Below are 523199 nucleotides of genomic sequence, written 5' to 3'. Positions count from 1 at the left end.
TTTTAACTAATTGGCTGATAGTTGGCGTCACTACATTTTTAGGGAAAAAAGTGATAGATGGTGGATGAATTATGTGTCCTTCATGGGTATATTAGTTTGCTTATTGAAAACTTTATGCTGGTTGGAAAACTCATTTCAGTGAAAGCTTAATATTATTTTCTGCATTGTGAAACCAGATCAAGGTTGTTTCAAATATAATTTATCGAATCAATTTCTTTGGAGATTTGATGCAGCTTGGCATTCTCCCAGAGAATAGTGGTACTCCATTTGCGTAAGAAGTATAATGCTTAAAAAAGGTTTTAAACTTAGAATTTTGGCTGCGTGCTATCTACATTAGTAAGTACGTTTATTGGCCAAGTATTCACATGGCCAAATAAGGAATTTGCCTTGGTGCTCTGCCCACAAGTAACAACATGACATACAGTGACAGTTACAAATGACTCGGGGAAACACTAAACATTAATAATAATAATAATAAAACATTAATGATAAAACACCATTGATCAAGCATTGTGAACCAACAAAGTACCAGATCAAAGGGAGGCTACAGATTTTTGGCTGTTGAGTAAAGCAACTATTCGTGGATAAAAATTGTGTTTATGTCTGGCTGTGGCAGCTTTGACAGTCCGGAGTCGCCTTCCAGAGGGAAGTGATTCAAAGAGTTTGTGGCCAGGGTGAGAGGGGTCAGAGATAATCTTGCCCGCTCGCTTCCTGGCCCTTGCAGTGTGCAGTTAATCAATGGAGGGAAGGTTGCAGCCAATAACCTTCTCTGCTGATCGGACGATTCGCTGCAGCCTCCAGGTGTCGTGCTTGATGGCTGAGCCAAACCAGACCATGATGGAGAAGGTGAGAACAGTCTCTACGATGGTCGTGTAGAATTAGACCATCGTTGCCTGGCAGATTGTGCTTCCTCAGCTGCCGTAGGAAGTACATCCTCTGTTGTGCCTCTTTGACTGTGGAGTCGACGGTAGCCCCCCACTTAAGGTCCTTGGAGATGATGGTTCCCAGGAACTTAAAAGACTCCACAGATGTGACTGTGGTGTTGTTGATGGTGAGTGGGGTGAGGGGAGGGGGAGCTCTCCTAAAGTCTACAATCAATTCCACTGTCATAAGAGCATTGAGCTCTAGGTTGTTGCGACGGCACCAGGACACCAGCTGTGACACTTCCTGTTTGGAGGCAGATTCCTCCCCATCCTGGATGAGTCCAATCAGGGTTGTGTCGTCCGCAAACTTGAGAAGCTTGACAGAGGTGACGGTGGAGGTGCATTCGTTGGTGTAGAGAGAGTAGAGAGAGTACGCAGTCTTGCGGCGCTCCTATGCTGAGATCATCTTAATTCTCCCTGCTCACTCTGCCCTCCCTTAATCTTACTTTTCACATAATCTCGCTATCCTATATTCACAATAATCCACCTCCGTAGTCTATTTTCATGATATCTCACAGAGGGATGTTGGAGTGCAGATACATAGTTTCTTGAAAGTGGCATCACAGATCGGCGTGGTTATCAACAAGGCTAGTGGTACAATTGCCTTCATCGGTCACCGTATTGAGTATAGGAGTTGGGATGTAACGTAACATTGAACAAAATGTTGGAGTGCCTGGATTTGGACAGTTGTCAGATTTGGTCACCCGGCTATAGGAAGGATGATGTTGCAGAGAAGATTTACGAGGATGTAACCAGAACCCGAGGGTTCATCTCCACGAAATGATAGGGAGAGGATGGTCAGGCTAGGACTTTACTCCTTGGAGCTCTAGAGGATGAGAGGTGATCTTATTGAGGAGTACAAGATCATGAGAGGAATAGATAAGGTGACCGCACAATCTTTTACCTAGAACGGGAGATTCAAGAACCAGAGGACATCGGTTTAAGGTGAGAGGGGAAAGATTTAATTGGAACCTAAGGGGTAACGTTTTCCACACAGAGTGTGATGGGTTTATGGAACGAGCTGCTACAATAGGTAGTGAGGCAGATACCATAACAATATTTTAAAGACATCTGGACCGGTACCTGGGGAGGAAAGGCTTAGAGGGATATGGTCCAAATGCGGGCAGGTGGGATTAGTGTTGATGGGCCGAAGGATCTGTTTCCTTGTTCAAGTTCAAGTTAGTTTATTGTCATGTGTCCCTGTGTAGGACAATGAAATTCTTGCTTTGCTTAAGCACACAGAAAATAGTAGGCATTTACTACAAAACAGATAAATGTGTCCATATACCATGATATAAATATATACACACATGAATAAATAAACTGATAGTGCAAATAACAGAAAGTGGTTGGTAATAATCAGAGTTTTGTCCGAGCCAGGTTTAATAGCCTGATGGCTGATGTTGAATTACTTTATGACTCCAAGTTACAAACGCAAAACCCTTTGCAGTGCAAGTCTGCCCAATCAATACGTACTATGCTTCAAAAAAAAATTAGGGGGTTTCGAGATGTCCCAGGGATGTTAATGGGAAAACATATAAGCAAGTCTTTCAGTGTATTGCCAGACTACACTGATGTGCATCACACTGTACCCCCCCCCCCCCCCCCCCCCCCCCCCCCAATAAAACCTGACTATGCAAATCCATGTCATAAATAATGAGTAAAGTAACAAAAACAGATCAAATCGCATCTTCGCTAAATGTATCTAATAAAAATAGCACTTCAATCCCTCAGAAACATTTTGAATCTATGTTTCAGAATAATCAAAAATATAATCTTCTCCACATTATGAACAAATCTGAAATGTCAAAGCTAAGTAGTGATGGACAGCTGACAGAGAAATAAGAGGAAAAAAGGGTGGGGTGATAATTAATATGAGCAAAACATCCATAGAAGCATGATCCAATAGGGATCATCGGCCTGTTTCTGTGCTGTACTCAAGTACACAAGCTGTTGGTTTAAACTCATGTTAAAAATGACAAAGGGAAATGGAAACCTATGGGCAGGAATCCATTGATGCAAATGAGGGGCTAATGGAAAAAGCATCAATTAAAGAAAGGCATACCTAATTCATTTGCAAGCCATTTTCGCTTTTATATAGAATACTTTGTTGAAGAGCTTACACTGTAACTGTAATGCATGAAAGTGCCCCCTTTTTGTGTCTCATCAAAAAGAGGGAGTACAATTAAAATCACACTGCACGCAGATTTGCGAAAGGAACATTTTATATATGAAATTTTATTAATTTTTAATATTTGCAATTCGGTTTTAATTCTCATTTTCCTTGCATTGAAAGCTTACAAAGGACAATTATTTTTTAGGGAGAAGAAAAAATAAATGTGTTTATTCATTTACATTTTTCTGTTACGTAAATTGCACCAGATCAAATATGATTCTTTATCTCTAATTTTTGCATAGTGATCTGTGAATGCTGCAAGAACAAATTTACATTATACAAACAGCTGTAACGTGGAGACCACCCATACTGGATAACATTAATGCAATGAAAATTGACTGGCTGTTTTAAGATAACCTGGATCTGATGATGAAAACAAATATAATTTTTTTTTTTTGACGTCATAAAAACTGAATATTTTAGTTTAGAGTTTAGTTTAGAGTTGGACAACAGGCCCTTTGGCTCATCGGATCTATGCCGACCATTGATCACCCGTTTCGATGTTATCCCATATTCTCATCCACCAGGGGCAATTTTACAGCGGCCAATTAACCGACAAACCTTTATGTCTTTGGAGCGTGAGAGGAAACTGGAGCACGTGGAGAAAGCCCCCGCGGTCACAGGGAGAACATGCAAGCTCTACAGAGATAGCACCCGTGGTCAGGATCAAACTCGAGTCTCTGGCGCTGTGAGGCAGTGGTTCCAACAGCTGTGCCACCACGATGCCCATTTATATTCATTTATATCATTGTTCTACGTTGTAACTGGCAAGAAAACACGGCAAAACAGTTTAAAAAAATGCTTAAACTCTTGTTGAAATAGTTCTTATAACAAATAATTTCCGACTACAATTAAATGGCTCTCAGGTTATTTAGATAATCCCACTATTAATGTATTTTAAACATTTCCTTGCAGCATTTCATTAACAACTTACAAAACCTCTAATATCTATGTAGGAGTGATGATACAACACATCATTACTGCCATTACTACCATGCTTGAGTCCGAGAAACAAATACATAAATCTGGTTAAGGTTCTGATTATCTGTTTTTACACTAATGTACAGAGAAGGGCAAGACTGGCAGAAGACTGGCTCAAAACTATTAAGATAGTTTCCGGCAGCTGCTTTTCCATTTATACATACTGTAGGCATAGCATTGAGTGAGAGTTGCACTTCCTGCAGCAAAAAAAACAAAAACTGCTGGAGGAATTGAGCAGGTCAAGCAGGATCTGCGGAGGCTAAGTGATGATTCATATTTCATGTCAACATCCTGCATGATAAGTCCTAGCAGAGGGTTTAGACCTAAAATCAATGATAGGGCCAGAACATTGTCTCTGGAATAGTTCATTGTGGATTATGGAACTGTCACACAACATAGAAACATAGAAAATAGGTGCAGGAGTAGGCCATTGGGCCCTTCGAGCCTGCACCGCCATTCAACATGATCATGGCTGATCATCCAACTCAGTATCCTGTACCAGCCTTCTCTCCATACCCCCTGATCCCTTTAGCCACAAGGGCCACATCTAACTCCCTCTTAAATATAGCCAATGATTTCTGCCCCTTATCCATTCAGTCTCCCATTCTAATTATCCAATTTATTTTTTTTAACATCTGCCTTAACAGACAAATGCTGCTATATTCCAATAGCCCTCATGATCATGCTTTCCACTCTCTCCTAGCCACCAGAAGGTCATGGCGTACATTTATTGCAATGAAGCAGCCATCTTTCAGTATCATCTCAACAGTTCCACTTATTACAGTCCTTGAATAAGTTTTAAACTCCTTAATCTCTACTGTATGTAAATGTTCAAACATTTTAAACCCATTTTCATTGATACTCTTCTGATCAATCGTCACTTTATCTTTTCCTACACTTAATGGCCATGTTCCAATTGTACAATACTCAAAATATGCTCTCAATTCCTGCACAAATTCAAAACTGTGCTCGTATTTGGGTTACCTTTCCGATTTATATGCATTTTGAAGTAACCAAAGAGAGGGTCAGATTTAACCTAAACAATAGTGTTTTGCCAATCAATATTCATCCCACATTTAAAAAAACCCAGAATACTTCCTCTTTTATCAAAATATTTCACAAAATCTTAGGCCTGGCGACAACATCATTTCACCAAACAACTACAGTAAATCACGGGATGGGTTGTAAAGGAGATGGTGGTAATCAACACAGAAAAAAACGGGAATTTGCAGAAAGTCTGTCACATTTGGAGGAATGAATGATTAATCTTTCGGGTCATTGACCTTACTTCACCCCCCACAGGGGCTGCACAAGGGCCACGGCCACAACCTGCAGCAAGAGCCCAGCTGTTGTCAGGGGGACAACGTGGGCCTCTGGTGCACAAGAAAGTGAACAAGATGAGCGCCGTGCCAGTCATCCGCGGCCCCTTCCTCCCCCACCCCTCTCCTCCCCTCCCCTCGGCTGGGCCGCACATGGCGGGCTGGCAGAGGCTGCCTCCGTGTGGCGCTGCTGGGGTGAGCAGCAGCCCGGGGCCGAGCCGGGGAGTGGCGGCTGGCGGTGCCCGGGGGGGGGGGGGGGGTCGTTTGCTGCCCCTGTGCTGCCAGCGAAGGTTCGAGAACAGCAGCAGCCAACCGTCGCGTCTCCGGAAGGCGAGACTCACCCGGCTCTGAGGCACAAATCGGAGCTGATTTTCATTAACGCCCGCCGCCGCTTGACCCTCGGCGACGCCAGCAGAGACTCCGGCCTCCGCCGCTGACCCCCGCCCGCCCGCTGTCACTGTTGTTATCGCCGCCGCCGCCGCCGCCGCTCCCCCTCCTCCTCCTCCTCCTCCGAGGCAGAGACACCGCTCGCCGCTCAGGTAAACACCAGCACCGCCGGCCGCTCCCACAGCCCGGAGCGCGGAGTACGGAGCGGGAGTCTCCAGCCCCCCTCTGTCTCTCACACACACACACTCCCGCCGAGCCTCACACCATCCACTCCCGGCCCCGAACAGGTTTTCCCACTCACTCACTCACCCTCCCTCAGTGGATGGTCGCATCTCTATCATGCTCCCGGAAACTTTACTCCCTTTAAAAAAAAAAAAAAATCATCTTTTGCTCCCGATTCCAGCGCCTGCAACTCTCGTGTCTGCGCCTTCCTGGTTTTAAAGCAGCAGGCAAGTTTAAATCTGAAGAAGGGTCTCGACCCAAATCGTCACCTACCTACCTTTTCCTTCTCTCCAGAGATGCTGCCTGTCCCGCTGAGTTACTCCAGCTGTTTTGTGTCTGTCTTACGTTTAAATCAAAGATAGGTGCAAGAGTGGGTCGGGTGTCCTGCCCCGGTACGTGGTTCTTGGTGAGAATGAGGAAGCTGTGAGCGGATAATGCAAAGGTAACAAAGGTGAAGGTGGTGGTTCCAAGCACGATAAAGATCAGTCCAAGATAATAGAATACGTATGAGAATTGCCTGAGGAGATGGATGAAATTCAGTGCATCATGTTTAGTGCCCGGGTAGAAGTTACCTCAGCACAAACCGAGCGATAATTTCGCAACAACGCTGGGTGCCAAGAAGCGAACACTGCGATGTAAATTAAATCATAAATTAGAGGTCAGTAATTTAGGGATTACCAAAGGTTGTAGATTGGATGACAACTGTGGTCAATTGAATAATTTTTGTTCCATTTCTGGTACCTAGTACCAAAACCATGAGTATTTTTTATAAATGTTCTCAATTTAAACAAATGAAGCATAATTGCATTTATGATGTTTTAATATTAAAAATGACATTTTAACATAAAAACAAACCATTTTGTCGAATAAAGTCAAGTCCATGTCAAATTTGTTGTCAATACGTATAATGAGGTACACTTACAATGAATATCTTACAGCAGCATCACAGGCACATTTACTCAAATTGTATATAGATTACATATAGAATTTCTAAAAGAAAGAAGACTGTGCAGAAAAAAAAAAAAATAAGTACACAAATATAATTGTGGGGGAAATAATGTCCATCATAGGGCAAGAGCAGGCAGTGATGTTATATTATCTGGGCCTGATTCTATTCTACAGCCATGTTTCTAACAGACACACAAATAATGAGTTAGAATAGGAGCAATAGGTGTTTATTTTTCTTTCCTCACCCTGGAAAACTGCAGTTAATTGCTGCGTTACAACTCTCACCCTATCACAGCTCAAACAGTAATGAAATTTGAAGACAATGTTAATTCTTTATGCTATTCTTACTGATAGTTAATATGTTCCATCATAACTACAGGAAAGTACAAGTCTTCTTTATTACATATTTTGTCTTCTATATTACAATAATGCATCCTAAAAAATGATTGTATCAGTATTTCTAATCCGATACATTTCTTCTTCTTAAACAGTTCCTCGGGATAAACATTTACTTGCTTCCACTACAGGTTTGTGGGCCCTGTTGATAATGAGGCTGGAGATGAAATCAGATTCCTGCATAGATGGGGGAAAGAGAGGCTGACAGGAAGGTTGGCAGAGTAGTTTGTGAGGTGGTTATGAAGGGCTTTGGTATGCTGCTGATGCATGGCCTTGATGTTTCAAATATCATGCTAGGTACTCCTCATTCACTTTGAGTAGATGAGGGCCAGAGGTTCCCAATGCCAGTAGAAATGTTGCTTTTCTCAATGGCAACATTAAACATCAATATTTTTTTCCTTGGACTATCTAGTGATGTCTTCCCACTACAGATCCAGAAATAAAGTGTTTATTTCAGGATTCTATGGTCGCTCTGGCCAGCCCAACATAGCCAACGGAAAGACACAAGGGTCTTGGTGTTGCGGACATACATCTGGGAAAATCATTGACTTGAATTTGGAAGATTTACAGTCAGCATTGGTGGTGTTTTGCAGTGCTTTGAGATGTCTGCTATCAATAGTCTTGCTCTCGGGACATATAAGAGGATAAGGGTTACTGTCACCCAGTACATCATGAGTTCAAGAGCGTTTTATTGTCATGTGTCCCTGATAGGACATTGAAATGGTTGCTTTGCTTTAGCACACCAGAACATAGTAGGCACGAATACTGAAAAGATCTTCTTCAAACTGATGGAGCATCTTTCTCCAGAGATGCTGCCTACCGATGGGTTACTCCAGCACATAGCCATAGAGTCATACAGCGTGGAAACAGGCCCTTCAGCCCAACTTGCCAACACTGACCAACGTGTCTCATCTACACTAGTCAGTCCCATCTACACTTTTCTTTTGTAAACCAGCATCTGTAGTTCCATATTTCTCTATGCAACAGAGCCTGGTCTCCAAGACACTTATACTTTGGATGGATTTCAGAAATCTGGAAGAACTTTTTGAATTGATTGATGACGGATCCCAGTGTTTTTGTAAAACAAATGCATGGTTCTGTGGTTCACTTTTAACTTGATGGCTTCGCTCCAGGTGGCTAGCTGTCTATAGTTTTATGGTTCCAGGAGTCAACATCAGCTCTCAGCTTTGTGCAGGCACATTGCCATCCGTTATTTCCGACAATCCAGACACAATAAAATGCATGGCAGACGAATGCCTAATGATTTTCTTCCTAGAGCCAAAATGTGATAGTCATAATCATTACAAATAACTGAACTCTGATACCAGATCTTTTGCAACAAATCAATGATTCACAAAAATTGTAATTCACAAACAATATTGTTAAGTACTAAACTATAGCTTTGCTGGCTTCATAATCTATGTGGCAGAGATAACTCAGAATTTATTTTCTAAGATAATAATTTTTAAACTGACCTTGCCTTTTCCCTCAAACCTTGTTACTGACAATCTTTCTTTACTTCTCCAGTGCCTTGGCAATATTACAAAAAAACAGACCATATCTTTCCAAAGTGTATAATTAATATAATGTATAATTAAATTTACCAAAGCTATATTTTAGTTACAGAACATGGCACAGTGTGTTGATATGGGATAGCTTAATAAAACAAGGCTGAACATTTGTAAATTATCCCTCCAAAATAAACCTGGTTCACTCTGCTTCAAAAATGTTTTGACAAATGGGCAACAGTTGTTAAATTGTTACAACCACACACAAGTGGGCCATAATTGATTGATTTCAAACAGGGATGAGGTGTGAGTCATTTAGTTCATAGGCAAATAATCTATGGAACTTCTTTCAAGTGTATATATACTTTTTTGATTGGCAGCCACGATTTTACAGATAAATATATTTTCACAGATAAACAGATACACTGAGTAGTTGACCACATTTTGAGATATCAAACTCTTAGGCCTAGCAGTTCCTTTATTGCTTTATACTAGCTTTAAGACAACATTGTAAGTCACAATCATGCTGTTTTAAAATATCCATAAAGATCGTAATCTTCACTTGCGGGATTGCCAGAACAACGTACACAAACTTCCCTGTGCGGCACTACATTATGTCAGCTCCAAGAGACAGCTGTGCGTCACTTAAGTAGCTGTCAGTTAAGTGCAAGAGCTGTGAGAAGAAGAAACCCATAGAGTCATCGAGTGATACAGCGTGGAAACAAGCCCTTTGGCCCAACTTGCCCACACCGGCCAACATGTCCCAGTTACACTAGTCCCACCTGCCTGCGTTTGGTCCATATCCCTCCAAACCTGTCCTATCCATGTACCTGTCTATCTGTTTCTTAAAAATGTCAAGTTATCTCCAGAAGTAACACTTAATTTACAGCAGTAACTTTGTGACTCATATTTATCTACTTTGCACATATCTCATGCTGCACTTTTCCAGCTCCTGAAGAACGATGCTACTTCAAGAAATTATGCTGCAATGACAGGAGAAGGGAAGGAAAAGTATAACTAGGGGCTCAGAGGGACCAGGACATTTCTACATGGAAGGGAACTACGTCAAGGATGCCAGAAAGGGCTTTGCAAAGATTAATGCAACGTGGGTGCAGTCTGGGAAAGTCTGACCTGCCTATTCCCGTGTGGGCCACAGGAAAAGTAGGTGTTTTTACTCCATAAGTATGGAGTTTCAGTGTCTTGCACCTTGCATCAGTGAGTAGAAAACTGAGATGTTGTAGTGAGATTGCAGGAGGTCAGAGATATGAGTGAGGTCTGACTTGGTGAAGCTTAGCATGTAAAGGCATTGCTGATCAGAGAAGGCTAGCATAGGGCATTGACACTGTAAAATGTGGGTGGGTGTAAGTCATTACATGCTTCCTCCCATTAGTCATTGGGGCTGCCTGTGATGTCTTTGATTCCAAATGTCAACCGCCATGACATCAGCAAGAAAACATTTAAGTGTAGACAAATCCCCATTGAAAATCAGTTTTGATGGCAGAAAGATAGACACAAAGTGCTGGAGTAGCTCAGCGGGTCAGGCAGCACCTCCGGAGAAAAAGAATGGGTAACGTTTCGGGTTGGGTCCCTTCTTCAAACTGACTGCAGAAACGTCATTGAAAATTCAGGAATGTTAGAATGAAGTGAGTCACCGGTAAAGCTTTAGAGTGTTTTGGAAACCGATGGTGTGTAAATTGGAGGAACAGTACCTCGTATTCCGCTTGGACAGCTTCCAACACAATATGAACATTGAATTCTCCAATTCTAGGTAATCTCTTACTAAACTACCCCCCCCTTCTCTCCCACCCCTGAACCCTGGACTCCACCCCCCTCCCCTCTTGCTACTTTCCTTTCTCTGGCTTCATAATCTGCAACTCTTGAAACCTGTCTCACACCTTATGTTCTTTGTTCCAGCCATCTACCTATTAACCCCCACAATCCCCGCATATGTAGATTTATTACCTGCAACACTTTGTCCTGCCTCTCCCATTTTCCAGCGTTCTTCTCTCCCCCTCCCCCCCCTCACCCCTTAACAATAAGTTGGAGGAATGATTTTGGCTCAAAATCATTACCTATCCATGTTCACCAGAGATGCTGCCTGATCTGCTGAGTTACTTCAGCACTTAGGTCCTTGAGTGTTTTGGAACAGCCGGGTAATAATAATAGTTTGAATGTTGGATCTTTATATAGCATGATTTCAAAAGGAAATATAGTTTGTAAAATCTGGTTGGTTGTGAGTAAATAACAACATACATTTTTCATACAACTGCAGTTGAAGATCACACTGGAGATGAATTTTGGGGCATTGCACAAATTGGAGGAATTTTATCCTGGTTCAAGAAAAGGTCATTCTAAAGGAAAACAAATGTTAAGTTAATGAAGGTGTTTTGGCCATCTATTAGTTAAGCTGCGGCATTGTTAGATAAACTAATTGGCAAGTAATCTCACCATAAATTGGTGGTGAAATTGCAGCAATTTTAAATTGGGTTTCATTTCCTTAAGTAGCCAAGAGAAATATTCTCTGAGAAATATTAGCAGAGAAGTAGCAATCACTTGTGGTCATAATTTCAAAACAAGTGAATATCAATATAAATGTTTAGTTTTAAAGAAAACTGCACGTGGCTGAAGTTTACTTTGCTGTAGCAAACAATTAACCATATAACCATATAACAATTACAGCACGGAAACAGGCCATCTCAACCCTTCTAGTCCGTGCCGAACACATAATCTCCCCTAGTCCCATATACCTGCGCTCAGACCATAACCCTCCATTCCTTTCCCATCCATATAACTATCCAATTTATTTTTAAATGATAAAAACGAACCTGCCTCCACCACCTTCACTGGAAGCTCATTCCACACAGCTACCACTCTCTGAGTAAAGATGTTCCCCCTCATGTTACCCCTAAACTTCAGTCCCTTAATTCTCAAGTCATGTCCCCTTGTTTGAATCTTCCCTACTCTCAGTGGGAAAAGCTTTTCCACGTCAACTCTGTCTATCCCTCTCATCATTTTAAAAACCTCTATCAAGTCCCCCCTTAACCTTCTGCGCTCCAAGGAATAAAGCCCTAACTTATTCAACCTTTCTCTGTAACTTAGTTGCTGAAACCCAGGCAACATTCTAGTAAATCTCCTCTGTACTCTCTCTATTTTGTTGACATCCTTCCTATAATTAGGCGACCAAAATTGTACACCATACTCCAGAATTGGCCTCACCAATGCCTTGTACAATTTTAACATTACATCCCAACTTCTATACTCAATGCTCTGATTTATAAAGGCCAGCACACCAAAAGCTTTCTTTACCACCCTATCTACATGAGATTCCACTTTCAGGGAACTGTGCACAGTTATTCCCAGATCCCTCTGTTCACCTACATTCTTCAATTCCCTACCATTTACCATGTACGTCCTATTTTGATTTGTCCTGCCAAGATGTAGCACCTCACACTTATCAGCATTAAACTCCATCTGCCATCTTTCAGCCCACTCTTCCAACTGGCATAAATCTCTCTGTAGACTTTGAAACTCTACTTCATTACCCGCAACCCCACCTATCTTAGTATCATCTGCATACTTACTAATCCAATTTACCACACCATCGTCCAGATCATTGATGTACATGACAAACAACAGTGGACCCAACACAGATCCCTGTGGCACCCCACTCGTCACTGGCCTCCAACCTGACAACAACCATCCACCATTACTCTCTGGCATCTCCCATTCAGCCACTGTTGAATCCATCTTGCTACTCCACCATTAATACCCAACCATTGAACCTTCTTAACCAACCTTCCATGAGGAACCTTGTCAAAGGCCTTACTGAAGTCCATATACACAACATCCACTGCTTTACCGTCATCAATTTCCCGAGTAACATCTTCAAAAAATTCAAGAAGATTAGTTAAACATGACCTTCCAGGCACAAATCCATGTTGACTGTTCCTAATCAGACACTGTTTATCCAGATGCTTATATATATTATCTCTAAGTATTATTTCCATTAATTTGCCCACCACTTAGTCAAACTAACAGGTCTATAATTGCTAGGTTTACTCTTAGACCCCTTTTTAAACAATGGAACAACATGCGCAGTACGCCAATCCTCCGGCACTATTCCCGTTTCTAATGACATTTGAAATATTTCTGCCATAGCCCCTGCTATTTCTACACTAACTTCCCTCAATGTCCTAGGGAATATCCTGTCCGGACCTGGAGACTTATCCACTTTTATATTTCACAAAAGTGTCAGTACTTCCTCTTCTTTGATCCTCATAGTTTCCGTAGCTACTCTACTTGTTTCCCTTACCTCACATAATTCAATATCCTTCTCCTTGGTGAATACCGAAGAAAAGAAACTGTTCAATACCTCCCCCATATCTTTTGGCTCTGCAGATAGTTGGCCACTCTGACTCTCTAATGGACCAATTTTATCCCTCGTTATCCCTTTGCTATTAATATAGCGGTAGAAACCCTTCGGATTTACTTTTACCTTACTTGCCAAAGCAACCTGATATCTTCTTTTAGCTTTTCTAATTTATTTCTTAAAATTCTTTTTACATTCTTTATACTCCTCAAGCACCTCATTTACTCCATGCTGCCTATAACTATTGTAGATCTCCCTCTTTTTCCGAACCAAATGACCAATTTCCCTTGAAAACCATGGCCCTTTACTATTTTTACGATTTCCATTTCAACCGAACAGGGACATAAAGATTCTGTACTCTTAAAATGTCACCTTTAAATGTACTCCATTTCTCTTCCACATCTTTCCCATAAAACAAACTGTCCCAATTTACTGCTTTTAAATCCTTTCGCATCTCCTCAAAGTTAGCCTTTCTCCAATCAAAAATCTCAACCCTAGGTCCAGTTTTGTCCCTCTCCATAATTATATTGAAACTAATGGTATTGTGATCACTGGACCCGAACTGTTCCCCAACGCATACCTCTGCCACCTGACCCATCTCATTTCCTAACAGGAGGTCCAGTACCGCCCCTTCTCTAGTAGGTACTTCTATGTATTGTTGCAAAAAACTATCCTGCACACATTTTACAAACTCCAACCCATCCAGCCCATTTACAGAATGTGTTTCCCAGTCTATGTGTGGAAAATTGAAATCTCCCACAATCACTACCTTGTGCTTACTACTAATATCTGCAATCTCCTTACATATTTGCTCTTCCAATTCCCGCTCCCCATTTGGCGGTCTATAATACACCCCTATAAGTGTTGCTACCCCTTTCCCATTTCTCAGTTCCACCCAAATAGCCTCCCTAGACGAGCCCTCTAATCTATCCTGCCAAAGCACTGCTGTAATATCTTCCCTGATAAGCAATGCAACACCTCCACCTCTTGCCCCTCCAATTCTATCACACCTGAAGCAATGAAATCCTGGAATATTTAGTTTCCAATCACAGCCCTCCTGCAACCATGTTTCACTGATCGCCACAACATCATACTTCCAGGTGTCAATCCAGGCTCTAAGTTCATCCACTTTTCTTACAATGCTCCTAGCATTAAAATATACACATTTAAGAAACCCACCCTCTCTTATTCTCTGATTATTTTCTTTTTCTTCTCTCTCCCCTACATTTTGGGTCAGAGTGCTACCATTCTCTGCCCCCTGCTTCACACACTGACTGCTAGCTTTCCCAATTTGAGTCCCTCCCCCCAACCATACTAGTTTAAAGTCTCCCCAGTAGCCTTTGCAAATCTCCCCGCCAGGATATTGGTCCCCCTTGAGTTCAAGTGCAACCCGTCCTTTCTGTACAGGTCGCACCTTCCCCAAAAGAGGTCCCAATGATCCAGAAACTTGAATCCATACCCACTGCACCAGTCTCTCATCCACGCATTTATCCTCCACCTCGCTCCATTCCTACTCTCACTGTCGCGTGGCACAGGCAGTAATCCTGAGATTGTTACCTTTCCAGTCCTTCTCCTTAACTCTCTACCTAACTCCCTAAATTCTTCTTTCAGGACCTCTTCTCTTTTTTTACTTATGTCGTTGGTACCTATATGCACCACAACCTCAGGCTCCTCTCCCTCCCATTTCAGGATTTCTTGGACACGTTCAGACACATCCCTGACCCTGGCACCAGGGAGGCAAATTACCATCCGGGACTCCTGTCTGCGTCCACAGAATCGCCTATCCGACCCCCTGACTATCGAGTCCCCTATTACAATTGCCCTCCCCTTCTTTTCCTTACCCTTCTGAGCAACCGGACCGGTCTTTGTGTCAGAGGCCCGGCCACTGTCGCTGCCCCCAGGTAGGCTGTCTCCCCCACCCTTACTCAAGCATGAGTACTTATTTTCAAGGTGTACAGCCACCGGGGTACTCACCAGTCCCTGTGGGTGAAGATGATCCTATTGGAAGATCTAATCCATGGGCACAATAGGACGTCCTCAGAGCAGAGCATTGTTGATGTGCATGGCATTCCTGTGCATGAGTAGGTCATTCGGCCCTCAAGCCAGCACCACCATTCAATATGATCATGGCTAATCATCTAAAATCAGTACCATGTTCCTGCTTTCTCCCCATATCCCCTGATTTCATTAGCCCTAAGAACTATATCTAACTCTCTCTTGAAAACATCCAGTGAATTGGCATCCACTGCCTTCTGTGGCAGGGAATTCCACAGATTCACAACTCTCTAGCTGAAAATGTTTTTCCTAATCTCAGTCCTAAATGGCCTACCCCTTATTCTTAAACTAACCCCTGGTTCTGGACTCCCCCAACATCGCAAACATTTTTCCTGCATCTTGCCTGTTCAATGCCTTAAGAATTTTATATGTTTCTATAAGATCCCTCTCATCCTTCTAAATTCCAGTGAATATAAGCCCAGTGGATCCATTCTTTAAAAATTAAAGCCATCTAAATCCTCCTCCCAGAAAAAAGTACTTTATTGCTAAAAACATCTCGCATTGGTGCATCTTGCCAAGAAGTAACTGATATCTCTTTCTGCAAAAACCACGGATAAACACTGAGCCTTGTCCAATTTGTCCAGTCTATAAAACAGTATATAAAAAAGAATTAAAATTGAATCTTAATTGCCTGCATTTTCTGATCAGGCATTTGTTAAAAAACTTCCCACAGACTCTCTGTGTCCAATTTACAGTAACTGGGAGTCTGAAATCAAATGATTTGTTGATCATTACACTGATCCGAATACCACTTTGACTGTGACATAATGGCACTGGCTAACTACAATTTGTCAAATGATTTGCAATTCCTTAATCATTTGATGTTCAGAGAGAACCAGATGCCTTTTACATAAATCCCTCGAAGTTAACATTCTGGTTCAGCAAGCAATTAAGAAGCAGATGGCATATAGACTGTTATTGCTAGAGGATTGAACACCAGAGTTTAGTTTATTTGGTTTAGAGATACAACACTGAAACAGGCCCTTCGGTTCACCGAGTCCGCACCAAACCAGCAATCCTCATACATTAACACTATCCTACACACAAGGAACAATTTACAAGTATTCCGAGCCAATTAACCTACAAACCTGTATGTCTTTGGAGTGCGGAGAACTCGGAGAAAACCTACGCAGTCTTGGGGAGAACGTACAAACTCCGTACATACAGCACCCAGAGTCGGGATCGAACCCGGGTCTGCTACGTGCAAACGCTGTAAGGCAGCAATTCTACCGCTGCTCCATTGCGTCACCCAGTAGAGACATCTTGCTCTAATTACATGAAGCTCTGGTGAGAGTACATATGGAGTACTGTGCACAGGACTGGTCTCCCTGCCCGGGGAAGAATATGTCTGCAATTAAGGGAATGCAGTGAACATTTAGCCGGATTGTCAAATGAGAAAGTTAAACAAATTGGGCGATTACTAGATAAAAAACACAATGTGCTGGAGTAACTCAGTGGGTCAAGTAGCATCTCTGGAAGACACGTATAGGAGATGCTTCATGTCGAGACTCTTCTTCAGACTAATTGTAGTCGGGGGAGAGAAAGCTGGAAAAGAGATGGTGTGGCACAAAGCCTGGCAAGTGATGTTGGATACAGGGCCTCGGCGGTGGCAGCGTGGGCCTCGGCAGCAACGGGAGCCTCGGTGGTAGCTCCAGAAATAGTGGATGCATTAGTAATAATCTTTCAAAACTCTTTAGATTCTGGAGTAGTTCCTGAGGATTGGTGGGTAGCAAACGTAACCCCACTTTTTAAGAAGGGAGGGAGAGAGAAAACGGGGAATTACAGACCAGTTAGTCTAACATCGGTAGTGGGGAAACTGCTAGAGTCAGTTATTAAAGATGGGATAGCAGCACATTTGGAAAGTGGTGAAATCATTGGACAAAGGCAGCATGGATTTACAAAAGGTAAATCATGTCTGACGAATCTTATAGAATTTTTCGAGGATGTAACTAGTAGCGTGGATAGGGGAGAACCAGTGGATGTGGTGTATCTGGACTTCCAGAAGGCTTTCGACAAGGTCCCACATAAGAGATTAGTTTACAAACTTAAAGCACATGGCATTGGGGGTTCAGTATTGATGTGGATAGAGAACTGGCTGGCAAACAGGAAGCAAAGAGTAGGAGTAAACGGGTCCTTTTCACAATGGCAGGCAGTGACTAGTGGGGTACCGCAAGGCTCAGTGCTGGGACCCCAGCTATTTACAATATATATTAATGATCTGGATGAGGGAATTGAAGGCAATATCTCCAAGTTTGCGGATGACACTAAGCTGGGGGGCAGTGTTAGCTGTGAGGAGGATGCTAGGAGACTGCAAGGTGACTTGGCTAGGCTGGGTGAGTGGGCAAATGTTTGGCAGATGCAGTATAATGTGGATAAATGTGAGGTTATCCATTTTGGTGGCAAAAACAGGAAAGCAGACTATTATCTAAATGGTGGCCGACTAGTAAAAGGGGAGATGCAGCGAGACCTGGGTGTCATGGTACACCAGTCATTGAAAGTGGGCATGCAGGTGCAGCAGGCAGTGAAGAAAGCGAATGGTATGTTAGCTTTTATAGCAAAAGGATTTGAGTATAGGTGCAGGGAGGTTCTACTGCAGTTGTACAGGGTCTTGGTGAGACCACACCTGGAGTATTGCGTACAGTTTTGGTCTCCAAATCTGAGGAAGGACATTATTGCCATAGAGGGAGTGCAGAGAAGGTTCACCAGACTGATTCCTGGGATGTCAGGACTGTCTTATGAAGAAAGACTGGATAGACTTGGTTTATACTCTCTAGAATTTAGGAGATTGAGAGGGGATCTTATAGAAACTTACAAAATTCTTAAGGGGTTGGACAGGCTAGATGCAGGAAGATTGCTCCCGATGTTGGGGAAGTCCAGGACAAGGGGTCACAGCTTAAGGATAAGGGGGAAATCCTTTAAAACCGAGATGAGAAGAACTTTTTTCACACAGAGAGTGGTGAATCTCTGGAACTCCCTGCCACAGAGGGTAGTCGAGGCCAGTTCATTGTATATATTTAAGAGGGAGTTAGATGTGGCCCTTGTGGCTAAGGGGATCAGAGGTTATGGAGAGAAGGCAGGTACGGGATACTGAGTTGGATGATCAGCCATTATCATATTGAATGGCGGTGCAGGCTCGAAGGGCCGAATGGCCTACTCCTGCACCTAATTTCTATTTCTATGTTTCTATGTGGTGGGGTCTTGCGGTCGATGAGCATGAGGGGGGAGGGGAAGACAACGGGGACCCGGCTTGGGGGGACCGCCGTGATGGACGGTGGGAGAATAAAGGGGGGCCCGGTGTGGGGGAGGGGGGGTCACCCTAGAATCCTCTATCCAGGGGATAAGTCTGCGTTTGTTTGTTCATTTGTTCCGGTGAAGGCGCTGTGCACACGGCAGCTAGCCAGCAGTCGCTTGGCTTTTTCTTTTTGTGTTCGCTTTTAATTTCAAATTTTTGTGTACCTTGTGTTTTGTGACTGTCGGCAGACCAATTTCCCCCCGGAGATGAATAAAGTTTTATCATATCGTATCGCGAAGGAGGGGTTTGATTTGCAGATAGGTGGACAAAGGCTCAATTTTTATACTTCATCTGAATGGTGGCTCTATGGATTGTAGAGTACTGCATTGGTAAGACTAGATGTTTTATCTGAAGCCTTAGAATAGAACTTGTTCAAGTGTTAGAAAATAACATTTTTTATTTTAATTGGTGTATTACATGGAATCATGCTAGCCGGCAAAATAGTTTGTGGATAATCCTCTCAGTTTTGCAATAGGTCTGCTCAGAATTGATTTACAGTTGTGCCTGGATTTGACTTTAATAGAGTGGTGCAAAGCCAAGATGAAAATATTCATTTCAGAATTATAATTCAAGTCAAGTAATTCCTCGTAACCATGTTAATTCCTTTTGGAAAACTTGAAAATACTTTATACCTAAATAGCCCTGAGGAGTTATTTCCTGTTAGGATGTAATTATCTAAACAGGAACATTACTTATTTAAACATGTAATCATCTTTTAAACAAGATGATAAGAGAGTCACAGTCACAGACTCATGGATGGCACATAGTCAGTGTGGAAAAAGGCCCTTCGGCCCAACTTGCCAACGCCAACCAACATGTCCCATCTGCACTAACCCCACCTGCCTGTATTTGGCCCATATCCCTCTAATCTTGTCCTATCCATGTACCTGTCCAAATGTGTTTTAAACATTGTGATTGTACCTGCCAAAGCTACCTCGTCCAGCAGCTTGTTCCATATACCCACCGCCCTTTGTGTAAAAACAAATGTTGCCCCTCAGATTCCTATTAAATCTTTCCCCCCTCAACTTAAAACTATGTCCTCCGGTTCTTGATTCCCCTACTCTGAATAGAAGACCCTGTGCATTTACCCTTTCTATTCCTCTCATGATCATGTACACCTTTATAAGGTCACCCCTCATCCTCCTGCGCTCCAAGGAATAAAGTCCTAGCCGGCTCAACGTCTCCCTATATCTCTGGCCCTCGAGTGCTGGCAACATCCTCGTAAATCTTGTCTTCACCCTTTCCAGTCTAATAACATATTTTTGAGAACACGGTGACCAAAACTGAATACAGTACTCTAAATGCAGCCTCACCAATGTTTTGTACAACAGTAACATGACCTCCCAACTTCTATACTCAATACTTTGACCGATCAAGGTTAATGTGCCAAAAGCCTTCTTGACCATTATACATTTTTTTAAGTTTTCAATGATCTGATCTTCTTCCATTTATATTTTATATTTCCACAAGAGAAAATATGCCCTGAATATGTTGTTCATAGGGCCGAATAAGCAAGAAGCACGGGAAAAATCCTTGTTATTTTGAAAGTTATTAAATTCTGTATCAAGTGTAAGTGCTGCCACTGACATAGAGAAGGTAACAAAAAAGCTGACACTGAGAAAATGAGAGATTTGCACATGCTCAGAAGTTACACAGCGTAATGGAATCATGCTCCTTTCAGCAAGGACTATCCCGTCACTCGTGCTTTAACCGTGATACAGCACACTCTGGTGGTAGAAAGCGGGACTGCAAATCAGATCTGAAAAATCGTGGTAAATTCTGGATTTAACATTTTGCAGTCTAAGATTGATAGTATGAATGTACGCTTTGTGAAGTGCAGGCTACAAATTGTCATTGGATAGGGAGGGCATACACAAGAGTAGATGCAAAAAATAATAATTAAACCGTCATACTGACTGAATATGCTCATAAGTGGCAAATAAATCACACTTTATAGAATTTCACAGAAAAGTATAACCAAAACAGATGAACTAATCTAATTTATTTATATAGTGTAAACTATAAATGGAAAAGGCTCAAATATCTAGCATACAAAATATTTTCTTTCCGTGATTTCATATTTAAAACTCATTCTCAGTTCACATCTGCTGTTGGCCATTTTTTTCCTTCTCTCCATATCCCATTACCACCCACCTTTACGTTGATTCACATTTGTCACTTGATCTCTCCTCCACTGTATCCTATTACGGACCTTCCCTTTGGTTCTACCCTTTGCCCTCCCCCCTCCCACTTTCCGCACTGACCTTTCCCTGCATCTCACAGTTTATTTATCTCAGATTACTTCCAGTTCCAATGATGTGCCAACTCTCGTTTTCCCTCCACAGATGCTCCCACTGCTGTTAACATTGCCACCATGCAGAATTTTGTATGTTTTTAAAGAAAATTGCTTCTTTTTTTCCTTCTTCCATCCGTATTTTGGCCTGAAAGGCATCATCGCAATAGATTAACACAGCTAGAAAATGGTTGCAACAACTTTATTTACATCCAAATCCTGTTTGTTCTTTGGCAATCATTTTACACCTCATCTCCATATCTCACATTCTTTTGTCTTCTTTTCCTCTCTAGCCTTTGTCCACCCATCTGCCAAACAAACCCTCCTTACCCATATCCACCTATACCGCTGTCTCCACGCATTCCACTCTCTGGGCCCTCACCCCCTCATCTTCACCATGGATGTCCGGTCACTCTACACCTCCATCCCCCACCAGGATGGCCTCGGAGCCCTCCGGTTCTTCCTCGACCAGAGGAGCAACCTATACCCAGCCACTGACACTCTCCTCCGCTTAGCGGAGTTGGTCCTCACCCTCAACAACTTTACATTTGACTCCTCCCATTTCCTCCAAACACAAGGCGTAGCTATGGGCACACGCATGGGCCCCAGCTACGCCTGCCTCTTTGTCGGGTACGTTGAACAATCCTTGTTCGAGACGTACCAGGGCCCCATCCCCGACCTCTACCTCCGTTACATTGACGACTGCTTTGGGGCCACCTCCTGCACCTACACACAACTGACTGACTTCATCCACTTCACCACCAACTTCCATCTGGCACTCCAATACACCTGGACGATTTCCGACACTTCCCTACCATTCCTTGACCTCACCATCTCCATCGCAGGGGACAGACTCCTGACCGACATACATTACAAACCCACTGACTCACATGGCTATCTGGACTACACGTCTTCCCACCCTGCCCCCTGTAAAGACTCCATCCCCTACTCCCAATTCCTCCGCCTACGCCGCATCTGTTCCCAGGATGAGACATTCCATACCAGGGCATCGGAAATGTCCTCGTTCTTCAGGGAACGGGGATTCCCCTCCGCCACCATAGATGAGGCTCACACCAGGGTCTCATCCATACCCCGTAACAATGCTCTCTCTCCCCATCCCCGCACTCGCAACAAGGGCAGAGTCCCTCTGGTCCTCACCTTTCATCCCACCAGCCGGCAAATACAACACATAATCCTCCGCCATTTCCGCCACCTCCAACGTGACCCCACCACTCGCCACATCTTCCCATCTCCCCCCATGTCTGCCTTCCGCAAAGACCGCTCCCTCCGCAACTCCCTCGTCAATTCTTCCCTTCCCTCCCGCACCACCCCCTCCCCGGGCACTTTCCGTTGCAACCGCAAGAAATGCAACACCTGTCCCTTCACCTCCCCCCTCGACTCCATTCAAGGACCCAAGCAGTCGTTCCAGGTGCGACAAAGGTTCACCTGTATCTCCTCCAACCTCATCTACTGCATCCGCTGCTCTAGATGTCAGCTGATTTACATCGGGGAGACTAAGGGCGATTTTGGTGGAGTAAATCGCCCTTGGTAGGTTGGGCGATCGTTTCGCCGAACACCTCCGCTCAGTCCGTAATAACCTACCTGAACTCCCGGTGGCTCAGCACTTCAACTCCCCCTCCCATTCCCAATCCGACCTCTCTGTCCTGGGTCTCCTCCATTGCCAGAGTGAGCAACAGCGGAAATTGGAGGAACAGCACCTCATATTCCGTCTGGGGACCTTGCGTCCGGATGGCATTAACATTGAATTCTCCCAATTTTGCTAGCCCTTGCTGTCTCCTCCCCGTCCTTAACCCTCTAGCTGTCTCCTCCCACCCTCCCATCCGCCCGCCCTCGGGCTCCTCCTCCTCCTCCCCTTTTCCTTCCTTCTTCCCCCCCTCCACCCCCCATCAGTCTGAAGAAGGGTTTCGGCCCGAAACGTCGCCTATTTCCTTCGCTCCATAGATGCTGCTGCACCCGCTGAGTTTCCCCAGCAATTTTGTGTACCTTCCACTTTTACCTTGCCAGGCTTTGTCCTACCCCACCTCTCTTCCAGCTTTCTCCCCCAGTCAGGCTGGAAAAGGGTCTCAACCTGAAATGTCACCTCTCCAAGTTCTCCAAAGATGTTGCATGACCGGCTGAGTTGCTCTCGTATTTTGTGTCTTTCTCTAGTAATTAATTGTCTACTGTAAATTACCAATCAGTGTAGATTAGTGCAAACAAGTATCAAACGGGGTTGATTGGCATGTGTGAGAGGATATAAATAATTCAGGAGCACAGGGTGATAAGCAAAGAACTTCTATGATCTTTGGTTAAGAAAGAACTGCAGATGCTGGAAAAATCGAAGGTGGCCAGTGGTGGGTACCCATTGGTGGCGAAAATGTCGGAGGATTATCTGTTGTATGTGACGGCTGGTAGGGTGGAAGGTGAGGACAAGGGGGACTCTGCCCTTGTTAAGTGGGGGGATGGGGCGTGAGAGCAGAGCTACGGGATATAGAAGAGACCCTAGTGAGATGCTCATCTATAGTCGAAGAGGGGAATCCCCGTTCCCTAAAGAATGAGGACATCTCCGATGCCCAGGTTTGGAACACCTCTTGTCCCCACCTTCCACCCTACCAGCCAGAGTGAGTCCCACTGCAAATTGGAGGAGCAGCACCTCATATTTCGCTTGGGTAGTTTACACCCCAGCGGTATGAACATTGACATCTCCAATTTCAGGTAGTCCTTGCTTTCTCCCTCTTCCCCCCCCCCCCCCCTTCCCAGCTCTCCCACAGCCCACTGTCTCTTTCCCCTCCCCTTCCCAGCTTTCCCACAGCCTGCTGTCTCCGCCTCTTCCTTTCTTCTTCCCCCCACCCCCACCCCCACATCAGTCTGAAGAAGGGTCTCGACCCGAAATGTCACCTATTCCTTCACTCCGTAGATGCTGCCTCACCTGCTGAGTTTCTCTAGCACTTTTGTCTACCTTCTATGATCTTTGGTGATAAGAGCAGGGTGATTAGATGACACCGGTACATTACTCCCCCTGGAGGCCGACATGGACCTGTTAGACCAAATGTGTTGGAAGGAACTGCAGATGCTAGTTTAAACCGGAGATAGACACAAAATGATGGAGTAATGCAGCGGGACAGGCAGCATCTCTGGATGGAAGGAATGGGTGATGTTTTGGGTCGAGACCCTTCTTCAGACTGAGAGTTTTGTTCTATATTGTTCTAAGAATTTGCATAGCAGGATCTTACAAACATAAGGTACTAGACTAAGTGGGACCCGTTGGGTCCCATGTTCACACCGGAGGTCATGGACATTGTGGGCCAAATGGATTCTTGGGGTGGCAGCTCAGTCCCTCAAGCCTGATGTGCTGGCAGCTCACTCACGGCTGGTGGGCTGGCAGTTGACTCACGGCTATTCCTTGAAATTCCATTTCAAGCAGAGTGCAAGGCCACCAAATTCAAATCCATTTTCCTACCATTTCAAGCAGGGTGCAAGGCCACCATATTCAAGTGCAGTTTCTTACCTCATCGAGCAGGGTGCAAGACTACCAAATTCAAGTGCAGTTTCATACCATTCAAGGAGGGCGCAAGGCCACCAAATTCAAATGTTGTTTCATACCATTTCAAGCAAGGTGAAACCACCATAAAACCACACAAAACACCACACACAGTTCAGTAGACATTCAGTGTGTTCAGTTGATTCACAGCTAAGACAGAGTTGTGACCTCTCCCTCCCCCATCATACAAAGACTGAGCCACACCCACACTTCCGGGTTTTATAATCCCTCCCCCTTCCACCGGAAAAGGTGTGGCCTTCATGGTGTGATTAACAGGAGAGAGATTCTCAACATTTTTAAAACACTAACAACCATTAGCAGTGCATTTTTACTTCATTAGCAGTGCATTTTTACTTCATTAGCAGTGCATTTTTACTTCATTAGCAGTGCATATTTACTTCATCAGCAGTGCATTTTTACTTCATTAGCAGTGCATTTTTACTTCATTAGCAGTGCATTTTTACTTCAACCCAAACAACCATTAGCAGTGCATTTTTACTCCATTAGCAGTGCATTTTTACTCCATTAGCAGTGCATTTTTACTCCATTAGCAGTGCATTTTTACTCCATTAGCAGTGCATTTTTACTTCATTAGCAGTGCATTTTTACTTCAAACCAACCATATTTTCATTTTCAAACCACATTAATGGCACTCACAGTTGAGTAGACATGTGTTCAGTGTTATTCAGAGCTCAGAGAGACGTTGCCCTCTTGGTTCCTCCATCTTGCAGAGACTGAGTGAGGCACACCACTTCCGGGTTTTATAGTCCCTCCCCTATCTCACCAGCAGGGGCAGCAGAGAGAATGGCAATTAAAAAAAAAACATTAATATCTCTCTGATTTTTCATCGATGGGAAAAATGAAAGGCGGAGGGGGGCTCCGAGCGAGGTGGCCAAAAATGACGGCCGTAGGTGGCGGCGTTTTCTCGGAAATCACGCCACAGCGAGCCAAAAGCAGTCAAGATCAGACTTTTAGTAATATAGATAAAGTAATGACCCTGTAATCTGCTCCTTTCAGAGGTTCTTCTGAAATGTAGCATCTGCCACTGTGCAACATGTCCTTGGGCTACAATTTTCTGAAGTAGTCTCAATCGCAATGTCCTGCTCCCGGTGGCAGTCGGAATTTAAGGATTTACGGGAAGCGGCTGACATGAAGGAGGCCGGCGAGCGGCAGGAAGAAGTGTTCAGACAGAGATGAGCGGGCCGGCAGAAAGTGCTGAGGCCCCGGCGGCCGCTCGTAGGCACGCAATGCGGTGGCTCCTCGCCCGGAGCGCTGCGGCAGCGGTGAGTGAGTGAGTTGCTGGCGTGATCCCCGATCTCCGACCCCCTTCTGCCCTCCCCGCAACTTTACCCCTGGCCATTCTCCCCACACATGCTGTGAAAGGAACTCTCTCCCCCCCCCCCGCCCCCCACCACCCAGTGGTGCTGTCCTTTTACAGCCGCTTCCCACTTTACAGCCGCTTCCCATCAGCTACCAGCAATGAGGGATAGACTTGGCTATCCATCAGTACAGTAACATCGTTCTTGATGTTGCTGTACTGAGGGATAGCCAAGTCTATCTTTCTTGGCTAACAACTAACCTTCAGCCTCCAAGAAGCAAGTACATTTTCGTGCCTGATTTTTGGATTAAAAATAGTGTCTTCATTGCCGGGAAATACAGTATTTAAAAACATATAGTTCAAAGAAATTTACTTACCACATTATTTGTACACAAACTCCATTCTTCTCTCTTAAGATACTCCTAAGATAATGACTATCCATGTTTGAAAAACCTGGCAAGAAACTTGCGCTGCGCATGCGCAGGAGTCTGCTGCGCTGCACATCCACGCAGTCCATGGTACAAAGGCAGAATTTCAGCTGCCTTCAGTTCCCCTTGTCACTGAAGGCTTGAAGCAGCGTCAACGGCACGTGAACTGCACAGACCTTTGCTTCTGCAGATGAAAGGCACGGGAGAATTATACCTACCTAAGAGATCGATCTCTTAGGCATAGTTCTATAGGCATAATTCTCCCGAGCCTTTACTATTTATATTTAATAATTATCATTTTATAATTTTAGCCAGGGTAGGCACTGCCTACCCTGCCTACCCTGACGGAACGTGCCTGCCCTCAAGAATGCCCCACCAGGAGTCACACCTATTTCTCCCCTTCCACCTACAATATATTCCTTTGTCTCCACAATTTGCACTTCTATCCTGATCTCACAAATGATGTCTTTTCATCTCTGGCCTTTGTCCAATTACCTGCATATCACCCCCCTCCTCCCCCACCACAATCAATCTGAAGAAGAGCCCCGACCCAAAACGTCACCTATCCAGGTTCTCCAGAGATTCTGCCCGATCCGCTGAGTTACTCCAGCACTCTGTCTTTTTTTTGTAAACCAGCATCAGCAGTTCCTTGTATGTACATCTTTAGTCGTAATACAGTTATTTGTCCATCACAAGACGACTGTTTAACAGGCCTAAACACAGCTTTCAATTTCCAGGCAACACTGACACCTTGAACATTCTATCATTTCCTGCTCGTCCTGCTCTGACTCTTTGACTGCCAGCCTGCTTCTCATGTTCTGCTAACAAAAATTCCCACGACATGGAGTTGCTTTATCTCCAGAAAAGATTTGACCACATCCCAGCCAAAAACTTTTAAAAGTGAACAGACTAGTGGTGTTAGAATTCCTTCTTCCTGACTCACTGGAAGAATTACAGCAACCTGATATTTTCTGCGTAGAGTTCGCTTGTAATCCAGTTACACTGTAAATTCCTGACTGAAAACACAAACTAAGCCTTCTGTTGCATTAAATAGGCTGTATTTTATCTAATAGTTCCTGCATTGATCACTGAGGATTTAACTGCAACAGCAGGAGAATAGAGGAAAGAAAACATGCTTATGCAGTCACTGGGGGTTTACCGACAAGAATTAACAAGGTGGCACTGACAGAGTAGCAAGAGCAGAAGGTCAATATCAACAGAGGTATTCTTACTAGCATTTGTTAAACAGTGATTTGGAATTACTTCTACCCATCATTAGCTCTGAATGTAACTACAGGTCGTACTGCAAACATGTCTGGTCAGCAGATTCCAATCATAGAGAAATATTGGTGGCATGGAGCTGCTACTATTTCCCAGTAAACAGCAGCCTAAAATTGTAGCGGTGCTTTTACACGCTTAGAATGCAGTCAATTATTGCCTTTAAAAAATTCCATGTGTTTATTGGCATCTTCCCCTCTCTTTTCAGCATCTTGAAGGAATTGTTTTCTCATGAATGGTCTGCTTCACTCCTACACCTCCATCAATCTTCCCTCTTTTCACAGAATCTTCCCATCACATTGCCTTTAATCTTCTTCCTTCCCACCCCCCACCCCCGGGTATCCAAGACTGTTTCCAGATGAAGCAGTGCCTCACTTGGACTTCTTCCACTTTATTATACTGTCGTCAGTGCTCACGGTTTGGCTCCACCACAAAGAAGATAGCTAACAGATTGGGAGACCACCTTGTAGAACACTTCCACTCAGCCTGCAAGAATGACCCTGAAATCCCATCTGTCCATGATTTTTAATTTGCATTTCTCATCTACTCTGACCTCCCTGGATTTGGTCTTCTACTTTGTTCCAATGAAACACAAGAAACAGCCCCTCACCTTCTGACTTGGCACATTACAGTGTAAAGTGAAACAATAAATTCAACACTCTCAGATTATCAGCCAGTCCCGTATGTCACATTTCCAGCACTTGGTATTTTTCTCCTGTCTGGTCTTCCAGTGCCTCAGATATCATTCAACTCCTCCTGTGCACACCTCCTCTGGACATAGCTTCAGCACCCTCTTTAAGCCGGCACTGCCAGTTGTGTCATTCAATCTCTCCTCGTCCCATCTCATCCATTTTGTTCTCTCCACCATTCTTTCTGTCTCTGCAACTGAAGACTTGTTTTATTTCTAACAGTTCCTGATACTAATGAATGGTCATCGACTTAACAGTTAACACTGTTTCTATCTCCATAAATGATTCCTGTCTTTCTGAGTAATGCCAGAATTTTCAGTTTGATTTCAAGTTTCCATCACCTCCAATTTTCTGATTTTGTTTGAAAAAGTATTATCAGCCTGGATTTAACACATTGTCGCGGCACCTAGTGGTGGCTCTGGTAATATCGAACCCTCGCTATTGGCTAGCACGGTTACGTGTGCGGGGAGCGTTTTAGCGGGTTTTCTGTAAAATTCATTCGAGCTCCACGCGGTTTTGAGTGAGCATCGTTTATTTTGGCTGTTAATATCGACTCGCGTAATCACTTTATTTTTGTTTAAAAAATAAAGAAGCTTGTTGTACCCGATTGTCTCGACTCGCCAAAACATCTCTATACACAGGCAGAACTAGTTTATTGTAGCTCGGAGTGAGACTTGGGCATAGAAAATGGTGTCAGTTAAACTTCAGATACCATATTCTGTGCAGAATGTTTACATTAAATTTACTTTGAAAGATATGCTAAAATTCCATGAGAAAATGCATTGTAATAAAATATTCAAGGTGCTCTCTAAACTTTGTTTCCTGATGCTGGTGAATCGCTGAAGAATTTGCACTAGTGTTCACTTGGAAGCATTTACAATTTCTCAACATTCATATAGCACCTTTATAACATGCAAAAATATCCCATGCCAGTTAAATCATCTACAGAGGTTTTGTCAATATTTCACCAAAGTTACAGTAAATGGCCAAATCCGGAGAACCTCTGCTAAGATTGTAAGTGAACGGCGTTGTGTTGAACCATACAAATCTGCCAGTAAACAGGTTTAAAGAGCTGAATGACCCACATTTATACCGGAACACATTCCTTTGTATACCAAATGTGCTCGGAAATCAGGGCAACAGCAGCATACGACAGTCGATAGTAAAAAGTCAATAGTGCTTTATTTATCACATATGCAACTGCACAGTGAAATTCATGTTGCATATATTACACTATTTTTGGTGTCGTTATTCAACATCCAAAGTCTGGTGCTTTGCGCATGTAAAACTCCAGAGAAATATCCTTGATAGGTTTAAGAAGTAAAACCTTGTCCTCTGCTCGAAGTAAGATGCATGTGGTTGGCATCATACAAAGTTATTTCAATCATATCCCAAATACATTGTATGAAATACAATCATAATGAAATAAAACACATGATGAGATTGAGTGAAATGTGTCGATTTAATACAAAAATGATGTGTGATAAATTCTCTTTAATATGTCTACATCGAGAGATCCAAGTGTTTGCTCTGAGTATTTTTGCCATCTATCTTGGTATTAGATGTCTCTAATGTTTGAAAAGTAGTAGATCAACTTAACCAATTCCATATAAACATGGAACAGAAAGTGTATGAAGGAACTGCATATGTTGGTTTAAACCGAAGATAGACACAAAAAGCTGGAGCAACTCAGCAGGACAGGCAGCATCTCTGGAGAGAAGAAATGGGTGACGTTTCAGGTCAAGGTTTCGTTTGAACAGAAAGTGATGGATAGCACAATACCCTCATAATAAATTAAATACAAAAGGAAGAGTCACAATTTTGAAATTAAATGATGATTGACAGGCTATTCCTTCCCAGTATTGTTTCGAGACACTGCCTAACCAAATAATTCCACACCCAACCATTCTCAGCCTGGAGCTGTTTCCCACAATCGTCTGCCTGTGCCAGGTTTTGTAGAACAGATCTTTTTAAGATAACAAGAAAAAACTAAAGGGAGCACAACTGGAGATTAAAAAGGACAGGTTAGAAATACTCAGCACGTCAGGTAGCATCTTGGGAGAAAGTAACACAATTAGGTTTATAATTTTCAAAAATATTGGAGGTGAAACTGATGACGAGACAATAAGAAATAAGTGATAGAAATTAAGGGACTTATTATTGGAAGGTAGACAAAAATGCTGGAGAAACTCAGCGGGTGAGGCAGCATCTATGGAGTGAAGGAATAGGTGACATTTCGGGTCGAGACCCTTCCTCAGACTGATGTCGGAAGGGGGGTGGGGGGGGGCGGGAAAAAGAAAGGAAGAGGTAGAGACAGTAGGCTGTAGGAGAGCTGGGAAGGGGAGGGGATGGAAGGAGAAAGCATGGACCAAAGATCTTATAGCGGAGCAAGATGGTCCACTCCGCTAAAGAAGCCGTAGTAGTAGCAATGTTACAAAATTTTGAGATTTTAAAAATCAAGTCTGTAATTTATCCCATCAGATAAAGCATAAAAAGAAGTTTAATTTGACACCTAATTCACTTTCATATCTTCAGTATTAAAAAAGTTATGGCCATTTTCATACTCAGAAATTAGCATCTTGTTCCCTATTGCTTTTCCATTGACTTAACACAAAAGCTGTGATCGAGGACAGCCCATAACTTTATTAAAAATTAAGAGAACTGAAATAAATTTTCAGTTGTTATAGATTGAAGCATTCTGAAAAAATTATGAAAGAATCTTACTTGGATGACCTGAAATTAAAGCATATAATTAGTTAGTTACCCAATTGTAGCTAATTACAAAATTCAATTACTAGATCTAAACATCTATCCATTTCTTAAGAAAATATTAACATTTTTAAATAGCCTAAGTGTCCAAATAACATTCACACTAGCATTCACAATATAACATGATTTTTAAATCTCATTGTCATGGATTTATAGGCCAAATGGAAGGAATTTAATGTTTAATACCTGTAAATTAATGGCCATTTAAATCATCTTGCGAGTGGGTTTTTCTGGAACGCGATCAATTGGAACGTTGCGGTTGCTGTGAATTGAAACCCCATTTCGGCAGGAAAAAAACTGGCAGTTCGTATGGGGACTAAATCACCGTTTCGCAACGTAAAATGTGGATTAAAGGTATCTTAAGAAACACTTTTATACATAAAATAAACGGCTTTCCTTTACCTGTCCCGTACGTGAAATCTGTCCCCGTTGACGGCTTTAGAAGCTGATTTTTTAATTACTTCAGCGATGAAATTGTCGGATGATTAAAAAAAAAATTCACAGAACGGTCATCGGAACAATTTTTCAGCAAAAGCTTGCACTCCGACAAAATATAATCGAAGACAGGTAGGAGAAAATGGCATTTTAACCCCCCCCCCCCCCCCCACTCAAAGGTGCCAAAATCACGCACACGGCCGGTGGCAGAACTGCAGCGCCGCTGAAGGTAAGTTTGGTAACATACATAGTAGTAGGGTCATGGGTAATCTTCAGCTCCATTTTTGTAACCGGCTTCCGTCGTGGCGACAAGCTAATTCAGGGAGTGTGTGTGTGTGTGTGCTCTTCTTCACACTGAGTCAGGGAAAAGAGGAACAAAGTGATATAGACGGTACTAAGGACAAATGAATGGAAGATATGAAGCGCTGAGATCAGGTTGGTTATTGCGAACTGAGTGGAGGTGTTCGGCGAAGCGATCGCCAAGCTTGCGCTTGGTCTCACCGATGTAGAGCAGTTGACACCTGGAACAACGGATGCAATAAATGAGGTTGGAGGAGGTACACCCGACCTTTCTGTCCTCAACTTCCCCTCCCATTCCGAATCCGACCTTTCTGTCCTGGGACTCCTCCATGGCCAGAGTGAGTCCCGCCGCAAATTGGAGAAGCAGCACCTCATATTTGGCTTGGGTAATTTACACCCCAGCAGTATGAACATTGACTTCTCCAATTTCAGGTAGTCCTTGCTTTCTCCCTCCTTCCCCACCCCTTCCCAGCTCTCCCACAGCCTACTGTCACCGCATATTCCTTTCTTTTTCCCGCCCCACATGTCTGAAGATGGGTCTCGACCCGAAACGTCGCCTATTCCTTTGCTCCATAGGTGCTACCTCACCCAATGAGTTTCTCCAGCATTTTTATCTACCTTCGATTTTTCCAGCATCTGCAGTTCCTTTCTTAGACTTATTAATGGAGATATCTTGATACACTATCAACAGGATAAGGTTCAATATCCTGCAGCAAGATTGGGAAGTCTACTTATAAAACAGCTAACAATAACCTGTTTCCTTTATCATCCTTACTTTTATTGCATATCTTTCATTCAATGTTCTATATTTCTCTACATCATTATGTATATCTCTCATTTACATTATCCCTAACCAGTCTGAAGAAGGGTCTCGACCCGAAATCACCCATTCCTTCTCTCTAGAGATGCAGCCTGTCCCACTGTCCCACTCCAGCTTTTGTGTCTTTCTTCTACTTATAAAACAAATTGAGGTACAAAGGCTGCCCACTGGAGAGCAGAAAGTTCTCTACTGTTCAAGTGAATGTTTTGCTTAGATTTTAATCATACACCACAACAGCCATAGGGCTATTGTCACGATTAAAGTCTTCAAAGGCCGAATTGTGGTGTGTTTACAAATTCTTCAGGGTCACTCATCTGATCAAGAACAGTTGGAAAACAATTTGTAAATCTGATAATCCCAGGCTGAAAGGAAGACACTTGTGTCAAATAAACTACATTGGAGCATTTTGTAATCCAGTCCCTTTGACATTTAAACTAACATCCAGGGAAGATTGTAATCTAGCTCCTTGTTAAATCAAGATGCAGACAAGATCAAGAACCAAGAGTGTTTATTTGTGATAGATTGCAGCTATTTATAAAGTCGACATCTTTCTGTGTAGACATGCTGATTGTGGTAGCTTTACAGCCACGGTGGTAGCTTTACAGCAGGAATGAAACGCAACTCTCAAAATACGTCAGTCATACTAATTTATGGAGCATATTACAATTTAGACACTGGGTCTTTTGCAGCGTTGTGGAGAGTACATCTGAGAGTACGCCCAACAGAAATGATATCGAACTACACCAAACCAATGCAGAATGGCAAACTGCAATGTGGGTCCAAAATAGTCTCTGAATACAGTTCCATTGATCTTCAATATATGTTTTCATGCCATTGGCACTCCTGGTGTAACTGTCTCTATGAATTATATCAGGTACATAGGATGGCTTTGAAATCCTTGTTAATCCCAAAATAATTTGGGGAAATTGGTAAATTCATAAAAAATAACATGAACAATGAGCGTTTCTAACAGTTCCATGATTTTAAAATATTGTTGGGATTCAATTGTAATTTAAATGCACCCATCGCTGTTTCAGAGATTAACCTTTCAGGCAGTGAATTCCAATGTACAAGTATTCACACTGTGTGTAAATGTTTATCCTTAAGTCAACTTTGGTCCTTTTGCCAGCCTCTTTCATCATTGGAGGCAGGCTTCTCTTTATTCCCATGCCCTTGGCCTCTGTGCTTTTATTTAACATGTGGGTGACTTATATTATTGCAATCACTGAGACTTGGTTGAAAAAATGGACAGGACTGGAGACTCCATATCTAGGGTATAGAATTTTCAGATGAGACAGAAGGGAGGGAGTGGGGGGAGTAAAACCGGAGGAAATATTGCACTGTTAATCAAAGATTGCATTACTTATCAACAACCCTGTTGAGGGAGGATATCCTAGAAGGCTTCTCAAACCAGGCTGTATGGGTAGAGATTAATAACAAAAAAGATGTTGTTACATTTTTTTAGAGGTGTATTATAGACCTCCCACCTGTTAACAGGAGAGTGAGGAATAGATATGCAGGCAGATATCAAAGAGATGCAACAGAAATAGAAACATAGAAAATAGATGCAGGAGTAGGCCATTCGGCCCTTTGAGCCAGCATCACCAATCAATATGATCATGGCTGATCATAAGGGCTATTGTACTGGGGGGTTTAAATTTCCCAAATATTAACTGGGATTGCTTTAGCATTAAAGGCTAAGAGGGGGCGGAGGGTGGGAGCTGTGTCTAGGATAGCTTTTTGACACAGTATGTAGATAAACTAGGAATGAAGGAGCATTACTGGACCATATCTTAGGGAACATAGCTAGTCATGTGGAGGGAGTGTGAGACGGGGATTCATTTAGGAGATAGTGACCACGATTGCATATATTTTAAAGTAGTTAGGAAAAAAGATAGTGATAGACTAGTAATAAAGGTATTAAATTGGGGGGCAGGGGTGGGGTGGAAACTAATTTCAATAACATAAAGGAATACCTGTTGAAGGTAGATTGGGAGTATTTACATGCAGGCAAGTCCACATCTCCATAATGGGAAGCATGCAGAGAAATCAAATGGCAAGAAATCAAGGTCAACCTGTACTGATGCAAGGCAGAGTTAACAAGCATTTGGAATCCTGGATATCTGGGGGCGGATAATGTGAAAAATGCAAGCATTTGTCATGACTCATGGGTTAATTGACCTTCTTAAATTGCCCCTGGAGTGTAGGGAATGGATGTAAAAGTGGGATAACATAGAACTAATGTGAATGTGTGATCATAGATTTGGTGGGTCGAAGGGTCTTGTTTCAATGCTGCATCTTGCAATCAAAAACAAATTCTTGACGATTGCCAAATTTGCAAATTATTCTGCATAATCTATCTCATTTGAGGAGTTGAAGGTAGTTGTGAAGTTAAGACAGATCTGTACTGTTCTCTACATGTTTCTTGGTTTTCTTAGGCTGTGAAGAACATGTCCATTGTTCCACTTGATGGACAGAATCCACATAGCAACCGGGAGGTGCTCTTTAGCCACTGGGACAAAGCTATTGAGAAGGATCAGTCCAAGGAAGGATCTCGACCCGAAACGTCTCCAGAAATGCTGCCTGTCCCGCTGAGTTACTCCAGCTTTTTGTGTCTATCTTCGTGAAGGATCTTGTGATGTCTTTCCCCGTGGCAGACAGCAGGGAGTCCTTTCTATAATTACCACAATCTGTAATTACACTCCAAGATGATGTGTTTACATTATCTATAAGATGACATGCCGTACGTACTCTTCTCAGATCGAGGAGATGACGTTATAAATTTGTACCAGTATATAGGGAGAGGTGTAGAGAAAGTGAGAAAAACCAACAGAGGTGCACAACAAATAATAAACAACAACATGTGGGTAAAAGACCAACTACTTTTAATTAATTAAATTTGATCAACACGAAAAATATTTCACCAAATTGTTCACGTATTCTACAGATTATCTCTGAGGAGCTGCAATACCAGTTACACCTGAAGGTGGCAATGTATAAGAAAGAACTGCAGATGCTGGAAAAACCGAAGGTAGATAAAAATGCTGGAGAAACTCAGCGGGTGAGGCAGCATCTATGGAGCGAAGGAATGGGTCACGACTCGAAACGTCACCTATTCCTTCGCTCCATAGATGCTGCCTCACCCACTGAGTTTCACCAGTATTTTTGTCCACCTGTGGCAGTGTATAGATGCTTTACAGAGCGCACCTGCACGTACTATTTTATAATATTGTGCAAACCTTCCTCCTTTCTCCGCCTCGCGATTCCACATGTTGTCAGTCCGCCGCCTCCATACTGCACACAGCTATATTACAACCGATTAATTTTCAACCTGCGTTGTCCCGTACTCATTTTGATTTGCGGTGATTTTCTTGCTTTTAGCCCATTCCAGAAGTAAAATAAAGAAACTTTAATTAAAATCAAGATCTGGAATAATTGAGCTTTATAACACCCATTTTATCTAAAGTCAACAGTTCTCTTGTTTTTTTGTGTGTCACTGATAAGTGGCGTAAACTCATAGGTTTCAGGTGAAGGGAAAAGATTTAATAGGAATCTGAGCGGTAACTTTTTCCACACAAAGGGTGGTGGGTGTTTGGAACAAGCTGCCAGATGAGGTAGTTGAGGCTGGTACTATCCCGACGTTTAAGAAACAGGCAAGTTCATGGATAGGACAGGTTTGGAGAGATATGGACCAAACGCAGGCAGATGAGACTAGTCTAGCTGGGACATGTTGACCAGTGTGGGCAAGTTGGACCGAAGGGTCTGTTTCCACGCTGTATCACTCTATGACTCGAACTGCATATGCATACAGATGACATTTGCAAGTGCTAAACCTTTGAAATAAAAATAGTGGAGACCATGATAGCATGGGAGGTTAAACAACATAAGTAATTTTGAAACTGTGCTGTGGGTAGAGGGGGGGGGGGGGGGGATAATATGTTAAAATAAATCGAGCAGTCAGATGAATAGTTATGGTCAGCTTCATTTTTTTTTTTGCACTTCCAAAACTAAAATTAAACGGTTGCCAAGTACAGAAGCTTACCCAGCAACAGAAAAATGTATCATAAAACCATCCAAGTGACTTCAGAAGTTATACTTCAAAAATGAAAAAGATTGACTTCTGATTCACCTGGGAACCTGTCCAAGAATATCCAAGCACTAATTGGTGCAGGAAAGTGTGCCAGTTACAACTTGTGCCTCTACAAAAGACCAATGAGTTACACATAGCTGGACACACTGCATATGTATGGTGGCAGCATCCAAATTATCCAATGTAAGCAGAAGTATCATGAACGACAGAGGTTGGCCTGAAGGCAATAAATGCACTTGAGATTCAAACCACTTCAATTTTCTATCTGAGCCTTCATTATAAGATTCTTGTTAGACTTCATATATATAAATATTGTGAAATTATCGAGGGATATGGAAAAAATGTGCATACTCAGTGAAGATCAAACAGGATCTAATTAGTAATATGGTGTATTAGCATGAAGAGATTTAAGCAAAAGCTCAGTGGCGATCATTAGAATAATTAAGCAACAATCTTGGATGTACAAAATCAATTTATACTCAGTAAACAGTATACAACGTTGTATATATCTACCTCTGCAAAATGATTCAGTTTGACACTATTATTTGTATTTGTACTGTGTCCACCGATGTCTACCTCCAAAATATTGCCCGGCACTGACTCGTCTTTCTTTTCCGATCAAACCATCAATCATGTCTTTTCAAAGCCTCTAAATTGTACGAATCACGGATTACCCACATCGATCTATTCCGCTTAATTTTGATGGAATTAAAACTCTGCTGGACTTCTAACTCATCCCAGGTCCATTCGCCGACACCTCCATGTGCTGACATTGATCCCGTGATGAATAGCAATTATTCTCACTTCAAATCCTTCCATGGCATCACCTTCTTTATCTATGAGATCTTTCAGCCTCACATCGCTTGTTTGTGGCCGTTTTATCATACCTAAATGAATGGCTCCACACGGTTGATGACCGAGGTCGCACGGTGTGGAATCGCCAGAACCTCTCGCTTAAAATGTAAACATTGACCAATCCTTCGGTCAGATACTCGGGCTTCACTTTCTGTGATGCCTTTAAGACGCTATATAAATACAGGCCCCGCTGTTTCAATGACGGCACTTTTATATTTAGCAGCCACGAGCGACGCATTTAGATAAGGACGAAGCGACATGGTTGTTCTTATACCATTATCAGAACTGCCACACGAGTGTCGATTTGTTATGTTGTAATCATAACAGACTCCAACCCTGACGCAGTATACATCACGCCAGCACTTAAAGTCTGCTCTGGTACATCGGTGACATGAAAGGACAGGTAATAACACATTGAACCAGGCGAGAGGCGGGATAAAATAATAAAAGCCTGCACCTAATCTCAATGTACTCCCCAATCGCTGTCATCGCTTCATTTCCCAAAGTCAGGCATTTATTTCGGATTCGACGCTATTCAGAAACTTACAGAGTTGGAAGATTTATTCGGTGGCAACGAGTTCGTGTTCATATAATCTTTTCTTTCCAACTTGTGAGGTCAACCGATGATGGCTAGACGATCGCAAAAGTGTGAAAAACAAAATATTGTTTCAGCAGGAAACAACGTTGATAAACGACCATTTATCCAAGCTGTATATATACACCTGAAAGAAATTGACGGAATAATGATAGGGGTGATCCCGCATAAATAGTTTCAGGACGGTTGGCGCCTATTATCTGCTCGTCCTCCGCCCACTTTATATGGATTTAGGAGGAGCAGTTCTCAGAAGAAAGGCGGGCAGCGAAGGGCCTCAGTCTGGTGGGTGGATTGGGGGATGTGTGGATCAACAGAAAGGGAACCACGGAGTCTCAACAATACATAACACCCTCCTTTATGAATACTTTAGTCATTCATATTCATTGGAGTTCAGTCCAAGCGAGGTGCAGACGCACCCAAGTCTCTTTTTGGGGGTTCGAATTTTAATTTAATTTCTTCCTTACGAATCTTATCAAATGTAATGGTTACGCATAATAACGTCCAAGAGTAGTATCGCTGGACATAAACTGTAGCCGGATCTTGGTACCAATTTTCGCAGAAAATCAAATTGAGACGGAAATGTTTTTTTTAATTGGAAACGAGATTTAAAAAGAACTAAAAAAAAAAAATAAGTTTCACACAATAGATATCATTCTCCTGCTGATCAGATTATACCAAAGTAATTTACAAGTGAGTTTAGAAAAAAAAAATCATCATCAAAAGTGAATTTTGTTCTAATCTAAAACAATCTGCGAACATCTTGTAATTTCTGCCTGGCTTGCTTTGCTAACAAGTGCTCCCTGGCTCGGAGTCGCTGCAGCTTAACGTTCGTTGCACACTGTCTCTCTTTCTGTTGTCGCTTTTGTTTCTGAATGAAACGCCCACATCCCGTCTCCTGGGATCCCTCTTCAAACTCGGCGTCACCATGACAACAACCTGCATTTCTCTACTTTAAAACAACTACAAACGGATCTCTACGTTTTTTTAAATCCCAAGCACAGGATTGCCTCTTATTTCCCCCAAACACTTAAAAAACAAACAAACCCATCTTGGCCAAATCAACTTGTTAGTTAATAATTCCCCTGAGGTTGGATAGTGGGTCACATGGCGACTGTGTTGTCTTTTTAATCCATTTGGTGGCGGTGGAGTTATTGGCATCCCCGTGTGCGGGTCCCGCTATGCAACTGTTCTTTGACGAAGTCCTTGCAGGTTTTCGCCTGGTGTAACTGTGCACCTTCAGCCGGCGGCTCCTGGCGCTGATCCTACGCACAGAACGACGGACGCACCTGAGAGAGAGAGGAGAGAGAGAGAGAACTTGTTGCAGGAAAGGACCGGAGACCGGGCAAAGGAGGAAGAGTGGGTGGAGGGAGAGAGGGAAGAAGGGAGCCGGAGTTACCGAGAGAGTGTGTTAGAGAGCAGGGAGAGGGAAGGAAGGAGAGAGGCCGATGCGCGGGGATGGGAGCCCGCGGCCGCTCCTGGTTCTCGCTCCGCGCACTCACTCTCTCGAACAGAAGAAGTTACAGCGCCGCGGAAAGTTTGGAGCGGCCGGGAAACGGGAACAGGTTTAATGTTAACGAGTCGCAGGAGTGGCGGAGCCATCTTGAAATCAAATCGGGTCCAAATTAAAGCAGGAAAGCGGACGGAGGGGGGAGGTTGGAGAGAAGAAAAAAGTAGAAAGGGGGGGGAAGAAAAGTAGAAAGGAGGGGAAGGGAAGGAATAGAAAGGCGGGAATTTGTTAACAAGAGGAGAGGGTTTGGAAGGGGGAAGGGAAACTGAAGGAAAGTGAGGGTGTGGGTTCCAACCTGACCATGCCGGACCCCAGCGGGACTGGGTGAAGGAGACGCTGGCAGGTGAGGGGGTGGAGGGCGCCGGCTGTTGGGATGAGCAGTTGCTGGGAAGTTTAGCAGTCAGAGAGTTTACTGTAACAACAGCACCATGTCGCTTCGCTGGCGGCTCCTGCTCGCTCTCCTCCTGCACACGCCGCTGTCGGGCGGCTTCAGGCTGCACCTCACACGGGGCTCTGGGGAGTCGCCGCTCGCCAACCTGTCCCTGGGAGCGGCCGGCTGGGTCTACCGGGTGGACCGGCTGGCGACGCCGGGGCCGCTGTGGAGAGGCGTGGAGCTGGGCTCCCGCTCCGGGGAGCTGAGGCAGAGCGGGCCGCTGGACTGCGAGCTGCTGCCCACCAACCCGGCGCCCCTGTGGCTGCACCTGGCCGCTGCCAGGCCGTGGGGGTACATGGTGGTGAGGACCCGCCTCGCCGTCTATGTACACGGACAGGACTGCTACATCAAGTACAAGAGGAAAGGGTCACAGCCGCCGCTGCACCTTACACGGGGCTCCGGGGAGCCCGACCTTGCCATCGACGTGGTCCTCCTGTCCGGGGCACACGGATACGGCTGCCTGGCGGTGGGGCAGCTGCCCGATGTGAGGGAGCTGGTACCCGCTCTCATGCAGCCAGACACTCTGCTCTGCACCGGGCTCAGCGCCTCACGGCTCCGGCCGCCCGGCTCCGGCGGGACGCTGCTATCGGGGGCTGTGTGCGTGGGCCCGGACACCCGGCCCGCTGTCGCCCACCTGTTGTGCACTCGGCTGCCGGCAGCCCGCAGGCTGGGCGCCCTCCTCGTCCGCGTCAGGGTGAGCGGCCGGCGGCAGGAGCGGCCTCTCCGGCTGAAGCGAAGCGCCAACCGCAGCCCGCAGTTCCAGCTGCCCAGCTACCAGGTGTCGGTGCCCGAGAATGAGCCCGCCGCCACGCTGGTCATCGTGCTGAGCGCCAACGACCTGGACCCGGGGGAAGCTGGCCGGTTGGAGTACACCATGGAAGCGCTGTTTGACAGCAGGTCTAGCGACTACTTCCAGATGGACCCCGACACGGGAGCCGTCAGCACCACACAGGCGCTCGACCGGGAGACCAAGGACACGCACGTATTTAAAGGTGAGCTGTGTGTGTGTGTGTATGTGTCTGCGAGAAAGGTTATCATAGAGCGATACAGCGTGGAAACGGGCCCTTCTGCCCAACTTGCCCACACCGGCCAACATGTCCCAGCTACACCAGTCCCACCTGACAGCATTTGGTCCGTATCCCTCCAAACCTGTCCTATCCATGTACCTGTCTAACTGTGTCTCAAGGAGTGGGCGACGTTTCGGGTCGAGACTCTTCTTCAAAAAGAAAGTGCACCAAGAAGGGTCTCGACCCGAAACGTCACCCATTCCATCTCTCCAGAGATGCCCCGCTGAGTTACTCCAACATTTGTGTCTATCTTCGGTGTAAACTAGCATCTACAATTCCTCCCTTCTCGCTAGCATTTTCTTAGAGCGTTTAGCTCGTTAGTCTCTGAATGCTCAGCTCGTACTAAGTTAAAGTTGATGACAGAGCTCATGGTGGTAACTGGTCACTGTCGGGCTTACTGATGTTTACTTTGGAATGTTTGACTTCTGAAACTGACAAGTATCTTGCAACATTGTACCCGAGAATAAATGTCGCTGTTAAAAGCAAAGATACTGGAGGAGCTAACGTTGGTTAAAAGTGGGGAGATAGATGATCAAAGAATAGGCGGTGGATGGAGGAATTTGGGTTATGTGCAGGTTGATGAGTGATGGTCTTGTCATCACGTTGGGCACCGACAAAGTGGGCCGAAGGGCCTGTTCTTGTGCTATACTGTCCTATGTTCTAATAACAGAAAATTAATCATGTTCAGATTCACAGCTTCACTTTGCCCTTTTCCTGGAGCTGTGAACAGGCCAATTTGTAAGTAATTAAATTAACACAGAATCAGGACATGCCAGCTGACTTTGATGCCCTAAGACATGACTTTGTTGTCTCTAGGTTTTACTAATTACATATACACCTGGCTGACCTGTTGAAGTTATTCAGGACACAACACACATGGCAATGTACATTATCCTATTCACCATCTCCCTGCGCTCCCAAATCTGCAATGGCTCTTGTTCAAGCAATTCTGATACTAGTTTTCAGATCTCTCCATGAAGTTTCTTCTCTTAAAGAAAGTGGAGTCAGGGGATATGGGGAGAAGGCAGGAACGGGGGGTACTGATTGGGGATGATCAGCCATGATCACATTGAATGGCGGTGCTGGCTCGAGGGGCTGAATGGCCTACTCCTGCATCTATTGTCTTATCTTTTGAATATTTAAACTCCTACTACCAGATCAATCGTCACTCCCACCCTGCCAGACCATTCCTTCTGGAGAAGGTTTAGTTTCGTTTGGAGATACAGTGCGGAAACAAACCCTTCGGCCCATCGAGTCCGCACTGGAGTTTCAGCATCACTTCATCTACTTTGGCAGATAACAGGAATCGGTTCTAACTTCAACAATCTCAGATCATCAGCTGTTGTCGTCTTGAATCTCGCATTTCCAGAATCATTTTCTCTCTCTCTCAAAATTTTAGATTTTGTTTGTCCACTCCTATTTACACATTATCCAACAGAGCTTTAGTTGATGTGTAGGTTGCTGACTTAAAATGTGAACTCCGTTTATCTCTCCAAAAATGCTGCCTATCCTGGTCCAACAGTTTTTATTTTTAATTTCAGATTTTCAGCACCTGCAACATTTTAATTTTTTCACTCCTGCTTTGAACCTATATCTTAAGCTTTTAGTCACCTGCTTCAATAAATCCTCTTTGTGTGACTTAACGTCAAGTTGTTTGGTAACTCTCTGCAGTGCCTCAGGATCTTTTATTTCATTAAAGGTGTAGCAGCAAATGCAAGTTGGTGCATGTACTAATTTGGGGGGAAACCTGACTGCATGAACCCTCCTTGTTTGGGATTTTACTGTTCAAAATTCAGTCATGGAATGTAAGTGAAGTGGCACGCCTTGTCAACTTAGGTTGCAGACGCTGCATTGTGCTGTGCACAAAAGTTGAATTTTGAAGCACAAAATTAGTCTTGGCACTTTAATGGTCAGCTTGTTGTTAACTGTTCGAAGGATGTGGATGTATGATGTTATGGTCCTACTGGGAAGGTTTAAGTGCATCGTGATGGGCAGGGATGAAATTGACGAGAAAGTTGTACATAGTCTAGACCACCCATATGGAAAAACATTGATTTGGAAAACAGTGTGTTTTTTCTTTGGAGAACATCATAATGGGTGGTGGTGGTGAGGTGGGGGCGAGAGGGATGGGAGGGAGGGCAGTTGTTGATGGTGATATTGTGCAATATGTGTGTGATGTTAAAAGGGTTCTAATACATGAAAAGTTGTTCCAAGTGCAACAGAAGGACCGTTTAATGTGTTTGTCAAAGAGGTGTTTGGATGACTGTGTCTCTGTGTAATGTTGAGATTCAGTAACACATTTTGGAAGGCCATTGGTTAAACATTAGAAAATGACAAGCTTGTTGGTTTGTTTGAATTCATCTTCAGCATGATGGGCTGAATGGCTCCCTTCCTTCCTTCCTTCCCCCTTCCTTACTCTTTCAGAGATAAAAGGCTTGAAGAGGCTTGAAGAGGAGTAGTAAACATTAAAGCGATCAATTTATCACAGTCTAACAATGGAATGTGAACATTTTTTACACTTTCCAAGTGTTGAAGGATGAGGATTATAATTTATTTCCCTGAAGGTGCAGTGAATGGTAATGCATGGAAATTTTGATCATGCCATTAAAAAAAAAAACTTGTGCTTAAGTAAAGTAAGTTAAAGGCACCAATTTCTGCCAATTACTTGCCAAATTTAGATAAAAATAGGGAATGACAGAAGAAACCCTTTCATTTTGCTGCCTGCACCCAGGTTAGATCAATTCAAAACACATTTTCCTTGTGTATATGTTCTCACTACGTTGTATTATATTAGATTTTGTCCAGAAAGGAAGCTTTCAGCACAGCAGTCCCAAAATATGACAATTTTGTCTGTCCTTTTTAAAGCTTTAAATATGTTCCAAGCATCTATACATGAGTGAACTATTTTGCTTACCAATATTACAGAAGTAATGAATCATTGACAAAGGCAGAGGATAATCAGTGTGGATTGTCACCTCTCTGTCATGTGCAACTTTGACCAGAGAGGTGAGCTTTCCATAAAGTTGAGTAAACAAAAAGTAGAACAAAACAGTTATTCCAGTCTGTCGTAAAGACTAAGACAAACTAAACTCCCCAGGGAGTATTTCAATAGTTGATATTTTAGGCTATTTTATAACTTGAGACATTGAGAAATATTTTCTAACTCGAGGAGTGTGAAAGTACTTATTTCGTTCTGGGTGGTGTTTTGAACTATATAATTTTCTTTAAATTGAAAGTAATCCAAAAATCTTCATAGTTAGTAACATGCACATTTTACACAATACTGCTCTGTTCTTTCTTCCACCTATTTCCAACACTGTCAATTTAGACATGTTATTTGGATGTAATATTGCATCTATTGATTTTTCTTGTTGGCTTTTAATGGCAGGTTAGGAAATATGAATCACACTTGTTCTTACAGGGTTATTTAACATTTGAGAAACCAAGATGAAAGCTGATGCGTGTAGATGGAAAGGAACAGTGACATGAGGATACCAAAACTCAGTTTGAACCGATGAAAATAAGGAGGCCAGAGTTTTGAGCTTTTGAGTATCAATTTGCTAAGAGTTTTGATTTCCTATCAATGAGGATACAGGGAGGAGAAGGGGTATCAGTTCAGTATGCTTAATATTTTGTTAAAGGTATAGAAGCACTAAAATATATGGTATTGTTTGAAAGCCATTTAAAAGGAGAATGTTTAGCTTTTTGTTTCAGTTGTGTGTACGTACGGTATGTGCGCCTAAATAATCATATGCAATGATTTAAGCTTTTTAAGCTAGGTCAGCGTGTTAAAACACTGCCTTGCTCGAATTTACCCTTGTCAGGTAGATGGTGCCTTGGTTTATCAGCTTGTCTGAAAGAATGTGCGCCTCTCAAAGCATGGTCACCTTTGGAACTGATTTTATATTTGTCATCAGGTGATTAACTCCATGAGTGTATTTTAGCCTAAAATCTTGGTCTCAGTACTGCAGTGATGCTGAGCTAACCTGATACTTGTCAGGTATTAATGTAAACTATGGTAAGCGGAGTTTAAGAGTTTGCCTACGGGGAAGTGATTTGAAGAGAGAGCTATTCTAGTGATCTGTGACAGATCTTCTGTCCATCAAAATTCCAGTCACTTGCATCATACAAACCTGGGAGCAGGATGTTGCCTGGCCCTATACTTGGGGTGAGATGGAAGTGTTCTGCAGATGTTCAGTAGTACTATATAGTACTGAGAATATAATTTCATGAAACTGCCACATATCTATTGACAGAGAAACTTTGATTTATACATGGGCAGCACGGTGACTCAGCAATAGAGATTAGAGCACCACAGACCCGGGTTCAATCCCGACTACGGGTGCTTGTCTGTACTAAATTTGTACGTTCTCCCTGTGACCTGCATGGGTTTTCTTGGAGATCTTCAGTTTCCTCCCACACTCCAAAGGCGTACATGTTTGTAGGTGACTTGGCTTGGTATAAATGTAAATTGTCCCTAGGATAGTGTTAATGTGCGGGGATTGCTGGTCAGTATGGACCCGGTGGGCCGAAGGGCCTGTTTCCGCGCTGTATCTCTAAACTAAACTAAAGTTGGAAATCATAAAAATTAATGGTGCTGGACTGTGAGAGAAAAGCAGAAATGCTGGAAGAACTCAGCCAGTCAAGAGAAACCAGTCAAAGTTTCGGGTCAGGGACCCTTCTTCAAAATCTTGATTGATGCTTGATCAATTAGCTATGCTGATGTGCTTTTAATGTCGTAGGTAATATGTCCTGAGCCATTCAAAGTGAAGATTGTAATACTGATAATTCCTGACCATGGTTTAATTGCCTGACCTTTTTGGTGTTGAGTTTGCATCAGAAGTTTGGCTGCACCACAAAGTCACACAAATATGTCCATATCTTAAATATAGGAAAGAACTGTAGATGCTGGTTTAAATCGAAGAAAGACACAACATGCTGGAGTATCTCAATGGGACGGGCAATGGGTGACGTTTCGGGTTGAGACCCTTCAAAAACGAAAGTGTTTTGTTTTGACTATGTTCTGAACTGTTTAACCTTAATTTTGGTTTCTTTTTTTTTAGTTACTGCTTATGACAATGGAACTCCGCGCCGAATGACTGCTGCCACCCTAACTGTGACCGTCAGTGATAGAAATGACCATGTGCCACTCTTTGAACTATCTGAGTACAGGGAGGTTATTCGGGAGAATGTGGAGGTCGGCTATGAAGTGCTGACTATCCGAGCGACTGATAGCGATGCACCTTCCAATGCAAACATGTTGTATCGCATCGTCAACAGTCACGAAAATAATTCTGTGTTTGAGATTGACATCAGATCTGGGATTGTAAGAACCAGGGGGGTCATAGATCGTGAGCGGGTGGCTGAATATCAGTTAATAGTGGAGGCAAACGATCAAGGGAGAGACCCGGGCCCTCTGAGTGCTACAGCAACCGTTTACATTATCGTGGAGGATGAGAACGACAATTCTCCACAATTCAGTGAGAAGCGGTACTTTGTCCAAGTGCGTGAAGATGTACCAGTGAACACCAAAATCCTGCAGGTCAAAGCTTCTGATCGCGATAAAGGTAGCAATGCTGTAATTTATTATAGCATCGTGAGTGGAAATATAAGAGGACAGTTCTATATAGATTCTCTAAATGGAAATATTGATATCATCAACCCATTAGATTATGAGACCACAAGAGAATATACCCTACGTGTTAAAGCACAGGATGGTGGAAGACCACCTTTGATCAATAGCACGGGCTTGGTCATGATACAGGTCATTGATGTGAATGACAATGCTCCAATATTTGTAAGCACACCGTTTCAGGCGACAGTGTTGGAGAATATGGCTATTGGGTATTCAGTGATTCATATTCAGGCTATTGATGCCGACTCCGGGGACAATGCTCGTTTGGAATACCGACTGGTAGATACACCCCCAGATTTCCCACTTGTTATAAGCAACAATACAGGCTGGATTACAATTGCAATGGAACTGGATAGAGAGACGACTGAATTTTATGCTTTTGGTGTCGAAGCCAGAGATAATGGGATCCCTTCCATGACTTTCTCAGCTGGTATCAGCATCACTGTGCTGGATGTAAACGACAATAATCCTACCTTCACCGAGCGAGTTTATAACCTCCGGTTGAACGAAGATGCACCTGTGGGCAGCAGTGTGTTAACTGTCACTGCAATTGACAGGGATGCTAACAGCGTGGTCACCTATCAGATATCTAGCGGTAACACAAGGAATCGGTTTTCAATAACCAGCCAGAGTGGTGGTGGGCTGATCACTTTGGCCTTGCCCCTGGATTACAAGCAGGAAAGGCAGTATGTTCTTACAGTCACTGCGTCTGATGGGACTCGGATTGACACAGTTCAAGTCTACATTAATGTCACCGATGCCAATACACACAGACCAGTGTTCCAGAGTTCACACTATACTGTAAGCATCAACGAAGACAAACCGATTGGCACAGCAGTGGTGATAATCAGTGCGTCTGATGAAGATACGGGAGAAAATGCTCGGATAACCTACATCATGGAGGACAACATTCCTCAGTTCAAAATTGACTCCGACACGGGAACTGTTACCACACAAATGGAGCTGGATTATGAAGATCTGGCATCTTACACATTGGCAATAACAGCCAGAGACAATGGGATCCCACAGAAGTCTGATACAACATACGTTGAAATCCTGATCAATGACGCCAATGATAACAAGCCACAGTTTGTGCGTGATTTGTACAAGGGCACCGTGTACGAGGATGTTCCTTTGTCTACCAGTGTATTGCAGATTTCGGCCATAGACAGGGATTCTGGTCTCAATGGGCGAGTGTTTTACACCTTCCATGGTGGTGATGACGGAGATGGCGATTTCTACATCGAACCTTCATCGGGAATTATTCGATCTGGGCGGAAATTGGATAGGGAGAATGTACCACTTTACAACCTGAGGGTCTTTGCAGTTGACAAGGGTAACCCTCCACTTAAAGCAGTTGTAAATGTCCAGATTACTGTGCTCGATGTCAATGACAATGCCCCTGCCTTCGAGAAGGATGAGTTTGATATTTACATAGATGAAAACAGTCCTGTTGGCTCATCAGTGGCCAGGATAACAGCAACAGACCCTGACGAGGGAACAAATGCACAAATAATGTACCAGATTGTGGAAGGAAACATCCCTGAGGTCTTCCAGTTGGATATGTTTACTGGGGATCTTATTGCTCTCACAGATTTGGATTATGAAACTAAAATTGAATATGTTATTGTGGTCCAGGCAACCTCAGCACCTCTGGTTAATCGAGCCACAATTCACATTCGGCTGGTGGATAAAAACGATAATGCTCCAGTGCTTCGCAATTTTGAGATCATTTTTAACAACTATGTTACTAATAAGTCAAACAGCTTTCCTTCGGGCGTGATCGGGAAGATTCCAGCTTATGACCCCGACGTATCAGATAGTCTTTTTTACACATTTGTGGAGGGCAATGAGCTTAATCTTTTGATTTTGGACCAAAATACTGGACACTTAAAGCTGAGTCAGAACTTGGACAATAACAGGCCTCTGGAAGCCAACTTGAAGATCTCTGTCACAGGTAAGATGGGAAAAAATGCATTGTTTTAAATGGTTCAAAGTATAGTGAAAGTTTGGAGCTTTTGACAGGATGAAAATCACCAAAGATTAAAATGCTACAATTTCTGTATAATTTTGATATAGCTTTGTACTTGTAGCTTTAATCACAGGTATTCTTTATTACAACTTCAGTAAAAAGCAGTATTTTAAAATTAAATCAGTTGATATAATTATACATTGTTTGAAGTAGTGTAGATGGCATTTTAATTTATGCTGGAATGTGAAAGCCATTTTGAGGAAAAAAATAACTTAGCATCTCTTTATTTAGAATATTCTTGACAAAGATTTTAACACAAAGTCTGCTGTTTAAGATATCATCAACAGTAAAGACATTGAGAGTTTATGTCTGAGTTCAAATTGAATTGTGATTAGTAAAATGTGGTATTAAATATCAGTTTCACTGGATTGACAGCTTTTTCATATTGCGTGATCACATGAAAGAAAGCTTTAGTCTATTTCTATATTTTGCAATGTGTTTGATGCCCTCTCTAATATGGAAAGTTCTTTTTATTTATATTTTTCTACATTTTGGAGTAGTTATTATGACGAAACAATGTAATTATTTTCAGCCAAGGTTAACTGCACTTTTGATTTGAGAATGAGATAGGTACTTGTGTGAATTTCATGTCCTCTTTCATTCACATTTTGTCTTGTTTGTCATTGGTTAGTCCTCCTCGAGAAGTGAGCTTGTTCCAGCACTAGTAGATTCTGAGTGCACTAACATTTGACTAACAGTACATTATATCATGATATGTTTGACAAAAGTAGGATTATTCTCAGTGTAACATGTCCCGGTAGCTTTAACATATCTGCCCTACATCATTCCTTGTGATGCGTTTCTCTGGAATTGCAGTGAAATAAATGTAATCGTTAAATAATGGTGACTAATCATCATTAATATTTTATCTCCACCACCATTTTCATAGAATGCTATAAACTGACCAGATACTTTAAGTCCTGGAGCTAGAAATGTAATTTTCATTGAACTGAATACCATTGATAATGATATTTAGTCCATGTGGCTATCTCGTCAGGTAAAAGTACATTATATCCCTTATTGATTGTCAGTTTGGTATAATAAGAGACAGGACAGTGCCATCTGGGTAATATAATAATGTGTGAAAGCTAGAATTCCTTCTCGGATTGTGGCAAGGTTGGAAGCATGCACTTTTGAATGAGTTTGAATAGACAGCTGTGGTTCATTTGATAGCAGGTTAGCTTCTATGTCAGAGCTACATGGGTTCATTGTTCATTCCAGAGGAATCTGTGCACAGAGGTCCACTACAGCACTGGTGTGCCTACAGTTTGATGTGCCAACTTTCAACTTGCATGTTAACTATAGATCATTTCTGGTGTCTCAGTTAGGCATGAGATTCTGCAGCACTGCTTTAAAGAAGCACATTGCAGCTATCCCTGGTGTTTTCCCTAACAGGTTTTACCCTCAGCCAGCATCGCTGATGCAAGTTATCTGGTCGTTATCACATTGATGTTTGCCAGAGCTTTGTGTTGAAATTAATGACCTTAATTGCATCAACGATTACAGTTCAGATGTATTTCATTGTTTATTAATGTCCTGAAGTGACACATTAATGACAGATTGTCTTTTGTTGCACATGATATTCAGCCTGATTCTTTCCCCAAGGTTGAGTAGGAAGGAGCCCATTGTAATCTGTACTTCTGGAATATCAAAAGAATTTGCTTGAACTTTGAGTTCTTTGGTGACTTCCCCCAGTATCAATCATAGGTCGGCCCTGCGGGTTTAATAATGAAGAGTACTATAGTAAAGAAATGAAGTCAGTTTTGTGATTACTTTAGTTGCAGCTTTACTTTAGAATTTATTTTCTAAATAACTTCAAGATATATGTTTTTATTTTTTTTGTATCATGCAGTTTTACTGATCCTTTATTGGGAGTAAAAGATGCATTTGTTTCAAGTTTGAATTGTTTTATAGTTGTACTACTCTTCTATTTCTGCCCAGAGATATTTGAACGCAATGACTTGTGACAAGGAATAATTTGTGGCTTTAGACTATTCTATTGCAAGATGTTTAAACATCCATGAACAATACTTAAGCCCCTGTCCCACTTAGGAGACCTAGACAGCAACCTCTGGTGGCCTTGCCCGCCACCCAAAAAAAAATCAAGGTCGACCTGCAACCTCCTACCACCTCCCACGCATATGTTGAAAACCTTCCTCGACTATGAAGAAAACCGGCTTCGACTAGACCTGCCACAAAAAAATTATTGATTTTTAAAACGGCAACCTATTTTTAGTCGAGGCCGGTTTTAATCATAATGAAAAAATAGCAGCAACCTAGATGAAGCCTCGACCACGCAGAAACCACTTTCGACCATTAGGGAGAGTGACCATAACCTCCGGTGACCTCATGGAAACCTTGGGTGGTGGGCAAGGTCACCAGAGGTTGCTGTTTAGGTCTCCTATGTGGGACAGGGGCTTTACACTGCAAAACACTGTGTAACCTGTATATTTATCAACTTTCAAAAAGAAAGAAAAAATATTTTATAAATATCTGTTTTCCTTTGCTGAGGTTTACTGTGGGATGAATAGTAGCCATCGTGCAGTGAGCTCCCTTACTTTAACGTGAATCATGGCATTGGGTCTTTATACATCTAACTCGACAGGCAGGTTTCACATCTTAACAATCACAAATTGCAAATATTAGAATAACTTTCAGAAAATTTAAAGAATTGTTACACCACGAAAAGTGATTGTGTGTCTACTTTTTTGATTGTAACCATGCAATTTTTTATCCTTCTGAAAACCACTGTCAATGAAAGATTAACCTAAAATCACTGACATTTGAAATGTGAATCAATTTCAAATAATTACAAGGTGTAAAAATATATTTTGCATTGTTGTGGAACTATCAAAATGTAAAGAGACTTTTTTCTGATAGAACTCAATCTAATGACTTCTGGTATTTCTGCTCCCTGGTTTTCTCAATGTTACAACAAAGATTACCACTGTCATTTATGTTAGTGCCAGTGTTGGATTAACCACCAGTGTGTCGTGCAATTTTGCTGCATGGCCAAATGATGTTAAAATTAATTCTGCAATGAATATTCAACAGAATTCTTAATGAGATCAATGATTCATCAACTTGCATTTTCAATGTGCCTGGTTGCCATGATTGTAATACCTGAGTGAGCACTGGCACCTTGATGGTAAACATTGCAATTTAGTTGCCTTCTCTGGAATGTCATATTTTCAAATCACTTTCTCTCCTAATGAATGCATACATCACCGTGTGTTTTGATTGCAGAATTGCATATATTTACTGATGAGAGTGGAAAATAAAGGTTTATAATTGGATATTGATTACGGAAATGATTCATATTGAATGCTTTCTGAGTCATATTTGATTAATATACGTGTGTGCATTTAGTGTATGTGATTTGGAGTAATGGGTATGGCAATGGCTCTGTTTGAAAACCGTTAAATGTGCTCTCCGATGCTTTGAAGAGGTACACAATGTTTTAGAAATATGTTGCAGGATACGAAGAACCTCGGACTGGCTATGTTTTGTGTTTAGGTTTGAGAACTTCACAGTAAATGATCAACAATGGAGATTTAATTTTATTGGACATAAATTGGAGACATAAACACTCGGGGTTGGTAAGTGCTTCTCTGGAGCACAATTAGATAATTGTTCCTTGTGACCACGTTTTAGTCCTAATTGGATTACCTGACAAAGTGTTCCATGCATAGGAAAGAACTGCAAATGCTGGTTTATATCGAAGGTAGATAAAAAACTTCCTGCTCACAACCCGTGCTTTTGACAAAAGTCCTGCAGCGTCAGGCTTTTGCCGTTGATTCATGGCTGTCTACTGTCGCTAGCTGTGTTTATTCAGGTTTCAACTTTACATGAAAGTTAGAATGAAAAGGCACAATCATCTGTGCAATTTTCCACGCTTACTTGGGAAGCTGCTGTACAGAATACCAGAGATAACTTTTGACATTGCAGCAGCTGTGTGAGTGGACAGCTGGGAGTAACAAACAGCACACTGAAAGGATGGACGGCATTTTGGCCAGAACAGGAAAAATGGTAATTGAACAATCGATGCTGGGAAATAATGATGCATGAGGATGGTGAAGGCTCATTGGTCATGTTATTGTTTAAAATCCCCTTTCCAAAACCTGAAAGGTTGCTGGATAAGATTGGATTTAGTTGTGCGTGTATTCTAGCTATTACAATAATCATCAGTGGATCAAAATGTGGTCACTTGTATGATGAATTGAGCGAGGGATTTTCTGCAAGTGTGTCGTGCCTCCTAGGGCTGTCACGGTGGCGCAGCGGTAGAGTTGCTGCCTTACAGCGAATGCAGCGCCGGAGACCCGGGTTCGATCCCGACTACGGGTGCTGTCTGTACGGAGTTTGTACGTTCTCCCCATGACCTGCGTGGGTTTTCTCCATGTTCTTCGGTTTCCTCCCACACTCCAAAGACTTATAGGTTTGTAGGTTAATTGGCTTGGTAAATGTAAAAATTGTCCCTAGTGGGTGTAGGGTAGTGTTAATGTGCAGGGTCGTTGGTCGGCTTGGACCAGGTGGGCCGAAGGGCCCGTTTCTGCGCTGCATCTCCAAAACTAAAACTACATTACTAAGTCTGCAGAGCAGGCAGACCATGATGACAATCAGCATGTGGTGGTAATTTGAGGTTGGGGCTGGAATTTTAGTGCTCAATATTCTAGTTAGCGCTCCTTGCACATGTCAGAACATATTGAAAAGACCTTTTTTTTTTTTTTTTTCTTTCTCAGCTCCCTTTTCTCCCTCTGTCCTTTTAATCATCAGCACTATTTAAAGACATCATTCACCATTTGCAAGTTCACCCCTGGTTTGATTTCTTTGCAAGTGCTTAGTGCATTTTATTGCCGTCTCAAATTACAGAGAGCTAGAGGGACTGGTATATTCAGGTGCCAATGAAACCTTTTGTTGACTTCCAGTTGCTCCCAAACATAAGTGCAGTAGACAGCATTCACTGTACAATTTAAATTGCAATATCCAGTTTCGAAAGTTGAGTTATTCTGACAAAGATTTATGTTTTATTCAAAGGTTTTGTAGAACAAACCCCCTTTCATCATAAAACCTGTGGAATTTGTAGTTTTGTTCTTGGGCCACTCTGCGGTTTCCAGTGCGTCATTTGTCTCATTGAATCCAGCTCAAGATGAACAGAAATCTGCAAGCATGGTTTGTACATCGATACGGTACACACTTTGCTCAATCATGAGCAAGGATAAAAAAGTTCAGCCGAGTACCACCAATGTACAATGAGTTTAAATCAATTCAAGAAAACTATTACAGGCTTCAGGCCATTACAATAGTCAGCAAATCAAACTACCAGTGGTTGTGGCTAGCTATATTAATTGGCCTACAATAAAAGGCAAACATTGGGTCAACATTTACACTAGACGAGGTGTTTTATGTACAATAAATCCACAATTCATGTATGTTTGATTTTGTCGTTTTCACCTTAAGCTATTTTTTAGGGCGTGTATCTTAGATTTACAAAACTGTTTTGTTACTGCAAGGTATCATGCACCGCCCATCTTGCTTGGGAGTACACAAACTATCCATAGATCATTTCACCCAGTTTTTTTCAATTTATGAAATTCACCGAACAAAAGATTTGCAAGTAATAACCGTTTGGTATTTTGAGCAATGGCGGTGAATGCTTCAAAATGACGATTGAATGTGATATTGGAGAAACATCCAAAAAATATGAAGATCATGCATGTATCTATAACAATCCAGGTGCAGAACTAATGAACAGCAATCCTTAACCTGAACATGCGATTAAACCGCATGAACCTTGAATTCTCCAGTTTTAGGCAACTTCAAATCCTACACCCCCACCCCCCAACTGCCCTCCCCTCTCGCGCCCCCCCCCCCATGCCTCCTCTTCCCTCCACTGTGCCCCTCCTGGACTGACTCTCACCTATTCTCTCCTTCCCCCCCCCCCCCCCCCACCCCAGCTAGTTTCCTCCCCCTGGGTTCACAATCCAAAATTCTTCAAACCTACCTCGTACTGTGTTCATCGCGGGCCTTTATTCCAACCATTTCTATCAAAAAACCCTCTTATCTATGAGGGTTGACCTATTATCTGCCATGCTTTCTCCCACATCTATCTCCCATTATCCAGCTATCTTCCCCCACTCTACAATCAGTCTGAACAAGGATCTTGACCTGGAACATCGCCTCCAGCACGTCATGTCCTTTTGTGTATTGATCAGCATCTGTAGTTCTTTGTTTCTACTGAAATGCAGCATTAGTTGGAGCTAATATTTTCACTAAATTAGATCTGTTGTTTGTATTTGCTCAGCTGAGTGAGTCAGTCTTTGATAATTATAACAGAAGGATCACTCTTCACCTATCAAAAGAACTCATGGTGGGAAATTGTGAGTGGATAAATGTCACGGACAAGGCGCTGTGGACATTGGACAAGTTATTATTTGGTCAATGGCACTCATTGCACAATCAAGGTGAAAATTAATAGCCACCAGACCAAAAGAAGAATGTCTTTAAATATTCAGACGACATTGGGCATTTGTACTGAAAGAGGTTGTTTGTCTTGGATTAAACGGAGGTGAAAATGGATTGCAACTGGCCATAAGATAGAAGGGATTGCAAACGGAAAGAACCTTTAAAACATTGGTATACATAGGCGGTTCTCAGAACTGGTTCAGTATGTTGTGAGATTGTTGCTCTAGCAGTGGTGATCCCATTACACCACTTAACATTGAAAGGCAAAAAATGGCGAAGAACATGTAATTTATTTACGAATCTTGGTAATTGATCTGTCAGTTTGCTATGAAACAACGCAAACATTGAAACTGGTGTGACATGCTTGAATGAAAGAATAGGAGCTGTAATCATTACTGAGATGGACGATGATTTTTTTAAAAACAAATGCATTTGCATCTTGTTACTTGACATCAAGACTGAGGTAAATTGTGTTTACCTTGAAAGTTGAGCATTAGCGTTGAATTTTTTTTAAGTAAAAAGTTTCATCGTTTCTCATAAGGAATCATTTACTCAAGTCACTGTCTATATAATCCCTTGTTCACAATTCGTTGTCCTAAATCAGTTAAATCAGCAATTGCTGAGATAAGCATGTAAAGGCAGGCCAATCTTTTATCTCGGCATGTCAACATTATTGATATCAAAGTTTACAGCGAATTGCTAGCATAGAAACGTTACCAAGATAACTAGAAAAAAAATTGGATAGGAGTGAAAGAATGATCTTCATATTGAAAATGGTAACTGATGATTTGCCAGTTAAAGCAATGAGGATGGGTTAGAAGATATGTTAAGATTTTCTTCTCAGATGGGCCGTCTGAAGGATGGAATGAATCCGATAAATATTTAGATTAAAATGCCATACGTCAGCTAATGCGAGTTACCTAATAGAAAAATTGTGATAATACTTGCCATACTAATTGTATTGAGAAGATTGATTTAAGAAGAGATTTTGTACTGATATTGTGAACCTGAAGACACTAACTAGAAGTTTATTACTGTATATTGGCTGGAATTTAGATAAAGATCTTGAAAAGCTAATAGACAAATGTACTGTTTGTCAAGGTGCCAGAATCTAGACAATAAAGACAACTTTATTGAGTTGGAAATGGCTAACAGAACTTTTGTAATTAATGCTTGTTCATTATTGTGAAAAGGAATTGACATCCTGAAATGGGCCAATATAAATAGAGCACACCACCCAAGATGTCTACTTTGTGCCATGAACTGTTTTATTTGGTATTATATGAACGTATTATGTGTTTGAACAGTGAAAATGCTGAATTTGGCTACAATTACATATGATATGACATTACCCGACCTTGTTAAGCACGCATGAAACCGGAGCACCTGGAGGAAACTCGTGAAGTCACAGGGAGAACTTACAAACTCCACACATGTAGACAGCACCCGAGGTCAAGATTGAACGCGGGTCTCTGGCATTGTGAGGTGGCAGCTGTGCCGCCCACTCACCATTTGTGGCTGAACATTCAGTCTTGTCTTTAGCCTGCATGACCTGGGCCCTGCCTATGGAGGGAAGGCAGGGAATGGTCTGGGTGTCTTCACCTCTCATTAGTTGTTTAATTGTTTACCACCATTCATGGTAGGTGTGAGAGGATGGAAAAGCTTGATTTAATGCGTTGGTTGGGAGCTTGCTTGGCTCTGACAATCGCTGCTGTTTTTGCGCACCACTCTTGTTATCCTGTGTTGCACCTTATCCTGGTTGTAATTTCATTTCAAATTTGCCTTCCGTGCTCCTCGCTCCTCGCCTCCGTGCTCCTCGCTGAACTGGCATTGATCTTCTGTCTTAATAATAATGCAGGTGAGGGATAAATTGTAGTATACATTGCTGCTGACAGTCCACCATGAGAGTGTTGTCAGAGGTATGTTCATCATGCCCATCACCCCTTGACATGTGCCTTGTTCATGCAGATCCCTGAGGCTATATCATTTAGCATGATTATAGTGCCCGACAGACAACCTGATGGAGGGTGTTCTTGGTGGAAGATTGGACTTTTGTAAGGTCTGTATGCTGGTCACTTCTACCAGTACCAACATGATATATCCAACGCAGGTAGTTGGGTGTGGAATTCATCGTGTTGTCTGGTTACTCGGGGATTTTGCAGATTTAAGCTTGACAAGGAATTTAAAGTTGATTTGCTCTTGTGAAGAATCAATAAAAGTGACAAATGGGGCAAATATACGGATGTGAAAGGAATTTTATACTGACTTCAATTCTGACACTAAGGCATTAGTGCCAGTTTAATTTTATGTTTGCTTTACAGCTACTTGAACCAGACACATTTTCATTTGTTTTGGGTGGTATTGTTATGGAATCTCCCTGTAGATATGTGGGATTGTTTCCATAGTAAAGGTGATAAAAGACAAATGAGCTTCCATTGGCAATCTTTTTGTGCAAGTGTGTGTACTTAATGTCTGCTGAACATCCCAATTGCTTCTGTCTGTGATATAGGTTATTAAGTGAGGTCTCTATTATAATGCAAGGAAATGCAACAGTGGCTGGAACCTCAAGGAGTGCAGAAATAAAGAAGGAAGAAGGTTCATAGCTCCCTGTAAATGGCAACACGGGTACAATCGGGTAATGAAGAAGGCATTTGGCATGTTTGCTTTCATAGGCTGAGGCACTGAGTATACAGCGGGAATGCTGTATTGCAACTATACAAAATGTTGCTCAGGCCTCACTTGGAGTATGTGTACAATTCTAATCACCATACTACAGGACAGATGTGGTGAAATTAGAGTGCAGAAGAAATTCCCCAGGCTTTTGATATTGTTCCATGTACGGAGGTACAATGAAATTGAATGGAAGATTTGTAAGGAGAGATTGGAAAGACTGGGTTTATTTTCACTGGGGCGTAGGAGACTGAGGGGTGGTCTTTTTGAGATTGAACAAATTATGAGGGGCGTAAATGGAGAAGATAGTTGCACTCTTATCTTGGGTTTGCGAGTCCGAGACTAAAGGGCATAGGCTCGCGGAGAGAGAAAGATATGTAAAGGAGAACTGAAGTGGCAGGTTTTTCACATAGAGAAAGGGGTTATAAGTTGCCTGAGAAAGTGGGAGGTAGTTACAATTGCAGCATTTAAAGGCATTTGGACAGGTTCTTAAAGCAGAAGAATTCGGGCACATGGGATTAGAGTAAATAGGTATCACGTTTAGAATGGATGAATTGGACTAAAGTGTCTGTTTCAGTATTGTACAACTTGATTAAAGGGACCCACAACACAATACTGATCTTTTTTCTTTTGTAATATTGGTCGAAAAATATCAGATAAGATATTGTGAAAATCTCTCTCTCAAACAATTCTTTGTGACTATTCTAACCAAAGCAAACTCGGGTTAATGTTTTATCCAAAAGATGGCATCTCCAGTGAAGTCCTGGCCCCAGTGGGGGGCTCGAAATAACAACATGCAAACTATTCCATGGTGCGTCTCTTGCAGTTTTACCAAAGCCAATTAACCTGCAAACCTGTATGTCTTCACAATGCGGGGGTAATACAAAACACCTGGAAAAAACCCTTGCAGTCACATGGAGAATGTACAAACTCCATACAGACAGCATCCGCAGTCAGGATCGAATCCAGGTCTCTGGCGCTGTAAGGTATCAACTCTACCACTGTGCCACCTGTTTGTGGCTGTTAACCCTGGTCAAGCTGGAGCTGGTTTACCGTGTGGGTTGTTCCATGACGGGAGCCCACAACTGCACAAGGATTTGTGGCCAAAAAGTTCTCAATGGCCGAAGATAGACACAAAATACTCCGCGGGTCAGACAGCATCTCTGGATAGGAGGAATGGGTGACGTTTTGAGTCGAGACCCTTCTTCAGACCCTACAGCCATTGCTGCTGGGCTGTGACAGAGTGGGGTGTGAACAGTGCAAAGGCTTTGGGCAGTAATGATCAGAGACATTTAGAAACAGAGGAAATGAATTTAAATATGTAATACAATTAAAAATGAATTTTAATTTTATTTTACAACATTGATCTCTGTTAAATTAATTAGAGGCATTAATGAAGCTTAAGAGACTGCACTGAAACGAAGGAGGCTGCGTGAGCTTCCTCAGCTGTGCTGTATCTGGACCCTTGGTTTCATGAGATCTGAATGGCCATGAGTCCTGGCTTTATTCACTCGCATTGCCTTATTCAGGATGGAAATCTGGTGCCGCCTGGCGCGCACGCACACACACACACATTTTTAAATTGTTTAAAATCTTACTCTCTGCTTTTTCAACAGAAGTAAAAGTTTAGAAGTCACAGTTCAGTTGGCTATTATTAACTGATGTGGAAAAATTACTTTCAGCATAATCCTAAATCAATATCTGCATAGATTATTCTACTAGTAAACGGAAACTACAGTGCCATGTTTTGAGTATAAAGTTTTGTTGTGTATAACTTTGGAAGTTTGTGCTCAGGGTGATGTGCCAAGTGTGTGCAGCACGAGTGCAAATTTTTATTGCAATCAAATTACTGTCGTTAAAATTAAATTGGCCAGATTATTGTAGGAAGTTTCCATGAAGAAAATCTTACAAATGATTAATTCTCTTAATGTTCCTTGGCCATTCCATTATATCTGCTTGAATGTCTCATTCCTGTGGGTCTAAATGAAAAACCCAAACACGTTTGTCACTTTGAACTTGATAAAAATTGATCGGGACAAGATGCAAAATCATGAATGAACATAAACCCAAGCCTTGCCTGAAACCTGCTCAAAATATAAAAGTAACTTGATGCTGCAATTCATTGTTCACCATAAATATGAAAACCTTTTCCTCTTCTATTGTACTCCAAGATCACACAGAATTTACATTTGCATTTGAGACGCACTGGGTAGATATTGATGTCACCACTGGGAAAACCTTGCTTGCCACTCGATATGCTGATCCGATGCCCAATTCTGATATTCATGTCTGTGAATGGGCTACTGTTGCTAAGTCGAGATTTTCTGAAGTTCCAGTTATCAGGACCTTCTTTAGTTAACTGTGAGTTAAAGGAATGCCTTCTTGTAAGTGATTTTTTTACCCCTTCGAAACCTTATTTTCTACTGCACTGCTTTGGGGGGAGGTTGGCTAAAGCATAGAGCTCCAAAGACCAGTGAAACTGTAGCTAGGAATGTGAAGCTATCAAACTGAAAGTTTTATGTTTCATTATGAAGAACAACAGCAGGAGCATGCTGCATTAGCAAACATTGAGTTCAATTACATCTTAAATTTCCGATTTTACTGGATGCATATAAATTCAATACAAAAACCTCCGTGCTTAGATCAAACATTTTATTTGGCAGTATATAATAAAAAGGACCTCTAGATGCTGGTGTATATCAAAGATAGACACAAAGTGCTGGAGTAACTCAGTGGATCAGGCAGCATCTTTGGGGGAATTGGATAGTTGACTTTTCTTTGGATTTTATTAGGCAAAATGAAATGAAAATGATTTTATCTGGAAATGAAAATTGCAGTAAAATTTGAAAATTGTGAAATGTTTATTGTATTCTCAAGGGGTTATTGTACTCTCAAAACATAAAAGCAATTAAAATTGGTCCTACAATGGATTTTCATTATTAATCTTTAGTATAACTCCAACATACACCACAACTATTTGATTTTACTTGGTTGCAATTGTTGCCCTTGCTTCCTGCTATTTGTATATGTTGTATATGTTCTCACACAAACTCTGTGATCGTCTGCCTTGCCGTACTCAGTTGTTCACCTAAACACCTCATGGATTCCCCTTGCACGACTATTTTTACTGCGTTGTTCTCATCTCCGGTCGAATGCATGGTGATGTTGAAAGTCAATGTCGAGTATGCCTAAGATGTGTCCATTTAATGGGTGTTGTGACATGAAAAACTGACCAAAACTAAGCATTTTTGGCCACTTTTTATGTAACTTGGATTTTTGGGAGAAACGTAAGTTTGGGGAATTGATGCAATGATTCTGAGTCATTTGGAGGGGGTGAGCCATTGAGGCATGCTTTGTGGATTAAGGATAGATTAAAGATAATCTGATACCAGTCAAATGCCAGCTCCTGCAGCTGCTAACTTGGATGATTATGCCTTGTTTTGGCTCATGATCAATACACTGGATAAACTTTTAAAAGGTAAAACCAAGGTGAACGTTTGAAGAAGGATCTCGACCTGAAACGTCACCCATTCGTTCTCTCCAGAGACGCTGCCTGTCCCGCTGAGTTACTCCAGGATTTTGCGTATACGAGTGTTTGACTAGCCATTTTGCTTCATAGTTCTTAATATTATCTTGTGCATTTTAAGGTATCACATAAATGGAGGGCTGCCAAGTTGATTAACAAACCAGACTTCAATTAGCTGTACAAGATGCCACTGATTACCTTTTTACAGGTGCAAACAGTTACTTCATAACTAATTTGTTGTCAGCAGAGACAGAACCATAGATTTTTATAGCATAGGCAGGCTAGAGTTGCTTAAATATCTTTGCTCGTGCAAACAATAATGCTGCCCTGTTTTCTTTCCCATTAGTGTTGTCTCCTTTTCAATAAGGTCCTTTACTCATTTCAATACTCATCCTTTAAATATTGTAATGTTCTGCGATATGCCTGTTACCGGTAACCTGTCATGCATGGAATATCAACTCAATGTGGAAACACATTTCCAGATATGTGTAACAATGTTTAATCATTGATGGACTGCTAAACTCTGCCATCAGACTCATTTGGGCTTTTTTTTAAATTGTGCTTTATTCACTTCTCCAAATGCACATTCTCTTGTTTTTTTTTTGTATCAAATTACATCAAGCACTGACCTGCAGATTCTACTCTTCTGTCTTGCCAGAAACTTTAGAAGTTCTCTTTGACTTTTAAAGCTACTATTTCAATAACGATGCTTTGCATCCCAGTCCAAATGAATTATGTCTCAAAAATGTAAGTTAATTTAATGCTTCCACCAGTGGGAGAGTCTAGGACCAGAGGTCATAGCCTCAGAATAAAAGGGCATTCCTTTAGGAAGTAGATGAGGAGGATGGTGAATCCATTGTCACAGAATGCTGTGGAGGCCAAGTCAATGGATATTTTTACGGCAGAAATAGATTATTGATTAGTATGGGTTTGGGGGTTATGGAGAGAAGGCAGGAGAATGGGGTTAAGAGGGTGAGATAGATCAGCCATGATTGATTGGTGGGGTAGACTTGAAGGGCAAAATGGCCTAATTCTGCTCCCATCACTTATGAACTAACCTTTGTCCAATCAGATCATAATTTTCAGGCTATTTTACCTTTTATTTGCAAACGAACAATGGACAACACCTGACCTGCTGCCTGTTGTAGCAAACCAGAAGTGCACATGGCTGTTCAGATTTGCACCATTGCCAAAAAAATAAATAATAACTCCTGGCCCTTGATTCGGCATGAAAGAATTTTGTAATAGAATTTCAAAGTAACATTTTGTGATAGAATTTCAAAGTAACATTAGCAAATTTGCAGATGACACAAAGCTGGGTGGCAGTGTGAACTGTGAGGAGGATGCTATGAGAATGCAGGGTGACTTGGACAGGTTGGGGGAGTGGGTAGATGCATGGCAGATGAAGTTTAATGCGGATAAATCTGAGGTTATCCCCTTTGGTAGCAAAAACAGGAAGGCAGATTACTATCTAAATGGCGTCAAGTTGGGAAAAGGGGAAGTACAACGGGATCTGGGGGTCCTTGTACATCAGTCTATGAAAGTAAGCATGCAGGTACAGCAGGCAGTGAAGAAAGCGAATGGCATGGCCTTTATAACAAGAGGAATCGAATATAGGACCAAAGAGGTCCTGCAGTTGTACAGAGCCTTAGTGAGACCACACCTGGAGTATTGTGTGCAGTTTTGGTCCCCAAATTTGAGGAAGGCCATTCTTGCTATTGAGGGAGTGCAGCGTAGGTTTACAAGGCTAATTCCAGGGATGGCGGGACTGTCATATGCTGAGAGAATGGAGCAGCTGGAGTTTAGAAAGATGAGAGGGGATCTCATTGAAACATATAAGATTGTTAAGGGCTTGGACATGCTAGAGGCAGGAAACATGTTCCCGATGTTGGGGGAGTCCAGAACCAGGGGCCACAGTTTAAGAATAAGGAGTAAGCCATTTAGAACGGAGACGAGGAAACACTTTTTCTCACAGAGTGTGGTGAGTCTGTGGAATTCTCCGCCTCAGAGGGCAGTGGTGGCGGGTTCTCTGGATGTTTTCAAGAGAGAGCTAGATAGGGCTCTTAAAAATAGCAGAGTCGGGGGATATGGGGAGAAGGCAGGAACGAGGTACTGATTGGGGATGATCAGCCATGATCACATTGAATGGCGGTGCTGGCTCGATGGGCCGAATGGCCTACTCCTGCACCTATTGTCTATTGTGACAATGTCTTTTATGTGATACCCAATTGAACATCCACTTGGTCACAAACTCATTGATCACTTCTGTTTTCAAAAGTTCAATGCCAAGCAGTTAGTTGCTAAAGGGGACGGGCTGCGAACCAGCATCATTCTGACAGGCTGCTACAATATTGATGTACCCCTCATCCTTTCAGATCTGCACATAAAACCATGGACTGTAAAGACAGCAGTGTTTCCTCATGGCCACTTTATCAGCCACCATAAGAGCTGCCAGTCTGAACCAGGGTCTCAACCCGAAATGTCACCCATTCTTTCTCTCCAGTGATGGTGCCTGCCCTGCTGAGATACTCCAGCTTTTTGTGGCGATCTTCGGTTTAAACCAGCATCTGCAGTTCCTTCCTACACGTAAGGCTGCCTTGCTTACTGGCACTCTCTTTTCACTGCATTTTTTTTTTGTCTGTCACTCATTAATTCCCTTTCCTTTGTAATCTTTTCAAATCATGCTGTTGTTTTGAAGGATCATATGAAGGCTTTCAGAATCTGACCCTTTGGTGTAATTGTTCCCATCCATAGCATGTAGTTTTCCACTCTCAACAGCAGGATACTCTGCACACCTGACCACATCAGAACCGGATCTGTAAATCATTAGGTAAATAAATAAGAGGACTGGCCAGAGTGCAGTTTGCACATTGATGTTCAGCTGAGATTGCTACCATTCATTTTAAAGTTTTAAAATGGGTTGATGCGAGTATTGTATTTGATGAAGTATTGACCAAATAGATGAGCGGATAAATTAGAGGGCAGTGTAGCATTGTGACCAGTTGGCTCGTACCCAAAAAAGTAAGGCAGCAGTAATATAGGTAGACACAAAATGCTGGAGTAACTCAGCGGGTCAGGCAGAATTTCTGGAGAGAAGGAATGGGTGACGATTCGGGTCGAGATCCTTCTTCAGTCTAAACCTGCCATTCCTTCTCTCCAGAGATGCTGCCTGACCCGCTGTTACTCCAGCATTTTGTGTCTACCTTCGATTTAAACCAGCATCTGCAGTTCTTTCCTACACATGAACAGTAATAAAGTTGGTTTAGAAAATAGGTGCAGGAGTAGGCCATTCGGTCCTTCGAGCCATCACCGCCATTCAATATGATCATGGCTGATCATCTAAAATCAGTTTAAGAAGGAACTGCAGATGCTGGAAAATCGAAGGTACATCCAAAATCAGTTTATTGTTTGAATTAACAGAAAAGGCATGGAAATAGGCCACCCAGGTCCAAGCTGACCGTTGATCACTCGTTCATGCTGGTTCTGTTATCCCGCTCCCGCGTCTACTCTACACACACGGGGCAGTTTACAGAGGCCAATTAACCTACACAAACATGCACGTCTCTGGGATGTGGGAGGAAACCCATACAGTCACGGAGAATATGTAAACACATAGATAGCACCCCAGGTCAGGATCTAACTTGGGTCTCTGGTACTAAGACAGCAGCTGAATCATTGTGCCACCCATGTGCCGTTATATAACAACCTGAATATGATAGACAATAGGTGCAGGAGTAGGCCATTCGGCCTTTCGAGTCAGCACCGCCATTCACTGTGATCATGGCTGATCATCTACAATCAGTACCTTGTTCCTGCCTTCTCCCCATATCCCTTGACCCCGCTATCTTTATGAGCTCTATCTAACTCTCTCTTAAAAGCATTCAGAGAATTGGCCTCCACTGCCTTCAGAGGTAGAGAATTTAAAGTCAATTTTTCTTCGTCACATTCGTCACATGCATCCGAAGGTGCAGTGAAATGAATTTGAATTTGCCAGCAGCGATACACTTAAAAAGAACACACAATAGGATTTAACACAAACATCCACCACAGCATTCTTCACTGTGGTGGAAGGCAACAAAGTTCAGTCCGTCCTCCTCCTCCTTTGATCATCAGTGGTCGGTGCCATAAACCCTCCGTAGTCGCCGCTACGGACGGCCTGATGTACAGGCTCTCTCGTCGGGATGATCAAACCTCCGACGTCGGGACGGTCAAACACACTCTGCAGCTTGGAGTGCCCGAATCGGCACTTTCCTTCTGGTGATTGCGGCTTCCGGATGTTATAGGCCGGTGGTCGGAGCTCTTCTCCGGCGACCCCCGACAAGGATTGTAAATCCGGATGGTAAGTCCACGCCACACCCGCGGATAGAAGCCCCGCAGACCACAGCCCCAAAGTCACCAGGCCAGCGATCGGAGCACTCCTCTCTAGCGACCCCCGGCAAGGGTTCGCCCAGTCCGTGATGGAAAACTCCATGCTGCGCCCGCTGCTGAAACTCCAGGCCCGACTCTGGGGAAGGCCACTCCAATCCGTGCTGTTAGGCCGCAAGGGAGGCGACCGAAAGCGGTTCCCCCCCCTTTACCTCACCCCCCCACCACCCCCCACACAAGACGCACCAAGAAACGACTAAACTAACATTTAGACACACCAATAAAAGTCAAAATAGCGAATACACTAATAATAATAATAATAAATTTTATTTAATGGGCGCCTTTCAGACATCTCAAGGACACCTTGCATAGTAATCGGAATAACATATAATCGGAATATAACAAGTAATAAAGACATCACAGAGACACAAATTAAAAACAGAATTCAATCCAAAAACAGAAAATCAAAAACACAGTGTGAAGAGAGAGCAGCGGCAGCCAAAGCGCGCCAGCGTCCACTCTCTCTTCACGGCAGCCATCTGCTGGCAGGGCAGCCGACTCGCAGCGCCCCCAGCCGATCATAGTTTAATTCCACATTCACAAATCTCTGGGTGAAACAGTTTTTCCTCATCTCTGTTCTACATGGTCTACCCCTAATTCTGGGAGAAACCAATAATTTGCCCATATCTTGGAGCAACACATTTTTTTTCTTGGAGAAATATTCATGCATTGGAGCATAAAAAACACTGGTTTTTGTAATTTGCAGTTTTGTCCTTGTACTAAGGATTTTGTTAAAAAGAGTTGGTCTCCTTTCATCGACTTTTTGGAATCATGTGATGCAGCGGTACCATAAGGATTGCTGATTTCAGTTCATGACGTGGATAGATCTACATCTCCGAATACAGATTTGAAAAATTCTCTTTTAAGGGGCCTTCTCTTCTATTTCTACTTTCCACTTTTTCTTTTTTATTTATTTTTTATTTTTTATATGCACACTTCACGTTTTTCTACTCTCTACCATCTATTTTTCCACTTTTTCCCCTTTCTATTATTTTCTTTTTCTTGTCTTGCTTACTTCCTTCTCATAACATAAAACTAGAGGTTGTACATAGAATGGATTACGGTATGACATAGTTGGCACCTAAAATTAGGTTCCACTGTATTGTTTTGTACTGTATTAACTTCTAATAAAATAAACAAAAAAACAAAAAAACAAAAAAAAACAAAAAAAAAGTTAAGCTTGAGTTATTTTACGAATACTCAGTTCAATTGGAGAGATTAAGCCATTAAGGCAATGATGCTGGATAAACCCAATGAGAGTCTGTCAGAAGTTAATCAGTAGTGAGAAGCAGTAATGTTATCCTTGGTTTATAGTCTATTTACATAACAAAACATATGGTTAGCACAGTGGTTCGTGGTAGAAATTCCTGAAAAATGCCATTGTTCTTTCAAGCTCTGGAGGAGCTTTTGCCAGTTTGAACATTTGCCGATTTGGGATATTGCCTATACATGATGTTGTAATTTAAAATGTGACATTTAAAAGAAATGAAAGTTATGAATCTGGAATCATAATTTAAATACAGGGCTTGCTCCTGAAAGAGAGCAGAATGGTTTTGAATGTATTGAGACACATGAACAATTTATTTGCCAGATTAGAGGAGAATTGTACTGAGTTTTGTGAGAGCTCTACAGGAATCTGGAAACCGTGTAATCTATTTATTCCGTCTAATCTGATATTCACTGTAATTGTGATTGATGTGTAGTTCATCAACGTCTCTTCTCCACGTTTCTCTATCTTTTCACTAACCAAAGTTTGTCCATCTTGTGTGCTATATGAACATCAATTTCTATTTGCAAATGTTTGCAAGTTGAAGAGATTTTCAATTTAATTTCCTGAACTGCTTTGAAAGTCGACATGTATTGACCATGGACATACGACTGTTCACTTTTTTATCACATTTAATTCCCAATTCTACAACTTGTCTTTACCAGCGTGGGATGAATGTGTAAATTCGGAATTAAAAGGAACCATTCTGGGAATATAAAAGATCATAATGAGAATCACAGATGGCGTGAAAAATATACATCTTCTAGATGCACTGGGACGCATCCCCAGTGATGTGACCTGGGGTCATCAGGTGTTTCGGGGCTCACAACATTAGATACCCTCGCCCAGGCGACCCAGCCGGGGTTGATCAGGCCCCGACTTGCGTCCCAGCAGCAACCACCCACGGAGCAGCCATCTACTCTGCAGGGGTTGGGAGATTCTAGTGCGTGGAGGGACTGGGCTCTGTGGGGTGAGTCCTGGCCGGGCTCCTCCTGCGTCTCACCAGGTTCAAGGCCTGTGCGCTGCACCTCTTTCTCCTTCTCCGAGCATTTCAATCTCGCCTGATGGATTTTTAGGCCATGGTGGTTCATTAGGCCTTTCCGTAGCTTTATTGGGTGACTTTTGGGTGACTATTGGATTCTTCATTTAGTCATAATAAGTTTTCCAATTTTAAAAAAAAAGCTATCTAAAGGTGGAGCCTAACTGGTTAACCATCAAATGTGAGAGAACATTTAAAAAATGAATGATTAGCTTAAAATGTGCTTCCCATTGGAGTTGTTAGGAGTGATTAATTACACTTTCGGTCAAAGGTTGGTGAATTGGCAGTGGTTTTCAATGGAATTTCAAAAAGGGCCAAGTCAAGCATAGCTTAGCAAACTTCTTGTGTTTATGAAAGCGCAACTCATTAGTTAAACATGACGCTGGGAATATTTTTGATGGAAATACTGCACAATTATAGATGGGATTGAGAAATCTGACCATATGAAAACATAATAGTAAGAGCTGACACTTAACAAACAAATATCTTTTGAGATCCTCCATTTACCAGCTAGGTTGCAAGTTCCAAAGTTGTCAAAATTTAGTTTCTACTGACAACTGCACCGTAACTGTAGCTACAAAATAGCTACATTGCATTTTGTGTTCCAATTGTTCTGATTTCAGTCAGCGACCAGTTGAGGAAACAATTGGAAATACAATATAATCACATTAGAAAAAGTGAAAAATCAGCACACACACTGTCTCAACGTCAGAGAGTGGGGATAAGGGGTGGGCATGGACAGGGTGTGTGGAGGTGGGGGTATTGTTGGGAAGGGGCAGTGGTGCTGAAAAGAAACTCTAGCAAGTTGGCACTGAAGTTTAGACATGACTATATTCAATTCTGATCATTGGTAAATCTAAATATGAATTCTAAATATGGGAATGAATTTCATTTGAAGCAGTCCAATGTGTTTGTTGACTGCCTCATTACACTGAGCTGTAAGCAGAGATTATTTTTTAATTGCAGTTTCCCATAAATTTGTTAGTAAAGTCTGCATAACAAACAATTTCCGTGTCTGATGTTCTAACCTTTGATACTTTGGCGTGTTCCTTTTGTGAGTGATGGGGATCTTGATGCAGCTGGTCGCTGTACAAGAAAGTACCAGGGGCTGAAGGTGCAAGTGTTTGTGGAACTGTACTTACTTAAGTCTAAATCTTCATCCTTGCCCAAGATTAGGGAAACATTGTAGAGGAAGCAAAAATAATTAATTCTATAATTGATGAAACACAAAATAATTAGTTCTACACTTCCTGATTAATTCAGACATTTGCTAATATTTGATCGTATATATGTTCATTTTTCCACATTTAAGCCTTCTTCCTATGTACAGGAACTTTTTGTGTATGGACTACAACCTTCAGTTTGGGAGAGGAACAGAAGGGTCTGTCAAACACTTGTAGAAAAAAAAATACAAATGCTAATCCTCAAAGTTCCTTCACTATTTAATGATAATGAAGTTTTCAGTGGACAGTGAAAGTATTTGGGGCTGGTGCCAGTTCAGGAGCGTTGGTTGCTAATTTTAAATTGGGGAAATTATTTTGAATTTTACAGATAGCATACAGTTGTGGTTTGTGTGTGGTTGGTTTTTCTGAAACTAGGTTGGCTAAGTTGCTAAATTCTGAATGATATTGAACACGGAGCTGTAAGCAATGAATAACCGCCTGATGTACTTGTTCATGTTGCCCAAATGTCCAGCACAGAGTGAATAGCTGGTGAGATGGCATCTGCTGTTGATCTGTTGTAGACGAATTGAAGTGGATCAAGGCTAAACACAAATTGTGGGAACAGCATCTCATATTTCGCTTGGAGTGAATATTGTTATGAGTTATCAGTTTGGGTTGAATAGTGGTATGAATATTGATTTTTCTCACTTCAGGTAGCCCTGGCATTGCCTCTCTCCCTCTATCCCTCCCCCACTCAAGTCGCACTAGCTTCTCGTTGTCACCCCACTAACAGCTAACAATGGCCTGTTTCCTTTATCATCGGAACGATTTTGCATTTCTTTCATTCATTGTTCTTTATCGCCACATCTATCGTCTATATCTCTCGTTTCCCTAACTACTGAAGAAGGGTCTCGACCCGAAACGTCACCCATTCCTTCTCTACGGAGATGCGGCCTGCCCCGTTGAGTTACTCCAGCTTTTTGTGTCTATCTTGGATTATTATTGAGACAGGAGTTGATTTTTGTCATAACTAATCTCTCAACCAACTAAACAGTTCATGACAACAGATGGGTGTACCATTGCTGGGTTGGCATTAAGGCATGCCTCCTTGCTTTCCTTGTGTATTATGTGTTTTTAACACAGGTGGGGACCACTGACTGGAGTAAGTGGAGGTTGATGATATCTGTGAAACCTTTAGCTATTTGGTCCGGCCCTTAGGCTGTACGTGGGCAGATTTTGACAATGTGCCCACGAATATCCTAAGGGCCGGATCCTTTGAGGGTTTACCATCATGATAATAGTTTGTAATTGTCTCCTTCAAACCAGCCCATGTGGAAGTTGTCGGCTAAGATAGGAAGGGCGTTGGAATATACCGCCTTGTGTTTGTTGACCACGGTGTGTACCAAAGATCTTATAGCAGAGCAAGATAGACCTCTCCTCCGAAATCCAATGGACTGACGTGTAGTACGTGACGGAACGTCACGGCCGCCATTTCTTTAAGCGTAAGGGAGGGAGAGAGAGAGATCGAGAGAAGAGAGGGAGAGAGAGATTCGAGAGAAGAGAGGGAGAGAGAGATCGAGAGAAGAGAGGGGAGAGAGGGATCGAGAGAAGAGAGGGGAGAGAGGGATCGAGAGAAGGGAGAGGGATCGAGAGGGGAGAGGGATCGAGGGGGAAGAGGGAGAAGGGGGGAGAGGGAGAAGGGGGAGAGGGAGGGTGGAACGATAGCATGTTATAACGTTCAGCCGTCCCATTCCGACCAAAGATTATAGAGTAGAGCTCCTCTTGTATCTTTGATTGCAACCGCCGCCGCCGCCGAACGCCACGGCCCACCATTGCACCCAAAGATGATAGAGCAGAGTTGTATAATCTTTGATTGCACCCTTCTTCACGGCGGGCTTGTGATCTTTGCTTGTGATGTCTTGACAATTCGAGGGCTATAACGGGTAACAGCCGCCGCGTTCTCGGACTTGAATCTGAGCTCGAAAAATCTCGTGGTCACTGGGCCTAATGTGTCCCGCGGGCCATATTTTGGAGACCAATCCCTTACAAGAACAAAACCAAAAACGTACAGAAGTGTTAAAATTGTCTTTATTATAGTGGTAAGTAAAGATCTATTAAAAATAAGTCTACTAACTTTCTAATGTACCGACAAACCTAGTTTCACAATGGCCGTTGATGGGAGAACAGAAAATAACATTTTCACGACAGAATATCGACAAAAAATAATAATAATATTTTCTTTCCTTTCTTTTTTATCGGGGAACCTAAAGAATGACAGGTCTGGTCGTTTAGATTTACGATTAGAACAATTGATAGCGGAGCAGTGAGATGAAGATTTAGATGAGGACGCCATGACAGCCCAATAAAATGCTCAATAAAATGGTGTCGACAATCACACACGTCATACTACGCATTTTTCGAGGAGTGGTCTATCTTGCTCCTCTATAATCTTTGGTGTGTACTCCCTCAAGTGCTAGCTGAACGTCTGCCTGTGTTGGGATGTAGACTGCAGTTGTGACGATGGAAGTGAATTCCATTGGGAGGTAGAGGAGACGGCCCTTTCCGACTGGATATTCTGGTTGGGGGGAGCAGGAGGTGCAGGGGACCACCATGTCTTAGCATCATGAGGAATTTACGATGAGGCAGATCCTGCCATCTCTCACATTTTCTGATGATGCCATCTGATCCATTCAATGGATTGCGAAATCTTCCACTGGTGGGCTGATTCTGCAGAGCTGGGTGTAAGGCATGTCTCTGTGAAACAGTACACAGCATTCTCTCATGCCACTTTGATAAAGCAATCTTGCCCGTAGGAACTCTGCAACGGCTAAGAGGTTGCTTGGGAGGGGTGGGGTGGTGTGGTGTTAGTGGTGTGGCCCTGACCATTTGTCCTTACTTGGTGGTGGTTCTGGGTGGTCATGTTTCTGGGCACAATGACTTCCACCCTGGCAGTTCCAGGAACTGTACTTACAGTCTCACGGTCAGGAACTCTGTTCTGTCAGGCTAATTTATCTGTTAGTTACAGCACTGAGTTATACCGCTTTGCTTAGTAGTAGGAGTTTAACAAGGGTACATTAAAGGTTATTCTGCCCAGCTGTTGGCAAATTGACTATATAAAATTGTTGCCAAGAGACTACTTTTTTCAGTTTCTGGTAAGTCTGATCTTAAAAAAAAATTCCATCTGAGAACAATTGGACTTTCACTAAAGATTAGAATTTGGGCAGCAAATGCCTGCTGAAGTGCTTAATGTAAGCACTGAATTTGTGTACAGCAATGATTAACTAATGATTGATCTTGTGACTTACTCCACCTCAACTCCTTCTGTAGGTACTTCAGTAACTTCTATCAGTACACGACCTGCAATTGAACTTAATGTGAAGGAGCAGCTTGCTGCAGATCGGAGTTCACCTCATTTATTCTGAGAATCTCTCTTGTGGAATTCCAACTCTTTATTGTTCTGCTTTTTTGTTCCTTCCTCAGCTTCATCACTTGGTTATCAGAAATCTACAGAAAATGTGGTATCTGGAATCTGGGAATGTTTGAGTTTTCAGGTTATAAATCCTGGGACTGCGAGGATCACTGGTGAAAGGATTGTGCAGTGCAGCTGCCGCATGTGTTTTATTGGACCAGCTCCAGCCTTGGTCGGGAAAGAAGGAATGGGTGACGTTTCGGGTCGTGACCCTTCTTCAGGTATCGACCCAAAACGTCACCCATTCCTCCTCTCCAGAGACGCTTCCTGTTCCGCTGAGTTACTCCAGCATTTTGTGTCATGCAGTTCTTTCCTATAAGTCCAGCCTTGGTCTCGTGGACTCCCTTTTAATGTGAAAGAAAATCCCAAGGCACTTCATCATCTTCCAAAGAAGAGGATACAGGGAGGGTTGACTAATAAAAGTCTAGGTGGAAAATGGGGATATCAATGGAAAAAGGAGAAGATGGAGATTTTTTCCAAGGGAATTGCAGTTTGAAACTCGGATGTCTTGAGGTTTTTGTTTTTTTTTAAAGACAAAGTGGTGGAGTGACTCAGCAGCTCAGTCAACATGTCTTGTTCCAGAGATGCTGAGTTACTCCAGCACTTGGTGTCTTTTTTTTTAATAAACCAGCATCTGCAGTTTCTTGTTTCTACATTTTACTGCTCTAATCTCCTCTAGTTATGCCTTCTTGGAAGAAGTTCTCCTTATCCAGACATGCTGCCTGACCTGCTGAGTTAATCCAGCACTTTGTCTGAAGTTGTTGACTGAGTGGGTGACAGGGATTATTGGTACACAACGTCATAGATGGAAGAAAGCAGTTGAGCAAGAATTTGTAGAGAGGAGGGATATGAGCAACAGGTGAGACAAAGATGGTATTTAAATAAAACCTTGGCCAATGCAAATAAGTAAGATTAGGATTTTTTAAAAGAGCTGGAGGAAAATTTGTAAAGGATCAAACAAGTCGAGCCTGAAGACACAAACTGCTCAAGTAACTCAGCGGGACAGGCAGCATCTCTGGGGAGAACGAATGGCTGATCATCCCCAATCAGTACCCCGTTCCTGCCTTCTCCCCATATCCCTTGATTCCGCTATTTTTAAGAGCCCTATCTAGCTCTCTCTTGAAAACATCCAGAGAACCTGCCTCCACTGCCCTCTGAGGCAGAGAATTCCACACTCGCCACTCTCTGTGAGAAAAAGTGTTTCCTCGTCTCCTCGTGACAGAGATGGCGTGCCGATATCTTAGCCAGAGCTATTTGTATTTTATTTCCAGTCTAATACTGGTGTTGTTCATGGGTTCTGCTATTTGATCATGAGTCAGTGTTAAAAGTTAATTGGTGTTATTTTTCCTGCTAAAATCCAACCAAATAACAAGTGTCTCATTTTCTGGTGTGCTTTTTTTCTTCTATTTTGAATAACTGAACATGTACAAGTTATAATCAGAAGGAAAATAGAAGTTTGAATAAAAAAATATATTAAAAAACAAAATCTTTTCCTACAACCTTCTGCCACTCAGTTAGATTGTGGTTGATCTGGTACCTCAATGCTACTTTCCTGCATATTCCATATCCATTGGTTCCCTTTAAATCCAAGAGTATTTTTGTCTGTCTTGAATATATACTGAGCATCCAAAGCTCTCATAGAAAATAACTCCAAAGATTTGCTGTCCACTGGATGAAGAAATTTATTTTCATTTGTATGAATAGCTGACCCTTTACTTTCTCCCTGTGCCTCCTGGTTCCAAGGTAACATTGCTGTATTCTGATAAACCGAGTGGCATTTGGTTTGTTTCAATGCGATCGTCTCTCAGTCTCCTTGGATAAACGCACCATCCCCGGAATCAATGCAGTGAACCTTTTGTAGCGCACTCATCATTGGCTCCCTCATGAACCACAACGGCTTGGTCTTTCCACGCCCACTCTAAATTCCTCTCTGTCCCTAAGGCATTGGGCAGCAACACAAGCTTCTGGCCTCACGTTCATGGCTGCGGTGAATGGGATCTATCCCCCCCCAGCTATTCTCTCCACTCTAACTACCACATTCCTTTGCACTCCCTCAATTCGAAGGCTCTTTGTACCAAGATGCATTCATCCAAATGTAAACCAAGAATTCCTCTGGGTTAATATTACATACAGGAGGCTGCAGAATGCAGTTGAGCCAATACTGTTTCATAAGAAGGTTCTTTGATGCATCTGAAGTTGTGAATGCTCTGATAGTTGGATATGAATTGTTGAATTGCTTGCTTGGATGAATGGCAGGCATCCACAGCATGGGACAAATGCCCACTCTGCAAGGCTTTGGCTCGGACTTAAATTGTTTACAGAAAAGCTCACACCTCCAGTTAAATCGCAGTTACATCATTTTGACATTCTCATTATCATGATGCCTATTATACAGAGGAGTCCTTAATGTCCAGAATTATAGGCGATAATTTATAAAGTAATGTTCTTCAAAACAGTTTGAAATAAAGATTTGCTGCGCACATTCATGGCCTGTGTCACGGCCTGTTCCAGGTGAAGTAAAACAAATGGAGAGTTGGACTATTTGATGCATTGACGCCAAAGATTAATGTTTTGTAGACAAGATAAGAGCCAACCATATCTGGGACCTGGTAATTTCATGCATGCTCCACATTTGACCTGTAGAATAACAACAGAGCTCCATAATCCATCCTGTCGATCCAATTGCAACTCTCCAACAGAAAAGAGAGCTGTCATCCACACACCATTCCAACTTGGAAATGTATCGCCATTGCAGAATCTAAACCCTCGAACACCTACCCATTTTGAGACCATCGTCACCAGGAGGGTTGCAGTGATCTGGATGGTGGTTCACTGCTTCCTTAAAGGGAACCAGGGAAGAACAATAAATAGGACGTTGTCAGCAGCATGCACCCTCCATCTAGCTACCCATAACCTGGGGTAAAAATGGATGAGAGTTTGCCTGTGGTTCATATTGTTTCCCTCCTACTTTGTAGATTATATGTAAAGATGCAGAAATTTTTTGGGGAGGGATGATATCTGAGAATTATACATTAGTAATTTTCTGCAGAAAGGACTTTTTTCTTAAAATATAGTGAAAGATGTGTCTGGGGTTATTCTATAATTACACTTCACTCATCTCCATTCCCTAATTAACTGGTTGTATGTCTTGATTCAGTTATTGCTTGTTCTCTAAATTGGTCAGGCTAATCTTTTAGGAAGTTTCAGGTCACAGTGTTTCTATCTTGCGAACAAGATAAATGAAATGTTGCCTTTTTAATGTGCTGAAGGAATTTTCACTGTTGAAGGTTTCTGGCTATGTCCTGAAAGACACCCTTGGATGAAGATCACTGGAAGCGCTCTCGAAGACGAAGAATGAGCAGGGTGAGGATGACAAATGAAGTTCACAAGACCTATTCCTGGGATAAGAAGGTTATCCTATCAACAGTGGCTAATTAAATTAGATCTCTATTCTTTGGAGTTTGAAAGAATGAGGGATTCTCTTATTGAAGCATACAATCTGATCCATAAGTACTTTGTGTTATCTATGAGTACTGTGTTTAGAGGCCTGTTGTGCTGCTGGTAAGAATTTCTTTGTGTCGGAAGGAATGCAGATGCCGGTTTACGCTGAAGATGGACACAAAATGCTGGAGACCCGAAACGTCAGTCTCAGTCTGAAGAAAGGTCTCGACCCGAAACGTCATCCATTCCTTCCAAGAATTTCATTGTTCCTTTTACAGTACATATGGCAATTAAACACTTGACTAGACTCTTGACCGAAGATCGATGTGGAGATGTTTCAATTTGTCGGAAGATCCCAAGGTTGAGGGGCGAAGGGAAGGGAGCATACTATTAAGATTAGACGGCAATCACGTAAAACTGAGTGTGTATGAACTTCATCATGAATAGGATTATGAATCTGTGCAATTCATACCGCAGAGGGATTTTTGGTGCTAGCCCAACATGTATGTTAATCAGATGTAGATGCAATTTTGAAATATCAGGGACTGGTGAGCAATGAGGTGTTGCACATAAGAGGATATGAGCCCTGGAGCAGATCAGCCATAGTCGTATTGGATAGTGGGTCAGGCTAGAAAGGTTAAGTGCCTCACTCGTGCTCCCATTTTCTTATGTTCTTAAAACGTACTGTATAATGGGCTCTTTATCCCTTTGCTAAATATTGCTGAATTTCAGTAAAGCCATCCTTAATATTTCTTCAGGTTATCCGGTACTGTGGATACATTGGCTTCACTGTATCTGCAATACAGATCTCACTTTGATAAGCGAGTACTTGCAAACTTACTGGGACCAAGTGTTTGAAGAAAGGTACAACAGTTCCTGCCTGGCTTCCTACGAGTAAAGTTTTCCACACAGTAGACTGGTCGCTTTACATCGCTTGTTCCAGAGAGCTGTAATTTGTCTGCTCCACCAAGAAATACCACTTCAGCCTTGAGTTCAACTTACTGGAGATGTCTGTGATGCTGGAGCCTCGTTTGAATATTTGGAGAAACTCCCCAGCCATTTTTCAGCGATCAGTTTGTGAAATTTGGTGCTGACTTGTTAAACTAGATTTTAATGCAGCTGTTTTGAGTCTATACAAACATGTGGATGTAATCTTTAAACACAGTGGCAGTCTTTGCATGCTCTCAGTCAGCCTTGCACGCTCTCTAAATATCACAGATTTGTGTGGAGTTTCTTGCAGTTTGTTTTGTAGACTGTGACAATAACAAGCTGCTATTAAGTGGTTTCATTTATTTAGCTTCCAGAGGCCAGCATGTGTGTGCACAGTTCAGTGTGTGCTACTTCTCCAGCTGTTATTCTTATGCCATGGTAATAGACCTGGTATTCTTTTTAATGGATTTATGATATTTTTGTGAGTATAATAATCTACAACATTAGTGCAGGCAGAGGAAGCTGGTTCAAGGAAAAATGTAAAAGCACTTGGCAGATGGGAAGATTTCAATCAGATTGAGCTGGATATGGGTTCCAGTGTATGACATTTGGGGATATTCCTGTTTACAATTAGCAAGTATGTATTGTGACACTAGCTTAGCAATTTGGTGCAGAGTTTCTTGCCTATTAGGTAATAGATGCAGGAATGCTGCAAATTTATGTTGATGTAATCAGTATTATCAACTTACAATGCATAAGGAATTGTACCAGAATTGCTTGAGTCATTGCAAGTATTAGATGAAAGTTTTTGCATTGTGTTTTTGGTTGGGCAAGGAGAGATGGTTATTTCTTATTTGTAATATACTGGCAGTCAGAGTCATCCAAAATTGCTTTCTCAGTTACTATAAATCAGTTAAGAAATTGAATATTTACAACAATATCTTAGTTATTAAGTAAGTCATAGGAAAAACAATTTGACTATATATCATAAAAATATTTGAATAACCAGAACCCAAATCGTCCTGCACAATCTGTTGTAGTTCATTTTGTATTTTTATACCGAATATACTTCTTTACAAAATGTACAGGAAGGAACTGCAGATGCTGGTTTACACTGAAGATAAACACAAAAAGCTGCAAAACCTATTCCTTTTCTCCAGAGATGCCACCTGACCCGTTGAGTTACTCCAGCATTTTATGTCATTCTTCTTTACAAGATGTAATTGCAGATCCAAATAAGGAGAGTTTGTGGAATTTCTGTTACGAACACACTCATTCTTCATCATTGATTGGTTTGTACCTTTCAGTTTCCCAGTATGTGTGTTCCTGGTCTCAGCTGAGCAATTAGTAGCAATAGGCTTGCATTTTTTCATAGATCCAAAACAAAAGACATTGCTTTAATTAATTCTCCATTCTGGAAAATTTCTGGAAATGAGCCACTTGTTTGCAAAGACATTTAAAAGAGGAAAAAGCTTTTGTTACAGACCTTTGGTGAGAAGTAATATTTTGTCTGAGAATATGGAAAGCATGATTTATTTGTGAATAGGAAGCACATTTTAATCTTGGCTAATTACATACCTGTCTTGTAAAAAGCAACCACATTTTGGAATATATTATTCTTAGTTTAAAAATGTTGACTTAAAATTCCATTTGTTGTGAAGGATGGAGTAGCTCACACAAAAATATATGCACGGAAATGGAAGGAGCGTACTAATCACTTGAGATGTATTGATTCTTTTCAATCTGGGATTGTTTTTTGAAACTGGTTTTGAGTTTTTCCATTGCTGGGAGACCATTCTTCTGTTTAGTTATTTGTTAGTTCCAACTGTTAACTCCCATGGTTCATCTTCATTTCCTTGAGGTTTATCCGAACACAAATGCCATTTATGCTCTTAAGGACATGCATCATTTGTAATTTAAGGTGTAAACTCCTTCAGACACAATTATTTTACAGTATTAGTGCTGGATTCTAATCTCTTTGGATTGTATGGAATTAAATATGACTTCAATGGTTCAACGGTGCTTTATTAGTCACACATGCAAATGCCCTCCCTATCAATTGCTGATCAATTTCCAATCGATGCCGATCAATTTCCCTCCTGGGATAAATAAAGTCCTATCGTATTGCACAGTGAAATTATTTTTGCCTATATTACACATGCAGGCGCTGCCATGTTTTATTTCCAATTCCACAAAGTCCTGTTAGTCCACGCACTCTATTCACTGGAGTAGTTCCCGCGAACTGACGTCCCTCTGCTTCCAGGAGCAATGCAGGATATGTGTGAGTTTCCACAGGAGATGTGTGTTAGATTATCACAATTTAGTTATGCATTGAACCAGCCATGATGATGACTTTGCCAGGGTCAGATTATACCATGCACTGGTACACTTGCACCTGTGTGAAGGACTCCCATGTTCTTGAAAGTTTGACTAGTTTTGGCAGTACAGGACAAATCATAGAAACATAGAAAATAGGTGCAGTAGGCCATTCGGCCCTTCGAGCCAGCACCGCCATTCATTGTGATCATGGCTGATCGTCCCCAATCAATAACCCGTGCCTGCCTTCTCCCCATACATATCCTTTGAAATTACTAGCCCCTAGAGCTCTATCTAAATGCAGAATGGCCATCCAATGGGTCTGCTGTCATTCAGCAGTGGACTGTTGATAGATTCGCTCTGAATCTATAAGCTCTGAACTACATAGTGTTGGGGGGGGGGGGGGGGGCTATTTTTGTCTTTGCACTATTATTGTTTGTACTGAATGTAGCGGCAAATTTCGAGTTCTTGTGAGATCCCAGCCAAGTCTTGTGTCCCACTCTCTGGGACTGGCTCTCACCTCCTGTTAGAGGTACCCTTCCACTTTATGTAGCGGCAGATTTTTATATTGTTCAAGAGATGACTCCCTCTAGCCACTTAAGAGACTACATGGCTTTAGGAGAATGTTGTAATACGTATGTGAGCTCTCTGTGAGACCTTCAGAGCTTCTTCACAGATAAATCTTCATAACACAGTCTTTTGATTATTAGTTTCTTTATTGTTGAAGAAAAACAATAAGATATTCATCCGACCTTCTCTGACTCGTGCACTTTAATCTTCGTCAAACTCCAGCATATCACTTTAAACGTCAGAAAACTCCTTGTGTCTCAGCAAAACTCTACATGGTCGAAGGGTGTTCCTTCTGCCATGTAGCTCCGAGCTAAACTAAAACTAAGCTTCTGCGCAAGAAACCCAGCAGCAAACACGCCCCTGACTACATAATAAATCCCACCCACGTAATTACGGGCAGACTAAAATTTAAAGACAAGCGCCATAATTAATGACACACAAAATAGGCCACTACACTGAACCTTTTTTGTTGTTTATTCTGGTGTTTACAGAGTACTATGTTTACATATATGTTGTGCTGCTGCAAGTAAGAATTTCATTGTTCTATTTTGGTACATTTGACAATAAACCACTCTTGACTTAACAATAAAGCACTTGACTGGCCTTGATGATCTTCACTGTGCTATATCAAGCTCACTCATGCCCAGAATTGATTTTATCAAAACGCTCTGGCTCCAGACATCATCACATTCTTGGTCGAAACATTAACCAAAGAGCTGAATTCTAGAGTTGAGCTACGCATCGCTAACTTGACATGGACAGTACGTGACTTACTGTGATAGTAAGGAGATTTGTTTAAGTCAGTAGACAACTCAGTCGTATCTTGCTTAAGGGAAGAACATTTCATGCCATTCAAGTGCGAGTAAATGACTACCTATCCTTGATGTTTAAAATCATTATCATCACCACCATTATCCTGGTGGTCGCCATTGACTGAAAGCACAACAACACCATCACATAAACACTGAGGCTGCAAGTGCAGAGCAGATGAGAGGCTGGATATCTTATGGTGAAGGACCAAATTGTCCTATTTTAACCTCTCTTTGAGCACGATGAAATGGATTGAGTCATATATGGTACAGAGAAAACAATGTGTTAGAGTGCACAACAGTAAATCTGCAACTTCTAAAAACCCTCTTGGTGTACCTCAAGGTTCAATCTTGGGACCGCTATTATTCAGTCTGTACATTAATGATCTACCAAGTAGCTGTACATCAAATGTAACTTGCCAGATGTATGCTGACGATGCAGTTGTGTATGTACATGCCAAAAACAAACATCAAGCTGCACAAGACCTATCAGCTGCTATGATTAATGTGTCAAACTGGTTGCAGTTTTCTGATCTACATCTTAATGTGTCAAAGACTGTCTGTATGTTTTTCTCCAAAAAGGCAAGTACTGATGGAGATCCTGATGTGTTTGTACATGGAACAAAACTTAAAATTGTACATGAGTTTAAATATTTAGGAATCGTGATCGATTCACAGCTCTGCTTCAAACAACAGGTGAAAAGAACAGTAAATTTAATAAAATTTAATTTGTCCAACTTTAGATATATTAGAAATAATTTAACTATTGATTCAGCCAAACTATACTTTAATGCAATGATTGTGCCATACATGACCTACTGTATAACAACTTGGTCACTGGCATGTAAGTCCACACTAAAGCCTGTTGAAATTGCTTATAAACAAGCCCTAAAAACTCTTGACAAAAAGCCCAGAATGTACCATCACTGTAGCATCCTGAAGAAATTTGATCTGCTGAGCTGGGAAAACGTAATAAAATATTCGGACTTGATTTTGGTTTACAAAATCTTCCGTGGACTAGCCCCACCTCCGTTAAAGGACTTCATCAAGAAAAACACAAATAGGTCGACAAGAGCAGCCTCCAGGGGTGATTGTATAGTCCCGTTTAGGAAAAGTGTCTTTGGGCAGTCAATATTTTCATATCGAGCGTCGCAGACCTGGAACGCGATACCATGCGTCATACGGGATCTGCCAACCCTTACCTCATTTACCAAACATCTAAAAACATGGTTATTGCAAAATCAAAATTGCAATCATAATCTACCTTAAAATTATCCTATGGTACTCTTTTATTGCTACTTTTTTACTTTATTGTTTGTTTTGTTTTTGTTTTTGTCTTTTGTTTTTACCTTGTTTGGGATGTGTTTACCTTGTGTTGGGACTAAAGATGGAAATTAGCTACTGGCTACAATCTTGCATATTACATGCAAATGTTTATTAATATGCACTGTCCCTAATAAAATCAATTCAATTCAATTCAATGATTCACCTCCTGACACCTCCATATTCCACTCTCTTAAAGGCAATAAGGAATGGTCAATAAATGGTGGCCTTGACAGAAAGGTGCTACAAATGAATAATGAATGCATTATTTAAGCCTTCAAGAAATTACTATCAGATTTCAGCTCTCTGTTGTCCCAGCTCATGTAGAATGAACTGTGGAGCGTGAGCAAAGGACAAGCAAGTCTGATCAATGACAGACGAAAGCCTGGCCTTGGGCATGAGAAGGGAGGCAGTTTTCAACAGACAGGCACCTGACAGCGCTGAATAATAATTGTAATAAATAATCCCTGCAACTTGTGTCTACCTGACTTGAACTATTCTTTATTATTCCAATTAATTTACTATACATGTTTCAGCCAATTTTCCCCTCCTATCTGGCTTCTGTTTCTGTTGCCGCCACTCCTCTCCTTGGGCCTCCTGAAAGCTTCCAGGTTGAGAAATTGCCAAATGTTTTTTGCTGCTGGAGACCTATCCAAGTCAGAGGTGCTTCTCAATTTTTTAATTCCTGGTATTTTATTTGAAGATCAAATTTTGTAAGGCATCTTGGTCATCATGGATGTGTTGGGCTGAAGGGCCTGTTCCCATGCTGCATGAGTCTACAAAGTTTTCAAACATAACCCCACACACAGGGCATTGGTCATGCAACAGATGTGGGTAATTTTATATTGCGGTGGGTTTGCTGTGTATTGTTTTGTATTGTATATATTCTTCTTGTAATAATTGACTACATTTATTTTTGTTAAAAAAGGTGTCACGCACATCTAAAGTAACCTAGCACAGAGGCACATAGGAGTGGATAGGTTAACCTCTTGACTTGCTCTGCCATTTAATTGTGGATCAGGCTCCTGGGTTCCATCTCCTTCCCTTTAATGCACTTGCCTAGCAGAAACTCGCTGGTGTATAGGTTGACATTTTCTAATGACCCCCCTCCTTGGTAAGTTGCTGCAGGTGCAGTTCTTAAGATGGTAAATTACTAATTGCTAGTCCCCTTGTGTGAAAAAATACGTTCTAACAATGTCCACCTTCTAAAGATATAATTTCATACGCCCTTATTCTGGACTTCCCACCAGGGCAAATTGTTTATTTCCTTCGACTATAAATCGAGGATTTGAGAATAAAAATACTTCAATTAATTCAATCTCTAATACTCAAGGAAACACAGGACCACTTTCTGTGATCACTACTTTTTAACTCTTTCAATCCTGGTTCAATCTTTGCTACACAGGCTCCGAGATCCCCAGGTGCAGGAATCAAAACTAAATGTCCCAGTTCTGTTAATCTCTCAGGAGATCACTGATAGAACGTTGTACACGATAACCCATGCTATTCCAATATATACGCATTGTGACGCAAAAGAGGCCATTCAGCCCAATGACTCCATAATGCCACCCAGCAATGCTATCCCATTACCCCCCCCAAGCACCTCCAGTTGCAACCGTATTACATGATCTTGTGACCTGTACATCAACTCCCCTTCAGTTGTTTTGTTGCTAACTTGCATCATGGCTTAGTTTAAAGAGGCCAATTGACAACGAACGCATCCAGCAGAAACCAACACAGTCACTGGCAGATATAGACAAAGCTGGAGTTAATCAGCGGGTCAGACAACATCTCTGGAGAAAAGGAACAGGTGACGTTTTGGGTCGAGACCCTTCTTCAGACTCGAGTCAGGGGAATGGGAGATATAGCTATAGGGTGATTTCACGAAAAGTCACTGGATCATAGATCCTCACCCACGTGGACGCAAAATTTAACTGGGGTACAAACGTCACTTCCGGTACATGTTATTGATGCTGGAAACGCGTACTTTCACACCCGTTAAAAACCGCGAAAACGGCCCGTTTTTGAGTTGTAAATAACTGTGCCAGTCGGGGTGACCGCGAGGCACAGTTATCTTACTTTAGAGTCCAGAAGATAAAGAAAAACGAAGGTAAAGACAAGAGGGAGCTGAAGGGGCAACAACAGCGGAAGTTGTTAGCGGACATTCGCCGTGGAGATATAAAGATAGAAAATATCGGGAATTATCGCGTTTGCTCACTGCATTTCATCAAAAGTAAGGCATTATGTTTTATCTTTATTAATTTGTTATATAAAAAGTTATAAAGTGAAAAATCCATCATTAAAATTGCAAAATCTTCCATGGTTCTCAGGTGGGTTTTAACATGCAAAAAGAAAATGCTTCTGAAGCTACATTTACCATTTAAATAATCGTAAACCATAAATGCGTTTTGAAATGAATTTTACTCAGATGCAAGCTAAGGAATGGGATAATTGTCAGCTGTTAATTGGATAATAATAATAAAATGTCCTGATTTTGTCCAATTTGTACCCCAGTTAAATTTTGCGTCCACGTGGGTGAGGTTCTATGATCCAGTGACCTTTCGTGAAATCACCCTATAGAAGTGGTATAGAGGGTATTTAGGACAAATGAACGATAGATATGCAAAGAGCAACGATGATCAAGGAAATGTGGAGCCCACAATGGTCCATTGTTGGCTGATGGTTAGGGGATAACGAATTACACCACCTCTAATGCCTTTGCCAAGGTGATTGTCAGCCACATCCTTGAATCAGTATTTCATATGCTGAACGAATTTCATCTTGCTGTTAGGTATGGAGTCACTGGCAGAAGGTGTAAACTTCACACAGATGGCAGCTGATCTCAGTAACCTTTGTCCTCTGAGCTGTGTGGCAACGGCTCTAACTGATGCACCACCTCACTGCCACCATGCCAGTCCTATTACTGCAATTGGCTTTAGGTGGTAGGGAGAACCAGCCTCATTCTAAGCTACTATGTCTTCCTGTGTCAGGCCTTGCCTGCACGCACATTTGTCGGTGGGAGATGTTGGTGTTTTATTAGCCTATTGACATGCATTATCTTGACCTGAGCTACCGTAGAGCTGTCTGTTCACTGATAATCAGGTTTTCTTGTCTCCAGTTTCCCACACAAATTCCCTTTGGAGCTGTTTTGCTGGCAGCAGTGGAATTTCAGGCATTGCTCTTTACTGCATGGAGCACGAGTCTCAGCTCTGAGGCAATTTAAAAGTTTCCTTCAGGGAGCCATTAGAACAGTAAAGACTGCTTGCCCTTTGATTTATGAATAATGCACTGTGATGGGTAGATCAGAAGGAAGATAAAGTTACACAAAATACTGCCACTGGCACAAATAATTTAAACTTTGACTAGCAAATCTTGGGGCAGCTCAAAATACCTTAAACAATTCTATTCAGTTCTAACCTGCCATGCTGTACAGCAATCATTTTATACATCAGTGAAATATTTTATTACAGCAGTATGTTTTTCACAAATATTGGTTTCAGTCAAAGTGGTTTTTCGGAAAGAAGACCATTAGCACCATATAAAAGCAGTTCTTGTCAAATACACTTTAGGGCAATTGTTGAAATAAATCTTAACACCTGCAAAAAGGGCAAAACATAAATGCACAGAGGGTTACTTTTAATTGTATTTGTTTTGTAAAGTATGAATGGTAATCACTGGTAAGTCTGAAGAAGGGTCTCGACCCAAAACGTCACCCATTCCTTCTCTCCAGAGATGCTGCATGTCCCGCTGTGATACTACAGCTTTTTGTGCCTGTCTTCGGTTTAAACCAGCATGTGCAGTTCCTTCCTGCACAGTGGTAATCTGATCTTTTTGCACCATGCTCAATTCTTCATCAGATGACGGAGTTCAATTTGTATGAATCAGCCAGCTGCTGCTTCGGACCTGCTTTCCACCCAGCGTTAAAGTTGATTAGAAATTGCAATGTTACCCATATCAGTGGGTCTTCAGTACATCATGCTTCCATGGGTACAGCTCCATGAATGAGTAACGCTCTTTAGTTCAACAAAGTCTTATAGAATGTACCAGAATATACTGTGTAGGAAGGAACTGCAGATGCTGGTTTACACTGTAGATAGACATAAAATGCTGCAATAACTCCACGTGACAGGCAGCATCTCTGGATAGAAGGAATGGATGTCATTTCGGGGTGACTCTTCTTCAGACTCCCAGAATATTATATTTGACACTTGCTAGCCCTGCGGTGTTACACAGGCCTGACATTTAAGCAAACCCTTAATCCTTTCCTAAAATTAGGAAGTCATAGTACATACTGTAGCTGTTCGACACTACCATTATTTCATACAAGTTCCAGTCACATGCATCTTTTATTTGTCCTTGGGAAGTGAACATCACTGCAAGTCAGCATTTATTGCCCACCTCTAATGCATTCGCCAAGATGATGGTGAGCCACATCCTTGAATCTGCAATTTGTATGATGAACAAATGTCACCATGCTGTTAGGTATGGAGTTAGAGGATTTTGATTTGACAAAGGTGGTACGGGAATTAATTTCCAAGACTGAATGATGTTTGACTTGGATGGCATCTTCAAGTTGACTTCACTGAAGAAGGATCTCGATCTGAAACATCACCTATTCCTTTTCTCCAGAGATGCTGCTGCCTGACTCGCTGAGTTACTTCAGCATTTTGTGTCTATCTTCAGTGTTTCCATGTGTTTGGTCCATTTATGTTTCTGATCAATGAGGATGTCAGAATTTTGATTATAGGGACATATGAACATCAGGAAAAGTGGCCACGTGCTATCAAGTAGCCAATGCCTGACCCTTTTTGACAAGCATGTTGCCTGTTATCTAAAAGGACACAAACGTGCTGGAGTAACTCAGCAGGTTAGGCAGCATCTTTGGAGAACATGGATAGGTGACGTTTCGGGTCTGAAGAAGAGTCTCGACCCAAAACATTATGTATCCGTGTTCTCCGAGATGCTGCCTGACCTGCTGAGTTACTCCAGCACCTTGTGCCCTCTTCCTTATTAACCAACATCTGCAGTTACTTGTTTCTATATTACTTGCTATTTACTAACCTAAATCTCAACATTGTTCATGCCTTGCTGCATGCAGCCATTGGCAGATTTATTTCCCATGAAGTCATGACTGGAATTGAACAGTGTTGCAATGATCAGCTGAGCTCTGTTTCTGACCTTAAACTGTTGAAGTTTGTTTGCTTTGAGGCACTGCCTAGAGAATCTGTAGCAATATTACCGTGTGATTGTGGTTGTTGAGAAATATAACAGTGTTGCTCTGTGTGAGATATGACAGCGACCAGTGGAGAATTCTTCCCCTTGGTTTTCATTGATTACCTGAGAGGTACAATGTTACCTTAGTGGTCGAGAGAACCCACCTTTGGTCTGTTGTGAGACCCGATTGCCCACAAACGGGCTTTGGCTTTACAACATTACATCAGAGGTTACACTTTGTGGATAGTAAGCGGTTTTGAAAATTTGAGATATAATGAAATAAATTCTATAAATGGTTGTCGATCTTTCTTTCGCAGATAACCGAAAGGATGATCCAGTCTTTTGTGCCGATTATTTTGTTCTTTTTTGCCTGTGTATAGGATTTGGAAAATGTCCAAATATTTGGGTAGCTATCTAAGTTATCGCTTCACTGGAAAAGTATGGTTGAAGGAGTAGCTAGTTCTGGAGAACAGCCAGCCTACTCACTTCTCGCTGTATTGATGTGCATTTACTTTTAGACGTGTGGAGTGAATTGCATTGGCACAGTCATCGTCATGGAGTCATACAGCATGGAAACGGGCCCTTAGGCCCAACTTGTACAGGCCAGCCAAGGTGCCTCATCTGAGCTAGTCCCATTTGCTGGCATTTGGGCCATATCCCTCTAAACCATTCCTATCCATGTATCTGCATTAATGTCTTTGTGAGCTTCTTATTGTACCTGTCCCTTTGTGGAAAAAGTTCCCCCTCAAGTTCCTATTAAACTTTTCCCCCTCTCGCCTTAAACTTGGTTTGAACCCCTCACCGTGGGGAAAGAGACTGTGCATTCACCATATCTATTAGCCTCATGATCTTATACACCTCTATCGATCACCCCCTCAACCTCCTGTGCTCCAAGGAATATTCCACCTCTCCCTATTGCTTAGGCCCATGAGTCCTGGTAACATCATCATAAATATACTCTGCTCTCTTTCCTATAGCAGGGACTGCATCTTTCCTATAACAGGGTGAGCACAATACTCCAAGGCAGACTCGCCAACAACTAATACAACTGCAATACGATGCCCCATTTTTTATACTCAATTCCTTTACTGATGAAGACCAGCTAAACCAAAGTCATCTTCACCATCCTGTCCATCTGCTGTGCAAAGTCAGGCTTCAGTGAAGTAGTAGACTTCATGAAGTAACTGAGACTGATCACCTTCTGGGCATTTTTGGTGAAAGATGGTTGTAAATTTTCTCTTGAAACAACATGTTGTTTTAAAAGAGCAATAAATTTGGATTTGTTTGGAAACTGAAAAGCAGGCTCATCTATCAGGTACTTGGCCAAACCAGTTTAGGGTCTAGGTTCAGGAAAGGTGTCACCCAGTCGCTCACTGTTCAGAAGTTTTGATTTAGTTTACAGACACGTCCGGGTTATAATTTTCAATTCATGAATCTGTTCCATGTTTTAAATGTTAAGAAACCATTTGTGATTTTAGAAAAAGCTACATTTCTCCTTTACCAGAGGTAGACAAAAATGCTGGAGAAGCTCAGCGGGTGAGGCTGCATCTATGGAGCGAAGGAAATAGGCAACGTTTCGGGTTGAGACCCCTCTTCAGACTGACGTAAGGGTGGGGGGGGGGGGCGCGGGAAGATGAAAGGAAGAGGTGGAGCCAGTGGGCTGAGGGAGAGCTGAGAAGGCTGAGTTTCTCCAACATTTTTGTCTACCTTCGATTTTCCAGCATCTGCAGTTCCTTCTTAAACATTTCTCCTTTACCAATTGCATTCCTCTCCAATTCTGGTTGCAGAATCTGCATTTTTTTTTTAAATTAGCTAATTTTCTGAACACATTATTTGTAATGGTAATGGTTATTACTTAAAAGCATTATCCAAGTTTAAAGAGAATATAGCTCAGTGGTATTTGTCAACTGTGCATGCTTTGAAGACTAAAATCAAGCTTGAATTCATGTTAAATCTTGCAGTCTAATTACGCACATGGAAAATGTATCAACGTTGATTAAAAGATAATAGCCACGGGCAGCAAAACTGTAGCAGAACCTTCCAAAGATTTTTTTTCAAAAGAATGCAGCAAGTCCTGAATGTAGCTCACCTTAGCCAGTGGGTCATATGGATGGACTGCTTCCAGTGTCATCATTCTCTTCCGACATTAGCATTCACAAAGTTATTCTATCATGTACTGCTGGGAAAGATGGCACATAATTGTTGATCTTTGGTGTCAGATGAATGTTTAATCGGGCTATAGTAGATTTTTAAAAACTGTTATATATTATCTGTTGTGGATAATATGTAGATGCTAAAGCTATCAGTTTCTGTGATATAATTATTAATCACTCAATGTGACTATTATCATCTGTCAGGAGGACTATGAGGGATCAAATTACTTTGCCTCTTGCCTGTCCTTCTGAAGGGAAATAAAATCCCAAGATCTGTCTTCACCAAGTCCAAGACGTACATTGCAGCAATCACTTGGGTGCAATTTCAAGGCTCCAGTCTGATAATTACTCTCATGACTCCCTCAGGTTACTGCGCTTTAAGATGCCAGATTGAATGTTCGCTTGGCTCTGCACACATTTGTTAAGCCAAGGAAGTGAATATGGTGGATTTGAAAAACAGAAAGATGTCACTGGTTGATTAGTTGACACCAGCGAGTGCAAAAGGAGGTGTGTTGTCAGCTGTCTTCCAAGGTTAATAAGCTTCTAGTCTAAAATACAGAGACCTCCTCGTGTACTCCAGTAAATCATGCATGCTGCATGATCTTGACCTTTGTGCAGATGAACCCTTTATAGGGAATGAAGGTTGAATTTAAAATGTCCGGAGGCCTGTGGGGGTTTATGATCTTCAGAACTATAATCAAAAGAGAAACAATATTCTTTGAAGTGTCTTGAAAAACATTCATTCTTTGCTTTTTTTTTTTTGCTTCAAGTGTTTCAAGAGGCTTTTATTAAATTATGGGGAAGATTCCCATCAAGCATCTAATGAGACAGCTGCAAAATGGAAAGTTACAAAACAGTATGCTCCCAATAGCTTGTAAGAGCTTCCTTGTATTTAAATTGTAGAAGCTTGAGGATGCTTCCATTCAAAATACACATTCCACTTCCATATAGTCACTGGTGATTGCTGTGTATTTGAAAGTACTCCCTTCTGCTGCATGTTTGAATACTTTTCCTGCTGTCACTCCAGTGCATATTTGTTTTGTATGAATCCACACTGCAATCGGAATCTAGGTCCACTTTCCATTTCCTCTCCACCGCCTCTGCCTGTAATGTGGCTTCAAACATCAGGTGGATAGGATATCCTACTACTTGGCTCAGCTTCTTTCATGTGCATGCCAAACCTTTCACACTCCAACTAGTTAAAATGGAACTATTATGTTATAGAAGGTAGACATAAAATGCTGGAGTAACTCAGCGGGACAGGCAAAATCTCTGGAGAGAAGGAATGGGTGACTTTTCGGGTCGAGGCCCTCCTTCAAACTGAAGGCTATTATTTTATAGAATTTGATAGTGCTCAACAGTAGAGAGATAGAGTAGACACGCAGTTAACTAAACCTGTCAGCTGCCATCTTCTAATCACTGCATCATCAATGCTGGTTGGAATTGCCAAAAATCTTTCAGACCATTGAGCTTTGCTGTCTTTCAGCAGTTCAGTGCCAGTGTTATTTGTAGCTAATTCATTACCTCCAGCTAATCACCTGCAATTATCTCCAATAGCTTAGTAGTGATAAACTCCATTTACTTCCAAGGTAGCAGTCTACTACCTTGTATCCCCAGGAATTAAAACATTAAGCATAATTCAGCATATACTTTTGTTTATTATGGAGCGGTACAGGTGGAAGGTGGGAGAAAATTTCCTGGCTGTTCGTGGGGCAGTAACATTGGATGGACCCTCGAGTGATGGCAACCATCGTAAGAATGAAAGTGCGAAGAGTTAAGGATAAAATAAAATTGACAAAGTAATCTGAACACCTCCACTCAGTCTGCCTAGACCTACATGATCTCCCGGTTGCTAAACACTTTAACTCCTCCCCCCCTTTCCCATTCAGACCTTTCAGTCCTAGGCCTCCTGCAATGTCAGAGTGAGGCCCAATGGGGTGGTATGAACATTGACTTCTCTAATTTCAAGTAGCCCTTGCTTGCTCTCTCTCCTCTCTCTCCTCTCCTCTCTCCTCTCTCCTCTCCCTCTCCCTCTCCCTCTCCCTCTCCCTCTCCCTCTCTCCCTCCCTCTCCCTCTCCCTCTCTCTCTCTCCCTCTCTCTCTCACTCTCTCCCTCTCTCTCTCTCTCTCTCCCTCTCTCCCTCTCCCTCTCTCTCTCTCTCTCCCTCTCTCCATCTCTCTCCCTCTCTCCCTCTCTCTCTCTCTCCCTCTCTCCCTCTCTCTCCCTCTCTCCCTCTCTCCCTCTCTCTCCCTCTCTCCCTCTCTCCCTCTCTCCCTCTCTCCCTCTCTCCCTCTCTCCCTCTCTTCTCCCCCCCCCCCCCCATCCTAGGCCTCAGACAAGATTCACTGTCCTCCTGATTACATTTTACTGATTGTACATCTTGTTGTCACCTTCCCCATAGCTAACAATGAACCATTCTACATTCTCCAGGATCAACCTCCCCTTGATCTGTCATTTTCACACCTTACCCATCCATATCTCTATGTCCCTCTCTTTTCCCTGACTCTCAGTCTGAAGAAGAGTCTCGACCCGAAACATCACCTGTTCCTTCTCTCCAGTGATGCTGCCTTCCCCGCTAAGTTACTCCAGCATTTTATGTCTATCTTTGGTGTAAACAAGCATCTGCATTTCATTCCTACACAAAGTAATCTCCCTATTCCCTTTTGCCATATTCCAGTAAAAGCAGCTTTGTCATTCCTACTTGCTGCAACCTGCTTGAGACTGTCCTGTCTGATGGGTTGTCTGGGGCCTAGTGCCAATCCTGCTGGAGAAACTCCCTGGAGGAGTGAGACAAGGTTTACTGTAGGAACTGTGAGTTCTCACGTTTGGCTCACTCAGTCTCTCCAGGAGCAGCATCTCGATGGAGGAGACTGGGATAAGTCTTTGTTTGCTTCCAGGAAAAGGACCTCAAACATTTTCCAAGTAAGTATCCTCAGCTGTCATTTCGAACAGTGTTCTATGAAGATAAGTTTAGTTTAGTTTAGAAATACAGCACGGAAAAAGGCCCTTCGGCCCACCGAGTCCAGACCGCACATTAACACTACCAGACACACTAGGGACAATTAAAACAAAAACATTTATACATTTACACCAAGCAATTTAACCTACAAACCTGTACGCCTTTGGAGTGTGGGAGCAAACAGAGGATCTTGGAGAAAATCCACGCAGGTCACGGGGAGAACGTACAAACTCCGTACAGACAAGCACCCGTAGTCAGGATCAAACCCAGGACTCTGGCACTGTAAAGCAGTAGCTCTACTGCTAGACCACCATGCTGCCCTGAAGAGGAGGGCCTGAAGTCACACACATTCCTAACTAGGAGCCTGTGTGACTTCAGGCTTCTGTACCTCTTGCCTGACGTTAGCAGCGAGAAAAGGGCATAGCCCAGACAATGGGATCCATGAAGATTGGTGCTGCCTTCTGGAGGAATAGATGTTTTTGATGGTGGAGAGGGCTGTGGCCATGATGGGCCAGGCTGAGTCCATCAGTCTCTGCAATTGCTTGCATTTTTGTGCATTAGGATTGCCGTGCCAAGCCATGATGGAACCAGTCAGAATATTATCTACAATGCATCTGTGGGAGTTTATTTGAGCATCCAGTGACATGCTAAATCTCTTTAAACCTCTAAGAAAGTAGAGACGCTGAAATGCCTTCTTTGTGATTTCATCGGCACGCTGAGCCCAGGACGGGTCTCTGAGATGTTAATGGCCAGGAATTTGAAGCTGCTAACTCCCTCCACCTCTGATCCACCAATGAAAACTGGCACGTGGTCTCCTGACTTCCCCTTTCCAGTAATTACAAAAATAATTTGTTCTCTTAAGAACAAATCCTTCCTGTATTCCGTTCAACCCTTCAAGAATTTTGTGCATTTTAAACAGTCTCTTCTGACATTTACTATTCCAGAAACCAGTCTCACAAGACACAGGAGCCATTCGAGTCTGCTCTGCCATTCGATCATGGCTGATCTATTTGTTTCCCTCTCATCCCCATTCTCCTGCATTGGACGAATCCCCAGGCCCGCTATCATAGGGAGCAATATGCGGAATGCGAGTTGAAAAAATGACTGTTAAATGATAACACAAAATTAGTTTAGTTTAGAAAGAGAGCGTGGAAACAGGCCCTTCACCCCAGCGAGTCCGCTACAACCAATGATCATACATAGACTAGTTCTAGTCCACACACTAAGAATAATTTACAGACGCCAATTAACCTACAAAGTTGCATGTGTTTGAAGTGTGGGAGGAAACTGGTGCACCCGGAGAAAACCCACGCGGTCACAGGGAGAACGTAGAAACTCCATTCAGACAGCACCCATGGTCAGGATTGAACCCGGGTCTCTGGCGTTGTAAGGCAGCAGCTCTATCGCTGCGCCACTGCGCCAACCTCAATGCTACAATTTATCGTGTGACCAAAAATGCCAATGTAGTTTAAATATACTTAGTTTCACATGAACTCGGATATGTCCCTTAAAAGCAACGTGCAGTTCAGAATCAAGTTGAAGATGATGATTGCTGCAGATTCGTTTTACCTGTGCTTTACATTGGAATATTGAATTATTGTGGTAAATAATAGTTGTTTGGCCTAGTGTACAGAATGGTCTGTAGAAATTATTGCATAAAGCTGGTTACATAGGATGATTTCCATAAAGCTTATTTTGCATGGGTTCTCGCTAAGGAATTGCTGCTCCATGCATTATGTTGGAGGTTGCAAAGGGAATCAAAACTCCAGAAAATAAGAGTTCATGTTACACTCTGTGGAAAACATAATTTCTTAATACAGGCCACCCCTTGCTCCCATCATTAACTTGAAAATACAGAGACCTGAGATTATATAGAGACTTGAGATGATGGAAAGCTGATCACACTCTCATGAAACTACAAACATGCTATTTTAGCTCAAAGCATTTATTTTGTGTTTGTGCTTTTCATATAATGGATGTTCTTAAATGCATTTCCAAACCCCTGTGAAGCATTGTCACAGACAGAGTCACTGCTGTGACTGAGAAAGAGAAATGTAAAGGATGTGTAGGAAGGAACTGCAGATGCTGGTTTACACTGAAGATAGACACTAAAATGCTGGAGTAACTCAGCGGGACAGGAAGCATCTCTGGAGAGAAGGAATGGGTGACATTTCGGGTCGAGACCCTTCAGAGTCTGAAGAAGGGTCTCGACCAGAACCGTCACCCATTCCTTCTCTCCAGAAATGGAAAATATGTTGGAGGAAGTCACCAACAGCAAGAACAGTGTATGAAACGACAGAGTTGGTGGCATTCATAAAATAATCTATAATACTGTAATTAGATTCCTATTAAATCTTTTTCCCTTCACCTTAAACCTATGTCCTCTGTTTCTTGATTAACCTACTCTGGGCAAGCACATCTACCTGATCTATTCTTCTCACGATCTTATACACTTTGTACTTAATACACTAATTGTGCCAGATTTTACAAATGTTGATGTCTGTGCAAAGAGGTTGTTCAGTATACAAGTGAGTTTCAGCAGCCTTGATTTCCTTACATGAGGCTAATGGCTCGTGTAAAAACAAATGCAATATCCAGTGGATATTATACACACAGTCTTAATAGCCCCTGGCCATTGCCAGTCAAAGTGTAGAGGGAGCATTGAGAACCTTGATATGCAGAAGCTCTGTCTAAATGCAGAAAAGGACACAATTATTCACAAACTACCTAACCAGGCTATTGCAACCCACTGAACTGGAGTGGAAGTTCTCTTTGATTGAGCAACTGCCAGAGAAGATGATTTGATTGGAATATTTTTTCTGTTATCTCAAATAGCCCCTCCAGTTCTCTGGATTCATAAGTTCATAAATTATAGGAGCAGAATAAGGTCATTCGGCTCAACTCTGTCATACAATCATGGCTGTTCTATCTTTCTCTCTCAACCCCATTCTCCTGCCTTCTCCCCATAGCCCCTGAACCCCATATTAACCAAGAATCTATCAATCTCTGAGGTGGCTGTTGGGGTTGACCCACCGACACAGCAGGAGCTGCCTGGCGGGACACTTGTGAAGTGGTGCTCTCCTTCCACCATTTATGTTGGGCTCCAGTGTGCTGCTGATGCATGGATGCAGGCTGTCAGTACCACGCCCAACGTTCCCTCTCCATTTTGGTTATGTGCCAGAGATTCCCAAGAATCCGTGGAGTGTGTGTGTGTGTTTTTCCCAAGAAGCCTTTGAGAACATACTTGAATTTTTCCCTCTGTCTGATTGCTAATCTCTTCACATGACAAAGCTCTGAATAAATGCCTCTTTCAGCGATCTGGTATCAGCAACGCAAATGACTTGGCCAGCCCGATGGCTGAATGTAATTAGACCCACAGTAATAGCTGGGGAGAGGATGCTGGTGTTGGCTTACTTTTCCTTTTGGTATGTTTTGGAGGATTTGTGAGCACATCATTAGTCATACCTGTCACCTTTCATGGAAGACTGGTGTCATGCCCGACTGGCTCCAGCACTTTTTCTTGGCATTATACCGCTCGTCGCCACTAAGGAGCTTCCTGCTGGGAGTAGAATGAATTAATGCTCTTTTTGTCAAGAAAATCTGCCCCAGAAGAATTGAATATTCGCGGGTGTGTTTTGTGGTATTATGTATGGCAGACCATTGGGATCAAGTGAACCTCTTTTTTTTAATGCTGTTGGATGAGACAAGTCCTGTCATGTCAAGTCTGAAAGGTTCAGCTCTGGCCTCTGGGCATGTCAGGCTACACAATGCAATTTGTAGTAAGAGAGGGGTAGGAGTTTTCATGTTTGTTTGTAAAGCAGATAGCAAGGTGAAAACAGAATACAAGAACTTCCGACCAAACATAGACATGTATGTCAGCACATTGGTGAAATCTGGTAACCAAATCTGAAGTTGAAACCTAATATTTAGAAATGACTGGTGCAGCCTGTAGGCTTTAGATGTGAAGATAAATTGAAAGAGTTTTTTGGACTTTGCAGTAAGTCTGAATAAAGAATTGTATCAATTTACCATTTTCCCCACAGAGGTATTTGAACTTCTTTCACTCAAGGTAAACAGAAACTTGTGCAAAACCATCTCTTCCTTGGACAGGCCATCTTGCAAAGGTTCTAGAAGGAAATATTTAGCATTTGGGTGATAGTTTCTATCTATTTTCTTCAGGGGTTGTTAAACATTCTTATGAGATTGATGAGAATGTTGCCAGGATTTGAGGGCTTGAGTTACAGAGAGAGGTTGGGCAGACTCTGACTTTGTTCATTGGAATGCAGAAGGCTGGGTTGACCTTATAGTTTATTTTAGAGATACAGCATAGAAACAGGCCCTTTGGCCCACCACATCCATGCTGGCCACAATCACCCTGTACGCTAGTTCTATCCTACACCATAAGGACAACAGAAGCTAATTAACTTACAAGCCTGCACATCTTTGGAATGAGGAAGGAAACCGGAGCACCCGGATATTCGTATCATGAATGTTTGTGACAAAGGTTTATGAATTGCTCGAGTTTGTAGCAACGAACAGGAACCTAAAATAGTCTGAAGAAGGATCCTGACCTGAAATGTCACTGATCCATGTTCTCCAGAGATGCTACCTGACCCAATGATTACTCCAGCACTTAGTGTCCAATTTTGTAATACAGCATTTACAGTTGCTTGTGTCTACAGCTTAAAATACATGATTTTTGTGGTTTATGATTATTTCCTTTCTACCTCTTGCAGGTATTAGGTAAATTTGCAGTTGCTGTTCCCTCATTTTTCACGTGCATAGCTGCTCAACAAATAGTTGTCAAGCTTGTCATATATCAGGAGCATCACTCCTGAAGTAGCTCATGTTGAATAACCACACCTACATTCTCAGCAATAATTACATATTTTATTCAGCTGCAGGTACCTCCTCTATTTCTCCCTCACTCTCTCTCCATCTCTCTCTCCCTCACTCCCTCTCCCCTTCTCCCTCCCCCGCTCTCCCGCTCTCTCCTGCTTTCCCTCCGTCACTCTTTCTCGCTCTATCTAGTTCTATATAGTCAATGAGACTTGTTGTAGATCTCTTGTCACACTATCTTTGCACAACTGACATAACATTTCCATTGAGTTTGGAGTTACCTTGGTCGCAAAGTAGAGAAACAGGCCCTGCAGCACACTGAGTCCATATTGACCACCATGCTCCAATTTACTCCAAACCTGCACTTCTCTCATTTTATTCCATGTTCCTATCAACTTCCTCTCAGGTTTTAGCACTGAATTACATCTTGGAGCCATATTTAGTGGACAATTAAAACTGGTGTGTCTGGACACCCATATGACCTAATTAAAATGGTACAAGCTGTACGCAGACAGCATGGGAGGTCAGGATTGAATCTACATCACTGGAGTTGTGAGACAGATACTCTAGCAATAATGCCATTGTGCGCCCCTTCATTGTATAAACTCTCAACCATAAGCAAATGCGCCATGTATTAATTCCAGGCAGAAATCAATTAATACATTCTCCCTGAAACATGAAATGAAAAATGACATTACTGCATTATCAAAAAAAATGTAAAAGTTCATGACAATAGTCCAAAGCCAAAAAGGTGCATTTTTATCAAAGTTATGTAATGTTTAAGGATAAAATAGATAAAAATCCTTCAAATGCTCAAAGCTAAGGCTGTTTTTTGGTGCTTGACAGAGCAAACCTGGAGATTAGCATCAACTTTTGTATCATTTAGTTTAGAGATATAGCCAGGAAAAAAGGCCCTTTGTCCCACTGAGTCCACGCCAACCATCAATCACGTATTCACATTAGTTCTATGTTACCCCCCTTTCTCATCCACTCCCTATCCACTCTCATCCACTTGGGGAAATTTACAAAGGTCAATTAACCTACAAACTGGCACGTCTTTGGGATGTGGGAGGAAACCTCAGCACCCTAAGGGAGAACGTGCAAACTCCACACAGACAGCATCTGAGGTCAGGATTAAACCCGGGTCTTTGGTGCTGTGAGGCAGCAGCTCTACTAGCTGTGCCGCCCCTGTTGTCTTGTAGTTATTTAAACCCAGAGTGAATTTGTGTTTGGTCAATGCCCATTCTTGTTTATAACTCGAAAGATAGAAAAAAGAATTGTAAGCTGAAATAAAAATTGTAGATTTTGGATGATGTCAGTTTTTAGTACCTGATAAAAAAATCAAAAAACCTGGCTTAAACTTTTTCACTGCAAGCCTTTCACTGAAACAGTTTATTCAGTAGCACAATAATTTCAATGTGATAAACACGAATCCACAGTATTTTTTAGCTGTGGTGCATGTCTGCAAAATGATACCCTTTGTTAGAATTCCAGGTACAATGGTGCAAGAATAGATTTATCTGAACTGCAAATGGTTTCTGGCATGTGTGTAAAAGTATTTATATTACTTATTTCATTACTTTAAACTACAAAGAACTTTAAAACCAATTAAGTGCTTTTAAAGTGTAATCACTATTGTAGTATTGGAAGCACACTTGAGTTGGAATGCATTCAGCAACCTTTAATCAATAGTAATGTGACTGTGGTTAGATTATCGGATTTTAGGATAAATATTGGCCAGGACATCAATGTAGTAGTCGTTCAACAAATAATCCAGCAGATTGTTTAAGGGCTGTAAAGTATTTGTACGGATTCCAATGCAAACTAGAATGTCCCTGTTGCTGAAAACAAGTGGGCATTGTCACCTATAGAAATTGTGCTTAGCCACACAATACTGCCGAAACATGATGTTGGCCTACCCCACTGACATCATCGTGAATGTTGTTTGTGTAAGAGAAGCTATTTGAATATTGAAAGAAGCGGTATGAATATTGACTTTTCTAACTTCAAGTAACCCTTGCTTTTTCTCTCTCTCCATCCCTCCCATCCTAATTCTACGACCAGTCTGACTGTCCAGTGATTACATTTTATCTCTGTATGCTTCGTTGTCACCTTCCCCTCAGCTAACAATGATCTATTCTACATTGTCCTTGAGCTTCGTCCCCTTAGATCTCTCGTTTTCACACCTTATCCTTCCTTATCTCTGTGCCTCCCTTCTCCCCTGGCTCACAGTCTGAAGAAGGGTCTCGACCCGAAACGTCACCCATTCCTTCTATCCGAAGATGCTGCCTGTCCCGCTGTGTTACTCCAGCATTATGTGTGTATCTTCAGTGTAAACCAGCATCTACAGTTCCTTCCTACACAGCTTTTCACAGGTTTGTGCTCAGCAGTAACTAACAGTAGATGGTCAGCAGTAACTGACCATTTCTCATGGTTTTCCCACATAATGCAAGTTCTGAACATTATAAAATGGTAAATGTTATAATCTTCTTTTAAGATAAACTCATCCATAATCCGTGCCTGCTTTCTTTCACTCACACAATTTTATTTCTGTTCATTCTCTCAACTTTTTCTGCTTTTCAGATGGCTAGATCTCCAGAGATTTGAAGCTTTTAGTTTGTGCAATGAAACCAAAAAGAAAGCAGTCAAAAGTGTATACGTGTAGATACAAGGAACGGCAGACACTGGTTTACATGAAAAGACACAAAGTGTTGTAGCAACACAGCAGATCCAGCAATATCTTTGGAGAGCATGGACAGGTGATGTTTCGGATCAGGACCCTAGAGTCTAAAGAAGGGTTTAAACCTAAAACATCGCCTGTACATCTTCTCCGGAGATGCTGCCTGACCCGCTGAGTTACTCCAGCATTGTCTCTAAAAGTGCTTATTTGTCATGTGTTTGGGGAAAAAAATGGAAAAATGAAATTATTTCTTGCTGTTGCTTTGCAGACTAATTGGACGCAGCAACAATAATAAATTTATATGGCTATCAGTTATTCTCAATAAACTAGACCATGATTATACAGTACATAGAACAATAATAGTGATGCTAAGTCCATGGTAGTTCAGGAGGGTTGAAATGGGGAGGAAGGAGAGATTAGGTTTTATATTTTACTGGGGGGAAATGGTCAAAAATCTGTATCACATTTTGAGGATGATAGCAAATGCGTTTGCTTTTTACATTAATTTTAATATTTACTAGACCAAGTGCAGACCCGTTGGTCTGCTCCCCCAACACACCCATTCCCAACCCGTAGCCCCACTGGAGGCGTGGTCCTCCTGATCACTGCTTGCCGAGCCATAGTGACGTCATCAGTTGAAACTGGTCTTCAGTGAAGCTGATCACTGCTAGCCGAGCCATTGTGACATCATCAGTTGAAGCTGGTCGTTTAATTCAGTCTTTTGATTTTTTAAAACTTTAATTAGTAATAAGTCGAGAAATAAAGCATAAAAAGTTCAATGAAGGTGATCACTGCCTAGAGGGGGAAAATGTGAATCAGGATATGTAAAAACCTTGTGAAAGTTGGCACTTTTAAAGCTTTAATCATGAATAACGTGTCAAATATAGGATGAAATCTTCAGTGAGGCTGATCATTGCTAGCCGAGCCATTGTGACATCATCAGTTGAAGCTGGTCGTTTTAATTTCAAAGTCCTTTGATTTCTTTTAGAATTTTAATCAGTAATGAGTCGAGAATAGGTCGAGAAATAAAGCATGAAATGTTCAGTGAAGGTGGTCTCAGCCTTGAGGGAAAAAATGTGAATCAGAATATGTAAAAATCTTGTGAATGTTGACATTTTTAAAGCTTTAATCGCGAATAACATGTCAAATACAGGATGAAATCTTCAGTGAGGCTGATCACTGCTAGCCGAGCCAATGTGATGTCATCAGTTGAAGCTGGCCATTTTAATTTCAAAGTCTTTTGACTTTTTTAGACTTTTAATGTAATAAGTCGAGAATAAGTCAAGAAATAAAGCATAAAATGTTCAGTGAAGGTGTCTCGGCCTCGAGGGGAAGAATGTCAATCTGAATATGTAACAATGTTATCGTTACCGCGTTGTTTTTTTGCGAAGATGTAAAGACAACCGCATATGCACACACATATACACGCATACAAGATCAGACTTTTAATAAGTACTAGACCAAGTGGGGCCCGTTGGGTCTCGTCCCCTCAACGCGCGGTTGCGGGGGGGGGGGGTGACCTGCTGCGTCACACACACACACACACGCGCGCACACACGCGCACACACACACAAACTACCCCCACACACACACACTAACCACCCCAATATTATGCTCCTTTTACCCCATTCCCCGCCCTATCCACTCACGCATAGCCCTCAACTGCGTAGGCGTGAAAGTTTGGGGCTAATGTGGAAATTATAATTGTGAAAAAATTGTGCCCTAGGGATACAGTAAATTTATTGAAATGTTTTTCTTTAATGCTTATTTGTCCACATACCTGCAGTTCCTTTGTGAATTGTTGATCTTCTAGCCAACAGATTGATTTACCCAGTACAATAATGCCTGAGTTAACTACTATAGTTAGAAATTCAGAGTAAATTGTTTAGTTAGTTTAGTTTAGTTTAGAGATACAGCACGGAAACAGGTGCTTCGACCACCGGTCCGCGCCAACCAGCGATCCCGCACATTAACACTATCCTACACCCACTAGGGACAATTTTTACATTTACCAAGCCAATTAACCTACAAACCTGTACGTCTTTGGAGTGTGGGAGGAAACCAAAGATCTCGGAGAAAACCCACGCAGGTCAAGGGGAGAACGTACAAACTCCATACAGAGAGCACCCGTAGTCGGGATCGAATCCGAGTCTCCGGCACTGCATTCGCTGTAAGGCAGCAACTCTAACGCTACGCCAACCATGACCGCCCCTCAGATCTGATTAAAAGGAGTTATAGTTGCCCCTAGTATGGATAAATGTTTATATGTATATTTTTGTGAAGAAATGTAAAATATATACAAAATAAACCAATCCTTTTGTGAAATAAATCAGAAAATTGACTGAAAGAATGGCCTTCATCAATCAATGGTTATCTACTATTACTCTCAATATGGGTTAATTAATAACTTGAATTCATTTTTTCAGTATCTTCAACTTAGTTTGAAATGATGGTCCTACTGCAAAGGATTTACTGACACAAGTTGTTTGAAATGATTTTCTTATGACTTGCAACGTAAAATATTTTATGACTGTCCTTTCATGAGTCAGAATATATACATAACTGAGTAAACGTTTATGACACACAAAGTCCATTTATCTTATTGCCTGAAAGGACATGCAATAAAGTAACACAGGGCTTGTGTGATAGTTCTCCCACTGAAGTGGCATTGTGGTCAGGCTAAGTATCTTGCAAAACAGTTTACAACATGTGCTAGCAGACTCTGAGCAGTTTTCGTGGCATCTTGTACATTTTAGATATCTGAGAAGTAAAATCTCCTAAAATGAAAAGATGAATGCCCGCTTCCTGTGCAATTACCAAACTGCCAATAGAATTGTTTGCAGGAATGTCTTTGAAGTGTAAGATTTTATTAAATGGTTGTTAATTACAGGAAAAAAACTTCTGTTTTTGATGGAAGGTTTCAGCCTTCTCCCCAAATGCAGCTGGGATCTGAAGTGGGTTAGTTATTAACAGACTTCTCTACATATGTTTGGGAAGTGGTGAAACAAAGGAGTGCCCATGCATCAACAATTGGCTCCCCATTGTTCTACAGACAACCATCGTCATCCCACCTTTCAAATGAATAATTTACAAATGAATGTGCTGTTAAAAAAGGATCTATTATGAGAGCCTTATGTTACTCAGGGATGTGCCTGTACATGGACTGGGAACACTGGTTAGTGAGGCAGCAGAAGATTGCACATGCTGCTCAAAATGGAGGCAAGCTGGATGTGACTGCTCCATGCCGTGTCGTGTTTGGATGTGTTTGGCATTTCTCTTCGGGGAAAAATTCGGACACAATTCTGGGACTTCTAAAGAGCCAAGCACACTGCAATTCCAAGGAGTGTTTGGCCTAGCCACAATCATGATGATAATAAATTGCAGTTTAAAAGTTTCTATTTTATTTAGACAAATGGAATTGTCCAATCATTGCAAGATCAGCCTTTCAAACACTTCCACTTTATGAGAGAGGATTTGGGTTCTACTGCTGTAAAGGATATCAGTTTATTCAGAACATTTCAGAAGAGTGATTGGATTAATTTGTAGACATTGGGCAACTAAGTTATGATGAAATGAACAGGCTGGAACTAAGACTTGAAGGCAAACCTGATATGTCTTCAAAGTAATATAAAATATTAAGTTTTGGTTGACAAAGTCAGGTTGAGATAAGGCTAGAGAACAAAAATAGAAAATTCTCATTGCTCAAACGAGACTATGAAAAATCTTATGAAGTGGTCGGCATGTAAGATCTGATCCCCTAATGAAAGCTGATGATTTATTGTAAAAAGCAATTCTGAAAGCAGCATTCCTCAGTTTGTTCTTGCATTAAAACACACAGGCGACGGGGTTGAAAATTCAGTTTGGAGATTAATTTCCTCTATTGATCAAGTATACAGGAGATAACTTTTTGATTACCAGCATCGATGTTCGACATATTTTCCATCAATTTAACATTAATATTTTCCATCATTTTTAAGTTTCCAGCCTCAATATCCTTTCTCAGTTCTCTTACCGAGTTCTTTATCTCCTCCATTTCATTTTTCTCCTTAGTAGCCATCTCAGTCTTGGATCTTGTAGCCATTCCAGAATCCACTTCAGAGGTCTGTTCTTCAGTTTTCTGTGTTTTCAGCAGTTTTGAGATTGTTCTCTGAGGGCTCTGAGCTGAAGACGGTTTTTTCATTTAAAATCCTTTATCCTCCGTTTTAAATCACAGTGCTTACTGATGATGTCATCAGCGCGACGTCCCGGGGCTCCGGTGAGTTTTTGAATAGGTCCCGACCTCCAGACCCGATTTTAACGCAAAAAATCACGATTTTACAGCAGCGGAGCTAAAGGTTTTTACAAATACACAAGAACTTAAGAAAATAGGGACAGGAGTAGACCTCAGCCCCTTAAACCTGCCTTGCCATTCAGATAATCACGGCTGATCTACCCGGCCCTGAATTTTTGATCCCCAAAGCACTCCTGACTCCTGATCTTTCAAAGCTTTATCTACCTGCACTCTAAATATTTCTAATGGAATAGCCTCCACAACTCTCTGGGCAGAGAATTGCAGAGGTTCACCATTTTAAATACAACTTGGTGGAACCTATTAGTTATTTAGTATTTGAGATATTGTGATGACTTTTCATGCCTTTTTTGATGATTTCATCAGGATAATGCCTTTTTCATGATCGAGTGCCTGAATCAGCCTTTTTTTTGCCATTTTGCTGAAAGGTCGTGCTATTTTCCAATTGCAAATCTGAGTTTTCGAGTGATCTGTGCAAGGCATTCATTAATGCTGGAATTCCACTGTGGAAATTGGAAAACAAATCTCTCAGAGGTTTTTTAGAGTCAACAATACGGAAAAATTATGTTGACAGCAACTTCAGCATTGTTGTGCAGAAAATTAGAGATGAAGTTGCATGCAACAGAATATGGATCTTAATAGACGAAACAACCGATGCGGTGGGGAGATATGTTGCCAATGTGATCATCGGTACACTGGAGGCAGGTCAACCATCAAAGGAGTATTTGTTGACATCGGAAGTATTGGAGGTCAAACAGCTTAACTATTGCTCAGTTGTTTACATCTTCGCTTGCTGTACTTTGGCCAGAAGGTATAAAACACGAGAATGTTCTTCTGTTTGTGACTGATGCAGCCCCATACATGAAAAAAGCTGCTCATGATCTTAAAGTTTTATTCCCCTAAATATTGCATTTGAAATGGTCAGCTCAAGGACTTCATAGAATTGCCAAGCACACATGTAGCTTGTTTCCAAATATCGATCGCCTAGTTTCCAATGTCAAGAAAATCTTCCTCAAAGCACCGTCACGTGTGCAGTTGTTCAAGCAAATGGCACCCGAGATTCCGCTACCTCCTCATCCCGTTTTGACTAAGTGGGGTATATGACTTTCTGCTGTACTCTACTATGCTGCAAATTTTGAAAAGATAAAATAAATCGTCAACTGTTTTGAAGAAGACGACTCTGCTGCAGTCAGGATCGTCAGTGAAATCAAGCAGAAAAGTCCCTCCACCGCGATCTTGTGTTTATTGCTTCCAATTTTGCAAAGTAGCTAGCACTTCCCTTGAGAAATGTGACGAAACATTAATGAATAACTTGCAGGTTTTCAACAAAGTAAGTGACGATATTCGTAAAGTTCCTGGCGATGTAGGTAAAGACATACAAGGAAAATGTGATTGAGTGCTTTTAGCTAACAAAGATCTTGAAGAAATACAAAACATAGCTAAAGTTCTCAAAGGTAGTTGTAATGCACAAGATATCAACATGAATATAGAGTCTGTAGCTTATTTTGGGTATGCACCAATACTTATATACCAATTACCTCAGCTGAGGTAGAAAGAGGTTTTTCACAACTGAAGCATATTCTGTCTGACAGACGACATAGTTTAACACCAGATAATTTGAATTAAATGCTAGTAATTATGTGCAACCAGGCAACTTTGGTCATTTAATGTAGTATACCTTTATATTATCATTTTAAAACATATTTTGGTGGTGGAAAAACATGACTTTTTGTCAATAAATGCCTTTTTTGTAATTTTATTATGCCTTTTTGCCTGCATAATTCAGAGTTTTTTAGTGCCTAAACATCCTGGCTCTAGTGATGACAAAGGAAACTAAACAAGGGTTCATTATTTTGCAGATCTTAAACCAAACTGTCATCTTTAATTTCATGTGGAAGCAAGGAACTGCAGATGATGGTTTACATAAAAGGACACAAAGTGCAGGAATAACTCAGCGGGTCAGGCAGAGAGAACCCAAAACGTCACCTATCCATGTACTCCAGAGATGTGCTTTCTGTACATCTTTAATTTCATCTTTCATTTCTAAATCTGCATCCAAACCAAATTTAAAAAATACACTTCTTGTTATTTCGTTAGAGACTGGGTATCAATTAAGTGGCTGAATCAGTGTGACCTACTGAAAGGCGTGCTCTGGTCATGGCTCTCATCCTGAAATTCCGTCATCTTACTAGGTAGTTTATGCCACAGAATGGCAGCCACTTTTGTGAATTATATTATTGAGATATAGATTTCTAAATCTCATTACTGACAAAGCGTACATGCAATACTTCAGTTCTTAGTATTGTGATCTGTTGGCGTGCCTTGTCGAAACAAATGCACTTACCGTGCCAAGCAGTTTTTTTTAATGTAATGGTTTATAATTCATTTTTTAAAGAAGTAAAATGAAATAAGTATGCTTTGGCATATACTGGTACTGTATCATGTAATTCCTGATTACATCTCTCCCAAGCACAAAATACAATGTTTAAATACAAGGCTAGCTTGTTTATTGCACCTTGTTTGTTTAAAAATGGTTATGATTTAAATAATTTTATGAATCATAGAAACAACTACACAAAGGAGGTCAATTAGTCTTTGGCTAACTTCTCAACTGCAGTTATTCATTTAAACTAAGGAGAAAAAAAATATGACTTTCTCATGTTTAGAAGTCCACGGTCTCCTGCAGAGAAAATGAAGTCAGGCAACTTGCTCTGGTGTGTTTCATAGAACATAAAACAGTACAGAACAGGAACGGACCCTTCAGCCCACAATGTTTGTGCCAAACATTATGCCTAGCTAAACTGATCTCATCTGTCTATCCCTCTATTCCCTGCACTTCCATGTGCCTATCTAACAGCCAAACACCACTGTCGTATCTACCTCCACCAGAGCCTCTGGCAACACTACTCTCAGTGTAAAAACTTGCCCCACACATCTCCATTAAACTTTGAGATAGACACAAAATTCTGGAGTAACTTAGCGGGACAGGCAGCATCTCTGGAGAGAAGGAATGGGCGACGATTCAGGTCGAGTTCATCAGACTTTCTCCATCTCACCTTACAGCTATGCCCTCTGGTGTTGGACATTTCCACCCTGGGAAAAAAAATCTTATCTCCTTCTTTTGTAAATAGTTATTAATTGGCCATAGTTTTTCTCATTATACATGTATCAATTTTTGTTTATACAATTCCAGTTGTGAAATGGTCATGAACAGAAAGGGCATAGTACCAGAAAAATTATGGGAATTTTGATTTGGGAAAGGAAGTTTTTTTTGTAAGAATTATACATTTTGAACAAATACAGCTTAGACTGGGACCATTTTTGCAAACCATGTAATTAAGTAAACATATAACAATATCCTTGTGAATAATGAAAACTGCAGTCAAGGGAAAAAAGTGAGTTTCAGACCTCCCTCATGTGTAATTTATGACAAAGTATTTACTGCACTGAAACCGTCCATTATATCCATCTGCAGGGGTCTGTGCGAGACTCTTCACACTTCAAATGCTTACTGGGCATCACAGCTCTCTGTATTTTTATCCTCGATTATGACTGAAGGCTCTCTGTAATGACAACAATACCATTTGGTTTAAACCCAGCAAATGGAAATAGGCTCTGCTTTGTGACCATTCCAATTGTAGTAAGTATGGGAGACGTGCACCATACTTTTGTTACACCAAATTTAGATGAATTATTATATATTTTAAATATTTGTCTTTTTCACAAAGCTTCAAAGGTACATCATCAGGATATCATCCTGTTGAAAAATTAAGCAATAGAGAAATTAATTATGATCCGTAACATTTCCTTGCGTGATAGTTATTTAAACCTCTGAGAAATATTCCAGGATTATACTCCTGTATTTAGCAGATAATTGGCTTGTGATTGTGGTCAAGTATCAAACATATGTGATTATTTTAGCCTTTTTTACATTTTGTTCTGCCGTAGGTATAATCACTGATCATTCAAAAATAAAAAGTGCCAGAATGCAGAAGATAATGAAGGGTTTGATGTTGGACATTTTTGCTATAACTGTAGGTAAAGTGTAATTTGTCAAGTTTATGGAAGTGGTCCCTCCCAAGTGTGAAATAAGATCATTTCCACGTGAAACACCCTGCTTAAAGCATTTACTTGAGTCGTCCCACTCTATTGAGCTCCACCTGCTCTGTTGTAGTTCTCTGTGTGGGAGGCCAGGCTGTTGAATACTTGCAAGTAATTTCACTACAGTGGGCCATTTTACTGAACCCTCTTGTGAGCTCCTCCATTCTTTGCTTCTGCACACATTCCATCAGGAACTCGTTGGCAACTGGATGTTTTTTTACCCCTCTACACTAGCTTGATGATGTTGAGGCATTTTGATTCAATTGCAGCTATTTTTACATATTTGAATCCAGCATGCAATCTGATTCTGATTGCTGCTTCCAAGATTTCTTAAGATAGACACAAAAAGCTAGAGTAACTCAGCTGGGTCAGACAGCATCTCTGGAGAAAAGGAATAGGTAACGTTTAAGATCTAGACTCAAAATGTCACCTATTCCTTTTCTCCAGCAATGCTGTCTGACCCGTTGTGTTACTCCAGCTTTTGTGTCTAGGGTTTAAACCAGCATCTGCAGTTCCTTCTTACACATCTTCTCAGATGTATTCCAGTCCACTACCACACCATGTGTCAGTGGCATTACATAGACATTGGTGCATGGATATGTTCTATTTCAGGGTTAAATAAATCCTGCAATTAAAAACGTTTCCCCATCCAATTTCCTATGGTGCCATCCCATTTCTGCCTTCCCGAATAACAATGCAGGAGTAGGCACTGAAGATATAATTGATGCCAGGCCTCGGATTTCTGAAATCACCTGACACGTCATCTCAAGAGAGTATTCATTACAGTAAACTTTCCATTCTTGGGGAAAGTCATGGTATGATATGAAGATGTCAGTCAGTACAACTTAAGTGATTGCCACAATATAAATAAACTGTGAATTAATGTCTATTTATATCATTTTGCAGTTCATCGAATAATAAAACTTGGAGTCATTCAGTATGGAAACTGGCCCTTCAGCCCAACTTGTCCATGCCGATCAAGTTGCTTAACCAAAGTATTCCTCCTCGCCAGTGCCTGGCCCATGTCCCTTCAAACCTTGCCTGTTCATGTACCTGTCAAAGTGTCTTTTGAGTGTCATAATTGTACCCGCCTCTGGCAGCTCATTCCATACATGCGCTATCCTTTGTGTGGAATAAGTAGCCCCAAGACATATTAATGTTTCCAATATTAATTTAAATGGAGGCTACTTTAGTACACATTGTGCCGTGATTTTAACTTTAGATCTAAGTACTTCAGTTGGGGCTATTGTTCAAAAGCTAATATAACCATAATGCTGCTTAAAGTTAACATTGAGCCCTGGATAATGGCAAGATTAGGTGAAATGCTTTACCTAAAGAAACTTTTACACCATCAATAATGCGTGTCTTACACATATGTGAAATGAGTGATCTCTACAGAATACAAGCTTTATTCTGTAACAGACTTCAACTATGGATATTCTCATGTTACATTTTTGATGGCAACAGTAAATAGCCATCTTTATTCAAGTTGCTGTTTTGACATGGCTTTCATTTAGAGAATTGACAGTGAATTAAGTTGTAGTATGGGTCATTTTTTTGCGCATTTTCAATGGGGAAGGCGTTGACAGAAGAAATCAGCGTTGTTGTAAGATTTTTGTTATGTAAAATAAAAGCACTCCAGAGACACGTTTATATAGCAGTGGTAAATTACATGGATTGTAACAAAAGCTACCCAAGAGGGGATTACGAATCCATTGGATGCTACGTCATGGCTGGATAGTTTTGAGGGGAGACATGGGTCAGTGGACATGTTAAATGCAAGTCTGTTGTTTCCCCCAGTAAGGTAGTAGCCAGCTCACCATATTTTTTTTAAAAGAACAGTTTGGTGAATTTGAAAATTACAGCTTTGTAAATTTGTTCAGGAAATATTATTGGTTTTAGAACCAGTAATTACAACCCTGCAGAATGGCTTCAGCATCCTCTCTCTGGGAAGAAATGCAATCTTTTAGACATACAAAAGGAATATGAATACTTTAATCCCCCTTCCCATTCCCACACTGACCTTTCTGTCCTGGGCCTCCTCCATTGTCAGAGTGAGACCAAACACAAATTGGAGGAACAGCACCTCGTATTTCGCTTGGGCACCCGATGGGAGAATCTTGATTTCTCTTACTTCAAGTAACCCTTGCATGGCCCTCTCCCCATCCCTCCCCCACCCAAGTTGTACTAGCTTCAAAGTTGTCTTGTTGAGTATTATTGTCTGTAACTGGTTTTCACCTAGCACACAGCCAACAATGGCCTGTTTCCTTTATCATCGTTAGTTTTTGCATATCTTTCATTTCATGACTTACTGAGTTACTCCAGCTTTTTGTGTGTACCTTCAATGAAAACGAGTATGTTGACTTTCTGTGTCTATCTTCATGTTGACTTCAGAGTTGTTCCTTGGAAATATTGTGTCCAACTAGGAATTGTGTTAGATCCAGAACCTTTGAGTGAGATTTTAACGTTAACGTTGAATTGCTGAGATTGTACTGGGGAGTAGGGATGAGGTTCAGAGTTGCAGCTGTCCGGTGAATGGAAAACTCTGCACCGTGAGACTGTTGTTCTATGCTCTACAAGACTGCTAAGCTGGCATTGCTTTACCTCACGTTCAATACAAGGCTGCAAAGAAGCACATTATCTTTCAACCAGTCTGGATTGTAGTACTGACATTTCATTGATCTCAAAGGCCCATAGTATTTCATCTTTTCACGTAACAAAAACTAATGTGGGATCATCTGTGATTTTCCAAATTCAAACTTTTCAAGAAATCCTAACCTGGGTGTGTTAACAATAGGCACTCACGGACTTGGAGGAAGGAACTGCAGGTGCTGGTTTACACCAAAGATAGACACAAAAATGCTGGAGTAACTCAGCGGGACAGGCGGCATCTCTGGTGAGAAGGAATGGGTGACGATTCAGGTCGAGACCCTTCTTCAGGCAGGTCTTCTGAAGAAGGATCTCGACCCGAAACGTCACCCATTCCTTCCCTCCAGAGATGCTGCCTGTCCCGCTGAGTTACTCCAGTATTTTGTGTCTATATCTTTAGTCGCACATGGATGATGTCACTTCTCTTTCTACATTCAAGTTACCCCTACTTGCTGGTTCCCATTTGTGACAATGGGAGGATTTCATTATTTATTTACTGAATTTCACACTTATTCACACAACGACATCTTCAGTTTCTACAGTCTGATCTATGGCTTGAACTACGGATACTAAAACACTTTTGTGTTCCATGACTGAATCGTGACATCATGGAACATTTTCAGCTGAAAGGATCCCCCATGATGTCTTTCCTGAGATCTTTACTTATAATTTCTAATGTGCTTGTAGGAACGTAAGGCTAAGTAGATCTATAAAACTTCCATCTGTTGCTATTCCTGAGCATTTCAAAATCTGTTACATATTTAGTCACTTGAATCAAGTTCAATCAATGCTTAGTTGTGTTTGGTAAATCATTTTATTTTTAGAAACCACCTTGTTTTCACTTGTAATTTTCTATTGTTTTCTTTGTCTTTGTTATTTTCTCGTTTACCTCTCTCTCCACTCCCTCTACTTTGTAGAGTGGCGATTATATGGCACCGTTCTGTTCTTCAGTTTGCATTGTATATCAGAGATGCAGCTTTCATTTACAAGCAGTCTCGATCTGCTTGTGGAATGTGCCCTATTGTGGTGAACAAAACCAAAATAGGGAGAAAGCCCATCATCATTATGCACCCTTTGCCAGTTCAGTATTCTTGATGGCTTTTCGTTTGGAAAAAAATAGTGTTAGGTATTAAATTACTGAATTTAGATTTCAGCATAATAGACGATGGGCAGGTGCTGTTTAACCGCAACAAGCTGTTGTTTTGGGATCAACAAATTCACAACTCTGAAGCAGCACTTCATCTGCAGCTTGTTGAAAAGCTGCTTGCTGCTTTGGTGTGGCTTTCTGGAACTGTGGTCATGAAATCATAGACGATTGATTGCTGGAGTGCACCTCCTCCTTTGATCTAAATAATGTCACCTTGCATTTGGGACATAGCAGATGTACACCCAGAGCTCCCTTATCCATGAATGCAGTGCAGCACAGGAGCAGTATGGGCCCATATATTCAATTAAAACGTGTAGGAAGGAACTGCAGATGCTGGTGTAAATTGAAGATAGACACAAAATGCTGGAGTAACTCAGTGGGACAGGCAGCAATCTGAGGATTTCTACATGTTTTAATTGAATATGGGCCCAGACTGCTCCTCAGCAGGACAGCTGAGGGACAACTGGACTTCTTCAGAAGGGTCTCGACCGGAAATGTTGCCCAATCCTTCTCTCCAGAGATGCTGCCTGATCCGCTGAATTACTCCAACATTCTCTTCAATTAAAAAGTCAGGTAGTGCATTAATCAATTTAGAGCTGTTAGTTCACTACCACCCAAGATGAGTTTGACATCGTTGAGGTCCCAATGTAAATTACATTTAAAACATTTCTGCCAGAGTTGTACAAAGAAAACTTATTCAGTTGGAAAATGCAATGGGCACTGTTCAAAGGAGAATATCGGTCAGTTTTCTGAAGTGTCATTGGACAAGGACTTCACTTTATTTCTTTGGCAAGATGATGTGTCTCACATTGCTGCCTTTGTTTTGGATTCTGTGTACTGAATTGGTGTTCATCTGAAGTCATTGTGCCCTCAAGTTACTAAGAACAGAGTTGCCCAGTACAGTTGCCAGGGAATAAGTGACTGAATCTTTTGGAAAGGCTTTGACGTTACCATGGTACCAATGTTAATTTCAAGTTGGTGCTGGTGTGCTGTGGAGAAACTAGGGGGATGTGGAGGAATCTTTGCAAAAAAAAATGATAGGGAAACAATTGAAGGTGAAATGCTAACTCGGAAACAGCTAACTGGAGTTGCAACATATGGTTCTGTGAATTGCTGAAGAACTTGAGCCAACCCTCAGGCTTATTTATCCAACACTATTCTTGTCCATCCCCTAATCCTTTGCCCTTTGAAACCTACACTGATTTGTAAAGAAAGTGACAAAGGAAGGAAGATTGAACAGCATTTTGTTCTTTAAATTGACCATGTCTTCTTATCAGGATCTCTTAAATAAGCTTGCGAGTAAGTAAACCCAAGCAGCCTGACTGCTTGTGTAAACATAGCATTGGCTTGTACAATAACAGTTTCTGGTTGCGTTTTAACAGTGACTTGCCAGTGGCCAGGGATGATCAATGCATTAAAATGTGATTTGTTTAAACAATTAAGATTGGTGATTAGTCATTATCTGACTGAAAATGTTGCACATACAAACATGAATGCTTTTAAATACCCCAACAATCCACTGCCCCTAATTGGTTTGCAATATTATCCCATTGTCACATAAATTATTTTCCTGAAGCTGCCAAAACAATGGACCTATCGCCTACTTTTGCAGTAAGGTTATCGCTATATTTCTAAACGTTTTGCAATCAATGCTGAAATAACTGGACTAACTTTATTCACTGTGTCACTGAAGTTATCTGATCTTGTTTATTTTTGTATCTCACAGAAGTCCCAACTTAATGTGTTTTTGTTTGTGGTTTCTGGATTGCAGGAGCAGGTCACCATAATGAATACTCACTCCCTCCCAACAACATCACCCCTTCTTTGGACACCCTGTGTGTAGGGGAGAGGGTAGGGCTGAAGATGTCCTCATTGGGTTGCTCCTGGGCCTGGCCAAATTGGCCATCCGCGAGTCACGGCGCCAGGCGGTGGAGGGCTCTACCCAAGCCGGCTGCCTGCCCCTTTTCCGGGGTTACGTCCGTGCCCGGGTGGGGTTAGAAAGGGAATACGCCCTGTCCAAGGGCACCCTGGGGAAGTTCCGGGACCGCTGGGCTCCGCAGGGTGTTGAATACATCCTTGACAAAGAGTATAAGATAATTGTACAGTAGTTTATTAAGGATATTTGTTTGTATTGTATTATGTAGCAATGTTACAAAATTTTGAGATTTTAAAAATCAAATCTGTAATTTATCCCATCAGATAAAGCATAAAAATAAGTTTAATTTGACACCTAATTCACTTTCATATCTCAAGTATTTAAAAAGTTATGGCCATTTTCATACTCGGAAATTAGCATCTTGTTCCCTATTGATTTTCTATGGACATAACAAAAAAGCTGTGATCGTGAACAGTCAAAAGCCCATAACTTTCTTAAAAATTAAGAGAACTGAATGAAATTTTCAGTTATCATAGATTGAAGCATTCTGAAACAAATATAATATAATCTTACTTGGATGACCTGAAATTAAAGCATATAATTAGTTAGTTACCTAATTGTAGCTAATTTCAGACTTCAATTACTAGATCTAAACATCTATCCATTTCTTAATAAATGATTAACATTTTTAAATAGCCTAAATGTCCAAATAATATTCACAAATAATTCACAATAAAACATGATTTTTAAATCTCATTTACATTAATTTATAGACCAAATGGAAGGAATTCAGTGTTCAATTGCTGTAAATAAATGCCCATTTAAATCAGCTTTCCAGTGGTTCCCTGTGGAACGCGCTGGTTTAGAACGTTCACATTGCGGTAGATTTGTGCCTCAAATGCCCAGAAAAATACTGCGGGATATAATGGGCCCAAAATGAGCTGCTCGCAATATTAAACTTTGTATAAAGGGATCTTTAGAAGCCCTTTTTAATGTAAAAATATACAGTCTAACTTCAATTATTTGCTTTATGAGACCCTGCGGTTGCTGGCGTTCGCGGGTTTAGAGATGGATTTTTAAACTACTATAACTATTATACGAGGCCTTTAAAACTAATAATAGCTTTTGCGACGGGGTCTTCCAGCGATTTTTCGTTAATAATTAACTAGGCTGAACATCTTCGATTTGAACAGCCTAGAGAAAATCGCGTTTTAAACCCGCCCCCCTCTAAACGGCGCCATAATCGCGCACACCCCCTGCGGCAGATTTTCAACGACGCTTCAGGTAGGCTTTGCAACATACCTATATTATGGTGGTGGAATCTGGTTTGTTTTATTGTAGTGTAATATCATTTTTTAATAATCAAATACATTTTTTGAATAAAACCCCCCCCAAAAAAACAACATCGCCCCTCAAACAAGGGCAGGATAGTTCATCAAGGAAAGCCATTCACAAATTTTGGAACTTAATTTCATGATTAATGCTGGCTCATTGCTACAATTGTGTTAATGAGCAATGTGTAGGAAGGAACTGCAGATACTGGTTCACACCAAAGATAGACACAAAATGCTGGTGTAACTCAGCAGGACAGGCAATGCTGCTTGTCCCACAGAGTTACTCCAGCATTTTGTGTTGATGAACAAGATGCATATCATTTATATATGCATGAGATTCAACTAGTACATAGTAATGATAGATTGTAATCCTCATGTCAGTTTTCCATTCCTACCCAGTTTATTCCCCTGCATCTCATAAAGCACCTTGGTTACACAGAGACGTACACTAATCCAGCACTCAGAAATTGGTGGACTTGGGAGTGTATTGAAAACATAAAAGTGGTCCAGCTTTTGCATTATGTGGACAATTAACGTAGCTATTTGGAGTGAATTACACTAACAATTATATAAGGTGAGAGCTAGGCTGTTGGGCAATGAATCCTTTCTCGAAGATTAATTTTCCTGAGGTACAGAAACGTTGTGTGCGGTCTGCATGAGTTGCTCTATTCCTTGAGCTTTGGAAATACTTATACAGCTTTCCTATACAGTTAAATTTGTAGCGTATTTACTGTAGATCTTGGTTCAGGGTTGGTCTCATATTTTTCTACAGTGGGAACCTCATGAAAGATGTGAATGGATATGACCTATGTTCGCTTGTGTTTGCTGACTGAACCCAGCAGTATTAAATATTAGCTAATTTAAAAGTAATTTAATTTACTTTAAACAAAAAAGAAGAAAGTATCAATATACTTGAGTTTGGATAGCATTCCTTTTGAGGCAATGCAATGTAAAACTTTGTATTCGGCTTGGGTAGCTTACAACCTAAATGTATGTCATTGAATTCTCCAATTTTAAGTAATCCCCCCCCCCCCCCCCCCAATACCAGGTCTCCCTTTCCTGTGCCCCCTCTCTCTCCCCCCCATTTCTCCCACCAACCCACACCTCCTTCCCATCCACCTGTATCCCTCCCTCTGGCATAAGATTTCACTCGTCCTCCTTATCTGACACCATTTTGTCTCCTTTTCATCTCCAGCCTTTGTTACTTACTTTTGTTTCAGAAGTTGTTAACATTTAGACTAAGTGATTGGCGTCAAGGTGCAGAGGGTCACAGCTCCCTTAATGGAGATGCACCACCAAGTCCATGGTTACAGAAATCCAGCTTCTGTATTTGATACAGCTGAGATATTTGTGAAGTCTCATGATGGAATGTCCTCAAGCTTGGATCTATGGCTCTACCATTTGCTCAAGAGCAAGGCATCTGGCATCTGGTGTGGTGAGTGAAGGACATTGACCAAAATGTTTATTGTTTCCCTCTCCACAGAATATTTCCAGCATTTTCTATTTTATTCAAATGAGGGCAGTATTTCTGCAAACCACCATTTGATAAGTACAGGTATTTCAAAGTGTATGCAGTATTAGAGGTTAGCACGTAATATTATTTAGTTTCAGAATAAAGTGGCATTACTGTGTAGTGTGTCAGTACGCAACTTTGGATAGGCAATCCTGCTTCAAGAACAGCGTTCAGCAAATGTGACTACAGAACTTCTTCCTTTCACTCTGTAGAGGTGAACAGGTGGATTTTACCCCTTTACAGTGAAGATAATGTTGATGAAAAATAAATACATGGCTTTTATTTTCTGCCCAGCATTAACCTGCCAACAAAATGATTTGCAAACAACCGTAAACTGAGTCATACTGGCTTCACATTGTTGTGGTGCCATGTGTATGAATCCAATCTTTTGTGGCTAACCTGCAATTGGAGATAACAATTAAACGATGATGCCTTTCCTGTTAGGGCTTTTCTGTATGCGTTATTTTTCCATTATTTTCAGGAAATCCCAGGTCTATGGATTCCATAATAATACTGGATCTGGTACATTTATTTTGTGAAATATGTTGACACTCTTTAAAACCGATGCTAGGGATGGGTGAGGGAGGGAGGAGGGGGGGAGGATAGTAGGGTGTATCTCCATCTTCCTTTATCTTATTTCTCTTCTTTCCTCTCGCACTTCTTTGGCAGTTTAAGGGTCTTTTCTCTCCTTTCTTTTATTTTTCTTCTTTTTCTTCATTCCTTTCTTTTTTCTCTTTTTTTGATTCGGGTATTAATGTTAAAAAATGAAGCTGAACGAAAATTGTATAACTGTCATGTCGATTGCTTTATTCTTGTACAATTGCTTCTAATAAAATAAATTCAAAAAAAAAATTTAAAAAAAAGGTTGACACTGTACATAAACCCTCGAAAACGTGAGGTGATGCTCGGTGCTCATTCCGTGGAGCCACTCAGATTGATTGATTTATTAAGGAGAAGGTTGTTGGCTGAACTTTATTGGGATAATTTGATTTGATATTCATGTTGAAAGGTTTAAGAAGGCAATAACATTTTAAAGCTGTTGAAATGTTTGTGCTTGATAAGACAATGCCAAGTCAGCATCCTTTGAAAGTAAACATTTATAATGCAATAGGCTGTTCATGATAGCTTAATTAAGATATGTTTGAATGTATTCTATTACCCGTAATTCAGGGCTGTAGTCCGGGTGGGAGGAGTTATGGGGAGAAGGCAGGTGACTAGGTTTGAGAGAGAAAGATAGATCAGCCATGATTGACTGACGGAGCAGACTTGATGGTCCAAATGGCCTAATTCTGCTCCTATCACAAAAAAAAAGATATAAGTATTCAGTACTTTAACAGAGTACTTTTCAGTACTGGCAGAAAAAAGTGTCTGCAACTCTCTCAGGGTCCAATGTTTTAAAAGAGGCTCAGTAGATCAGACTGGAAATACAGCTTTCCCTCCCAGCAGTCTCACTAATTGTGTTCAATAAACTGTTTAATTTTAGACTTCATTGGTTAATAGTCCCGTGACCACGGTCGACAGAGGCTGAACAAGTTGGAGCAGCTGGGCACCTACCATTTCAAACAAAAACAGTGGGGATGTGGGGGAAGATAATGAAAAAATATCATAAGAAAAAGTATTGCCTCCTATTCCATCTGTAAGTCTATCTTTGCATGGCCTGAGTGTCCCAGTGTTCAGGTGTTTGCCCTTTTGTTTCAGCGGAGTAGAGTCTCACAGCTGCACTTGGCTACACTTGGTCTGAAGAAGTATATCGATCCGAAATGTCACCCATTCTGTCTCTCCAGAGCAGCTGCCTGATCCGCTGTGTTATTCCAGCATTTTGTGTCTATCTTCGGTGTAAACCAGCATCAGCAGTTTCTTCCTGCACACTAATGTAGTTGAATTTGAGGATTTTTTGGTGGCTGTTTTGTTGTCTTTCAGCTTGCAGTGTCCTTCCATGCACATCTCATTGTAGAGGGAGGGCTTTGTTTAAACCTTTCATTGAAAGGTGACATATTTGGTACAACACACTCGATTCTATACTTGCGGAGTAACTTTGGTCATTTATTCAACTTTCTGGAGTGAGAAGAATGTTGAATAACGCCTCTGAGGAGATCAGGGTTTGCTGATCTAAGACAAATCCTTCAAGAAGACACTTCATGGAACAAAAGAGCCACAGAAGGTACACAAAATTGCTGGGGAAACTCAGCGGGTGCAGCAGCATCTATGGAGCGAAGGAAATAGGCGACGTTTCGGGCCGAAACCCTTCTTCAGACTGATAGGGGGTGGGGAAAGAAAGAAGGACAAAGGGAGGAGGAGGAGGAGCCCGAGGGCGGGCGGATGGGAGGGTGGGAGGAGACAGCTAGAGGGTGAAGGAAGGGGAGGAGACAGCACGGGCTAGCCAAATTGGGAGAATTCAATGTTGATGCCAAAGGGACGCAAGGACCCCAGACGGAATATGAGGTGCTGTTCCTCCAATTTCCGCTTTTGCTCACTCTGGCAATGGAGGAGACCCAGGACAGAGAGGTCGGATTGGGAATGGGAGGGGGAGTTGAAGTGCTGAGCCACCGGGAGGTCAGGTAGGTTATTGCGGACTGAGCGGAGGTGTTCGGCGAAACGGTCGCCCAACCTACGCTTGGACAACAAAAGAGCCACAGATACTGGATATACCCAAAGACCTATTTTAAGTGCTAGGATGTGAGGAGCATATTGAAGATTGTACGAAGGTTTTGATCTGCCGCTAAGTTACTCACATAAACAACAATAAGTGATGCATTGGGAGGGTTTTCATTTATTTTAGGGTGATCCATGGGTCAACAAGCAGAAAATCTTCCGTTTCCTTCAAAATTGTAAACTTAAAAAAAAATAATGGCAATACTAGTCTTAAATGCAGAGATGTATTAACATAGGAATATGTCCTATATCGTATCCATCTGTTTCCTAACATGGGAAGATCCGTGTAATCCCTGTACACTTCACAAGCTATGAATTACTTTCAAGGAATGTACTTTATGCTTACCAAGGAACATTAAGCATAATAAATGATCTCAGATTGTGTAGTACAACGGACTAACAGTGAGGCTTTCAGTAAATTATCTCTGTTGTCAATAAGGTATAGAACTACATTTTAACAGATAGGAAATCCAACATGGAAGCTACACAAAATATTTACAGGCAACCAGAATGTACTGTCTTTGTATGCCGATTCTCTACAGCTTTCCTGGCTGTGCCTGTGTAAAGGCAACAATCTACTGAGCTGTGATCACCTATTCTTCTGCTCCAAGGCCCTGCATGTTTTTTGATGACATGACAGGGTGATGTTCTTTTCCTAATACTGATATCCCCTTTCAAACTGACAGCCCTCTAGTTGTTTCTTGGATAATGATTAGCAAGCTTTGGCCGAATCTGCAATCTTCAGGATGGCTTAGATACTCTTTAACTACCCCTTAGTTAGAATACTAAGTGATGAGTAGAAACGAGAAATAAATGTTGGAGGTGCACACTTGAAGAGCAAAGAGCCAAGTTAATATTTTATCTGTAAGCTCTTTGTTAACCTTGCATTACTCATGTAAAGTTTCTGTTTAACTCTGAGGATGAGGGATGGGTCTTTGTCGTAATTGTTGACAGGCACCAGCTGGATTGAAAGTTGTAGAAGCATTTTAATACGAGTAACATGGAAAATGTCTCTTTCAAAAGATTTAATATTAGATACTCGGTTACAGTATAAGCAGGACAATAGTAACAATAACCAAGTCACGTCTACCGAGTCCACGCTGACTAGCGATCACCCCATACTCGAGCATTATCCTGCACACTAGAGATAATTTACAATTTTTACCAAAGCCAATTAACCTACAAACCTGTACATCTTTGGAATGTGGGAGGAAACTGGAGAAAACCCACACGGTCACAGGGAGAATGTGCAGACTCTACATATAGCATCCTTGGTCAGGATCGAACCCGGGTTTCTAGCGCTGTAAAGCTGCAACACTACTGCTGCACCACTGTGCCACCTCGTAGCCAATTATATTTAAGATTCTCACAAACAAGAGATGCGTTTTAATTAACCTACAAAACACTCTATGAAATGCTAAATAATGATTGCAATCTACATGTTTGATTGAAATAGCTGAAATATGATAAATGAAAATAATATAATAACACAATTGAAATTCCATCCATATTAAATTGTTCTTGTCAGAAAATTATAATATGCACTGTATTGGAGATGTGAAAGGTTTAAACTAAACGACTTCAGCATAACATGTTCTTCCCCAGCTAGAAACATTATGTTAATACATTTCTGCATGGGTAAATATTGCCATTAATTTGTTTTAAGGATACTATTGTTTAAGAATATTATGGCCCATGAATCACCTTATACTTAATAATCAGATTGTTTGTTGATGGGATAATTATTGTCCAGTACACTATTAAAATAGACCTGGATTTCATGCAGCAGGTTTTCAATAAATTGCAGTAAAACTGAATTTTTTAAATCTGTTCTAGTGATTTCAATAATTCTGTAGAAAAGTCTGCAAACAGTGTCATTGGTGAAGGCACACGGGTTGGTTCACTGACAGAAACAACAGAATGTATGCATTTAGCTCTACAGTATATACACAGAAATCAGTATCACAGCATGGACCGATAGTTTCATTGTTATTGCAGCCTCAATATCCAGCGCACAATTTGCCAAAGCACATGTGTTTTAAAGATTTACTGAGCTCTTGTGCAGTTTGAGGTTTTTGTGTATTGACCTTAATAACTTGAATCAATATAAATTTTTGCATATGATAACCCTTGGGTACAAGCAGTCTTTTATGCCGCACTGGTGATCTCTCCAAATGCAAGTGTCAAAGCTTTCAGATAGTCTTGAAACTAATTGCTAACAGTAGTGTAAGGTGTTACCTTAAAGCAGATGTCAATCCAACTTAGAAAATACTTTGATCAGAGCATAATGTTTTGATCACTTGACAGATGTCAAATTACTTTCTTTAAAATTACTATGTTATTTTTACATTACTCTATTCATGTGGGACTGGAATAGTTTAAAGCAGTTTTTTTTTCAAAAACACATTGTGCTCACAATAAATACTGTATATATACTCTGGATATGTAATTATCTTTCACTGTTACAAACAATTCAATACTTTCACTTGCAGTACATCACATTGCTATGATTTCATCCCCACATGTTGCATCAGTGAAACCGGAGAGGCTGTTACTCAGGTCCCAGCCCCTCAGACCCCAGGCGGTGGACCTTACCCCCAGAGCTGGCGTGGTGGCAGCACCAAGCCTCGGTGCCTCCCACAGCAATTACTCCTGCAATCACGTGCAGGCATCACCTTGTACCGGAAGACCGTAAGTTTTAGAAGGACCAAAGTGTGCCTTCTGCTGAGTCGATGACCTTCCAGCAGCAGTTGATTTTGAGGATGTGTATCCTTAATTGCTGCCTGCAGAGCACAGAGACCTGTATTATGCAGCTGCTCAGGGTGGATGTACAAAGATCATGTCCCTCAACCTTTGGATAAGTCTTTGTCGAGCAGAGAGATGTCAGGGCAAATGCTCTCTCGTGTGTTCTAGCTTTCTCTGATTTACTGTTAATTTTCCGAGTACTGTTATGAATTGAATTGAATTGAATTGAATACTTTATTGTCACATGTGACAAATCACAATGAAATTCTTTGCTTGCAAACCCAAGGTATGCAAATAGTCGCCCATAAAGGGCACTTACAAATAGTCGCCCATAAAGGGAACTTACAAAGTATCCCCGTGCCAGGTCCCCCCTTTGTTCTTTCCCCCTCCCCCAATCTCACGGCGGTCCCCCCACGCCGTGTCCTCCATTGTTCTTCCCCCTCCCTCATGGTGATCCCCCCCCAGGCCGGGTCCTCCTTTGTTCCTTCCCCCGGCAGCGGCGTCCTCACTTCCACGTGTTCGTCCTCATCCATTGGTCGGCGCCATCATCGACCGCTGCACCAACCTCTCCACTAACGCTGCTGAGTCCTCTCCGGACGCCTTTGTGGCGTCGACCCAGCCCGAGCTACGGGCCCCACAGACCCAGGGGCCGTTGGCCAAGGGCTTCATCGACTCGCGAAGCTCTACCTCCGACCCACAAGACTCCGGCCTCGGCTTCTCTGTGGCACTGAGAGGGCCCCATCCCCCACCACAATCATCTGACTACCTTGTTGTGTCTATCAGCACCACCTACAATATGAGAACCTCTTCTATAATATATTTATCATGCCTGTTGAAGTTATTTAGTGGACTTGACATTACATTGTTCGGTTTATATTTACTTTTTGGCAAATAGAATGAGCCCAGAGTGCAACGACCCAACAAAACTGCATGTGTATTGACCTGTCTTCAGATATGACCTAATTATGGGCCAAGGAAAAAAAATGCTTCTCCTCCACGCCCGCATTCGTAAATTAATTGTCCACACTGGTTTGTGTCTTTGGGGTAACAATGTTCAGACAAGGATAAAGAAGTTTTTCACATTTTCTTTGATCCTGATATCACATGATTATGAATTTCACACTAGTTATCAGAAATATAAGGAAAAAATAAGCATAAGTACAAAGCGATATAGTTGCCAGATTTAGATGGGCTATTTGAGGATTGGTTATCGAGTTTACTGGGGAGAGATGCGGATTCTATAAAGAATATATAGGGAGATTACAGAAGGACGCAAGAGTCACAGGTTGTTGTAGTGGGTGACTTTAACTTCCCCCAATATTGACTGAAACTTTTTCGGAACAAGAAGATTAGATGGGGCAGTATTGTTTGGGTATATCCAAGGAGGTTTCCTTAAACAAGATGTGGATAATCCGACTCGAGGAGAGGCCATGCTGGATCTTGAGTTGGGAATCGAGCCTCGCCAGGTGATTGGTGTTGTGTTGGAAGAAACATTTGGAGCTAGTAATCACAACACCATAAGTTTAAGATTGTTTTGAATATGGACAGATCTTAATGTTGGGGGAAGGTTCTTAAGTGTGGCAAGACGGTTTACAATGTCATTTGGCAGGAACTAAGGAGGGTAGATTGAGAGCAGTTATTGGGGAAGTCCACAGATGATATGTGGGAGTCATTATAAAGGCCAACTGTTCGAAGTGCAGGATCAGCATGTACTTGTTTTACTCAAAGTTAATCCACTCCTAATCCCACTTTAAAATGGGTAAATGTGTAGGGAGCAACTACAGATGCTGGTTTACACCGAAGTTAGACACAAAATGATGGAGTAACTCAGCGGGACAGGCAGCATCTCTGGATAAAAGGTGACGTTTTGGGTCGAGACCCTTCTTCACTCAGGATTAAAATGGGTAAACCTATGCCCCTAAGCGCATACTTCTTAAATAACTAAGTGAACAATATGCAGAAGTGGTAAATGATTTATTGAGCTCTGCAGCATACTGTACTTGACTGGCTGCAGTGTAAGTAAGCGAATACCAGTTGTGTAACAAATTAAAACATTCATTGAATATTCCAGATCAGTAGAATGGAATTCAATCCAGTCATGCAAATTTCTTATCACTTATTCAAATAGTATTTCAAGTTTCATCTTGTATCTCTACAAAATACATTTTTCCCTTATAGGTAATTTTGGCCCCAAATTAGAGCTCCCCAGAAGGAAAGTAAATTCCATGAATAACTCTGGCACTTATTTTCCCCCCACTAACTCCTTGCGTAATGATACTGATGGTTTATCATCCCTCTAATCAGACCACTTTATAATCACTGATCCATGCTGGTGACCTCAATAATAGCAACCTAAATCATCTTTATCACTAAATACACCTGAAAAAGATAGGTAGATATCCTGTGTTTACAATAGAATCATATTGCCACAATTTTCATATGTGAAAACGTGGCACACATTCATTCTGAATAAGTGTGAATAAAATGGTCTGACCAGAGGAATAGTAACTTCTTGAAATATATTAAGTAATTAAACCCAAATAAGGGCCTGTTGGCTCCCTTTGTCATTTTGTGTCATTGTGAATAGTTTAGTTTATTTTCGAGATACAATGTGGAAACAAGCCCTTCGGCCTCCGAGTCTGCGCCAACTAGTGATCACCCATACATTAGTCCTATCCTACACACTAGGGATCATTTACAGAAGCTAATTAACCAATAAAACTTCTTGTCTTTGGAATGTGGGAAGAAATTGGAGCACCCGGAGGAAACTCAAATGGTCACAGGGAGAATGCACAAACTCTGAACAGGCAGCACCCGTAGTCAGGATCAAACCCGGTACTTTGGCGCTGTAAGCCATCAACAGTACCGCTGCATCACTGGGCCACCACTGTGTGAATAGTTTTGACTAGATTCCATTTCCGTTAGGAGGTAACAACTGCTCTTTGACAAGAATATGTATTGACACCATCAAATCTGCCAGAGTTAGAAGCAAGGATGGTTTTATGGTGGGATGCAGAGGAAACTTGTCTATTTTTATATAATCTATTTGCATTAAACTTGTTAATGTATGGCATGCTCGGGAATTTGGTGGTGCCAGAGCAGCAGATTATCTGGAGAAGTGTCTCGACCCGAAACGTCACCTATTCCTTCTCTCCAGAGATGCTGCCTGTCCTGCTGAGTTACTCCAGCATTTTGTGTCTATCTTTAGTTTAAACCAGCACCTGCAGCTCCTTCTCACACAGATTATCTGGAACATTGAATGTTATTAATAATTCAACAGTTGTTAAATTTGCTTTTATTTTAATCTTACACAGGAGAAAAGTAGATTTTTCAGTGAACCTGGTGAGTTGAAAGTGAGTGCAGGAACCGAGGTCTGCGGAGTTTAAAGGGAGTGCAGAAACTGGGTCCCCTGTGAGTTTAAAGGGAGTGTGGGAATCGGCACAGAACAAGCTAAACCATCAGGACTTCTGAATACTGGGAACGCAGATTATTGGAGATTTGTTGTACTCAGCAAATAGACTCTATTTGAAGGGCATGCTTGCAGAGGTCTGCAGCATCTTTGTTTTTCACACAAAGACTTTCTGAGAACTACTGCAAACAAAACAGAGAAAACAAACAGAATTTCAGGAATGTCCGGCAGACCAGGCAACACCTGTGAGGGGAAAGTCAAAGTTAAAAGTTCCAGGTCAACGACCTTGGACAACACTGGAAGGTTAGAAATTAAATGTGTTTAGCTGCAGAGAAAGGGAAGGCTTAAGAGGGAGACTTAAATCGTGCTTGATTTTGAACTTTTCCTTGTTCTAATGGAAGAACAATAACCTGAAATTGTCTGAAGAAGGGTTTCGGCCCGAAACGTTGCCTATTTCCTTCGCTCCATAGATGCTGCTGCACCCGCTGACTTTCTCCAGCTTTTTTGTGAACCTGAAATGATGATTGTTTCTCTTTCCTCCGATGTTTCTTTGCCTGCTGAGAATCCTGAGCATTTTCTGTTTTATTTCAGATTTTCAGCATCTACAGTTTTTTGGTTTCTGGTTTTAGTAAGCAAAGCACTAGGTAATGGAGGGTAGTCAGCTTACAAACTGCATTTCATCAAATAAGGCATTATCTGTGTTTTTTCTTGATTCCTTTGGCATCTAAAAAGTTTCAGAAGTGATAAATCTGGCTGTAATTTTTTTTAAATCGTCCATGGTTCTCAAGTGGGTTTTTACATACAAAATGAAAACGCATCTGAAGAAAAATTTACAGCCAGATTTATCACTTCTGAGAATTTTTAGATACATTAAATGCAGTGAGCAAACGCGATAATTCCCAATATTTTCAATTCCGACATCTGCACAGCCAATGTTTACCAAGCACTTTAGCTGCGGTTCTCCCTACAGTTCTCGCTTCTCTAACAGGTAGGAAAGTACGCGTTTCTTGTATTAATAACATATACCGGAAGTGACAGATGTCCTCCAGATGGATTTAGCGGCTCCGTGCGTCGAGCCCTATGACCCAGTGACCTTACGTGCAACCCCCTTATTATGGCGGCACGGTGGCGCAGCGGTAGAGTTGCTGCCTTACAGCGCTTGCAGCACCGGAGAACCGGGTTCGAGCCCCACTACGGGTGCTGTCTGTAAGGAGTTTGTACGTTCTCCCCATGATCTGTGTGGGTTATCTCTGAGATCTTCGGTTTCCTCCCACATGTAAAAGTTGTCTCTAGTGTGTGTAGGAGAGTGTTAATATGCGGGGATCATTGGACGGCGTGGACCCGGTGGACCGAAGGGCCTGATTCCATGTTGTATCTCTAAACTAAAACTAAACTAAAAATGATTGCTGCTCTAATGGGGTAAATGCAGAGAACACTGCCTGTAAAGAATGGAGCAACATGGCAGCTCTCCTCTACTCGTACGTGAAAGATTATTTTGAATTTTATCGAGAATAGATGGCACTTTCTGTCACTGATCTCTGTAATTGAGAACAATGGAGGACCTGTCATGGGGGAGGGGAAAGAACAATGAACAATGGAGGACCCCGGCGTGGGGGGATTTTGTGAGGGAGGGGGAGGGAAGAACAAAGGGGACCTGCCGCGGATACCTTGTAACTGTCAGTGCCCTTTATGTGGGGACTATTTGCATACCTTGGGTCTTCAAGCAAAGAATTTCACTGTGTCTTGGCACATGTGAGAATAAAGTATTTATAAAAAAAGCAGAGAGACTGGAGTAACTCACTCGCGAACATGTGGCGGCCATGTGGCGGCTGCATCATCTCCTGCAGTCGCCTAAAAAGTTGCCTAAGTGGGACAGGTCCATTATCCTTGCGACCCACTTGCACAGACCAAAAACTATCTCTTCTGACAATAAATTAATGCTAAACTGATTAGCTGTCATTTTCATTCTACCTGTCAAAACATTTGGACATTCTGAACTTGCGGTATTTTAGATCTTTCATTGGAATATTTCTGTGAATCCTCACTAAAAGCAGCTACATGCCACTTTATCCCATTTACGTTTAGTTTTGCTGAATGAAATTTGAGACTGCTGAATAGATGAGCAAGTCCCTACATGTGCTTATGGCTTGCAGCATATAGAAACCAGTTAAATAAATTGTTTAGTATTGTACAGTCTAAGCCTTTTTAAATGATACTCCATTCTAAATAGCTAGCTCAGGGAGACTGTGCAGCGTGTTTCTTAAGGGCCTGTCCTACGGGCATGCGACTCCATGCGGCAAGCGCGACCTAACGTGGTCGCTTGAGCTGCACGGCCTCGCGGGGCCGGTCCCAATTCGATCACCGGAGCCGTATGGAGTTGTGCGGAGCTGGTCCCGACATCGCGCGGGGCTCCGAAAAACTGACCGTGTTCAAAAATTCTGTGCGGCAACGGCCCGCCGGCCCGCAGCCGCCTTGACGACGTATATCACGCGCGAACTTCCCGCGGACTTCGCTCGCACTTCGTGTCACTCACTCGATCTCCACGCGGCCCCCGCTTCTGGTTAGGTCGCGCTTGCCGCATGCAGGCGCATGCTGGTGGGATCGGCCCTTTAGGTCGCGCTTGCCGCATGGAGTAGCATGCCCGTGGGACAGGTCCTTTAGTTGAACAAAATAGGAAGGGACCACGTTTAATCTGTGCACAGTCATCTAACACCCAAAGTAACAATGTCCCATTCAGGATCATTTAGAAGGTGTACATCAACATTTGGTATTTCCCAAACGCAAATTTTGCCCATAAAAGTGTGTAAAATTACGAGAGGCAAGATAGGGTAGACAGTCAGAACCTCTTCCTCATGATGGAAAAGTCAACGATTTAAGGGCATAGTTTTAATGAGACAGGATAACATTTAAAATGTGTGGGAGAAGTTACACGGCTATGCAGGGGATGGAGGGAAATGGATCACGTGCAGGCTGAGGAGGTTTGTTCACCCTGTCATGATTATTGTGGGCTGCAGAACCTGTTCCTGTGCTGTACTGTGTTCTATGTCTAAGTGCAGTTTGAAGGTTAGGTCTTCCAACAGGAAATAGTCGTAAGTGTGATTTGAAAGACCAAGCAAATCTCAAACTCACTGATCCTTATGGGGTTGAACTTATGTAAAAATTCAACACACAGTTAAACTGAAGCTGTACTCCAGTAACTTGAAACGGAGTGTGACAAACATGGGTCGAATGCCGAGCCGTTGGGATTCCTTAGCAGTCACATAGTGCATTATTGCAGTGTTACTGTAATATTTAACAACGGTAAAATTGGGAAGCGCAACGGCAGAGATGCTGCCTGACAGAGCCAGAGACCCGGGTTCGATCCTGATTACGGATGCTGTCTGTACGTAGTTTATATGTACTCCCTGCGACCTGCGTGGTTTTCTCTGGGTGCTCCGGGTTCCTCCTACACTTCAAAGATGTACAGTTAATTGGCTAATTGATTTCGATAACATTTCATAGAAACATGGAAAATAGGTGCAGGAGGAGGCCATTCGACCCTTCGAGCCAGCACTGCCATTCATTGTGATCATGGCTGATCGTCCCCTATCAATAACCTGTGCCTGCCCTCTCCCCACATCCCTTGACTCCACTAGCCCCTAGAGCTCTATCTAACTTCTCTCTTAAATCCATCCCTGTGGGATAAGTGTTAGTGTGCAGGGATCGCTGGTCGGCGCGGACTCGGTGGGCCGAAGGGCCTGGTTCCGCCCGGTATCTTTAAACTAAACTAAACCAAAATGACTGCCTTCCCGTGAGAATATGAAAATTGATTAAAACTGTAACGGTAATAATAGTTCACTCGAAGAGGAAGTTAACCAATGCAGACTACACCACTGTGTATTTTCTGCCTTTTTGCTTTCTTCCAATAAGCGAGTTCGGTATTCTGACTGCGCATGCCCAGGTCATAGGTCACTAGATATAAAACATTCTTGTGTTTCGGTCGGAGTCGAGGTCGGGGTCGGGGTCGGCTCTCCGTCGCTGCGGATGCTGTTGGGCTGTCTCTGTCCCCTCCCCGGTGTCCCATCCCTGTCCGGAGGTGTCCGTGGTGGCCCTGGGCTGGTGGGGAGGTCCCGGACTTGCAGCCGCTGGCTCCAACTCGGCTCTGCCTATCCCCCTGCCAGGTTGGCCAGCAGCCCTCCACCTCCACCCCCCTCCACTCAGTCCGACACCGAGATACTGCTGAAGATGGGCAGCTGTCGGCCCTTCTCGAAACCGGGCAACTCGGAACTCGCTTATTAACAGCAGACTGACACCTTCTGTTCCTAGAATACATTTTTATTCCTCACACCCTTAACCCCTCCACACCCACACACTTCCACAGAACAATAAGAGACACAGCATTCACGTAACAGTCAGCAATCTTAGATCCTTGCCAACAGAAAGCACAATTCTACTACAGGCGGCCAAAAAACAATTGTATGTTTTTTTAGAGGAAGAAGCCACTTCTGTCTCCACGTGTGCATCCCCCGCCCCCACCCCCAGCCCTTCCCCCTACATACCTGCATTTCAAACGGCTGGTTGCAAATGAAAACCCACAGTTGCGCAGTTGATGCCATCATCCACATCTTTCCACTTGATTCATCTCAAGAGTAAAGGGCAGAGAGGTTGTTACCGATGTAATTGATTTTATTTAAAGAATGTTGCAGAACAATGGCAGCAGGTTGCTGCTTTGAAAGGATTTGGGCTTTTGTGTAGTCCGTGGGAGGAAATTGACTTGTGATGTACCACAAAGACCCTCAACCTTTGAACTCTTCTGTAGCTTTACAAAACCGGCAGTGAATAATTGAAACATTTCACTTCACAGTCGTTGTTGAATGGCATCACAAGTAACAATGTGTTCCACGTCACCTCTGAACTTTTGGGGTGGTTCTTCACAATCTAACTTTCCCTTCCATTTTAAAACTCTAATTTATTCCTAGTCTGATTAATATTAGGGAATCAGTCTAGTTATTGAGACACAGGCACATAAAGCTGGAGCAACTCAGCGGGACTGGCAGAGATGCTGCCTGACCCGCTGAGTTGCACCAGCTTTTTGTGTCTATCTTCGGTTTAAACGAGCATCTGCCTACGCATAGTTATTGAGACATGCAGTTTTTATGCCTGCTCATCTTATCATACAGTGTAATGCCCTAAAATTGTGTTTCATTTGATTGTTTCCGGGATGGGGAATTGTTATACGAGAAGTTAAGTCAATGCTATGTACGACAGTGATCGCAACTTCTACTGAAGTGTGAATGGCCGTTGGCTTGCTAGAAGCTCATCCGCCCTTTGATAGATCTTGTTTTTAGTCCTGCTGGGGGTCCTATTTGATGGACCTAAATGCTTATAGACACAAAATCGGACTTAATTGTGAATAATGGAGAAACAAGGAACAGCAGATGTTGGTTTACAAAAAAAAAGGCACTAAGTGCTGGTGTAACCCCGTGTTCTCCAGAGATACTGCCTGACCCACTGAGTTACTCCAGCACTTTGTGTGTTTAATTGTGAATAAGTTGACTTACTGTTTTTATCGCACTAGAATTTGTAAATAAACACAGGCACATGAATGTTTTTGGATCTTTGCAACATGAACTTTAAATAAACGACATTTTGTTTTATATCTTGCTGTGTAGAATCATAACATTGACTTAACTTTTAGTTCTTACCGTGCAACCTACATAAAGCAGGAGAAATATTTTGCTAAATGACAAAATAGTTATGTGGTGCCATGTGACAGATTATCTTTTGACAACAAACGATATTTGAGTTGGTTCACAAGGACGACTGCCAAAGCAGTGCTTTGTCTTCATGTTGTTGCAAATGATTCAGGGAGTCAAGTGACAGCAAGGAAATGGGGAGTAAAAAACTAAACGGTTGTTAGCCCAGGACAAATAAGGACAGTCTGAAGAAGGGTCTCGACCCAAAACGTCACCCATTCTTTCTCTCCGGAGATGCTGCTTGTCCACGCCGAGCTACTCCAGCATTTTGTGTCTATCTACAAATAAGCTCCAATTGGGATCAGGAAATTTGTGTCTTTGTACCATCAACAAAATGGCAGGTGTGAAGCTCACTAGATTTTAGCCCTTGAACTTGTTGACATTTCCTCACAGTATCCAAGGAGGGTGACATGGTTGAAGGGGATGGAAATGAGTGGCTCCATAAAGTAGTCCGTGACCAGGTTTAGGCCAGAGAAGTGGAGTGGAGAGGACGGTCTGGGCAGCTGCAACTGAACATCATATAAAATCCTAAGGAAGATTTCCCTTGTTGGTTCAGAGCACGTCAGCTCCGCCTGTGCCAATAGGAGCTTTGCAAAACCTCAAAAAATAGTGATAACTTTCTCAAGTACTCCTCAATTACTCCTAATTGCTTGTGTGTGATTCCTCCGTGTTAAACTGGCAATGGGGATTAAACGAGGCCCTAGTGATATCTTTGGACTCCAGTGTTCCATCTTTCAAGGGATGACTTGTTGACCTCCAAACTCTGGGACCCCCTAAGCTGAAAAGTCAGGGTGCAGGAGGGCTGCGGCCCAACCTACGTCTGGTTCTCTCTGCCAGTTTGAGCAGTAGGGATGTTAATGGGGAAGTGAGGGGTTAAAAGTCATGACACTATGACACCCCATATATAAATAATCTACGGTATCATAAATGTAGGGTTGTGGCAAAATGGTGATTCAGTACTCTTTGACTTTTTATGAATCAAATATGGATATAAATGCCAAATTATTACAAATTAAAGTCTGCCTTTATTGCTTTAATTTTTTTTGGCAAGCCAAAAGAGGTTCCAGGTCTGTGTAATTGTTCTCAAACATGAGAAGAACAAGGATTTGAGTGAATATATGCTGTTTGGGCACCTGTTCCTGAGGAGTATTCATCCTCCTGCTAACCACTATCAAGATGAATAAGAGCAATTTGCACAAGGTGCTGGCTGGTTATAGACCCACACCCCTCATGTGGAGACACAAGGGACTTCAGATGCTGCAATCTATCGCAAAAAAAACAGTTTTCGAGGAAAACAGCGAGTCAGTCAGCATCCATGGAGGGAAAGGAATGGAGGGTCTTAATCTGAAACGTTGATTGTCCATTTGCCTCCGCAGATGCTGGTTGACCTGCTGAGGTTCTCTACCAATTTGTGTTTATGCTCCAAGCTTGTATGTGAGTTGGCTCCTTTGGAAAAGAAAGCTAAAAAATAGCAAAATAAGTGGTTGCCCTTGTCGTTTGGGAAGGTGTTATTGCAGTATGGGGGAATTTTATGAAGATGTGTTGTGTTTACTATTTGGTGACCGTTGATCTTTGTCCTGGCAAGTGTCAATTGCATGACTAATAGCCACTGTGGACAAATCAATGCAGACTTAAATTGACCTCAGCTGCACAACTTAAGTGATAACCTACAGCTTGGAAAATGATTGACAGAGATTTGTACGTCTGGACAAAAAACATTTGATTTCAACCGTTTTCTTTGATTTCCTTCCTGGTTTTGTTTTCCCATTTCTGTTGATTAATCCATATCGTATTGCAGAATAATTCTCCTTTATGGAGGTGTGCAAGCAGATTACTGTACAGCTACTTGTAATGCGGATAAAAATAGCTGGGGGGAAAATGAAAAGGTAGCGCTCACTTTGACCAACAATGTTCGAAAGATTATATCGTGATTGTGATTATTTTTGCGACATTAGTTAAAGACAGTCACTTGCCAATAATTATACAACTTTAAAGAAAATGCCTTTGGAAACATCAGTTTTGTAAAATTGACTGGACGTGTTGCTAGTGTGAAGAGGCTGGCAGAAATGAGTTACTGTCCAGATGATAGACACAAAATGCTGGAGTAACTCAGCGGGACAGGGAGCATCTCTGAAGAGAAGGAATAGGTGACGTTTTGGGTCAAGACCCTTCTTCAGACTGGTTAGGGATAAGGGAAACGAGAGAAATAGACGATGATGTCGAGGGATAAAGAATAATGAATGAAAGTTATGCAAAAAAGTAATGATCATAAAAGGAACAGGCCATTGTTAGCTGTTTGTTGGGTGAAAACGAGAAGCTAGTACGACTCGGGTGGAGGAGAGATAGATAGAGAGAGGGAATGCTGGGGCTACCTGAAGTGAGAGAAATCAAAACTAATACCACTGGGCTGTAAGCTGCCGAAGCGAAATATGAGATGCTGTTCCTCCAGTTTGCGTTTTGCTTCATGCTGGTGCTGTCAAATAGCTGTAAAATAAATGAATCTAATAATGTCAATTATGGAGCATTAACGCAAAAGGAAAGAAAACTGTAGAACTCCTTCCTCTGCCCATTGGATGAATTAACAAGTTCTAAATTGACTCACATTCCCAATGGCTGTGAAGTTGCTGGTTTAAAGATTGAAGGTTTCACAGCAACCTGTGTCACTCGCTCTCTCCAGGTCTTGTTTATCACTGTGCTGTACCACAGGCAGCGTTTAACCTGCTCTGGCTGTTGCTTGTGCACACACACACAGATCAGCCAGTCATTCTTTTTGGGCCAATAAATTACTGAAGCTTTGATCTATTTGCCAAAATAAATTCTGACTGTGCCAGTCAGGTACAATTTGTACATTAAATGGACAAATATAATTGTAACAAACTCTTAGCGCTGGTTGTTGAAGTCAGCTCCCTTACATAAAGCAGGACCCCAATTAACCCATTAAACTCTTCCACTGTAAGTGTATGGCTTTTGTAGATCTATTGTACACTTACATTTCAAACTGATGACAAAAGCCAAAGGCACAAACTCATGGTTTGCTTAAATTCAATGTCATCGTAACAATCTATGACATTAAAAAGGAAAGAGAGTGGCAGAGCTATGAGATCCCAGTGGTAGGATTTAGCTAATTTGGAGTTCATGTAATTCGCTAATGACTGTGAAGTTGTTGGATCCTCGAACAATTTAAATATTGAAAGGTTGGTTTCCACTTATGTCGTTCATTGTCTCTGGTTTTCCAACTGATCACATCCTCTCCACCGTTCCCTGATGTTTACTATTGAGCTAACTTTTCCCAATCACCTGAATCCCAATGACCTGGAATGTTTACATTACAAGATGATGCCTGACCTCACTAAAGAGATATCCGCAACATCGAGGATTTGCCGGCCTTTGCTGGAGACCGATTTTGAGAGCATCGCCTGCGGACTTAACATCACGGAGCTCGCGATCTCCTTGCCAAGGATCGACCTCGGAGAACCAACCATGGGTGCTTGCGGACATTAGCATCACAGAGCTCGCGGTCTCTGGTTAGAGACTGACCTCGGGAACGCCAAGCCGCGGAGCTTCGACCGCTCTGACGCGGGAACTTCGATCACCCGACACGGGAGCTTCAATCGCACCGACGTGGGAGCTTCGACCGCTTGCTGCGGGAGCTTCGATCGCCCCGACGGGTGGTTCGACTGCCCCGACCGCAGGAGAATAAAGAGGAAGAAGATTGATCTTTTTTGCCTTCCATCACAATGAGAAATGTGGGGAATCCACTGTGGTGGATATTTATGTTTACTTTTATGTAGTTGTGTGTCTGGTTGCTTTTTTGTTCGTATGGCTGTAAGGTAATTCGCATGTCACTGTATCTTAATTGGTACATGTGACAATAAAAGACCTTTGGAACTGAAGATAGATACAAAAAGCTGGAGTCACTCAGCGAGTCAGACAGCATCTCTCGAGAAAAGGAATAGGTGGTGTTTTGGGGCGAGACCCCGTCTTCAATCTGAGAGTTATGTGGATCATAATTTATGTTAAATATGTCAACTTAAATGCTCTTGATATTTTAGTTACTAAACGACATCTGCAGCTTTATTAAAATCCCATTATGTTGATTGTTTTATATCTAGGGTTTGCTTCCTAGATATAAAACTAATCAATGTTAATGTCAAAGAGGAATGCTATTTTCACAGATATTGAATCATTGTTTCATTTTCTGCAAAAACCATGAAACAAGCATAAATGTTAGAGAGACGCGTTCAATCTGGGAGAAGGATCTCAACCCGAGTCGTCAACTCTCCATTTCCCTCCACGGATGCTGCCTGACCCATGAGCTCATCATTGTTTTTGCTCGAGACTCCATGCAGGGAATGGAGCGATGTGGATCATGTGCAGGCAGATGAGATTAGTTTGTTTTGGCATCTTGTTCGGCATGGACATTGTGGGCCAAAGGGCCTGTTCCTGTTTTATGTTTGATATTCCAGTATCTGGAGTCACTTGTGTCTCTACGCTAGAGGGACATTTTGTTGATACTATGAGGGGAGTTGTTATGCTAAGAATCAATTTCCATTCCACGTTTGTAATTCGTTTCCATGCATTATCACAGTATTACCTTCCCTGGATGGTGAAAGCAGATGTGTTCTAATTCGCCCTGTGCCAGCTGTACATTTTTAGGCAGGGAGATTTGTTGCAAAACATTAAAAAATCAAAGATGCTGGAAACAGGGTGGACATCACCTACAGAAAGGGAAAGGGATACCATGCAGGAAGGAACTGCAGATGCAGTTTAAACCGAATATTGATAAAATGCTGAAGTAATTCAGCGGGACAGGCAGCATCTCTGGAGAGAAGTAATGGGTGATGTTTCGGGTCGAGACCCTTCTTCAGACAAATGTCAGGGGAGAGGGAGATACACAGATAAGGAAGTGTAAGGTGCGCTGACAACAACCTGGCCCTTAACTCCAAGAAGACCAAGAAGCTCATTGTAGACTTCAGGAAGTCTAGGGGCGGCACGCACACCCCCATCCACATCAACGGGACGGAGGTGGAATGTGTTTCCAGCTTCAGGTTCCTGGGGGTCAACATCTCCGATGACCTCTCTTGGACCCACAATACCTCAACTCTGGTCAAGAAGGCTCACCAGCGTCTCTTCTTCCTGAGGAAACTGAAGAAGGTCCATCTGTCCCCTCAGATTCTGGTGAACTTCTACCGCTGCACCATCGAGAGCATCCTTACCAACTGTATCACAGTATGGTATGGCAACTGCTCTGTCTCCGACCGGAAAGCACTGCAGAGGGTGGTGAAAATTGCCCAATGCATCGCTCCCCTCCATTGAGTCTGTCCAAAGCAAGCGTTGTCTGCGAAGGGCGCTCAGCATCGCCAAGGACTGCTCTCACCCCAACCATGGACTGTTTACCCTCCTACCATCCGGGAGGCGCTACAGGTCTCTCCGTTGCCGGACCAGCGGGTCCAGGAACAGCTTCTTCCCTGCGGCTGTCACACTAATCAACAATGTACCTCGGTGACTGCCAATCACCCCCCCCCCCCCCCGACACTCCTCCCACAGGAAAAACACTATGACTGTATGCATGTAAATAGATTTATTTATTGAGATCATATTCTATGTCGCTCTTCCAGGGAGATGCTAACTGCATTTCGTTGTCTCTGTACTGTACACTGACAATGACAATTAAAGTTGAATCTGAATCTGATCTGAAAGGACAAGGAATGGAGATCAAGGAAAATGTAGAATAGATCATTGTTAGCTGGGCTAAAATGTAGTCAGAGACAGTAAGACTGGTCAGAGAACTGGGAAGGGGGAGGGACGGAAAGAGGGAAAGCAAGGGTTGCTTGAAGTTAGAGGTCAATGTTCATACCGCTGGGGTGTAAGCTGCCCAAGCGAAACATGAGGTGCTGTTCCTCCAATTTCCGTTGGGCCTCACTCTGACAATGGAGGAGGCCCAGGACAGAAAGGTCAGTGTGGGAATGGGAAGGGGAGTTAAAGTGCTTAGCAACCGGGAGATCAGGTAGGTTTAGGAGGATTGAGCGGAGCTGCACAGTGAAATGATCAGCGAGCCTGCGCTTGGTCTCGCAGACATATAGGAGTCCACACCTGGAACAGTGGAAAGGAAGTTTATTTTTCAGGTCGAATGCACGTTGTCAGAGGGAATGTGTTGCCGCTCAAGTTGCAAGTACAAAATGCTTTTGTTTTGAAAGTTAATGATGCCTGACACCAGGGGGCAGCGGGGCAAGGGTCTTGTTTAATTGTTTTGGGCCATTGTCATATCACGTCAGAAGAGGGGTCCTGATATGTCCGTGCTAACATCCTGTCATTGTGACTTGGTTGGGTTATTTTGAGTTAACTCACCCAGTTTCAACTGTTTAGTGAGACCTGTAAACGTGGGAAGTAAATCTACAGTGGAGGTTTAACTGGGCTGTAAATCTGCATGAGTCAAATAAGCTTCAGATAAATAAGATTTAATGGATACCTTTAATGTTGTCAGATAAAATTGAGACATTTTGTTGGAAAAGTAAGTTATCACCAGACCTTGCCACCAGGTTGCACCATTTCTGAACCAAACATTTCCCAATTTATATTCTATGTTGTCATTCCTTATTTTTCATATAAATATCATTTACACATCTTGAGTAAAACCATGGAATTGATTGTTGACATCAGAAGAGGAAAGCCGAGGATCCACAAACCAGTCTTCATGAACGGATTGGCGGTGGAGAGAGTCGCCAACTTCAAGTTCCTGGGCGTGCACATCTCTGAAGATGTTCCCTGGACCTCGCCCATTGATGCAATCATAAAGAATGTCCATCAACGCCTCACCTTCCTTAGAAGATTGAGGGGAATCTGTATATTGATGAATGGCCTCTTGAATTTCTAGTGGTGTATGGTAAAGAGCATATTGACTGGTTGCATCATGGCCTGGTTTGGCAAATCGAACGCCACGGAACCAAGAAGACACTGCCCGATCCATAACGGGAACAGATGTCCCCATCACCGACGGGATCTATAAGATGTCTCAAAAAGGGTAGCCTGCATTATCAAGGACCCACACCACCATGGTCAGACTCTCATTTTACTCCTGCCATTGGGAAGAAGGTATTGCACTCTGAAAGCTATAACATCCAGGTTCAGGAACAGCTTTATTCCAACAACCATCAGGCTATTATACACGAAGAACTCCAACTAAACTCAGAAGTATGAACTGCCTGAGTTGCACTCGGGACTTTGGGCTTTATTTTGTTTTTGCACTGTATTGGTTTTTTTAATTTATTGAACTTCTTTATTTTTGTTTGTATATTATATTATCTCTTGAACTACGTACGCTATGTTTACAACCTGTTGTGCTGCTGCTGCTGCTGCTGCTGCTGCTGCTGCTGCTGCTGCTGCTGCTGCTGCTGTGAGCAAGAGTTTAATTGCTCCATTTCAGTACATTTGACAATAAAAAGCACTTGACTTTGTACAGGGCAGCTTTACCTCATTGGGACTGAACTTTCCCCGAGATTTTATTACAAATCCTCCGACTGTGCTGGGTATTACTATGGGGCCAGTTAGCCAAATATCTTCAGAGGAAAGATTAAGGCTTGGTTGAGGAGAGGTGCGTTTCTTGGCATTTTTCAATTTGTTCTGAATTTGTTCAGGATTCCAGCAGCAGATGTTTTGTAAGAGAACTCAGTTCCCTTCAAGACTCCCATTTTGAGCACTGCACAAGTTTAACAGTTCATATTAAAGGCATTTGGAGAAAGAAAGCTGATTATCAAAGTGTAATCTAAAAAGGGTGTTTGGATCGGTTTGGCCCGTTGCCAGTTAAAACTTGATCATGTTCACGTTATTGCTTCATCCAGAATGGATAGGTCTGGACAGTAATGTCTCTGAGCCTGGAAATATTAACAAGCTAAACAATTCTCCAACCAAAGTGTTTAAAATATGTTTTTGTTTGTGTAAGATTAATTAATTGATGAAGTGTCGGTTTGGCTGTAGAAATTCTAGCGTGGGTACAACTAGCTCGCATGGGTGAAGACCTATGCATGCCAACTCTTTGACTATTGCTTCTCCATTATTCGTTAAAATTAATTTGAAGCATTGTATACCCAAGAGCCAGTGCATGCACTCCTTTTTGTAATAACCCGTTGCTATGCAATCCAGAGGAGTTTTGTAGCTTCAGAAGAAACAGAGATTGTACCCGTTCCCCACAACTCCCGCCCCCCACATCAATCTATCCACGTACACTATTTCAAAGAAAAGCAGGAATGTTTCTTGTATCCTGGCCATTATTCAGTAGTGAATAAGTGTAAGTACAGTGAGCTTTCTGAAGTAAACTGATAGTTTTTAAACAGCAATGAATATCCAATCAATATGTTAATTAGTGTTAGGAGCAGAATTAGGCCATACATAAGGTCATAAGTGATTGGAGCAGAATTAGGCCATTCAGCCCTTCAAGTCTACTGCACCATTCAATCATGGCTGATCTATCTCTCCCTCTCAACCCCATTCTCCTGCGTTTGCATGTAGCTTCACTCTGGTAATGGAGGTGCAGGACAGAAAGTTCTACATGGCAATGGGAAGGGGAGTTAAAATAGTGAGCAACTGAGAGATCCAGTGGGCCTTGCAAGAGCAAGTGCACGTTGGGCAAAACGGTCGCCGTGGCTCCTTAGCTTTACCTCAGTTTGTTGCACAGTCTGGACAACAGGTTTGAATATCTGAAAGCTTTGAAATCATGCAAGTTACTATTAATTTTAAATAGGTTTGAGGGCTCCGGTCTATTATTTTTACTGAGCCGATCTACAATCTGCACCAATGTTATATTGTGTGGAGCATATTACAGGACAGAAACGTGGGGCTGGTTGTGTGGGCATTCCAGTTTCTTCTGGTGTTGCTGCAGGAGTGTGATGGTATTCCCGCAGAATCTCAACCCATCTAGCCTCGACTTTCTCTCTGTCCCTACACCGATTCATACCTGATTGACAGCTCTGGAATTATTTGTTGCTGTTTCCATAATCTCTCTCTGTGTTTGATCAAAGGTCCTCGAGCATGTTGCCAAGATTAGAACTTTGGTGAAACTCTGTGCCGTGGCTCAGATAGTGTGTTGGTAAAGTCTGGAACTGTTCTTGGGACAAATGTTTCATGACACCGCTTGAGACTCTCCTGTCATTTGCAGGTGGCACTTGTTTGATTCTTCGCACAATACCACCTGCATGAGCACTTGTAAAACAAAAATCACATTTAGCGTGGCGCGAGAGTTCTAAGATAACAGGAATGTTGGCTGTCATACTGTTTTAGAATAGAGGTATTTGACATAGGGGGAGTTTGTGAACAAAGTAGCAGATAAGATCAATGAAGGTAGATTACTTCCCAAGGAGATTGTAGTTTGCTGTCAGACAGCCGAGGTGTATAGACAGTCACTGCACATCCCTGCATTTACCAGTTCCATGGGGAACAGCTGCCCCAGTGCAACTGTCAGCATATTCCAGAATTCTGCGGACTCATCCTGCAGCATGGAATTATGAAAGTTGTTGGGGTAAGATGCTGCTGCATTGCTGGACTTGGCACTGACCTCAAGCATGTTCCGCTGAGCTGAGGGACCAGGTACGATTCTTGTTGTGCCCTTCGGTTTTACATCAGCTCTCTCCATGTTTCTGCCAAAGCCCCGTTATTTTGAAAGGGATCTCTGACCTTTTAGTTTAGTCTAATTTATTATAGTCACATGTGCCAAAGTACAATAAAATCTTTTTTTTGTTCCATGCTCTCCAGCCAAAGCAAAGACTATATATGATTACTATCAAGCCTTCCACAGTGTAATGCCCCTGTCCCACTTAGGAAACCTGAACGGAAACCTCTGGAGACTTTGCGCCCCACCCAAGGTTTCCGTGCGGTTCCCGGAGGTTTTTGTCAGTCTCCCTACCTGCTTCCACTACCTGCAACCATCTGCAACCTTCGGGAACCGCACGGAAACCTTGGGTGGGGCGCAAAGTCTCCAGAGGTTTCCATTCAGGTTTCCTAAGTGGGACAGGGGCATAAGGAAGCAGGATTAAGGGTCTATCATTTAGTGCAAGATTAAGTCCAATTATAGATGGTTCAAAGGTCTCCCAATGAACCATCACTGATCAATGAATGTGATTTGTTGGGCTCACCTGCATAACTTGTGCCTGCTTATGCCTTGTTAACAATGAGATGTTGCCGAGTTATTTTTCTACCTGGCATAACCATGCCTGAACAAAATAGCCTGCAAGTGATTTGTGAAAGGCATTTGCCCTTCCTGTAATCTTTTGCTTAAGTAGTGTTTCGGGGTCAAAGTTGAATTGCTTCCACTTCTGTTCTGAGGAATATGCCCATGCTCTTCAATGAGCATTGAGTTTCTTCAATGTGCATACCAGCCACCACATGTCCCTGACAGAACCTCTTTTCCTCTCCTTTCCCTCTAAATTCCCTCTTCCTCCCAGATCATGCCACTTCCTCCACTCTCCCAGAGTGAAGTTGCCCTCATCTATCACCAGCTCAGCATTTTCAGGGCAGCCTCCCAGTTGTTGATCATCCTCCTCATTCCTTCACCCCTCACACTCCCATTCAACCACAGCAGGAGCTTCTCTGCCGGAGAGCTCACACAAGTGGCCGTTGGATGAATATCCTTTCTTTCATGCCTTCACCTGACAGATAACTATCTTCTGTGAATTGTGTGCACACTTTCAGAATGTTTGCTTAATTTAATGCAGGGTTTTGTAAATGGAATGGCTTAAACGTTGAATTTGATTGTGTGCAATAGCTTGTCATTAAAAAGTTGCGTAAACCAAATAAAAATGCATGTGCCGCCAACAGACGAACAGTTGCGGGTGTGTGCATGAAATCAGTTTCACAAAATAAAATGCTGCAGGCATTGAGGTCCTTTTGGAAATGTCTTTAGAGACGCATTGTTTATTGGATTGGGAATGTAGAATTATACCTGGGGTTAGTTGACATATAATAGATCAATGGTTTGCCAACTGACATCTCTGGTACATGTTCCAACACATGCACTTTCCTTCTGGAGTTGGGTATGGTTGAATGAGATCCAGAAGACAGAGCTGTGGGAATCTTACACTTTACTAAAGTCACTGGAAGAACACCATGTGACCAAGCCAAGTGGCAAAAGGCAAAGGAATTTTCGGAGCAGCAGCTTGTGTTTCTGCAGGGTCTTTCATGACTTCATTATTTCTCCAAGTAATCTAATATTTGTGAAATACAGTCATTGTGTAGTGTAGAACAGGGTATACACATGTATTTGCACATGTGACAGGTAACATAAACCAAATAATAAGATTTTGGTGATATTGGTTCATAGATAAATATTGGCCAGGAGAATTATCTTGCTCTTCTTCAACTGGTGTTTTAAAAAAAAAATTTTTTAGAGGTACAGTGCAGAAACAGGCCCTTCGGCCCTCCGGGTCTGTGCTGACCAGCAATCCCCACACATTAACACTATCCTACACACACTAGGGACAATTTTTTCATTTACCAAGCCAATTAACCCACAAACCTGTACGTCTTTGGAGTATGGGAGGAAACTGAAGATCTCAGAGAAAACCAATGCAGATCATGGGGAGAGCGTACAACTCCGTATAGACAGCACCCATAGTCAGGATCGAACCCGGGTCTCCAGCGCTGCACTCGCTGTAAGCCAGCAACTCTACCGCTGCGCCAGCGTGACCATGGGATTTTTTTTGAAGCTTTGAAGCTTGACTCTGCGGCTTACATTGAGTTTGTTTTCAGACTAATGGCATGTGTTTTAATGCAGTAAACAAGGCATTTCACAGGAGTGTTGCCAGAGAGCAGCTCAGTGGTGCAGCAGTTGGAGCCGCTACCACACAGCTCCATGGATTCATTCCTGACTTTGAGCGCTGTCTGCCTTCAGGATCTCAGGCTCCATTGTACTCAATGGGATGCGCAAAGATTGGGGAGGGGACAACATACAGATATTGGAAATGTTGCTCAGCATTTAACTTTGGTTTAAAAATGAAAAAGATCTCCTTGAAATGTATACAATAATTGTAAATTAAAATTTTGAGCAGTGTTTCACAAGAGTGCTCAACATTGCACCTTGATACTTGACACCCTCTAGTCCTGGCAACATCCTCGTTTCACACTTGAAGAGCAAGAACAGACTATAGGTTCTGAGCTTTTGGCAGAGGTTGAGTAGGCTGGTACTCAATTCCTTTGAGTGCTGGAGAATGAAGGGTGATCTTATAGAGGTGAATAAGATCATGAGAGGAATAGATCGGGTAGATGCATAGTCTCTTGCCCAGAGTAAGTGAATCGAGGAGGGGATCTTATAGAAACATATAAAATTATTAAGGGATTAGACACGCTAGATGCAGGAAACATGTTCCTGATGTTGGGTGAGTGCAGAACCAGGGCCCACAGTTTAAGAATACGGGGTAGGCCATTTAGAACTGGGATGAGGAAAAACGTTTTCACCAAGAGAGTTGTGAATCTGTGGAATTCTCTGCCTCAGAAGGCAGTGGAGGCCGATTCACTGGATGCATTCAAAATAGAGTTAGATAGAGCTCTTAGGGTTAGCGGAATCAAGGGATATGGGGAGAAGGCAGAGGACCAGGTTACTGATTGTTGATGACCAGCCATGACCACATTGAGTGGCGGTGCTGGGTCGAAGGGCCAAATGGCCTACTGCTCCTATTGTCTATGTAACTATGTTACTACCCAGACAGACAAATTGGTGGAGAATGAATTGGACTTTATTTAGTTTTCATATTCGGCCCCTTGAAAGTCTCTATCGACAAGATCCTGCACTGCTGTATGATGTTATTTATGGATCAGAGTCTAAAGAGTACTGCTGCACTTACTGGAGAAGATAGGACCTTTCATTCATTTGATGCATATTTCAATTGCTTAAAATAACTAATTGCAATTCCTTCTAATAACAATTAACAGTTATTCTAAGAATGTATATATATTTTTTTTAGTAATAGTTTAATGTTTGTTTGTAGAGATTCTGTTTAACAATAATGAAGTCAGCCACAGCTTTAAATATAGTTGTTTGTCCTATTCAGCTGATAACTTTAAGACACAGACAGATGCAGAGACAGGCAGGGACACATACACATGCACGCAGGCATTCGCACGCAGACACGCACACAGCCACGTACACAGACACGCATGTACACAGACACACACACAGACGCACATAGATGCTGGAGCTTGAGACAAAGCCATACTGACTGCTGGAACAGTGACTAGTGTTGTGAATACATTTCCTTGCTTAATTTTCCTTAAATAAACATTTCCGTCACTGAAGATCATGCTTTAGACAGCAGAATACTGAGAACTTAAAATATTTTTTAAATGTGTTGGAATTTAGTGAAGCATGTACTTTATTAGTTCAATGTTTCTTCTGTTCCACATTTTATTTATTGGCCTATTGCAGAGACTTTATCCCGCAGCTAATTGTTACAAACAAGCATCAAGATGTGTACGAGTATGAGTGTTTGTGTGCGTGTCTGTGTTTTAAGCAGAAGTAACATCCAGGAATTATAGTTCGATGATTTATGGAGCTCATTAGTTCAGGTAAAGCTGTTCATACCGCACATAAAAATCACAAACAAAATAGGAACGGGCAGAGAATAGGAGGGGGGTTTGGAGACAGTTCAAGTATAAAGGTGTGGAACATCCTTCGGATAGCTCAGGAAAAATGTAGGCTTTTCTATACATGCACTTTTGGTGGCCAAGATCCAAGTTATCTTTAATTTGTTTTCTGAGCCATATGAATTAATGGAGCTAGCTATAAATCTTCACAAGACAAAAGTCATCTACCAACTTGTTCCATTGCACAACACAGCACCACACTAACTACTCTTTCACCAGACAACAAAGGCGTGATATACCCCAGAAAACACGATTTACTCGAGTGCCGCAGAGGCCACCTCTCAGTGAGAACAGATTTAGACAATAGATAAAATCCACCATCTTTGATAAATTCCACCATCGTCATCTTTGCACCTGAGCGGCCTTTACCTGTTAGAATAGAATTTTGTAGGTCCAAGCCTCAAATCTGGTGTGAAACGTGTTCCAGAAACAGGAATGACTCCCACATTTATGTGTATTACAGCAGGTGCTCCTGTGCACCGGGTAACTATCTCTTAAACCACCAGTGGGATAAGTGAACCAATGCCATTGTCCTTTCCCAGTTCAACATGCACAATGGCGGGGCTCGAAAGGCTGATGGGCAAGCCTTGTTCACCAGAGGTGCAACACCAGACTTCTAAAACTCTTAGCTACATCACAGTGTTAGAACAGAGGAGAAATACTTCAAGCATGGTCTCAAATGTACATGAAAATGTGTAACAATCCTACCAACTTGTGGGAATCCCTGTTCCATGACTGGTCATAAGTTCATAAGTGCTAAGCGCAGACTTAGGCCATTTGGCCCATCAAGTCTGCTCTGCCAACAATCATGGCTGATCTATCTTAGAAACATAGAAACATAGAAATTAGGTGCAGGAGTAGGCCATCTTTCCCTCAACCCCATTCTCCTGCCTTCTCTCGATATCTCCTGACACCCGATCTAATCAAGAATCGATCTCTGCCTCAAAAATATCCATTGATTTGGTCTCCACAGCCTTCTGTGGCAATAAATTTCACAGATTCACCACCCTCTGACTAAAGAAACTCCTCCTCTCCTCAGATCAATCAGAAAGATCCATCAGGGTGGCTCTGACAAACACTTTTTTAGAAGCCCCAGAGGACATGTAAAAGTTGGATGTATTCTCCTAGGCTACCCACTTCCTGTCCCAGCTACAGTGGAGCCTGTGGGCTCCATATCGATCTCAGCACTCACTTCAGAATCCACTTTATTGGAGTGGAAACAACTTGTCTTTGATCCTGAAGGACTGCTTAAGAACTGGTAGGCTGGACTAGAGCAACATTGTTCCCTTTTCTGAGCCTCTTGGTGCCTCTTAAGGAGTTTTATCCTTGACTTTCCAATGGGATTTGCGACATCATTATAAACCGTTCTTCAAAATAAAATTCACCCCAGAAATCCTTGTTCCAATTTTTTTTAGAGTAACGCGCAAAGTAATCATCAGTGTAATTTCCAGACACACCTGAACAGAGTGTTTTTTAATTAATTTATAATCAAGGCCTCTTGAAACTTGTCACTTAAGGGTCAACATTCAAACTATGATATCTTCCCCTTGCAGATAGATCTCTGAGCTCCTGCAACCTCACACATTCAAGCTGACACTCGACACTGGTCTCTCCCCTGTGGAGCACATGCTTGTGGTCACCAAAGATACTGGTCACTGTCATCTTCTGAGCCTTGAGGCAATGCCAGGCTTTTGCTGCTGACCTCTGCTATTTTGCTGTTTAGGAAGTCTCGCGAGCTCAACGCAAGAGGAAAGTAGACCTTACACTTTCGCTCCACCCCACAGAGTCAGACAGTAAGGCGACAAGATTGGACACCATTACATCTTTCCTCAAAATGTAGGCATTTATGATACGATACAATACAATAGAACTTTATTTAACCCAGGACGGAAATTGATCAGCCAACAGTCATAAAACACAAAATACACGAAACATGAAATTAAAATGATGAGTGGAAAGGATTGGGGATGTGCAAAGATTGGGGATGGGAGACAGTTAGTCTACCCTATAACAGAAGGGGGAGTAGTTGTAGAGTTTGATAGCCACAGGGAAGAAGGATCTCCTGTGGCGTTCTGTACTGCATCTTGGTGGAACCAGTCTATTACTGAAGGTGCTCCTCAGGTTGACCAATGTGTCATGGAGGGGCTGGGTGTGCTGTAATGTCCGCGATGCTCTGCAGTTTGAGGAGCATCCTCCCCTCCAAGACCACCTCCCATGAATCCAACTCTGCCCCCAGGACAGAGCCAGCCTTCTTGATGAGTTTGTTAATCCTATTGGCGTAGTTTTTACATAGTCTTCCTCCTTATAGAGATCTTCCTGACAACCTGTTGTGGCATAGAGGGACTCTGGGCCACCTTTTACAAGTTTATTTGTTTGGAAGCAGGTAGTCTTTGCGATGGACAGGGTATTGGCTTTTTCCAGCTAGACCTTAGATCCCTCTGATCCCCCTCCCGTACTTGCCCAACTCCCGCTCCCATCATTTGCAACGTCTGGTCTTGAAGCAGCGCCACTCTCCGCTGATGGGATGAGTGTTGTTTGCAATTGATGTCTGACCCTTTAAAGACTGGTTACTCAGGTTGCAACTGCTAGACCACATGCTGGCAGCTGTGAGATCCTGTGGTAAATCGATGAACTAGCAGGTGGTGAAACTGATCTAGTGCACTACTACCTAGGGAAACTGACCACTATATCCTGAGAACCTTGTAATTGAAGATTGGTGCTATTATGGAACTTTTAATGATGCCATTAAGATTTCACACCGTATTGTTTTAACACGATTAGAAATTAATAGAGCACTTTTTAAGCTCTTTAAGAGCACGGCACCTATCACAAGTGGTTGATTAATGTCTCATCCTGCACCTGCTGAGCTCAATATGAGTAACTTTTGCAGATTTGTCAATCACTGCTATAACTTGGGCCACAGATTCATTTTGATTTGTTCTGCAAATGCTTGAGAGTGTATCAACTTGAAGCTGGAATTTCACTTCTTGACGGTGCTGTCAACAATGTGCCAAAAGATTTTCATTTGTCATCAGCTGCCGGTTTGTTGCACGACTCCCAACTAAAACTGTGACAGCTCCTGCCAGAGTCAAGACCAGAAAAGCCACAAGCTGCTGGGGGAAGCCGGCTAAACGCAGCCTTGTCTCAAACTGAATGAAGTGTATTTGTTGAGAGCAGCTTTATTTAACACAGAGTTTAATGTCATTCAGCAGTGTATTTTTAAAGTTGCCTCTGAATAAATGCAGATTACCATGGGAAGAGAGTTCTTCTTTCCATTATTGGGAAATTGTGAATTTGTTTGTAAAAAAACAATTTGCGATTTTCCTACAAGCTCTAACAGTGGAAATCTCCCCCACTCTGTCTCAAGCAGCCAGGACAATAAAACAAATTGCACCAGAATGCAGACTTTTGCAGTAGTGTCATCTTGTCACTGTTCGCACGGCGTTGAATATTTTAATTATTTTTGTTTGTTCCATAGACTTGTAGTTAGGATTATCAAGTTCACCTATCAAATGTTGTCGGAACAAACTCCTGTGAAGTTCCTCGGGAAAGTTTTGTATGTGAGAGATCTTACAGAAATACAACTCATTACCAAGTAAATAATTAAATCTTAGTATAAATATCCAGAATATGATGGGTTAATTAATGCTGCAGCATCAAAGGAATAGGTCAGAGCATTGATATTCCTTGGTGTTGGACACAGGTTTTCAAAACATTATCCTGCCAAGATCTGAATCCGAATGAAAAGCTGAAGACAAGAAAGGAATCTCGTTATAATGACCATGAACGACATGTTTTGCAGCTGCATTATTCTACCTTCAAGGGCATCACATGGAATAGCAGCTAATTTTTTTTCTTGCATCCATAGTAGTCAGTTAATGAGAACCTTTGGTTTGCCTGATAATAGTTGACCGAGGATGTGGCAAGTCTCATGTTCATAGTATCCAGGTAAAAATCACAACATGCAAAGAACCAAACTGAACAGTGTTTCTTTCTGTGATGGCACGAAAATACTGAAATATCTTAGAACAGTGCATTCATTCCATGGGAACCTCGCAAGCTTCATGCTCTGTTATTGCACAATTAACCAGATTGTGTGGCATGAATTTAGTTGCGATTTTACTGATGAGCTTTCATGACTGATGATGTCTATTTTATCTGTGACTCACTGATTCTCACAATATCTCTCAGCGTTCTTGGGAAAATTGAAACTTGAGTTGCACACAATGGCATTTGCTGGTTTGAGGTGCAAGGGTGTGGTGGAATCCTTACAAGCTGCAAATTTACTACCTACTTTATAAAGTGAAAGTCTTTCACGCTGTTAGACCTGTTGGAACTTTGGGCCACATTTGTAATTCTGTCCTGAGCTGGAATTACGTACAGCCATAGTAACTACTATAAAAAGATTCAATGGGAGGTGTCAGCAGCACATACAAGTACAGTGACATATCTCAAACTGAGAATAAATTGGATTAATAATATAGTTTTAGACCCTGTATTAGAACCCACACAAGTTCCATCGTATTACTTGGTCACTCCTTCAGTGAATTCGACTGTGTAAAGCATTTTACCTTTCACAGTCACATCTGCACCATCGCAAACACTACCTGCATCCTAATGAATAACATTGTTCTACTCCCATCCTGTTGCAGACTATTTGTGCTTAAACGTCTCATAATTATTTCCATCTGCTGAGTTAAAAGCTTTCCAGAATGGCCACTCATTCACAGCTACCCCAATCCTAACAAACCTTATCCCATTCACTTGCAATCCTATACCTGCTCACCCATAATAGCTTATGATCCACTAATTTAAAATTCCTAATGCATTCCAAACTCATTGCCCAGTTTCCATTAAGATATGATGAGACACTTTGTTGAGATCCTTTCATTAACTTTCTCCCAGCAAGGGATTCATTGGAGTAGTGGGTGCCATATTACAGAGCAACAGTGGGAAACTCATGAAGGCAGTGAAATACTTAGAGGAAAATCACGAAAAGAGCAAAATTAATTCACGTTCTATTCTTAATTTTGACATGGTTTGAATTTTTTTTTACCCCAGAAAATTATTTTCAATGTCCTTTCATATTTTCTGTCTTCATCTTGGGGTAGCTTATTTTGCGCGTTGTTCTTGATGGTCCATCCACTTCCATGATCATCTTCCCGTTCGTCCGATTTTCTATCAATGTCCTTATCCTTTACCTCACTCTCTTTTCCTCCCTCTCTCCCAATGCCTCCTCCGCCCTATCTCAGTTCAGAAGCTTTTTTCCCCCAAGAAAACAGGGTCAATAGAACAATCTGTACAGAACGAACAGCTGAGCATTCTTGTGTGACAGTTGGGATAAAGGGTCAGAGCCTCGATAAAACAAATAGTGTATATCCCCCATGGATGCTGAAGCAGGTGTCCTAGTTCACATTCTGTCTAACTTCTCAAGATTATGTGACGGGCTTGACTGAGCCACAGGAGGTGCTCGCTGCACTTTGCTCTCCATTGCTCTGCTTTTGTGGGAAGAGTGCAGCTCATTCACAACAGACTTTAGCTCAAAAGGACACATTGTTTTAACCTATTGTGTTAAGTTTTATGCGAGCTTTAAAGCCATGGCATGCCTTGAAGTCATTAAATAATTTAATCTCGATGCTTCGCATATGAAGTACATTAGCCTAACAAATGCAACCATTTACTGTCTGAAGACGGGTCTCGACTCGAAACGTCACCCATTCCTTCTCTCCAGAGATGCTGCCTCTCCCGCTGAGTTACTCCAGCATTTTGTATTTATCTTCGGTTTCAACCAGCATCTGCCGTTCCTTCCTATACAAAATTCAAACATTTAATTTGATAACCTACTTAAATAATTGATTTTATTATTATTATTTAACCGCTGCATTTCCATTCAACTTGTTTTCAGTTTTTCAGTAATTGAAGCCATTTTTAACATAAAATACAAATTGCTTTTCTGTGTGATTCTAAATTATGCAATAGGTGGCTGCAAAACTGCACCTGTGAGTGCTGATCTTGTTTCTGATAGAACTCGGAATTGGAATTTGAATGAATTTTGCCAAAATTCTGTCTGGGCTGCAAACATGTTTCTTCATGAGTTGTGATGGATTATCTGAGGCAATTGATCTGTTGAAGATGTGCCTGTCATATATGTCAACCCAGTTTTAGCTAAAGTATTTCAAGCAGTTTTGGGAGGGGTTTTAGATGATTTGTAAACCTCTTTGTTGGCAAATTTAAATTCAAAATGAGAATCATGTTAAAGATCTGATCGATAAGACATCCTTTTTTTTACAGTGTGCTCTACATCTGAAGTCGTTAGCCGTATCCCTCTGGATCCATAAAACAGATGAACTTGCCTTAATGACCTTGTTTCAATTCAGTTGGCTATTTTATTGATAAATGTACTGTTATTGTTTCATGAGAAAAAGCTACCCTCACTCAGTTTTGATTCAGTGTCTTTAACTAAAAGTGGATGGATGCAACTGGAAGCATCTTCACATTTATGATTGCACAAGTTAGTTGGTCAAATAAGTTGGTGCCTTCCTTTAGACGCCAGGCATACAGCGTGGAGACAGGCCCTTCGGCCCACCGAGTCTGCACCGACCAGCGATCACCCCATACACTAGTTCTATCCTACACACAAGGGTCAATTTACAATTTTTATCGAAGACAATTCACCTACCAACTAGCTCATCGGTAGAATATGGGAGGAAACCAGAGCAGCCTTAAGGGGCTGTCCCACTGCGGCGACCTAATGTGCGAGTTTAGACGAGTTTGCCCTCGACTCAAACTCGCAGCATGGTCGACACGAGGTCCTAGGAGGTCCTATGAGGTCACTGGAACTCTCCTTCATGCTCGAGGGAAGTTCCCGAATACTCGTGGCCTCAGCTAAGTCGCGGAAATTTTTTTCAGCATGCATAATATTTTCCGCAAGTAAAATTTGGTCGGCACGGTTCTTTTTGACTCGTAGTGTTAGTGGTGTGGGGTCGCTATTTAGTTCAGGCAGTTGAGGGCAGCCATAGGCAAGCTCCTTCGCTGACTGGGCATTTTGATTGGCTCATTGGAGTTTTCAGGACCAGGTAAAGTCGAACGGTAAGTAAAATGCCCGCTAAACTTTATTATACTTCTTAAAAGTGTCTCCACTCCTTCTCACCCTTTTCTCCCCTCCCCCTTCTCTCCCCCTTCTCCCCTCTCTCCCCTTCTCTCCCCCTTCTCTCCCCCTTCTCTCCCCCTCTCTCGCCTTCTCTTCCCCCTCCCCCTGCTCTCTAAAGGACTTACCATACACCCATAGACAGGATCAAACCTGGGTATCTGGCCTGTGGACGGCAGCAACTTTACTGTACACTGTGCCTCCCTTACCACCTGTATAACTTTTAGTCATTGAAGGCAGATGCATGGAGTGTCTTCAGTCGAAGGAATGCATTAACTCCTGGGAAATGCCAGAGGCTGTTTCATTTGTTGCTTCATTTGTTTGAACTTGTAAGGGCTGAATTCAAACTAAATTCCATAATTTTCCAACGTACTTACGAATACCTGTCAGTGAATAACATGGCCACATCATTTGAAACTTTGCTGTCTTAACTGACTCGACAGCAATCTGCTGTCCTATCAGTTCTGCCCTGCTCCAGTAGCACCCAAAACGACAATTATTTTCCTTGTATTTAACATTCTCTATGTTGTTAGTTCTTCCTCCCCTTCCTGAAGTCTGTCCCTTTCTTGGCGATTTTTTTGGCGACTGCCGGCATAATTGACTGACATATCAGGTCACCGAAAAATTTGCGGCGTGATGCGGCGTGATGAAGTATTGACGCGAGGTGTTTTTTCAAGTGTCGCAACATTTTTTTTGTCGCCGCTGGAATCCTTTGGCGACACTGATATGACGCCGGCAGTCGCCGAAAAAATCGCCAAGTGGGACAGGCCTTTTAGTGAACAGTTATTCTTTTCCTTTGTGCTTCTACGACATTTTCACACCTTAAAGGCTCCGGATCAATAAAGCTTCTTAATAAGATATGTGATGGCTTTAATGGTGTGGAAAACTGACTTTTATGCGCCTCCTCTAATGACTGAATTTGACAATTTACCACAGCTTCATAACTTCAGTGGATTAACTGACTCATTGATAATTTTGGTTTTTAAGTTTTTGGAATTTATACAATCCTGAAAGTTTTGAATGCTTCCTTTAAAGTGATTGTCAGGTAAATGGACATGTTTGCAAAATACATGCCTAGTCATGGTGGAATATCATTTTCCCTATCATAAAAACATGAAATGCTGGAAACATAACGCTGATCAGGCAGCATCTGTGAAGACCAAATCAGGGTTAACATTTCATATTGAGGATCTAGTTTGTTTTTCTTTTCACAGATGCTAATTGATCAGATTTTTCCCAGGATTTTCTACCTACTTTTTTTTTTCTGATTTCCAGCACCTGATTTCTTATCATTTTCATGGCTCTACTTTAGTTTGACTATTCTGGAAGATCTCATTGATCCGAACACTTGTTCATGATCAGCGAATTCTCTGATTTTACCAGTGTAATTTTCATGTCTTACATCGCCCCATACTCTGGGTAGTTGCAAGCATTTACGGCCATCGTTATTGTGTTTCCTCGTATTCTTCACATTTTCTTTTTCGTCCCCATCACTATTCACAGGCAAATGCTCATAAATTCCTCCCTGTTCAACTTCTCAAGGGATGCGCTTGAAGATATAGGGAAAGGAGCCTTCACCTCTCATGTCCCCTGCTATCTGTGGCCGAGCCTTGATTACCTATAGAGTGACAGACCTATTAGGTGAAAGTCTTAGTATTTACGAGAACACAGCCTATTGTATGTGTAAGAGTACAGCTGCCAAGAAAAATTGCACATAATTGCATCTGAATGTGTGCCAAGATCTCTAACGCACAAGGAGACTTCCTGACACCAACATGTTCCAACTATCAGCACACCCCTCCTCTACCTCCCCAAGTTCTGTGTCCTTCCCCCTGATGAATACCGATGGGACAGTATTCTCATGGGATACCCATGAGAAATGGGATCTCGTCGGATCCATTCTTGTCCCCTAGCTCATCATTAACAAAATGTATTAGCATAGATAGGCATCCCGTTTGCCATTGATGAGTCCAAATTTTGAGTTGCACAAAAGTCCCAATTTTGTGCAACTCTGATTCTAACTCTAGCTCTGTAACTGGTTCTAACGCATCCTACAACATATAGCTTCTACGATTAGTACATGTGTCAGATATTATGGGGAGAAGGCAGGAGACTGGGGTTTGGAGGGAGAGATAGATCAGCCATGATTGAATGGCGGAGGAGACTTGATGGGCCAAATGGCCTAATTCTACCCCTATTCCTTATGACCTCATGATAGCGTACAACATATCGATAGCAAAAGTCACATAGTCAAAGTTGATGATGATACTGCAGCTGCAACACAGCCTCTCAGGATGAGTTTCCCAGGTATGTGGCAGCTGGACTTTTCACTTTTCAATGTAGCTGCTTGTTATATCTGAGAGATATTTCCTCCCTTCTGGAATTGGTTAACTTTTGAACACTATTTATTTTGAAACCTACTGGGGTGCCCATGAGAAGAATTTCCTGAGAAGCCAGAAATTAAGATTGGCTGCACCACCTGACACAATGGGATTTGAATACATCCATGCCTTCCTCTTCCCGTGGAATTAGGGGAACTGGTGAAAACATGTTGTGATTAATATTTATGGAATAAACTGAAAGGATTATTACTTTGAGAATCCCTCCAAAGCTGAGCCGTTAGCAAAAGTTTGAATAAGTTTTGTGTGGGTTAGGTGACTTAAATGGAAACAAATTCTTGATATTTTGGGCAGAAAATGTCAATGACCTGAAAAGAAACACTGAAAAGAAATATGTGATGAAAACACTAAGGTATTCAGGTAGAAATGGGTAGATACGCCCCTCTGCAGAACAGTCGTTCAATACAATGAATTATATATGGGTTGAAACAAGGATCTCAGCTATATGTTTGTGAGGTATACGAGGCATCAGGTAACAGGCAAACATAAAATTAGGTATATTTAACCCGACCCGTTTATTAATTTATGATTGTATTACATTTCAAAGTACATAGCCATTGCCGTTTCATGGTATGTTCATAATTGTTCAAATCTGTTTGTTCTTACCATGCCTACTTGAAATCTGCAGCATGCAAATAGCAGGCCAGAGTGTGGGAGCGGGTGAGCTTTAGACCTATGATTCTTGAGCTGGCAAGAAATCGCGTCCCCTCCTTTCTTGAAGGTGCCGACTTGGGCTGAGGTGTGGTTCCTCAACTGCTGGCAGTTTTCCAGTTGTTACAAATGCCATTCTTCTCCTGGGAGCCTGGACACTGAATGTTAACTGGCAGGGTACAAGCGGAGCACATGATACGCACCTGCATTCACCAGCACGAGAGATGAGGGTGTTTGACCCTTGTTGATTTTCTCCTCTGCGTTTCAGGAATGGGAAGGACAACTGTTAGCCCCAGGCCGATTTGCTGATTGAAATTTGCTAACTTGATATAACCTGCAGCAATTAAATTGGCAACATCCAAGCCACAAGTTCGCTGAGCCCTGCCTCCACTGGCACAGATACATACAAACGTAAGAATTAAGAGCAGGAGTAGACCAATTCAGTCCCGTGAGCTTTCTCCACAATTAAACCAGGTCATGGCTGACCTGACTGTAACTTGAACTGCAGAATCATGTCTACCTCGGGTGACTTTTCATCCCCTTGCTTGTCAAGATCTAACTTTGCCTTAGAGTTCAATGACTCTTCTACACTGCTCTGTGTGGGGGAGAGTGGAGCTGTTCGGTTTCATTGTGTTTAGATGGAAATAAATAATTTATTGTGTGACATAACCACACCATTATCAGCAGAATTGGAAAAATGTACCGACTCAACCTGGGACAGGCGGCAGGGGGAACCTCTCCACTTACAGCACTGTGAATTCTTCCTGTGAAACATAAAACTTGTTTGGCTCCAATTTGTGCTGATTATTGCTTAATGTTGACGATGCCAGTGAGTTGTGGCACAGTTAGGTGATATCACTATTTCACAATCTTAACTGGGCCAGTGGAGCCAAATTGAATGAAACGGCAAAAGAATTATATGTTAAGGTATCTTATTTATGAGGGTACATAATGCTGCTAGGCTGATCTAAACTTTTAAAAGCTTTTATAACTCTATCCATATGGTGGTTGTCAAAGCTTCTCTTTAAAAAAAATAAAAGATATTTACAAGGATTTTGCCAGGACTCAAGGGCCTGAGCTATAGGGAGAGATATAGGGGCAAACTAGGACTCGGCCTGGGGCTAACAGTTGTCCTTCCTCAAAGTGTAGCAGGCTAAGGGGGATGATCTTACAGAGATAAATATGAAATCATGAGGGGAATTGATATGGAGAATGCATTAGCATCTTTTACCCAGGGAATCAGGAACCAGAGAACACAGGTTTAAGGTGGGAAGGGGAAGATTTAATAGGAACCCGAGGGATAACAATTTCACTCGGAGGGTGGAGGGTACATTAAATGAAAATAAAAGACACTTGAAGATAGACACCAAAAGCTTGAGTAACTCAGTGGGACAGGCAGCATCACTGGAGAGACCCTTCTTCAGACTGGTTAGGGATAAGGTAAACAAGAGATATAGATGGTGATGTGGAGAGATCAAGAACAATGAATGAAAGATATGCAAAAAAGGGCCTGCCTAGCATGAGAGAGGGCCACTGGCTGCAGACTAACGGAGCGGACTGTGGCAGGTCACTGCTTGTAGCTCACTCCAGGGAACGAATGAAAGGATTCTGCCATTCCAAAGGAATATGCTGTAATTCCAGAGAATGTTCTCAAATCAATTAATTTTATTCAATTCATCACAGTGAAAGTTTTCAAATGGCAGAATCCTTTCAATTTGATTTGTATAGGTGAACAGTTTCTCTGGAATTGCAGCATATTCATGGATCTTGATCTCTTTTCTAGGTCCCTTTAGAGTCTACTCTTTCAAACTTGAATGATTTTTTCTCACCAGATATCCCAACTTTTCTTGTGAGTTCTTGTCTCCTCGTTTTGTCACCATTTTCTGCAAAATACTTCAATAAATCATTGCAGCTTCTCAGTGTCCTTCGTGAAATTCTCTTTAAATCCTTGTGTCCGTTATGCCTGAAGTTCCTGAAACTGCTCACATTCCTTGAGCCCCTCTTCCCCCCCCTCCCCCATTGTTACCTCCATGACACTTGCTAGTTGGACTTGGAAAGAGAGAGCAGGTGTCGTCTCTGAGTTGTACATTTTAAGTTTCCTCGGTTGGTTGAGCACTGTGGAAACAGGGAAGTTGTGCGCTGACAGTAAGTGCTGAATGCTGTCCACAGCCCACCATGTGCCTCTGTCCACTCACAACATAGGCGAAGTGGGAATTTGTGACATCCTCACAGACGAGTTATCTGCATTGAAACTCGCCCCATGTTGGTATTAGTTAACAAAAATAAAATATCCGGTAAGAGCATTGCAGTTTCCTTCAGCAACATTAGGAATGTTTTTTTCTTAAACACTCAAACGTGCAAGCTAATGCTGGCTCTTTGTTGTGATGTCTCCTCTTCCCTCTGAGGCAGCCTCTGAGGTTGTGGATGATATGCTTTCACTCCAGCTTTTGTTTGCGGTGGGGAAGCAGACTCCTGATGATTGATGAGTCCAGTGTAGGAGTTGCAGATCTGCGCAGGTGGACTAGGCAGATGGGCGGGCGGTGTGGGTAATGGTGTGCTTGGTATTTCATTTACACTGGACTTCCAAGGTGCCCTCTACAAAGGGGCTTGAGGTTTTTCACATCATCCTAAATACTGTTGCTCCACTTTGAGCAGTCATGGGCCAGGGATTCCCAAGCATTGGCATGAATATTATGCTTTCTAAGGGAGGTTTCAAGAACATCTTTAAAGTGGTTCCTTCTCCAGCTGGTTGTTATATGCCAGGATGGATCTCGGCATAGAGTGTCTGCTTTGGGAGTTTGCTGTTGAGCTTATGAGTTTTATGACTGCCTTTTACAACTCACTGGGTGTATGTATTTAGGAGTCAATGCTGAGGGTGTGGGCTTGGGACCTCTTGATACCTTCACTTAATCTGACTGTGGATTTCGAGCAATGCATGGAGACACTGCATGTCAGATATCGGTAGTCATGTCTTGGCGTTAAGCAGGAATGCGATCAGTAGTGCTTTGAAGACCACAAGAGTAGTGCTGAGACTGAGATCTTGATCTTCAAATCCTGCTAAAGGCTGTGCTGAAGGAGGAGGTGAATTCCAGCGATGATGTCTGGCTTCATAGAGATGTTACTCCTGAAATACAGAAAGTGCTCTGCATGGTGAAGGTATTTCTAAATGGAGTTGATAAGTGATTAAAATGATTTACTCTCTGAATTGTACTCCTAAACAACAGTGGAATACCAATATTTTTCTACACTTTCAAATATTAATTTCAATTACAACATTAGTGAAAGTATGCATGCTGCCTTTGCAAATATTTGTAACCAAAAGTAATATCATTTTTAAAAAAAAGAGTATTTTGGGGGATTGTCACTCAAACTTGATATTCATAGTTAATACAAAAGTATGAATGTGTTATCTGTGTTAAGGCATTAGCTGCATTACAACCTGTTACATAAAATACATTGCACACTAGGTATTGGCCGCACTCAGCCCACTGCATTGCCTCTGGCCCATGCCCCTGCTGTCGGGGTGAAGACAGATCGATCATTTTCTGTCTATTTTGAAACACTAAGACTGAAGCAATGAACTCTGCCCATAAAGTGTAATTATCAGGAAAAAACGGACAAAATCTCGTGGCGCTCCCTAAGAAAACTGCAAAAACCTCAAGTTCAAGTTCAAGTGAGTTTATTGTCATGTGTCCCTGTATAGGACAATGAAATTCTTGCTTTGCTTAAGCACACAGAAAAATAGTAAGGCATTTACTACAGTACAGATAAATGTGTCCATATACCATGATATAAATATATACACACATGAATAAATAAACTGCAAATAAATTGCAAATAACAGAAAGTGGTTGTTAATAATCAGAGTTTTGTCCGAGCCAGGTTTAATAGCCTGATGGCTGAGGGGAAGTAGCTATTCCTGAACCTAGTTGTTGCAGTCTTCAGGCTCCTGTACCTTCTACCTGAAGGTAGCAGGGAGATGAGTGTGTGGCCAGGGTGGTGTGGGTCTTTGATGATACTGCCAGCCTTTTTGAGGCAGCGACTGCGATAAATCCCTTCGATGGAAGGAAGGTCAGAGCCGATGATGGACTGGGCAGTGTTTATTACTTTTTGTAGTCTTTTCCTCTCCAGGGCGCTCAAATTGACGAACCAAGCCACGATGCAACCGGTCAGCATGCTCTCGACTGTGCACCTGTAGAAGTTAGAGAGAGTCTTTCTTGACAATCCGACTCTCCGTAATCTTCTCAGGAAGTAGAGGCGCTGATGTGCTTTTTTGATGATTGCATTAGTGTTCTCGGACCAGGAAAGATCTTCAGAGATGTGCACGCCCAGGAATTTGAAGCTCTTGACCCTTTCAACCATCGACCCATTGATATAAATGGGGCTGTGGGTCCCCCTCCTACTCCTTCCAAAGTCCACAATCAGTTCCTTGGTTTTGCTGGTGTTGAGGGCCAGGTTATTGCACTGGCACCATATGGACAGTTGCTCGATCTCTCTTCTATATTCTGACTCATCCCCATCAGTGATACGCCCCACGATGGTGGTGTCATCAGCGAACTTGATGATGGAGTTCGCACTGTGGTTCGCTACGCAGTCATGGGTATAGAGTGAGTACAGCAGGGGGCTGAGCACGCAGCCTTGAGGTGCTCCCGTGCTGATTGTTATCGAGGCTGACACATTTCCACCAATACGAACAGACTGTGGTCTGTGGACGAGGAAGTCGAGGATCCAGTTGCAGAGGGATGCGCAGAGACCCAGTTCTGCGAGTTTGGTAACTAGTTTGGAGGGGATGATTGTGTTAAATGCCGAGCTGTAATCAATGAATAACAGCCTGACATATGAGTTTTTGTTGTCCAAGTGGTCCAGTGCGGAGTGGAGGGCCAGCGAGATCGCATCCACCGTTGATCTGTTGTGGCGGTAAGCGAACTGCAGTGGGTCCAGGTTTTTGGCGAGGTAGGAGTTGATTCGCTCCATAATCAACCTCTCAAAGCACTTAATCACCACCGGCGTTAGTGCCACTGGTCGATAGTCATTGAGGCACGTCACCTTACTCTTCTTGGGCACCGGTATAATTGATGCTCTTTTAAAGCAGGTCGGGACCTCAGACCTCAGAAGTGAGGGGTTGAAAATGTCCGTGAAAACTCCCGCCAGTTGGTCCGCACAGGTTTTTAGAACACGACCTGTTGTCATTCCAGCTAAAACAGATTTAACATGCACACCATACACCTCCAATGCTTTTGTGTTTCTCTCTGCATCTGAATCCCTTGTTAATTATTCATTATTGTCTTAATTGTAGATTCCAACGAGTTGTGGGGTAGGTCTTTGTGACTGTTCTTTGCTTTCTCCTCACATTTTGAACCATTTGTTTGTCCTTTCTCTAAATCACAGTATAAAGTGGACCCTCAGCCCTTTCCCCCATTTCATCAATTGTCCGCTTGGGCTTGTGGATGTGAACATCACAATCCTGGCACCAATCCCATGGTCAGTTTATGATCCAGGATTGGAGAGGAGGGGCTCTGACAGGTGGCTGAGTGAGGGGAACTGGGAATGGATGCCAGGGTAACAGTCAACAGCTGACTTCATTCTGAGTAAAGCACAAAGCTTATTGCTTGATGTAGTCAGCAGCAAGAGAGTGAGAGACTGCAGTTGTTTCTCCAAGTTTAGTGAATGTTTAAAGTAACCAGTTAAAGCAAAAGGACTGACTTGCTGCCCGTGTTCAATGTGAGGTGTGGAGAGGAGACACATTGCATCTGGAGAAAGAGTCTGAAGGAAATACTGTGAAGAAAAGTCTTGAAAATGCTCCCTGTCCCTCGGTAAACAGCACTGAAATAAAACAGTGTTCTTAAAATGTGCTTTTTCATTTTAAAAAATCACATTAAGAATGAGGTGTGACATGTCACTTGTTCATTATGTTTAAATGGCAATCCTATTTTTAAATATTCCTAAGGATATTATTTGGACAGACTCCTTGACTGCCAGAATAATAGAACAATAATAATAATAATAATAGAACAACAATAATAGAATATGATATCCCCACAAAATAATCTTGGCAAATTTTTGAATGGATGTCGTTATGCTTTAAAGGTTTTTTTAAATATAAGTGATAATATTAATTATGCTTTCATCCATTATGTTCCATAGCTATATTAATGCAAATTCATTCATTCATCATCATCGAGTGTCATAGTATCATACAGCATAGGCAATGAACTGTACAGCCCATTCACTGTGTTCTTAAGTAATCCTGTCCCGTTGATTTGCCACAACCACTACAAACAGTGACTACCCAATGCATGTATTATTTCTTCATGTTCCTCTTATGTCTTTTGTTTAACACTTCAAATCAGTGCCTCCTGGCTCTGGAATTATCCATTAATGAGAACATCTTCATTCAGCAAACAAGTATATTCTTACATCTACCACGCCTTTAAAAGTTCTTGAAATCTCAAACTATGTCCAATCTAAAGACTGGTCATCTTTGAACAGGCATTGCACAGTGAGTCCTGCTATTTTCTGTTTTATAATAATATGAGAAGACCCACTGCCACTATTGTAAAGATAGCTTTCTCCAGCAGTTTATATTGCAACAGGTTTCAATTAAACAACCACACATCTTAAATGAAGATCCCTGGATTCGAGGTAATTGTCAAAGGCATTAACTACTTGAATTTTTTTACTAACATTAAATTATTTTTGATCCTTTTTACCAGAAAATATTTTATTTTAGATGGGAAAGTTCCATGGTTTATGTTTGTCACCCCCTTTTGGAATTTACCAGAGGAATTTCCTGGAAGAATGGAATAGTGCCAGGTCTTCTCTCAGGTGTATGTTGCTTTTTGCAGATTTGCATCCGGAAGTGGCGGCGCTGGTGAACGGCTGCGGCTCGCCTGCAGTCCGTTTGTTTTTACTTTTTTGTGTTGTTTTTTCGTTTTGTCTAGCTAAGTTTTTGGTTTTTTAGGTTGTGTTTATGTGTGGGGGGCGTGGTGGGGGGTTGAAACAGGGCTTGCTGTCTCTCCCTTCGGGGGAATGCGACTTTTTTGTCGTATCCCCCTTCTCTGCCTCCGTCTGCGCTGAGGCCTAATGGTGGAGCTGGCGACCTCGAGGCTCCGGAGGCAGCCTGTCAGGACTCGCCCTGGGCTCGCTCCCGTGAGGGCGGCCCAGCTCGGGGCTGGAACGGCGCTCCCGTGAGGGGCTGTGACGCTCCCGTGAGGGCGGCCTGGCGAGGGGCTGAGACGCTCCCGTGTGGGTGGCCCAGCCCGAGGGTAACGTCGCTCCTGTCGGGGCGGCCCAGCTCGAGGGAAACAACGCTCCCGTCGGGGCGGCCCAGCCCGAGGGAAACGGATCTCCCGTCACGGCGGCCCAGCTCAAGGGTGGAACAGCGCTCCCATCGGGGCGGCCCAGCTTGAGGGTGGAACGTCGCTCCCGTGAGGGCGGCCCAGCTTGAGGGTGGAACGTCGCTCCCGTCGGGGCGGCCCAGCTCGAGGGTGGAACGGCGCTCCCGTCGGGGTGGCCCAGCTCGAGGGTGGAACGGCGCTCCCGTCGCGGCGGCCCAGCTCGAGGGTAACGGCGCTCCCGTGAGGGCGGCCAGGCGCGGGGCTGAGACGCTCACGTGAGCTCGACCCGGCTCGGGGCTGGAACGGTGCTCCGGTGGCTGAGACGGCGTTCTGGCGGCGGCCTGAGTCCGGGGTTCTGCCGCGGGCCAGTGGACGACGTCGTAAACAGCTGCGTCCGCTGGACTGGAGGGCGGCAGCTTCGACCACCCCGGGCCGCGGTGTTTGAACCGGCCCGTTCGCGGAGCTCGGTGAGCCGCGGGACTGATTTACCATCGCCCGGTGGGGTATCGCCTCAGCACAGATGGAGAAGAGGAGGGAAGAGACTGCAGCCCTAAGATTTTTGCCTCCATCACAGTGAGGAGATGCTTGGTGGACTCACTGTGGTGGATGTTAATTTGTGTTTACTGTCTGTTCTGTTGTCTATCATTGTATTATTGTATGTATGACTGCAGGCACTAAATTTCGTTCAGACTGAAAGGTCTGAATGACAATAAAGGAAATTCAATTCAATTCAATTCAATCCTGTGAAGAAAAAGCAATAAATTAAAATTAACTTAAAAATTTTAATAAGGCAAATTAATTACACATTCAAAAGTGTGTAAAGCTGAAAGACACTGAATAAAGAATTTCTACCTGCAGAACTATTCCATGTGTATTTTTTAGAAAGTCTTTTTACAAGTTATTTCTGTTTAATGCATGCAAATAAAACCAGCTCTGCGGGATAATAAAATGCAAAGCAATATATTTTTGACAGCACAAAGAAATGAAACGCAGTGGCAAGGTGGACAGTCTACTTGCCTGCTGTGAAAAAAATGCAAAAAATTGGCGGGAATCTTTAGGATTCAAGCCAGATACTGATAAAAAGCAAGAAAAGAGAACAAAGGGGTTACAGATTTAACCGAAGCGCCTGACTGATTAAAATAATCAGAGGGAGGCGGAGAAGTCTTTGAGGGATTGCTGAAGACAACCAGAGTAAACATTTATTCGGAGCCACACACGACCAACGGGTGGAAGGGGGGGAGGGGGTGGGGGGTGCATTGACTGTGTGCCTGAAGTAGTGGAGCCCCCCACAACCAATTACCCCCCCACCAGCTCCGCAACCCACTTTACAGGTGGCAATGGTGCGGTGCTTGTTGAAGTGCAGGAGGGGGACCCACAGTTTGTTAAAGTTCATCAATTATGTGAATACCACTGTGTGCTTGGCTGATGGAGCTGCAAAATGTGTATTTGCTTTTCTTTTTTATCTGACATATTTAATCAGGACGTTATTGCAAGCTATGTATTTTGTTAAACGTTCCTCTGTCCTATTTGCCGTGCGAAGATAGAAACAGGCGGCTCCATCGTTCCTTGATCATTGTTGCTGGATTTGACTTGTCCTTCTGTATATTTTTCATTCATTTGTTCTGCAGTATGTGCCTTTTCATATCTTTCGTTTCCCTCTCCCCTGACTCTCAGTCTGAAGAAGGGTCTCGGCCTGAAACGTCACACATTCCTTCGCTCCAGAGATGCTGCCTGACCCGCTGAGTTACTCTGGCTTTTTGTGTCTATCTTTGGTGTAAACAAACATCTGCCGTTCCTTCCTACACGCTGGAGTAGTCTAATTAGCTTTGAAGGGTCTGAAGAAGGGTTTTGGCCCGAAACATTGCCTATTTCCTTCGCTCCATAGATGCTGCTGCACCCGCTGAGTTTCTCCAGCATTTTTGTGTAGCTTTGAATCTCTGTCCCTCTCCCAGTCTGCCCTTGGGCTCTGGCCACTTGCACAGTTCCGGTGCGTGTAAGGAACATCATCTCACCGTCCTTGGGCTAGCTGCAGCCCTTGGACCCCAGATTGAGCTTGAGTTCCAGAAGGCTCGCCTTTCCAGTGTGTGCCGGGGCCTGCTTGTTCTGTTGTGGGGCCCTCGCTGTGTGGTGCTGGCTTGCCTTCTCTCTCCTTGATGATATTGCTCGACCTGTTGGATGGTGCCAGCATTCTTGCTCGTTTCAGGTTTCTAGTGTACTGCATTCCACTGTTCCAACATTTTTTTTCTCTCTCCTTTTGTTCTCTTTTTGTACCTCTTCCAGAAAGTTCAGCCGGAATTAACAAGCGCTCCCCCCCCCCACCTTTCAGATGATGCCAATGCCATCTGTCTCATTCTGTTTTTTCTCATGCTCCCACCTCATCACATATTCCTTTTGTTCTCTCCACCTTTCTCCACATCTCCAAACATGCCTGTTTTCTAACTTTTCTCAAGTAAGATTAGAGGTGTGAAATGTTACCTCTGTTGCCTTCTCCACAGATGCTGTCAAACCTGTCCAATGTTTCCAGCATATTAGTACTGAGTTTATGTTGCAATTCAGTGAGATTATGGATAATAAGTGATTTAGTTCAATGTTGCCATTCACTTTATTTTCACAATAATATGTCAACCTCAGATTTTAGAGCTTCAGTTTTTATTGTTCATTTTTCTGGAATGCGGGTGTCATTGGCAAGACCAGCATTAAGTTTAATCTTAGTCTAGTGAGTCTGAAGAAAGGCCCCCGACCCGAAACGTCACCCATCCTTATTCTTCAGAGATGCTGCCTGACCCGCTGAGTTACTCCAGCTCTTTGTGCCTATCTTTGGTTTTATGTCAGTTTATTATCGAGTGAAAAGTTTGTTTTCCACCCTATCCTGTCAAATCATAACTAGGTGTACAATCATACACAAGTCAGGGAAATGGAACAATTGCAATGGATAATAGTAAATGCTCTTCTGGGACAGCACGGCGCAGTGAGATGCCACATTCTGACCCCCACCTTATTCTTTCAAGTTCCTGAAAATAAATGTTATGTTCGTGGCCGAACCAGATATGTATTTCTTACTTGTGTTCAAGAAGGAACTGCAGATGCTGGAAGATCGAAGGTACACAAAAATGCTGGAGAAACTCAGCGGGTGCAGCAGCATCTATGGAGCGAAGGAGAAGGGGTTTCGGCCCGAAACGTCGCCTATTTCCTTCGCTCCATAGATGCTGCTGCACCCGCTGAGTTTCTCCTGCATTTTTGTGTACCATGTATTTCTTACTTTCTCACTTCAAGGCCCAATGCTACTCCATGGCATTAGGACCAACATCCCCATCCCATTTGTGGAAGAGGTTACCAGTATTTTATCGGTCTCAATGTGTAATCAAGTTTGCCAACTTCAGTTCTCAAAGTCTGGCTCTAATTTTTATTACCCCGCTGCCACTTCAGCTGTGACATACATGTTCCTTCCAGTTCTGTTCATGCTGATACATTCTAAATATGAAATGCTTAACTTGACAATGGTTTCCTCAATAGTGTGAACAAGCTCATAAAGGTCTTTGCATGAGCAATATCCTTACGATTAGGATTATTAAAGCATAAATATGGACTATGATATAGTTTATTGGACCAATCAACTCTACTGGCAATCTTGGTTTACCTTTGCTCCATTATTGGTGGTTGCATTTTCAGCCATTAAGGTCTCAAGTTCTGTAATTCCCTCCATAAGCCTCAGTATTTTATTCTCCACCTTGCTTAAAACTCACATCTTTTGATAGAACTTTTGGTTACCCAGTGTATCCCTAAATCTTAGTAACTCCTCCTTTAGCATGACGTGCAATTTTAACTAACTTTGTCTCTGAACCACTCCAAAGAGATTTTCATGTGGTAAACGACTGTGGCAATGCACCATGTGGATACTACACATTTTCCATATTTCTTTCTCATAGGATTGCTCATTCTTTTAAATGCTGGGTGAATAAATTATGTACTTTTTTTGCATTTTGCAATAGCAACTTGAATAACAAATCCTGATGCTTCAGGTCAGAATGCAGAGTGAGTAGAGTAAATGTATTTGTACAAACAAGACAGCTTCCTGTAGGCAATAATGCAGATGGCTATAAATCTATCCACAAGTGGCAGTGCTGCATGCATTATATGGTCCCACTGGCATATTAACACAGAGCAATGAACAGCACAGGATCAGGCCCTTCAGACCTGTACTGACCACAATGCCAACATGAACTAATCCAATCTACCTTTGGTCTGTACCCCTTTTTTTCCTGTCTGTTCACGTGCCTGAGAGAATATTATCTCTGCTTCTGAAATCCAGTTGATTAAAGCCATTGGAACAAATTTTGAGGCAGCGTAAACTACAATGGTGTATCTCTTACATTAATGACTAACACACATAATGCTGCTCCATAATGTGGAATAATGGCCATGTGGCTTTTTTAAATTCTCATAACTAAGCACAATGCACTTTGTGCATATAGCATGGGTAAAGGCATGGATGTGACCAAATGGTGAGCATTTGCACTTAATACACAAGTGTGGTGCAATCAGTCGCAAAACTATCTTTGAACCCCGCTAAACTTAAAGCATGCGTGCCATCCATAGACACATACTGGGGTTTGAAATGAGCTGCTTGTGACCTTTTTTTTAAACATTTAAATCTTTTTAAAATATATATTTATGAAAACAAATTCTAACCTAAAAAAGCAATAATTTGCAGATGATCATGTGTGGTCGTGCGTCTATACCATTATTACAAATCTTACACGTAGCCAAAAGAGATTAAAGATAATTAATGTATTATTTATCTATTGGTGAAAGGATAAAATGGAGCAGAATAGCAATAATTGTAGTACAATTCTAAGATGGAATGACCATTTGTCCTTATGGTTCAATGAACACAATGTTATGTTTACAGTTTCTCCCTAGTGCTCCAAATATTTAGTGGAGAGTCTTGCCCCGATAACTAGGTACAATGGGTAGGATTACTCTGGATCTGGTGTGCTTCTTGAAGGTGCTGCCTTGGTCCCAGTCTTCTCACTGTATTTCCCCAGATGTTGAGGGCCAAATGAATTAGCCTGGCACAGCTGAAAACATTTGGCAGGAAGTGGCTTGTTAAATTAAAAGAACTGTGAGATACAAGGAAGAACACAAGATTAATTTGTAAAAAGTTTTGTGACTTTATTAAGTGGTGTGTTCCTGTCGTCCATTAGGCAGTGTTTACATGAATGTTCCCCTTAATGAAATGCCGCAAATGAATGCTGATTAAGCTGCACCAATAATGTGACATATAATCCATCCTCCTTGTATCTTGTTATTCACATTGCAACCGGAGCTGCCTATGACTAAATGTCTGGGACACGAGAATCGTGATTCCTTCCACATCCCATCATCTAATACTGTTAATTTGATATGTGGCAGAAAACACGCATGCATTGTGTCCTGCAGTTAATTATTACCCTCCCCTAAATTGTACACAAAGATTAGTATTCTTGGAGAGGCCTATCTGATCTGTAAAAGGATAATGTGGATTAGTAGTGATAATGGCCACACATGTGCATTCATAAGAAATCTATTTGCTCCTGTTTTAATCAAAGCTTAAGACAGGAATCAAAAGAGATTTGGCAGACGTGACACCTGAAATTTAGTGGCTCGCTAGAATACAAATGGATTTAAACATTAATTCCTTTTTAATGTTAATTCACAATTTTTTTAAACTTCAAGTACATTGTAATATTAGGCTAGGACATGTGCTTATTCTTAAAGATGGGGATCCTAGTCAATAATTGACAGTGTACAGCCTGGTCATTAATTATTTTGGTTTGGAATGCTGTTTCTGGACTGTAGAAACGGTCAAGAAAAGTCCAGAATTCTGCATTGAGATGCTTTGATAGTTTGTACCCAGTTCTGGTACAAGAGTAGCTGAGACCTGTTGTTAAGGGTGGAGTATATTTGTGAGAATGCAGTATGTTGTTTACTTGTATAGTCAGTCAGTTCCAAGTAGTTTCTATTAAGAATCCAGGCTTAGGAGTTTGATCAAGGATACCTCAATAGTTAATCTTGCTTTAGTCAAGTTTACTGCCGGTTTCATGCAAATGTGCTTTTGGGGACTTAGAGCATTTAAAACAGATGCTTCTCATATTATTTTCATACATTTAGCAGAAAAGTTCTCGCAATTACTTGCAATTTGGATTTCTATTGAAATACTCATATCCAACAAATTAGCTGCACTGTATTGTTTCTTAATATATCATTTGGATATTTAATGGATATTGATGGGATTAATGCACACAGTCTTCTTCCCATGGTTGGTTAATAAAGAACTAAATGGCATAAGTTAAGGTGAGAGAGAGGAAAGATTTAATAAGAAATTAAGGGGCAACTATTTCTCTACAGAGAGTGATATGTATATGGACAAGCTGTCAGAGGAAGTGTTTGAGGTAGGTCCAATAACAAGACATTTGTACAGGTACATGGATAAGGTAGGTTATGTGAGATAGGTGAGGGATATGGCAGAAATGCAGCCAAATTGGACAAATTTAAATGAGGCATCTTGGCATGAAGAAATTCAGTTTAGTTCAGTTCAGTTTTGTTAATTGTCACATGTACCGAGGTACAGTGAAAGAGTTTTGTGTGCTAACCAGTCAGCGGAAAGACAATACATCATTACAATCTAGCCATTTACAGTGTATAGATACATGATAAGGGAATAACGTTTAGTGCAAGGTAAAGCTGATCAAAGATAGTCCGAGAATCACCTATGAGGTAGATGGTAGTTCAGGACTGTCCTCTGGTTGTGTTAGGATGATTCAGTTGCCTGGTAACAACTGGGAAGAAACTGTCCCTGAATTTAGAGGTGTGCGTTTTCACACCTATACCTTTTGCCTGATGGGAGAGGGGCGAAGATGGAGTGACCAGGGTGCGACTTGGGACAAAGTGCCTGTTTCCTTGTTGCATCAGTTGACATCCGTAGACTCCAAGGCTGCAGCTTGCCAAATTTTGTGAGGCAATTATTTTCTATGTAAAACATTAGTAGAGCCTGTCTATCCAATTGCCATTCACATTTGGCATTCAATATCTATTATATATCCCAGAATTGATTTATTGCCCTGTTTTGGAGACTAATGTTCTAACAATCTCTCATTAAATGTGAGCTTTCAGCACTGTTTATGACTATTTTCTATATTCTTGATGCCTAATATTGGCAATATTTATTTTTTCAACATTTGGATTCCTTCTGCACAAGCCATGCAATGTTTACAATGATGTATAATTGGTTGTGTAGGTTTGCATGGTTTTATATTAGGTCTCCAATATGAGTAAGCGCATCAAGGGATCATCTCTGTACATCAATTGTCAAGATGCCAAAAGAGTTGAATGTTTAGGACAAATAAAAAATATCTAAAAGCTGTACTTTTCAGGTGTTTGTAAAAGAAATCTAGAGCTCAAATGTAATTGGAAATGATTCAAGTTACAACCACTTGGTTATATCTGGTGCCATCAAACTAGTCATATTATTGGTATTCTGTGACCAGAACATTTTGAAGTGGGTGCGGCACTGTGGCTCAGCGGTAGAATTGCTGCCTTACAGCACTAGAGACCTGAGTTCGATCCTGACCATGGATGCTGTCTACAGGGAGTTTGTACGTTCTCCCCGTGACCCCATGTGTTCTCTCCGGGTGTTGCACTTTCCTCCCACACTCTTCGACCTATCCGTAGATGACATGATGTTTGTGTAATTGTTGCAATATTTGGTGCTCGGATTGGTACATAATCTTGAATTGTCATTGAATTTGTGGGGTGAAAATATTTGATTGGGAAATTGGGTTTACTTCTTGCTTTGTGTCCACGTTAATAATCTCCATGTCCAGAAAGATTCCAGCATTGCTATCATTTCTTTCAAACTCTTCAGCAATGTGGATCAACCATGACGGATTAGTCGACTGAATAGAGAAAAAAAGATCTGTGATACTTTTGTGAGTATCACTTGGCATCAGCAGAGAATATTGTTTGCTAAGATAATTGATAAGCTGCTAACAATTGCCAATGGCTGGCATTTACAGGCAACGTGTATTATTGGCCTTATTGAAAGGTGCAGTTTAGAGCTCATTTGATACTAAAGCTATCTTTATGATGGATTAGAAGCGGTTTGCAACAGATAAAACATGGGTAATTTACGAGGCACACGTCATTTCCACCCTTCAGATAACTGAAGGCAGATTACCCCACAGATTGATAACAAGGCACAATCTATTTCGATGTTTTGTGTTTGAAGAAAAATAACGTGAAATGTCGTCATGACCATTTCCAACCCTTTTCCCGTAATTCTGAAAATTTGACCAGTAATTCCTTTCATGATTTCCATGTCAGATACATGACAAACGATAAAATAAAAGAAGAAAATTCTGCAAATATTCAGCAGCTCAGACTGTGTTTGTGAGAAGAGAAACAGAGTTAACATTTCAGGTTGAAGACCCTTCTGTTTTTATTTTAGATTTCCAGCATCTGCAGTTTCCCAGCATTAGACGTTTCTTTGGTGTACACAACAAATGCTGTTGTTCCCTATACCTATGCCTTGAAATGTTGTCAAGAAAATTGACTCATTGTCCTTAAGGGAATATGCCCGGGCAGGTGCAATGGGATTCATGTTTCCATAGCCCTGCTGCTGAATTGATCCCTTGCTGGATTTCGTACTTTCCTCAAGTTGCCCCACCTGAGAATCTCACATCACACTGAAGTCTCTCACTCCCAGCAGTAGACCCAGCTTCAGCACTCAATCTCTCAGATGTCTGGACAAGGTCTTGGGCCTCACTGAGGTTCGATGCAGCTGGCCCATGACCAAAATGGTCATGAGCGCCACGTGCAAAGACTGCATTGCACCCATTTCACATGCATATTCTTGTACTTGGGACTTGGCCTTTTTAAATATTCGTGATAATTGACTGAAGATGTGGCGCGACTGTCGAGCGGAATTCTTCAAACTTCCTTTGCATCCCATGGCAAATTCCTGCTTTGTGGAATATCAGATTTTCCAGTGTTTTTGTGTTGGATAATGGAGTGTTCAAAGTGGAGCTGCAGAGGTTTAGGTATTATTTTTTGCTTTAAAGAAGACTTTTTAATAAGTCAACTACTTGGATTTTAGGCTTCGCAATACAAAACAAATTTCTAATCTGGAAGAGCCTGACAAGACCCACATATACCATTTTCGTGATGTTGTTGATCATAAGTTGGATGTAAAATGAATCCACTTATGCACTGCTGAAGAAACAATCCTGCACCCAAACTTCAAAGCATCCTCTACCAGACTAACCCATTTCAAATGTTGGGATTAGTTGGAGTCTTTGTGAGCTTGTGTGTATTTTGGATTCATACTACACAAAATAATTGTGTTCTCTTTGTGCTCATACGGAGTACACCCATTGTCTCCACCATGTTATATAGGGGAGAAGGCAATGTCAAAAAATTGATCACTACAAACATTCCCAGGTACTTTGGTGCCCTTTTCCGATGATAAGTACTAATATTTTCCATGTCATTAATGTTAAGCTAATAGTCTGTTTTTATTTTTTTTAAATCTTGTCCTATTCAAATAAAAGTGATTTTTACAATTTTACAACACATTCATATTTCTTGAACTGTGAGAAAATTGTGGCAAATGGATTTGAAATGTACTTATCTATGAATACAATAGAGGCTACCAGCTCCTGCAGATTGGATTTCTTGTACGCCATTTATTTATTGTAGTTTAGTTTCCTGTCACATGTACTGTATTTTGAGTACCGTACATGAATGTTTATTTTGTTCATTGCTTATTGTGAAATCACTCAGATTTGCATATCACTTCCCCACGTTGCCATTTTAAATACCCTAACATTGAGTCTTTTGTCCTCTTTACCCCGATCTGAACATGGATATAAAATATCCTTTGAATATGTTTCTTTCTCCTCTGATAGATTTTTCATGTCGTGCATCTGCAATTTTATTTATAGCATTAATTTTCTTAACGTACCTTTGTACACACTTGCTGCTACACACACTATTACTTGGAAGTTTATTTTTCAAATTCCCTTAAAGCACAATCTTTATGTTCTATTGTTGCTCTTTAGAGCTTTCACAGTCCAATGGATTCCGATCAACAGATTGGCATTACTTACTATTGCTCAGCTTTAGTGAGTGTCACGAAACCTCAGGCTTATCAACTGAGAATGAAAAAAATTGATTGACATCAGCCTAGTCTGGAAAGAACCTTTTGATATGTGAGCCAATGTAATGTTGATAATTGTTGCAAGACGCCAGGTGGCGAGGCATTACTTACTTGCCTGTGTGACCATGCTGAAGTTGCCTAGTTACTTGTACGAATATGATGAAATGGGATCTGTTTGGCACTCCCACTGTTCAAGATAATAAGAGAAATGCACAGTGCAGAAACATTTGGAAATAGTTTTAAAAGGATATAGTCAACCAAATGGCTTTCTGCCCAATCTGTTTAGAAAAATGTGTTTGGAACAAAAGTTGCTGAATTGGGAAGCGGGGTGTACCAGACTGTATTTTCATTGACCTGCACGGGCAAATTCCTAATTATGCTTCTACACGACATAATTTAAAGTCTGGAGGTAGTTTTCATGTATCTAGCCGAGGCATTGTTATTTACCTAAATATACGCTTTCTGTTGGATTTATGTTGCGAGTGTTATTCTGTTTACTAGATTTTTATGAGCAACTTCAATGTTTTTCAAGAGATAGTTGCTTTAAGACAGAACATTAAAGTTTGGCTGCGGAATTGTCACAACAGAATATTATTGCGAGGACTGTGGCCAATGGATAGTTTTCATTTGGCTACACTTGGATTGGGAATGCCCGCACTAGCTTCCTTTACACCTCTCCACTCTCCAGATTCATAAAACCCTCCTGAACCCCTTCATTTGTCTGTGTTGGTGTATCTTGCTGCTTGAAGGTCTGCTTCTGCTTTGCCACTTCCACCTGGGTGATGAGACGGATGTTCACCAACTGTGGCGGGGCTTGAATGCCATCACCTCCTACGCACGCTTTGATAGGGAGAACACTGATGTGCCTTTCCGAGCCCCCATTCGCCGTGATGGTATTTCAGTCACAGTCACAGTCACAGAGGCCGACGTCAGAATATCCTTCAGAGGGGTGAACCCTTGGAAAAAGTGCCTGGACCTGATGGTATACCCGGTCGTGTTCTCAAAACCTGTGCAGACCAACTGGCTGGAGTTTTTGACGAGATTTTCAACCTCTCACTTCTGAGGACTGAGGTTCCCACCTACTTTTAAAATGGCATAAATAATACCGGTGCCCAAGAAGAGCAAGGTGACGTGCCTCAACGACTATCGACAAGTGGCACTAACGTCTGTGGTGATGAAGTGCTTTGAGAGGTTGATTATGGCGCATATCAACTCCTACCTCGACCCACTGCAATTCGCTTACCGCCACAACAGGTCAACAGTGGATGCGATCTCACTGGCTCTCCACTCCATTCTGGACCACTTGGACAACAAAAACTCGTACGTCAGGCTGTTGTGGGACGTATCACTGATGGGGATGAGTCAGAGTATAGAAGAGAGATCGAGCAACTGTCCATATGGTGCCAGCATAATAACCTGGCCCTCATCACCAGCAAAACCAAGGAACTGATTGTGGACTTTGGAAGGAGTAGGATGGGGACCCACAGTCCCGTTTATATCAACCGGGCGATGGTAGAAAGGGTCAAAAACTTCAAATTCCTGGGCGTGCATATTTCCGAAGATCCTTCCTGGTCCCAGTACACTGATGCAATTATAAAGAAGGCACATCAGCGCCTCTACTTCCTGAGAAGATTACGGAGAGTCGGTTTGTCAAGGAGGACTCTCTCGAACTTCTACAGGTGCACAGTAGAGAGCATACTGACTGGCTGCATCGTGGCCTGGTTCGGCAACTTGAACGTCCAGGAGCAAAAAAGACTGCAGAAGGTTGTGACCACTGCCCAGTCCATCACCGGCTCTGACCTCCGAAGGAACCTATCGCAGTCGCTGCCTCAAAAAGGCTGCCAACGTCATCAAAGACCCACACCTTACTGGTTACACATTCATTTCACCGTTGCCATCGGAAAGAAGGTACAGGAGCCTGAAATCTGTAACATCCAGGCTTAGGAACAGCCTCTTCCTCACAACCATCAGTCTATTAAACAATGACATCAAATAAGCTCTGAACAATCACAGTCCATTATTATTATTACACTATATCTGTTTATTTATTGTGTATATATGGTCTATGGTCTATAGACACACTGAACTTTTATCTTCCGTTTTGTATTATATTTACATATTCTGTTGTGCTGCAGCAAGTAAGAATTTCATTGTCCTATCTGGGACACATGACAATAAAACTCTCTTGACTCTTGACCCGTTTTGTGTGGAAGACAGAAAGGTCAAAGCAGTTGAAGTATCCTGGGCACCCTGCTTCCAAGAACTGTATTGATCCTACCTGCCCATGCCCCTTGCTGCATTGCTTGTGATAAATTCAGATTACTTTAGTTTAGTTCAGTTTAGTTTAGTTTAGAGATACAGCGCGTAAACAGGCCCTTCGGCCCACCGAGTCCACACTGACCAGCGATCCCCGCACATTTACACTATCCTACACACACACTAGGGACAATTTACATATACACCAAGCCAATTAACCTACATACCTGTACGTCTTTGGAGTGTGGGAGGAAACCGAAGATCTCGGAGAAAATCCACATGGTCACGGCAGGAACGTACAAACTCCATACAGACAGCACCCGTAGTCCGGATCGAACCCGGGTCTCTGGTGCTGCAATCGCTGTAAGGCAGCAACTCTACCGCAGCACCACTGTGTTGCCCCAAATAAAAGATCAGAGCTTTTATTTTCTCCTTATATATTGGATGTCCCTGCACTGCTTATTGTGAGATTGTAGTGATCGTATTCCATGTCCCTCTCTTTGATTATCTAACCTGTCTCACATGAGACAGGTTAGATAATCCTTGTAAGCCAAATCCATTGAGCCTCAGAATCTCGGTGGATGGGAATAGCAGACAAACCAGGGGCAATTGTCCAGCTATTGCAAACATGTATCCCAACCCTGATGTACAAAGAAAAACAGGATGGAGACACAAGGTACTGATGATGTTGGAATCTTATGTAGAAAGCAAAGAGGCATGGTGGGAGGATGTCGTCAAGATAACTGCGTGAAGTTGATGGTAAATAGCAGTCAGCCTGACCTGCTGAGTTACTCCAGTGCTTTATTTTTGTAAAAAGGGAATTGGTTTCTGTCTGATTTTGAGTATGCATTACATAATGTGGAAATGACTCAGTTAAAGTTTTGTTAGGTTGCTGTATATTTGTCAGAAGCTACTATATTGTAACATTGAATGAAAAATCACCCATCTGCATCTTAGTATTTTTTAATTTGTGAAAGTGGGAGTAATATTTTGAAATTATTTTGAATATTTACGATACAAATGAAGGGGAATTGCTTCAATGGAGTGGGTGTTGATTCTTGGAATACTCTTGTCCAGGGGTCTGCGGAGGCCGTCATTGATTATATCTGAATCGGAGATCAATTCCTGGATATGAGAGGAACTGCAGGAAATGGAACATGGTAGTAAAATGGTGTTTATGGTTGAAGATCAGCCACAATCTTGTTGAATGAATGCCAGAACAGAACTGAAATGCTCCCAACTTTCCTTGGTTTTCTGATATTTTAACATAACTTTCTGATATTTTAACTTAACTTTCCTCTTTGTGAAGTGATCATTTTGTTCTTTGCACAGATTTTATTTTCCCACCTGCCTTCTCCGAGCTGAATGCAGACCCTGAAGCATAAGATAGTTCATTTAGTTACCTGTTAACACCAATGTGCAATACCCTGTGTGAGTCAAGCATTGTTTTGAAGTGCAGCTAGATTCTCGTACATCACTATTTTATACATGACATAAACTGCACCAACTGTGTCAGATTGTGATGGTTTCTCTTTTTCTTCCCCCTCCAGATGGTCTTCACGTTATTTCTGCACTCTGTACCCTGAGAGTAACCATCATTACTGAAGACATGCTGACAAACAGCATCACTGTACGCTTGGAGAACATGTCCCAGGACAGGTTTCTGTCTCCACTGCTGTCGCTCTTTGTGGAAGGAGTTGCTGCTGTGTTGTCCACCACCAAAGAAGACATCTTTATTTTTAATATCCAGAATGACACCGATGTCAGTGCAAACATTCTGAACGTGAGTTTCTCCGCACTGCTGCCAGGAGGGATTCGAAACCAATATTTTCCTTCAGAGGATCTGCAGGAACAGATTTACCTCAACCGGACACTTCTGACCACCATCTCCACCCAAAGGGTCCTTCCCTTTGATGACAATATCTGCCTGAGGGAGCCCTGCGAGAACTACATGAAGTGTGTCTCCGTGTTGAAGTTCGACAGTTCTGCTCCTTTCATTTCATCCGACACAGTCTTATTCCGACCCATTCATCCCATCAACGGGCTGCGGTGCCGATGCCCTCCAGGATTTACTGGGGATTATTGTGAAACAGAAATTGATCTCTGTTATTCCAACCCCTGTGGTAACCACGGTATGTGCCGCAGCAGGGAGGGAGGCTACAACTGTGAATGCCGCCAAGAATATACAGGTAAGCATCTTGGGTGTTTTAGTTCAAGTTTATTTATTTATTCTGTTTTTGGACTGTTTTTTTTTAACACAAAAAGCACTTTGTAGATGAGAGACACAAGAAACCACTGATGCGGAAAGTAAGATGAAGCTGGAAATACTCTGCAGGCCAGGCAGAATCTGTGGAGATGAAAAAGAACGGTTTAGTTTGGCCGGCACGGTGGCGCAACGGTAGTGTTGCTGCCAAACAGAACCAGGGACCTGGGTTCGATCCTGACTATGGGTGCTGGTTGTACGAAGTTTGTACGTTCTCCCATGATCTGCGTGGGTTTTTCCCAGGATCTCCAGTTTCTTCCCATAGTCCAAAGACGTACAGATTTGTAGGTTAATTAACGTGGTAAAATTGTAAATTGTCCCTAGTATGCGTAGGATAGCGTTAGTGTGTGAGACCCAGTAGGCCAAAGGACCTGCTTCCACACTGTATCTCTGACCTAAACTGGTGATCTTTCATTGATTCAAACAAATTTGACGGTTTTAGCAGGTTTTAAGTAAATAATAATGAAGTTGTGAGAATGGCACTCTGAGAAGATGATTGTGGTAAGAACACAAGGCAAGGATTGTAGCGATAGAAGCAAGAGTGATTAATTGACAAATTGGTGATGTAGGGAAAAAGTTCATGATACTAAGATGTAAAAGAACAATAATGGGTCCATGGAAACTAAAAATAATAGCATAATTACAAATGACATCTGCTGTTTTGGGAATGGTTAAGAATTGTTAAATTCCATGTTGAGTCAAGTGTGCTGTAAATATCATGAACTATAATGTGGAGGAACATTGGTGATGTACAGTACAATACAGAAAGAATGGATTCCACACTGTTTCATGCCATGTATCTGAATCGAGGTGCCAAGGTACGGATATGTTGCTGAATATGCTGGAGAATGAAAACTGCAGTACTCTCAAATCCCACCTGTTTAGTGCCATCCTCTTTACATCAAATGTTCTAATCCACGTGTGGATAGCACGCCAACTCAGGGAAATTATTTTGTATTGTTTAAGTTCTTTACAGCAGATAGAAAATGACTTTTCATAGCACGGACCCCAATTAAGTGTCTTCCAGGTAAAATCTTCCTCCTCCAGCAATTCGACGGAGGTCTTTGTGCATGCATGGATGGCACAGTAGTAACTTCTCGCTTTACATTGCAGTTTTGTATTTCATGTAGTTCGTCTTGTTAGGTGGTCCCATGAACTTTCTCCTGTGTGTTTTGAGATTGCTGGTGAAGTCAGTGTGAGCAGAGTGGGAAAGTGGGGAGTTGAGAAACATATGTCCCAGTCCATCTTAATGGTTGACTTTGCTCCCCTGCATCTTACTTAGAGTTGACATGCAATGTAGATTATGTCTACTGTGCAGCTAGATGGATGGAAGCTACTCATCTGGATTCAGGGAGCTGCTCCTTAGCCACTAGGGAGGAGGCAGTCGAGGAAGACCTTGGCAATGCTTTCCATTTTGGCAGACTGAGGGAACAACTAACTATAGGCTGCACACTAACTTAGTTTTAATTTAGTTTAGTTTAGACACACTTCACGGAAGCCCACCGGCGATCCTCACACACTAACACTATCCTGCACACACCAGGGACGATTTACAATTTTACCAAGCCAATTAGTCGCCAAACCTCTATGTCTTTGGAGTGTGGGAGGAAACCGGCACACCTGGAGAAAACCCACGTGGTCACGGGGGGAATGTACAAACTCCGTACAGACAGCATCCGTAGTCAGGATCGAACCCAGGTCTCTGGCACTATAAGGCAGCAACTCTACTGCTGCACCACCCAATTCACCAAATTCATATTTCATCAATGAATAATTCATCAATTATCATTTTATTCTGTGACAAGGTCATACAGGTCGGCTTTCATCGTTGATAAATAGGCCTGTAATAAACAGTTGAATCCTGCTGTATCTAGGTACATGTGATATAAAGTAGCATAGAAGCATTGAAATTAAGGGGCGGAATATTTCATCCTGTTTGGGTTACAGCCAGGTCATGTCATTATAGACCAATTAATTCATTTACACTTTTACTTGACATGCTAATTTAGAGATCGTTCAACAGATGTCTCATTGTGATGTATGGTTTGGAACCAGGGATCGAAACTCCTGGCAATGACGTACAATGTCTTTCCCAGTGTCGACCATATCAGATTGTTCATGTTAATTCAGGGAACTGTGACTCAATTTGGACCCTGTTACCATGCGAGTTTATGAAAACAGGGGGCTGGAAATTTGCAAAAACCTCTGCCAGCATCGAACAAAACAATAGGCCAGTATTTTGGCAGGAACCTTTTAACAAGTTTGAAAAGGAAGTCTAAGATGCTTTTAGTAGGACTAAACAAAATAAATAGAGGATGTGAGAACAGGCTAGTGAATGAAATAGACATGCTGAAAAGGTCAAAAACAAATGAATGCCGAAGAGGAAGGATAGGATTTAGAGGCATGAGGTTCTTTTGTTAAGAAATCTAAAATATAAAATGAGGGTGTTAATTAGGCATTGTACAGGTACGTTAGTAAAGAGAGCCTTGACCTGAAAAGTCACCTTTAGTTTTAGAGATACAGTGCGGACTGTGCCACCATGCCGCTGAACCTATCCACGTTCTCCAGAGATGCTGCCTGACCTGCTGAGTTACCTCAGCACTTTTTATTAATAAAAAAGGGAATTGGTTTCTGTCTGACCAATAGAGAGAATCGCAAGTTGGATGAATGCAAAGGGAAGTTGTCCAGAATATTTCCAACATGTGCTTTATGTCAACATATACAAAATGGAGAGGAATTAAGCAACAGATAAATCCTGAAATGGTTGAAGTAAGACGAGATGGAATAAATAAAATAGGCTTGTTAAACCAAAGTGGACCACAATGTGGGCGGCACAGTGGCCTATTTCCCCATTGACATGACTGTCTAATGCAATTTTCTATAACGCACGGTCTCTGAGGAACACACCTATTGTGTTAAAACAGAACTACCTGTATAACATTGTCTTTTTAAGGCAGAGCTATATATATTGTGGATAAGCAATGGAGAAAAGATTACTACAGGGTACAGACTTAGTTACAGTCAGACAAGCCCTGTTCTTATTAAATGGTAGAGCAGGCTGAAATGGTTGTGTCCTAACGCTGCTCCTAACTTGAATGTCCGTGTATAACATTAAATACTGCCACATAGATTTAAAGAAGGAATATAGTGTGCTCACATGTTAGGAGTTTTTTTTCAACTGACAGATATGGTGGATGAATAAATGTCATGGATCCATTTGCATCGATTTTCAACTTTTAACAACAACATGAGCAAGTTCAATTGGGAAAATGCAGTGGCATTTAGTGTTTCAGAAGGCTTTAAACAAGTGACCACTTTTGTGACTAACTGAGGAGGGTAAAATAGTTCACAGTTAGCAAGCTGTATCGCAGTGGTTTGGAGAAAGGGGAATGAGTAGTATTTAAGAGAGTTTCACAAGAGTAGTTGGTCATTAAAACTCAGGATGTTTAGTTTTGGGCCTACTTTTTTTTATTGCATCCATCAGTGCTTTGAATCAAGGAAAATAGTAAGTGGTGTCCTAAATTAAAGCACAAGGTATGGTAAGTAATTTAGAAATTAAAAGGAAGCTACAAATTGATAGGGTTTTGTTTTAAATGTGATGATGTGTTGCATTGACGAAGAATGGAGAAACGGCAGAGACATGATAGGCTCAATCGACGTCTTCGTGGAAGAAAGAAATATAAGGTTTTGAAGATTTCTGCTGATAACGAAAATTGGTAGAAGGGCATGTTAAGGTGAGGACGCTTTAATTCTGCAACGAGATATAGGTTTGATAGGGCAAAAACCTTGAAAATAATTCCCTTAGAAAGCTGGGATATATTGCAAACGTGCAGAAAACTAAAGTTGAAACAAAGCTAACATTTATTTTGGATTTAGTCAGAAAACAAATGCAGCTTTGAGATCAACACAGTGGGATGATGCAGAGGCCATGGAACATTCTTTATTATTACAGTTTGAAATAATAATTGGGGGTATCCGGGTTTGAAGGGTAAAAAGATGCAGCGTTAAAAGAAACAAATTTATTCTGACAGGTCAAGAATATGTATTTAGATATTAATATTCTGTACAGGAGCCTTGGGAGAGGGAGCTGGGAAAATGTTCATTAAACTATGGTCAAAGCTGAAAAATGCATTAACAGGGTGAGTGAACGAAGCAGAGATGTGCCAAAGTTTGTAAGTTGGAAAGTAGCTTGAAAGCAAGAGAGGAACTTGGCAAGCAAAAAGGATCGATCTCGTGTGGAGTAGAGGCAGCGCAGGTATCGACGGCTTTGGTCCATGTTGTAATGTTCATGCTACTGGGAAGAAACAGCATGAAGTTTGAAAACCATGTAAGTGTTTTGCTTTGGTTTAAAGGAAATATTAAGTGTTGATTGATGCAAAATCATATAAAATGGTTTTGGAAAATGCATTGAAATAGAAGGCAGAAGTGGAATGCTAATGGAAGAACCTGACAAGAAAATAGTGAGCAGGTATTGGAAATTAGAGTTTGCAACAAAACTTGCACAGTAGCCAAAAGGAGGATGCAATGTTTTTGATATTGAGCAAGACAAAAGGTAGCGAGGAGGTTTAGGACTGGGGGAGAAATGATAAACATTAGTGAGGTTATGATTAGATTTGCAAGCATTCGGCAAAGAATCACCTAGCCTGCATTTGATTTTCCCAATGAGGAGGATGTGCTGCAGAGAAATTTGCTGAAATGAAGATGTCTTTATTAAAGCTTAAGGAGCTTGAAGCAATAGTTCAAGTGAATGCACTTTTACAAGAATACTAGTAGAATGTAGGAATTTATGGCGGGAGGTGTCTAGAATATAAAAATTGAGAAAAACTCTAAAATACCAATGTTAAAACTCAGGGGAAGGATGAATGCGAATGCATTCTGGGTTACGCACATAGGTTGATGTTGAGAGTTAGTTGAAATTCACTTTTCATTTATTTAGAGGTACAGCATAGAAATAGGCCCTTCGGCCCACCGTGTCCACACTGACCATCGATCACCAATTCACATTAGTTTCATGTTACCCCACTTTCATATCCACTTGCTACACGAGGGGCAATTTACAGCAGCCAATTAAATACGGGAGGAAATCGGAGCATCCATGTGATCGCGGGGAGAACATGCAAACTCCACACTCCAAAGATAAATGGCAGTACATTGGAGCAGTGTGGCAGCACTTGTGGTCAGGATAAACCCGGGTCTCCGAGGTTATGCGACAGCAGCTCTGCACCTCTGCCAGCTGCGCCACTGTGCTGCCATTTATGTTTCACCGGAGATAACAATTGTAATCAGCTTTTAGTGACCTTTTTGATATTTTTAAATAAGAAAAACAACAAAGTGAAGGTACCACAAGGCTCCCAACATTCCAAAAAACATTATGTTGCATTGTTTACTGTTGGAAGAGGAAAAAAATCAGGTGTTTATCAGTCATCTGTTTGATAATTTATTTCCTCATTATGCTGGGGTAAAATATCAAAAAACCCTCTGTAAAAGTATCTCCAATCTTTCCATCCTCACCAGCACCATATACAGTACAGCGTACTCTCTGCTTCCTGTGTTCAGTAATTACTTAGTTCTTCTTTCATGCTGTTGTTTTCATAAACCAATTATGTGTAATATCTTCAGGTGATGATAGTCGACCTGTCTTCATGTGCGTGGTTTTTTCTGCCAACTAAAATGGTTTTGTGCCCTTGACAATTGGATTGTATAATAATTTGATATTTACCTCTGGAACTACCTTGGCTTCCAGATCTGATGGTTCAAGCTCACAGTGAATCTGGGATGACAGTATCAAAGTAAGGCTTGTACACGTTGTACTGAACCAGACAACTGGTTGAATCTGTAAGCTGTTCATGCTTTCCATGGGAAAAAAAATAGGCCTTAATTACTCCCCATATCTGTGTTCCTGAAATGTCTTTTTATTTTCCTTAATCATGGCTTCCCCTCCATTATAGTTGGCATACTCTCCACTATCTTGGTTCCATTTCCTGCAATTTATTTTCTCTCGCCCCTCTCCTCCCAGTCAGAGCGAGGATAGAGTTCACCTTGTGCTGATCTTTCACCCCTCTGGCTCAAACCCCTGTCCCACGGTACGAGTTAATTCCAAGAGTACTCCCGAGTTTGCCCTGATTCGAACTCGGAGGTTTACGGTAATGGCCACTCGTCGGTACTCGGGGCTCTCGTGGACATTTTTCATCATGTTGAAAAATCTTCACGAGTCTTCCCGTGCTTACCTGCCATTAGCGAGTCTGCCTGAGTACCTGCCGTTAGCGCTGAGAGACGTCCCCGAGCTCCGACGTACCCGCCACGTTCATTCTCCGTGCTTACCACGAGTTTGATTTTTTTTAAACTCGGGAGAGCTCTTGGAATGAACTCGTACCGTGGGACAGGGCTGTTACACCAGTGCTCACTCGTCTTCTGTGACCATAGTAGATGCAATCGTTTTCATTTTACCTCTTCCTTTCCTATCATACAAGGGCTGAAATACTCTTTCCAGGGAAAGCAGTAATTTACTGACACTACTTCTAATTTAGTGTGTTTTATTTGGCGTTCAGGAGGTAGTGTCTTTTACATTAGAGAAAATAAATTGAGATATAGCGACCAATTTGCTGAGCACCTCTATTCAATCCACAAGTGTGAACCTGAGTGTCCATTTACTTGTCAGATTAATCCTCCATCAAATTCCCCTTCAAACCTTTCTGCCTTTGGTTTTTTTGCTGTTACGTCGAAGCCCAATGTAGGCTTAAGAAACAGCTCCTCATCTTCTGAACCGGGTCGAAAGGAGGTAGTTGAGGCTGGGGCTGTCCCAACGTTTAAGAAACAGTTAGACAGATACGTGGATAGGGCAGGTTTGGAGGGATATGGCCAGACACATTGCATTTCGAATAACCATCCTTTCCAATTAGTGTTTCCATTTCTAATGAGAACTATGAAGTTAATTTTGGTTCTCTCTCCGTAACTGCTATGTTGCAATGGGTATTTGAGAGCTTAACATAAGAACATAAGAAACAGGAGCAAGTGCAGGCCAGTTGCCCTTTGCACCTCCTCCACCACTCAGCACCACTGTACAACGTTCCCACAAAGTTCTTGACTACCTTCTTGTTCAATATCCATCAACGAGTCTGTCTTCATAGCTCTCTGGGTTAGAGAATTCCAAGATATGTGAATCTGAGAGAAGACATTTCTCCTCATCCCTCTGAAATGGATGTCCACTTATTCTGAATCTTTGTCCCCTTGTTCTAGATTCCTTAGTCAGGGGAAACTCCATTCGGCAACTACCCTATTAATCCCTTTCAAAACCACAAAAGTTTCATTTTTAAGATTGCATCTCATTCTTCCACACTCCTATAAGTGTTGGCCCAACTTTCTAAACCTCTCTTCGTAGATCAGCCCTTCCACGCCAGGAATCAATATGAAGAGCCTTCCATGCACTGCTCCTGTTGCAGCAATATACAACTCAAACATGATGTGCACTCTCACCACTGTACAATGAAGTTGCATCAAAATCATCCTACATTGTAATAATAGCTAGCATTCCATTAGTTCTGATTATGTACTGTAATCAAATGCTAACTTATTGTGTTTTATCCACGAGAACCCCATGATCATTTTGTGCTGTTACTTATGGCTCAGGTTGCATTCCCAGGAAAGAGAGTACGAATGGAATTGGCACTAAAATGAGTGATTATACCATTATGTATAGAGTAAGGCATTACTAATAGCATGAGTGTGCTGGTAACCTGCCTTGAACCCTTGCCCTCCTCCTGTTGTGCTGGGAACCTGACGAGTATTCCTGTACTGACGAGTATTCCTGTACTGACTAGTATTCCTGAACTGACTAGTATTCCTGGCCTCAAGGCAATGATGCAAATTTAGTTTAGTTTAGAGATACAGCGGGGAAACAGGTCCTTCGGCCCACCAAGTCCGTGCCGACCAGTGATCCCCACACACTAATGCTATCCTGTACACACCAGGGACAATTTACAATTTTACAAGGCCAATTAACATACAAACCTGTACGTCTTTGGAGTATTGGAGAAAACCGAATATGCCGGAGAAAACGCACACAGGTCATGTGGAGAACGTGCAAACTCCTTACGGACAGCACCCATTGTCAGGATTGAACCAGGGTCTCTGGCGCTGTAAGGCAGCAGCTTTACTGCTGCACCATTGGCTGGTTCCTGCTGGCTGGAGGTAGTCCTGAAGGTGCTCACTTGGAAGAGTTATCCTCATGAATTCCTTAAGCATTGGTTTGCTTACAGCAATACTTCTGTTCCTGTTGTTGTCTAGGGATAAGAAGATAGCAAAACAGATTATGTTGTAGTCAGCACAACAGCCATCAGTACCTCTCCAGAGATGCTGCCCATCCCGCTGAGTTACTCCAGCTTTTTGTGTCTATCTTCGGTTTAAACTAGCATCTGCAGTTCCTTCCTAGCCATCCGTACCTGTCATGCATGAGGTGATGCAGGTGCCCAAGCAGTCTCTCCCTGGAATGATGACTTAATCGTCATGACAAGGGCTTGTGGCCCCGTCTCCCAGATGGCACAGTGTTAGCTGTGGCAGGATGCGCTCTGAACATTTAGTCTGGACCATTCTGTTGCGGGTGTCTTGCTCTACTCTCTTTTGGCCAGTCATATCTTCCCTTATGTTGATTTGTAGAGTGGCAGCGGGTGGCACCAGCAATGGCTGCCTCACCAGCAGTCTGTCACGTCCCTTCTCTGTTTTTTATTATTTTAAGTATGTTTTAAATGTGTGTTTCAATGTTCCTAGGGGGAAATAGGGGAAAACTTTTTTTCAGCCATTAACCTTGACGGAGATGCGACTTTCTCAGTATCTCATCTGCGCCCCACCCTTCTCCCCGCTGCCTAACAACTGGATTGGTGCGGCCTTCCCTGGAGACCGGCCTAAAAGGAGCTTCAAGCCGCAGGTGCGGCACGGACTTTAACATCAGGGAGCTGCTATCCTTTGTCGAGGATCGCCAGAAGAAATGCTCCGACCGCGGGGCCTGTGGACTTTAACACCGTGAAGCCCGCGCGCGGTCTCCGATAAGAAGCAGCCGACTCGGGAACTCCTTGCTGCGGAGTATTCCGATCCGTCCCGACGTCGCAGTTTTGATCATCCCGACACGTGGGCTTCGGAACATCGGACCATCTGTAGCGGCGAACTGCGGATGGTTCAAAGGCTCCGACCACGGGTGAACAAAGGAGGAAGATGACTGAACTTTATGCCTTCCATCACAGTGAGGAATGTTGATTCCACTGTGGTGGATGTTTATGTTAAATTTTATTTTATGTGTGTATTGTGTTCTTTTCACTTAGTATGGCTGTATGGTAACTCAAATTTCACTGTACCTTAATTGGTTAAGTGACAATAAATGTGAACTTGAACTTGAACGTGGGATGTGTGTGACTCTGCGATAGTTGCCCTCAGGACTTGACCAAGCAAGTTCTTGACCCAGTAGCATGTGCATCCAGGGTGATAGAGACCCAGATTTTCTGCATGAACATCAACATGCACTGGCCTGGGTGGCACAGTGGTGCAGTGATAGACTTGCTGCCTCACAATGCCAGAGACCCAGGTTCGACCCTGACCTCGGGTGCTGTCTGTGTGGAGTTTGCTCATTCTTCCTGTGACAGTGCCGATTTCCCCCAGTTTTCTCCCAAATCCAAAAGACAGAGAAACATAGAAAATAGGTGCAGGAGGAGGCCATTCGGCCCTTCGAGCCAACACCGCCATTCATTGTGATCATGGCTGATCGCCCCCTATCAATAACCCGTGCCTGCCTTCTCTCCATATCCCTTGACTCCACTAGCCCCTAGAGCTCTATCTAACTCTCTCTTAAATCCATCCAGTGACTTGGCCTCTACTGCCCTCTGTGGCAGGGAATTCCATAAATTCACAACTCTCTGGGTGAAAAAGTTTTTTCTCACCTCAGTCTTAAATGACCTCCCCTTTATTCTAAGACTGTGGCCCCTGGTTCTGGACTCGTCCAACATTGGGAACATTTTTCCTGCATCTAGCTTGTCCAGTCCTTTTATAATTTTGTATGTTTCTATAAGACGTCCCCTCATCCTTCTAAACTCCAGTGAATACAAGCCTAATCTTTTCAATCTTTCCTCATATGACAGTCCCGTCATCCAAGGGATCAATCTCGTGAACCTACGCTGCACTGCCTTAATCACAAGGATGTCCTTCCTCAAAGTAGGAGACCAAAACTGTACACATTACTCCAGATGTGGTCTCACCAGAGCCCTATACAACTGCAGAAGAACCTCTTTACTCCTATACTGAAATATAGACGTGAGGGTTGATAAGATAATTGGTCCTCTGCAAATTGGTGTAAGGAATGGATGAGAAAGTGGGATAACATAGAACCAGTGTGAATGGGTGATCGATGGTTGCTGCGGTCTCGGTTAGCCAAAGCCTGTTTCCATGCTGTACGTATCTCAAAACTAAAAAGAAACAGACATACTCTGGGGTGGACTCAAGCACAGATGCCTTTGCCCACTGCCACTTCCTCTTTTACTCCATCCACTCAACTTCATATTGACTCCTCTCACCCTCACTCCTTTTCCCAATATTGTCTACCATCCCCCAGACTTCCTGTCCCTTCAGTATTTATGCCTCTCCATCCCTCCGTGCATCAGTAATAACACAATATCAACAGGAGTTACATAGCTCATTGTCATGTTAACTTTTTTCAGTGTATTTGTCAGTAAGTGAAACCATTTCTCTCGTTGGGGCTGAGAGAATGACCTTCATTGTCCTTGTTGTTTATTCAGTTAATTCATCTGTGGAGATTTTTCCGACTGCACTGGTTCCGGTCAATACTGGGGCCAATCGCGAGAGGAAAATACCAACTGACACATTTTCCTTCTGTTTGCTATTTTTAGCAAAGGTTAATGTTATGGTTGTGAATATAAAATTGTATTTCCAGTGTATGTTCACCTCTAATGTTTCTTAAAGGACATTCTAAACAGATACCTCTCCTTGTCATGAACTGGTAGCAAATTACTGGTAGAAAACCGAGTGATGCCGGCAATGGCTGCCTCGCCAACAGTCTGTCTGTCCCTTCCTTCTTTGTGTTTTAACAGTATGTGTTAAATGTATGTTTTTAGTGTTCTTTAGTTTGTTTTATGTGTGTGGGGGGGGGATTTGGGGAAACTTTTTCTAATCTCTTACCTCGACGGAGATGCATTTTTTTCCCGTATCGTACTGCGGCCTAACAACAAGGAGGTTGGCGGCCTTTACTGGAGATCGACTTTTGAGAGCTCCACCGCGGGGAGCCTACAGCACTTTAACATCGCGAAGCCCGCGATCCCTTTGCCTGGGATCGACCTCAGAGCTCCACCCGTGCTTGCCGACTTAACATCACAGAGCTCGCGGTCTCTGGTCAGAGACCGACTTCTGGAAATCCAAGCCGCAGGAGCTTCGACCGCCCCAACGCGGGAGTTTTGATCACTCCGACGCGGGAGCTTTGGCCGCCCCTACGCGGGAGCTTCAATCGTCCCGACATGGGAGCTTTGACCACTGGCTGCCCGGCCGCGGTAGAATAAAGTGTAAAGAAGATCGGACGTTTTGGCCTTAAATCACAGTGAAGAATGTGGGGAATCCGCTGTGCTGAATGTTTATGTCAACTTTTATGTAGTTGTGTGTCTTGTTGCTTTTTTGTTTCGCATGGCTGGATGGTAATTTGCATATCACTGTGCCTTAATTGGTACATGTGACAATAAAAGACCTTTGAAACCTTTGAAAGCTTTTTTCTGCAGTTCCTTCCCACACATTTTGTTTAGTGGGTGTCTAATCTGAAGATGGCTTCGGGGAGTTGGGTATAGCAGGTTGTGGGGCTGTCAGTTTGGCTTGGTGGGTTTGTAACGGTATATTTGTATATTCGCATTTGCTTCTTCAGCCCCATGTGATTGGAAAATCTATTCAACACTGAGTAATCATGATTGAGACGAGATCCAGATCTTGAAATTCATCTGGACACTTTGTTGCCAGTCACCCATTCTATCCCAATACTCCCTTTGCACTGGGAACAATGATGATGATGTTATTTCCCATGAAATGCTCTTTTGGAGCTTTGCAGTGAAACTTGAACCACAGTGTCTTAGGTATGCAGGCCGTTGAGACTCCTGGGGTAAGATGGTCTTTGTCTGCAGTATTAAACCAGGGGATCTGTAAATAGAGGGGCTGTCCCACTGCGGCGACCTAATCTGCGAGTTCTGACGAGTTTGCCCTCGACTCATACTCGCAGCATGGTCGACACGTGGTCCTGGGAGGTCTTTGTAACTCTCCTTCATGCTCGAGAGTGGTCCCCGCGTACTCGAGGCCTCAGCTAGGTTGTGGCGTATTTTTCAACATGTTGAAAAATTCCCGCGAGTAAAAAAAGGTTGCCATGGAAAAAATCAATACTTTTTTTACTCGTAGGTTTAGTCGAAGTAGGTCGTAGTAGGTCGGCATGCTATTCAAAGGTAATTGAGGGTAGTTGAAGGTAGTCGAAGGTACTCATAGATAGTCTTCATCATAATCGAAGGAGGTCTTCAACATGTCATTTTTTCAAACTCTCCTAAACTCTTCTAAACTCGCCAATTCGGTCGCCGCAGTGGAACAGCACCTTAAGAGAAGGAACTTGACCAAATCCTCCGACTACCACAATGCTGCACTGAAACCTCTCCCACCCGTTTTCCACAGTATTCCTGATCTCCTGCCTGCCTGCAATCCTTTCCCTAGTTGCTCCTGTGGCAGACATCTTGTACTGCATGTAGTTGCTAATTTAAGAGGCTTTGCTTGTTTTTCTGTGTGTACCTGTGTTTGTGTATAGAAGGGTTTCGACCCGCAACGTTGCCTATTTCCTTCGCTCCATAGATGCTGCTGCACCCACTGAGTTTCTCCAGCATTTTTTTGTACCTTATATGTGTGTGTGTGTGTGTGTGTGTGTGTGTGTGTGTGTGTGTGTGTTTATTTGTATGTATGCATATATACACACACTGAACTTTTTTTTCTCTAGTTTATTATATTTACAGTGTACTATGTTTACATATTCTATTGTGCTGCTGCAACTAAAATGTCATTGTTCTATCGGCGACATATGACAATAAAACACTCTTGACTCGTTTAGAAAGGCACATGGCGTGCAGAGATTGCCTGCATGTGGATCATATGCAGGTAGATTATATCAGTTTAACTTGGCATCATGTGCTGTACTGTTCTGTGTTCTCATTTTTTATCCCCATTCTTCTCCCCCTCAAACATAATGGTGTTCACCTTTCACCACCCCTTTCCCCCCAAACACTGTTTCTCAGCTTCTCAGATCAATGATGCTCCTGACCTTCCTAATTCCATCCTAATTACTACCACCCTCATGCTGAGTTCCAATGCCATCCCCCTTCCCCAGTTATGTCCAGCTGGGATAACGCTGACCATCACATGCCATGTTTTGTTCATTTACAGTTGTGTGTAACAATACATCCAAATTCTTTAATTTTCCAACTTTTATCTGTTTTTCACAATTAAAAAAATATTTCTATTAGCATTGGCTTTGCTAAAATGTTGTACACTTGTACACTTATCTGCCACTTCCTTGCCCAAATCTGCCCATATTCCATTTCAGATTTTTTTTTAAAGCATATGTTTTCAGTTGCCCATTTAGGTTTATGCCATCAGTAAACTAGGATTCACAAATCTCTTGTTAAATGACACCGTAACCTCTTATAATCCTGTTATGTGTGTTCCACTGTTCTACTTGCAGTGCATGAATTAATTTGCTGTTTCAATTAACATACCACTGAAATATAACATGACCCTGATGGAAGAAACAATGATAAATATTCTTTTGCTGGAAGCCCCATTGAAACACATTCAGTTGGATATTCATAATTATCGAAGTAGCACAAAAAATACCCTGTGATTGGGAAAATGAATGTTTTGTACACACAGTGTCTTTAATATGTCTGAGAAATATGAAATATGGCTTTCAAAAGAGTGTGGCTTGTACTCTCTTGAATACAGAGGGCTCATCAACAGAATTTGTAAATGTGATGGAACTTTTTGAGTTTTTGCTGTTTTGTCTGTATGAACTTTGTCAGTGTTACCCAGATACTATCAGATCATTGTGTTTGTATTGTTACCCATGCAGCATTTACGTCAGTGGAGTGCATGTACAGTAATAACAATTGATGGCTTAGAAACAAGCAGCTTTAAGAGGGCATATCAGCCAAATGAAACGCTTCTTGTTAGGCATTGAAAATGCAAGGGGTAAACACTTTAACTCTTTTACAGTGCCAAATAGCCACCTGTTTTTCAATTCCAGGCAAAAGTTTGTTTGGAATCAACTTTTAGCATGATACTTATAGTGCATTATGATTTTCTTCATTATCAGACCCGGAAATGTGCTTGAAGGCTCCCAGGGGGAAGCTGAACGGAATTGTTTAAACAGCATAATTGATGTTTAACCAATGCAAATAATTTTACTTAAGAACAACAGGAAGCATTTAATATTTTTTCATGCAGAGTGGCACACAGTAAAACATTCATAAAGCCGTGCAGAATATTAAAAATTGAATTATCTGAATGTCAAGAGTCTTATAATTAAAAATTAAGAATTGGCAAAATTAACTGGCTTTGCTGCGTATTTGCTAATATTTGGTTTCCAGTTTATATTTTGCACATTTTTTTAAAGATGCAGAGGCAATGAAATGGAAGCCTGCTGAAAGAATGACAGTGGGCGAAAATTAATTGATGGGATTTCGAAAAACCCTTTTCTAGCTCTTTGGATAATGGGTCAATCTCCCCTTTTAGAGACCGCCTCTTGTCCTGTCCATGTCAGCCAAATGATCACAAAACATTGAAAGCTAGTGATGAAGTGTCATGGCACTTGAAAATGAAAAGCCTAAATTGATGGTGTTTGCAATGACACTAATTGGCATGTGAGGCTTGGTAAATGGCCTAATTAAATTTGTGTACCCACAGCTAAACCTGGATTTTTTTCCTTGAAATCATTTGTCAAGTTTCAAACATTTTTTTCAATAGCTTATAAAAGTAAAGTTCAGGCACAATGAACTATAGTGGGAATGACATCATGTGCTTTATATTGATTCTACCAAGTTGATAAAGTAGTTAGTGGTATTTCTCACTTACTGGCAAAAGCCCAACAAACTGCATCATTCCAGATTTTGTTTGGTGTTCCTATTACAAAGAAAGAGTTGTTTTCATTGTTAAAATCTATCAAATAGAAGGTTATATTCCTAACTGTGCAAAATCTAATATCAGCGGTAGTATAGTGTAAAAAATGCTTTACAAATCCACATGTTTTTATTGATCTGGTCCTCAGGTGGTGATTGTTGTTGCCTCTGTCCACCAGTCATTCAGGCAGTGTTTCTAGTTCCCAATTTCCATGGAATGTTTGCCAGAGGTAGCTTCAGAATGCTAGTGACTTAAGGGCCTGTCCCACTTGGCCGTCATTTACGCGACAGGCCGGTGACGCGCGATGGTCGCGTGCGTCATCATGCGTCCACACAACCGTCTGGAGCGCGTGACGTCATTTGAAGATAGACATAAAATGCAGGAGTAACTCGGCGGGACAGGCAGCATCTCTGGAGAGAAGGAATGGATGATGTTTCGGGTCGAGACTCTTCTTCAGTCTAAAGAAGGGTCTCGACCCGAAACGTCACCCATTGCTTCTCTCCAGAGATGCTGCCGGTCCTGCTGAGTTACTCCTGCATTTTGTGTCTATCTCCAATCGTCTTGGCCCCGCTCTGGGAGTAGTGGGGGCGGATCCGGATCCGGATCCGCAACGGCCGTGAGCCCCAGGCTGAGCTCGGCGATCGTTTGCCTGCTTCTGCTGCTGGTGGATGTGAGATGTTGCGCCGCGCCAGGGTCTTGGGCCTGTCCCACTTTGGCCGTCAGTTACGTGACAGGCCGGTTGCTCGTGAAGATTTCGTGCAGGACGTAGTCCACACTCCTCCACACCACTCCATGCGCCCGTCCCACGCTACCCACGCGCTAGCAGGTCGCGTAAATGGCGTGCGAATGACGGCCAATGGGACAGGCCCTATAGACTGGCTTTATACAATAATTCAGCTGCTATTCCTTATCCCAACATTTTATATTAATCAGCCTGAAGAAGAATCCTGAACCAAAAGGGTCGCCTAAACATGTTCTCCCGAAATGATGCCTGGCCTGCTGAGTTACTCCAGCACTTTGTGTCTTTTTTGCCTTCCAGATCTTGATTCTCTTACCATGGGGAAAAGACTGTGCATTCACCTTATCTATTTCCCTCGTGGTTTTATAGAGCTCTGTAAGAACACCCTTTCTGCTTTCTGAGCTCTAGCGACTAACATCCTAGCCTGCCCAAACTTTCCCTATGACTCAGGCTCTCAGGTCCAGGCAACATCCTCGTAAATCTTCTCTGCCCCCTTCCCAGGTTAATCTTTCATGTAGCAGGATGGCCAAAAGGGAACACAATATTCCAAAAACGACCTCTTGTACAACTGTAAAATAATATCCCAATTCCCTGACTGATGAAGGCCAACACGTCAAAAGCCTTCTTCACCACCCTAACTACCTGCAATGTTACTTACAGAGAACTATGTACTTGTACTCCTAGATACGGTTGCTCTACAGCATTCCCCTGGCCCCTACTGTTCACTGTGAAGTTCTAAGTGTCAATGTTCCTGCTTATAATAATTTCTGGAAACTAGCAGAAACAAGTAGAGAGGTAGTTTGAAACCGTAGCTTTGTGCTTGTTGATGTTAAATATTCAAGTTGATTTATTGCCATTCTAACACTTTGTGAGTCAATTGTAACATAATATCACAGTAGCTGCAGGGAGGGTTAGTTCTTAGTCTAACAGCACAATTGCAAACATGGTGGACTTGATTCATTTTCCATTAAATAGCAGTGGCCGAGACACTGTGTTGACTTGGATCAGTGGAGATGAGCCTCACGTGGGTGGCTTCTGTCTTTTCAATAGAATGTTGGATTTTCATGAACTGCATTTAGGTGAGAAATGCTAGACAAAGTAAAGTAAAATGTGCAATTTTTTGATTCTCTTTAAGAAACAATTTAAGAAGCGTTTTGGAAAAAATTAGACTGGGACATAGATAGGACAGGTTTGGAGGAATATGGTGCAGGCAGGTGTAGATGGGACATGTTAGTCACTGTGGGCAAGTTGGGCTGAAGGGCCTTCTTTCACACTATGACTATGACGTGAATGCTGGCCAGGCATGATATTAAATGGTTGATCATTTAATGTCTGAAGAAGGATCTCGACCCGAAACATCACCTATTCCTTTGCTCCATAGATGCTGCCTCACCCGCTGAGTTTCTCCAGCATTTTTGTCTACCTTAAATGATTGATGGTTTATTTTGTCCTGTGTTTCAGGAGAACACTGTGAAGTGAGTACCAGATCAGGCCGATGTGCACCCGGTGTCTGCAAGAACGGAGGGACGTGTATCAACCTGCTTGTTGGTGGCTTCAGGTGTGAATGCACATCCAGTGAATATGAGAGGCCCTACTGTGAGATGACAACGCGGAGCTTTCCTCCGCAGTCCTTTGTGACTTTCAAGGGTCTCCGGCAGAGGTTTCATTTCACCGTCTCCCTCATGTAAGTATGAGTGACTGGAGAGAAGCTCATGTCATTAACATTCCCAATGAAAGTGGCATGAGTTGAGGATTAAGAGTCTTGATCTTAAATTAGTGTAGCTGTCAGAGCTACAAAACCCTGTCATTATACTTGCACTTGGTTATTTACCAAAATGAGTCTGGTTAAAAACAGGGACTTTCCAGCTTGCAAGACAGCACTGCAGGGCAAGTAAAGGATTACTCATTGTTAACTAATACTGGAAAAAGGATTAAAAAGAAAAGACAAAAAGTGTCTCCAATGGGTGGCGCAGTGGTAGAGTTGCTGCCTTACAGTGCCACAGACCTAGGTTCGACCCTGACTACGGGTGTTGCCTGTATGGAGTTTGTACTTTCTCCCCATGACCGTGTGAGTTTTTTCCGTGATCTTCGGTTTCCTCCAACACTCCAAAGACATACAGGTTTGTAGGTGACCTTATATAGGCATATAAAATCATGAAGAGCATAGAGAAAGCCATAGTATTTTCACCAGACCAGGGGAGTATACATCTAGTGGGCTTAGGTTCATGGTGAGAGGGGAAAGATTTTAAAATTACATGCAGGGCAATTTTTTCATACAGAGTGGGGCCTGTAGTTTACTTTTTTAGTTTAGAGATACAGCGTGGAAACAGGCTCTTCACCCACTGAGTCCGCGTTGACCAGCGATCCCCGCAGATTAACACAAACCTGCACACACTAGGGACAATTTACATTTATACCAAGCCAATTAGCTGACAAACCTGTACGTCTTTGAAATGTGGGAGGAAACCGGAGATCTCGGAGAATGCCCACGCGGTCACGGGGAGAACGTACAAAGTCCATACAAGACAGCTGCCAGAGGGATTGGTAGAGGCAGGTACAATTACGACATTTCAAAGACACGGCATTTAAAGGACAATTGGGCAGGTTCGTGGATACGACAGATTTGGAGGAACATGGGCCTGAACAGGCGAGTGGGACCAGTTAGTTAAGCTACTTGGTCGGCATGGACGTTGGGCTGAAACGCCTTTTTGTGTGCTGTACACTCCATGAGTAAATCAGGAATTGTAAGCTGCTGTTGGCACAATATGATCAGATTGGTGATATGTTTCTGTTAAAAAAACTCTGCGATTTATTTGATTTTACATTTCACTCAGTCTGAATTGTATTCTTTCATTGGTTGGCCTGATTTTAAATGATAAGCTTGGCACTTTCCCAGGGAGCTACAAATTGTCTCGCTACTGGACAATGTCTCTCATTGCTCTACCTTGCACAAGAGTTACTTCTTGCATGTTAATGAATTGGGGAGCCCTGCATATAACAGGCAGATTGCTAGAATCCAAACACCTTTATTCTCCATTTATTTCATCTTGTCCCAGCCTTGGAGCCCTTCACAAAACCAGTTGGCATCTCTGCGGCAGCTACGCCTGGCACCCCAGTGTTTCCATGAAAGCACAAATAATTATTGCCCACATCCATCTCTGAGGAAAGTTGGCCAGTGCAGATATCACGGAATTAATGCAACAAAGACATCAGAAAAAATAAATCACAGTATTATGGCAAAACCATTTGGCAAGTATTTGGCTTTTGGATTGGCTACTGAGTAAAGGGCCTGTCCCACGTTGCAAGTTCACCCAAGAGCTCTCCCGAGTTAAAAAAAAATCAAACCCGTGGTACCTCATCACGAGTGTTTTTTTACTCTTGGAAAATTTTCACACTGTTGAAAAAACTTCACGAGTTTCCGCATTTCCCGAGTACCTGCCGTTAGTATTACGAGCCGCTACGAGACATCCACGAGCTCCGACGTACCCGTTACGTACATTGTACGTACTTACCACGAGTTTGATTTTATTTTAAACTCGGGAGAGCTCTTGGGTGAACTCGCATCGTGGGGCAGGCCCTTTAGGTTAATAGTCTTCTTGTAGAATGTGTGTTCTTGTGCTGGAATGGAGACAACCAGGCAGAGTACTCAAGGGCTTTGGAAATAAAATTGCAATTCTGAAATGTGTACAGAGAAATAGAAATGTGGAATATTTGACATATTGCCATAATTTTTCTTTAAACAATGCAAATTGCTAATTAGCTATGCATTTTGTTTTTGAAAACCTTAGTAGGATTTTTGTCTCTTTCAGCATCTTTTCTCAACCTGCTAATTGATTCAGTGCATGTGTGGATTCACTGTAGTAAATGATCCATGTGGCTCAGCAGCATAGTGCTGTAAGTGTGTTAAACACGTCCTCGTAATACGGATCACCTGTTTACTCAGTTGGCAGTTATTCCCAGTTATGCCTAAAGTTCTGTTCCTCCAGATTAATTCTGGCTTCCTGAATATATTGCATACTTTTTACAATACGTTTAATGAACTCAGTGTTGCACAATACTTGTCTACAATGCACTATGTGTACAAGGACATTCCCCAAACATTTCAAATATCCTTTGAATAATCCTTGCCATAATGACCTTACATTTCCTTTCTCCAATTATTCATTTACCCATGCATTCCTCTGTTCTGCTCTAGCGACATGTTATGTAATTACTCTCCCCCCCTAACTTTGTTCAGGCTCCTGCATCTGATTTTAAAATCCAAGACTGGACAAGCGGGATAAAGAACAATGAGAGTCATGACTAGAGTTGAGATTGAATTGTGTCATCTAAATATTACAGCACTGAGTGAGTGGGGAGCATTGGAAGAACAACTGATGGGGATATGTGTGAATGAATTCATTTTGGGATCTGGGCCCAGCATTTATGGCCCCTCCCTTAAATGGCCTTAAGAAGGTGATGGTGAGCCACCACCTTGAACTGCTGCTGTCCCACTGATAAGGTGCTATCGCAGTGCTGTTGGACAGAAGGTTTAAGGATTTGGATCCAGCCGCGATTAAGGACCTGTAGTAAACTTCCACGTGATCTGTTGTGTAACTTGCAGCAGGACAAACAAGTGGCGGTGTTGCTAGGCAACTGCTATTCTTGCCTTTCATGGTGCTTAAGGTCATTGGTTTAAGAGATGTTGTTGAAGTAGCCTGGGTGAGAACGATTTGGATGTAAATGTAGGAGCATGGTTAGTTAGTTTGCAGATGACACTAAAATTGGTGGTATAGTGGACAGTGAAGAAGGTTATCAATGATTACAATGGGATTTTTGATTTGGTGGGCAAATGGGCCAAGGAATGGCAGACACAAGAAACTGCAGACTCTGTTTGATGCAGATAAGAGTTTAATTCAGAGAAATGCAACGTATTGCATTTTGGTAGGACAAACCAGGGTAGGACTCTTACAGTAAATGAAAGGGCTCTGGGCACAGTTGTAGAACAGAGGAACTTTGGATGCAGGTACATAATTTCATGAAGGTGGTGACACAGGTAAACATGGTGGTGAAGAAGGCATTCTTCACATCTGTCAGTGTATTGAGTACAGGAGTTTGGATATCATGTTACAGCTATAGAAAATATGGTAAGCCAAATTTGGAGTACTTTGTACAGTTCTGGTTGTCCTACTTACAAAGAATGTCATTAAACAGAAAAGGATGCAAGGATGTTACTGGGACTGGAGATTTTGCATTATAAGCAGAGGTTGGATAGGCCAGGTCTTTTCTCTCTGAAGCGCAGGGGCCTGAAGGTTGACCTTATAGAGGGTCATAGACAAAGCCTCAGGCAGCATCTCTGGAGAGAAGGAATGGATAATATTTCGGTTCTAGAACCTTCTTCAGACATGATACTTCAGTATCTGTATGAAGAAGGGTGTTGACCCGAAACATCACCCATTCTTTCTCTCCAGAGATGCTGTGTGTCCCGCTGAATGACTCCAGCATTTTGCGTCTATCTTTGGTTCAAAGCTTGTGCTGGAATGCAAAGGGTTTTGTTTCAGGCCACCTGATCCTAATTACCACTGTCATAACTAGTGATACTGAGTCTCTTTGGGGGATTGAAGCATCCGTCTTATAAGAATCCTTTCATTTCATGCCACTCATCCATCTCTGATACAAGGTGGCAACGGGGAAGGCTAAATGGAAACAGTGACTTTTAATTCTAGAGACTTGCCTAACTTCAAGGAGGCTAAATATTTTTAAACCCTTAAAAACCCTCCTGCTAATCGAGCTTAAATAGATTGTTTATACAAGAGCAGTTTAAAGAAGAGCTCTGTGCTGCTTCTGGCTAGACCTGAGGAGCTTCCTCTGTCAGTCTCTGCCAATCCCATATACAGCTCCTTGATTTCTTAAATAACTGGAAATATAAATCTAGACAAGAGCACATTAACGATAAGTCCAGCCGTTGCCACTGTGAGCATGAAGTTGTCAAACTGTGTATTGCTTTTCATTGTATTTATCGCTGATTATCAAGTTCACAGTGTTTGTACGTGAACATTTTCAAAGTTCTGCTTATCATAAAAATAATATGTAAAATCCTGGATGTAGAATAGGATTTCTGATAAGATTGTTTTTTGTACCAATTCTGACCTCACAATGACATTTTAAAATGTTGATTCTATTACTGGGTCTGCTGCAGGTTTTTTTCATCATTATTTAGTGTAGTTTTGTGATTCTTGGTAAAGCCGCCACTTAGAATTGGATAGGACCATAGACTATAGACATTAGACAATAGGTGCAGGAGGAGGCCATTCGGCCCTTCGAGCCAGCACCGCCATTCAATGTGATCATGGCTGATCATCCCCAATCAGTACCCCGTTCCTGCCTTCTCCCCATATCCCCTGACTCCGCTATCTTTAAGAGCCCTATCTAGCTCTCTCTTGAAATTATCCAGAGAACCAGCCTCCACCACCCTCTGAGGCAGAGAATTCCACAGACTCACAACTCTCTGTGTGAAAAAGTGTTTCATCTTGTTCAAAATAGCTTATTCTTAAACTGTGGCCCCTGGTTCTGGACTCTCCCAACATCAGGAACATGTTTCCTGCCTCTAGCATGTCCAAGCCCTTGATAATTTTCATCCTGCCAAATTTCCAATGGAATTAGGGTCATAGAGTCACACAGCGTGGAAAGAGACCCTTCAGACAAACTTGCCCACACCAACCAACATGTCCCATCTATACTAGACCCATCTGCCTGCATTTGGCCCTTATCCCTCTGAACCTATCCTATCAAGTGCCTATCTAAAAGCCTAATTAATGCCACATTTATATCTGCCTTCACCATCACCCTTTGCAGCAGGTTCCAGGCACCGAGTCCGTGTTAAAAAAACCTACGGATTGTACTTTAAACTTTCCCCCTTTCATCATAAAGCTATGCCCTCTATTTGTGGCATTTCTACCCTGGTAAAATAGGTTCTAACTGTCTACTCTATAATAGAGTATCATGAAGCCTCTCGTAATTTTATATACTGCTACCAGGTCTCCCCTCAACCAGGGATGTTCCAGTGAAAGATATCCAAGTTTGTCCACCTCTGTTTATTGGTAGTACTCTCTAATCCAGGCAGCATTCTGGTATACCTCTTCTGCACTCTCTACAAAACCTCCACATCCTTCCTGTAATGGAGTGACCAGAACTGCACACAATATTCCACAATCAAATTCCTTCAAGCTGCAACATGGCTTCCTGATTCTTGGAGTCACATTGCTTCTACATGGGAATTCATTGCCTCAATGGATGAAGGCAAGCATATCATACACCTTTACCACTCTGTCTACTTGTGTTGCCACTTTTAAGGAGCTTTGGACTTGGACCCATCTGTGCTTCAATGTTGTTAAGCGTCTTGCCATTAACTGTATACTTTCCGCTAACATTTGTCCTCCCAAAGTGTCCCCTCACATTTGCTCAGATTAAACTCCATCTGCCATTTATGCACCTATTTCTGTAGCTGATCTATATCCCACCATATACTTTAACACCACTCCTCACTGTCTGCAATTCCACAAATGCTGGTGTTGTCTGCAAACTTACTAATCAACTGTAGCCATTTCTAGTTTGCATTTCTCCAGTTGTACCTTGGATGAGTCCACATGTTTCTGCGAATGTTACCAGGCACAGGAGTGGGATTCAGAGGCAGCACGTCTCTACTGTTTACATTAGTGAAGATGCTTCATAGATGCCCAAGCTGGGAGTTAGGATGACAGAGAGGCATAATCCTCTCTGGCAGAGGCAAGTCAGTCTGATGGTATCCTAACAAGAATTTCCTTCTGGAATTTCTGCAATGTTGGGACGTTATTACTTTTACTTGTATCAATCATAATCATACTTCATTAGACAAGTATGTTTTGCAAATGTGAGGAATTTGATTTGCCATACAGTCATACCAATAAAAAGCAACAAAACAAACAAAATATATTTTAACATAAACATCCACCACAGTGACTCCTCCACATTCCTCGCTGTGATGGAAGGCGAAAAAAAAATTAGATTTGGATAGCATTAAAAGCCTTTGGTGGGATTTGTAGCATTGAGGCCCATATTGGCCAAATAAGTGTATTTCATCCAGGGGTTTGGTAGGGGCCTCTATCGGCCTGGCATATCTACATCGTTGTGCAACTGATAGAAGATCAACTTAATTGAATTTGAAGAGACAGATCGTAATGAAGATATAATTTGCTTCTTCCTCCAAATTCTCAATAAATTTATGAAATGAAAATACAATCAAATCGTCTTGTGTCAATGCATGAATTTACATTTCCAACTAAATGTAAAAGCCAATATTCCATTTGATGGTTGGTTACGTTAAAAAATACTGTTTATGCAATTGGCAGAAAACATCAGGAATGATTTGTTTCTAGTTGCTCCTGCATGCCTTGTTAATTGGCAATACATTTTTCTCATTCTCCCTCTGCTGCAGGTTTGCAACAAAGGAAGGAAACGCTTTGCTACTTTATAATGGACGTTTTAATGAGAAACATGATTTCATTGCACTGGAGATCATTGAGGAACAAATCCAGCTGACGTTCTCAGCAGGTAAGTTAGCAATTATAATTTCTTGAAAACGTGAAATTGGTCATTAAGGATTTGTGTTTGCCAAAGTGAACATTGTTGAGCAGCATGCAGTTTGATGCTTTATTCCAGCATAACTAACCATAGAAAATCGAATGTATAACTTGAGCTGGATGTTCATTATAGAATCATTATGGCATAGTTAGAGGTCATTTGATTCATCAGGCCACCTTGTCTTTTCTTGTGGCTGTGCCGATTATTTTCCCTCTGGCTTATCTAATTCTTTACTGAAATCCCCAAAACGTCAATAAAATATATACCCAGTTCCAGATCTGTTCCACTGGCAACACACTTGATCAAGACCAGTTTTATGTTGACTTACCTGGTTAGGCTTTCAGTACTTGGTGGTTTTTTAGAAGGAGAAACTTTAAATCGCTGCGTGAAGCACCCACCTAATCTGAATGGTGAAAAATGTTTTAATTGCAAAACTGCGTCAGTTAAAAGTCTTTGCAGCAGATAGAATTTTAAAATATAAATGCCTTATGCATAGCTCCACTGAGCAGGTTTACAAAGTTAAGAACTGCACACAGACTTGACATGTTACAAGCCTTGAGTTGATCATTTCATGAGTCTGATAACAGATGTGCTACATCTCAGTCCATTTGTGCTTCGATTCGTACCAACTGTTAGAATCTAAAGAAATTTCACCTGGTTTCACTTAATTTCAGAACTGCTGTGTTTCTCAGAGCATTTCTGCATTGTATCCATATAATCAAGTTGCTTTATGTCCATCTTTCACTAGGTCTCATTCTTCCCCACTTCCTTAATTGCAAGACTTTTGAATATAAAAAGGCCTGGTGAAATAGACAAGGAACTGCAGATAATGGAATCTTGAGTAAAACACAAAGTGCTGGGGTAACTCAGCGGGTCAGGCAGCACCTGTGAAGGGAATGGACAGGTGACTTTTTGGTCGGGACCCTTCAGTAAACTGATTGTAGTGGGGGAGAGAAAGCTGGAAAAGAGATGGGGTGGGATGCAAGTGTCAGGGGAGGAGGGGTTGGTTGGCAGATGGATGGAGAAAGTGATAAAGCTGAAAATGAAAGGGAGCAAAGGGTGTCAGAGAAGGAGGGAAAGAAAAATGAAATGTAAAGCTGGGGGGGTGGTCTAGATTGAAGGAGACAGTTGTTTAGTTTAGTTTAGAGATACAACGAGGAAACAGGCCCTTCGGCCCCTTCGGTTCCGCACTGACAAGCGATCCCCGCATATTAAGACTATCCTACGCACACTAGGAACAATTTTTACATTTACCAAGCCAATTTACCTACATACCTGTACGTCTTTGGAGCATGGAAGGAAACCAAAGATCTTGGAGAAAACCCACTCAGGTCAGGGGGAGAACATACAAACTCCCTACTGACAGCACTCGTAGTCTGGATCGAACCCGGGTACTGCAAGCGCTGTAAGACAGCAACTCTACCGCTGCGCCACCGGGCCGCCCTTATTAGTGGTGGGTGGGGTGAAATGGGTGCAGATCAGAGTGGGTGAGAGGCGGAACAAAGGAAAGAGAGAGTGAGGGGGCTGTTGAGTTGTAAGCTATCCAAGCTTAGCCTCATTCTGGCAATGGAGAGGCCCAGGACCGAGAGGTTGATATGGGAATGGGAAGTGGAGTTAAAAGGTTAGTAGCTGAGAGAGTCAGCAGGCCTTGACGTACCGAACACAAGTGTTCAGTGATATGGTTACTTAGCTTACACGGTCTCACTGTTGTAAAGGAGGCCACATCAGGAGCACCGAATGCACTGAACAACAAAGTTTGAAGAGGTGCATGTGAGCCTCTGTCAAAACCTGATGCACCTGTCTTTCCCTCAGATGTTTAACAGGTTGCAAACTTTACTTACTACCCAGGCCAGTTTAGTTTAGAGATGCAGTGCGGAAACTGCCCTTTGGCCCACCTAGTCCATTCCGGCCGGCGATCACCCCCTACACTAGCACTATCCTACACAAACCAGGGACAATTTACAATTTTACGAAACCAAATTAACCGTTGGAGTGTGGAAGGAAACCGTAGCACCCGGAGAAAACCCACACAGGTCAAGGGGAGAACTTACAAACTCCGTACAGACTGTGGAGTCTGGATTGAACCCAGGTCTCTGGTGCTGTAAGGCAGCAACTCTACTGTTGCGCCACCGTGCCACAGTTATGGAGGGAATAAATATCCACGTGCAAAGTGCACCTTCTGTTCACAGAACAATATTCCTGGAGTTTAAAGAATATCTGCAGCTTATAATTTCAGATCTTCTCGCCAAAGCATTGCACTTTCGGCAACCATGGAAGTAGAAAATAACCGTGGGAAGAAATCCCTTCAGACTGAAATGAACTTGAGAATCAGATTGAGCTAAAAATATTCATTCACTTCTGTAAAATAATTCCATATATGGATCAATAGCATGGAGCGCTTAGTGGGAATTTGAACTTTAGAAGGGGTTCAAAGGCACAATTAAATTATTACAATCGTAAAGTGTTTTTTAAGAACTCAGAGGTCAGTAATGTAATCAAAATAACACTGTTTTTCATCATTCATTCATAATACAATTTGGCTGCATTAATAAACTCACATTTCTCAGTAACAGTAAGTGGTTCATGTACATGTGTGCTTATTACCTCCCTCCCTCAGGGCTTGTATTACAGATTTGCAGTGGATAACTTAAAACAAAGAGTGTGCGTTTTTTTTCTTGCAACTGCACCCTTTCCCATAGCCTAATAAGTTTATCCAGGCAGAAAATGATGAGAAGCATCTGTTCTCACATGGAGACATTATTTTTATAATTTTGAATCAGTTTAATATTTTTCAGCATCATTCACATTCTTGTTCTCTTGGTCTTATCAAACCGTTTCAACTGTATCATGTGTTCCTCACCCTTTGGGTGCAGGCTGGGGAGGAGAGTAGAACATCTTCCACACCCTCCACTAATGCTGTTTGTGCTGCTTTTTAATTATATGCCCCTTGAAACAATTTATTCCAAGGACACGACCTAACAACTGCAGTGTTGTACCTGGCGTCAATGCCATTTGGTGATATCATGTTGGCTGCAAATCCCTCCTCCCTCCTATTCACAATTCTATCTGCCTATCCCAACTTTTGTTTTAAAATGTTACTTTAAATCAAATAATCTAAGCAGTGCTTTCTATATGACGGTACACACTGGTACAGCCCTAAAAAGTTATATGCAAACCGGCACCTTTTTTCCACAAGGAAAAGCACAAAATAATCTAAGTAATATCTTTTCAGTGTAAATCCCAAGGGATTATGTATACACAGAAATTTGACCTGCGGAATCGTATCTTATAACTATTAAAACTCTGATCTTGGATGTGTGTGTATTTATTTGTGTCTGTGTGTGTGTGTGTGTATTTATTTAGTGTGTGTGTGTGTGTGTGTGTGTATTTATTTGTGTGTGTGTGTGTGTGTGTGTATTTATTTGTGTGCTGTTTGTCTGTGATTCACATCTCCTTGAAAATACAACGAGCTAACGGTAACATTTTTACATATTCCAATAGAGATTTACGCCATGATGTCAAAAATAGCCTTATCTGAAAATTTGATTAATTATTTCATGAATTATTTATTAAAATTCTTCACGAATCTGAAATAATTTATAAAGTTAACGAGCTGATGACATCACTATGGCTCTGCTCGTCACAGCCCGCTGCGCACTGATTTCAACGTGCAGCCTGCAGGGCACTGTTTTCCACACGCTGCGAGTTACGTCTGGCCGTCCGCCCAGGCCTGCCCCACCCTCCGCCCAGCTGCCCCCCCCGGGCTCTGGATTGAAGCCGCTGAACACGCAGTCATTTGGTTGGGCTTCCGAGGGCTTCCAAGCGCTCCCGAGGCCCGCCGCCCGCCCACCGAGTTCAAATCCGCCCTCTCCCTCTCTCTCCCCCCTTCCCCTTCCTCTCCCACTCCCCCTCCACCTCCCACTCCCCCTTCCTCTCCCCCTCCTCTCCCCCTCCCCCCTCCTCTCCCCCTCCTAATATTGAGATAATATCAAAGGGGGGGGTTAGTGTGTGTGTGGTAGGGGAGTGGATAGTGTGTGTGTGACGCCGCAGGCCGCCCCCCCCCCCCCACCCCTCCACAGCCGCGTGTAGAGGGGACGGGACCCAACGGGTCCCCCTTGGTCTAGTAACTATTAAAAGTCTGATCTGGGGTGTGTGTGTGTGTGTTTGTGTGTGATGTTCGTATGCGTTTCACATTTCCTCGAAAACACGACGCTCTAATGGTGAAAGTTTTACATATTCCAATTGAGATTTACGCCATGATGTCAAAAAATGCCATCTGAAAATTTGATGCATTATTTCACGAGTTATTTATGAAAATGGTCAAAAGTTTCAAATAACTTGGAAAATAAACGAGATGGTCTTGCTGATGACGTCACAATGGTTCTGCTCCTCGCGGCCGCGGCCTGCTGCCCGATGTTCCATGCGCAGTGAGTGACGTCACCCCCTCCCCCTACCTCCCCCCTCACTCCCTTCCCCCCCCCTTAGTTCTTCAAAAGACGGAGAATGAAACAGCAAGTGGGCTCTGTTCTGCAGCTTCCGAGCGCTTCTGATGGCTTTCGAGCTCACGAGCACTCACGAGCTTCCTAGCTTACTTTTCAAGAACTTTCTCGTCGCGGTCTGCTGCGCTATGTTCCACGCACAGCGAGTGACGTCACCCCCCTCCTCCTCACCCCCCCTTCTTGAAAGGACGCTGAAAGAACGAGCAAGTGGGCTCTGTACTGCTGCTTCCGAGCGCCTCCGTGGGCTCACGAGGACTCACGAGCGCTTCCGATGCCACGAGCGTTCACGAGCAGTCCCAAGCTTCCGGGACTGCTTTTCTAGAACTTTCTCAATGGTCATTACCCCCTCCCTCTACCCCCCCCCCTCTCTACCCCCTTCCTCTCTGCCTCCCTCCCTTTCTGACCCCCCTCCCTCTCTGTCCCCCCCCTCCCTCTCTGCCCCCCTTCCCTTTCAGCCCCCCTTCCCTCTCTGTCCCTTCCCTCTCTGTCCCTTCCCTCTCTGCCCCCCCCCCCCCCTCTCTGGTGGAGTATTGGGTTCAGGAGTCAGCCCTCCCCTGTGACGCCGCGACCCCCCCACCCCTCAATCACTACCCCCCTCCCGCTCTACCCCCTCCCCCTCCCTCCCTCCCTCCCTCTCTACCCCCAACATCCTCTCCCTCTCTACCCCCCCCCCCCCCCAAGCTGCGCCTGCGCAGTTGGGAGTCATGCATGAGTGGATATGGCGGGAATGGGGTAAAAGGAGCAAAATGAATAATATTAATATGATATCAAGGGGGGGTTAGTGTGTGTGTGACGCCGAAGGCCGCCCCCCCCCCCACCCCCCACCCCCCTGCAACCACGCGTTGAGGGGACGGGACCCGACGGGTCCCACTTGGTCTAGTCATAATTAAAATTTAGAACTGTGCATTACATTTGTTTGACGACTTTCACGATTGCAATAATACTGCAAAAGAAAGAGGATTCCAATTGAATTTGGCGACACGAGGACCTGCAGATGCTGTAACTCAGCGGGTCAGGCAGCATCTCGGGATGAAATAGACAGGCAACATTTCAGGTCAGAACCTTCTTCAGTCTGAAACATTGCACGTCCATTCACTCCAAAGTGTTGGAGTAACTCAAGCGGTTAGGTAGCGTTTGACCTAACTGCTTGAATTACTCCAGCACTTTGTGCTTTTCTTCAAATTAAATTTGTCTGGTAACCTGATTAACTTCAGAAAATGCACTTGTTTTTTTGGTCAAATAAATTTCTAACTGAAATGTTTCTGATTCCCCAGTCACCAGATACCTGCTCCTTATAATCTTTTCATCTGTCAGATATTCAAATGGAGCACAGGCTTCACTGCCATTCCAGCTGTGCTCTGCAATTGTCATCAAGACATTGAAGTAGGTGTTACTGCTGCACCTCGTCCACTTTTTTTATGATCTGCTTCAACAGTACCACTTGATTAATCTTCATATGTGGGTTGTTTTAAGTTCATTTATAATTGCCCAACTGTTAAAGGATATGAACCAGATGCTATTATAGAAAAAGCCAGAGCAAGAGATTTTCTTACATACTTCAGATTACCCCAAATTTCATTCAAGACTTGACATTTATAGATAATTGTGATAGACTGCGCTGTTGTGTGTATCTGGTGGTCTGATATGAAGTATGCTGCATTCCAGTGAGAAACGCTACAGTGTTTGGAGTTAATGTTGGAGTTAGTGCGTCGATGATTTTAAATTTGCACATTTTGTTTAGTTTTAAGGGAATATAAAATTTTAAAACAAGGCTAATTGAAGGAGCAGTTCCTCTCTGTGTATGCACCTCCTGACTAAAGGCACCCTAATCTTCTGGCAATTTAACACATTAGCAGGTTTGATCCCATCCATGAACTTTTAGATCCCATCCATGAACTAATTAAATGTCCCAATATTGACTTAAAAGTTAAGGCAATGGTACACATTATGTACACAAAAAAAACAGATTATGTTTTAAATTTTTTTAAAGGTCTGTTGTCTGCTGTTAAAATCCTCAACCAAAAGTAAATCTACAAGAAGATTGCAGAAGTTAGAAAGTCCAACCACATCTAGCTCTTCAACACCAGGCAACTGTTTGTCTTTCTAAGTGCTAACGACAGCATGGTGGTACACATAGTTAGTGCTGCACGCTCAGCTTCAGGCACCTGGGTTTGATCCTGATTTAGGACATTGTCCATGTGGCATTTTCATTTTCTGTCACTGCATGATTTCTCTTGGGGTGCTCTAGTTTTCTCTGACAAGGAAAAAAAAATTTGGGCCTTCTGTAAATAGCCTATCAGTATAGGTTAATGCTTAAAAAAATAAAAGGGAATAGACATGTTAATTAATAAGAAATTAATAAAAACAAAAAATACAAGGAACACTCAGCAAGTTCCCGATGTTGGGGGAGTCCAGAACCAGAGGCCACAGTTTCAGAATAAGGGGTAAGCCATTTAGAACAGAGACGAGGAAACACTTTTTCTCACAGAGAGTTGTGAGTGTGGAATTCTCTGCCTCAGAGGGCGGTGGAGGCCAGTTCTCTGGATACTTTCAAGAGAGAGCTAGATAAGGCTCTTAAAGATAGCGGAGTCAGGGGATATGGGGAGAAGGCAGGAACGGGGGACTGATTGGGGATGATCAGCCATGATCACATTGAATGGCGGTGTTGGCTCAAAGGGCCGAATGGCCTGCTCCTGCACCTATTGTCTATTGTCTTTTGACAAGCAATATCCGTGGAAAGAACAGCAGGGTTAATGTTTTGGGTGTAAGACCCTGCACTAGCACTGAGACTCATCAGAGATCAAGCTGAGATAGTCTGGTTATTTAGAGAGAGCGATAGGAAATGGAATTTACTCAAAAGCAGCTTCAACACGTGGTCGTGACTTGAAACACTAACATAAAAACAGATACATAGAAAATAGGTGCAGGAGTAAGCCACTCGGACCTTCGAGCGAGCACCACCATTCAACATGATCATAGCTAATCATCCAAAATCAGTACCACGTTCCTGCTTTCTCCCCATATCCCTTGATTCCATTAGCCCCAAGAGCTATATCTAACTCTCTTTTGAAAGCATCCAGTGAATTGGTCTTCATTGCCTTCTGGGGCAGTGAATTCCACAGATTCACAACTCTCTGGGTGAATTTTTTTTCCTCATCTCTGTCCGAACACTACTATTCTTTCCAGAGATGTTGTCTGACCTGCTGACTGTTTCCAGCATTTCCTGTTTACTTTTCAGAATTCCTGCAATTTTCTTCATTTACCAAAAGCTTAACACCTGTAAATCCTGGGAAGGAATAGACAGTGTAGGAAAGTTTAATAGGAAGTTAGGAAAGCAAGTTGGAGATGTGGCGGGGGGGGGGGGGGGGGGGGGGGGGCTGCATTGGCAAATACAATCTAAATATGTTTTATAATGACATAACAGGATAAGAAAGGAAAGAGTGAAGCTAGTAAAGGATTCTGTGTGTGGAGCCAAAGGATCTGGGTAATGAATATTTTGTGACAGTCTTGGCAGAATAAGATCTAGAAAAGGCAAATATTAGATGAGATAAACATAGTAAAAGAGATAGTATTAAGATAATTAACCTATTTGAAAATGGATACAGGCCAGGCTTCAATGTAATTTATTTCGGGCTTTTAAAAGGGAGAAAAAGGCAGAGGTTTGGATTATTTATTTCTATCTCATGTGGTGACACAAATTATGCTACAGGACTGGATGGCAGCCAATGTGGAACTATTAAAGGAAGAGGGGATAAATTGAGTAATTGCATGCCAGTTAGTTTAACTTCAGTTGTGGCACTTTATTAGAATGCATTCTGAGCGACAGATTAAACCTTCATTAAAATAGGAAGATTAATTGGCGTTTGGTGTGGGAATGTTATATCTGACCAACCTAATTGAAGAAGCTATGAGGGTCAATAAAGACAGTGTATTTGATGTATGTGATTTTTAGCAAGGCCGTTGACGGGGTATCAATGACAATCTGACCTTTGAGATATAAGGGAAATTCAAGGCTGATTGGATCCACAATTTGCCAAATGGCAGGAAGCCTTGAGTATTGGTTGATGGATATTTTTGTGACTGGAAAGCTGTTACTTCTGGAATTTCACAGAGTTTATGACTTGTTCTCTTGCTTTTTGAAATATTTATTATTGACTTAGACCTGAGTGTAGAAAGCATGACAAAGAAGATTTTAGATAACGCAAAATGTTGGCCTTGTGATTGACAGTGAGGAAAGCTTGCATCAAGGTAATAGGGTCACCTAGGGTTAAAGAAGGCACATTGATATCAAAAGAGGTGTGATGAGATAAGGAAATATGCAAGATTGCAGTTGACTGAGAGGAGTGGAGGAACTGAAGAAGCTTGGTGTGTATGTCTGTGGAGCCTTAAAGGCGCAAACCTTAAAAAGCACACGGTAGAAAAGCTACAAAGTGCTGGAGGAACTCAACAGGTCAAGGAACTGTCCAAAAAACCTCAGGCTTCCTTATGAGTCACATGGTCTGCTTCTGTTGCTGTTTCCTTAGGATGTTACGACATTTAAAATGTTCTTGAATATCTGTTTGAAGGGCTATAACCCACCGGGCTGCAGACCAAATGCTGGAAGATTGACATAGGTTGGCTTACCCCTTTTCCACTAGCATGAACAGAATAGGCTGAATGCTTAACCTCTGAAGCGGATGTTTTGAGTGCACTACAAATGTTAATTGAAAATTGTAGTTTGCATGTAAAAGCTGCAGTTCATGGTCTCAAGGGAGATGTATGAAGAACTATGCATCACCAATACCATGAAATATCAGTCCTGACAAGGTGACTTGACCATGCAGGTTCTTGGGCTAATGTCCCAATGGATATATTTACACCTGGAAATGATTACTACTGTCTTAGATATTGGTTTAATGTGCAATTTGCAATGAGAAATTTCTACCTGAACCTACAGATCAATGTTGCATCACACTTGCAGGAGTGGGTGTCTTCAGTTTATATTGAACACTGTTTTGAAGTGTCAGCTTTTATTGGATCTCCGCCAGTCTATGAAGTTTTGTTCCGCTTTTGCCAAGTTTTTGCTTTCATAGGAAAAGTGTTACAGATGTACAGTTTTGTATAGTTGCAGCTCTATTAATGATCACTAGAGCCAGGATTTTGCCATCAATGCCTTTTCATGACTTTTTTGATGATTTCACCAGGATAATGCCTTTTTCATGCCTAAATCAGCCTTTTTTTTGCCGTTTTGCTAAAAGGTTGTGCTATTTTCTCTAGTTGTACCGTGATTACAATGACGTTTTCTATGTTAACACATTAATATTAATGTTATTATTAACGTGTTTACAAGAAAACTTCCACCACTGGGGCGAAACTGGGGGCGCCACCGTCGGTCATTCATTTGTTCGTACCGCTGTCCGCTGGTTCTGTCTTCTCCAAGATCTATTTAAGAAAGAACTGCAGATGCTGAAAAAATTGAAGGTGGACAAAAAATGTTGGAGAAACTTAGCGGGTGAGGCAGCATCTATGTAGAGAAGGAATAGGCGACATTTCGGGTCGAGACCCTTCTTCAGGCTGATGGGGGGGGGGGGCGGGAAAAAGAAAGGAAGAGGTGGAGACAGTAGGACTAAAAGGAGAGCTGGGAAGGGGAGGGGGAGGAGGGAGAAGACAAGGGTTATCTAAAATTAGAGAAGTCAATGTTGATACTGCTGGGGTGTAGACTACCCAAGCGAAATACCCAAGCTTGTCTCCTCAGTGCATTTACTGCTGGCTCCAGTCGCAAATCTGAGTTTTCGAGTGATCTGTGCAAGGTATTCAATGATGCTGGAATTCCACTGTGGAAATTGGAAAACAAACCTCTCAGAGGTGTTTTAGAGAAATACACAGAGGAACATATACCTAGCGAGTCATCATTATGGAAACATTATGTTGAAAGCAACTTCAACATCGTTGTGCAGAAAATTAGAGATGAAGTTGCATGCAACAAAATATGGATCTCAATAGATGAGACAATTGATGCTTTGGGGAGTTATGTTGCCAATGTGGTCATTGGTACACTGGAGGCAGGTCAGCCATCAAAGGAGTATTTGTTGACATCGGAAGTATTGGAGAAGTCAAACAGCTCAACTATTGCTCAGTTGTTTACATCTTCACTTGCTGTACTTTGGCCAGAAGGTATAAAACACGAGAATGTTCTTCTGTTTGTGACTTAAAGTTTTATTCCCCAAAATGTTGCATTTGACACGCTTAGCTCAAGGACTTCATAGAATTGCCAAGCACATATGTAGCTTGTTTCCAAATGTCGATCGCCTAGTTTCCAATGTCAAGAAAATCCTCCTCAAAACACAGTCACGTGTGCAGTTGTTCAAGGAAATGGCACCCGAGATTCCGCTACCTCCTCAGCCCGTTTTGACGAGGTGGGGTACATGGCTCTCTGCTGTACTCTATTATGCTGCAAATTTTGAAAAGATAAAATTAATCGTTAACTGTTTTGAAGAAGAAGAATCTGCTGCAGTCAGGATCGTCAGTGAAATCATGCAGATAAAGTCCCCCCACCGCGATCTTGTGTTTATTGATTCCAATTTTGCAAACTTCCCACAAGCTATCACTTCCCTTGAGAAATGTGGCAAAACATTAGTGAATAACCTGCACGTTTTCAACAAAGTAACTGACGATATTCAACAAAGTAATTGACGATATTCGTAAGGTTCCTGGTGATGTAGGTAAAGACATACAAGGAAATTGTGAGAGAGTGATTTTAGCCAACAAAGATCTTGAAGAAATAGAAAACATAGCTAAGGTTCTCAAAGGTAGTTGTAATGCACAAGATATCCACATGAATATAGAGTCTGTAGCTTGTTTCGGGTATGCACCAATGACCTCAGCTGAGGTAGAAAGAAGTTTTACACAACTGAAGCATATTCTGTCTGACAGACGGCATAGTTTAACACCAGATAATTTGAAAAAAATGCTAGTAATTATGTGCAACCAGGCCATTTAATGTAGTATACTTTTATATTATCATTTTTAACCATATTTTGGTGGTGGAAATAAATGACTTTCTATGCCTTTTTTGGTCAATAAATGCCTTTTTCGTGCCTTTTTTGTGATTTTATTATGCCTTTTTGCCTGCCTATTTCACTGTTTATAGTGCCTAAACATCCTGGCTCTAGTGATCACTGTTTTATTTTTCTAGTTGTGAATATGATTTTATGATACTTGATGTGTTCTAATGTCAAATATGGTCAACAATATGCCTGGTTTATTACATGATGTATCCAAAAGAAATTATTCAGATTTAATTATTTATGACATACATTACTTTTCGTTCAGTCACTCGGATAAACATTCGTATTTCTCTGACCGAAGACATTTTGCAGTCTTTTTTTTTAACCTCCTTAAAAAAAAAATTGTGGGACGCATTACTGCATGTCCAACAGACTGGATCGAAAGCTTAAATCTTGCTTGCTGAAACTTGATAGAGTAATTGAACTTGTTTCTATTGGAATATTGAGTTTGTTTTCCAGCAAATAGGCAAATAAGGCCAAACAGCAGACGAGAATGGCAAAGATTAGCCCAGGCAGGCCATGTGAAGAAAAACATTGAAAATAGATCTTTACCCTTCTCACCTGCGGTTTTTACCTTATTTGCCTGTTTCGTTGTCTGTTTCATTTGACATACTTGTTGACTGCTGATTCTGGGATTATGTGGGAGGGGTCAGGGGAAATCAGGTGATTCACATTGATGGGATGTTTACTGTTAAGTTAACAGTTGAACTTGTTCCTCAAGGAATGCAATACGGTTCCGTCTCCTCCCATCTCCCAGCTCGTCACAATGCAGGTGGTGGGGAAAATCCATCACCTTGGGCTTCTTCCGAAAGACTCAGCAATTTGCAATCTGCAAACCAGGGTCTGGAATGATAGTAGGATAAGATTAGATGGTAGGATTAGCAGGAAAATGCATCTTTTAATATAAAAATATGCGTGACTCTAGAGAAAGTACAGGAAAGTGTAAGTCAATATGTTAGTTGATTTTACATGCATGAAGACCAATCAATGTCACTGGACCAGAGGAAAATGCATTTCTGACCTGGAATTCCCTCCCCACTTAGTTGGAGCAGACCTTTGAGTGTCATTGCGGTTCTCAAAGCTGGCTCTGTATCAGTAGAGAGTAAGGTCAAGCCATTGTAAATGTTAAGTCCTGCCCACAGAAATGCTCTGATAGCCAGTAAAAGCACCCTGCCTATCGAGCTAGTTGTTGCCCAGCCAAACATGCAGAAACCGCTAAAGATTTATTTATTTTTAACTTAAAGAACTAATAAGAATAAAGGCACAAAACCAATAAAACTTACAACAATCAAGTACCTTAAATTATTTTGAAATTAGATATTACTTCTCTCATTCACACTTGTGCATGGAAATGAATGAACTGGCTGAACATGTGCAGGCTGCAGAACCGCTGGCATTAATCAGAAAAGGCTGGTCATCACCTATAATGCATGCTTTTCTAAGAATTCCCTCAGTCTGAAGTTGACTGCACTGATCAAAATATACCACTCGCTCGCGACTGGGTTTCTCCTGCATGAATCTTTTTCTTATTAGAATAATACGGTCATCATTGGATTTATCACAGGTACACAAAAAAGCTGGAGAAACTCAGCGGGTGCAGCAGCATCTATGGAGCGAAGGAAATAGGCAATGTTTCGGGCCGAAACCCTTCTTGGATTTATCACCTTTGGAGCAAGCTAAAGATGAACCAGTACACAAATTTTCCAAAAAAACAAGTAAAGATTACATGGGTGGAAAAGCCATTAAATTAACTGAAACATTTGGTCGGTTTCATTACAACTTTGTGATCCATAAAACTCCAGGAAACTTCACAGCGAGTGTTCAGGATAAAGGGGGGATCATTTTTCTATGTTTCACAGATGTGTTTCTTGGGTTAATGTATATTCTTGGCACTCTTTTAACCGAACTGTTGATATTTAACAGGTGAGTCCAGGACGACAGTGGCCCCCTTCGTACAAGGAGGAGTAAGTGATGGACATTGGCACTCCGTCCTGGTCCAGTACTACAATAAGGTAGGTGGCAAAATATCAGTTTGCTGCATGAAATTGTCACCCACATTTGAATGGGGTTTATAAAAGTATTGTGAAGTTTGGAAAATTGACATTTTATATGGGCTATAGTTGTTTACGATTTTTGAAGAAGAATTGACAATTATATAAATTTAACTGGGCAGCCTTGATGGCCCTTTCATTCCAATTGCTGTTTTCATTCTAAATGAAACGTGCTGTGCAGTTCTCAATTGTCACACTGTATTGTAAGCAGCCAACAAATGATCTTCCTTGCTGAAGGCAATCATAAGGATGGAAGTGACACTAGTTACATGGATAGGACAGGTTTGGAGGGATATGGACCAAGCGCAGGCAGATGGGACTAGTGTAGCTGGGATATAGTTGGCCGGTGTGGGCAAGTTGGGCCTCTATGACTCTATGACCCTCCAGTATGTTTGAGCCTGTAATCAGCCTGTGATACCTTTGTTTTCTGAAATAAACAGCAGCACAATGAGATAATTTAATTTTATATCAGGAAGCTCTGCCTATAGTTTTTCATCTATTTGGTCTGCTTGCTCTTCCTTTTTTGTGCATAATGACTCATGCTGGACTTAGGTATTGATTGAGCTTTAGTCTTACTCAAGTCAGCATTTTGATTTATGGGTCATTGCTACAATCACGTAACGGTCTCAGGTAATACATTTGATGCTCCATTTCTGTGCTTGTAGTGCAATTCTATCCTGTTATCTACTGTTGGGGCTTTCATGGCTTGCTTGAAATGCTGAACTGCAGCATTTCCAGCTCCAATGAAAGGTTGAGTTAGCTTAGTTCTGATACATCACTATAAACCCTACATTGCTGACTGAAAGAGGACCAACTATGGAGCAAAGGGTAATTTTAACTTTGTCGCAATGTAAAACGGGTTGTATTGCATTAGTTGTCCATTTTATGAACCACCGATTTCCTTACACGTCAAGATGGGAGGAACATATCTGATCATGGAATGATTTTATCATTCATGAAAGTGTATCTCCTATAATTTATTATTTGATAAGGACAATGAACAAACTCTCAATCCATGTCATAAAACAGAATGCTCATCAAAGAAACAAGTGGTTGTTAATTTACATTTCTGATTAATAATCCCATCAGATTCTGGGTCTCACAAAAAAAGGATTGTCATAAATCTTGTGTGTAAGTTGATTTTCTAAGAATATTTGGTAAGATCCAAAATGGAGTTGGGACATTGGTGATTATATTTATAAGTCTTCCCATACTAACATCAACCCGGGCCTCATTTAAGTTTGCTGTGTTGCCTCAGACACAGGACTGGCCTCTTCCTCTGACATTACACTTGATTCCTTCTTTATTCTCCTGCCGTTAGACCAAGCTTCTTAAACCTTGCAGCTGGGCAGCAGGTGTATTGTTTGCAACTTGACCAACTCTTGCTCACATTGACGGAGCACAGTTTGTGGAAAAATGTGCTTTCCTAAAATTGAAGTCTTCAAGATTTTAACTTGCATAGAATTGTACCATATATTTACAATTATGGTTTTGCAGTGAAATTTGTGCACGCGTGGGGCTGGCTAAAAATGCATTGATTTTATGTGTTATGCCAGACAGTAACTGATGAGATGCATAGGACGTCATCCATGTGTTGACTGGGTGACGTTCGTAGTCCCACTTAAATTTTACTCTGTGTTTATGGAGAAGAGTCTACATGTAGCCTCAGTGACCACTTGGGTTTACTCCAGGTGCTCTGATTCCATGCCACATCTCAAAGATGTGCTGGTTTGTTAATTGGTTATATGCTGAAGGCACTGATAACCTTGAGTCTCTTTGGGAGCGTGCAGAAGCCCAGCAAAGGTGTTGGGAAAAAGCACACCAACCACATCCCAAACTAATCCTACCACAACCAGAGAGCCGTGCTGAACTACTATCTATCTCTTTGGTGTCCCTTGGACTATCGTTGATCGGACTTTACTGGCTTTACCTTGCACTAAATGTTATCATGCACCCATTCACTCTAAATGGCTCGATTGTAATCATGTATTCTCTTTCTGCTGACTGGATAGCATGCAACAAAGGTTTTTCACTGTACCTCGGTACAGGTACCACGTGGCAATAAACTAAACTAAATTGAACTGAGCTTCACTCAGTTTTACTCAATCAACCTCCTCCTATACCAACTGCAGCAGATCCTATGCATTACATGTGTTTTTCATTAGCAACCTCAGAACTGTGGTGGAAATGATCACCTTGGCCCTGAGGACCAACCTGTGGTACTGCATAGCATCAGCTGACAGCACACACTAGGAATTATATGTGGCTGCCGCTGACTCTTCTTGTACTCTCTCCAAGACCAGGATTTCAAATGTGCTATACTGTACAAAGGTCTAATCATGTACAAAAAGGTAAATCCAACTTTCTGTACAAATGTCTGGATTAATAGTGATTTAAATAAACAGATTATTTGTAAAGCATGAACGGTGTTTACATACGAGAAGCACATTCAAGAGAACTATGTTTATGGAAAGTATCAGAGCAGACTGTTAGGGACAGAGAGGTTAGGAAAGGTTTGAAAGTCCACAGGTTAACTCAATCTTCCGTCGAAAAACACCATAACAACTCATGAGGGAAATGAAATGTCACTATTGTCAAGAGAACTATTGAATAATATTATGGGAGATGGAATTGTCGTTTTTATCTGCCAACTTGTCACCACTATTATTGTTCCAGCTTCAGACTTTAATACATGAGTTTTAGTGAGAAATATGACTGGGGAATTTAGAGCTTCCTGTTTGCGTGCAGCTCATTGGCTATTCTATTCAACACAAAGTGTAAAAGGTTTATGATCTGAGGTGCTGGCTTGAAAAGACAGGAAGGTAACACTGAGGCGGGATTTATGCTTTGTTTTTATTGAAAGCGTATATGAAAACAGTTGCTGGGTGATGAGTAGCACTGCAGTGAGCAGCCAAGACAAATCTGCAGTCTTTGAATCCGGAATATTATTCAAAGCAGTTAAGCTGTACGAGAGTTCAACAAACACACTGCTATCAAACTAGAACTAACTCTGGATTACATTCCATGTTGCGTATTCATATATTTGTAGAAGCTCGTGGTTGAAGCAGAAGACACCTATGCTTAGGAAAAATAATGCATGTAGGAACTTACATGTGAAAGTCTCAGTGGGGAAACTTGCTGGGATGCAGTCATAATAGAGCAACGGTCATGTGGTGGTTGATTCACTGGATGAGCAGAATAGAGGAACAGCAGTCTGAAAGCTTTTGGAGTTTTACTCTCTGAAGATAATGCTCCGCTTTCAATCTATAGTGAAAGGACATTTTTAGTATAATTATTCATCGCCAGAAAAAAATTGGAAAACTGGTATCAGCAATACTGACCATGAAGTTATCAAGTTGTCATTGAAATTCATTTTGCTTGTAAATATCCTGTAAGAAAGGAAATAAGAATTTAAATGTCGCCATCCGTCTCCGCCTCTTGCTGAGTATTTGATATTGGGTTTGATGATTTCATTTCAATCAGACAACAGATTGGGGCGGCTTGGTGGTGCAGCAGTGGTTGCTGCCTTACAGCCCATACAGCGCCTGAGACCCGGGTTTGATCCTGGCTGCAGGTGCTTGTCTGTACGGAGTTTGTACATTCTCCCCGTGACCACGTGGGTTTTCTCCAAGAACTTCGGTTTCCTCCCATACTCCAAAGACGTACAGGTTTGAAGGTTAAATGGCTTGGTATAAATGTAAAAATTGCCCCTAGTGTAGTATTAATGTGCGGGGATCGCTGGTCGGTACAGACTCTGTAGGCTGAAGGGCCTGTTTCCGCGCTGTATCTCTAAAACTAAAAAAAAAAAAAATGAAACAAAAATCCTGGTGACTTTATTGTTGCTGCTTTGTTATCAATAGAAGAGTAAATTGTACTGAGGTACAATGGTATATATCTCTAGGTATCTGATCATTCTTCATGCTGCACATGGAGGCATAGCCTTCAGCAGTCTCGTCCTACTCTCTACAATTCTGTCCTTAAACGTCTTCTGTCCTTAACATCCTCCAACCAGCTGGAACAAAACTCCCAGCATTTGCTCCATTGGTTACGCTCTGTCAAAATTATACATTCTCAGTAGATATTTAGGCAGACAGATGGATAGGGACGATTTAGAATAGAATGGACTAAATGCAGGCAAATGGGACTAGCCCAGAATGCCAACTTGGTCGACTTGGCAGGTTGGGCCGAAGCTGTATAGCTCTACGACTAATCCTTGAGAAAAGAATCTGAACTAATTGTAAATGAAGAAAACAGTTGATTGGACTATAGTGCCACTTGTGGAAGAAATATACTTCAATTTAAAATCACACGGTATAAATGTGTTGTGAATGCATTAGACGCATCAATTTTGCATATAGAACAATGGAATAAAAAATTCATTTATGCCACGTGCACATTACCGTTTCTAAAGCATTAGCTGTCTGCTTTTATGATCCAATTAAACAAAACATGTCTATGTTATGAATCTCTTGACATTTATTTCCTTCACAGAATTGTAATAAAGGATTATGTTCTAAGAAGTTCATTTGAAGTCTGGACTTTTTTTAACGTAGGAATATCTTCGTCCATTGCATGGAAGGCAATCATTTCCCCCAACCAGGATATTACCAAACCAAACTAATTCATGCAGGAGTTAATGTCTTAAATAGAATAGGTTCACTTGCCATTTGTTCTAATACAGTGATCCAGCAATGAGTACAAGATGTTGTTATCTTTTCAATAATCTATTGTGGATTTTGTTTGGGGAATATTTGGTAGGAATAGCTCTACTTCCATCAGGTGTTACCGGAGATCCATGCACTTCACACAAAATTGCCTACTTATGTCTTTGGCATAACAGACATTTGGACAGGTACATGGATAAGAAAGGTTCCGAGGGATATGGGCAGGTGGGATTAGCGTAGATGGGGCATTTTGGTCGTCACGGGCAAATTGGTCCAATGGGCCTGTTTCCGTGCTCCATGACTATCATTATTTATAATCTTTGGTTTATGTGTGCACTGTAATAACAAAACAACTAACTTCATTGTGAGTAGTAAGATATTGTTGCCAGGTGATAATGGGGAAAAGCAGAACATTGAATTTGACCAGAAGCAGCATTGCTTTCAGTTGCCATTTTCTTTCCATTCAGTAGTTTGTGGGAGTGTACACGTATTTAAGAAGTTGAAACTGAAGATTGGTTTGCTTTAGAGGTTGCTTTTGGCTGGTCGAAAAGACAGTTATGTGATGCCATTTAACCAGCAATAAATTATTTTAGTTTTAGTTTAGTTTAGAGATACAGTACAGAAACAGGCCCTTCGGCCCACCGAATCCACACCGACCAGTGATCCCCGCACATTAACAATATCCTACGCGCACTAGGGACAATTTTATATTATACCAAGCCAATTAACCTACAAACCTGTACGTCTTTGGAGTGTGGGAGGAAATCTCTGTACAGACAGCACCCGTAGTCGGGATCAAACCCAGGTCTCTGGCGCTGTAAGGCAGCAACTCTACCGCTATGCCACTGTGCCGCCCAATATTCAGGAATTCACTGACAATAAATGGTAAAAATAAATTTCAAAATCATATTGGAGCCAGATATAAGATATGAAAACATGTTACATTTTTACTAAGGTCAATAAAATATGTCACTTTCCAGGTAGGAAGGAAATAGTGTCTGACATGTTTCTTAAAAGAACTGAAAGATCTTCTCTTACTGTGGCCTTGCTACCTAAAAGTAGTCAAAACTATTTTCCATTGTAAGTGGGTCTATTCAGGAGCTATGCATTTTGTGATGTTTAACTAGGCTATAAAGTTTCACGTTCAGTATGAATAACTACCCCAAAATGGAGTTTGTGCCAGCCTCCCTTACATTGCGGTTTTGTGTTTTTTTTAAAGCACAAAGAAAGCCAACTGTTATCTGAATGCTTGTTTTGAGTTCTCCATCATGTTTACTTAATGTTAAAGTAAATTAAGTTCTGATGGGGCGGACGGGCAGGTATTTGTAATAGAATGCTTGGATGGAATTGTAAACCAGTAGAAAGAAGAGCCACTCGTTTTCACTGAAGAGATTGCACATCTGTCAACTAATAACACCAGCTGATTGCAAAGATAATGTTTGGTCTTCCTTTACAAAAGTTCAAACAAACGGAACTGTTTAAAGAGGCTATTGAAGTTTTATTAAAGAGACCCTTCTATTTGATTCCAGAAGTAGCCTCGATCTGGTTGTTATCTGAAATCATGTTTTTGCACAATATTCCTCTGCAATCATCCAAGTTTTGCACAAAGAGAATATTCGCCTATTAACGGCATTTTATTTTTGCATCTTAAAGAAGGAGTGGAAGCAAGTGAGATTATTTTTTAATATATTTTTATATGCTAAGAAAGACTAAGCGGTAGTGTTGCAGCCTTAGACCCAGGTTCGATTCTGACTACGGGTGCTGTCTGTACGGCGTTTGTAAGTTCTCCCCGTGACCTGCATAGATTTTCTCCAGGATCTCAAGTTTCCTTCCACACTCCAAAGACGAACAGGTTTGTAGGTTAATTGGCTTGGTATAATTGTAAATTATCGCTGGTGTGTGTAGGATAGTGTTAGCGTGCGGGGATTGGTGGTCAGTGCGGACCCGGTGGGCCGATGGGCCTGTTTCCACGCTGTATCTCTAAACTGAAAAAAAAAAATAAACTAAACCAAACTAGTGGGATTCCATGAAGAAGTCCACCGGAGAATGAAATGAAACTAAACAAACCAACCCAAGCCTGAACATGCCTTAAACTCGTGATCTATGCAGCATCCGAGCAGCTAGAGTAGACAGCAGCAACCCACTCCACCACACATACGGGGCCTCCTGCAACACCCCCAGCCAAATTATTATGTAGTTATGATAGTTTGCACTCACTGATAGCATCCTGGGCATGACTGCACTTATCTATAAAGATCTGAACCCATGACACATAGCTGGGTAGTGCTGAGTTCAGGTCAAATAGCCAGGCTCTAATTCTATACTTCTTGGATTAATGTCTTTGGAAGGGCATCTGTGTCCCATTAGACATCAAGGTTATTTTTTTCCCCTAAACGTTTTCTGCAAAAGTGAATATTGTACCTCCATAATCTCACAAATGTTAAATCAGGTAACATAGCTGGAGGTCAGAAGTAAAAATAATCTATTTTGCATTTACATTTATTTTCAGCTGTTTTAATGCTAGTACAGCTAGTTATCACTCTTGGGTCCATCATTTGATTTGCAATGTTACTCGGCTGGCCTGGCATAGCTGATTTTATATTTGCTGTATGGCAATTGGTTTCAGCAGAAATTTGGAGCTTTGTTTCTGATTCTTTGAATATGTTTCTCAAAACATGCTGTTTTGGGCATAATCAGCATTCAAATTGTGGATCTTATTCCAAGCAGCAACTCAGCTCTCCGTTCCAGATCGAGGACTATATTTTAATTCAGGTTTTGAACTCAGTCACATGGCATAATATAGAAGAATGATCTGTATAATTACACCGTTCCTTCTGAATGACCAATTTTCAGAATAAAGGTGGTTGATTACATCGAATGGAGTTTGCAATAATGCTGCCCTGAAATTTATGCAAGCTTCAGACTTTAAAATTGTTAATAATTTATAAAATAATGGTCTTAAGGTAATTTTAAACAAAGTTCTTTTTTTTCCCAGCACTGCCAGTAGTAATTGGTAGGCAGTGATACTTGGTGGTTTGTGTTAGATACCACAATAAAATCATTTTATAATTCATGCTTCAGTACAGCACAAGAGCAGGCTTTATATTGAACACTGCTGCAATTAGAACATTTTAGATATTAGTTTTAAACGCAAACAATTGGAGTCATTTCTGAAGAGAATGGTGTATGTCTGTTTTATCTTTTGAAGAGTTAAATAGCTGTTGGATTATTTTCAATTATAATAAACTATAGATATTTGGGAAATATAGTTTTACTACTTTACGATACAATATGATACGATATTATTGATTTATCCCAGGAGGGAAGTTGATGTGCCAACTGACATAGAAACACAAAATACATGAAACATGAAATTAAAGTGACGAGTGGAAAGGATTGGGGATGTGCAAAGATTGGGGAGGAGAATCAGTCTCAGTCTCCCCCAGGACAGAAGACACATTTTCCTTGGTTTGGTTTAGCCTAACAAACAAAGTCACAGTTTGTTGGACATGTTTGTGGGTTGATAGTACAGGCCACTACTGTGTAATCCTGTCTCAATAGTGTATCAACAAAGATCAAATAAAGCTGTTACTCTTCAGTAAGATTGTCAATACATGCAGGCTTGCATTCCATTGTTATGACAGAAGTTTGATGTGGCATGGAATGGCTCAGATGCTCTGCTCATCTTTATCCTTCAGGAATGTTATAACTGTTTGCCTCAGGAAGGAATCTCCTGGTGAGTGAGATTGAATCTGTTTTGTTTACATTTAAACTGTTTAATCACATTATAGGGGCAGACAAAGCTCCCGGAAGCTGCATTCATTGGTAGCATGAAGGTTTTGTGATGAGAAATAAGTCTTGGTTTATATTACATTTTGATTGAGGCCACAGATGTACGGAGACCCATGTCGAACATCAGAGGCAAAATACTGCAGTCACTGGAAACCTGAAATAAAAACAAACAAAATACTGGAAAGATTCAGCAAGTTAGGCTGCATTCACATGAAACGTTAGCTCTGTTTCTCTCCCCAGAAACAACCATATTGAAACCAGAAAAGACACTAAATATTTAGCAGGCCAGAAACATCAGTGCAGTGAGAAATCAAGTTAACATTTAAAGTCAATGATCTTTAAACATAACATTGACCTGAAATATAGACTCTTTCTCCACAGATGCTGAGCATTTCTCCTGGTTATGTTTCCTGGTTGAAAGCAAATACAAGGTTTTTCAACAATAAAATTAGTGATCTACTCTCCAGAAACATTAATATGTGCATTAACTGGCGACAAAGTTGACCTCTGCTAGAATATGCTAGCGACCAAGTAGCTTCCACTCAGATACGAGGGACTGGCACATGGTGCTCGAGGATGGCTGTGATGTTGAAACAACAGCATCACTTCAAGCTTGCAAGGAATTCAAGTGAGCGACAGACAGGTTAGAACAAGGTTAGATTGTGCAGACAAGGTTATAATTAGACCCAGCAAGAAAACGCTGCTATTCAAAAGTGTACTTTGTCCGAACTATCTGGTGAAAAGAGCTTAGCTCCAAGATGCAATAATACTTCCTTCCTTCTGTTAAACCATCCTTAATTCTTTGTCTGGTGGCGTATTGCCATTTTGGCAAGAAGCAAATTTGGCAGTTTTCTGTTCATTGGTTACTGCCGTATTAAACAGCAATCCAGCTGTACAAAAATATACCTTCAAAATAACGTCAATTGAAGATATTTAAGTCGTGTGTGCCTATTTGCACGAGATAGAAATTGGTATGATTACATCAATTCTTGGAGTATAAAATCAGAACAAAGTTGCCGGGTCAGCAGCTGTAGCAGAATCAGGAATCTTCATTCACACTTCATTATGATAGGTTTTAAACAAAATAAAACAAACTTAATAAAGAAAACAAATTTGAGGACTAGGCTAGCTACCCTTTACTCCACGCACATGGTGATTGTCCCCACAGGCACATCCTCAAACCCAACTACAGATTCCAACACTCAGACACTGACAGTGTGAAATTCCTGTGTAGGAAGGAACTGCAGATGCTGGTTTAAACCAAAGATAGACATACAATGTTGGAGTAACTCAGCGGGACAGGCAGCATCTCTGGAGAGAAGGAATGGGTGACTTTTCGGTTCGAGACCAGCCTGAAGAAGGGTCTCAACGCCGAAACGTCACCCATTCCTTCTCTCCAGAGTTGCTGCTTGTCCCGCGAAGTTACTCCAGCATTTTGTGTCTATCAAAGGTGAAATTCTTCTTCATGTGGTACAAACTACCTGAAGATTTGCGATAGGTGTTGGCAATTGAGGTGAAAAGTAAGATGAACCGTGAAGTCCAATGTCAGAACAATATAGGACCTCCCTAAGTTTGTAATTACTGCCTCTGAATATCAACCTCACACAGTCAAGTTTCTGCTCCTTTCCTTGCAGAGGTAGATGAGATGTTTTCATTCCTTCACATGTTGTGAAAGGTTGTGTTTTCTATCAAACCTGCACCCTCTATCAGTACAACAAATGTCACAGTAGTTGTTAGAAACGGTTGTTTTGATAAGTAGTGACCTGTGCTTTGAAGTAGAGTTGGCAGGGTGATGTTTTGAGTTCTGTTTGGGGCATAGCTTGTTTCAACCATCACCAACTGCACAGATTAAACTGATTTACAAATACCATTGAGTGACAACAAAGTTAGAACAATGTGATAAATCTCTTGGAAATCCACATTGGTTTTGGCGTGAATAGATATTTGCAGTTAAGGCATATGGAAAACCTTATGCGATGATGAGAAATAAATCCTACAATGTGGAGGGCTGTAGCATTACATTCGGACATTGGTTCACAGCTACTGTAAACTAGAGATTATCATAAACAACAACGTGCTAGTATGGTGAAGAAGCATTATCATGCTCAAAGAAAAAAGGCCACACTTGTGCATCCCAAGAGACGATGGCAATGGTGGAGTAAAGATCACGAGGTCAATGTAATGTCAGTTGGGGAATCGTATGTATCATGTGTTATGTCATTTACCCTTAAAGTGCAAGGTCTAGTAATATTCGTCACTATTTACAAATTAACTACCTGGCCTCAAGGTATTTTGGGATATAGAGTCATACAGCATGAAAACAGGCCTTTCGGCCCAATTTGCCCCTGGCAATCAAGTTGCCCCTCTAAGTTACTGTATCTGGCTGTGTTTGGCCCAAATCACTCACAACCATTGTTATTCTTGTACTTGTCTAGATGTCTTTTAAATGTTGTTATTGTACCTGCCTCAACTACTTCCTCTGGCAATTTGTTCCAAATACCCACATCATCTGTGCAAAGAGTTTTCCCTTGGGTTTCCAATTAAATCTTTCCCCTCTGACTTTAAATCGATCTTCTCTATTTCTTGATTGAGTTGGTGTGAAATAATTGATGGTTCAAGAGTCTGACAGAAGTGGGGAAGATGCTGTTCTTATTATTGTGTGGCTGATCTTACAAGCCCCTGCAACTTCTCCCACAAGGTACAAGAGAGAAAAGGGAATGGCCAGGGTGACAGACAACTATGACGATACTTCCAGCCTTCTTGATGCAATGCACCATGACGGTGGACTGAATGTAAGGACGTGATGAGCCTGTGATCCAATCCAATCCAACTTTATTTGTTAAGCACTTTAAAACAACCAATGTTGACCAAAGTGCTGTACAGAAGAATAAACAAGACATCATAAACAGACAACATAACAGCTCACATGAGGCGCAAAAATTACATATGAAATACAACAATAAATTAAAAGACATAAAACATGAGTAAAAATAATAGCCACGCATTAAAAGCAATCAAAATAAGAAATTAAATCAAGTAAATAAAGTCGACATCTTACTGGGTATCAAAGGCCACGGAGAAGAGATGGGTTTAAGAAGTGATTTAAAAACAGACAGAGAAGAGGCCTGTTTAATGTGGAGAGGCAGATCGTTCCATAATTTGGGTGCCGACACAGCAAAGGCACGGTCCCCTCTGAGCTTCAGCTTAGTTTTAGGCCAAAACTGTGATGAACTGGCTCCACTCTCTGCAGGTTCACCTCTCCCTGCAGATTCAGTTGGTCAACAGCATGAGCAGTTCCAGACCAGGCTGAGATGCATCCCATCAACATACATTCTATAGCACATTTATAGATTTTGAGAGAATCTGCATGGCCATACAGAATCCCAAGAACGTAAATGACCTAATGCTCTTTCTTGATCACCACATCATTGTGAAGAGACTAGGCTCAGGGGTTAATGGAGTTTAATTCAGAGAAAGGCGAGGTTTTATATTTGAGAAGTCAAACCAAGGCAGGACCTTCACAGTGAACAGTAGGCAGCCGGACAGTGGTGTAGAGCAGAGGACTGAGGTGTGCAAGTACATAGTTCCATGAAAGTGTTATTACAGATGGATAGGGACCTGAAAATTCTGGACTTTAGGATATTGAGTTGCCCGTCCCACCTGTCTTTCAACCTTGTCTCGGTGACAGCATCAATATCATAGAGCCACATGCTAATTAAAACTTTGCGTTCATCTACCTTACAATTTGGATTCCTTGCATTAAAATAGATGCAATTTAGTTTTACATTATGCTCATGGGCATTTCTGTTCATTGAGGAGTGTCGGACAGGGGATTTGGCTTCAAAAGTTGGAACCAGACCTTTCTAGAGTGGTTAGGAAGCAATTCTGGGAACCAAAGGGTGCAGAACATCTGTTGGAACTCTTCTCTGAAACAGACATTGATAGTTGGTCAATTGCTAATGTTAAAATCTGAGGGATATTTGTTGAGTATAAATGTCAAAGGATGAAGAATTTAATTGATCTGGTCCCCGTGCACATTGACAATTAACCACTCGCAACTCTTGACTATCACGAGCAAATAGTGGCACTTGGTACTTTGCAGCTGCTTTGTATTCATTCCTTTCTCAGGCACACAAATGTCTTTGGTACTCTCGATGAAAGCATAACTATCAGCCTTGGCCAGTGAAATAGAAGGTTGATTTGTTTCAATCTGAGTGAGAACAGTAATCATATATGTATTTGCACACACAACAAGAACATTTCAATCATTAAGAGGAAGGCAACCTCTGACCAATGTCAAAAACCCATTATTTTCCCACAGTTTTGGCAACATTATCCAATTGCTAAGCAGTCAGGCAAGAACATCCAATCAGACATAATAACTGTTGAAAATATATGATCGTCTCAAATTACTGATGTAGAAAGAATTTGCTTGTTTCCAAAATATGATCTAGAAATTCTGTTGCCAGGAAAAACATATTTTGATGCTATGCAATAGAGTCATAATTTGATTGCAGGAAGCAAAGTGTACATTTATGCGAGCAGTGTTCTATTGTGAACTGTACGTCATTCACCCATATGCAAGACTGCTGGTTGAGTGGCCATGGCAACAGGGAGAGCATGCCTCACTAAGTTATATGGCCTGAGCTTCTTGCAGTGAGAGATCTGTAGTTTCCCTCGATTGTCCATTTGTCCTCTACCTCAAACAATATGTCCTTTCATCTTTAAACGTTGTTTGGGGGGGGGGGGGGGGAGATGAAAAGTTGGTTATGTTTGCAATGGTCATTGCCCAGCTGCCACCATCATTGTGTGGTTCCTGTTGGTCATTGGACACATATGCATACTTGTTCCTGTCACTCACTCATGGGCAAATCTGCCCCAAAACCATTCCACTTGGAAGCAGAGATACCAGATGCCAGTATACCTTTGGTCATACTGTAAAGTTCACGCTTCGCACTCAATTTTGCAAATAAAATGTGTGGCTTTTGTCCAGACATCTGAGATTTCCAATACTTGTGCTCACAAAGCATTGCATGTCATTGGTATAAAGAAATCGCTCAGGTGCGATCATGAAAAAATTGACATGGGTCACCTATATAGCACCGTACTGGGGGATCTTTCGGTCATAGAGTGATACAGTGTGTAAACAGGCCCTTCGGTACAATTTGCCCACACTGACCAATATGTCTCATCTACACTAGTTCCACTTGCCTGCATTTGGCCCATATCCCTCTAAATCTTTCCTATCCATGTACCCGTCTGATTGCTTCTTTAACATTGCGATAGTCCCTGCCTCAATTACGTCCTCCGGCAGCTTGTTCCATACACCCACCATCCTATGTGTGAAAGGTTATGCCTCAGGTTCCTTTAAAATCTTTCCCACTTCACCTTAAACCTATGCCCTCAAGTTCTCGATTTCCCCTACTCTGGCCGAGAGACTCTGTGCGTCCACCCGATTTTTTCCTCTCATGATTTTATACACCTATATAAGATCACCCCTAGGCTCCAGGGAATAGTCCCAGCCTACTCCACCTCTCCCTATAGCTCAGACCCTTGAACCCTGGCAACATCCTTGTAAATCTTCTCTGCACCCTTTCCACTTGATAACATATTTCCTACATCTTTCCTATGGTGCCCAGAACTGACACAATACTCTAACCAATGTCTTATATAACATGAAGATAGACACAAAAAGCTGGAGTAAATCAGTGGGACAGGCATCATCTCTGTAGAGAAAGAATGGGTGACGTTTCGAGTCAAAACCCTTCTTCTCGACCCGAAATGTCACCCATTCCTTCTCTCCAGAGATGCTACCTGTCCCGCTGAGTTACTCCAGCTTTTTGTGTCTATGTTGGGTTTAAACCAGCATCTGCAGTTCATTTCACGCACATTTTGTCTCATATAACATGACCTCACAACTTCTATACTCAATACTCTGATTGATGAAGGCCAATGTGTCTTTGTTCTGTGATGCCATCTTCAATGGACTATGTACCTGCACTCCTAGATTCCTCTGCTCAACAACACTCCCTAGAGCCCCACCGTTCACTGTGTGGGTCCAGCCCATGTTAGACTTCCCAAAATGCTACACCTCACATTCCTCTGTATTAAATTCCATCAACCATTCCTCAGCCCACCTGGCTAACCAATCAAGATCCTGCTGCAATTTTTGACAACCATCCTGCGGGCATGAACATTGAATTCTCCCAATTTTGTTAGCCCTTGCTGTCTCCTCCCCTTCCTCAGCCCTCGGGCTGTCTCCTCCCATCCCTCAGCCCTCGGGCTCCTCCTCCTCCTTTTTCCTTTCTTCTCCCCGCCACCCCCCATCAGTCTGAAGAAGGGTTTCGGCCCGAAACGTTGCCTATTTCCTTCGCTCCATAGATGCTGCTGCACCCGCTGAGTTTCTCCAGCATTTTTGTGTACCTTCGATTTTCCAGCATCTGCAGTTACTTCTTAAACACCTTCAACTAGCTGTTCAAAAGGGAACTGCAGATGCTGGAATATCGAAGGTACACAAAATTGCTGGGGAAACTCAGCGAGTGCAGCAGCATCTATGGAGCGAAGGAAATAGGCGACGTTTCGGGCCGAAACCCTTCTTCAGACTGATGGGGGGTGGGGAAAGAAAGAAGGAAAAGGGGAGGAGGAGGAGGAGCCCGAGGGCGGGCGGATGGGAGGGTGGGAGGAGACAGCTAGAGGGTTAAGGAAGGGGAGGAGACAGCAAGGGCTAGCCAAATTGGGAGAATTCAATGTTAATGCCATAAGGACGCAAGGTCCCCAGACGGAATATGAGGTGCTGTTCCTCCAATTTCCGCTGTTGCTCACTCTGGCAATGGAGGAGACCCAGGACAGAGAGGTCGGATTGGGAATGGGAGGGGGAGTTGAAGTGCTGAGCCACCGGGAGGTCAGGTAGGTTATTGCGGACTGAGCGGAGGTGTTCGGCGAAACGATCGCCCAACCTACGCTTGGTCTCACCGATGTAAATCAGCTGACATCTAGAGCAGCGGATGCAGTAGATGAGGTTGGAGGAGATACAGGTGAACCTTTGTCGCACCTGGAACGACTGCTTGGGACCTTGAATGGCGTCGAGGGGGGAGGTGAAGGGACAGGTGTTGCATTTCTTGCGGTTGCAACGGAAAGTGCCCGGGGAGGGGGTGGTGCGGGAGGGAAGGGAAGAATTGACGAGGGAGTTGCGGAGGGAGCGGTCTTTGCGGAAGGCAGACATGGGGGGAGATGGGAAGATGTGGCGAGTGGTGGGGTCACGTTGGAGGTGGCGGAAATGGCGGAGGATTATGTGTTGTATTTGCCGGCTGGTGGGGTGAAAGGTGAGGACCAGAGGGACTCTGCCCTTGTTGCGTGTGCGGGGATGGGGAGAGAGAGCAGTGTTACGGGGTATGGATGAGACCCTGGTGTGAGCCTCATCTATGGTGGCGGAGGGGAATCCCCGTTCCCTGAAGAACGAGGACATTTCCGATCCCCTGGTATGAAATGTCTCATCCTGGGAACAGATGCGGCGTAGGCGGAGGAATTGGGAGTAGGGGATGGAGTCTTTACAGGGGGCAGGGTGGGAAGACATGTAGTCCAGATAGCCATGTGAGTCAGTGGGTTTGTAATGTTTGTCGGTCAGGAGTCTGTCCCCTGCGATGGAGATGGTGAGGTCAAGGAATGGTAGGGAAGTGTCGGAAATCGTCCAGGTGTATTGGAGTGCCGGATGGAAGTTGGTGGTGAAGTGGATGAAGTCAGTCAGTTGTGTGTGGGTGCAGGAGGTGGCACCAAAGCAGTCGTCAATGTAACGGAGGTAGAGGTCGGGAATGGGGCCCTGGTACGTCTCGAACAAGGATTGTTCAACGTACCCGACAAAGAGGCAGGCGTAGCTGGGGCCCATGCGTGTGCCCATAGCTACGCCTTGTGTTTGGAGGAAATGGGAGGAGTCAAATGTAAAGTTGTTGAGGGTGAGGACCAACTCCGCTAAGCGGAGGAGAGTGTCAGTGGCTGGGTATAGGTTGCTCCTCTGGTCGAGGAAGAACCGGAGGGCTCTGAGGCCATCCTGGTGGGGGATGGAGGTGTAGAGTGACCGGACATCCATGGTGAAGATGAGGGGGTGAGGGCCCAGAGAGTGGAATGCGTGGAGGCGGCGGAGAGTGTCTGAGGTGTCTAGAACATAGGTGGGGAGGGATTTGACCAAGGGGGATAGGATGGAGTCAAGGTATGTGGAGATGAGTTCGGTGGGGCACGAACACGCAGAGACAATGGGTCTGCCGGGTGAGCCGGATTTGTGGATTTTGGGGAGAAGGTAAAAACGGGCCGTGCGGGGCTGGGGAACGATGAGGTTGGAGGCTTGGTCAGGTAGGGCGTGGGAATTGATGAAGTCGGTGATGGTGCTAGAAATGGTGGCCTGGTGCTCGTCAGTGGGGTCATGGTCCAAGGGTAAGTAGGAGGAGGTGTCCGAGAGTTGGCGCGTGGCCTCAGCTTTGTAGAGATCGGCGCGCCAGACTACCACGGCACCTCCCTTGTCGGTTGGTTTGATGACCCAATCTGTGTTTTTGCGGAGTGATTCGATGGCAGTGCGTTCAGAGGGGGAAAGATTAGAGTGAGACAGGGGAGTGGAGAAGTTGAGGCGGTTGACGTCGCGGCGGCAGTTCTGAATGAAGAGTTCCAGAGCCGGGACTTTATGAGGGGGGTTCCACGAGGAGGGGGTGCGCTGTGAGGCGAAGACGACGGTAGAAGCGCTCCAAATCATGGTGGGCGCGGAACTCATTGAGATGGGGACGGAGGGGGACAAAGGTGAGACCTCTGCTGAGGACAGACCGTTGGGTGGGGGAGAGGGGGAGGTCGGGGGGGATGGTGAACACCCGGCAGGGGTGGGAGTTGGGGCCAGAGGAAGGCAGGTGGGTAGACTGGGGACGGGGCGATGTGTGGGGGGGGGGGTTGTGGGTGTTGGAGGAGTGGTGGGTGGTCAGGGGGTGGGGGGGAGAGAGGGCTGCAATGTGGGTGAGGAAGAGCGGGGGTGACATGGTCGACCGACCATGACATACATTACAAACCCACTGACTCACATGGCTATCTGGACTACACGTCTTCCCACCCTGCCCCCTGTAAAGACTCCATCCCCTACTCCCAATTCCTCCGCCTACGCCGCATCTGTTCCCAGGATGAGACATTCCATACCAGGGCATCGGAAATGTCCCCGTTCTTCAGGGAACGGGGATTCCCCTCCGCCACCATAGATGAGGCTCACACCAGGGTCTCATCCATACCCCGTAACACTGCTCTCTCTCCCCATCCCCGCACACGCAACAAGGGCAAAGTCCCTCTGGTCCTCACCTTTCACCCCACCAGCCGGCAAATACAACACATAATCCTCCGCCATTTCCGCCACCTCCAACGTGACCCCACCACTCGCCACATCTTCCCATCTCCCCCCATGTCTGCCTTCCGCAAAGACCGCTCCCTCCGCAACTCCCTCGTCAATTCTTCCCTTCCCTCCCGCACCACCCCCTCCCCGGGCACTTTCCGTTGCAACCGCAAGAAATGCAACACCTGTCCCTTCACCTCCCCCCTCGACTCCATTCAAGGTCCCAAGCAGTCGTTCCAGGTGCGACAAAGGTTCACCTGTATCTCCTCCAACCTCATCTACTGCATCCGCTGCTCTAGATGTCAGCTGATTTACATCGGTGAGACCAAGCGTAGGTTGGGCGATCGTTTCGCCGAACACCTCCGCTCAGTCCGCAATAACCTACCTGACCTCCCGGTGGCTCAGCACTTCAACTCCCCCTCCCATTCCCAATCCGACCTCTCTGTCCTGGGTCTCCTCCATTGCCAGAGTGAGCAACAGCGGAAATTGGAGGAACAGCACCTCATATTCCGTCTGGGGACCTTGCGTCCTTATGGCATGAACATTGAATTCTCCCAATGTTGTTAGCCCTTGCTGTCTCCTCCCCTTCCTTAGCCCTCGGGCTCCTCCTCCCATCCCTCAGCCCTCGGGCTCCTCCTCCTCCTTTTTCCTTTCTTCTCCCCGCCACCCCCGATCAGTCTGAAGAAGGGTTTCGGCCCGAAACGTTGCCTATTTCCTTCGCTCCATAAATGCTGCTGCACCCGCTGAGTTTCTCCAGCATTTTTGTGTACCTTCGATTTTCCAGCATCTGCAGTTCCTTCTTAAACACCTTCAACTAGCTGCCTATTTCCTTGTGTTTTGCTTTTAAACGCTATAGTTGGTTCTGCCTTCAGCATTGCTTCTAATAACACAAAACCAGGACCTAGCAAACTTCTTAATTTAAAACAAATTTCAGTGCTCCCATTTGTTTTTTGATGTCTTTAAATCTAGATTCTGTCGTTTTTCATGAATAGTAAACATCGTACGTTCAGTTTACATTTCTAAACCATTATAATTTGAACACTTTTATCAATTCTCATAGTATTTTTATATTTAATTCTTTTGTCAGCATTTATTCAAAAACCTATGGCTTTGGGTACCTGGTATCATGTTGATAACTCTCCTCAGCAAGCATTCCAAGGCAGGACCTGTTACCTAAAGTAAGACATCCAGGATTGGATGCAATACTTATAACTGGAATAAATTTATTGTGAAAAAACACCACAGTTTTTCGCAATAAAAGCCCTCTCCACAATTGTAGACTAACATGTCTGAGAGAATTAATACAATTGTGGAGAGGGCTTTTATTGCGATAAACTGTAATGTTTTTCCACAATAAATTTATATAATACATTTTTATAACAATAAACCTTCACCTCTTCACACTGTGGCATGATCCCTTGTTCACAATGTAATCATCTCAAGGAAATCTGAAGAATCATCCTGAAGAAGGGTCTCAATCCAAGACGTCACCTATGCCTTTTCTCCACAGATGCTGCCTGATCTGCTGAGTTACTCCACCTTTTTGTGTCTATCTCAAGGATTTTTATCCTTTTCTCTGTTCAAATGCCCAAACAACCCCAACATTAAATTATCTGCAAGCCCCAGATGACCCAGAACACGTGCTCTACATAATATCTCGACCGCTTTTCCTCATCCAAGGAACCCTTCCACCTTTCTGATTGCTGTTAATTCTTCTTTCTCTCTGTTCCTTGCAGAATACATTCACTGTTTCCACACTTGCAAATACTCTGAAAGAATCCCTTCCATTCTACCTTCAAAACATTTCGGAAAATATTCACTCTGCCTGCAGTCTCCAACCTGCTTCCAGCTTTCTTCCCATAGGATTTCCTTTCTGAGATAAGCATTGTGCAAATGGTCACCACTGTTGTTCTGATAAAGCCTTTCAGAGTATCGCAGGTTAACTATTTATGAATAAAGGAAATATTGTGTTCATTTACTTTCTGCGGTTGCTGGCATTATAGAATGAACTTATTAAACCTGCCTCCTATATAACTGCAACTGTTGGAACGTTGACCTGGAAATGGAAATTGAAGCCAAATGCTGAGGTTGGCTGAAGACAGGACACTTGTTATCAAACAATCAGTGTAACGCCTCAGCTACTGTGTAGACAGCTGCGGGTTTTAGAATTGATTAAATACCTTCAGTACTGAATAAACATCGCACAGAATTGTAAGACCCGAGGCACTTTTAAGTAAAAGGTCCGATGTCGTACTTGATGTTGAGGGTTGAGTGTTTAAGGATAAAAGGAAGTTTGGGGGCTTAGTTGTGGACACTATGAAAACAATTGAAGTTTGAGTATACATTGGGGAAAAATGAATGTGCATTGTGACATCCACTGGCCATCCATGGCTGAAAATTGGATTGGGTGAAAAATATTTTATTTTGCTTGGTATTTAGTGAGGAGATTATCACAGTGGTGATTTTGTCATGGGACTGTAGAACTATTAAAACTGCACTACAGTGATGATTGAAGCATGATCCCAAAATGATACTTAGCATAATTGTGTTAAAACCTATCACTGACTCTAGAGGCTAAGTGCATAAAATGATTGTTCTTGGAACAGATGGTTAGTTCAGTGCAATTGGTGATGATATTTTACTGCTTCTTAGCTGAGTAGATGATGGCCCCGAGCTTTCTTTCTCCAAATACCTTGCTGCTGTCCTTTAATTATGAACTGATCAGACTGCAACACCTCTTTGGCTAAGGGAGAATGCAGGGATCTAAGTGGAAAAAACGTAGAACTCTGCAACATGTATTTGATTCTGTGGATTTCCAGACCAGTCCATTTTTTATTTCCGCCCCTTCAGATGCTGCCTGCATGTGCTCAACATTCTCCTGTGACGGCATAGTCTTGCATACGCCTGCAGGAATGCACAGGTAACAGGGGTGAGGAAAGTGTCTTCTGCAAGGGTGCAATGGAGGATACAATTGCATTCACGTGCTCAGAGGAACAGCAGAAAGAAGGGCAGAAATAGGCCTTTCAGCCCTTTAAACCAACGCTACCATTCATTAAGATCATGGTTGTTCTACCTTAATGGCAGTTTACACATCCAACCTCATCTCCTTTGATTATGTCCTGGAATCTAACAATCTCTGTTTGGAATGATTGCAATTTGTGAGCCTCCACAGAAAAATTCCAAAGGTTCACCATTCTTCGTGAAGAAATGTATCCTCGTCTCTGTCCAAAGCCTATTCTCAGACTGTGCCTCCTGCTCACAGACTCCTTAGTCAAGGGAAATATCCTTCCTCCATCCAGCTGTCAAGCCCTTTGATGTTTTGTAAATTCCAGTGAGACCTGCTCTCATTCATGTCTGTCACTGGCATTGGCGAAACACACTCGGACCGAATGCTGCACAGTTCCCATTCAAACAGTTTTTCTGATCGGTAATCCCTCTGTGTATCCCTCAAATTCCATTTGTTATAACGTTCAGTCGAGCTTTTCCACAGTATTACTGCACATTGGGTTATCGAAAGATGACTCCTTTAACAGAATTAACGTATGTAAACGGTTAGATTGACAGTAGATGAGGGAGCGGGGGCCTGGAAAGCAGAAGTCATTAAAGAGACGAACGGTGTGTGAGGTATTTTGGACATAGGTCGGGAGGGATTGGACTAGGGGCGATAGGATGGATAGTGAAGATGAGGGAGTGGGGGTCTGAAGAGGGTCTGGACTTCACCTATTCCTTTTCTCCAGAGATCCTGTCTGACCTGCTGAGTTACTCCAGCTTTTTGTGTCTATAAAAGATTAGATTTGTGATTTGGTACACCAGGAAAAATATAATATGATATAAGATATTTTCTAGCTTTACACTTCGATTAGGAATACAGATCAGAACTGTAACGCTGGAGGAAGTATACCAGTATGAGAGGTAAACTGTATAGAATTCAGTTGCAGGTTGGAGTTTGTTTTTCATGTTTTGTTTGTTGTGCAATTTATGTCGTGGGCTTCCATGGTTACTTCGTGGAGGCAGATAAGCTGAAACAGGAGTAGATCAATGAGCACCTTAAGCCTTCTCCACCACTCAATGTACAATTGTGGCTGATTCAGTCTTGGCCTTAACATTACACACTTGTCAAGTGACTCCAAGTCAACCCTGCGTCCACAAATCTCTCAAGTGGCGAGTTGCAAACAATGTGTCCTGAGGGAAGCGATTCCCCCTCAACTTGGTCTCCTGATAGATGACCATTTATTCTAAAGCAATTGTCGCCTAATTCTAGATACCCCCAATGAGAGGAAATATTCCTCTCAACATCCATTCTGTCAAATCCCCTCAAAATCTTATCTGTTGCAATAATCTCACCTCTCATCCTTCGAAACTCCAGTGAATAGTGGCCAAGCCTGCTCAGCCTCTCAAAATCCATCCTTCATCCCAGGAATCAACATAATGAACCTTGCCTTCTCTGTCCCTCATACAAGTTTACCTTTGTGTATTGAGATCAAAACGGTATGTCCACTTCAGCTGTGGTCTCACGAACACCATGTAAATTTTACCCAACTTCCCTACATTATACTTCCACTCCTTGAAATAAAGTTCAACGTTCCATTCATCTTCCTAATTACTTTCTGTACTTCCATGCCAATCCTTTGTGTTTCGTGCACTCAGATTCTAAGTCTCTTTGTGCAGCAACACTTGTAATATCATCCATTCAAGTAATAAATTCATCTTTTAATTCTTGCTTCCAAAGTTAGTCACATGTTCCCATATTATACTCCATCAGATAACTCACCCACTCACACAACCAGCCTGGATCCCTTTGCAGACTGTGATGTTCTCAAAACCTGCTCATCCCCACCTATCATTGTATCCAACCCCTTCATCTGAGTCATTAATATAGATTGGAAATATTTGAGGCTCCAGCAGTGATTCCTGTTGTACCCAGCTAGATACTGATTGCCAACCTGACAATAGCCTATTTATCCAACTTCTCTGTTTCCATTAATTAGCCACCCTCTCATCCATTTAACATTTCGCCTCAACCATTTCACTCATCTTATGCAGTAACGCTCACAAATATATCAAATACATTTCCTCTTTCATTAAGCCATTTACTCAGCTTGGTGGACCTGATTTTTTAAATGACTACTCATACTTCCATAAAAATGGATTCCAGCATTTTCCCAATGATGGGCATTAGGCTATTTGACCAATTGATTTGGTTTCCTCCTTTTCTTGAATAATCATACTTGAGCTTTCCAATCCTCTTGGATCTCTCTGGAATCAGGGAATTTTAGTCGGTTACAACCAAGGCATGCACATACACCCATATGCCACTGTGTTAAGGGAATATGCCAGATCTGATGCCCATGTCACATGATCCACTGTTTCCCAGGAGTTGATGCGTGACAGTACATGTTGACATGTTCTCCAACTAGGTTTGGACCCCATTGTTCTCATGAGGATCTTGATGGGAAACAGCCAGAATTTGTTCATGTTCAACATTGCGCTTTAAGCCAGTTAAATATAAATGTTCTACCAATGCACTTTTACAAATTACCAAACTCTGAATGTTGAAGACCTGCAATTACAATAGCTGAGGTGAAGATGACCTCACATAATGTGTAAAGTAAAATTCAGTAAATTAATTTGGAATAACAGATTTCCATTTGTAATAGTTGAAAAACTTTACTGTCAAAACACCTTAGCAATTCAATAGCCACAATGTTTTTAGAAGCAGTTCTAACATTGATATGGTAGTTTTGATTAATTCCCTGTTATTCATGTAATGTGACCTATCCCCAAGGATGATCAGCAAAGATTTTGTGCAGACTTTTGAAACATGAAATAATTGTTCTTCCCTTTCTTTTCTTGCACTTTGGTTTCAATAAATGTACTTTCTTCTGTAGCCTTCAGCAGTTTTGTCTCTTGCAGTTTCATCTGAGACAAAGAAACCAAATTGCTGTTGTGAGAGGTTTAGTTGTAAAAGGTCCGGCTGCTGTTCAGTCTCGATGCACACGCCTGACTCTTCGCCAGCCATCGTACTTTCAGCCAAGTCCTGAAGTAACTGGCATTCATGAACTGATTGAAAGGTTTCCAACCACACATTGGAGAGAGTTGTCATTGGATCTCCCTTCCACTGCTTGCATCTGGTGACAAGTTCAAATTCAGAGTTCTGGGGAGCTGTCCAGGCCCAAAACTTACTGGGATATAATTATATGAACAGACTCTAATGTTCATTGGCAAAGAGATCTAATCGCATAATGCTGTTTTTTTTCCTTGTCATCACGAGACTGAAAAGCTTTTTATGTTTTGGAGTGAAATGTGATAACAACTATTTGGGGGGCAGCTTTCTCTTTCACTCCATCCCAAACGTGAGCCTCACTTGTGGGATGATATTATTCCCCAGGTAAAATGCCTTTTGAAACATTGGATCATGGTGTGTTAGGTGTGACCATTTCTCGGCTAATTTGGTTTTCCCCAGCACTGTGATAACTTGTTTCCCCTATCAGATAGGTCCCTCACTTCCCTTTCTACATTCACCCTCCCTCATTAAATGGACCCATTTATCAAGGAGAAATTGGGCGGTTACAGTGGCGCAGCGGTAGAGTTGTTGCCTTCCAGCGCCAGAGACCCGGGTTTGCTCACGACTACTGGTGCTGTCTGTATGGAGTTTGTACCTTCTCACCATGACCTGCATGGATTTTTTCCAGGATCTCTGGTGTCCTCCCACACTCCAAAGACGTACAGGTTTGTAGGTTAATAGGCTTGGTATAATTGTAAAATTGTCCCGAGTGTGTGTAGGATAGTGTTAATGTTCGGGGATCGCTAGTGGGCATAGATTCGGACAGCATAAGGACCTGTTTCCATACTGTATCTCTAAAACTAAAACTAAAATCTAAAACATAAAATGAAGGGTCTTGACTTGAAATGCCACCTATTCCTTTTCTCCAGAGATGCTGCCTGACCCACTGAGTTACTCCAGCATTGTGTATCTAAATTTGGTGAAAAGCAGCAGCTGCAGTTTCTTCCTACAGAAGGAACTATCACTGTGAGCCCAACAATCTTGTGCTAGCCATGATGAGCAGTCATATTTGTTTATGCTCATCCACTCAATGGTATTGAAAAAAAGATTACAACATAGATAATGTTGAACGGTTCTGAAGTCTAACGTTGAAGTCTGAAGAAGGGTTCCAACCCGAAACATCACCCATCATTTCTTTCCAGGGATGCTACCTGACTCCCTGAGTCTGCGTCTATCTACAACATAGAAAACACTCAGGATTATTATCACCATCCTTCTCCCTAATCCCACCCAAACCCACCATGCTCCACATCTCATGGCTAGCTTTGACCCTCACTGTAATGTTGAGCCAAATGTTCTCTTTTCATCACCCCTGCAACTCCAGGTACAGGACCCTAATCCTTATCCTGACCACCGTCAAAATGGAGGTCCCATTCAGCCCCATCTACTTCCCGAAATCCTTCTTCCCCCCCACCCCACCCCCCCCACCCCACCCCCTCCCCACCCCCTACACTTAGCACAGAAGAGCAGGCAACACACTGTCAATCCCAAAACATGCCCTGTCCATTCAAATGCATCAATAGCTTTGAATGTCAGGGATAGCTGAAGCTTGCAACATGGGAACCAAGGTTTTTTGGCAATCAACTGCGACGCTCATGTTCCTAGGGCACAGAATGTTCAAAACCATGTTATTTTGTTTTGCGCCCTAATATTTCAGCAACATTTTAAAATGGATATTTCGTCTCTTGCTTCACTGCAAAAATATGTTTTCTCTTCCCTTTGTTTAGCCAAATATTGGCAGATTAGGTATTCCTCATGGACCATCAGGAGAAAAGGTTGCCGTAGTTACGGTTGATGATTGTGACACTGCAGTGTCTGTGCGATTTGGAAGCCATATTGGAAACTATTCATGTGCTGCCCAGGGAACACAGACTGGGTCAAAGAAGTAAGATGAAATAACATGTACATCTAAGCTATTTTATAATTTAATTTGAATACCTTTTTAAAATTCATTTTTATTAAACATTACAAAAAGAAACATCAAGTATAATTTAGTTTCTTTTAATTGTTATACTCTCTGTCTATTGTGTCTTGCACTGTTCCATTGTTATAACTAACTATTCAGCGAGGGGTTTGAGGCAGCCCTGGTGACTTCCGCTAAGTTTTTATCCTCTGATGTGCAGCAGTTGGTCTGAAGATGGGTCTCAACCCGAAACTTCACCCGTTCTTTCTCTCCAGAGATGCTGCCTAACCCGCTGAGTTACTCCAGCATTTTGTGTCTATCTCTGGTGTAAACCAGCATCTGCAGTTCCTTCCTGCACAGTACCTGACTACTGTTTGCATTCATCCTGTCTAGTGAGACATAACAAAGTGAACTGAGTGTTCGATGGCCAAACAGACTTTAAGATCCTTGTGTGCCACCAGATTTCGGCAAAAAGTATTAGGTACTTGCATGTTGATCTTTCAAAGCTTCACCCACATTTAAGAGGATTTCAGGTCGGCCCAGGGAAGTGCAGGAAAATAAAGGGGAAAGGGTCACGTATCAGCAGCTGAGATCAGTTTAGCTAGGCACATGTTCTACACAAACATTGTGCGCCAAAGGGCCATTCCTGTGCTGTATTGTTCTATGTTCACATGCCTATGCGTTTTGTGAACGGAACTGGAATTTTGAGGATGGGGAGGACCAGAGCTAAGAGTGATCCTGTTCTTTTCAGATGATGTAGACAGTTCCCATCTGGGACAACTTACTTACCAGTAAAGCTGATTTATATCAACCCTTCCTCCCTTCTTAGTCTGAGCTGCTAGGATTAACTTTGCTTGGGCCACTGGTGTTTCAGTTGAGGACTGCTGGCATTGTGCAGGTCCACAGATTGACCTAACTGTTCGCCTCCTTTTGACCATCTGCCATCACTGGTGGGTTGACAATTTATTCACGGGATGGCATTCAGACTGTTTCCACTTTCCACCCACGGTCTCTGTTCTCCCCATCCACTCTCCAAAACGTCAATATTTTGACATTACACTGAAAGGAAAATAGGAAGAAGTATAGCCTTTGGTGCACCCGTTTATTCCATTACATAGTGTCATAGAGTCATACAGCATGGAAACTGGCCCTTCTCCCCCTTGTTTATGCCGAGCAAGATGCCCAAGCTAAGCTAGTCCCATTTACCTGGAATTGGCCCATATCCCTCTAATCTTTCCAATCTATGTACCTGGATGCCTTTTAAATGCTGTTCTAGTTCCTGCCTCGACTATCTCCTCCAGGACCTTGTTCTGAATAACCCTCTGAAGGAATAAGTTACCCCTCGTGTTTCTCGCCACTCTCCCTTACATCTATGCCCTCTGGTTCTTGACTCCACTACACTGGATAAAAGACATTGTGCATTCATCTTAGTTATTCCCTTCATAACCTCTATAAGATCACCGCTCAGCTTCCTGGGCTCCAAAGAATAGTCCTTATCTGCCCAATCTCTCACTCTAGCTCAGCCCTTGAGTCCTGGCAACATCCTCGTAATTTTCTCTGAACTTTCCAGCTTAATGACATCCTTCCTATAGCAGGGTGTCCAAAACTGAACACAATATTCCAAATGTGGCCTTACCAACATGCTGTACAATTGAAGCCTACCGTTCCAACTGCTCTTCTCAATACCCTGACAGATAAAGTCCAATGTACCAAAAGCCTTCTTTACCACTCTGTCTACCCATGACGCCACTTTCAGGGAACTATTACCTGAATTCCTAGATCCCTCTGCTCTACAATGCTCCCTAGGACCCTACCATTCGCTTTGAAGGTCCTACACTGGTTTGACTTCCCAAAAGGCAACACATCGCTAACTCCAATAGCCATCTCTTAGCCCACTTGCCCAGCTGATCACAATCCTGCTGCATTTCTTTATAACTATCTTTACTGTCTGCAATACCATTTACTTTGCATCATCTGCAAACTTACTAATCATGATTTGTACATTCTCACCCAAACTGTTGATATAAACCACAAACAGCAATGAGCCCAGCACTGATTCTTGAGGCACATTACTAGTCACAGGCCTACAGTTCAAAGAACAACCTTCTACCACCACCCTCTGTTTTCTTCCATGAAGACAATTCTATGTTTCCATGCAATTTAACCTTTCAGAACAGCCTACCATGCAGAACCTTATCGAATGCCTTGCTGTAATCCATTTTGACAACATCTACGACCTTGCCCTCGTCAACCTTCTTGGTTACTTCTTCAAAACAAACTCCCATCAAATTTGTTAGACACTGTCTCCCACGTACAAAACCATGCTGACTATCACAGTCAGCCTGCACAATGCTGCCACACCTCAGCTGAAACCCCAGTTGGTCCAGTCACTGTCCCTGTCTTGAGTGATTGGTGGCCCAGCTTCATATATTTGCCATATCAGGTTTAACAATCAATCATTCTCAAATTTAAAATGAACAACTGAAATAGCATCAACTATCATTTTCTGGAAAGTGTTCCAAAGTTCTGTTTCCCTTTTCATGATGAAACCTTTCCTGCCTTTACTCCAGGCTGTCATTTTTGGGCTCTGTCCCAAGCCATTAGTACTCCCCATCTCCCATATCAGTTTCTTTTAATATCTTCTCTTTACATTTTTAATTGCAGGAAATGTGTGTTCTTCCTCTTCATTTAACCCTTAATATCCAGTGTTGAAATTAGGCTGACAGCCCAGAAGACAATTTACTTTTGGTATTTCAGAAAGGGAGCACTGTAGTTCAGTGGCATCTGATGTTTAGTAAAAGGCCAGTTCATGGCTTCCCTCGTTGACCACCAGCAATGGTGGACATCCATAATACAACTGAATATGCTGTATGTATGCTACAATTCCAAATTGAGTATACTGCTCTTCGATTTTAGATTGTAGAAGTAAGTTTAAATTATGAATACAAATGCTGAATTACTCAGTTATGTTGTTTTAAATGAATTTTTGATTGCCCATGTTAGCCCAAGTTCTAAGCTAAGTTATTCACCAACAAAGAGAGTTTGTGCCCCGTTCTCTTTCTTCAGGTCTTTGGATTTGACTGGTCCTCTGTTGCTTGGGGGTGTCCCAAACCTGCCTGAAGACTTTCCTGTGCGCAACCGTGAATTTGTGGGATGCATGAGGAACTTGACCATTGATAACAAGCAGCTCGACATGGCGAGTTTTATAGCGAATAATGGCACGCTTGCAGGTAAATCTTGAGAACTTAAATCCTGCATCAGCATGAAACATGTTTTATATGGCTGTGCTGTGTGATTTTGAAGGTGTGTAAGCAATCTTGAAAATGTAAATCATGCATTAGTATCCTTCTTAACTATTATACATTTGTGGGATGTGGTCTTCACATGAAAGCCTCTCTTTCATTGCTTTTGAAAAGCATCAGTGAGGTAACCCCCTAACCCACTGCTGTCCAGGAAATGAAGTTATTCTCACAGGGCTGCTAGTTGTCAGGAATTTGACCACAACATCAATGAGGAAACAGTAGCACTTTTCCGAGCCAGAAGACATATGAGAATCTCAACACCTACTAGTTTGTCTCCAAGGGCAGAATGATGTATGGCTTAGCAACAGGCTTGTAGATTACACTGTTTTCATGCATCTACTGTCCTTCATCAGATGGTATCTTCATCAGATGGATGACTTTGTCTTGGATGATGTTGAACTCCTTTCATGTTGTTGAAGCTGCATTTATGTGGACATAGAGAGTATTCCATCAAAGCCTTGCATCCTCCTAATACGCATGTTACCTGTGCTTAACAAATTATAGATATTTACTCTCAGGCAATCAAAACAGTGGCTTCAGTTGGCAGCACATGGTGTTCAATTGTCAGTGAGCACAATTTATTGATCCTAAAATAAGGAAAGTGAGGAGAAATTCCAGGATAACAAATTTATCGAAAATGATCTGAGGGAAGTCCTTGCATAGATCTTGAGGACTGAGGTGATAAAGTATATATTAAACTAATCAGAACATATGTTAAACTATCAGAACATAAAACTAGAAGCTACTCAAGATGCAACTGTGGATAGAGGAAAACAGAATTAATATTTCAGGTCAAAATCCTTTAATCAGAGTTTGCCAGACGTTTTTGTTTTTAGTTCAGATTTTCATTATCTGCAACATTTTGCTTTTGTCTGAATCCAATAGCCTTGCCTAATCTTTTGTACTTTTTATTTTCCTTGGGGTCATGTACAAAGCTTGATTCCTCAATTTTTAGCAGTAGTTATCAGAACGTCAAAATAGAAAGCAATTTATCATTTGAGCTTTTATTTGCAACTAAGAACAAGTTCACAGAAGAACACTGATGTAAACCTCGGCTGTTGAGACTTTTAAATGTTGCTGTCTTTTCACTCTGGTTTCAGTGCACTCAATTCAAAACTAAAGGCCAGAAATGTTTCTGCATCTCAAAAAAAGCCTTAAAGCAGCAGTGTGTAGTGATGTGTACCAGGGTTGTGTGAGGCTCTTGGCAACACATTTCTATCACAGAAGGCCCAAGGTGTGTGGGTGTAATATAATTAAATAATTAACAAGGGAATCAATGGAATGGTTACCCTTTGCTCTGGAGGATGGGGAAGAGGTTGGGTATGGCACAGATTGTAGAGGTGGGGTTGGTAGATAGAGAGAGGACTGGGAAGATTAGTGAGGATCTGACCTGGCATCCTTACTCGGGACAAGGTTTCAAGGCCAGTTTATTGTCACATGTACCAATTAAGGTACAGTGAAATTTGAGTTTCTATACAGCCATACTAAGTGAAAAGCAACAACACACCCAACCACTTAAAATAAAAGTTAACGTAAACATCCATCACAGTGGATTCCGCATTCCTCAGTGTAATGGAAGGCAATAAAGTTCAAGCTTCTTCCTCTTTGTTATCTGCAAGGGATTGAAGGAAAGCTTCAACAGATCCAGTATTAGGGGAGTAGGACAGCATCATGTGATGAAGCCCCATTAAAACGTGGAGCCACAAAGAGAGCTGAGGTAGCCCAGGACTCCCAGTTCACCGGTTTCAAAATATACAGAACCACTCTGAATAACATCAAAATATGCCTGGCATGTAGTTTCCTATTGTTGTTCTTGCTCAGTGACTTCTGTTTGCATCTGTAAAGAATTCAATCATACTCAGTGACCATGTTTTACATTAAATTAGATTACTTAAATGGCTACAGTACATAGAAGAAATTGTAGCTTAACATTAATTGGTATATTTCTCGACCATTCCTTAGGGTAGAGTTTTCTTGGGGGAATATCATCCAATCAAGCTCTTTATTGGCACTCAAAATAAACATCGAGCCTCTTTTCTCTTATACAAGCTAATTCTTGTTATTGCGTGAAGAATATTGACAATTTAATTACTTTGTATATCTTGGATGTAACGACAGTCTCACCCTAAAAATGATGAGTGAATAACATTTCTCCTCTTGGGAAGATGTCTGAAAGGAGATAGATGGACACTGGGTAATAAAGGAAGCCCATGTGGAGTTACATGTGGAGAAGGAAGAGAGGTTGAAAATAATGCCTTTTTTTATCGCAGGGTGTCCAGCTAAGAAGAATTTCTGTGACCTAAACATATGTCAGAATGGTGGACATTGTGTGAACAAGTGGAATACGTACAGCTGCCACTGCCCCTTGCGATTTGGTGGCAAGAATTGTGAGCAAGGTGAGTGATTTTACACTACTATGGTTAAAGGAAAAGGAGTTTCTTTTGGCTTGAATCAAAGCAAAGCTCAAATCTAGATCCACCGTATAAATATATTACCAACAATCTGTACAATGTACTTCCAGGCTAAACTCGTCCGGTGACTCTAATGGAAATGAATAGGCCAGTACAAGTGCCACTTGATACTGATACTCTGACTGTTTATAGCACCAATAGATTGTTCTATTTAGTGGTCTGGCTCCAAGGAACTGGCCAAACCATAGGCTTATTCGTGACTCTATGTAGCATGAGTAAACCGATCAGTCTACATAGAGCACAGTGGCACAGCTAGTAGAGGTACTGCCTCACAGCTCCAGTGTTCAATCCTGACTTCAAGAACTGTTGATGTGGAGCATGCACGTTCTGCCTGTCACCATGTGGGTTTCCTCCAGATGCTCCAAAAACACATCCTAAAAACCTGCAGGTTGGTCAGTTAATTGCCATCTGTAAATTGCCTCTAGTGTGTCGAATGAATGGCAGAATCTGGGGAGAGTTGATGGGAATGTGGAGACAATGATGTGATTAGAGTAAATAAATCCTTAATGGTTGTTGTGAACTCTGAGACAATGGGTTTGTTTCTGTTGTTCTGTGGCCATAAACACAGGTTTAGTTCCGTGAGATTCTTGAGTTTAGACTGCTTACACACTCTCAAACCTTGTAGTTGTATACTAAGTCCAGAAATGTTCCCTCCAAAATAATACAGAATCAAGTTGTTTTAGTTACTTGTTGATGCTAACTCACACTCTTGGAACATTGAAATTTCAAATCACCGTAGAGACATTTAAAGCACTTCCCAAAATAATATTCTTTTGTCAGAATATTTAGTTAATTTCTATGTGAAATGACTTTAAACACTGCTGTGTTGATTTTATAAAAACATTTGGGGCAGCTACTGTTGAATATTCAGTTGCTGTGTATGCCATTTTTATTATTAGAAGTTTGGTCAGAAGCCAATGTGTATCATTGTCTTGTTATGAAGATGTTCTACACTTAGTGTTTTTCTTCATTTTATTGTTCATAAGATGCAACAGCATGGACCTTCTTCATCTGTCTTTATTACGCACAAATCACTTTGTATTCACAAAGTATTCAAGCACTGCTCCTCCTTTGCTGTAACTTTCCATGATGTCCTATTGAAATCCCACCCATCATGATTCAGGTTAATGTAGTCATGTATTTATCACTGCTTCATTCATGCGGGTAATGACATATTCGGGATGCACGATGCTCACCTCTTTCTGACAGAAGTTAAAACAACAGTGAGCAGTCTATCATTTTCATTTCTAAGTCTCAGCCTTGACAAGAAGATGTGAATTAAATGGTTCCCACTGGGATTTCAGTGCCGACATTTGCCTACCTGAGTTGTTAATGCCCTGTATATTTCATATCTCATTGCTGAGTTTCACAGTAATTGCAGCATCAACAGTGACGATTGATGCTGAGTGATGAGCCTGTTCCATGCAATGGTTTGGGGACCACTTGCAACAGAGCTGCACCAGCAATTGCAGGGAATTGGGGCTCAACACCTCCCTGTGTGCCTGGGTCCTGGACTTTCTCACTGCCAGGCCCCAGGTAGTCAAGATGGGAGGGAATACATCGAAGTCCTTCACCCTGAGCACAGGATCGCCCCAGGGTTGCGTCCTCAGCCCTCTATTGTACTCCCTGTACACACATGACTGTGTGGCTAGGTTCAGCTCCAACTCAATAATTAAGTTTGCTGATGACACTGTGGTGGTGGGCCTGATCTCAGACAACGACGAGAAGGCCTACCGGGAGGAGGTGGCTGGTCTAGCACTCTGGTGCCAGGATAACAGCCTCCTCTTGAACATCAAAAAAACGAAGGAGCTGATCATGGACTTTAGGAGGGCACATCATCCGAGGACGTACACTCCATTGAGGATAAATGGGGATCCTGTGGCTAGGGTGAACTGTTTTAAATATCTGGGAGTCCACATCTCCGAGGATATGACATGGGCATCACACGCCTCAGCACTCGTGAGTAAGGCAAGGCAGCGCCTTTACCACCTCAGGCAATTGAGGAAATTCAGAGTGTCTCCGAGGATCCTTCAGTGCTTCTTCGCAGCGGCGGTGGAAAGCCTCTTGTCCGGGAACATTACCATCTGGTTTGGGAATTGCTCTGCCAAGGACAAGAAGGCTCTGCAGAGAGTAGTGCGTTCGGCCGAACGCACTATGGGAACTTCACTTGCCCCCCTGCAGGAATTATACATCAGGAGGTGCAACTCCAGAGCCAACACTATCATGAGAGACCCCTTCCACCCCTGCAACGGACTGTTCCAGCTGCTACGGTCAGGCAACGCCTCCGTTGCCATGTGGTGAGAACGGAGAGGTTGAGAAGGAGTTTCTTCCCAGAGGCCATTCGGACTGTAAACGCCTATCTCACCAGGGACTAACGCTACTGAACGTTTTTCCTTCCATTATTTATTATGTAAAAGAATATGTGTGTTATGATTGTGTTTATAGTTTGTTTGGTTGTTTGTCTTTTGCACAAAAGTCCGCGAGCATTGCCACTTTCATTTCACTGCACATCTCGTATGTGTATGTGACAAATAAACTTAACGACTTGACTTGACTTAACAGAAGCTACATTTATAATACAAAATAATTCCAATAATACAGCATGCTTGGAATTTTCCAGACCATTAGATATTCCCATTAATATGCCACACAATATTATTTCACTATTCTAGATGGTACACAGTATCAAGTTTTCCAGTGAAACTGGTCAACAGTAAGAAAGCAATGGAACTGGCGAATAGTGGGTTGAAAGATAGCGCAGGGACCAGGGCATCGGTGAGGTATAGAGATCATAAGATCATGTGAAAGGAGTAGAATTACGCCATTCGGCCCATCAAGTCTACTATGCCATTCAATCATGGCTGATCTATCTCTCCTTCCTAACCATTCTCCTGCCTTCTCCCCATATCCCCTGACACCCGTACTAATCTAGAATCTTCCTTAAATAAATCAACTGACTGCCTCCGCAGCCTTCTGTGGCAAAGAATTCCACAGATTCCCCACCCTCTGACTAAAGAAATTCCTCCTCATCTCCTTCCTAAAAGGACGTCCTTTAATTCTGAGGCTATGACCTCTAGTCCCAGACTCTCCCACAAGTGGAAACATCCTCTCCACATCCACTCTAGCCAAGCCTTTCACTCTTTAGCAGAGGGAACGGAAGCCATGGTCCTGGAGAGTTGGCAGAGCATAGAACCAGGACTCCCATGTGTTAAAGGGGAACACAACAAACATTTTCTGGTGAGCCAGATGCTGAAAAAGCAGGATTTATGGACCGTGGATTATCGGAATTTAACTCCATAAAAATTAATTTGATCACTAGGCAGGCACGTAACAGGCTTTATAATGGAATGTGGAGAAATCTGAAATTGAGAATCAAGTTGTCTTTGTGCTTCATCCCTGCAGCCATGGGGTTTGCTTGTGGCACTGCCCCAGTAGTGACAATGTGCCCAGCTCTATAGACAGGGAAGTTGATTCTTGGTTTGATCACCAGGTTGTGAGAGGAATGTGGATTTCACAGTGCTGCTGTCGGTCCCCAGATAGGTCTGAACTTCAAATCCTCAAGTGGTGTAAGTGGTGCACAGATTTCATTTCTGCACTAAGTGCACATTGTCCTTGCTTGTAACAAAAATTATAATCAGAACCAATTTCCTTAACACTTTCACCATGATGACAAGAAAACATTAAATCCCAAAGGTCTCAGTCTGAACAAGATTAACATGCTAATCAGTCCAGCGTACACTGTGTATGCCGTACTCTAATTATGATATACATAGCTGTCACTACTGCACGAGCTGCAGATTACAGAGAGCAATTATATCAATGTAAATCAACTGAGAACATCATGCAATGCTAACAAATTCTGTTTCCTTTACTATTAGAATATTCATTCATGTCCCTGAATGTCAGGCTGGCTGAATCACAAGAGCTCCCCCCCCCTCCCTATTGTAACCTATATTTGAAGGTAATCTGCCTTTCAATAGGAGAAAGAGCCATTCAGTGAGTGATAACAAAATAAAATTGAATCTGTTTAACTTGTAGGAGATGAAGGGACAAAGCAGTTTAACTGATTTAACCTAAACTGATCCCTTTCTTTCTGAAGCTGTCACGGTGGGCCATTGCTGCGAGACTTTCAGATACGAAGCTTGAATACTTTGAGCTTCGAAGAAAGTTTTTTGGTTTCACGGTGACAGGCACCCAGAAGATTGGTCTGTCATTACTCAGAGTCAAATACATGGCCACAAAGGAGCTTCAGGCTGTTGGAACCGACAACGTGGAGGAGGCTCTGGGCCTGGAGCACGTTTTTTTTATGGCCGCACATTCCCCGCTGCAATCAGTCTGAAGAAGGGTCCTGACCTGAAACATCACCCATCCATTTTCTCCATGTTGCCTGACCCGTTGAGTTACTCCAGCATTTTTTGTCTATCTAAGGATGGTGAATCTGTGGAATTCATTGCCACAGACGGCTGTGGAGGTCGTCAATGGATATTTTTAAGGCAGAATTTGACAGATTCATGATTTGTTTGGGTGTCAGGGGTTTAGGGGGAGAGGGCAGAGAATGGAGTTCATAGGGAAAGATAGATCAGCCATGATTGAATGGCAGAGTAGACTTGATGGACCAAATGGCCTAATTCTGCCAGTGTCATTTATGAACTTACAAGGAGCTTCAATTGGTTGATTATAATTTGTGCATTTGTGGCCACAGACTTGTGATTATACAAGTCTGTAGACAGAGAAATATTCACCATGATATGTCCCCTTGCTGCTGCAGATGGCCTTGCCTTGCACAAGGTCTATGAATACCAGCACTGCGCTGCATAAATCAGAGCAATTTTTAAACATTGGAATGCGGTCAGAGTGTCAGCACCAGGGATTACACTCCAAGGACAGCTTGCAAAACTGGGATTTGCATTTCCTTCAGTATGGAAGATTGAAGTGAACCACTTGTAGTGTTTAACATGATTGATGACTTGACAGGATAGATAGAGAGAATCTGTGTCCTCTGTCAAATCATCCAGAGCAAGGAGGCTTAACTACAAAATTAAAACCAGGCCGTCCGTGAAGACGTCAGGAAACATGCTTCACCTGAAATGTCGTGTACATCTGAAAAAGGATCCCTGAAAAGCTGTGGTTAAATCCACTGCAACTTTCATCAAAGAGATGTATTTCTAGTAGGTAGGATATGGAACCAAAGCCAATAGATGCCATGGAAATGTGTATCAGAGATATCTAATAAAATGATTGAAAAAGTTTAAGGGATGGAATATTGCCATATTGCTCATACATGTATTTTATTTTCACAGCTTGCATTTATTTTGTATGTTAACAGGACATTTGTTGCTGCAGTTTGTCATTTGCATTAGGATATAAATAATCAGACAGAAGTTTAATGTTGAAAAATTATTGTTGTGCACCTTTTAGCTGAAGGCATTTTGCACTAATGGAGATACTCTTGTACCCTCTCCCCAGTGATGCCCAACCCCCAGCGATTCAAGGGTAGAAGTATGATCTCCTGGGCTGACCTTGATATCACTATATCTGTGCCCTGGTACATCGGCCTCATGTTCCGCACAAGAAAGGCCAACGGGTTCCTTGTTCAAGCAAATGCCGGGACTTCCTCCAAAATCATTATCCAGGTGAGCAGCTACCCTGCAACATTGCACGCTGAGCAATATTACTGCCACTGCTGAACTAAAAGTCTGGTTTGTCACTGGCGTTGGCCGTAGAAGCAATCTTCCTCTAAACATTAGCTGTGAAATGTATCACAGATTAAATTATCACCATTTTCACACTTGTCAGAGTTGCTGTCCTGTGTTAGCTATTTTCATTAATTAAAAGACGTGTGATTTCTGGATAATTCTATTTTAAAATGACAACAGTGACTTTGTTTATCCAGATTTGCTCCCTTGCCATTCAAGTCATGTTAATGTTGACGTTTAATGTGATTGAATGAAATATTTTATTAAAATAAACTCCCGTTTGATGTGGAAACAGACCCTTTTGTTCATACTTGGAAATCCATGGGTTGTTCTGATTTGGTTCCCTTCACCTGCGGCTCCCTCAGCAGGGACTGTACTAACCTCTGCAAAGTAATAACTTTTCTTCTGCTGACCTCTCTATAACATCGAGCGGCTGTAAAATTATCAGTGGATTTCCTTGGTATTTTTTAAGAGCTAAAGCATTTTTGCATTTCTATTTAGAGTGTGTGTTGATAGGTATAAGCTGGCTTCATGCCCAAGCATTTTAAAGTGAAGGGAATTCATTCAAACTTGAAGTAGTGTGTGTCTTTGTTTCAGTGTATACTGTGTGAATTGGCTCCAGTGCTCATGTTGTTCTGTCTCTGGCAGATAACGGATAATAAACTGCAGTTTGAAGTGTACAACAAACTCGGACTCAAAGCCAAACTGAGACTGCCTCGGAAACGGGTCAGTGACGGAGACTGGCACCATTTACTGATTGAGATAAAAAGTATGAAGGATGTCAAGGACATCAAATACATGGCAGTCATATATTTGGATTATGGAATGTACCAGGTAACTTATTTCAGGGATATTTCTGCATTTCTGTCAGTCTCCAATGACCAGTTTGTAGACGTTGAACTCCATAATTACATCCAAAACTGAAAGTGTCACGGAACACCTGAGCATCTGCTCCTAGGCATCATTGTGTTTGGTCTAGTTTCCCATCACATCATGGTGTACGTAGGTCGAACTGGAAAGTCAGGTCAAAGTGCAAAATCTAAGTATCGCCATCTCAAGATGGATTAACATCAACTTTTGAGCTTTTGGGTTGAAACCATTTTTCATGAACTGTATTCCAATACCCTCAGGGATCTCTGACGGAATAATCTTTATACCTTCCAATTTTTCAATGTATCTAATTGGCAATCCTATGTATGTTTAGCTTTTTGGAAACTTGCTTTTGGAAAAGCTCCTTGTGTGGTGCATCTGTCAGTGACAGGCATCATAGTTTATCACGTGGCTCGAGATTTAATTTTGCTATTTATAGTGTGTCCACAAACTGAATGTAATGTTTCCATGGTGTTCGTTTTGTACTGAAGAAGACGCAGAATGCTGGAGTAGCTCAGCTGATCAAGAAGCATCTCAGGAGAACGTTGATAGGCGACGTGTCAGGACGGGCCCTTCATCGAAACTCTTTCCCGAGATGGGCTACCCCAGCACGCTGTGTAAACCAGCATCTGCAGATCCTTGTTTCTTCGTTCTCCTATTTATACTCTAATCATATACTCCAATCACATCACCTCTTGTACAATTTATCTTTCTGGCAGTTCCTGATTCACCTTCTTCTCTTCCCTCGATCCTTTTTTTTTTCTTTGCCTTTCTCCTTGTTGAGAGGTAAAGTTGATGAAAGCACCCATCCTGCATCACATCCAGAGCTGCCAAAGTGCGGCAACAACTGTACCTGAACTTGGTGACCCTTCATGGGCTCTTTTCCAGTGTTTCAAGCCCCACTCCCCTGGAATAACCATCACTTTCCCAGATGTTATGTTAAAGTCATTAGGGATAACCAAGAAAAACCCGAACACTTAAATGCAAAGATTAAATTTAGTTCTTCATTAAGCAGTGAACTTGCATTGAAAATACTCCCTATATTAATATCTTGAAGGAAAGGCAAATCTGATAAAATGTTACAATTTCACAGGATACTTGCCCCCAAGTGACACTCTTCCACTGATGAGCATTAAGTGTTGCATTTGATCATTATGGGAAATGCTCCCAGTGTACTATGTAGGATTTCAGCAATGTTATTGAAGGCTAGACGTATGTTAATAGCAGCAATAGACAAACACTGTGATTTATAATATTTCTCAGTCCCCCATGCACCAAGTTTAAGTGCTACATTATTGCCATTTGAATCAACCATCAACTGAAAAAGTGTTCTTTAATCTTTGACTGCGTGTCATTACAGGGCAGTGTAGAAATTGGCAATGAATTGCCAGGATTAAAATTGACAAATATCTTTGTTGGCCGCCTCCCTGAAGGATTGACCACAAGGCAGCAAGCGTTCTATGGCTGCATGCAGGTAAGAAGCAATGGATCACTGAGGTTCATTCTTTCCCTCCACTGTTACTTGTACTTCATCCATGCTACCAGATTGAAAACCTAAACGTACTGGAAATGTGAAAAATAAATGCTGGGAAAACCCCACCTTCCTTGCTCGCCATACTTATTTGATGTAGGGTCATCAAGCTGAAAGGTTAAACGATTCTCGTTCTACAGATGCTGTCTGAGCCTTAGGCTTGCAGACTTTAGAGATACAGCACAGAACAGGGCCTTAGGCCCACTGTTCATGCCGACCAGTACACTAGCACTATCCTACACACTAGCGACAATTTATAGTTTTTACCTAAGCCAATTTACCTACAAATCTGTACCTCTTTGGGGTTTGGGAGGAAATTGGGGCACCCAGGAGAAAACCCATGTGGTCACAGGGAGAACATGCAAACTCTGCACAGACAGCAACCCGTAATAAAGATCGTACCTGGATATCTGGTGCTGTAAGGCAGCAACTCTACCGCTGCACCACTGTGCTGCCCAAAATCTTTCTAGCATTTTCTGTTGTTAATGCAATTAAATTCATTGTGTTTAGACACTGAAGTACCCATTCAGTTGGAACAGTTTTCTATCACCACAGACCAGAGACCACTGAATGTGGTCGGTCAGTGAGTCCTCTGGATCACTTTAAATGGTGGAGATCTGTTTCCCAGGCTTCTCACAGAGTTGCTGTGAAGTTTGTCGGCAGCAAAGTATTCGTTGATCCTTGAGCAGCTGCACAGTGAACAAAATCTCTGACTCTTCCTGCCCTTTCTCCCTGGGATTATCAGTTTCTGAATACAATGCTGTATAAACAGAAGATCCCAAAATATAGAAAGGTCATATTTCACTAATTTGGAGTGATACATTCTTTGCCAGCGATGGCTTAGTTCGAAGCACTTGCATCTGAGTTGCAAGTTAAATACCGTTTAAGCCACTTGAGCAGACAAACCTATGTTCCCACTAGAGTACATTTCTGAGAGTCCTTAACACTGAGGTACAATCTTTCAAATAAAAAACTTAAATAAAACGCTCTCAGACATAAAAATCTCTTGATTTGAATATTCCATGGATATGCCTTTTTTCTTCACATTAATGCATATATATATATATATTCTATGTTATTTGTATTTGGATGTGCAATTCACTATTATAATCTGCATCTTCTATTATCATTTTATCTCTATTTATTTTGAATTTTTCTCACTGAGCAGAGATTGCTTCTCATCTCAGTGCTAAATGGCCAACCCCTCGCTTTGAGACCGTGAACCCTGTTTTTTGATGCCTCAGGCAGGGGACACATTAGTTCTGCATCTACTTTGTTAAGCCCTGCGAGGATTTTATGTTTCAGTAAGATATCCTTTCATTCTTAGCATTAACCCAGCATTGGCCCAGGCTGTTCTATCTCGTTCTTGATCAATCTGATAAAGCTTTATTGTGCAGCTTCTGCCACAAGTGGGAAGGGAGACCTGCGCACAGTATTCTAGATGAGATCTCACCAGGGCTCCATTTAATTGCAATGTTTACTCATTTCCTCAAAGCCTTTTGCAGTAAAGGCCAACATGATGCAAGTATTACTAATTGTTTGCTGCATTTGTATGTTTACTTCATAATTCGTGTACAAGAACACCAGTCCTTTTGAAGACCAACATTATTCAGTCTCTCACCATTTAAAAATATTCAAGTTCACAATTTAAATTCAGTTTAGTTCAGAGATACAGCTTGGAAACAGGCCCTTCGACCCAGTGAATCCACCGTGACCATAGACCACCCGTTCACTCTAGTTCTATGTTATCCCATTCCGACCAGCTAGGGGATAATTTACAGAGGCCAATTAACCTACAAACCCACATGTCTTTGGGATGTGGGAGAAAACAGGCGTACCCAGAGGAAACCCATACAGTCACACAGGAAGAACGTGCAAACTCCACACTGACACCACCCGAGGTCAGGATCGAACCTGGGTCACTGGCACTGTGAGGCAGTGGCTCTACCAGCTGCACCACTGTGCTGCCCCATTTTTCTACATTGTATATTTTCACCCATTCATTCATCCCCTTGAAAAAAGACACAACGTGCTAGAGTGTCTCAGCAGGTCAGGCAGCATCTCTGGAGAACATGGATAGATGACGTTTCATGTGGGGAGCTTCTTTCAGACTGTCATCATTAATCTCACAACTCACATTGCCGGCCAGGTTTGCATAATCAAACATAGCCCTATGTCTCTCTATATTCTGAGAATGGTAACGATCTTTCGACAAGTTGAGAAGCTTTGGCGGGTGGGGAAGCTCCTTACCTGGAGAGCATGATTGATAGTACATTTGGTGCTAATGACATTTCAGGCGCTGTATTTTAGTTGAACCTATTGTCCCATTGGTGAGTTGCCTTCAATGATGAAGCTCCTTCAGTGTTATATTGTGAAGTTTTCTTTGAAGTATTAACAATTAAAAATAGTTCCTTTCTCTACTCTACGATAGGGACTGCGAATGGGTGATACTTCTACAAATGTAGCCACTCTAAACATGGATCGAGCTGTAAAGGTTCAAGTAGAGAATGGATGTGATATTCCAGACCAGTGTGATACCAATCCCTGTCCTCCAAACAGCTACTGCACTGATGACTGGGGCAGTTACTCGTGTTTCTGTGAACCAGGTAACTATATGAGTTTCGGCCCGAAACGTCGCCTATTTCCTTCGCTCCATAGATGCTGCTGCACCCGCTGAGTTTCTCCAGCAATTTTGTGTAACTATATGAGATGTTCTCTTTGGCTCAATACAATGCTTGGTATCAATGAAAAAAATACTCAGTGAATGTTGAATTATTATAAACATTTGACCAGGTGTTAAAGTTGGACACCTGACCAAGAGTAAGAAGCCCTTTGTTAATTAGAATCATACAGCATGGAAACAGACCCTTCGGCCCAATTTGCCCATGCCGACCAAGATGCCCCATCTCCACTTGTTCCACCTACCCACATATCCCTCCAAACCTTTCCTATCCATGCACCTGTCCAAATATCTTTTAAATGGTGTAAATAAATATCATATGGTGCCAGCGCAATAACCTGGCCCTCAACACCAGCAAAACCAAGGAACTGATTGTGGACTTTGGAAGGAGTAGGAGGAGGACCCACAGCCCCATTTATATCAACGGGTCGATGGTTGAAAGGGTCAAGAGCTTCAAATTCCTGGGCATGCACATCTCTGAAGATCTTTCCTGGTCCGAGAACACTAATGCAATTATCAAAAAAGCACATCAGTGCCTCTACTTCCTGAGAAGATTACGGAGAGTCGGATTGTCAAGGAAGACTCTCTCTAACTTCTACAGGTGCACAGTAGAGAGCATGCTGCCCAGGTTGCATCGTGGCTTGGTTTGGCAATTTGAGTGCCCTGGAGAGGAAAAGACTACAAAAAGTAGTAAACACTGCCCAGTCCATCATCGGCTCTGACCTTCCTTCCATCGAGGAGATTTATCGCAGTCGCTGCCTCAAAAAGGCTGGCAGTATCATCAAAGACCCACACCACCCTGGCCACACACTCATCTCCCTGCTACCTTCAGGTAGAAGGTACAGGAGCCTGAAGACTGCAACAACCAGGTTCAGGAATAGCTATTTCCCCTCAGCCATCAGGCTATTAAACCTGGCTCGGACAAAACTCTTGATTATTAACAACCACTTTCTGTTATTTGCACTTTATTTGCAGTTTATTTATTCATGTGTGTATATATTTATATCATGGTATATGGACACATTTATCTGTACTGTAGTAAATGCCTTACTATTTTTCTGTGTGCTTAAGCAAAGCAAGAATGTCATTGTCCTATACAGGGACACATGACAATAAACTCACTTGAACTTGAACTAAATGCTATTATAGTACCTGCCTCAACTACCTCCTTTGGCAGCTCGTTCTAGATGAATGAATGAATGATGAATGAATGAAGGAATGAATAAGTTTATTGGCCAAGTATGTACACATACATCAGGCACGGTTGACTGCGCCTGAACCCCTCTGTCGGTGGATCACCAGTTTCCTGACAGACAGGAAGCAGCATGTGAGGCTGGGAAAGCACATCTCGGACCCGCAAACCCTCAGCACAAGAGCATAGCAAGGCTGCGTACTCTCCCCTCTCCTCGACTCTCTCTACACCAATGACTGCCCCTCCACTGCCTCCTCTGTCAAGCTTCTCAAGTTTGCGGAGGGCACAACCTTGATTGGATTGATCCAGGATGGGGAGGAATCTGCCTACAGACAGGAAGTGTCACAGCTGGCGCCCTGGTGCCATCGCAACAACCTGGAGCTCAATGCTCTTAAGACAGTGGAATTGATTGTAGACTTTAGGAGAGCTCCCCCTCCCCTCTCCCCACTCACCATCAACAACACCACAGTCACATCTGTGGAGTCTTAAATTCCTGGGAACCACCATCTCCAAGGACCTTAAGTGGGGGGCTACCATCGACTCCACAGTCAAAAAGGCACAACAGAGGATGTACTTCCTACGGCAGCTGAGGAAGCACAATCTGCCACAGGCAATGATGGTCCAATTCTATAAGGCCATCGTAGATTCTGTCCTCACGTTCTCCATCATGGTCTGGTTTGGCTCAGCCACCAAGCGCGACACCTGGAGGCTGCAGCGAATCGTCCGATCAGTTGAGAAGGTTATTGGCTGCAACCTTCCCTCCATTGACAAACTGTACACTGCAATGGCCAGGAATCGAGCGGGTAAGATCATCTTTCACCCCTCTCACCCTGGCCACAAACTCTTTGAATCACTTCCCTCTGGAAGGTGACTCCGGACTGTCAAAGCTGCCACAGCCAGACATAAAAACAGCTTTTTTTCCACGAGTAGTAGCTCTACTCAATAACCAAAAATCTGTAGCCTCCTTTTGCTCAGGTATTTTATTTAATTCACATGTTTAATCAATAATGTTTTATTATTAATGTTTTATGTATCATTCTTAACTGTCACTGTATGTCATGTTGTCACGTGGGCAGAGCACCAAGGCAAATTCCTTGTATGTGAATACTTGGCCAATAAATTAATTAATTAATTAATTGATTCATTCATACAAGGAATTTGCCTGGTGCTCCCATCACAAGTAACAACACGACATACAGCAACAATTAAGAATGACACATAAAACATTAATAATAAAACATTATGGTTTAAACATGTGAATGAAATAAAATACCAGAGCAAAAGGAGGCTACAGACTTTTGGTTATTGAGTAGAGCTTGTGGAAAAAAATTGTGTTTATGTCTGGCTGTGGCAGCTTTGACAGTCCGCAGTCGCCTTCCAGAGGGAAGTGATTCAAAGAGTTTGTGGCCAGGGAGAGAGGGGTTAGAGATGATCTTGCCCGCTTGCTTCCTGGTCCTTGCAGTGTACAATTCGTCAATGAGGGGAAGGTTGCTGCCAACAACAGATACCCACTGCCCTCAGTGTATTAATGTGTATTAATGTATTATTCTCAGGACCATGTCTTCTGTTATTGTTAGAGCTTCACATGTATAGATCATTTTATCATGCTGCTTTAGGACACAGTTCAACTTTATTTAGTGCATAATTCATTCTGGTAAAAGGATCAGTGCAAGTATTTATGAAACTAAAGCTAACAATTTCCTTTGCTCCCCTTAACAGGATTCTTTGGGAAGAACTGCATTGACGTCTGCAAACTGAATCCATGTGAACACGTGTCCCACTGTACCCACAAACACGGCTCCTCGCATGGATATGCCTGTAACTGCGGAGAAAACTATTATGGTCAATACTGTGAAAATAAGTAAGGAAGCAAACAGCAAATTGGTGATATATTTGGATCTATTTTTAAGCAATGAACAGCATTGTTTGATCGTGCCAGAGCACACTCAACTGTTTCTTCCAGTCTTATGAGCAACTATAGTGTTCACATGGAAACCAAGCAGCCTGACGTACTTTAGTTTTGAGTTTAGAAAATCTTCTAAATTGAAATTATTGACATCCAATAAAAAGGAATTAACATTTTTGCAGTTTGTGGATGGTAATTTGTAAGGAGAATCTTAAATGATCAAATGCTTCATGTAACTGAATAATACCTGAGGCAGTGAGTAAGTTGTTTGTGGAACACTACATTGAGAGGGTACAATTCACAAAGATGCATCATGTTCAAGAGTCCAGTTGATCATCTTTGGAGCGTGAGGTTGGAGAGTTTTTATTGTGCTGCTGGTTGCTATCATTGAGAGACATATAATATGATTCTGTACAACATGATCAATTATCTGAGTAGGTGACACACACAAGAATGTAAGAGTAGGAGATAGACTCGAAATGCTGGAGTACCTCAGCAAGACAGGCAGCATCTCTGTAGAGAAGGAATGGGTGACCTATCGGGTCAGACCCTTCTTCAGACTGAAAGTCACGGGAACAAGAGATACTGACGATGATGTAGAAGATGATGAAGATGATTATAGAGCAAATGAATGAAAGATATACAAAAAGTAAGAAAGATAAAGGAAACGGGGCATTGTTAGCTGTTTGCCAGGTGAGAATGAAAAGCTGGTGTGACTTGGGTGGGGAGGGGTGGAGAGAGAGGGAATTCAGGGGTTACTTGAAGTTAGAGAAATCAATTATACCCTCTGGGTGGTAAGCTGCCCAAGCGAAATATGAGATGCTATTCCTCCATTTTGTGTTTAGCAGCACGCTGACAATGGAGGAGACCTAGGTCAGAAAGGTCAATGTGGGAATGGGAAGGGAAATTAAAGTGTTTAGCAACCGGGAGATCAGGTAGGTCCAAGCAGACTGTGTGAAGGTGTTCAGCAAAACGATCGCCCAGTCTATGTTTGGTCTCGCCGATATATAAGAGTCCACATCTTGAACAACGGGTGCAGTAGATGAGATTGGAGGAGGTGCAAGTCAACCTCTGCCTAACCTGAAATGACCGTCGATGACTGTGGCCTAACTGCCCACGGCCTCCACTCGTCTTTGGTGCCAGTTACACAGAGAGTTAAATTCTCCAGCCTTTCAAAAATATATCTACCTCCTCTTCAAAATACCTACATTGATCTAGCCTCCACAAGCTTCCAGTGTAGAGAATTCCAGAGATTCCCCACATGCTGGGAGAAGAAATTCCTATTCATCCTGATTTTTATTGACTGTACCCGTATCTTGTAAATAGGTATTTGCATTAAAAATGCTGCCATTTGTAAAAACTTCTCAGCATCTAGCTTTCCATGGCCCATTAGGATCTGTTTTGTTTCAGTAAGATCACCCCTCATTCTAAACATTTCCATGTTCCTCATTCTTATATTACTTTTAAGAATTGACAAAGGTAGACATATCTGTAGGGTGACTCAGCTAGTAGAACTGCCGGCTTCCAACCCGGCTTCAGTCCTGATCTGCAATGCTGTGTAGTCTGCACATTCTCCCCATGGACTCCACATCCCAAAAACAAGCGGTTGGTAGGTTATTCAATCACGGTGAATCGCCCCTAGATTGTAGGTGAATGGTAAAATCAGGGAAAGGTTGGTCGGAATGTGGGCAGAATTATTGGTGATTATTAACTCCTGCTCGGTGGGTATATGGAACGTGCTGCCAGAGGAGATAGTGGAGAAAGGAATTATAACAGCATTTAAAATACACCATATACAGTGCATGTTATAGGAATAGGAAATGTTTAAAGTGATTTGGACTAAATAAAAGCAAATGGGACTATCTTAGATGGAGCAACTTGTTTGGCATGATTGATTTGGGCAGAAGGCCCCGTTTCCGAACTTTAAGACTCTATATGACTCTAATAGGTTACAGAGAAAATTGGTGGGGAATGGGATTGCTCTCTGAGCTGACATAAACTTGAAGGGCTGAATGGCCTCCTTAAAAGTTGTGAAGCAACAGGAAATATGATTGGTAATAGCGGGCAGATAAAACAAAAAAAACCTCTGGAAATGGCTGAAGCTTTCATTATTTAATGAAGTGTTCCTGAGATTAGGGACGGCTGTGAGTATCCATTGTAAATTTGCGTCAGGGGAATAGGTACAGTTTGGAATGTCTTGCCTGCTGACACTTTAATGACAATCTCTGCACTTTTCCAGGATAGATCTGCCATGTCCAAGGGGAAGGTGGGGAAATCCCATCTGCGGTCCTTGTAATTGTGATACCAACAGGGGCTTTGACATCGACTGCAACAAGACCACTGGAGAGTGCAGGTGTAAGGTAGGAAACACTGCCCCAAGCCACACTTAACAATGCCCAAATGCTACAATTTATAGATGTCTACAGGAAATGAATATTCAAAATTGCATGGAACTAAGGCGGCATTTCTTACATTGGATAGAGCGGATTATTTTGGTTTCCGTCCATGTTTCATATGCTCACATATTTGGCACAAATCTCTCCAGTTTCTGACTCGCAGCCAAAGCCATCATCCATGTGAGTGATTCCATCAAGAGTGCACAAGCTGTAACTATTTCCCGTTTGTCTCTACATGGTATGATGTGGAATAATGAGCACCCTGTATTCATTATTGGAATTTAGCATGGTTTGTCTCAGAGGCTGTCAACGTACTTTTGTTCACAGCAAATCACTTTCCTCAGCTCTGCACTGACTTCCTTATTAGACCGGCTAGGGCATGGGGATTTTCAAGTGGTGTGTGGGAGGGTTTGAATCTGGTGATTTGCTCATCGAGTGATCAGTTGTTAGTGGGTGTATTGAGTTGGGTGATAAGTTGGGTGACAATATGAGTTAAGTATGCGGGTCTTGAGTTGGGTGACAGGGAACAGGGAGGCGTTGAGTTGGGTGATTGTGGTTGGAGGATAGTGAGTCAGGATTAGGGGGCCATTGAGTGTTGGTGTTGAGTTTAATGGGTGGATGAGTTGGGTGATCGGGAGATAGAGGGGGAAGAGATGTCAGGTGAGTGTCGCATGCATGAACGTTGTGTGGGGGTTGGGAACATGAGTTGATGTCATCAGTGATCACTTGAAGTAGAGTAGGATTGTCCTCCTAGTGGGTCCTTGAATGGCTGAAGAGGCCATTCCACAGACTTTTTGGGCCGATGAACACCAGTCTGTTAATGTGGGGAGACTGATGCACTGACAGCCCCCACAGAGACAGCCCCCCCCCCCCCCCCCCCGAGTCTAACAACATGGACAACACAATGGTGGAGAGTTTCTCTCTGCTGCAGCCGTCTTCAACCTTCTCAGCCGTTGTGGTGCTCCAACTGCTGGCTAGCAACTATCCTCTGCCTGTTTCATCATTGTGGTTGTCACCTTGGGCTGTGCATTGTCAGGAATCTCTCCCTTGACCTGCCAGTCATGGTTGACCCAACCTGGAGCATAACTCCAGATGGTGTACGAGATTGCAACCTTCACGTGGTCCGCCCAGTTTCAACGAATGCAATCAACCTGGCGTGCTGTGCGTGCACTCCAGATGGTCTAACTCTTAGAATCTGAGGCACACAGTCTGCTGGCTTCTCCGCCACTCCAAGGTGCCATCCTCGGAGAAGGGGTGGATGTAGTGAGATTTAGCCAAGTCAAGTTTCTGGTGTTGCTCTTGGACCTGCTGTAATCTTCACAGACACTGGGGAAACATTGTTCTATTGGACGAACTTGGCATTTGTAGCACACAAAGGAACTCAGAACAAAATCGGTGGTTGTCATGAACCCGATATTGTCCCTAAATGATCATGTAGCTCACAAAAATGTGGCACTGGGTGATCTAATTTTGGACAATTATGTTTTCAACCCTGCTTGATTAGAAGATTTTGAGTTTTACATTAGGCCTAAAGATCATTGACAAGCATTACCTCTGAATTGTAACAAGCAGGGTGAGAAACCAGCTCAGTGTGGGCCTGATAGTGACCAAAAGGCAACGGTGTGAGCAATGATAATGCAAGTAGACTTTCCAAATTGGATTCAAGATTTGAATTTCATGCCCACACACAGAAATAATAAGTGGAGGTTAACACTAAGATGGGAGTGTGTGCGATAAGCCATTCCCTGATGGGAACTTCAATCAAATACATTGTAGTTTGCATTTGGAAGAATGCAACACTTCTCCTCCAGGGCTCCAACATCCAACTTTAAACAGAAAATGACAAAGTGGATGTCAAGGGGAGACTGGGTTGAGGCAAATTTTAATGCAAGGAATATTTCTCATTAGTGCATTTGCCAAAGGGAAAATCACAAGTCTGTGCAAACCCATAATTTGAGGGCTTGACAGTGTGCCAGAGAAACACGGCAGTGAACTTTCTGGCTTTGATGCGGATCCCCTTACAACAAGCTAGGGGAGGTCAGAGGTGGCGGTTAAACCCCGAAAAAGAGGAAATGTAACCCCCAACCTGCGGTGTACTCACTCAGTGGTGTTTCCATGGCAACAGGTGGTGAGGAGTTCAAGTGCTTCAGCAACACATCACGCTCGCAAAGTGTCACTGGGAATCCGGTTTAACTCCGGTTAACTCCTGCTCGGTGGATTTCCCAGTGTTTGGAATACTCAACAGCGAACTGGCGAGGGAAGCAGTTGGAGCCAGAGCCAAGTTGCTTTGGCAGGACCCCTCAGCCAAGAGAGCCTTTGGTCTGCTTTCTGCTCACACCGGCTACAGCGTCGTACTGCTGGGTTTCTAACCAGTAGCCAGCTACCTGTCAATAGGACAGGCGACCAAACAGGAAGCCGATGGTTTTTGTGAATCCTTCTCATGAAACTCAACGTGACGTCTGGGTTTCCAAACTTGCATGGTTTTCCCACAATCCCCCACTCATTCCACCTCCCACTCCTGCCACCACCCATCCCATCACCTTGACTATTGGTGCCGTCATCTCATCAACTTTCAAATACCTTTTATCCCATCAAGATTCTTAGCCTGTGATCAGCTCCTTCCAAGATAAGTCTGTACTTGTATAAAAGTTTGTGCTTTGTTTCTCAATCTTTATTGAAAATAATGCCTAAATATTTTTTTCTAAAATCCCGCTGACAGAAGAATATTTGTTACTCGTAAGTAAAGTGTGAAGCGTCGTGTTATAGGAACTCTGTCTTTTTTATTCCTGTCTGATGTGTTTTTGAAATAATGTCAGAGAGGACAGTCTCTCCCAGAGATGTAGAGAATCAAACATGGCCGACCTTCCCCTTGCAGGACAACTATTACCAGCCTCGGGAAAGCGACACTTGCTACCCGTGCGATTGCTTTCCGAGCGGCTCTCAGGCCCGCAACTGTGACGGGGAAACTGGCCTGTGCTCTTGTAAGGCTGGAGTGATTGGCCAGCATTGCAACCGCTGTGACAACCCTTTTGCTGAAATCACTAGTAACGGCTGTGAAGGTAAGCTCTGTCCCAACACCAATTATTACCTTGTCTTTTTGTATAACTTATTTCAGTAGAGTGATACAGAGTGGAAACAGGTTCTTCAACAACAACTCGTTCATTCTGACCAAAACAGCCCATTAGTCTGGATCAGCCATGATCATATTGAATGGTGCTGGCTCGAAGGGCCAAATGGCCTACTCCTGTACCTATTTTCTATCTATTTGGCCCATAACCTTCTAAACCTCTCTATGTATCTGTCCAAATATATTTTAAATGTTGTTATTGTACCTACTACTGCCTTTGGCAACTTGTTCCATATATTCACCAAGTTGTCATTCAGGTTCCTATTAAATTTTTACCCTCTTGCTTTAAACCTACGCTCTGTAGTTTTTGATTCCCCAACCCTGGGAAAACGACTCTATGCTTTCACCCCATCCATTAACCTCATATTGTATACACCTATAAGATCCAATGAATAAAGTTCTGGTCTGCCAAACCTCTCTCTATTGCTCAGGCCCTCAAGTCCTGCCAATATTCTCTTAAAATCAGCTCCTCACCTTTTCCAGCTTAATGGTCTCTTTCCTACAGCAAGGTGAACAAAATTGAACACAATACTCTTAAGTGCAACCCCACCAACATCTTGTACAACTGTGTCATAACCTCCCAACTTTGATACTCAACTATGGCAAGCATGATAAAGGCACCTGCGACCCTACTTTCAAGGAACCATATACTTGTATTCTTAGAATCCTCTGCTTTACTGCATTCCCCAGGGCCCTAACATTCACTGTGGAAGGTACTGGCTTGTTTGACTTTCCAATATCCAACACCACACACTTATCTGAATTAAACTCCATTTGCCATGTGTTGGCCCATTTACCCAGCTAATCAAGATCCCACTGTAATTCTCGAGAACCGTCTTCACTGTCTATGATAACAACAATTTTAGTGTTATCTGCAAACTTATTAATCATGTCTTGTACATTCTCATCCAAATTGCTGATATAAATGACAACCACCGATGTACCCAGCAACCCCACATCCAGGGTATTTTAATCTTACCCTGTCTTGCCTTTCCATATGACCCTACGAGATAGGTGCAGAATTAGGCCATTCGGCCCATTGATTCTACTCTGCCGTTCGATCATGGCTGAACTATTTTTCCCCCTCAACCCCATTCTCCTGCCTTCTCCCCGAAACCTTTGACCTCCTTCCAATCAAAAACCTATCAATCTCTGCTTTGAAAATACCCAATTTCTTGGCCTCTACAGCAATACAGACAATGAATTCCAACTCTTTCTGCAGTCGACCAGCTTCCTCAACACCACCTGCCCCAACACCTATCTTTGTATCATTCCAAACCTGGCCCCAAAGCCATCAAATCCATCATCCAGATCAATAACATACAATGTGAAAAGTAGCGGAACCAACACCAACTCCTGTGGAACATCACTACTCACTGCCAGCTAACCGGAAAAGGCCCCCTTAATTACCACTCTTTGCCTTCTGCCCGTCAGCCAATCTTCTATCAATGCTAGTATCGTCCCTCTAATACCATTGGCTCCTATCTTGTTTAGCAACCTCATGTGCGGCACCTTATCAAAGGCCTTCTGAAAATCCAGGTAAACAACATCCACTGACTCTCCTTTCACTCAAACAGGAACATGCATACCATGAACCTGTACACTTTTAAAAACATTCAACTCTCTGGACATCACTTTGCCCTCAAACAACCTATTCTTTCCAGGCAAATTTTCAAGTTCCTGTTTAATACCTACAAACGGCCTTGCCCCAATTTGTAGATCAGCCCTGTTCTAATCCATTACTATCTTAACGCAAAATGAACTGTGGTTGCAGGTCCCAAATGGTCCATCCACTGACACTTAAATCACTTTCCTTCCAATTTGCTAAGAGTAAATCAGCTTCTACTTATTGCCTGAGGAAACTCTCCTGAACACACTTGTCAAATCCCACCCCTTAATCCTATGGCAGTCCCAACCTATATTGGGAAAGTTAACCCCCTCCCCCACCATAACAATCCTATTAGTCTTATACCTGTATGCAATCTCCCGGTATATATGTTCCTTTAATTCCCATTGACATAGAACGCTCCCAACAAGGTGATTGACTCTTTTTTTCCTCTCCGATGCACCTACAGAGCCTCACTGTGATGTCATTACTGATCCTTCAGTAATGTCATCTTGGACTACTGTCATGATGTTCTCCTCAATCACTAATGCGACCCCCCACCCCCGTCTTTTTTTTTTTAAAGCCGCCTCTATCCCGCTTGTAGTATGTGTACTCTGGAGCATTAAGCTGCCAGCCCTGTTCTTCTCTCAGCCAGGTTTCATAATTGTTATAACGACCCAGTCGCACGTACCTATCCACACCCTGAGTTCATCCAACTTACCTGTCAGGACTGGAGCATTGAAGTCAATGTAATTTAATCCAACTGTTTTTCTTTGCTCCTGCTGTGTTCCTGCCTGTCTTCCTGTCGCTGATTTCTGTGCTGGTTTCCACCTTAACACCTGCCTCGCTGCTGCATCTGCCAGCCCAGTTTAAATCCTGGCAATCCTGCCCGCCAGGATGTTGGTCCCCCTCCAGGTTGCAACATGTGCCTCTTGTTCAGGTCTCCACTGCCCCACAAGAGATCCCAAAGGTCCAAACATTGGAATCCTTGTCCCCTGCACCAACTTCTTAGTCATGCATTCATCTTTTCTGTCCTTCTATTCCTTTCCCCAGTAATGCATGACACCGGGAATAATCTGTAGATTATCACCCTTGAGGTTCCTCATTTTAACTCAAGTCCCTGTATTTGTCAACCATTCCTTCTCTCCAGAGATGCTGCCGTTACGCTGAGTTACTCCAGCTTTTCGTGTCTATCCCTGTATTTATTAAGCAGGACCTCATCCCTTTTTTACTCATGTCATTTGTGCCAATATGCACAATGACTTCTGGTTGCTCACTTCCCCCTTGAGTCTGAAGAAGGGTTTCGGCCCGAAACGTCGCCTATTTCCTTCGCTCCATAGATGCTGCTGCACCCGCTGAGTTTCCCCAGCAATTTTGTGTACCTCCCCCTTGAGAATGTTCTGCAGCTGTTCCAACACATGCTGGACCTTGGCACGAGGTAGGCAACACATCATCCTGGAGACCCATTTGCTGTCTGTCCCCCCCACTCATGAGCCTCCTATCTAATCCTGACTAACTTCACCCACAGAGCCAGGTCTGGTTCCACAGACCTGACAGCTGCCCTCTTCTGATTGTGCATCTTCCCCAACAGTATCCAAAAGGGTATACTTGCTTTGGAGGGGAATGGCCGCAAAGTATTCCTGCACACTCTGCCCAGTCCCTTTCCTCATGGTCACCCATCTGTTTTCTGCCTGTGCCTATGGTGTGAACACCTCACCCTAACTCCTACCTACGACGCTATCGTTCTCCAGGATGACCCTGAGGTCACCCAGACACACCTCCGCTTCCCTCCCATTGTCAGAAGGGAGCTGCAGCTGCACACACTTCCCACAGGTGTTAATCCTCAGGGACACTGGAAGTTCACTTGACTTGCCATATCCTGCAAGAGGAGCATTCCAATGCCTTGGCTCGTATCGCAACTGCGCTAAGTTTAGTTTAGTTTATTGTCACTTGTACCGAGGTACAGTAAAAAGCTTTTGTTGCGTGCCAACCAGTCAGTGGAAATACCATACATGATTACAATCAAGCCATCCACAGTACACACGATAAAAGGATTAACTTTTAGTGCAAAATAAAGTCCAGTCAAGAAACGCTACTGTTGGAGTAGAGATTTAAAAGAATGAAGCGATTATAATGCGTGATTGCAGATTCACTTCTGTGACAAACACACAAAGCATCGACTACTGCACACAACATAAATCTACACAAGTGTCATAAATGTTCCGACCTTATCCTGCCGTCACCCTCCGCTCAGCCTCCTTGTGGAAACCACACAAATCAAAGGCTCTACACTTCCCCTCAAATACAGTGCCTCAACACACAGACTCTCCCATCATGGCTGTTCCCAATATTAGTATAGACTTAAAAAGCTGGAGCATCTCAGCGGGACAGGCAGCATCTCTGGAGAGAAGGAATGGGTGACATTTCTGGCCGAGACCCTTCTTCAGACTGACCAGTAAGAATTGGACTATTGGGAGTGTGGGGCAGTGGAGACCTGAACAAGAAGATTGGTCAGTCTGAAGAATGGTCTCGTCCCGAAACGTTACCCATTCCTTCTCTCCAGAGATGCTGCCTGTCACTCCAACTTTTTGTGTCTATCTTCGGTTTAAACCAGCATCTGCAGTTCCTTCCTACCCAATATTAGTATATTTGAAAACACAGTGATGGAATATTTGGTCAAATAGTTAATATCAGAATGTCATGTTGGTATCGTTATTGTTGCAATATAGAATTGACAAGCAATGTCACAAGAATCCGGTTGTTTTTATGGCTGTACAGGCATATTTAGATGAATGTTAATTTGTTTCAGTGAAATATGATGTGTGTCCAAAAGCCTTTGAATCAGGTATCTGGTGGCCACGCACAAAATATGGAAGACCAGCAGCCATGCCGTGCCCCAAAGGATCGATAGGTAAGTTACTGTGTAGATGTTTTGTTTTGTTTATTGTAATGTGTACCGAGGTACAGTGAAAAGCTTATTGTCACTTGTTATCCAGTCAGGGGAAAGATCATCCTGGAGTGTAGGGCTTCTACACATACTGACCAGACCATTGGCCTGAATTTTCCAGTTCTATTTACGACAAAAACTGTTAACATTTGTAAAACTGGGTGTAATTTTGCCATTTCCTTGCATATGGAGTTTAGCCAAGAATTCCCAAAGTTGTTCTCAGTGATTCAGCATGTCCTTTCTCAAGCTGGTCTCTTGTTTTAGCCTTCTCCAGTGTAACCAAAGAAACTCAGTGACATTAGGAAGAATTCATATACTTGCAGAGTACTCATATACACATACATTTGCAGAGTATTTTTGTTGCAAAATACTTTGGATTATTTTTTTGCTGCATAGTATGCAGTTGATTGTTAATGATTGCTGCATCACTGCTGAATAAACCAATTCTAGAATGCAGACACTAATTAAATCATAATTAATTCAAAACTGAATTATATTAAAATAATGAAAACAAAATAGTTAGGAGTGCATAGAGGGAGTGCAGAGAAGGTTTACCAGACTGATTCCTGGGATGTCAGGACTTTCATATGAAGAAAGACTGGATAGACTCGGCTTGCACTCGCTAGAATTTAGAAGATTGAGGGGGGATCTTATAGAAACTTACAAAATTCTTAAGCGGTTGAACAGGCTAGATGCAGGAAGATTGTTCCCGATGTTGGGGAAGTCCAGAACAAGGGGTCACAGTTTAAGGATAAGGGGGAAATCTTTTAGGACCGAGATGTGAAAAACATTTTTCACACACAGAGTGGTGAATCTCTGGAATTCTCTGCCACAGAAGGTAGTTGAGGTCAGTTCATTGGCTATATTTAAGAGGGAGTTAGATGTGGCCCTTGTGGCTAAAGGTATCAGGGGGTTGGATGATTTGCCATGATCAAATTAAATGGCGGTGCAGGCTTGAAGGGCCGAATGCCCTACTCCTGCACCTATTTTCTATGTTTCTATGTTTAAACAAAAATATTGAATATAGTTAGTACCTTAACCATATCCGTATGTTGCAATCTCTAATTCCTATTCAGAAATATTTGAACTGTTATCTAAAATTGTGCTTTTCCCTTACCATTTACTGCTTATCTCAATTCTTCAATGGTAACTGGGTGGCTCAACTACTTTGGTGAGAGTGCAGTGCATAGATGCCAGGGATTTCCTGGAATTAATGCCCAGCCTCAGCCAACACAACCAAAGGAGTAGAGTGTTCAGCAGAAGTTGTCATGTTTTTGTCAGCAATTTTCTTTGAGGCCAGCAGTGAGTGGCACACGTAACTATTGGCAGCAAAATCCAGATCAATATTGTAGAAGTTCCTTTTTCTCACTTCTACCTCTTTGAACTTTTACTATTATATACGTTACTGTATCGCTGAGAGATTCATGATGAATCTGGGTTTTTATTATTTTTTATAACTTCATTGCTATAGGGCTGCAAAAAACCTGCATTAGTTGAAATATTTGACATTGAAACTAATAGAAAATTTGAGCCGATTATTTGATTTTATACCAATTTGCATATATATATTGACATTTGATATGTCCTGAAAATCCCTATATTCAACATCAGCCTGACTACCTTTATTGACTCTCCAATTATTGATCAAATAACTTGATATAGTTAAACATGATTTGACTTTAATAATTTTGAACTAGCTGTGATGAACCAATATTTATTAAGTTTAATTTGAGTTGTGACCTTTCTGCACTGGTTTGAATTGGATTCTTTGTTCCAAGAGCAAGGTCTGAGTAATGTTTAACCATCATATACGGTGCAGAGTTACTGCCTAACATCCATTGTTTGTTCAACCTGTAGAGGGAATTACACTAACAAAAGTAACAATATGACCTTTGTTAACTAGTTGTGGTTCTCACCCTTTTTAAAAACCTGCCCAGACCCTTACTGTTAAGGAATGTAATTTAAACAAAACTGCAGTCAGGTGCAGAAAAAGACCATTATAAAGTAAATAATTGAAATGCCAAATTTCAAATGAAAGATTTGATTGTGCGCAATTTAATTAAGTATTTCATGAAACCCTCCACCTGAAAAACAAGAGATTGCAAAAGTTTTGTTGATGAAAATGGAATACAGCGAAGTTATTACAATGACTGACAGAGGCACAACACACAGATGCTGGATCCTGGAGCAAGATGCAAACTGCTGGAAGAACTCAACAGGTCAAGCAGCATCCAACTGCTCCAGTATAGTTTAGAGATACATTGCGAAAACAGGCCCTTCGGCCCACCGAGTCCACAACTTTAACACTACTCTACACACACTAGGGACAATTTCACATTTACACCAAGCCAATTAACCTACAAACCTGTACGTCTTTAGAGTGTGGGAGCAAACCGGAGATCTCGGAGAAAACCCATGCAGGTCACGGGGAGAACGTACAAACTCCGTACAGACAAGCACCCGTAGTCAGGATCGAACCCGGGTCTCTGGCGCTGTAAGGCAGTAGCTCTACCGCCACGCCATAGTGCCGCCCTTTCTTGGCTCTGTCTCTTATGTCTTATCTCTTAGCATATCCTTAAGGCCACTGTGATATCTAGTTAGACATATTCTGTCAACAGGCTTTGATGAAATACTCCGCCAGTCTCAATGAAATTGTACATAAATAATACTATATGGATCACAACTGAATATATGTGACAGTTTATTAGTTTGGGAAATATCTTGTTTCTTCTCTAGATGTTTAGATTTTTTTACAACCGATAATGAAAAGTTAGCATGATGAACAAATTTTAGAAAAACAAATGTAAAATCCATGTTGGAAATCGGAAATGAACATTTAAAATCTTAGAAATAGTTGGCAAGTAAGGCATCATCTGTGGCAGGTGGAACAGTTTATGTGATTTTAAAAGTTCTACTGAAAGTTTATTGCACAAAAACCATCGGTTGCTTGGCCTGCCAAATATTCTTTTTTTGTTTCATTTTATTTTGATTCATTAAAATCTCAGACTCCTTGATTCCTGTCAGCAGTATGACATAATTTTTTCTGAGATGAGTTTAGGCAGAAAACCTAAGTGGATTAACTTATCTGAAAGTTGCCATGGGAGGGGGTGGCCAAAATTCCCTCTCCTACGCCATGTAATTCCATAGCACCGGCAGTCAGAATTCACAGTCCACATGCCAGGGTCTGCATTCAGCTGGTCTCTGAGGCAACAGAGAACACAGAGTCCCCACGGTTTAACATTGACCTGCACACAGTCCATTACAATCTGTATTCTGGAATTTGGCTACGTTAACGCGACATAAAAGCTATTGTGAGGGTCTAACCATTGTCAGATTGCATTTACTTATTAATCTGTCCATATTGGGGAATCTTTTAATGAATGTGAAAGGACAGTAAACTGACTGGAGTTCAGTGCAATTTGTGACAAACCTTCTGTTAACAAAAAAGCAAGAGGTGCCCAGAGCTGTCAGTGTTCTGTTTAATCAGTGGGCAGTTAAACAGTGAGTTCCAGCTAGGACCTCACAGCACCTTTAAATACCTTCTGTTTGACTTTGATATGCATTGGTGTCAGAAATTGAATTAATTCATAGATATCATTTTCATGTGTCTTTTTTTTTCTCTCTGCAAGGCACCAAATGTCACCCCTCGGCTTGTTCCACCAATCTTTCTCTCCCTCTCCCTTTTGCATATTCTTTCAACTTTGGTCTAATGGTTCCCTGATCCCATGGCATTATACAATATTAAAGATTGCCTTACTGAACAAAGGATTACTTTGGCTGTAACTTACCAAGTTGTCTTGCTGTCACCCTGAAAGTGTGTGAATATACTGACTGTCATTAAAGAAATGAACAATGGCTCGCTGGTAATCAGATCTTAATTTTTCTTTGCAGGCACTGCAATTCGTCACTGCAATGAAGAGAAAGGCTGGCTTCCCCCTGACCTTTTCAACTGTACCACGCTTACCTTCATTCAGCTGAAGTCTATTGTAAGTTCCCTTTATTGTACATGTCTGTGCTGCCACCAATACAAAGGCAGAATATTGCAGATGCTGCAAATCTGAATTAAAACGGAAGACGTTAGAATTACACAGCCAGACATGTAGCATCTCTGCAGAGGGAATTTGTTAACTTTGATGAATCTGCAGGTGGATTTGCCTCTCTCAAAATTAAAGGTTTTTCCCTTCCTCTGACTGTACTTAGTGATAGAGCCCGTTTATTCTTGTATACTACAAGAAATGTGTTATACTTGACTAAAGCTGCAGGAACCAGTAAAGCATTCAAATAAACCTCTGCTACAAACCCAGGTTAATAGGTAGAAACAAGGAACTATAGATGCTGGTTTACAAAAAAGGACTCAAAGCGCTAGAGTAACTCAGTGGGTCATGCTGCATCTCGACACGGGAAGTGTGCCGACCAGAAACATCATTTTTCGATGTTCTCCAGAGATGCTGCCTGACCCGCTGAGGTTTTTCCGTGGTTGATTAGAACAGAAGACACTCTATGGTTTTGGAAAATCATTGCCCTCACTATCTCTCAGTCATATCTACTCTTGCCTCTCAAGTCAGAAGGCCAAAGCCATAGTCAAGAAACCTGAGCCTCTGTTCCGAATTAGCACTCTATGAGCTCATTGTTTTGTAACAATTACTGACATTAACGCAGCATTGTGGATTACCTGCTGGTTGGTTTTTGAAAGTAGCATAAAGATCATGTTGTTCAATTGTGAGGTGCAGAGAACAATGATGTAAGGTTACCCTGTATACATCTGTTCTTTGTCAATGTCAACACTGACCTCTCTGCGACAAGTTCTCACATCTATTGCATGACCACAAAGGAACATACCAGAACACAAACTGCACTCTTCCAGCTACAAGGGAATGTTGCAGCTTAAAGAATGGAGAGGAGGGAATGGTTGCTGGATTAATTGGATAGGCACGGGACAATTCTCCCAGGGGCACAGAGGGAGCAGGATAAACTGTGAGCAGGATAAGCCCCATAGAAGACATGTTCTTTGGGAGCAATGGGGCTACAGCCAAGCATTCGTGGATCTCCCTTCTGTGGGCAGAAGGCCAGTCTTCATTCCTTGAGGGTGCTGCAATGAGCAGAAAACTATCAGATGTACAGATATCAGTAGCAGCCTGCTGGGATCCTGAAACTTGGGAGTAGAGAGTGACCGTGCACTTGAGCTCCATTGACAAAACAGTCCGAGCCCTTCTGAAATCCTGTCTTCAATACTGCAGAAGTTCACAGATTGCTGTGAGGGCAATTTTTCACTGAATTCCGGTACATATGACAATAATAAACCAACACCAAAACCAAAGAGAATATGTTTTTAATATTGACCCTCCAAGTTGCAATCTCTCAAAGCAAATAAGGGTGGTTATTCCAGAAGTAAATAAGAATTGCTGTTTAGTTTAGTTTATTATTGTCATGTGTTTGTATTGTCATGTATTGTCAACTATTTTTAACTATTTTTAATCGGCATTTATCTGGCACTAAATGTACCCTTCATCCTTTATCTGTGCACTATGGACGACTTGATTGTATTCATGTAGTCTTTCTTTTACCGGATTGCATGCCAACAAAAGCTGTTCACTGTATCTCGGTAGATACAGTGAACAGCTTTTGTTGGCATGCAATCCGGTAAAAGAAAGACTACATGAATACAATCAAGTCGTCCATAGTGCACAGATAAAGGATGAAGGGTACATTTAGTGCCAGATAAATGCCGATTAAAATTAGTTCAAAGGTCTCCAATGAGGTGGATGGGAGATCCCAACCGCACTCTAGCTAATGAGAGGACCGTTTAGTTGCCTGATAATAGCGGGGAAGAACTGTCCCTGAATCTGGAGGTATGTGTTTTCAAACTTCTGTAACTCTTGCCTGATGGGAGAGTGGAGAAGAGAGAATGACCGGGGTGAGTCTGATGGCAGCCTTCCGTGCTTGGAAGGGTCGTTATGTGAAGCAGTTTCAGCAAGACAGTTGTGAGCTGTTCTCTTTTGAGACGTAATTACACAATTTACTGGAGCCATCCGAGACTTAAGTTTATAAATGCAGTCCATAGTTTATGCAAGTTGTTCAAATTGTTTCTTACATCTCTGCAGTTATACAATTTACTGACTTTTTTTTGTTATGGTTTGCAAACAGATGGAAAAACTTCATCGCAACGAAACCAGGATGAATACAAATAACTCAAAGAAACTCGCCAGTATGCTGCTGAATGCTACCAAACACACAACAAATTACTATGGGAATGATGTGAAAATAGCTTATGAGCTGATCAAGAGGATCCTTCAATATGAGGGAAACCAACAGGATTTTGAACTGGCAGCAACTCAAGATGTTGAGTTTAATGAGGTTGGTATCTGGTTGGGTACAAATTGAAGCATTCAGCCACGGAGAGGATATTAATCAGTGACTTTGGCCGCAGTTCTTAAAAAAAAAAGATTAAAAGATTATCTATAAATAATACAGCACCACAGGGAGTAATATTGCGATACATTGGTACTTGGGATGAAGGGTAGAAGCAGCTACAGAATCTCCTATGTCTGGCTCCAATCCCAGTCATGTAGGTTGGCCACTACTTACTAAAATGGAGACATTACAATACTTGCCTCTGACTGGAAGGTTTTAAATATATGCTGTGATTTTCATTTCGTCTGCTATTGCCTCTTGAGTTCTTGTTTGTGTTCTGTTTTGTTTTGTTTTTGTTTTTGTTTGCCTTGCCTTGTAAAGCGACTTTGAGTCCTTGAAAAGCGCTATATAAATTCAATTTATTATTATTATTATTATTTCAGAATATTGTCAGAGCTGCGAGTGCCATTTTGGATCCTCAGAACAAGGAGCATTGGGAACAGATCCAGCGGACAGAAGGAGGCACAGCGCATCTGATGAAGCACTACGAGGAATACGCACATACCATAGCGCGAAACCTCAGGAAAACCTATCTCCGACCCTTCACCATCGTCACTGCAAATCTGAGTGAGTCATGAGGCAGTGCTGTCTAATCATATCAATATAACTCTGAGAAAAAATGGTACACTGGAAATATTAGAGTGAATTCTAACACCCAGAATTTACAGTGTGGGGTTGGTTTTGATTAAAAAACATATTTGAAACCCGACCCTCTCCTGACCACTTCCAATTTTAATGTAGACAAAAGTGCTGGCGAAACTCAGTGGGTGCGGCAGCATCTTTGGAGTGAAGGAAATAGGCAACGTTTCAGGCCGAAACCCTTCTTCAGACTGGTGTAGGGTGGGGGGGGGGGAGGGCTGAATGAAGAAAGGAAGAGGAGGAGCCAGAGGGTTGAGGGAGAGCTGAGAAGGGGAGGAGACAATAAGGGCTACCACAAATTGGAGAAGTCAATGTTCATGCCGCTGGGGTGTAAACTGCCCAAGTGGAATATGAGGTGCTGCTCCTCCAATTTCCGGTGGTGCTCACTCTGGCCATGGAGGAGGCCCAGGACAGAAAGATCGGATTCGGAATGGGAGGGGTAATTGAAGTGCTGAGCCACCGGGAGATCAGATTGGTTATTGCGGACCGAGCGGAGGTGTTCGGCGAAACGATCGCCAAGCTTACGCTTGGTCTCACCGATGTAGAGCAGCTGACATCTAGAGCAGCGGATGCAATAGTTGAGGTTGGAGGAGGTGCAGGTGAACCTCTGTCGCACCTGGAACGACTGCTTGGGTCCTTGAATGGAGTCGAGGGGGGAGGTAAAGCGATGTTTAATGTGATATGCAATGGGCAGCCAGCCCATCTTATGAGGCAATCTGGCAATCTCCCCATTCCCCCCACTCGTACCAAGGGCAGAGTTCCCCTTGTCCTCACCTTCCACCCTATCAGCCGTCACATACAACAAATAATCCTCCGACATTTTCGCCACCTCCAACGAGATTCCACTACTGGCCACATCTTCCCATTTCCTCCCCTTTCGGCTTTCCGCAGAGACCGCTCCCTCCGTAACTCCCAGGTCAATTCGTCCCTTCCCACACAAACCACCCCCTCCCCCGGTACTTTCCCTTGCAACCGCAGGAAGTGCTACACTTGTTGCTTTACCTCCCCCCTCGACTCCATCCAAGGACCCCAGCAGTCTTTCCAAGTGCGGCAGAGGTTCACCTGCACCTCCTCCAACCTCATCTATTGCAGCCGCTGCCCTAGGTGTCAACTGCTCTACATCAATGAGACCAAGCGCAGGCTTGGTGATCGCTTCGCCCAACACCTCCGCTTGATTCGCATTAACCAACCTGATCTCCCGGTGGCCCAGCACTTCAACTCCCCCTCCCATTTCGAATCCAACACTTCTGTCCTGGGCCTCCTCCATGGCCAGAGTGAGTCCCACCGCAAATTGGAGGAGCAGCACGTCATATTTCATTTGTGCAGTATACACCCCAGCGGTATGAACATTGACTTCTCCAATTTCAGGTAGTCCTTGCTTTCTCCCTCCTTCCCCTCCCCTTCCAAGCTCTCCCACAGCCCACTGTCTCCGCCTCTTCCTTTCTTCTTCCTGCCCCCTCCCCCACCCCCACATCATTCTGAAGAAGGGTCTCAACCCAAAACGTCTACCATCTAAATAATGTGGATAGCCACTGGATTTAACCAGCTTCTCAGGTCCCCGTTGCTGGCTGCATTTGCATTGGGGAAACCTGGCAGCTGAAGGGAAACAATGGCTAGTTTGGGATAAGAGGGCACTGCTTGTGGGTTAGGAGGAGCAAGCCTATAACACTCACCCTCCAATAAAAAACAATGCCAGGTTCATGGTTTGGCTCAACCTACTCCTTCCTTTGAAGTTCTACCCACGTGACTCGATGCTTAGCGCGTTAATCAATCTGACATCAAAGTAGGAAATTCATATCTGCATACAGTTGGAATTGAAGTATGTGAAGCATCTAGTATGAAATTTTGGACCCAGGTTATGTAACCCAACTATCTTAGTATTCCTATCCTTCTGATGGGTTGATGTGTTTAGAATCACAATCATTCAGTCTTTAAGCATTCCAACCTGTTGTGCTGGAATCCACTGTGTCTGATGCATTGCAATGCTTGCTCGTTGCTGGACTCTATCTCAACAGCCTGGTTACGGGTATCCCATCACCTCAATCCAGAGACGCCTGTAAATAAAAAGTTACGGCTTTCTCTATGCATATCACATTTAAGTATTTGTGGCTCAGTGGATAGGCTGCTGCCTCCTATTGCTTTATTCGTGGGACCTCCGTCAGGCTTAGCTGCATTCCATGTGCAGCTGGTGAAGATCTATCGCCAAACCCTCACAACAGCCAGATAAAGAATGGGAGGACCACTGACTCCCAGCATCAGTAATCCTTTCCTCATCCCTGCGCAGTGCACAGAGTTACAACTGCTGATTGTGGTGGAAGTACTCAGACCTGAAAAACTACACACAAACCTGAACCAGTCAAACAAATCTTGCCCAACAGTCACTCATGCTTCATGAGTCTGAAGGAAAGTCTATAAGATTTATTAATTGTAAAATTATTATTTCTTAATATGTCAACATTTAAGTAAACCAAAAGCAACCAATTAATGATAATGTAAAACCGGTCTTTTTCCTGTGTATTTGACCTTCATGTTGATGTGTTTCTTGTACCGCTAGTCATTGCAGTCGACCTTTTTGAGATACCAAACTTTGGAGGCACCATCATGCCACAGTTTGAGAAAATCCGTGAAGAAATTCCAGCGGACCTTGAATCCAGTGTATTTTTTCCCAATGCCCTCTTCAAAGTCGGAGATGACCAAGGTAAGGAGTGTTTCTATCTTCTTGTTGCAGTTTTATTTAAATCTTTGGGTGCTGGGTTTTGCTCTAAGTGCAGGCCTGAGCCAGTGGACAAACTACCAGACTTAATCCACATTCCAGTACTGTTTAATTGCTCTGGAAACTGTAAGGTCCATCAAGAACAATATGCCTTTCTTTCCATCACATGGGTACGTTTGGGTTGTATTTGAATCTCATCAATGAAGAAAATGCTGCGGAATGTTTGAGAAATGTCCCTTAGTTCAGAATATAAATCTCCAGTTGAGCACTGGGTCCAATATAGCAGATAAATTGTTTGGCTTATCTTTTGAACTACTCATGGGAAAAATTGAAGCCTTTGAAGGGAAGCATTCGCTGGAAGTGTTACATCAGCTTCACAGCAGTTTTAACATCTAATGGCTTTGATGCTGTAGGACTCCTGCCATTAATGAAATAGAACAATTTTTCATAATCCTTAGCTGAGCGTGGAGCTGTTTTCTTTCACAAGTGAAGCAGGTCATGCGGATTTATTGCCCTTTGACGTGAAATGATGCTGCAGTCGTCCAAGAGTCAGTTCATTCATATCTTGGCAGAACCCACACTGAGGCAGCATGCCTCACATGATGTGAAGTTAAAAATTGTTTTTCAGTAGCTAAAGCATGTAAACCAGGATGTTTGCAATTTTATTTTCTTATCTGTGTCGAGTCGCTGATCGTAACCAGGTGTGAAGGCTATGGGTGGCTCACTGTTGAGAACAGAAAGTCACTTCACATTCCCACTAACTGTCCATGCTTGGTAATGAAGAACCCACAGTTTGCATTGACTGGCCAGGATGATGTGTAGGAAAGGCCTCTGGGGCTGAAATAGAAAAGGACCAGGTACAGCTCTGGAACGGACGCTTCGGTTCCACGATGTTTGTGCTGAACATGATGTCAAGTTAAACTGGTCTCATCATACCTGCCCCTCTGTGATCCATGTCCCTCTATTCTCTGCACTTCCATGTGCCTATCCAAAAGCCTCTTAAACGCCACTATCATATCTGCCTCCACCAGCACCCACCTGGCAATGCGTTCCAGGCCTCCACCACTCCTTGCGAAAAATTGAGAGAGAAGGACGTGTGAAAGGCAATTTCATCATGTTGATGGATCCATCATCAGAGGTTATCATGTAGATTGTACACTAAATGTTGAAATCTATATGGGAATTCTTAAGTTTCCACATGACCTAAATCTAACTGAAAGTGTGTAAGGAATGGCTTGATTATTCTTCTTGTGTGAAACTCCAGGACAGGGTTATCACCCGACACACAATGGAAGTTGGAGGCCAGAGAATGTATTGGCAAAGAGGCAGAAGAGAAGAGCAGATGGATCCCATCAATATGCAGTTGGTGTGGTGATCATATATCGATCGCTGGGACAGCTCTTGCCTGAACGGTTTGACCCTGATCGAAGAAGTATGAGGTACGTTACTTATTGTGTAATGAACTTTCTGGAATAGTAGTGACTATAATTTTTTCATTTTCTTAAATAACCGGGAAAGCATAGCCTTTCCATTATGTCATGATCTGAGCACTCAAAGCTGAAGTGTCCAATTATCATATGACCATCTCAACATTGGGAAATAAAAAGCAGCTTTCAAGGTTTCAATCACTTGGTGATTCTCACTAAACTGAAAATCAGATAGTTTGGGCTTTGAAGTTGCATTGTTTTGAGACATTTATAGTCACAGTAGGTCCTTGTTTGTAGATAGACCATTGGCAAATTGTGTGGCCACTGAGTGAGAGGTGGCGTTTGTTTTCCAGTAGATTCTCCAAACTATAGACTAAATGGTTATTGGAAACTTATTTCAAAAGCATCAACTCTGCTGCAAGAAGTAAATCAGTGATCTCTTCAACATGTTTAACTTTTGAAGACCTCCATCTGTGTTACACATGTGCCTTCTGCTAGCAGCAGAATTTGCTGCTTGCTTTGATTTTTTTTTTCAAATAGTTGTGATGTGAGATTGAAGATAATTACAGGGTGCCTTCACTTTGAGATACTTTTATGGGCTATTGGAGGAAATTGAAACCTCTGGGGTTCTTGCATACCTTGTCTTGCTCTGTCAGAAATATCCGAATACCTTCAGCATGCCTTTATCAATGTGTTGTTTGTCTTCAGAGTTCCTAACCGGCCAGTCATAAATACACCCATCGTGAGTGCCACAGTTTACATTGAGGACCAGGAGTTGCCTCAACAACTGCAGAGCCCAGTAACTCTGAAGTATCGTTTGTTTGTGACAGAAGAAAGAACCAAGCCCCTCTGTGTATTTTGGAATCATACTCTTGCGTAAGTGAGACTCAAAAAAGTCTCTTTGAATCTGTTAAGGCATTAAAATTTCAGAATTTCCTGTTGAATGCAATGTATTATATATATATATATATATATATATATATATAAATTTTGTTCAAATTTGACATTTCGTTCAAATTTTTTTGAATGACAAATAAATTCAATATATATATATTCAATATTGCACAAATATTGAGGACATTACACAGCTAATGGTTCTCAGTTTTTTAAAATCCTTGCATTGGTTTCCTTTGATAGGATTGGAGGCACAGGAGGGTGGTCTTCAAAAGGATGTGAACTTGTGCACCGGAATGAATCCCACATCGACTGCCAGTGCAACCACATGACTAGTTTTGCCGTGCTCATGGACATTTCCAAGCGGGAGGTAAGGTGGATCATGTGCCTATAGCCAAGATGCTTCCATTGTGCTCGAGGCACTACAGCCTTCCTTTTCCAGTTTATTAAACACATTTTCCACATAGTCAACTCAGGCAGGGACATGCTTCCCTTTTTGTCTTCATTTCCTGGTGTTAAAACAGGTTGCAGTATCTGAACAAACTTAAAAATATAGCCTGTAGCAACCTTGTCTTTTTAAGCTAATATCTTAATGCAGTATTATTGATGCTCATGCCTCAACAAAGCTCCAACGTTTAGTGGAAATTGAGAAGCTGTGGTTAATTGATCTTAAGTGCTCAAAATGCAAGTGATTTACTAGATTCACTAGTGGACTTATTGTAATTTTGTGCTCTTTATTTTATTTCTGTCTCAGTCCAGCAGCCCATTGCCTTGAAGCGAAAGGAATGCCTGTGAGACAGAAATCATAAATGACAAAAGAAGACTAATGAGGGTCCATTGTTCCCACATTTGCAGTTTGGGGTGGGTGGGGGTGGAATGCCACAGCAGCATAGCAACAGCTAGGTTACTGAGCTGCACCTACACTTGGGAATGCCATTAGCACTTGCTGTTAAGAGTTTCTCTACACTGCTCTCCACTTACAGATAGATCCATATAGTCCTGGCACATTGTTTCCTGATCTTTCTGCAGCTTCTAGACTTTTATCCTTCTCCTTAGTTGAAGAATATGTTGGTCACTCCCCCTCTGCAACTCCACCATTCATATCAAAAGACAAAATCCATTCGCTTAAAGTCACGTGGCAATCAGATTCACATTGCGGCCAGCAACGGTCATGGTGCCATGGTAATGTGAGGAGGGGTCAAATCGCTTCTTGAAGTGGTAGATGTAACAACTAGTCCTTTAATGGTACTTTGTTGTCCATAAAGCCTTTGAAACAATAATGTAAAAGGCACTATAAAATCAGAATTATTTTTTCACTAATGTGGAGGTACTGAAAAGGACATAAAAAATCTTTCAAAGCTGCATCCGGAAGTGGAGAAAGTTTGTTTCAGTAAGCCAGTGCTGGGAGGAAGTCTCCGTAACAGAGTATAAGGGCCACATGTTGGGAGGGTCACACATGAGGCACTGTTTGTATCTTATTGATTGCACCTAATCCAGAATATTCACACACTAAAATTACCTCGTGATCTCATTCAAAATATTGATGCGTTGTTTTTATTCATGGTATTGCTGAGGCAGGGGCAGTGTGATGACCCAGAAACCCATCATCTTCTACAAAAATTAAGTCTTGGTGTTTTCATTCCTCAAAAAGCCATAATTGGAGATTGTTGAAGTTTCCTTTAAAAATGTAGTTACATGAAGGGCAAAAGGGTGAAAAATAATACATCAGTGGAAGAAAGTTGGCATCAAAATTAATTTGGGGGGTAATTTATATTGCAAGCCAAATTCATAAGTTTATGACTTCTTAACTTCAGATACCAATTCCAGATACATCTGCTGCAAATGAATCCTTTGTTATTTTAATAAAATAATTTGCTGCTGTACATTTATCTCATTAACACTAAACAATAATTAATAAGATTAATTTCCACAAAATGTGGTAGATTCAAGAGAGTTTATTGTCATGTGTCCCAAATAGGACAATGAAATTCTATTGTCTGTGGTAGTCTGGCTTTACAGTTTAAACGTTGATGATCATGTTGTTGATTCTTCCCCAGCATGGTGAGGTGCTCCCTTTGAAGATTGTCACATATACCACCGTCTCGCTCTCGCTCTTTGCTTTGTTTGTGACTTTCCTGTTCCTCATCATGGTCAGAACTCTGCGTTCGAATCTCCATAACATCCACAAAAACCTGGTGGCTGCTCTCTTCTTCTCAGAGCTCGTCTTCCTTATTGGAATTAACCAGACAGAAAATCCTGTAAGTGACTAATTCAGTTTATTACCATTTTAAATCTCAGCATTGTTAAATCATTTTGGCCAAATGTGAAATATTTCACAAATGCAAGGTATTGTCTTTGTCAATGGTCATACTAGACCCAGTTCACCCATTGGTTTTGTAGATATTCAGATATTTTTTTTAGAGCTGGTTTCAGATTCAATCAAGGCTGAAGGGATCAAGGTTTTCCTGTCCCCTAGTTATTAAGATCCTGTGTTAAGTGTCAATCCAATTGCTAGTGACAAATGAAAATAAATTTGCCTTATCCTATGGTTAAAGTAAAACCTGTTATGGTAAAAGGTAGATTGATAACACTGTCATCACTATGTCATTTGTGATGTGAATTGCTACCATAAAATAGAATTAGTTCTGGTTCTGTCATTTTAATTAAATGGTTCGAGTTTCTTCACTATCTGTTCAGACTGTCACCTGATTGATGATAGCGATACAATTTATATTCTGTGGTGATGTAATTCAAACCCCATTAATTATCTTAAGACTTTGAAATACTAAAATAATTTTGAAGTGTGTAATTGCACGACAAACAGTGGCTGATAGCAACATTGATACTTAAAGAAATTGTTTTGTGTGGATTCTCACCAATACATAAGCGAGGACTACTTATAAATCGGTGTTTAGTTTGTACCGTGGCGGAGCGGTAGAGAGCAGCACAGTGGAGTTGCTGCCTAACAGTGCTTGCAGCACCGAAACCCGGGTTCGATCCCGACAAAGGTGCTGACTGTACGGAGTTTGTACGTTCTCTCTGTGACCGTGTGGGTTTTCTCCGAGATCTTCGGTTTCCTCCCACACTCCAAAGACATACAGTTAATTAGCTTGTAAATTGTCCCTAGTGTGTGTAGGTAGGATAGCGTAAACATGCGGGGATTGCTAGTCAGTGCGGACTCGGTGGGCCAAAGGGCCTGTTTCCTCGCTGTATCTCTAAAACTATTTTTTTTTTTAAACTAGAGATACAGTGCGAATATGGGCCCATCGGCCAACCGAGTCCGCGCCGACCAGCGATTCCCGCACACACTTAACACTATCCTACATACTAGGGACAATTTACTTTTTTTACCAAAGCCAATTTACCTACAAACCTGAACGTCTTTGGAGTGTGGGAGGAACCGGAGCACCCGGAGAAAACCCACGCAGGTCACAGGGAGAACGTACAAAGTCCGTACATACTGCACCCGTAGTCGGGATTTAATCCAGATCTCTGGCGCGTTAAGGCAGCAATTCTATTGCTGTGCCACCGTTCTGCCTCCTGTATTCTTTCCCTTTTCATATTATATCCACTGTGCTTTATTTATAGCTGTTCTTTGTTTTTCTATTTTTCCTCGTGATATTTCTACTTCATTACAGTGTAGGAAGAAAATTACATTAACGTCACACTCAATAGCTAGTGAGTTTGAGACATTCTATTACCAGTCTAATTGACATACTTTTTAAAATAATAATTGGCTGTGAATGTCATGCAATATGAATATTTCAACCCTTGAAAATTAATTTATGCAAAATTCATATTTGCTCCCCAGCCCAAATTTTCATCCATCTAATAAACATTAATGCCCAGATTTCAATAAACTAGACTTCAGCCAGATCTTTCTAAAGCAGCTACCAATTTCCACCCAAATCTCCAATGATAATTTCATTTTTAAGGTCAGAAATGAAGTCCATCCACTTGCCAGCAGAAGTAATTCCAACTAAACCCCAATGGCGGCCTCTAGCGGAAATACATCGCAATTGCAGGCAAAATGAGTGTCAATAATAATTAAGACGAAGGGGAAGAACAGATTTGAAAAGATTTATCAAGGAAGTTGACGACTGTTGCTCTGTGTTGGCCAGCTAGTTTTCTGAGAGTTCATTGCAAGTTTAATGTGATGTTGTGTAATAATGCAAATCACTTTAATGCCGAAGAAAAGGAAATTTGCTACCTCCCACGTTTTTTTAAATAATTTAAAAAATCTCATAGTTTGAATCTACACTGCTGAATGATGGGCAGGGCCTATGCTAAATATACATTTGGCTGATTGTTGGGTGACAGCGGGGAGTATGCAGGGAGCATGGGAAAAATACGGCAATGCTCAGGATCCATTTCCCAGTTTTTCAAAATCTAGAGACACAATCTTTCTGCAGGTTGATTCTGGGAAGTGGTATCTCGGAGTACCCCAATGCTGACTGCCAGTAAACTCTGCTAAAGCAAAATCCTCCCAAAGTTGCATGAAATAGTTAATGAAGTTACGCTTAGCGTATGCAGACAAGCAATTGGTTAATGTGTGGTTCTTTAAGTAGGTATATAACCAAATTACAATGTTGGTGTATCAATTTATCATTGGAGGTTTAAGCTGTGCAAAAGAAAACAACAATAAAACAAATTGCGGGCATTTGGCTTTAATTCAATTCTTGGTTACTCTATCAAAAATTACATTTAGCCAATCTTGTAGTTCTCAAATGAGGCACATTGTTGACATTCATTGGTTTAAAATGTATTTTTAGCAATGAGCTGCCAGTGCATGGCATCGGCCAACTCACCGAGACCTCATTTACTTATCAGATTTTTTCATGGCAATTTCCTTGATGAATCCATCTCCACCTTGTCAGTGAGTCCCTGCACTGCAGCATGGATCTGCAGGTGCAAGTCTGAGCCACACCCACAAAGGAGGTGAACAAGGATTTGATGGCACACTGTCTGGTTTAGCCAGCTATCAAAACACATGCTTTTGGTTGACAAAATCGTTCTAAAGCTATTGAAACAAATTAAAACAAAGATATTAGAGTCTTGACACAACGAATTATCAGCTTTTATTTAGCTGTGATTTCTGTCACTAAAAAGTACAAGGGTAGCAGGTAGTTGAGAGCAGCTTCATCTGCAATTATTCCAATTCATACAACACCCTAACTTGGAAATATATAATTATTCCATAGTTTTCATTGGATCTAAATCCTCAAACTCCCAGATGGTATCATCAGATGGAGTGGAATGGCTAATCAGTATTACTGGAGAATGATTAAGGATGGGCAAGGCTCACATTCTCACAACATCAATACAAAAGTCCCTGTAGCTGTCCCTTACCCTGGGGGTCAATGTGGACAATATTCGTGTATCTGGTTCAACCTGGCACCGGATGCTGGGCCGATTCCCCAACATTCTGCTGGATCCAACAGGAACCTGATGGCAGGCATCATGGATACACGTGAGACAGGATGGCCCAAAACAATGACCTCCTGCCCAGAAAGATGCCGTGAGAGTTCACACGGGATAGGATACTCTGTAGATAAATGCGGCTGTAAGTCACACCTTTGGTTTTTTTGGGGTTTTTTTTAGATGTTTTTATTAAGGACAGTGCATATTTATAAACATTTGCATGCAATACGCAAGATTATAGCAAGATTATAGCTATAGGCTAATTTCCATCTGTAGTCCCTCTGGTAAACCAGGTTAACACAGTTACATTTCCTCACTGTGGTGAAGGCTGCTAAAGCATTCAATATCATTTTTGAAGCTTAATTCAGAAGAGTAGTGCACTTTGAAAAGATGTGAAATTATTTTGTTTTACTTAGATATTTCATGTAGGATATGCCCCATAATAATTGTTGAGATGTAACAACTTCATTTTTAAAACAACGTATTACACCTCCCAAATAGTGTTTTTTACATTCTTGTCTTTATTATTGGAAATGGCGGATGAGGTCTTAGTCCAAAATCTTCTCGAGAGATTGTTGCGTTAGTCTAATACCGGGTTGGCAATCCCGGGTATTCTGTCAAAAGAGTGTCTGACTGGTCCGAATGGACGATAAGTAAAGAAGTATTGGAAGGTAATGTTGTTATTCACTAACTCTATTCTCTTGCAGTTTGTATGCAGTGTGATAGCCCTGCTGTTGCATTATTTCTATCTCTGCACCTTTGCCTGGACGTTTGTGGAGGGTCTCCATATTTACCGTATGCTGACTGACATGAGGAATGTAAACCATGGCCACATGCGGTTTTACTACACCATCGGATGGGGAATTCCAGCCATTATAACAGGTAACGCGATTCTTGCGTATTTTTCTGGGAGAACAAAATTGAATGAGCTGACCACTTTACAGCTTACATGTTCAAAGACTGTTCCAAGAGTGATCTTTCAGGTGGTGGGTTCGTTTTTACCTCGTCGGAATTGTGTAAAGCAGGCGACAGAGTGCGGGCCACAATGGAATTGAAAATCAAGAGCAATGTTAAGCAGCTTGTCTGTTTGCTGTCAGCCGTCACACTTTTGGTCGTAGTCACAAGCCACCCCATAGTGTTTGAGAGTAGTGTGAGAAGAAGGGTTTATGTTTCAGATGGATTTGGACAACCTGTAATCACTGTGAGCAATTAATCCTGCGTGATCTGCTGGGTGTTCACTGCGCATTTTATGCAGTCAGAGTTCAGCATCTGAGGAGGTGGTGGTATCTGCATGCTTTGTGTTTTGTCCACATGTAAAGGAATTAAATGCACTAAATAATGTTGTTTTGCAATCTTTCAAGGTCTGGCTATGGGCTTAGATCCACAAGGTTATGGGAACCCTGACTTCTGCTGGCTGTCCATGGATGACACTCTGATTTGGAGTTTTGCTGGCCCTATATGTGTCATAGTCATTGTGAGTGGTCTTTATAGCATCCGGTTGATAGATCTCAACTTTCATTTTTCATTACAAAGTTCTTGAGTGTGTTGTTACCTCTTTGAGCTCCATGTTTGGATCCCGCTAATTGGGTTTCTACCACTGCAAGAGTGTTGAAACGTCCCTTAGAGAAGCCATATGACATACAGTGTGATAGAATCACTGCTTAATGGAATCATATAGCATAAAAAAGACCCGTTTGGCCCACCTTTTCCATGCCGTTCTTGAAGGCTCTCTTCACTAATCCCATTAGCCTGCATTATGCCCATATCCCTCTGCTTCTCCAATTCCGCCTTCCAAATGCCTTTCAAATGTCGTTATTGTATTTGTCGCAACTATCCCCTCTGGCAGCTGGTTCCTGTTAACCATCACTCTCTGTGTGAAAAACATACCCCCAAAATCTCCTTTACATTTCTTCCTGCTCACCTTGAACCCATGCCCTCTAGCTCTAGACTGTAGGTGTGACAAAGCGAGTGATTGCGACAAAGATAATGTATCTTTTTACATCACCCAGTCTGGTTAAACGCATTATCCTACTCTGACACCTCTCCAACATTGAACCTGAGTGGGACTGCAATTAACTGGTTCTGTTCTTACCTGTCTGGTAAAGCCAGGGAATCACCTGAAGTGACTTATCTTCATATACCCACATCATTGTTGTTCATCAGCTACTTCCAAGGATCTACCCTGGAGTAACTCCTGTGTCTAATCTTCATGCTGCCCCTCAGTAACATAAAACACAGGTACCACACATGCTATCAATACTCTGCTGTACTTCATTACTTGTCTTGCCTAATACAGTATTTAAAAACCTACAGACACGCTGATGTCCAGTACTGGATAAACTGAGATTTATTTAATTGTCAGTTTTATGATAACTAAATAAATCTCTGCTTATCCAGTAAGTTTTGCCGTTCCCCACTTACCTTATATCATGAACTTCCTCTCTCATTTACATCATCTCTATTTCGTTACTTCTTGGAAATGTGCCTTTTTGGACATTGGCCCTGAAAGGTTGTATAACTGCTACGAAGTGGCTTGAAAGGTGTTGCTATGTTAAGTATTCTAAACCAATGCAAACTGTTTTTCTTCATAGCCTTCACTGATGAAGTAAAATTTATGGTGTTCATAACTTTAATAATTTTAACTTTAATAAGTATGGCTGTAAACCTTGCGCACAATATCTTCAGACTTGCTTTTTGTTACTGTTATGAAATCCACACCTCTCCCATCTTACCAACATAAGCATCCTTACAAAACCGCGTTTTTTTCTCTTTATGTTGAAGCTAATACATGTTAAATTTCTGCTTCCTCAGATCAATATCATTATCTTCATACTTGCTGCTAAAGCATCCTGTGGACCCAGGAACAGGACCTTAGAAAAGACTGGAACCATGTGAGTTTCACACAAGCATTTTCATAGTTTTATTTTTTACAGTGAATATCACCAACATTATTTTCAGAAGTAAAAATTTAAAGAAGACATTTACTATAACGAAGTGGATGAGGAAGAACTGGGAAGTGTCCAGTCTGTGGTAGGGTGAGCTGTCACAGTGACAACGGATGGTGCCTGAGATATGCAGATATTCATTACTTTTATAGGGTGTTATAATGAAATGCTGGTGGGACATGGGAGAAGTATGACAAAAAAGTGCCTCCCTAATTTGGAAGCAACACTTGATATTGATACTGAGCTAACTTTGCACTGAAGGGTGCTTGTTGCAAAACAAATAATTTGTATTTCAGTTTTACCATTTACCATTTCACATTTTAAGCTTCCATTTGCTTGCTTCATTGAGGCGACTGGGACTGGGAGAGGCCAATGATTGTGAAGGAAGGACAAGAAGAAACTTCTGTGCATCAGTCAGGCTTAGACCTGAATCCAGATCCCAACAGTAAATGTCCAGGATCCTGGTGTACTGCCAAGCACAGAAACACAGGGAATGTCTTTACTCTGGAAGTGAGAGAGGAGGGCAGGTTTCTTCCTGATGTTCAGTTAATCAAAATAGGCTGACATGTGTAGAAAATTAATGAACAATGAAACACTTCCCACAAAAGATGAAAGGCGGTATGTCAGCTAAACCCACCCCGCGTGGAATTCCTGAGGTTACCCTCAATTAGCTGTGGATATGAGAATCTCGCTAATTTATTCTTGAATCATATCAGACCTGCCTCCAGTCTTACCTTACAAAACCATTGCTTCTCATTGACACCACATTTGTGTGTAACTAGTTTCATAATGCCAGACAGAACAGGGACAGCATGGTGGTGCACCGGTAGTGTTGCTGCCTTGCAGTGCCAAAGACCCAGGTTCGATCCTGACTATGGGTGCTGTCTGTACGGAGCTTGTACGTTCTCCCTGTGACCCATGTGGGTTTTCTCCTGGTGCTCCGGTTTCTTCCCACACTCCAAAGAAGTACAGGTTTGTAGGTTAATTGGCTTTGGTAAAAAATCATCAATTGTCCCTAGTGTGCGCCGGATAGTGCTAGTGTACGGGGATCACTGGTCATTGGGGACACGGTGGGCCAAAGGGCCTTTTTCCACGCTGTATCTCTAAACTAAACTATACAACTTGCTGCACAAGATAGTTGGGTAACAGTGGCCAGAAAAGGCAGCGGCTGGGATGTAGATACAGTTTAAAGAAGCTGGAGCATGAATCTGATAGTGTGACTCAAAAATCAGCACTTGTGTGGGGAGATTGATGAACTTCTCTGGGACCTGCTGCTTGGGTTAGCATCGTTATTTTTCAGGTCGGGCATTATTATAACATGATTGGAAAATGAGCACAGAAGTCGTTGAGAGTAAAACTGGCAAGCATTTAGAAAAGTTGTTTTGGCAGAGGGAGAAGTCACGTGTCATAGGCTTTGATTTAGAGGTTTTCCTTATAAAGGTCATCATGAATCTTCAGAAGAACAATAGAATTCTTTTAGAGTGAAAACGTACCATGACAGACAGCACAGCTGTCAAAAAGGAAATGGATAATTCAGCTGCAGCTGTTAAAGGGACATAAGATGGATTCTTAAAAGTTCATTTTGCTGTGTTCTAATAATAGTTGTCAAGGAACATATTTAAAAAAAAGACAAGATCAATTTAATGATTTTCCAGCACTCCCCTTGCTGCGTGTAATTGTTCACTGATGCATGTGTTTTCTTTTAGATCTGGTCTGAGGACAGCCTTCCTCCTGCTGCTTCTCATCAGTGCCACTTGGTTGTTGGGACTGATGGCGGTGAATAATGACACCATGACCTTTCATTATCTATTTGCTATTTTCAGCTGCTTACAGGTAAGATTAAACGTGCTGCCAAGACCAAACATCATTTCATTGGAGGGTAGAAATACTGTATGTTTAGTTTAGTTCAGAGATACAGCGTGGAAAGAGGCCCTTCGGCCCCCCCAAGTCCGTGCCGACCGGTGACTCCCATACACTAGCACTATCCTACACACTAGGGATCATTTACAATCTTTACCAAACCCAATTAACCTACAAACCTGTAGTGTGGGAGGAAACCGAAGCATCCAGGGAAAACCTACGCAGTCATGGAGAGAACGTACAAACTGCGTACAGACAGCCCCCCGTAGTCAGAATTGAACCCGAGTCTCTGGCGCTGTAAGGCAGCAAGTCTACCACTGTGCCACCATGCCGGCCTGCAGGTGTTAGTTTCTTTCACATAATATATAACAAGGTAGACTACTTGCATATAAATCTTGTTGGTCTATCAAAATGATCCAAAGCATGACTGATGTATTTTAACGAGTGCAAATGGATGTGCTTCAACAGTCAATATTTGGTCAAAAATATATTTTCTACACCCATTATAAATGAGTAGCGCCTCCTCCTTCCAGTGGTTGAAATACTTGTACGGCTCACCACGTTTTGATGTCTAATATCCTGGATTTCCTTGGCTGAGGTGAATTTAAGCCACTGAAACACTCCTTTTCATTCATCTCTTTCTGACACATTAATCATCACACAAAAGACCATTTACATTGGAATGCATTGTTCAAAACAAAGCATTTTTACAAGCTATTTCCCCAAAAGGCATATGTGATGCAGTATTGGAGTAAATCATTTCAACCAAAAAGTGGCTTAATAATCAAAACTGGACAAATTCATGTTTATTGTAGATTGAATCCAGGTTGAACATTACTATGGGTATACAGGCTATTAATTAAAAAACTGTTCAAGATCATTCCAAATATTTCTTTAATCTAGGTTCAAATTTGATACCTGATAAGGGACTAGTCATAACTGTCTTCATTCACATGAGTACAAAGGTTATGTTGAGATGTTAATGTGAATTCATATGTGATATCAGATTAGTCTCATTGTGCTTTGATATGCAGGCAATAATTTGACCATTTGCATTGCACAGGAACAATAGAGAGCTTGTTTAAATGCTGTTATGCATGTGCAATTCGTCATCTACACTCGGCAAACCTAATAATATTTTCTAAATTTAGTAAGCATACCAAGAAAGGTATATATCAGTTTTCTAGCTGCTAACATTTTATCTTGCTCTTCATTCAGTTTAATTAAGACTTAATGTTTTTAAGCTGAAATTTTCTTGCCATGTCACATTGACAGAGTTAGACACAATTATTTGAAAAGGGGGAACTTTGCACACTGGGCACAGATAGAGCAAAATATATGTATAAGCAGAACTTTATTAATTTGATCATTTCACAAATTATACTTTTATAAGGAAATATTTAAAATAATGGTTATGTTACGATGGGATGCTTTAGAAATAATTCTCAATAATCGGTTTTTAAAAAACTCTTGCATTTGAGTATGCGATTCTCCTTAATAAGACAACTAGTAGATCTTTAACCTGTTCAGTGCCACACCCGAGTATACTCGGTTCATGGCCAATAGTGAAAAGAAACTTGGCAGTGAACAGGTTAAGCAGACAACAAAATCTTGACTGACCATTCTTCAAGCCTGCAGAGTAAGTGCTGGGGTGGATATTCAGTCGAAGAGGGAAACACAATTCCTATGACCGGTGAGGGCACAGATGGTGGGTGGCAGGTGAATAGATAAATCTTGGAGCAGGAACCCAAACGGTAGCAATTAGAGCACTTTAAGAAGTTGTTATGCTACTATTACTGTGATTACTTACAGGGATCTTGCTGCGTAATGGCTCAGCAGACACTATTTAGCTGAATTTGATTAGGAATGATCTGAAAAAATATTTTCGGTTTTTTTTCAGTCATCGTAAGTTAACTGCTCTGTGATTTTAGGGACTCTTCATTTTCTTCTGCCACTGTATCTTCAATAAAGAAGTACGAACAGCTCTGAAGGACACATTTTCTGGAAAGAAACAGCAAGCAGATGACACGGTACTGACCAGAACTACAATTTTATCAGTAAGTTCTTAGAAAAGGAATGATATTTGAGGCTTTCCCAACCGAATTGATATGAAAATCTTCACTGTTGATTTTCCATACAATGAGCAAAGGCATTACTTGTCCAGCTTTCTAGGAACACCAACATTAATGCACTTTGCATATTAAAACAAAAACTGTTTAGATATCAACTAGACCAAGTGCAGACCTGTTGAGCCTGCTCCCCAACGCAAGATTCCACCACTCGCCCGTTCCCCCAACGCAATATTGCACCACTCACGCATAGCCCCCAACTGCGCACTCGCAGCTCATTTCTCCTCATCTCCCAGTACTCCCTCCTCCTCCTCCTCTTAACCCTCTCTCTTCAATCCCTAGAGAGGGAGGGGCATAGAGAGGGAGGGGTGGCAGAGAGGGATGGGGGGCAGAGAGGGATGGGGGCAGAGAGGGATGGGGGGTAGATAGGGAGGGGGAGGGGTAGAGAGGGAGGGGGGGTAGAGAGGGAGGGGATAGAGAGGGAGGGAAGGGGGTAGTGAGGGAGAAGGAGAGGAGGGGAGTAGAGAGGGAGGGTAGAGGGGGAGGGGGATAGAGAGGGGCAGAGAGGGAGGGGGTAGAATGGGGGGAGGGAGGTTAGAGAGGGAGAGGGGCAGAAGAGGGAGGGGGTAGAGAGTGAGGGGGTTAGAGAGGGTGGGAGTGAGGGTAGATAGGTAGGGGCCATCTCCCTCCTCCACCCCTCCCCATCTCCCTCCTTCATACCCTGCCCCATCTCCCTCTACCACCCCACTCCCCACCCCAATCTCCCTCCTCCTCGTGTCCCTCATCCTCCTCACCTCACTCCCATTCCCTGCCCCAGGACCTACCCCGGTCGTAGAGCAGTGCCAGGGCCTGGAACCCGGCCTGGTTCTCGTACTCAGCCCGGCCCTGGCTGTAGACTATTCTGGGACGACAGATGGCACAATGGGCTAAGTGTTCGGCTGGCAACCGGAAGGTAGCCGGTTCGAATCCCGCTTGGGAGTGCATACTGTCGTTGTGTCCTTGGGCAAGACACTTCACCCACCTTTGCCTGTGTGTGAATGTGTGTGAGTGATTGGTGGTGGTCGGAGGGGCCGTAGGCGCAGATTGTCTGCCACGCTTCCGTCAGTCTGCCCCAGGGCAGCTGTGGCTACAGAAGTAGCTTACCACCACCGAGTGTGACTGAGGAGTGAATGAATAATGCGATGTAAAGCGCCTTGAGTATTAGAAAGGCGCTATATAAACCCCATCCATTATTAGACTCCAGCCGTCAGCTCGGCAGCCGCCTGGGCTCCAGCGCAGGCCCTGACTTCATCTCCGGGCTCGTCCCTAACCCCAGACCAAGGCTTGTCCTTGGTTCCAGCGGCGGCTTCTTTCTTGGCCCCAGTCACGGTCCCATCCTAAGTCCTGGGCTTGGCCCTCACTCCAGCTCTAGCACCAGGACCGGGCGCCGGGCGCCGGCAGCCGCCGCCACTTCTCGTTCACCGTGAGCGCTGGAGTGCCGCTCCCTCCCGGAGTGTCCCGTCCTGCCTTGTGAGTGCAATGTGTTCTCACTCGGGGTTTTATTTCCGAAATGGGTGAGTTTCTGAGGCTATTTTTTAAATTCAAAGGATTAATAACTTTGGAAATATAGGTAGGAATGCGACGGGAAGATGTTTATCGCCACGACGGGGGAAATGTGAGTAGGATGTGTGAAAATGGGAAGGCTGTGGCCTAGCGTTTGGAAGAAAATAGGAATTAACCAGATTGATTGACACACACACAGACACAAACAAGACGAAGACTTTTAGTTATATAGAGATATCATTCATATTTTGTGAAAATTATGTTATAATGTCTGAAAGCATCATTGGGGGCCCATCCATTCAGAACGTTGGAGTTAAATATTCTATATATATAATTGAGCTTGTGGTGGTACAAGCAGGTATGATAGCAACATTTAAGAAACATTTAGACAAACATATGAACAGAGGGGTAATTGAGCGATTCAGAGCACAATGATGGGAATGGGTTAGATTGGCATCGTATTTGGTGCAGAACTGGTTGCAGGGCCAATGCCTGTGTTGTACTGTTGTATATTCTCTGCTGTACCCACTCTGTGAGTAATTCAATCGCCAATGGTGCACGTAGAGAGACTAGACTTCAGCTGTATGTTGTGGCTTGATTTTGTGCACTGATGAAATGTGGGTGTAGAGTAAGAGAATTACAGTTGTGGAAAGCCTGACAGTAAACAAGTTGTAGTTTGGCATTCAGCATTTTTGACAGAGAGTGCTGGCTCGCATGCATTGCAGTGTCGGGCGGTGCCAGGCTGCTGAGACCACGTTGACTTCTCCCACGTACATTCCAGGGTCCTCGTATGCTTGGTCGACTTTGGTTTGTTTTTTCCAGACCAGTGTTCTGCCAATTTGGGAGGAGGATGGCCTTCAATTAGAAAAATGAAATGTTAGTCACCCCGCAGGAACAATGATAAAACAGATTATTATTTAAATGAAGAAAGATTATAGAAAACTGCAGCATAAAGGGACATGAGGAACTTTGTATACGGAACACAGAAAGTTGACAAACAGGTGCAACAATAATTCGAATGCTAATTACTTGAAATCCAGGGGGTTGCAGTACAAAAGGTGGGATGTCTTACACCAACTGTGTAAGATGCTAGTGAGGTGCAGTGAACAGCTTTGGCCCCTTTATTTATGGGAAGATATATTATCATCGGAGGCAAATCAGAGAACTTTCACTTGGATGATCCCTGAAATTGTGTGTTTTCTGTGGTTATTGTTGTGTCTTTATTCATTGGGATTTAGAAGAATGAGAGTTTGTCTTTTTGAAACATGAAAGATCCCTAGGAGACGATAGAATAAATAATGAGAGGATTTTCCTCTCCAGGGAGAGTTTAGGTTCAGAATGCAGTGTCTCAAAATAAAGTGGTGCTTTCGTAGGTTTAGATTTATTATTGTCACATGTATAGTGAAAAGCTTTTTGTTTGTGTGCTGTGCAATCAAATCAATCGCTGTATATGAATACTATCAAGCCAAACACAAGTTAGAGGGAAGAGGAAGATACAGGAATGCAGAATATAGTTTCACAGCATTGTGGCATAACAGTTCCAAACGAAAAATCCGCAATGAGGTAGGTTGGGGAATCCAAACTGTTGGACCTAGACCATTCAGAAGCCCGATAGCAGAGGGGAAGAATCTGCTTCTGTGTCTGCCCGTTCACACTTTTCAATTTTTGTACCTTCCGATGGATGAGAGCGAAAAACAGAATGTCTGGTCAAGTTTTTAATTATGTTGGCTGAGTCAATGGTGGGGAGTCTGGTCTGTGTGATGGATTGGGCTTCAACCGCAACTATTAGAATTTCTTGCAGTCTTGGGCAAAGATGTTTCCAAACCAAGCTATGAGGCAACCAGGCAGTATGTTTTCTACAACAAACTATTCTCTAGTTGGGAGCTTCATAATAAAGTAATTGTGATTTAAGAAAATATAAATTATCACTTTAATAATAATTTGAATATTTCAAACCCAGGCATTTTCCCAGTGACTGCCTATTCGAGATTCATGGTGAGGTCTAAGAATGATCAAATAAAATTGCTCATCATGTCCTACAGCTCTTTTAGGTTAATGATGCTATTAATCAAATGATGGCTGCAAGACAAGTGGGTAGTGGGATACTTTATATCTTTGCCATTTATCAGGCATATATCAAAAAACATCTGACTAACAACCACGGCACAAAGTCTGAATAATTTTCAGTATTGGGTCTGATTTGCTTAAATATTTTGAAGGACTACCACTTAGAGCACTGTTTTAGAGAAATCCATCAGCGTAAACATGGAGTGTAGGGCAAGACTGGGCCGGCCAAAAGCTGAATGTGACAAAAAAAAAACTTATCCAGAGCATCAGTGGTGAGGGACAGTGACTGAGAGCAACTTTGTTGCCCTACCAAAGAAATGTTAAAATACATTTTGTGTCTTAACAACGTCTGATGTTTGCTTATTGTGATGCAGATTCTGAATTATTCCTGCTTTGTATAATGTGAGATTAGCAGTTGTCACTTGTAACTTTACCAGAATGGTGTTAAGGTCCCAAATCATCTAATTTGTACGGAATAATATGGCTTCCATCTGCTTCGGATGCAGAAGATCTAAATCAAGGATTAGTTTAAAAATGGCAACATGCCGGCATCTACCAGGAGATCAATTAAGTTTTGTTTAGTTTAGCGATACAGTGCAGAAACAGGCCCTTTGGCCTACCGAGTTCGTGCCAGCCAGCGATCCCCGCACACTGATATTGTTCCACATACATTGGAGACAATTTACAATTTTATCAAGACAATTAGCCTACAAACCTGTATGTCTGTTGAGTGTGGGAGGAAACCGGAGATCCTGGAGAAAACCTACACAGGTCACAGGGAGAATCCATTCAGACAGCACCCGGAGTCAGGATCGAACTTGGGTCTCTGGTGCTGTGAGGCAGCATCTCTACCACTGCACCACTGTGTCAGCCTTATTTTGTTGTCAGTTGGATGTTGCCACAATTCTATCTCTACTGTATGAGTAAAAAGCAGTTGGATGAGAGTCCAAAATTGGGGCTTGTAGATCCTTCCCATGAAGGATTGGCGATTAGGATCAAGAAGAGTCCATAATAACATTTGCTCTGCAATTGAAGTGTGCTGCTTCTAGCTCAGCAGTCCATTCGCCACAGAAAGCATCAGCATCACTTTCTACAATTGGATCATCCTGTTTTGCTCCATATATTTAGTGACTTAAAGCCTTAACATGTAGCTCAAGTCAGAGCAATGAGCTGATCAGTGGAATGAAATTCTGCTCTCTCCTAGCGGTCACTCAACTGTAACAATACGTACGTGGATGAGGGTCGAATGTACCGCACTGCCATCGGAGAGTCTACAGCCTCCATGGAGAGCACTGTCAGGTCAGCCAAGAGCCACAATAGCTGCATTGCTCATAAGCTCAGGTAATCAGGTGCCGGGTGCCCGCCTCTGATCTGCCCTGCTGCACTAACGCACACTCCATTTCATGGCCTGTTACCATTGTTGTGTTTTAAAATGCTCAATTTAACGGTCACTTGTGCCGTGTAATCTTTCGTATACTGTATCAATTTGATCATATTTTCATTTGCCCAGCAAATTACTGCTGTCCAACCTTTTCATTAAAACTAAACACTTGCAATGAGACACGCAGAACCATGAAATGATGATGACTTGGCACCAGATGTTAATTGAAGAGAATTGCTTAATTTCTGGTTAAGTAAAAGCCCGAGGCTGGGTATATTTATTAGGAACACTGCCAGCTTATGACTCGATTGCAATATTGCACGTGTACAAAGCAATGTCTCAGATTGAATTCACTGAACTGCACAGAGAACACCTGGATTATGTGGTGAAATTAAATTGCTCTGGTGTAAACGACTGAGCAGGTGAAGACCACACTAGTGTCTTCCTATCTTTGTAGAATTTAAAAAGTAAAATCTGTGCAAGGCGAATTCCTGTTACATTTCTATAAGAGAGCAGCTAATAATTCTGCATGGATTCTCTTAGTTTGTTGTTCAATATTATTTTTGTACCACTGTGGTTTTTGTTCGAGTTGCCTCAAGACCCAGTGACCAGGTTTTAACCATTTATTACTCATTATTTGATAAGTGCTGTGGATGCTTTGTTTAACCCTCAACCACCTCAGCCAGTTGTGCCATTCCCTTAGGGGGGCGGACTCCTAATGATATGGTCAAATTGGGTGAACTTGGATCACAGTCCCTTTGGTCATGGGATTGTACTTGTTGCCTTCTCTGTTTCTTGTTCATGGAATTGCTTATCTATTTGCATTAAATAGAATCTAGCGGAGAAAGACACAAAGTGCTGGAATATATCTGCGGGTCAGGCAGCATCCTTGGAGAACATGAATAGGCGATGTTTCGGGTTGGAACCCTTCTCCAATCTGCTATTGTTAATGCCTCTGTTGAGGACTGACTGGTCTGCATCAGAAAGAGGGAGGACAGGGGGGAGGGTGCAAACACACCAGGGGTGAGGTGTGGGGGCAGGGTGGAGGGAAGCTCGGGTGATGTACAGCAGAGGGGATGATAGGGGTTCGGAGGGGATGGGGGTGTCAGGATACGTCACAAATCCATGTTCTTCAGGGATGCTGCCCGACCCGCTGAGTTACACCAGCATTCTGTGTTTTTCTTTGTTAAAGCAGCATCTGCACTTCCTTCTTTCTAGAATCAAGAGAGATTCATTTGTGAACAGCTGTATTCTTACAGTGGCTCCAGTTGGTTCTTTTGTCTATTTTCGACCAAGTTGTTCCTCTAGCTAAAGGCTCTGTCTCTTTTGTCAGGGATGATGCTCAGAGAGTGAGCTTACTGTCAAGTCAAGCAGAGGTTGGGCAAACTGAACCTGATTCTTCACTATTCCACAAAAAAACAAAGAAACCTGACGGTAAGCTTCTTCAGAATAATCAGCCTGATCATCCATTTCTCCAGAGAGTATACTTTGATCGTTAATTAACCATGTAAACATTGATAGTGTGCTGAATATAGAAATTTCTGATTGATAAAAATACATCGATAGATGCTCCTGAACACATCATCAGTGATGTAAACTGGGGTCATTGGGTGTTTCAGGTCTTTTAACATCAGACACCCTCACCCAGGCGACCCAGCCGTGGTTGATCAGACCACGACTTGTGTTCAGGTGGCATTCACTCCTCACCATGGACCTCCTCTCTTGATCCAGAGCCATCTCGAGACCTTCTCCACTGCCTCTGTGGTGTTCTTGATGGCTCTTCTCCTCTCCATTCCCGTGATGCCCAGTGCGCTCAAGGCTTTGTAGAGCGATTGCCCTGCAGAACCTCTGCAGCCAACCTCGATGGGCATACACCTTGCCTTCCAGCTAGAACAAATGCGTATAATTTGAAGCATTTTAGCTGATGGAAATATTGGCTTTATATCTAGTGATGTTGACAGCAATCAATTCAAAATGTTTGAGTAATTATTGTCAGATTTTAATGTCAAAATTTCATTTATTGTTATCATACACATATTGAAATAAATAACTTATGGCCCAGGACTAGTATAAGGCTGGATCTAGATTTGGCTGATATCGCTGTTGCTCTTGTGAGAGTCTCGGTGAGTATAGCCCCTGTCCCACTTACGTGTCCTTGGCACGCTAAGTACGCGCCCTCAACGGCGTTGTGCCTCGACGGTCCCGCGAAGGTCGCGCGCGACTTCATTCAACCGCACAGCCGTCTGGAGCGCGTGACGTCATTTGAAGATGGACGCAAAATGCCGGAGTAACTCAGCGGGACCGGTAGCATCTCCGGAGAGAAGGAATGGGTGATGTTTTGTGTCAAGACTCTTCAATCTGAAAGAATGGTCTTGACCCGAAACGTCACCCATTGCTTCTCTTCAGAGATGCTGCCGGTCCCGCTGAGTTACTCCAGCATTTTGTGTCTATCTTCAATTTTCTTGGCCCCGCTCTGGGAGTAGAAGTGGGGGCGGATCCGGACTGCAACGGCCTTTGAGCCCCAGGCCGAGTTCGCCGATCGTTTGCCTGCTTCTGCTGCTGTTGTAGGTGAGACGTTGCGTCGCGCCAGGGTCTTGGGCCTGTCCCACTTTGGCCGTCAGTTCCGCAACAGGCCGTTGGCGCACAAAGATTTTGTTCACTACAAAAAATTTTGGAGCCCCACGCGATGTCGCACACAACTACATACCCCTCCGCGCTTCTCAGTGTGACCGGCCCCACGCAGCCATACGATGCCCATGCGCCTCACGCGACCACGAGGTTGAGTAATTTGCGTGCCAAGGACACGTAGGTGGGACAAGCCCTTACCTGTTAATGTTGATGATGGGAATCAATTCACACATGTTGTTCGTATTCTTGGTAATGGACTTTCCGCCACTTGTTTCTTTTCCCACAGAGCCAGATTCTGACTCTGACAGTGAACTCTCCCTGGAAGATGATCACAGTAGCTCCTACGCTTCAAGTCGTTCATCGGATAGTGAAGAAGATGAATTTCAAGGAGATCCCAACCCCAACTGGAAGCAAGCGGCACCCAAGAACAATGAAAGAAATCCCATGCACAGTACACCGAAGGGTAAGACACAGTGCAGCAGGGAAGAGAGACAATGCCTCACATATGTATAACGATCTGTGGGGTGTGTGCCAACCTCATTGACCAGACATTTTTAAGGCGCAGATTGACAGTATCTTGATTAGTAAGGGTGTCAGCGGTAATTGGGCGAAGGCAGGAAAATGCAGTTGAGAGGGGAAGTTAGACCTGCCATAATTAAATGACGCAGTGGACTTGATGGGAAATGGCCCTATTCTGCTCCTTGAACTTATGCTTCCAAGGAATGTTCCCCGTTTGGCACTCCTCTTACTTACTATCACTGAGATGAATTTATTCCCTGATGAGTTAGATCAAGTTACCTGGAGGCCAAGCTTTACTTCCAGGAAAGAGACAGAATCTACCATTGCCCAATAACCAACAGAGAACTGCTGGTAGAGTGGTGTATAACACCTAGACATACACCTCCAATAGAGGCTTGGTTTAAAAATCATTGACACTCCTGTCAGGACTATTGACAACGAATAGTAATAACTTGTATTTGGAAGTCACGTTTAATATAATAATGTACAATCTCCAAAGGCTTTATTAGATAAAAGTGGACACTGAGCAAAAATAGATGTTTGGTGGCAGGAATCCGCAGGACATATTTTGCAGTGCAGAGGGGTTACATTGAGAGTGCTGCCCTGAAATATTCATATTAAATGGTCTCTAAGTACAGGATCAACATTCCTGAAACCAGAGTGCTGCTTGTTCCTTGGTGGTGGGTAACACAGTATTGGAATTCCAGTTAAACCTCAGCCTCTGTTCCCCTCCATAGCCGAATCCTTGCCCAACCACGGAAAGCCGTACTGGCCGGCAGAATGTACAACCGCCAGTGATAGTGAGGATCACGGAGCGCCCGAGAAACTCAAGGTGGAGACGAAAGTAAACGTTGAGTTTCATCGAGAAAATAATCATTGTGGCGACGTGCCGAGGAGCAGTGAGGGCGAGACACCAGAAAAGGAACTCCTGTGTGGCGCGCAGTCAAACTCCAATCCACTACCAGAGCAAAGGAAAGGCAAGTATTCCTCCCAAAATCTTTCATTATTCATCTGCTGGATTCATAAATGGAATACTTTATCTTTAAGAACTGAAATGTGAAACAAAATATGTAAATCTTGTATATTTGAGGTTTAGCTTAGTTTAGAGATACAGAGCGAAAATAGGCCCTTCAACCCACCGAGTCCGTCCGCACCGACCAGCGATCCCCGCGCACTTACACTGTCTAACACAGTCTAGGGCCAATTTACAATTATACCAAGCCGATTCATCTACAAACCTGTTTGTCTTTTGAGTGTGGGGCGAAACAGGAGCTCCCAGAGTATAATAGCACCTTAGTGCTGCAATGGTTGATTGTGATGATCCCCAACTAGAACATTGGAGAGAGGATTAACTGGTCTACTTGTTACTAGTTTCATGTTCACACTGCAGGTAACCTGTTGAATGGGAACCATCTGTGTAGTTAGCTTGCTGTCCTTCCAAATGATTGAAAACATCAAAAATAATTTATTCAGCTGATTATCATGCTGCCATTTAAAAATCACCTTTTAAATGTAGCATTCTTTATTGGCAATGCACTGATTAAGAGTGGTTACGGTCGATAGAGAATCCTGGTCTCCAGTCTAAGAATCCGGGCCTCAGTTGGTTAAGTATCTGTGGAGTAACAGATACAGAGTTATTGACACAGAGTTATTGTCTTTTTTCAAAGATGAAAAATTAGGGATCAAACCTGTTCTGCATGGCTGAGAAGTGGAGGTGGAGCACCATAAAGAGGTGTACACAGCTATGGTGCTTCATCAATGTCCCATATTGTGTGAGGGGGCTACTGCCCTTTACAATCTGTATGATGCATTGTAATAAATATTATTTTCTGTCGCAGGTATTCTTAAAAATAAAGTCATCTACCCGCCACCTTTAAATGAAAAGAATCAGATAAATCAAATCCACAATGAACTCTCCAACTGTAAAGCCACAACCATTCCCCCACAGACTCCACAACCATCAGTCCCCCACAGCTCGGCGACAGCGCCCAGTGACGGCACTCGCACGGCCACGGGCACCGGCCAACTGATAACGCAGCCAAGGCGGCAGCAGGCAAAGAGAGAGTTAAACGGGATGACGCCAATCCCCATGAGCATTCGAACGGGCACCAGCACTAACCGCCGGGACAACTCGGATTCTGAGTGAGTATCCTGGGTAAAAACAAAATGTTTCTCTTTAAAGTAATGCATCCAGTTTCAATTTGTGATTGTGTCAATAAATCCTAGCACCTTTAAGACTTGCACGATAAACAATTAGGGCGGCACAGCGGTAGAGTTGCTGCCTTACAGCGCCAGAGACCCAGGTTCGATCCTGACAGCAGGTGCTTGTCTGAACGGAGTTTGCCCGTGACCCGCGTGGGTTTTCTCCGGGGAGCTCCGGTTTCCTCACACACTCCAAAGATGTACAGGTTTGTAGGCTAATTGGCTTTGGTATAATTGTGAGTTGTCTGTCATGTGTGTAGGATAGTGTTAGTGTGCGGGGGTCACTGGTCGAGGCAGGTTCCATGGGCTGAAGGGCCTGTTTCCTCTCTATATCACTAAACTAAACTAAACTAAATATCTTTTATTGAAACTATCATGGGTAAAACCAAATATTGATGCCCAAAATCATTGGTTGGACTCCCAAGTGTCTATCCTTTCCAACAGACCACGAGTACTTAATGCAACAACTCATAATCAGATACAGTAATGCTCAGCAGTGCTCACCATTTCAGATGCAGGAAATCCAGGTATGGTCACGTGTGTTTAAAGCTGGAAATCCAGAATGGGTTGCCAGAAAAGCCAGAAATTGTTGCCAGAAAATCTCTGGTCTTTGTGATTGTGATCCATGCTGTGATCACAGTAACAAAGCAAGCAGAAATCAGTGAACAATTCTTCTAGTTAAAAAGAAACCCCAAAGCCATCATATCATTTTGCTTGAGGAGTAACTGAGTTTGGAATGGCATTCTGAGCCATAGTTGCTACATAACAAACTCTCTGACCCGAAGGAAATTTCAGCACGTGGATTGTCATTTTCCCAGATAAATATTTTAAAATTCCACACTGATTTAAAATATAAATGCTATAAATACAAGTCAGATTGTGGAGAGAGAAGCGATTAACAGTTCAGGACATTGACCTTGCATGAGAATTGGGGAAAAGTTGGAAATAACATTTTTCTACTTTTTGATAATTTCAGTTTGCCATTTGAGTACATTGTGTTCACCACTGATGATGGAGAACCCCCTGCACTGGGAAGATCACAACAATTGGTTTTGTGGGGTTCCTCTGCAAGTGTGATCCCAAGCTTGAAGTTACTTATTGTTTCACTTCTCAGTCCTTCCTTGATTTCTGGCCTCCATCACCTGTACTTTCCCAATGAACGGCATCGCGTCTTCCAAACAGGCACATTGCTGCATTCTAAACTCAATGCGGAGTTCAACATTTTAATTTCAGATTTCCAGCATTTTCTTCTGGTAAATTAATCTACTTTTCCTATGCACACCTTTTCCAACTTTGTATTTATTTTACTCTCTCATTATCACCTTAATTCACCTTGCCCTGTCATTCCATTTTATCAATGAATCTCCCCACCTTCCATCCCAGCACATTTTGTGTTCACATTTGTTCTTGCCTACCCACTTTCCTTTATATGCATCTTAAAATCAGTTTATCCCTAGTTTTTCCCATTCAGGTGAAAGGTCCCTCACCTGAAGCGCACATCCCCTCAAATATCTGGTCACTTCCTCTTTCAAAACCTTTTATTTTCAATCCACCACATTGACAGCTTTTAAAAAAAATGCTTCTTCAAAATATATCACATGTACTCATAAAAATATCTTACTTTTTCCAGTTTTGATATTTATATTACCAGCATCCACAATATATAGCTTTTGGTCTAATTATGGTTGTTGTGGTTTGTTACTAGTGTTGGTTGTTGAGGCTGTACGTACTGGTAGAGCTCCATATTTAAAACTATTATTATGTAATGTGGTGAGACATAATAACCACGGTATCGAGCTGTCGATGTAGGCTCTTTTACACTGTGTTTGGGGCATTTTCCTACCAAGAGAGATTACATTGTTTGGGCCTATCTTCCTTCAAGTTCCAAAGAATGAGAACCAAAGGGGTCCTGACAAGATATTGGAGACAGACACAAAACGCTGGAGCAACTCAGCGGGTCAGGCAGCATCTCTGGAGGAAAGGATTATGTGACGTTTTGAGTCAAGACCCTTCTTCAGCCTCCAGGTCATATGTTGGGTTGGTGGTAGAGTGTCAAACAAAGGGACCTAACTACTAGGAGCCAGTCATTTAAAACTGTGGTACATTGAAATTTCTTCTCGCTGACGGCGGTGAATCTGGAGAACTCACTGCCCTTGAAGGTGAAGGAATTTGGATCATTAAATGTATATAACGTAAAAGTGTATAAATGTGATAGATCAAGAAATAAAGAGGTATGGAGAAATGGTATGGAAGCTGAGTTAAGAACAGCACAGATCAGCTATGATCATATTGAATGGTGAGGCAGCCTTGAAGATCCTGATGGTCCAATCCCACTCCTATTTTCTTGTGTTCTTTTGTTTTGAACGTCTTATATATTGTGCTCTGATTTCCAGCAGACTTGTGTAAAATATGTTTTGCAAGTTGCATGCTACACTAACCTTTAACCCAACACGTTTTGCAAGCTATACAATTTCACTATGTAATGATTTTACAATTTAAAGAATGCTGAAATAATAGAAATGCTGCTTGCTAGTTTTTTTTCTAGTAAGAGTAGAAAAGTGAATAGTTTCTATCTTTGTAGAAATTTGTGGAGTCAAATTTTCTTGGACAAATGATGTCTTGCATTTAATAAAAAATGAAAACAAATTAACCTGTTCAAATGTTCAAATGAATATGTTTAAATTTTGTTTCTCTGAAAGCAGAGAAATAACTTTAATAGCTAGAATTTTACAGCATTAACCTGTGCACAAATCTAACCTAAAATGGCAATACATCGTAAACTAACTACACTGGGCCTTGTGCTTTAAAATATGACTGCAAAGGTTGGGGGTTTTTTTTTTAACCTTCTCTGCAGTTTCAGCATTGTGATTTAAAACTGCATGCTTTCGCTTTGAACTTACCTATTAGTACTGCATAACCATGGTTCTGCATGTTTCCCCTTCCTTTTCTCACGTCCAGAGGAAGTAATGAAACCTCAATCTGACCCATCAGGAGATCAGAAGAATGATTGGACCCGTGAAGGTTCTCACCATTGGTGTCGCCCGTTCCTGCGTACTTCAGACCCCCCTCCCCCCCAATGTGCTGCGGAGTGTTGCTGTTCTCCACATGCATCAGAATTTCTGTAAAGTGGATTCATGCACAAGAATCAGATTGACTGCAAGTGGGAGACAACACTTGCAAAATGTAGAAAAACATACAAGTACGAGTCGGAAGGACAGTTACACATATGGAATGCAAAATGGCAAAATTGGTGTGTGCCAAAATATAGAACGGACATGTAACCACTCGGGCAGCTGAACCGTGCAACTGGATATCCTGAGGAAATGGACAAACCCCAAGGTGAAGCCTGAAGTGCATCCACTGCCCTGTGTGCAAGCCCCCTGGGCTTAACTGCAGCCTGCCTGCTTTATCTTTCTTGAGAAACTGAAGTACAATACTGTGAGACAGTGCCTCAGCCACAAGCAGTTGGTCTCCATTGTAGGATCACAGGTAACTCACCTGGACCTTGGTGGAAGTGTTTGCCACATCAGTGTCACACTGCAAGTGTTCTCCAGACTGATCATTAACCTCTCGGATGGAAAGGGGTGGTCTTAAAATGAATGCCTTTTGTACAACAAAATTATAAGATGTATAGATACTTTTATATATTTTGTATGTCGATACTTTTGAAGAACTCACTTGTACATGCTTAAAGGTTTTGATTTTGTCATTTTGATTACAAGTTTTCTGACTTTTATAAAGAGTAGAAGATTGCACAATTATACTTGAATTTGGAGTGTTAATATTGTAAAAAAAAAACTTTTTTATTGAAAGCTGTAACAATTTATGAGAAATGAAATTTGAATGTGTAATTATTAAGACAAAATTATTGGAAAAAATGGGGAATCAAACCGGGTCCAACCTTGCTCCTGAACTTGTGTGTTTGAGGTTCTTTTTGAAAAACCACTTAAGTTCAAGGATGCATCTGGGTCCACGAGGGAAGTGATGGTGGATTTGGGTGAGGAGTAAGAGTTCACTGGCATTGACAGAAGGATGTTTGCCAACCTAACTCGATTATTTTTTTTAAAATTGATACCTGTGAATATTTTGGCATTATTATTGTTGTAGATTTTGTTTTAAATTGTTTTAGACGGAAACTATCAGAACAATTCCCATTTGTATATTGCGACTCGCCTGCTGTAGTAAATTCTTTTACCTTGATTCAGATAGTTTCTTCTAACTGTAATACAGTTTCACTCATGGCACAGTTCAAAAGAAGCATTTTTAAAAAACTTTTATGATGGAAACTGAACAGAAATCAAAGAACAGATGTATCATATTTATTTACATGCAAAACACTGGAAACACAGTACAGAGAAACAAATTGTAAAATAAAGAGATTTTGACTTTTTCTATCTGCCTATATTGATTCCTCTCTCTCCGAATTGGCCTTTGTAGGCAGTTATTAAATAGCATTGTGTCATAGTTGTTGGATGACTGCACCCACAGCACTGCTTTCTGGCTGCATACAAATACCCTTCAACAAAGCGAGTTTAGATGAAGTGTGAGGGGCATCATACTTTGTACACAGCGAGTTGGTTTATTGTCCCACACACACACCCCTCAGCGGTGACTGAATACCAATGGCAGAGTCCTAAGGAAAAACCTTGCCGGGAAGGTAAAGTTACAATTTTCATAGATTTTGATTGGGAACTGTTGGTTTATTGCAATGTGAACCTGTACCTGTTGCAATGTAAATCTCTTATTCTTCCGTTATAGCCACAGTATTCATGGACGGTTCCTCAGCCCAACTTTCCCATGTGGCTTCTGCTCTCCATGGTCTCAATCACAAAACACCCCCAAGCCCTTGCACAGTGTGATCTCCAAGGCTCTTTAAAACTCTCAAACTGCCTTTGTTGGCTGCTCTTTCCATAATTAGTTGATTGAATAATGCAGCATGGAACAGGCCCTTCAGCCCACTGAGTCCACGCCAACCATTGATCACCCGGCCACACTATTCCTATGTTATCTCACTTTTGCATCCACTCCCTACACATTAGGAGCCATTTATAGGGGCCAGTTAACCTACAAACCTGCCTGTCTTTGGAATGTGGGAGGAAACCGGAGCACCTGGAAGAACCCTATGCAGCCACAGGGAACATGCAAACTCCCTCCACACAGATAGATAGCACCGGAGAAGCTGGGATTCTGGCGCTGAGAGGCAGCAGTTCCACCAGCTGCGCCACTGTGCTGATCTAACCTTTCTGTTGTTGTCAATTAACTGTAGAAAAAGTGAATTACAAGCTAAAAAGAGGAACCAAAATTATTCATTGTCAGACCAAAGGAAGAAAAAACATGGAATTCAACAAAAAGAAACTTCCAGAGCAGATTCACGAGTGCTTCTTTTTGATGCATCAGTTAGCTCGGCAGTGATTGATTGCCTCAGTTGGAGGGCGGCTGTGGAAGTGTGAACGTGAATGATGTTTGGGAAAGTTAAAGTTTTACTCATGTTAATTTATAACTGAACTGGTTCATACTTTTTTCTTCCATTGCCCGCCAAACTACCTGTCTCATTGTATTTCTAAATAATACTCTGATTGTCAATGCGATTGTTGGGAGTTGTGATGCATACCCAGCCTTTCAACAGATGAAGACCTTTTTTTTTATATAATTGAGTCATGTGTGGAACGACTGATATCTCACTCAGAAGAAGGACAACTTGTTATTAGCTGTAAATGCCCTTTAGTGCAAACAGAGAAGGATGTTCACTGCACCAACTGGCCCTGTCCTGAGTAAGGAAGTATATTCCATTCACTCTGGGCAAATAAAGTATTTTTCTTGCCAGTAGCAGGGAATTTCTTTTCCCATTGAAATATTTTTTAAACATTAATGCTATCAGGAAACAGTGTTGAATGATACTAAGCACTGAAACTTTATATGCCTCTATCAGGTTTCCAATGCCATTTATATGCCAGTCAACGGTTTAACAAAAGCCTCTCTGCTTACTTGCATTTCATATTGAAATCTTTGTGTAATTTGCCTAATCTCCTTTTGTGTTGGTGAACAAAGCTTGCATGGAATCACCTGTAAATGACCTCCTTCGGGCTGAGCTATTACTATGGTACATATATCAGTTGTTCAAGTTCTTCAAGGAGGTAATAACTGGTTCGGCATGCTTCAAGCTGCAGTTTTAAAATCCGTTGCTATGCATTTGCTGATGTTTCTATAAATGAAGTGAAACCAAGCCATCTACCAGAACATTCCTACTTGTACTGTTCATTCAGTCTTTTTTATCTCTTTTTACTGTTTTAATTTTGGGTCCCTTCACCTTGGCCATGAACCAGGCCACAGTATTTTGCTAACTCAGCCAAATATTGTGATCTGTTGAACTATCAGCTAGCAGGTGACTTGCTAGATTTTTTTTTTTCAGTTTCCTTTCTGCGGCTGCTGATTGTTATGATCGATCACCCGAAACACACACTGTGCTGAAGAAGGGTCCCGACCCGTAACGTCTTTCTGAAGAAGGGTCCCGACTCGTAACGTCTTTCTGAAGGGGCCTGACCTGCAACGTCACCTATCCATGTTCTCCTGAGATGATGCCGGACCCACTGAGTTATTCCAGCACTTTGTGTCTTTTTGTGTAAACCAGCCTCATCAATTTCTTGTTTCAACACAGACTTCTGTTACCCAGTCGTTGAACAGTTATGTTAACGTTTGTGTATTCCATTTCAAAACTAATCATAATCTCCCTTACAATAATAGTTTTCCACAAAGGGATATCCATTGGTTATTGTGATGAAGGCACTTTAACAGAAGCATGTGGTTTTTCCTACTTCATTTTATTAAGTTCCTTCCAAGGGTCTTGACCCAAAACATCAACCATTCCTTCTCTCCAGACATGCTGCCTGTCCTGCTGAGTTACTCCAGCATTTTGTGTCTATCTTCGGTTTAAACCAGCATCTGCAGTTCCTTCCTACATAAATCAAATCCTGATTGCTTGCATGATTTCTGTTCTATTTTATATGCTGTGTACCTTTTGGCATTCTGCAAATACAGGCATCATTTAACTGGTAATTAATTGATTTATTTTGCAAAAGTAAAATTTATGGGACTTTTTTTTCTTGAAAAAGCAGCCAGGTTACATTTATTTCTCTCTTGCTTTCGATGACCTGACTGAAGACCAAGTGAAGATCACTTAATTATGTGAGTGCCATTCCTTGTTTGTGCTACAGATTGTGCTGTTCAAATAAGTACTATACATTTCCTATAAATACTATAAATGCTCTTTTCTGATTATTTGGATATGTAATGCTCATTCTTCCTTCAGTATTCTGAGCACCTTGTGTGGCACATGACTTGCACTATGTTATTTTATTCAGGCTCATTTTAAAAGTGTAACTTGCAGCTGTTCAAATAATAATTTATTGTGATCTCATATAGATATCGTGTATTTTACAATGCACTGATTTCCCTGAGTAAAGACTTGGTGAGACCATTGCTGGTGCAAATCATTACTCTGTTGTGTTTCACTTTAACAAGGCACTCAATTCTCATACAAAGTTGCTAGATGAAGATCTACCAAACTCCGTACGCCAGTGTTTCACTTGATCTGAGGTATTTCTGATGTTCAACAGCAAGAAAAGCCCTTAAAGCCATGGCCTGTCTTTTTTTTTCAACTCCCATCCAGCCTGAGTAGTCTATGCTTAAAAGGAAAGTGATTTTTAAATTGTTATTCAAAATGTGTTCTCTTCCAGCTTTGAGAGGGAAAGATCACTCATCAAGTACCAAAGGAAGCTGCATAAAGTAACATCCAAAGCCTGCTTCCTGTACTGAAGGAAACACCACACATCTTGTGGTTTGTGAGACCAGACATTACAGAACATGCTTTTTCTGAAAACAAACTATAGAAATAATCCCTGAACTCCTCTCTGGTAATCTCCTTATAAAAACCATTGGTCCAGATGTTACAAGATACGGCTGAGCATATTATTGTGTTCTAGAGGGCATTGACAGGAGCTGTCTGTTCATCAGTGAAGGTAACATTAAAGATTGGATGTGAACTATTAGAGGAATTCCATCAGAGCAAAGGATTGACATGATTCAAGTTTAATGATTCTGGTTAATCACCTTTATGTGAGTTGGATCAGTATTCTTGAGGTAATGTTGATGGGTGGCACCGTGGCGCAGCGGTAGAGTTGCTGCCTTACAGCGCTTGCCGTGCCGGAGACCCGGGTTCGATCCCGACTACGGGTGCTGTCTGTACGGAGTTTGTACGTTCTCGTGGGTTTTCTTTGAGAGCTTCGGTTTTTTCCCACACTCCAAAGACGTACAGGTTGTAGGTTAATTGGCTTGGTGTATGTGTAACTTGTCCCTAGGATGGTATTAATGTGCCGGGATCTCTGGTCGGCGTGGACTAGTGGACCAAGGGCCTGTTTCCGCACTGTATCTCTAAAACTAAAAACTAACCGACGAGCACAGAGAGAAAAGTCATGTCTGCAGAGTGGGGGAAGAAGAAATTTGTCCTGATTTTAAAAGTAATTTCCTCTATGACAGTACTTTTGGTATGTTAATTTATAAACAGGAAAAAATAGCTGTTATTGTTGACTTAATGTGAAGTGTAATATTTCAGCAGTGCAATCAATTTGCCAAGCAAAGATCCTTGTTAATTGCTTTATTTTTCAGATTCTGGCCAACTCACAATGTATTATTAACATTTAAAAACTTTCTTTCAAATTTCCATCATAGGTATTTCCATTTTCTTGGAATTATGTTTTCCAAGAATAATCCTGGAGTAAAAGGTTTTGTGATGTTGATAAATTGATTTTTTTAAAATCGATCCATTAGTGCCTTTATGTGCAAATCACATATCAATGCCATTTAATCTGGGTATTCATGTATCTTCTTCTTCTATCTTCTATATTACTAAAAGCCTGTTCTTGACTGGTTTTGGCCATCTGTGCTGCGATTTCCAAGAGAACGCCGCCACCTACGGCCGTCATTTTTGGCCACCTTGCTCAGAGCCCCCCTCCGCCGCATGTGTGCCGAGGACTTTTCCCGTCGATTAAAAATGACAGAGATATTAATGTTTTTACAAAATTCCCCATTCTCTCTGCTGCCCCCACTGGCGGCAGGGGGGAGGGACTATAAAACCAGGAAGTGGTGTGCCACACAGTCTCTTCAAGATGGAGGAAGGCAGAGGGTCACGTTTCTCTGAGCTGTGAATAACACTGAACACATGTCTAATCAAATGTAAGTGCCCTTAGTGGTTCTAAAATGCTTGCAGAATGTGTCTATTGGTTCTAAAGCTTCAAAAAAAAGTGTCTATTGGTTCTAAAGCTTGCAAAAAAATGTCTATTGGTTCTAAAGCTTTCAAAAAGTGTCTATTGGTTCTAAAGCTTGCAAAAAATGTCTTGGTTCTAAAGCTTGCAAAAACAGTGTCTATTGGTTCTAAAGCTTGCAAAAAGTGTCTATTGGTTCTAAAGCTTGCAAAAAATGTCTATTGGTTCTAAAGCTTGCAAAAAAATGTCTATTGGTTCTAAAGCTTGCAAAATGTGTCTCTGTTGGTTCTAAAGCTTGCAAAAATGTCTATTGGTTCTAAAGCTTGCAAAAAAATGTCTATTGGTTCTAAAGCTTGAAAAATGTGTCTCTGTTGGTTCTAAAGCTTGCAAAAATGTCTATTGGTTCTAAAGCTTGCAAAAAAAGTCTATTGGTTCTAAAGTTTGCAAAAAAATGTCTATTGGTTCTAAAGCTTGCAAAAAATGTCTATTGGTTCTAAAGCTAGCAAAAAGTGTCTATTGGTTCTAAAGCTAGCAAAAAGTGTCTCTATTGGTTCTAAAGCTTGCAAAAAGTGTCTATTCGTTCTAAAGCTTGCAAAAAATGTCTATTGGTTCTAAAGCTTGCAAAAAAATGTCCATTGGTTCTAAAGCTTGCAAAAAAATGTCTATTGGTTCTAAAGCTTGCAAAAATATGTCTATTGGTTCTAAAGCTGGCAAAAATATGTCTATTGGTTCTAAGCTTGCAAAAATATGTCTATTGGTTCTAAAGCTTGCAAAAATATGTCTATTGGTTCTAAAGCTTGCAAAAATATGTCTATTGGTTCTAAAGCTTGCAAAAACATGTCTCTATTGGTTCTAAGCTGGCAAAATATGTCTATTGGTTCTAAAGCTTGCAAAAATATGTCTATTGGTTCTAAAGCTTGCAAAAATATGTTTTGAAGTTGAAAGGCACTACTTACTGCAAATGGTGGCTTGGTTGCTTTGGCTTGAAGTTGAAAGGCACTACTTACTGCAAATGGTGGCTTGGGTGTGGCTTGAAGTTGAAATACACCACTTACTGCAAATGGCGGCATGAAGTTGAAAGGCACTACTTACTGCAAATGGTGGATTGGTTGCTTTGGCTTGAAGTTGAAAGGCACTACTTACTGCAAATGGTGGCTTTGGCTTGAAGTTGAAAGGCACTGCAAATGGTGGCTTGGGTGTGGCTTGAAGTTGAAAGACACCACTTACTGCAAATGGCGGCATGAAGTTGAAAGGCACTACTTACTGCAAATGGTGGATTGGTTGCTTTGGCTTGAAGTTGAAAGGCACTACTTACTGCAAATGGTGGCTTGGGAGCTTTGACTTGAAGTTGAAAGGCACTACTTCCTGCAAATGATGGCTTGGGTGTGGCTTGAAGTTGAAAGGCACTACTTACTGCAAATGGGGGGCGTGGGTGCATTGGCATGAAGTTGAAAGGCACTACTTACTGCAAATTGTGGCTTGCAGTTGAAAGGCACTACTTACTGCAAATGGTGGCTTGGGTGTGGCTTGAAGTTGAAAGGCACTACTTACTGCAAATGGTGGCTTGGGAGCTTTGGTTTGAAGTTGAAAGGCACTATTACTGCAAATGGTGGCTTGGTTGCTTTGGCTTGAAGTTGAAAGGCACTACTTACTGCAAATGGTGGCATGAAGTTGAAAGGCACTACTTACTGCAAATGGAGGCTTGGGAGCTTTGGCTTGAAGTTGAAAGGCACTATTACTGCGAATGGGGGCATGGGTGCTTTGGCTTGAAGTTGAAAGGCACTACTTACTGCAAATGGAGGTTTGGGTGTGGCTTGGGTGTGGCTTGAAGTTGAAAGACACCACTTACTGCAAATGGTGGATTGGTTGTTTTGGCTTGAAGCTGAAAGGCACTACTTACTGCAAATGATGGCTTGGGTGTGGTTTGAAGTTGAAAGACACCACTTACTGCAAATGGTGGCTTGGATGCAACGGCTTGAAGTTAAAAGGCATTACTTACTGCAAATGGTGGCTTGGGTGCATTGGCTTGAAGTTGAAAAGCACCACTTACTGCAAATGGTGGCATGAAGTTGAAATGCACTACTTACTGCAAATGGTGGCTTGGGTGCTTTGGCTTGAAGTTAAAAGGCACTACTGTAAATGCACTTACTTCCTGTTTGCACTGTATATTGATTTTAGATAAAACGCTACCACTTACGGTTGTGATTTTTGGCAATCTTACTCAGTCCCCCTCTGCTGAGCAGGTGCAGAGAATTCTTCCCATCAATGAAAAATAAAAGTGTTATTAGTTTTTTTTTAAATGTTGAGAATCTCTCTCCTGTCAATCACTCCATGAAAGCCACACCTTTTCCGGTGGGGGGGGAAGGGGTTATAAAACCCGGAAATGTGGGTGTGGCTCAGTCTCTGCAAGATGGAGGAGGGAGAGGTCACGACTCGCTGTCTTTAGTGGCTTTGCACCCTACTTCAAATGGTATGAAACTGCACTTGAATTTGGTGGCCTTGCACCCTGCTAGAAGTGGTAAGAAACTGCACTTGAATTTGGTGGCCTTATACCCTGCTTGAAATAGAATTTCAAGGATTAGCCGTGAGTCAACTACCAGCCCACCAGCCGTGAGTGAGTGAGTTGCCAGCACAACAGGCTTGATTGACTGAGACGCCAGCCCAATAATCCATTTGGCGCATAATTTGCATACTAGCCCTCTGGAAACCAGTCCCTTCAGCCCACAACACCCATACTAGCACTCCAGAAAGCCCCCCCCCCCCAACTGGCCACCAATATTAGAATTGGTGGAGAGGTGGAATATTGCGTTGGATGACCAGCCCTCCTGTGTGATGCTGGGACCCAACAGGTCCTACTTAGTCTAGTATATTACTAAAACTCTCATCTTGTTTGTTTGTTTGCATGTTTTGTGTTGTACTTCTATTTGCGCAAAAACAGTACATGATAGCGCTACAATTTTTAGCCCACCTTACCATAGTCCTGTGGTGTAAATGAAACAAGTTTTGTTCAGATTGATGGTATATTTCTAAAATTATTAACGTTTAAAACTTAAATAAACAAAACAGCGCCCCCACCCGCGCATGTGCTGTTGGGGGAGGGTTCCCGTGCGCGTCTTTATTGTCATCACAAATGGCACCCAACGGGTCCTCAGCCGCGCCTGCGCAGTTGGGGCCTTTCCAGAATTCAGATCGCCATCTTTTTTTCACAACGGAGACACGAGTAAGATTACTTTCATTTTACTGTTGCTCTGGGCCTGCGGGGATCCGCCGCCTTGGCGCTGAGGCTGGGGCTGTGTCTACAGGCGGCGGCCGGCTCCGGGGACGGGGAGAGGTTGCGCCGACGCTCCGGGGCCTGGGCGTTGAGGCTGGCTCTGAGGCCGGCGGCTGCTGCTCTGGACCTGCTTGAGAGGAGGGCAGTGGGGGAGGTGAGGAGGGATAGTGGGGAGGGACAGGGGGAGGTGAGGAGTGGGGTAGGGAGGGGAGGGGAATTATGGAGAGAGGGAGGGAGTGACTGAGGGTAGGGGAAAGGAGAGGGTGGGAGAGGTGAGGGAGAGGAGGAGGAGAGGGAAAAGAAGAGGGAGGGTGAAGAGGAGGGGGAGGAAGTGCTGGGGATGAGGGGAAATGAGCCGCGCCTGTGCAATTGGGGGCTATGGGTGAGTGGTGGAATATTGCGTTAGGGGAATGGGTGAGTGGAGGAATATTGCATTGGGGAACGGGTTGCGCTGAGGGGCCAGGCCTGTGAGAGGGACTTAGTCTAGTTTTAAGTAAAATCACACCAGGCCCTCTGGTGGCTGTTTACTGTGCTGCCCCTGATGTTTCTACAGTGCCTGTCATACACTTAATGGTGTCATGAGAGATACACACTGAGCTTATTGTCCATAACCAGCCAAAATGAAAGCCTCGAGGTTTAGGTTTACTAAGTTGAGGTTTAGCCAGTGCCGTTTACGCGGGCAGGTGGGACTAGTGTAGCTGGGACATGTTGGTCAGTGTGGGCAAGTTGGGCCGAGCGGTCTGTTTCACGTTGTATCCTCTATGACTCTATGAATGTAACTGCGAATTTCATGAAGCAGTCGCAGTGCAACTGGAATGATATCATGCCACTTGTTGTATTTTGTCGATTTGGAAGGACATTGTGTTGTTATTGAGAAACTTGGCTGGACAGCTTCAGACCTGACTGCAAGCTGGTCAAACTCTTCCTGATGTTCACATGGTGTGCTACAACTAACAGATTAATGTTTTCTTTTAATTTCCAGTTGATGAGATACTCCCACCCAGGGACCCCGACAGTCCTTTCAGGTTAGGCAGAGGTTCACTTGTACCTCCTCCAACCTCATCTGTTGTATCCGTTGTTCAAAATGTGGACTCTTATACATCGGCGAGACCAAACATAGACTGGGCGATTGTTTCACTGAACACCTTCACTCAACCCGCCTGAACCTACCTGATCTCCCGGTTGTTGGACACTTTAATTCTCCTTCTCATTCCCACACAGACCTTTCTGTCCTCGGTCTCTTCCATTGTCAGAGTGAGGCTAAATGCAAATTGGAGGAACAGCATCTCATATTTCGTTTGTACAGCTTGCAGCCCAGTGGTATGAATATTGATTTACCTAACTTCATGTAACCCATGCATTCCCTCTCTCTCTATCCCTCCCCCACCAAAGTCAATTAGCTTCTCATTTTCAACCAACAAACAGCTAACAATGACCTGTTTCCTTTTCAACAGATAATCCTCCGACATTTTTACCACCTCCAACGGGATCCCACCACTGGCCACATCTTCCCATCTCCTCTCCTTTCAGTTTTCCGCAGAGACCGCTCCCTCCGTAACTCCCTGGTCAATTCGTCCCTTCCCACCCAAACCACCCCCTCCCCTGGTACTTTCCCTTGCAACTGCAGGAAATGCTACACTTGTCGCTTTACGTCCCTCCTTGACTCCATCAAAGGACCCAAGCAGTCTTTCCAGGTGAGGCAGAGGTTCACCTGCACCTCCTCCAACCTCATCTAATGCATCCGCTGCTCTTGGTGTCAGCTGCTCTACATCGGTGCGACATAGTGCAGGCTTGGCGATCGCTTCGCCCAACGCCTCTGCACAGTTCGCATTAACCAACCTGATCTCCCGGTGTCTCAGCACTTCAACTCCCCCTCCCATTCCGAATCTGACCTTTCTGTCCTGGGCCTCCTCCATGGCCAGAGTGAGTCCCACCGCAAATTGGAGGAGCAGCACCTCATATTTCGTTTGAGTACAGGATCACAATCTTCTCTGTATAAACTTGAAACTGGATCCTGTAAAGTGCCAAAATCAGGTGCTATTTTTACCTTTCTCTAGTCTAATGTATCTTTAGTACAGATGAGCTGACATTACAGGCAGCAGCGTGTAAAAAATGTAAGCATGGAAAATATAACAAAAATATAAATGAAAATATATTGGAAACAAAATTTTGACCCAAAACATCGACCATTCTTTTCCACCCAGATGTTGCTCGACCCGCTGAGTTTCTCCAGCAGATTGTTCGTTGCTGTGCAAAAATGTAATCCTTAGTTTTCCGCCAATGTAAAAGCAATGAATGAATGCTGAATGTATGCAAGAGGCCGTAGTTAAAATAGTATGTTATATTAATTATGAAGGTTATAAATCAATGAAGAGGCTTACCAGATGAATGCATGAGTGAGGCAAGTTGGACTGTTCCTTCATCGGGAGTGTCGGTGTTTGATGGACAGAGCAGTTATGGATTTATGACAGAGAGCAGACTAAAGGTGTGCTGCTGAATTAATGCTGTCATGAATTTATACTATGTTTGTTTTTTCTTGAGGACAGCTACCATTTGTTCATCAGCACAATGAAGATCCAAGTTTCATAGTTTCTGTTTCTGCATGTACCTGGTGGCTCACCAGAAAACAACAGCAAGATAATTGCACGCAAAACAGTGGCTGGAGCATCTACATCTGAGAGAGGTAAAGAGAGAGGCACGGATACCCGGACATCTGGAAGATGGAACGCTGAAGGTGAGATTTTTCTTCAACAATGCCCTTGGAATTAGTTCAGCACTCAACCTGTCAGAATATTGAAACTAATGATTTAAATCTTTAAAGCAAACATGGACTGCAGAAGCAATATCTAACACTGGCGTGTGAACGTTGAGGAAATGTTTCTTGCATATAGCCAACTCATTCAGCTATGGAGAACATTGCTACTGTGGAGGCTGCTAGTAGTAATCTTGTTGCTGTATCAGACTTCCACAGCCAGTAATGTGATCAACTAAGGCCATGATATTACCAGGATTAACTTGAACCTTCTGGTGGGTAGGAGTCACAAATGTCCACTAGTTTGTGCATTAGAGGCACAACGTCAGATCGAAGTTCTTCAAGTTGAGTATCCAGAATGCCTTTTGAATGTGCTTATGGTAAAGATGTTCCGTGGAGCAGAGGATGTGAGAATTTAGAAACAGAGTTAACAGTTCAGATGTCAAAGTTTATAACTATTCTTTTCTGTACCTGAAACATTCCTACCAGCACAGTGCAACTTGGTTGCAATACCTATTATGGCCCGCAATAAGCTGGCATGACTTCAACAATACCTCTTCAATAGGAGACTTAAGGCAAGGGCAGTAGACGTTTGAAAACATTGCCGTCTTCATGCTCCCCTGTTAGATGCACCTGTTGCTCGGTGAAATTCCTGGAGCTCCGAGCTAAAAGCTCCATGCAAGTGTCTTCACCAAATAATGTTGTAGCCCAGCATCCAATTTCATAAATGCATATGGGAATGCGGAATAAATACAGATTATGCCACTAACCCCTTCATCCTATGCATGATTAAAAGCTATAAAATACAGGCAGTTCTCTAAAAGAAGAATATCGCAACAAAGGATGGCTTTCCAAACATCTCCATCTCCAGCCTAGAAGGGGCAAGGTTTAATTGTTATAATCATCTTGACAGTCATTGCCAATCACAAGTGCATAGTGCCACTATCCAATTTCTTAGTAATCCAATTTCCCAGCTAAAGTTAGATAGGAAAATTGTTCCTAATCACCACGAGCTGATTTAGCCTCCCGCTGTGACCTCTCGTCCTTCCTCATTCAAACGGCTGTACTGCCTTGGACGTCCTTCGCCCATTTTCCAAGTCAAGATGCTTTGCAGAGGGCACCTACTATCGACCTGTGTCTGCAGGCACATTGGTTGAACAAATCTGTAAACTCTTTCAGCACAAGCCACAGATTTCACTAGACACATACAATGCAAATGAATTGCAGCAAACGGCAGAATCCCAGCTAGTAGAGGTCGATCAGAAACTAGTTTGGTGTAGCGAAAATCAGGGAGGGTGGTTCCTCCTGCTGGTGTTTGAGAAGGCATCAGTAGAAGCATGCGGCTTCAAACTTTATACCATGATATGCTTGCTTTACATACTGTGGCAAGCATTGGGAAATGCCATAGTACTAGAAGTCTTCAATAGGATACCTGGCATGAATTAACCCATCCATTTGAATGCTCTTGGAATATAATTTCAGCAGCAAACCACCAGCAATGCCCATGTATTGTTGAATCTTCTATCATATCTCATGGCTAGGAAATCAGCCACATCACCATGGAGTAACATTAATTCCAAAGCAATCCCAATTATCCAGCACTAAGATACACAGTGGGTAGCAGACAAACTTGGACTTGCCTCTGCAATGAGGCTGACATTGGAACCTCAACAAATGGGGGGTTATGGGAACAGGATTTTCACTGGTGCCTCACCAAAGCTGGTAACCTGATACTTTTATGCACAATGCACTGGACTTTGCTAAAGGATCGACCATTCATGAAATACCACAATTAAAAATATTCAAAAGATGATCTTGATTTTATACTTCAAATAATTTAAGATTTTGTAATTTTAATTAGGGTATATGCAAGGTTTTTGTAAAATCATAGCAAATCAATCTTTCTTTTATAGTCAAATTTATTTTTGAGGTCTTTGCATCATTAAATAGAATAATGGGTTGTTTCAGCCAGTTGTGTCTAAAGCCTTAATATATCAGTCACGTTTTAAAGTTCTACAATGTGAAAAGGGCATTTTAACAACATGCATTTTGTTTGTTGGGCTGAGATTTGGCAATCCTCCATTCAATAAACAGAAAATGAGAGTGCAGCAACTGGAGTGTTAAGAAGCTAAAGATTTTCAATGGTTGTAAAGAAATTGTCAAAAATATACTGGAGAAAACTTGACACAATGGACAGTGAATGAAAGACAATGAAATGTGAATCATTCACATTTCTGAATAGGATTTGGCAGCCAGAAGCACTAACATAGAGACTGGGCTTGCAGCATAAGCATAAGCATTCAAAAGGCCTCAAGATGAAAGCTGTGAAATGGAGGGAAACTAAAATTATCTACAAATGACAGCACTTGTTTCCCAATTATATGTACAGTGTACCAAAATAGTCTCTTGACGGTACTTTTAAAGAAACTTAAATATTTCTCACCTTTTACCTGGTACATTTTGAGCAGAATCTGCAAATTAATCAAAGCTCGGAACTCAAAATTTCATCCCACCCGGTAACTATTGTTCCCAATTTAGTTTTCATTAACAATGCTCCTACCACCTCGTCCAATCTGTGTTCCACCAAAAGTGCAGGGGGCAATTAATTTTATTTAAAGCATACTGCATGGATACGGGCCCTTCACCTACAGAGTACATGCCGACCATAGATAACCGTTCACACTGTTTCTATGTTATCCCACTTTCGGATCCACTCCCAACATCTGGGCAATTCAGAGACCAATTAATCTACAAAATCCGAGCAGCCAGAGGAAATTCACGTGGTCAATCAATCAATCAATCAGTTTTATTAATCACATATAAGGGCAGTGAAATGAATTTGCCAGCAGCGGTACAATCAAAAAAAGAACACACAATTCACAATAAAAATTAAACACAAACATCCACCACGGCATTCTTCACTGTGGTGGAAGGCACAAAGTACAGTCAATCCTCCTCCATTGTTCACCCATGGTCGAGGCCATGAACCCTCCGTAGTCGCCGCTACTGACGGCCCCATGTACAGGCCCTCTCGTCAGGATGGTTGAAACTCCGACGCCGGGACGATCGAGCACACTCCGCGGCTTGGAAGTCCCGAATCGGCACTTTCCTACCGGAGATCGCGGCTTCAGGATGATGAAGGCCGCAGGCCGGCGGTCGGAGCTCTTCTCTGGCTATCCCCGGCGAGGGAACCCAGGCAACGATGAAATGTCCACACTGCGCCGGCTGCTGAAACTCTGGGAAAGGCCGCTCCAATCCATGGTGTTAGGCCGCGAGGGAGGCGACATGGAAAATGTCGCCTCTCCATGGGGGAGGTGACCGAAAGCGGTTCCCCCCCTCACCACCCCCCCACACATTACACACCAAGAGACATTAAACAACTCATTTGGACAAACCAAACAAAAAAGTAGAAATGACGAACACGCTGCTGGCAGGGCAGCCGACTCGCAGCGCCCCCCCCCCCCCCCCCACGGTCACATGTAAACTTCACACAGAGAGCGCTCAAGGTCTGAATTAAACCAGAGTCTCTGTGCTGCAAGGCAGCACCTCTACCAGCTGTGACATTGTACTGTCCAAGAATTACAAATCTCAATATAGAAATTCATTATTCTTATCCTTATAACATTTTAAAATTCAAAGCCAAAATGGAAGCATTGAATGTCTGTTTATCCAAAATCTTTATTTCAGCTTTTTAAAAATTGGAATTAAAAAATTGTACATAATCATTTCCAGAAAGCCTAATTGTAGAAATAGGATCTGCTATGAAATTCTTCCAATAGTGTTTTCTTCAGCAAATGAAACATTTTATTGCACTTTAGAAACCAAATAACGATTTTAAATGTAGTGATTTTGTTTATTTACAACTATTTTTATGAAACTAAGTAATGCGCTACTCGATAATAAAACTTTGGAATCACAATTATTGATTCTTAAGGTTATAACCCACGCTGATTGGATTATTCAAGGGTAGGGAATACTTAATTAAATGTGAATGTTGTCTCATACGGGAATTCTGTTTAAGGCTCTAATGATAATTCCTTGGCCACTGAGGAACTTTCAGGTAGGAGAAAACAAAAATGTGTTCAACAGTGCCACCTAATGATAGCGTACCTGCTTTTCAATTGAGCTGATGCTGGCCCAGCTATGTGGAAAATCAAAAATGTTAACACCTATATTGTTACATTCCACACCTACTCGTTTGTCAATTGATTTCCTTGGGATATTTCTTTATGCATTGTTCATGGGCAATTAATGACAGAATGGTGTTCGAAAGACATGCAAGCTATAGTAGTGTAACTCTAGAAAATCTTATTCAACCACACTGCAGGATGACCCCAGGTTACCTCCTGGTCCTGAGATCCTTTTGTAACCAGAGCAAGTGGGAAATGCAGCCACAAACCGACTTCCCACACAGCAGACGATGTCTGCAGCCTCCCAAACGCTTGACGGTATGAACGGGCTACACATAAGCTAGGAGTTCATGCGTTGGGGAAGATCTCCAGTCTGTCAGGTCTCTAATGCCCCCATACATTTAAAAATATATATTTTTCCAGAGTGGGCCATCTGTAAGTCGTGGGTTAACCTTGGAAAGAAGCCACATGGTATACTGCAGTTTGGGTTCCTCCACCACCACCCCCCCACCCCCCCCCCCCCCCCCCCCCCCCCCCACCCCTCCATTCAAAGAAATTGCATTTGCATTTTATTGATGTTTATCACCATCCGAGAATCCAGAACAAAGCAAGTGCACCATTAAATGAAAAGCAATAAACTACTGATGTTGGAATTCTGAAAAGAAAATAGACAATAGTGGGGACACTCAGCAGGTTACGTACATCTGTAGACGGAGCAACAAAGTTCATGTTTCAGGTCAGTAACCCTTCATCAGAACACCAGGTCCAGCAGTAAATAGCAGCCAGGTATCTGCTTAATTTAGCACTGATAATTCGCAGGAAGATGATTCCAGCATTTATTATCCATCCTTGCAAATTAACTACTAGGAATTTGACCCAGTGACAGAGAAGGTTCACCAGACTGATTCCTGGGATGGCAGGACTTTCATATGAAGAAAGACTGGATAGACTCGGCTTGTACACGCTAGAATTTCGAAGATCTTATAGAAACGTACAAAATTCTTAAGGGGTTGGACAGGCTAGATGCAGGAAGATTATTCCCGATGTTGGGGAAGTCCAGAACTAGGGGTCACAGTTTAAGGATAAGAGGGTAGTCTTTTAGGACCGAGATGAGAAAATCATTTTTTACACAGAGAGTGGTGAATCAGTGGAATTCTCTGCCACAGAAGGTAGTTGAGGCCAGTTCATTTGCTCTATTTAAGAGGGAGTTAGATGTGGCCCTTGTGGCTAAAGGGATCAGGGGGTATGGAGAGAAGGCAGGGATGGGATACTGAGTTGGATGATCAGCCATGATCATATCGAATGGCGGTGCAGGCTCAAAGGGCCGAATGGCCTACTCCTGCACCTATTTTCTATGTTTCTATATTAATGGTGACGTTACATGGCATGACAGATGTTGTCATGGTTGTGGTGCTGCTGTCTTTGTGTCTACTGTCTATGTCTTTCTATGTTTAAGATGTTGTGAGTTTGGGATATATTGTGGAAGAATCTGCAGATTTGTACCATGTCTCTAACATGGCACTGCTAGTGGAGGGAGTGAATGTTGAGGATGGCAGTCTGGGTTCCATTGAAGCAAGCTGTGTTGGTTGGATACCATGGAGCTATTACAGTGTTGCTGGAACCACTCATCTAGGCAAGAGAGAATTGTCGTCATATTGCCTCCTCCTTTGCATCTTTAAATTGTGAACTTTCAACAGATATTACCCGAACTGCTTGGTATTTCCAATTTGTTTGATACAGTTTTATAACCGCTGCTGCCTTATGTATTTCATAGATCCCACACGCTGTTTCCCATCTCTCTCCCACTGGCATCATAAACATGTTGGCCTCTCCCTCTCACAGCCCGTCTTTACTCTTCCCCTTGTTGTCAACAAATTGTTTTCTCGATATTTCAGTTCAATGAGGGCCATTGATGTAAAACATGCCCCTGTTTCTGCCCTGGGGAGATTCTGGCATTTTCAGTTTATTCTTCAAATTTCCAGCATCAACAGCTTTATGTGTTAGTCACTGATCTGCTCTTGGCACTAAAGCATTGACATGTTAGTCAAGAGTGTTTAATAGTCGCATGCACCAGGACCAGAACGATGAAATTCTTACTGTTGCAGCTTTTCAGACACGTTAAACGCAACGGCACAATATAATAAATTGTCAGCTATTCACCGTAGATCAGACCATGATCGTGCAAGCCAACGTCTGTAGTGCAACCTTCGTAGTGCAAAGTCCCCAGTAGCTCGATGCAGAGGTGGGGTCGTGCGTAATGATGACCTTGTGGTGATAACAATGACACACTTGGTCATTGTAATGTCATTGAATGTTAAGAAGAGCTTTGTGTCTTCTCTTGTAAGAGAAGGTTGTTATTTGGCATTAAAAAGCTTGCAGTAGGTCACGTAGCATCTTCGGAAAACATTTAACATCTCAGGTTTAAAACCCTTTATTTAAAACTGGGAATTAAATTTCAGTTGCAGAGAACATGAAACATTACAGCACAGGAACAGGCCTTTCAGCCTTCAATGTTTGCACCAAACATGATGCCTATTTAAACTAATCCCATCTGCCTGCAAGTGATCTATATCCTTCTGTTCCCTGCCTATCCATGTGCCTATATAAAAGCCTCTTAAAGCCTCCACCATCACACCTGGCAGTATGCTCCAGGCCCCCACCATTCTATGTGTAAAAAAAAAACGTTCCCAACATATTTCCTTTAAATGTTGCTCCTCTCATCTTAAAGGTGCATCTGCTAGTCCTTGACATTTTCACCCTAGAAAAAAAGGTCCTGACTGTCTGCTATCAATGCCTCTCATAATTGTATATACTTCTATCAGGTCTCCCTTCAACCCGACGTTCCCTAGATAATCCAACATCTCCTTAATATCCTCAATCCAGGCAGCATTCTGATAAACATCTTCTGCACCCTCTCCAAAGCCTCCACATCCTTCCTGCAATGGGGCGATTAGGTGATGAGACATGTAGAGCAAAGGGAATATCTGAATGCGACAGACCTAGCCCTGTGGTAAATCATGGAGTTTTCCTCTTTCCCTGGTGATGCATCTGTTGATCAACCTCATTGTACAAGTGGAGCTGCAGGTGGCCTCACTATGGAGCATCTACAACGCTGAGGACATTGTGGATAGCAGGTTTAGCCAGTTAGTGGAGTGGAACATCGGTTGTTGACCACCAGGAAGAGTAATAGGCCTCGGCAGATAACAAAGGAGACCCTGTGGATGCGGTTCACTATGATGGTCTCTCAAAAGAAAGCAGCAACAGTTGACTTTGCAGTGTCATAGTTGGCTTTATTCCCCCCTCCCCCCCTATTCCATCAGTCTGAAGAATAGTCATGACTGGAAACGCCGTCCGTCCATTCCCTCCACAGATGCTGACCAACCCGCCAAGTCCCTCCAGCACCTTGTCTTTTGCTCAAGATTCCAGCATCTAGAGTCTCATGTGTCTTCATTTTATTGAAGGGGTGCAGCTTAACCAGTCGTCCAAGTTTTATTTGGCTAATTGTGGGTGAAGTCGATCCTACCACCCACCATGTCATGGCTTGCTTGAGCACTGAACAACCCACACAAGTATGGATATATTTTATTTGAACCAGCAGTGAGAAGAGGCAGCGCATTGCCTACTGCCTAATCTGTGCTGCCACCCTCACTATTGACACACTGAGTAAGACACTCGCCCAAGAAATTTATCAGTCTTAAATATTTGCTAAAACATGAAACAGAGCAAATCTACACAGAAGGAACTACAGATGCGGGTTTACAAAAAAAGATACAAAGTGATGGAGTAACCCAGGATTAAGCCACACTGGGCACAGCAGCGAGAGACAGCACATACTTGTTACTGGGAGATCCTGTCTGACTAATTGGGGTTTTTTTCAAGGTAACTAAATATGTGAATGAGAGAAGTGCAATTGATTTGGTTTTCGACCTCAGTAAATTTCGACCTTGGCAATGTCCCACGTTGACAGTTGCTCTAAAAGATTAGAGCCCATAGGAGTTGTGGCAAGTAGGCAAATAGGCTTGGTCATTGGAAACAGGGCATCAGTGATGGGTTTCTTGAGTGGAAGCTCTGGACCAAAGATGTGCCAAGGGATTAGTGCTGGGACCCTTTATTTGCATTAAGCAGCCTACATTTTGTCTAGTTCTTGTTTGCAGGCACAGACTTCTTCACTTTCAAAGCAGTTGTGAATGGAACTGAACCTTATGCAATCATTGTGTAATGTCTTCTTCTGGCCTTATGATGGAGCAGCTGAAGATGGCTGGCCTGAGAAACAAATCTGCCACATTCCTGCATGGTAACCGGGGGCTGAGTATTAAGATTATAAACAGGCATTTCTCCATTACAATACCTTAAAATGGCAGCACGGTGGCACAGTGGTAGAGTTGCTGCCTTACAGCATCAGACACCTGACTTCATTCCTGACTATGGGTACTGTCTGTACAGAGTTTATACATCTTTCCCCATGACCGCGTGGGTTTTCTCCAGGTGCCCCAGTTTCCTCCTAGATTCCAGACGTACAGATTTGTAGGTTAATTGGTTTCGGTAAAATTGTCCGTAGTGTGTAGATAATGCTAGTGTACGGGGATCGCTGGTCGGCGTGGACTTGGTGGGCCGAAGGGCCTGTTACTGTGCTGCATCTCTAAACTGAACTGACCTCCGTGTGTAACTTTCCTACGGTGAATTACCAAAATCTTGCCAGTATCTTCGAATGGAAAGATTGAATAAAGACAGACATCTCACTACCAATGACATTGAAATAGATGGAAAGTATTTTCTGATATAAATGAATCAAGGGTAGTTTCCAATACAAGGCAGCGTTAAAAATCAAATCCAATGCTTCTAATATTTAAAATTTGGTTATTTTGCAAATCATCCTATGTTGGGAAATTGAATGCGCTAATAACCTTTGTTAATTGTCTGTTTAAATTAGTAATAAACTAGAATGTACTGTGGTTCGAAGGTACACAAAAATGCTGGAGAAACTCAGCGGGTGCAGCAGCATCTATGGAGCGAAGGAAATAGGCAACGTTTCGGGCCGAAACCCTTCTTCAGACTGTGGTTCGTTACAAGTAAAATTGCTATAACAAAAATTGCTTTATGTGAGTAGCAGTCCGATTGTGCAATAACAAAACATGGTATTTTGTTACATAAATGCTAGAAAATTTTAATCGGCTTATAACCATGATCATAAATGCACATTAACTGTAGCAGAAGTTGCCATTGGAATATACATACTGACAGATTGGATGACGGTTTGCATAGCCGGTTCTTTGTTATTCTCTCATCTGTCATGCCTCATCAAAGATTAGGCCATGTTAACCCATCCCTTATTTTATTATTCTGGCAGTTCTAGTCATCCCATTACAGGACAGATGTGGAGGCTTTGATGAGGGTGCAGAGCAGGTTTACTAGAATGCTGCCTGAATTAGAGGGTTTCAGTTACAGGGAGAGGTTGGACAGACTTGGATTTCTTTCTCTGGAACATCGGAGGTTGTGGAGGGACTTGATAGAATTAAATAAAATTATGAGAGGAATAGACAGGTAGGCAGTCAGAACCATTTCCCACGGTGACAATGTCCAACACTAGAGGGCGAAAGTTCAATGGAGATGTGCATGGCAAGTTTTTCTTTTCAGAGTTTAAGAGGCTTTTAGATAGGCACATGGGAGTGCAAAGTATAGAGGGATATGTGCAGGCATGTGAGATTGATTTAATGGAAGGGTTCCCAACATGGGGTAAATTTACCCCCGGGGGTAAATTTCACCAACCCAGGGGGTAAATATGTTGATTCTGGACTTGTACATATTTTTTCTCATTGACTGACTGTTTGATTCTGGTATACTGGTATCTGTTCATCAATAAGTGAAATAACATTGTTTCTGTACTATTAAAGTTGCCAGGAGTAAACGGGACGAAAAAGGTTGGGAACCCCCGATTTAACGGCATCATGTTCAGCACAAACTATGTGGGCTGAAGGGCCAATTCCTACGCTGTATTGTTCTATATTTTTTACACAATTATGAATCCTTTTGTCCTCGACCCTTATCCTTCTCCTTTAATCAATCCAGCAACCAATAGAGCAGTGATTCCTGGCAATGTTATTCCATATCACCTGCTCCAGGACTACATCCCAATCTCATATTACCTGCAAGACACTGTCATAATTCCACAATCCCTCACACAAACTAGCCCTCCATGTCCCTAGTCCTGAAACCAAACTACAACATATGGTGCAACACTCACCAAAACTCATCTTGTTTGGGAATGCAAACATTTCTGGTCCACTATTCAATTATTGAAAGATACAGAACGGGATCTGGCCCATTGGGTCCATGCCGACCATCGATCTCCCATTCACACAAATTCGATACTATCTCACTTTCTCATCCATTTACCCACACACTAGGGGGCAATTTACAGCAGCCAATTAACCCACCAACCGGCACATCTGAGGTCACGGACGCACGTGACGCAGGAACTTGACCACCTATGATATTGTGCCGCCTAAACTATTATTTGTAGCAGAGTCGACATATAATGATAACCAAAGGTTTGTTATGCACTTCCAAGAATTATTATTTCAGATAGATTGCAACATATGATTGATAATCTAGTTCCAATATTATCTTCAAATACTTTTTTTTAAAAGGCTGTCCCATTTAGAAATTGCATAGTTTATTGTTTTTCCAGTTCCAGTTTTTTTAATTTTTTAATCAAAAACAAGTTCAAATTACTGCAATCATTGTAAAAATAAATTACAAAATGTGATCAGCTTAATATATATTAAAACATATGTTCTAAGGATTAAGGAATACATTTGCTTCATAAAGGACTAGAAAAATCATGACCAACAACATTTTTGGAACTAATAGGAATGTGGGATCCAAAAGCAAATATTTGAAAATTAACCGAAGGCACAAGAAAAGCAACATCTCAAAAGCCAGGGTTAACCTCCATGGTAAATATTAAAGTATATTTGAACATTGGGTTTAAGGGGAGGTAGTGAGAAATGGTCTTCATGCAACAATGAAGTCTACTCCGATTCTAGTCTGGTTACAGATGGATTCATGCAGTTATTCCTATTAGTTCCGGTGGTTCACAGCATCTTGCCAAGTTGAACTACACGTTACGGCATGGATTCGTTATCTGGTAACACCGGTCTTCTGAAATTTGCCAATTTATCCTCTCCTGCCTTGTACATGGACAGGCCAAGTTTCATTATCTTGCCACTGCCAAGGCATTCGTCATCCTTGTACAGCACAGCATACTGAAATCAAAGTATAACAACATTACAGCATATAGAATGCTTAGAAAGAATCCTGTGTTATATAATCTAGTCTCTAACATACAAAATATAATTTTACTTAAGCCAAAACCAGCAGACATTTCTTTAATGAAGGTGGGAAAAGATTAAAAAAATACCAAGATACTCATTAGCAAGTTCAAGTAAGACTTTGGAATGTGTCGTAATACAAGAGCTTTGTGCCAACCATCTGCCAAAGCTTCCAAAAGTTGGTAAATAATCCTCTGACAAAGGATTCATAAATTCCTCTGGAGCCAGAAAATGTGCACACTGACAGAGAAGCTAATTTTCAGCAACCTGTAATTCCTTGTCTCAAGATTACTCAACAATGTAATCCATCAGGTTGAAGGACAAGTCATTAAAGAATGAGAATAATTATGATAACATTTAAAATTTTAATTTAATTCACTGTATCATCTTTCACCTTTATCGAGCAAAAAAGTTAATATTACATTTTGCCTTTGGTAGAATACCTTATTCGTGAATTCATGGACAATAGTTCAATAGAAATTAAGATGACCGACACTTATTAATATCAGTGATTTGATTACTTAATTAAAATGTTTTCTTAAAAGCTTTAGAATTATTGTTTGTTAATTATGTAAATAATGATTAGCAGGTATTTTTTCAAAGTTTCTGTTTAGAAATCACCATTACATTGGAATGTCTCGAAGCACTTAAAAAACCATTGACGTATTATTCAAATGCAGTCACTATTGTGATTTTGAAAATGTGGCTATCAATTTTGCGCTAAGCAATGTGAGAAGGATCAGTTCGTCTTTGATTTTCAAGTGATAAAATACAGTGCAGGATATTAAATAAACAATCAGAAAAAGTTCTATAATGCAAAAAGCTATAATAAATCCAAACAGTTAATCAAAGAAGGTATACACGATACATTTCAGACTTCAGCCGAAGGCTAAATCACATTATGCCGATCCCTTTAAAATAAATAAATCTTATTAATTTTACACTTATTATAAACTAGAAAAGTACTATATTTAAATCTATCCGTCGGACTTCAGTGTGGCCAATCGTTACAATAATAGGGGACCGCTAAAATCCTCACTCCCACTCAGCTGATATGGGAAATTACAACTATTATTTTAGCTGTTGTTTGGAAAAGAACACATGACAGTAACTGGCCAACATGTGACATCTTACACTGGGTACCGAACAAAGTGAAAAGGATGACTGTACTAATGTCACAGTTGATTCAGCACAAATAATACCCAAGAGGATGGGTTTAGTTTTACAAACATCCACCACAATTTCTCTTGGGGGGGGGGGGGGGGGAGGGGTGAATTCAATTCCAAAGAACTAATTTTGCAAAGTACCTGAATGTGAGAGATTTATAACCAAAACGATTTTCAATGGACTTTAAATCAAGTCTACATGCATTTGAAATGGAAGAATAAGAAAGAACCTACCTGTCCTGGTGTTGGTGCTCTGACTGGTTTGACAAGGGTCACCAAAACTGTAGAATCTGCATTTAGTGTTATTTGACACTGCACTGCAAGAAAAACAATGCAGAATATAAAACCTTAATTATTTGTATTCAGCGTTCAATGCAAACTGGTAATGTAAAGGTTTGGGAACAAATATGAGTAAAGTGAAGCCAGCAATTAAGCCCAAGCCTTCTGCAACATCAGTGTACTACATCACATAGGCAGGGGACAACTCTGAGTTAGATCATTGTCGTTCTACCTATGATCAAATTTGCAGATTTAACTCTTCTATGGACAGACCCCAAGATAATTGAGTTTGGGGCTGTCTCAGTGAAACTCTTAATGTGTACCAAGCATAGATACACATAATTATAGTCGGCTAACTTACAAGGAAACCAAATTAAATTAGATGTGGCATTTAGAATAAGCTTTATCGACCTAACATTGCTTGGAGTTGTTTAATCCTCAGGACAAATACAAAAGGTGACAATACAGTATTCCCATTGAGACGATGAATAATTCTTTGTTCAACATTAATTACATCAGTGTTGCTGTTGACACCAGTATTAGTTGAAAAGCCAGACAGGAAATCTTGGTTGTCAAATTCAAGCATTTTGCTGATACCACCTTAAATTAGAACACGCTGGGAAATATTTAATCAAAAAGTAAACTAATATTGAATTTATGATCTACATAAACTGACATTATACTTCAAAATTAATTCCAAATATGTCCATGTTCTCACCTAGAGAAGCAAGATGTGTTTAATGCAGATACACACAAGCAAAGTCTGAACCTTTCTTACCAAGAGGCATTTGATGCTGGAAGCGAAAACTGCACTGCATCACTCCATCCCTGAGCAGGTCTGCAGGTGGATTTTGAGCGATCCAATGGACAGGGTCAGTTTCAAGTGAGTTCCTGTACAAAGCTGGGTGACAGGTGCCTGGTGCCTGGCAGATAACAGATATGAATATCATCAGCCATAGTCTACAAGTGAAACAACACACTAACACAATTCTAGAAACCCGGCTGCAATTTTATAGTTATAGAATTGCAGAGTTGAGTGATTGCTGTGAGCACTTTGCCCAATTCACTTAAAATTTCACTTAGACAGATTGAAGTTTCTAAGTTACAAAAACAAAATCAATTTTAATTTCATGATAAATAAATTGGCCAGACATCTCTTTAGACTGAAATCTGGCGAATGGTTCAAACAATATTTACAGAACCCGTTCTGTAGTTGAACTCTATGCTAATTCAATTTAGTCATTTATTCGCACTGAATCTATAAACTGTTGATATTTTCTCTAATTTATCAATAAGAACCCCACAAGAATTTCCTTGTCAGTCCCCCCCCCCCCCCCCCCCCACTGTTCCCCTGCCCACCACGGGGTCTTTGTTCCCATTTTCCTTAGTTACAAACCAATACACAACATCTTCCCCTTATAGTGTTTGATCACCATACTGAAGTTCCCTTTGGCAGTGAGAAATTGGGTCCAATTGCTCTGACATTAATCCCAAAATATTACAAAGCATTTATGGAATTAAGAACTTCTGCAATGTATTCACTTCGTTCTCGCCCTACGTGAAAGGACACCATAATGAATCTGGTGCTAAGGTGTGATGTTGCAAGTGTCGGTGGGAGATTAGGTGTGTCGGAATGATCACTCTTTTATATGGTTTAGATTAGAACTCGGGCAAGGAACAATCTAGAGAGGAACTTCGCAACTGGAAAAGAGTTAAATTCAAAAGGATGAGAGTTTATCCAGTCTGGGTAAGATGGAACCAAAGATTGACAGGAAACATTGTGATCTTTGAGGAGGACCTGTTTCAGGTTAAAATATCATCCTTTTTTTTATTATACTTTGTTCTAACTTTTCCATAGGTTCTGTAACACTCACCACAAATACGTCGCCAGTTTTGATCTCTTTATCAACTACAAACCAAGCATCTCTTTGACCACCTATTCTGGCACGTTGTCCCAAAGTGAACAGAAACCAACCTAAAAGTGAACAATAAAGGAAACATGAAATTGAACAAACAGTTTGAACAAATATTTCATAATGAATCATTGAATAAATCGTATATCCGTACTCTTAACTGCCTAGGTAATATCACCCTCCCCAACAATTTCAAGAAGGGACATGTGTAAAAACCATTAAAAAGCATATTCGAGATAGACCTAAACTATTTTTTCTGATATTGATTTTGTAGATTTATTTAAATCTTTCTATGAAACAGTTACAAAGCAAAATATAAAATTCAGGATACCCAGGAAATGTAGGTAGGATTACAAGAAATGGGAAAAAGCAAAAAGCACAGATACTACAAATAGGAAACAAAGCAGAAAACACTGTTTAGTTTAGTTTAGAGATACAGGTGGAAACAGGTCCTTCGGCCCATCAATTATCGACACACCGAGACCAATTAACCTACAAACCCGCACATCTTTGGGATATGGGACGAAACCGGAGCACCCGGAGGAAACTCCACATAGGCAGCACCCAAGGTCAGGATCAAACAGGGGTCTTTAGCGTTGTGACCAGCTCTACCAGCTGCGCCACTGTGCCATCCTGGTTCACACAGTCTCTGTCCTGATGCTGCCTGATTACGAGTACTTCCAGAACTTTCTCCTTTTATTATAAAGGTGGCAAGAAGACTACTTAGCTCCTTGAGCCCACACAGCAAACCCAATTGCCATACAGTAATGAAAATCAAACATTGTCTTTGGATGATTGGAGGAAAGTTCCTGGTACAGGAAATACAGAACAAAACAAAAACTAACCTAAAAATGGTTAATACAGACTCCATGGAAAGTAGTTGTAAGATGAAAGAACTGTAAAATCAGGCAGTTACTATGTAATCATTATACTTACAAAATGCACACTCCTATCTACACACATTTTCATATGAATGTTGTTTTCATGTAGAATACTAAATGTATCAACTGAATAGTCTGGGAGATTATTCTACATCTTTTGTTTATATTAAAACAACTTGAGTTGCCCAAATTCTCTTTGTGAAAGCTACATTAAGATTGAATAATGCAATAATGGGAGTGGGGTAGGAGTGTGTTCCCAGCAACACCCTGCATAGAACACTGCCCAAAGCAGGGAGGCTCTTTTGTCTAGGGACCCCAGACTGCATAGCCAGGTTTTTGTGCCAGAAGTTACCAGGGAGGTCACCTTCAGTGCATGAATGCAGCTTCGGAGAGCTCGCACAGGAGACAAATTCTGCCTCTTACTACAGACTGAAGCAAAAAGTAGATGAAGTCTCCTCATCTTAAATATGGTTTAGATGTTCTTCCAAAAAACCACAGGCTACAAACCTAGTTCAACCACAGCCTCGAATGATCCTGAAGTTTGGAAGCTGGGAGTGACCCTACCCAAGTCCATAGGCTGAGCAATCCTGGTCTACAAATGAGGCTGCCATAGGAGGATGGAAATGTCTTTGTGGGCAAGAAATACTATTGATTGTTGGCCCTTTAACCAGCAACTGTTTCAGGGGAATCGGGGTCAGTTGGTAACTGATTGGTCTGTGAGTAAATAAAGTAAATAAGTATTATTTTTCAGTCCATCAAGTTTGCACATCTCAATCCTGACAAATGTACAATAGATGAGGTGAAAAGAGAGTCAATTATATTACTTAGAATTCTGCAATGTTTTATGGAAGTCTTCCTATTAATAAAACATATTTCAGTATTAATTTTCTTAAGATATAGTAATTACCTTTATGTGTCCCCATTATTTTTCCATCTTCTATAGAAACAAAATTTCCAGGACGAGGTTCGAGATACTAATAACATTTTGAGAATGAAATAATTAAAATCAAGGTCAACACACCAAATGCGTTTGCATTTCCAACTACTCGACAAAAGACTGGGCACTGGATTTGAATCTAGCATAAATAAATGCAATCTTTTTTTCTCCAAATCCGTTACAAGTCCCAAGTAAAACACATTTTTAAAAAATGTTTCCAGATGTCAACAAGTCATTATTCTATAAAATTCGGCATCACGTTAGGAATTTCTCTTCAACTGGGTTGGCTGATATGAGCAACCAAAATATTCGATTAGTACTTTTGAAGTACTCTTTGTAGTCTGAGTAAATTACTATTGATAATATTAGCTTAAAAATAACACATTTTTATGATATTATTTTTCCACTAAACAATGGAATCCTTAGCCAGATTAAATAAATTAAAATCAATATTAGGATGCAAAATGAAAACATTAAAAGTTCAGATTATTGCCAATAGAAAACTCTTTCTCACAGTAGGCAGAAACTAGAGCCTACAACTAAATTGTATTATTTGTTCTTCATCTATATACGGACTGTAGGAAATTAAAATATTCTACTTTTTGACAGGGATAGATGCATATTAAAGGAACAAGCACACAAACCTCAAGAATAAAATGTTCAAAGTTTCTTTCTCCAATGAAACAGATTCCCATGCTCTGCAGAAATCAATAAAAATAATGTCACGACAGAGAATATTCAACAAATGCTGGAGGTAGACAAAAATGCTGGAGGACACAGGTGAGGCAGCATCTATGGAGAGAAGGAATAGGTGACGTTTCGGGTCGAGACCCTTCTTCAGACTGATGTCGGGGGGGGAAGAAAGGAAGAGGAGGAGACAGTAGGCTTGTGGGAAAGCTGGGAAGGGAAAGGGGAAGGAGGGAGAAAGCAAGGACTATCTGAAATTGGAGAAGTCAATGTTCATGCTACGGTTGAATCAAGAGTTACAATTTCAGAGATTTCAATATTCAAGGTTCAAGAACCAAATGACAATAAAACGTCGTACTTCTTTTCTTTTCAATATATGGTGAAATCCTGCCTCTGCTGCCATTTCCTTTACAATATTTTTCCTGAATTCTCCAAGGGGAAAGATGGTATGTCGCAAAGCATGCTGAGATATCTGACTCAGAAAGAAAGTTTGGTCTTTCTGTGGATCAGCAGCCTTCAAGAGTTTTACAGCTAAATGCAGAAAAGAAACAGGCTGTTAGTGACAGAATTGTGATAGTTTACATAGGCTAATATTCAAAGTAAATCATGATTTAAATATTTAATTTAATTAACACTCATATTCCACTCACTAATGCTGTTGTCATTTGGGTCTCAATGTATGATATTTACTTTTACTTGCCCTTTTATTCCTACCATAGCTTAAATCAAGAACCATTCACAACTTACACCCTCACTTCAGTGTAAATAGTAAGACTCACATCAAACATCACATTACCAAATAAAGCATACCTTGCAAGTCAGAAAACCGACAGTATGTTTCCACTCTGCAGCATTATACAGCATCACTGCTCTCTCTGGATGTGACTTCTCCTACACTGCACACATTCTACATCCCCATATTGACTGTTCTTTCTGAAATGTCTGCCTGCCGCCCAGTAAAACTGTTTTTTCCCTCAATTTTGCCCTATTCACAGCAAACATGATAGCTCACCTTTTTGAACTACCACAAGCCTGCTTATTAAAGACACTCTCAGATTACCTCATACCTTAAATGTTCTGGCTAATACATGATCTAAAGAAAATGAATAAATCAATGGACAAATAACTCCACCTTCAAACACCTGGGGCAAAACAAAATATTGTTAGCATTCTTTCTTCAAAGACATTCTTTGTTTTATTTGAATTTCTGCTCACATTACTCTCATACATAGCAGATTTTTTTGGTAAAAGTGTACTTGTGCTGGAATTGTTATGTCAGTACAAAATTTGTACTGTTTATACTTGTTTCATATGTCACAGAACAGACAAGCAGAACTGGCATCATTCTACACTGGCTCACCAAGTAATCCCATTTCTCCATCCCCCCCCCCCCCCCCCCCCCCCCCCCCGGTGCTGGCTCGAAGGGCCGAATGGCCTACTCCTGTACCTATTTTCTATGTTTTCCATGTTTCCAGATTCTACCACTCACCAACACTTCACACATAAACTCTGCACAGACAGCACCAGGTTACTGGAACTCTGAGACAGCTTCCCTACTGGCAGTGTCACTGTGCCTCAATCCAGAGTCAGATCCTCACTGGCATTAAAGCCACTGCATTTCAGTCATAAAATTAAACCACAAGGTTAAAGCAATTACTCCATATCCGTGCTAAACTTGCCATTCTAAATCCATATTATGAGTTTTGCTGATATGTGTTTATACATTGGTCATTTTTTATCAAAAACATAAAGCAGAGTTGGACACAAAATGGTGGAGTAATTCAGCGGGACAGGCAGCATCTCTGGAGAGAAAGAATGGGTGATGTTTCGGGTCGAGACCCTTCTTCAGAGTTGTTTAGATTAACCACGCCAATTTGAATTTTCTATCAGATGCCCAGCTCAATCTCGGACACAGAAGGTAAATAAAGCATTTTTTGGGTAAGGAAAGAGTCAGATACTGGTGGAATAGTATTCCTTTCAATACAGCTGTCCCTGCATTTTAAATGACAGTAATAAAAAGAAAACTGAAGTAGCAATATTAGGCTCATTACATCTGATAACTGAGACTGCACAGAGATCCCCATTAAAGGGTCCATGATAGCAACTAACCATTATGATCTGAAGTTAGTTAAAAGAAACACCTCCAACAGAGTGTATACAAATTTGCATTTAGTTAAACATCCTGGCGAATGTTAACGCTAACCGTGAGTTATTTAAATATTTGTACATGCAGATTCTGCAAAGCTATCCAGTTTACGTGGATGTCACAATTACATTTTGTTTAAACTCCATTTTGGCCAACCAAACTTTCCGACATTGAACATTAATATTTAAAGAATTAAAAGTTAGTGTCACGTCAAAATGTAATGTTCTTCACTCACCATCCTTACCATGGTTATATAAAATATCTTCTGTATTTCCAATGGACTTCTGCTGGAAAACTTCTTCATCGCCTTGTGACGTTCTGGCATAATGACCGGTTGCCATTGCATCAGCCCCTACCTCAATATAAAGAATGTAACTATTACATATCCTATTTTCTAATAAACACCAGAATACATGCTACATCTGATTTAGTGCGATTCAACTTTAGATGCATTAAAAAGGAAACCAAACTATTGCTAATTTCAGTCAAGCCAGTTTTCATGAATACTAGAAGCAAAGAACTGCAGATGCTTGTTTACTAAAAAAGACACAATGATGGAGATGGAGTACAACAGCTCAGGCAGCATCCCTGGAGAACATGGATAGGTGTCATTTTGTGTTGTGACCCTTGTATAGACTTGTTTTTCAGAGTCTAAAGAAGGGTCCCAACCCAAAACAACACTAATCCATGTTTTCCGGGGACATTGCCTGACCCGAGTTACTCTGGCACTTTGTGTCCTTTTTCATCAATACTACAACTGTTTTAGTGTCTAATTATTAAGAATGAGAATAAGGTTTGGTGAGATCATCTAATAAAGTTTAATCTAATCTAATCTTCCTTGGAACAAATTACGATATCCTCGGCAAAATTGTAGCTCCGGGGATGACTCAAGATATCCTGTTCCTCATATCTACCTTGTGGCTTTCCACATTTTCCAACAAAGATTAATTGGAAAATTCTGACCTTTCCTGGAACATTTTTCAATTTTGAAAGTATTCACATAGACTTGCCGTACTATGATAAGCTATGATTAGTCTTTATAATGTTCTCTCACCTTTCCCCATCTCTTATATGATCTCAGTCATAAATCCATTTATTCCCTTGCTCAATAACCCTGACTATCTGATTTAGTCTTGACACCCAGTCTGAAATACTACAGGTGGTCAAATACAAAGTGAAATGATGAAACCAGAAGTAGCAGATGTAAATCTAATGCTATCACAGTTCATTGGAAGAATTTATTAATCGCAATGACAAATTAATACCAATATATTAATTTGCAGCAGATTATAAAGAAGGAACCCTAGTGGTATGCATACTTTTTAAAGAAAATTGAAAAACAGAGGTTAAATTGAAATATCATTGCTTCTACATTTCCAAATTATATGGTGTAAGGAGTGTTACTGGACACTAGAACGTTTCTATAAATAATGCTTGAACATATTTGACTTCTGATAAAATGTATAAAATGACAGGTGTTTGAGCATCCAGTTAATGCAAAACACTTACCCAACATTTCCATGGCAAAATGCAACAGACATTTGAATTTGATATTTTTATTACACATTATATCAGGGTTCGGAGTCCTTCCCATTTCATACTCCTTTACTAGGTTACTGAAAAAGAACAAAACAACACTTTTCATTCATTCAATTTCTAGCAACAAGACTTTCAAGCTTCAACACTACATCAGTTCAAAATGCAATTGTTCAGATTAGTGCTAGGATTGAGAGGTTTGCTGAAAGACTTGACATTTGGCTATGCCTCACTCTACTGCAACAATACTCTTCTATGATGTGGACAGTTGGAGCCAACTCTATTCACAAATTACATTAGCAATTTAAACTTAAGAATTAATAAACCATTTCTAAATGTATGGATGACACCAACATTGGGAGCAATTGTTAACCATGCAGAAGATTTCACCAAAACAAAAGATATTCAAAAACTTGCAGAGTGGCGTAAAACTGGCAAATGGATTTCACTACCCAATCAGGAGATACTGAATTTTGGTAAAAAATAGTATAGTACTATTGGTATAAGTATTAGTAATAGTATGAGTCCTTTAAACATTGCCCCTCTCACCTTAAGGTCATGCCCTTTAATTTAGTTCAGTGATACAGCATGGAAACAGGCCTTTTGGCGCACCGACTCCACGCCGACCAGCGATCACCCACACACTAGTTCTATCCTACACGCTATGGACAATTTTGCAGAGGCCAATTAACCTATAATACCACACGTCTTTGGAATGTGGGAGGAAACAGGAGAACCTGGAGTAAACCCAGCAGTCACAGAGAGAACATGCACCCTTGGTCAGGATCGAACCCGGGTCTCTGTTGCTGTGAGGCAGCAGAGCTTCCACTGCGCCACTGTGCCGTATTTGACATTTCCACCCTGGGAGAAAGGTTCTGATTATCTATGCCATCTCTGCTTCTAATTAGTTTATTTATAAACTTCTATCAAGTCACCCCTTTGCCTGACACGTCAGAGAAAACAACTTTGTCCAGCCTCTCCATGTAGCTAATATCTTCTAATCTAGAGAGCATCCTGCTATGCCTTATCTGCACCTTCTCCAAAGCCTCTAAGCCAATATTCCAACGCCAATGGATTAAACCTGACCCATAATAGCTGCATCACTGAATTTATCAAATAAGGTGGTTTACAAACCAAATATGTTAAACTTTAGAAATAAATATATATGAAACAAAGATCATAGTTCTAATTTTCTCAATTCTAAATGGATGGAACGAGGTCTATCGCTTTCATATAATATTGTTGTTGTACTTATTTTTAAATAAACCTCTACAGCAGCGCCCTGCGATCCTGCTTGCAATATAGCCTTGAATCCGTAAACATATCCATAAACAAATTAAAAAACATCTGTATTACCTGAAGACTTCATGCCAATACTCTTTCACAAAGGAAACCTGATAGAAAGGGATGTCAAGCATCTCACAGAGCTGGTGTGCATCTCTGCAGTCCTGATCACTTGTACAGATACCGCGTTCATCCAGCATGTCCCAGTTTTTCATAAAGACACCCATCACTTGGTAACCTGGAAAAGACAGTATGAATTATTTCAATATTGCGCATCATGAAGCAAGCAATCTCTGAATGCAAAATGGCCTTTATAAAGTAAATAATTACCATAAACCATTCACATTCTGCTGCAGGAAACTCTGTTCATCAACTGGGAATTAATGGGGTAATTATTAAATAAATGCAATCAATGTGAATATTAAGGTTTTGATGAGTTCATAATTGCAATATTGGGTAGTTGCTCAAAATTAAATATCCCCCGTTTACAAAGGAGTGTGATCAAATAAGTTTGTATCCATGCTGGAATAATAAAGGAGCAGCTGGGGTAAGTCAGCAAGTCAGGCAGCATCTGTGGAGGGACAATCAACATTTTAAGTTGAAACCTTTCATCTAGGCCAACCCAAATGTCGACTGTTCAGTCTAGATGAAAGGTCCTGACCTGAATCACTATCCGTCCTATTAGCCTCCACAGATGCTGTCCAACTGCCCTCCTTTTTTGCTACAAATTCCAGCAAGTGCAGTCTCTAGTGCCTCTTTGTGGCACACTAAGGTAGACATTGGATAACTTTACTAAGTTACGAAGTCTTTTTAAACTTGGGCAGCAATATGTAGATATGTTGAATCCAGTTTTAATCAAATAAGAAAGACAATGTTCCCAGCTGGACTTGGACCGAGAAGTGGTACTTTTTAGAAACATGTCATTGGCGGGATGCCTAATCTGTAATGGAAACTTAACATGATAGCTGTAATACATTATGCTTGGGATGCTAATCAAATTACCATACAGAATACATTAATTGTGGAATAAATATGTTGTTAGGTAAATAGGGCGGCATGGTGGCGCAGTGGTAGAGTTGCTACCTTACAGCACCAGAGATCCGGGTTAGATCCTGACTACGGAGTTTGTATGTTCTCCCCGTGACCTGCGTGGGTTTTCTCTGAGATCTTCAGGTTGCTCCCACACCCACAAAGAGGTACAGTTTTGTAGGCTAATTGGCTTGGTATAAATGCAAATTGCCCCTAGGATTGCCCCTGTGTGTAGGATAGTGTTAATTTGCGGGGATCGCTAGTCAGTGCGGATTCGGTGGCCGAAGGGCCTGTTTCCGCGCGGTTTCTCTAAACTAAACTAAACATAAAATCTTTACAAAAGATCTGTTTCCAGAAGTCTGCCGTAGATCAATCATTGCTCCATCCTGTAAATCTAAGTGTTCCCTAGTTTGTCAATCAATTTATACCCAGAACAAGGTCACTGACCCACCTCGAATACCAGGGGAGCTATGTGAGGATGCTTTTCATTGACTTTAGCTCCGCCTTCAATGCCATCATCCCCAGCAGACTGGTCACCAAACTCATGGATTTAAGACTCTCCCAACCCATCTGCCTATGGATCAAGGACTTTCTGTCTAACCGCCCCCAGACCGTCAGACTGGGCCATCACCTCTCCACCCCCATCACACTCAGCACCGGCTCCCCACAGGGCTGTGTGTTGAGCCCCCTCCTCTACACCCTCTACACCCACGATTGTGCCCCTGCCCACTCCACCAACACCATCGTCAAGTTTGCGGACGACACGACTGTGGTTGGACGTATCTCAGGAGGAGATGAGACAGCCTACAGGGAGGAAGTCCAAAGACTGGCAGCGTGGTGTTCAGACAACAACCTCATCCTAAACACCACAAAAACAAAGGAAATTATCATAGACTTCCGTAAGAACAGTGCAGCCCCCAAACCCCTATTCATCAATGGGGACTGTGTGGAAAGGGTCTCAGACTTCAGATTCCTGGGCACACAAATTACGGAGGATCTCTCCTGGACTACAAACACCACCACAGCAGTCAAGAAGGCCCAGCAGCAACTCTACTTTCTGAGGATCCTCAGGAAAAACAACCTGGAGGAGAAGCTGCTGGTGTCCTTCTACCGCTGCTCCATCAAGAGTGTGCTGGCGTACTGTATAACCACATGGTATGCCAGCTGCTCTGCAGCGGACAGGAGAGCCCTTCAAAGGGTCATCAACACCGCACAAAAAATCACTGGCTGCCCACTGCCTTCCCTGAAGGACATCTTCAGCTCTTGCTGCCTTGGCAGGGCAGCCAACATCCTGAAGGACCCTTCCCACCCTGGACACAAACTGTTCCACCTGCTGCCCTCTGGCAGACGGTACAGGTCTTTCAAAACTCGCACAAACAGACTCAGAGGCAGCTTCTACCCCATAGCCATACGTGAACTTAATAATGCAAAATAAGATATAACACTCACATTCAACTGAATGGTTCTTACTCACAAGCACCTTAAAAACATCCTGAATGTACTTAACCATTTGCACTACTATATAACTGTATATAACTGTACAACACCGAATACCTCATAATGGCAAATTAGTGGCAAAAATTATCTGTAATTTTTTTATATGTATATATTTTTACCTTTTCTTATATATTTAAAATTGTTCTTGTGAATCGCACCGCTGGATTGACTTTTAAATTTCGTTGTACCATGTGCAATGACAATAAAGAGATTCATTTCATTTCATTTCACATAAACCTCAAAGGTCACCTGTAGTATGCAAAGGATATTGGTTTGCTTCTCAGTACACAGGCAACATGTACGTTAGTTACAGCGGTATGGGTAGCGGAAAGTAACTCTTATCGAATGATGCCTAAATTCATTATCGGTGTCCATGCATTGTTTACCACTTTTTTATTTGCATTTATATATTTTAATGTACAACTTGTTAGCTAAAATCTTACATTTGAAGGAACAAAGTAAATTAAAAAATGTGACTCAAGTAATTTCAAGTGAACCAATGTTCACAGCCGCATTCGACAGAAAAGATATCAAGATCAAAATCAAATCAAAACAGGTAATACTCTCCATACTGTTTTATGTAAAACCAATTAAGCAATGCACCACTTCAAATACATATTTGAATCACAATGGCGTTTTCAATTCAATTTTTGTTGATTATGACAGGATAAATAATAGAATTCCATTATAAATAATACAATTCCCATTGTACTTCCCAAATAACTGTGATATTTCCATCTCAAGTTAATTATTCCTTGATTTATGAGCAAATATGATTTTACTGTAAAATAGTACTCTTTTAAAACAATAAATTGAACTTCTTGAGAATTAATTTATCTTATCAGTCGTCATTCATAACAGACTGGTTCCTTGCAATATTACAGATAGTGTGACATGATCCAAAATACCACACATGCAATAAATTCCTGATAGCTGCTGCCCTATGTTTAGCAGTGAGACAAAATAAATGAAGATTTGAAAATTGTGAAGCTAGAGGAAGGAATGGAAGTGAAAGAGGAGAGGAGAGAAATAGGTGCGAGTCCAGGCAAGGCACAAGAGAGGGAAGGGGGAAGTGGGGCGAGGAAGGAAGGGGTACCAAAAATTAGATAAATCAATGTTCATACCTTTGGGTTGTAAGCTACCCTGGCAGAATAAGAGGTAGTGTTCCTCAAGTTTACAAGTGGCCATGGCAATGGGGTCCGGCAATGGAGATGGCCCAGGACAGAAAGATCAGTATGAGAATGGGAAGAGGCCTTAAAATGGTAACCAACCGGGAGATCCAGTCGGCTTTGACGAACTGAGCACGCTTTTGACAAAACGATTGTTACGTCTACAGTTGGTGTCACCATTGTACAGGAGGCCACATCGGGAACACCGGATCAGTAGATGACGTAAGAGGAGGTGTCACCTAGATGGTCTGCTGGGGTCCCTGGATGGAGCTGATGGAGGAGGTACGCTGACAGCTAAGTAAAAGTTGTATCTCCTGTGCTTACAGGGAAAGTACCTGGGGAGGGAAGGGAGAAGTTGCAGAGGGAAGGTGGAGGTGGAGGATCAGATTGGAGGTGATAAAAATATCAGAGACTGATGCAGTGAGAACCAGGGTAATTCTATTCTTGTTCCGTCTGAGGAGTGGGAGCAAGAGCAGAACTACAGGATACAGAGGTGCCATGGGTGAGAAATCCACTTATCATGCAGGGGGGACCACATTTACTAAAGAAAGAGATCTTTGATGTCCTAGGATGGAAATTCTCATCTTGGAAACAGATACGGCAGAGACAGAGAAATTGAGAGTATGGGATGCTGTCTTCTAATTTAGCTGGCTAAGCCATGAGGAAAGTTGTCTATTCACTCATTCAAACTCACATCCAGGTCTTGAAATACTATTAAATTATTCTAGAGCCCCCTCTGGTGGTTTCCTAGTTGCTAAAGAAATAATGCACCAGATTAAATCAGAAAGAAAGTTGCAATTGGAAACAATCAAACCACCATTGTTTAAAAATAACACAGGAAGAGATCAAATGGTGTTGATTTTGTGCTGAATTTCCATCTACAGTGTTCCACGTGCAGGACATGGGAGCAATGATAAAGGAGCTACTGTTTGTCCTATTCACATAATAAATTAAATTTGACTCAATAGATTTGATCAAGGAGCAAGTTTACAAATACTGTAACATTAAAAGGGACAGAAAGAGATGGTGAGAGGTTGGAGAAGGAAGTTCAGAGGTTCAAGTCGAGACAGCTGGAAGTACCAAGGAAGTGTGGTTAGAATGAAGGGATGCAAGAAATGGAGAGGCAGAGAGGAGGGAATGAAATGATTTGAAAATAGAAATAAGATTGACAACAACCCCCATGTAAGTGCAGAGGTGAGAGGAGTCAGAAATGCTGTAATTATGGCCATCCTCAAGAAAAGAAGGGCCTCCCTGCCATCTGGCACAAGTCATCACCAGCATCCTCCTCAACCACCTACTCACAATGGCTGCGTAGCTGGTCCCCACGAGCACTTTCTCAAGATTATTTTGGGATAAACAATAAAAACAACAGAAAGGAGGAAACAGGTCCTTCAGCCCACAGAATTGGGGGCAATTTATATTAATCTCTTCTATATTTTCAACACCTCCTCACCGATTCTACACTCGACACACCAGGGTCGTTTTACAAGGGCACTAACCTGCACCTCTTTGGCAATGTGGTCATCCATGCAAACTTGATCAGCAAGGACGTCAAAGGTTAAGGGGGGAAGGCAGATGAGTGGGATTAAGAGGCAAAAATAGATCTGCAATGAGGGGGCAGCCTGGATGGGCCAAAAGACTGGACGGGCCAAGTCAGTAATACAAATAAAATGCAACAGAACACACAAAATACATTTTAACATAAACAAGCACCACAGTGACTCCTCCACATTCCTCGCTGTGATGGAAGGAGGAAAAAAAGTTAATTCTCTTCCCTTCTTTGTTCTCCCCCGTATAGACATATATATGTACACACACACTAATACACACACATATATACCCATATATTAACACACATATACACACACATATATATATATATACGTATACACGTATATTTGTGTATACGTGCATATATACGCATATATATGTAGACACACACACATATACATATATATGCGTGTATATATTATATATCACATGTATTTATATATGCGTATATATGTTATATATGCGTGTAAGTATATATGTATATATATATATATATGTGTATGTGTGTCATGATCTTTTGGTTCAAAATATATGTTATATATTTATGTCTTTTGGTTAAAGTCTCCAAGTGCGAAGGTCAGGATTGACCCCGCCTCTCCGGAGCGGTCACGATGGCGGGGCGCCGACCTCCCCCTTCCTCATCGCTCTCTCCCCGTGTAACACGCCGCGGTCACCGGCGGCCCCTCACCTCTCCGGCGGAGCAGCAGCGCTGCCACGGCGCTGTCCACGCCGCCCGACACGGCACACGCCACCCGGCGCAGAGAGTTGCTCATCCGCCACCAGGCCCAGGCCCCGGCCGCCGCTCACCCCGCACAGCGGCCCGCCGGCAAACTGCGGCACCAAACTCCGGCCCGGTCCGGCCCCTTGCTTGCTGCTCGTTCTCGGCAAAGATTATAGAGGAGCTAGTATATTTGGTTCTCGGTGCAACAGCTCCACATCCTCCAGAGCGGGCGGCGGGGGAAACTCCACCGCTCTGTCCAAGGCGATTCTGTATTTACCAAAAGGGTGCCCCAGGAATCCAGGGTTGATTAAAGCAGCGTCCCAGGTCCCCAAATACAGGCTCTGCCCAACAATCTGGGAACATGTGTCGGGAGGAGCTGCAGATGCTGGTATAACTCAGCGTGTCAGGCTGCATCTCTGGAGAAAAGATTAGGTGACGTTTCGTGTTGAGTGCACTGACTTTCATGGGCCTGTCCCACAGGCGATTTTTCAGGCGACTGTTAAGTTGCCGGCAGTCGCCTGAAAAACCGGCAACTGGAACGGCGACTGTCAGAGTGGAACACACACACATCGCTTCCTTCACCAGCCGGTTATGCAGGCGAGCGACAGGGCAAGTGGGGAGAGCGCTGTCTGAGTGAAATTAACACGGTGCAAAGCTTAATTGATACAGACACACCGCAATGAACAGGAAGATTGGCGCTGTAATTAATACGGCTAAAGCACAGTGTACGGTAAGTCCTTTAAAAGAGGGGAGGGGAAGAAGGAGTGGAGACAACTTTTAAGAAGCCAGAGATACACTGCTATGAATCTGGGTCACTGGAACTTTGGGGCAGCAGTTATACTAGCTGCAGCTCTACTGCCCAAACAGTTAAAAACATTTCTAAACATTAAATTCCTTTTTGCTGACTATCAGAACTGCACACTCAGTCTCTTGCTCCATTTTCTCTCTGTACATGACTGTGCAGCCAGACACAGCTCCAACACCATCTTTAAAATCAGAATGTCACGATTGTTGGATGAATAATGAGTACAGGAGGGAGATTGATAACCTGGTTGAGTGGTGCAAGAACACGAGTCTTGCTCTCAATATTAGCAATGACTAAGGAGCTTGATTGTTGATTTCAGGAAGGGAGAGTCGAGGGATCATGCACCCATCTTCACTGGCAGTAGAGAGAGTCAACAGCATCAAGTTCCTGGGTGAAACGGCATTTCGTTTGGACCTCAAGGGGTCCAAATGACAATAAATTGAATTGTATATTGTATTGTATATTGTATATTGAATACATTTATGATGATCTGCTTACCAAGACCACAAATTCTTGCTATACGAGGTGATTTGGCATGTTGCCAATTACTCTATCATAATTATACTAATGTACATTGACCAGTTGCATCACGACAGCCTGGTTCAGTAAATCAAATACTCAAGAACAAGGCAGGCTGCAGGAAGTGGTGTGCATTGCTTAGTCCATCATGGGTATGGACCTTCCTCCTACCAAAGGGATCTGTAGCATGCTCCTTGCTATCAACTATCATCGGGGAAAAAGTGCAGGAGCCTAATAACTTACCTCCAGATTCAATAAGTGTTTTTTTCCCCACCAACCATCACAACCTTAACCTCAAGCTCTGCCCCGAACCACTACCGACATTGCACTGCTGTGTTCGCTCTATGTACTTTGGATTTAATATTATCATGGTCCACCTTACTTCTAATGTGCCTGTAAGGCTTCAACAAATACGAATTTCATTGTTCCAATGCATATGACGAATAAACTTTCATGAACTCTTGGAATTCTGAATTACTTTTCTAATCTGTTCAATATAATTCATTCCATTTTGCATCATTATCATCATTTTGGAGTTTATGATGAAATTCCAAATTTTGATCTAGGATAACTTGCTGTGGAAGCAGCCAATTGTACACAGCTGTAAAACCACAAGTGAATTATAGAGTGGAAATAAATGTAATAAATAAACCCTGATCTAAAATACAAGATTTACAAATTTTGAAAGCATCAGTGTCTATATGGAACTTCAGTGAAAATAAATCCATAATTATCGATGTGCACTACAATAGTACTTGCCCGACCATTTGCCTTTAAATGAGAAGCAAAAACCACACATTTGATAATGGGCAGAACAAAAATAAGGAGATGAAATCGTCTCCTTGGTCTTGGAGTGAACCTACCATTTCCCCAACTACCCTTCTGCCCCAAATATACACATTAAATGCCTTGGGGCTCGCCTTAATCTTACTTGCCAAGGACCATTCATATAGACTTTTAGCCCTCATAATTCCTTATTTTAAGTTATTTTCAGCTTCCTTTGTATTCATCAATGGCCCCAATTTGAAACATCAACTGCATATACTGCCTAATACGAGTATCTCCATCATGTGTTGTTTTAATTTCTTGCAATTCGTTAGCTTTAGTTTTAGAGAAACAGTGTGGAAACATGCCCTTTGTACCCAGTCTACACCAACCAATAATCACCCCGTACATTAGTTCTATCCTACACATTAGGGACATTTTACAGAAGCCAATTACCCTACAAACCTGCCCATCTTTGAAATGTGGGAGGAAACCAGAGCATCCAGAGAAAACCCAGGCAGGTGGTCACAGGGAGAACGTATAAACAGTAGACAGCACTCATAGGTTCGAACCCGTTTCTAGCACTGCAAGGAAGCAACTCTACCACTGCACCACAGTGCTGCCCAATTGTATTTCTTGCCCTTTTACAAAAGAGTCACCATGTACATTAAAATATGCATTTTATAGACAAGATGCAAGTTAGCAGTGCTGCATGGGGCAGCACGGTGGCACAGCGGTATAGTTGCTGCCTTACAACCAGGTGTGATGCTGACCTCGGATGCTGTCTTTAATGGCTTTGTATGGTCTCCCCTTGAACTGCTGGGTTTTCTCCAGGAGCTCCGGTTTCCTCCCACACTCCAAAGACGTACAGGGTTGTAGGTTAATTAGCTTGGTAAAATTATGAAATTGGCCCTTGCGCTGAATAGTGTTAATGTGCAGGGATCGCTGGTCGGTGCGCCAAAGGACCCGTTTCCACTAATTAAATCCTTAAATGAATAAACTTAAAATTTGGACACTTGGCAAGTTAGGTAGTGTCTGTGAAAAGAAAAACAGTTAACATTTCAGGTTGAAGACCTACTTTTTCAGATGCTGACTGGTCTGACAAGTCTAGCATTTTGTTTCTGTTTGAGATATCTAGCACCTGCAGATGCTTTTAATTTCCATCTAAAAAAAAGTTTATGCAACTTTACTAAAATTGATTGAGCTCCAAAGCCATGCTGAAAATATGCCATGAATACAGAGTGATCTAATGTGACCCATTTTCTAAAAAATGTTCTTTTTATCCTGTAATCGTAATTTTCATGACCTCATTGGAGAATCTCAGACCATCTTTGATTGGACTTTACTGGCTTTATCTTGCACTAAACATGTATCATGTATCTGTGTTGTACTTCCGGTGGCGCTGGTGCCAGCAGCCTCCACCTACAGCCCGGTATCTTTTTGTTTTTTTGTTTATTTAGTTATGTAAAAGTGTGTTTTTTGTGTTTTTTTATGTGGGGGAAGAGGGTACGGTGCGGGGGATACCGTCCTGCAGCCGCTTCCTGGTGAAGACGCGACTATTATTCGAGTCGCGTCCTCGCCCCCCCCCCCCCCCCCAGTGGCCTACCTACTGGATTGGCGCGGCCTTTCCTGCCGGGATCGACCAGAGCTCCAGCAGCGGCGGGACAGCGCTGTAACATCGCGGGGCTGGCGATGCCTTACCGGGGATCGCCGTCTGGAGCCCGGAGTGCTGGACCTGCTGCACCGACATCATGGAGCTGCGGTTTGCGGAGCTCCCAACGCGGGCGGCGCTGATGGACAGCGCGGGGTCCTGCGACTCCGCCCGGCTCGGCCTGCGGACTCGGGAGTTGCGGACTCCGGCTGTGGGAGGCGGTTGATCAGGAGGTCCGGACCACTGAGGAGGAGGATGTTCACCGTCGGGGTTCGGCGTCGGCGTTCCACCAGCCCGGCGTGAGGGCCTGAACATCGGGCCACCCGGGGCGGCGACTGCGGGTGCTAGGAAGGCCTCGACCACGAGTGAACATCTGGGAAGAACGGAGGGGAGGCTGGCTGGACTATGGTGCCTTCCTCACCTTGGTGCCACTGTGTTATGTTGTGTCGTGGACTTTCAGTGTTTGTGCTTTTTTTAAATTGTATTTTATTTTTAATATGTTTTATTATTTATTATTATTATTTATTTATTTTTATTCTTATGATACTGCCTGTAAGGGAAATTCATTTAGTTGTCTCTAACTGAGACAATGACAATAAATTTGAATACAATACAATACAATGTACACCGTGGATGGCTCGATTGTAATTATGTATTGTGTCGTCTTTTCGCTGACTGGTTAGCACGCAACAAAACATTCTTCACTGTACCTCGGTACATGTGACAATAAACCAAACTCAATATTGTAGCACCTTAAAATCCAAAAATCGTATTATATTAGGGGTACATGGGATAAAATCAGATGACTAACTCTTGAAAAAACGTATGCACGTTATTTATATTGAATTAGACTTTTATTCAGACTTAAAACATTTCTTTGGAAGATCAGATACATTTCCAGAGGATAAACATGCCATGGTTGGGTTTAAATTAAATAATAATTAATTCTAACCATTAAAATTTTTGAATTTAAAAAATACATTTACATCAATTATAAACAAGACAACATTAATTTTAGCCCATCTAAAGAAACAAGGAAATTATCAGCTCATGCTAAAATGCTAAAAACTCACAGAAAGCAAAACATTATAAAGAATGAGACGGAAGCAATTCCATTGATGTATTGTAACCATAAATAACTGCATTACTTTCAAAACCTGACCAAAGGAGAGTTGACATCCATGTTTTCTTTGTCAGCAGGGCTCAATAAAATCAGTGGAGAGCTGAAATCTATAAGCTATAATAGAAAATTGCACAATTAGCAAAAGTTTAAGAAAATCTAGATATACCGTCTTCAAAGAATTCTATTATACAGTAGATTATTAAAACCACTAAGCATGGTGACAGCTGTTCAAAATTATGCCAACCAATGCGCTTCAAATTGTTGTCTGCCTATATTTTATACGAAATCCTGTTTCGACCACCCATGCAGTCATCCTGTTTCAGGTTGTAACACCACTGTGGAAAAAACTCTCATTTTCTCTCTGGTTGTTTGCTTCTTTTTGTGCATCTCCAGCAAGGCCACTCTCTACTGTTCACCCCAGCTGCTGTTGAAAAGCAGACGAATAGCCGTCTTCCTTTAATCACCACTGCCCTTCTGCCATTAGGTACGAGTTCCAGGACTCAGACCCAGAGACCATGCAGGGATCAGTATTATTTTTCAACGCCAGGATAGTGTGAAACTTCAGAACCCTGTGCCCGCTGCCCTAGTTCTTGTTGGTGCCAATGTACTTGAGGCAGACACATGGCAACACTTCCCACCTGCACATGCACACACTGCAAGCACATGGGGGAGAGGGCAAAGAGGCTGAGTGGTCAAAGTAATGGCCAACAGATAGAAGTGGCAACTAGTGAGAGGGGAGGGAGCCCCCACTGTGACCAAGCATGCTGGTGACAGCGGCCTGAAGAAAGCACCATCCCCAGGGCCTACTGCGTGAGCTGCAACAACAGCTGCATCAACTGGATTGTGTGGTGGGTGAAGGACTCACAGGTGCACCTTGCGAGCCGAGGGGTGGTACCGGAAGGGGAGTGGAGGCAGTGCAAGCCGGGGTGGCATTGGCAGGCCCGACCTTTATAACCAAACCACGTTGAGGGGTCCATAAAAACGAGGGCTCACTGTATTGAAGAGATTCAAGGGGCCAAACAACCCACTCCTGCTCCCAAGATGAATATTCACAAAATGGTTCCCTGAAGGACTGGTAACATAGCAATGAAAGAGCTCCTGTATATTTTCGATTATCTTCATCTACATGGTCCATGATTCCCTCGCCCACCCCAAGTCTTCAACAATAATTGAAATACCCTAGTCCTATACCACGTGGTCTTCACTATATAAAGTAACAATTCCATTTCTGGTCCATTGCACTAAGCAAACAGATTCAACCTTGTATCCTTCATTTTTAGATATTTTAAATTATTGAGGACATAAACTCAAAGGATGCATTTAAAAGTTATAAAGCATTGCATAGAATTATGTAATTTATACTTAGAAGGTTGTGGGCAATAGTTTGTCACATGAAGAGATAAATTAGCAACATTTTTAAGATCATGCTTCCTGAAACAAAGACAGCCTGTATAAAAGTAGCTTACGGATTCGAGAGCCTTAAGTGGTGCAATTCTTTTGTGATCAGGAGTGTTGGAGAGATCAATAAGTGGACGATCATCAATTTTCCTAATTTTTGTATCAACTTCAACCAGAAAATTCTAAATAGGAGAACAGAATAAAAAGAACATATGAAATGGTCCACTTGGTGAACTATTGTTTCAATAGGCTAGGTAAGTTGCACTTTATTCATTTGAATAAAACTGTGTAATAGCTAAAATTCAAATAGTGTTTAAATAAAGAGCCATTATTAGTTAATAAAAGTAAAAGGTCATGCTTTACTTTTGTTTTCAAAAATGCAATACATTTTTGTCGTAGTTGGTATGCATACCTACCTCTTTGATTTGAACTTCAAATGCATTCTTTTTGGCTTTCTCTTGGCATGTGGTCTGCGTTTTATCAGGAGAGAAATCCAGAAAGCAAGGAACCAGAGGAGTAGGCATCTCATCTCCAGAGGAATTGGGTGAACAGAGAACCTGTGCCTTCTCCAATGGTTTTCGGTTATTACTGAAGAGAAAAAGTTAACATTATAACTATTGATTTCCTCTCTAGCTGTTCACAATCATCCTCAAATATCAAGCTATTCTCAATCTTTACCATATCCAAAAACATTCACGTGGAATACTGTATTCACACCTAATTTAACAGAATCATTGCATTACTCAGTGAACAAAGCAAATGCCTCCAACATTTCCATGGTTGATACTTCAAGTACACTCAAAATGCATTATAAAATGGCAGATATGGCTTTGAGCACAGCAAAATATTTATGACAAAATTGCATGACTAGTTTAATCAGGGAAGAAGTGGAGAGAAAATTGGAAATCATCCCTTTACTAAGACCAAAGATTTTCACACAGCATTTTCTACAAAAAGTCTGACATTTTACCCACAGATATTTCTAAATTTCAAAATAGTTAAAAACCAACTATCCTCTATCAAGCAAGCAAATGACTGAAGCACAGCAATTTTTTTCCCTCACCTTGCCAGAACAGCACCACTGGCTGGCATACTACGATTCTGATTAGATGTGGATTGCCGAGATAACGATCCAGGCATTGGTTGTGTTCGTGGAGTGAATGCTGGAATACTTGACAACCGCCGATTTAATGGTGTGGGCAAACCAGATAACGGTCTTGCATTAGGTGTCATTGAAACCCTTCTGTTTGTAACGTTAGGTGTTCGCAGCATTCCTCCAGCAAGAGGTTTGTTTGGAGTACTAGCCCCTATATTGCTGAAGAAGATTAAACATGAAATTAACAGGTTATAAACCAAAGGATTTATATGAAAATCACCTGTGGACAACTTAGAAAAAAAATCCAATATTTTAAAGGAAAAAAACAACAAAAATAGAGAATTAGCAAAAGGTGAAAGTAGGTTTATATTATGGCACAGCCAGAGCCATACAACACAGAAACTAGCCCTTCGGCCCAACCTATCCAAGCTGCCCCATCTAAGCTAGTCCCATTTAGGTTCATATCCCTATATAGCTTTCCTATCCATGTACTTGTCCAAATGTCTCCATGATCTCAGTCTCCTGCACTCCAAGGAATAAAGTCTTAATCTGCTCAACCCTTCTGTAGCTCAGGCCCTCGAGTCCTAGCAACATTCTTGTTAATCTTCTCTGCTCTTTCCACCTTAAATTACATATTTCCCATAGCATGGGACATAACCTTGATATTTTGTTCAGTTTATGTCCCATTTGGACATCCATGCAACTGGAACTATGTTGCACCAGAAACAAAGTCAAACCCGTGATAAGGTACCGCATGGTAGGCTGATAAGGAAGGTTAGATCACGTGACCCAGGGAAAGCTAGGTAATCAGCTACAGATTTGGCTTAATGATACGAAACAGAGGATGCTGGTGGTAGAAGGCTGTTTTTTAGGTTGGAGGCCTGTGACTTGTGGTGTCTCAGTGGTTGGTGTTGGGTCAGTGGCCATTTATCATCTACATCAACGGTTTGGATGAGAATGTACAATGCACAAGTAGGTTTGCAGATGACACTAAAATAGATGGTATCATAGACAGTGAAGAGTGTTATCAAGAGTTACAGTGTGATCTTGATCAGCTGCACTAGTGTGCCAACCAATAGCAAATGGAGCTTAATTGAACTAAGCATAAGGTGCTGCATTTTGGGACGTTAAACCAGGCTAGGACCTTCCCAATGAACAAGAGAGCTGTGGTGTGAGCTCTGGAAGAGGTGTCCTGGAAAATGATGTTTATTGTTTGAATGCATGGGTTTCATCTGAGTGCCTAGGTTTCCCTCCACATTCCAAAGACGTGCAGGTTTGTAGGTTAATTGGTTTCTGCTCATTTTCCCTAGTGCATAGGATAGAACTAGTGTATGGGTGATCGCTGGTCGGTGTTGACAGTGGGCCGAAGGGCCTGTTTCCATGCCATATCAGAAGTGTTGAATCAGATGTTGTGCATTTGTGTTCTAATAATGTCATATAGTCAATATGTAAATGAGAAGATTATTTGATGGAGGTGGCAGGTGAAGGGATAGAGAAACCATTACTGAAGGTTAATTGGTTAAAATTCAATAGCTTAAAATTGTATTCAATTGCAGGAAACACCACGGAACAAAAATGATGTGGTATCTGAATAAACGTAGGAGGTCAAGGGCTATAATGTAACAGGTCAGTTCCCAGATAATGACAAATGTTGACTGGAACAGAAACATGGAAGGAGATATTCAAATAGGACACTGCAAAATACAGCCATAGATTTGGATGTCAGCAATACAGACATGCAAGGCAGAGACTGGAAATAGAGACATAGCTCACATGAATAAATTAACTAAGGGAACGCATTTTGAAAAGTTTGATAAAGGTGATGCTGCAGAGTAAGCAGTGCCCACGTAATATTTATCTGATTTAAAAAAAGTACAAGCTTGATTTTTAACATTCTTTAGGCAAGGAAATTACCATCCTACTTTCTGTGGCCTGTGGATAGATGACTTTTGGGTTGGGACTCTTCTTCAGACTGATTATAGTTGGGTGGGGGGGGGGGGGGGGGGGGGGGAAAGAAGGAAAGAAAGCTGGCAAAAGAGATAGGTGTGGGCAAAGCCCGGCAACTAACTGATAGGTGGATACAGGTGAGGGGATTTGATAAGCAGATGGGTAGTCAAAGGCTAGAGATGAAAAGGAGTCAGTTAAGGAGAGGAAAGGAATGAAATGCAAATCGAGGGGGAGGAAGATAGGTGAAAGAGGATGGGGCACTCTGGTTGCTAACCATTTTAACTCTTTTGCCATTCCAATCTTTCTGTGCTGGACATCCTCCATGACTAGAGCAAGGCCACATGCAAACTGGAGAAACAGTTTGGGTATTCAACTTGGGTAGCACAACCCAATGATATGAACATTGAATTCTCCAGTTTCAAGCCACCCCCCTCACATTCTTGAGACCCATTTGTTCCACTATTTCACCCTCCCGCTTCCCCCCCCCCCCCCCCTGTCCCTGTCCACATCTGGCTGACTCACAGAGGTACTCCAGCACTCTGTTTTTTGTTGATAAACCAGCATCTGCAGTTCTTTGTGTCAACATACTTCATTAGCATTCCATTGTCAATATAGTCATGTGCAATTACCTTTCAAGTACACTGCACACCAATGGCTTCTTTGGTTGAGTTATTTTTGGTCTTATAGATCCAGGTGAAGATACTTAATGAGAGATCAAATTTTTAAAATGTTAAAAAAAAAAATTGCTGTACAAGAGAACAAGCTTTCTGAAAACTATTTCAATATCTCAACTGTACACAATAAACATCTAACCATTGACTTCTACTTGTGATACGTACACAAGTACTGTATTCAAAAGTTGAGATTTATTAAAAATCGCTCTAAGGTATACAAGAGCCATTTAACCATTTCAAACAATTGTTTATATTTACCACTGGACTTCTGTGCAGTTTGTAAAGATGGCTTTGCCTTTGAGCTTAGATCTTGTGAAAGTACATTTTCAGATTTGCTCAATTTGACAGGTGCATCAATCTTCTTACTAGTTGTCATGCTAATTCTCTGCAAGCCTTTATTTGATTGAGCCTGCGTCCCCGATCCTTGCCGATTCACTTTTCCAGCAGTGGAAAGTTTACAAATGTTAGTTGGTTTTAGTAATTTTGTGCTAGGAGCATTATGTGCACATGTAGAATTTGACAGTTTGCTTTTTGGTGCAGCAATTCTGCTGCCATTTTTTGGGGCTTGCAATCTGGAAACGTTCAATGGCTTGTTCAGAGACAATGCTGCAAAAAAACATACGTAATTTACATTATTATTTTGAAGAAATCCAACACGGAATTGCAGGCACTAGATAGTTGCAATATAAAAAGAACACCACAGATCACACAACGTCAGTGGAAAGAGAAACAATTATCATGTCAGGAATGGAAGACTTCCTCAAAACTAATGAAAAGTTCTAAAGCAGGGATCTAGACCTGAAATGTAAACCGTTTCTTTTTCCACAAATGCGGCCTGACCTAGAGTCATACAGCGTGAAGTCAGGCCCTTCAGCCTAACTTGCCCAAGCAACCACATGCCCCATCTACACAAGTCCCACCTGCCTGTGTTTGACCCATGTCCCTCTAAATCTATCCTATGCATGTAACTGTCTAAATGTTTCTTAAACGTTGTGATAGAACCTGCCTCAACTACCTCGTTCCATACAACTACAACTCTTTGCATTAAAAAAGTTGCCCCTCAGGTTCCAATTAAACCTCTCCCCCCCACCCCTCACCTTGAACCTATGTCCTCTGGTTCTTGATTCCCCTTCTCTGGTTATATTCCTCTCATGATTATGTACACCTCCATGTACACCTGCACTTCAAGACATAGTCTTAGCTCACACAACCTCTCCCAATAGCTTGGGCCTTCAAGTCCCGGCAACATCCTCGTAAATCTTTTCTGCACCCTTTCCAATTTAACAACATCCTTCCTATAACAGGGTGCCCAAAACTGAACACAATACTCTAAATATGGCCTCACCAATATCTTATACAATTGTAACATAAACTCCCAATGTATATACTTGATACTCTGACTGAGCCTTCTTGACCACCCTATCTACTTGTGATGCCACTTTCAAGGAACTATGTACCTGCACTCCTAGATCCCTCTTCGCGACAACATTTCCCAGAGCATTGGCCTTCACTGTGTAGGTCCTGCCCTGGTTTGACTTGCCAAAATGCAACAACTTACACTTCTCTGCACTCCATTAATCATTCCTCAGCCCACCTGCCCAAGATCCTGCTGCAATATTTGACAATCATCTTCACTGTCTACAATATCACCCACTTTAGTGTCATCTGAAAACTTACGAATCATGCCTTGTACGTTCTCATCCAAATCGTTGAAATAGATGACAAACAGCAATGGACCCAGCAACGAACCCAGACACCCCACTAGTCACAGGCCTCCACAACCTTCCACCATCACTCTCTGCTTCCTTCCATGAAGCCAATTTTGTATCCAGCCAGCCAGCTCTCTTTGGATTCCATGTGGTCAAATCTTCCATAGCAGCCTACCATGCAAAACCTGGACAGTTTTTCCAGCATTTTGCTCAAATATTGCAGTGCCAGAAGCAGCATGAATATTGTTACATGATGTAATTAGCTATTTTGCATTACCATTTCCAACTGCATTTTCAAATTTATTTAATGCAACCATCTTGAATGTCAGTTAATTCAAATAATTAGCCCTTTAATCTAGGCAGAGTTTCATGAATTTTAATTGCAATTTCCATTTTACAAAAATAATGTTTTTATTCCCCTATAAATTGCATCTTTCCATCTAATTCAAAATGAGGTTATAATTTATACATAAATTCATTTAAAAATATTACTTGTTCTAACCTTGTACATTTTTTGTTTAAAAGGCAGGCATCAAGAGTCCCACCACTTGTTAAAGAAATGTACATTTTTGACATTTAAGTATAGCTCATTTCTAGAAAACCACTGGTAGTAGAGTTTGAAAGTCATGAATTCAATCTACTTTGCTGTGAGAGGATGACAATCGGCTTATTTGACTGCAGAGGTGTGTAAAACAAGAAAGTATGAGAAGAAACAGTCATCTATTTCATTGCTTACAAATGGTGAGCTGCAGACAAATTGGTCTTCTTGAAGGGAGAAAAGACAATATTCAATTTAGGAGTTTGACGTCAGAGGGTTGGTCACTATCGTGGCCATACACTCCCCTTGAACTGGAAGCATTTTTGAGTCCTTCTGAACAGAGCTTTAGAAAGAAGATAATAAAATCCAACCATTGTTAAGTTCAATTAATACATGGGGCTTCTATGCAATGTGTTCTTTAATTGACTGCAATATGTTTCTGATTTATTCCTTCTATTTAACATACATTTCCAAAATGGCACCTAACCCAGGTGTAATTACTGAATTACTGTAATGAACATTACCCAATGGTTCCAGACATGGATTGGAATGAAAATGAGAAGATTGGATTAACATTAAAACCTTATCCATTCCTAACAAAATATTAGAAAATGCAAAATGAAGCCCACTGTTAAAAGTCAAAGCTAGTACGCTCAAAACAGACTAGTCTTGGATTGTTTGAGGATTTTTTCTAGTACAGATTCCAGAGAGGCACACAAGATACCATCTTTGTTTCCAGGAATATAAGAGTTTATCTACAATGCCTCTCTGGTGTCAGATAGATTCAAAGAGATGATCTCCACATTTTCACTTAAATTTAATATAAAATAATAATTTTTTAAATAAAGCAATTCAACTTTAGATAGAAAATAGCTTTAGATAGAAAATTGGCTCACTGGCTGTTCAAATAAAGGACAGGTGCAGTATGATGCTAACCATAAAAACTACCATTAGGTTATTAGAGGCCCTAATGGTATCAGGGTATGTTTTGTTATCTGTGGAACGTCCACAACCCCAAGCTTCGGACAACAAAAACAAAGTGATAGTGCACACCTCTGTAAACAAAGCAATTGTCAAACGGGGCCACACAATTAAAGTCACACACAAAAAAAACTGTCCTTGTATGTATTACAAGAACCAGTAAAAACATTCAGAAAACCAATAAATAGGCAACTCAATCATTTACTTCTCTATACGGGACATACCGTAGAAGTGCTTCAAGCTTCAACTTTGAGCCAGGACTAAGTACTCTCAGGAGAAAGCAACTTTAGATTTAATTAAGGGAGACACAAAATGCTGGAGTAACTCAACGGGACAGGCAGCATCTCTGGAGGGAAGGAATGGGTGACGTTTCGGATCGTGACAAATCAGTTTACAGTAACCAATGGAATAATACCTCTGCAATGGTTTACTCATTATTCTCCCCTTGTACACAACATTACATTCCATTTTTTTTTTTTTAAAGGACAATACAGAAAACGTAATGTTAAGTTAAGCAAACCATTGGATTGCACAGCACAAAATTTGAATAAACATGAAAACATTTCCACAAGTTGGAAATTAAAATTTTAACTTACACCGTCGAACGGACGGGGATGTACGAAGACTAGAATGAAGACTGGACGTAGATGATGAAACGCGATTGAGAGCCCTTCCTGTTAAACTACCACCATTGTTCCTCATGGAATTTGAAGTCTTAGACCCAGATTGTTTAGGTGGGCAGAGCTGCAATAATAAAAAAAATCAATTTCAAACGGGTGCACGACAATAGTTTTTTTTTCCTTCATCAGTTTGAGTTTCTCTTGTGCTGCATGAAGTACAATGACCACACACACACCTGGCCTACTGCGTAACAAATTGCACCTATGCCACAAAAGTGCCAGACAGCGCCCATTTATATCAAGATAGGACAACCATTTAGTCCATGTTCACAATTTCGGAACCGTTGTTATTAATGTCCTACATATTAATTCCCTCTATTTGGGACACAGTGGATACTAACAGTAGTGGCACAGTGGTGCAGAGGTTGAGATGCTGCCTTACAGAGCCAGAGACCCAGGTTAGATCCTGACTATGGGTGCTATCTGCATGGAATTTCTACGTTCTCCCTCTGACCGCGTGGGTTTTCTCCGGGTGTTCCGGTTTCCTCGTAATCTCACAGTCTTTAGTCATGACAAGTGCAGCAGGTGATGCAGTCACCTGGGAACTGTATCAGCAGGTTCTCATACACGTAATAACATTAGTCTTTCATTGTTGCAGACCCAAATTCTGGAGCATATCACCCGACAGAACTGTGGAAGTACATTCACAAGAAAAACAAGCTTCTTACTACTGGAGAACAGAAACCATGTTGATAAATAAATAATTCTAGATCTTGTCCTTGGCTGTTAAAAAATATTATCTTAACATTTAAAACTTTGCATCTAATCAGCCCATCATGTTAACTCTAAATACTAACAATAAACAACTGAAACTAACTGCCAACAAAGGTTTTTGAAGCAATCGCGATATTTTGATTTTCCTTACCAAAACTAAAAATTGCTTACATTTTCCGATGGCATGGATTTTGTTGGTTCACATATTGGTGGTTGATCTCTTAAAACTTCCTTGAAATTTGTGGTCTCAGTACACGCACCAATTTCGTCATCGTTCAAAGAGGATGAATCTCCAGAGCTTTGTGTGGGTTGTATAGAATGGTTGGTTGCCTGAACAGCAGCTTTCTTAGGTGACTTTAATGGAATAACAAGACAAGCTTGGGAATTGTCTCCAGACTTGTTCCAAATTCCAGGTTGATGCAACTTCAGTGGAGTATTTCGAATTACAGAGGTAATTTTCCTTGGAGAATCCGAGCTGGTAAAACCCTTTAGAAGGGACAGATGTAATCTGGATTCCTCTATAAATTGTTCCACCGATTTATTGTGCATGATTTTAGCGCCCATTTCCTTAGATTTATGCTCTACTTGGTTTTCATAATGTTGTGCTAACAAGTTGGCTTCTCTAAAAACATCAACAAACTTGCCCATGTTTGGAGGACTCCAGTTCAATGTTTCTGGCAACTCTAAACTTTTTTCTTCTTTGCAGTTTAAATCAATGCCAACGGCAACGCATTTTTCCGTATGTCCAATTGATTCAAGGAAAACTTCATCTTCCTCATCACTTTTTCCACTGGAGATAAAACAAAACAATTTAAGACTATTGTATCAGTGTTTAATTCTCTTTTGTTGAAACACAAACTTTAATCTTCCTCCTTAGTTATGCCTAGATAATGTTTCTGCAGTTAACCCTAAACTATGCTTCCTCAAACCACAACCCAGCTGCTAACTTGTTCCTGGACAAATCAAAGACTCCTGAACAACTCTCTCTTCAGTCCTCATCACCATGAAGAATTTGAACACTCTTCCATTTCCATGCTTTGAAACATTTGGAGATTTAAAATTTATCTGTCCATATTTCCTGTGTATTTCAAACTAAAACTACAAAATGTTATATAACTTGCTATCTGTATCTCCAAGCTCTCTAGCAACAAAGAGGGATGTTACTTTGTCTTAGAGGAAGTAGGAAACTAGGAAATTGCATAATTCCATTGTTAAATAGCAAGCTGTTTTCCTCTAGAGATCACTATATATCAGCCAGAAATCTTTGTTTATTCCAAACTTAGCTATCTTTAAATCCAATTACACTTTAATTTGCAGTCCAATTCAGAGCTGACCATCATCGGAGGACCCTGAATCGGAGGAGGCGCTGTCCTGAACGGCTGCCTGTCCTGCAGCTGTCCGTTTTTTCCCCTTCTTTTTTATTATTTTTAGTTCGTTAAATGTACAGTCAGGGGGTCTAAATCTTTTATGTGTGGGGGGTGGTGGGGGGGAAGGGGGAAACTGCTTTTCTAAGTCCCTACCTGGTCGGAGGGGTTGCCTTCCTCCGTGCAGCGTCTTCGACCTGTCCTCGCGGCCTACCAGCGGGTCCTGGAGCGACGTTTCCCTGAGGGGACCTGGCCAGAACATCGGCGTTGGCGGCGGCTTTGGCGGCGCAGAACATCGGCTTTGGCGGCGGCACAGCGCTGGAGCGCTATTGCGGAGCGGGCGATGCCTTTCCTGGGTCGCCGCGCTGGAACTCCGGTATGCTGCGACAGCCGAGGAAAACATCGTGGAGCCGCGGTTCTGCGGAGCGGCCAGCTGTGGCGTTTGAACTTACATCTCGCCGAGATCACCAGTGTGCGGAGCTCCGTCTAGCGTGGTCTGTTGGCTTGGAAGCCGCAGGCTCCGGTGGGAAGGCGGCCGTTCCTGGCACCCCAAGCTGCTGAGGGTTCTCCCGACGCTGGAGTACCATCACCCGGCGAGAACATCGGGCGCCGTGGCGGCGACTGTGGAGGCCTCAATAGGCCCGACTATGGGTGGACAAGTGGATGGGGACTGGACTTTGTGCCTTCCCCCACAGTGGGAATCACTGTGGGGGGATGTTTTGGTGTTGAATTTCTTTGAATACTGTGTTGTATTTTTATTAGTGTGCTGCATGGACATCAGAATTTCCCCTGAATAAGGGGATTAATAAAGTATTTATCTATCTATCTATCTATCTATCTATCTATCTATCTATCAACTCAAAATGTTTTATATTACAATCAATTCAACCCATTCTCCTACCTAAATAGGCTCTCTTTGGAGAACATTTAAGCTAGATGCACAATAGCCATAGTTTTGAAACTGTCAAATAGATTACTTATACTTTTTGAATGCAGGGAAGCAAAGCAATGAGCCAAAGAATTAAAGCACTAAACTTGTGGGCTTCACAGACAAACCATCATTGAACTGGTCAATTTCATCTAGGTACACCTCTAGGTTTCCAGCATTTTCTGTTTTTATTAAAACATTGTTTCTTCTATCAATTTTGCTAGCAGTAGATATTAAAACACTGTACCCCACAATAATTACAGTACTTTAGAACTAAATGTAGTTTCAACATGTTTCCAGTTACCCAAGGAACAGGAAGGAACTTTAAGAAATTTAACTATACTTTCCCTAGTGTTGTGAAACTTTGAAATACTCTGCCCCATATAACTGCAAGATAAAAGCATTGAATATATTCAAGAATAGATCAATAGACTGTTGACAGAGTCAAGGGATAATGTACAGACAGTACAACAGTTAGAGCTGCTTCTTTAGTTTCAGGAATCTAGATTCAACACTGACATCAGGCCCTACTTAAGGGCAGTTTATATGTCCTGCGCATTCTGCAGGTAGACCAAGGTTCTTCCACATAATAAAGACATGCTGGTAGTTTAATTGGCTAATGTAAACTAGCCCTTAGCTTAGATTAATAGCAAAAAGAATCAAAGAGTATGTGGAGATGCAATGATGTAGGGAAGTGCGGGGCGAGCAATGAGACTGTTCTCGTAGGAGCAGTCATGGATCAGGAGCCCTTCAACTTTGCAATTCAAACATGCATTTAGTGACTGGAGTAAATGAGGATGCGATTCAGACGTGAACTTAATGAACGGAGGAACAGACGAAAGGGGCACACCATAACTGAAGCAGCAGTAGGCCAGGTTTCATACAGTTAAAGATAAGTGACTAGCATAAATTAGATTTTCGGTTTAATCCGCCTCAAGAACCATACAGGGAAAAAAACCCACAACTGCCAAGTTAAGACAACAGTCAGTGAAAACCGAAGTTATCTCATACATGTAGCTTATTAGTGACTAATAAATTTACTGGGACACAAGATATTTGCAGCAAAAACAGAATGGACTAGGATTAAACCAAGGAACATGCTGTTATTACTTCTTTAAGCACAAGAAAGTCAATCTATTATGGCTTCATTCGCTTGCCCCAGAGGACCATGAAAGATCTCAACCTCATCACCTATTTCCTTTCATTTTATTTATATTCAATAATCAGGCAACCTAAAAATAAGGATGTCGACCGGAAACGTCACCCATTCCTTTTCTTCAGAGATGCTGCCTGTCCCGCTGAGTTGCTCCAACATTTTGTGCCTATCTTCAACTTAAAAACTATTTGCAATACTTCCACCAGTAACATTCTTGACACCATTTATTAAACTTGTTTTGTTTGCTATCTTGTCTAAACTATTCATGAAGTTGGAATGTCAGATTGAATTATATACAAAGCATGCACTTGTCAAAATATTTACCAAAAATACAAATACCCTTCTTTCTCGAGAGATACATCAAACATAATATGGGAGTACTGTCAGTAACTTATTTTCTTTCAGATCATTTGAAAATTTCTATCTGGATCACGACAATTTTAATAAAATTGTATTCTCCAAGAGTCACCAATTTATATAGCTCTAAAGAATTCCCGTCAAATGTTTCATCTTGTTTGCCTTCCAGCAGATCCATTGGCATCATACAGAATTGATGATAGGCACAGGACTATAGATTTTGATAAAATGATCATTTCAAACTGCTCATTTAGATTGTGTTCTCATAATTATGACTATAATTATAAACTATATTAAGCACATCCTGTATCAATATTCTAAAATGGAGAAAATCTTGCACACTTTATCTCGAAGGTACTCCCTGCCCATTAGCTGATCAGGTATTGCCAAATGCAACACAATCCTTTCCTGGAATTATATGGAATCTTGTTCCAAAAAAACATTTGATAAGATAATCACTGTTTATGGACAAGATTAAGAAAGTGAAAAATGTTACCTTGTAGGAGATAACAGAATGTCAAAGTCAGAATTCTCCTCAGACAAAAGATTGAAATCTGAAAATACAAATCATATTCTGAACTCATTTGACAATTAGAAGACAAACAAATAACATTATTGTAATTAAAACTTAGAGCTTCAATTTAAAGTCAGTATCCAATTATGACAAATCACGAGTAAAAACAATATATTTATGCATTACTTTTTTACTGATTTCTATAATTTAAATTAAACATGCAAACTATTAATCAAAAGAAACTTCACAGCAAACAATTTCCTTTTCTGCAATCTCTGCAGTTTCCAGTCATCACAAGATGGTTATGATGGATACCCACTATCCAACTGCTATCACTGAATTCTTGAGCGCATCCTGCCCATTCATTGAACTGCTTCCTTTCCCACCATGGTTAATATTAACAGGTTACACATATTCATATAGGCTAAATAACTTCCTTGACTCTTAAAAATAGCACACATGGATGACTAATTAAACTAGTTGAGATATCGGGGCACCAAATCAACCAGCTCTCTCTCAAAATTGCTCTTTTTTTTGTAATGTCAGCTTGAAAGATAGTAACACAGTTAATGTCTCACTCAAGCATAGATTATAATGTGGAAATCAATCAAAAGCTTTCATTACCAATTAATGGAACCAGAACATGCACACAAGCAGGTCTGACCCACTTTTTACATATTGTTGAGTGTTTAGGAAAGTACAAACTGATATTAGCTAAAATGAGTCAACTCCTTGTGGCTGGATTACTACAGGCAACATAAGTGTGAACGTTTAATTACCATTCGACAAATCCATTCCTTTTCTTTCTGATCTCTGCAGCTGGTGAAAACTGAGGATTCAAATTTAAAAAATATATAAATAAACAATATAGACAGACAAATATATAAAAGTCTTAAAGGACATTTCAGTACTTGCTCTTCAAACGCATACACAAACACCAACAATTCAATTCCCCGATTGGTCTCATTCATAATACTTACATACATGTCCACATGCCCAAGATAGAGAATGTACCATTTTTCTCATACCTATCCCTTGACCATGACCTCAATGGCAAACACCAGCCCTAAAATCACGACTGCTCTCATCACCTCCCGTTCATAGTCACTAAGCTGAAGTTCACCTTACCCCACACTGCCCAGTTTCTTTCTCCTTCCCAAATTCCACAAGCAGGACTCTCCGGCAATGCTTCTGCCCGTTCCTGCCCCACCAAACTAAGAGAAACATAGAAAATATGTGTAGAAGTAGACCATTCAGCCCTTCGTGCCAGCACCACCATATAATATGATCATGGCAGATCATCCAAAATCAGTACCCCTTTCCTGTTTTCTCCACATATCCTTGATTCTGGTAGCCCTAAGAGCTATATGCAACTCTATCTTGAATACATTCAGTGAATTGGCCTTCACTGCCTTCTGTGGCAGAGAATTCTATAGATTCCCAACTCTCTGGGAGAAAAAGTTTTTCCTCATCCGAGTCCAAAATGGCATACCCCTTATTGTTAAACTGTGACCACCTGGGTCTGGACTCTAACATCGGGAACATTTTTCCTGTATCTAGCCTATCCAATCCCTTAGAATTTTTATGTTTCTGTAAGATCCCCTCCCATCCTTCTAAATTTCAGTGAATTTATGCCCAGTCGATCCATTCTTTCATCATATGTCGGTCCTGCCATCCCGGGAATTAACCTGGTAAACCTACACTGCACTCCCTCAATAGGAAGAATGTCCTTCCTCAAATCAAGAGACCAAAACTGCATACAATACTTCATATGTGGTCTCACCAGGGCCCTGCTTTCAAAAGAGTTGGATAGAGCTCTTAATGATAGCAGAGTCAGGGGATATGGGGAAAAGGCAGAATCGAGGTACTGAGTGTGGATGATCAGCCATGATCACAGTGAATGGCGGTGCTGGCTCGAAGGGCCGAATGGCCTACTCCTGCATCTATTGTCTGTACAACTGCAGTAGAACCTCCTTGCTCCTATACTCAAATCCTCTCGCTATGAAGGCCAACATGCCATTTGCTTTCTTCACTGCCTGCTGTACCTGCACGCTTATTTTCAGTGACTGATGTACAAAGACACCCAGGTCTCGTTGCACCTCCCCTTTTCCTAATCTGACACCATTCAGCTAATCATCTGCCTTCTTGTTCTTGCCTCCAAAGCGGATAACCTCACATTTATCCACATTATACTGCATCTGCCCACTCACCCAACCTATCCAAGTCACCCTGCAGCCTCATAGCATCCTCCCCACAGCTCACATTGCCACCCAGCTTTGTGTCACATGCAAACTTGGAGATGTCATGTTTAATTTATTTGTCTAAATCGTAATTCCTTTATCTCAAACCTACTCATACCAAATACTTATCTTATCTCCCTCTTGTACAATCCCTTCCAACTAACATCTGAGACAACTCACAACCTTTACCCCACTTCAATCACTTCCGATTCCCAGGCCCCATCACCTCATCCAATCCTTTTACATCTCCATGTCCCACCAGGAAAGCTCAGGGCCATTCAGCTTTTCCTTAAACAAAGACCAAATCAGCTCCCCTGAACTAACACTCTCCTCCACAACAACTTTTGACTCCCCTCACTTGCTCCACGTCAAAAGTACATCCATAGGCTCTCACTGGGCACCAGCTATGCTCCTCTTTTGTTGGTAATGTTGGACACTCCTTTCTCCAAACGCATCTTGGCGCCATTCCACAACTCTTTCTCTGCTACATTGATGACTGTACCAGGGTTGCCTCCTGCACACATGCTGAATTTATTGATTTCCTCTCCCACTCTGCCTCTTGCAAGACCACCATCCCTTACTCTCAATTTCTCCATCTCCACTGCACCTTCTTCCAAGATAAACCTTTTCACTGTAGGACATTCAAGATACCTTCTCTTTGAGTAAACGTGGCTTCTCCCTTACTGTTGTGGTTGCAGCCTTCAACAGTGTCTCCTGTGTCCCGTAGTTCTGCTCTTATTTTAAGCGTTCAAGCAACATTTCCAAACAACTACAGGTTTACATCGAATCCCTGTTCTGTTGATTTGACAATCAATTGCATGTTAAATGCGTTTGAGCAGTAATGAAAACAGGCGACCTATTTCAATAACAATGAACTATAATATACCAACTCCCCTTCGGGCCTTTGCATCAGCCTAGCAAACTGCCCACTACATCCAACAGCCCCCCGGTACACGGGCCAGGCCGGGTGAGGGAGGGTTGCGGGGTGAAGCACAGTCTGCCCACTGTGACTGTACCGCTGATCCCAGGCTGTGCCCACCGCCGGTCTGCGGCCTCAGTGTGAGGCGACAGCACCCTTGCTCCACGCCCCGCAAGGCCCCCTCTTACCCGCAGACACTCTCCTCACTCTCCTCACCTACCGCACCGGCTCCAACTTTGCTCCTTCCACAGTTTCAAATCCGATCCTCGCTGCTCATTGGCGGGTTTAAACGAAGCCGTTAACGACACTGCGCTTGCGCCGCGCTGGCAATGCATCCCGGGACTTGTAGTTCAACTGTGAGTTCCCGCGTGCTGCGCCTGCGCCGGCAATGCACCCTTTTCTTCTTCTTTTTTTTAAATTTTATTATGAAACTACTTTTATTCAAAAAATAAAAATAAACAGAGTATTAACACAATCAAAGACTGCCTATGCTGACAGTTTACAAACAAATGATCGTCAAATTAATAACGTCAACGTCAACTGGACCCACGAATGGCCGTTGAAGGCCGAGTGTTCCGTTTATCAACAAAACACTCGACCTTCAATGGCGACCAGTATTCATGGAAAGCCTCCAAAGTCCCCATGGACACCACGTGTTCCCTCTTAACACTTAAACAAAATTATCAAATTAAAATATTAACATTCTTATCGATAATATATTCAACCTCCTGTGGTGACCAGCGTGCACAGAAGGCCTCCACAGTCCCCATGGACACCGCGTGTTTCTTTTCTAGGGACACGCGAGCTCGGACGTAACCCCGGAAAAGGGGCAGGCAGGCAACCGGTGTGCGGCCATCGACTGCCCGCTGCCTGGACCCGCGAATGGCCATCTTGGCCAGGCCCAGGAGCAGACCGACAGGGAGACCCACTTCTCCCTCCCATCCTTCCCATCCTTCCCCCCTCTGCGTGCCCATAAATTAATAGTGTTGGACTAAAATGTAGCCAAAACTTGAGGAGCAGCCCTTTCAGATATTCGAACAGTGGCTGCAACCTCTCACACTCTATGTACACATGGAACACGGTCTCTTCCTCACCGCAGAAATGACAAGCAGGGGAAGAGTCCGTGAACCGGCTCAAATACCTATTACAGGCCACGGCAATGCACCCTGGGAGCTGTAGTTTCGTTCGAGACCCTTCTTCAGACTTAGCGTCTGGACCCGAAATGTCACAATTCCTTCTCTCCAGAGATGCTGCCTGTCTCGCTGAGTTACTCCAGTATTTTGTGTCCATCTTCGGTGTAAACCAGCATCTGCAGTTTCTTGCTACACCCCCCGCTCAGTCCACCTACACCATCTCCCGGTTGCTTAAACACCTTAACTCCCCGTCCCGTTCCCAAACTGACCTTTCTGCCCTGGGCCTCCTCCACTGTCAGGGTGAGGCCCAACGCAAATTGGAAGAACAGCATCTCATTTTTCATTATCGACATGATCGACATCTCAGCGGAATGACTCGGATTTCTCTAACTTCAAGTAACTCATGCTTTCCCTCTCCAACCCTCCCCATCCTAGTTCTCCAACCAGTCTGACTGCCCCTGATTAAAATGTTATCTGTTTGCTTTGTAGTCAACTTCCCCTAGTTAACAATGATCTATTTCCCTTGAACTTCATCCCCTTTGATCTCACGTTTTCACACCTTACACATCCATATCTCTGTCTCCCTCTCCCCTGACTGCCTGAAAAGGTCTCGACCCAAAACGTCACCCATTCATTCTCTCCAGAGATGCTGCCTGTCCCGCTGAGTTCAGTATTTTGTGTCTATCTTCAGTGTAAACCAAAGATTATAGAGGTGTAAACCAGCATTTGCAGTTCCTTCCTACACATTTGCGCTTGGGCCGTGCTGGCAATGTATCCTGGGGGCTGTAGTTCGCATCAGTTCCTCCAGCCTTTAGTTCCAAACACCACCCGTTACAATAACTAACACTCGTCTGTGTAACGCCTTTGCTGCTCAAGAGTCTGTGCCGCCCACATTGGTTTCACCCGTTAATTGAGAAGCCACAAAATTCGAAAATAAGCACGAACCTGTCATTGTTAATTATGAGCAAAATAATGGTACGTGTTAACAAAGCTGTCAAATTTACAATATGCTCATCATCGTTGAGTTTGGATTTCCCCAGCACCTGACCTCATGACAGATTTGCTCCAAATCAAGACAAAAGAGCTAAATTCCAGGAGTGGTACAAAAATGAATCATGGCAACATTTGACCCAAGCAATTGACCACTATTCACAATATGTATTTTAAAACTTGGATGACGTGTAAAGTCAAATTTCATAAAGATAGGCTGCACTATAAGCTAGTTCGGTATTCCGACTGCGCATGCCCAGGTCATAGGTCACTAGATATATAACAGTCTTGGCAACGGTGCTGCTGCATTGTGGGCAGGCTTGCGTTTCATCCGTAGTCGGTCGGGGTCGGCTCTCCGTCGCTGCCGGTGCTGTTGAGTTGCTGTTGGGGCGTCCCCGTCCCCTCCCTGGTGTCCCGTCCCTGTCCGGGGTGACCTTGGACTGGCGGGGCCATCCCGGACTTGCAGCCGCTGGCTCCAGCTCGGCTCTGCCCAAAGGGCTCTGCCTACCCCGCCGGGTTGGTCCCGGCAGCCCTCCACCTCCACCCCCCTCCCCTCAGTCCAACACCGAGAACCTGCTGAAGATGGGCAGCCGCCGACCCCGCTCGAAACCGGGCGACTCGGAGTCGCTGCTGCTGGAGTCATCCTGGTCGGAAAGAGTGTCTGGGGATGGGCTCCTGCTGGCCATGGCGCAGGCCGGGCGCCCGCTGGAGATACGGGTGCTGTTGGTGATGGTGGTGCTGGCGGCAGCAGCAACCTCCTTCCCCTCCCTTGTCCAGCCCCAAGTCCGGGCCAGCTCCAACTCCAGGTCGGGGCTGAAGGCCGCCCGCAGCGCGGTTCAGTCTAGTGCCGGGCAAAAGGAGGCTGAGTCCAGGCTGGCGCAGGCGAGGCCGGGGCCTTCGCACCTCCTCGGGGTTGTGGATGAAGTGGCAGCGGGTACTGTAGGGCCAGAAGCCGGTGGTGTGCAGGGTACGGCTTGTACTTTGCACACCACCGGCTTCTGCCCGTATGTTACCTGCTGCCACTTCATCCACAACCCCGAGGAGGAGCCACTACCCCAGGTACGGCTTGTACTTAGGGTGGCGGCTGAGGTCGTGGGCGAACTGGTACTTGGTGCCTTAGCGGCCCATCGGGGAGCCCAGTTTACTGAAAGGAAGAATGGGTTTAAGAATAAATAATCTATTCCAGTTTAATAATCGGTTGATGGATCAAGCTTCACTAGCTGGGTAATAAACTCTGAACCGTAATGGTGTTCAGAACATTTAAAAAACAGCACCTCAAAAAATGCAACATTCCCTTAGCACAACAATGAAATGGCAATTTAGATTCTGTGCCCAAGGTCTTGTGTACATCTGAAATGATCACCTGGACTCATATGCAAATGATATCTTTAACACCCAAACCTGCACAATCAAAATCAAGTGAATATTGTGGCAGACCAAAGCCATTTTCCATTCTTATCCTGAAACATTTATTAGACCACAAGCAACGCAGCTCTAAATATTTATTTATTTAAAACAGAACATTTCAAGTTATGTACATTACGAGAGAAGTAGGTTGGACATCTTCTGAAACATTAGTAATTCACAGGAGTAGCTGGTTTAGCATCATCAATTTCAGCATCATACCAGCGGTATCTGCGATGACGTCGTAAAACTTCAATTGCTTTCAGTTCAATGGCCGTTGGGTTAATTCCCAAGTCCTCCAGACCAGGAAGGTCAGGGTACTTCATATCAGTGATGTGCAACTAAAATAAATTGAGACAATGCATATGTTATTATTAATACAGCGGAATCAAAACTACTTCCCTTAGGTCCTGATCTTCCTTTTGTTTTAGTAAAAGAATGAACTTCCAGTTAAAATAAATTGGATTGGTATATGGATGGTAAAGGAATGGAGGGTTATGGTCTGAGTGCAGGTAGATGGGACTAGGGGAAAATAAGTGTTCGGCACGGACTTGTAGGGCCGAGATGGCCTGTTTCCGTGCTGTAATTGTTATATGGTTATATGGTTACATGACAATTTATATATAATTATTAATATATAATGACAATTATTTCAGACTTTCACAGATAACCACATTTTTCTGAAGCTCTAAATCTCCCCATTGCAATCCATTTTCCTTTTTCAGAAAAGGCATTATATTTTCTGGTATAATTATATTTAAAACACTGAGCTAATAATGTGAAATATGGTCACAGTGCAAACGTACCCTGTCTACTTTGTCTCGTGACGTCCATTGATCAAACGGGCTCATCTCAAACAGCCGTGCTGCCAAACTGGAAGAAGAAAATGAAAATCAGTTAATAGATTATGACCTAACAATTTAAAATGGTCCCAAACCAAATTGCAATAAATATTCAGCAACTCAAGTAGTTGTTGTGGAGAGAGAAACAGTGTTAATATTTCAGGTTGAAAAATTAATGGCTGAACATGTTTTACTTTTCATAGAATGGCAAGTAGAGAGAAAAAAAATCCAAAGAAACATTTGAAGGAGGTTAGAAATCACGAGAGACTGAATTGCACAAAATGTTGTGGGACCAGCTGAGAGATGGTAGCAAAGCTTTGTCAATCACAGTTGAGCTGCTGGAAGAGAAAAAATGATTGAAGAGAGGGGAGAATATGTTGTCCTGTGGGATGTAAACCTTTACATCCCACAGGACAAAGCTGGAAATCTGTCATCTAATCAGAAACTGGTGACTGTTATCTGACAAATTTGGATTTAAAATTAACAATGGGCACAGCATTAATTGCCATTTTTAGTAAAGTCCCAAGTTTCTACCTCTCTGCACGTGGAGGTTATTTCCATCCAATTACAGTCCTGAAAGGTCTGGGTCCAATGTTTAGGTTACGTCCTTTTATTTCAAGACTCCCAATTTGCAGAAATAGGTTCAATCAATCTCATTCATTTTCCTTAAAACCTTGATAATCTCAATCATTCCAAGCATCCCTTTAATCACTAGATGGTCTGAGTACAAAAAAAAACAGATATTTCATTTTTATATTAACTCAACCAATGCTAACAACAGATAACAAGATTCTCATAAATTTGATAGGCTGGCAAAGTCAATACCAAGTTTCACTGACATTTATGAAGCAGTAATATCATTAAAATAATCCCTCATAAGGATTTGTTATGTTCCTTATACTTATATGGTGTATCTTATTTGCCTTAAATATTTAGAACTTTTGAGATAAGATGATGGATGGCTGAGAGGAAAGTATGGAAGGCCAATAGTAACTAAAGAATGGCAAGAGCTAGGAGCTGGAGAACCGTAGTAAATTGAGATTAAGATCGCAGATAATTTAATCTGTTTGCATCCAAGCAAAGAAATAACATGCCACAACTCCAAAGTAAAAAGAAAAATCAGTAATCTGACAGATGAGATGATTGGGGCCACAGTGTCCTCTTGTCTGGAGGCCCCAGTTTCAATCATTATGTTTACCACCCTCCAGGGATATTTACACTGGAAAGGCACCTTTGCCATTAAATTGTTTGAAAGTCAAGTCGTCAAGTTTATTTGTCACATATGCATACTAGATGTGCAGTGAAATGAAAAGTGGCAATGCTTGCGGATTGTGCAAAAAAACAAAACAAAAAAAAACTACAAAAGCAATAATTATAGCAGTTATATGACTTGGTACATGATTTGGTTATGCTCATTTTATATCTTGCCCTTCAGACTTCACAGACTGATTCCTAGGATATAAAGACTGATGTCTGAAGAATGATTGACATAATCGGGTTTCTACTCACTTGAATTAAGAAATCTGACAAACTAAAAATCTATCACGCTAAAAGGACTGGAAAGATTATTGAAGGAAAGATGATCCCAAAAGTGAAGGAAGACCAGAATGATGGGTCACAGCTAAGAATATGGAGTAATAATAATAATAATAATAATAATAAATTGTATTTATGGGCACCTTTCAAGAGTCTCAAGGACACCTTACAAAAATTTAGCAGGTAGAGGAAAAACATGTAAGGGGAATGAAATAAATAGTAGAGACATGACTAGTACACAAAGTAAAGACAGAATTCAATACAAAACACAATATGAGGCAATTAATGCACAGATGAAAAGGGAGGGGGACGTGGGGCTAAGGATAGGCAGAGGTGAAGAGATGGGTCTTGAGGCGGGACTGGAAGATGGTGAGGGACACAGAATTGCGGATCAGTTGGAGGAGGGAGTTCCAGAGCCTGGGAGCTGCCCTGGAGAAGGCTCTGTCCCCAAAACTGCGGAGGTTGGACTTGTGGATGGAGAGGAGACCGGCTGATGTGGATCTGAGGGACCGTGAGGGTTGGTAGGGGGAGAGGAGGTCAGTGAGATATGGGGGGGCCAGATGGTGGAGGGCTTTGTAGGTGAGGATCAGGATTTTGTAGTTGATCCGGTGGGAGATGGGAAGCCAGTGAAGTTGTTTGAGGACTGGAGTGATGTGATGCCAGGATTTGGTGTGTGTAATGAGTCGTGCGGCTGCGTTCTGGACCAGTTGGAGTCGGTTGATGTAGGTGGAGCTGATGCCAAGGAGAAGTGAGTTGCAGTAGTCCAGTCGGGAGGAGATGAAGGCATGGATGAGTCTTTCAGCAGCGGGAGGTGTGAGAGAGGGTCTGAGTTTGGCGATGTTGCGGAGATGAAAGAAGGAGGTTTTAATGACATGGCGGATGTGAGGCTCAAGGGAGAGGGTGGAATCAAAGATCACGCCAAGGTTGCGGGCCTGGGGAGATGGGGAGACAGTGGTGCCATCGATGGTGAGAGTGGGGTTATTGATTTTGCTGAGTGTGGCTTTGGAGCCTATGAGGAGGAATTCTGTCTTATCGCTGTTGAGTTTGAGGAAATTATGTTGCATCCAGGTTTTTATAGCTGACGAACAGGAGTTGATATGGGAAAGGGGTGGGGTTGTGGGGGGATTTGGTGCCGAGGTAGATCTGGGTGTCATCAGCGTAACAGTGGAAGTCCAGGTTGAAGTGGCGGAGTATCTGACCAAGGGGGAGGACGTAGATGATGAAGAGGAGGGGGCCGAGCACGGAGCCTTGGGGAACGCCTTGAGTGACTGTGGCTGTAGCAGAGGTGTGGTTGTGGAGAGAGATGAAGTGGGATCTGTTGGAAAGGTAGGAACGGAGCCAGCTGAGTGCAGAGCCTTCAATGCCGAGGTCTTTGAGTCTGGTGAGCAGGATGTTATGGTTCACTGTATCGAAGGCTGCGCTCAGGTCGAGGAGGATGAGGATGTTGAGGGAACCAGTGTCAGCAGAGGTGAGGAGGTCGTTGAGGACTTTGAGGAGAGCAGTTTCTGTGCTATGGAGGGGGCGAAAGCCAGATTGGAGGGGTTCATGTAGGTTATACGCAAGGAGGTGGGAATGAAGTTGCGACGCAACGATACGCTCCAGGGTTTTTGAAAGAAAGGGGAGGTTTGAGATTGGGCGGTAGTTAATGAGAGAGGAGGGATCAAGACCAGGTTTCTTTAAGATTGGTGTAACAGCAGCAGTTTTGAAAGCGGAGGGGACAATTCCTTGGGACAATGAGGAGTTGAAGAGATTAGTGAGGTAGGGGCAGAGAACGGGGAGGCAGGACTTCAGCAGGGGAGTGGGGAGAGGGTCGAGGGAGCAGGTAGTGGGTTTGGAAGTGCTGATGAGTTTGAAGATTTCAATAGGGGTGACCAGGTCAAACTGGGAGAGGAAGCAGTGTGGAGGAGGGGTAAGGAGGTCAGTGGAGATGTTGAAAGGAGGGGCCTTGGTAGGTGGTGGAGTAGATGCTGGGGAGTCGGGTACAGGGGATAAAGATTGATAGATGGTGCTGATTTTATCAGCGAAAAAGTGGAGGAATGAGTTGCAGAGATCCGGAGTAGAGGTAGGGAGAGTGTTGGCTCAAGGCTTGAGGAGGTTGCCCACTGTGGAGAAGAGGGTTCTGTGGTTTAGGCAGGGGTCGATGAATATGGAAGAGAGGTAGGCAGATTTTGCAGCAATGAGGGCATCTTTGTAGTCAGTGAGGTGGAGTTTGTAAGCTTCAAGGTGGACTGTGAGAGATGATTTATTTGTGAGTCGTTCAAGTCGGCGACCAGTCTGTTTCAGTTTACGAAGTGCAGGTGTGTACCAGGGTGAAGATGTGTTGAAAGTTACGGTTCTTGTTTTGAGGGGGGCCGTAGTGTTAAGGGAGGTAGACAAGGTGGAGTTGAGATGGTTTGTGAGATCATCAGGTGAGATGTGGGTTGAGTCCAGGGGGAGAGTGGTGGAGAGCAGGTCAGAGAGATGGTGGGGATCAATGGATTTTAGATTACGGAAGGTGATTTCTCGGAGGAAGCGGGGGCGAGGTGTCGGAGAAGGGATGGTGAACCGTATAAGCTTAGGAGTAGGATATTTATAGCTGAGACTAGAATACTGTTCTCATCAAAGAGTGGTAAACTGTGGAATTTTCTACCACAGATTGCAGTTGAGGACAAAACATTAAATATATATTGGAGAATTTGCATTAGGTCAGATTTCCCCAAGTAAGAGCTTCCATAACCCAAGGAGCTCCTATGGTTGGCAAACTGTCAGTCAGATGATCTGATCCAATAAAGTATTTCAGAGCCATATCAACAACCATGAGGTTACAGAAGAATTTTAAAAAGCATTTATATTAGTTTTAAATCCATAGGAGAATCCTCTCAACTAAAAGCCAAGTGAAAACTGATCAAGCCAGGTAACTTGGAATTTTGCATTTGCACAATCATGGATATAGCAGTGTATTGTGTCACATTGTTTACTTTTTCAGGTACTTACTGATAGAGAGGCCTTGGCAATGGATATGAAATAAACGGTCTGTGCATAACAGCATATACATATTCCACGAGGTCATGCAGAAGGTATCGATGAGGTCTGTTAAATGAAATAAATATTTTATTGGGGTATGGATACTGAACCAGAAATGACACACTTATTTTTATCACACAAACAGAAAATTCAGGCTGCCTTTGTGGGAAGAGAAACAAAGACAATGTTTCAGGTCGGGGATCCTGCATCAGAACTGAAAGGAGACAGAAGAAGCTAGTAAAGCTGGAGTCACAAGAGATTGGAGTCTGGAGCAACAATCAGTCTGCTGGAAGAACTCAGTGTGTATGGCAGCATCTGTGCAGGGAAATGGAGGGGTGTCAATTCAAACTTTGACCCTTAATCTGGAATGAAAGAGCATAGTGGAAATAGCCAGTAGAGAGAGACAGAGGGGTGGGGTAACAGCTGACAAGCAATAAGTAGATCTGGGTGAGGAGGGCTCGAATGGCAGATAGAATCAGGTGGAAGAAGGAAGGGTGGAAATAGCAACAGAGGCTGGGAGGTGATAGGTGCAGGCAACAAAGAGCTGCAGATGATAGAATTATCCAAGAAAAGAAGGTGGAGCATGGAACCAAATAAGGGAGGTACAGTGGCAGATGCAAACAGTGGGAGAAGGGGAAAATACTGGGTGATAGGGAGTTGATATGGGGTTGAAAAGGTGTGTGAGAGAGGACTTGGGTAGATTAGTAGGAATGAGACAGGGACAGAGAAGGAACAGGCCCAAAACTGCAGAATTGAATGTTCATGCCGTTGGGTATGTACAGTACCCACGCAGGATATGAGATGCTGTTCCTCTAGTTTGCATTTGCCCTCACCAGGGCAGTAGAGGAGGCCAAAGTTAGATAGGTCAATGTGGGAGCAGGGAATCAGGAGCTACAGACGGCCACGGCAGATGACGCGCAGGTGCTTGACAAAGTATTTGCCTAGTCTGTGTTGGTCATTGAGGGCTTCTCGTTTTCATCCACTAACTCCTCATCCCACTAAGTTTAGCCCAATATAAAAATCACATTTTAGTACCATTACAATATCTGAGCTGTTATAATAATTGACAACTATTGATGATTATTTACATTCATATAAACCAATAACACTATCACTATAATCAGCTGTAGGAATGGCAGTATTGAAGCTATACATGGTAATTATGTGAAATGTGGGAACAACTAATGAAAATCTCAGGCAGATATTTGTAAGGAGACACGAGGAACTGCACACTCTGGAATCCTGAGTGAAACATAAAATGCTGGTGTAACTCAGCGGGTCAGGCAGCATCTCTGGAAGATGTGATAGGCAACGTTTTGGGTCGAGACGTTAAGCTAAGGAAAAGGAGCCACTCCTTGAAGGAAGCTTCCATACAGATTTATATATTTTTCTCATGTCATTTTAATGAAGCATAAGAAACAATGTTGTTATTTTTACTAATGGTGAGGAGCTCAATCACCACCATGGCTTATAAAGTTGTCATTAAGGATTGCTGGACAGCAAGAAGATACATTAGTGATTTAGGCAAACAGAACTTCAAACTGTGAATAATAAAATGCCAGATGAACTCAGTGGATTGGACAGCATCTATAGAATGAATGGACAGATGACGTTTCAGGTTGGAACCCTTCTTCAGGCTGTGAATAAAGGTTTTCATGCAGTTGGTGAGGAATCTACTCTTGTGGATTCTGACAGAGCCATGTGTAGGAAGGAACTGCAGATGCTGATTTAAACTGAAGATAGACATAAAAAGCTAGAGTATCTCAGCGGGATAGACAGCATCTCTGGAGAAAAAGAATAGGCGACTTTTCAGGTCGAGACCCTTCTTCAGACCATTCAGAGCCATGGTGGACTGAGGGGATGTTTCCATGCTACATCTCTCTATGACCTCTACGGGGATCCCTGTGCACATCGAGCTCCAAGGTAGTAAATCCATGGACATTTGACAGATCTGTTGCAAGTTCTGCGCAGTAGCACATTAAGATTGTGTATTCTGAGATACGACATAAGGCACAATATTCTTGATAGACGAGCTTCTGTCTCACTGATGCTGACTCGGAGAGTGTCTGATACAGAGTAACTGTGTGGGAACAGAGAAATACTCAAATATGTACTGGGTACATTGCAGCATGAAAGAATATTTAAAAAAGGATTAAAGAAGGGTCTTGACACAAAACATCACCCATTCCTTCTCTCCAGAGATGCTGCCTGTCCCGCTGAGTTACCCCAGCATTTTGTGTCTACTTTCAAAAAGGATTGGTGAACTACCAAAGAATGAGGAATTAATGGACCAAATGTCACTAACTAAGATTATTGTTAACAACACTATGGTGCTTTAGACAGAACCGAAACCAGGCTAAAGAGATCTGAACTGAGTGTAGTAATGTTTAAGGACTTGGAAGGAAAGTTATTAAGGACTGGTCGATGTAAAGATTTGAAGGATTTTGGCTGTAAAGTGACACGGTTATAATCCTACCCTCACATGAGAACAAGTGTGAAAGGAAAAATTGATGAAAAATAAAATGGGCTAGAATTAATCAAAGGATAGTTACGAGGTCTTAAGAATGACCGATTTTGACAAAAACCCACAGAGGAACCAATACAATGAAACTATGTGTGGCAGAAGGAGCAAGAAGTCGTTGTTTGGCCATCAAAAACTTACCCAACTATAATGTATGTTTTCCCAATGGAGTCAGGTTCTTTAATAACACTTACAATTGCTTTAGCCACATCCACCACCTATTTATTAAGAGAGAAAAAACAAGTTTATTTATTTAGTTAACACAGAATTAGTAAGAATATAATTATTGGTAAACAATGTAAATAAGTCAGAAACCATTTTTTAATGTACATACATATACAGGCTGTTTCACGGTCTTCATGCCCATAGAAATAAGTGGTGTGGCACGCCCAAACCACCGCATATCTGGAAAAATAATTTGCACTGTTCTTCAATTATGTGCTTAAAAATAGGAAAGTGTGTCATTAGTTTATTTAGTGACAGACAGGAGAACGTTTATTTCCATGCAATATATATTCCTGTTGTTTCATTAGTCAATAGTACGATGAAGTAAAATACTTCCACTAATGAATTTTAAAGGGAGTTCTGATTCCACATTCCAATCCAATTCAGCCTTTTGTTACTGAATAATTTTTGCTTTAACAGACTGGGTTGTCTCCAATGTTTGAAGGAGACGCTAAGCAGTAGAAACTATTCTGTTATCCTAAATAAACTTTTGGTTATAACTTTGTGACCTTTATTAATCTTAAATTTAACCTTTACCCTCAGTTAATGTACACTAATATTATATTTTTGATTTTTTTTGTATAACTCTATTTGACTAGTAAGGTTGTCAGGGGTTAAAGGCAGAAAGCAGAATGGTCCTGAAACTTAAGAAGTCAAGACAATGGCGGCACAGTGGTGCCGCTGCTAGATTTGCTGCCTCAAAGCACCAAAGACCATGGTTCGATCCTGACCCCAGGTGCTGTATGTGTGGAGTTTGTAAGTTCTTCCTTTGACTGTACATCCGAAAGATCTGCGGATTTCCAGGTCAATTAGCATCTGTAAATTGTCCCTAGTGTGTAGGGAGTGGATGAGAAAGTGGGATAACATAGAATTAGTGCAAACGGGTGATCGACAGTCAGCATGGACTCAGTGGGCTGAAGGGCGTGTTTCCATGCCGTGTTTCTAAAAATGGAGGTTTTGTTTTTACATCAGTTACATAATCCTGATGCACTCCATTCCTCCAGATATAAAGGCATAAATTTATGTTCCATAAATCTTAATAATTACTTTCCAAGACATGTAATGCTTTACGCTCATAGATATTCAAATCTGTTTGGTCCTTCAGTGCTTCTGTGATTTTACTATTTCATAACTATTTTACAATATAGTACAGGTGCACAACCTTTTATCCGAAGATCCAAATAACGAAAACCTCCGAATAGCGGACATTTTTTCGGTCCTTGAAGAAAGGTCCTTGAAAACGTTCACCGAGGGCGGCCCGCATAGGTGACAGCGGAACCTCCGGTCGGTCCTCGAAGAAAGGGGAACTAAATCCCCATTCATAAAAGAGAAGGTGAGGGTATATTGCGCGGGAGGGTTAATAATTGACAATCTGCTGCTGCCTGCCCGCTGAGTTAAAAAGTTCCCACGGTAGACTCACGATACACAGTGTATCGTGAGTCTTGCATGGGAACTTTTTAACTCAGCGGGCAGGCAGCAGCAGATTGTCGCTCCCTTCAATTTCACCCCACCTACATCCCTCTGCTTCCTGGCCATGTGTGTGACCCCTTCCCTCCCCTCTCCAGCTCCCCGCTCATTGCACCGGCGCGGGGGCTTTGCACTGTCTTCACGTCGGCGATGACAGCAGGTCAGTGCCAGTCACCGGAGACGTCACGACCAACGGGACACCGACCCCCAGGCCCACTGCAAGCACGGAGATCCCAGAGACCCACAGCCAGCAGCAGCCCAGCCCCGTTCCAACTCCAGAGGAAAACTGCAAACTGGCCGGAGACGTCAGGACCACCAGAAGCCGTTCCCCGAGCTGCGCCCCCTCATCGGGACACCGACCCCCAGGCCCACTGCAAGCACGGAGATCCCAGAGACCCACAGCCAACAGCAGCCCAGCCCCGCACCAACTACAGAGGAACCTGGGTTGCGGATGACGGGGCGCAGCTCGGGGCGTCGTAGGGGCCCATCGGGGAGCGGGTTCCTGTTGGTCCCGACGTCTCCGGCCACCTGCCATCCTCCGGGAACTGTACCGCCCTTGCAGGAGAGTGGGGTTGTTTGCAGTTGCAGAGGGAGGGGGCAAGGGCGGTACAGTTCCCAGTCTCAGCTCCAGTCCAGGGGGGTGGCCGGAGACGTCAGGACCAACGGGACACCGACCTCCAGGCCCACTGCAAGCACGGAGATCCCAGAGACCCACAGCCAGCAGCAACTCCAGCCCAGCCCCGCTCCAACTCCAGAGGAACACGTAGGGGCAGAAGCTGATGGTGTGCAAGGTACGTCTTGTTCTTGGGGTGGCGGATGAGGGGGCGCAGCTCGGGCTGTGGGCAAACTGCCACTTGTCGCCGTAGCGGCCCATCGGGGAGCGGATTCCTCTGGAGTTGGAGGGGGAGGGGGGGGGGGGTATTGTGCGGTTTGATCGCCCCCTGCTATCCCAGGGACAGGGAGACACAGCGGCTTTTTAGACTGGTGGGCAATCACTTCCAAAGTTTTGCCCACACAGTCAGTACACCTCTCCTACACTGCATTTCATACAGACATTTATTCTGCAAGAAAAAACGACATTGAAGACTCAAACTCGCGACCGAGTAACTGCCGGGATCAAGGCGCAAACTCGCGACCTTGCGGATATGAGCCGAGCACTCTACCACTGAGCCAGCCATTAAAATCTACACTAAAAAAATTCCATTCCGAAGGCCGACAAATTCTGAATTACGAAAAGTGTCTGGTCCCAAGGCTTTCGGATAAAAGGTTGTGCACCTGTATTACCATTTCTTTGTAATTGAATGTTTCCATCTACATTACTCACAATGTTACTTATCTTTACATGATCAACAAACATATAAAAGTGTCTTCTTTAAAAAAAATAATAATAGGACGCATGAAATGGTAATCTAAATATCTGTCATAAGTCCTCACCATTTCAGCCTCAATAAGTTTATAACTAGCCAACTTAATAACTTGCTTTTAATTCCATGAGCATTAAAAAAAGAGTCATATGAGGAATTTTATCAATTTTTTAAAATTTGTTCAAATAATATTTGTATATATTATCCTGACTATTAATTATGGCTGATAGTGTTAATGTAGGGACATTTTATTAACTGGAGCAGCAGAATGTCCCAAGCATGTTACAGGTGCACAACCTTTTATCCGAAGATCCAAATAACGAAAACCTCCGAATAGCGGCCATTTTTTCGGTCCTTGAAGAAAGGTCCTTGAAAACGTTCACCGAGGGCGGCCCGCAGAGGTGACAGCGGAACCTCCGGTCGGTCCTCGAAGAAAGGGGAACTAAATCCCCATTCATAAAAGAGAAGGTGAGGGTATATTGCGCGGGAGGTTTAATAATTGACAATATGCTGCTGCCTGCCCGCTGAGTTAAAAAGTTCCCACGGTAGACTCACGATCAAAGCCCCCGGCGGGCGCTAGCACGTCCGCGGCAATTTACAGCCGCGCCGGGCGTTGTAAGGCCCCCCTCCAGGTCATTCTCAACCCCGTAATTCGGGCGGGAGAAGTCGCCGCTGCCGGTGCCCCGCAAAGCAGTCTCCCACCGGGAACCCGCGAGCTCCCGGTGTCACCATCCACCGGAGTCGGGTCGCAGCAGCTCGCCCCCGCAGCTCTCCACGCTCCGAAGCTGGCTAGCTCCACGGAGGTAGGTCCGTAGCTCCACAGGCTCCACAGCTCCCACCGCTGCCCACCGACCCCCAGGCCCACTGCAAGCACGGAGATCCCAGAGACCCACAGCCAGCAGCAACTCCAGCCCAGCCCCGCTCCAACTCCAGAGGAACACATAGGGGCAGAAGCTGATGGTGTGCAAGGTACGTCTTGTTCTTGGGGTGGCGGATGAGGGGGCGCAGCTCGGGCTGTGGGCAAACTGCCACTTGTCGCCGTAGCGGCCCATCGGGGAGCGGATTCCTCTGGAGTTGGAGGGGGAGGGGGGTATTGTGCTGTTTGATCGCCCCCTGCTATCCCAGGGACAGGGAGACACAGCGGCTTTTTAGACTGGTGGGCAATCACTTCCAAAGTTCTGCCCACACAGTCAGTACACCTCTCCTACACTGCATTTCATACAAACATTTATTCTGCAAGAAAAAACGACATTGAAGACTCAAACTCGCGATCGAGTAACTGCCAGGATCAAGGCGCAAACTCGCGACCTTGCGGATATGAGCCGAGCACTCTACCACTGAGCCAGCCATTAAAATCTACGCTAAAAAATTTCCATTCCGAAGACCGACAAATTCTGAATTACGAAAAGTGTCTGGTCCCAAGGCTTTCGGATAAAAGGTTGTGCACCTGTATTAACATTATTGCATTTTGTGTTATATGCAGATGATGCGAATAAGTGTTTATGAATGCACTTTCACAGGTCCCTTTTACTACTTAGGAGATGCAAATTCATAGGGATTTGAGGGTGTATATTCACCAATCCCAAAGGTGCAATGCTGTTTGACAAAGCAACTAAGAAAGCACATGGAGATTTGGATTTGTAAATAGGGTCAATGAATACAAAAACAGGTTATGCTAAACATTAAAAGCAGAAGACCAGAATACCAGAGTTGAAAAAGTTCCGTTAGACGGAGAGATTACAGAGGCTGGGAATGTCTGTCATACAACATTGATTGTTATATGGAAACCCAATGCAGGTATTCAAAACAATAATTATGATATAAGGAAAGAATGGTCAAACTGTTTCTTCTGACTTGGGCACATAACCTGAGATCATCAATTTAAAATAATGAATTATACTGGAAAATATATTCCCCCCCCCCCACACAATATAGAAAGTTAAGATTTGAAACCTATAAGGGTGATTGAATTGGGTGATGGAATCAGATTTTACGAGAAATTTCAAAAGGCAACTAGATATGTATTCAAGGTAAACTATTTGGGGGTAATCTATAAAAAGATGGGTGTAAGGAACTGGCCGGGCCTGCAGCGGCACAGAACGGTGGAGTAGCAGTGGAGGACGCCTACAACTTTGCTTGGCCAGGCTGACCCTGCAACGCTGCCAGGACATTGGGCCTGTATAGCCAGCTGCACTTAATGCAACTTGGACTTTGAGAATGGTGCCAAAATCTGGCACTCTTCTATATAGTTTCAGTGGACTATTTCTATACATTTTGTATTTAATCTAAGATTGTGCTTCTGTATAGTAATACCTCACTGAACGGTGTGCATAAAAAGAATTTCACTGTACCTTGTTTTGTTTTTTTTAAATGGACAGATTCATGGCATCAACAGTCTGCTTTTATGTCCAATATAATTCTATAGACAAAGAGGTCTACTTGACAGAGTAACAAGCCAAATCAAAGATATTTTATCAATTGTATGCACTAATTGTGAATCAAAACATTATGGTGTCTTCAAAAAATTTCTTACGTGAAAAATAATTTAGGAATCTGTCTTCTCTTCCAAATATTTCAGATGGTTTCATGATGATGGAATCTGGAAATTCATCTCTCACAACCCTTTCTCCAACAGCCTGACAGAAGAGAATAAAGTATGCATGTTTTTAATCATTTGGTATACTTTGCTGGCAATTGCAAAAGACTTAAGTTTTCATAATGCGCTGTTCTTCATACCTTTGTTCGTAAGAACTTTGAAATACTCTTCATGTCAGCATTCAGATGAGAAATGTGGATTAATTTTTCAACTCCAGCTTCCCTTGAGGCGAGAGCAATATCTTGTGGAATTTTGACATTGACATCCTCAAACTTGAAATTACTAAAAAAAAAGAAAAACAGTAAGTGACAATAGCAAAAGAAAACAATTGATATAATGTTTTGGCAGTCACTTTTATGAAATATTGCGACGTTAAGTGCAACATTAGCTGGATGCAGAGAAAAGTTCATTCCAATATATTTACACAGGTTGAAGGAATACCTTGGAAAAAAAGGGAAAAATTAAGAAGCAAACTGTATTCTCACAGTGTGGCCACGAGAGATTTTTTCCAAGTTTCACCTAACAACTCCAGATTCCATTGTCCACAGGAAAAATAAAGTATTCTTCTTGCAAAACAATGTACTGAAAAACAACTATTATCCTTGCTTTGATATATTAGCACTTACCTGGTTTCCCACTCCCTTCCGACAAGATTTATAACAACATTGGAACATTCTACAGCTTGTCTGGTGGAATCTCTATCTCTAGGATCCCATTCCTAATAGAAATAAAATCAAATCAAAGTATTGATTAATATCCCATTCATAGAAAGAACAAATCACAGTGAAGCTTTGTAACTTCACCACCTCTCAAATAGGCATCTTGCATGCAACAGCCCCAAACTGGAAACCTAAATAATTTATTATATGTTTATTAATAATATTTTGCCCGATCTGAATTAGTTGGGGTGGCAAATTTCAAGGATAATTTCACTTCTATTTCAGTTTCAATCCAACTATCAGCGTCAATTTATTGGAAAGATGGATATTTACATGTGGCGATAGAGTTTGCATGAAATGCACCAGTCAGTTTACAGCAACAAGAGGATAAGCTCTCTGGCTCCAAAGCAGCTACTCATTTCAATCAATTCCTTAGACTGGATCATCACAATCACAATCACAATAATACTTTATTAGCCAAGTATGTTTTGCAACATATGACAAATTCCATTTGCCAAGTCAGTCACACAATTAAAAAGCAACGGAACACACAAAATACATTTTAACATAAACATCCACCACAGTGACTCCTCCACCTTCCTCACTGTGGTGGAAGGCAAAAATTGTCACCAGACAAAATACATTTAGTTTCCAACCACATGATATATTATCTACACCAATAAATAAATCCTAAATTCACCATGCGGAATAACAAAATGCGGCCATAACAGGATAAATTAAACCACCATCCTCAATCTTAAGATAACCAGTGTTTTTTATTGTCAATTAAGTTACAGTGTTGCAGTCACTATGTTAATGTAGGAAACTGATTTGAATACTAAATTCAAACAACACCAGGTACCAGATAATCTATTTTAATTCATTGACAATTGCAGGATTACTATTACTCGTGACACCAGCGATAACTTCCTTCCTCTTCTTCAGTGTGGTGCCTTTGGGCCTTTAACATCACCTGTAAGGGGAGGGTTTGGGCTGCAGGTGGAAGATGGGAAGGTCATTGCGCCTTGGTTTAACATCTCATCTAAAGGACAGCACTTCTGACTAATACTTTAATTTGTGTGGTCCATTTAATGTTTAAAAAGTCCCGTGACATCTCATGGAAGTTGGAAGATGAACAATGTATGCAATATCATGGCAGGGGAATAAACATTTTACGAAGTACACCAAATAACCCGAGAAGCAGGAAATTAAAGAGAAGGACATTCAGAGATTAGTCTCTCAGCAGCTGAAGGCATAAATGGTAGTGCTAATGGTTAAATTTAGGGATAACAGAGAGGCCAGAGCTAGAATAAGCCTGGATTATGTGCTTCAATCTGTAGATTCAAACCCACAAACTTTGAACTCGGGTAAATTTACTTTCAACTGAAGTAAGGTTAACTCTCTCACCACAGCACTTCAAGTGAAATCAGCTTCCACTAGCTGAGAGTGTGGATAACTTATTCACACATTTCCACACGATAACTGCTTTCTCCATCGTAAATTTAATGGAAAATCATTAGACAACAGCCAAAGAAACTGTAGCACAGTATGTCAATATTATCACTTTAAAACTTATCAAACATATCCACCAGTTAAAACTTCACATTTTCTTCCAAGAGTAAATGAGACTCACTAGAAAAGTCAGCTGTCCAAGATCACCCATAGGTTTGAGATAGTTAACATCATATGGATCACAACGATATGGGATGACTACTTGAGAGCCAATCCGCCCTAAAAACAGGGAAATATTTTAATATTAAACAGAATCTTTATTATATTGAAGCCTGGGAAGGGTACCTGGATACCTGCAACAAACTCGTCGAACAAATATTATCAGAATCAATTAAAATCCAATGTCTGAATATTTAAAAAATCCTTCGACTATTGTTTGTAGTACTATAGAGGCCATTTGGTGGTTCTTGCAAGATTGTTGAGAATAGTGCGTAGACATTGTCTACATGGACTTTAATAAGGCCTCTGACAAGGTATCACATGATAGGCTGATCTGAATGCTGAAATGATCTGGGACCAGAGTGACTAGCCAATTGGATACAAAATTAGCTTGAAGATAGAATATAAGAGTTTGGTGGTAAAACGTTGTTTTTCAGACTGGAGTCCTGCAACAAATGGTGTGCCATGGGAATCGGTGCTAGACGCACTGTTATTTGATAGTTAGATTAAGGATTTTGATATGAATATAGGTGGCATGGTTAGTAAGATTGTGGCTGACATTAAAATTGGTGGTCTGGTGGACAGTAAAGAACGCCATCTAAGATTATAATAGGATCAACTGGACAATGAATTGAGGAATGACAAATGGAGTTTAATTCAGATTAATGCATGGTGTTGCACTTTGATAAAACACACCAAGACAGGATTTACACTGGGGAGTGTGGTAGAACAGGCAGACCTGGAGGTGAAGATATACAGTTCCATGAAAGAAGCGGCACAAGTGGGCAGGGTGCTGAAGAAGGCATTTACCAAGCTTGCCTTCATTGGGCAGTATAATGGGTACAAGAGTTGGAATTAATTTTTAAAATAATTACTGTTGATATGTCAAGTTTTGGGGATTCAATCATTCTTATAGCAAATAAATGTTCCTTGAAGTTCTTATGTGATAGATGTCATAATGTAGTAACTGTAGCATTCTTAGCAAGAACTCCTTTGCAATGCAATGTCTAAAAAAAACCTTTCTCTTTAATGCACTGATGTTTAAGAACCTTTCTACGTAGAATAAAGTGTTTAAGGAATTAATATCCTTAATGCCTATTAGATCAATTAATTTAAGTGTTAGACCTTACCAAGTCTGTTAACCACATATCGTCCAAGAAATCCGGATGCTCCAAAAACTGTAGCCACAATCCCACTCAAAGATGATCGACCACTTTTACCAGCCGGTATAACAGCATGGTGAATATTCCTTTTCTGAATTAAAATAGACACTGCTGAGGATAAGCCTGGTGATACAACACCTGCAACATAATGTAAGTACATATGGTTATCTGCATACATGCAATTCATAACAGGTAATAAATAATTAACATCTGTAGGAAATACTGCATAGATAATTAAATTTAGTTTAAAAAAAAAACTTTTATATACTAATTAATAAGAAATTGCTACCTGCAATTAATGTAGCAAATTGAAAAAACAATACCATTCATGAAAAGCCTCTAAAAATAGTAAACATTTGAGGATAAGGAAAAACTATGTTTTTTTCAAACAACAGACCCACTAAATATTAATTTAACTTTCCAAGTCAACGCCACTGGTTCATTCCAAAATTGCTATTCCACGTCCACACAAGCAAAATTTTGCAGAAGATTCAATTATTCAACAGTTTACATCCAACTGAAATTAGCAGCCTTGTAGAATGAAGGAAATCAATGGAAAAATGAACTTGAATATATCTGCAATGGAATTTGCTCGAAAATAAATCACACAATTGATTAAAATATAAATTTTTGGCACATTTTACAACAAACATTCTAGGATGAAGTAAACTTTCAAGTGGCATTGGAATTTATTTGTTCTGATCTTCAACAGTTTAGTTCATTATAGGATTAACAAAGGCGGCTAAACATCACATCCACCTTCACATTATTTAGGGTTCCTCTGATATGTTCTTCGTTCATTGGACTTCACCAATTTAAACAGTAGCCTTCAGATACAGAATCATAACTCTTCTATCACCCACATTTTTGTGGATTATCACTATTATAATGTATTTGATGACATTTTTTTCCTATCAGAGCTCCTAAAATACACTCAGCCACGTTCCATATTTTTAACCATACTTTAATACCTCCTCTTTTTCTTTCTATATTTGCACATTGTGACGTGGGGAAAGCAGGATGCGTAATAATTCCATATTCTGTACATGAGAAACAGTGACAAGACAGGGAATTGTACACATTCTTTAAAACAAAGAAAAAGCACACAATGGATTACGTTCACACTCTGTTGGTGAATGATCAAAATCAGGCTGTAACAAATTTTTGCCAGAGAGATCAGACTTCATTCTCTCTCTCTCTCTGCCCCTCTGGAGGAGGAATGTCCAATTTGCTGATTTAATGCAGATACTGTTCAGGGTAAGTGATCAGCAATAAATTACATTCACACTCTGTGACAGGGGGAGTATATAACTGTGGATATTTTGATGGAAGTACATAGTGGATGAAGGAACATGGAACAAGTTCAAATACTCGAACCAATGGTATATCTTGTTAAACTTGGTGTAAACATTGCTGCCGATGTGGAAATGATTGACAGCTTCAAGTTCTTTGGTGTTCATATAAGCAATGATCTGTTGTAGACCAACCACATTGATGCAACAGCCAAGACTGCACAACAACATCACCTGAGGAGACTGAGGAAATTCGGCATGTCTCCAATAATTCATACAACCATCTACAGATGCATTACAGAAAGCACATCATTGGATTCCACCACTGCTTGGTTTGGGAACAGCTCGACCGAATTGCAGTTGTAGATATAGCCCAGTACATCACACAGAACAGACTCCATCTACACTTCACAATGTCTTGCAAAATAAGCCAACATAATCAGACTGCCCCGCCCCTGGTCATACCTTCTTCTCCCATCCAGCAGAAGGTACAGGCTTGATAGCGTGCGTCACTCAGAAATGGCTTCTTCCCTTCTGTTATTGTAAATAGCTCGTTCTAAGCTCCCCCCAGTCTAGTTTCAGTTAATAAAATACTGAATCAAGCACTTGAGCAACTAAACTTTATTTTGGATAACACAACACAAATTCCCCTATACTATTCCCCAACCACCGCGGGTTCGATCCTTGTATCTGCTTGGCCAAGCCCTTCAAGCCTCGTGCAAGCAGACACTCCAAAAGGTCACGCAGTCCCAAGTGCTCTTCCAGAAGATCGACAAAGGACCTCATGGGGGCTGCCTTTTATAGGTCCCCGAATGGAGTCGGGCCAAGGACGGAGCCCCGAGGACGAAGTCACTCCAAAATGGATGGGCCATATCACCAAGAACAAAGGGGGACCCGGGGTGGGGGGAGCAAAGAAGGGATGAGTACTTTTTGTAATTTTGTCGGCACCTTTGTGGCAACTCTTTTATGTACTTTGTATGCAAAAACCAAAGAATTTCACTGCACGTAGCTTCGTACAAGTGACAATAGGATGGTTGCACGGCAGTCGGGTCACGACCCATGACCCGTACTGTTGCTACGCTACGCCGTGGAGTACATGCTATGAACTGCAGGTAGGCACTTACCATTGTTTCCAGCGTAGCAGGCCCATTAAAACCCGCCGAAATGGTCAATTTTTGCGCTGTAAATAATTATAAAAATCGGGATAAGCGTGAGAGACTACTTCAGAATTCCAAAAGTGAGGAGAAATGACGGTAGATAGAAACGAGAGCTGAAGGGACAACAACAGCCAAAATGCTTGGCGAACATCGGCCATTTGCTCACTGCATTTCATCAACAGTAAGGCATTATTTGTGTTTTTTCTTGATTCCTTTGGCATCTAAAAAGTTTCAGAAGTGATAAATCTGGCTGTAAAATTTTAAAATCACCCATGGTTCTCAAGTGGGTTTTTACATACAAAAAGAAAACGCCTCTGAAGCAAAATTTACAGCCAGATTTATCACTTCTGAGACTTTTTAGATACCAAAGGAATCAAGAAAAAACACAAATAATGCCTTACTGTTGATGAAATGCAGTGAGCAAACGCGATAATTCCCAATATTTTCAATTTCGATATCTGCAAGGCCAATGTTCGCCAAGCATTTTAGCTGTTGTTGTCCCTTCAGCTCTCGCTTCTCTTTACCTTAATTTCGCTTCACTTTTGGAATTCTGAAGTTGGGTACAGGTCTCTCACGCTTACCCCGATTCCCACAATGGATTGAGTGGCTCCGTGCGTCAAGCCTTATGACCCAGTGACCTTACGTGCAACCCCCCTATAAGGTATCATCATCATCACAAGTGCAGATACAAAACTGTGGCTTATAAACACACTCTGGGGGTGGTTGGCAATGAAGCAGCATCAGAAGAAGGGTCCCAACCCGAAGCGCTTTCAGGCAATTCCCTGCCTGACCCGCTGAGTTTCTCCAGCACTTTGTGGTTTACTCAAGGGTGAGTGAAGGTTGAGAGAGCATGTTCTGGATTATGTAGAAACAAGAAACTGTAGATGCCGGTTTACAAAAATAAAATTGCACAAAGCACTGGAGTAATTCAGCGGGTCAAGCAGCATCTCTGGAGAACATGGACAGGTGATGTATCGGGTCGGCACCCTATTTACATGCACCTTGCCAGAATGCAGACTACGGGTCCAAGTACCTACACATATAAATGGGCCGAGAGAGACGGACCAGGCTGTGGCTGATACACAGAGCAGGCTGTAGCTGACACACAGAGCAGGCTGTAGCTGACACACAGAGCAGGCTGTAGCTGACACACAGACGGTCCCAGGGGGAGAGAGAGAGAGAGAGACCCCCAACATGGGCCAGGTGTGACGGGGGCTGCCGATTAAAGGCCGGTCCGACCCGGGCCTGGCCGACACCGCGGGCCAGTGAGTAAACACCGGCTGCAAACTCTCTCCACACGGGATGCGTGAGTCGAGTTTCTGCGGGAGCCGGGTTAAACCGCGGGCCGGGGCCCGATGAGCAGAGGTGAAGCCACCGACACTTACATGACATTGGGAGGACGCGGCGGCCGACCCCGCCGCCCAGCACCAGCGCCGCCGCCATCTTGCTCAGCGGACACCAGCAGCAATGAGAGGGGCGGGCGGCCGCCGGGGGGCGCTCTGGGCAGCACAGACCTCACCTATCCAAGGTACACAAATGCTGGAGAAACCCAGCGGGTGCAGCAGCATCTATGGAGCGAAGGAGATAGGTAACGTTTCGGGCCGAAACCCTTCTTCAGACTGATCATCTATCCATGTTGTCCACAGATGCTGCCTGACCCGCGGAGTTACTCCAACACTCTGTGTCCACCAACCTGCTATGTTGTTTATTCCATACTTACAGAGCCTGCAGCTTTTAAATTCTAATTTACAGGGCAAAGTCAGAAATGCCAACAGTGCACTAAACAGGAAAGAGTCTGAAGAAAGGTCGACTCAAAACGCACCCATTCCTTCTCTCAAGAGATGCTGCCTGTTCCGTTGAGTTACTACAGAATTTTGTGTCTACTATTGTAACTAGTGAACTCTGGGACATGTTGGCTTTGTCTCTGGAACTCATGCCCGATAATGTTGAGGACAATAGGAAGGTTGCACGTAAGGTCAAAGGGCGTGACGCACGGATTAGCTCAATCCTTTTGGAGTACAAGGCAGCTTCCGGCATACACTAGTAACACACGAAACACGTACGTTCTTACCTGTTAAAAAAACCCCAAATGGTCAATTTTTGCGCTGTAAAAAATTGTGTAAGTATGGGTAACCGTGAGAGAAAACCGCCAAAATCACTGATGCTCACTGATTTGCGAAAGTGCAGCATACCGGCGGATTGAGGGCAATCCCGGCCCACAACCGCCCGGGGCTGGAGGGTGACTGAGCACTCTGAACTCGAGCACCAAGGTGTAGCAATGTTACAAAATTTTGAGATTTAAAAAATCAAGTCTGCAATTTATCCCATCAGATAAAGCATAAAAATAAGTTTAATTTGACACCTAATTCACTTTCATATCTTCAGTATTAACAAAGTTATGGCCATTTTCATACTCGGAAATTAGCATCTTGTTCCCTGTTGATTTTCCATTGACTTAACACAAAAGCTGTGATTGAAGACAGTCAAAAGCCCATAACTTTATTAAAAATTAAGAGAACTGAAAGAAATTTTCAGTTATTATAGATTGAAGCATTCTGAAACAAATATTAAACAATCTTACTTGGATGACCTGAAATTAAAGCATATAAATAGTTAGTTACCCAATTGTAGCTAATTCCAAAATTCAATTACCAGATCTAAACATCTATCCATTTCTTAAGGAAAGATTAACATTTTTAAATAGCCTAAGTGTCCAAAGAACATTCACACAAGAATTCACAATAAAACATGATTTTTAAATCTCATTGACATTCATTTATAGGCCAAATGGAAGGGATTTAGTGTTCAATTGCTGTAAATTAATGGCCATTTAAATCAGCTTGCAAGTGGGATTCTGTGGAACGCGCTGGTTTGGAACGCTGCCATTGCGGTGAATTTGAAGCCCATATGGCATGAAAGATACTGCGGGTTTGAATGGGCCCCCAAGTCAGCTACTCGCAACATAAAATTTTGTATAAAGGGGCCTTAAGAAGCCCTTTTTAATGTAAAAATAAACAACCTACCTTGCCTTGTCCCCTACATGAGATCCGTCCCGTTGTCGGGGTTCGCGGCTTTAGACGATGATTTTTAATTTACTATAACAATTAAATAACCCAATTTAGTTTAAAAATACCTGCAGCGAACGAATTTTGCAGCGATTTTTCGTCAGTAGGCTGAACAACCTCGATTTCAACAGCCTAGAGAAAATCGCGTTTTAAACCCGCCCCCCTCTCAAAGGCGCCAAAGTCCCGCACACGGGCAGCAGCAGAACTGCAGCGCCGCTAAAGGTAAGTTTTGCAACATACCTACAAGGTGTAAGCGGCCGAAGGAGCGGATCACTCGGGACAGCCCCCACTCTCCACTTGGGGTCAGCGCTGTCTGGCCACGGCCGCCCTCCACCCCGTCTCTCCCTGTGCGGCCGCACTGTGACGGGCTGTGGGTCAGCAGCGCCCACACACGGGGCCGGGTGGAGCTGGGCCGCGGCTCCGGGCAGTGGACACACGGGGCCATAAACCCGGCAACGTCCCTGTCAGCTGCAGCAGAGTTGGGGGCAGTCTGGTCCCTCCGCCCACCCAGAGTCACTGACCTCGCTGCACCCGACCCCCACACAAGGGGTGATTGACCCCACCCAGACCCCAACCCACACACGGGGTGATTCATCCTCCCGACCCCCACCACCACACGAGGTGATTCACCCCCCCGACCCACACCATCACACGGGGCAACTCACCCCCCCCCCCCTCCCCCCCGACCCACACCACCACACGGGGTGATTCACCCCTCTGACCCCTGGACCCCAAGTGTGGAATCAGTCAGCGTGGAGTCTGGATGCTGGGACAGAAGACGGGCCCGCTGTACTGGAAGCCATAGTATGTGTTTACCTGCAGTTCACCGCTTGTACTCCAGAAGCCGTTTTGTGGTAACAGTATGGGTCACGGGTCATGACCTCGACTGCCGTGCAACCTCCCTATTTCCTGCAGTCTGTATTTTCCGCTTTGCTCTATCTATCGTACTTGCATTTGAACTGATTGTATCAATGTATTTTTCAAGTTTGGATAACATACAAAACCAGGCTTTCCGCTGTACCTCGGAGCATGTGATAATAATAAACCAAACCCTCACACAATACATCAGTGAGGTTAATTTGCAATATTTCAGACCAATGAGTCAAATTTCCTGATGGCATTAGCCATTTAGAACTATGTGCAAAATTCCTCCATTCTGGATTAAGCCAATTTTCAAAAGCCCGGTTTGTTATATTTGCAGCTCTGAGAAACAAATTCTGGTTGCCTGTGTGCAAGTTTAAATACAGCCTAATTATCACACCTTACATTTTCACAAATTACCTTGAGATGAAGACTAGTGAACCCCTCTAAGCTGACAATAGCTTCCTAATGGAACATCAGAATAGAAGTAGACTACATGTCCCAGGTTGTCAGTCAATTTCCCCTATTAGTAGGCAGATAAGGACAGATACTCCTCACACACTCGCACCTGGCGGATTCTCCCCAGTGTGGCTGCAGTACTGAACTGCATCTCTGATGGGCAATTGAACTCTATCTCCCTGGTGAAAGCTGGTAAGTTTACTGGCCAGATGTACAGCTGAAACATGATCTGTGGTCAGAACATTCTCACTGCTATGATTGGAGCTTTCTGCATTTTAGTTTAGTTTAGAAATACAGCGCGGAAACAGGCCCTTCGGCCCATCGAGTCCGCACCGACCAGCGATCCCCGCATACTAACACTATCCTACATACACACTAGGAACAATTTACCAAGTACACAAACCCAAGCCAATTAACCTACAAACCTGTACGTCTTTGGAGTGTGGGAGGAAACCGAAGATCTCGGAGAAAACCCACACAGTCACTGGAGAACGTACAAACTCTGTACAGACAGCACCCATAGTCGGGATCAAACCCACACCTCTGACGCTGCAAGTGCTGTTAGGCAGCAACTCTACCGCTGCGCCACCATGCCACTCTACCACTCTGTTGTACATTAAAAAGCTGTTGGTATTCAGGACACGGTGAATTGTAATTCTGGAAATTCTTGATGTGAAATTGATTTGTTTTCAAGAGAGAGTTAGATAGAGTTCTTATGGTTAGCGGAGTTAAGGGATATGGAGAGAAGGCAGGAACGGGGTACTGATTGTGGATGATCAGCCATTATTACGTTGAATGGCGGTGCTGACTCGAAGGGCCGAATGGCCTACTCCTGCACCTATTGTTTATTGTGCTTCCTCTTTGTGGATTCTCCAGTATCAATCTTTATAAGCAGCATAGAAAGCAGGAGGAGAGGAGTGTAAATGAGAACCCACAAACGTCACAAAGGTTATGAAATTCGATACAAAAGTACCTCCACCTTGAACACTAATATCCATTCCCCTTCTAAGAGCACCTTCTAATGCAATGTCAGGAGACCCTGCAATTGTACTTTTACCTTTCAGTTGAGGCAGCAAATTGCATGCACGTATGCACCGCATTTACTCCTCCCAAAATCATCTCCTCTGCATTGGAAAATTCAACCGTTGACTGAGTGAGCACCTCTATTCAGTCTACAGAGATGGCACTGAGCTTTCCCTCACCTGTATCGCCATCTCCTCTGACCTACTGTATGTTGAGGAGGAGGAACTTCTTCTCTGATTGAATCACAAATCTTTGACATTCTTGATTTTTGAGAGATATGGAGATTGAGTCATTGAGTTCAGTAGTAGCCAAGATCAGCATGAACGGTAGAACAGGGTCTCGGGGCCTTATGGCTTCCTTTTCCAGTTTCACATTCACATTTTCCCCTCAATGATCAGAGCAGATAATCTTAGCTAATACCTGTAACAGTTAAAGCTGGAAACACTCAGCAGGTCACACAGCTTCGATGAAAAGCAAAACAGAATAAATGTTTCAGGTCAAACTGCATTTATCAGAACTGGGAAAGGGAGAAGACAAATGTGTTTTAAGATGCAGGGTAGATGGGGAAGGAATGACCAAGAAAAGTCGAATCTCTGTGAAAGGCGGAGGCAATAAGCTGTTGACAAAGTAATTTGTTTGAAGGGCGGCCTAAGGCAGAAGTGGGCAGTTATTATTTCAGTACTTGCAGCTTTATGATTTTCCTTAACTAATACTGTTCTCCTTTCTAGCAATCTACCAAGGGTATTTCCCAAGCGGGTTTGAAATAAAATCATATACAAGCAAAGGAAAAAACCTGAAATTATTAAAATTACAGAATTAGATGTTTAACATATTGCAACTAATAATTAAATGATAAAAGAGTCCAAAATGGCTTAACAGAATTAACACTTTATTCTATTAATCCAGTGGAACACTTTTGCTTTTAAAACATCTTTGAATTAACCGCAATAATAACTCTTCAGTATTTAGATATTGTTAAAAACTAAAAACTGATCCAATGTCTTTATAATGCACAAGGACATTTACACAGGGCATAGGTCGTATACCTGTTTTGTAAATGGTATGTGATTCACATCCTCATTCTTCTTACAGGCATCATAGCATATTTACATCTGGAGAGGCTCCTGTTTGTAGTGTGGGAAGGTACTCACTGCGGTCTCCAGACTATTCAGACATAAACAGCTTGACACTGGAGAGAAACTGTTCACTTGGTTCAAGTGTGGGAAGGAATTCATTCTGTCATCCACCCGGCGGACTCACCATCACGTTCACACAAAGGGGTGGTCATTCACCAGCTCCATGTGTGGGGAATGACTGGACGGGTCTTCTCAATTGCTGAGGCACCAGGGAATTCACTGGTGAGTATGGGAAACACGGTCTGTTTGCTAGCAAGTGTACACAGAAACAGGCCATTCATCTACTCTGAGGGCTGGCACACCAATGAGTTCACCTGATCTGAATACAGGGTCTCATCCTGAAACGTCGCCCATTCCTTCTCTCCAGAGATGCTGCCTGTCCCTCTAAGTTACTCCAGCGTTTTGTGTCTATCTATAAGCAGTTCACCGAGTGCTCCAAGCAACAGATACATCAGTGAGTCCGCACCAGGCATAACATTTAAATAAGGTACACAAAATTGCTGGGGAAACTCAGCGGGTGCAGCAGCATCTATGGAGCGAAGGAAATAGGCGACGTTTCGGGCCGAAACCCTTCTTCAGACTGATGGGGGATGGGAGAAAGAAGGAAAAGGGGAGGAGGGGGAGGAGCCCGAGGGCGGGCGGATGGGAGGGTGGGAGGAGACAGCTAGAGGGTTAAGGGAGGGGAGGAGACAGCAAGGGCTAGCAAAATTGGGAGAATTCAATGTTAATGCCATAAGGACGCAAGGTCCCCAGACAGAATATGAGGTGCTGTTCCTCCAATTTCCGCTGTTGCTCACTCTGGCAATGGAGGAGACCCAGGACAGAGAGGTCGGATTGGGAATGGGAGGGGGAGTTGAAGTGCTGAGCCACCGGGAATTCAGGTAGGTTTTTGCGGACTGAGCGGAGGTGTTCGGCGAAACGATCGCCCAACCTACGCTTGGTCTCCCCGATGTAAATCAGCTGACATCTAGAGCAGCGGATGCAGTAGATGAGGTTGGAGGAGATACAGGTGAACCTTTGTCGCACCTGGAACGACTGCTTGGGTCCTTGAATGGAGTCGAGGGGGAAGGTGAAGGGACAGGTGTTGCATTTCTTGCGGTTGCAACGGAAAGTGCCCGGGGAGGGGGTGGTGCGGGAGGGAAGGGAAGAATTGACGAGGGAGTTGCGGAGGGAGCGGTCTTTGCGGAAGGCAGACATGGGGGGAGATGGGAAGATGTGGCGAGTGGTGGGGTCACGTTGGAGGTGGCGGAAATGGCGGAGGATTATGTGTTGTATTTGGCGGCTAGTGGGGTGAAAGGTGAGGACCAGAGGGACTCTGCCCTTGTTGCGAGTGCGGGGATGGGGAGAGAGAGCAGTGTTACGGGGTATGGATGAGACCCTGGTGTGAGCCTCATCTATGGTGGCGGAGGGGAATCCCCGTTCCCTGAAGAACGAGGACATTTCCGATGCCCTGGTGTGGAATGTCTCATCCTGGGAACAGATGCGGAGTAGGCGGAGGAATTGGGAGTAGGGGATGGAGTCTTTACAGGGGGCAGGGTGGGAAGACGTGTAGTCCAGATAGCCATGTGAGTCAGTGGGTTTGTAATGTATGTCGGTCAGGAGTCTGTCCCCTGCGATGGAGATGGTGAGGTCAAGGAATGGTAGGGAAGTGTCGGAAATCGTCCAGGTGTATTGGAGTGCGGAGTGGCACTAACCCATAACATTTAAATATGTTGGATGTGAAATATTTAACATCACAGCCACTAAGTCAGCAACAAGTTGCAAATTCAGCACATTGAAAGTTGATAATCACACAGAGGACAGAATGACTGTTACAGTCAGCACGTGGGCTTTGATCTGCTGCAGCGAATACACACTATAACTGGACCAGAGTTAAATATTCTATATATATACGTCAAATAAATCAATAATGTTTTTAACACAGTTATGCCAGGGATTCTGATTGGAACCAACAGTGTTAGTCATTTAAACGGCCACAAGTGCCAAACATGATCATATCCACTGTGAAACAGAACAATCGATCCTCTGCACCTGGCCCAATGGTGTGGGGAAGGGCATGGCAGAGTGCACCCAGTGACCCTGGGTGGCATGGCAGCTCCAGCACGGTAAAGATAATGCTACTTCAAATCTGCTGTGGTTAAAACTAAGGATGTGTGTGTATGATTACAGTCAATAGTAAAAGGAACATTTTGTGACATGCACTCTTTGGTACCTGTGGAATATTGAGATATCACTTAGCAATACCTCGGTGTGTTTCCTTGGGTCAACAAACATTCTAGATACTTTGATTACCTTTATCCCTTCTCAGATATACCTCATCACTATTTTCCGGGGAAGATACCTGGAATGTTGAGTAGTGCATTCACTGCAATGTGAAGTGTGGAATTACTACATATTTGGGAATATTTCAGTTGCCACTTCTCCTTTAATGCTGTTATATTTAAACTTTTTTTTTCATATCATGAACTTTTTAAGATCTCCAATAATACTTGAAATTCTGCATTGGCTGGGCAAGCTCCCATCCCCCCTTTACACATTGACATGAATCTATACAATGACATGAGATGTTTGTGTGTAATTTTATTTACATTTGGTTAAATATCTAATTTGATTTTATTACCACAAGGTGGCAGAGCAGCAACAATATGAGAGGATTATGCTAACTGCTAACATTCGTTAGTAAAGCCTTCACTAACAAAATATTTGCTGAATGGTACAGAACATTACCTAGATATTTTCTGTCTTCAACTATTAAACAATTTATGGTAAACATTTTACCTCATGTTCAAATAGATAAGTTACTCTCAAAAAATGTAATGAATAATGTGAAATGGAATACACTCTCAACACCATTTCGGTTCATACTATTGAAAATATTCTATAATATTCTATAATGTTCTGATTGTGCTCAGTATAGAATACATGTTATAGAAAGAGTATTGGCCTCATCCATTCAATTAAACCTTGGTCCATTTTTTTACCTCAGCATTATTATCCATTATTAACCCATCCATTGATTCCCTTAATATCTAAACATCTGAATATCCTCAACAAAGAGCCTCCATAAATATTTTCAGTAGAGAATCACTACCTTCTGAAGGAACTGCTTCTCATCTCTCTCTTGAATGTTGACCTTACTCTGGGAACCATGATCCTTGGTTCTAGATACCTCAACTGATCTTAGAAAGGTGTACAAAATCATGAGAGGAATAGATCGGGTAGATGCACAGAGTCTCTTGCCCAGAATAGGGGAATCGAGAACCAGAGGACATAGATTTTAGGTGAGGTTGGAAAGATTTAATATGAACCAGTGGGTACATTTTTCATACAAAGGGTGGTGGGTATATGGAACGAGCTGCCAGAGGAGGTAGTTGAGGCAGGCACAATCGCAACATTTAAAAAACATTTAGACAGGTACATGGTTAGGACAGGTGTAGAGGGATATGGGCCAAATGCAGGCAGGTGGGACTAATGTAGATGGGACATGTCTTACACACTTGATTGAGTTTTTGAGGAGAAGATGGAGGTGATCAATGAGGATAGGTTAGTAGATGTTCTCTACATGGATTTTAGTAAGGCATTTGTTAAAGTTCCTCTTGGTGGGTTGACCCAGAAGATTAAGATTAAGAAAACCAGATCCATGCTGACTTGATTGTTAGGATTCAGAACTGATTTACTCATAGAAGACAGAGGTTGTGGTGGAAGGTGTTGGAGGTCTGTGACCAGCGAAGCTCCGCAGGGATCCGTGATGGCACCTTGTTATTTGTGATATATATATTAATGTAAATGAGTTGGTTAGTAGGTTTGCAGACGACACCAAGATTGCTGGGGTCATGGACTGAGAAAGGGTGTCAAAGTGTACAATGGGATATAACTCAGCTATGGAAATGGGTGGGGAAATAGCAGATGGAGTTTAATCCGGGCAAGTGTGAAATGTTGCACCTCCGGAAGTCGAATGTAAGAGTAAGCATACAGCTAATGGCAAGACCCTTAACATCATTGATGTACAGAGGGATCTTGGGATCCAAGTCCATAGGTCCCTGAAAGTGGCTGCACAAATAGATAGTGTGGAAGAGAAGGCGTATGGTATGTTCACCTTCATCAGTCAGGGCATTGAGTATACGAGAAAGATGTCATGTTGCAGCTTTATAGAACTTTGATTAGGCCACATTTGGAATATCATTATTCTTCCCATCTCACCTTTGTCTTGTCTTGCTGTACTTTGTGATGATATTAACTGCATACCCCAGTTTGAAATCACCCACAAGTGATGAACTTCTGCTACTGATTCCTGAGTCTAAATCATTATCCAAATGTACAACAGTGATCCTAGCATCAATCCATGGGGTCAAGGAAAGAGCGTTCACGTCGCGGCCCTGTTTCCATCACCACGCACAAGAAGCGTAAGAAGCGCAAGACAGACACCATTGTATGCAGATGCCAAGAGGTGGTTTCAGTTCTGGCTGAACAACTTCTAATCTTGTGTGTGGACTCAATAAGAAGAAGAAGCATCAATCCATGTGGAACTACCATTTTCAATGAGTAACTACTTCTAATTCTTCATTTTACTTTGGACCCATGTCTCGCCTGCTACGCCACCAAATGCACAAGTTTATTCAAGGGAAAGGAGGATGTTGTGGAACAATATGATATGATATGATATGATAGAACTTTATTTATCCCAGGAGGAAAATTGGTCCCCAACAGTCATAAAACACGACGAGATGCGTGAAACAGGAAATTAAAGTGACGAGTGGAAAAATTTGGGGATATGCAAAGATTGGGGGGGGGGGGGGGGGGGGGGGGGGGGGGGGGTGGTTGATAGCCACAGGGAAAAACAATCTCCTGTGGTGTTCTGTCCTGCATCTTGGTGGAACCAGTCTATTGCTGAATGTGCTCCTCAGGTTGACCAGTCATGGAGGGGGTGAGCTGTATTGTCCAAGATGCTGCGCAATTTGAGGAGCATCCTCCCCTCCAAGACCACCTCCCATGAATCCAACTCTGTCCCCAGGATGGCAACGGGGTGGCAACAGAAGTACCGCTCCTCTCTCTAATGATCATCAAGCATGGAGAGGACATACAAGCATACACACAAGCATATACAACGTGCGTGTTTTTAATCTGTACCTCCAAACGTGGTTAAATATGCAATCCACTGTGGGACCATTGATCACAGGTAGATAAATAACACACTCAGTCGTGTCTAACTTTCCTGCTGCTTTCAGCAGAGAATCCTGTCTTAGTTTTGTTATTCTGTCCCATTTCATTTACTTTGGTTTAAGAATGTAATCCTTTTTTGTGTTATTGGAAATTAGTCATTATCTTGTTTCAAACGACTGCCAATGGTAGAAAACAAATGTGTTACACTCTGTGTGTACCTTTGATCATTTAAGTTTACAGGTTTGAGTAGGCAGTAGAACTATGCACAGCTTATTGCATGTCACAATGTTGTTGGTACTGCAGTACCTGGTAAAGTATAAGAATGATATTAGCCTTCCGTAACTGTTTAATCTTGTTCCATTATTTACAAGTTTCCATTCATGCCTTTCCCCCCTGTCACCCATCTGCAAAATATATGCAAGTCATCAGACAAGTGGTCTGCTTAAAGCACTGGAAAATGTTATTAATGAATTGATGCTGATTCATTTTGAGAAAATAGTCCAATTAATACCTGTCATTCTCCATTAGTTTAAAGGGCTGATTTTCTTTCAGATGTTAATTATTGGGAAGTCATGCTAGCTGGAGGACATTTGAAATGTGTGCTGATATTGCCCACATTTTCAATAGGAAATATCATTGGCAGCTGATATGCAAACTTGAGTTATGAGTTCAATGATCTAGTGCCTGTGACCGAGGCACCTTCACAAGATGTATGTAATGCTCTGCCAGTGTAAAGTCCTGAATAGTCCATCCATTTCAATTGTCCAGAGGTAATTAATTGTAAAACATTTAATTACAGCACAATCTTGGCAGCAACAGTGAGGCAGTTTTAAGAGAGTGTAATACCACAATGGTATTACATACAGAGTACACCGTGGACAATGTGAGCAGAAAACCACGTCACTGATTATGCATGACTATGGAGAGAGCACACGTTTAAATCAGGTGATCTGCCACTAATAGAGTGTCAGGGCAGTGATCATATATGAAGGTACAAGTCTCTGGTCAAGATCTCTAAATCTCTCACACCATGTACTTGTCAGTCAGATTTTAGAATTTAAATTTAACAATGTGAGGTTATCTACTCACAGTTGGTTGTACCTGTCGAGGTATCTTTGTGGAACAGCACATGAACATCAGATGTACATTAGAAAAAAAAGCATTCTTTTTTAATTCTTCGTGTCATTAATTTTCCTTGAAATTACGCCATGTAATAAACAGAGTTTTGCATGATATTATAGGATTCAGTATATTTTACTTCCTTTTCCTTTATTTTTAAAGACAGCATAAAAAGTAATACATATTCAACACAAATGAAAAATATTTGAAAATACAGGTAAGGCCAAGTAGAACATTAAATATTTTGCGCAATTCAAACAGAATTTTCTTTTATCCAACAAAATTAACTTTGTACGTGTGGTTTTAAATGTGTGTTGAATGTGGATTTTCTGTGGGAACATTTTAGATAACCTTTAAAGGTCAAAAATTTCAAAACTCAGTGGCATAAATCATGTAGTTCATTGGAAGGCAGTGCTATTTAATTTCAGTAGTGTAGCTACCAAAAGATAAAATGAATTATGGAGAGCTTACTGCAAAGCGAGCACGTGCTACTAAGCTTTTGACAGCTGCTATATGATTCTTTTCCTTCTTGAGTTTTTCAGAGTTCCCATAATCTAATGCCTTGGCTTTCATTGCTCTCCAGGGAATATCCTTTTACATCATATTAGTTAGCAAATGCATCGGACTGCACGTTCTCACATTTACTGTTAAACCTGGCTTTTTGTCAGCATGTGTTTGTGCGATGGCTCGGAGCCAGTGTTCCCTATCTTAAGATACCTGAGTAATGAGAAAATGTTCTTGAACAGTGCTACAGAGAAACCCAGTGAGGGCTCTACTGCTCACTTCTGTAACTTATTGACATGAGAGAAACATATATATATTTATATATGGTCATATTACATCTTTGAGAAATTCCTCAACTTTTTTTCCACAATAACAATGTTTGCTACACTATCAAGAGTAACTTTTTGCTTTCATTGCTGTGGTGGCATTAGAAACATAGAAAGTAGGTGCAGGAGTAGGCTATTCGGCCCTTTGAGCTAGCACCACCATTCAATATGATCATGGCTGATCATCCAAAATCAGCACCCTGTTCCTGCTTTTTCCCCATATCGCTTGATTCCGTTAGCCCTAAGAGCTATATCTAACATTCTCTTGAATATATCCAGTGAATTGGCCTCCACTGCCTTCTGTGGCAGAGAATTCCACTGATTCACGACTCTCGTGAATATGATCCATTCTTTCATCATATGTCAGTCCTGCCATCCCGGGAATTAAACTGGTGAACCTATACTGCACTCCCTCAATAGCACAAATGTCCTTCCTCATTCTGGTTGAATGGATGACCTTGCATCCATCCTCTATCTACTGCCCCTACCCTCAACCCCACCCCACTAACACCCAACAGCAAACCCATTCTAGTCCACCCATCCCCACCACTCCACCTTGAAATCAATGGGATGAAGATGCTCTCCAAAAGGATCTCGATACAATGGTTGAGTGGTCACAACAATGGGCATGCAGTAGAACGTGATTGAATCGAGTTTGTCTGGCTGTCAATCTACGTTCTACTGTTAACAATCACGTAGGGAGGACAGTTCATGCAGTTCAACACTTCCAAATGTGAAACTATGCGTGTCACCAGAAAGAGGAATCCAGGAGAAACATCTTACAATATACTTGGTGCCACCCTTGAAGAATCCAAACAAACCAAGTATCTTGTCATCAAATTGCAGAATGATCTGCGTTGGAATGGTCAGACTGACTCATTATGCAACGGTGAAAGCAACAGGTGTCCTAAATTTTCTGGGGCGCAACTTTCATCATTGTTCAACTTCTGTCAAGGAGAAGCTATACTACACCCTCGTTAGACCTCATCTGGACTACGCAGTTGCAGCATGGGACCCATACACAAATAAAAACATTTCTTCCATCGAACGTGTCCAAAGACAGGCAGCTCGATTTGTTACTAACACCTATGAGAGAGAAGCGAGTGTCACCAAACTTCTGAATTCACTGGGGTGGAACCCTCTCCAAGACAGACGTGAAGCTCATCGTTTGACCTGTTTTTACTTAATGTTAAATGGTCATCTCGACATAGACGACAAAACCTACACCAAACCCAAACCAATTAGGCGCAGACGAGGGCATTCGATCCAAGTTGAGATTCCGGCTACCAAGAGAGATGTGTACAGCAATTCGTTCTTCCCCCGCACAATTAAAGCATGGAATAATCTTCACCCTACCATAGTTACCCAACCAGATGCAACTAAATTTAAGGTAGCTCTTTCTTCCCAAAAACCCTTTCTGGCTTAAGTCCTCCCTCCACCACGTCCAGTTTAAATTCCAATTTGGAATATTTTGGAGGACCAAGAAACCAATAACCAAGATGAGAAACTGACTGGCTCTACAACTAGTGGCTGATCAATCTGTCAAATTACTGCCTGGAAGCCAAGGGTCAGAACCCGATTCCTGGGAGAACTCACTGCTCTTTTTCAAATGACAACATGGAATATTTCACATTAATTATTGATGGACCTTCAAACATTACCTACCTCAGCCTTGCCCTTTTTTCAAAAAGAAAATTTAGTTTGGGTCTTGATTCCGACATCAGTTAACAGCACAGATTAATGACAATTATTGTTCTTCTGACTAATGAAAATAAGGATAAATGGAGGGAACGTTATTCATATATTTCATTTGAATAGTTTTGGTGGAAGTAAATTTTAGGGAGTTAGTTTGCATCAAGAAGATTTGTTGTTAAGCAGACAGGTCATATTTGCTTTATCTGTATTTGGAAACCCGTATAAATGTTAAAACTCATTGGAAACAACGTTAGTAATCTTAAATTTACTTTAGTTCTGTGATAGACACATGATCATTAGACTGTCTCAGTTTAAGGTCCTATGGGAGTCTCTGCCACTGTTTATCTTGCATTATTGTACAAAAAAGAGTTTTCATTGCCAAAGTCTACAACACAGCACTTTGCTATCCTAAGAATCGGGCTGTGCAGTCCAAAGCTCCGCTCGATGATCTTTGGTGCAGTCTACAAATGAATTATTGGTTATAATACAATCACAACCATAATGCAACCAGTAGAGGGCAAAGTAAGATTAGCTTAAATGGCTCAAATTTGATTGTGTGATCCAATGTGTATGTGGGCTATACAATAGAAATGTAAACAGAAAATAAACCATCACGGTGCCTCTACTGTATTTTTTTACAAAGATTGCGATTCTGTTTCTGAATTTTCCAAATGAATGGAAAGCAGTGGCCACTCACGCTCACGCAGAAGGCGGCCAAATCCAACACTTTAAGGGAAATTGTTCTAACAGGTCACAGCTTGTAGAGTGCAGCCCTGGGAACCAGATGCAAGTAGGTGCCCTTAAATCAATGGGTGGCAACGAAGTGACTTTGCTGCATTTTAATAGAACATGGTGATTTGATGATACAATTAATGTAGAAAAAAAGATGTAAGCTGATTGTATTGTGTTTTCAGTATATGTTTTATGAATAAAATATATTTATATATTTTTTGTTGGGAAAGGGAAGCATGCCTAAAACACTTGGAGTCAAAGCTGCTCTCTCTCCTCAGCCTAGTTTGGGGGTTGACCTATTTTGCTCAATCAGTCAGGAAGCTCATGGAAATGATGGATGACAATCTCAGGCAGCCAGAGCCCTCAAGTTAAAGCTTCCTTATACATGACCACCAACATTGCGGCCTCATAGCAGAAACGTCTGTGTCGCGGGGCTGGAAACTGGAAGTATCCTGAGCTAATTCTGCTACCACCATCATCTTGCAACAAGTGATGGCTCCCACTGATTGTTGCAGGAAGCTTGCGTCCTTTTCAGGACAGACAATGACAGCGATGTCAACATTTAAAACATGGAAGACGGACACGAATAGAAGACCAACATTGTCATTTTCTGCTGGGAACAAATGTTGGGTCTGTAGATCGATGAGCATCAGTGACTAGTTTGAACTGAGTCAATCACAGTAAAAGGAAGATAGACATAATTTAAACTGCAGTTCCTTCCTACACAGTAAGGGAAGCCATATCTTTGGCATCAGGTCAGACTGATCGTTTGTTCCCTTCACCGTCAGGTCAGATTACCTGAAGGTGCTGGGAATCTGGTTCAGAGGAGCTAGGACAGTCAGCAATAACCAAGGGGGAGGAATTACCCATGGAGAAACAGAAGCTGAGAGTGGGCGTAGTGCTCCCTCTTGACTGCGGCAGGGAAGTTGGTCATCAGGTCAAGCTGCTCTTGGTGTTGCTGTGCATGGTGCAGGTTTAGCCCTTGACCCCCTCCTTACTGTGGCACTCGCCCCAAGCCATGTTTCAACTCAATGGAAATCCAAAATGGATCATGCCCACACGACAAAGTGCATAGAGAATATACCCAACATTGCGTTCATCCTGACACCAGTTAGCTTTACACAGAGCCTGGGTTCACAAACACCGAGTGGCTCGGTCTGCTGAGTTTCCACTTGTGCTCAGGGTTGCTACAGAATACTCCAGTTGTTTAGACTGTGCACACCACCTGTCCTTACAGTAATGTTGCTGCAGATAAATATCTTCCACCACAAGTCTTTAAGGTAGTATCTACACGCAAGTCACTCACTGCAGATAGACACAAAAACTGGAGTAACTCAGCGGGACAGGCAGCATCTCTGGAAAGAAGGAATGGGTGACATTTCAGGTCGAGACCCTTCTTCTGGTTAGGGATAAGGGTAATGAAGGATATAGATGATGATGTAGAGAGATAAAGAACAATGAATGAAAGATAGCAGGAGGAATCACAGAGGAGGAGCAGCGTGAGAGGGTGTTGCAGAACTAATCACTCACTGTGTCGGCCAGAGTGCAGCCCAGAGCTTCCTGAGCACTAAGCAAGGTACCAGTGTCCTTCTCATAAACCTAAACACACAAAAACATTCCCTAAATAGCTGGGACCGTAGAAACTCTGGAATAATCATATAACAAAAATATGGCAAAACTGTAGATGCTTACCCCAAGTAAGAGAAGTTTAACAATGGGACTATCTTTTAATGTTTCTTCAGTTTAAGTTATTTAAATCTCCAGTATAAATCATTTACTGTACGAATATTTGCAGTGACAATCTGACTTTACAAGAGATGCTGTGAGTGCAGGAAAACAATGCAGTTTATTTGCAGTCACCATGGGAAAGTACAGAGAGTGGAGCTAACTATTTTAAACATTGCAAGGCCTTGCACATACCAGACAACTCCAGAATGAGCTGATTTCTCATCAATTCTCTGCACTGCAGTGCTTCAATTCTGGTTTGCACATACAGCAATATGACATAATCTGTGCACCATCGATACGATAATATTAATTTTAGTTTGACATTTACTTGCTGTGTTCAATCATTTTAGTAATGTTTAGTGCAGGTGTGAATGATGGGATGGAATCTGCACAACACTGAATCTACCGAAACGTCAACCTTCTTTTTCTTATTCATAGACAGTCCCTTCGGTTTGAATTGACTGATTTCTACTCCGGTTTTGTGGGCTCCGAGTGGCTAATGAGGTTAACGTAGGAACCGCAGATGGAGCAGGAAGTGCTGCCGGGACTGGTTGTCGAGATGGTATGGTCCTTCCACTACATATGCAGGGCTTCTATATTCCCAATGCATGCCCTTGAGATTCATAACACCAACCGGAATGCTCCCGCTCTACTTTGTGAGGTCATGGGCCACAGGTTTGTAGGAGTCTGAGGAATTTCTGCATGGCTTTGAATACATCTTTTAATCTACCTAACAATCTCTTCCTATGACAGAGCTTGGGGGAATAAAGTGTCTATACAGCAGTCTGCTGTCCACTTCCTTTAACCTTCTTTTTGTCTAATATTTCTCCTCCTCTACTAGCAATGTTACAACATTTTGAGATTTTACAAATCAAGTCTGCAATTTATCCCATCAGATAAAGCATAAAAAGAAGTTTAATTTGACACCTAATTCACTTTCATATATTCAGTATTAAAAAAGTTATGGCCATTTTCATACTCGGAAATTAGCATCTTGTTCCCTATTGCTTTTCCATTGACTTAACGCAAAAGCTGTGATCAAGGACAGTCAAAAGCCCATAACTTTCTTAAAAATTAAGAGAACTGAAATAAATTTTCAGTTATTATAGATTGAAGCATTCTGAAACAAATATTAAACAATCTTACTTGGATGACCTGAAATTAAAGCATATAATTAGTTAGTTACCCAATTGTAGCTAATTACAAAATTCAATTGCTAGATCCAAACATCTATCCATTTCTTAAGAAAAGATTAACATTTTTAAATAGCCTAAGTGCCCAAATAACATTCACACAAGAAATCACAATATAACATGATTTTTAAATCTCATTGTCATTAATTTATAGGCCAAATGGAAGTACATTAATGGCCATTTAAATCATCTTGCGAGTGGGATTTTGTGGAACGAGATGGTTTGGAACGTTGCGTTTGCGGTGAATTTGAACCCCATATCGGCAGGAAAAATACTGCCGGTTCGGATGGGCCCCAAGTCACCTTCTCGCAACTTGAAATTTTGATTAAAGGCATCTTAAGAAGCACTTTTTTATGTAAAAATAAACAGTGTACCATGCCTTGTCCCGTTGTCAGCGTTCACGGCTTTAGAAGATGATTTTTTATTTACTCTAACAATTAAATTATCCAGCGATGTTTAAAAATAACTGCAGAGAACGAATGTCGGAGCGATTTTTCTTTAGCAAATAAACAGGCTGACCAACATCGATTTGAACAGCCTGGTGAAAACGGCCTTTTAAACCCGCCCCCCTCTCAAAGGCACCAAAGTCGCGCACACGGGCAGTGACAGAAATGCAGCGCCGCTGAAGGTAAGTTTTGTAACATACCTACCTCTACCATGAGATTAATTTAATTCTGGATCTTAGTGATCTGAAGTCCCCATTTAGAACTTCAGTCACGTCACCTGACAGCAAAATAACCTCTTGTCCTTAATTGAATACACCATCGCTTTGTTATGTATTTATTGAAAAGATGTTCACCTTTATTTTACCTGCATACATTTTTTACTTCTTGCCCTTCTGACCTACATTTAAAATGTTTCCCTGTACCCTGCTCCTTCTATTTCTTGTAGTCTGTACCAGATAGGTCATAAAACATCTCCAGATTTATTTTAACCTCCGTGTCCTTTCATCATCCAGGGAACTCTAGACTGGAATATCTTATCTTTCTGCCATCGGTAATATCATCGGTTTGTTTCTCTATGTTGAAGGTTGACTATTATTTACTTATTGATATTTTGGTTCATCTTTGTTTCTAGCCCACCTGCTCTAAATCCTTTCTCACATCATCGGCTGGCTCTGAAGATCAATGAACAGCCTGACTAGAACAGGACCCAATGACTACGGGTCACCAGGCCCCACCACTGGTCACACTGGAATTGGAAGAGGTTAGATTTCAGGATAGCTGAGGATGGCTTTGTTGGATGGTTGTGCATAACTGAAATAGTTCGTGCAAACAAAATTCCTCCCAATTCACTCATCGGATCTTAACAGTGCAGATAAAACCAGAATTTAATTGCTTCCCTGAGACGATTGAGGTGAACTTGAATTGTTGCAGTTCAGTTCTTGTAGTGAAGATCATGGGTTTTATGTGGAATCATTAAACACAAGAGCAAGGAAATTGTGATGAACCTTTGCAAAGTACTGCTACGGCCACAAATGGACAATTGCGGGTGCAGCGTGGACTCTCGTCACGGAGCGGGCGAACCCTCACTGGGGGTCGCGCTCCATTTGCTGACCCGCGGCAGCCTGAAGCCGCGGTCTGCGGAGCTCCAGCTGGTGCAGCGTCCGCAGCCTGGGATCCCTCGTTGGGGACCCGGGAGAAGAGCTCCGACCGCCAGCCCGCGCCCAACTTCTACCATGGGCGCGACGGGGACTTACCATCCTGAGCGTGGTCCCTCGTCGTGGACCCATGGAGAGGAGGTCCGACTGCCGGCCCTGCAGTCTGTGGTGCTTCTGGCTGCAGCGCGGCGGGTACTTTAGATCTTCGACAGCCGGCCTACACCAACTTAAAGCCGCGGCCTCCGTTGGGGAGGCACCGATTCAGGACTTACCTGGACTTTACCTTGTTTACACATCTGGACGCCCGCAGCGGCGACTGCGGAGGGTTGAGGTCCCGACCACGGGGGAAATGGAGGAGGACTGGCCAATTTTTGTGCCTTCCACCACAGTAATGAATGCTGTGGTGGATGTTTGTGTTAAATTTTAATGTGTTTTTGCGTGTTCTTTTTTTATTGTACCGCTGCTGGCAAATTCATTTCACTTGCACTTTATGTGCAAGTGACGAATAAAACTGATTTGATTGATTATATTATGAGTGCAGGCAGGTGGGACTAAGGGAAAAAAATTGTTCGGCACGGACTTGTAGGGCCGAGATGGCCTGTTTCCGTGCTGTAATTGTTATATGGTTATATGGTTATATTGAATTGGAAATTACGTCCAGTTCCAGGCAACATGCTTCTGAGAAATAAGATAAAGGCTTTCGAGAGATCCCAGAAGTAAATTACTGACATGAAGAACTTTAGTTATATGGCAAGATAGGGTAAGCTGAGGTTGTTTTCCTTGAATCAGAAGTTGTGAGGAGATATGACAGAAGTATTCAAAATCACAGACTACAGATAGAGAAGATAGAGAGACCTTCCATTGCAGAACAGTCAAATACCAGGAGACATACATGAAGGAGATGGGCAAAAGAAGCAACGGTGACATGAAGGACACACACTTTTAGAAAGTGAATAGTTAGAGCTTGAAATGCATTGCTGCAGGGGAGGCAGTTTCAATTATAGCATTAAAAAGGGAGATGGTAAAGTATATGAACAAATTTGCAAGCCTATGTAGCGAGAACATGACAATAGTATTAGCTGGATTGCTCTAACATTGAGTCACTGTGGACTTGATGGGTTGAATCCCTGCTGTAACTATGATATAAATTTGGACCAGTTAGAAATATCAAAGGAGATTGATTTTTGGAAAGAGAAAGTGTGGAATGTGTTTATAAGTGTGTTTATTTGTGAGGCTGTGTCTGTGGGTCAGCTAGACGGGGGTTAACAGATTGCTTATGGTGAGAAAGAAGCTACATGTCTGCCCACGAATTAAGATGTCTTATTGCTATCAAAGTCATTCTGCGGTAATAAATGTATTCCCCAGTTCATAGCTGAGTTAATGCACATTTTAGACATAATTGAGAATCCTGAATACATGTTTTCAGGCACTGTCACTTCTTGAACGTGCTAAGCAGTATGTTTTAACACTTAACTCTTGGCATGTGATGTCTTCTCTCGTTACACAACCTCTTGAAATGCTGATGCAGTTTGAAGTATTGTCACCGATTGACGTCAGTGCGTGATACTGTTAACGTTACAAGTGAGCTTCTGTTCCATTTTCCTAATAGATAGCCCGCTCTTTCTGACATAAACGCTATGAATCACGTCTGTAGTTGGAGATACTATTACTTCACATAATAAACAATGCTCATTTATTACGCTTTATATTGTGAAAGAAAAAGTCCCATGGCAAATCCTTTCCTGCTTTTGCAATAGGTTCTCGTCATAATCTTGTAACATCATTTCCCCCCTTTTAGAACATATTATTCTAGTGATATCTTCAAATTCTTTGTGATTACATTACATTTTTGTCATTTTATTCAGTTTCCTAACAATCATTGGAAGCAATTCACTGCTATTTACATTAGCAAAGGCCTTCAAAGTCCAAAATAATCCTATTGAGTTGATCCATCAATCTTGGGAAAATAATCCAATGTTTCGTCTTGCATTTAAAATACAGTACATCAAATGCTATCAATGGAAGGATTGCAAACAAAGCATTTTAGTTCCTCAGTGGAAAGAATGGGCAGGACAACCGTTGGATGCTTTGTCAGTCTTGGTTCACTTTAATCTGCTATACCATATTGAAATATAATGACTGAATTAACAAGTGAACTTCCTTTCAGAAGATCCAAGACCATTTCCAGCAATGAGTATCGGGTGGTGGAACTACTGCTGCTGGCACATGATGAACTGTGAGAAGACATTCACAAGATTTCACATAAAGGGATTGCAGTGCCTGTATTAATTATTTTGGGTCCTAGAGTTCCAGCTGGCTCCACTAATACCAGGTACTGTTGTGGGCTCACCAATTATTTTGGATGCAATGACTTTCAATGAGTGATCAGTATGTTAATAAAAAGTCTTAGCACACATTCAAAAACTTAGATTTGGCACACAACAACCCATAAATGGCAGCAAAGCCATTTTTACTTGGACTCTATTGGACAAATGGATATAAAAATCGCTCTTTAAAATGGTTGGAAGTCATATCAGGATAGATAATACAAATATTAGCCATGCATTTGCAGCTTCTAATAATCATGCTTAATCTTTATTTTCTTTAAATAAGTAATTTAACTAAATTTACCCAATTCCTTAAAAGAGGATTAAAACAAAATCAATATTAAGAAAACCTGAAAATCTGTTCTGATCAAGATTCAAGATTCAAGAGAGTTTATTGTCATGTGTCCCTGATAGGACAATGAAATTCTTGCTTTGCTTCAGCACAACAGAACATAGTAGGCATGACATCAGAACAGATCAGTGTGTCCATATACCATTATATAAATATATACACACATGAATAAATAAACCGATAGTGCAAATAAACAGATAATGGGCCATTAATGTTCAGAGTTTTGTCCGAGCCAAGTTTAATCCGAGTTTGTCCGAGCCGAAAAAGTCTAAAGTCACCAACCTGAACGACTACCGCCCGGTTGCCCTAACTCCAATCCCAATGAAGTGCTTCGAAAGGCTGGTCCTCTCCCACATCAAATCTAGCATCCCTGCCTCACTGGACTCTCATCAATTTGCATACAGGGCAAATAGATCAACAGAGGATGCCATCTCTCTGGCTCTTCACACTGTCCTGACTCACCTGGACAGACAGGGCACGTACGTGAGGATGCTCTTCATTGACTATAGCTCTGCATTCAATACGGTCATCCCCACCAAGCTCACCACCAAACTCCACCAGCTAGGCCTCAGCTCGCCGATATGCGATTGGATCCTGAACTTTCTGACGAAGCGACCGCAGGCAGTGAGACTGGGCCCGCACCTGTCCTCCACTATCACCCTGAGCACCGACACACCACAGGGCTGTGTACTAAGCCCCATGCTCTACTCCCTCTTCACTCACGACTGTGTTCCTGCATTCGACACCAACACCATCGTGAGGTTTGCAGACGACACAACAGTGATTGGGCTGATCACCAACGGTGATGAAACAATATACAGAGCGGAGGTGCAGAACCTGGCGGACTGGTGCGCACGTAACAACTTGTCACTAAACACCTCCAAGACCAAGGAGCTGATTATTGACTTCAGGAGGTCCCATAATGGAGAATACGCCCCAATCTCCATTTACGGGGAAAGTGTGGAGAGAGTGTCCAGCTTTAAGTTTCTGGGCACTCACATTTCAGAGGACCTCACATGGTCCACCAACACCGCTGCGCTGGTCAAGAAGGCACAGCAACGACTGTTCTTCCTGAGGACATTAAAAAAGACTGGTCTGCCCCAACAGCTGCTGACAACGTTCTACCGCTGCACCACAGAGAGCATATTAACGTATGGCATCTCTGTGTGGTATCTCAGCTGCACGGAGGCGGAGAGGAGAGCTCTTCAGCGCGTCGTCCACAGAGCGCAGAGGATTATTGGGACACAGCTACCAGCCTTGAAGGGCATCTACCACACACGGTGCCTCAGGAAGGCCGTCAGCATCCATAAAGACTCCTCACACCCTTGTAATGGACTGTTCGAACTACTTCCCTCCGGCAGACGTTACAAAGCCTTCTACGCCCGAACCTCCAGACTCAGAAACAGCTTTATTCCCAGAGCTATAGCGGCTCTGAACCGGCCCTGCTGAGTGTCCCCCACCCCGCCTGGACTGTCTCCCTCGGATGGTCACGTCACACAGCTTATTTATTTATTTTACTTTTCTTTTACATCGGTTGGAAGCTGCATACTAAATCTCGTTGCACTGATGTGCAATGACAATAAAAAAATAAAAAATATATTATTATTATATTATTATTATTAATAGCCTGATGGCTGTGGGGAAGTAGCTATTCCTGAACCCGGTTGTTGCAGTCTTCAGGCTCCTGTACATTCTACCTGAAGGTAGCGGGGAGATGAGTGTGTGGCCAGGATGGTGTGGGTCCTTGATGATACTGCCAGCCTTTTTGAGGCAGCGACTGCGATAGATCCCCTCGATGGAAGGGAGGTCAGAGCCGATGATGGACTGGGCAGTGTTTACTACTTTTTGTAGTCTTTTCCGCTCCAGGGCGTTCAAGTTGCCGAACCAAGCCATGGTGCAACCGGTTAGCATGCTCTCTACTGTGCACCTGTAGAAGTTAGAGAGTCCTCTTTGACAAACCGACTCTCCGTAATCTTCTCAGAAAGTAGAGGTGCTGATGTGCTTTCTTAATAATTGCATCAGTTTTCTCAGACCAGGAAAGATCTTCAGAGATGTGCACACCCAGGAATTTGAAGCTCTTGACCCTTTCAACCATCAACCCATTGATATAAACGGGACTGTGGGTCCCCATCCTACTCCTTCCAAAGTCCACAATCAGTTCCTTGGTTTTGCTGGTGTTGAGGGCCAGGTTGTTGTGCTGACACCATATGGACAGTTGCTCGATCTCTTTCATATACTCGGACTCATCCCCATCAGTGATACCTCCCACAACAGTGGTGTCGTCAGCGAACGTGATGATGGAGTTCGCACTATGACCGGCTACGCAGTCATGAGTATAGAGTGAGTACAGCAGGGGGCTGAGCACACAGCCTTGAGGTGCTCCCGTGCTGATTGTTATCGAGGCTGACACACTTCCACCAATACGAACAGACTGTGGTCTGTGAATGAGGAAGTCGAGGATCCAATTGCAGAGGGATGCGCAGAGACCTTGTTCTGCGAGTTTGGTAACCAGCTTGGAGGGGATGATTGTATTAAATGCCGAGCTGTAATCAATGAATAACAGCCTGACATATGAGTTTTTGTTGTCCAAGTGGTCCAGAGCGGAGTGGAGAGCCAGCGAGATCGCATCCACCGTTGATCTGTCGTGGCGGTAAGCGAACTGCAGTGGGTTCAGGTTTTTGTCGAGGTAGGAGTTGATTTGCGCCATGATCAACCTCTCAAAGCACTTCATCACCACAGGCGTTAGTGCCACTGGTCGATAGTCATTGAGGCACGTCACCTTGCTCTTCTTGGGCACTGGTATAATTGATGCCCTTTTAAAGCAGGTGGGAACCTCAGACTTCAGAAGTGAGAGGTTGAAAATGTCCGTAAAAACTCCAGCCAATTGGTCCGCACAGGTTTTTAGAACACGACCGGGTATACCTTCAGGTCCAGGCGCTTTTCGAGGGTAAACCCCTCTGAAGGATTTCCTGACGTCGGCCTCTGTGACCGAGACTGAAATACCATCACAGTGAATGGGGGCTCTGGAAGGCACATCAGTATTCTTCCTATCAAAGCGTGCGTAAAACGCATTGAGCTCGTCAGGGAGTGATGTTTCGCCGATATTCGAGCTGCCTCCTGATTTCGCCTTGTAGGAGGTGATTGCATTCAGGCCCCGCCACAGCTGCCGATGATCTGTCTCATCCTTCAGTTTGGAGTAGAAGTCCCTTTTGGCCTTTTTGATCGCCTTACCAAGGTCGTATCTGGACTTCTTGTAGACCACTGTATCATCAGACATGAATGCCCGGTGTCTGGTCTTCAAAAGAGTGCGGATCTCAAAGTTCATCCAAGGTTTCTGATTGGGAAACACTCGGAAGGTTTTTGTAGGAATGCAGTCCTTCACACATTTCTTTATGAAGTCTGTAACGACTGTGGCGTATTCGTTCAAGTCCGTTGCCGAGTCCTTGAACGTTGCCCAGTCTACAGACTCCAAACAGTCCTGGAGCAGTTCCTCTGCCCCCCCTCCCCCACCCCCCACCCCCGCCGATCAGCTCTGTACTGTCCTCACCTCTGTGGGTGCGCTCTTTAATTGCTGCCTGTATGTCAGAATATAAACCATTATTTTCCATTCCCCACATTGTCACACACTGGCCAATAACCTTCCTTAATCCAGTATCAAAATCAAGGTGTCTGATCATCCAGCACATTTGCCTAATGGTGGTCCTTGCCACATATAAATGCACAGTTTTGTTTACCAATATAATTTAAATATTATCCATTTATTGAATAATGTGCCATTATTAATGCAGACGTTTTTTGCACCTTAAAAAAAAACACTATGCATTGATTGTTACAAATATGTGTTTATTTTTAATTTTTACCATAGTGATTTTAATTTGAAAGTTGAAACTCTCAGATGGAGACCAAAAAATGGCAACATGTTTAAAAAAGACAGTAGGACGTTGTACCCAAACAATAAAGAGAGTTTGAATGTTAAGAAGTCATACTTTCTTCGTAAAAACAAATGGATAATGTATAATTATTAAGAATTGATAATATTTTAATCACAAGGCATTACAATTCCCAAACATTGGATTAACAAGCTTTGTCCCAGAGCAGTTTTGCTTTGATAAATCACTCAGATAAAATTGCAGAGAGTAAGCCAAAGTTCTCATTGTATAGACTGGTCTGGTGACAGCAGATTTACTGTCTGTAAAACAGATGTTACAAATATGCCTAGAAAGAGCATGTTTGAAATTTCTAACCAAAGAGGAAATCATCCTTCAATCTATGTTGTAAGAAAAGCCTCGAAGACCATACTGTACTGCACCAGCAATACCATGATCTCTTTAAATAAGAGCATCATGGAAAATGTGGTATTCTTGCACCAATTCAGACTAAGCCTGTTCAAATTTAATTTACAGGCCTTAGCCCCAGTAAAACTTCCACCTGGTGGTGAATTTAAACTATGATATTTAGTTTAGTTTAGTTTTGAGATACTCCACGGAAACAGGCCCTTTGGCTCACCGAATCCGCGCCAACAAGCGATCCCCGCACATTTACACTATCCTACACACACTAGGAACAATTTACAATTATACCAAGCCAATTAACCTACAAACCTGTACGTCTTTGGAGTGTGGGAGGAGACCGGAGATCCCGGAGAAAACCCACGCAGGTCACGGGGAGAACGTACAAACTCTGTACAGCCAAGCACCTGCAGTCAGGATCAAACCCAGGTCTCTGGCACTGTAAGGCAGCAACTCTACTGCTGTGCCACCGTGCCACCCTGTATCAATACATTTTCTGCACAACCTGTGCATTTAGTCTTGACTAAAAAAAACAGATACAAGATACCTCAAATCTTAGTGGAGGTTTTAAAGGTGTACTCAAGTCGTTAATGTCTGATGGCTTTTACGTTGAAAAACAATGGTTAAGATCTCTATATGTACAACATTATCAGTGTAGTTTGTGATCAAGATGATTTCCTCCACTCGCTATTTTTATTAAAATTGGGAACAAATTTTGAAAGAATTATATAGATAAATACAGTAACTTTGCAAAATAAGCTATGACAAAAAAACATCAAAAGCGAACTAAAATATAGAAAACTAAATAATTATTACAGCAACAGAACATTAAACTTCATTCTTATTACAGTTTAGAGCCATGTTCACCTATTGTCTGCACAGGGGTGTAAAGGTTTGACTTTAGCTAATCGAGAAAGGCCTAATCGGAGGCCTTGGCTTGGACTTCTGACAGAAACTCTTTCCCATGAAGCATTGCTGTTTTCATTTGAGGCTGTAAAAGCAAATTGAACATTTACAACTTTCAGAAAGCAGTAAGGAAAAAGGATATAATTTTAGTTTACTTACTTACATTCATTCTTGAGACATGTAAAAAAATCTTTTGATACCATTTTGACCTAGATTGTATTTGTTTTACATTGCTACTTTTAAGAGTGACAACATTAAAACACCATTTATGTAACCTTAATTTGAAGGCTACCTCTTTAACATCAGTCATATCATAACGAGTTTAAAGACAGCTACAGAGAAAAGCACGTCCTTAACTAATTCAATGCAAATTTAACTGTTTGTAGATTCCATGTTGTAAGGGAAATGTGAAACTTTTATACTATATATTTGTAAACCTGTTGTTGCAGCTCACGTTGTAGCCCCTGGCTGATAGTGCTTTCTTCATGCCGCCTCCTCCTTTTCCCCCGGAGTCAAAGGTGGAAGATGTTGGCGACGCCAGGGGAGAAGGAGGAGGACGCCGCGGTGGAGAGGGGAGTGGATAAAGTGATGGCTGACAGGAAGAAGCAGCTTCCGGTGATAGGGGAGGAAGCCCCACGGCGACTGTGCACATCCTGTTGGTGGTGGTGGCCTGAAGAAAGAGTGTCGGCCAGGGGCAACAACGTGAGCCGCAACATCAGCCGTGTCAACCAGATGGTGCAGCTGCTGGTGAATAAGGGCGTGCTGGTGCACCTTGTGGAATATGTAGGTGACTCCTTGTGGAATATGTAGGTGACTCGGTCAAGAGTTGCTCGCCGCTGTTCCTTTATTCTCGCTCACCTTCCCAGTGTCGCACTGAGCCCAGGTGATGCTTTTATTTCTATGAAGAGGATGGGGAATTCTCACCATCCTACCTTTACAATAACATAGGTCGTTCAGGAAACGGGACCATCTATTGTGAATTGTTTACGTAAGTGAGAGTTTACGTTAGTTGTCTATTATGTAAGTCAGGGAGTACCTGTAATGTCCAGAAAAGGTAAAATAATCTTACTTTTTTTTGTGCAGTCAGGAAGAGCACGCACATTGTAGAATTAAATTCTTCCATTTTTGATAATGAACTCCTCACTGATTCCGTCCGAGTCATTACTATCAATGCTCAAAGTTGTGACATTGGGCAATTATAGCTAATATTTCAGTGCTGGCTACCTATCAAAGCTAGTTTGTTTGGTTTACAGGATATTGCTCTCATCTCAAATTCATGTAACTTTACCTTCACATTCAAATTCAACACTCGTTACAAGATGCACTCAATAATCCACAATTTGTGTGACTATAATAACACACGTACAACATAATGCATGTTTTGTTATTTGGGCATTTTGATGTCAACGTATTATTAAAGTAAAATGCTGCTTAATTAAGTCACTTTCCATCTCCCAATTTCATCGCTAACTCGGGAATTAAATTATATTTAGCTATCCTGATCTTTTGCTTTGTTCAGAATCAATTTGCTAACATTATAAGTCTAAACACCATATATTTTATTTTCAAGGCAACCAAAATTGTTAAATGTTTTCTTAAAACAGTATGATACTTCCAACTTGGGCCTCTCACTCTACATGTGTTTCTTTGGTATATTATTCAATAAAGTTCCATTTATTAGGTAACACACAGACACATACCTGGTGGAATCCACTTTGGCTTTCTTATTCCAGTGGAAGGACTTTGTGCCTGTGGTGATTTGGAGGTTGGTGGAGAAACTGGCATTGCCTTCACCAACAAAGGTTTGTTTTTTGCAGGAACTGGAGCTGCTGGGAAAGAAAATTAAAACTTTGTATACATATTATTATAATGTCACTGTTGTTAATTGTCCTTTCCTCTGAGTATCATGGAAACATAGAAAAGCAGGTGCAGGAGTAGGCAATTCAGCCTTTCGAGCCAGCACTGCCATTCAATATGCTCATGGCTGATCATCGAAAATCAGTACCCCGTTCCTGCTTTTTCCCCATATCCCTTGATTCCTTTAGCCCTAAGAGCTAAATCTCTCTTGAAAACGTCCAGTGAATTGGTCTCCACTGCCTTCTGTGGCAGAGAAGTCCACAGATTCACAACTCTTTGGATGAGGACATTTTTCCTCATCTCAGTCCTAAATGGCCTACCCCTTATTCTTAAACCGGTTCTTTACTCTGCTCATCCGCTCATTGGAGATGCCTAGGAATACTTCATTGCACTTGGAACCAGTATGAGGTTCACAGTGACATGACTGAATCCTTTGAATAAGATAGCATGGAAAATAAACCTGAATTGATCTACTTTATGAGGTTCAATTTGGAGCCCGTGGGTATCAAACTAGGAAAATCGATATGAAAAACCTCCCCAGTTATACACTTCCCAAGAGATTACATAAGGAATATGCTTCAAAACCTGGGTGTGCTTTTCTAACACAAGCCACTAGAAGGAGCATCAGCAAAAAATACTTGTTATTTTGTTATCGTGTTTTACAATACAATGCAACAGTAATTACAATTCAATTGAGAGCTTTGTTTTTATTCAAATAAGTTCTCTGCATAATAAAAATGGAATAGTATTTATTGGTTGCCTAAACATGCTTAAGCAAACTGGCATATTACAAGCAAAAAAGTAAATTGCTTCAGTTAGAATTAAGAAAATCATGACAAAAAATAAATAGGGCAAAAATCTATTAATTTTATAAACATTTCCTCAAACCATTGCAGCCATGCAAAAGACTTTAAATAAATTGAGTGTCTCCAGATATCGATGGTAAATATTCTGCAGTCAGTTAATCACTAGTCAGGGGCGGAAATCCCGGGAGGTACAGGGGACACACGTCCGCTCTGCTTTGAGAGGTGGGGGACGAACCCCCCCATGTTTTGTAATCCGGACTTTATCAGCCGCTTTCAAAGGGCTGAATCGGCCCGTTCAGCGCTCGGTGCGGCTTAAAATCAAAATTACAAAAAAGTTACGATGATAAAGAAACAGGCCATTGTAAGCTGTTTGTAGGGTGAAAATGAGAAGCTAGTGCGACTTGGGTGGGGGAGGGATAGACAGAGAGGGAATGCTGGGGCAACCTGAAGTGAGAGAAATCAATAATCATACCACTGGGCTGTAAGCTGCCCAAGCGAAATATTGGATGCTGTACCTTTATCTCTGTTGTTTGAGTTCAGGGCCTTTTCCTCCTTCTTCTTTGTTTGTATTTTGATTTGATTTTTTTGCTTGTTTTTCTTTGATGGGTTTTTAACAGTAAATTCCTCATCTGTATCTGCATTACTTCCATTGCTTTCTGATTCTTCAGCTGCAACACAAAAAAATATTGTAGTAACCTCAGGTCTATATCAGTGCTGCCAAGTTTCGTCAGAGCATTTCAGTATTCTAGTACCTGAAAATCAGTATTTTGCTGCTACCACTGCTGGAAAATAAGCAAAGGCACAACTTCCACTGAGAAATAGAATTCCAAAGATTCATTGTTATACGAGAATTTTCCCGAACAGTCTGTGACCCATAGCGCTGTGGCCATAACGCTATGTGTAAAGCCCATAGCACTACGTTTAAAGCCCATAGCGCTCCAGCCGGTAGCGCTATATTTAGAACCCATAGCGCTGCAGCCGACAGCTCTTCGTTTAAATTCCCACGCGTTAAACTGACAGCGCTCTGTTTAAACCTGGAGCGGGACAGGCAGATTAAAGCTTACAAAAATAATCACCGATATCTTGAAATTTAAAATACTAATAGATTTAATCTGCTATCATTTTTAGAGGTTCAGTATGACTTTTTATATCCTTGCATTTTTTAAGCAGCAAGATCTTAAGTCAATTTCAACGGGTTATTACTTTTCCATTGGCGAGTGGGATGTTAATCAAACAGGAAGTCGGGCCGATTTAAAAAAAATCCATATTTAACAACGCAAAATCGTACATCAGTATTCTTATAGCATTTCCGTACAAAATACGGAAAATCCGTACTACTTGGCAGCTCTGCTATATGAACCATAAAGCATAACATCTGAGTTAATTGCCAAAATCATCCTAAATTTTTCAGTTATATTCTTATCTTTTGCTCTGGTCCAACCTTGCTCTTTTCCCCAATGACATTACCAGTTTAAAAAAAATCTAATTTCAACTCAAATATAGATTAATATAGCTTCATCATGCAATATTATATTCTGTTCAAAAATCCTTTGTGCAAAAACATTCTCTTCCAAATTAGTCCTATTAGAACACTAGAATTAGAAATAGAGCTTGGCCATTTTGATGTTCATGTGTACTGTCTCATTCAATAAAGTCATGAAAGATTTTTTTTAACCTCTGCACCCCTTTCTTGCACGAACCTCCCATATCCATTGATTACCTTAGAGTGTATCAATCTGTCAAATGGTTTTTACCAATGCAAATCTTGCTTTTGAGGATCTGTGCTCTTTGACGTCTCTGACTTCTCCACTTAAAATAGATTTATTCTCTCCTTCCCAAAGCGTGTTGGAAAATGCAGAAATGCTTGACACAATCTGTTTGTGCCCCACTCATGTCTAAATCATCTATCATTCGGTTTACTATAATCCCCAGGAGCAGGAAAAGTGAATTTAGTTCAAGCTTTGATTGTGTTGCATATATCAAATGCCACGATTTAATAATTTTCTCACAGAATGTCTGAATAACATTAGATAGTTACGTTTCCATAAAACAAGTCACGTAACGACATCTGTCCTATAACAAGGTGACATTATACCCCTGGTGCAGACTCCCCAACGTCTGTATAACTGTAAAATAACCTCTCAATTTTTATACTTATTTCTCTGACTAAATCTAGGTCTGCATGCCAAAAACCTTCTTCACCACCCTATCTACCTGCAATATCACTTTAAGGGAAGCAATCCCCAGGGCTCCAAAATACAACACCTCAAACATATCTGAATTAAACTTATACTTTTAATGTCATTTGCAAACTTACTAATTATGCCTTCCACATTTTCTTCCACATCATTGATAAGAATTATTCTATTTTGGCTCTATCTCAGCTTAGAGTACTTTAAGACCACAAAATCTGGGTTATAAAATTTGTAGCAATTTTGCTATACAATCTTTTCTGACATGTATTTCTGACATTAATTCATTAGAAAATCCATGGTGCATCTACATGGTAATGTTGCACTGAAGAGCAACGGATTTGATTTTGGCAACGATATATTCTAAAACTTAGTGTTTAAGTTTCATAGACTAAAGAAGTATCTACTAGGGGTATAAAGAACAATGGCCCAAAATTTGTGATCAGATATTCACGCATTTTAAATGCATTATGGTCAGAACCAGAACAAGCCTCAACCACAAAACAGCTTTAAAAATCTGACAGCATGTCAATTTACAAAACTGACCATTAAAGCTGTCAACAAATTTAAGCTGTTTTCAGACATTCTGAAACCATGAAAATCCATTAAAAGCCGTTCAAATGAACAGGAATTTTCAAAAAAGTATTAAAAATGTTAATCAAAACATTCAAACAATTTAAAGCTATCTCTTGTCTTATTCCATTGCAACTGTTCCCACTCACTGAAATCAATGATGAACTTCCTGCATGAAGTTCCAGCTGGGGCAAGCTGTTCATACAGATTCACAACAGCAGAAAGCTATTGTGAAAGTACTTGATAGATAGCAGTAATTTTCAAACTTTCACATTGTGCAATTTTGAGGTTGCATTGAGTTTTGTAGGATAATGTCAATCTTTGGATGGCCTGGACAAATTCTCTCAAAACCCAGATCATTAATTGTCCTGTATAACAGGAATTAATCTTAAAATTCTGGGCTCCTGGGCTATCGTTTAACAGGGGGAGGGATCCTGGAAGCAATTTCAGAAGAAGAATACGCACTTGGGTGAGGAAAGAGGTAGATTATGAAACACATTTGGAAGGAGAGGAAATAAGGTTAGAAAATCAAAGCCAAAAAAAGTTTAGAAATACTTAATACATACTTTATTATAACAAACCTAGGAAATAAAGTCAGCAAGCTGAGGTACAGATAGATATGTGGGATTATGATATTGTGCCTATTAAATAAACAGTATAAAGAAGAACAGGATTGATAGTTGAGAAATTCCTGTAACACGGTTTTTAGATCATATAGAGAAGCATAAAGGTGCAGGACGATTGGTCAAGGTAACAATGACAGATGTGAGGATAGATGCTAGAAAGATGAACATATAAAGAAAAAATGTGACATTGGAATTATAGGACTCCATAAGTCAGAGGGAGATAGAAAATCAAGTAGGTCGGCAAATTTCTGAGAAGTGCAAAGTAGTATTGCAATCATATTAAAGGATTTGAGCTTTATTAACACTAATTAAAGGGGATGAGACAGCTACTTGGAGATCATTTTGTATCAGTGTAGTAGGCTGTGGGCCGAGGAGCTTTATTCCAGTGTTTCGTGACCCAAGTCACAGAACTACATTAAATTTTCACATATTGTGTAAAATAATTATATAAATCACCCCTGAAACTCGTCAAGAACTGACTTGCACATTTTTTAATTAAATTAGAGAAAAACTGGAAAGATTTCAGGTATTTTTAGTCCAATCAAAGCACGTTTAACATTGAGTTGTCTGCCAGTTGGCCAATCACGCGCTTTGTTTCAGGCTAGCACACATCATAGCTGAGAGGGCTTCACTGATGCCTGTTTTACTGGAGATTCCGATGAAGGTTCTTTGTCGTGGAAACTTGCAGCAGGGTAATTGAATTTAGTGAGAAAAGCATTAAGTCTGAAAAATGTGCAGCTAAGTGGATAGAAGTGAAAGAAAGTTTTGAAAGCAAAGTCCCTGCAACACAAAGTTGTGAAACTTTGTGAATCAACTCAAATTGAAAGGTAAGATCTAAAGGTACATAGTGCCGTCCGTAGCGGCCGTTTCCAGGAAAACGGAGGAATATATATATATCTGGAATATATATAGGTATAATAATATATTATATTATTATACCTATATTACTATCTGGAATAGATATAGTTATAATAATATATTATATTATACCTATATTACTATCTGGAATATATATAGTTATAATAATATATTATTATTATATTATTATAGATATATTATTATACCATATTACTATCTGGAATATATATAGGTATAATAATATATAATATAATATTATTATACCTAAATATAATATTATTATACCTATATTACTATCTGGAATATATATAGGTAATATATTATTATACCTATATTACTATCTGGAATATATATAAATAGGTATAATGATATATAGTTTAAATGGACTGCAACACGGAAATAGGCTGCCCATCGTGTAATATGGGCATTGGCCACTAGATGGCGCTTACTTTCCCGATCTCATTTTCTAATTAGTTTAATTAATAAATGTGCAACTTTCGGCAATGACGAGTTATGACTTCCTTCTCAATTATATTTCATCTAAATCTGTGGAAAATTTCATGTAGTTTGGTGAGTTGGGTCACGAAAACTGATTTCTAGACACATTTTTGATGCTCGGCCCACAGCCTATAGTGGGAGACATTCAAGGAGATAGTGAGGGTGCAGACCAACTGCATTCCCACTAAGAAAAGGATTGGGACATCGCATACTCCACTCCTTTAGATGTCGATGTAGTGCAATACAAAAAAGGGAAGCTTACGTCAGATGCAACAAGTCTTTTACGGCACAAAGCCAGTGGAGTATAGATAGGACAGGGATGAAATCAAGGAAGATATGTATATACAATCAAATAAAATGAATGACAAAATATTAGTAAGCAAATTCAAGAAAACCCCAAGATACCTAAAGGGAAAACAATATCAGACATATGAAACCAAAAGATAACTGGAGGATGCAGATAACATGATTCTAAATGAAAAGTATTTTCCTTCAAAAGAGTAAAGCATTCTGGTTAAAGGGAAAATAAAGTGTGTAATATTAACTATAATGAATTTTGAAAGAATGAATAAGCCTCTCCCCACCCCCATGCACAATGAAATTGTAGCTAAGACAAAAAATATTGCCTTTATTATGGCAGTTTACCCTCTTAAATAATGCTATGTCTGAAATTGTGCCAGTGCTTATGACAGATTTTTCTGTCAATATTAGACAACTATTAAGTTATAGCTCACATTATTGGAATGCTTCTGTCCGAAAAGGCTTCTCTGGAATTCTATTTATATTGAACCCTCTAAAAGAGCATTTGTTCAATATTATGGTATATAGATACTTTAAGATGCTTCTAAAATCAAATTTCAGTCAAATGAAACCTAAAATAACAACACTAGCACATCTGTCCAATAATATATTCATCAATACCGAAAGAGCTTCTGGTAATGATTTCACTGGTTAAAATGTCAAATAATGCAGGAAACAAAACATTTGTATGCGTAGATTTTATTAAAATGGTCTCCAATTTAAATTTTACCTTTGCTTTTTTTTTAAAAAGGTGCTGACATGGTGGAAGTGACCAGTATAGGGGGGAAAAGTGGCTTTACATTCTGTGCATGCAATATTAACACTTTGCATATGAAGCAAGGCAGATCAAAGTCTATTTCTCACTCTTCAAGTGAACCAGAAAATGATCTGTATTGTATCCATGGTCTCTCTAAATATTCCAATATGTTGCTACGTTTGTGTTGCAGGATCACATTTTCCGTACTGATTTAATTTAGATTCAATCAACACAGGAGATTTTCTCCCCTTCATTCTGGAGTGATCTTGAACCGATGTTGCAGAGTGTATGGAAAACCTTCAGCAGTCAATTCAGCAGTTTTAGTAAACCATTAGTGCTGAGAAGTTTCAAAGGTTTTTCTAGGAAACCTTTATTTCATCATTTACCAACTAAAAAGCACACTTGTAACTGTTTTAACCTTGACCATCCCTATTTTATTCTGCAGAATCCTAGACAAATGCTTCAGCCATCTCAACTGGAAGTTACCTGTAGTTTTTATCAGAGCAAACAATTTATCTATTAAACAATTGTAGATGGTGTAATCTTGGTTCAAGGGTAGGTTTAAACCTTCTTCATTCCACTCTCCATAAAGGAGGTCATTTGAAATTCTGCTGCTCACCCCCGATTTTACTAATCTACATTGTCTGCTGGTTAAGCAACAGCATGATCATAAAATTCTATTCCTTTTTTATTGCACCTCAATTTCTCTCTAATCTCAAGAGCCTTGACCTTTCAAGTTATTTGTGCGCTTCCGATTATGTTGCTCACCCTAAATTAAATTGCTTCATTATTGGCAGTTGTGTGGCCACTTGGCAAGGGTCCAGAGCTTTGGAATTTCTTTGTAACATTTCTGCCCCTCTACATAGCAATGTTACAAAATTTTGAGATTTTAAAAATCAAGTCAGCAATTTATCCCATCAGATAAAGCATAAAAAGAAGTTTAAATTTACACTTAATTCACTATCATATCTTCAGTATTAAAATATTTATGGCCATTTTCATACTCGGAAATTAGCATCTTGTTCCCTATTGCTTTTCCATTTACTTAACACAAAAGCTGTGATCGAGGACAGTCAAAAGCCCATAACTTTCTTAAAAATCAAGAGAACTGAATGAAATGTTCAGTTATTATGGATGGAAGCATTCTGAAACAAATATAAAACATCTTACTTGGATGACTGGAAATTAAAGCATATAGTTAATTTCCTAATTGTAGTTAATTACAAAATTGACCGTTGTGACGGAAATAGTAATAAACACCCAGACTGTCATGAAAATTCAAAAATGTGATATTCTCAAGATCAGAACTTTAATATTATTGTATTATATGCTGTAAATTTGTAACAGATAGGTAAATAAATTACAATTTCGAGCAATAGACCAAGTCTTTATGGAGAAGATCAGTTGCTAGCTGGTACATTGGACGACAGATGGCACAATGAGCTAAGTGTTCGGCTGGCAACCGGAAGGTAGCTGGTTCGAATCCCGCTTGGAGTGCATACTGTCGTTGTGTCCTTGGGCAAGACACTTCACCCACCTTTGCCTGTGTGTGTCCTTGGGCAAGACACTTCACCCACCTTTGCCTGTGTGTGTGAATGTAATTATGTGAAGCACTTTGGGGTCAATGCAAGTTGACTAAAAATGTGCTATATAAATAAATAAATTTAATTTAATTTAATTTACATTGGCATATCATAATCAGTAGCATCATCATACTCCTCAGATTGTAACCAATAAGCAACTCTGCACACCTTGTTTTTCCTCAACATTTCAATTTTGGCATTACAAAAAAGTTTTTGCTCTTCAAACCACACATGACATGCCTTTCTGCCCACTCCTTTCCCATTAACAATGTCCTGTAGATTCCATTTCTTAAGAAAAGGATAATTTTTTTAATAGCATAAGTATCCAAATAACAAACTAATCCCATTCACACAAGAATTCACAATATAACATGATTTTTAAATTTCACTGTCATGAATTTATATCCCAGATGGAAGGAATTTAATGTTTAATTCCCATAAATTAATCTAGAAACATCCACCCAAAATATAATCAAATTATTGTTTTTTTGCACAACACATGTGACTCAAACTGTTGTGAATATTTAGTTTAAAAATAATGATCATGGAGAGAGAGAATAAGACAAAATATTGACAATTTAGACGGCTTATCTCCAAAAAAAATGGGCATTTTAATCATCTTGCTTTGGAACGCGATCAATTGGAACGTTGCATTTGCGGTGAATTTGAACCACACATCGGCAGGAAAAACACTGCCGGTTCGTATGGGGCCCAAATCACATTTTCGCTTATAGAGGATTGATTAAATTCATCCCAAGAAGCAAGTTTATCAGTAAAATAAACGACTTACACCGTGTTTTGTCCCGTACTTGAGATCCGTCACGTTGTAGGCGTTGACGGCGTTAGAAGTCGCTTTTTATTTTAATATAATTATGAAATTGTCTCGCGATTAAAATTTAAAAAAAGAAAATCGGGAATGGAAGTCGGAACGATTTTTCTGCATCAGCTAGCAGCCCGAGGAAATCTGCCTCGGACAGACCCCCCCCTCAAAGGCGCCAAAGTTGCGCACACGGCCAGTGGCTGAACTGCAGCGCCGTTGAACGCAAGTTTTGTAACATCGCTGCTATACATGTTCCTTCAATGATCCAGCATCTTGAGATATTTTGCTACTTTAGATAAATGGAAATTGTTTTTGCATTGGCACCTAAACAAAAAAAGCTTAATTTTAAGAGTGTACATAAAGTGGCTTAATTCAATACGTAAGTGTGATTGTTTTGAGTGAGTGTCTTTTGCTCTAATTTTTTTACAAACAAAAATTTTCAGATAATGTAGTTGTGTTGAAAGTAACACATGAAATTCTGTGATCTTTCAATCGAGTGTGAACAAATATATATTTCAGACCAAATTAAAATTTCCCTTGGATCTATTAATGTTATCTAAAATTAAATTTGTTATAGCATAAAAGTATATGCAATGCTGAGATTTTTGTAAGAACAATCCAATCAAATGCAAAGCCCAACAATTTCTCTTTAGTCACTTTGACCTGACCCTTCATGTCTCTCAAAGATCTATCACATTACACCTCGTTTTTTCTGCTCCAAATTCTACCAAAGTGAATAATGGGTTAAAGCTATATTTATTTTTTGAGAACACTATCAGGTGGTTGCGGTGTACAGTCAACAGACCTTAGACGTGCAGCTGATGAACTACAGTCTGGCTTTCTGCAAGGTGCAATGACAATATACTTTTGCACAAACTATACCCCCATGAGCTTTGCTGACATTTGTTATAACAGTAGTCCAAGATTCCGAATGGATTATTAAGGGATGGGGTCCAGGAAAGAGCGTTCACGTCACGGCCCTGTTTTCACCAATCTTTCCACCACCACGCACAAGAAGCACAAGAAGCGCAAGACAGACACCATTGTATGCAGATGCCGAGAAGTGTGTGCACTCGATAAGAAGATTAGGGATGCAAACTTATAATCCGTTCATTTCTATTTTGTTCTCCACAAGAAGGAATCCAACGTATTTCTTATATGATCTATTCCTTTGGGTATCAGACGGCCTGGCCCGTAAACAGATTTATATTAATGCAAAATTTGTTGTATTACAGCAGATTTCCTTGGATATCCCACTTTCTAATAACAGGTTTTATTAATGCAAATTGTTTTGTTAATATTCTTAGGCAGTACAATTTCACAAACAATTAAAAAAAGGCTAGCGAGTCATTTTTCTTGAATAACTAGACTGAAATTTGGTGGGTTATTGAATACCGCTACAGAAAAGTAACAAATAATTGATTGATAAATTTGAAAATAACTTCATTATTTCTGCAATTGGTTCAGCAGTGTCCAAACATCATTTCGTACAAACTCAAAAGGATTTTACTGGATCAGGAATCAAACATCAAAAATAATTATTTATTTTGGACTTTTCCCTCTTGGGTAATATAAAATGAGGCAACAGATGAAAGATAACATTTATTGTTTAAATCAGATAACTGTATACATTATCATTGATTCAAAGCCATGGTTTGTGTAGACATTGGTGCATACTTCGTCTAAATAAAAGATAAGGAAATGATGTGTCACTGTTGGAAAATATATTTATGGGCACCTCTGAAGGTTTAACAATGATGAAAATACAATGTAATACTTTGATTTAGGGATGGAAATGATTTGCAGCCTTACAAAAATGCGATTCTAACCAACCAACTACTTTTTAAAATAAATCATTTACTAAACTGGCCTTGAGCACCTTAAATGAAGTTACTAAATATTCATCACGTCCGATTATTCCTTTGTTATTTTTAAAACAATGTAAAATGTCAAAATGAATGCACATACTTGTCTGCTGTTGCTAAACACAGGATGTCAAACACAGAAGGATATTTGGGCTAACCTCCAATAACAATAATTTATTTTAACCTTTATCCTTCCTTGTGTGACAGTTTTGGATCAATAACTCTCATGTCACTGACTCCTCAACCACAAGAAATACTTTTTTTGGTTCATAATCGTTTATTAAATAAAATACTTTATTTCGATCATAATCGTTTATTAAATAAAATCCTCAGTACCTTCTTGACAGTAGTAGGAACAATACCAATGTTCATATTTTCTCACATTAGCTGATATTATAATGTATTCTGTAGCTTTGGTGTGCTTACAACTTGCACATGGTACCCTAACTGTGGTCTAAAGATTGTTTGGTATTATTACATTTTTCCTCATAGACCACATGGCTACTATTGTAAAGAAAGGCAACACATTTTATGATCTGTTAATTGAAAGGAATTGCAATGTAAATTTTTTTAAAGTTCATGCTAATTTGTTTCTCCTGCATTCAATACATTATTTTTGTCTTCATAAGTAGCTTCTCTCGTTTATATAACAAGTCTGTGTCCTGCTAAAATCATTGGGTAATATTTCCCAAATCTCAGTGCTATAACCATATCTTAATTTCATATCTTCCCTGTCTATATTTTAATTTATACTTTTTAATATATAATTAAACAGATTCAAAACTGGCAAATGATACATCACTTCACATCCTACTTCATACTGAACATACAATTAACCCCAAACCCCCACTATATTTTGCCAACTAACTTACATGCTATATGGAGCGAAGGAAATAGGCAACGTTTCATGCCGAAACCCTTCTTCAGACCTTCTTCTTCGGCCCGAAACGTTGCCTATTTCCTTCGCTGCACCCGCTGAGTTTCTCCAGCTTGTTTGTGTACCTTCGATTTTCCAGCATCTGCAGTTCCTTCTTAAACACATGCTATGTTGGTAAATTTCTTGCATGCTACTTGTTTGACTTTTTTTTGTATTCAGTCCCTTGAAAAAGACCTTTGAATTACTCCACGATGAAAACGTAGCCTTTTCTGTTGCTTATATTTCCTGCTAAATGCATATTTTATCTAACTGCAGTAACATTTTCTTCTATTATTTTCTGCCTCTTATCCTTAACTGCCCTCAGAATTACTTGTACACTTTTCTTCAACTACCACTTTTGATGAGCACTCCAAGTTCTCATGATCTCTATTTTTTCCTGAATTCCTGACTGAATTTCTTAAATGATCATTTTATATTGCCGGCCCTGGTACCAAGCTAACCTGGCGAAAACATTCAGATTCAGATTCAACTTTAATTGTAATTGTGCAGTGTATAGTACAGAGACAACGAAATGCAGTAACATTATTAGATCACCTCCAAACCGTCCCTTTTCAAGAGCAAATAATCGTAGACAGTTCAGCTGATTGTGCGAAGTATATCTTCTTAGATTTGGTATTGTCATTGTGAATCATTTTTTGGCAAAGTCACTTGCTTATGTATAATTTTTATAATATATAGATCAGAGTACAGTACTCCATGTGTGATATGGCCAAGGTTCAATGTACACCTAACATAACTCCTCTGCCTTTCAGTTCCTTGTCCAATGAAAATGGTGCTTGACTTTCATTTTCTATTAACCTATTTTGCTGGTTTTAATGTGTAGGAAGGAACTACAGATGAAGAAGGGTCTCAACCTGAAATGTCACCTATTCCTTTGCTCCAGAGATGCTGCCTGACCTGCTGAGTTACTTCAGCATTTTGTGTGCATCTTTGAAACCAGTAGGGTACAATTTAGGATTTGACAACATTGAGATGTATAGCAGCGACATGGAGATCCTATGACCATGCAGATACCTAGAAATCTGACAATTTTGTAGAGTATAACTTGACATTTGGGTTAACTAGTGATAGCAGTGTGAAGAGTTGGTGAGAAGATGCAGGAGCATGCACCAGCTATGGTTAAATATTGGAAAGGGATTTGTAGACAGGTAAGACAAAGTGTGCTGTGAGTTTTGATTGAATAATTCTGATAAATGGTCTAAATTTCTTTATTCTGTCATCAAAACCATCTGTCTACGTTGGAACTCTTGTCTGCTAGTTTTGAAATTTTGACAGAACAATGTAACTTTATATCACAAGGACATCTTGCCAGTTCACAGGAGAGCAACATACAGAGGAATGTTAGAAAAAAACTGTATATGTTCAGATGGGTCTTTTGGGGATTTCAGTGATGAATCTAAGAAAAACATCAAGTACAAGACTGGAATTTTAAGAGAGATTGATGCAATTAATCACGTTTTTAAAATACTAGGAAGGACTGTTTATAGTTATTCCTAACACTGGTGATCTGGAAATACCAATTTTTATAAAACCATTGTTCAACCATTAGCCCGAAGCCTGATCAGAAAAGTCGAAGATTGTAAAAAAAAAAATCTTAAGTTATTTTTAGAAATGCATTTAGATCGATTTCCTTTCTTTCACTGTTAGCTTTTCCTGGTTCAGGTTAGGTTGTTTCTATTGAGGAAGTTATTAAAGTAATGGAAGTCATGAGCCCAGTTAACAGTGTATATTTTGATTTTCAAATAGCCTTTGACGTCATAGTGTACAAAAAAGCTACAAAACAGGTCGAGTCCTGTGGGACTGGCAAGCAGATATTATGTCGAACTGGTAATATTCCCATAGACACAAAATAATTATAAATGGTCGTGGTTCCGTGTGATGTGGGAGACCCAGTCACTAGTGAGGCCCCTTGGGTAGGGGAGAGACACCACGTATGCATCAGGCAGGGTGGTAACAAACGGGAGAGTTCGCATATCGTCCAAACAAATCCACGTATGATGCGGTCACCCAGGTTTTGCACACCACTCTCTCTCACCTTGACAGCCAGAAGGGGGGGGCTATGTGAGGATGTTGTTCATTGATTTCAGTTCAGCTTTCAACACCATAGTCCCCACCAGACTTGCTGAGAAGCTGCTGGAACTGAGACTGAACACTCCCCTGTGTGCCTGGGTCCTGGACTTTCTCACCGCCAGGACCCAGGTGGTCAAGATGGGGAGACATACCTCCAACCCGCTTATCCTGAACACAGGATCCCCCCAGGGTTGCGTCCTCAGCCCCCTACTGTACTCCCTGTACACACATGACCGTGTGGCCAGGTTCAAGTTTGCTGATGACACTGTGGTGGACTGATAATGATGAGAAGGCCTACCGGGAGGTGGCTGACCTGGCACTCATAGTCTCTCTGAGGATCATTCAATCCTTCTACTTTGGTACAGTAGAAAGTGTCCTGACCGGAAACATCTCGATCTGGTTTGGCAACAGCTCTGCCCAGGACAGGAAGGCTCTGCAGAGTAGTGCATTCGGCCGAACGCACCATGGGCACTACACTCCCCCCCCCCCCCCCCCCCCCCCCCCTGCAGGACCTATACACCAGGAGGTGCAGATCCAGAGCCAGCAAGATCATGAAGGACCCCTACCACCCCAGCAACGGACTGTTCCAGCTGCTACGGCCAGGCAAGCGCCTCCGCTGTCACGCTGCGAAAACAAAGAGGATGAGACGGAGTTTCTTCCCACAGGCTATCAGGACTGTAAACTCTGATCTCACCGTGGCGTAATTATTGTTGTGTCTTTATAAAAAAAAATGTAAATACTGGTTCTGTTCTGTTGTTTTGCACAATCTCGCAGGCATTGGCACTTTCATTTCACTGTACATCTTGTATGTGTATGTGACAAATAAACCTGACTTGACTTGGGAAAGCTTAGATGCACGAGTTACGAAAGGTTAATGACCTACAGGGCAAGATAGCAGCAAAAGCAAATTGGGTGATAGAATACATTGCTCAGACGATTATATTCATAACAAAATGTGTAAAAGGCCTTAACAGAGTCTCAAGGCCTCACATTGAATACTCTGTCCACACATTGCATCATAGAGAAATGTAGACTATTTGAGATTTTAAGAATAATTAAAAGGATTATAATTTGGGAGGGATAGTTGCTATAGCATGGAATTAGCTTCGAAGCTAAAAGGTATTACATGGCATAGAAAGTTATTGGTCTTGGAACGAATTGATGGCGTTTGCAATGACCATAGATTTGAATGCAAAGCATTCAAAAGGGAGTTGGAGGAGTTACTGTGAGCTTAAAGTACAACATGCTGAAGAAAGGCTGCATCACCTGGTAGCCAACATCCATTGGTTCATGCAGTTGGGGAAAATTTCCTTGTTTTGTCTTAAATTGTCATTGGCTTAGGTTTTTCAGTCTTCCCGAGACATTGTAAAACTGTCGATCCACATGTGGGAAATGGAGCAGGATGATGTGTAAATCAAAACATATCAATAAAGTACAGGCCTGTCTTCTTTATTTTCATACATCATAAGATGTTTCTAATTGAGAATACTCTAGTCTGTCCTTTACCGTGTCAATTTTGACTTGTTACTATACAATTCAACAAAATGCACTAATGTAGTTAGGCAGAAAAATACTTTACCTTACTCACAAGGAAAGTTTATGGTCATCTGCAACCAGTGTTGCAGTGCTATTTTTTTAGGTGCCGGAGCTGTCAAACAGGGACGTCATTTCTGGTTTTGCTTGGGGGGGGGGAAGGGAAGGGGGCAAGCTCATCTCCCAAGAGGGTCAAACAAGATTATAGCCTATCACTACATCCCAGTGTATAGCTAGTACAATAAAATCTATAATACTTAATTTAATAATATGACAAAATATTGCACGGTTGCACTCACTAATTATCATGAAATATAATTATCAAGCAAGTAAAGAAAAAGACGGTAATCATGTATTTTTACAGAGGTGGCGGCCGGGCACTAAATCACCCTGACACTCCCACAGCTCTGGGCCTTCACTCACTCACACACACTCGTCACCTCACCAGAGTTCCAGGCTCAGCACTAGGCCCACAATCTACACAATGCAGACAGCACGTGGTCTGACTCAGCTGGGTCCTAGTGCTTCCCCCCCCCCCTCCTACAGGCAAGATACATCAGTAGTGATGATTCTTCCCCTTCCCCCTTTTTTAATCAGGTTACCCCAACCACACACCCGCTCGTTAAAATTCCCCGTTTTTTTTGGCCTTTTTTTTTTTTTAAACAGGAGGTGCCCGAGGCGGAGCGGCACTCCGGTGAGCTCCGGTAGCACTGCACCCCTGCCTGCAACAGAGGGCATTGCTTTCTGCTATGCATTGTGAATAACCTATTCAGATTTGCTGTACATGTTTGTTCTGAAGAAATAATTAAAGAACCATATTTACCTCAGCCTAAGTTATTTTTCAAATATGCGGGATTTGCATAACATTTGAATACAACTGTACACAATGAATAAGATTATATAAATAAGTCAAAATAATTTCAATATCCACCTAACCATGCCTCTCTGACAACACCATTGTGGAGAGAATTTACTATGGGCAAGGGAAAGAGCCAACTGTTTGAAAAAAACCATAAAGGACTCTGAGATATGTCATCAATTTGCAACCAGTGCATTTTATTTGTTTTGATGTAGTTCATTGTACTTACAGATAATGTCTGGTGATCCATGTCATGGGATATAGTATGGGAATATACCACTTAAAATAGGCATTCTAGCTAAGTCTACAATTTTATTTGGACTTTTTAATAAACTGAAAATAATTTGACAGGTAAAATTAAAGGTAGGCTCATTTAAAATATGTTTTTTAAGTTTTTCATAATTCAAAACTATTGGCATAAGCAAGAAAGGTCAAGGATCTTGAGTCTTGAGCACGTAATGAAACTTCTCTGCAGTGTTGAGGGACTGTTGCACAAGTGAAAAGTAATTTTTAGACTAACATTAAACTAAGGAGTTTCCATTTCTGAACTAGGGAGAATATAAATGTTCATAATGCACTATGTGAAGAAAACAATGGATTCCTCTCAGCTTTATTTATTCCTGAACTAACATTGTAAATGTGCTCGGGTATCCCATTGTTATTTGTGGCAGAAAGGTACAAAAAAATGATTTCCCTTTCCTCCTATATTACCACATTGACCACCCTTCAAATTTACGATCATTTATAAAGTACATTTATAGATCGTGTAGCATTGAAAGTTAGTATATAAATGCAAAACCTTTCCTCCATTGTTTTTGATACTGATAAGAAAACATGTTTTTTTTATTTTAAGTTATTTTTAAACTTGTTAACTTTGTATAATTTTTAATTTTGTTTGCTTTTTATTCTGCTCCGAACAATACTCCAATGTGCTTTACCATTACACATTTGTTTAAAATACCAGTGACCATCAAGCAAGTACTTAACATTTGGACATCACAGCAATGGAACAAAATTAATTCCAAAAGAATCAATTTCTATTACTAATACTTTTAAAACAATTATAATCGGCAATTGTGAGACCAATCTGAGAAATGCTTCAAGCTGAACAATGCATCAGCAAATCAATGAAAAGTGAGCTGTTAAATTATTTTATTGGTTTAAAAAAAAAATTCACAAATGGCTCATTTTTTCTTATGAGAATTATATCTTGAGGCTGAGTTTGACCACATTCTGATTCCAACAACATTGACCTTCCTCTCACTCTTTGTTTAAATACCCAGTACGTGCAGACAAACATACCCAGTAATGGATTGATTGCATCTTTATTTAGACTTGAACTTAAATACTTTTCCAGGATGTCAGATACTAACCATCATTAAAAATATTGCAATTTAAATGAATTTAAACCAAAGAAATAATAGATAATTAGAGCTGGGACAAGGTTAAAACCATAACTTCCTTGTCCTAAAACACTTTGAAGTGCAATTGTTGTTGTTAACGTCTTTAAAAACGAGTTTTTGTACTAAATTAACTCTGGCTCTACATCATGAGCCACATACACATAATGCAATGTGATTTGTGATAGTTAACAGCTAAAGCCCACCACAAGATCAAATGAAGTAATGTTATTATATTAACTAGCCCCAGTTTTGTTTTATTTTTTCACAGGACATGGCTATGGCAGCAGTTAATGCCTGTCCATTATTGTTGCTTGTCACAGAAGGACCATATACGGGGCAAGGAGGGCACATTTCCATCCCTGAATGACACGAGTAAACTTGATTGGATTTTACAATAATGTAATTTAAAAAATCTGGATTATTTAATCATTTGAATTTAAATTCCCCAGCTGCTATATTGGGATTCTGATTCATGTCTCTGGAATAATGGTCGAGACCTCTGGTTGCTTGTCCAACAACAAAACGAGCACTGCCATTTCTCATTGAAACTGATGGTGAGACATCAGAGGTTGAGTATTGCATACTGTAGTGACAGATTTGACATCGTCTCAAGGATTCTTTCCTCGATAGCCACTTTAATTGATGACTGAGAATCAGAAGGTAATTAACACGCACTCACAAGCTCTCCATGAGACATTCAATGCTGTCGAAAGATACATCTTTCAAAAACAGTCTCATGATTAATAGTTTCTTTATTGTAGTAGTACAAACAGTAAGATAATTCACACTAGCTTCTTCTTGTATAATTTACATTTTGATCTTACTCGTGGCCATGCTCGTGCATGGTCAAAAACTATGTTAGTTCGTGGGCCAGAGGGGCCTACTGTGCACCCGCCCTATGAACCTACTTCTTGGGTGTCATTTGTTTATTGGTATCTCTTCTGTCAGAAAAATTATGTTCCCAAAAAAAAACTCATTTGGACTGGTTTTTTTTAACCCTTATTTCAATATATGTCAAAATTGTGTTTTTTCACACTTTGCCCTCTTTCTTGGGGTCTGTGAATTTGGTACTTGCAATTGAATCTGACAGAAGTCTGCACTGCCACAAGACGATGGTGGAGTGCTTGGAGAGGCTCCTTCTTGATGAAATCCTGTTTATGGCTGGAAAAGATGCAGTACGTAGTTGTTAAAACCGTTCATACCCATCTGACAGGTTAAACATCAGTACAGGATGAATGGGGGTTCAGTACAGGATGAATGGGGGTAGACAAAAATGCTGGAGAAATTCAGCGGGTGAGGCAGCATCTATGGAGTTAAGGAAATGGGCAACGTTTCGGGTCGAGACCCTTCTTCAGACTGTTCCCCCCATTCTTCTTGAATGGGGGGATTAGTACAGGATGGATGGGGGGGGCGGATTAGCACAGGATAAATGGGGGGATCAGTACAGGATGAATGGTGGGGGGGTCAGGACAGTGTGGATCGGTGGGTCTGTGCAGGATGAATGGGGGATCACTACAGGATGAATGAGGGGATCAGTATAGGATGAATGGGAGATCACTACAGGATGAATGGGGGATCAGTATGGGATGCATGAGGGGATCAGTACAGGATGAATGAGGGGATCAGTACAGGATGAATGAGGGGATCAGTACAGGATGCATGAGGGGATCAGTAAAAGATGAATGGGGAGATAACTACAGGATGGATGAGGGGATTGGTGCAGGGTAAATGGAGGGTGGGTCAGTACTGGATGAATGGGAGGATCAGTGCAGTATGAATGGGGGGAGAAGTGCAGGATGGATGGGAAGGGGGGTCAGTACAGGATGAATTGGGGGACCAGTGTAGGATGGATGGTCGGGGGGGGGCAGGAGAATCAATGCGAGGTGGGTAGGGTGATGAATGGATTGGGGGGGGGGGGGGGGGGGTATATGGGGAGTGGAGCACAGGGGATGTCAGTGAGGACTGAATAGAGGAGGGAATGGGGATCAGTGCGGGATGGCGAGGAGGGGTCCCAGGATAAGAGGGGTGCGTACAAGAGAGAGAGAGAGAGAGAGGGGGGGGAAGGGGCAGAGGAGGTGGGGGGGGGGGGGAAGGAAGAACAGCGCTCCTCGGACAACATCGCCCCGCTGCCTTGGCCGTCCCTGTCCAACGCCAAAGTGCCGTCGCCTTGTCGCCTCCACCTCCCCTCCTCCGCCAGCCGACAGGAAGGTGCGGGGCCGAGCAGTGTAGCTCAAAGATCCTATAGCTATAGGACCTTTGGTGCAGCTGCTTCAGACGGCGGAAGGAGACATCCCTCTCCCTCTCCCTCTCTCTTCCCGGCCTCGGCATGCGAGAGGGTTGTTTTGAAAGCACCGTTGGCGGATTTGCAGGTAGCGGCCGTTATCAGGGCGATAGCAGCCGCTGCTTGCAAATCCATTAACGGCGCTTTCAAAACAACCCCTCTCGCACGCCGAGGCCGGGAAGAGGGAGGGAGAGAGAGGCCTCCTTCCGCCGGTCAGGGTGCGAGAGGAGGAGGAGATGGAGCCGCTGTTCGGGGCTCGTCATTCGCTCCGACCCTTCGTCACCACGCACCTAGTATCTTTGCCCCGCAATCAAAGATACTAGAGGAATACAGCCGCCGCCGCCGACACGAAACGTCACGTTCCTTTACTCCAGAGATGCTGCCTGACCCGCGGAGTTACTCCAGTTTTTTTGTGTCTATCGGTATAAACCAGTATTTGCTTGCCAAGCCGGGCAAAATGAGTTGGCGTTTAGGTTGCCCGGCAGCACTTTGGGTGGTCAATGGCACCCGGGCAACCACTAATTTCGAGCTCTTCCTCTCCCCACATCAGTCTGAAGAAGGGTCACGACCCGAAACGTAACCTATTTCATCGCTCCATAGATGCTGCCTCACCCGCTGAGTTTCTCCAGCATTTTTGTCTACCTCTCAAATAATTAATATGACTTGATTCACATTTAAAAAAAATTCCCTATTAAGCTGAGGCTGCGGGACTCGGGGCTGAGGCAGCGGTGGCCCGACTCACTGAGGCTGCGGTGGCCTGACTCGCTGAGCGGCGTTCCAGCTTTCGGCAGCGGCCCGACTCGGAGCTGAGGCTGTGGCGGGCCGAATAGGAGCATAGACGGCGTTCCGGGTTTCGGCAGCGGCTACATCACTACGGAGGTCCGCTGGACTGGAGGGCGGCATCTTCGGCCTGGATCGCCTCAGCGCAGAGGGAGAACAAGGAGGTAAGAGACAGAGACTAAGACTTTTGCCTCCATCACAGTGAGGAGGTGATTGGTGAACTCACTGTGGTGGATGTTAATTTGTGTTTATTGTATGTTTTGTTATTTATTATTATTATTGTGTATGACTGCAGGCAACGAACTTTCGTTCAGACCGAAAGGTCTGAATGACAATAAAGGAATCGAATCAAATCAAATCAAATTTCAATGGTTCTGAACAAGAACTAGAATCTTATTCTGCATGCAATTTTATGTTTAAATTTACAGTGGCTGAATCCAGATACCTGTTGATCTTATCATTCAAAGCATTCTTTCAGTTATGTTACATTTTACATTTGTATAATGAATGTACAAAAGACACAAGAAATGTTTGGTGCCTCACATCATTGAGTCCAGAAAAATAGTGATTCAATGATGATAACTGCATTTAAATCTTTAAGTGACGTTCCAAATAATTTTAGTTAATCTTAGGTTTCTTTGGGTATTTAAAATTGTGCATTTCAAATTGCTTTCTTTATTCACTTAAGGGCCTGTCCCACTTGAGCGACATTTTCGGTGACAGCCTGAAAAAAGGTTGTCGCGGCGTGACGCGGGGTAACGCATGTAATGACGCGTGGTGTCTCCTTGCCGCCGCTGGATTTTGGAAAGTTCAAAACCTTTCCGCGACACCGGGCTTGACGCTAATTGACTTCTCATGTCGGGGCCTTGTCGCACACTGACGTAGGCTGTCCTGCGGGTGATGCCCGGTGACGCAAGGTCATGACCTCGGCTAATTCATTTTGCAATAGCCTGCATCATCATGCTTCAACCTGTTGTCCTAAGATGTCATAGACAGTGACGCAGCCAGTCGTATCTTGCCATATCGTGTCGCGGGTGGACTTATGTTGACTTCGGCTGTCGCTCTTTGACGTCTGTGCGCTCGCAGGATATCGTAGGCGTTGTCGTAGACTGTCGTATATATTGTTGCTGTTGAGGTCCTGGAAATTGTGACGTTGGCTGACGCAGACTGTCACAGCTTGACGTCAACTGTGTCGTGGCCTGTCGTAGATTGTTGTACAACTAGACAGTTTTTCGGCGACTGCGGGCGTCAGTTACTGACGCCCGCAGTCACCGAAAAAAATCGCAAAGTGGGACAGGCCCTTTAATGTTTTTAAAAAAAGATCCATCAATAAAGTCGTAGAGTTTTACAGCATAGAAGTGCACCCATCAGTCTACCGCATCTATGCTGACCATTCTGTCCATCTACGCTAATCTTACTTATCCACATTAGCATTATGTACTTCTGTGCCTTTCCTATTTATGTGTCTGTCCAAATACCACCTTACCTGATAATTGCATCTGGTTCCACCACCTCAAAGGTGAACACATATATTAATTTAATAAGTGTAAAGCAATTCACTGCTTTTTTTTAAAAAGCAAGCATTACTACAAATGTTGGGGATTTAAAAAACATTTTCATGTTCATTTACATTTCATGGAAACATTTGCTTGATCCAATTTTTTTACTAACCACTTACTTGTCACATAGTCTTGTTCACTTTCAGAATCCTTTTCACCTTCACCGTCACTACCTCGATCATCAAGTAGTATTTTCCTCTGTTTTACCATAGCTCCAGATGCTGCTTGTCTCTGTCCAGGCCGTACTCCTTCATTTTCAGCAGTAGTATTATCCATGCCTGTTGAGAAAGACCCTTTATGGATTACAATAGTATTATTCATTAATATGCAGAAAATATCATTCAATAGGATGATAAATTCATTACATAAAAATGTTATCTCTATCATACATTTAGCCTCTACCATATTTCCACACCTTTTTGATGGTCATATTTCAAGTGTTTCACATTTTGAGTTTTTATCATAAAGTAAAAATATTCAAAAAGCTAAATTATCAGAACCATTGCAACTTAATAATCAATCAAAGAAATTATAACCATGACTCTATCCTGGAGTTTAATTAGCAATCAACCCTTTGCAGACATTTCCCTGCCGCCTTTAATCCAATTTATTAAAATGTGGTTCTATGCTACTGATATCCCAACTTTGTTGTTGCCAATTGCTGTGATTTGGGATTGTCAAAATATTTTCCTCATACATTGATGAAGAAAAATAAGGCGGCAAATTCCTTAATGCTTCTAATTATTTGAATAGTTTTTCCTATAGGATTTGTTCAATAAAGTGCATTAGATGGAATTAAGAAAATGTTAGAGATATTTCTAATAGTTTTTAAATATTTCTTAATGTCAGAAATATTTAAAACTAACAACAATATAAGCTTTTATTAAGCTTTGCCAGTTATCAGGAGATTTTGAGGCAGGGTTTGTGTTATTAAGGACCCTGCCACTTTCAGACCTTTCAAAATAGGGCTCCTGATTCGTTAGGCAAGTTCAAGTCTTGGATAACCAAGGGCGCACAATACAGGTAGAAAAATCCATAATGTTCTCAGAGTTTGAGAAAATCAACATAAAGTAAAAGCAGCACAACATTTAAGAACACATGCATCCATTCTGCAACATTTCATATAAACTCTCATGCTAAATGGCATTAGATCCTAGATAAATTAATAATTTTAAATCAAAGATGGAAGACAGACGAGAAGAAGAGGTTTGTTTCAAATCTGCTGCTACACAAAGCAGGGAATTTGCCTGCCTGTTTGTGTTTTATTTCCTCACGTACCCTCCCTACCCCTTACCTCTTTCTCTCCCTCTCCCTCCAACTCATGGTTTTACAATAATTTCATTAACGTTCTAAAAAATGGAATGAAATGATGAGAAGAATCTCAACGAAAACATTCCATGAGTTCAGCATTGCTGTATCCTATCAAATACACTCCAAATACCCAGATTTATAAATTCAGGTCTAAATGTCAGAGCATGGTAAGGAGTACAAAATGTCTTTACCAAATGCAAATTGGAGGAACAGCACCTCATATTTTGCTTAAGCAGCTCACAACCTAGCTGTAGATTTCTCGAACTTCAAGTAACCCTTGCATTCCCTCTCTCTCCATCCCTCCCCTACCCGGCATTATACTAGCTTCAAAGTTGTCTTGTTGAGTCTGATTGTCTTAAACTCGTTTTCACCTTGTCCACAGCTAACAATGGTCTGTTTCCTTTATCATCAGTATTTTTTTGTATATCTTTTATTCATTTCTATGTCTCTCTATATTATCTTCTACAGCAGGGATCGGGCCGAATGTGGCCGGTAACCCGAAATCATCCGGCCCGCAGGCGTTTTTTTTCTTTCTCTATATTCATCCGGCCTGCAGACTTCCATCATCTCCGGTACCTCCCGGGCCCGAGGCCGCGGCACCTCGGCGCGATGATGCAAGGATGCATGCGCTGGCGGCCGCAATGGTGGAGCCGCCGAGCGCCGCCGAACGGCGACAGAAAAGTCACCCATTCCTTCTCTCCATTCGCTGCCTGATCCGCTGAGTTACTCCAGCAATTTGTGTCTATTCACAAGATACAAAATCTCTGTGGAATATAGACGCTGTGGAGGCATTGTATGCAATTATCTAACTGGTTTGGTGTGATGGGAGAGGTGGAGTGTCTGCTGTCCATATGCTTTCTGTAAGAGCAGTCGATTTACTGCCATTGTTTATGTATCTCCCGTAACCTGTTTCAGTTCAGATGCTTACCAAAACATAAATTATACATAAATTGTACAAGACTGTGAAAAGAAAAATACTGTGCAATGAAATCAAAACATTAGATCAAACAGCCCAAACTCCGCAACCCGTTCCACCTTAATCCCTCTGCCAGTGATGATTTTGAACCAAATCTCCTCTCAGCCTAAAAGACATTCTCCAGCATTGCAACCAAAGTACCAGGCCGCAGGGCTGTTCTAAGAAATAGACACAAAATGCTGGAGTAACTCAGCAGGGCTGGCAGCATCCCCGGAGAGAAGGAATGGGTGATTTTTCGCTTCGAGACCCTTCTTCAGACCGAAGGGGCTCGATCCGAAACATCACCCATTCCTTCTCTCCAGAGATGCTGCCTGTCCGCTGAGTTACTCCAGCAATTTGCGTCTACCTTCGATGTAAACCAGCATCTGCAGTTCCTTCCTACATTGTTCTAGTAAATCTTGACTGCGCTCTCTGCCATGCTTTCGCGCTGCATAGCACAGTGCCCAATATCCCAGCCTTAATTAAACCAACGTTTTAACGAAGTTCAACACAACCTCCTTGCCTTTGTACCCATCACCTTCAGTTACAAACCTGTGCAAATTGTTGGCATTGTTGATACTGCAGATTTTGCATAGTGCATATACTGCATAGTGGAGTATCTTGCTCCGCTCTATGATCTTTGGCCAATGCTCCAGGGGGCGCCCTCGAAGGGGCGGGATCTATGTGACACGTGATTTGTTGCCTGCCATCCGTGGCGGGATCCATGTGTCCACGTGATAGATGTGGCCCGCCATCCGCTCACAGACATGCGTCCCTTCCCCTTTGCAGAACAAGGTTGCCGACCCTTGGTCTACAGTGTATATTTCTCATTTCCCTTTTCTCCTGACTCTCAGTCTGAGAAGGGTCTCGACCCGAAACATCCTTTTCTCCAGAGATGCTATCTGACCCGCTCAGTCACTCCAGCTTTTTGTGTCTGTCTTCGGTTTAAACCAGCATCTGCAGTTCCTTCATACACACAAGAAAGTGGCATAGCATGATTCAATTTTTATTGCAAACTTACCAAGATAATTGCTATCCTCATTGCAGTTTGAATGTAATGACGTATTGGTGTTTGTAGCTTCAGCTGATTCATTTGCTGTTTATTAAATAAAGTAAAACATTTTAGATTACGAATTAAGGATGGGCAATAAATATTAGCTTTGCAAGTGACACCAACCTCACAAATTAAAAAAAGTCTGTTATACTATATATGATGTCCCAACAACTGTATGCTGTATACTGTATGCATACTTTAACACAGAGAAACAATCCAATGCAGTGTTTCAAGCAGAAGTAAAACAATGTAAAATGTTAATTATATTGCTCTTAGATTGATATGTATTTATTCAAAAATACTTCACTCTAAAAATTATTAACACAGACTATCAGAAAATATGTTTTATAGTTGGTTTAGCTAATGGTGAATAAACTGATACAACCTTTTAAATCATCACCAAAATCAAGATCTATAGACATCATCTGAATCTAGCTGGGAATCTAAATCATCGGCACTCTGTGCTTTTAAGCTCCTTAAAGGTATGATCTGGCAAATTGTTACTCAATTCACTAGCCAGACTGTTTTTCCCCACACCAATGTGTGCTGGGACCCACAACAAAGTCACGTCACTGCCCTTCCTTGTTACTTGGCTTAATAGTAGTAGAATTTCATACACTAGGTCAGGCCGCCTATGGGATGCACCAGACCCAATACTCTGGATTGCAGACAATGAGTCGCTACATATTAATACTTTGCATGGTTGCACCTGTTCTATCCACCGAACTGCCATCAAAATAGCGTACAGTTCCACTGTATACACTGCCAAATAGTTATTTGTTCTTTTGCAAATCTCAACATTCATCCCTTGCACTACCACAGCTGCCCCTGTTGTTTCAGCTACTGGGTCCTTTGATCCATCTGTGAAGATTAAGAGGTGTTCCCTGTATCTATTATATATATGGTTATGGTATTCTGTTTTTAGGTCCGAATTTGTTTCCCTCCTTTTTGCCTCCCATATCTCCAGATCAACTTTTGGGATGTTCAGTAACCATATTGGGACAGATGGCCACAATACTGCAGGGCAGAACTCTTTGTCCTCTACTTCCATGTCCCTTGCCACACCTCCTCCAACCCAGCCGAAGCTTCCAGACTGAGCCACCCCTCTGGAGGAAAGACTAGGTTCTGAGAGCTCTCTTATACTTGCATTAAGGAGGCAATTAAACACAGCTGAGCAATTACAAACACCTGTGAAGCCATGTGTCCCAAACATTATGGTGCTCTGAAATGGGACAATGTATAAACACAGCTGTAATTTCTACATGGTGAAACCAAAATGTGTAAAAATACCTATAAATAAAATCTGACAATGTGCAGTTTAACCACATGTGATTTTTTTTCTATTACAAATCTCAAATTGTGGAGTACAGAGGCAAATAAATAAATGATGGGTCTTTGTCCCAAACATTATGGAAGGCACTTTCTATTGAAACAGAATTATTTGACAAAATTAGAACGTGCAAATATGGCTCTTCCCTAAACTATGCCAAAATATACATGCAGCATTCAGCAGCAGAGCATACATACCATCAGGATAGGTTTCTGAGCATATGATGGGCATATTTGTACAGTTAAATCTGTGAAAAATTACATTAACCCCCATTTAGGGTGTCAGGACTATCGATGAATCACCATGAATAAACCCAATGCTTACATTAATACAATGATACATTAAGCATTAAACCATCAGAGAAATGAATGCACATTCCCTGACATATCAAGTTAACACATTCCAGCCACTGTAAACTTCAGATTCAATTTTAATTTCAGCTGTATGAGAGGTATCTGCATTTGGTACAGGAGCTTGTACTCTGCCAGAGAAAGCCTTGAAACGTGCAAGAGAATTATTTTGATATGTGTACATTACACCACAAATGAAATTTAAATAACAAAAATGAAAAATACCTCAATTTCTTGACTTCTTCCAAGTCTAGACCAGAGAAATGTATATAATATGGCATCTAGCAACATTCTTAGGTGTTGCTGTGAATCATCAGTAAAGAAAGACGGCATTTGGATCTTTGAATCAATACTTTCTAGGCACCCTTTAGGCTTGCGTTTTGAGATACACCCAGATCCTACTGATTAGGAAAATATTTAAATGACCACTGGTTTCAGATAAGCCAGTCAGCAACCTAGTTTTGTTATCAGCAACTGCTATAATATTAACAGAAATACCTTGGTACTAGGTGAATATATCCATGATGAAAACATCAAACAGAATTGAAGACAGTGTACAATCTAGACTCAACATATAAATTTGAATATTTACTAAACACCTCTCAATAGGTGAGCACTTTGTGTTTTTTTTATTTAAACCATCTTCAGCAGTTCCTTTTCTCTATATTTGGTTGTGCATCGCTGGTACCATTGTAATGTAAGCATATCAGGTTAGAAACTGTATTTGTAAGGATACCCCAAGCTTTACATTTCTGTACAATCTCATATAAACCCACAATCTTTCCTTGCGCTTTTTATGAAAGAAGTTCCACTTTGATTCTGTTTTCTCTGCATGTTTTCAGGTGTCAATAATGTACTGTAGCAACACAAACAGCATCTTCAGAGCCATAGGTGTCAGCATGACTTTTTTAGCATTTGCCAGCTATTTCTTTATCCATCTTTTGAGGATAAGAATCAATAACTAAACTCAATACGTGATTTTATAGGTTCCTTATTCACCAACTAGTTGTGAATCTCTGATACCAACTGAAGATTTCCGCTTCAGTCTGAAGGATCCCGACCCGAAACGTCGCTTGTCCACCTTCGTACTTCAATATTACTTTAAATACACTCTTTTGACTAGAGCAACTTTTAAAATTTGGTATAAATAAAACATATGTCCAATGCCCTGCATTGCTGAACACTGCAGGGTGGTACTTCTTTGCATTTGACTGGGTCCCAATTTAAAAACGCATGCTATTTACTAAGTCTTTCAGCTCTTTAATAGTCAGGAAATGCTTCAATATGGTGTATCCTACAGGTATAGTGAATACTATCCATGTCCTTGCAGTAGAGAATGAGACTGCCACAAACACAGAATAAAACTTCTGATTGAATAACAGACTTCAGCCAGGTTAAAAAAAAAGTTTCTGATTTGTTGTACAAACCTTTGAAAAATAACTTGTGAGCTCACTCTTATACCAAAAGGTGGTAAGAATGTACCCATAGATTATTCCATTAAAAAGGTGGAGATTATATATTTTCATCTATGAATGTGTTCAACATTTTTATATGTTATGTGTCACTATATGTCGTTGTCGCAGGCGGAGCATCAAGGCTAATTCCTTGTATGTGAATACTTGGCCAATAAACTTATTCATTCTTATTCAAACTTATTTTTGTAAGGTGTCCTTGAGACTCTTGAAAGGCGCCCATAAATAAAATTTATTATTATTATTATTATTATTCAATCATTCATAAATACAAATGCATTTTAATGGTAAGATTATTTTGTATTTCAGTCCAATTACATAACAAACATGTAATGAAATGTTTCAATCTGTTTTTAAATTAGCAAAGGAAACTTGTACTTTGTTAAAATGAATCAGTCTCACCTTCACTAGTCGACTCTTGGACTGATAAGATGAATGCAGTCTTTAAGTTTCTTTGGTAAATCTTTTCATCAAGCGGCAATCTATGTTATAAAGCAACCAGACTAGCAAAATAATCAAGATCTAAGGGCAATCATCAGCAAAAGAAGAAAATATAAATAATAGAATTGACACCACACACCATTTGTGTGGTGTCAATGACTATATTAAGAAAAAACCTAAACCTTCAAAATCAAAGAACCAGAACAATTATTGTTTAAGAAGGAACTGCAGATGCTGGAAAATCGAAGGTAGACAAAAATGCTGGAGAAACTCAGCGGGTGAGGCAGCATCTATGGAGCGAAGGAAATAGGCAACGTTTCAGGCCGAAACCCTTCTTCAGACTGATGTGAGGGTGGGGGGGGGGGGCGGGAAGAAGAAAGGAAGAGGAGGAGCCAGTGGGCTGAGGGAGAGCTGAGAAGGGGAGGAGAAAGTAAGGACTACCTGAAATTAGAGAAGTCAATGTTAATACTGCCCAAGCGAAATATGAGGTGCTGCTTCTCCAATTTACGGTGGTCCTCACTCTGGCCATGGAGGAGGCTGAGGACAGAAAGGTCGGATTCGGAATGGGAGGGGGAGTTGGAAGTGCTGAGCCACCGGGAGATCAGGTTGGTTATTGCGAACCGAGCGGAGGTGTTCAGCGAAGCGATCGCCAGGCCTATGCTTGGTCTCACCGATGTAGAGCAGCTGACATCTAGAGCAGTGGATGCAATAGATGAAGTTGGAGGAGGTGCAGGTGAACCTCTGCAGCACCTGGAAAGGCTGCTTGGGTCTTTGAATGGAGTCAAGGGGGGAGGTAAAGCGAAAAGTGTAGCATTTCCTGTGGTTGCAAGGGAAAGTGCCCAGAGAGGGGGTGGTTCGGGTGGGAAGGGACGAATTGACCAGGGAGTTACGAGGGAAAGCGGAAAGCGACCTCACGCGCTCTTCGTCGACTCCAGGACTTCCATTTTCGAGGCCCCCATTCCCTCTTCACCATGGATGTCCAATCACTCTTCACCTCCATCCCCCACCAGGAGGGTCTCAAAGCCCTCCGTTTCTTCCTCGACCGGAGAACCAACCTATCTCCGTCTGCTGATACTCACCTCCGCCTAGTGGAGCTGGTCCTTACCCTTAATAACTTTTTGTTTGACTCCTCCCATTTCCTCCAAATACAAGGCGTAGCTATGGGCACGCGCATGGGCTCTAGCTATGCCTGCCTCTTTGTAGGGTACGTCGAACAATCCTTGTTCGAGACGTACCGTGGCCCTATCCCCGAACTCTACCTCCGCTACATCGACGACTGCATTGGTGCTACCTCCTGCACCCACCCACAATTCACTGACTTCATCCATTTCACCACTAACTTCCATCCGGCACTCAAATACACCTGGACCATTTCCGACATTTCCCTACCATTTCTTGACCTCACTATCTCCATCGCAGGTAATAAACTCCTGACCGACCTCCACTATAAACCCACTGACTCCCATGGCTATCTGGACTACACTTCTTCCCGCCCTGCTTCCTGTAAGGACTCCATTCCCTACTCCAAATCCCTCCGTCTACGCAGCATCTGCACCCAGGATGAGGTATTCCACACCAGGGCATCGGAGATGTCCTCATTCTTCAGGGAATGGGGGTTCCCCTCTTCTACCAGAGATGAGGCCCTCACCAGGGTATTTTCTATACCCCGTGACTCTACTCTCACTCCCCATCCCCCCACTCGTAACAAGGGCAGAGTCCCCCTTGTCCTCACCTTCCACCCTACCAGCCATCATGTACAACTAATAATCCTCCGTAATTTTCGTCACCTCCAATGTGACCCCATCACTTGCCACATCCTCCCATCTCCTCCCCTGTCCGCTTTCCGCAGTGACCGCTCCCTCCGTAACTCCCTGGTCAATTCGTCCCTTCCCACCCAAACCACCCCCTCTCGGGGCACTTTCACTTGCAACCGCAGGAAATGCTATACTTGTCGCTTTACCTCCCCCCTTGACTCCATTCAAGGACCCAAGCAGCCTTTCCAGGTGCGGCATAGGTTCACCTGCACCTCCTCTAACCTCATCTATTGCATCCGCTGCTCTAGATGTCAGCTGCTCTACATCGGTGAGACCAAGCATAGGCTTGCCGATCTCTTCGCCAAACACCTCCGCTCGGTTCGCAATAACCACCCTGATCTCCCGGTGGCTCAGCACTTCACCTCCCCCTGCCATTCAGAATCCGACCTTTCTGTCCTCGGCCTCCTCCATGGCCAGAGTGAGGACCACCGTAAATTGGAGGAGCAGCACCTCATATTTCGCTTGGGCAGTTTGCACCCCTGCAGTATGAACATTGACTTCCCTAATTTCAGGTAGTCCTTACTTTCTCCTCCCCTTCTCAGCTCTCCCTCAGCTCACTGGCTCCTCCTCTTCCTTACCTCTTCCCGCCCCCCCCCCCCCTTTCCCCCCTCACATCAGTCTGAAGAAGGGTTTCGGCCCGAAACATTGCCTATTTCCTTAGCTCCATAGATGCTGCCTCACCCGCTAAGTTTCTCCAGCATTTTTGTCTACCAGGACAATTATTGGAATTTTCACTTTATGTGATTTTACAGAATATTTAACATGAAGATATTCAGTTGGTTTGGTATTTTTTTACTGGCAGTATTTTCCCCAAAATTGAATTTGGGGATTGAAGTAAAATTGCAAACAATACCTGAATATTATGACATGAGCACCCATTACGAACTGGTCACGTTTGGTGAACAAATGATACAGAAGAAGCCCCTATCAACAACTGAGTGTGTCAATAAAAACTCTTATACTCATTTGGAGTAATTTATTTTCCATTAAATGGCAATGTTTCTATTGGTGTGTTTACTTATCATTATAGAAGGAAAATGTATGTAGTGGCTCTATTCAATGTTGAATTCAAAGTGCATCCAGTTAACCGATAATTCTTGAAATAAGTGAAAACTGTCAAATCAAACCAAAGTAAAAGAAATCAGCAATTAGCGAACTTGACTCAGACCTGCCTCAGAAAGAGACAAGCTGCACAAAACCAAGATTCATTTTATGCAGGAAATTTATGCAGGAAAATTTTATGCAGGAAATTTGTAACTATCCACTAATTACTGCATATCTATGGAGAAATTCACATTGTTTTCATTGAAAAAAACTTCAGTACGTCTGTCAAAATATTCCCCAATATAATCTAATTTTGAGTGGATTTTTTAAAGTGGAATATTTAAGCATCATGAATACACTAGTTTATCGGTAAAGCTATCACAACACAATCTTGGTTTAGAACAATATCAATGGAATCAACTAGACACATATTGCGGGAGGATAAGAGTTTAGGAGCAAGGAGGTCCTACTGCAGTTGTACAGGGCCTTGGTGAGACTGCACCTGGAGTACTGTGTGCAATTTTGGTCTCCTATTTTGAGGAAGGACATTATTGCTGTTGAGGGAGTGCAGTGTAGGTTCATCAGGTTAATTCCAGGGATGGCGGGACTGACGCATGATGAAAGAATGGGTCGGCTGGGCTCGTATTAGAAGGATGAGAGGATATCTTATTGAAACATATAAAAAATTTAAAGGATTGGACAGGCTAGATGCAGGAAAGTGTTCCCAATGTTGGGGGAGCCCAGAACCAGGGCTCACAGTTTAAGAATAAGGGATTGGCCATTTAGGACTGAGATGAGGAAAAACGTTTTCACCCAGAGATTCGTGAATCTGTGGAATTCTCTGCCACAGAAGGCAGTGGAGGCCAATTCACTGGATGTTTTCAAGAGATTTAGATTTACCTCTTAGGACTAAAGGAATCAAGGGATATGGGGAAAAAGCAGGAACAGGGTACTGATTTTAGATGATCAGCCATGATCACATTGAATGACGGTGCTGGCTCGAAGGGCCGAATGGCCTACTCCGGCACCTATGTTTCTATGTTTAAATCTGTTTGATATAATGAACAGAATTACATGAATTCGGAAATGTGACTGCAATTTTGCACTCAAGTTTCAAATCTTAGCTACGAGGAAAAATATCCTCAAATACTCAGGACAGGGCTACAGTAATTACATTCAAGTAAGAGACATTACATTTAATCGTAATACTTCCAACAGCATGAATATTTAAATATTGATAAATAATTGTTTTCATTGGTTACAAGACAAGAAAAGGGAACAATGATAAATGGTGACCTTAATGGCGTTTCTAGGAGGTAAATCAGGCAACACAGATATCCCAGCTATCAACAGTCCTCACTGATATCCTCTTATGTATCAAACCAGTCTCACCTTTGCTTAGGCAGTTCTTTTTTGCTTTCTGAATCGCGACTGTCAGAATCTTTGACATTCTTTCCTTTTTTTGGCTTCTGATCAACTTTTAGACGAGGCTTTTTACTTGGAGGAGCCGACACACATGCAAAATCTTCATCTGAAAATTATATCAACACTAATAAATATTCACTGTTCTAATTATTCATTCGTTTTTTCCTTAAATTTCTATTGCAGCAGAGCTCACAAATAATTAAAATTTTCACACTCAATATTAACTGCAGTTCGGTCAAAGTTTATGAAATGTAGAAATATTATACATAAAGAAACTATGTTGAAGTTATATTTCAAGTTACCAAAGAAATGATTCAGTAAATATAACAGTAGTAATTGCAGAGATTGCCAATTTAAATAGACTAGATAGAAGATTAGACAAGCAAGAAAGAACCGCAAATAAAAGACTTCAGAGAACGTTGGAAAAAATGCTGGGTATAAAGTTATTTTTTCATTTACAGGTCCACCACCAATTTTACAGCATCTTTGGTTCCAGAACTTTTCTGGATTATCCGTTTTGCCTGACCAACAGAGGTCATGGCCTTCTAGAGGAGTCGAACAGTACCGGAACAGTCCACCTGGGCTGCCGAGGGGCCAAATACCGGCCAACAAATTCAGCCTTGATAGTCAGCTATGGGAACGGATCTGCTGGCTCCGGCCAGGCTGAAGTTCAAGAGCCCCATTTGCAGGGGGAAAACTCCCTGGTCGAGATCAGCCACTTCACCCAGCCTAGGCGCCACATTTTCAGGGAGATTTCTGGGGGGAATTTCAAGTGCGCTCTCGCAATTTTGTCCAGAAAATCTGTGTTGGACCTGTATATTTTGCAGCTCTTAATATTTTTTTTTAATGCAGGGACAGAAAAGGTTATGGGTCTAATTAAAAAAACAAGATTATGTACACTAGTGAAATCTGAAAGTCAATAGATTTGTAACAAGTATTCATCCAAGTGTAATTACGAAAGTATAAAATGAGTGATTAGAAAAATATTTTTCTGCCTTTTTAAGTAATTGCAATAGTTACTCACATACTTCAATTAAATTTAAGTTGAGGAAATAAAGGGCGATAAGGCAAATTGCTTGGAAATAATATTACATAGGCAGCTTTAGTGAGCGGGCTGACATTCACATAGCACTGCAAAGTACCAATTTTTTAATATTCTACAGAAATCAACGAGCACTTTATAATATTTAAGTCAAACTTACCATCATCAAAGTCTCCACTCTGTGAGTAGTCTACAATTTTCTTGTTTCTAATGATAAAAAAAAACTTTTCAGTGAAAACTTTCAACAATCCATTTGAATTATGTATTTCCACCATTTTCAAAGTTAGACGTCTTTAATTGAAATGAATAAAAATACAGGTTAACTGAAAGGTGGTTACATAATAAGAACTTTAAAATAAAATTTGCAGTGTAGGTACATAGTGTCTTGAAAGTGGCGTCACAGGTAGATAAGGTGGTCAAGAAGGTTTTTGAAATGTTGGCCTTCATCAGGGTAGTGAATATAGATGTTGGGTAGGCTTGTTTCCATGCTGTATGATTGTAACTCCTCTCTCTATTCCCATATTGACTTTTCTGTCGTGGCCGCCCTCCATTGCCAGACTAAGCATCTACAGTTCCTCGTTTCTACTAACCTCTAGTTGAACTTGACAATACAATACGTGATATTCTTTTCAGGGTTTTATAATCAATGTTCATACGTTTGTATTATATTGAAAATCTTAAACCCTTTCCAGGTATTCACATTTTGAATACCATCTCCACAATCCCTACAACCCTAAAACACAATTTCTTTCCTCCCTGTCATCACCCCAAACCCTGATAAACACCCTCCCCACTTAATCAAAAACATTAATCCTTTCACCATCACAGTAAAGCATTTCAACCTTCCTGCTCTCCACAGACCATTAAAACACTGTGCGCATAATCCAATAACACCTTCTTCATTTCCTTCATAACTATGAATAGTTTTATCTAATTTCAAATTTTCAATGTTCAAAATTTCTCATAGCTTTTTGCTAACTTTCCCATTCTTTCTCTAGGTCCTGGAAATTCATCTCACCAAATCAATGTACTTGTTACCAAACTAACTCAATTTGATATTTTCTCTTACCTTCTCCTCTTAATCTTTGTATATTAATGTTCAACGCTGCAGATTTCTAAATAAATCCACATTCATTGTCAATATCTCCTTTTTTCCCCTCCATTATCCCTTCACATTTCATAACACACACCACTGAAGTGGGACATCCCAATCTTACTTAATATGAAAACCAAGCCTCTATATTAAAAACACGTTTGCCACAACTCTCATGACACACCAATTTCGACCCAATATAAACAGCTTCGCCCACTACATGAATGTACACTAACCAACTTAAAAGAACATAAATATTTTTATTATATTTGTATACAAATTACTTCACACATGTTATATTGTATACAGAATGAAAAACATCACTATAAACAAAAATCATCAGATGACAAAGCTATCATCTTAATCTGTGACTCGCATTTTAACACGCTGTTCTAGTATATTTAAATAAATAAATAAGTATTGAAATGTCATTTGGAAGCCAATATTATGGCACTTTTCCAAAGTAAAATAGTATAAAAGTGCAGAGGTATAATACTGTAGCACTTTGAAATGCTACTGAGATCTGCCCCAGTTTCTTAACAATACTTCTCAAAGATTGCTTCAAGAGATGCTTCTCTCTAGTCCTTTCCTTAACACTATCTCTTTCACCTATGGTCAAATTCTTAAATTGCTTCCACCCTGCAAACTCCTGCTTTCACCATGTTCTTCGAACTGTGGTTGCACCAGCTGTCCTAGTCCATACGTAGGTAAAACTGTCACTTGGCACCAACTTCAGATCTATACATAATCAGAAATAAATAAATCTGAAATAAAAAGCTAATTGCTCCAATCCCTCCCTGACTCCATCATCCCTCCCCAGCATCCTATCACTTCCCCACTTCCCCTCTTTATTACCATTCTCATTATCCTGCCCAGTAAGGATTGAATGGTACAGAGGTTCCCGGTTGTTGAAGACCAGGCTGAGAAATCTGAATTAATGCAGTTCATCCCACCATTTTTTAAAGAGTTTTCCAAGAAAGTCAGTTGCAGAAATTCAAAAATCTTTTAGTTATGGAATAGGGGTATCAGCTAGTTAATTTGTTCCTAGAAAACTGTGATTATTGTGATTTTCTGTAAAAGAAAGCCCGAGCGTGTGTCCAGAATCATGAGTTGCAAAAAAAAAATCTTGTTTATTTATTTACTTTTTTCACATTTACCCCATGAAATGAAATGTTATTTTGTATGTCAAATTTTTGGGTAGTGAATCTTCTAAAGCCAAATTTCCATTACCCAAACAACCATAACCAGAGGGGGTGCCTGTGCGTTTCACCTCCTCACAATAATAAAACAGTAGACATTGTCGGTTAAAAACTGCAGGAAGCCACTGAGGAGAGTTGCTTTGGAGGCCAAAAGTCTCCACATCCAACACATCATTCTCCGACATTTCCGCCACCTTCATCGTGATACCACTACTCACATCTTCCCATCCTCACTCCTTTCCGCAGAGACCCCTCCCTGAGCAACTCCTTGGTTCACTCATCCATTTGCACCCAAACTATCCCCTCCCCAGGTACTTTGCCCAGCAACCGCAGGAGATTCAACACCAGTCGCTATACCTCCTCACACACATTAATTCAAGGACTCCAACAGTCTTTCCAGATGAGACAGAGGTTCATGTGCACCTCATCTACTGCATTTGCTGCTTCCGATGTGGCATCATTTACATTGGCGAGACCAAGCGTAAACTAGGCAACCATTTTACTGAACACTTGGACTGGATCCACCAAGGCCTACTGGATCTCACAATTGCTAACCATTTAAACTCCCCTTGCAATTCCCATACTGACTGTTCTGTAATGGGCCTCCTCCATCTCCCATGCAGCCCCAGTCTCTTCTCCTCCATCTCTCCCGAGTTTGTTTCTAGCATCAATCCCAGCGTACCCTCATTGTTATTTCCCCCTAGCAACACCTGCCATCTCTATCTCCCTATACTCCCAATATATCACCTCTCCCATTTCTCTCTACCTCAAGCAGTTTGGCAGTCCAGATGAACGGTCATGACCCCAAACATTGACTGACTATTTCCCTCCATGGATGCTGCCTGAACCATTGAGTTCTTCTAGCAGTTTGTATTTTGATATCTGTGATCTCAAGTCTGTTGTCTCCCCATTTCCCCTCTACCCCCAACCTGTTGTCACCCCATCTCTCTCTCTGCTGACAATATGGTGTCTCCCCATCTCTCTCTGAACCCCCAGTCTATTGCATCCTCTTCTTTCTCTACCCTCTGGTTTGTGGTCTTCCCATTTCTCTATCCCCAACCTGTCTTCCCTATTTCTCTTGACCCACAGTCTATTTTATCTTCTCTACACCACACAGTCGTGTTCAGTGTCTTATAGTTGACCTGGAAACCAGCTATTGTTCCCGCCTGGTAACTCTGGACAAATGCCCACAATTCCTCTCTAAGCCCTCAGTCCGTTTCTCTCTACACTTGCCTACTTAGGGTTTTTCTTTATCTCCCTCTCTCTCTCTGGCCTCCATTCTCTCTCTTCCTTCTTCCCACCTTCCCCTCTCCAGAAAAAACTCCAGTGGCCCGTGTTCGATTCTGGTCTTACGAACTGTCTGTGTGAAGTTTGTATGCTTGCACTGTGACTGCATAGATTTGCTGAGACTGCTCCGGTTTCCTCCCACATTAAGATTATGTTGAATGATAGATCAATTGCTTATTGTATATTGGCCCTGGTTCCTCGTGGTGAGAGTTGATGGGAAGGTGGGAACAGACATGGGATGGTGCTTGATGGCTAGTTAAGACAAGGATAAGGATCTGTTTCTGGGTTATTTCACTTAATGGCCTCTCTCTTCTCAGTCTGCATTCTTCCTCTCAGTGCCATCATCCCAACTCATTCTCTCCTTGTCACAAACCCTTCTCCACTCACCCTCTGCCTCTCTCCTGCTCCTCGGCCCCTCTCAATCTCCCCTCATCCTTTGACTCTCACCTGGCTCTCTGCCCCTCGACTGGTCATCCTCTCTGTTGGTCCTCTGCCCCTCTCCATCTCCCCTCATCCTTTGCCCCTCTCCAGCTACCCTCGTCCTCCACCCATCTCTTGGCCCTCAGCTTCTCTGCTGGTCCTCGGACCCTATCCATTGCTTCTCTTCCTGGTCATCCTCTCTGCTGGACCTCGGCCCCTCTCCATCTCCCCTCATCATGTGTCTCTCTGCCTCTGTCTTAGTACTCTGCCCCTCGGCCTTCACCCCTCATCGTCTGGTCTGGTCCTCTCCTATCCCTCTGCCCCTTTCCATCTCCCCTCATTCTCTGCTCCTCTCCTGGCCTTCTGCCCCTCTTCTCAACTACCCTAATCCTTTGCCCCTCTCCTGGCCCTCTGCCCCTCTCCTCAACTACCCTAATCATTTGCCCCTCTCCTGGCCTTCTGCCCCTCTCCTCAACTACCCTAATCCTTTGCCCCTCTCCTGGCCCTCTGCCCCTCTCCATTTCCCCTCATCATGTACCATCATCTGCCCCTCTCCACCTCCTCAACCCACGCATCTCCTCCATTTCCACGTTCTCTCTCTCTCTCTCTCTCTCCTCGTCCCCCGGTTTCTCTCCAATGCTCTAATCCTCTCTCCTCCACTGTTTCTGGTTATACTTACGGACCTGACGGGCCTGGCCGTTGCAGCAGCTTTCTGAGAGCCGGGAGCTCGGGGAGGAACCGCCGCCATTGCCACCGAGACCGCCAGCGGCTGCGTTGAACCGTCTGTCCCGCCCGCCCGTCCCTCAGCCGCACTTTCGCTTCACCAGCTACGCGGGTTTTGCGATCGAAAGAATAACGTAACAGATCCCCCAAAAATGTAAAAAACACTCCCGCCTATTTCTAGCTTAACGTTGGCTTTTATTATTTTCCTTTCCTCGGCGTAGACAGGCGGGCAGGGAATCCGCGGCGGTGGGCCAGCCGGCCGGTGAACTTTGGGGCTGCCTGCAGTCGGCCTTCCTGTTGCCGGGAGCAGAGTGGAGGATTCAGCTGGAACTGGCTGCTGTTTGCTGGGGTATCAGGTCTCGCATCTTACCGCTTACTCTTTGGTTCTATTGCGTTTGTTTGTCTAGTATTAAAACCGACATAAGGGGACTGTCCTTAGGAAAATGTATTGATTGTGGAGGAAGGAACTGCAGATGCTGGTTTGACACCGAACATAGACACAAAATGCTGGAGTAACTCAGCGGGACAGGCAGCATCTCGAGAGAAAGAAGAGAATGACCCGAAACGTCACCCATTCCTTCTCTCCAGAGATGCTACCTGACCAGCTGAGTTACTCCAGCATTTTGTGTCTGCGGTTTGTACTATAGTGATGGTCATTGAATACCGTCCTCCATCTCTACCATCCACTCCTCCTTTCTTTCTTTCCCTGTTGAATTATCTTTTGTCCCCCTCGCCATACAATGACGTTTCATTAGTTTCTCTTTTTTGTTCGTCCCAGGCTTCTCTATGAAACAATTACCTACTATGTGCCATCTTCATTTCTTCTCTGCCCAATTCTTGACCATTCACTTTAAGTATTGCATGTCAATGTGTTTCCACTAGCCCATTTTCCCCAATAATTAATTTTCATTTCTCCTATGTTTTCTGCCTCTGGCATTGTTCACATGCCTCGTCAATCCATTCAGAAATGTTTGTTTGCTAACATGAACCTACTCTTTTTTAGTGCTTAATTCATTCTGTATTCTCGGTCGTTTTTATGGGACATTGATCAAATCTTGAAAATCCAGACTTTTTTTTCCTCCGCTGGTTTCCCCATCACTGTACTGGGAATGGGAAACCGATTTAACTTTATGAGTTAGACAAAAAGCTGGAGAAACTCAGTGGGTGAGTCAGCATCTATGGAGCGAAGGAATGGGTGACATTTCGGGTCGAGACCCTTCTTCAGACTGATGTGGGGGTGCAGAAGAAGAAAGGAAGGGGCGGAGACAGTAGGCTGTGAGAGAGTTGGGAACGGGAGGGGAAGGAAGGAGAAAGCAAGGACTACCTGAAATTGGAGGTCAATGTTCATACCGATGGGGTGTAAACTACCCAAGCGAAATAAGAGGTGCTGCTCCTTCAATTTGCGGTGGAACTCACTCTGGCCATGGAGGAGGCCCAGGACAGAAAGGTCGGATTTGAATTGGGAGGGGTAGTTGAAGTGCTGAGCCACCGGAAGATCAGGTTGGTTAATGCGAACTGAGCGAAGCGATCGCCAAGCCTGCACTTGGTCTCACCGATGTAGAGCAGTAGACATCTAGAACAGCGGATGCCATAGATGAGGTTGGAGGAGGTGCAGGTGAACCTCTGCCTCACCTGGAAAGACTGCTTGGGTCCTTGGATGGAGTCGAGGGGGGAGGTAAAGTGACAAGTGTAGCATTTCCTGCGGTTGCAAGGGAAAGTACCAGGGGAGGGGGTGGTTTGGGTGGGAAGGGATGAATTGACCGAGGAGTTATGGAGGGAGCGGTCACTGCAGAAAACCGAAAGAGGAGGAGATGGGAAGATGTGGCCAGTGGCGGGCTCCCGTTGGAGGTGGCGAAAATGTCGGAGGATATCTGTTGTATGTGACGGCTGGTAGGGTGGAAGGTGAGGACAAGGGGGACTCTGTCCTTGTTACGAGTGGGGGGATGGGGAGTGAGAGCGGAGCTATGGGATATGGAGGAGACCCTGGTGAGAGCCTCATCTATAGTCGAAAAGTGGAACCCCCGTTCCCTAAAGAATGGGGACATCTCCGATGCCCTGGTTTGGAACACCTCATCCTGGGTGCAGATGTGGCGTAGACGGAGGAATTGGGAGCAGGGGATAGAGACCTTCCAGGAAGCAGGGTGGGAAGAAGTGTAGTCCAGATAGCCATGGGGGTTTGTAGTAGATTTTGGTCAGTAGTGTGTTACATGCGATGGAGATAGTGAGGTCTAGTTACGGTAGGGAGCTGTCGGAAATGGTCCAGGTGTATTTGAGTGCCGGATGGAAGTTAGTGGTGAAATGGATGAAGACGGTGTGTTCTGCATGGGTGCAGGTATCACCAATGCAGTCGTCAATGTAGTGGAGGTAGAGTTCGGGGATAGGGCCACGATACGCCTTGAACAAAGATTGGTCGACATACCCTGCAAAGAGGCAGGCATAGTTGGGGCCCATGCGTGTGCTCATAGCTACGCCTTGGATTTGGAGGAAATGGGAGGAGTCAAAGGAAATGTTGTTGAGAGTAAGGACCAGCTCCGCTAGGCAGAGGAGAGTATTAGTAGATGGGGATTGGTTGGTTCTGTGGTTGAGGAAGAAACGGAGGGCTCTCAGACCCTCCTGATGGGGGATGGAGGTGTGGAGTGACTGGACATCCATGGTGAAGATGAGGGAGTGGGGGCCTGGAAAACGGAAGTCATGGAGGGTTAAGATCTATTCTGACAGGCAACTTTGTGCAAGGTTCTCCCATTTCTGACTACTTTTTCCAAATAGATTGCTTTCCATTCTCCTCGCTATATTCTAGAATCTTTGGAAACCATTTCAGAAACTAGGGTGCTCTGTGAATAGCAGGAGGGTTTTTCTTCTTAATAGCATTCCTTTTTGTGTCTTGTAAAACAGCAAAATAAAGGAGGAATGGTGCTACATACCAATTATTTGCATTGCAACCATGAAACGAAACTCAGACTTGTGACTCGTATATCAATAAAAAAAACTCTAAGCTCACACACTACAAAATTCACCATTGCAATTATTATCATTCAAGTGTCAATTTCAACAGGCCACTTCAATTTAACAGATTACCCAGTAAATGATTTTGTTTTGTGTTATGAAAATCCAAAATGACACTTTTCTCTTCCACATTCTGAAGAACTCCATTATAATTATATCTTTTACATCTACGTTGATTCTTTTTGCAATTTCAAACATACCACAGATGTGTTTTTTAGTGTTATAATTGGTAATCTTATTGAGATGTTGTAAAGTTTGTAATCCTATATTGGGATAATCAAATCTTCCTAGTTGCAGTTTTGTTGCTCAGGGAGTGATTTTAACAAGGGAAGGCAAGTGTGATGTGTCGGCTGCAATGTTTGGGATTTGGTCAATGGAAGGAAATGACCATTTCTTTCCTGTATGCAGCATATTTTAGAATAAACTACTGGTTTGTGGGGAGGATGTGTCATTGTGTACCTGTTGCAGTATAGTATAGTATTTATTGTGCATTATAAAGAAATGAGTAATTTCAAATATAAATCTGACAAATGACCAGCATCTGCAGTTCTTTCCTACACAAATGATCAGATAATCTATTTTATCAATGTTGATTGCAGGATAATGCTTGTTCTGGGGCAGAAATGGCTATGAAAACGTCGGGGACACACACAATTCACACACATACACACACACACACACAATTTCCACACACACACACCCCACCCCCCCCACCCCCTTCGGCCGTGGGCCCTGTGGACGGTAACATTGGGTGCTGACCTGGTTGGTGACTGACTCTGAACTCCAGCATCAGCAGCATTGTCTGCCCTGAATCGTGGGGCTTGAGCCCTCGATCATCAGTCCCACCCCCATTGTCTCGCGGAAAGCGGAGATATTGAATACATTTCTTTTCACCCAATTTCAAAATACAAATACAAAACATGGGGGGGATTGTCCCCCACCTCTCAAAACATGGAGGGGACGCGTCCCCCCTGTGCCTCCCACGATTTCCGCCCATGCCTGTTAAGGCATTGGGGGAAACACTATACTCAATTTTACCACTGGACACTCCCACATTTCCTATATAATAATACTCTTGAGTGTCATCAGAATGTGTGCTCAACTTTCTGTAGTTGGCTATGAGTGCAAAATCCTAGCCTCAAAACTGGGAGCAATACTAACGCTGGCAAGAAAAGAAATGAAAGCTAAAATACTTATCTGCCTAATTCTTAATTTGATGCCTTTTGAACATCATAATGGAATACATTATTTCCAGCTTCTGAGTTTAGTTTAGTTTGGAGGCCCCTCAGCCCACCTGGTCTGCGCCGACCAGCGATCCCTGCATATTAACACTATCCTACACACACTAGGGACAATTGTTACATTTACCAAGCCAATTAACCTACATACCTGTACGTCTTTGGCGTGTGGGAGGAAACCGAAGATCTTGGAGAAAATTCATGCAGGTCACGGGGAGAACGTACAAACTCCGTGCAGACAGCGCCCATAGTCGGGATCGAACCCGGGTCTCCGCCGCTGCATTCGCTGTAAGGAAGCATCTCTACCGTGAACATATAATAACACATTTCCTACAACTAGACCGTGGGCCGAGGTGCTTTTTAAATAGACGGCAGACCGCATTAGGCAGATATTGCTCCTAATGTGTGGGGAATGAATGAGAGAGTAGGATAACATAGAACTGGTGTGAATGGGTGATCAATGTGTGGCACAGACTCGGCAGGCCAAAGGGCCAGTTTCCAAACTGTATCTCTAAAATAAACGAAACTAATTATGCAATTTATCCCCCTCATACCTTCAAAATTCCCTTTACGACCTTAGTTTTGCATTGAATCACATCCCTATCACACTTAATATAAATCTCTATCATATCATCACAATTCATGAGGCTCATTTACAATGTAATTATGAATCACCTTTTTTCTCAATGTAGAAAATGCCTTAAATTGGCCCTTTCCCTTGTTTATTACATTAATTTACATGGATAGTAATTGCCATAAGCTAGGCCAGTTTAGGACATGTTATAAAAGGCAACTATGTTTGGTGAAAATATGCCGTAGAAGTTGGGCATAATAGTTTAAGTAAATAATCTGGAACTAGCTATAATGTTAATTCTGCCTCTGAATTTGAGATATTTGCCATTCTTCTTTGAGTGGAATTGACTTTTATGATCGTCCTTTCTGAAGCTCAATCTGTTATGGGAAATGTGTAATCATATGTTCTCTAAACACCCAAACAGAATTGAGAAACACCGAATCTGCTGTGGGAAATGTATAATCATATACTCACCAGAAATCCAAACAAAATTGAGAAACACTGAAAAATCCACATCTTTAACACACTTGGGCAGTTTAAAAATGGGTGAACAAAGTAAAGTATTACCATAATATAAACTTAACGGAATCATTTTAGGATGGAAAAGTATGGCAGGTCAATCATTATTAGAGAAGGTATGATATTTTGAATGGGTTTGTTCTTCATCAGCATGTTTATATATTTTTTTCAATTATCTACGGGTTTGCTTATCTATTTTTCATGCAAACCTTTAGATCTCAATCCAGAGTTAAAACCACTATTTTGAAATCTTAGGAAATATAAATATGTTCTGCGAATTAAGCTTGCATGAAGTAGATGCAGTTTTATAATTTATTAATATGACGTACTGTTTTTGAAACATCCACTTAAACTTCAAGCACCAGGAAAACAAGGCGCGTGATGTGTATGCCATTGTATACATATTTTCATTCCCTTAGCAATCATAATCAAATTTGTCCTGTAATGGTATCTGGCCAAAATTGCTGACTTCATTGCTAGTTCTTGATATGTTCACTGAGGAAAGAAATTCATAAATCTTTATTAATCCTAGTCATACAGTACTGAAACAGGCCTTTTGGCAAATAATTGTTCATGAAGACCAGGATGCCCCATCGAAGCTAGTCCCATTTACATACGTTTAGCCCATTAAACTTTTCCTGAATATATTTGACAAAACAAAATCAAAAACACTACCCCATCAAGTAAGTCCTTGATACTATGGCACTGCTGGTCTATATGCGGAAAGTTAAAAAAAAAAAACCCTACCATGACAACCATATTAGTCCTGCAACTGTTTGCAATCTCAAGGCATATTTGTTCCTATAATTCCTGTTGACTAGGGGTCTATAGTACAATCCCAATGAGATGCTCAACCCCTTTTAACTGCTCAACACCACCCATATAACCTCGCTCGGCGATCCTTCTGTAATAACATCTCAGACTATGCCTTGATATTCTCCTTAAAACAATTCCCTCCCCTATTTCACCTGTAGCACTTACACCCTGCAACATTAAACTGCCAGCTCTGTCCTTCTCTTAGCCTCTTTTCTGTCCCTCTCTTATAATGACTATAATGTCAAGGAAGCAAGTACCTATCTATGCCCTGAGATCATCTGCCCTGCCTGCTCTCCAATTGCAATTTAATCCCATCCGTTTTTCCTCGATCCCAACCATGCTCCCGCCTGTGCTGTCTACTGAACTTGTTATCATTGACATCTGTACTGACTCCCAGCCTTCCACCTGCCTCACTACTGCATTGGAACCTGTGCTGTCTCCCTGCCAATCTAGTTTAAACCCTCCTGAATAGCACTAGCAAACCTGCCTGCCAGGATATTGGTCCCCGTCCTGTTTGGGTGTAACCTGTCCCTCTTCTACGGGTTACATCTACCCCAGAAGAGATTCCATTGTTCCAAAAATGTGAATCCCTGCCCGTGCACCAACTGCTCAGCCATGTATTCACCTGTGCTATTTTCCTAATAGTTCCCTCACTACCATGTGGCACCAGGAGTAATCCAAAGGTCACATTTCTTGAGGTCTTGCTTTTTAATCTTTGGCTTAACTCCCTATATCACTCTGCAGGATCTCATCCCTTTTGTCATCCCAGGTCAATATGCACAATTACTTTTGGCTGCTCCCCCTCCCCCTTGAGAATGGTCTGCAGTCACTCTGAGGCATCCTGGCATCAGGGAGGCAACACACCATCCTGGAGTTTTGTTTGTGCAACAGAATTTTCTGTCTATCTTCCTGTTTAATGACCCAAGCCTGCTGTGCCACTAGAACCAGATCTAGTGCAACAGACCTGACTGCCGCTTTCCTCTGAACGGTCATCTCCCCAACAGTATCCAAAAGGATATACTTGTTTTGAAGGGGAATGGTCACAGAGTATTCTTGCACTCTCTGCCTGCTCCTTTACTAGTGGTCACCCATCTACTTTATGCTTGTACCTTAGGGGTGACCACTTCGCTATAACTCCTACCCATGACGCTCTAATTTTCCGAGACAATCTTGAGGTTGTCCAGCTGCATCTACAGTTGCAGCTGAACACATTTCCCACTTTTCCCCAGAGATACTGGAAATCACCCTGCTTTCCCACGCCCTGCTGGAGGAGCATACCAGCACCCTAACTGTCATCTCTACTGCACTAGACCAAGAATGACTTACCCAAAAAATAGATGCATCCTTACAATAAACCAGGGATTTCCACTGAGTCTTGGAATAAAACATTAAAATTCAATAAATGCATCATCTGGAATTATAGTATAGAATGTGGATGTAATGCATCTATTTTGGAAGGATTGGAAAACAGCTATTTCTCATCTTAGATTCATAACATGTTACAGCTAAAACTGAGTCAGCGTAGTCTATTAAATCCAGAAAGTAAACACACCAAACACTGGAAAGATTAAAAACGGGTAGTAGGCACTGGAAATACGCAATTAATCAGGCAGCATGTGAGGGAAATGAACATTAACCAGATGAGAGGTCGTTAGCCTAATATGTTCTCATACTGCCTTCATATATGCTGCCTGAGTTGGTGAGTATTTAGTGTTTTCAATGTTTTATTTATTTAATTTCATCTAATCAGTGTTTCCCCACATACAGTATTTCCACACTCACCACATGGTGTTGTCTTGAAGTAGAGCAACGGTGCTCTTTCTGATATTCATCCTTTAACCAAAGAAACAGATTATTCACTTTCACATTCCTGCTTGTAGGCAAATTAGTTATGTTGTTTTTCTACAGTATGGCAATCTTTAAGCATTCCTGCCATCTTAAGATCTTAAGAATAAAGGCACTATTTAAACTACTTTCCACAGCAAGTAAATAAGGATTACCGACACAATTAGACAACTTAATTTCTTTGTCGCTTGTTTATGATGTCACTTACAAATGAAGAAATGAGATTTGCAACATTAATGATATTGTTATTTAGTATTGCTATTGAATAAATTTGAGTTGCTAATAACTAAGTGTTTCAATAAACAATAAATGATTTAATTAAGAACATGTTTTTACTTTTCTTCCAATTTCATCCCAGTACTAATGAATTATGCAAGTTAACTTTATATATTTTGCCCCACACTTGGATGTAGAGTGCACTGATTGGTTTCTTTCTATACCGTAAATTGTGTTGAATTTTCCATTAATTAATCTGTTACACAGAACTCTGTACAATAATTTATTGTTTAATGACCTAATGGTTTATAATCTATTGTTATTTATTTCAGAAGTGGAAAGATGCTTTTGGGCACAAGAATAAAAGAGAAACCTCCACATTTCCAGTCATCGGAAAAAACATTTGTCTTTAACTTTAAGACAGGACATGAGACAAATGTGCTAACAGCACCCATCTTGATCCCTATGCAAGGAAGCATCAGTGATTTACATGGCCGTCTTATGCTTTTACACAATCTTCCTTATTTTGTCGAGAGTGGTGAGTATTTTATTTGAAATTTGAAAACCAGCTCGACCATTGAGCAACACAAAGATGTATATCGTCAAGTGCTTTCACCTTAGTTATTTAGCAAAACTGGAATCCTGTAGTTTTTCTGTGAGGGGAAGATCCAGACTTTCCTGGTCTAAAACAACCATTAGTTAATCTGTCTACCCAGTCATCCTTGTCTACCCATTCATCCTTGTCTACCTATCATATCCTCACCACTGATGCTATGGTAGCAATGTTATTCTAGCCTGTTTGTACATAAAATTTGGCGATTTATTGTGTACTTATTTATTTTGGCTGCATTTCTTTCCTTACAAGGCAAATTACAAGCATCCATGAGTTAAGTAGCGTGAGGAGTAATGCCAAAATATACCACTTGAAACTAAATCATTTTGTTACATTAATAAATATGCCTCAGTCTGAAATTTCAATACTTGCGAGCTATCTAAAATATAAAGAATACTGCATTTAAAGCATACTGCGTAGGCTTGGCGATCGCTTTGCCCAACACTTCCACTCGGTTCGCATTAACCTACCTCATCTCCCAGTGGGTCAGCACTTCAACTCCCCCTCCCATTCCGAATCCGACCTTTCTGTCCTGGGCATCCTCCATGGCCAGAGTGAGCACCACCGTAAATTGGAGGAGCAGCACCTCATATTTTGCTTGGGCAGTTTGCACCCCAGCGGCATGAACATTGACTTCTCTTACTTCTCTCCTGCTTTCACCTCCCCTTCTCAGCTCTCCCTCAGCCCACTGTCTCCGCCTCTTCATTTCTTCTTCCCCCCCCCCCCCCCACCCTCACATCAGTCTGAAGAAGGATCTCGACCGGAAACGTTGCCTATTTCCTTCGCTCCATAGATGCTGCCTCACCCGCTGAGTTTCTCCAGCATTTTTGTCTACCTGCATTTATATTCACTTGCTTGAAGGTGTGGCTTGACCCAACCTACAGTCCGTTATGCTCATATTAAAATTAAATGCAAAGAGTATCATCCCAGCACTATAAAATAAAGACATGCATCATCAAATCTGTGCGTATGGGAAGGATGATTATTTATTAACTATCTATTGGAAATGATAGAGTGAATCAGACACTGACAGTATATCTATTGGGCCATGTTTCAAATGCATCCCAGGCTGACAGGATGTTCCACAGTATATGATTCTTGCATGGGAAAAAAATCTGTTTAATTATTATCATGCCTTCTCTGTCATCCAGTATAAAGAAATGTGTAACTTTATTATTTTAGCATTAATCTGGCAGTTCCCTCAGAGTGGTTGCAAGTTATAGGTTGCAATCGAAATTGGGTGAATATTTCATTATTAGCCCTTTGGGGCAAATTAAAGTTGGGACTGTAGAACATTGATCGGGCATGTAAAATAACTTTATACAATACAAGAAGCTGAACAGGATCTTGAGTTGTTTTTAAATGCACACAAGATTATCATCTCCTGCTTTGATGGGAAAATTATCTTCTACACAAAATGTTATGCTGAGAAGTTTAGTATTTATTACTAAAGTCCAATTGAGTTCCAGGCAAAAAAAAGTGTCACTAAATTCAAAGGTACACAAAAATGCTGGAGAAACTCAGCGGGTGCAGCAGCATCTATGGAGTGAAGGAAATAGGTAACGTTTCGGGCCGAAACCCTTCTTCAGACTGATGTCACTAAATTCAGTTTGAAACACTCCTTTTTTGAACAAGGGGTAGCATTTGCAGACTTCCAGTCCTTGGGCTCATACACCTATGAATCTATATGTTTGGAAGATTATGACTGAGACCTCTAAAAGTGTCTTCCTCAGCAATGAGGTTACATCCCATCTGGACTATTTGAATTGTTATTGGTCTGTGTCGGACTTCACCTTTCTAGTATCTCTTCATTAACAATTTTGAGATTGTACCAATATCGTTTTTTTTGGTAAAGGCATGTTCTCATAGAGACATGTAGAGATACTCGTATTAATAAAATGAGAATTGCACAAACCAGATGCTGCCTAGACTTTTCTAGTAATGTAATACTGCCAATGTCGTCCCCATTGAAATGCCAATTGAATGAGTGTCTCAGCACCTAAAAGCAACAAAAATGCAACCATTATGCATGTTTCACAACAGTCAAAGCTTTTAGTTTTCTGTTCCAATTTATGATGGCTTCAGAGGAAATTAATATAACGCACATAATCCCGTCATCTGGTGTGCATCAGTAAAGGTCAGGATAGCAAGATGATTAGCATATGGTAGTCCTCGGTCCATTTTTCTAGCTAGTGCAATTTAATCTGAAAATGATTACCAATGCAGTCTACTTTAGGAAATGTCAAAATTGGCTGTATCTTATCAAAAAAAAAACAAATACCACAAATGTGAATTTCTAGGTTCTTCCTTTATGGGCGGACGGCGCGACTCACGTCGCAGCGGCCTCTGCAGTCCGTTTGTCTTTTTGTTATTTTTTGTCCCGTTTTAATGTAGTTTTTATTATTTTTTTGATGGGCTATGTGTGTGTGTGTGGGGGGGGGGGGGGGGGGGGAACTTTTAAAATCTTTCCCCTGCACGGAGAACCCGACCTTTTCCCTGTCAGGTCTCCGTTGTCGTTGGGGCTGCAACGTGGAGCGGCCTCCAGCAAGAACGTCCTGGGGCTCCAGTCACGGAGCTGCGGAGCTACTCACCATCACGGAGCTGGCCGAGTCCGGAGCGGGTGGAGCTGTGATGGCGTGCTGCTGTGACCCGACCCCCGGAGTTTCGGAGGCTTACCGCAGGTCTGGCAGACAGTAATATCGGGAGCCCGCGGGTCCCTGGTGGGAGATCGCTTTTCGGGGCTTCTGCAACGGCGACTTCTCCCGCCCGAGAGCGGGGTCGAGGATGACCTGGAGCGGGGCCTTACATCATCGCCCGGCGCGGCTTCAACGGCTGCGGGACTTTGCTAGCGCCCGCCGGGGGCTCCAACAACAAGACCCAGAGCGTGGCCTTGCATCGCCCGGCGTGGCTTTAATGGCCGCGGGACAATTGCCATCGCCCGCCGGGGGCTTTGACTCTGACATCGGGAGGGGAATGGGGAGTGCAGGGGAGAGATAAGTTTTTTTGCCTTCCATCACAGCGAGGAGGAGATGCGCTGTGATGGATGTCTGTGTAAATTGTGTTGTGTCTTGGGTCTTTTTTTTCATGTGTGTATGACTGCAGAAACAACATTTCATTTGAGCCTCTATGTGGTTCAAGTGACAAATAAATTGTATTGTGTATTGTATAATGTAGTATTTTATTTAACTTTGTACCTTTATGTTACATATGCTCTGTCAGATTTAATACAATAACACAAAATGGTTGAAAACAGGATGTGTCTTATCGTCTTAAGAAATGTATTTTAAATGTAGGAAAATTACATCTACAGTGTTGTTTCAAATGTCTTACAGATTTAAAAAAATCTCTTTATCAATTTATTGATGAAGAAACTAAAAAGAATTATGACAAAGAAGCAGAAGCTGCCTTAGAAAAACTAAAAAGCAGCGACCGGAATACTGAACAACTTGTTAATGCTTGGGCTAAAGCTTACCATGAGGTATGTATTTTAGTAATGTCAGTCAGTAGTTTGCAGATATCTAATAATGTGGACAATTGGCAGAAAAATAGATTTTTGTTTTGGACTATGGTTCAGTATCTGCTGTGTCCAAAAGGGAACTGTCAGTAAAAATCCTATACAATTATAATTTTCGGTATTTAGCAGGGCTCATGTTTCAGTGACTAACCTAACATAGTAATAATACAAGATGTTGTACCAAAATATAGATGGCTTTGTTGAATTGGAGATTATAGACAATTGTTTTAAGTACAAGTCGTGACAGGTCTTATAACTTCTTTTTCAAATGTTTACAGCCACACAATTCCAATGCGCAAATATTTTATTGATGTTTTACTTAAATTTACTGTTGTTCTACTATTGTCTGACTTGTGTCATATGTTGTGTGGTTGCAACCCATTTAATTCTATAGATTTGATGTTTCAATTGTGTAAAATACAACATAAATTTAAAGACGAGACCGGCTTGCGTTTGACTAAATTATTTCATTATTTACTAGACCACGTTAGAATATGCTAGGCCAGAAGAGCCAAGTTGGGATGAAGATTTTGCAGATGTGTACCATGATTTGATTCATTCTCCAGCATCCGAGACTTTACTCAACCTGGAACATAATTACTTTGTCAGAGTCTCAGAGCTTATAAGTGAAAGAGACATGGAATTGAAGAAACTGCAGGAAAGGTTTGCAGTTTTTTTTTATACAAACAAAAGTATCTGCATAATATGCAGGTTTTCAACCTTGCTTAAAGATGGAATGCACACTTGATCCTAGAAACCCAGCCAAGCATTGTTGAATCCAGCACAAATGAAGAAGGAATGCAATAACCATGGAATTCCAGACTAGAATTAGTTGTCATTGTGTGCCAAGTTTGACCAGAGCTATGAAGTTGAAATTATAATTATTTAAACATAGAATTCTGTCACTATAATTTGAAGCAGTTCACTAGACGAGGTTAGTGAGTCTAAATTGATGCAGTTGATATTTATTGATCTTCGCAACATTTCACACAACTTCACACAAAATCTAATACCAGCAGTAAAACTATTATCTCTAAAACAATTATTCTAATTGACAGCATACACCTTCACAAAAATGATTCCCTCAGTATCACATCATGTCCAAATTTAACATGTATACTTTCAAGTCATTTACCGTTCAATAAAAATTGAATCTGAATAAATTACATTTGGTGTATTACATTACATTAGAATAATATATATGTATTTTGATGTTACCTGTTATCACTTTTTATTGCTTTTCTTTGTGTTTGGAAGGATAGTATATTATCTATCTTCCAAAAGAAAGCAGTTCCTTTATTTTTTTTTAATAGGCAGTCTGTGGAAATGGACAAAGTGATGCAAGAGCTGGGAAAAACACTTACAGATCAAGATGTAAACTCAGTCGCTGCTCAGCACTTTGATTCCCAGCAGGTAATCCAACTGTATTCTTTCACTGATTACACTATATCCATGTAATATTTCCTGCTTCAATGTCACAGGCACTGTTGGATCAGTTACATCAGTATTGGTGCACAAAATTAATAATGTGAAACAAAACCTTTCATTTTGTGAACTGCCATGTATTTTTGTGTGAAGAAATTGTTCTAATTAATGTGCAGAGAAAAAAATTAGCTCCACAAGGCATCATCCAACCTGCACTTAAAGCACACGTTAACATCTTTAACTCTGGTGCTGATTGCATTATATAATATTGTTCTGTGCGTACATTTTTACAGCATGAACATGGTATTGGAATTCGCTGCAATTTAGAAACATGAGAGGGGATCTTATAGAAACATATAAAATTCTTAGAGGATTGGGCAGGGTAGATGCAGGAAATTTGTTCCCGATGTTGGGGGAGTCCAGAACCCGAGGTCACAGTTTAAGAATAAGGAGAAGGCCATTTAGGACTGAGATGAGAAAATACTTTTTCACCCAGAGAGTGAATCTGTGGAATTCTCTGCAACAGAAGGCAGTGGGGGCCAATTCACTGGATGTTTTCAAGATAAAATTAGATTTAGCGCTTAGGGCTAAGGGAATCAAGGGATATGGGGAAAAAGCCGGAATGGGGTATTGATTTTGAATGATCAGCCATGATCATATTGAATGGCGGTGCTGGCTTGAAGGGCCGAATGGCCTACCCCAGCACCCATTTTCTATGTTTCTATGTTACTGGAGTAAAGGAATGGGAGATTGCAACCTTCACGTGGTCCACCCTGTTTCAACTAATGCAATCAACCCGACGTGCACAAACAAATAGATGTAGTGTTTTGGCGTCTACAACTTTAGGCTCTGCACGCCTTACACAAGAAGAAAAAGACTGGAGTAAAACTCTGATCATTTGCTATCCAACTATTCAGAATTTCTGATGGTTCAGCGTCTGGCTACCAGTTGGTCTTTGTGTTTTCTGCTCTATGGGCCCCACAACCAAGCTCCCACTCACACCGACGCCCCAGTTTCCACCCTCCCATTCCACTCAACGAGGACCCAATTCCCATGCTCCCCTTAAGCTTACCTGATTAACTGGCAACATTTGTTATAATGCTGCCTAACATCTAGAAGAATTAACTAAAAATGTTTTGGCCCATTAGTAGAAATTGAATCCAATGGTCCACATAATTGGCTAGGCTGACACCACCAAACCTCCGAATCTGCCAGGTTATCAGAGTTTTATTTATTTGAGAAAACCACTTTATGCTCACTATTACAATATGAAGGTGTGAAACCATTGCACTTTATGCAAAAAGTAAGACTTAAATAATGATTTGTAAGCATCTGTACAATTTCTGCAATTAGGTACTGGAGAATAAATGGGCCAGCGAATTGAAACAACTCATGACTATTCAGAAACAGGAGTACCAAGAGTGGGTGATAAAACTACATCAGGACATGCAAAATCCTAACAACAATACAGTCAGGTAACCTATCTATGAATTTTCTTCTTTCATTTATTTCCATTGTTATCATGACACAAATATTTTAAAAGGCACTGGCCTAATCAAACCCAGAATGCCCTAGTCAATTAGTAGTTATTGGGCACTATGTTGTTTTATAATTCAACTAAACATTGTTTCTTGTATTTTGCATTTGGTTTTGTCATCTTGATTTTTGTTTTTGCTTTTTAACTGCTCTGTATCACTTTTTAATTACCAAATTAACCATTTCGAAGACTAATAAGTTTAACATTTGTGATTTAGTTTCTGATTCCAAATGGACAATAATAAAGGAATGGCAGAGTACTAATGAAAGCTAATAGCTAGTCTGTGATTTAGACTTCAGTTCAGTAAGCATAGAACGCTTTATTGACTTCCAAGCACCTGGTCATTAAATTTAGTAGTCGTTGATTCCACGTGTTGAAAGTTGAGACTAAAAACAAGATTCTTCAAAATTTACTTTAATTTTTGGATGCTTTTGAATTTATTATATACTTACATATGCTGATATTTTGGCACAGTTTCTGAATAATTCATTCTCTTATGATTGAAGAAAATTGGATTACTTTCCGTTTTCAACTTATCTAAAACTTGAGGACTCGATAAATTATTTAAACTTGATGTACGTAGAAAAGATATTAATTTGCCGTAAATTGAATTGGGTTTTATATACATTTTGCAAATAAATAATTTTCTTTGCTTTTTGAAGTGAAGAAATCAAGGTAAAGCAAAGCCAATCCACGGTAACAAGTGAACGAGTGTTTGAAGAACGATCTTTGTTGGAAGAAAGTTTTACCATACATTTAGGTAGGAAATTATTTTACCGTTTTAAATCCTCCAATCTTAGATATATCTTAAAATGTTTATCTATTTAACCTGGGTCTTAAAATACCTGTACTTTCTTACACCACAGGAGCTCAACTGAAAACCATGCACAACTTACGGCTGGTGAGAGCTGATGTCCTTGATTTTTGTAAACACAAGCGCAATCAACAAAGTGGTGTTAAACTTCAGAGATTACAGACAGCACTCTCACTATATTCCACTTCCCTCTGTGGACTCGTCTTGCTTGTTGATAACCGCATCAATTCCTATAGCGGTATCAAACGAGGTACTACAAAGCAGTATTTGTGTTTGTTTAAACAAAACATTGGAAGTAATTGACATATCAGGCAGGCATTAACGAGGGAAAAAGGGAATTAACCTTTCAGTTCAGTGATCTTTCATGAGAATGGTACGATTTTCAATTAACAAGTTTAAAGATCAAAGCAATGGGAAGATCAGATGGAAGCTGTGAAAGATTAAATGATAAAGGTGTTGAAAATGCAAAGTTAATGCTAATGAAACAAGAATACTAGGGATGCTGGTAATAGATGAGCAATTGAAAGGTGAAAACAGAAAATGTAGTTGGCCGTGTAGAGAAGGAGTGAGATTGTAAGTAAAACTGCAGGTGATGTTTAATACACAAAAGGACATAATAATAATAATAATAATACATTTTATTTATGGGCGCCTTTCAAGAGTCTCAAGGACACCTTACAAAAATTTAGCAGGTAGAGGAAAAACATGTAAGAGGAATGAAATAAATAGTAGAGACATGACTAGTACACAAAGTAAAGACAGAATTCAATACAAAACACAATATGAGGCAATTAATGCACAGATGAAAAGGGAGGGGAACGTGGGGCTAAGGATAGGCAGAGGTGAAGAGATGGGTCTTGAGGCGGGACTGGAAGATGGTGAGTGACACGGAATTGCGGATCAGTTGGGGGAGGGAGTTCCAGAGCCTGGGAGCTGCCCTGGAGAAGGCTCTGTCCCTAAAACTGCGGAGGTTGGACTTGTGGATGGAGAGGAGACCGGCTGATGTGGATCTGAGGGACCGTGAGGGTTGGTAGGGGGAGAGGAGGTCAGTGAGATATGGGGGGGCCAGATGGTGGAGGGCTTTGTAGGTGAGGGTCAGGATTTTGTAGTTGATCCGGTGGGAGATGGGTAGCCAGTGAAGTTGTTTGAGGACTGGAGTGATGTGATGCCAGGATTTGGTGTGGGTGATGAGTCGGGCGGCTGCGTTCTGGACCAGTTGGAGTCGGTTGATGTAGGTGGAGCTGATGCCAAGGAGAAGTGAGTTGCAGTAGTCCAGTCGGGAGGAGATGAAGGCATGGATGAGTCTTTCAGCAGCGGGAGGTGTGAGAGAGGGTCAGAGTTTGGCGATGTTGCGGAGATGAAAGAAGGAGGTTTTAATGACATGGCGGATGTGAGGCTCAAGGGAGAGGGTGGAATCAAAGATCACGCCAAGGTTGCGGGCCTGGGGAGATGGGGAGACAGTGGTGCTGTCGATGGTGAGAGTGGGGTTATTGATTTTGCTGAGTGTGGCTTTGGAGCCTATGAGGAGGAATTCTGTCTTATCGCTGTTGAGTTTGAGGAAATTATGTTGCATCCAGGTTTTTATAGCTGACAAACAGGAGTTGATATGGGAGAGGGGGGGGGGGGGGGGGGGGGGTTGTGGGGGGATTTGGTGCCGAGGTAGATCTGTGTGTCATCAGCGTAACAGTGGAAGTCCAGGTTGAAGTGGCGGAGTATCTGACCAAGGGGGAGGATGTAGATGATGAAGAGGAGGGGGCCGAGTACGGAGCCTTGGGGAACGCCTTGAGTGACTGTGGCTGTAGCAGAGGTGTGGTTGTGGAGAGAGATGAAGTGGGATCTGTTGGAAAGGTAGGAACGGAACCAGCTGAGTGCAGAGCCTTCAATGCCGAGGTCTTTGAGTCTGGTGAGCAGGATGTTATGGTTCACTGTATCGAAGGCTGCGCTCAGGTCGAGGAGGATGAGGATGTTGAGGGAACCAGTGTCAGCAGAGGTGAGGAGGTCATTGAGGACTTTGAGGAGAGCAGTTTCTGTGCTATGGAGGGGGCGAAAGCCAGATTGGAGGTGTTCAAGTAGGTTATACGCAAGGAGGTGGGAATGAAGTTGCGACGCAACGATACGCTCCAGGGTTTTTGAAAGAAAGGGCAGGTTTGAGATTGGGCGGTAGTTAATGAGAGAGGAGGGATCAAGACCAGGTTTCTTTAAGATTGGTGTAACAGCAGCAGTTTTGAAAGCGGAGGGGACAATTCCTTGGGACAATGAGGAGTTGAAAAGATTAGTGAGGTAGGGGCAGAGAACGGGGAGGCAGGACTTCAGCAGGGGAGTGGGGAGAGGGTCGAGGGAGCAGGTAGTGGGTTTGGAAGAGCTGATGAGTTTGGAGATTTCAATAGGGGTGACCAGGTCAAACTGGGAGAGGAAGCAGTGTGGAGGAGGGGTAAGGAGGTCAGTGGAGATGTTGAAAGGAGGGGCCTTGGTAGGTGGTGGAGTAGATGCTGGGGAGTCGGGTACAGGGGATAAAGATTGATAGATGGTGCTGATTTTATCAGCGAAAAAGTGGAGGAATGAGTTGCAGAGATCCGGAGTAGAGGTAGGGAGAGTGTTGGCTCAAGGCTTGAGGAGGTTGCCCACTGTGGAGAAGAGGGTTCTGTGGTTTAGGCAGGGATCGGTGAATATGGAGGAGAGGTAGGCAGATTTTGCAGCAATGAGGGCATCTTTGTAGTCAGTGAGGTGGAGTTTGTAAGCTTCAAGGTGGACTGTGAGAGATGATTTCTTTGTGAGTCGTTCAAGTCGGCGACCAGTCTGTTTCAGTTTACGAAGTGCAGGTGTGTACCAGGGTGAAGATGTGTTGAAAGTTACGGTTCTTGTTTTGAGGGGGGCCATAGTGTTAAGGGAGGTAGACAAGGTGGAGTTGAGATGGTTTGTGAGATCATCAGGTGAGATGGGGGTTGAGTCCAGGGGGAGAGTGGTGGAGAGCAGGTCAGAGAGATGGTGGGGATCAATGGATTTTAGATTACGGAAGGTGATTTCTCGGAGGAAGCGGGGGCGAGGTGTCGGAGAAGGGATGGTGAACCGTATAAGCTTATGATCAGAGAGGGGGAAGAGGCAAGGATGGAGGTCGAGTACCGGTTGATTTGTGGAGCAGACCAGGTCAAGGATGTGACCTTTGTCATGGGTGGGAAAGGTGACGTGCTGAGTGAGAGAGAAGTTGTCAAGTAAAAAGGCGAATTCAGATGCGAGCTTGCAGGTGGGGGAGTCCATGTGAATATTTAAGTCACCAAGTAGCAGCAGACGTGGGGAGAGGGATGAGGCAAGTGTGAGGAGTTCAGTGAAGTCAGATAGGAAGGAGGGGTTTGGTTTAGGTGGCCGGTAAATGAGGATGACTGTCATGGAGGGAAGGGCTTTGAAGGCGAGGAATTCAAATGATGCTACTGGGGGGAAGGTGAGTTCAGTGATACGAAAATTCTGGTTGAAAATAACAGCGAGGCCACCTCCATGGCGGGAGGGGCGGGGCTTGGAAATGTAATTAAATCCAGGTGGGGATGCTTGATTGAGGGAGAAGAAGACATTGGGTTGTTGCCAGGTCTCAGTGAGCAGAAGGAAGTCCAGAGTGTTGTCAAGGATTAGTTCATGGAGGGCAAGGGCTTTGTTGTTGAGCGACCTGGTGTTGAGGAGGGCAAAGTTGGCATTATGAGAGGGTGGAGGGATGGGGGCAGGCTGGAGAGATCTGAGGTTGTCCCGGTTGACAGTGCGTGCGGTCAGCTGGGATGGGGGGTGACGCAGTTGAGGGGGGGTAGAGCGTGGTAGTGAGCAGATGGATGGAATGGAATGTCCGTGGTTGAAGCAAACAAGCTTGCGCCGAGAGCCTCTGTGGATGAAACGGGGTCGACGCAGAAGTCCAAGCTGTTTAACGACCTGGATGCAGGATGGGATGTGGTTGTTGAAGAAACCTGTCATCTGGAGATAATAATAATAATAATAAATTTTTATAAAGTGCTGGAGCTCAGGCAGCATCTCTGAAGAATATGGATATGTGACTTTTTGGGTTGAGATCCTTCTTCAGACTGATTGTGGGGGGGAGAAGAAAGCTGGAAGAGGGGAGATGCAGGACAAAGTGTGACAGGTAATAAATCTCGGGGGGGAGAGAGAGAGAGATTAGTTAGAGGTCACCTAAAATTGTAGAATTCAATGTTCAAATTGTTGGATTGTAAGATTTCCAAGGAATAGGAGGTGCTGTTCCACTAGTTTGTGTGTGGCCTCACTCTGGTAAGAGTCAAGTTATGGAATGGATCCTTGGTAAGAGTCAAGTTATGGAATGGATCCTCAAGTCAAGTCAAGTCAAGAGAGTTTATTGTCAAGTGTCCCAGACAGGACAATAACATTCTTGCTTGCTGCAGCACAACAGAGTATTGTAAGCATAAATACAGAACAGTTCAGTGTGTCTATATAGCATAGACCACACATATACGCATAAATAAACAGTTAACAGATAAACAGATAAATGTGTAAGAAGGAACTGCAGATGCTGGAAAATCGAAGGTAGACAAAAGTGCTGGAGAAACTCAGCAGGTGAGGCAGCATCTATGGAGCGAAGGAAATAGGCAATGTTTCGGGTCGAGACCTTTGTTCAGATAAAGTGCAATAGGCTGTTACAGTTCAGAGTTTGTTGGCGAGTTTAACAGCCTGATGGCTGTAGGGAAGAAGCTGTTCCTGAACCTGGATGTACCAGATTTCTGGCTCCTGTACCTTCTACCCGATGGTAGAGGAGAGATGAGTGCGTGGCCAGGATGGTGTGGGTCGATGATGTTGGCAGCCTTTTTGAGGCAGCGACTGCGATAGATCCCTTCGATGGTGGGGAGGTCAGAGCCGACGATGGACTGGGCAGTGGTCACAACTTTCTGCATTCTTTTCCGCTCCTGGACGCTCAAGTTGCCGAACCAAGCCACGATGCAACCAGTCAGCATGCTCTCTACTGTGTACCTGTAGAAGTTGTCAAAAGGATACAAGACACTAACAGCATCAGAACAGGTGTAATGGGAATGGATGACTGAGAGATTGGAATACTGTTCATGTAGAAATAGGGCAAAAGGAGGAATGTAAACAAAATAGATGTTTAATTAATCCCCAGTAAGCCTTTTATAATAGTACTGTCTTATAATGTAAAATCAGGAAGAGCAATTCCACACAATTCCAATATTTTAATTATCCATCCATACTAGATTTTGCAACGGTTTGCCATGAGTGCACTGATTTCCATTTTCCTAGAGTGGAACAACAGCTTCAGATTGTCCAGCAAGTTGTACTTTATGCAAGTGCTCAACGTAATAAGAAATCAAAGGAAAGAGCCGGTAAGTTAGAAAGTGCAAATACAGTTGCAAACTTCATTGTTACTTTTTTTGCCTGTCTGGCCTAGTTCTATAATGAATAAAGTTGCTTCAAACTGCACTTGTGGTTTGGAAGTTTATATATGATAGGCTGTTATGATAGGAAGCCAGTTTTAAATCTTGAGTATTAATCCAAAAAAAAAAATCTGTTATTATTGCTAACATTTTATTTATTTTTGCCTCATGATGTAAACATGAGATCTCTTATGAGTGTAGCTGAAGTTCTATCAATGTTTCAGTGTTTCTCTTCCCCAGCCAAAATGTCATTACTAATAATGTGAGAGTTGAACAGAAAACATAGCTTTTAATAGCAACTGATTTTTTTTTTAATGTAGTTGATTCTTTTATTATGGACCTAAAAGTGATGATAATTATGAAACTATCAAAATTTGCACAATAACTGAGGAAGTATGTATTTTAGTTTAGTTTATTATTGCCGGGTATACCAAGGGACAGATTTTGATTGGATGTTTTGCAGTTCAACGCAGAAGTCAGCAAGTTCCTGTCTTGATTCCCTTATCTTGAGAGCAGCGTTAGCAGCGTTCTGCTATGTAATAAGCAGAAATCAGAGAATCAATACCAACTTACAACTGTTCTGAATTTAACAATGCCTAAAAAATGTATATTGTTTAATGGGATGTAATTGAGTTTTTAATATGCATAACCGTATTTATTGCATATCAGCCTCTCTGACTTAAGAAAGTAATTTTATGTGGATCCTACAACTGATAATTATTTCAAAGCTCCTGATTTTTTAACTATTTTTACTTTATTAAAGTTTGTTTATGATAATTAAACCTTTAACATTATCTCATGTATATAGCTCATTTTTTAAAATTTAATTCTCTATAAAATGATTAAAAAGGTAGTTTAAATATTAGAGCTTTTGATTTCTGGATTTTATGTACTGTTAAGAAATCTTCAGTGTGTTTGGCTAGTCATTCTGCTTGGTGACTTCATTGTTGCTGAATGGTAGATATCACAATTGACGGATACCTGACGGCAACTGACAAAGAGAAATGAAACCTCGCCGCAGAGATCAGTGAATCGTTGAGGGTATTCTGAGTGCCTTGCTTCATTGCTGATTACAAAATCCAGGCTGATAAGTCACAATTGCAGCATTTACACTTGTAGACCTGTACAGTGATTATCTTAAAACACTGGATGATCTATTAAATATTGATAAAAATAAAAGCAATACATTCCAGTAGTTACTAAAATAGTTAACGACAAAATGTATTTTCTACACAAGAGTTGTCAAATGGAAATGGGGGGAATGAAGATAAGTCAAAGACTGGAGAAAGAAATCCATCGAATATTTTGCCAGGTACGTGGAACTGCACATTTCATTGTGAATTAATATCTTGCATTCTATTGATTAACCCCCCAGTAATAATGGGAAAGATGGTGAAGGAGCCGAAACCATGGCTTATCTTGGCTTATGTACGGCACTTCTGGTTTTTGGTTCAATTGTGAGTGTGTTTGTATCCAGAACTGCATGCTCTATTTCTGTAAATGTTGCATTGTAGAACTGCTCCATTAATTGGAACTTTAGGAAAGAAACATTTAAGGGCCTGTTCCACTTGGGCGTCATTTGCGCGTAATTTACACGTCATCGTTTATGCATCACGACGCACGCGTTGTGACGAGCGCGTCGTGATGCGCGCATGGTGCGCATTACGTGCGTATGGTTCGTGGTGACCTAGGCAGTGACGCGCAGTCGCGAGCGGCGCCCCAGGATTTTGTGATGTACAAAATCTTTGCACGCCATCCGCGCGATGCGCAAATGATGCCCAAGTGGGACAGGCCCTTTTAAGCTCCAATTGCAGTGCCTGTTAATTAACCTGTTTATTTGGAAACGTTGATTCTCCTTTAACTTGTTCTGCTGAGCAATCTGTGAGCATAAAAGTGATATCAATTACAAGAATCAATGCAAATTATCACAGAATTTAGACTATATAATTAATTTGTGATTTTTAAAATAAAAATAATACACACCAGAAATTTATGATATAAAAAAAGGTTTTCTCTTGGGTTTCTCTTGCCATTCAATATCTAATTAATTTAATTTGAACTTCCAATTTTGTGAAGATAGACATAAAAAGTTGGAGTAACTCAGCGGGACAGGCAGCATCTCTGGAGAGAAGGAATGGATGACATTTCGGGTCGAGACCCTTCCTTGAAAGCTTTGGCATCAATCTTTCTGAAAGACCACTGCTGATGTTTTGAGGCCAGATTTTGGAGATAATAAAGCAGATTATATGTTCCCAATCCTTGGCTCAAATGCCTCATTTATCAGCATTCCTAATACCTGGTTCCGGTCATGTACCTAGCCATGTTTCTGACCATTGATTACACTGCATATCTAACCAAATTCGTTGTCCACCCTGAATACCCGTATCAGACACTGTGTAGGTCAAAATGCTGTACTATCATTCAGCTGTGGAGGAATACTGGATTGACGCCTGGAAGTATGATGTTGTGGCGGTCAGTGAAACATGGTTGCAGGAGGGCTGTGATTGGAAACTAAATATTCCAGGATTTCGTTGCTTCAGGTGTGATAGAATTGGAGGGGCAAGAGGTGGAGGTGTTGCATTGCTTATCAGGGAAGATATTACAGCAGTGCTTTGGCAGGATAGATTAGAGGGCTCGTCTAGGGCTGAGAAATGGGAAAGGGGTAGCAACACTTATAGGGGTGTATTATAGACCGCCAAATGGGGAGCGAGAATTGGAAGAGCAAATATGTAAGGAGATCGCAGATATTAGTAGTAAGCACAAGGTAGTGATTGTGGGAGATTTCAATTTTCCACACATAGACTGGGAAACACATTCTGTAAATGGGCTGGATGGTTTGGAGTTTGTAAAATGTGTGCAGGATAGATTTTTGCAGCAATACATAGAGGTACCTACTAGAGAAGGGGCGGTGCTGGACCTCCTGTTAGGAAATGAGACGGGTCAGGTGGCAGAGGTATGCTTTGGGGAACAGTTCGGGTCCAGTGATCACAATACCATTAGTTTCAATATAATTATGGAGAGGGTCAGAACTGGACCTAGGGTTGAGATTTTTGATTGGAGAAAGGCTAACTTTGAGGAGATGCGAAAGGATTTAAAAGAAGTAAATTGGGACATTTTGTTTTATGGGAAAGATGTGGAAGAGAAATGGAGGACATTTAAAGGTGAAATTTTAAGAGTACAGAATCTTTATGTCCCTGTTCGGTTGAAAGGAAATAGTAAAAATTGGAAAGAGCCATGGTTTTCAAGGGAAATTGGACACTTGGTTCGGAAAAAGAGAGATCTACAATAATTATAGGCAGCATGGAGTAAATGAGGTGCTTGAGGAGTATAAAGAATGTAAAATGAATCTTAAGAAAGAAATTAGAAAAGCTAAAAGAAGATATGAGGTTGTTTTGGCAAGTAAGGTGAAAGTAAATCCAAAGGGTTTCTACAGCTATATTAATAGCAAAAGGATAACGAGGGATAAAATTGGTCCATTAGAGAGTCAGAGTGGACAGCTATCTGCAGAGCCAAAAGAGATGGGGGAGATAATGAACAATTTCTTTTCTTCGGTATTCACCAAGGAGAAGGATATTGAATTATGTGAGGTAAGGGAAACAAGTAGAGTAGCTATGGAAACTATGAGATTCAAAGAAGAGGAAGTACTGACACTTTTGAGAAATATAAAAGTGGATAAGTCTCCAGGTCCGGACAAGATATTCCCTAGGACATTGAGGGAAGTTAGTGTATAAATAGCAGAAGCTATGACAGAAATATTTCAAATGTCATTAGAAACGGGAATAGTGCCGGAGGATTGGCGTACTGCGCATGTTGTTCCATTGTTTAAAAAGGGTTCTAAGAGTAAACCTAGCAATTATAAACCTGTTAGCTTGACGTCAGTGTTGGGCAAATTAATGGAAAGGATACTTAGAGATAATATATATAAGCATCTGGATAAACAGGGTCTGATTAGGAACAGTCAACATGGATTTGTGCCTGGAAGGTCATGTTTGACTAATCTTCTTGAATTTTTTGAAGAGGTTACTCGGGAAATTGATGAGGTTAAAGCAGTGGATGTTGTATTTATGGACTTCAGTAAGGCCTTTGACAAGGTTCCTCATGGAAGGTTGGTTAAGAAGGTTCAATTGTTGGGTATTAATGGTGGAGTAGCAAGATGGATTCAACAGTGGCTGAATGGGAGATGCCAGAGAGTAATGGTGGATGGCTGTTTGTCAGGTTGGAGGCCAGTGACTAGTGGGGTGCCACAGGGATCTGTGTTGGGTCCACTGTTGTTTGTCATGTACATCAATGATCTGGATGATGGTGTGGTAAATTGGATTAGTAAGTATGCAGATGATACTAAGATAGGTGGTGTTGTGGATAATGAAGTAGATTTTCAAAGTCTACAGAGAGATTTATGCCAGTTGGAAGAGTGGGCTGAAAGATGGCAGATGGAGTTTAATGCTGATAAGTGTGAGGTGCTACATCTTGGCAGGACAAATCAAAATAGAACGTACATGGTAAATGGTAGGGAATTGAAGAATGCAGTTGAACAGAGGGATCTAGGAATAACTGTGCACAGTTCCCTGAAGGTGGAATCTCATGTAGATAGGGTGGTAAAGAAAGCTTTTGGTGTGCTGGCCTTTATAAATCAGAGCATTGAGTATAGAAGTAGGGATGTAATGTTAAAATTGTACAAGGCATTGGTGAGGCCAATTCTGGAGTATGGTGTACAATTTTGGTCGCCTAATTATAGGAAGGATGTCAACAAAATAGAGAGAGTACAGAGGAGATTTACTAGAATGTTGCCTGGGTTTCAGCAATTAAGTTACAGAGAAAGGTTGAACAAGTTAGGTCTTTATTCTTTGGAGCGCAGAAGGTTAAGGGGGGACTTGATAGAGGTCTTTAAAATGATGAGAGGGATAGACAGAGTTGACGTGGATAAGCTTTTCCCACTGAGAGTAGGGAAGATTCAAACAAGAGGACATGACTTGAGAATTAAGGGACAGAAGTTTAGGGGTAACATGAGGGGGAACTTCTTTACTCAGAGAGTGGTAGCTGTGTGGAATGAGTTTCCAGTGGAGGCAGGTTCGATTTTATCATTTAAAAATAAATTGGATAGTTATATGGACGGGAAAGGAATGGAGGGTTATGGTCTGAGTGCAGGTAGATGGGACTAAGGGAGAATACGTGTTCGGCACGGACTTGAAGGGTCGAGATGGCCTGTTTCCGTGCTGTAATTGTTATATGGTTATATGGTTAATACTGTGCCCCACCAGTGCAAGTCCCACAAAGGGTAACTGTCCTCAGACAGCATCCCACACTACAGCCTGCAGTAGCTACAAAGTGTCCATCTTATGGGCTGCCCCAAGGTTTACCATAATTGACACCTGCAAAGAAACTCTTATCTACCAATAGGAAATTGTGCTAAAATAACAACAGATAAAGGTGAAACACTCAGCACATCAGGCAGCATCTGAGGAAAATGAAATATAGCTGAGGGATATGATCGGATGGGTCTTGTGCTCAGCATGCACCAAATGAAGTCCTGTACCAACCTCCTCTCCTGAACCACAATGCCCCTACCATGAGTTATGGCGGGAACCTGGAAGATGTGGATCATCTGCCAGGTCTTGGGAGACACTTCTCAACAAAGATGAGCATCAATGGTGAAATTCAGAGTATTTGAAAATCAAATCTACAAACCTGGCATCAAACTCTTGATCTCTGGCCAGCAGTGATCCCAATCTTCCTATGTGTGTCGGGGACTGTGATTCTGGCAACTGGCATATTAATACCCTGGAAAGATACCACCAATGCCTTCCCAACAAAATCCTCAAAATTCATTGGAAGGATAGGCAAACCATCAGAATAGTCCTAACCAGTGCTAAGATGGTCAAAATTGTGCAGTGCATTGTTAGGGTAGGTAATGCAAAACTTTCCCCTTAGCAGTGTCCAAGACCAGAGGACACAAGCTTAGAGTAAGTGGTATGAGATTCAAAGGGAATTTGAGGAAGATTAGTTTTCACCTAGAGTAGTTGAAATCTTGCGAGGGTGTGTATACATTTTGTCCAGTTGCCTGTCAATATTTGAATGATGTAGGACTCCATTTTCATCATACTTGCACAAGAGTTTTCCATCAGTGTTTGGAAAGATAGTCTTTCATTAGTGGAGCATATTAATGGGTTTAAATATAGGTGTCATTGAGACCAATAGTATGAATTATCAGTAATACTATGGACAATATGAATTGCATTGATCATCCATTAATTTGCCATGACAACCCAGATTGCATTCAGCGCATTAAGAAATGTGAATGATTCTTTATTGATGTTCTATAACGACCTTTACACATGGTATAATGCTTCTTTTACTTTAATAATGGGTGGTACCACCTCATATTTTCAACACCTTCAGTAGTTATTTTTCTTCAAATGATTAACAATGTAGGTGTGCTTGATGTGATTTCAAAAAGTATAATTTTGTCATATAAAATGTTTTTATTTATTTCGACAGGAGAATTTTACACCACAAGACATTCTAACCTTTCTGAAGTTCATGTTGTCTTTCATCTGTGTGTGGACGACAATGTGAGATCTAGCAATATTACAGCCCGTGATCCAGCAATTATGGGCCTACGTAACATTCTGAAAGTCTGTTGCACTCATGATATAACAACGATAACAATTCCTCTCTTATTGGTGCATGATATGTCTGAGGTAAATGGAAAAGTGTTAAGGCAAGGAAGCATTGGATTGTATCAAAGTGATTTATAACATGTTACAACGTGGGTAGCATGGTGGCGCAGCAGTAGAGCTGCTGCCTTACAACGCTTGCAGCGCTGGAGACCCGGGTTCGATCCCGGCTACAGGGGGCTGTCTGTATGCAGTTTGTAAGTTCTCCCCGTGACCGCATGGGTTTTCTCCAAGAGCTTATGTTGCCTCCCACACTCCAAAGACATACATGTTTGTAGGTAAATTGGATTGGTATAAGTGTAAATTGTCCATAGTGTTTAGGATAATGTAGGGACATTTGTTATCTTTCTTTAATTCCTCCCTCTACATAAATTCACCAGCATTTCAGATTTGGCAGACAGCTACTGTAGACATCGAATGTGGCAGGTCGTGTCTTACTAAATTGATTGAGTTTTTTGAGAATGGGACAAAGGAGATTGATGAAGATAGGGCAGTGGACATTGTGTACATGGATTTTAGATAAGGTCCCACATGGTATGTTATCCAGAGAAGATTAAGATGTATGGGATTCACGATGACTTGGTCATATGGATTCATAACTGGCTTATTCATTGAAGACAGAGGGTTGTGGTGGAAGGTATATATTCTTGTTGGAGGTCTGTGACCAGTGGAATTCTGCAGGGATCTGTGCTGGGACCTCTGCTGTTTGTGAGCTATATAAATGACTTGGACGAAAATGTACTTGGGTTAGTGAGTAAGTTTGCTGATGACACCAAAATTCGAGGAATTGCAGATGGTGACAAAGGTTGTCAGAAGAAACACTAGGATATAGGTCAGCTGCAGAAATAGGCGGAGAAATGGTTGATGGAGTTTAACCCAAGCAAGTGTGAGGAGTTGCACTTTGGGAGGTTGAATATTAGGAGAGAATTTACAGTTAATGGCAAGACATTAACAGCATTGATCTAAGATCTATCTTAACAGATAGATCTTAGAGCCCAAGTTCATAGCTCACTGAAGGTGGCAGGATACGTAGATGGATGGTTAAAAAAAAGCATATGGTATGCTTGCTTTCATTGCTCGGGCCATTTAGTATCAGAGACAGGAAGTCTTGATCTTCCTCTTGTGTATGGCGTGCGCAGCCTAAAGTTGTAGGACAACTTGTTCTATTTGATATTATTTGATTGTGCACGCCAAGTTGATTGCATTCGTGGAAACTGGGCGGACCACGTGAAGATTGCAATCTTCCACCCCAAGGAAGTCTTGATGCAGCTCTATAAGACTTTGGTTGGGCCGCATTTGGAGTATTGCGTGCAGTTCTGGTCACCCCATTACAGGAAAGAGACTTTGAAGAAGGTACAGAGGAGGTTTACTTCAATGCTGCCTGGATTAGAGGATTTCAGCTACAGGGAGAGGTTGGATAGACTTGGATTATTTCCTTTGGAAGGTCAATGGTTGAGGGGAAACTTGATAGAAGTATATAAAATTATGAGATGTATAGATAAGGTAGACAGAACCTTTTTGCCAGTGTGGAAATGTCCAACATTAGAGGGCATAGCTATTAGGTGAGAGGGGGAACGTTTAATGCGATATGCAGGGCAAGATTTTTACTGACGGTGGTGGGGGCCTGGAACACCTTGTTAGGTGTGGTGGTAGAGGCAGACACGATAGTGATGATTAAGGTGCTGTTAGATAGGCAAAATTATTCTGGTAGTTTGAACCATGGAGGATAAATGACCAGATGCTATAAATCTTAAAATCTATTGACTTTTACAAAGATAACGTCAAATATCAGATAGCCAGAGATACTATACAGACCTACTAGGAAAAATACTAAAATGCAAATAGAGAGGTACTCTTTTTTTTTTTAATCGGGAGATATGATTTATAAACCAAGAATCGACCAGTGCTGCTCAGCCATTACATTTATTTTTGTTAGTAAAGGTTATCGACACTTATCTGGAAATTAATTCATTGGTACAGTACTTTCAGAAAGTATTCAGACCCCTTCACATTTTCCACATTTTGTTACGTTACAGCCTTATTCTAAAATGGATTAAATTCATTTTTTTATCATCAATCTACACACAATACCCCATAATAAAAAAGTGAAAACAGGTGTTTAGAAATGTTTGCAAAGTAATTAAAAATAAATAACTAAAATATCACATTTACTTAAGTATTCAGACCCTCTACTCAGTACTTTGTTGAGGCACCTTTGGCAGCGATTACAGCCTCAAGTCTTCTTGGGTATGACACTACAAGCTTGGCACACCAGTATTTGGGTAATTTCTCCCATTCTTCTCTGCAGATCCTCTCAAGCTCTGTCAGGTTGGATGGGGAGCGTTGATGCACAGCTATTTTAAGGTCCCTCCAGAGATGTTCGATCGGGTTCAAGTCCTTGCTCTGGCTGGGTCACTTAAGAGCATTCACAGACTTGTCACAAAGCCACTCCTGCGTGGTCTTGGCTCTGTGCTCAGGGTCATTGTCCTGTTGGAAGGTGAACCACTGCCCCTGTCTGAGGCCCAGAAGGCTCTGGAGCAGGTTTTCATCAAGGATCTTTCTGTACTTTGCTCCGTTCATCTTTCCCTCGATCCGGACTAGTCTCCCAGTTCCTGCCGCTTAAAAACATCCCCACAGCATGATGCTGCCACAACCATACTTCACCGTAGGTATGGTATTGATCAGGTGATGAGCGGTGCCTGGTTTCCTCCAGACGTGAAGCTTGGCATTCAGACCAAAGAGTTCAATCTTTGTTTCATCAGACCAGAGAATCTTGTTTCACATGCCCTTTGGTAAACTCCAAGCGGGCTGTCATGTGCCTTTTACTGAGGAGTGGCTTCCGTCTGGCCACTCTAGCATAAAGGCCTGATTGGTGGAGTGCTGCAGATATAGTTGTCCTTCTGGAAGGTTCTCCCATCTCCACAGAGGAACTCTAGAGCTCTGTCAGAATGACCATCGGGTTCTTGGTCATCTCCCTGACCAAGGCCCTTCTCCCCGATTGCTCAGTTTGGCCGGGCGGCTCGCTCTATGAAGAGTCCTGATGGTTCCAAAGTTCCTCCTTTTAAGAATGACGGAGGCCACTGTACTCTTCGGGACCTGCAATGCTGCAGAAATTGTTTTATACCCTTCCCCAGATCTGTGTCTCAACACAATCCTGTCTCTGAGGTCTACGGACAATTCCTTCGTCTTCATGGCTTGGCTTTTGCTTTGACATGCACTGTTAACTGTGGGACCTTATATAGACTTTCCAAATCATGTCCAATCAATTTAATTTACTACTGGTGGACTCCAATCGAGTTGTAGAAACATCTCCAGGATAATCAATGGAAACAGGATGAGGCTAAGCTTAATTTTGAGTGTCATAGCAAAGAGTCTGAATACCTATGTAAATGTGATATTTCAGTTATTTATTTGTAATCACTTTTAAACACCTGTTTTCGCTTCTTCATTCTGGGGTATTGTGTGTAGATTGATGATAAAAAAAAGAATGTAATACATTTTAAAATAAGGGTGTAACGTAACAAAATGTAGAAAAAGTGAAGTGGTCTGAATACTTGCTGAATGCACTGTATGTTGTTTATGAAACACATGTTGAATATTTTAGATTGTATCATATTTTATCCAACATGTTTCATATATTTACAGGAGATGACGATACCCTGGTGTCTGAAAAGGGCAGAGCTTGTGTTTAAGTGCGTAAAAGGTTAGTGAATTTATTGGAATTTCTAATAAATCTTGAAGTTTAGGGATACCAAGTTCATTTTGGGAAATGAATGTTTTCAGTGAGTGTCAATCATGGAGGCTGCACGATGAGTTTCTCATAATAAAACTTGTCCATTAGCAGCTAAGAGATTAGATTTACTCAAGTGTTTATTCCATTTCTACTGATGTGCAGTTGAATGATTCTGTGCTCTGTTGCCTGTTTTATCGAGTCAACTAAACTCAATACACTATACTCAGTTGTATTGAACACGATAACCTTGAGGAGCGCAGTTTTTGTTGCAGACAAGTAAAGCTAAACTGGAACAGTTTGCAGATCTTCAATAATTTATTTATAGTTTGAAAAAGGAAAGATTTTAATTATCTGGTGCCTTTTAAAATCATTTGGCATTTCAAAATCATTTACAGCCAATTAACTACTTAAGATGAGTAGGGCTGATGTGACACTGTGTAGAAAAAGTAAGTTGTTTTATCTGTTTATGTGAAATTAATATACATCGGTATTGTAACTATAGTTTGCCACTCTTAACAAATGTAATATTATGTGATTAGTATTAAATCAAAACTACACAAGCAAAAAATGTTTGTGAAAGCATTCTAGCCAACATTGCACAGTACTGAGCAGAAAACAAAAGACCGGAGAAGTCAGTGAGACCCAAAATGTCACCTGCCCTATCCCTCCAGAGATGCTGCCTGACCTGCTGAGTTACTGTATCCAATCTATGAACAGAAAACTTCCACAAACAGCAATGTGGTAATGAATATATCATCTATTTTTGTGATACTGGTCTATAAAGAAAATAGTTACTATTTCAAGTATCAGTATATTTTGAATTGAAAGGATAGGAATGGTGAAGACATGGAAGGTGAGGGGTTTAAAAAAAAAAATTACAAACTGAGTTAAACTCTTATTTTTTTTTAAATTTAAATCCACGTATCTTATTTCTTCAAGGTTTTATGATGGAAATGGCATCTTGGGACGGAGGAACTTCTCGCACAGTTCAGTTCCTTGTACCACAGGTAGATCACCAATTTTGTTTCTATATAAGCATTTTGTTTCTTTTTTTAAAAACTGCACTAATTCACATCCACGCAGTTCTTCATTTTGAATTGTATATTGAAAAAGCTAAGAGAACTTTAAAACGAACAATGCTGGAAATATGAAAAATGGAAAATGCTACAACTTATCTAAGTTAACACCTATGGGGAGAGTGTAACTTGAGAAACATTATGCAGCTTCATATCTGTCTCAAATAGTGCTTTCGTGACGGGATGGACAGCCATGTACGATACACAAAGTCCTCATCATCTGCAGATTTAATGCTCACAGATCCACATACTCATGAGGTCAACCATTTGTTATTGAGAATTTTTGGCTACTTTCATGACTGGAGCTGAGGTTTAGAGCACGGGAGAAGTCAGGAATGTGGGTAGGAATTTGCCGCCAGTGTCCAGAATACTTAAGTCAAAACAAGCTGAAAGTTACGTTGAAGTTGCCATACAGCAATCAACCCTTCTATAACCATGTCATTGTTATCTGCTGGAGGCTCTAACCCCTACTACTAAAAAAGAATGAAGACTTAATATAAACACCTAGCATCGTTAATTATACAGGATTTCAGAATTTAATTTGAAAGCTATGTCCTGAAAATAATGTGCTCAATGTTTTCAGCATATGGCACAGTAGTTCTTTTGACAGTAACTGCTTTCTCATGACAAAGTAACTATTAAATATAATTCCAAATTCAGATGGGTCTCAGAGTTCTTTCCCCCTTCACTTCTTGACTAATTTGTATGACATAGGATATTACCAAGTAAGCCTCTTTGCCAAAGCCCACCCTTCACAAGAATTAGAATAAATTTATGGAGTATTTGATTTTAATATCACAAAGAGCAACCATTGAAGGTGGGACATAAACTGTATTGTTTCTTACATTGTGTCAAACTCAGATGTCCAGCAATTGACTTATGAACAAAATAATACATGGGATAGCAGTGGTATGAGAGTGTTAATAAATGGCTGGATACAAGTGCAGAAGTTGATTTATTTTGATCCTATTTTCACCCATGATTGTTTGCAACAAGGTGAGTGGAAGCAGAAAAATTTCAAATGAATCAAAGTTAATTAAATATGATCCGTGTACACTCTACATCAGGGGTCGGCAACCTTGTTCTGCATAGGGGCCAGGACGCACGTGTGAGTGGATGGCGGGCCACGTCTATCACGTGTACACATGGAACCCGCCCCCATCCCGCCCCGGATGGCAGGCATCAAATCACGTGTTCACAGAGATCCCGCCCCTTCGATGACCCCACCCGGAGCACTGGCCCCTAATTATGGGCACTCACGAACATGGCATGCCTATGGACCATTGCCTTGGCTCTGTCCTGAAGGCGGTGGCTCAAATACACTCACTCGTCCCCGGCTTATTGACAACCCCAATCCCGACAGTGAAGCCCAGACACAGAAGGTGCGCGGCAATGCCGACGGCTTTGCACCAGATGCGATACAGCCAGAGCTCGGCGCTGCTCGGCGGCTCCGCCATTGACGCCGCCAGTGCAGGCCTCCTTGCGTCACCGCGGCCTTGGGCCCGGGAGGTACCGGAGATAACAGATGTCTGCGGGCCGGATAATTACTGGGAAAAAAATACGCCTGCGGGCCAGATGATTTAGAGTTACGGGCAGCATTTGGCCCAGGTGCCGTAGGTTGCCGACCCCTGCTCTACATCGTTCAAATTATTGTGAGGCACACCACATATCATCCCATTTGGAAGTGACTTGTTCCTGTCAGTTTCCTGATGATCATGTGGTGACCATCAACTTAAATGTTTTCAGCATGATTTCGGTAACTTTGGAAGCTCAGAACCAAGCCAGTCCTCAATAGCAGGTTTAGTGTTTTGATATTCTAAATGGGTAGGTCCACAATACACCAGTGTGTTTCCTACGCCTAAACAGTCATTTGAGATATTGACTCAAGTTTTGATGTGAAAATATTGGTGATAGCGATGGACTTTACTGTTGTGATGTGCAAATTGAATGACAGATTTTGCCAATATTAAACTATACCAAACAAGCTGACCATTAAATGTTTCTCACTGAGATGGGCCACTCCACCATAAACCATGCACTGGCAGTTAGGCTGCTCAGTCAAACACATTGAATTATGTGACATATGTGTATTGGCATCATAGATGTAGTTTAAGCGTGTAACCAAAAGCTTAGACTTTTCTATTCATGTCAATAGACCCTGTTAACTATGTCATGTCTATTAAATAATCTGGTGGCATTACAAAAAAAATGCAATCATTAAGATTGAATCCATTATCTTTTAATTATCATTAAAAAAAACAATTAAAAAAATTATTTAAAAAACAAGGTTTTCAATGAAACTAGGTAGAGCTTTCAGCTGTTTCAGTTTGCCAAGTGAAGTACATTAACCACAATAAAAATAGACGTAATTATTGAGCATTCAACAAGAAGAGTATGCCAGCAAGGTACCTGATAGTTTAGCAAAGTCCTCAGTCTATATTGTGGGGCAGGGCCTCGTAAACATATATGGCATAAGTAGCAAATGGGGATACCTGGTACGTTTTGGGGAGTCAAGACCAAAACAACATTCGGAACATGCTTTTGTCAACAACTTGAATGCAAAATGCCTACTGCATTTTAACAAGTTTGAGAAAGGCAGAAAAAAGTAAATGATTGAGAATTGGGACAGCTGATGCTCTTATTGTGGGAGTGAGATCAGAAGTGGCAGTGGGTCACCCTGCTCTTCTCCCAATATGTCTTTATCACCCCTGCATCTCCTGACCTGGTCTCATGGTAGAAGTACTGCCAAATCGGCTTTTAAAGCTATTCGGGAATTATATATTTTTCTTCCACAAGGCACTGATTTGCATAAGTTAACAAGCTCCTGTTTGATTGAATGGATAACCTTGGCCCCCTAACCTAAGGGTCCAACCAAAGTACTTATGATAATCAGTTTCAGTATTGAGCCATTAAAATATCACATTCAGGCACTTGTTTAAGAAAGAACTGCAGATGCTGGAAAAATCAAAGGTAGACAAAAATGCTATAGGAACTCAGCGGGTGAGGCAGCATCTATGGGGAGAAGGAATGGGCAACGTTTCTGGTTGAGACCCTTCTTCAAGGTATGTCCACTTTGAAGAAGTTCTCTCTCCGAAGGAAGAAGGGTCTCAACCCGAAATGTCGCCAATTCCTTTACTTCTCTCCATAAATGCTGCCTCACCCGCTGCGTTCCTCCAGCATTTTTGTCTACATTCAGGCACTTTTTCTCTGGAAGGCACTTGTAGATGGTTTATGCATGCAACCTATAATGTAGCTACCTCATCACCACTAACCACGCCCCATCATATTAGTATAACTGTAGTATCCTCCCTTTGTTCCTCCCACTAGGTCCCAGTACGCCTGAAGGCTGGATGCAGTCAGTGCTGGGACATGTGTGCCATGTGCTATATTAAACTCCTAGTAAAGGTTACAGTGTGTCAGCTATCAGACCTTTACATGGTGTCAGAAAGTTAAACTCGCGTCTCCCGTTTACCGGTTTTCTTTTATTTGTCCCCTGAGTGCCCAGTGTTGGGCTTCCTTTGATATGGCATCCTCATGCCGAAAGCCATCTCCCCTTGTCTTTGACGCTGACATTGCGGAGCGATGGTCGACTTTTGTGATGGACTACACTCACTTCGTCAATATTGCGCACCGGAACGACCCAGCCGCGGTCAAAGCCTCACTCCTGCTCAACCTGGCCGGTCCCGACGCAATGAAGAGAGCTCAGGCTTTCGTCTACGAACCAGCAGTCCTGGATGACAACGGCCAGCCGGTCGAGCCAGCTGAATCTGCCAATGACCCGGTATGTCTTTTGCGCAAGTTCGCGGAGATATGCGACCTGCCCTCCAACCGTATACTGGAGCGGGCCAGGTTTTTCTCACGTAAGCAACAGCCGGACGAACCTGTCGAGTGTTTCATCGCTGACCTGCGCTACCTTGCTCAGCGGTGCCGTTTTGAAACCATGCGTGACCAGCTCACCAGGGACATTCTCGTCACTGGCATGCTTGACCAGAAACTACGTGCCGACCTGCTGCAACGGCCTGACCTAACCCTGACTCAAGCAATGCATGCGTGCCGCATCGCCGAAGTGGTCACCCCTCCGCATGGGCAGAGGGGATCTGACAGCAGAGCCATAAATCTGACTGGTGTTGCTGGACAACGACGCATGCAGGGCAACTTTCGCCCTCCACCGCGGCCCGTTCGTACATCTCGGGTCCCGCGATCTCAGAAGTGTCCAAACTGTAATTATGTGCATCCTACGGAATCACAGTGCCCAGCCCTCGGAAAGACTTGCAATTTCTGCAGGAAAATGAACCATTTTGCAGCTGCCTGCCGGTCCCGTGGGAAAGTGCCCTCAGTTCCTAGACAACTCCTAAACAACCTTCAGCAAGTTGATAGCGAGATGGATTCTCAGTCCTCTGTCGACACTGCCCCCAGCTCTGAGCTCAGCTATTCCATGGGAGATGCAAGTGTTTACACTCTCCTCCACAGCCGATCTCGCCTCCCCGATCCATCTGTGCTCATTACTGTGAACAACAAGTCCTTCTCTGCGAAGCTGGATACGGGGGCAAAAGTGAACGTAATGTCAACATCACTGTTCCACAAGATAAGGAATAATGAGTTGTTGACTGCAGATCGCTCTGTTTTGCGTGCCTATGGGGGAGAGGAGCTAACACCTGTGGGGAGGGCGACCTTCCATTGCGTGCTACAGAAATCTTCCCGTGACCTGTCGTTCTTTATTCTGGATTGCGACTGTAACTTTACTGAGCAACCAGGCCTGCCAGGATCTTGGTCTGGTGTCCTTTGACCGTACGATCCACGAGGTGCAAGCAGTGATGGATCCACTATCCGAGTACCCGGACCTGTTTGACGACAAGTTGGGGAAGCTGCCGCTGGTGTATAAAATCGCAACTGACCCATCCGTGGTGCCTGTGATCCGTCCACCCCATAGAGTGTCGTTCGCCATGAAGGGCAAGGTGGAGAGCATGCTGAAAGACATGGTCAACATGGGAGTGCTGGAAGCTGTCAGCGATCCAACCGAATGGGTCTCCACCATGGTCGCCACAATGAGGAAAGGAAAAAATGAAATACGGGTATGCATCAACCCTAAGGACTTGAATCTGGCGATTAAACGGCCCCACTACCCTATGAGGACTGTTGAAGATGTTGCCGCCCAGGTCGGACAAGCCACAGTGTTCTCCGTCCTCGATGCCAGAAGTTCGTTTTGGCAAATACCCCTGGACAAACGTTCCACGGACCTAACCACGTTCGGTACGCCCTTCGGCAGGTTTAAGTTTTTGCGGATGCCGTTCGGCATCAACTCCGCCAGCGAGGTATTCCAGCGTTCTATGGAACAATTGTTTGCAGGTCTGCCCTGTGCGATTATTGTGGACGACATTCTGGTCTATGGAAGGGATGTGGCCGAACATGACCGCCACCTCCGACGGATTCTGGACCGTGCACGGCAGATCAATCTAAAGCTGAACCAGTCAAAATGCAGGTTCCGGGTGCCTGAGGTCACATATGTTGGCCACATTTTCACGGCCCACGGGTTAAAGCCTGACCCGCAAAAGACCAGCGCCATCTCAGAGCTGCCTGCCCCGACAGATGTTATCAGTCTACAGCGCTTCCTGGGTATGGTCAACTACCTGGGCAAGTTTATCCCTGACCTCAGCGAGTTGAGCGCACCCCTGAGACAACTCACTAAAAAGGACATTGCTTGGTCATGGTTTCCACACCACCAGCAGGCGTTTGACCTGCTAAAGACGAAGCTGATCAGCACACCTACTCTGAAGTTCTTTGATCTACTGCGTCCGGTCGTGGTCACTTGCGACGCTTCTCGTTTTGGACTGGGTGCTGCTTGCCTGCAGCCCCATGATGGTGACTCGCTGCTGCCTATCTCTTATGCCTCCAGGACCATGACGGACACAGAGCAGCGCTATGCGCAGATAGAGAAGGAGCTGCTGGCGTTGGTGTTTGCGTGTTCAAAGTTTAAGGACTTCCTATTTGGCACCAGGTTCACCGTTGAGACGGATCACCAGCCACTGGTGACGATACTTAACAAGCCTATACACAGCGCTCCAGCCAGGCTACAGCGGATGATGCTGCAGCTACAGCGGTTTGACTTTAAAATCGTGTATAAGAGGGGCACCGAGATGCATGTGGCTGACGCGCTGTCCCGGGCCCCCCGGACCTCCTGCGACCAGCACCCCTTCGAGCAGGCAGACTTACAGATACTGAATGTTAACTTCGTCCCTTCCAAGCAACTACAGTGCCTGGTTGAGCATACCGCTAACGACCCTGACCTGCAACAGCTTGCTGCTGTCATCATGCGCGGGTGGCCTACCAAACGGACTTCATTGCCTGCTAGCGTCCACCCCTATTTTTTGGTCCGCGATGAGTTGGTCCTCCGGGACGGTATTATTATCAAGGGACACAAAGTGGTCGTCCCTGCCTCGCTGCATGGTTTGTACTTCGACGCCGCCCACATGGGGCATCCCGGGGCAGATGCCACTATCTCGCATGCCCAGGAACAATATTACTGGCCGGGCATGGCAAAGTACATCAAGGCCAGGGTGGATTCCTGTCCGGACTGCAACTCTCTTGCCCCGCATCAGCAGAGACAGCCGCTTTTACAACAGCCTGCCTCTGACATGCCCTGGTCTTCACTGGCTGCCGATATTTTTGACTGGCGTGGGAAGCAGTACCTTGTGCTGGTAGACTCTTACTCAAATTGGTTCGAGGTGGACCTCCTCCCTGCCATCACCTCCGAGATGGTGATCAGTAAGCTACGCCGTCACTTTGCCACGTTTGGTTCCCCTGTTCGGCTGCAGACAGACAACGGCCGCCAGTTCACTAGCGCCGAATTTCAAGCTTTTGCTGCAAAGTGGAACTTCAATCATTTCACCAGCAGCCCGGAGTACCCGCAGAGCAATGGACTGGCTGAACGGGCGGTCCGCAGCGCTAAGCACTTGCTTGAACAATCCCGTCTCTCCAACGGGGATTTCTATCAGGGTCTCCTGAACCTTCGGAATATTTCCAGAGACAGTACTATGCGATCCCCTGCCCAACGACTCATGTCCCGAGTTATTCGCCCTCCGATGCCGATCGCCCAGCAGTCCCTGATGCCCAAAGTCCTGCAGCCTGCTGATGTCCAGCAACGAATTGCCCAGAAGCACGAAATCCAGCGCCGCTCGCACGACAAATCATGCCGCCCCCTATCCCCACTGATGCCTGGACAGGTCGTCCGTTTGCAGACGCCCACCGGCTATTCCCTACTTGCCACCGTGGTCAGGTTCGACAGCGCGCCACGGTCCTACCTGGTGGATTTTGAGGGGACTGATTACCGACGCAGCCGCCAGCACCTGTTGGCGGTCAACGAGCCCAAACCACCTCCTGCGATTCCGTATACCCCTCCATCGCGTGTCGAGCCTTCCTCAACTAACTTACCCTCTGCTCCCTGCATGCCCCGGTCGGTCCGTTTGCCTCGGACACCTCCCCCTGCTCTTCCTGGGTTCGCTCCTCAGGCCCTGTTGCCCCCTGTCAGGTCTTAGAAACATAGAAACATAGAAATTAGGTGCAGGAGTAGGCCATTCGGCCCTTCGAGCCTGCACCGCCATTCAATATGATCATGGCTGATCATCCAACTCAGTATCCCGTACCTGCCTTCTCTCCATACCCTCTGATCCCCTTAGCCACAAGGGCCACATCTAACTCCCTCTTAAATATAGCCAATGAACTGGCCTCGACTACCCTCTGTGGCAGAGAGTTCCAGAGATTCACCACTCTCTGTGTGAAAAAAGTTCTTCTCATCTCGGTTTTAAAGGATTTCCCCCTTATCCTTAATCTGTGACCCCTTGCCCTGGACTTCCCCAACATCGGGAGCAATCTTCCTGCATCTAGCCTGTCCAACCCCTTAAGAATTTTGTAAGTTTCTATAAGATCCCCTCTCAATCTCCTAAATTCTAGAGAGTATAAACCAAGTCTATCCAGTCTTTCTTCATAAGACAGTCCTGACATCCCAGGAATCAGTCTGGTGAACCTTCTCTGCACTCCCTCTATGGCAATAATGTCCTTCCTCAGATTTGGAGACCAAAACTGTACGCAATACTCCAGGTGTGGTCTCACCAAGACCCTGTACAACTGCAGTAGAACCTCCCTGCTCCTATACTCAAATCCTTTTGCTATGAAAGCTAACATACCATTCGCTTTCTTCACTGCCTGCTGCACCTGCATGCCCACTTTCAATGACTGGTGTACCATGACACCCAGGTCTCGCTGCATCTCCCCTTTTCCTAGTCGGCCACCATTTAGATAATAGTCTGCTTTCCTGTTTTTGCCACCAAAATGGATAACCTCACATTTGTCTTCTCTCTCTCCGACTTCTGCTCATTCTACCCCTTCTGTTTCACCTGGCTCACCTGTTCCTTTCCGTTCCCCTTCCAAGCTTGGTTCTCCACCCACCTTCTCTCCCCCTCCTGTTTCTGTTCCTGTCCCTCCTCCTATTCTTTCGGGTGGGGAGGGTGAGGGTGCTGTGCGCACTCGCTCGGGTCGGATTGTAAAACCTCCGGCTCGATACGGAGAGTTTGCTTAGCTTTGCAGGTACTGTATAACCAACCTGCCATTGCTGTGACTTGTTTAATTTGTAAGGGGAAGGATGTAGATGGTTTATGCATGCAACCTATAATGTAGCCACCTCATCACCACTAACCACGCCCCATCATATTAGTATAACTGTAGTATCCTCCCTTTGTTCCTCCCACTAGGTCCCAGTACGCCTGAAGGCTGGATGCAGTCAGTGCTGGGACGTGTGTGCCATGTGCTATATTAAACTCCTAGTAAAGGTTACAGTGTGTCAGCTATCACTCCTTTACAGCACTGTTTCATAAACAAACAATAGTGGCCAATATTCTTTTGCCTGCAATTTAAACACAAAATGCCTACTGGTTGTAACGCCTGAGAAAATTCCAGAATAAATACCCACATTTTTCAGATAAATAAACTATTTCACCTGGAGAATTACACATTCAGTAACATAGAACAGTAAAGCACAGGAACGAACCCCTTCAGCCCACAATGTTTGTGCCGAACGTGATGCCTAGTTGAACTGATCGCATCTGCCTACACACGATCCATCTCCCCCTATTCCCTGCATTTTCATGTGCCTATCCAAAACCGTCTTAAACAATCTATCTGCCTCCACCACCACCCCCGGCAATGCGTTCCAGGCCCCCAAAATCATCTGTGTAAAGAAAATACTTTGCCCCACTCCATTACATTTTCCCCCTCTCACCTTGTTGTTATGCCCTCTAGTGTTGGACATTTCCTCCCTGTGGAAAAAGGTTCTGAGTGTCTACCCTATCCATGCCTCTCATAATTTTATACACTTCTGTCAAGTCTTCCCTCAACCTCCGGCGTTCCAGAGAAAAAAATCCGAGTATATCCAACCTCACCATGTAGCTGAGACCCTCTTATCCAGGCAGGTAAACCTTCTGATATTCCGTCTCTGCACCCTCTCCAAGCTTCCCCATATTTTCCCCAACCAAAGTCCTATAGTGGTGCATCATGATTTCCTAACTCTTGTACACAATGCCCCTAACAATGTATGCAAGCATTCCACATATGCTTTCTTTCCCTCCCTATCTATTTGTGTTTTGAACTTTAGTGAAATGTTTAAGCATTTAGTCGTCCACTCCTGGCTCTTCATAAATTGCGGATGCCGAGAATCCATATTACTGAAATCATATTGCACAAGTTGTGAGAAATGTAAAATGCACGAGGTTTGTTAGGTCATTCAGTCATGCCTAGTTTGCAATTCTGAAAATTAATGATCCAAAAATGAGTGCAGTGCTCATGTAAGCCAGTCTAAAATTACTTCCAAACACGCTAAATAATGGGAAGTCTACTGTGAGTCATGTATTTGAGTGTTGAAGCGGAAAGTGTCAAGCTGGTTAGAGAATATTTGTGAGCGATCTTTGACTACGGTGTGTGCGTCATTAACAAAATTCAATGCAGTTACTTGCCAGGCCATTGTGATAGCATCACCCTAACCTGAACCTCCAAGAAGGACAAGGTCACTGGGTGGATTGAAACACTTTCAGGCTCCCTACCAAGACCCACAGTATCCTGTTTTGGAAATTTATCACCGTTCCTTTTCTGCAGCTGGATATAAATTCTGGAACGCTCTACCTGAGAACTGTGGGAATACTTTCACCAGCAGTGGTCCAAAAAGATAGCATGTCCCGACCTTATTAATGGCATTAACGGCTGTCAATAAATAAAATTAAATAAATTAACAGATTCTAAAGTACTAAGACAGTACCTCCGATCAGAGTTGTAATAAGTTGCTAAGAAACAAAATGAATGTCTGGAGATTCAAGTGGTTATATGAATCCCACGATGTAAATGTACATCTTTAGAATATAGTTTAACTTGATTGTCACATTAAAAAGAGAAAATATTGAAAATATTCAGCATGTCAGGCAGCATCTGTGAAGTAAAAAAAACATATTGTTTCCGGGCCAGAATTAGTTGGCAATACTGAACAGCAATCCCTTGCACACTGAAGACTTTAATGCATGCAGAAAACTGACTAATGTTGGGGACCTTGGCTGTTCCTGAGTGATTTTGGAGAAGAGAACCCAGGAGTGGGAAGGAATGTCAGTTTTTGGAAATATATCAGGATTAATGCATGTATGGAGTGAGGAGTGATTGAGACTCGGTTGACACAAAGAGGCTTGTTCGTCATGAGAATGAAATCAGTGACTGGGTAGAGGGAGGACTGCAACTGATTATTATGATGGGACGTATGAATGGGAAGAGCATTGCGGTCAGTCAGCAGATCCATCTGTAGTTGTAGATTTGCAAAGATCATGAGCATGACATAACTGTAGTTTCCTCCAAGGCAGGCAGGAAGGAGGGGTGTTAAAGGAGACTAAGTAAATGCCCCCCTCGAAGAAGCCGTTCCCGAGACGTGAACCTAGCATTGGCCATGGCCTGATATAGTAACATATGCTTAAGTTGCTCAGAAGCAGGCACACTATTGCCGTGGATGCTTGACTATAGATTCGTGCCCTCTGGGCAGTGTGGACCACAAATTACAAGTTGTATCAGCATGATTCTTCAATTAGGTTTCACAGCTATGTCACATTAGATCACACAATTAACAAACAAAAACAGATGCTGTTGAATCCAGTTTCTATGCAAGTTTCTAACCATTCAACTGAAATATAAGTATCTTGAGGTTTTCATTTCTATATGTTTGATTGGTTTCTAAAAGTGGGAGACATGTTTTACATTTCTTCAATTGACGATAAAACTTTGATCCCCAATTAAAGGTTAATTTGGGGTGTGTTTTGCTTGTGGTTTAGCATATGCAACATACTTGGCCCCTTTCAAAGGAGATGAACTTGTAGCTACCTTAGAGCTACCTTTCATCTTTATTATCTATTGGCTGTCTAATAACATTATCAGTTCATAACCATTGCCACTGTCTAGTGTGTATTTTTTATTGCACTATGAGGAAAGATTGTGTTAAGAAAGAAGTTAAGATTTGATAAAAATCTGTAAGTTTAAATGTAGTGACTAGGCCTGGTTTATTACAAATTCCTGGAATGCCACATTCTTGGGAGTAAAGTCCATATATAAGAATGCTGCTATTCTTTGAACACCATGAAAATATCTAGTTAAGACAAAAGTGGAATGGATACATAAAGAGGGTCACAATCCCAAAAGACGATCATACCAATTGTCTCAATTGAAGGGAGAATGAGTTTTAAGGTTAATCATTTAGAACTGACAAGTCCACTGATTTTGCAGACTATGTTGTATCTTTTACATTTAAAGTCCGAAAGGTTTATTTAGAAATTATCTCTAAATTACCCATACTTCAAACACCTTGAATAAATAATGTTTTCTAGTTTTTTTTAAATCCTGGTGAAAAATCTGCTTTGTCCTTGACTTTGATACTGTATTCTTAATATTGGTTTAAGATAAGCACAACTATATTGACCTACAATGTTGCTTCAGTTTATTTGTAAGTGGATCAGCAGATGGAGTGATTAGTAGCAGCATAAGGTATCAAACCTTTCAATCGCTAAATGTAACTGGTGAGTTAAATTTGGCAAATAAGGTGGTTGCTATCATTGTGCACTGAACCTCCCAAGGATAATTCTAATGCCGGGATGATTATTTGGACAATCTGAAATCGGGGGAGCCAGGCTTGGATGGCCACATTGTGGGAAATCAAGGCTGGATGTCTGAAAAGTTCAGTCAACTTTCAACGGCATTTAGTCAGCTGAGGCCCCTGGCTCTGTGGAATCACTGATCTCATCCATGCAGCCTCTGTCTACTAAAGAGCATAACACAGAGCAGCTGGTACTGGATAGGGGTTTCCACAGAGTAGCTGCAGCCCATTTCCAACAACTGGGGCTTTCCCCAGTCCTCCATCCCCCACACCCAGTGTGCTTGAAGAATTCAGCATATTGTAAGTTTTTCACTTAGGCTGTAGGTCATTTCAAAAATTATCTGTGTGCACCTATTACACAGTTTTCTCCATTTCACTTCTAATTTCCAGTCGTTTAGCCACAGTGATGTCGAGCAACATTCATTACAGTTGGTTGAAAAATTCATTATAGCAGCAAATTGACCATTGAGTTTAGTTTATAAACATTATTTGGATGACATTTCTTTGTTAATTTGCTTAAGCATTTTAACGTCTCAAAAATAGCAGACAAATGAATGTCAAACCAGTTAATATTTGCACAAAATAATTTCACAATCTGTGTTTTAGTGCAGTTTAAATCAGCACAATTGCTAACATCACGGGGAAAATATAACCAAATAATACTTGGAACAGTGGAGCCCGAAGCTTCTTGTGTGCTTCAAAGTAACAAATGATCAAAGTTAACTAAGTTCATGTCTTGGACTTGTGTAAAAGAAAATTATTCAACAAATTCTGCGCAGTGCAATTAGCCTCATCTCATTCCTCATACCATGGCATTATTTTGTTCAATTATCTATGCAGTTCCTTTTTCAAAGTTAGTACTGAATCTGTAACTACTATACCTTCAGGCAAGTAATTTCAAATCTAAACCACATGCTTAGCAAACTTTTGCTGTTAATTATCTGGTCCTTTTGTCCATCACCATTTGACATTGATTCTACAGCAGATAAAGATTGTTTCTCTTTATTTAATCTATCTAAATTGTTCATATTCAAGATTTTAAACATTTCTGCCACATCTCCAATCAGTCATTTGTGTACCAAGGAAAGCAACCACAATGTCTATTCACATAACTAATCCTTTCTGTGGGAATCATTCTAGATCTCTTTGGCACCATCTCCTAAATTGTGGTGCCAGAATTGACTGATGGCACAACTGGGACTATACTGATGTTATGTACAGTTTAACACAATTTACAGTATTTTGTGGAAGATGAATTTGTGCAGAGGAGAGGATAAACCAATCAATAGTAGACCTGAGATTAAAAACCCTGCATTGATGAAAATCTGATTATTTATGTGAAATAAACACTCAGCGGTGACGTTAGTGAGGAAAAAAAGAAAAGTTCTGTTAACTTTGCAGAGGATAACCTTTCAGCCAAACTAGCCAGTTCATTTCAAATGGTTTAGTTTAATGTATTTAATTTATTATTGTCACCTGCACTGAGGTACAGTGAAAAGTTGTTATTGCGTGCTTTCCAGACAAATAAACTATAGATGATAGAATCAAGCTGAATACAGTGTACAGATAATGGGTATGACATTTAGTGCAAGGTAAAGTCTGATTAAAGATAGTTAAAAGATCTCCAATGAAGTAAATGGGAAGTCAGGACCGCACTCCAGCTGTTGAAGGGATTGTTCATTTGGGTGATAACGACTGGGAAGAAACTGTTCCTGAATTTGGAGGTATGCATTTTCAAACTTCTGTACGTCTTGCCTGGTGGGAGAAGAGAGAAGGAGTGACAGGGGTGAGACTGATCCTTGATTATGCTAGTGGGCTTGCAGATGCAGCATGAAGTATAGATGGAGTCAATGGAAGATTGTCTACGCCCAATGTCTTGTAGTCTCCCAAACCATGCTATAGAAGTTGATGAGGGTTGTTGGGTACCGTTAATTATCTGAAATTGTTGAATTCTGTGTGCCTGAACACTGAAGATGTTCTCAAATTTACATTTGGCTTCACTGCAACATTGAAGAGATCAGTGTGGGAAAGATGGAGAACCTGTATGCTTTTTTTACATTAATCTGGATGATCTCATGCTGTTCCCTCTCAACCTACTCACCCCCACACCACCTCCCATCGCATATGATGATATCCGTCCTCTTGGTAATTTCTCATCCCAGCACCCAGGAGGCAATCTGCTCTACAGCTCTCATCATAATAATTACAAAACTGCCTGTCTGCCCCACGGTTATCAAATCCATAGTTGTTACTGTATTTGTTGCCTATGCAATCCTTCGTCTCATTGCTTAGCTCAGGATTGCACACCCTCACCAATATACAGAGTATCTACAGAGACATGAACTCAGAGGATTCCTTTATTGCATGCATTTTCCTAACCCACCAGATAGTTTCCCACTTGCCATTTGGATCTAATTTTCCATGTATAACCATCTCCTGAGTCTTGTGATCCAGAAAACATTCATCAACCTTTATGTCCTGCGGTGTCTCCAGTTATCCCTCAACCTCAGAAACCCTCAAGGCTCAACATGGTAGAGGCAAGTTCGGCGTTCAACACCATCTAAACCTATTGCCAAACTCGGGGAACACGGTTTCTGCTCGTCCCCATGCAACCCAGTCCTAGTCTTCCCGATCGGCAGACCTCAATCTGGAAGAATTGGCAACAACACTTACTCCTTGCTGACCATCAGCACAAGTGCATTTCAAGACAGCGTTTTCAGTCCCATACTCTAATCTCGCTATATCCGTTACTTTTCCACCAGACACAACTCCAACCCATCGTTAAATTCTCCGATTATACCACTGTTGATTGATGAATAATAGTAACGTTGAATCAGAGTATAGGAGGAAGATTGATAACCTGGTTCAATGGTTCCAGAACAACAACCTTGTACTTCACAAAGAAAGCTCATTAATGTTTTTACTTCCTTAGAACTTGAGGAGATTCAACATGTGGTTGAATACTCTCTCAAACTTTTACAGTTGTATGTTGGTGAACGGACTGACTAGTTGCATCACTACAGCTGTAATTTCTACATGGTGAAACCAAAATATATCAAAATGGCCTTTATTAAAATCTGACAATGTGCACTTTGACCACATGTCATTTTTTTCTGTTACAAATCTCAAATTGTGGAGTACAGAGGCAAATAAATAAATGATGTGTCTTTGTCCCAAATATTACGGAGGGCACTGTAGCTAATATCATCAAAGCCCCAAACCACCCTGGCCACATTCTCATCTCGTTGCTATCATATGGAAGAAGGTACAGGAGCCTGAGAACTGATGTCTCCAGGTCCATGAGCAGCTTCTTCCCATCAACCATCAGGCACTTGGACCACATTGCACAACCCTACGTCAGCAATGATTCAATATGGACTTTGTGTAGGTTGCACTGCTGTAATAGTTGTACAGCTGAATAAGTTGCACTCTCGTGGCTTCTGTGCCAAGTTTGCTCTTTTTACACATGATTGCTTTGCTTCTGGGTATGCTTGCTTCCTGCCACAACCCAGCGTTTTACTGGTAGTTTGCTCTGTTCAGTTCTAATATGGCATGAGGCACTGTATTCCTCTTCTTGTTTGAATTCCTGCCTTCCTCTTTGGAATATTATCTTGAAATACAGCTGCATCTGTCCACATGTTACATCTTCCTTGGAAAAGGATTCAATTTTTTTGCCATTGTTCATTGATTTTGTAAGACATGTTTTATATACCTTTTTCCAAGAAAAATGTTAGATAAGTTAATTAATAACTTTGGGAGCTAGATTCTGCAAACAGGACATTTTAGGTTTTTATTATCCCAAGTTCATGACCCACTGCATGAAAGGTTTGAGCTTGCAATTCGAGCTGGCCTCGGCATCAGTAGAGTCATAGTGATACAGTGTGGAAACAGCCCCTTCTGCCCAACTCGCCCACACCGACCAACAATGTCCCAACTACCCCAATCCCACTTGCCTGTGCTTGGTCCATATCCCTCCAAACTTGTCCTATCCATGTACCTGTCTAACTGATTCTTAAACAATGGAATAGTCCCAGCCTCAACTACCTCTGGCAGCTTGTTCCATACACCCACCACCATTTGTGTGAAAAAGTTACCCCTTGGTTTCATATTAAATCTTTTCCCCCTCATCTTAAACCTATGTCCTCTGGTCCTCGATTCCCCTCCTATGGGCAAAATACTCTGTACATCTACCCAGTCTATTGCTCTCATGATTTTGTATACCTCCATAAGATCTCCCCTCATCCTCCTGCACTCCATGGAATAGAGACCCAGCCTACTCAACCTCTCCCTATAGCTCACACCCTCTAGTCCCGGCAACATCCTTGTAAATCTTTTCTGAACCCTTTCAAGCCTGTACTCCTAGATCTGTCTGCTCTACAACACCTCCCAGAGACCTTCCATTTACTGTGTAGGTCCTACCCCTGTTCAACGTCCCAAAATGCAACACCTCACATTTTTTGGTAGTAAATTCGATCAACCATTCCTCTGCCCACCTAGCCAATCAATCCAGATCCTGCTGCAATCTTTCACAACCATCTTCACTATCTGCAAAACCACTAACTTTTGTATCATCAGCAAACTTGCTAATCTTGCCGGTATGTTCTCATCCAAATCATTGATGTAGATGACAAACAGTAACGGGCCCAGCACCGAACCCTGAGGCACACCACTAGTCACAGGCCACCAGTCTGAGAAACAACCTTCCACCATCACCCTCTGCTTCCTTCCATGGAGCCAATTTGCTAACCATTCAGCTATCTCTCCTTGGATCCCATGCGATCTAACCTTCCAGAGCAGCCTACCATGCGGAACCTTGTTGAATACCTTGCTGAAGTCCTGTCAGAGGAAGTGGTAGAGGGAGGTACTAACAACATTTAAAACACATTTGCTCATGTACTTGGATAGGAAAGGTTTAGTGGGATATGGGTCAAATGCATGCAGATGGAACTGGTATGGAAGGACATCTTGGTCGGTATGGACGAGTTTGTGCTGAAGGGCTTGTTTCTATGCTTTATGATTCTATGACTCAGTATCCGGTTAGCTAATCTTATAAAGCTGAATGCCAGTGTGAACTATGATAATGATCAGACTTCAGGAGAAAATAGGCAGGCTAAGTAAATGGGTGAGAACAGGGCAGATGCGGTACAATGTGAAAAATTGAATGGTCACTTTGGTAGAAAAAGTAGAAAATCAAAGAATGTAAAATCTTGAGTGATTGTAAGATGTTCAAAGATGTCTTGGTAAATTTAATTAAGTTCATTATATTAATTAATTAATTAAGTTAATGTATAGTTAATTAAGACGTCAAACATGTTGGTCTTTATTACAAGAGGATTTGAATACCAGAGAATAAACATCTTGCTGCCATGTTTGTTTGGTGAGACCATACCAAAATACTGTGTACAAGTCTTGTCATCCTTCTAGGCAGGAATGTAATTCCAATGGGATGTGGGTAGTGAAGGGTTGGTATGTGTGGGGTGATTCCAATGTGGACTTGTAAACAGACTAGGTCTATCTATTCAAGTTTAAAAGAATGAGAAGTGATCTCATTAAAACAAACATTTCTTATCGGGCTTGCTAGGGTAGGTGTAAGAATGGTATACGGTATTTTTCTGGCAAGGGGTACAGTTCCAAGATGATAGTTGGGCCTTTCAGGACTAAGATGCAATGTATTTGTTTCTGCAGATGGTAGTGACTCTTTGGAATTTTACACTCAAGAGGACTGTGGAGATTAAGTCACTGAGTTTATCCGAAAATAAAACGTACAGCAATGTTCCCTCTAATTTTTAGTAGTTCGTGTGCGCGGAAATCTTGTATTTGCAATTGTTTATGCTATTACAAATGTGTGTGTGCACTGAATTATTGTGCAAATATATCACCTCGAGCTTTTGGTGTAGCAGTTTTCACTATTTCATTAAGCCATTCAACTTTAAACCAGTTTGCAGTTCTTTTGCGCTTCACACCCTTTGCATCCTTTGAATTTGACATGGTGAATCAACATTTATTTCAATTAAATACTCAATAAGCCAGCTACAGAATTTGAAATAGATCTTCGTAAACTGTACAATAAAGTCAATATGATTATGAGATTTTTACAAATAAGTATAAATTATATACTGTATAATTATTGATTACTCCATTTTAGGTAACATTGTAGTGTCTATGACATACACTCTTTTAATGCTTTCGTTTTTCAAAAGAAACAGTTCTTTATTTAACACTGTAACAAGTCTTCTCTCTCCCCTCCCCCTCTTCCATCCCCCTCTCTCCTCCCCCTCTCTCCTTCCCGTTCCCCATTCCATCTCCACCCCTCTCTCCCTTTTCCCCAATCCCCTCCCTCCCCACCTCCCTCTCCCTCTTCTCCAAGGTGCAGTCCCATCCATTTACCGCTGGGTTCCTGCCAGCAGCGCCACCATCTTTGAGGTGGGCGGCCCTTGCCCTCCACCAGGTGAAGCGCGGGGACAGATGCGGCCCGCGGACTGGATGCGGCCCGTGAAAGGGTCCAATTGATGATTTCCCCAATGCCAGAGCGGGCTGCAGCTGTCCCCCGTGCTGGATCTGGGCGGCGGATTTTGAAATTGGGGGGGGAAAAAATTATAGTGGAGATTTTTTTTCTCCGAATTTCAAAATCCTTTTGTGGGCACATACATTTTTTTTGTGCGCTGGTTTCAAAACTTGTGTGTGCGCCAACACACGCACAGCTTAGAGGAAATATTGCCTACAGGTCTTCAGATATTTGGAGAATCAAGGAATATGATTTTGTTTAGGAAAGTGGATTTGAAGTCAGATCGGACTTGATCTTATTGAAATAGTAGATTACTCTCGAGTGGTTAATTGGCCCAGTTCTTCTATTTCACATGTAATATGTACATGGTTGAATTAGAATTTATGCTGTGTTCTCCTCTGTTGAGGTATCAACAGAGCATCCTACAACATGAAACCATCAGATATGGGGGGGGGGGGCATGTGAAAGCTAAGCAAACTGTTCACACCATTTACAGCCACATCTCTCATTTATTTAAAAAAATGATGTGTGTTCACCTGCACCATTTGGAAAAGATAATCTCTCGCAAGGAGTTATGAGGGAGGGGATTTCAGAACTTGAGGCCAGGTTGACTACGAAAGGATATCAGAATGCATCAGAAAGCCCAGAGTAGAAGAATGCAAAGACTTCTAAAGATTGTTGCCCTTACCATGGGCAGTAGAACTGTGATGAAGTAAAAACCAGGTTCAAAAATTCCTCTAGTCCAATGAACATCACAAATGCTTGAGGAAACTTGCCTTCCTGGTCAAATTAATGACATTCTACCAATCAGAAGCAATATCATATATCTATGAATATGTAAAGTTTCTTTTTGGCAATTAGAATGTAAATTGCAGCCATGCATTAAGGTGAAGCTCTTACTGACAACTTTTTACACACTTCAACAATCAATTTCCCAACCATACTAGAGTAAAAGCATTGCATTGGTATGAATATTTCTGTTAATGTGTGCTCCGCACCATGGAATGTAAATGGTAATACAATTTTTTATTAACAGAGTATTTCAGAGGAAATGTTCTACCAGTTGAGCAACATGCTACCTCAGATTTTTAGAGTGTCGTCTACACTGACCCTGACCTCCAAGCGATGAAAAAACACAAAAGATCCACTGCACTGCAAGTGAGTTATGCTGACAAGTCACTTTTTGTGTGGGCTTTCAACGAGATATTAAAAATAATCAAAACTGCACTATGTTCCCACTGAGGTTGGGAAAGACTCTTTTTCTCACCTCAGCAAAATTTCCAACATTTAAAATTCTTACACTTAATGTGATATATGCATCAAAGCTTCTTATACTTTCACAATGATGCTGATCTGTCTTAAAGCTGAAACTTGTCTCCTTTCCAGAATTAAAAATTAGCAAGTAACGTTGTTGCAAGCCGATTTGATGAGTTGGACAAGATTTCTCCTTCCATAATTTCACTGTTTAATTCTTCCACCAAAAAAGAGATTTGACATAAGATTTACATTAAGCCTTTGTAACATCAATTTTTCACTATATTTCCAGATTATGGTGCATATAATACTGAAATAATATAAAAATCATTCCAGTTTTTCCATCCCTCATTTGTACATGCTGTTGGCCTAAGAATTATTAGATTTGTGAAACTAATCACTGTTCATATCTTGGGTAGACAAAAATGCTCGAGAAACTCAGCGGGTGAGGTAGCATCTATGGAGCGAAGGAATAGGTGACGTTTCGGGTCGAGACCCTTCTTCTGACTGATGTGAGGGTAGGGGGGGGGCGGAAAGAAGAAAGGAAGAGGCAGAGACAGTGGGCTGTGGGAGAGCTGGGAAGGAGGGAGAAAGCAAGGACTACCTGAAATTGGAGAAGTCAATGTTCATACCGCCTGGGTGTAAACTACCCAAGCGAAGAGGTAATTTCGGACACTCAGTGGCACTCAAATTGATTCTGAAATTCATTAGAGTTGTAAATGGAGGAAGGAAGCGGCGGGAGCTGGTGCACCTTGTAAGTCGGGAATAGGGTCGGAAGCCGGAGCTTTAAAAGGCCAGGGAGATGGGTCAGCAGGTCATTCTATTCACAATAGTTTTATATTTTATAATTGATTTCTTTACGTTTCTGGAACTCCATGATGCTTTAGAGACATGGGAGGGGCGTCATTAGCAGGGCAGAGGTTTATTGTCGTTTCATTATCATGTGACCTCTGTTGGCCCAGAAAAATGTATAATCCAGAAAGGCTCTGGAACCAAAGGTGCCGGAAAATCAGTGTTCAACCTGTACAACCAGACAAACTGTCCATAGCAGATCATAGTTGCTGAGGGTAGTGTTGTGTAATGTTGTATTCAAGAGCTTAATGGTTGCTGGGAAGAAGCTGTTCTTGAATCTGGCAGTCATGGTTTCAGGTCTGAAGATGGGTTTTGACCCGAAACGTTGCCTATTTCCTTCACTCCATAGATGCTGCCTCACAAGCTGAGTTTCTCCTGCATTTTTGTCTACCTTCAGGTTCCTGTACCTTCTTTCCGATGGTATTATGAAAATGAAAGTGTGACCAGGATGGTGTAAGTCTTTGATAGTGGTTGCCTTTTAGAGACAGCAGCTTCCGTACATCCTTCGGTCGTGAGGAGGTCCGTACCTGTGATGGACCGGGCAATGTCTACCACTCTCTGAAGTCTCCCTCATTCCTGAGCATAGAAACATAGAAACATAGAAATTAGGTGCAGGAGTAGGCTATTCGGCCCTTCGAGCCTGCACCGCCATTCAATATGATCATGGCTGATCATCCAACTCAGTATCCCGTACCTGCCTTCTCTCCATACCCTCTGATCCCCTTAGCCACAAGGGCCACATCTAACTCCCTCTTAAATATAGCCAATGAACTGGCCCCGACTACCCTCTGTGGCAGGGAGTTCCAGAGATTCACCACTCTCTGTGTGAAAAAAGTTCTTCTCATCTCGGTTTTAAAGGATTTCCCCCTTATCCTTAAGCTGTGACCCCTTGTCCTGGACTTCCCCAACATCGGGAGCAATCTTCCTGCATCTAGCCTGTCCAACCCCTTAAGAATTTTGTAAGTTTCTTTGTGATCTGAGTGATTGAACCAAGCCCTGATGAAAACCAGTCAGTATGCTCTCTACCGCACACTAGAAGCTTCATAGAGTATTTGGTGATATTCTAATATTCCTCTACCTTCTAAGGAGAGGCGTTGATAAGCTTTCTTTGTGATTACACGGTGTGCTGGGCCCAGAAAAGATCTTTTGAGTTATGCATTCCTAAGAACTTGAACCTGTTGTTTTTCTCCACCTCTATCCCATCAATGATGACAGGTTCGTCGATCCCGCATTTCCCCTCTTGAAGTCAGCAATCAGCTCTGGTCCTGCTGAGCAGATACCGTTCTCTGAGTTTGAAGAGGAAGATGGAGTTGAACGCTGAGCTGTAGTTCATGAACAACAGCCTGATGTACATTTCCTTATTGTCCAAGTGGTCCAGTGCAGGGTGGAGAACAAGTGAAATTTCATCCTCTTGTGGTATATAAATTGTAATCAAGGCAGGAGTTGATATGTGTCATAATCAACCCCTCAAAGCACTTCATCACCATGGACATTAGTGCCACCGGTTGATAGTCATTGAAGCATGTCATCTTCCTCTTCTTGGGCACCAGCATTATTTATTTCCGTTTAAATCAGGTGTCAACCTTAGACCTTTGAGAGGTTGAAGATGTCTGCAAAAACTCCAGTCAGTTGATCCACGCAGGATATAAGAACGTAGCAGATACGCCATCTGTGACTAAGAATACAATGTCCTCCGGGATTATGGGGACCCAAGAAAGTACATTGATGTTCTCCCACTCAATGCGAGCTTAGAAAGCATTGCTCTTGCCAGGGAGGGATGCTGCACTGTCAATTGAGCTACTACTTGGTTTCGCCTTGTAGGAAATGGGCATACAAGCCCTGTCACGGCTGCAGCACTTCCATTCCACCCTCCGGTTTAGATCAAAAAAGTCTCTGATTTTCTGATTGCTTTATCGAGGTCGTATCTGCACTCCCTGTACCTGAATTTAAACTGTTTTATCACCAATCTATTGCCAGAGTTGAATGGCCAAGATCTGGACCTCGGTAGTTTGCGGACCTCCTGGTTCATCCAAAGTTTCTGGTCAGGAAACATCCTCATGGTCTAGGTGGAAACGCATTCCTCCTCACATTTCCTTATGATGTTGGTAACAAACTTGTCACATAAAATTGACGGAGGTTTCCCAATTTGGCTGTTCCTATGTGTAATCTAAGCTATTATATTTTGGACCAATATGATTTAATATACGGTCAGACTTTGAGTTGATGGGAATGTATGCGCGTTGCATCTTACCAAAATATGCACATATTTGCAGGAATTAACAATAGGCTCATTGTAATTAACATACTAAGACAAGAGAGATACTCATATTAACACAAAATAATCAATGCAACACTTTCAATGTATTTATATAAAATACTTATGGAGTATATTTTGTTTTTAATTAATATTCACAAATACCCCTTCAAATTGCTATTATTCTGTTCGAAACTAAGATTTCAGATTAACAAATTAAATAGGAATTAGGAAAATAAACTCCATCGTACACATCAACTTCCTGTCTTTGTAGATTTAAAAATGTAATTTGTTGGAAGCATGCAGCCTTGCTGTGATATACTCGGTAGAAATTCTTACATATCGTTCTATGTCCATGGTATATGTCCTATGTACTTTCTTTCCACAATTCAGTTAAAATGAGTAGAAAATATTTTTTCCTTGAGTGACTGAGTAAATTGGACTTAATAAATTCAGTCATTTATGTCTGCCAATAAAGAATGTCTGAGTTTAAACTGTTTTATCACCAATCTGTTTTAGGATAGAACACTGCAAGATATCATAGGTTAGACATACCCATGCCCCATGCATAATTAACAAGTATTAATCTGCAATAGAAACAAGTGGTTCAGTGGCTCGGCAAAACAGCCTCTACATATGTGGAGAACCCAGAGAAAATATCCAATCGAGTGAACACCTATATCTGTAACCATTTGCAGTTGGGACCAACAGATCGGAGATTGATTGGGACCCTCGTTCTCCAGGTCTGGGATTGGGATTTGTGTATCTGGTAAAGTGTTTTGATGACAAATAATCGCCTAGGTTAATATGTGAATGTGTTGTTAGCAGGTTGCACTGGGATTAACGGATTGAATTAATATGTTGCATTAGTTAATCAATGTGGTAAATTAATGTGCTTAATATAAATTAATGTGATTAATGTAACAATGAAATCTATAGTGTTAGTATTCTTTTTGTAAAAGGTTAATGTAGTATATTTAATTAAAGAGTGATCTATTATTTGTTACATTGGATTAATATGCTGTAATACTTTGAATTAGCTTGTGCTCTGTTTATATTTCTGTATGCTAACTAATGTTGATCATGTTGAACTTATCCATGGTGTTGCAATTTAGAATAGTGTTCTTTGCTGCACCACTTTATTAGAAAATAAATCCTAAATCAAACGGTTAAAATGTGCAAGCATTTGAAACCAGAGATGAACTTTGATTGATAGGAATTTCGTTTAAACTTAACATGTGGCTGCTGCAACTCAAAACAAATAAAGGTTGGATACAAACTTTGGTAATGAAATGTTCCTGATATAACTCTACATATCTTAGTGTCTTTCATCTTGCAGTATGAATGTTAAAAAATACAAATTTCAGACATTAATTCTACATAACATCATAGATATGCACAATTATGAAAATAATACATTCAATGAAATAACCATAATTTCCACTGAATTCTGTTCAATCTTTTTCTGATTGACTTTAAACTTGGTGTGACTGATTGTATTTGAGCATAACAAATAGATGGAAATATAATGGTTTGTAATTTATAGACAAAGCTGTCCTTTAAGGAAAAGCTCAACCTTTTGAATACTTTTGTATATCTTTTCATTAAAAAAATAAGATCAATATTTTATCTTTGTTAACATCAATGTACAATAGCAATTCCTTTACGAAATCGAAGTATATGGTCTTCACCTACATCTATCTATATACTATTAAAAGTCTCATCTTGTATGTGTGTTGTATGTATGTTTTGTATCTTCCTCAAAACGCTACGCACTACGCTTAAATATCTACATATTCTAACACATTTTTCCCGACAATGCCCTACTCAGCTTCACTTAAGATTTTATCCTATATTTCTCAAGTTATTCGCGATTAAAGTTAAAATAAAAAGGCAAAGAACGGTTCTCACACAGTCTTTTTCCAGGACTTTCCACTGATGATGTCATAATGCCACTCACAGTGCACCAATTACAATGGGCTCTCAAGCTGCCGAGTGCCACAATGACATCACAATGGGACGTTGCCAACGGTAACCGCAGCAGAAGGAGAGGTTGCCAAAGGTAGGCCCGATCAGAGGAGGGGCAAAGAGTGCCATTTGGATGGTCCATGCCTCATGCCTGTCTGCTTCAAAGTGATCTTAATTTGGGGACCTCTAAAATAGAAGGGCCTCTGCTTCATCTTGGTTTAGAGGCCTCTAAAATTGAAATTGGCCTGGGCATCAGTTCATCTATGAGGGCCTGGCCAAAGCTGCCATAGAGGGAAGAGAGAGAGAGAGAGAGTGTGTTGCACAGGGCTGATTCATGGGCTTTCCGGCCTCCTGATTTTCTGTGGCGAGGTAGAGACCGTGTTCCACGTGTACATGGAGTGTGTGAGGTTGCTGCCCCTGCCCCTGCCCCTGAAGGGGCTGCTCCTCAAGTTCTGGTTGCATTTTAGTCCCACGATCCTGGTGTTTTGACAAAAGGCAGGGAGTGGGGAGGGTTGATGGGGAGGATCTCCCTGTCGGTTTGCTCCTGGGCCTGGCCAAGATGGCCATTCACGGGTCCAGGCACCAGGCGGTTGATGGTCACACCAGAGTCAGCTGCCTGCCCCTCTTCCGGGCCTACGTCTGTGCTCGCGTTTCCCTGTCGTGGGAGCACGCGGTGTCCACAGGGACGGTGGAGGCCTTCCAGGAACGCTGGTCGCCGCGGGGGGAGGAGAATGCTGAGCGCTGCCATCGGAGAGAGAGAGTGCCTGCAAACCCCCCCCCCACATGTCAAGTTCATGCTGCCCGACCCATTTATTTTGTATCATTGAAAGAATTAATTTGAATCCAATTAATTATAAGAAATGCCACAAAATAATAAACTGAAATCTTTCAAAATCGCTGTTGTTTAATGATATCATGTGTCTTGTTATGATCTATATAATTGTATAAGGATAAAATCAAAAAAGCATAATTGAAACAACTACAATTTCTGAACTATTGCCCTAGTTCATAATATTTAGCATAAAAAAAGCTTTTATTTTTCATTAGTACTGTGGAATTGCTGCCTTTCTACATCACCTGTTTTGTTAATGATTAAATCTGTATTATTCAAAGAATTTCCTATGACTAATACTGCACAATGTGTGCAATTAACTAATTATTTTCTAATTTCCTAGATGAATACAAATTTGTGAACAAAATCATACGTAAAACTTACAAAGCCAAGGAAATAAAAAAATATTGTAAGCAAACCAGGGAATGTATAAGGAAAATGTGTGTGTCCCATCTGTTAAAGAGAGAGAGCATTTCAAAATTTGGAGTCAACGTTAAATTTTGTTAAGAGCATAGTAATATTGTAGATTGCAAAAGGAAGTACATAGTCTGGCAGAATGAGCTGCATTTTCCTTTTGCGTTCCC

The 523199-nt window shown here is 42.0% G+C and overlaps 6 protein-coding genes, 1 long non-coding RNA gene and 1 other non-coding gene across 22 annotated transcripts; 2 read left to right on the top strand and 6 right to left on the bottom strand.

The window, feature by feature from the left end:
* Nucleotides 1-38417: 38417 nt before the first annotated feature.
* Nucleotides 38418-39904, bottom strand: LOC116985180. Its single transcript, XR_004415216.1, has 2 exons — nucleotides 39790-39904; nucleotides 38418-39273 (listed from the first exon to the last, which is right to left on the bottom strand). It is a non-coding gene; the product is annotated as an uncharacterized LOC116985180 (long non-coding RNA).
* On the top strand, nucleotides 39891-309959 carry celsr1 (cadherin EGF LAG seven-pass G-type receptor 1). Of its 3 annotated transcripts, none has more exons than XM_033039749.1 (36): nucleotides 39891-40919; nucleotides 46058-48586; nucleotides 176528-177166; nucleotides 194618-194840; nucleotides 201609-201724; nucleotides 215223-215311; nucleotides 240950-241107; nucleotides 244192-244355; nucleotides 246698-246823; nucleotides 252365-252531; nucleotides 253243-253428; nucleotides 254825-254938; nucleotides 257427-257601; nucleotides 260587-260728; nucleotides 263013-263133; nucleotides 266045-266228; nucleotides 270712-270813; nucleotides 274741-274835; nucleotides 276994-277203; nucleotides 277644-277827; nucleotides 280454-280597; nucleotides 281877-282051; nucleotides 282748-282915; nucleotides 283177-283303; nucleotides 284991-285191; nucleotides 289062-289236; nucleotides 289716-289828; nucleotides 291166-291245; nucleotides 293006-293132; nucleotides 295091-295216; nucleotides 300042-300136; nucleotides 301552-301652; nucleotides 303133-303309; nucleotides 304103-304342; nucleotides 305204-305507; nucleotides 308526-309959. In XM_033039749.1, the coding sequence occupies exons 1-36, from the start codon at nucleotides 39923-39925 to the stop codon at nucleotides 308548-308550; spliced, it is 9099 nt and encodes a 3032-aa protein (XP_032895640.1). In that variant the 5' UTR covers nucleotides 39891-39922; the 3' UTR covers nucleotides 308551-309959. The 3 variants fall into 3 exon arrangements, with proteins under 3 accessions (XP_032895640.1, XP_032895639.1, XP_032895638.1); XM_033039748.1 differs by having other exon boundaries at nucleotides 300042-300178; nucleotides 308559-309959; XM_033039747.1 differs by having other exon boundaries at nucleotides 300042-300178.
* A 3320-nt stretch (nucleotides 309960-313279) lies between these two features.
* LOC116985423 lies at nucleotides 313280-313477 on the bottom strand. The gene has a single exon (XR_004415259.1). It is a non-coding gene; the product is annotated as a small nucleolar RNA U3 (small nucleolar RNA).
* Nucleotides 313478-331668: 18191 nt separating this feature from the next.
* Nucleotides 331669-349530, bottom strand: trmu (tRNA mitochondrial 2-thiouridylase). Of its 3 annotated transcripts, none has more exons than XM_033039744.1 (11): nucleotides 349072-349530; nucleotides 343210-343375; nucleotides 341827-341933; nucleotides 340553-340669; nucleotides 338530-338702; nucleotides 338129-338182; nucleotides 337455-337521; nucleotides 335628-335728; nucleotides 334532-334676; nucleotides 333709-333791; nucleotides 331669-332242 (listed from the first exon to the last, which is right to left on the bottom strand). In XM_033039744.1, exons 1-11 carry the CDS (start codon nucleotides 349154-349156, stop codon nucleotides 332102-332104), a joined length of 1239 nt encoding a protein of 412 aa, XP_032895635.1. In that variant the 5' UTR covers nucleotides 349157-349530; the 3' UTR covers nucleotides 331669-332101. The 3 variants fall into 3 exon arrangements, with proteins under 3 accessions (XP_032895635.1, XP_032895636.1, XP_032895637.1); XM_033039745.1 differs by having other exon boundaries at nucleotides 340562-340669; nucleotides 349072-349529; XM_033039746.1 differs by lacking the exon at nucleotides 349072-349530 and adding an exon at nucleotides 345783-345815.
* A 4149-nt stretch (nucleotides 349531-353679) lies between these two features.
* Nucleotides 353680-371532, bottom strand: gtse1 (G2 and S-phase expressed 1). 5 transcript variants are annotated; one of them, XM_033039738.1, is made up of 11 exons: nucleotides 371399-371532; nucleotides 368803-368852; nucleotides 368006-368063; nucleotides 363876-364494; nucleotides 362907-363054; nucleotides 359341-359688; nucleotides 359038-359110; nucleotides 356429-356680; nucleotides 355782-355953; nucleotides 355434-355547; nucleotides 353680-354081 (listed from the first exon to the last, which is right to left on the bottom strand). In XM_033039738.1, the coding sequence occupies exons 1-11, from the start codon at nucleotides 371515-371517 to the stop codon at nucleotides 353995-353997; spliced, it is 2040 nt and encodes a 679-aa protein (XP_032895629.1). In that variant the 5' UTR covers nucleotides 371518-371532; the 3' UTR covers nucleotides 353680-353994. The 5 variants fall into 5 exon arrangements, with proteins under 5 accessions (XP_032895629.1, XP_032895631.1, XP_032895632.1 ...); XM_033039740.1 differs by having other exon boundaries at nucleotides 371408-371532; XM_033039741.1 differs by having other exon boundaries at nucleotides 371403-371482.
* Nucleotides 371533-374793: 3261 nt separating this feature from the next.
* Nucleotides 374794-395703, bottom strand: ndufa9 (NADH:ubiquinone oxidoreductase subunit A9). The gene is made up of 11 exons (XM_033039737.1): nucleotides 395591-395703; nucleotides 391724-391894; nucleotides 390556-390653; nucleotides 388890-388981; nucleotides 388404-388545; nucleotides 388201-388303; nucleotides 382946-383016; nucleotides 382753-382829; nucleotides 380061-380156; nucleotides 375516-375582; nucleotides 374794-375050 (listed from the first exon to the last, which is right to left on the bottom strand). The coding sequence occupies exons 1-11, from the start codon at nucleotides 395646-395648 to the stop codon at nucleotides 374880-374882; spliced, it is 1146 nt and encodes a 381-aa protein (XP_032895628.1). The 5' UTR covers nucleotides 395649-395703; the 3' UTR covers nucleotides 374794-374879.
* Nucleotides 395704-421311: 25608 nt separating this feature from the next.
* Nucleotides 421312-464170, bottom strand: rad51ap1 (RAD51 associated protein 1). Of its 3 annotated transcripts, none has more exons than XM_033039736.1 (9): nucleotides 463758-464170; nucleotides 459236-459282; nucleotides 458001-458139; nucleotides 453712-453791; nucleotides 450125-450199; nucleotides 446957-447115; nucleotides 425859-426011; nucleotides 424381-424509; nucleotides 421312-422765 (listed from the first exon to the last, which is right to left on the bottom strand). In XM_033039736.1, exons 1-9 carry the CDS (start codon nucleotides 463820-463822, stop codon nucleotides 422638-422640), a joined length of 975 nt encoding a protein of 324 aa, XP_032895627.1. In that variant the 5' UTR covers nucleotides 463823-464170; the 3' UTR covers nucleotides 421312-422637. The 3 variants fall into 3 exon arrangements, with proteins under 3 accessions (XP_032895627.1, XP_032895625.1, XP_032895626.1); XM_033039734.1 differs by having other exon boundaries at nucleotides 446957-447130; nucleotides 463758-464074; XM_033039735.1 differs by having other exon boundaries at nucleotides 424381-424506; nucleotides 446957-447130; nucleotides 463758-464074.
* On the top strand, nucleotides 463745-521117 carry c21h12orf4 (chromosome 21 C12orf4 homolog). Of its 5 annotated transcripts, none has more exons than XM_033039732.1 (15): nucleotides 463745-463951; nucleotides 472341-472546; nucleotides 475954-476099; nucleotides 476617-476798; nucleotides 477449-477548; nucleotides 478914-479035; nucleotides 479760-479857; nucleotides 479964-480161; nucleotides 485125-485253; nucleotides 486542-486616; nucleotides 491800-492002; nucleotides 495624-495681; nucleotides 496651-496718; nucleotides 516492-516613; nucleotides 520335-521117. In XM_033039732.1, exons 2-14 carry the CDS (start codon nucleotides 472351-472353, stop codon nucleotides 516582-516584), a joined length of 1668 nt encoding a protein of 555 aa, XP_032895623.1. In that variant the 5' UTR covers nucleotides 463745-463951; nucleotides 472341-472350; the 3' UTR covers nucleotides 516585-516613; nucleotides 520335-521117. The 5 variants fall into 5 exon arrangements, with proteins under 5 accessions (XP_032895623.1, XP_032895621.1, XP_032895624.1 ...); XM_033039730.1 differs by lacking the exon at nucleotides 463745-463951 and adding an exon at nucleotides 464003-464146; XM_033039733.1 differs by lacking the exon at nucleotides 463745-463951 and adding an exon at nucleotides 464016-464153 and having other exon boundaries at nucleotides 520412-521117.
* Nucleotides 521118-523199: the final 2082 nt, after the last annotated feature.

This window comes from Amblyraja radiata, chromosome 21 (assembly GCF_010909765.2).
Source record: "Amblyraja radiata isolate CabotCenter1 chromosome 21, sAmbRad1.1.pri, whole genome shotgun sequence".
In the NCBI taxonomy this organism is placed as follows: domain Eukaryota; kingdom Metazoa; phylum Chordata; class Chondrichthyes; order Rajiformes; family Rajidae; genus Amblyraja; species Amblyraja radiata.
Note: the sequence above shows the minus strand (reverse complement) of the source record. Positions and strands in the feature narration are given on the sequence as shown.

Bases quoted from the DNA above. Each gene is read 5' to 3' on its own strand.
- celsr1 (XM_033039747.1), top strand. From the start codon at position 39,923: ATGTCGCTTCGCTGGCGGCTCCTGCTCGCTCTCCTCCTGCACACGCCG. The intron at 283,304-284,990 runs GTAAGGTGGATC...ATTCTTCCCCAG, and splicing joins TGGACATTTCCAAGCGGGAG to CATGGTGAGGTGCTCCCTTT. The intron at 301,653-303,132 runs GTAAGCTTCTTC...CTTTTCCCACAG, and splicing joins AAAAACAAAGAAACCTGACG to AGCCAGATTCTGACTCTGAC.
- trmu (XM_033039744.1), bottom strand. From the start codon at position 349,156: ATGAGCAACTCTCTGCGCCGGGTGGCGTGTGCCGTGTCGGGCGGCGTG. The intron at 337,522-338,128 runs GTTTGTGTGCTT...AAATGTTATTAG, and splicing joins TTGAACATTTTATTCTTGAG to TATCTCGAACCTCGTCCTGG. The intron at 334,677-335,627 runs GTGAGTGTTACA...GTTATCTGCCAG, and splicing joins AAACTGGCGACGTATTTGTG to GCACCAGGCACCTGTCACCC.
- c21h12orf4 (XM_033039732.1), top strand. From the start codon at position 472,351: ATGCTTTTGGGCACAAGAATAAAAGAGAAACCTCCACATTTCCAGTCA. The intron at 479,036-479,759 runs GTAACCTATCTA...TGCTTTTTGAAG, and splicing joins CCTAACAACAATACAGTCAG to TGAAGAAATCAAGGTAAAGC. The intron at 480,162-485,124 runs GTACTACAAAGC...CATCCATACTAG, and splicing joins CTATAGCGGTATCAAACGAG to ATTTTGCAACGGTTTGCCAT.
- ndufa9 (XM_033039737.1), bottom strand. From the start codon at position 395,648: ATGGCGGCGGCGCTGGTGCTGGGCGGCGGGGTCGGCCGCCGCGTCCTC. The intron at 390,654-391,723 runs GTAAGGTCTAAC...CCCTGTTTTTAG, and splicing joins ATATGTGGTTAACAGACTTG to GGCGGATTGGCTCTCAAGTA. The intron at 388,304-388,403 runs GTATGAAGAACA...CTCTTCTGTCAG, and splicing joins CAAAGTTCTTACGAACAAAG to GCTGTTGGAGAAAGGGTTGT.
- rad51ap1 (XM_033039734.1), bottom strand. From the start codon at position 463,822: ATGGCGGCGGTTCCTCCCCGAGCTCCCGGCTCTCAGAAAGCTGCTGCA. The intron at 426,012-446,956 runs GTAAGTGGTTAG...TTTGTGTTGCAG, and splicing joins TGAACAAGACTATGTGACAA to CTGAAGAATCAGAAAGCAAT. The intron at 422,766-424,380 runs GTATGTGTCTGT...TTGCTTTTACAG, and splicing joins GCCAAAGTGGATTCCACCAG to CCTCAAATGAAAACAGCAAT.
- gtse1 (XM_033039738.1), bottom strand. From the start codon at position 371,517: ATGCATTGCCAGCGCGGCGCAAGCGCAGTGTCGTTAACGGCTTCGTTT. The intron at 368,064-368,802 runs GTAATTAAACGT...TTGTATTTTCAG, and splicing joins AGGAATGGATTTGTCGAATG to ATTTCAATCTTTTGTCTGAG. The intron at 354,082-355,433 runs GTAAGCTACTTT...TTTCTATTATAG, and splicing joins CACTTAAGGCTCTCGAATCC to CTTATAGATTTCAGCTCTCC.